Genomic DNA, 576,716 nt, shown 5'->3' on the forward strand with positions numbered 1-576,716 from the left:
TTTAATTGAGAGACTAGAGCTACTGATCATTAAAAAATGTAACGTTTAAAATGTTAGCAGAGACCAGCTGAAAAGGCCCAGCAGAGGCAAGCCCCAATTACCACCTCTTCTGAGAAGCAGAGCAGGGAGAGTCTTCTTTACTCACAAGCTGCAATGAAAAGTTAGTAAAGGTTGAAAGCATGTCACAAATACAAAGTGCTAAGTGCTTAACAATAGTCATTGGAAGGCAGTTCTCTTTATCTTTCTGCTGAGTTCAGGCTCAGGGCTACATCACTTCTTTGGACTTGTGTATTTATTGCCATTGCCCTGGGCCTTTAGACACAAAGATAGATCCAGACCCTGACTGCCAAACCCTTAGTCTGATATCCAGACCACCCACCCACTTCCCATGGCAACTTCCACTTCAGGAAAATATTTATGGGAAGGCACCTGCTCCCATGGTGAAAAAAATAAAAAAGCCAGCATTTGAACTGAAATAATTTTCTCACATCCTAATTTTAAACTACTATACCATGTGTTGAGGGCATGACATGTTAAGGTTACCTCCCATAGGAATGGAGTCACAAATCCCACAGAATAATGACATTGCATCATGGGAGGATTTTGGCCTGTAGCATGGACTCATCATTACCAGAATAATACTTTGAAAATAATGAATCACTAATGGAGTAAACACCTATGGAGTTAGATGTGGTGGCTGCCAAAGCAATAATTATAATTAATATGCTCACAGTTCATGTAAATCAATGGACCCCCTTATTACTGATGTCATCAGCGAGCTTTCTGGCAGCAGTTTTAATGAGAATTAGTATAATTAGCAATAATCACAACTAAATTTGGGATCCCTATTGCCCCTGTACAAGATTTCACAATCAGTCTACAAAAGCCTGTAAAGTAGCTTTATGTCATGTGTGATGACATCCACTTTACAGATTAAAAAAATGGCTTTGTAGTTCTTTTCAGCACCCAATAAATTAGGGATACCTAGAGAGAGTCCTTAATCTGCTGACTCATGTGAGCATTTTTCTCTTATGTAGCATTTATAATGTGAAATTTTAAAATTTATTGATATACAAACTTCTAAATAACACAGTTGTCCTAATTTTTTAAAATGTGGTAAAAAATATGCTCCTGTTCAAAATCTACATCAACCCCAAGATTTCCTTCATAGAAAATCTTCACCATATGTAATGTATCTTTTTATTCTGTGTTAGATGCTTGATGACTGATTTCTGAGAGATACTGCTACACGTCAAATAGTAAATGTTTCTTTAATTAAATGCAAAAAGGAATTAAAGATGGATCCCAGACTTAAATGTTAGACATTAAAAATTTTCTACAACAAAATAGAGAAGGAAAATGCTTGTGATTTTGGTTTATATAAAAGTGTCTTAGAAAAATCATGAAGAACATTGGCCAGAAAATACTGATTATTTGGACTTTGTCAAAATTTGACATTTCTTAGGGGCTGGGGATTTAGCTCAGCAGCATAAGCACCTGCCTTGTAAGCAGGCAGTCATGAGTTTGATCCCTGGTACCGATAAAAAGGAAAAAGACCAAAAAAAAAATTGACATTTTTACTCTTTAACTGACATTGTTAAAATATAAAGATAAGTTGCAGACTGGAAGGAAATATTTTCAAAATGCAGTTGCCATAGTGTAGTTCATACACACATATCTTTTGACACAATAATAAGAAAAACCAAATGTTTACAAAATAAACAAAGTATCTGAGTAGATATTTCATCATAGAAGACATACTCATGCTAATTAAACAGCACTAAAAGACATTCAATATAATATTTTGGAGAGAATTACACATTTAAACCATACTTGGATATTATTACATACCTATAGATAACTAAAATTAAATTAAAAAGATTGATCATACTAAGGTCTGGTGAGAACATGTTACAGTTTGTTGATAGAAATACAGAGAAGGTATAATTACTTTGGAAAATCAAAGCCATTTTTTAATCTATTTAAATATACAGGTAGAAGTCAATAGTCCTATAAATTTATACAGCAAAAATGAAAATGTACCCACAGAAAGCCCTGTATGATATGTTCATGAATGTTTATATAAACTTATTTAAATAGTCACAAACTTGAAATATCCAAATACCTTTCAATGAGTAACTGGGTATATAAACCAGTACATCTATATGAAGGAAACAAATCCCTAATACCCATAAACATATGGACAAATCTTGTATTATGCCAAGTGAAAGAAGCCAGAAATAAAGAGCTACACACTATATACTACTTGATTCAAAATAGATCAAAGTTCTAAATGTTAAAACAGAACTACATAATCTGCTGGAGAATAAAATAGGCAAATTCTTGAAGATATAGGCAAGGGCTTTCTAAACAGAATCTCAGTGGCACAAGATATAATACTGAGAATCAATAAGTGGGATCATATCAAATTAAAAACTTCTGCCTAAGAAGGGAATAACCAACAGAGTAAAGAGATAACCTACAGAATGTGAAAATAAAATTCTGCCACATATTCTTCAGAGGACTAATATCTAGAATATACAAAGAACTAGAAAAAATAGATTTCTCAAATAAATGATCAAACCAAAAATAGGACGCTAAAATGAATAAACACTTCTTAGAAGAAGAAGTAAAGGTGTCCAATAAATACATAGCAAAAATGGTCAACATTGTTGACCATTAGAGAAATGAAAATTAAAACAATACTGAGATACCACTTAATTCAGAAAGAATAGCCACCATGGGGCTGGGGATTTAGCTCAGAGGCATAAGCACCGCCTTGCAAGCAGGCAGTCGTGAGTTTGATCCCCAGTACCGATAAAAATGAAAATGACCAAAAAAAGAATAGCCACCATTAGGAAATTGCATAATAACAAATGCTGGAGAGGCTAGAGGGATGTACAAACATCCCATGATACATGTAATCATTATGTACTGCAAACATACTAATAAAAATGAAATAAAATTTTAAAATTTGGGTTTTTCATTTTGAAGAGAATAAAACCTAGTGAAATAAAACAGAATAGTCAATCAAAACAAAACAATGAACATAGTACATGACTTCAAAACAAGATAAAAGGAAATCAATAATGGCTACCACAATGCCTCTTATTATCTTCGAAATAACTGCCCATTCCATCAGGCTTAATAAAATCAAACAAAATAGTACAGAGTAAAATCAATAAAAATAAAACAATGGAAGCAACACAGGACTTCACAACAAGATAACAGTCAAACAACAGTGGCTACCATTAATGCCTCTTGTTATCTTTAAAGTAGTCATCTATACAATCAGACATAATACAATCAAACAAAACAAAATAGAATAAAATCAATTAAAACAAGCAATGAAAGCAATACAAAGCTTCAAAATAAGATACTAGGAAATCAATAATGGCTATCATAATACATTTTGTTATCTTTGAAGTAGCTGCCCAAGTCATCAAATATAATAAAATTAGACACACTGAAACAAAATTAAACTAAACAGAACAATGAAAACAACACCGGTTTCAAATCACAATAATACATTAACAATGGCCACTGCCTTCCTTTTTTAGATACTTTCTCCCCTTTCACTTTCATAATATGCATTGTGTATTTTGGATCCCACTAACTCCATTAGTTTTTTATACTAGGGAGACATCACTATATTCACTCATGTGACTCTGAAACATTTCATTCATGAGCATGATCTCAAGTTGCATTCACTTACCTACAAGAGCTTACCTTCTTTATAGCTGAGTGGCTTTCCATTGTATAAAAATGCAATGTCTTTCTTATCTATTCTGTGGTTGATGGGTAAGTTACCCATTTTTTTCTGGTTTCCTGTCCCATGGAGCATTGGTCTCTCTCCTTTGACTGTCAGTCTGTGAACCTTCAAAAGAGTTAAATGTGTTTCTTGTATAAAGCATATTGATGGAACTGTCTCCTGACCCATTCTGCCTGTGCTTCTTTTTATTGGTGAATAAGGCCATCTACATTAATGGTTATGGCCAATAAGCAGTGCCTTCTCTCTGCCATGCTATTTTCCTGCCAATTGGCTGCCTACTTTGCCCTTCCACTCAATTGTCTGCCCCACTTGGTGATTCCCCCTCTGCCACTGTTCCTGGAAGCATGGTCTTTTTTATTTCTAGCTAGAATGTCCTTTAGTATTCTTTGTAGGGTTGGTTTTGTGGTCATGAATTCCTTCATGACCTTCATGTGTGTCGTGGAAGTATCTTGTTTCTCCGTTAATTCTGAAAGATAGTTTTGCAGGGTACATCAATCTGGGTTGGAAGTTGTTTTCTTTCAGGACTTGAAATACTTCACTCTAGCCTCTTCTTGAGTTGATGATTTGTGATGAGAAGTCTGTCGTGTTCTGCTAAGTTTCCCTTTATAAGTGATCTGTTTCTTTTCTCTAACAGCTTTTAAAATTCTGTTTTTGTGTTGAATTTCTGGGATCCTGATTATTATACATCTGGGTGAGGATTTACTTTGGTTATGGCTAGTTGGAGTTCTGTATGCCTCACTTATTTGCATGTCAGTTCCTTTTCCTATGCTTGGAAAGTTTTCTGACATTATTTCTATAAATATATTTTTCATGTTATTTGTGTTGACTCTTCTTCACTCACACCTATTCTTTTTTTTATTTTAATTCTCAAGTTTTGGGGTTGTCTTGCAGCTGTTGAATTTTTACTTCCTGGTTCCTTGTTATTTTTAAGAGATCTTTCCTTTCACAATCACAAGCTGCAAATCTGTCTTCACGATACAAAAGCCTAACTTCAGTTTCTATCAAGCAGTTTTGCCAGGTTTCAATGGAGTTTTTAATTTCCTGGATATCCCTTTAAATCTGTTTCATATATTCTAAATATTTTTATATTGTTCATTCAAGGTTTCCCCCATTTCCTATGCTCCTCTACTTTTTAAAATCTATGTCTTAATTAGAGATGCTTAGCAATTCTTTTATTTTGTTTTTCATTTCTTCTTTTACCTGAGGTAGTATTTCTGTTCTAATTGCTTTTATAGCCTCATGAAGTTGTTTCTTTACTTCAGTTGCCATCACTTCAGAAATTTCAGGTGTGCGATTCCTGATCTCTTCCATGTTTACAGTTCCTAGACTTGCTTTGCTTGGGTTGGAGGACTGCTTTTTGCTTCTTTATCTTGCCATTTTCCTGAGTTCTTCTGGACAAGTCGATAGTAGAGTCCCTGACACTTCCCGCATTGGCTACAGTTTCTCTGAAGTGAGACTGTTTCTAGCCAGTGCTGGCTACAGGTATCTGATGGGGGTCATTGGGTGCACTGGTGCAGGGCTGTCTGCTGGTTTTCCTAGCCTGCACTGGCTTTTCATAGCTGGTGGAGTATGTGTGGGGGTGAGGCTGGCCACAGCCTCTGGACTAGGCTGGTCACTGGCAAGGAGCCCCCATGATGGCCATGGCTGTTGGATGCGCATGGGGGCAGAACTGGCTGCCACCTCCCACCTCAGCTGGTTATCAGTGAGGAGCCCCCACGATGGCAGTTGGAGTGTGCGTTGGGGCGGGGCGCAGTCCAAGCAATTTCCACTGGTCTGCACCCAGCTAGGAGCTGCTAGAGGAAGCCAGCAGCTGTTCTGGTTCTGGGCTTATCAGGCCCGACTCCAAAATGGCTCCTAGCCAATTGCTTTCTCCTGCAGGAGGACTTAATCATCTGCACTCACTGCCAGCCAGTGGAGTCCTCTGTATCCATCGCTCCCTTCCACTGCTGCATCTCTTAGCAGAGTCCTTTAGGGTTGCCACGGTGACCTCCCCAGGTTCCAGCAGCTCTTCTCACACAGTGGGTCCAGCTCCAGGAAAAACCACTCCTACTATTTCTTCGTGTAAGTTTTTCTTTTGGACCCACTTCCTTCCTTCTTGTCTTCCCCACAATGTTATGTTTCAGGGTCTGGACTGTGTCTCTCAGCAAGTCTGTTTACTCTGCTTCTTACTCTTCTGCCATCTTCCTGGAAAGTCCCAAAATTTTAAAATTTCAGGAATTAAAAAAAACTGAAAAGTAAAGAGATTAAAGATATCCAAGGACTGTAAAACAATTATAAAAGGTATAAATACATGTTATAGGTGAAGGAGACTGAAAAGGGAAAAGAACAGAAATACTTGAAATAATAATGAATCAAAGTTTCCTGCAAATTAATGTCAGTTATCAAACACCACATCTAGGAAGCTGAGGAAACATTAAGCAAGAAATTCCAAAAAGATTATAGTTAGGCATGTTACTTTCAAAATACAGAAAATCAAAGATAAAGTAAAAATCATGAAAGAAAACAAGCAAAACTCACTTTTTTAATAAACAGGATGAGTATGATAATTTGACATCTCCCTAGAAATCATGCAAACAAGAAGAGATTGAAATAAAATAGTTAAAGTATTGAGGATGGAATAAAAGCCCAACATAGAATTCTGTACCCTGTGAAGTTGATCCCTGAAAGAAAAGGAAACGTTTGGGGATATAGCACAGTGGCAGAGTTTAGCATGTGAGAGGCCTTGCATTCAGTCCCCAGTACTGTAAAAACAAAAGAAAGCAAAACAAAATGAAGCAAAAAAGATAAACCTATTATTAGAGTTGCATACTTGAATGCCCCTCTATTGGAAATGGACAATTCCACAGGCGGAAAATCAGCGAGGGCATTCTGGAACCCAACAACATTATCTGTTGGATTTAATCAACATCATAGATTATTTCATCCAACAACAGTAGAACACACACACACACACACACACACACACACACACACACACACAACCTTCTCCAGGTTAATGGAATATTCATCCAGAGAGACCACATTATTGGTCATAAAATACATCTTAATAAATGTAAAATGATAGCAATCACATAATATTTACTCTCCTACAACAACGGAATTGAACTATAAATAACAAAGATAACTGGAAAATACTGAAACTTGAACACATTTCTTATAATTCATGGGTCAAAGAAGATATCTCAAAAGAAATCTTAAAATATGTTGCACTTAATGAAAATGAAAACATAACTTTATCTGATTTTTGTGGGATGCAGTTAAAGAAGTGCCCAGAGGAATATCTACAGGATTGAATGCATAAATTAGAAAAGAAGAAAGATCTAAAATCTAAGTTTACACTTTAGAAAACTAGATAAAAAGGAGCAAGTTAAATCCAAAATAATAATAAAAAGAAACAATAATTAGGGAACCTGGAGATGTAGCTCAAGTAGCATTTGCTTAGCATGCACATGGCCATGAATTCAACCCCAGCCTTTGAAATAATGATGATGATGATGACGACGATGATGAACGTGATAACAGTAATAACAGTTTGAAGGCATTTCTCAGTGGTAGAGTGCTTGTTCAATCTGCACAAAGCCATGGGTTTAATCGCTAGCACAGAAAATAGATGATGATGATGAGGAGGAACAATAGAAGGAAGAGGAGGAGGAACTAAAGGAGGAGGACGACGATAATTACAACAGAAATCAAGGAAGTTCAAAATGGAAAATCAAATAGAACATTAATTCTCTACAATCTCTTTCACAGGTTAAAAGTTGGGGGAATATTTTTAAAACTCATTGTCTAAGGCAATTGCTACCTTAATATGAAAATAAAACAAAGACATTACAAAAGAATTATAGAACAATATCTCACAAACACAGATGCACAAAAGACTTAGCAAAATACTAGCAAAGCAAAGGAATTCTACACTATGAAGTGGGATTTATTGCATGTATTCAGGATTTACTAAAATCAATTAATGTTATCTATCAAATCAACAGACTAAAAAAGAAAAAAAAAAACCACATGATAATATCAATAGATACAAGAAAAGAATTTGATGAATCCATAACCATTCCAGATATAGATGCTCAGTAAATTAGGGTTAGAAGAACCTTCCTCAAATTGGTAAGAAATATCTACAAAAACTTACAATTAACAATGTACTTAGGAACTGACTAAAAAAACTAGAACTAATAAGTAACTATTACAAGATTGCAGTATATAACTTTGTATACAGAAGTTAGTTATTTTCTTCTGCTCCAGCAATGAACAGTGGCCTTGGAAATTAAGGACAAATACCACTTACATTAAACACCAAAAACTTAACAGGATATGTGTAATATCTATGTGATTAAGACTACAAAGCTAGGAGCTGGGGATTTAGCTCAGCGGCATATGTGCCTGCCTTGCAAGCGTGTGGTCGTGAGTTTGATCCCTGGTACCAATAAAAAAGAAAAAGACAAAAAAAAAAAAAAAAAAAAAAGACTACAAAGCTCTGAGGAACAAATTAATATTCACGGATGAGAAGATTCTATATTGTTAGGATATCAGGTCTTCTCAATTTGGCTTATAGACATAATTGTGCCCCTTTATCCTTGAAGCATGAATCTCAAGACATTTTCCCCAGCCGCAGTAAATTTCTGAAACCATGAACAATAGAAATTCTCCATGTACTGTGTCTTTTCCTATATGCCATGCAGTATTTCCATATAGTACCATATTAATTTGTCCTTCCATGTTTTATACCCTTCTCCTTTGCATTATTACTGTTGCACTTTAGGACCATTGTTAAGTAAAGTAAGAGTTCCTTGAACACACAAATTATTATGTCATGACAATTGATCTGACAACCAAGACAGCTACTGAGTGACCTATAGGTGGGTGTGAATATGATAAACAAAAGGGCAATTCACATCCTAGGCAGGACAGAGTGTAAAAATGAGAGATTTCATCACAGTACTTGGAATGGTGTGCGCTTTAAAACATTAATTATTTATTTCTGGAATTGTCCATTTACATTTCTGGACTGATATTGACTTGAGTAACTGAAACTATAGCCAGCAAAAAGTGTGAACAAGGAAGGACTACTTTATAATACAGTCTCAATAGACGGCTCATAAGGTTATTTTGTAGATATCTACAAAGCAATTCTAAAGTTTAAACAGAGGGAAAAAATACTCAGAATAGCCAGTACAGTAATGAAAGAGGAGAACAAACCGGGAGGTACTATTTGACTTCAACACTTACTGTAGTTATTAAAATAATATGGTATCATCAACTATAATGATTAAGGTAATATACTGTTGGAGAACAAAATAGACAAATAGATCACTGGAACTGAATAGATGGTCCTAAAATAGGCCCATGTAAATATAACCAAATGATCTTCGACAAAAGATCAAATGCAAGAGAATGGAGCAAATATATCATTTTCAGTAAATGATGCCAGAACAACTGGACATCCTTATGGAAAAAATGAAATTGAATCTAGATATAGACTTTATACCCTGCATAAAAATGACATCAATATGGACTACAGACAGAATTAGAAAACATCAAGCTATAAAACTTGTAGCAAATAACAGAAAAAAACCATGAGATAATTTTGTGACAATGCTACTTTAGATAGCAACAAAAGCATATAATCCATGAAGCAAATAACTCACAAATTGGACTTCATTACAATTAAAACTATCAAAAGAATAAGTAGAAAAGTTACAGATTGGAAAAAATATATACAAAGGATACATCTCGTAAAAAATTGTTATCCAAAATATATGCAAAGAGCTCTTACTCAACAATAACAAAACAAACAGCCTGATAAAAAAATGAACCTAACGCCTTAAAACACACTGCACCATATAAGATAAATGGACGGTGAAAATACAAAAAGATACTCTATATTACATGTGATCAGGGAAATGCAAATTAAAAGTACAATGAAAGGGGCTGGGGATTTAGCTCAGCGGCATAAGCGCCTGCCTTGCAAGCAGGCAGTCGTGAGTTCGATCCCTGGTACCGATAAAAACAAAAAAGACAAAAAAAAAAAAAAGTACAATGAAATATTGCTACACGTTTATTGGAATGGGTAGATCTCTAATACATCAAACACTGGGGGAAAGGCATGGAACAACAGGAACACGCATTCATTGCTGATGGTAATGCAGAAAAGGCACAGGGTTCAAAATTACTGAGGCATTTTGAAACACAGTTATTTCAACAAAAAGTGAACTTACCTTTAAAAATGTCACTTGTCATTAAAAAAAGACTGTAATAACTCTTCCAATAGGACACAGTATTGTTTAAAAATAATTAGCTTTCCAACTCAATTGTTTAAAATAGTTTTGTTGTTGTTTTTCTTTTTGATGTTGGAGATTAAACCCAGGGCTTACATATGTTAGCCAAGGGCTACAGCTAGAGTATTGAGCTGTATCCCTCACCCACAATGAATAGATCTTAATTTACTGTACGTCTAAGAAAAGGATTGGGACAAGATAACACTTCTCAAATATGCTAGCAACAAGAATAATATGAAACCTTATATTAGCCTCCAAATGTACCTTCTAAATATCCTGACTTTTGAGGGCTCATTAATAAGCAGTCTCATTCAGTTTGTACTGAACTTGGAGAAAAAATTATTCCCATCAGCAGTTACAAATGACTATACATGTGGAGGGCTATTATATGACAAGTATTATGCTCTGGTTTTAGATGTGTGGTCTTGCTCTCACCATATGTCTACAAAGTGAATTTTTCCTCAACTTTCCAGATGAGGAAACCAAAATTCAATAATTCACCCAGGTATTCAGTAATGAAATACATCTCAAGCCAATTCTTCTGTGGTATCAAAATCTGCTGAACAGGAATACCAAAAGATTCTTCTGTCTCTATCTGCCAAGAAGAGGGATGTTAAAGAGATTTGTCATCTTTTTAGAGTCTAGTTATCATTTTCCTTCCTGAAAGAAGAGAGATATGATATTTTGAAATCCCTATGTACAGGATGTGGGAGGGTAAAATATATATAACTTTTAGGGATATAGGTGCTTTGCTTTGCATGCTTAGAATGAAGTTTCATTAAACAGGTACAATAACCTTTTTTATTTTTCTGGTGCTACGGATCAAACCCAGGATCTCATGCATCCCAGGCAAGGGCTCTATCACTGAGCCACATCCTTAGCCCCAAGAGAATAATTTTTAAGTGAATTACATCTTAAAAAATTACATTTTTAAGTGAATTACATCTTACCCTTTTCTTACATCTCTCCTTGATATCAGCTTTATTCTGACTCTATGGAGGCTGCAGGCTACATGCTCAGTGGACAGGAGAAATGACAGCCCCAGACCTCAGCCCTGAGTGCTAGGGTATGCTGATGATTATACGGTCTACTTGAGGTGGGAGTGGATTGAAAACTACAGAAGAAAATAGCTTTTCCTTCTGGCTAATAGATGAGAAGAGTCACCCCATCACATCAAAGGTACCCACGTTCATCTGCCAACAATGGGGCTGTGACCATCCATCTGCAATGTCACCAGCTCGGCAGCCCAGTCAGCCACATCTGGAAAAGTTAAGTGAACTGCAGAGTTGACACATGTTAAGGAATGTTTTCAGCACAGCATATTGACAACAGACAGTTTTTCCCCAATTTGCATCAAACTAATAAGTTGTTTGAAAGTTAACAATTCAAAGTTTAGTAAGTCAGTGAAGAGACTACATTTTACTGCTAATTGCAATTCTTTGAAAAGGTGCAGAAGGGATAATAAGATTTATAAATTGAGTAACCCTAATCTAGGGAAGTGGGGAAGTGACCTACAAAGGACCCACCATGTGTACCCTAGGAAGACACAGGTTTTAGGGACCCTCTCAGTGAGAGCTTATCACACTGGACAATTTTCTGCCTATCTTTCAGTGGCTGAATACCCAAAGTGTGAGCTCATATACTCTTCAAATGACAGCATGCCAGCCCTACAGTGGTCTCTATGGCTTCTTTGGTGGTTTCAATTTTGGATGTCTCAATTTCTAATGAGTCTTAAAACAAGAATCATGTCTTAATGCTTTCTTACTGTTTTTGTAGTTTTGAGCAAGGACCCACATGGAAGGCACTTCAGAGCAAACGTCTTTTGTTCTAGTTTGGTGTAATGATCATCATATTTACATAAGGACAAAGAAATAGAAAGACAATGCTTAGTAGCTCTAATCTGTGTCTTCTACAAGCATCTCAACTCAGGGGAAAAATTGTCTTTTATATCTTTCTCAAATGTCATTCCTTCATTGATGTTTCCTGTTGGAATACAGTACTAACTTGGAGATGGATGTGGGAATTGCATGTAGAGCCTTTGCACTGAGCTACATTCTCCATCCTTTTTAAAATTCTTATTTTGAGTCAGGGTCTCATTAAATTGCTAAAGTTGTCCAGGCTGGGCTTGATCTTGCAGTGATCATGCTTCAATGGTGTATTGTTTAATAAGTATGTTATCTACACAGGCCTCAAAGGATTTCCTACAGGACATTTCAGAAAAGAAAAGGAATTTTGTAACAGGGACAAAAGTAATTGCTTTGCCTTTCTCCAAAAGCTCTAACTCTAGGGCTAGCTCCATGGCACATGTAGCTATTCTCAGGCAGGTCTGTACACAAAAACATCCTGACTAAAGGCATAGACCATCCCTTTTGTTTTTATCTGAAAAGCTTTCTTTTGATAGAAAATATTTACATTTGGGTCACCAGCTCACAGACATCCTCCTAGCCCCACGAATGACTGAAGAAGCTCTGATTTGTCACTTTTCTATCGCTAATAGAAATTGCTACTGCTAATAGATACTGTTGAGATTTTAATATTTATTCTCCACATCAATAGCGGAGTAGTTCTTGTGTGGACTCTGGTCAGACAGCCTGGGTGTGTAGCTGACCCTCCTCCTGAGTATATTATCTTGGGCAACTTAGAAAACAGAAAACAAAATGAAACTAAAAATGAAAACAGGAGAATCCAAAAAAGTCCAACTCTTTATTTTACACGAGGCTGAAAATTAAATGATTGAATATGTTTGAAGCGCTCAGAAATTATAGGCTATTATTATTATTTATGTTGTTATTTGAGGGGCCCAAGCAGAGGCCTTATGTAATGTCTGGCATTGGTTTCTAAACAGAATAAATGGGCTCAGTCTCATCATCCAAAGGCTCTCAATTCTTGGCATAGAGCAGTAAGTTGCTGTCTTGAATAACAGTGTAGAGGGCAGAGCTGTACCAGCAGTAACCTGCGGGATCCCGTGGGTGCTTTGCTCTGGAAAGGAGGAAGCTGGAGACAGCTCCCACTTCCCACCCTGGTGGTGGAACTCACAGTGGGTGCTGCAGCTCTGCTCTCTCACCATCCGGCAACTGCAGGCTCTGGATCTGTTGTCATTGGCTCAGCTAAAACCCACACTTCCAATTTTCACACTATCTGTAAATGTTTCATTCCAAAGGCTTTCCTATTTAATATCAAACAAGTGGGGAAAAAATTTTACCGCTCATTAGCGCAGTGCCAGACTTCCACTGGGATATGGCGGCAACTGGCGCTCAGCTGCATGGAGACCTCAGTAGGATTTCTCAAATGGCTGAATGGAGAGCAATACATCAGCCTCCTGAAATCTCACATGCCATTTGGTTTAAATATTAAAGTTCCTTTGAGGTTAAGTAAGTATTAGAACCAGAAGGAAGGCAGGTTTACAATCTGTGAGCCTGGGACCCACATGCTCCAACTGTCACACATCTTTTCAGTAGGAGGGGTCACTGTAGCCACAAATCTCCCCAACTCCATTTACCAATCAGAAATGGACTTGCACATTCTCATCAACCTTTGTTCACAGTCTAGACTCACAGACTGTCCAACAGGAACATAGGGCAAGTCACAAGTGGGAGGACTTATCATAGTGCACACTCCTTAGTGGTTACATTTTTTAAAAAAGTAAAAAGAACAGGTAAAACAAATTTTAATGAAGTATTCTATTTAACCAGATACATCCACAATATTGTCATTTCATCATGCTATCAATATGAAAGTGATTAGTGAGATATTTACTTTTTTGTGCTATGTTGCATACTAGGGCACAGTCTATATTTAGAGCATACCTACGCCACAGTCAGCCACCTTTCAAATGCTCAGTAGCTACTGTATTGGACAGGACAGGCCTAGATTCTGGACTCAGTTCATTCCATACATTATACTACATCACAAAGTAGCAGGCCAGTGGTGAAAACACCACCCAGTGGAGCCTGAGGAAAGGTCTCAAGAGGCTGAGAAGAGTTGGGAGGACACTGTGAAACAGAATCTGTCACCACAGCTCCTTTTGAAGTGCATTTGTTTGCAATAACTTTTATAAACATCATTCCCTCTCTCCTCTTTGTTTCAGTTTGGGGACCCAATTTATCTCTGACGAGGAAAGTATTATTTTCTCAGCTGCAAATCATGTTAATTGGGCAGCAGATAGATAGGAATGTGGAGTAAACAGCCCAAGTACCCCTAATGCTTTTGATGACTTTTCCAGCCCCATACTGTAGGTACTGTATTGAAGTGAGACATCCCCCTCTTCTTGTTAATGGTGACAAGGGCCTGCCTACTGCAGGGAGGTGGGGTCAAGAAAGCATGCTAATGTGAGCTTATTTTAAAGTTTTGGGTCTTGTTCTTTGTTTGTGGTTGACTTTTAGATAACTGGGATCCTTGGTCATGGCAGGGTATTGGGAATCTTCTGTGAAAAGTCTGGCTTGGGAGGTCTTTGCCATACAGAATGGCACTTGGTTAAAGCACTAATTTCTTGTCAAGGAGTCATTGTACCATTGATTTTGCTTCTGTAACACATCCAGTATTAAAGCATCACATCACAGGATGCCTAATCAAGACTAAAGAACAGTGAGAAGTCTGTTTGTCTTTTCTAAAGTAGGAAGAAAGGAATTGTAAAGAGGAGGGAAGGGGAAGTAGCAGAATGCCAACTTGACTCGAGTTGGTCAATGTTAAAAATAAATTGCTATATAAATTGAAGACTTGGTCTCTATAAAACTATCCTACCTTGTACCCACTGGAACATCTTCCTAAAACCCAAGGGTAGGTGTAGTGTGGTTTGAAGCCTACTTTAGGCATACCAACCTTTTCACTAAAGTCATAGAATTCTTTTCTTCAGAGTTCTCAGTATGAGCTTGTTTTTCTGTCTTAAATACACATTCACATTCTACTGTCAGAAGGCCTATTTATATATCAAGAAGGGGACACTGCAATGTGGCATTCAGAGTCCCAAGACTACAGAGGATTTGTCTCCAAGTTCAGCACGGTGCCTATCTACAACTTCAGGGAGAATGTGGCTGACTAGAGTGAGTGTAATAACACCTGGAAAAACATAGTTCCTTATTCCTAATTCACTTTTGTTATTGTTTACCCTTGTCTGCCCTTTCCTGCCTACAGATGCTTAAAAGTAGTGATGGTCATAAAGAAAAGATAAGCTGAAGTCATTTGTAGGAAAATGAATGCACATTGAGACCATAATGTTAAGTAAAAGACAGATAATAGGAAGTAGGAAGATAGATCTTTCTCAAAGGGAAAGTGGATGGAAGGGAGAAGGGAGAGAAAAGGTTGAAAAAGGAATAGTAATGTGTTACGTACATGCACCAACTCCACAGAAGGAATATATACATTATGTACTGCAAACCATACTCATTTCAAAAAATGGGGGAAAAAGTAATTTATTAGTCAGTGTTGCCTAGAGAGCCTGTTAACATACAGATTCCTGGCCAACCCTTCACAGATCTTCTGAGTTAGTAGATCTAGGATCCTGGCCCAGGAGTTTGCATCTGTAGGTGTATCCCAGGGTCTTTTTATGCCACACACCATGTCCCAGAAGCCCCATTGTCTGTCTGCTGGAGTAACACAATAGCAATGTGTAATTTTGTTCTGTGCATTCAAAAGGTAGTGCTATGATTTTGGAGTTGTGCTTTATCTTGGGAAATCTACCTAAGGCATCTTTCTGAGCACACATTAGTAGAAAAAAAATCATCAAAATTATTTTTTCTCCTAAAAAGCTTTAGATATCACCTGAGAGGGCAGCCAGATTTTGTCCTAGCTGAGCAGTGCAAATAATGATTGTGGCATTGCCCTCAGGAAGCATCAGAGGAATGGCTGATCTCCTGATGCCTCTTTTCTGGAGTTTTCTCATGCTTTCCGCTATGTGATCTGATCAGAATTAATAGGATAAAAGGTGAGTGTCCTACCTTGAATTAGCTTGTATAAAATAGTAGTGACTTTTGAGTGACAGGTCCAGCAGGAGAGTTACCCCACCCTGGAGAATACCTGGCTATTCTCTCAAAGGCAGGGAGTCAGCTAAATGAGGAAGGTACAGTAGATACAAGCAACAAAGCTGCATCCAAATCACCATATGGTGAACGTCAGCAAGCCAACTGTAGTAACTAGGTATCTGCCCTGTGTTGGTGAAAATGTTGCAGTTTTGATTGTAAGAACATACATGTATTTATTCATTTACTTACTTACTTAAAAGAGGGTAAAATTAAACATAACACAACAGAGCAAAATAGATCATAAGAAAACAATTTAAGAAACACAGATTTCAAAGCAAGACCACCGGAGATCTTCAGAGTCTATTATATTGTCTCTTGTTTTCTTCCAAATAGTTGTCCATATCTTCACACATAGTGAATTCATACCGAACAAAATAATATAACACTGATCCACAAAGGATGATGAAAGCATTTTAGGTCTTCAAGACCAGACAATAGGGAAGTCAGCAAAGACTGCCATAATGTCTCTTGTTCTCTTCAAAATAGCTGTCCATACCTTTATGTATGTTGAAATTCTTTTAAACAAAAGAAAACAGAATAATATCACTCTGAACAGAGAATAATAGTATTGCTCGATTTTATATTATGATGCTATGGAATTGTACTGGGTATCTTAGTGTCTCTTTTTTTCAAAGTATTTGTTCATTACATCATGAATTATATAATCAATTCTCATAAACTGTTTACAAGTTCTACACATGCATGAGTCTCTACATGTATATCTATCCTTTCTGTATTAGAGTAAAAAAAATCAAAATAAGACAACAAAACAAATTCCTAGAAAAACACAAAGTGAAAAAGACATATAAAACCATACTACTAGGTGATCTACAATAGTTACTATGATGTCTCTTTTTATGTTCAATAGAATTATCTATATCATCTGGCATAGTATAATTGAACATAGCACTACGTAGCAATATTAATAACTTGTGATCTTCAGAGTAACTGCCTCTATGCTCAGACTTGATACTATCAAGCATACCACATTCGAATAAAATCAGTCAAGACAAAACATTGTTCTAACAACCAGATTCAAATAAGATCAGTCATAGTTACACATTGTAAGTAATACAGGGCTTCAGTTTAAGTTAATAGGAAATTAAGGATAGTTACTGTAGTATATCCTACAGCTATTTTTGGGAGCTGTCTTTGCTCTCAAATCTAGTAAGAGTAGACTGGAACAGAAAAGAATCAAATTAAACAGTGATAAGAATAATGTGGATTTTAAATCCTGATACACTATTAACAATGTCCTCTGCCTCCCTTTTTTTAGAAAATTCCTCCCTTTTCACTTTCACAGGATGCTTTGAACATTTTGGGTCCCACTAACTCTAGTTTTTAGATTAGGGGGGCAACCCACTATCTACCTAAGTGATTCTGAACCTTTTTAACCCCTGAGCTTGATCGTGAGCTGTATTCCTTACTAAAGCCTCAAGACTTTCCTTCCTTATAGCTGAGTAGTTCTCCACTGCACAAAAGTGTCATGATTTTCCAATCTAACTGGACGAGCTTCCCCTATTTCTCTTTGGGTCCCTGTCATGTAGAGCATTGTTTTCTCATCTTTGACTTTCGGTTCATTAACCCTCTTTTAGGTTGATTATATTTCCTATTCAGAGCATCTTGATGGACCCTATCTGCTGATCTACTCTGCCTGTGTTTCTTTTTGTTAGGCTATCAAGGCCATCTGTGTTAGAGATTTTAGCCAATCTTCCCTGTCTCATCTCTGCTATGCTATTTTTCTGCTGTTGGCTGTCTACTTTTCTCCTTCATTCCACTGTCTGCCCTGTTCGTTGAGGCCTCTCTGCCACTGTTCCTCGAATCCTGGTGATTTTTTGTAGCGTTGGATTGGTGGTCACAAATTCCCCAGGCCCTCTTTGTCAGGGAAACATCTTGTTTCTCCATTAATTGTGAGAGACAGTTTTGCAGGGTATATCAGTTTGAGTTGGAGGTTATTTCTTTCAGGACTTGGAATACTTTGTTCCAAGCTCTTCTTGATTTGATGGTTTGTGTCAAGAAGTCTATTGTGATTTTGATGGGTTTTCCTTTATAGGTGATCTGTTTCTTTTCTCTGGCTTCTTTTAATATTCTTTTCTTGTGATGAATTTCTGGGATCTTGATTATTATATGTCTGGGTGTAGATCTGTTTTGGTTGTAGCTGGTTGGAGTTCTGTATGCCTCATACATCTGAATATCATTTCCTTTTCCTATGCTTGGGAAGTTTTCCTTAATTATTTCTGTGAATAGTCTTTGTATTTCATTTATGTTTACCTCTGCTTCTTCACTCACATTTTTATTCTTGTTATAAATCCTCTTGTTGTCTTCTAGCCTTTGTATTGTTACTTCTAGGTTCCTTGTTATTTTTAAGAGATCTTTCACAATCACTCATTGCAAATCTATCTTCAAGCTTTGAAAGTGTAACTTTAGTTTCTGTCAAGCAATTTTGCCAGGTTCCAATGGAGTTTTTAATTTCCTGGTAATCTCTCTGAATCTGTTTCATGTATTCTAGATTTTGTTTTTAATCTTCATCAAAGATTTCTCTCCTTTTTTTGGGTTCCTCCATTTTTCCAACTGTGTCTTCTTGAGAGATGCTTAGCATTTCTTTATTAATCTTCTTATATCTTGCTTCACTTGAATTAGAGTTTCAGTTTTAAGTTCATCTTCGATGTCACAGAAATAGTTCTTTATGTTGGCTGATACCATGTCTGATATTGCATGTTTGCTGTCCGTGATCTCTTGTGTATTTACCTCTCCTGGACTTATTTTTCCTGGGTCAGTGGCTAGAGGCTTTTTCTTGTTTCTTTCTCTTGTCATGTTTCTGGTTTCTTTCAGACAGGTGTATGGTAGAGGACTCAGGTCCTTTCTGTACTGCTTACAGTTTTTCTGAAGCATACTGGCTAGAGGATTGCTGCCCTCTCCAGTTTGTTGTTGATCTGTCAGGTGCACACAGGAATGATGTGGGCTGACTTCTCTCCTCCAGGCCAGTCTACAGCTAGTGTCTTCCCTGCATTAGTCTGTGCCATGCAGAGGTCACAGGTTTGGGACAGTTTTGTTCCTATTGGATCTCAACCCAAGCAGATCCCACCAGTCAGCTTTGGGCTAAGAGCTACTACTGATGCCACTGTGGTTCTGGGTTCAGACCCATCCTACCCAACTCCAATATGCTGTACAAAACTAGCCTGTTTTTATTTTGCTTCTTGACACATGCACATTCCATCTACTTCTGGGTTCTCATGAGTTAGAAGGAACTGAAAAGAATCAGAACCACTGTTATCCTCTCCTGTCTTTACCTTCAGTGTCAGTGGTTGCTTGATATAGGGAAGTAACACAGGTAAGAGATGGTAAGATAGGCTTCCTTGGTTCTTTGTTATTTCTTGTTGCAGAGACAAAATAGTTCACACCAAATTTAAGGAAGGAAAGGTTTAATTAGCTGACAGTTTTTGGAGGTTTCAGTCCATACTTAGGTGGTTCCAAGGCAGGGTTTTGTGGCTAAAGGGCAACCATCCATGGCAGCCACAAGTGACAAGAGTGAAAAGAGCAAAAGGGGAGAGAAGTGAGAAGACTTTTTCTGTCTCTTATATTGTTTGTAGGCTACACACACTTGGGTGTGGCAATCACACCTATAATCCCAGCATTGGACCATAAGTTTTTCACAAACTCTAGAAGCCTGCCTCCGTGACTGCATGAAGGTTTGGGGGAATATCCGGACTCAAACCATAACATTTGTGTTTCTTGGAATGTCATTGTCTTCTTTCTGTATTTGAAGCCACTTCAGGTTTGGACATCATGGCCTCTGGGGGATGGCAGTATGTATATTAATCAGATGCATGTTCCTACAATAAAAATACCTAAGGTAAAAAAGGAAATGTTTGGTTAGGGATGTAGCTCAGTTGTAGAGCATCTGTTAGCACATATAAGGATATAGATGCATCCCCAGTGTTATGGGTCATATCTTGATGTCTCCCCAAAGCCTCATGAGCTCACAGGTGAGGCTTTGGGTGTAATACTCACCAGAGGTGGATTAGCCCACTGATGAATTTATACCTAAATGTGTGTTGAGATGTGAAAACTGGTCAGAGGAGGTATGGCCTGGAAGGATATATCTTCCTTCCCCTTATCTTGATCTTTCTCTGGTTCCTACAATGCCATGAACTGTTTCTCCTCTGCAATGTACCTGTGCCATGATGCACTGTCTTGGAGCCAACTGACTATGGACTGAAATCTTTGTAAACTACGAGCCAAAATAAACCTTTCTTCCTTCGCTTTGTGAGTGTCTGGTATTGTGTTTCAGAGATGAGAAAGTGACTAAGACACTCAGCACAAAGAAGAGGGAAAGGAGAGAATAGGTTTATTTTATTCATTGTGGATTTGTGTGTGTGTGTGTGTGTGTCTTTTTTTCCTTCTTATTGGTACCAGGGATCGAACTCACGACTGCTTGCTTGCAAGGCAGGCGCTTATGCCGCTGAGCTAAATCCCCAGCCCCTCGTTGTGGATTTTCAAATCCAAGACTGGATGGTCCATTCATGTGGTTTCTGATGAGGGTAGTGAGTAGCATGGCAAGAGTATGTGTCAGAGTGAATAGGGCCACATCTAGATCTAGAAAGGGGAGAGAGAGAGAGAGAGAGAGAGAGAGAGAGAGAGAGAGAGAGAGACAGACAGACAGAGACAGACAGAGAGAAAGAAAGAGACAGAGAGAGACACAGAGACACCAAGACAGAGAGAACACAGAAATAGAGAGACAAAGGCAGAGACAGTCAGGGACAGAGACAGAGACAGGGAGTGCCCCTAAAAGTTCATACCATCTCAAAAAAAAAAAAAAAAAGTTCATAACATCTCTAAATGTCTCCACCCTTGTCCAATCATAGCTGCACCTCTTTTCACCTAGACTCAGCATAGTTACTTTGAACTTGGCTTAAGTCTTGCTGAACTCCCATGTATTTTGAGTACACTGGGATTCTGTGCTCACAGGATTTTAGAAACACAACATATGAAGGAGGCAGGCCATGCATTGTATGAAGATTCCATTGTACTGTGGACTTTGCTTACAAAATACAAGCTCAGTAATAAAATTATGAAGTTTGAAAGTGCTGGTAGCAGGGCAAGCACAGGGCCTTTTTGAGCATGGGTAGCTATATGTGACTGTACACTCACACAACTTGCAAAGCTTGGCCTGCACTGAGCAGTAACAAATAGAATGTTTTTTATCACTTTGCTGGACAAAAGTAATAAAAAGTACAATTGCATCTTGCAACATGCTGTTCCAGCTTTCTACCTCAGTAGCTCAGCTATACAGTCTCAGAAATGAATTCCTGCTGTATTTGTTGGTGAGTCTACTGGCCTAAAATTATCCTCCATTAAACTTCAGTGTGGTCAACAAAACAATGTCTGGGTGGCTTGTGGGGCTTCTCGGACTTTTGCAATATTTCATGGGTGGGTGGAAGCAGCGCCCTGCAGAACCAACTTCTCATCTGCTATCATTACGGGGTTCTGCCAGGCACCTTTGGAAATAATGCCTTCTTGTCTTCATTCTTTGGGACCATGGGGCTTTGCAGTAATAGCAAGGTTAGTAGGTTCCTTTAAGCAAGAAAATAGGAAAGGAAGCTAATTTTCAAGTTGTCTCCTTGATATTTCAACTCCTTAGTGCAGCCTCAGTAATTTTACTATTGTTCCTTTTGTCAACATTCTCTTGCTTTGCCTTTCATTGTGTTACATTTGTCTGCCTGTTACCTGTGACCACTCTAGTCCTTCCCCTTACCAAACCAATGGCTCTCAGGTTACTTTCCCTAAATTACTCTTTTTTTTGTGTGGTCTTTTTTCATTTTTACTGGTACCAGGGATCGTACCAGGGATCGAACTCACGACTGCCTGCTTGCAAGGCAGGTGCTTATGCCGCTGAGCTAAATCCCCAGCCCCTCCTAAATTACTCTCGATTACCCCACTCTTCTTGAAGACATTCAGTGGCACACTGACTACATCCTGTTTCCTTATTCTGCCATTCAAGACCCTCCAGAACTTGATCTCAACCTAACTTTCCTTTTGTACTTTCATCTTTCTTTCTGGGAAGGAGACTATCATGTATAATCTATTCCTCATTTGTGATTCAACTGTGCTTTTCAATCCTCCCCCTTCTTTCACACTTTATATATGCAGACTCATCATAAGTACATGGTATCTATTTATAAAGCATTCCACTTCTTATCTACCTGTGGTCAACATCAAATAATAGATGGGAGGAAAGAGTTTGAGTAATAATTTTGCCTACAGAATTAAACATTGATCACTTCTTCTGCTTCCTCAGAAAATGACCAAAGCTATTATTTATTTATACTTTAAGTATAATGTAAAATTATCACAAAATCACAATTAAAGATTTCACTTTTTATCTATTAAATCAAAAGAGATTTAAATAATTCAGCATCGTTCTGACTGATTTTACTATATTCTGCTTTATTTGATAGTATCAAGTTTGAGGGTATAGGCAACCACTTTGAAGGCAGTAAGATTTACTCTGATGCCCATCATGGTTTGACTATTATCTTCTTTTGAAGTCCTGTAAGGTCTCCAATGTAGGTTTTATTGGTCTTGTTCTGATATAGGCAACTCTTTTTAAGATAGCAAGAGGCATTATGGTAACCATTGTTGATCACCTGGTATTCTGTTTTTGCATCATGTACTATATCCATCCTTCTGTTCTCACTGACTCTGTTTTGCTTTGTCACATTTTTTTCTCTTAAAAAAAAAGTTATAAGAACTGTGGGAGTAATAAAACCCAAAAAAGTGTAATTGTTATTGTAAAAAAGAGAGGAAAAGAAAGTGCTCTAAAGGATATAACTGCATGTATATTTAAGTGTGTAGGACAGAAAACCATATTACCGAGTTTTTGTTGGATCATTGAACAGAACTGTCTGCAGTTTCACTGCATGAATGTCCACTTTGTATGCTTTAATTTGTAATTTGGACAACTGTTTCTAAGATGACAATATGTAATCTATTAACTAGTGATTTCTTACTTTATATTTTTTTCTTGAAATTCTGTATTACTTGTACCCTTTTACTGCTTTGTTTTGTTTCTCCTTTTAAATAAAAAAATAACTCAGCATCTTAAATTCATAAGGCATGATCTGGGAAGATGGTGGAGTGATAAGCAGCAGAAAAAGTGCCTCTTTGAGGATTACCATCTGAATGCTGGAATATCATCATGAGAAAGAGGAAAGGAAACGGGTCCCTTGGATCCAGGAAGAGTCTGAAGCATGAATTGAAGCCCCTGAAGAGAGTGAAGAAAGAAATTTCAACCTAAGGAGGTAGCTGGCAGTGCTTTCTCTCTAGATGGGACTCACTGTGCAAGGTGAGCTATTCAAGTCATAGTGATGGAGACGGCTGGTGATCCTGAAAGCCTCTGCAGACAGACGCAGCAATGGAGGGGAGCAGTGGAAAACAATTGGCTTGGAACCATCTTGGAGATGGGTAGCCTAAGATAAGAACCCAGAATTGCAGCTGGCTCTCTCTAGTGGCTACCATCAGGGCTCAGACTCATGCAAGTTGCTCAGAAAGTGATGAGCCAAATGTGACTGACTGGTCTCCACCAAAAAGTGCAGGCTTACTGAAAGTACCCACTATTCGCCATAAAGCTACTGCTGGCATGCTGGGACAGATTGACATGGGTCAGGACTCTGTCCCTGCAGGTTGTCTGCCAGTGAAAGTAGAGACAAACCTGGAAAAACATGGAACTTTTTTTCCTATCTTCTCTCTCACATTTGCCTTTTAGTATTTGTTTTCTTTCTTTCTTCTTCATTGTTTGACCTTATTTTTATATAAGTGTAAACATGATTTCTAGCCTCCCTGTGGCTCTGCTCTGTTCTTTTCACATCTTCCTTTGCTCTTTTCCTCCAGTCTTCTATATCAGTTTTCCAAAGTTAGCATGATCCCCCTGCATCCTCCTGCCTTACTTCTAATCTCCCTCTTTTTCCAATTCTTCATTTTTTTTCTTAAACTATATTGTGTCTTAACACTTGAGGACAAAACTGACATTATCAATTGTCATATCATTGTATACTCCATATAGTTTTGTGGTTTATACTGTTAAAAGTAGCAAATTAAGGGTTGGCTGAGTGTCATTTTCTGGGCTGTGTTTGATGCTATTGGTACCACTATAACTAAAATTTATACTTTGTTCTAAACAGCTGTTGATCCTGGTATTTCGTGGATGAGACTAAGAGTCACAGAAAATAATGTGGCACAGTGCCAAAGAATCAGGGGCTAGGCCTAAAAAACAATTTCCCATCTCCAACAAACTGAACAGGTGGGATCTTCCAGCAGACTCAAAACCCAAAGGCCAGCTACACCTGGAAGATACCTCAGAGAGATGGTCATCACCTAGGGGTCCTAAATACTAGCACTAAAGCAACTCACATAAGAAATTTACAAGCATCAGTCCAGGAATTAAATTTAAAAAAAAAAAAAGAAAGAAAAGAAAAAAAAGGAGAAGACACTTAAACAAAATTCAACCCCAGACATATGGTTCACCAAAGGCAAATCCAGGGGTCAGGGAGTGCGACAATCAGAAAGTCTCCCACCAGGCCTCTCTGAAATGGTAACAAAAAAGCAATTGAATGAGGCTCTGGAAAAAATGAAATCAGAAATAATCTCTCATATAACTGCAAAGATGATATCCAAAATACGGACCATGCTTGGTGATGCTAGAGCAGATAAAAGAAACAAAAACAAAAACCAACCAACAAACAAACAAACAAACAAAAAAAAAAAAAAAAAAAGAAAATTATGGAAGCTCAGCATGGGAGAGAAGTAGAATTCATAAAGCAGATTCTAGCAGATAACCATAAGAATAAAAATTCCATTGAAAGTATTCAAAGTAGATTAGGCCAGTGTGAGGATAGAATCTCATAATCTGTGGGACACAATGAAAGAATTTTAAGAGGAAAATTTATAGCAGTAAATATCTGTATCAGGAAAACAGAGCAAGTGCATATAAAGAACTTAATGGTGAACTTCAAACTTATAGAAAGAGAAGAGCAGGCTAAGCCAGAAACTCATACAATGAAGGAAATTATAAAGAACAGAGCAGAAATTTGTGTACTGGAGACTAAAAAAATTTTTTAAAACCCCCCAAAAGCCAAAAACAAACAAACAAAAAAACCAACCAACCAACCAAACAAACAAGAACCAATGAACTGAAGAGTTGGTTCTACAAAAGATTACATAAAATTGACAAACCCTTAGCCAACCTTATCAAAAAAGGAAAGAAAAGAATCAAATCCATGAAATTAGAAATGGAAATAGTGAAATCACAACAGACCCTGCAGAAATACATATCATCTATACCTACTTTGAAACGTGTATTCTAATAAGATGGAAAATACAGAAGAATTGGAAAGATTCCAAAATACATATGAATTACCAAAACTGAATCAAGATGTAAACATCCTATATAAACCAATATCAATCAATGAAATAAAAAGATGTAATTTAATACCTATCAACAAAGAAAAAGCCTAAGCCTGATGGATTCACTGCTGAATTCTACAAGAAATTTAGAGAAGACCTAATACCACCTCTTCTCAAACTCTATAATGAAATTGAAAGAGAAGTAATACTTCCAAAATCATTCCTGGAAGCAAGCATTATCCTGATATAAAAATCAGAAAAGGACCCAACTAAGAAAGAGAATTACAGGACAATCTCCCTAATGAACACAGATGCAAAAATCTTCAATAAGATACTGGCAAACAGAGTACAGCAAATCATCAAGATTCTACACCATGATCAAGTGGGATTCATCCCAGGAATACAGGGATAGTCCAACATACACAAATCAATAAATGTAATACACCATATTAACAGAGCCAAAGTCAAAAATCATATGATTATCTCAATACATGCCAAAAAAGTTTTTGATGAAGTCCAGCACCCTTCATTACAAAAACTCTAAAGAAAATTGGAATAGATGGACTTTACCTCAATCTGATAAAAGCTATCTATGACAAACTAACAGCTACAAAACAGGAACAAAACAAAGATGTCCACTGTGTCCACTCTTATTCAACATAGTCCTGGAAACTTTTGGTAGAACAATTAGACAGAAAAAAATAAAAAGAATGAAGATATGAAAGAAAGAAGTTAAACTATCATTATTTGCTGATGGCATGATACTCTATATACACAGAAGACCCCAAAAATTCCAGTAAAAAATTGGTAAATTTAATAAGCAAATTCAGTAGTGGTTTACAGTCAGTACTCCAAAATCAATAGCCTTTCTGTACATGAATAACAAACTAAGAGAGATATCAGGGCAACACTTTTCATAGCAGCACCCCAAAATATGAGATACTTAAAATCATGAGGAACTGGCATCTCATCACTGGCAGAAGGTGTGAATAGACATAGCTTAGGAAGGCAGTTTCAGAATCCCTGGTAACTCTATTCAGATCCTGTAAGTCTATGTATAGTTATTCTATGGAAACCATTGAGAAATGTGCATTAATATTCTCCAAAGACATTTAAAAGAGAGATATAAGGTTTTAACAATGTGGAACTAGTGAAATAAGGGTAAACTAGCTATGTAGCCATTAAAAATCATGTTTTAGGAAAAATTCAAAACACATATAAATTAACTTTATATGCATGATACTATTTAATCCTCATGATAACCCTTTGGAGCATATTATCTTTACTATGAGTTAGAAAACTGAAACAAGTATTTTAAATAATTTTTCAACATCATGTGACTCATAGAGAGTGAAGCCAAACCCTAAGCCTATTAGGCTAAACTCCAAAAACTGGAATTAATCACCATGCTACAAACTTGGGATCAGGACACAAATTTTAAGTGGTCATTAACATGTCAGACTGAAATTCACTTCATTCTTATCTGTTTCTAATATTTTTGTCTTTAATTTTTGCTATTTTGGGGAGTGGTAGTGCTGCCTTATGATAGTTTATATTTGCACATTTCTAACAATGAAGTTACTGGAAATTTAGAGATCTTTTTCCACAGTGAAGTACCCTTTTAAGTCTCTTGCTAATGTTTCCACTAACTTGGTATTTTCTCTTACTAATTTGTAGGAATTCTGAATGTGTTATTGGCTGCATACTTGATTTTCATTGCAAATATTTTCTATCCTGTAGCTTGTTTCTACTATCTTCACCTTTTCTCTTTTTCAACAACTTCTTGAGGAAAATATTAATTATACATCCAGAAGCGGAAACAAGATAGCAAAAACATGACCCCATCACTTGGACTCAATGATTATCACCCATGGTCAATCTTGTTTCATCATTAACCCCCCATCTGCTTCTACTTCTCTTTCCACCTAGGTTGTTTAGAAGTAAATTGTGAGCATCATAATATTTTATCAATAAATACCTCAACATACGATCACTAATAGTTTCCTTTAAAAAACTGTTTTATTACCACACCTAAAAGATTCTAATAGTGAAAGTTTCATTATTTGCAAAATAGTCAATGTGTTCGATCCATAGTTTTGTTTTTTCTTTCTTGCCATTTATTTAAGAAACTTATCATTTGTCACTTAAATTTCCAATGGTTTGGACTTTGATTATTTTATTATTGTGTGTTACTTAATACACTTCATATTTCTGTCCTTTCTGTGAATTGTTAAAGCTAGAGAACTCATCAGTTTTGGGTTCAATATTTTTTGATAGAATACATTCTATGTACACACTAAGCACATATTGCCTACTTGTTTCCTTCTTTGTGATATTAGTAAATCATTGCTCAGATTCATTATTAGGCACAGACATACAATTGTAATTCATACATTTTACTTAATCTCCACTATTATATGACTTCATTGGATCCTGCTGTTTACCTAAAAATTTGACGTTAAAGTTTGACAAAATTGATACAAATAGAGAAACTCTAGTCCATTTTGTGTTCTTACTTGGTTATCCAAGCTGGTCAACTATAAGGGAATATGTTATGGTTCTCTAAGAAGTACATGCAGTATCACACTCGGGGACAGTAAGGAAGAGTTATTTTTTTTATGTGTTCATGGAAATGCAAATGGTGTTGGCATAAACTGTGCAAAAGTGCTCTAAAAATAAAACTCATTGACTCCTGATGAAGGAATCACTTTGACTAAGGACCCTTTAGAGATAAGCAATGGGTCTCTCCAACCTTGTAACCTCAATGAGAGCAAAATGTGGCACTTCTTGTGCTATCTAGCTAGGTAAAAAAAAAAACACACGCACAAAAAATGCAGCAAAACAAAAACAAAACAGGGAGTTATGTGCCTCTGCCTAGGCATGTAACTGTAGCATGCTTTTATACAACAGCCTAAGCTGCTAGGTAGAATAAAACACAAGAGACTGCTATTGAGCAAGAATTTTCCTCTTTGAGAATCAGCAACCAACATTTCCAATAAAGATCATTTGTTCCATCAACAGAAACATAAGACAAAGCTAATCTAGAAAATGAGGTAAAGTCCTTTGAGTACAGGGAGGAAGATGAAAAGAACAGAAAGTAATTGACAGAACTTGGTTTTGCACTTTGAAAGCATTTTTGCATGCGAGACACATGCTTCACTGTTGTGGAAGTAAAACAGAATAAAAGGTGCTACCTTTACAGGGTTCTATTTAGAAAGACGTTATAAAAGAGACATATTGTGTTTAAATTTCCAGTTTTATTAATGGTTTCAAAAGAAGCTCAGCACATTCAAAAATAGCTCTAAATTTGGAGGATTGAAGGCCAGGAATTAGAATCCAAAACAAATACAGAAAAATCTAGAAACTCATAATGCAATTTTAGTATATAACAAAATGTACATCCCATCTCTGGGTTCATAGAAACAAAACAAGTTATTCAATGCTGCAGGCATTAAAGCACTATATAAGTAGGGACTAAGTCTATCGTTTACTGCTAGATCCAACACAATGCCTGAAATAGAGTAAGTGTTCAACAAAAATGTGTTAGATGAACAAAAGCTTTGAAACTAAAGTCCTAATTGTGAAATAAAACCTAAAAGTGGATAATGATAAGCTGAATCCTGATAAACTGTCATTTCAAAAATCTTGTTGAAGCTACTTACTAAGTGTTGGGTTGATATTCCCCTTGTCTAGAAAGTTGTAAAACAACTGGAGAAGGTCCAGAGCCAAACCTGACTTGCTGCAGATTACAGAGAATGACAAGCGGATTTATTGTTTGCATTCCTATCTCTGCCTTTTGGTGAGCAGTTTCCGTTCCAATAGTCTTCTCATTTTTAATTTATTCTGATATTTATGTATAATGATTTAATCATTTCATGCCAGTTTAGCCTTTAGGGTATCCTTGACATGCATTTTTGGATTGCCCTTTACATATATTACATGAAACTGGCCCCAAATCATTCCTCCTGGTGAGAGAGCCTCTTAAAGGGTAAGAATTGTGGTTTCACTTCTCGCTCCAGAAACAGCCTCCTTCCCAGACTCTGTTTAAAACCAGCTGCCCCCGCCTGCATGTCTTCTGTAAGCTTGTCCAGACATGGGGAACATCATTAGGCCAGGTCTTCCAGTCATTCCATTGCTTGGAAAGCAATCATTTATAGGCGTTTGGTGTTTTGTCTGACATCCGTTTGATGCTGGAGCTCCAGCCTTTGTCTCAATGAATCACTTGTCAGTGAAGGTTGTAGCAGAGAAGGTTGTCAGTGAAAGCTGGATTTCACACCTTAGGCAAGGGTTGCCTGTGATGTAAGTGATCTTAGGCTTTTTGAAAGACCATAGGGTGGTCCCCCACCATCCCCATCCCATGAGGAAACAGGGAAATGAGGGAGACTGGGAACCTGATGCTTGTCCAAGGCTTATTTTGATTTGTCTCCATTGGCCCAGTCAGGCTTTCTTCTCCGGGGAACACACTGTCAACCTACCTCCAAGGTTGGAAGGTGTAAAACTACACTAAAATATTTGTGTAGAATATTTTGAAAGCACCAGATAAAATTTAAAAAGAGATCTTTGTAAAAGAAATGAAAAAAAGAAAAGAAACGGGATTTACCATTCTTTGGTAGTATGCAAAAGCTCATTTTTTAAAAGTACAATTTGATGGCTACATCCATGTTATATCCATGTACGCAAGTAAAGTTGGTTTGAAAACCACAAGGCCTACAGTAACCCTCATAAGAAATTGTTGCTCATATAGTGTCTTACAGAAACACTCATGTGCAAGAAAGAGCACACTAAGGCTGAAAAAACCATAGGTGAACACAGCATGCCTCATGGAGCAGAGATAATATGCAAGATGAAATTACAGAGGAAAATGGACAAAAATCATAAGCTTTTAAATTCACTGTTTTGTCAAATAAAGAGTATACCATACAGGTTGATGGGGAGAATCTTATTGGAAACTTTCAAGCTTTTCACCTAGGTTTCACAGAAAGTCACAGGAAGAGATTGTCACAAACAGACAAATTCTCAGGATATGCAGCTGGAATTTCTAGATCTGCTGACACAGAGGGTGCAAGGGAAGTTTTTAAATTTTAATTCAAAAAGAATAGGAAAGAGAAGGGGAATTGATATCCCATCTGAGCCTTCTGAATCTTACAAGGATCCTTTTCATTTACCTAAATTAGTACAAAGGAATGGGGGCAGGGTAGAGTGCCAAAACTTGGGCTCATCAGTCACTTCATGCATCTGAGCTGGAAAACATTTAGCCCTGAGATGCAAATCATTTAATCACACTGACTCAGCGAGAACCAAAAGCTGTGAACCCTTGGGAGCCAGGAATTCCCAACCTGATGTGGTAATACATTTCACAGCCCGAACTTCAGATCTCCAACTGCAGCTGGGGCACCAGAGAAGGTAGGGATCTGATATTCTAGTTTCTGCATAACAAAGACGGACCCTCCCTTTCAAACACACTGAAAATGAGGGATCCCAAAGGGCAACTCTCACTTCCAGCCCCACTTCCCCACACATACCTTTCATCCATAACTGTTTGTTCCATTAGGTTGGGAGGTTAATGAAAACACACTTTAAAATTATAAACACGATGGCTGGCATGAATTTTGGATTTTCAAGAGTATATATGCAATCTGGACATGAAGAAAAACCACAGTTGCTTCCAAATCATATAGTTTTCTGTCTATAGTTCTTTGGATAAGTCTGAGATGTTTTAAGAAATTGATGATTGCAAAAAAAAAAAAAAAAAAAAAAAAAGAAAGAAATTGATGATTGCTTCTTCCCTACTTTAGAAATGAGACTGAGAATGCAGGTCATTCTTGCTTAGAAGTGAACTGTCCTAAACTCTCATAGTCAAAGAATAAAGGTAAAGATAATATTCCATTTTGGAACCAAACAAGAGTTAGAATTTACATTTTTCATTTTCTATTAAGTATTTTTTTTTTGTTTTTGTCTTTTCCTTTTTTCCCCCTTTGTTCCATCCACCTACTATTTGATTTTACTTTCCTACTATCATTTATAGATTACTTTTATTCTTGGGGATGGAACTCTAAATACACAGTATTTCTTTTCCACTTAATTAAAAAATCTTCCAATTTCTTAAAGTATTCAATCACCATTGAAAGAAACAGTGCCAAACAGTGCTACACCTAAGAGTTGTTTCTATGACCAGTATTACAAAATGACCCTTGGAAGGATGACACTTAACATCACAAGCCTGTTCACTTAATCTGAAGGAACAGCACCCTGAAAGTAAATTGCGGCTGAAGATAAAACAAAATGGAAGATGCTCGCTTATTTTTGTTAAGGTTTTCACAATGGCTCAAAAAAATGTGAATTAATATATTTTGGCTCCAAAGCAGCAAAACTTATTTTGAAGACTTAAACAGGCCACACAAATATAAACAGAAGCCTAGGATTCACAATGCTGACGACGAAAGGAGTCAGTCCCAAAACACCAGTTCTACTCAGCGTTTATTTTCATTTGAAGACAGTGGGAATCATATATAAATCAAGGATAATAGCAAGTTCTTCTTGCCTGGCAAAAGTCCACATGAATCTGTGAATCCCTAAGTATAGACAGTATTTTTAATAGAAAGACAGGGCAATATGGCAGTTAATAGCAACCAATACTGTAAACTACAGTAGATACAAAGTTTTATATAAATTAATTGCCATTTTAAAAAGGCAACTGCTGTAGCTAACAAGGTACAAAAACTGGTAACTTCCATAAATATAACAAGAAGCTAAGTGAAGAAATACACAACAGACTTTTCCCTATATAATTTTTGAATATTCAAACTAAGACACCTGTGGCACTTTACTGGAAAGCAGGAACAGGACGAACACCCCCACCTCCCAGCCCCCACCTACCCGATCAGGCCCCACCCCTCCCCCACACGGATTTCCAAACCACTGCGAATTCTAGGGTTACAAGGACAGGATGCCGCTCTGAAAGCAGCAAGACAGTGAGCTCCGACCTGCTAGACAAAGAAGGAGCCTTATTGACAGTTGTAAAGCATTAGGCGTCAGACAGAAACTTGTCAAAAACAGCTGTTGTTGGGTACTGATTGATAATGTTTTCATTCTGACGGCTGAGACGCCTCAGACAGTCTTGGGTCTGAGGAGAAGCCCATCACTGGCGCGCACATGAACACACACAGACAACGGGGGAAGTCATTTAACAGATGGCTTGGGCGCACTCAGTCACAGTATCTTAAAAAGACAACATTCTACATTTAATGAACTTGCAGGGGAAGAAAGGCCCCAATAATCACTTATTGTTTCATAGAAGATGAGCAAAATAGGACGAAATAAAATAAGGAATTGTGTAACTGGTTATCAGAATACAAGTTCTGTGCTGCTCATGAATTATTACAACGTGAGAAATATTCAAGAATATTGCAGGCAAAATTGTGCATACTATGGATCTTTCGTGATCCGTGACAGTGGAGGGGGAGCATAAAAAAGTGTTGGATGTTTCAAAGGTGATGATGTCGTTAAAATTTGTTTATAAGATTAAATCACAAAACTGCTTTTGAATGATGTAAAGGGTCTGAAGTACATCAGCTGGAGAACTACCAGGTTTTATATTACCTTTAATATAGTGGAAATCTGTGGTATTTGGGTATCAATCTACACTCTTAAAAAAAAATTACTGCTCAGGTGTAAGAAGCAGTTCTCTATTATTTGGCCACTTTGTATTTTAATAAGTGGTCAAAATCTATAAAATGTGCCAAAGAATATTTTATCTATGAACCTCATATTATATAGATTATTCCTGATTTAGAAAAGGTCAAAGGCATTAAACCTTACTAAAACTACATTTATCTCTATGCAATTTTATAATTTAAATAGCATGGAAAAAATTAATTCCAAGGACTAAATCCAGGCCCTCAAATTATTTATCTGCTGCAGCCCCAGCATATTTTTAAGGGCACATTGAAACCCCTGAAAATAGAGGTTTATATTAGAAATACTGATAGACCTTTAACTACTAGACGGAGGCTTTAACAGACTCCATTAAATTACATTAGCACTTATATAGATGATTCTGTTTTCGATATCTTTGTCAAGTCCATTCCAGCTTAAACTCAAATGAGTATAAACTTTACTTTGCTTGGCTGTTTTAAAATTTTAATCTATTATTTTAAAAATTATTTTCTCTATTTGAAACACTTGAATTTTAGAAAAAAGGTATGTGTACTACATTGCAGTTTGATTTAATGAAGATTATTCCATTAAACTATTTGAGGATATAATCAAATGTATTCAGTGATGTATGCATTGTGCCTAAATTTCCTCCAACTCTTCAAAATTTATTTATTTATTTATTTATTTATTTTTGTCTTTTTCATTTTTACCGGTACCGGGGATTGAACTCACGACCGCCTGCTTGCAAGGCAGGTGCTTATGCCGCTGAGCTAAATCCCCAGCCCCTCTTCAAAATTTAAATCAGTATCTTAGCTCTTAAAAGAGGGAAGAAAGTGAGACCTCAGATATAATCAAGTAAACATTGTGTACCTGATCTTTAAATTCTTCAAAGATAATTTTACTATGGCAGAATATTCCTTTATGGTAAGATGATAAATTAAAATTTTTGGTACTCATTTTTCACTCATATTCTATAATGTCAGTATATAAAAAAGTAAACAAGATAGAGTTTAAAACAAAAACAAAACAAAAAAACAGATCCCAAGAGATCTTGAAAAAGACATACATATTATGCGGAGTCCCAGTGACATAATTCTCCACTCCCAAATCAGGGAAAATGAGTCAAGGTACTGAATATTTCTGAGTTCTGCATCAGGGATTTGATTTTCTGTGAGCCATGAATTCCATCCATTTTTGCACAAAGTTGATTAGAGATGCTTAGAACAACAGAAGGAAGAGACAGGCGGTGAAGATAATTAGTGGTAAACAGAATAAATTCTCTCTCAGTAGTGTGTACTTGACATTAATGCTGCTGATAATTTACCTGACTTACAGAATACTCACTTTAACATAGGGAAAAGAGTTCGAAATAACTAATGAAATAGACAGTGGAGTCATGATAGTATTGATAACAACATAAAATTAAAACAAGAAACTAATATGATAGGTTCAAGGCCTTTTGGGAATCCACTTTGTTCCTGCCAGACTTCACATTCTCATAGCTTCATGGTCTTTTTCTTCTAACAAATTTATCAGCTGAGAGAAGCTGTCTTTCAGCACATCCATGTCATCCAGTGAGCAGGGCTGAAGAATCCAGCGTTTTCCTCGTGCAAGTGGTTCAAGTTCAAAATATTTTTTGATCTTGAGAAAAAAAAAGAGATATGTTAATTGCTTATATTAGAAAGTGTCTCATACCAAAATTGTGAATGATGAAGTAGGGGGATTTCAAGAATTTATATGAATTATCATATCTAGGATTTTCTAGAATGCTATTCATAGCTGCTGGTTTAATGGAGGTATGTGTTGTGACCTGAAAGTGTTTTCTTTAGGGCGGGGTGATCTGCTTGCAAGACATCATCACATCTATCCCCTCCACAGCACAGGAGGTCTGATGCAGTCTCAGAGTTATATGCACTCTGTCATATATCACACTATACTGCAGACACTTTTAAAATTTCAAGTGTGTGTGTGTGTGGTATTAGGGATCAAATCCAGGACCTTTGCATTGCATCAGCTCCTTTTAAAATTTTCTCTTTATTTTGAGATCAAGTTTTGCTAAGTCATTTAGTTGTGGAGACTGGGATTGACTTGTGATCCTCCTGCTTCAGCCTTCTAAAGTACTGGAATTATAGGAGTACACCAACATGTCTGGCAGAAAGTTTCCATATAGTGAAAATAATGCTAGCAAAAGAATAATAATAATGATAATGCTAGCTTTTTACTATCTTTTTTTTTTTGCTTTTTACTATCTTAGACTTATGAATTATTAAATTGGTGAAAAGGCCACGTGTGGGGATGCAAGGCTTTAATCTCAGCACTTGGGAAACTGAGGCAAGAGGATTGCTGTGAATTTGAGGCCAGCTTGGACTAAATAGTGAGTTCAAAGATGGCCTGAACTACATAGTGAGACACTGTCTTATAAAAAGATATTGGTGATAACCTATAGTATGTACTATAGCAATTAAGACATTTACTTTGATCATTAAGCACATAAAAATATTTCTAATCTAAATCACATTTTTCTCTATTTTAAATTTGTAGTGTCTACTTCTAAGACCTAGGAAAACTGTTTTTTGGAAAGAAGACAGAAACTGAGTAAATGTGCACATGAGTATACAAATATATACATATACCGACAAATTTACACACATGCATAATCTGCCAGTTATTTTTCCTTCCAGTCTTGAATTTTCTGAAAGGAAAAAATCAAGACCTTATCATAGGATATATGGGGTGTCATATTTGCTATCCTAAAGAGTGACGAGCCACTCCTATTATACTGGCTGTGATACTAAGAGGATACAGTATTACCAACTCCTATAATTCAATATCAAGTTGTTCAGACTTTCAGGAGTATTGGTGATCCCAAAGGTATTGGTGATCCTCTCTCAAAGGATACAATAAAGTCCAAACCTCACAAAGCCCCTCATTCAGACATCCTAAATCACATGAGAACACAACTTTGTATTTACTGTCAAACAAAGTTTTACAGAACATAAAATGTAGCCTGTAGCAATAGCAGAAGAGGCATTGTTCAAAGGCATTCTTGGCCAACAAGTTCTATTGGTTGGTCCAACAAATCCCATGTGCCATAGAAAATTCCAGGATTTTACTTCAGTCAGGGTCCATGTCCCCTCAAAAAAAAGGGTCTTATGCCATTTCCAAATGAGGTTTCATTTTGCCAGTACTATTATAAGCACTTAAGAGCACAGTCACTACCCAAACTGATATTAATGTGTGTGCACATTTTTCATATGAGCAAAAAGATGTATGATATATGAAATATTATTTTTATGCTCATTTAGGAATTATAAAAATGCTTACATTTTATAGTTTAAGTGTGCCCAAAAGCCCTCTTATAAAGACCTACAAATTCAAAATAAATATAAATTTTAAACAAAAGAAGCCCATGAGAATTGAAGGACCCTCATTACTTCTGATTCTGAAGAGTAATGAGAATTTTATTTATGGATCAGAAAATGAATCTATAACCCCAGAACAAATTTTTTTAAATCAATATATTTCATGAATCATATTAAGAGGATTATCTAATCAGAAATACAAACTTTGTTTATTTAGTTTATTTTCTTTAGGGATCTGAAAACAATTTATCTCCAAATGAATCTGAAATTGCTTAGTGAGAATCAACACTAGACACGAGCCCTGCCCCACATAAGGAGAAACTGCCAGTGAGCTGACCAGGAAGCCCTAGGACAGAGTTGGAGAGCTGGACAGAGAAACAGGAAAAGAACATAAGAAGAGATGTTAAATCTCCTTGCTTCTTAGCTTCAGATTGCACTACTGAGCATAGAAACTGAAACTGCTATATTTACGATACCTGTGTGTATACACATGCATGCTACTAGGGATTGAATCCAGGGCCTTTGCACTGAGCTATAATCTCCAGTACTTTTTAGATTATTATTTTTTAAAATTTTGAGACAGGGTCTTGTGAGGTCTTTTCTTTTCTTTTTTTTATTTTAAAAAGATTATGACAAAAGAGGACATAACAAAGCAGATCAGAACAGAACAATTTAAGCAATACAGTATTTCACCACAAAACAACCCATAATGTCTCTTTTTTTGAAATATTTGTGCATACCTTCATATACAACTGTATCAAACATAACAAAATAGTATAAAATCATTCAAGAGAATGAAAATACTACAGGGCATTCAGAACCAAATAACAGAAAATAAACAATAGCTACTATATTATCTCATTGCCCATAAAAAATTTGTTTATACTATCACACATATTAAAATCCAATAAGACACAACATGATAGAACCAATGGAAACAGAAGAACAAAAGCATGGTAGGACTTCAAAGCAAGATGATATTAAATCAGTACTGGCTATTTTAATGTCTTTTTTCTTCAAAATAGCTGTTCATACACTCACAGATAATAGAATCAAACAAACCAGGATAAAACCATTCCAACTAATGAATGAAAACATTATAAGGCTTCAAAGCAATGTAATGGAGAATCATGGTTACCATAAACTCTTACCATTTCTTACACTAGGGAGATTATCTGGTATTTATACATGAGTTTGATTTATTTCGCTTATGAGTATGTTCTCAAGTTGCATCCATTTATTTATAAATATCTTAATGTGATCATTCTTTATAGCTGGGTGGTACTCCATTGTGTAAAAATATCACAACTTTTCTAACCATTTCTCAGTTGATAGACACTTAGGTTGTTTCCAAGATCTGGCTATTACAAAATGTGCTCCTATATACCTGAGTTTACATATACCACTGTGGTATGATGTTTTCAGTTCTTCTGGGAATATGCCTAGAAGCAGAATAGTTGAATCAAATCGGACTTCCAATCCCAGCTTTTTGAGAAATCTCTAGACTGACCTCCACAATGGTTGCACCAGTCTACACTGCTACCAACCGTGTGGAAGAGTTCCTTTTCCCCCCACAGACTCTCCAGCATTTATTGTTGGTAGTTCTCTTGATCCTGGCCACTCTTTCTGGAGATGGAATCTCAGTGTTGTTTTAATTTGCATTTCTCTAATGACTAATGACACTGAACATTTTTTCATGTATTTATTTGCCCCCCCAAAATTTGTTTATACTATCACACATATTAAAATCCAGTAAGACACAACATGATAGAACCACTGGAAACAGAAGAACAAAAGCATTTGCCATTTATATTTCTTCATCCGAAAACTGTGTATTCATCTCAGATGATGCTCAGGTTGTTTATTTGTATTCATTTTGTTTTCCTGATGTGGGAACTCAGTGCAATAAATTTTCCTCTGAGGACCGCTTTCATTGCATGCCACAGATTCTGGTAAGTTGTACTTGTATTTTCATTTGCTTGTAGATATTGTTTAATTTCTTCTTTAATTTCCCCTATGACCCACTGATTATGCAAGAGTGCATTATTCAATTTCCATGTGTTTGCAGGGTTTTTGAGTTTCTTTTATCATTAATTTCTAGTTTCATGGCACTATGATCTGATAACATATATGGAATAATTTCACCTCTTCTGCATTTACTTAAATATGTTCTATGGGCTAGTATATGGTCTATTTTCGAGAATGTCCCAAGTACTACTGAGAAGAATGTATATTCTGATGTTGTTGGATGGAACACTCTGTATTATGTCTATCAAGTCCATTTGTTTACAGGTGTGATTCAGTTGTGTTATTTCTTTGCTGATTTTGTCTGGTTGATCTGTCCCTTGGTGTCAATGGTGTGTTAAGGTCTCCTGTTATAATTGTGGTATTGCTTATTTGATTTTCAAACAAGTTAATACTTGTTTTATATAACTGGGTGCTCTGGAATTTGGTGCATATATATTTAAGATTGTTATCTCTTCCTCTTGAAGTTTTCCCTTAATTAGTATGTAGTGACCTTTTTTATCTTTTAGGATCATTCTTGGTTTTAAGTTCACATTGTCTGCAAACAGAATAGCTACCTGTGCTTTTTTTTTTAGTTCCTGTTGCATGAAGTATTATTTTCCATCCTTTGACTTTCAGTCTGTGAGTTTCCTTTTGGGTTAGATGGGTTTCTTGTAGACAGCATATGGTTGGATGTTGTTTCTTGATCAATTCTGTCAGTCTGTATCGTTTAACTGTTGAATTGAAACCATTTACATTAATGGTTATAACTCATATTTTGGTTTATTATTGACATGTTATATTTCTGCTGTTGCATCTTTATCTTTCCATTCTGTTTAATTGTCTGCCTTGCTTAATGGTTTTTTCCATATGTATATCTAGAATGTCTTTCAATATTCTTTGCAGGGTTGGTTTGGTGATCATGAAGTTCTTCAACTGTTCTTTGTCATGGAAGTATCTGATTTCTCCATCCATTTTGAAGGACAGTTTTTCAGGGTACATCAGTCTAGGTTGGAATTCATTTTCCTTTAGGATCTGAAATATTTCACTCCATGCTCTTCTTGACTTCATTGTTTGTGTTAAGAAGTCTGCTGTGCTTCTTATAGTTTTTCCTTTATAGGTGATCTGTCTCTTGTCTCTGACAGCTTTTAATATTCTATTCTTATGATGAATGGTGCGATGGTGATTATTATATGTCTGGGTGTAGTTTTATTTTGGTTATGGCTATTTGGAGTCTATATGCTTCACTACTCCTAATGTCAGTTTCCATTCTCATGTTTGGGAAATTTTCAGCTATTACTTCTGCAAATAGCCTCCTGATATCATTTATGTTGTCCCCTTCTTTTTCACTTATCCCCTTACGTTGTTTTGCTTTGCATCATCTTGCAGCTATTGAATTGTTATTTCCTGACCCCTTGTTATTTTCAAAAGATCTTTCCTTTCCTGTTCATGAGCTGCAATCTTGTCTTCGAGGTCTGAAATTCTATCTTCACTTTCACTGAGGTGGTTTTGACAACTTTCAATGGAATTTTTGATTTTCTGTATGTCTTTGAATCTGCTTCATGTATTCTGTTTCTTATATTGTTCATCTAGGGATTCTATCTTTTTGTTTTGTTCCTCTAATTTTTAAACTGTGTCTTCTTTAGATGTGTTCAGCATCTGTTTCATTACTTTTATCATTTTTTCTTTTACCTGGGAGATTATTTCTACTTTAAATTCCTTTAAAGCTTCCCAAAGTTGCTTCTTTATTCCAGTTGCTATTATTTCAGGTATTTCAGATGTATGGCATGTATTTTCTTCTATGTGCATGGCTTTTAGGCTTTCTTGGAATGGGCTGGAGGTTGGAGATTGCATTTTGGTATTTCGTTTTGTCATTTTCCTATATTTCCGTGTTTCAAGTGATATTCCAAATCTTCCCCTCAGCGTATTGGAAATTGTCTCCTATGCGCTCGGCTCCTGGGACTGAATGAAGGTTGCTGAGTGTGGTCTAGTCAAGGCCACAGGACTTCCCGTGCCACCTCCAGTGTTGTAGGAAGCTAGGTGGGCACCTAACCACTGTGGATCATGGTCCAAAACTCTCCCCGGGCAAGCACCAATGCGCTGGAACTCACTTCACATGTTCTCAACTCCCGATTGAAGAAGGTCACTGGGCCTGGGCCACAAAACCTCCCAAGCCTAGTTTAGTGTGGCTGGAAGCTGGGCAGGTCCTTGACTACTGGGAGGGATGAGCTTAAACTCTCCCCAGGCCTCTGCTGGTGTGCAGGAACTCTCTTGTGAAGTCTTTAAGTTGTCTAGCTAGTCTGAAAAATTTTCATTTTTCAACCTCAGCTTCCCAGAGTGCTAATATTACCAATGTATACATCCCATGTCTGGTTGGATTCTGGGATCTGACCCATAATGTTCTCATCAACTGAACAACAGCACATAATGCTCAAAATTTGGCACATAAAGGAAATTGTAACTTTGTTACATTTTATAACCTCATATCCAAGAGAGAGCATTTTAATTACTGCTAGTAATGGGGGACAGCACCAGCTATAAGACATTCAATAATATTAAACAAAGAAAAATACAAGCCAGTAAGCATATCTTATTAACAACACTTTTTCTGAGTAATTCACTTAAAAATTTCATAGAATTGATCCTGGGAGTACATTTACAGATTATATGAAACAACGCTGAATTTAAATGACAACAAAATGAATTAGTAATCTGTGATATTCTACATACCAAGCCAGAAACAAAAAAGTGAGATTCAGTTAATCATTAGGTAGGCTTCTAGGCAACTAAATACACAGAAATCATGAGGTACAGTTGGAAGAAAATAAAGATGTCTGTCGGTAGGTATGTTCAGAAATTGTTCCACCAAATCCTAAACAGGAAAGGCAATGGAAGCTGTGATAATGCGATGGTCACTGGATAAAGGAGCCTAACTGTGCTAAGCTGACAAATATGGCTAGGAAACTTGAAATTCTCAGAGCTGTAATTTAAGTGGTTACCTAAATTACCATATTCATGCCACTAGTAGTCAAAGGATTCCTACAATTTATAATATCAATTTAAAAACAAGATTTGACATACTGTGATATTTAAGAATAGAGAATGATCGCTGATGGAATATTGGTCTCCATTATTAAGTTTCATATGTATTTCTAAATGCAGTACAAGAGAGAGGGTGATGGAGATTTAATGCTGTAACTGACTCTTTTGTTAGGACATTTTTATTTTGTTTCCTTATATTAACCTGAACTTTAAATTTTACTTCCCCAGTATTATTATTATAAAAATTACTGTCACATTTAACTGTTCTACCATTACCTTTGCGTTCTTGTATGTACTATAATGTATCATCTTAAAGAATGGTGTTTTAAGCTTGACCAATATAAACAATATAGTTAGAGCTGATAACTGCTTTTAAAATGTAAAAACTGCCTATAATTTAAGGTTCTGTATTTTATGATAAAGACAATTGTGTTTTTGTTTTGTTTTGTTTTTTTGAGACAGGGTCTCAAAAATTATTTGAATAAATAGTTTGAATAAATAAAAATTATTTGAAGGGCATACTCTCAAGATAAAAATTTTGAGACATTGTAAGGGAAAACAAATCTTTTGAATACTTCTATCAAATTTTTGAATGTCATGGTTAGCTAGAAACTGCTGGAAGGAGACAGTGACTATTTCATGTTGGCTCTGGAGACAGCACTTGCAGAATGACATCAGAATACAGCTGCCTGGCAACCTGTGGTCATTTAGCTATTTTCGGGATAGCCACAGAGAGTGGGTATTTGTTAGTTGCCATGTGTCCACCCTAGAGATTGGAAAACAAAGCCACCATTAGTAGCCAACCTGTTTTAACTGTCAGTCTACTGTAGGCTGACCACCATTATCATATGCCTTTATTCATAACTGCATTAATTATAAACTCTTAAATTAACAGAAAAGAACCAACACTATCTCCTTGTTGCTAATGTTTGTAGCAGTTACTAAACCTGTGACAATATCACAGGTGATCTACTCATGGGGTAGCATATATCTTTTGTTTCCTCCAGTAGTGAAATCATAGGATAGTCCTTACCTCATTATTAGATTGCTAATGAACTTGATATGATGGGCACTGATTTCTGTCTTGCCCTTACTTCAGCTTTAGAAATTTTACTTTCAGTTCTTATGAATCCAATGTGACTAAATTTTTAGGAGGTACGAGAATAGTTTCTGAACTATAATGATTTTTCATCCTTAAAAACCTCAAACATTACCTTATTTATAATGATAAACTGCTTATTTTCACTATATTTTTGTTATTAAGCCCTGTAGGTGATATGTGTCCTGGGCTGAGCTTATTTTTATATGAAAGAGGCTTTAAGCATGGGTATTTATACCCATGCTTTATACCCACATGAATATGTGGTAAGATATTAAAAGAGAATCATGATATATTACAATTTTTAATTGTGTGAGACTCTGCCACACAATATAGAAAATGCTACTCCGAGTTCTAAGAAACCCTTCCTAAGCGTAAAACATTGCCTAGGGGTGGTTGTGCACTGTGGGGAGCTTGTCCTGTAACCCTTGAGGAATGCAGGTTCCTCCTGCCCTGGCCTGCAGCTATTGATGGAAGCTGCTTCCTCCATACTTCCCCTGAGCCCTGTAAAGAAACAACACATGTGTCCCTATGAAAAACTGGCAGATGATAACCAACTCCTTTTTTTTTTTAATTTTAAAGACAATGAAACCAAACAGAACAAAGTCAATCAGAGTAGAAAAATGAAAGTGATACAGGACTTCAAAACAAAATAATAAGAAATCAACAATGGCTACCATAATGCCTCTTGTTATCTTTAAAATATCTGTCCAGCCCCAGTTGTCTAACGGATAAGGGATTGGCCTCCTAAAATAGCTGCCCATACCATCAGACATAATAAAATCAAACAATGTATCTTGTTATCTTTAAAATAGCTGCCCTTGCCATCAGATATAATAAAATCAAACAAAACAAGATAGTATAAAACCAAAGCAAACAAAACAATGAAAATGATACAGGAATTCAAAACAAGATAATAGGAAATTAACAATGGCTACTGCCTTCCCTTTTTGGACATTTTCTTCCCTATCACTTTCACAACATCTATTGTACATTTTGGATCCCACTAACTCCTTCAGTTTTTTATACTAGGGAGACAACATGATACTCACCTATGTGAGTCTGCACCATTTCACTCAACAGCATAATCACAAGTTGCATCCATTTACCTACAAGAGCTTCACAATTATACTTCTTTATAGCTGAGTAGCTTTCCATTGTAGAAAAATGCCATGTCTTTCTGATCCATTTTGTAGTTGATGGGTAAGCTACCCCTGTTTTTTTCTGGTTCCCTGTCACATGGAGCATTGGTCTCTCTCTTTTGATTGTCTACGAACCCCATTTCAAGTTAAATGTTTTCCTTGTATAAAGCACATTGATGGATCCTGTCTCTTGATCCACTCTTCCAGAGGCCATCTACATTAATGGTTATGGCCAACATGTACTGCCTTGTCTCTGCCATGCTATTTTTCTGCTGTTAGCTGCCTATTTTTCCCCTCCATTCAATTGTCTGTCCCATTCAGTGACCCCCCCTCAGCTGCTGTTCTTGAAACCATGGTCTTTTCTCTCTCTGTGTCTCATAATCTTCAGCATTCTTTGTAGGGTTGTTTTGGTGGTAATGAATTCCTTCAGTTGCTGTTTGTCATGGAAGTATCTTGTTTCTCCACTAATTCTTAAAGATAGTTTTGCAGGGCACATCAATCTGGGTTGGAAGTTGTTTTCTTTCAGGACTTGAAATACTTCACTCCAGCCTCTTCTTGAGTTGAAGATTTGTGATGAGAAGTCTGTTGTGATTGTGATGGGTTTCCCTTTATAGGTGATCTGTTTCTTTAACAGCTTTTAAAATTCTGTTCTTGTGTTAAATTTCTGGGATCCTGATCATTGTATGTCTGGGTGTAGATTTATTTTGGTTATGGCTAGCTGGAGTACTATATGCCTCATTTATTTGTATGTCAGTTTCTTTTCCCATTTTTCCTTTTTTTTTTTTTTACCATTTGTACCTTTTGATAATTTTAATTACAAAAGAAACTGCTTGGGAAGTTTTCTATTAGTTCTGTAAATAGTCTCATATCATTTGTGTTGACTGCTTTTTTGCTGACACCTAGCATCCTCAAGGTTAGTTTGCCATAATTTCATTCACTCAACCTTCTCTTGAATAAGACTGTGGTAAGCCTACAAAGGTAGCAGAGCTAGGCTCTACTGTGTGCTAATGTAAGGGGTCCCACTGATGAGAACTCAATACTGTAAAATAAAAACCAAGGACATCAACAGCCTGAACAGATCACTGTCTGTGTCATTTGTACAGTAGTATAACATTTCCCCCTAGGCTTTTCAGCAACCATAAAGGACAGTTTACTAAGGGTCTTTTCATTCATTTCTAATACTTTTATAATACTTTAGCTAGAAGGAAGAAAACCAAATGAGAGACATTACTCAGGATAGTTCTTATGACAATTTGAATAAGAAATATCTTGACAAAGGGCTTCTAAGTGAGACTTCAGAAATAAAGGACATTTTCCCATCTCTTGAAAAGGGGTCAGGTGTGATATAGGAGTCTAGGTCATCAACTTTAGTTCCTTCACATCAACAGTGATAGATCAGTAGCTAATGCAGTCAACAAAATATGGTCTTTTTGTTTTGTTTTGTTTTTTTGCCTTTTTCCTTTTTATCGGTACCAGAGATTGAACTCACGACTGCCTGCTTGCAAGGCAGGAGCTAATGCCGCTGAGCTAAATCTCCAGCCCCAAAATATGGTCTTAAAACAGAGGGTCAGGATGATCAGCTGCAGTCACAGGACTTGACAGGTAAAAGCATAAGTTGGAGGATAATGACACAGGGAACGTGATTCACTTAATTATTATGAACCCATTTTTACCTTTTGATAATTTTAATTACAAAAGATACCTGCTGCATAGTTTGCATTTTTCAAAGAACTATAGAAGTAATGGTTTTTAAATAGGTTTGTACTGGTTTTAAATGGGTAAAAGTATAGCGTGGGCTTCAGTTCACTGGACGCTAAGAGAACCTGCACTGAGATTTTACAGGATCTTTTCTATAACTGTTAAAAAGGGAGTGTGACTTTGTTCAGCTACATCCTAATTACTTTTATCCCTAGAGAAGACATACCTACTGTGTATGCCATGGTGAGGGAAAATATTTGTATTGACAGTTTCTTGGTGCATGCCAGGGCTGCTGACATCAGGCAAGCAATAGTTCATGATAAGCATTCTCTTCCCAACTCCAGGTACTAGGGTGTCAAAACTGTGTTAAGTCACAAAATTAGTTGTGGTTTGAGTGATCACACTACAGAAATCTGTAAGTGCAAGTAATCAGTTCTTTTTTCTTTGTAGAAAGTTGGTTGTTAAATGTTTACCAGCACATTACTGAGTGTATGCATCTTGTTTGTGTGTTTGCTATTAACCTCTGACACTGATGCCTTAATTACAGAAAATCCTGGCACAGGCTTAACTTGGTAACCTTCACCAAAGTCAGAGAGAACTTAGCCCACACCATGGCTCCAGGTCAGGTCTGGAGATAAAGTGGTAGGACATCATTCAGATTCTTCAGAGTGCATTCTTGGCAGCTTGTTCAAAGAAAGGTTAGTCTGGAGAGCAGCCCCAGCTGTTCCCCTTTCATTGTACTGCGTGGAGGATTTTTAAATTCTTATAAAGCTACTAAATATGTCATTAAAGACAAAAATAGTAAAATAAAACCAATATGCCACAGTTCCAAAGATATTAAAACACAGAATGGATATTATTTACTTTTACTGAGTAGCATTAAAAAAGACCAGAAAAGGACTACTTGATGCTAACCAATATCATACTATTATTTTGGGTGTGAAAATTTAAAACAAATATCCATTTCAAGAAGACTATGTGTAACAAAAAGTATGTATCTCATGAGATAGCTTTTTTTTCTTATGGAAACTAAGTTCAGTACAGACTACTTGGCTTTGGAATAAATAAACACTAGGCAAATGACTATAGGTTACTACCTATAAGGCCTGCCCAAAATTATTATGTGTTCTTCCCTAATATATAGAATGTTGCATGTTGTGAAAGTAATTATAGAGAAATCCTGTCTTTCACTGCCCAGGAGAACTTAGCATATCCCAGGATGGCCAAACCAAACGACCTCATTTGCTTTGGTGGTAGAACCTAGGGTCTGGTAACTGCTCCTGTTTTTACTTAACGCTGCTAATCTAAAAGTACAAAACAAATTACAATTATTTTCTCTTGTTAGTATTTCTGGGGTCTTGTTTTAATTTACTACCTAAGAAGCCTGCTTATTAGACAATCACTTGAGAGCACAATTAGGTATGGATGCTTCTTATCTTCAGGCACTATTGGAAGATACCAGTATTTTCATACCTATACCTTCTTCTAGACCAGTTATGCCATCCAGCCCTCTATAGCTTCAAATGACTTTTATCTACAGACCTTTATTCCAACTCTTCCTTCCAATCCAAGGTGTCTCCATTTGCAGGTAGTAAAGATTAACTTACAAATAACCTCTTTAAGACCCAGCTGAAGCTGTCCTATCACATGAAGGGGATGCCTTAAATAGTAATGGCTTTTAGAGATTGAATGCCTATATTGCAACCCAAAACCCACTTAGACCCACTTATTTATCACAAAGTGCCAACACTGTAATTAAACCTGAATACTGAGGTTTTAGTTTAGAAAAAACAACTGTTATCTAATGCTCAGTTGCTGGGGTAACTTGGCTTGTGTGCCAACGGACAGAGCTCTGTGTGCCCACTGCTATAGGCATGCCATAGGCATGGGTATTGAAAAACCTTTTAAATTTAGAAGATACTTCAATCACATTAACCTTTGTATGTATTCTTCACAGTATCCAGGCACCATAAATTCCCTGTAAATAAAATGTTATTGGAAGATAAAATGCTGATTCACTAAGTATTATCTATGGCCTCCTTCATGCCATTAACAGCAAAGTCAGGTATTTGCCACAGATAAGGTACATCCCACACAGTCTGTAATGCTTACTCCTAGCACTTTACAGTGGGGAAAAAAGCCAATCTTTGGCCTAGAGCATTCTGCAGCTTTCTGCTTTGTCCAGCAGGGAGGCACTAGGAGTGCTTAGGAGGAGTCCGGGGCATCAGTATCTGTTGAAATCAGACTGACCTCGGCTTGTTCTTTTTCTGGTTTTTGCTCACACTGTGGGACAGGGAAGTTGTCTTTCCCAACTTGGCCAGACTCCAGTTTTGATATCAGGTGCTTACACTGTGGTAAAACAGCAGGAGGGTCAATTCAGCAAAGCCATATCTTATTTCTTCTTTCTGTTTGGCCTTGGTTTCTTGTGTGTAGAGACCTCCTAAAGGTCATAAGAACTAGCTACCAAGTTTCATACCAAATTCCCTAATAATATACCCTGTTAGGCTCAGGGTCCAGTTTGAGATTTTTGGTGCTCTTAAGCATCACAAGTTATTTCTACTTTGCAGTTTTAGAAATGAATACATAATTTATTGAATTTACATTGTCTAAAACCTAGTTTTTCCTGGAGGTTTTTTATTCAATTTAAAATCTGTAATAGTCTATTTATATATTTTTAAAGTTTTAACAATTGTGTTCTAGGTGCCTTAATACACGTTAGGTCCATTTATTGTTTGAGTTTGTTTAATCACTTGAACATTTTATAGCATCACTTATAAATTCAAAACATGTAATTTTTTAAAAAGTATTTTAGAATGTCAATCAAAATATCCTTGAGCAGTTGCGAATTCTTAAAAATTTCTTCCATTAAACTTATAAATTCCATGGCACTTAAGTTCTGGTACAATCTAACTTACTATACCTTTATATAGAAAAATACCAAATCAGAAATTTAAGAAATTTAATTTAAGAAATTTAAGAAAATAAAAAAGAATATCTACTAGTTTGACTATACAATATACTTTAAATAAAATATCAAAACTGCAGGTTTAATATTTTATCATTTTTATACTTTAAATGTTAAATCTTCCAGAGTTAAAAATGATTTTTCATTAAGGAAGCAATTTTCCATTCCAAATGAAATGAATCATAATTCTATGCAATTTGAGATTCTCAGCTCATTGAACTTGGTGTGGCTTTCAACTAAAATTTTTGGGGCCACACATTAAGCCCATTTTTTGGAAAAAAAGTTGTATAAGAAAAAACCTCAAGTTCTTCAAAGAAGACTATTTGCTCCTGGATACAAGTTATCATTACCTATGAGGTAGGTGTGACTGAAAAATATCGTGAATGTTTAAATAAAAACATTTTTTACAGAATATTTCCTTTTGCTTCACTCTTGCTATGTCTTGGGAGCAGTTCTGACACTCTTTCAATTTAAGTGCACTGTTATGGCTGCCTGGACTTCCTGAATCAATTCAAAATGTTAACCTTTCAGAGACATTTTGACTTTGGAGAAAAGCCAGAAGTTGCATGTGCCAGATCTGGTAGGTAAGGTGGATGAAAAAGAGACAGTATAACGTTTGTATAACTCTGCCTTTCCACTGGATAGCACTTGGCAACAGCACTCATGATAGTTTTAATTATTCCTCCTCATAAAGACACTCATGAACAAAGACTTCCACAACTGTTTCAGAAAGTGGCAAGAATGATGGTATAAGTGTGTTTCAAACAGGGAGAGTATTTTGAGAGGGATTAAAGGCAATGAGTCTTTTACTGTAATAAATAACATTCACCATATATTCTGATCACATTTCATACATATCTTTTCATAGTAGACACATTTCCCTAAAATTCTAATTTCCTGTTACTTTAGCACATATTTTAATATCTGTAATTGCTTTACAGATATTACTTCTTTGTATTTATATGTAATTTTAATGCTTAAAAATTCATTCTTTTAAAGTGTACATTTCAGCTATTTTTAATATATTCACAGAGTTGTGAAACCAACATTGCTAATTCCAGAATATATTTATCACCTTTGGAAAAGACTCTTTAACCATTAGCAATCACTCCCTAGTTCTTCTTTTTTTTTTGGTCTTTTTCCTTTTTATCAGTACCAGGGATCGAACTCACAACTGCCTGCTTGCAAGGCAGGCACTTATGCCGCTGAGGTAAATCTCCAGCCCCTCCCTAGTTCTTTTTTCTGCCAGCCCATGGCAATCATTTTCTTTTTTATTGTCTTTTATTTTATTTCTTCATGGATTTGCCCACTGTAGACATTTCATATAGATGGAACTACATAATACATGGCCTTTTATGCCTCATTTCTTTCATTATGTTTTCAAACTTCATCCACATAGTAATATTTATCAGTACTTCAATTCTTTTTATGATTGAATTATATTCCATTATATGGATATATTCCTTTTGGTTTATCTATTCATCCGTTGATGGGCACTTGGGTTAGTTTATTTTTTGGCTGTTTCAAATACTGCTGGTATGTTCTGCAAGCCTATGTTTAGATTTCTCGTGTCTTATTGAGGGAGTGAATTTCCTGGAACATACACTTTTAATACATCTTTTGAGAAGATACTTCTACATCTGTCAGATGCTTTTGCTACATCTTTTGAGATGCTGTATATTTTATTCAGATTCTATTACTACTGTGTATTATATTGATTTTTTAACATATAGGAACAGCCTTGTATTCCTGGGATAAAATTCACTTGGCTATCATAAGTAAAATCCTTTTTTAATATGTTGCTGAACTCATTTGCTAGCATTTGTATCTATGTTCACAAGGGATGTTGGTCTGTAGTTTTTCTTGTAATGTTTTAATTTGGGTTTGCCATAATTGTAATTCAGTCCTCGTGGAATGAGTTGGGAACTCTTCTTTCTTATTGTTTTTTTTTTCTTTTAGCATAGTTCAAGTAAAATTATTAATTCATTAAGTGTTTTGCATTATTTAGCAATACAATAATAAAGCTTTTCTTGTGGGAAATGTTTTGATTGCTAATTCAATGTCTTTATTTATTATAGGTCTACTTAGATTTTTTAAAAAACTAATTTCAGTAGTTGTGTCCTTCTAGGAATGTGTGCTTTTGATTAATCTAACTTATCAAATCTGTTGGCATACAATTTTTATAGTATTTTCTTATAATTCTTTTTATCATCCTAAAGTTGGTAGTAATGTCTCCACTTTCATATCTTATTTTAGAATTTAAATCTTATTTTACTTTGTTAAAGTTTGCCTATTTTGTCAGTGTTTTCAAAGAATACTGGATTTCACTTATTTCCAGCCTTATCTTTATTTTGCCTTTCTATTTGAGTTTCGTTTGTCTTTTGCCTAGTTTCCTGATGTTTAATTACCATTTAATTTTAATTACATTTTAATGCCATTCTACTGGATCTCACTCTATATATCAATTTGTTTTACTTTTTTATTGATTGAATGCATGAGTCTTTTTATATTTTTCTCATTGTATAGGACTGCAGCTGTTATAAATGTAAAAATGAAATGTAACTGGATTAGGTATGTCTCAGGTTTTTTTTTCAGTATTGGGGATTGAACCTTGGCAGTACTCTACCACTGAGCTATATCTTCAGTTGTTTTTATTTATTTATTTTTTCTGTGTTGAAACAGACTCAGTTAATAGATTGGTTCAAACTTGTGATCTTCCTGCCTCAGTTTCTCAAGAAACTGCAAATACAGGTATGCACCACTGCAACTAGCTTGCATGTCATATTTTGATTATTTTTGTATTTATAAGAGTTAACGACAAGGGGCTGGGGATTTAGCTCAGCGGCATAAGCGCCTGCCTTGCATGCAGGTAGTTGTGAGTTTGATCCCCCATACTGATTAAAAAAAAAATTAAAAAAAAAAAAGAGTTAATGACACATATCAGGGTACAAAAAACAAAGTGTTATATAATCAGATTTTCAGACAGCAGAGTCTGCCTTACTTCTTTTTTTTCTACGTCTATTTAACTAGTTCCACATTTTGGAGACTATTAATTGGAACATCTATCTTTAGTACCAAATTATGGATTCCTGAAGAGGCTGGTTGAAGGAAACAGAATACCTAACTCAAACTGAACTAATAAGATAAAGAGGAATTATTTGTTGATATACTTGAAATAATTTTTTCTACTTGCTGAACAGTTGTATTCAGAGGTTCATAAGATCATCATAGAAATTTCTGCACACTATGAATGTGAAGGAGATACCTCTGGGAACTGCTAGAAGTAATCTAACTACTATAATGGAAGGACAATCAGAAATGAAATCTGAAATTTGGCTAATATATGAAGGAAGAGAAAGCCAAAAAATTACAGGAAAGTGGATTCAACTGATTCATTAATCTCTAGATCAAACTGTGCCAAAGACTCCAAACCTATGAGCTTTTTAATTACATAAGCCACTATATTCTTCTTGTAACAGGCATAACAAATACTATATAAATAACGGGTTACGATACCAAGACTCAATGGGGATAAACCATCTCCATAAGTCTGGTGAGTTTCATTTCCAATTATAGAATAACCTAGATTTGGATAATTGTTCTCTAAGTTTTTCATGTGTATGAGACCTTAGTTCCTTAGGATCATAGACAATGAAAAAATTATCCTTAGTAGTATACCTAGTAAAATGTGGACACATAAAGGACACTCATTTATGTTTAAAAATATATTATATAGCTGAACTATAGTGAAAAACAACTAAATGGACTGTACTTCATCTTACATTAAAATGTCAGTGAAAGAAGGAAATTGAATGTTGGAGAGAAGGTGCCAGTCTTTCTAATTAATCAGGGCAAAGTTTCATGCAGGAGGTGAGATTTTATAAACAGTTTCAAAACTGAAGGTCTAATTGGTTTAAATTCTATTACACATATGCCTACAGGCAGCTGCAATGAATCCTTTGCAAAGAGAAAAGTAAACAACCTATCATGGAAAAAGGAGCCATTCCAGAAATCTCAAGACCCATAGGACACTTATGATTTGAACTATTCCTTTAATCTATGTCCAAATAAAGCATCTAATTCTTATCTTAGAAAATGGAAAGCACTGACATATGCAAAAAGGGAGGCATCAGTACACTTGTCTTTGCATGCAGGTGCAGGCACCAGAGTTTTCAATAATAGTCTATAACACAGCCATTAATTAGGGGCAGCCAGGCTTCTAGATAGCATCATTTTCTTCTCCTCTTCTTTTTCCTTTCTGTAACCATTTCCATTTTTTTCAAAAGAGCATTCATTTTTAGTAAGAAACACATTTTGGGTATTATACTTGATTCTGTTCTTTTCACATTTGAGGTAATACTCAATTATGATTTACCTTTATTTCTAGAAAAGCAAATACTGTAAGTAGGAGGAAAGTTATGAAAAACTTTTCTGGCAATAGAATATAGTTATTTCAAGAGTCCTACCTGTATGTATGGGAGCCAGTATGTACTAGACAGGAAAGAGAGTTAATGAGTGAAAGCCCCAAACACATATCAAAGACAACCAATTAGCTTGTCTGAAACACAGGCTTGTAAAGCTATCAGTAACTTATAAAATGGTCTGCTACACACGAGTAAAATGTTGCTTAAATGGCTTGCTTAACTAGATGCATTCACCATGAAATTGATTCTTTTAAGTTTTCTTTTTTCTTTTTTAAAACTTAATAGCCATTCACTGTGTATACTGAAATGGCTGGGAAGGTGAAAGGGTGGGTGGATAACCTAGTATTACAAAGTGCCTCCTTAAGATGAGCTCTTTTTTGTTTTTGTTTTTTGTGATACTGGGGATTGAACACAAGGCCTTCATTCTGAGCTACATTCCTAGCCCTTTTTATTTTCTATTTTGAGACAGAGTCTTGCTAAATTGCCCTGGCTGGGCTTGAATCTGTAATCCTCTTTCCTCAGTCCTCCAGAATACTGGCATTACATACACGCACAGGTTCTTTACTTTATGAAGTTAAAGGGTATTTCCAAAAGGAAAAAAACTCATCAATTGTCAACAGTTGTGTCTGGCTCAGTAACTGAGATGGATCAATTCAATTAGATTATTTCTCTTTTGCCTTGCTAAGTTCTTAGACTAAGATTAGAAGATGTGCTCTGAAGACATTTTAACATGGAGAGTTTGTTTTTGTCATAGAAAGCAGTATTTTCTCACCTTTGATTCTGTAAAATGGCACTAGGGAAAGAAGACCCTAAACCTGATATTTTTCAAATTCAATCACTGCCTCAAAGTGAGCATCAAATTTCTTCCCCTAAAGAATTTTATAAAACAATTGTTATTAGCTACTCATGAATGACAATTCCTGACCTTATTTCACATTTTGAATTTTCCTAAAACTCTATTAGATATTTTGAAATAGGCATTCCTCATGTTTAGCCTTTTCTGTTATACAAGGCTCCATGCCACAAATATCCTTCAATCAACTGCTACTTGGTCAAACTAATGGGAGAATATGCTTTAATTTTTTGGGATCTAACCAGCATTTCTGTTCCACCAATATTGCACCACTATTGCCTTTCCCTAAATCACAACTCAAGTTGGTCAACTCAAGGCATTCTCTGATTAAAAAAATATTAGGGAAGAAATATATGCAGTCAATGGTTAAGAATTATTAAGGACAAAAGTATTTAAAAGCTTATATTTTGCAACCATATCTGGCTTTTATAATGAACTGTGTCCTCTAGCTCAGTCTTGCAGCTCTTGAGTATGATAAAGCAACAGGAGAAGTAGTAAATCAAAATATTAACATATGACACCCAAATAAACATGTTTAATATTGGCCTTGTGATACTATGGTAGCACTCTATCCTAACGATGACAACATTTAGATGTTGGAACAGATTCGAATTCTTAGGCCTTAAACAGGAGACAGACAAATACAGCAAGCCATGCATTGCTCAGCCGCCAATGAGGGTGCCAATGGCTCTGTCCAGATGCAGAGGTATTCAAGAGATGTTTCTGTCAGCAGTTTGTCTTCTGGCTGCAGTGAGGAGCCACCATGGAAACAGAAAGGTGTGGAGAGTCAGGGAGGGAGGAAACAGAAAAAGCTGACAGAGATACCTTAATAATACATCTGACCAAGGGGGCCAGGTAACAAATGGTCTTGTAATGAAGTGCAATGTTGTTAATCATGGGAGAGAATTTCTTTTCTTGCTGGCAATATAGCTAGGAGCCTAATATCCTGGCAACTGAGAAATATGAGCTTGGAAAGAGGCTTGCAGGCATTCGGAGGCAAGACAAGCAAAGTGGTAATCTGTTCTAAAGAATTTTAGCCAAAAAAACCCACATAGGACTAGTTGAACTCAGCATAAAGCCTGTGAAAGCCAAGTCTGGAGAACATTACAATTAGACATAAAGAGAACACCAGAAATGAAGGTTCAAAAAGCTGTTGACTAAATTTTCCACAGCATTGTTAGTGTGGCCTTGGGTCTTAGTTGTCATCCCACAAAGAGCTTAAACCACTAATTAGCAACCAGGGGAGGGAAGAGGCAACCATATCCCTCAGGGGACATTTGGCAATGTTTGGAGATACTTTTGGTTGTCACAGTGGAGGAAGGATACGGGGTGGGAGCTACTGGAATCTAATGGATATAGACCAGAGATGTTGTTAAACATTCTATGTTGCACAGGGTAGCTTCTACTCTCTCTCAAATAATTACTCTCTGGTCCAAAAAGTAAAAAATTCTAAGGTTGAGAAACCTTGCTTTGAATTGACATTTAGGGCAAAAATCAAACCAAAGACCTTGTTAATGATTCAGTCTTTGCGATTCAGAAGTAGGGATCAATATGCCCTTTCCTGCAGTCAAGTGGATATTTAGGAACTGAACTGGAAAAGCAGACTAGAAGCACCAGAGGGAATGGTTCCCAGTCTCTGCTCTTTCTTGATTAAAGTAAGTAATTAGCAAATATTGTCACCCAGTCAGTATCTCAAACTAGGATGAAGTAAGTGCAGTAAGGAAAACTACAGAAACAGATCATCCACTCATTCCACAGTCATTGCTTTTGGCTTTGGGGATACAAAAATGACTATAACAAGTTCTGTTCCTTATGTTGCTTCCATGGTAATGGAAATGTCTGACAGCTACTTAGTAAGTAAATACTCAGACAAAAAGTGATATGAAGACAACACAATATTAACGTTTTGCCATGTAATGAATCCAAAAGAGGGAATGAAGGTTAAATGTAAAGCAGTACAAAGACGTAGCTTCAAAAACTGCATTGTATAGAGTTGTAATAAAGGGTCTCATGATTAATCTCTACTTAATCTTCACTGTTATGATATAAAAAATGCTTGATGGTGTCTATACAATGAATGTTAATGAATTGTACCAATAATGATATGTATCGGCACAGTGGATATTCATGGCTAGCGAAATGCTTTCTACTATGTCTGCCCATTTCTGTTTTTGAGAGTTTTCATGGAAATTATATTTGTTTTTATCATTAGGTAACTTAATTAAATGTGATACCAACTGAAGAAATATGAACCCAGAAAAAGAATTTCTATTTTTATGAAAAACTAAATGGAATGCAAAAGACTAAATAAAAGTAAATAACTAAAAGTAAATTACTGCTGAATTAGAGTTAGATAAAATATTACCTAAATCTAAATATAAAGGATTGAGAGGAATGTCATACATTGTTTTTAACTTATGGTCCTATTTTCAAAACAAAAGGCTGAAAATCACTAATAATGGTTAGTTTTATTAAATATTAGAGATAACACAGAATTCTGATTTGTGGTCACAGAGAAAAGGTCTTCACCTAATAGCAAAAGACAAGTAATTTGTATGTCTTAAAATAAATTAGAGTATACACTTTAAAAAAGTAACTTCCCATTTTAGCTACTTGTCTCTTTCTCTCTGTGTTGTGTGTATGTGTGTCTGTGTGTGTGTGTGCGCACACGTGTGCTGAAGATGGAACCCAGGGCCTCATGCGTTCTAGGCAATGGACCTCACGCACACTTGGCAAGTGCTCTACCACTGAGCCACATAGTTCCATTTACAGCAATTCTTAACTGCTCAACTCTCAGTTTAGATCAGGACAGTGAGCTGCTAACTGTATACAGTTAAGCTCTAAAATTGCAATCTCATTTTTCATGTCTGAAACAAAAGTCTTCACAGTAGGGAAGTCATTAACACCCACCTCAGTCTGAAGTTCAGAGTGTCATATGAAAACATGTCCACTGTCAGAATCAACTTGTGTCCATTACCTCAAATCCTTTTTTTTTTAATTTATTACTTTATTTGTTAATATTAAGAAGAAAAGGTAAAACAAATTTTCACAACAAAATAATAAAAAAGTAACAATTGTTGATAAATTACACATTATCTTTAGTCACTCAAGTACAAAATCTCAAATCCTTTTGTGAAGGAGAAGTGAGTATAAATAAATAAAATTAAAACACGCAAACTCATACTCACATATACATACACCCTTGGAGATTCCAATAGAAATATTCATATCAGTGACAGTATATGATGATTACAAGTAGTTATCACATTAGTAAAGTAGTGTTCCTAAAAAAATAAACATGTTATTCTGAATCCACTTTTGAATTATTTCCCAACTAGAACATTTTCTAAGCTTGGGAACAATCAACTAGGAAAAATTTCCAGATTTATTTTAGCCAATGCTTTGGATTACTATCTCCCATACTTATAATTCTCTAGGGAATAAGCAATTTTTACACTTTTTAGGATAGTCCTATTTTACCTAAAATTATTTCTTTTCACAATTAACATACTAAATTTTTCCATGTATAAAATGATAATATTACAATAGCACTTGAAAATAAAAATCATATAATGCCAATGCCTGAAAATGACAGCTTGAGCCAACTGTCTATTTTTAATCAGAAGATAAGTGTCTGGTTGCTATTAATATGATGATACAGAATGATCGAAGAGGGTGGTGATATGAGGCATGTAAGTGACTTTTACCTATACATGTCCACAAACTGATTTTTGGTGACTGAATTCTCTTCATCACATTTAGCATAAATGACTTCAACTTCAGAGTATTTAAAATAGGTTTGGTAAATTTTTGGTGGCCATGTGGCTCTGGAGAAATCAGTGTCCGAGAAACGAATTCTTGCTTATTTGACCTCTGCTTCTAATCCCAACATACAATACATGTAACTTGCACACTTCTTAGCAGTTAAACACAACATATGGTTTTCATAAATGGGAAAACTGAGATTTTACAGCTGCTAGAATATCTGAATTGTGACTTTTTATATGAAATAGTAGATACCAAGTATATACTAAACTGGTTGCAGACTGAAATGCTTAGAGGCACTGTTATGAGGGGTAACCTAATTTGATATATCAGTAAAGGTTTTTGATAGGACCCAAGGGCTGTGAGGCTTGGATTAGTAACCAAAATGCAATGAGAGTGCCTAGCTCTGATATGATCAATGACCCTTTAAATCATGAAGACATGGATATTTCCTATACAATCTAGGAAGAAGAGGAACACAGAAGAGATAAAAGATCCACAACCTAATGGGAGTTCTGCATGTAAGCTGGAGATGTAGGTGAACTGTTCTCTCTTTCTCCTTTCCTCTCTTTCTTTTACTTTTACTTTCTAAGGGTCTTCTCCATTCTTTCTCACTCTCTCTCTGCCATATATTAGGTTATTAAGGCAAGGACTTATTTCAATCACTGAAAGACACAATTAACTACCACTTATGGACAAATGGAAAACAGTTTTCTAAGTGAGCAAATCATTCCAATCTGCGTAGGCAAGGCTCAATGGAATGATTTGTACAAAATCTTAATGTCTTAAATTTAATCCTATAAATTAGACTCTGACAGTCTAGTTTTAAGAAATATATTTATGCTTCATCATAGATGTTTAAAAATATTCCTGTATCTGCACAAACTGTAGAAAGCTTTCTGGAAAATCACGAACCCCTTGCACACCCAATATTTCCCCCTTCTCAATTCTTCCCATCTGCCAGCTGGGTTTCATTTTAAGAATTTCACACTGAATATAAAGTGCTATTTTGACCATGTGGCTCCAGAAATATGAATTTATAGTCTATTCAGCATGTGTGCAAGTGATTGACAGAGAGAGGGTTAACCAACTGGATGTGGTAAAGTCTGCTTCCTTCAGGTTACATTTCATCCTCAGGCAAGGATGGCCATTCTTACACTGTTTCATTGAAGCTATCAAGAAGCACATTGTCTCCTGACAGGGGTTTACTTTTCACTTAACTGCTAAATGGACACTGTATTTTGGAGCTCTTTCCCCTGTAATTCTACTTAAAACCATATTCATCCTTCTTTCCATCTGTAAAATGGGAATACCAGAGTTGCCTTTTTTAGATATTCTGGGCAACAATGTCATCTGGGGACAAATAATTCTTACCATTACTATTCTTTATGTTTAAGAATAAAAACTGCAGAATGTGTGCATATGCACTTGCTTGGCCATGTGAGTATATGTGGTCTTCTTGGGTAGGAGTAGATTAGGAGAGATAGGTATGGAAATAAAGGTTAAAGGGTTGACTTTAGAGTTCCTTTAATATATCCTTACTCTTCGCACTAACAAACATGGAAAGGACTCTGTACATAACATTTCAGATTGTTAGACCATTTGGGGCATCAGGAAATCTCAAGTATGCTATGTAAGCTTTTCCGTATAAAGCAGTCCATAAAGCAGCCTTGCTTGTTCAGTAGTTATCTGTCTGGTTTTAGACATCTCACACTCAAGTATTATAGACATAAAAATGTTACATCCATAAATTTAGGTTTTCCAATCTTTAAATTTACAGTCAGAATATTCTTGTTCACTTGTTAAATGCACCATGGACTAGGTTACTTTCCTGTTTGATGACAGCTCATTGAAAGGAGATTCAGCATTGACTTTTGAGAGGGGTCGGTATGATGTATCAGGTATGACAGTATTACCAGTGTCTATATTAATGAGTATTTCTAAACTTGTATTATACACACAAAAACTGACATCAGAGGAATGATTACATTATGTCCCACAGGCAGTCTGATAAGGAACTGAGAGGAGGTTAAATTTCAGGTCAATAATGGTTTATTTAAATTATATTAATTTATATTAAATTATTTTCATTTCTGGAGGTGGATGAGCTTCCAGAAAGGCAAGAATGCTTAAGATTCTTAATTTGTACAACTGAAAATAAGACTCCTGCTCACCAGGCCACAAAGTTTAATTTTCCATAATTAGGGGCACAGCACCTCAGGCCTTCCACAGGAAGTAACACCTTTTACCCTCAGGGCCTTATCAGATTCCCTTGTGGGAAAAGTAAGATTTAGAGAAGAATATTTAAAGGGCCAGGTTATCCATCTGCCTCTACGCCAGTGATGGCGAACTTTTTAGAGCTTTCAATGATACAAAAAGCCAAATGTAGTACATGTGCCATAGGTTCACCACCACTGCTCTATGCTATTCTTAAATGAAGTTCAAGGATAGCCTGCTAACGGGTAGAAAGTCATTTCAACTCCATGACATTTTTGAAAGGATTTTGCCCTGAATGGGAAGCCGTAGTGGTGGGAGGCTGGGAGATGAAACTAAGGGGCTCTATCTTGAGGTCACCTTTCCTACCCGTAGGCAATTTACCTGTGGCGGGAAATGAATTCCAATGGGCTACTGGTGCATCAGTAATGTCCCTTAGGCTCCACCCCAAACCTAGGCTACATGTATGTCCCCACACCATGTGTCCGACAGAGAGAAAGCCAGACCCCAGAGGTCATGGAGTCTCTCTCCGCATTCTTAAAATAAAGGCCACTTTTATTTCATATTTCTATCTTTTTAGCTGTGCCAAAAATTCTATCAATTTTAATATGATTCTAACTTTATTTAATTCAGAAATAAAACTGAAACTATGCTTACTGCAGAAATGGTGACGTTCAGAACTGTTATGTTTATCCTAAAAATATCAGATTACATACTATATCACTCAGTATTTTAGTATTCTGCTATACTAGTTTTTATTTTCCCAGTGGAAGATATGTCCTTTTTTTCTCCTTCTTTTCAAAAACAGGAAGTTACTATCATACCTGGCATCACAGATCACCTTTCTTTGCCGTTTTATTTTTCAAAAAGTTTAGGCTGTTAAACATGAAACTCATTGGTTGGTATTATTATAGTTTTCTTTGTTCTTATCTTTCCTTTCAATTTTTTAATATTACTATTTTCATTTGAGTTACATTAGGTTCTTTGCAAGAAGTGGTAGATTATATATCCAAATAAAATTAAAGCAACACTTCCATCTGAAGTTGAAAAATATTACCTAAATTAATGTACCAAGTTTCAGTAAAGGCCTCCAATCTTCAGTCATTCTTACCCTTTGTGAGGCATCTTAAAAGTGCTTGTCAATACTATTATAATGGAATATGGATTTTGATTTTATCAGCATTGTCAGGGAAAAGAAAACTGGAGTTAAGAATGGATTTTTATATAGAATGATAAAAAGAAACTGTTAAGCAGATCAAATCTTTTATAGCAAAATCCAAGGAACTGATCAATCATCTCACTGTACAAGACAAGTATTGCTTAAAATATAGTTTAGAGACTTCTTTCTTGCTTCTTTCCCTTTCTCTGGGGTAGCAGAGCTTTCACAGTTAGTTTCTTGGTAGTGTTCTTGGGTGATGCAATTTTAACTGGACTGTCCAGTTCTTAATATCTTCTATATCAGTTATCAGATTTCATCTGACATTTTTAATGTCATATGATCAAACCCAACAACACTCTAAAATAATCTTTCAGGGTGGCAAAGGGTAATCTAAAAACAGCAAAGTTAAAATATATTTAACCATAGGCCTCTGGCCAAACTCTGTGAGATAAATAAAATCTGCCTTTCTCTTTTTCATCTTCCTTTTCAAGAGTTTTTTTTTTTCAACAATCCAAGGAATCTTTCTATATGTTAATATTTTATTTCAGGCCTTACTTTAAGATTTAAAAAATATTAACTCATTAGTCTTCATATCAACTCACTAAGGAATGTATTATTGCCCTTTTCAAAGCTAGTACACTGGGGTTTGGAGAGGTTAAATAACATGTGAAAACTTTGGGAGCTTGACAAGATGGCAGTAGTAGTCTGGTCTCAGAGTTTGTGTTCAACAAGAGTATGCTGACTGCCAGCATGGTGCATGCTGACATAACACTAACAACAGAGTAGTGAGTCTTGATGAAAAGACCAATAATTAGTAACAAATCTAAAATATGTGATTTCAGGCACCCATCATGGGCCTGGGATAAGATCTAGTTAGTGCCTCCTGAAGTATCCTAAACACCAGTGCATATAAGTAACCATTTATCAAGACCATTCCTGTAGAACAAAGCATCCTAAGCTATACAATCATTTGTACCATTACTTTGCAGCACATTTCATATATGGCCTCCTTTATTGTATATGACACTGGGTTGCTAAGAAGTTAAAGACTTGTAGACTGTTTTGAACACATCTGAATTCAAGCCACCTACCTATTCATTCATTCATTCATCCATTCATTCATTCAATAATTACTGATTATTTTCAGATACTCTGGAAACTAAAGATAAAGCACAAAATAAAGCCAAGTAGTACCACACTTTTGGATTCCTACATCTAATGAAGAGAGACTGACAACGCAGGTGAAAAACTAGCAGAATACTATCTAGTATGTTAGCTAACAGTGTAATGTACTAGAAAGAGGCAGCAAGGAAGGTGAATGGGAAATCTATAGTTCATTTCTCACAGATCCCTATGGCCCCAGCTTTCTAGCCAAATTATGATTAAGTTACTCCTTAAACGCACTAGTCCTTCCCAACATGTGAGCCCTCTGTTCAAGTTACTTCCTTCTCCTAGAAGGCCCTCTACCCTGGATACATGTTGTTGGTAATTAGTGTTAACTGAATTGCAGCCCAGAATATCAATGTACAAACTGCCACTTAACACTTTACTAGTTGTTGATTTTAAGCAAATTCCTTAAGTGCTTTAAGCCTTAGTTTCCTAATTTGGGAAGTGAGTATAATTATTATTGTAAGAAGAAAAATAGCTACCTCACAGGTGTCTCATTGTTAGGCTCAAAGGAAATAGGGTATAGAAAGTGCTTAGAAGGGTGCCTGGACTTTTTCTTTCCTAGCATCCCTGATACTAAAATGTTGCCTCTTAGTCTCTAATCACAATAGCTGGAGGAGAGGTTTTCCTTCTCTCATACTGTATTCCCTTTGTTTTATTATCCATCGGTATAGATCCTTCATCATTTCAAATGTTTTATATATATATAGTTTGTTTTGTTTTTGTTTTTCATCCCCCGTAAAATTGTAACCCTGAGGGTTTTGACTAGTGGTGGGAAAACTACAGCACACGTGACTTGGGCATGCAGAGAACCCTCTGTTGGCATGTGGGCCAAGTCTATGGTTTTTTTTCCCCTAAATTAAAACCTCAGGATTCAGATTTAATTGTAGTGTCACTACTTTGTGATAAATAAGTTGATTTTGGGTTGCAGTTTGGACCCTTGGTCGCTAAAAGGTTTGTCACCAATGGTTGAGACTGAATATAAACTTCCTCCTTGTCTTCTTCCCTCTTCTAGTGTTTTCATCAGTTTATTATCTATATATGCCAGCTAGTGGACAGGACAAAGAAATGGGAAAGAAGTTAGAATACATGCACAATAGTTCTACTTTAATTTAAAACCTAACATCCTTTATCTCTCTTCTTGCAGAAAGTTTGTAAGTGATGGAAAGAAGGGAGAACACAGTTCCTGTCTGCAAGAATTTACAATCTAAATAGAGTAGCAAATCTTAAGGAAAAAAACAAAAAACAAAAACAACACTCCCCTAAACAACTAGTGTGTCAATTCTACTTGAATCTATGCCTCAAAGTGCTTGCTATCTCCCCAAATACACCCTATGTAAACTTTTAACACCTCAGGATAGCTACTTATCCAGTAGAATCCAAGGAATTCTTTTCCCTTCCCTTTCATCTTTATTTGTTTGTTTGTTTATTTTCCCTGATCTCCCTTCTTCCAAGAATGGACTGCTCACTCAGCCCATGAATTCATGAATATGAATTAATTCCCTCATTGATTCATTTTCTACATCCCTTTCTGTATTCCTATTGCTATGAATTTTCCTGGAGAGATCTCAGAGAACTTTACCTGAAGCAAGCCCTCTCAGTTCTTGGCAAATTTCACATTGGTCAGGGCCTGTTGTGCAGCAGATGGTCAAGTAGTCACAGAACTGAATGACTACTGACAAGGATAGTCAAAGAGACTGTAGTCCTTTCATCCCTTGTTCTTGCTTCCTGAGCAGAGATGCTGGAGCACACAGCTGACCAAACTAAACCATGGGAGGGAAGAGATCCATAAATATTCTTTAAAAATGGGTGGGAAGAATTATTTGTAGTGTTTATTTATTCAGTTTGTGAAGGCTTTATTATGTACCAGGCACTATGCTGTGAAACAGAAAAGCTATCAAGGACTGGATAAAATCTTTAAAAAACCTTATAGGTTATCTCTTGAAAATGGTAATAATTACACTGAAGTGTGTAGTTGTGTATGGAAATGGTAGTGGGAACATGGAGAAGGTTTTAAGACTCATCTCTGTGGATGGAGTTCATGGTATTTATAAAATATATGAAAATAACATAAAAAAGACCTTTAAAGGTAGGCACGATGCTATATGACTATAATTCTAGCACTTGCAGACTGCTGAGTTTGAGACCAGCCTGGGCTATGTAGCAAGTTCCAAGCCAAGCTGGACTCTAGTGAGAACCTCTCTACAAACAAACTAAACAATTCAAAACGAAACGAAATAATCTTTAAAGCTATACTTCTCAAGTCAAGTTTTAAACTATTTAAATATCTAATCTTTTGCAGAGAATGTTGCTTCTGAAAGCTCCTAGTTTTATGATTCAATCAATAAAAGATTCTTATTCCAGCTGCCATACTACTCATTTTAGTTGTTTTAAAAAAAAAGAAGAGATGGGCATGGTGGCTCATGCCAGTAATCCCAGCACTCAGGAGGCTGAGGCAGGAGGATCCTTTCAAATTCAAAATCAGCCTAAGCTACAAAGTGAATTCAAGGCCAGCCTGAACTGCATAGTTAGACCCTGTCTCAAAAAAGACAAGAAAAAAAAAAAAAAAAAAAAAAAAGACATTTTAAAGGTTGATCCCTGTTACATTTATTCTTTAAGTTTTGTTTTACATGATGTGGATCCATAAAAATAATCTCATTATGGCAACATGTATTTTGAATTTTAGTGCACAAATATGAAAAATAAGCTATTTCTCAGGTTGGCTTTTGACTTGTCAGGTGATTTTAAGTGGGATTCCTCCTACATCCCAATTAGGCTTCTATTCCAAGCAGATGTTCCAAAACTTAGGAAACACCAACAATAGGTTTAATTAAGGGAATATGTTAAACTCAATTTGGCTGTCTCCACATAAAGAGTCAAAATGTAATACAAAATGTAAGTGAAAAATTAAATTCCAGAACACAGAAGTTTTTTTTTGTTTGTTTGTTTTCAAAGAAACTTTTAATTATGATGGGGAAGCAATAAATCTTTAAGCTATCAGCAGTAAACCTGCCCTGAAAATACATGACTAACCTAGAATATTCTGATAGAACAAAATAATCCTAGAATCACATGTGGAACAAAGAATAAGGCTAGATAACTGATAAAGAGCCAATACATTTTCTTCTAATGGCTCTTAACATCACATTAGGACAAGACATCATATACAGCAAATTAAGAAACCATAGGTCATTTAGGAAGTTCTTCAAATGTGCCAACATTTGATGTTTTATCAATTCACTTTGCTCTGCATATCAAAGAGATTGTTTACCTCTAATCTAAGCCTCTGATATGCAGTAATTATCCTACTGGAATTTATATGAAGGAGCTCACTACAAAGAAAGCTACAAAGCTTCAGATTGCTCTGGATACTGTATCCTACGGGATGACAAGGTTCTCCTTTTTTTCCTGGGAGACAAAACCATCAGATAGGAAAATCTACTCTTTGGATAAGGCTTTCCAGAATCCTGAAAGTAAATAGATATGGGAAAGTGGATATCTGGACTTTTTAAGTCCAATAGTAGCAATGCATTAAGTCTGTCTCTGATATCACTTCAGATATGAAGATTAGTGGAACATACCAATAAACGAACCATCAAAAAGTTCTCTCAAGAATTTGAACATAGAACATTTGATGAGCGTTACCCTATAGGCCCAAGCTTGTATGGGACCCTGATAGATAAGATGCAGACACCTTTTAGACAAGGGCTTCACACTTCGGAAGTGAAAGTTCAATGTTAAATGTTCTAACATTATCATCAGTGTTTAGTAGGAGTCAACATATGCTCTGTATTAACCAAATATATAATCTACAGTTTCTGCCTTCATTGAGTTTACAAATTAAGAAAACAAATCCATCTTTTACTCCTATTATGGGGACTAGAATCAGGGAACAGTTAGATATTTGTTTTAAAATGCTATCAGTTTATTTCCTTAAATCCACATTGACCTACATAATCAGAATTGTTCAAATCTCTCACTGGAGAAGACCATCTATGATTAAGCTTCTCAGGATTGCTCTAATCTCTCATTTATCAAACTCCTTCACCAGAGGAGTGAAGGGGGTCCTTTTGCTCCTTATTTTATGAGTCTGCCAGGAGTAAACTGGCTATCAAAACCAAAGCTAAATTCCTCAAAATGCTTTTGGTAAACAGACATAAGACAGCATTGTGCTTACACATATTGCGTACTGTGAGCTATCAATCTTAAACTGAGACTTGAAAGGAGCTCAGCTCTGAATTTCCCATTCTTAGAATTACATGGCATATGCAATAAGAACATATGGCCATGAGATAGCAGAGCTGCAGTTTGTACCATAGCCAAGAAAATTATACTTAAGTGTGTAACTATTAATGAATTGAGAAATAATGTAAAGAAGTTACCAAGAGAAGGGAAATATAGAAAACCAAGTTAGAGAAAGCAGGCATTTAAAAGGTATCTGGCAGTTAGATAATATCTAAAAATATTTACATAAATGTGATGAAAGTGACTCAAATTTGAGGGAACATGGAAGGTAGAAGCTTCTCAAAGTAGCAGAATTTCAATGATTATTAACAATAATAGCAAAGCCTTTAGATATACAAACAGAACTGCACACTAATAAATATGAAGCTCTTGAAATCTGGTTGTATAGAAATAACATGAGCAATTAATATTTAGCAAATGAAATCAAGGAGGCTAAGTATTTAGAAGAATGTTAAGGATGCAAATAGGAGAATTTTAAAAATGTATTATTTGAGGAGAAGATTGGTATCTATGCAATATAGGGTAGGAAGTATAATTTGGTGAGGTTGACAGTAAAAAGTACTGCATCCTTTTTGAAGATCCATTAAATTTTAAAAGTATCAAGATAATATATAGTCCAATTACATAGTTAAATTAGTACAGATAGATGTACAGTTAACTGAATTTATAACTTCTAGATTTCTATTGGGATTTTAATTTTTTCTACTGGTTTTGTCCTGAGTTGGGAAGGAAAATATCAATGGCTTATCTTTGAAGCACCAGCTGTGGGTGAACATTCCCTGGGCAACTGTACAGGACATGATATCTCCCTCATCACACCTCCCTATTAAGGCTTTTGTTACAGATCATTGCCAGTCTCTGTGAAAACAGGAACCATATTGCAAAGATCAGCAGCCATACAGTTTTCTTTAGCAACTTCAAGTACTACATCATAAGTCTCAGAGGTGTGTGCCAAAGGTGTTATCTAATATAGCAGTAAATAGCAGAAGTTCTCTCCATCAAATTTGCTTAACTTGGAACTAGGGAAGCCACTGAAATGAATGTGGAATGGTTTGTGGAACTTAGTCACAGTAGAATATATGAATGTAAGATTAGCTAACCCCTGTAAAAAGTATCTATGCTCCTGCCAAGAGATCTCACACTGCAGTAGGGCAAGAGTAGCCTAAACATGTTTAATTTTCTTATAAAGAAAAGAAAAAAGATAAACGAAGTGTGTGCTATCAACAATAATATGCAGGGAAAGAATGAAGTGGCTGGAGAAAACAAAGCAGGACAGGAAAGGAAAAGAAATTCAAGCACTTTGTATGTATATGCACTTGAATAAACAGCTATGACTTTGAGATCAAAGACCTGTGGGAGGCACATGCATGGTGTATTTCTATGCAATGACATCAGGGAATGAAAACAGGGAAGCAAAGGGAACTGTTGTTTACTGAGTGCCTGCCCTTTTCTGGTTTAGCAAGACCACTTGTTTGGGTCATTTCACTTGTTTCTCATAGCAATGGGTAAAAATTGTGTTTTGAGTTATCACCTTTGTTCCTCAAATCAGTGTGATCCTTGATTTAAAATGAGCACGATTCTGCCACTGTTGTAACGATGTAATCTTGAACAAGTCAGTAAATGTCTATTAATTTTTGAAACAGGGAAATAATAGTTGCCTTGAAGGATTCGGTGCAAACTGAATAAAAGTATAGGTAGGTAGCATAGAGACTCAAATACTGGTAGTGTTCTGAATGAAAAATGTAAGTTAACAGAAAGCTAAGATTTGAATCCAAGTCTTCAAACTCTGAGGACTCTGATTTTTTTCTACTTTGAGGTTTCTCACCTTGATTTTTCCTCAAACAGAACTTAAAAAAAAAAAAAAAAAAAAAAGATAAAAATCTCATGCCCTAAACTCAATGTTCCCTTTCTTTATATAGGGGCTGGGGCAGTATTTTATCCAAATTATTATTTTATTCTTGATGAACTAACCCAACATTAATAACTTTTCTTCCCTCATATATCTAAAAATGCAGTTGTGGACACAATGAGAGTCTTGCACCATCCCCCCCTCCCCGCCCCCCAGGGCTAGGGACTAAATTTAGGGTTTTGGAGCTTCACATAACAAACACTGTACAATGAAGATACATCTGCAGCCCTCACATCATGTCTTTTGTTCTTGGCTCCAACTTGGTATATATCCTACTCAGTTGTCTTTCATAATTTATATTATCACTTTGTGCAAAAATGGCTCTGCAATTCAAAGTGAGTGTTTCTATAGGGTCCAGGCTAATTTGCAGTCACTGAGAAGCTGCCAACATAGTAACCCTGGGTATTCCATGAATTTGTTAAAAACAAAACCAAGGCAAAACAAAGCAACCCTGCCTATTTCCTTTATGTCAGGCACTGTGTAAGTGCCTTAGACAACTACCGCAGAAACTGCTAGTGTACAGTGACACCTATGTCCTATCTTTTCAGGGCAAAGAGGTGTGCTACACTTCACAATTTGTTGCATGTGTTGACTAAGTCTGGGAAATGGAGGCACAAATGATGCACACAGCATTTCCAGGCCTGACCCAAGAAGACTTAGGTGATGCCCCTTTTTGTGTGTACAATTGGTTCTTTCTTTTCATGACTAGTTAGATAAAGGGGTTTCCAATGAGAGAGAAAACAAAGTAAGATGGAAGGTATGAGGATCCTTGAGTAACTGCAAAGAGCAGAGTGCCTCCACTGAAACACAGTGGACAGTGAGATGACTTAAAGAAGCAAGCCACTGAGATTTTAGCCGATGTGCACCATGTGATTCATGGTGCAGAAACATTTAATTCTCAGCACAACTCTGTCAGGCAATACATTATCACCTGCAGTTAATTCATACGGGAATGGTGGTTGAGAAGAATAAATTCCTTATCCAAGGGCAAACAGTTAACATGTTATGAAAGTGGTATTCAGCCCTAGGCCTATTTAACTCCAGAAATCATGCTCATGCTCTGTCTCTCCAGCAGCTATCAGATGTATGGGCACAAATCCATGAGGCAGACATTCCTAGTTTTAACTTTAAACTTACATTTTAGTAACAGAGCCATCTTATTTTCCCATTAGTTATGAGATAACAGTAAACATATAAACTAATTTTTATAATTTTACTCAAAGAGTGATAGATTATTATATGCAAAATATTAAAAGGAGTACTTCTCTGACTAAACAAGAGTGGGGTTCTCAGGAACAAGTAGTTTGAAAACTGCTACGTGGACTCATACTGCTTTTCAACACTGTGCTACTCAGAGTCTTTTAAAAAATACCTAATTCAGTTCTAGAATTCAGTTTTATGAACAATGTAAGAGCTATGGATTAATAGTTAATGTATACTTCTAAAGAAATGTAAAACATCAATGTCTCCTCATTGAGCCACTTCCTGTTTTAACTGTAGACCATTTGGACTGTTGGTTAGTTACTGATCCTCGTCAACCAGACACTTTGCAATGACAAAGACCAAGTCTGTTGATGAGCTACTAGTTTGAGTTTCTGGCCTGACCTTCTCCAGATCTTTCCTTCTTCTCAGTTCTTTTCTTCTTTAAGTTTGTCAGCTATATATATATATATATATATATATATATACCTCTGTTTAGTTCAATTAACATATAAGCATGGTTCAGACCTGATCCCTGCTTTAGAATCAGGAGAAAGAAGATTCCAGTAGTTCATCAGAAAATGATACTTGATGTGTACTAATAATTTACTTAGTGTTTGAATTTTTTTTAAAATGGCAGTGATTACAATAATTTTGAGGAATCATTCTTGACAACTTTCTACAGCTTTCTGTAAAAATAATGTATAGTGATGGAAATATTTAAAATAAGAAGACAATGTGAGGACATTAGTTCTAGTAGATGTTGTCAGTAGAACTAAAGCATGGTTCTCTAAGCCTTTGGTTGTGGGACTGTGGGAAGCCTAGGAGGTCTTGGAGGGAGGACCTATACAGTTATATAAACTGGCCCAAAGAGAAGTCCAGTAGTCCAATATTTTAACCCTGTTACATATATAATGATGCACTCTGACAGAATATTGCCTTGACTTACAGCACATGAGGAAAATCAGACTTGTAAACACTAGCTCCACAGGAAAGAACAGCCAGCCACTTTGCCCTCTTTCCTGACACCTGCTTTGTGGAGACCCTAAACCACAAACATAATAAAATACCCTGCTGTCTATTCCCTTGAGCACTTTTACTTTCCTTTATAATCCCTTCAAGTAGAGCTGTACTCTAAATGTTGCAGACTGGCTGAAATGATCAGTATATAGAGAGAATGCTCTGGGAAATTTACAAAGAAAAATAAACGCTCTACATTAAACTTTCAGTTATTCCAACGACAGATGAAAAAGGATCTCCCATCTCCAGTACTGGGTACTGAACCTAGAGCCTTTGCACTAAGCTTCTATTCTTTTTTATTTGTTGAGACACATCACCCTAAATTGCCCAGGTTGGGCTCAAACTGGTAATCCTTCTGACTTGGTCTCCTGGAATAGTGGGATTACAGATTTGAGCCACCACACCCAGCTAAAAGGCAGCCTTTTAGGGATGAGTACAGCTCATAATACATCTTAACGAAGACTTGTGATGAGACAGGTAACTTAGAGTTGAATGTTTTAAAGAGTAAGTCAAGTCTTCATCATTCACGTTCGGATCTTGACTACTACTACTGCTCAGGGTCAGACACAGTGAAATTCATGTAGCTCAAACCAAACAAATCACCACCTCCCCCACTTAAAAAAAATCCTCACATCACCTCAAACTGAAATTCAAGTTTGTGCTTGTGGTCTGATTTTGGAGACCATAAAGTTTTATATCTGCATAAAATATGATGCAGCTGCTTCTGAGGGGCTGGCAGTTCCCTGCCTCCATCTCTGTGAAAGCCTATTTGGTAAAATGATCTTACAGTGCTGGAGATGAATTAAACATCCTGAAAGTTGTCAAATACACAAAAGCTTTCTTGAGTAAGAATGATTTACTTAAGCATAACTCCTATAATGGTAACCTAGTTGGAGATATTCTTTCATTCCAGTATATTCTTAGATATACTGAAATAAAAATTTTCTAATAGTCAAAAAACTTAAAAGTTTACTTTTTAAAACAGGATTTTCTTTAAAGCACGAGCATTTTTCAGGCCAGGTAAACACCATAAAATTAAAAGATATCTGTAAATGCTTGCACCTAAAGCTTAAGATCTTATCTGACAACTACTGAATGAAAAATTTCAACAAGAAAGCAGAGCACTGGAGATAAATGAGACATGACTATGAGTTTTCATCCTGGTGTTAGATTATGACTTGCAGGAAAAGGAGGTAATAAAAGTGTCAGGAGAAAGATATTTGTCTGACATTGTGTCAGATTTCCTAAGGCCCAGGAGCACCTTGAGAAGGAACAGCTGGGAGGAGCAGACAGAGCTTTAGCAGCATTTGGAAAGCTGCCATTATGTGTCCTTAGCATTCTTAAAAAGCATTCATTTGGTATTTGTCTCTTACTTTTATTAGCTTAAAAAATTTTAGCAGATTGTCACACAAACGACATTATGGGAGATATTCACAATTTGGCTGATTACTCTTCAAGCCTTTCTTAGTGTTACTTTAATTATTCTAAACAGCATTTTAAAACTGTTTAGATGAATTGAAAATTAGATTCATTCCAAAGAAATGATACGAAAAGATATTCTTAGAGTTAGAATTTTAGAGCCAGAAGGGGACTTACAAATCAGCTATTTCGACCATCTCTTAGCTCAGGAGACCCAAACCCAAATGGGAAAAATGACTAAACCTGTCAGCAAAAAGGTTCAAGGTATGAACCTAGATTTTAACATTTAATCCAACTGTCTTTCTACTGTTGACCAACTCCACACTACTTCTCTTTCACTCTTACTCACAGGCTGTTCTCTCTCCTTACCCAAGCTTCTTTTCCTAGTCCTGGACAGTAACCTGGCTGTGTTTGGCCTGTAGCCTAACCGGGTAGGTGGCATGGACTTTGGGAAATATAGTCTGCAGTGGAAAGGAAAGGAACAGATAGGATACAAATAGACAATGATTAGCTCCCCCTTTTTCTCACACTGCTCTATATCTGTTAAAATAAGAATTCAGCTAAAACCAACATTCAATTTTATGAAAAAACTTCTGCAGAAATAGAACACACTTAGCTTCATGAGAAAGAATTACTCTCTTTGTTCCCTTACTATCGATGTTTGATTTCTCTACTTTTGTGCACTACAAGATACCATTATATATGGATTTATACAATAGGTTTCAAAGAAATTATTCTTTTTTTGGTGCCAGGGATCAAACTCAGGATGCTGCACTTGTCAGGCAGGCACTTATACCGCTGAGCTAACTTTCCAGCCCCAAAGAAAATTATTCCATGGGGCAGGGAAAATCTCTACACTACTCAGCAAAACCAGAACACATGAACTACTTGATTATAACTTCAACTGGCATGACACTAACAACAACAACAACAAAAACAGCAGCAACAACGAACTCTGCCTTTTCAGTCCTCATCTCTCTCCACCTACTTTTTATTGTGATAAAATGCACATAATATAAAACCTGACTTTTTAGCTATTTGTAGGTGTTCAGTGAACTAAACATATTCTCACTGTTGTGCAACCATCACTACCCTACATTTAATCTTTATTTTCCTAATTTGCAGTACATATACTAATAGGAGCTCAAGGCAGTAGAGACTGAACTCAAGTTTCTTTCTCTGTCCTCTCTTGATAGCTTCATCAGTTGCAGGTTTCTTAAGAACGAAGCTTTGAGGTTCCTGTATTGCCTGTCTATCCAATTTCTACCCAGTTTTATCCTATCCATATTGTGGCCTTACCAAATTGTAAGTATAAACAGACAAACAGGCAGGTATATACACAAGCACACATACAATCTATTATTTCTTCTTTTAGCTGAAAACTCTCTTCCATGAATGGTTATTTATTTGGTTCTGTTAGTTCCTGTGTATGCACTTGCTCTGGGCCTCAAGTCATCTTCTCTGTAATCACTGAGCAGTCTGTATACATTTTTCCTTGAGTTCGAGGATACCCTGGACTACATAGTGAGATCCTATCTCAAAAAAAAAAAAAAAAAAGAGAGAGAGAGAGAGAGAGAGAGAGAGAGAAAGAGAGAGAGAGAGAATTGACCTAGCAGATCCTTTCAGGTTTAATATTGGAAAACACTTGCCAAATACCCTTCATAAGCATGGTATAAATTGACACAACTTTAAGGCTTTTGCAAACGGAGCCAGTTACTCCAATTCCACAAATTATTAGGGATGTCTGCTCATCTGGTCTCCCTCCCTCCCTCTGTCCTCCTCTGTAAGTAAATATTTATGGTCAAGCTTGAAAAAAAAATTACAAGATCCTTGGTACTCCAGGAGTGGCTGGTTCAAGAAAAAAAATCATGTAATACGGAGCAGAATTCACACAAAGCTTCTGTACTGTCTCACATCGCATCCTTATGTATTTACAACATGTAGAAGTTATTGCTTTAACCAATGTCTACATTTGGAATTAACTGATTTCCTACTGTAAAAATGGTGTCATTCAAATTCCCATGGCTGCTTGGATGTCTGCTTTAAGACTAATGAATTTGCCAGTTTGTAGTGAGCCCACATATTTATATGTTAGCAAAAAATAATATAATTTTGTTTCTGAAATTTTGTTATTCTATAAACAGAAACACAGAGAACCTAAGAAAGACAATGTTTTAAGATTTTATAAAGTGAAAGAGAAACAATTCTCTTAGTTATCAGAGCTATCTAAATCTTTGTTTAGATAAACATTCCAGATAGGGAATAAGTTAAAAAAATGAATACATAAAAGCATGCAGATTGATTAGATAAAAGAAGGACAGAGAAAGGAAGAACAAATATTATTTTTTCTTCAGTGGGAGTATTTTAAAGCTAAATGCCTGCCCTGCAAATTCCAGAGTTATGTAAAATACTGGTGGTTGTAGTCACTTGAGAAAAGCATAATTTGAAAGTGCATTTCTTTTTATAGGTCAAAGAAAAGTCAAGATAATTGTGAGTGTCTTTTGTACCATTCAGAGACTGCTATAAAAAATAAGTATAGTAAAAGTTGTAATATTGTTATTTACTCACTGTAAGTGTATAACAGTAATAATCATAAATATTTTTTACCAATCTGTTGAGTGAAAAATAGGTAACAACAACAACAACAACAAAACAGGTTTTCTATCACTGGGCTAAGATTAATTTACCTTTATTCCTAAAAGACAGTTCTCTTGAGAGCATTATAAGCAGTGCTGAGGAACATGGCCATGAGGTAGATAACACCATGGGCAGTGAAGCATATGCTGACCTGGCTTCTTAATCAAAACAATTCTACAAGGCCAAAGTGTGGTGCAATACAAATGGGAATTAAAGGTTTAGTGGCGCCTGTACTCTTCTCCTGCAGGTAAGTAAAACAAAACAAAACACAACAAAACACTAGAGAGAGAGAGAGACTCAGAGAGAGAAAGAGAGAGAGAGAGAGAGAGAGAGAGAGTTTATATGCTCTCTTTTTTTTACATCCTGTTATTAGGATGGGCTGGTTTGCTTATTATGGTTTCTTTTTATATTAAACACTAACAAGGAACCAGATAACTTATAGGGAGTTTCAGGTTAAGGTCCAATGATCCTAAATACCTGTAGAACCTGGCAAAAATAAAGCCAACTAGCATTATGAGACACACATATTAGAAAGGAAAGGAAAGGAAAGTATTGCCTTTGGATTTAGAGACCATTTCAAAGTTTAATTACTAAACAACATACTCTAGGTTCCACAACACTCCATGGGAATAATTTGGCGACCAATTAATACACCATGCTGACTATAACAGACATTCCTAATGAAAAAAGCAGTAAGAAAAAAACCTGTTGTTTCCTCTAAATTATTCAGCATAATATCTGTGTAAACTTCTAAGATACACCAGGCATGGTAGCACATGCCTATAATTCCAGAACTTGAGAGGCTGAGGCAGGAGGATTGCTGCCATTTCAAGATCAGTCTGAACTACAAAGTGAGTTCAAGGCCAGCCTGAACTGCATAGTGAAACACTGTCTCAAAACAAAAATAAAAACAAAAACAAACAAACAAACTTGTAAGACGTGAGTGAATTCTCTAGAAGAGCTGTAAATTTGCCTAGAGAATCAAGCTACATATATGCCAGTTTAATTCAATGCAATCTGTTTCAAATAAAAGCAATTTAACTTAGTAGAAAGATGATGCTATAGTATCTATTAAATTAAAAAAATACTTTTTGATAGGTCAGGCCTACTCTAAATCACTTATTAGCCTTAGGCTGCCATTCAAATTTATCATTTTACATAATGCATGATTTCTAGAAATTGTTATATACTGGATCTCAAATGTTAGTTTGGTGTTTACATTCACTTATATCTATTGTTTTGGTACCAGGGATTGAACTCACGACCTTGCACTTGCCAGGCAGGTACTTACACAACTGAGCTAACCCCTGGCCATGCATTCACTTATAAAATAAGATAGGCTAGTCTAAGGACCCACATATTGATTGCCACATTAAAAAACAATCATTGCTATGCATGTTTTCAAACAAATTTAAGCTTTACAACTTTCACTTAATAAAAGAAAACCAGAATGAAGAATGTAGAAAACATACGCTTTTGTGGAGGGTAAGAGAAAGCAGTAGATACTAAACTTTAAAACACTTTGGGTACAAATTCCCCCAAGGGAGTAAGAACCAAACGGAATTGAGCAATGCCCACCATGCACAACCCCTGCCAACAGTTCTCCCGTGTTAGAAAAGCTTTGCCAAGGGCTTCTACCTTTGGCACAAAGACCAGTTACAAAAAGAACCTACTATTCCCAGTATCAGGCTTTCCACATGACAAATAAACAATGATGAAAAAAAAATTTGTAAAAGGATCACCATCTGGGTTGAGGAACAAATTTACGCCAATGAAGTGATGCTATGAAATTATAAACATTCTGGAAGACTCTGTGCCTTGATTAAAACTACTGGGTGAAAGCCAAATTTGGAAACAGAAAGCAGGATACAGCCAATGTTTGTGGTCTTTATCATTCACTGCTACACTGGTTATAGGTAACACTGAACATAATGGCAATGTGAAGTTAATGAAGCCTTTGAGATCTGACCAAGTGGTTGCAAATAATGAAGAAGGCCACAGGGCACCATGATTTGTAAACATTAGTTAAATGTGAGATCTTCAAAGAGGAACTCAAGAAATTTGCATGGAAACATGTAGAAGAGCTTGGGCAAAGGGCAATTAAAACTCCATGGTCAGGGGCTGGGGATTTAGCTCAGTGGCATAAGCACCTGCCTTGCAAGCAGGCAGTCGTGAGTTCGATCCCCGGTACCGATAAAAAGGAAAAAGACAAAAAAACAAAAACAAAAAAACTCCATGGTCAGTTTCTGATTTGTTTCTAACAAATATATACCGTACAGTCCTTTCTCATAATCCCTCATCTCCCAAATATCCCCAAATTTATTAGGTGAAATAAACTTATTTGAAAGGATTATACAAACATGAAAATTTAAAGCCACAGTTATCATATAGTCAGTGGTGTAATTTAAAAAAAATTATATCAAAAGTTTTCATTAAGAATAAGATCAAGGATTCCTACTGTATTTTTGACACTGCTTGGAACAAAGACATATGTTGGAGCAGTTCCCCCGCCACAGTACCCCTGTCCACCTCTGCTTCCTGCACATAAAGAATCTTCTAAAGTCCACACATGAAGGGATGGGTAGAATTTCCCCCTCTTAAGAGATCAATCAATCTAGAAGGAAAAAAAAAAAAAAAGACATAGGACATAGAAAAGGTATAGTGTGAGCCACAGTCTTCCAGGTCTTGATCCTCAGGAGAAAAGCTCTTCATTTATCAGAAAAGATTAAGTGAAAGTATTCAAAATATTAGAATGCTTGCTTATCACAATACCTATCAAGTGTCAGAGACTCTGCTAATGAGAATGTATGCTTTCTTCTAAGTTTCTTAGTTTTTTTTAGAACTGGGGATCAAACTCACGACTTTGGGCTTGCTAGGCAAGTGCTTATGACAGTAATTAAACCCCTGGCCCTCTTAGTTCAGTTTTAGAGCTGATATTACATGTTTTCACAATAACACCTACAAGATATTTCCCAAAGCTGGCTTTAACAGCCCAAAGATTAAATCTAAATTGTGAATATTCTCATGGTTATATAAATGAAGGCTGTGTGGGAAGAATCCCTTGAACTCTAACTCAAAATCAGTCTAGATTGGTAAAATAATTTTTCTTTTACTCTGACAATTTTCATGAAAAGGAAATCATTAACATTTTACCTGGAGTTCTAAAAAATATTGATGTACTAGAGCTATTTGATTAAAAAATTTTAATAGATGTTCATGGAAATGTTTTCTATGATCACTACATGCATTTAATTGATCTATGAAAATATTTTCTTTGGAATGTTAATTTCACGAAATAATTACTATAACAGAATACAGCATGTTGTCTTGCCTTTGTATTTCCATTATACTTAAAGCTAGGCACACGTGCAGATAAAGATGAATGAGAAATTTCTAGGTGCTGGGCAAACTGTCATTAGCTTAAGGCTTTCTTACTGTCATTTCATGAGAGACCTTACATATACAAAACTGCATATCAACTTAAATGTAAGTTTCTTATTGTTTAAGTGAAATTACAAGGACAGTACATTAATTGAGAAAAAAATACAACCTTGTCTACATAGAAGTTGTAAGTAAGCTTAACAGCTAACCCAAAAAGATTTGTGTTTCCCAAGGGTTAAACCATGAATAGTACATGCACGACTGTCGCACTGGGTGGCTTGTACTATCCAATAGGACTAGTCTATGCTGCCTGATGGAACTGTCATGAATGTACAGTAGTTCAGAGCCACCTGGCAGCAAGACATACAAATTGCAGTCTGTTGAGAATGTATTAAATAGATGTTCATTCAAATTTTACCACTAGATACACACATCTTTTCTTAAAGTTTGTAGGGGGACCACTACTAACAGAAGAAGGCCCTGAAGGATATTACCCATTTCCCATCTATTCATAGAATAATGCAGTAGTCAAGAGGACTTTCAAAAGATAAAAGCATCATTCTCTCTAAAGTTTCTGGATGTCTGCCCAAATCTCAGTCATATTTTCATATTTGTCAGCTCAAAGAGGCTCTTTTATAATAGCAGATAAAAATTAAGTGTTCACAGTAGGCTTCAAAGTAAAATTCTTTCAGCGACGATGCATGAAGCACAGTATATATCTTTCTTTAGAAAGGTTTACTGCGTCACATTCAATATTCAAAATGGTCACATCACAGAGTTAAAATATACTGGGACAATGACTGTTATGATCTGATTTTTAAAAATTTGGCTAATTATTCAGAAAAGGGTTTTCAGATGGGTGAATCCGGAGTCTTTCAGCAGAGGTGGCATTTTTTCAGAAATATCCTTAATAAAGACATGAAATTGAAGAGTAAAGAGTCATAAGAAGAAAACGGATCACAAGACTTTTTTACCACTTGGTAGGTTCAGAGCAAACTCAGACTAAAGAACTTAACAAAGTAATGTTTAAAAATCTACTAAAATAGTGATCTATTGCTTGTTGGTAAACATTCATTCTAACATGTTTCTTGGGATACTTTCTTACTTATTACAAGAACTGCTTCCTTATACTTATGATCATTTAGGAGCAGTCTTTACTAATAAGCAGATATACAGTTGTGAGGGATAGATGTGATGGTAAAAAGTGATTTAAATAGCTTGAATGATTTGTAACAAAAAATAAGTATTGCAGAATCTTAGTTACTGGCTTACTAAAGAGCACAAAAGCATGACTGTTTTCTTTGGAGATGATTCATACCCTCCCCCAATAATTCTTTTATTTTAGTATAGTTGTTGAACTTTTACATTTCTTTACAGGAAGGCAATTGTAAATATCTAAAACTATAGTGCCTAGGATAATGCCCAGAAGATAGTAAACTGTCACTGAGTTGAGAGAAATCTTTCAAATGTGGCTCTTTTCTGAGTTCCTGGACAACTCTGGGGACAAAAAAAGCCACCAGGCAGTGGAGAGAAATTTATTTACCTCCGATTTGCAATGTTGGTGGCCATATCCTCTCAAAAGCAACAAAAACTTCAAATCCTAGATAATCTCAGAGATTTATTCACAATATTAGAGGGGAAAAAAGAAATTATTTGTGAAAGAATCACCTTTTAGAGAATATATGGAATCTAACAAAACATTTTTAAATTTTTATGTTGAAATTTTTTTCTTAGAAATAATGACTAAATAGGCAGCTAAGGAAAAAGTTCACCATTTGCTTCTCCTTGAATGTTTTTAGGGCTTTACATTTCTGGTTCTATTCTCACTTTCTGATGTAGATGTGATTTTGCTCAGGTCATAGTTTAATAGCACTGAGACAGACATTAAATAATTCGTTGAGCGTCACATGGCCAGAGAGGAAAAGCTGAGTTTTCAACTCAAACTTGTCTGATCCTAGAGTCTATATGTATGACTAGTACACTAGTTTGGCTTGGAAAAATATAACTATTGAGCAATATCAAGGAATTGGAGTTTTGAAGTTCGGATCCTGGTTTAAGGATTTGTTTCTGTATGACACAGAAAAAAACCTTTGTGGTATCATTTGAACAAAAATACTCATCTTTTAATCTTATAGTGGAAATGACATTTTTATTCTAATTTTTTAAAAAGCAAAACAAAAAAAGGGTAGAAATGATACAGAATTTTTAAAAAAATTAGTAGGAAATTAACACTAGTTAATATATTGCATATTGTTATCTCAGAAGTAGTTGTTCAGGTTACAAGATTCAGGCACTAAAATGATCAAATAATCAAACATTGAAAGCACAAACTGTTCTTTTTGATGAACTAACTAGTTAGCAGTATAGTTATCTATGTTCTATATGTATATGTACATACACATATCTGCATACCTATACCCATATATGCATACCTATATACAGATAATCTTTTTTTCCTTTTTTTTTACCTACCCTAGTTACTCTTTCCGTTTGAGCACTTTCTTTCCCTTTCATTATCACAATATCCATTGTACATTTTAGATTTTATTACTCTTTCAGTTTCTTTTATACCAGGGACACAATACAATATTTACAGATATGAGTTTGTTTTATTTCACTTGTGAGTATGGACTCAAGTTACATTCATTTACCTATAAAAGCCTCAAGATTATCTTTCTTTATAGCTGAGTAATATTCCACTGTATAAAATCTCACATCTTTTTTATTCATTCTGTGATACATGGGCATTTGGATTGTTTCCAAGATTTATCTATTACAAATCGTGCTGGTATAAACACAGTGCACATATATCACTGTGGCATGACATTTTCAAATTTTTCTGGGAAAATACCCAGAAGGGGGGATAGCTGGATTGAATGGGACTTCCAATCCTAGTTTTTAGAGGAATCTCCACACTGATTTCCATAGAGGTTCACCAGTTTACACTTCCACTGGCAGAGGAGAAGGGTTCCTTTTTCCCCACAGCCCTGCCAGCATTTGTTATTGATTGAGTTCATCATGGCAGCCATTCTTTCTGGAATGAGATGGAATCTCAGTGTTGTTCGAATTTGGATTTCTTAAATGACTAGTGATATTGAACATTTCTTCATGTATTTATTTGCCATTTGTATTGCTTTATCTGAAAAGCGCCTGTTTATCTCAGATGCCCGTTCTTGAATTGGGTCTTTGAATTTGGGGGGGGGGGCTGATGTTTTTCAACATTTTATGTATTCTAGGCATAAGTCCTTTGAGGGACAGCTAGCTAAAATTCTTTTCCATTCTGTGGGCTTTCTTTTCATTCTGTTGATTTCTTTTGAAGTGCAAAAACTTTTTAATAAGATGAGATCCTAGTTGTTCACTCTTTGAAGTACTTCTCATGTAATTTGTGTTTTGTTCATGAACTCTTTGCCTACCCCTATGTCTTCAAGATTTCTACCTAGCTTATCTTCCAGTTGATTTACTGTTTCTGTTTTAATATTTAGATATTTGACCCATTTTGACTTTAGGTTTAGTGAATGGTGATAGGCATAGGTCTAGTTTCAACCTTTGCCATGTGGAAAGCCAATTTTTCCAGCACCAAAGAGGTTATCTTTCTCCCATTGAACATGTTTAGCCTCTTTGTCAAAGATAAGGTGGCTGAGTATTTTTGTAGTCGTGTCTGCACCTTCTAATCTGTTCCACTGATCCTCAGGTCTGCTTTTTTGCCAGTTCCATGCTGATTTTATCATAGTAGCTTTGTAATACAATTTTGAGTCAAGAATTGTGATGCTTCCTGCCTTGCTTTAGTTGCCCAGGATTGCCTCTGCTATTTTAGATCTCTTCTGTTTCCAGATGAATTTTAGGAATGTTTTTCTCTGGATCTGTGAGGTATGTTAATGGTACTTTGATAAAGATTGTATTAAATCTGTATATCAGTTTTGGAAGTATGGTCATTTTTACTATGTTGGTTCTTCCTGTCCAAAACTAAGGGATATCTTTTCATTTCCTGACATTCTCTTCAATCTCCTTTTTCAGAGTACTATAGGTCTTTTTCAACCTTTGTTGTGTTGATTCCTAAGTATTTCAATTTTTTTGGATGCTATTGTGAAAGGTGTTATTTCCAAATTTTTTTCTCTCAGTGAGTTTTTTGTTTGTGTACAGGAATGTCATTAACTTTTGCATGTTAATGTTGTATCCAGCTACATGGCTGAATCTGCTTATTAACTCTAGTAGTCTGTTGATGGAATTTTTGGGTTCTTCTATGTAGAGTATCATGTCATCTTCAAATAGTGATAATTTGGGGGCTGGGGTTTAGCTCAGTGGCATAAGTGCCTGCCTTGCAAGTCTGTGGTTGTGAGTTTGAACCCTGGTACCGATAAAAAAGACAAAAGACAAAAAAAAAAATAGTGATAATTTAACTTCATTTCCTATCCTTATTCCTTTTATTTCTCTCTTATATAATTGCTCCAGGTAAAGTTCCCAGAACTATATCAAATAAGAGTGGTCATAGGGGATATCCTTATCCTGTTTCTGATTTTAAAGTGAAAGCTTTCAGTTTTTGTCCATTTAGTATAATGTTGGCCATTGGTTTGTCATAGATGGCTTTTTCACACTGAAGTAGAAACCATCTATTTTGATTTTCTATGGCTTTTTTTTTTCCTATGAACAAGTGTTGGACTTTATCAAAAGTATCCATTAAGATGATCATATGATTTTTATCTTTGGCTCTGTTGATGTGGTGTATTACATTTATTGAACTGCATATGTTGAACCATCCCTGCATTCCTGGGATATATCTCACTTGTTCATGAGATATAATCTTCTTGATGATCGATTCTATCTGCTAGTTTTTTATTGAGAATTTTTGCATTGATGTTTTTTAGTGACACTGGCCCATAATTCTCCTTTTTGGTTGAGCCTTTCTCTGGTTTTGGTATTAGAGTAATGTTTCCTTCCAGGAATGAGTTAGGGAGAATTTCTTCCCTTTCAATTTCATTGAAGATTTTGAGGAGTATTTAAATATTCTCTAAAGTTCTTGTAGAATTCAGCTGTGAATCCATCAGGACCTGGGCTTTTCTTTGTTAGTAAGTTTTAATTATGTTTTCAATTTCACTAACTGATATTGGATTATTCAAAATGTTTACATGTTCTGGCAAATGTTTACAGCTTTGGTAATTCATATGTCTCTAGGAACCACTCCATTTCCTGTGTTTTCCAGCCTCTGTGAATAAAGACTTTCAAAGAAGCTATTCATGATATTCTGAAATGCCATACAATCTGTTGTGATTTCTCCCTTTTCATTCATTATTGCATGAATTTGAGTTTTTCTTTCTTTTTCTTGATGAAGGTGGCTAGTGTGTATTAATTTTATTCTTTCAAAGAAACATTTCTTCGATTCATCCTTTGTATTGCTTTCTTAGTCTCAATTACATTAATTTCTACTCTGATCTTTATAATTTCCTCCCTTCTATGAGCTTTGGGCTTCACTTGCTCTTCTTTTTCTAGAAGCTTGAGATACAGCATTAGGTTATCAGCACTCATTCTGTTTGCCAGATGTGACAATTCATTGCTACATATTTCCCTCTTTCATTGTGTCTGACAGATTTTGGTAGGCTATATCTGCATTTTCATTGAATTGTAGATATTGTTTAATTTCTTCTTTAATTTCATCTGTAGCCCATTGGTTGTTCAACACAGTGTTATTTAATTTCCATATCTTTATGTAGGTCTTATAATTTCTTTTGTATTAAGTTCCAATTTCACTGCACTATGTTCAGATAATATGCATGAGATAATTTCAACCCCTTTGCACTTACTTAAGCATGTTTCATGGGCTAATATATGGTCTATTTTAGAGAATGTCCCATATGCAACAGAGAAGAATGTGTATGCTGATGTTGCTGGGTGGAACACTCTACAAATATCTAGTAAGTCCATCTGTTCACAGGTTTGATTGAGTTTTATTATTTCTTTTGCCAACTTTTTGTTTAGTTGATCTATCTTTCTATGACAAGGGGGTGTTAATGTCCCCTGTTGTAACTGTGTTATTGCATATTTTGTTGTCATGTATATTAGCATTTGTCTTATATAGTTGGGGGCTCATGTATTTGATGCATGTACATATGTGATCATTATTTCCTCCTCTTGAATTATTCATTTGACAAGTATGTAGTGATCTTCTTTATGTCTTTTGATCATTTTTGATTTGAAGCTCACATTGTCTGCTAACAGAATAGCTACCCCTGCTTTTTTCTGGATTCTAGTCACATGGAATATTGTTTGCCATCCTCTGACTTTTAGTCTTTAGTCTTTAGCCTTTTCACTCAGATTTTTTCTTTTATACTGCATATTGTTGGATCCTATTTCTTGATCAATTCTGTCAATCTATTTTTTTAACTGGTGAATTGAGGTCATTTATATTGGTGGTCATAACTGTTATGTACTGGTTTAACTTTTTCACATTATTTTCCTGTTGTTTGGTACCCTGCTTTCCCCCCTTGTTTAATTGCTCATCCTGCCTGGCGTTACCCCCACCCTTTTCTTTTGTTGTTCTTGAAATTGTAGTCATTTGTGTCTCTTTCTAGTATGTCTTTTAGTATACATTCTAGAGTTGGTTTGGTGGACATGAATTTCTTCAGTTGTTCTTTGTCTCAGAAGTATCTTATTTCCCCATCTTTTTTTTTTTTTTTTTTTTTTTGGTCTTTTTCCTTTTTATCGGTACCGGGGATCGAACTCACGACTGCCTGCTTGCAAGGCAGGCATTTATGCCGCTGAGCTAATTCCCCATCAATTTTTAAAGAAGTTTTACATCAATCTGAAAAGTTGATTTCTTTCAGAGCTTGAAATACTTCATTCCAAGCTTGTCTGGAGTTGAGGGTTTGTGTTGAGAAGTCTGCGGTGGTTCTAATGGGCTTTCTTTAATAGCTGAGTTGTATCTTTTCTCTAATAGGTTTTAGTATTCTGTTTTTATGTGGAATTTCTGGGATCTTGATTATTATATGCCTAGGTATGGACTTATTTTGGTTACAACTGTTTGGAGTTTATATGCCTCACTTATCTGTATATGTGATTCTTTTCCAATGTTTGGGAAATGGCCTATTACTTCTGAGAATAGTTCTTCTATGTCATTTGTGATGACTCCTCCATTTTCATCGACACCTATTGGTCTTATATTGTTTTTCTTTGTATCAGCTTGAAGCTGTCAAGTTGTTATTTCATGATCCCTTGTTATTTTTAAAAGCTCTTTCCTTTCATGATCACTAGATACAATCTGATCCTGTCTTCAGGATCTGAAAGTCTATTTTCAGTTTTGTTCAAGCAGTTTTGCAGCTTTCATTGGAATTTTTATTTTCCTGGATATCTCTTTGAATTTGTTACATGCATTTTATTTCTTTCCTATATTGTTCAGTCAAAGTTTCTATCATTTTCCCAAGTTCCTTACTTTTTTTTTTAATCTATGTCTTCTCTAGCTATCCTGAGAAACTCCTTTATTAAGGTTGTCATTTCTGTCTTTACGTGAGAGATTATTTCTAATCTGATTGCTTCTATAGTCTGATGAAATTTTTTCTTCATTTCAGTTGCCATCTTTTTAGAAATTTCAGGCATATGACTTCCAGTGTCCTCTATTTTTTTTTTGGTCTCCTCTACTTATTCCTGATGGACTGGGCATTTGAGATTGCATTTTGTTTTTCTGTTTTGTCATTTTTATGTCTTGGGTTAATATTTTGGTCTTTTCAATCCTGGTAGTCTCAGCTGTCCCTGTGTCCACTGTGTAGTGAACGTTTGTCTAGTTACTAGGTCCACACTGTTGTTGGCTCTCCAAGGTTCTCTGTCTGGGGGGAGGGGTTGTTGAAGCTCCCATCAGTCCACTAAGGTACTGCAGGTGACGGAAGTGGTCATTGATGGTCAGTGGGCTGCTCTGGTCTTTTGAGTGGGGTAGAAAAGTGGTCAATGATCCTGTTGTCTATTGGGGTCTTTCAGATGTGGAGAAAAGGCAGCTGAGGCTCCCCTTGGCTGCTGAGATCTTCTGGGTATGGGAAAAGATAGTAGAAATGACATTTTAAACTGAAAAAAACCTTTGTGTCATCATCTGAACAAAGGTACTAGAAATGACATTTTAAACTGAAAAAACCTTTGTGTCATCATCTGAACAAAAAGACTTTAGTCTTGTATTTGAAATGACATTTTAAAAGTATCTAGTATAGCTATTATCATTACACAGAATACAAAAATTTGAAATTAATTTGAGGTTGACAACTCATTTTTTTCAGCTTAATGATGCACTTCATCTACATATAAACTGAAGATGATAGAAGTTAAACAGTAAGAACTTCTCTACTAGAGTTTGTGAAGGAAAAACTAAGATCAGAACTCTGGTCTCCCTGAGTCCTTCCCCAGTGTGAATTCTGCTACTTTTAGCTATCTCTCATTTGTTTTACTTTAAAAAGACTAAACATGTCCCAGACACTGCTAATCAAATTCAAACCAAATAAGGAAAAACTGTTTCTTCATTGCAGGGAATGATGAAATAGGAATGCAAGAAAGACATGTTTTGGGGGGAAAATATAAATAAAAACATCTCAATACTCTTTGGGTACAAATTTCCTAAAAAAAAAAATGTAGACATGGTAGAATTTAAAAACAAAAACAAAAACAAAAAAAAACAATCACTGATCACAAACTTTGACAAGAACACTTGCTGGAGACTCAATGTCAGTGGTTTTCATCTTTGGCAAGGTAACCACTACAGAATGAGCCTTTCACTTTAATTATACCTGACTAAGCATCTGAGAGATAAAAGATTATCAGAGAATAAGAAACACATACACACACACACACACACACACACACACAAACATACTACTCATACACAAACACATATATCCTGATATATAATAAAAAACTCAATTAGATTTTCAGCATTCTTACACTGGTTTTTCTTTACTAAGATAACAGTTAAGTCAGTAGTTCAAACAATATTTAAAATATTTAGGAGAAAAGGTCCTATTAAAGTACAAAATAAGAATCAAAATAACAGTGACATCATCCATGAGCTACCATGAATATGGAATCAGGAGTAGGCTGGGGAATGGCAAGACAAATCATGAGGTGAGGGGTGGGGTTGTGTAAGGGATTTTCCAGCCCAAATAGTACATGATTGGAAGAACCATAATCCCAGTACTGTTTGTGGATAAACAATTCCTTTGGCCATTCATATCACCATTAGATCAGAGTTCACCTTTGTTCTTGTGAGAGTAGAAATAACATTGAGAGTATTTTAGAATACAATTCTAAAATGCTGAAACAATTTTCTCTTGATCCAGAAGTTTGTTAAATAAACACCTGTAAGTAATATGGTACTTAGATTTTAAGAGAGCCCTCTTGGATTGAGGAGAACCTAAAAACATGCAAAATATTTTATTTTGCTTTCATTTTTGTGTCTCTCTTCACTTTTTAAAATAACGATTATACAAAAAGTGGTTTGTCCATTCTTCTTGTGGGTTAATATTTTGCTAAAAAAAAATCAAAACTTTAAAGTGGCTTATAATGGCTGTGTTACTAAGAATACTTGGTGAGCAATGCAACTAGAGTAATATATACTTCATTTGGAAGATCTTCTTACTGTATTTATGAGTAAATACTACATAGGCATTTTTACATGAAGAATTAAGAAATCAAATTGTATTTCCAAAATAGCCTATACACATTTTTGTAACAATAACCTTTTCATTATTTTGCACACAGGAATCTTCTGCCAGCCAAGATGTTTCAACCATCCTCTTAGTCAGTTAACATTAAAAAAATAATTCTTACTGGAATTTATAGCACTTATCAGTTTGTTGTCTGAACACTTAACCTTAGTTTACCATTTCTGTGTCCAAAGTTAATCAGGATGGCTTATTTAGCATTACTTTTCTACGGCTATAGTAATCTTTCTCATTTCCCACATAGGTTTCTCGGCATAATAAAATTCCATTAAAGTTCTTTAAGATAACATAGATTCTTTTTGAATGAGTCAAGGTGAAGACAACTAACATTCTAGTGCTTTTTCTGACATTCATACCAAAACTGGTATCTTGGGTCTATTTCTTCCAGAATGTACTATTTCACCTATACAGAGTAAGCACATTTCAAGAATCATAACTGATTAGATTCAGGTATAGCTACAAATGCAGTCATTTTCTTGCATAGAAAGGCAACTGTTACTTTTTTTCAAGTGCTTCCACCTTTCCTTCAGTTAGGGCACAATTGTTTTCTAAGTAATTTTTCTGATGAAAAGTGTTACCTATCTTTTGTATTTTCTCATAGTCTTACATTTCATTCTAATGCTTATATTTCAGTTTCTATCTTCCTGGCATTATTGTTTGTTACTAAATGTCATTAAAGTTCTCCTCACAGGGTTTTGGACCAAGAAAAAAATTCAGTCATACGTTTGATACCATACTGACAGAAAGTTTGATGCCATATCACTATTCACAATGTTCCTCATATATGTATAGCCTACAGGTTGAAAATCCTAGAAGACTATAACTAAGTGCTATGTGACTCTTAACAAATACAAACAGAAGTCTGTGATTTAAATGTTACCTAGAATAAAGAACACTTTGACTTTTGCTTGAAAACAAAACTAATTTTGTTTTTTAAGAGTTGGAGTCTTGCTTTGTTGCCCAGGCGTGTACCCAGATTCTGGGTTCAAGCAATCCTCTTCTTTCAGCCTCCTGAGTAGCTGGGCACAACTCTGTATCACTGTATCAGCTTAGTTTAAATTTTTCGTTTTCCTATATTGTTGAGAAAAAATCGTATCCTTAAATTTTACATTTGAGCAATTTAATAAAACCAAACTTTAACAGACACTAAGAGTGAGAATAAAAGTTCCTAAGATGGCTAAGAAAATTACTCTGGTGCAAGGTGCCTAAATTTAAACTGTTTCCTCAGAATGACATAGCAGTAACAGGGACTTACTTATTGTAATGTTTTAGGCTAATATTCAACAACCATAGCTTATTTTTAAATTTTTAGAAACAGAAGTTATGTGTCATGCTTTTATGTTTAACGGAGAAGAATTACAGATTTTAAGAAATATGCACACCTATGTGCAAAACTTTTGGAACTTTAATGTTTACTATGAAAAATAAAAAAAGCATTTCTAATGTTATGTCAGTTTTTTTGAATCTCTAATAATTTGAGTGTACATTTAACAAAAAATGGTTTAATGATCACACCATGAAGTTAAATTATTTCTCAAAATATCTGTGTAGTTTATTGTTCTATAAAAGGAAACTTTCATCAAAAATTCATGAAGATTTCACATGAAAAATATTTATTATAATTCTTATTAAGGTTTACTAATTAACTAACTTGTTTAGTCAATGAGGTTCTTTCAAACTACCTGTGAGATGAATTACTTAATTTCATACTAATGGTTAGATTCGAAAAATTTTCCACCTTTTAAAGTGTCAGGGTTTTATTTCACAATGTTATTTATTAAACCAAAGTATTAGTCATTCTTTTCTTCTATGTTTCTCCCGTAAGATTTTCTTAAAGTGTGGTGGGCATGGTGGCATACAACTATAACCCTAGCACTCTAAAGTCTGAGGCAGGAGGACTACAAATTAGAGTTCAACAGAGAAATTTAGCAAAACAGAAAACAGTTGGGAATAGAACTCAATGGGAAGGCCATAAATTCAATCCCCACTACTGAAACAAACAAGTTTTTTTTTTTGGAATGAGGGATCGAACTCACAACCTTGCACTTGCCAAGCAGGCACTTATACTGCTGAGCTAAATCCCCAGCCCCAACAAACAAGCTTTTAAGTATGAAGAAATCTAGTACTCCTTATCATTAAACTATGGCCACAATGACAAAAATGTGCCCACAATCCTTAAAAAAACAAACAACCCCCAAAAGATTATGCACACAAAAACACATGGCAAACATGTTGGTTTGGAAAAAAAATGAAAGATAATAAATTTCACATCCAAGGTAAATTTTTTAATAGGAGGTTGACTAAATTTATGCAGAAATCAAAAACAAAAATAAACCCTAAAGAATGGACCTGTCATTAAAATTTAGTGAAGCAAAGATTATTGAATTTAAATGTCTCCTCCTCTTTTCTTTTCTTTTTTTTTTGAGACAGGTTTTCACTATGCAGTTTAGGCTGGACTTGAACTTGCAGTGATCCTCCTGCCTCAGCCTCCTGAGTGCAGTGAATATAAAAGCAGCTGCCACGATTCTTGGCTTAAACTTTTTCATCTTAAAAGTCAAAGTTTTTCAAACATTTTTATTCAAGCACATTAAGCTAAGTGATGTCCACTTCTGGTTTCGGCCAAAACATACAAGCAACAAAAATAAACCCAATATTATTATTTCTAGAACTATAAACTCCAATGACAATGGCCATATGAAGATCAACCTGGATCAATTCTTCAGCACAGGAACCTACAGAATACTTGCCAATCTGCTTCATTTGTGAACTATTAGAAATAAAAAAAAAAAAAGGCTAGATGCATATGGGGCAGAAGTTATTATTTAGTGGTTTCTTCTCTTCTTCCCTCCCTCCCTTTTATCTCTGTTTCATCTACCATAGGGTCCACCTTTCCTGAGGGGTCCCTGACTATCCAGCATTTGGAAAGAATAGGGGACTTGGCCTAGGACTGAATGGTTAAACCACAAAGCAAAAGCAAGTTAAACAACTAGGAGTTTAGATTAATGAGGCATGTTGAGGTTGGCTATTGTCCTTTCCCTTCTCCAGAGAAAACTGCCTAGGCTTGGAACAGCTCCTTGGCCAAACTGCTTTGCTTCTGATTTTTTGTCTTACACTGATAATTCTAAAGCTTGAGAGTTCTCAGCTTCAGTCCTGGGAGTCTTCCTAATGCTGGGTGCTCTCAGCTGAGTAGCCCCTGTGGGCATTCTCAGGATAAAGCTTGTCTTTGGATAATCTTTTGCATTCTCCATGGTGGCAAACTGCAACAGGAAAGGACATCAGAAGTTAGACAATGATGGATCATTTAAGGCCTGATCAAGAGAGTTATCTAAGGATAATGAGGGCTCTGGGTGAGGGAGTAACATGATCTGATTGCCATATTTAAAAAGTTATGTATGAAGAATGTGGGAATACAAGAATGAAAGTGAGAAACCCAGTAGGAAGTAGTTACAAGCATTCAGGCAGGCACTATTGTTCAGACTAGGGCTGTAATATTACAAAGGAATTTAAGATATTATTTTGAAGGTAACATCAACTGGCCTTGCTCATGTTGTTGATGAGAGGTATTACCAGCAATACATTGGGTTAAAGTAGGGAAAGGATGTTACTTTTACTGAGATGGCAAACACTGAAAGAGTTGAATTTGAGCACAGGTAAAATGGCGGGGGGGGGGGTGTCTAAAATTTTTTGGCTTTAAACACATCATGAGACTTGTTAGTGGAGAACTAAGAAAACAGAAAGTGAGCCCAGTAGACAGCTTTGACATGCAAATACAGCAAACGTTGATGGAGAGAAATCATTAGTGTACTCAAAACCATAGGAAAGATAATGATCTGAGGGCAGATGGAGAAGAGGCCTAAGAAACGAGGCTGTATTTCAATAGTTAGAGGTCAAGACACATGCAAAGGCTTAGAGACCAGTGAAGAAAATGTTTCAGTGAGGGAAGTGACAATTACTACGGATTGCTTAATAGTAGTGTCATAAGAGAATTGTCATAGTTTGGGTAAGCTTTGGTCCCGAGAGGTAGGATTAGAAGTCTCTGAACCTGTAAGAGATGGGACTTTGTGGAAGGTTTAGTGGGGGTGCACATGCTCTTGAAGGAGATTTTGGAACTAGGGTTGTTTTCAGACTGCTTTTTGGCTTAAGATATGAGCACTTACTCTCATACGTGCTCCTGACATGAGGTGGTACCCTCAGTCAGAGGACCAAACCATTAGGAACACTGAATCTTGCATCTGAATTTCCAGAATAGTGACCCAAAATAAAACTCTCTTTACTTCTTAGGTATTTGCTTGTTGCAATGCAAAACTAATACAAGAACTGATAGGTGTGGAATGGGAAATGAAGGCAATGAAAGACATTATTCTCTACAGGAGTTTGAGAAAAGGGCAGGTTGGAGTAGGGCAGATAATAATAGATTAAAAAACACAACAGGCTATAGGATAGCATGTTTAAATACTGACTAGTATTATTCACTAGAGTGAAGTAAAAACTGAAGACGGCAGAAAGAAAACGCAACTTCAGTAGGTAAAAGAAAAATGGTCAGTGGGGGTAAATGGCTAGTAGTTTGGTCCTGAGTGGGTAAGCGTTCTTTTGTGATCATTTCCAGGTCATCCACTGGATATATGGAGGATATGTTCAAGGTTTGAGATAAAGGAGTAACTATGAGCTAGTCTCCTCCAGAGAACTGATAGAAAATGAGGGAGCCAGGAAATTCAGTACCATTGGAGCCCTACAATTATTAGTTTAATGAGAAGCCAGACAGAGATGTTGTAGATGTTTTCTCTACTATGCTCAGCTATTCAGATGCAGATGTGGAATGCATGGACAAACTAAGAGGTGACTCTAAATTACAGTCTTTGAAAATGAAAGAATGGCCTTGGACTGAGTGGTTGAGGTGCAGTGAAAAAAAAGGTTATTGGGAGGAAGGAGCCCAGGGATGTAGATTAATTTGCTACTTTGGACTGGAGGTTTCAACAATGATAGATTGCATCATGGGAAGAATGAGGGAAAGCAAGCACTCAATGTTTTAATGAATGAGCAGATTCAATTGGAGTATAAAAAATACGTTTAGGAGGGTGGCTGACAGGATAGTATGATGGTTTGTAATCGAAAAGAATTAGGAATTTTCTAAGGAACAAGGCAACCATGACTTAAGACTCCTGTAATACACAGGTATAGGAGACAGAAATCATGAAGAAGGGAGTAACATAACAAAATAAAGGATAGGAAACAAACTAAGTTTTTTATAGAGATGTTGTAGGGCCTTAGAACCATCAGGCAAACACCATGATGCCAGGCAGCGAGCCAAACACAAAACAGGACTTGAGTAAATGCTTGGGTTTTAAGTAGAAGGGGTATGAAAATATTATAGTTCCACAGACAAAACAGTCTAAATATGGGGCATTAAGAAAAGTCAAGACAGGAGGGGTTAAGCGGTCTAAGCAAGAGACAAAATATATGAGAAAAGGGGGAATGAAATAAACAACCCACTATCTACCCTGACTGCACTCTCAACTGTATTCTATCTTAGTACTTTCTCCTTTCCCCTGATTCTTTTATTGTTTGTCTTTCCTCCTAAAACTATTGCTTTTTTACTAGAAATTTGTTATTTCCAGTACTTTCTTTTGCTCATTACTGTATACCTAAGACCTAGTACCACATATTAAAAAAATATGGAATGAGCTTAAGAGATGAAAAATGACAGACAAAAGTAACTCAGTTAAGTTACATTATCCACAGAAAGGCCAATATGAGTTCAGTACTTGCATGGATTTTGTCTTGGGATGGAACTAAGACTTAAGGAAAGGGTGAAAGTAGAATTCTAGATGCTGACTAATAGGTAACAAATCAGAGAGGGTGCAATCTCTTGGACTTAAGACTAAACAGTACTTGACTAAGGAAGAAGCTTGAAGTGGGCAAGTAAGGTATGGGTCTGTCCCCACATCTCTACTCGCCCATCTCAAAGTCCTGCCTCATGTGACCTCATCCGAGACAATTTTATTTGGTACACATTTGTCTCCCATACTCTCTACTTCTTATTCAACAGATAATCATTATTTCCACTATACTTTTACTTCTGCACCAACTATTGCTTCACAGTTGTTTACTGAACACATACACGTGGGTTAAAACATACACTGACATCAGATAGTTTAGATTATAAACTCTGAGAAGCAGGATTTGTAGTCTCCTTAATGTAATCTTTGGTTAGCTAACTCAGTTTCTTTAGGTCAGGGGTAAAGGTTTAACCTCCAAATGGAATACTTTATTTTGCCTTACTGCTCAAACTACCTTAAACTCAGGCATTGTCAACAGATTGAGATGTGTTAAACAGAGACAAAATAACACAATGGGGAAAATCTACATTTGAACAAAATTACCAACTTTACTATTGCAAACACCATATATTTAAAAAGAACATCAGTGAAATTCCAAAGCACCTGAAAAATGAGTTGAGAAAATAAAAAGGTTTATATAATCTAAAATTCCTGACTGTAGAAATATGTAAATATATATTTAAACTTGAAATATATGGCCATTCCTATTAAATGTAAAGTCAAATAAATTTATGTTAAAGTAAAATGTAGCCTTCTCATCCCACTAACGATAAACACAGCAATTTAAAGCTGAGAAGGATTTTGCAGGCCAGCCTCCTCATTTTGTACATTATATGAAGTAACCAAAACCTAGAAGGTTACGGAGGAACCCAGCATCTGCCAGAAACAGAGGCAGGCAGTGCAAAGGCCAGTAGACCACAGGCTTCAAACCTTTGACAAATCTTCACTTAAACCTGCTCTTGTATCTTAGCAGGATGGCACCAGAAAATCTCACTCTTTCAAACCTTAATGAAAAAGTACTGTGAAGATTAAAAGTGACAATAAATATGTAGTGCCCAGCATAGTTTCAGGACTGAATGACAGAAGAAAGCCGCATATCAGTCTTTTCCCTAAATCCTTGTGGAATAAACTTAAAAATTACTATTAAAAAAGTTTTAAAAAATGTATATACCAGGCAATTTAAGGAGCATACCATACCGAAATCTTTAACAGTGATTTCCAGGAGTAACATATTCCAAGGGTGGAATTAAAAAGGACTGCACTGGAGGTGGGAAAGTCAGGTTGATAAAATCTAGAAAACTATCATTAATAGCCTACAGTACAATAAGGGGAAAATGGATCTGAATGTTATTTTGGCAGTCTAGAAAAGGATAAAAAAATTCCACCAAGAGTTAAAAGCCTTCCTTGCCATCATAGAATCTCCTCAGACACAGAAAAGCAGATCAGAGTGTTTTTTATGGCTGGTAGGAAAGAAAGAGAAGAAAAAGGAGACAAATTATAGTCAAGCAAAGCTAATTAATTACAGCTAAATGCTATTGTAACAATGTATGAAGAAGTCAAACAAATCCAATCAAGTTTTTAGAATCTCATTATTGTGAAGCTAATGAAATAAAAGACAAGAGCTAGAATGAAGGAAACAGTCAATCACCAACTGTGTTAAATTTGAGTTTGTGCTAACATGGGGTATACTAGTCTGCATTAGTGTTCAATGAGGGTGGAAAGAGAATGAGAATGAAGAGAAGAATCCCGGGTCAAATTCCCTTCCTTTTCTGTGCATTAATGATAGTATAGAAAAAGCCGTATGACTGGGAAGGACAGAAACACTTGCTGAGGGATAAGGATGGGTTTGGCAAGGCAAGAAAACATCTGAAGCTGATCTTGGACAAATGATGAAAAAACACAAAAGTCAACAAACAGGCTTCCTATCATCTAGAGTATGAAGAATGACACAAAGCCAGAGAAGACAAATCTCATATTTTTACTCCTTGGAAGAGACACATTCCTAAATGTATAGAGCAAATGATGCAAAGCATTCACTACAATTACTGGGAAAAAGCAAAGCTCAGATCTTATAAGCAACTACATGTAGCTTCTGCACAACGAACTCTACCTTTTCCCCAACAAGCAGACCTTCAGGTCAATTCTTCAAACTGAATGAAGCTCTGGGACAAGACACAAAGGTCTAATCAGAAAGGGTGAAATGAAAGACAAACACAATTCACCAATAGTATAGAGCAAAGAGAAGATAGTAATGGAATTCTTTATATTAACTTAAGTCTAACAAAAAAGACTACAACAACTAAGTAGTATTACTGGAGCAAAGAAAATAAGGAAAGAAAAGGTGGGATGGGAAGAAAGCAAAAATACACTTTAGGAGAAACCATCTCTTCTCCACCTGTCCTTTAAGCCCCACGAGGGCATTATATCACAGGATTAAAAAAAAATATATAGATCAACTAAGACATGAATATGAATATGATATAAAGGAAAGTTAAAAAAGGAAATAATAATGAATAAAACAATACTATCATGAGACTATTAAACAAATTAGAAAAAAGGAACAAAATACGTATAGGTGAAAGAATTACTATCATAACAAAAAAACCTTGGAAGCTTGATGTAAAACCAGTGAATGCACAAGATAATGACACAAACATTAAGGCAATTCAGGAATGGAGGACAGATAATGACAAGTGAATGTAAGTGTCTACCAAAGAGCTGAAATTTAATAGGAGGCCCCATAACAAATATTAATGACTTCCTCCACCTAACTCCAATGATCATTTATGTAAAAATGATTTATAGTTCTTTTGGATTTGTATAATAACCTCTACATAAGCAAACAGTAAAAAATTAACTGACAGGTTTTATAAAATTTGTCCTAATGTTTATTTTATATGTTTATAGATCTAGTATTTGTATAAAAATAGCTCTCTGGGAAAGAAGCTTTAGAAATTTGGTGCTACACTATTCTTATTTAGTGAATAATAAAAGAGAATCTGGAATCAATCTGGTAATATAAAATAATTAGTTTATGCTGTTGGAATGTTTAATATATTTCAAAACTTCATTAAAATTTTGAAGTTATTTCTAAGTGAACATATTTTTAGTTACAACAATTAAGATAGTTCATTTGTTTTATATATCTTATTTTTTTTTTTTTTTACTAACCAAGGGTCTTATGCTTGCTAAAATGCTTTTCTAGATGCATAGAGTGAGTAATCTACAGACCATGTAAATTACAATTATGCTCATTCATTATTCCCTGATACTGATGGGAACTCAACTCAACTCAGATGCTACTTGGAACATAAATGTACATAGCCTAGGACTAAAGGACTTTTCCAATAAAATATACAGAACCACAAATCATCATCATCTTCATTTTTGTAGTACTGGATGTTGAATCTAGGGCCCTTGCACCTCCAAGCCACTTTTATTTATTTATTTCTATTTTATTCTGAGACATGGCTTCCTGCTCAGATTCCTGCTCAGATTCCTGAGTAGCTGGGGTTACAGGTATGTGCATTACAGATATGTACATTCACCACAAATTATTATTTTTGACTGCCATTCTGAAGAGAACTGTTTGCTATGTTTTAAAGATTTTCTTTATAATTGTCCCTAATTACAAATAACATTTAATAAAAGACACTTCATAATCTTAAAAAATACTGACAAACTTTAAAAGCTACATAATGCCTGCTACATGGAAGGTGCTTGGTAAAGATTAGTTGGATGAGTAACAATTAACACCTGTAAGACAATTTTAATTCCTTCTGGATATACCATTATGAAGGGCTCAATAAAAGTGCCCTCTACTTCATGTTGCTACAAATTTGCTACATAATCATCATTTTACTCAGTGTCTAAGAGTTTTATAGGACAAGACATTCTTTTTATAAATATATTAAAATAATAAATAACTCACTATGTAAACGAAATATGAACAATAAATAAAGCACTTATAGTATTTTGGTTTTTAAGTAAAAAATAAGAATTTCCTATTTAAAAAGTCATTTTTTGAAAATGCATCTTTTAATGATTTATAATTTAATCAAGGGAACAATTTTTTAGTTAAGTTTCATCTCAAATATTGGGAAGTATAGTGTCTTTGTCATTTAAAATGCTGCCATGGAAGAGAGCATGCTTATAATCAAATACCCTTTCCTCAAAATATAGCCTTAATTGGTTTGCATATATTCCAAGGATATGTTTCCCTGAACACTGATTCACTTCTCACTTTTCTAGAGGGATTGATTTAGTCCAAAAATGTCCTGGCATGCATACAAAAGTTAAGCTCTTATGTTTGAAGCAGACACTAGACTGTATCACATTATTTCAAAACACTGAATTTTATCAGTTTGATGAAGGGTGTACCCAAGTTTCAAATACTACAAGTAATTTCCCTTCAATGAGCTTACTGCATATGTAAAGGGTGAAAAAGACATTAAAAAAATAAACCAGTTATGACTACAGACTAACAAATGAATAGTCAAGAACACAAATGCCTAGCTTAATGTTGATATGCTAATAGAGTGGCTTGCTTAGCCCACATGTAGATGATTTGGGGGCAAACAGTAAGTGAGGTAGACAAAGAAGCTCTACATTAATGTGGAAAAAAAAGTTCAGTAAAACTATAAACATGAATACTGCAATTTGTTGATTACATAAAAATATTATATGAAATAATAAAAGGAAGTAGCACTCAAGAACACGAGGAACCACTTCTACTAAGCCAAGTGGTCATTTCTAGGAACAGAAACATGATAGTGTCATAGTGGCCAGTCTGCTGTGGCAGCAGCCAGTGTCAACAGAACAAAAGAAGGGCCTGAGACAGAAGGGGAACGTGAGCAATTTCCTATGTTGTTTAAGCTTACAGTTTAGTTATAACTTTCTGTCATTTCACTACCAATCAGATCATTTCTACACTTTGGGCTTAAGCATGAAGCAGGATTTCAACTTGTATTGTTACCCATTCCAAGCAATAAATTAAAATAGTCCACTATTAGGCTTATGTACCTGATAAATGAGCTCTTCTATTCCAATATTCTTCGATACTCTGTGTTTTCTTAAGCAAAGTTCATGTAAACAAATAGGTCACAGTGAATCCTAAAATGTATTCCCACAGTGATACTTGGAACATTTCCCTTCTGGACTTTATTAGACATAATGTTCTAAGTATTATAAGTGCTCTATGGAATTCCTGAATAATAACTCAAGCTGCAGAGTGAAAGTAAGTGGCAATTAAAATCCCAGAAACAGAGAGGAGTACTGAGACTAGGAAACAATAGCATCTGTTCCTGGATCTTTAGACTGTAGATATAGCTGGGTCAGCAGACTGGCTGAAGGCCAAATCTGGCTCATGGTCTGATACGGGTTATAGAAGTTAGGACCAGTTTTCACGTTTTTAAATGATGGAGATGAAATTATCAGAATAGCATTTTGTGAAAAGTAAAAATTAGATGAAATTCACATGCCAATGTCCATTAATAGATTCACTGAAACAAAATCACATTCATTTGTATAGTTACTGTCTTTGGCACTCTGGCATCATAAAGTTGAGTAGTTGGGATCTTGAGTATGACCTGTAAAACCTAAAATATTTACACTGTGACCCTTTCCAGAAAGTTTGCAGCACGGAGTGAGATCAGAGTTTCTAATACCATTTGTGGTGAGGTTTGTTTTCTAATCTATCATGGAGCTGAGCTATGCTTTCCTAGAATACAAAAGCACACATTTGGACATTGTAGCAATATTGAATTGAGCTAAGTTTCTTCAAGACTTTTTCTCAATGCCTATATTTATCTCTTATATTTTGTGGACTGGCAACCAGCCTGCACACAGTATATTAAAAAAATTTCTCTAGATAATACAAGAATACTGTCACATAACTGTGAAAACCTCACTCATTTCCTACATAAATTACCATTAAAAACATGAGTATACATAGACTTGGATAAAATGCAACATTTTTCCATTTATTTCTCTTCACATGATATGCTTTAACATTAAACCACTGTTTCTTCCTACCAACGGCCACATTATACAATACTTCATTATTCTCTTGGGCTTTGGATAAGAGAAAAAAGTATTTCTTTTATATTTCGTGTTTTTTGGGAATTCTAACTCAAATTTCATAAACAGAACAATTAGTACAAATGTTTTTGGGACAAGCTGTGCTATGATTTTGGAAGTTGTGTGTAAAAGGAGAGAGTAAAAGATCTAAGTTCTTACCCAGATAAAAGCTGTTTCTTATGTTTACATTTCTAAAAAGGTTGAAAAGATTTCTTCTTATACTTGCTTTACAATAGCAAAGTCCCTTGATATGTCAAAGGCCACAAAGTAATTTTAGCTTAGTACAGAATGTGCTTTGGGCCTGCTGTACATGACACTCCCTGGTTTCAGTGTTGTGTTTTAAAAACTGAATGTTAAAACAAAATCACCTCAATGATTTTTTTATTGGCTCAAAATTAGTAATGATTTACTTTCAAATTTCAATTTTCATTTCTCTAAGGAAATGCTTAATTCTACTACAACTTTTGCTTAATAAATGAAATAATTTCTGAACATTTTTAAGCATTAAAAAAACATGAAACTGGGGCTGGGGATTTAGCTCAGCGGCATAAGCACCTGCCTTTCAAGCAGGCAGTCGTGAGTTCGATCCCTGGTACCAATAAAAAGACAAAAACAAAACAAAACAAAAAACCCAAGAAACTATTACTGTGCTAGTTACTTTTATTATTAGGTATCAAATGATAATACATTCAAACAAGAATTAGCACTGGGATTTTATACTGTCAGTGGAAAAGAAAATCTATAAAAAAGAACACAAGGTGTGTTTAAGTCTATGAAAAGAACAAATAATCCCTTAACCTGTTTTACTAGATGACAAATCAGAAAACATTCTCTTTATTTGTTGTTACATAAGAATGTTGTTGCTAGCAAAAGAAGAAAATTTCAAAGCAAAGGGAATATAAAGCTGCCATAGATTGAACTCCTGCAAATGTCTGCTTTGCTGCAAATGCTCCACTGCCATAAAACAGTCAAAACAGCAAGATATACTAGTTCAGAACAATGACATAATGTTTATAAATATTTATACATACACAGGACTAAAGCATTACTAAGAGATGCAGCTGTGGTATATAATGAAAATTGGGACTTGATTGGAGCTCTCATTTTGGCAATTACGAGGCTCGCTAATCTGTGTAAATTACTTAATCTCTTTGAGCTTATTTCTCATCTGTAAAGTGAATTGAGATTTCAACTACCCAGAGCAACTGAGGAATACAATATAACCATCTTGGAAACTCTAAAAAGCACAAAACAAACATAAGTGATTACTATTAAGTAGGGAACTCTTATTATATACTACATGTATATGTTTTCTCTATGTAAAACAAATATTTTACACAACAGATATTACACAACAGAATTATTCATGTACTTTAAAATCCTTTCTAATACCACTACTCAAAGCAGAGAATATATTCAGGTGAACATTCATTAAACAAGTTGTTATAAATTTAACTGTGATCATGATCATTTAACTGTGATCAGTACCATTGATGGTCAAGATATTATGAATGTGAAACAGGAGAATCTTTTTAATATGGAGAGGAAAGGGATGGGCAGATGAATGAACATTTTTTTTGCTAATACTTGAAGGAAGAGATGACATTAGCCAAAAGAATATGAAAGTAAACCTATCATCCTACATATTATTATATTCTCATGTAATAAGAGAATCAGTTTATATATTCACAATATTACCATAACAAAATATTCTCTGATCCATCCTAATATGCCTATTTGTGGGAATAATAGCCACAGGTAATTTATGTAGGAGTCTTATGCTTTACATTTTTAGGTCCTGACAAAGTCTCCTGATCTTATGGAGGGGTTTTTAGGAGGTTAGTGGATCGTGGGGGTTTAACTGGCCTGTCTTTAAGAGGCAGAGTCTGGTTGAAGAGGCAGGTCACTGTGGGTGTAGCTTGAAAGGGTTTATCTCCCCAGCTTCTCCTTTGTCTCTCTTTTTTTCTGCATCATATCATTAGCAACTCTACTCTGATTTGCTGTTCTGCCTTGGGGCTAGATAACTATGAATTAAAACCTCTACAAACTAGAGCCAAAAAGAAATTCAACCTTTAAATTGAGGATGTCAAGTACTGTGTCCCAGTGACAAGAAAAATGACTGATACATACATTACCGAGTCCCCTGAAAACCTTGTTTTAAACACACTAGGTTTTCTACTTCAGAGTTAAGACTAGATAGAAAATGATACTGAATTTCTGTTAACCTTATACTTGTGTTCATTAACTATGTGGTAACAGCTTTCCACCTTCAAAAATAAAGATTATTTTCAGATCTGTAGCTGAATATATATTGACTTAAGAACTGTCTAACACAAGATATTTTCATTCTTCACTTCTGTTTTTTTTTTAATTCCAAAACACAGGGAGCTTTCCTTCCTTCCTCCAAGTGGTGGAATTATCCTGATGTTTGGGAAACCAGTGCTGAGGTTATTTGGTTTGGATAACACATGTAAAGGCTGAGTAGTATGAATATTTGGCAAAGACTGCTACATACATCTTCCCTGTTCATCATATAGAAATACATTCCTGTCTCTTGAGATATAAACTGGTATCCAGTACTACATCTACGTGTAAAACTGGTACACAGATTTCTCATTATTTGGGGATAAATCCTTAATATAAGAAAAACAGGCCTAGAAAGCTGGGGATATAGCTCAGTGGTATAAGTGCCTGCCAGGCAAGAACAAAGTCCTTAGTTCAACTCCTGGTACAAAAAAAAAAAAAAAAAAAAAGGAAAAGAAAAAGAGAACCAGGCAATTATTTAACAGTTTAATATGTTTTATGTTTTATAGCCTAACTCTGTATAAAGTCGCCTGTCCATTCTTTATACATAACATCCTTGTCCTCTCCCCCACTTCCTAACTATTGCAAATCTGGTCGAGGGCAGTTTTTCCATCACACTGAATGCTTGATAGCCTAGAAAATCAATAGAAACTCCTATATTCTCTTTCTGGGAACTATGTAGAAAGTCAGGTTACTGAGATTTTACACTGTTCTAGGTCTTCAGGTCACGTGTTCTATGTACTGGCCTTATTTAATACTCAAATGGTGAGGAAATTTAGGCATTATTTATCTGTGGCATACTGATTCCTAGGACCACACTCTCTCTTTGCACAGGACAGCGCACATTTCCTCCTAAAACCATTGTCTGTAAAGTAGAAACAATTTATGGAAAAAGCATCAATCATTCTAGAGTTTCCAACATCAACTCCTGGCCTGCTCCAGCACCATCTTCTGGAACTTGCCTAGATAAAGTTCTTTGAGTGAAAGTATCTATGCTCTTCCAGTAATGAAATGTACACCTCTTATCTTTGGTTAATAGAGTACAGTAATATCCTAGGTAACTTCAAGTTCATCTAACAAATACTTTGTGCACACTTCTCATGCTAGCCTGGGCCAGGTCCCACAGATCACTAGAATAAAGACCTTAAAAGATATGCCCTCAGCTAAGGACTGTAAAACAAGATAGCATCAAAGCGGGAGAAAAATGTTTTTCTCTATTTGATATCAATAGCTCAATAATTTCCTTCATTCACTAATTAGGTAGTTCTGAAAACCTTGATTTTTTTTTTTTTTTTTTTTTTTTTTTTTTTTTTTTTGGTCTTTTTATCGGTACCGCGGATCGAACTCAGGACTGCCTACTTGCAAGGCAGGGGCTTATGCCACTGAGCTAAATCCCCAGCCCAACCCTGATGTTTTCCATGCAATCATTTTTTTTGCCAAGCATATAATGAAATTTACCATTTCCTCTCTGTAGAACTTTATAAATATGTAAGCACTTTGCAAAGAATTCCTTGAAGCAATATTAGGACTATAACTATATTTACAGATCTTGAAAGTATTTTATAGTTTGAGAATCTTTTGATAAGCTGATAAATAAACCATATCTATAAAACTTAGGAGTACATTTAAAATATGGTAAGAAGCTCAAGTTAGCAGAAATGTCAGAGTAGGCCTTATTCTTCAAAGAAACACTGAATCAGATCAACTTTGCCAGAACACTGGAAAACAGGCAAGGATGATAGCAACCAAGTGTAAAATGAATCACAATAAAGGCATGAAAATGGTATGAAAACATTGCTGCACATTTGTATTTTCTTGTCTCAATCCCCTTCCTGGATCTTTTGATTTTCACTCTTGGAATTCAAGAACATTTTTTTTCAAGACACCACTTGAACACAAGCTAAAGAAATATTGATTTCAGAGCCCACACATGACAAACAGTACAGTACTTAAGTATTTTAGAAAAATGTTAATAAAATAAAATTTGAGGAAGGAAAGAATTTTGGGGGTTATAAGACTGTAATGTTTAAAATATCCAATTTTTTACTAGACAAAGACTTTAAATTAGCTGCCTGAAATATTTATCTAGGACTAAAGGAAATCAGAGACAAAGTATCAAATGACTTAGGGAGAATGATATATGAACTAAGAATGGCAATAAAGACAAACTGTAAACAGGAGGTATACAAAAATTCTGGAGCTGAAAAGTACAATAAATGAAATTAAAAACTTACTAGATGGCTTGAGTTGCAGCCTTCAACAAGCAGAGAAGTAGAATCAGTAAACACGAACACATATCCATTGAAATTACCCAGTCTGAGTAAAAAGATAAACGATGAAGAAATATGAACACAGTCCTGAAGGACCTGAAGGACACCACAACAGAGTACCAACATACACAAAATAGCTATCACATGAGAGATAAGAGCAACAGAAAAAAAAAATTGGAAACTTACTGGCTGAAAACTCTACAAATATGACAAAAGATACAGATAGTTACGAAGTTCAACAAACCTCAAGAAATAAATTTCTGGAAGTCAAATAATTTTGAAAGGAGCAAAAGAGAAGTAATATCATATATAAGAAGTGCTAAGGATGTTAACTTAGGGGTACACAATGCTGAAGAGGTTTGTTGCTTGTAGATCTGCTCAACTAGAAAGCTTCTGAGTTCTCTGGGCTGAAATAAAAGGATATTAGACAATAACACAAAGTCTGAGAACTAAAGCAAAGAAATAAAGAATGCCATTAAAAAGAAACCACCTGAGTGGAAGAGAAAATGACAGAGTGAAGACTAGCAGTCTTTACAACCTCTTCAGGACCTGAAATCTTGGCACTTACAAAATAATAACTTAGTGAAAAGAAAAGGAAGGAGAGTTCCAGGAGCTAAGAAAGAGCTCACAGGAAAACTGGAGAGACTGAAGATAATAGAGAAAAGAGAATGAAACAGCTAACCCAAGCTCCTCGGGTGTGTGACTGGTCTCTGCAAACAAAACCCTCAGTATAAGGTTGGACACTAAGAAGACTTTCAAATATGCTGAACAGGTTGAGTGGTAAAAACATCAAAACATAACCAAACACAAAAACACAAAGACAGATTCTAACTAAAGAGATCCACATAGTAGGAACAGTTTTTCTGTCCTAATGGTCTTTAACCTGCCACACAAAAGCAATAGAAATATGAAAAAGGCAACTAGCTGTCTCTAAAAATCTTAGTAACTCAAAAGCTGACTTTGAGAATGAATTAGAAATTATAGGGAGAGAATTCAAATACCAAATGTTCAAAATGTTTGAAGAACTCAAAGAAAAAACAAATTAGCAATTTCATCACATATTTGGTGATCTTAAAAGGGATTTTATTAAACAGATGAAACATTTACTAATAAAGTGGTTACTGAATTTAAATGATAAATTGAGTGAAGCAATAAAATGAATGAAGCAAGATGAGATCTGAGTGACCAGTTCTACAAAACACTAGAAATTATGAAAAGAAATCAAGCAGAATTAGATACGAAAAATTCAACAGGAAATGTTATTCAACTAATATGTGGACACAGAGTAAGAAATTGAAGACAAGGAAGATGTGGCAGATCATAAACTCAATGATACTCCCAAAATGACATGACACCATGTGAGCTGCATTTAACAGCTGCTACATAACTCAAAACATTAGAATTAAAGAAATAAAGAAAAGTAGAAGAAAACTAAAAAGGTATAAAAAATCTGTTTATTGAAATCAAAGCAGAAAATGTTGTAAATCCAGGGAAAGGCATTCAATATTTAAGATCAAGACACATACAGAATCCCAAATAGCCATGACCAGAAAAGAACCTTTCCATGACATACCATAATCAGTTCCAGAGATTCAACAAAAGACAATACTAACAGTCATTAAAGAAAAGCAGCAATTACTTATGAAGGTAAGTCTATTAAAATTACTGATTTCTCAGCATAAAACTTAAAGGGCTTGAGAGCCTGAAGTTTTATAAGGCCTGAAGGAAAACACCTGTCAATCCAGACTTCTATATCTTTCAAGATCAGGCTTCAAAATTGATAGAGAAATACTTTCCATAACAACAACAACTACCCTATACACATTCATCATCACTAAACCAGTACTGCACAAAAGACTCAAAAGGAATCCTAGACAAGGATGCAGAGGTCACTAACACCAAAGAGGCAAAAGGAAGTATATATCTAAGTAGGAAATAGTTAAACAAAGGCTAGTGGGATCAGCACTATAAAAATAATGCAATGACAGGATTCAGTAAACACAATAATAAATCTCAATGTCAATGGTCTTAACTCCAGACTGGAAGATTGGATTTAAAAAAAAAAATCAAAAAACAAATTGCAAACATATATTATCTACAGGAGACACACCTTATCAAAAAAGAAGCTTATACAATAATGGTGAAAGGATGGAAAATGATATTCCATGTGACTACGGCCCAAAGACAAATAGGGATAACTATCTTATTTTCAAACACAATAGACTTTAAGCCAAAACTTGCCAGAACAGACAAAGGTGGCCACTATATACAATTCAGTAAGAGAGGTAACAATTATAAATATTTATGTGTTGAATGTTGACATATCCAACTTTTCAAAACAAAAAGGACAGATAGATGCCAACAGAATCACAGCAGGAGAGTTTAACAGTCCACTTCCACAATTAGACAATACATCCATCCAAAAAGGAGAAAAAATATCAGAGTTAAATCACATCATTGAACAAATGAACTTAATAGGCATTTACAGTGTTTCATTTTATGCCACAAAGCATGCCTAAGTAAATAAAAAAGAACTGAAATAATGTCCTGCATACTGTTGGACCATGTCTTAGTTACTTTCTTGTTGTAGAGACAAAGTACACAACACTCACAAGTTAGAAGAGGACAAGTTTATTTTAGCTAACAATTTGTAGATGTTTCAGTTCATAGATAGCTGGTTCAAGACAGGTGGTATGGTAGAGTGGCAGCAGCTTTCCCTTTTACTCAATCCATGTTACAAGCCTTTTGGTTGGTGCCACCTATACCCAAGGTAGGCCTTCCCATTATCCACATTCAGAACTATGCTAAACAAATCAGTGGACTAATTTAGTACCATCTACCTTTAATCCCAGCATCACACATCTTAGATCATTGATGGCAAATTTTATTAGAGTTTTCAATGATTCAAACAGCCCACTGTGACACATGTGCCATAGGTTTGCCACCACTGCCCTAAATCCAGCCAGCTCTGTAAAGCCTCACCTATGAGCACATGAGTCTTTGGGGGGACATCTAGATACAAGCCATAACAGACCATAATGAATGATCAATGGCAAAAGGAATCAGAAATTACACAAATACATGGAGATTAAATAACACATTTCTGGATGATCAATGGATCACAGGAAAAACTCAGGGAAGAAATAAAGAAATTTTTTTGAGCCAAATGACAGTGGCAGGAGAACATAGTCAAACCTAAGTGACACAATGAAAGGAGTTGTAGAAGTTTATAACAGCTGTGAATGTATATATTAAAAGTTTTGATCAATCCCAAATGAATAATCTAATGGTGTGCTTCAAAGTCCTAAAAACATAAGAGCAATTCAAATTCAAAAGTAATAGAAGACATCACAAAGTTTAGAACACAAATTAATGAATGTGAAACTAAAAAAAACAATGCAAAGGATCAATGAATCAGAATTGGTTTGTTGAACCGATAAAAAGATTCATAAACCTTAGCCAAACTTAGCAAAAAAGGGGGGAAAAAAACCCAAATCAAGGCATTTAGCAATAAAAAAGGCAAAATTACACCTGATACCGCTGAAATTCAGAGGATTACTAGAAACAGTTTTGAAAGTTTATATTCTAATAAATTAGGGAACCTAGAAAATGGAAAAGCTCCTAGATGTAATAATTACCAAGATATAAAAACTCTGAATATAACAAAATAGGTAATGGAATCAATGCAGAAATAAAGACTATAGCAACAAAGAAAAGCCCAGGATCCACGGATTTACTACTAAATCTTACAAAAATTTCAGGAAAGATCTAATACCAATACTCTTCAAAGGAAAGGTTTTATTGTGAATAGATGTTGCCAAACTCATCTCTGGAAGCTAGCACTGCGCTGATACCAAAACTGGCCAAGGCCTTAAAACAGAACAAAACAAAACAAAACAAAACAAAGCAAAACAAAACAAGAAAACTGCAGGTGAATTTCCTTAATAAACTTAGATACAAAAAAATCTCAAGTAAGATACTGGTAAACAGACTGCAACAAACTATGACCAAGTATACTTCATCCTAGGGATGCAAGAATAGTTTGACACACGTAAATTAATAAATGTCCTGTTCATATAAACAGAAACAAAGGACAAAAATTACATGTCATTTCAATAACACAGAAAAGACTTTTGACAAAATTCAACATCTATTCACAATAAAACCCTCATGAAAATAGGTATAAAAAGACCTTAACTCAAGCTACCAAAAGCCACTTATGACAAAACCACTGTCAATATCACACTAAATCAAGACAAGGCTGTTCACTATCAATGCCTCTATTCAATATCGTACTTAAAATTTTAGCTAAAGCAGTCATGCATGATAAATAAGTCAAACTATATGGAGATAACATATCCTTTATATAGAAAACCCAAAACACGCACCAAGAGTCCTAAAACTAATAAATAAATTCATCAAAGTAGCAAAGTACAAAAATTAGCACACAAAAATCAATAGCATTGGACTGGGGATTTAGTTCAGTGGCCTAAGTGCCTGGCAAGCATAAGGCTCTGAGTTCAGTCCCCGGCACCAGAAAAATCAACAGCATTTCTGTGCAATGAGAAAAAAATTAAGAAAATAACACCATTCATAATAGCATCAAAAATTTAAATAGATAGTAATTAACCTAATCAAGGAGGTGAAAGATCTCTATAATTAAAACTACAGCATGCTGAGATTAAAAAGAACATCAGAAAATGGAAAGACCCTCCATTACTAATAGAACCAGTATTGTCATATTGGCAATATTACAAAAACTAATGTCAATTAAAATACCAACAGCATTCTTGGTGGAACCAGAAATGACACTCCTAAAATTCACATAGAGCAAGAAAAGAATAACATAAGCAATGTTGGGCACTAAGAGCAATGCAGGAGGCACTACAATCCCAAATTTCAAATTATATTACAAAGCTATGGTGATGACAACAGCATAGTAATGACACAAAAATAGACATGTGGATCAGTGATACAAAATAGAAGATGCAGAAACAAATCCCAGGTGCATTTAGCCATTTTATCTGTGACAAAAGGGCCAAAAATATACTCTGGAGGGAACTTCTTTAACAAATGATGCTGGGAAAATTGGCTACACACATGGAGAAGAATGAATCTAGACCCTTATCTTTTACCCTGTACTAAAATCATGCAAAAATGGATCAAAGACCTAGATTTTAAAATAGAAACACAGAATTTGCTGGAAGATAAATCAGGTGAAACACTTGAAGAGATAGGCATAGACAAAGACTTTCTGAACAGAACTCCAATTGCACAAGAAATAACAAGAGTCAATGAATGGGATATATTGAGCTTGGAGTATATATTTATATACAGTAAGTGTCTCTTTAGAGAAAACTACTGGGATTAAGACTATAGGATCAAAGAGAATATGCAATTATGATTTTGACATATATTACCAAACTGCCCCCAAATGCTTAATCTGTATTCTAGCAAACAGATGGAAACTATAACATTCATATTAATTTTAATGAAAAAGTATATGAAATTAAAAAGTTGTGATGTAAACATAAACTATGTATACACTATTTCATATATTCCTCTTGTGGGCTACTGTGATTACATATATAATTACCATTTACTACAGTATATCTGAAGCTCCATGCTAGCAAACAATAACAGCTGAGAAAGCAATTCATATGCATCGTGATAGAATCTTCTATAATAGGAAATAAAGAGACAGACACTTCTCAGCCAGAAAGAGGATTAAGAGATGAAGAGAGTGGAGAGGAAGGAAAGGGAAAGGACAAGAAAAAAAGAATATATGTTATGTAAATGTACTAATTTTATACAAGAAGTGTAAACATTATGTACTGCAAACATACACTAATAAAAAAAATATAAAGTTATGCCCCAAGCCTGGAGAAAAAGAAAAGGAAGAGAAGAAGAGGAAGAGGAGGAGAAAGAAGAGATGAAGGAGCAAGAAGAAGAGCAAAAAGAAGATGAAGAAGAAGAGCAAAAAAAAAAGAAGAGGAGGAAGGAGAAAAGAAGAAAGAAGAAAGAAAGAGGGCAGAAGAGGAGGAGGAGAAGGAGGAAAAAGAAGAAGAGGAGGAAGAAGAATCTGAAGAATCTTGAGAGCTAGAAGTCAAACCCAATATCTTGTAATTGGAAGTAAGCTGTGGTGTGCATCAGTTTATGAACAGTAATTTTCATTCAGAAATTTATCTGAATCGGCTTGTAAAAATCTCAAACCAAAAAAAGGTTTCATTATGTCCATGATTAGAAAAATGTTTTATTTTCATTAAAAGTAATGAGAAATAATTCACAGATACATTCGCATGATGTGAAAGAGCTCACCATTTAATTTTGGCCTATTATACTGGAGCGGAGTCTCAAGGACATACAAAAATTTTAGGTGACTATGAGTACAGAGGAGACAGTGAAAAGGAATTGTTTTAAAAAGAGAGTAATTGTTATGGATTAAGAACTGGTGGTCAACTTAACGCCAGCTGGATTACATCAGCATGGCATTGAGCGAAGATGCTCCACCTGAGGAAAGTTGCCAGGATTAAATAGGTGGAGAAGAAGGGAGGTGTTGAGGGTTGAGGTGTTAAGGAGGTATTGTGGGTTCTCCTACGAGTTGCTGTCTGAGCTGTTGGTTCTCCTGGAGAAGCTTTGGTCTTCACATCGAGCATTGCTTCCTGGATCCGGAGGGGAAGACATGTGCTGCTTGGTCTCCAGGATGAACTCTTTATGCTGCTTCCTGGCTCGTCAGAGGAGCTCGGGGCCTCCGTGTCGCTGAGGACGGCTGTGGTGCCTTCAGGATAGCCCTGGTCTTTGTTGTGAGTGTGACTTCTCAGCTCCAGCGTAGAACCCTAATCCCACCAGCACGGATCCTTCATCCTGCTGGCATAGACTTTCTGGCTTCCACCACTGACCCTTGGGTCTTCCTGGCACAGATCGTAAAAGAGACCAGTGTGAGTCCTTCTTGTGGGCTCTGGGCCTCTAGTTGGACTCGTGGGAGGCATTGTCCTGAGCTCTGGATTTTTATCTGGACTCATGTGGGGCATTGCTGTGTGGTTTAGGCTCTTGACTAAATAATCTATGTCTTTGGTGTTGCGGATAGATTTCCTGCGTTTTCCTGTGTTAACTTCCAGTGACCATTATAAAAATACTATAAACTCCATGTCCTAATCCTAGTTGTTCTCTGTTTACTGTTGACTACAACAGTAATCAAATGATTTTTTTTTAAAAAGTGAAGCCTTATAAACTGCGTCTCAGCTTTTTTCTTTATAAAGCTGTACAGTTGAATTCAGACTTTTAAAAGTTTCAAACGAGGCAAAGAAAATAAAAGATTTAGCCTAGTGCCTGGTGCCCAGAAACTACTACATGCATTAGGACTTCTATTAATCTACAGACACTAAGAAGAGTGGGTCTGGAAAGCACAGAAGATAATGTTTACTAAGATAGAGGCAAAAAAGTAGTGAAGGTTTGAAAGGATTTGACATTAGAAATTTATTAACTAATTAGTACATTTATTTCTTTTCCTCAAATGAATAGTGAGTATGTAATCTCCAAAGTCGTCTATCAGAGACTATGACTGTTGTTATTTTCTAGAGAAAACTACTGTTTTCCAAGACTTTCTGGAGAGTTTGGTATGGTAAAAATATAGCCAATCTCTACTTTAGAAATGAAAAACAAGTTATGCTTCGGCTGAAAACCAGCATTTACCCATTTGAGTCATCAAAGAAACTTGTAAGATCTTCTGACACAAAAGGCAGGGTTTAACTTTTTTCTTCATCCAATCTTACGAATTTTATAGAAAATAGACTCATACAAAATGGTCAACAAAGAATTAAAATCTACTCTAAAATGTAACTTGGATTTTTCACATCTTTGATAACTGACTGCCCTGAGAATTCTTAAAATAAGGACCTTATTTCTTCTAAAGTAAGAAATTTGCCATAGTTTTCAATGTTTTTTCTACTATGCTTGGTTAGATGGGTGACTTCCTATTGTAATCAAGGAAACTATGCAGTAGATTGAGGCTTTCTTCCCCAATGGATCTGGCTGTGATTGTAGAGAGCTGTGAACTGCTCTTCTCTCGTCTTGGACAAGAGTTGAACTCATTTGTCATCCTTTTCTAAAATACCCACACAAGAAAGTCTCCACTAAAACCAATTAGTATAATAACATTCTACTGTAAAGTCATTTTACTTTTCTGGTTTGCTTTTTTAAAAAGCTTTCTATTTTTGCTTTGAGAAAGATGCCAAAAGTTTTTTTTTTTTTTTTTTTTAATATTATTAATTTTCTGGTACTAGGGTACAAACCTGGGGCCTGGAGTATACAGGTAATTGCTCTACCACTGACCTGCATCTCCAGCCCCCTCAATTGGTATTAAATACCTACTTAAACTACATTTGACAATGTCTTTGAGTTAGCAGAGACTTTTCATAGTGATCTCATATACCTTCCTCCAAATGTAGACGTCCTTTCTAAAATACCCTCACCAGTCAGAATCTGAATTTTGTAAAACCTGCTACTAGAAGGACCTACTCGTTACAGTAAAAATGCACTGGTTGAAAAGATGAAATAGCTGAGGTTATTATAATTCCACCCTTTCAGGTTAGCCCCTTATCCCCTTTTTGCCTTTGGTTTTCCTTTCTTTAAAATGAAGAGGATGGGGCTGGGGTTTAGCTCAATGGTGTAAGTGCCTGCCTGGCAAGCACTGGTCATGAGTTCTATCCCTGGTACAAAACAAAACAAACAAAAGTAAAATGAAGAGGATGTTATTTATCAAGCGCTATTCCTTTGAAGCTTGAGAGTTTGCAAAACAGTTCATGAGGAAATCTTTGCCAGGATTAGAAAATCTTAATTGATAGAAATCTGCCTGTCTTTAATTTCTGTTATACTGCCTATCAGTAGGTTGCAGAGATACAAAGAAGCACATTTCATGTTGTAGCTCTTTAAAATTGAAAGTTAGGTACTACATCTTCCAGATGTATTCTTTTCTAAAGTCCTGCAAAAGTTGTTAGAATGTATTTCTTATAAGGACATCTTTTAGTGTTGGAGCAAATTACAAAGTGGTGAAAAGGACAAAACTTATTTATGGTAATGTGATGAAAGAGGAAAAATGAAAAATTGAAGTTTTGCAATTCATAAGGGGTTTAAAAGCTTTAGTTCTCTAAGAGGTTAAGTGAAGAATATTCTTTAAGCAATCTGCAACTGATTGACAAGGGCTGACATTTAGCTAATTACTATTTCTATATTGCAAAGTTTTGCTGTCTTTGTAGGATTTCAAAATGCCGAGATGGGAGAAACTGTGTTAAAATATGGTGAAAGCCTTAGATACCACAGAAGGGAGTTGGACTGTTGGGACTGGAATTAAATTGGCCACATAGTGTGCTTCTGGATTCCATTTTTGGTTTTTTGGTTTTCTTGTATGTTTTCTCACTGTTGTTCTGTCTGCTACTACTTCATACAATTTCCAATGGCCCTGACTACAACAACTCATCTTTCTCTTCCAATTTCCTGATTTTTTGTGGGGTTGGCAAAGAGGTTCTGATTTTTGTGGGGTTGGCAAAGAGGTAACCCAAAATTTCAGAAATTTGTCTGAATTAGAGTAAATGAGCTGAGATATCATTTTTCACATGCTGAGTTGATTAAAAATACATGATGATTATTTTTGTGAGAAACACAGATAAACTCATCCTGCTACAGATAGCATATAAACTGATATTGAGTCTTGGAATAACTAATTAGTAAACTATTTTAAAAGCCCCAAACTATTGAACTCCCTCAATCTAACAATCCTACATGCAGTAATCCGTTCTCAGAAATTATGTGCCAAAAAAAAAAAAAGGAAAAGAAAACAGATCCTCAAATACAGAAAGATATACAAGTTTGTTCAAAATAAAGAAAAATTGGAAAAATCCTATATATCTACCAATAAATCTACTTGTTTTGTAAGTTTTGCTAGATATATAATGTCATGAAGCTATGACATAGCAGATCTATAGTTATCAACACAGAAGTATGCACATGATATATTGCAAGCATCCAAATCAATTGATAGACAAGTCCTTTAAAAATTATATGTATTTGAATGTATAAGTCTGCAAGATTATAGACAAATATTAGTTAACAATCAGTCTATTGTAATTTAGGGTTGGTTTAGAACAGTTTATTGGTGTTTCTAACTTTTCTAAGAACAGTAATATATTAAAGTTAGTTTAGACTTCTAGCTTAGAAATGATACATTTATCACGGTATAATTATTTCTTGTCTCTCCAAATATTCCACTAAAATAACAATAAAACTACCTATAAGTATTAAATAAATTTAAAGAAAATGGAGAAACCAAAAGCAGATGAGAGATTTTAGCTATGAAGGTGGTGAGAGAAGTGGTCTAAGGATATTAAGGCTACAGGGGATTTGATAAAACTTAGTACTTGGATATGGAGGCAAATACAGGGATCAGAGATGACATGCATAATTTGGTGTGGTATAATAGTGTGCTATTTACTGAATGAAAAAATCAGAGGAGCAGGTAGACAATGGTGAGTAAAAAAGAATTCCAGTCTGTGTATCTAGCTTTGAGAGATATCTAGTAAGCTTTGAGAGATATCTAGTAAGATATCTAGTAGGATTGTCTTAGTCACTTGCTCTTCACTCAGACAAAATATCCAACATACACTATTTAAAGTATGAAAGATTTATTTTGGCTCACATTTTATAGAGATTTCTGTCTATATTTCACTGGCTCCAAAGCAGGGTGGTATGGCAGAGGGGCACAACAGGGGAGAGAAGCAGCACAGAACATGGTGGTGGGGAAGCACACAGAAAGATCAAGGAAGAGGAAGAGAGACAGATTCCTCCAGGCATCCCCACAATGGCTCTCTTCCACCCTCCAGACTCTACTTCACAACAGCAAGTCAGCTATAAACTCCCAAAATCCATTCACCTGCCAAAAGCCCCACACAGGAGTATATGAGGCTTTGGAGGCAACATCTCGATATAAATGATAACAAGGACAAAGCTGCTGTTCAGTAGACAGATCCAAGACTCACTCATCTGCAACCAAGTGGAGGGTGAAGCCAGGGGAGAACATGTGGTCATGCTGGGAGACTGTGATTAGAAGATAGAGCTGAATCCTAGGGAACATCAGTATGTTAGAAGCAGCAAAGAAAGAGAAATTCATGAAAGACACTCCCCAAAAGTAATCAGACAAGCAGTAGACTATGGTGTCAAAGAAGGTATGAAGGAAGGAAACTGAGGAATGGGGACTGAGCCATGTTAAAGAAGGCATGAAAGTTTGTTTTCTTTTAAAGGGCAAGAACAGGAAGGGGAAACCAAATTTTGAAGTGATCTTGTAAAAAAAAAAGGCAGTTATTGAACAGTGATGGGAGGGTGGGGTAGGATGAGGAAATATTGCAGGGATAGAAAAGAAAAAAGACGTGGAATTAGAGACATCAGAATGACAATTTTTTTAAGGCCCTGGTTTGTGACAAGACATGAAAGATGTGAGTGGCTACTTAGGGATATCAAGATAAAGTTAGATTTCTGATTTGGTATCTTCAATACATGACAAGAGTTAAGCATGCTGAAGTGAAATTATTTGTACTGTGATGCACAACTGATACTCTATAAACTGGCTGTTAGAAAAAATACATATTTCAAAGAATCATCCTTTCATCAAAATAGTAATGAATCTGTGCATGTCTGATCCTTTGTTCTTAATTTTTCTTCTGTTTGACAATTATCTAAGAACTTACAAATGAAGTAACAGAAATTTTAACTGTCAAGCTAATTTTGAACATTTAAGGGAGGATAAGGGGTAAAAAAAAAACCGAATCGGCCTTATAATAAAAAAAAATCTTTTTCTATCGAGACTAGGTTCATTAAGCCAGCTTAAAACACAACAGTAAGGGGATAGGGGTTTAGCTCAGTGGCATAAGCGCCTGCCTTGCAAGTGTGTGGTCAGAGTTCGATCCCTGGTACCGATAAAAAGGAAAAAGACCAAAAAAACCCCAAAACAAACAAACAAACCAAAAATCCCACAGTATAATTTCCCAGCTAAATCAAATATACACTTATCTTGACACATTAGATGTCAATTCCAGTTTTTATAACAAAGTAGTCAGAAGGCAATATTTCATATATGCTGCTGTGTCCAACTGAGCTAAGAGCAGAAAAAGCCTGCAATTTTCAGACACTGACTTATCCCATGATATGGAGCATTTAAACATTTTTTTTGTTAGTCAAACACATTTTATATCTTTTAAAATATTCACATATGTCCTAATGTTTTCAGTAACTATATGTTTACATAACAGGCATGTTTTGTCCACCACAGCATATTTTTTAAAAAACTGAAATAGTTACAAAAACACTATTAGGTATTCAACAACTTGAATTCCCTAGTTAAGGAAATGATGCCAAATAGTATCATACTTTTTTTTCTTTGTAACTACTCATGGCAGAACTTCAACTACTTTCCTCTTAATGTGGTGTTCTGTGCAGTTAGTTTTCTTTCCCTGTCTATCTTAGAAAGATGGGCTTTCAAAAATTAAAAACATGTGACAACAATGATTTCAGCACATTTTGCCAAAAGTAAAATGCAGTGTGAACTAAGAGAAAAATTAATTAATTCAAGTACATGTTCTGTTCAATCAGAATATCTAACAGATAAGAGCAGGCCTGTTTGTATTTCTAGCCGCCACTTTGTCACACACACACACACACACACACACACACACACACACACACGCACACACACGCACACACGCATACAAAATGTATAATCTTAACAAAACTTACTCTGAACCACACAACAGCACAGGATCTCTGAATGTTGTGAGTTGACCATTAAGGGCCTAGACTATTCTGCCACAAAATAGTTAAAGAACTTTTCCTTGTTTTATAATAAAAATTTAAATGGTCAAAATTCTTTATTGGCAAAAATATCAAATCTTATTTACTCAAGAAGTTGTAATGATAATATGGGGTAGGCCATTTAAAACATATACATTAAGATACAATTTGCATTTATTACATAAGTATATATAAATGAAAATATGACAACATAAGAAAACATGGTATGACTCTTGGCATACTTTAAAGGTGGACACATGCTAAGAAGGAGGTGAACAGCAAGTCCAAAGTGCCGTGTGTGCAAGAATGCATTCAGTTTACTATATCATAGTAAACTTCATGGGAAGCTCCTCAAAATATCAAATGTGGTAATGAAAATATTTGAAGCAGATTTTCAGTTTTTAGAGATAAAAGGTCATCAATTAAAATAGAAAATAAAAGAATTGGTAAACAAAATTCAATGAGTTTTGACAACAAGTACTTAGTTGTTTAAACAATTAGTTTTTGAGTGATATACCAGTTTCATGGCTGCTGTGGCAATTTCATGTAGGTATAGGAAAAAAACTCATACAACTCAGCTTTTCACATATAGATGAAGGGCTAGGGATTTAGCTCAGTGGCATAAGCAACTGCCAGGCAAGAGCAGTGAGTTTGATCCCCAGTACAAAAAAAAAAAAAAAATTGCAAATATTTTAGGGCTGGGGATTTAGCTCAGCGGTATAGATGCCTGCCTGACTAGCACAAGATTGTGAGTTTAATCCCCAGTACCAAAAAACAAAACAAAACACATACAGATGAAGCCAAAATCACTCATTGTTTGAATAATAGCTAGATTGAAGTACTAGGTTTCATTCTTCCCTGTTTTCACAGTGCTGAGGATTGATTCTAGGATTTTGCACATACTGGACAAATGCTGTACCATTGAGCTATACCCCCAACCTTAGGTCCAGGATTTTTGTACTCATCTATTCTCTCACTCCAAACTTTTTTAGTGCTGTGTGTGTGTGTGTGTGTGTGAGAGAGAGAGAGAGAGATATGAGAAAAGAAACAGAGAGAGATAGAGATAGAGATAGAGAGAGAGAGAGAGAGAGAGAGAGAGAATATGAGAACTTCACATTTATTTGCTGTTATTTAACCATGGAATCCATTCTTAATGACACAGTTGCTCCACTTCACCTTCTTGCCCTGAACTGCTCACCAAATGTTATTATCAGTTATGGAGACAACCTAAAGTAACAGATGATTTTGTGTAGATAGGCTGGAGGACAAGCTGACTTTTGTTAATTGGGCCTTGAAAGTCTTTTATTCACCTTGGGCAGTTTACTGTACAGCTTGCCAAACTTTAAAGTTATTATAACTAATTTCACACAGATGCCAGACAAAACATGACAAGGAATTAATTGGAATGATCACCAATGCATTCCTTCTGAATACATTAAAATATACTGGCCAGTGCCAGGAGACATCTAAAATAGAAAACCTGAAACTAATCAATCAGGACAAGTTTATTTCTTTTTAATGATATTCTCAGGAGATAGTTCACTTATAAATAATATGAAAATTACCCAGGGAGAGGAAGGGAGGGAGAAATCAGGAGAGAGAGATTTGATAGCATTAAGGAGTTTATACACTGTCAAAGAAAAATGCCTAAAGAGATACTATCTTATTGTTATAAATGATAAGTTAAAAGTCATGGTAAGGACTCAAACTATTGGCTCAGTTTTTCAATTATAGCATTGAACAAACAAAAATCAAAGTGTAAAAGCCCAGAACAATACTAAGAGATGAGGGCCCTGGTCAGATGTTAGACAGACTATCCAAACAGCTGGAAAAAATGTTGACTCTCCTTGGGAAATCTGTAATGTATCTGACTCATGTTCTCATGGAGCTGTAGACTGTCCTAGGAGGTTTGAAAGAGAATACTTGCCAAGAACTTTATCTGGAAAATGATAGTATTTTACCAGTTTTCCAATTAGACAACAAAAGAATTTATGGAATAACAAAACAAAACTCAGAACTGATGAATGATATCTCTGTGGCAGTAACACTCAGGTTGTATGTCCAGAAATAACTGAATAAAATTATCCAATTCGATTTCATTTGTACAAAACTGTTTCTTAAAAACCCCACACACAAATATGACATGAAGTGACACAAAAAGAGGGTCCTTCATTGCTTGAGTTCGATAATATGTTAGTTCTCTTGTTTGGTACACACTTTCTAAACAATGTGTTCAGTAACAAGTTTCCTATGCATGCCTTGGCATACCTACAGCTCATATCTGATGCTGAGAGGCCAAGAAGGGAAGATTTGGTAATTAAATTTCTGCTGATGTGATGCAACTTTTAGTTCTAAACAATTGTTTTACAGGCTTTGCTCTATTTCTTAAAAGGTTTCTAGTTATTTACATATCAAGGATTACAATCTTCAATTCCCCAAATCATCTCCAACGGTGTACTATACATATATGAATTGGTTTTAAAATAATGCAGTGTGGAAATAAATGGGAGTATAGATTAAATAAGACTACGATGCTGACTAATGAACTCAGTGAAGAATAAGTAGGGTTCATTATACTGTTGTCCCAATGTTTGAAAATTTTGTGAATTAGACTTTTTAAGAATACATTTTTAAAAGCTAGAAGAAAAAGTGAGAAAAATTATCTTTTGGCTCATAAATGTAAATAAATAGACAAAACAAGCTTTCCCTATATTTTTAAGTTTTCCTAGTGATTAATCATGTGAGTGCATTTATGTTTTCTTTCCTTAAAAAACAGCTACCTTAATTTAAATATTTTAAATACCATAATAAATTGATTATTTTGTTCTCTAGAAGTACAGTATGGTATAGTGGGAAGTATAATGAACTTCCAAATCAAAACAATACGGGTTCTAAAATTCCAATAATGCTATTGTTCAATCAAATTATCTTGAACAGTTATTTATTGTTTTTGAGGTTTCTCCTATGGTTGCTTCAGAAAGCATCAGACATATTTTAAATTGAACCAGATATATTTTTGTTTTGCATTTGTTTTTTTTATACACTGAAAACAGTTAGGTTTGGCCATTTCATATAGGTCTAGGCAAATATGAAGGAATATTATTATGATTTCTTTCTAGAGATCTAAAAGTCAGAGATCTTGGTCAAATAACTCATTATATATAGCTGTAATGCTGTCCATGGGTCAAGACTTTTTCTGTGGGATATGAACAGGAACCTGTTTCAACAAATGATGTGTAAGTGAGAGAAATGATCCTATTCTCAAGTACCAATATTGTGCTAAAGTTTCAATGCAAGGGAGTATAAAGGGACAAAAGCTATATAAAGATGCATCCTCCTTCTAAGCTGTTAATTGTGAGAGCTGATTTGAATGACTGTTTCACGCTTCCCAGATTTTTCTTGTTATTTTCATGTTTGCAATAGACTTAAAATATCTACAGTAAAATTTCTACAAATATTAATTGCTTTCAACTCTATCATACCCAGCTTGTTTGTGCATTTTGTGATACTGCCTGCAACAATAGCTGTAAAAAATGTGTGAGTGCATAAAGTAAATATTTACTAGTAATGAAAATGATGGTGATGGCTAAAGGACTGAAATTTACATGTCCAAGAAATCTAAGTACAAAGATCCCACAGATACATAGAATATAAAAATTTATCCTGGGGGTCTGGGGATTTAGCTCTGCAGCATAAGCACCTCTGCCTTACAAGCAGGCAGTCGTAAGTTCGATCCCCGGTACCGATAAAAAAAAAAAAATGAAAAATTTATCCTGGATATAAATTTATTTTAAATATTTTCATACTGTAAAAGTCACACATAGGCTTGAATTAACTGATGGTAAATAATGTACCACCAGTTTTTATAAGGGTCATTGTTTAAAGTATTAGAAACTGAAATGATACTGTCATTTAAAATATGCATGAACAGCACAGAGATATTTTCAGTAAGTTTTCTCTTGTTTTAGTGATAAAGTCTAAAAATTTTAGGTTGATTTAAAATTTTATTAATTTGAACTTCAAATTTCGTGAATAAGTCCTAGTTACTCTCCTAGTGCCATAATTGAATTGACTACTTTGCAACAAGCTACACAATTATGAGGTTTAGCTGTAAACACTTCCATTCCTTCAAAATGCATCCCTTTAGGGGGTGATTAATGGAAAAAAAAGCAGATATAAAAGATATGGCTTGACAATAAAACTTCAAGATGCAATTCAATGTCCAAATTTTAATAGCAAACAATACACTCTGATAACCCTGAAGTTACTGAGACAAAAATAACACTGTAACATCCTTGACATTAACAAAACTATGCAAAGGCCTAGATTTTTAAATACAAATTACATTTTCTATGTCCTTCAATTTTTAAATTAAAATCATAATTCCTTTTTATGCTTTGAACTGGAGCTGAACTCTTTAAGTTACATTTTTAAAAAAATAGAAAATGCAAGTAGGGAAATTACTGTATGTAAAGAATAAATTATATCTTCAGTTCTAAAAGTCTAAAACTGAGGTAAGTTTGGAAACCAGATCCATCACATGATTATGTAACTATTTTGGTTGTGATGATGAAGTGAATAATTCACAATCTAATACAATATGATTTTACCATTTTCCTGAGATACACTAAAAAAGAGGAGAGTGTACACTCTTAAGCTAGTCACTTATTCCAATATTATACACCATTTTAAAAAAATCTTTTGGTAAAGTAAAAATACCAATGTAAAATTAAGTTAAAAGTTATTTATTTTGACTCAGCTTTGTCCAAATACACAACATAGACATTCAAATATATATATATATACATAAAAATGTGTTTGGAATAACAGAACCTATAAGTCACAATGGCTTTTTGGGAGGGGGGTTGTTTGTTTTCTGTTTCTTTCCTCCCTCCTTCCACATCAAAGCCACATACATAGCACTCTTGGGAATACTATTAATGGATATAATTCATTTGATCACTCCTCCTGTGTGCTTCTTCCTCTAGCTTCCACACTCCTTCTGTCACATTGGCTGCACACTTAACTGTTTTTGCCAGTTCCTCCTTTCTTCCCTCACTTCTTATGTGTTGGTCCCCCAGGACTTAAACCTGATGTCTCTCCCCTTTTCCAGTTCCATTCACTCCTCTGACCCAACTGCTACCTGGCCTCTTTACTTTCATTTCGAAGTATAGCCAACATACCATAGCTATATACTTGCATTTCCTTGCTTGCATTTAATAAACTCTCTAGAAACTTCATTTTCTAAAGCTTTTAGGCCCTCCAAAATCTGAAAGCTATCTTGATTCATCTACTGTTACCCTATTCTGGCCATTCTTTCCAGGTACAATCACCTTGTTCTTTATGTAGCTTACGCATGGCTGATTGTTCCTGCATCTTTTAAAGCTTTACACAAATGTCCCCTTCTGAATAAAGTCTATCCTAATGATCACCCTATTTCAAATACTAGTGATCCCTCAACTACTGAGATGCTCCTCTTAGCTGTAATCTTCATCTGACTTAGTGTAACAGTATGTCACCTCTGATCTGCTATGTTACTAATTTATGAGTTCTCTTTCCTAACTAGAAAACATAGGGCTGAGAGTTACGTGCATTATCTATAAAAGTGCTTATTACATAGTTTCTACTTAATACATACCTGCTGAATAGGTGAATAAATAAGTAAATAAACAACAGATAACACTGTTTTGGGTACAAGAGAAAACGGTATAGATGGCCTTATGTACAATGACACTGATTAGTTACTATCTTCTTAATGTCCCTTACTATCAGCCCCCAGTCTGTAGAACATGCCTCTGACTCACCAAAGGCCTCCCCCAATAATAGAGGAGATCCTGGGAAACACAATGAGTACGCTTTTAGCTTCATTGTTGGTAAAAGACTGGCCTTCTGGGACATTGATTTGATATAAATAATATTGTGCACAAGATAGAGTCTATTTTTCCATAGAAACAAATCCCAGGCTGACTTTCCAACTTATTTGTAATTTGGGTACAGCATACCTTTTAATAATGTGCTGTCATGTACCAGCCTCTTGGCAGGTTACCTACACCCCTGTCATGCAGTCCAGGTTGGTATAGCCAAGAAAAAAATAAGCGAAGTCAACAGTGTGGCAGCTAAGAGGTTCTAAGTACCTAGAAGTGTCAAGTCTTAATCTGAGAAAATAAAAATGACATTTTATAAGGTTACAAGGTGATTATTTTCAATAATACATCCTAAAAGTATAATATGTGAAACATGGCCTTCTTCTTCTTCTCTCATAAACTGATAGAGATAAGTTATGTTTAAAGCAAATGAAAGTTTCTCTGTACTCAATTTATTTTCCCTTGGAAATACTGTGTCTGTGAGCAGAGATCAAAAGCATAGACATCTGAGATAATGGCAGAATTCTCCAGGTCACTACTTATGTAGTATTTTTAATTTACTCTCTGTCTAGACTTGTTCTGGCAGGAAAATTAGCAAGGTAACATCATTTGTACATTTGGTTACTGATTTATTAGTCAGTCAACAAATATTTCACCGAATGAATATCTAGCAGTTAACAAAAGAGTGAATAAGAAGCTAATTTCCTTAAGAACTCTGCTTATGAATGGATGTATTAGTCTGTGCTTTGTTACGCACAGAATTTCAGGGAACTATAAGATTCTACAATTAGTCTGGCTAAAAACTGAGAGGGTCATTTGTGATCACTGAGCATCAGCACAATGTATGAGAAAAAAAATGATCTGGATTCTTTGCTGAAATCAAGCCTTCCTCCGTTTTTCTTCTGTGTATGAAATGGTAATGTGCACTAGAAAATGACTGGCAACAGCAAGAAAGGAGCACCTCGGAAAAGCCACCAACAATAGAGCTGTAAATAAGGCATCAGGGTAGTCCCGGTGAGCAGACGGTACTGAGAGTAGAAGCTGGACAGGCCTGAATACTATAGAAGCTGTATAGGCCTGAAAATGTACTATTTTTTCTTACACCTACAATCCCAGTATTTCTCCCTTCTTTTCTAAACGTTCTCTTTTATCAATTCATTACAAGAAGTCAAGAAGGGAAGTATGCAGAAATATTGCCTCCAGCAGCTTCCAATCAGTACAGATCCTAGGAACATCTTGTCTCAGCCAACTGGGACTTAATCTGGCGACTGTCTACTAGGGGAAGTTACACTAATTGGACTGCATTCCTAGAGAGTTAGCCCATAAACCCCTTGCAAAGGGATCCCCTTATTCTCTACACCCTTAAGAAAATGTCAAGCACCTCAGCCTCTAGGAGTAAACCAAATCCTTGGTTAGTGTTTGACATGGACAAAATGCAGGCCACATACAAGAAGAAATGTGAAATACTACAAAATGTTCTGTTTTTAATTCTGTTGCCCTTCATGACAATACTTAGCAATTTTATCTCCAGAAAGATACTAGGAGTACTTAGGCCATGGGGTTGTGGCAATGCTAAGTGTCCTATTGAGAAAGAATTTGAAAACTGAAGGAATTAAAGAAAAAAGTGTCTCTATGACTCCTCTGGGGAAGTACAACAGCCAGCTGAGACACAATCTGCCATAGGGCTTGCAGGTGGGTGGGTTAGTGAAACATGTTGACCTGACCTGTAACAGGCTGCTGATAGGTCTAGGAACATCAGTACAGCTGTTTGGCCAGAATCCCTGGCTCTGTACAGGTTGTCTGGCAGTGTTGCTATGATAATAAAAATGGCAAAAAGGAAATTAAGCTATACCTTTCTATCAAGGAAAACTACCAACCAATACTGAAGATTCAGAGTTCTGAATTTAGTTTGCGTGCCATCAATGTGCTGCTTTATCAGAAGGAAAGCAACTGACTTCCTTAATCCTTTGTTTATCTATTAATAAATGTTATTTGGTTACCTCCCATGTTCTACATATTAGGCTAGACACACGAGACAGAAGCATAATTCTTGCACTGAGAGTATAAAGGGATGGGATGACATGGTAGATATACAAGCAAATAAGTGACAAAACAGTTGGATAAGTAATATGTCAAAGACATGCTTAGGCTGAACCTAGAGTAAAGAAGGAGGGTATGTAGGTATAGGGAACATCATTTGCAAGTTCTCTCCAAGAGCAGAGTGATGACACGATCCATTTAAAAATGACATTTCACTGGGCTACTCCACATTGTGAGCCAGAGTGGCTGAAAATAAGTGAGATGGTAAGGGCTAAGTCACAGAGGGCTTCTGTGCTATGCCAAAGAATCTGAACTTTTATACTTGGGGATATGGGGAACCATTTCAACTTTAAACAAGGGATTAATGTGAACAAATTTCCAGAGAAACATGATGAGAAAATATGGAGAGAACAAGACTAGATAGTTGCCCCAGAAACTAAGCAAAAGACTGTCCTAAGAGAGTATTTGATACATGAAAATATTACTCAGTGAAAAATGGACAAATAGGATTAAAAATGTATTCAAGAACAAATAAGCTCAACTCTTGGCATCTTGAGTTTGAGGTGGAAATGGTGGTTCATAAGCATTAGGGTCCAAGAGGAAAGTGCTGTATGTAGGTGGAAGGAGGCTAATGTGGGAATCAGCAACAAGACAGTGTTGCTTAGCTTTAAAGAAATCTGGTGGCTACCTTCTATAGAGAATGGATTTTTTTCCTGCTCAAGTATTTATATCCAGTGCTGAGTTGGTTTGTTGTTGGACTACATTAAATACCTCATTTTTTAAATTAAAAAATACAAATTAATTACTAAGATAGCAATGATAGAATTTTAGTACATTTTAATGTCAAAATTATAATGTGAACACTACTAAATTCAAGATACAGGCAAGGAAAATATAACCTTACAGTTTTTTCTTTATACTTTAGCAGAGCAGTCTTTTACTAGTGATTTTTCCTATTTAGAGACGTAAAAGGCTGTTGGTCATTACTTTGAAGGTCAATTCCTATTTAACCTGAAATTTTTCCCATCAAATTGGTGTCATGATACCTGTTTTGAGTTTTTATAAAATATAGATCAGTATTACCTCAAAATTTAAGCCCATACAATTTAGCCAAAACAAACTAACCCAAATGATTGACCTCACTGATAGAAGATATCATATTTTGAAAGATATCAGCATAAAATATAAGTATCTCAGACTCAAGCTCTTTGATGATGAAATCAGAGCAGAAAAGAGCCTTATCAAGTCGCAGGAAGAAAGGTATGAGAACAATGAATTGAAGTCAGGAGAATCTGGTCTTCTCTATGCAATGCCTCTACTGGTGCCCTGCATGACCTTGGACAGGTCTCACTCCATTCTACTGTTACTCATTTTCTTCCTATCTCTATGTAGGGAATTTTATGTTCTTAAGATGAAAGTTACAAAATGCACCACTTAAGTGGAACATCTGAGTCATAATCACTCAGAGTAAGAAAGAAGATTCACCAGCATTCAAAACCATTCCAGAGAAAAACTATTTATTGAGGTTAGTTCCTGGCTAACACAGTAACAAAGACTTAGTAGTGTGTTGCCAGATATTTCAATATAAAAAGGGGTGGAGTGAACTTAAGGGACAATCAATTCCTAAAAGTGGTATGTTGTTTAGTACCTATAGCCTGAGAAAATATTCATTTAAAAGGTACTGCCAATTCAGGAATACTTGTAAGTTAACTTGTATTTTTAATAGTCACATGGCATTCATATATATATTTGAGGTAGTGTTATCTGTACATGTGAGACAGCATCTCAGTCATAGGCATCCACTTGGTTTGCAATACAAACAAGGTTTCTGACAGTAAATCCTAATGCCCATATTGATGTTTGAAAGACTAGACATTGGAAACATCTCAGCATCACTGAAATAAGTCTTACTATTCCCTAATTCTGCTACTTGTCACAATGAAAAGGAAAATTATAGACAAGAGGAATATCAATGTCCAATATTATTTGAAACTTTCATGCAAATATTTTCTGCAGAGAGAAAGGAACAAAGTATTTGAATAATGCAACTCATGTAAAAGGCAGGCACATAAAATAGTGAAAGGAGGCAGAAGCATAACCAGCGGAGGTAAATTTCTCTACTTTCCAAAAAGGAAAGAAAAAAAATGACAAAGCCAGGTGTGGTGCTGCATGCTATAATCCCAGCATCTTGGGAGGCAGAAGAAGAGGATCACAAGTTTGAGGTCAGCTTGGGAAACTTAGAAAGACCTTGTCTCAAAATAAAAAGCAGCCAGGGATGTAGTTGACTGCAAAGGTGAGAAAGGGAGGGAGAGAGGGACTGAGGGAGGGGGAGGAAGAGGGAGAGGGAGAGACAGACAGACAGACACAGAGACAGAGAGAGACAGAGATAGACAGACACAGACAGAGAGGGAGAGGGAATTGTACTATTTATATAAAATACATGTAAAATTTTTTTGTAGATTGTTTCATAAAAGTCTCACAAAAATAGTATATGGCTCTAATTTGTAGGTGTAGAATGTTAATTTTCAGGACTACAGAGGCATAGTTATTAGTTTTTTGTCTCTATTAAGGAAGTCACTTATTGTGGGGCTTGTGTCATTTCTGAAGCACTACTTGTTCTGAGTCTGTGCTTTCAGATTCAGATAAATCTGACTTTAAAAACTGCAGAAGGAAATTCAGATTAGTATACATTACAGTATTGAATCATTTATTGATCACACTCTAGGTGCCATACCTTTACTTATATCATCTGTATTATCATTAAGTCCACAATGCAGCACCTCTTTCAATCTCTATTTTTAGCTGGGCTGTCAAAGTATAGTTGCAGAGCTGGAAAGAACTCTGGAAGGGCTGATTTTTGTTTTCCTTCTTCACTATACTGTAAATAGTGTTTTCTATTAAGCAATAGGCACATCAAATTGAGGGGAATTTATCCAGAAAGAGATGCTAAAATAACCCGTTTAGTAACAACTCTGTTGTTTTGCTTAAGTGTCAGAATTCAAAATCTTGATTCTATTTTCTTTTAATACTTTTGGGTTTAATGATTTCACTGGTTACTAAATACACTATTCCTAAATGATTCTACATATTGTCTTTCCTTGTTTATCTTCTCCAACACACATTTTGCAGAACTCAAATACCACAGCAACTCAAATACATGCTATCTTCTACTTCCCCAATTCCTTGTACTCTAATAAGCAACCTATAGTCACTCTTTTAACTAATATCTAAACAGTGCCAACTATATGCAAGACAGTTTGTATTACCATCTGTATTCCTTATGACAAAGTAGTAAAAGTGATGTTAGGTTTTCATTCCATAGATGAGGAAAGGATTCATACAGCTAAATGACTGAGATACAACAGAAAGAGAGGCTGCTGGACACTTAAAACTTGATTTTAACTCCCACTTTTAAGTACTATACTGTATCTACCCAGAACACAAACACTTTTTTTTCCTAATCAGAAGAGATTAATGGTTAAAGGAAAGGGATAAGGTAAAGAGATACAAGAAGTTATCAAAAATAAATGTCCTATTTGTTCAACTACAGTTTTTTACTTTACTTCAATTCTAATCACAAAAAATTTCAAGTGTGTGAGTTATTTAAAAAACCTCCAGACTTAAGAGGGAAGCAGATGGGCTAAGCACTGAATCTCCTTTCCTGGAACAAAGGTATATAAATTTTAAATATTTAAGGAAAAGAAAACTCCAAATCAAACTGCTCCATTGAAGAGCTTCTCCAGAATCACCTTGCACCTCTGGCTAGAGAAAATTACTGAAGTAATAAGACTGCGTATGAGAATCGTGTAGGCAAAGTGGGCCTCAATTCCTATGGAACAGACTCTGGTGGAGTCACAATGGTAGAAAAGAAATCTTCGGGATCAGAAACTGAAAATGTAGTAGCTGGAGCCCAGACAAAAAGCAAATCAGATCACAGAATTTCCTAGTATGTGTAATTTTTTTGAACCTTTATGCTAGTGAAAAGTGAGTAAGAAATATTAGTAATATGAATCACTATCTATATGTCACTACATATGAGTAGGATTACAAATGGTCTTCATTTAATGTCCTACCTGGTTAATGACTGTTCAGACTTAACAGAGGTATGTTGTTGGGACTTGTGACTTGCTGCTTGGACTTTACCCGCCTTTCCACTTTTTGGTGTAGTTTTGAACATCTTGTTTATTGAGCCTAAATGTCTTTATTTATACAGTATTGTAATTATTGTTATTTGCAATGTATAGTATAGTAATATAGTTTTATGTTTATTTATACATTACAGTATTGCAAATAAGAGTTATGCAAGTAAAAACGAAGTCATCAGGTTAGAGTTTCCTTTGACCATTTCTTTGTTCTGAATACTGTAATATACATACACAACTATTCATTTAGTGACCTAGTAGCTAGAATGGCACTGTATCTTACACAAGGAACGCCTGTATTGTTGCCTCAGGCAGTTATCCTTAGGTCTCAAGTTTTATTTTCAACCCAGGGCAACACTGGGCACTGCTTAAGTAAAAAGCCACCAGGAAACATGAGTCATTGAGTTAGAGTATAAACAAGAGGAAATTCTAGTGCCTGAATTTTCTAGAGTATCTATCAGGTCAACCTATCACAGACTACAAGTACCTAGTAGTCTATGAGCAGTGGAAAGTATATTTCAGTATAATCCTGATGAAAATTATCACTTTTTAATTAGGACTCTTGGTTTGATAACTTGCAAACAATTAATCTGTAGTATTCATAAGGGAGGGGAGGGGGAAAGGAATAAAAGTTAAGATACATTATATACATGCAACAACTCTCCAGAATGAATGTAATTATCAAGTACTGTAAATGTGTAATAATGAAAAAATACTGAGAAAGAAAAAAATAAGAACTCAAGCATTTTCAAAGATAGGCAAAGAATCTGAATTTTTCTAATATAAAACATAGATGAGTATGAGTAGGACAGGATTTCAGAAGGAGACTAAAAATCTGGGGAGTGGTGAGGAGGTGGTGAAGAGACCTGGGGTATTCTGATGGCACCAGAAATCAAACCACAATTAGCCAGCTCTAGACTGTACATTCCTGTCTGACTTCATCAGATTTTTACTGACTCATTTTTTATTTTCTTAAAACTAAACAGCTAGTGATAATAGTGCTTTAATAAGTTTGGGGCTGTTTTGCACACATAATACTAGAGGCTATGCTTGAGGGATGGCTGAGATATAGTAAGGGGGTGGGCTCAAAAATAGGATCCTCTGAAGAGATAACCTCATTTTTTTAGTACTGCTGGGAAATATTGTCTCCAAGCTATCACAAATTAAGGACTTAATAACTTCTAATTAGTCTCCCCTGATATAAAATGCAGCTAGTCAATTTCACTGTTTCTTATATAAAAATTACCAGTTTTGGGTTCAGTAGTTTCCAGAATGATGTATGATATCATGTAGACTATAAATATTCAACAACAGAATGCTTCTTAAGCTAGATCTGTAATCATCTGGTAACTCAATGTTGTTTATGTAATTTCTAGGTTGTTATTGGAGAAGCTTGTATACCTATTTTATCAGGTGCTTTGTTGAACATTAGCATAAATCTAAAAGGATCACTAACTGACTCAATCTTTTTTTGTGTGTGTGTGCATTTTAAGAGAATTACAGAGGTCTCAGTGTTAGATGTACATCTAAATTAATGCCACAGATTTACAAACAACTTTTGAACACTTGAGTTTGGGGACACTGGTCTCCCTAGAAAGTGAGGGAAGACTGCTTAAATTATACAATCTGAGGAATTTTAATTCCTTTTTCTTTAAAGAATGCAAGAGGAGGGATACCCTGATTTACTCTCTTGTTCCAACTATTTCATTTGGACAATTTGCATTTTATTTTGGATCAGGGCAACTGTAATTGTAAACTGGTCTACTTTCTTTAATCTGAGACTAGCAGCAAATCATTTTTAATAGCCCTTAATTCCCCATTTAATAAGATATCCCCATTCAGCAGTGACTCAACTATGTACCGCCAAAGGCTAGGGGGGATGAATCATACAGAATAGATGCAAGACATTCATTAGGTAATCTCTGACTTGGGATCATTCCTAACAATACAACTTCTAGGTTCAGTTCAATATATTAAAATTTCTATTTGCCTCCAGTGATGGAAATGTTAACACTTCCACCATAGGCTGTCCTAGAATTTTGAAAGCTTCCACAGTTGCCTCCTTACCTTCATAGCACTCCATCTCACAAGGAAAGCTCAGTGCCTACTCTGATTACATTCACAAACTTTTTCTTCTGGCGGTTTGCAACTACTCACATATTTAGAGAATGACCACCCTGGATATCAAGGGAAAACTGAATTATACATAAAAGAAGTTCTTATACTTCTTAACCCTTGCCATAAGTTAGGAAAGGACTCACAGTGTGAATTACATTCTCAAAGGCTGCTGTCTTTCATATGCTTCCCAGTTCTGTTTGGTCTAATTCTCTTCTTGCTGCTTTCCTTTGAACTCTCTCCAGCTGTTCCACATCTGGAATTGAGTTGCTCATAAATGAATAAACCATTTTTGGTGTGTTTTTAACTGACGCATATAAACTCTGGGTCTCATTTTCCCTTTATGTCTCTTACCTTGCTTTCTTTTTCCCTTTTCATTCCATAAATTATCCAATTCAATTCAATTCAGTTTAATTTCATTCAATTCTTCATGCTCAAGAATAATGGTAATGAAAGAATTTGAGTTGAGGCTTGAAATCTGTTATATAGCTGATACAGTGATAACTTTTAGGATTTCCAGTTCTCACTTTTCCAAAATTAACATCAGTAGCTTCAATAGTCACCTCCACTTTTTCTTCTTTTTCTCTCCTTCCTTGTTATTAAAACTGAACACAGGGTCTTTGCACTGAGCTATATCTTTCAGACTTTTTATTATTTTCTTTCTTTCACTGATTGATTATTTTGAGATGAGGTCACTCTTAGTTGCTAAGTTGCCCAGGCTAGGCTTAAACTTGGCGATCCTCCTCCTCAGGCTTCCAGAATGCTGGGACTACATGTGTGTGACACCATGCCTGGTTTCCACATTCTCTAAATGTCAATCTACTACTTTCTTTGTAACTATTCCTCAGTGGTACCATTGATTAATTGAGCTTTTCACATTTCCAGACAATTTACTATTTTATCTACTTTCTGGCTATTATTATTTTTTTCTTTGCTAAAATTGGATTATCCTGCCTTCAATATATTGAGAGAATTCTTGCTTATGCTTTAAGCTTATTTTCCCTAATACTTATCTCTTCAGCATCAAAAGGACTCTTGTAATTTCTGTAAAATTCAGAAATGGAAAAAAACTGAACTGATAGCCAGATCACTTCCTTCTAACCTTCAATTATGGCCATATATTATGCCAATTTCCCTTCATATCCATAAAAATCTAGCTTAATTTATAACAGGAACTACTTAGGAAGTCTTTTTAAAAATATAAGACCTTTCATCTATTTGTATGTAAAAGCTTCCAAGTTATTGATAGGGTGGAAAAATCATATAGCTAGATTTTAACCTTCTGTTTACACAGATATTCAAATACAGACCTCATGATACCAAGGAGGTTCCCAAACCTGCACAATCAATCCTATCCATCACCCCGCTCCTCTCTAAACAGCAGGTCTTCTCCACATCCTAGTCCTGTATCTACTCTCTTCTTCCTCTAGGAGACTACGCTCAGATAATTTTTCTCCCTATTTTTTTTTCATTGTAGTAAACCACATATACTATAAATTTACTATCTTAACCATTTTTAACTCCATAGTTTAATGATATTGAATACATTCATAATATTATGTAACCATCAGCACCTTCCATAGCTAAAGAAACTCTAACCCCTTAAACAGTAACTTTTCATTTCATCTTCTCTCAGCCCCTGGCAACCACCATTCTGCTTTTTGCTCTATGATTTTTGACTTCTCTAAGTATCTCCTGTAAGTGGAATCAGATCGTACTTGTCTTTTTCTGAGTGGTTTATTTTACTAAGCATAATGTCCCCAGGGTTCATCCATGTTGTAATACATCAGAATGTTCTTTTGCCTATAGTCCCTCAGGAGGAGGAAAAAGGTTTACTAGAGCCCAGAATTTGGGGCTAGAATGGACAACATAAGAAGATCCTGCCTCTTTAAAATATTTTAAAAAGTAAAACATTAAAAAGGATTTCTTTCCTTTTCAAGGCTTAATTATGTTCTAGTCATTTTTCTTACCTATTCACCTGTTGATATATGTTGGGTTACTTCTGTTTTAGTTATTTTAAGTAATGTCACCATGAACTTGGGTGTACAACAGATCATTGTGTTTGTGGTATTTACAAATACATATAAAACTAGAGTAACTGATAAAACTGACCACTGTATACTCAACAAAATCAATCATAAATAACCCCAAATCCACAGGGCTCCCATATTTCAATTTATTTTCTTCAGGGATGTAAAGACATTCTTCAGTCCCTGATCTAGTAGGAATTTTCCAGTCTGTCTTGGAAGTGACCCCCCAGTGTGACTAGTCTTTGGATCTCATCACCACTAATCTCCTTCAACCACAAAACTAAGAGAACACATGTGGTCATCCAGTTTTGCTAGTGTTTTCTTTTTCTTCTATCATTTACAATTCTGCCAGAATTCTAAATAAAAGAATAGAGTACCTACCTTCTTTTAACTGAACTCTAAAGCATATGGTTTACTTTGTATATCTTTTGCCCAACTATGTACTCTAATTCTTACAAAGTGGTCATGACTTCAATTTTCAAATGGCTCAAGGGAAAATTTTGGAACAAACAAACAAACAAGATACTGCTAGGGAGAAAATGAAAGCCAGCAAAAATAAACCAAAAAGGTAATTTAATTCATAATTATTTGGGAAGATCATTTATTTTTCTATTTTGACAATTCTTTGATATTCTGTTTTTCATTAGGGCTTCTAAAAAAGCTAAAAATTCATGTGAGAGATTCTCAAATTTAATGTGCAGTGTTGAAGTATAGACTGCCAGGCCTTACTCTCTAGAAATCTGATTCCATAGGTTGTAGTGGAGCCTAGGAATCAGTATTTTATCTAGCATCCCAGAGGGTAGTCTCTGAATACCCTTTTAGGAACAATAAAATATTACATGAGGAACAGAGTCCTCATAGAAGTCTCGAAGAGGGAGCAGTTGGTTTTTTGGGGGGTAAAAAGGGGACAATTTCACGGAGATAGAATTTGAACTTCATAATTTGTATTTAATCATGCTGTCAATGAAAAGAAAGTATTAGATATCTACTGTGTACTAACTTCTACTTAAGGTGTTGGGGCAACAGGAAGGACAAATCTGAAAGAACTTTTCCCTAATGAAGTTGAGATTCCTTGAGTAAGATTTTAGGAGCAAGCACAAGAACTATTACACACCAAGAGGTGTTTATTTAAGGAACATCCAATTCCATGTTGGCCACTGAGGAGAATAGAAAGGAAACAAATATAAAGCACCTTATCCAAAGAACTACTTCATTAATTATGATTTAATTGGAGAGATTTGTGCTAGGGCTGCAACTGTTGCAAATGTAGAAAGGAAAAACTGAGACATGAGAGTCAATAAAGAGGAAAAGAATATATGATTTTAATCTTGATTATACACTGCAGACTAAAAAGTAAATGTGTATGAATTTGGTTTTCAGGTTAATATATTTTAGAAGGGATCCAGGAAAAGACCTTGGAACTAGATGCTAACACAGAAACTGAGAGGGGCCCCAGGTCTATGGTCATGATTATACTGCCACTAAAGTTGTGGTCTTTAGATTAGCTTTATTTGGCAATGCCATGCTATCGGAAATGCAGAATCTCAAGCTCTGTTCAGAATCTAAGTCTAAATCTGTTTTACCGAGGTCATGCCAATGATTCATGCACATATCAAGCTTGATGCGAACTGTGTTTGTGTTACAGAGGTCCAATGTGAAATGGATGCAGGATTTAGATATACAGTTGGAAGGCCTGAAATGACATTGATGTGAGTTAAATACATAGAAATAACAACCTTGACCCATAAGAGGGGAATGACTCTCTTAGAGTAAAGAAAAAAAGCAAATCTAGAAAAACACTACTAGGTCAAGGATTGCATAGCTAGGGGAAAGTTCATTAAAAGAGGGAAAAAGTATTAGATTGGGCAAAGAAGACATTAGAAGGTAGGGATGTGGCAGAGTAACAACAGGTCAATGAAAGAACTGGACTAGCCAAGGCTTCAGTGACAGAGACTGAAGATGGAAATGAAGAGCAGGTGTGGGATACAGCTTTTTAAAAAGTCAGCAGTTATCCCCAAGGACAGTGGAAGCTCTCTATAGCATCTAGGCAGGGATATAATTCTAGGATACAGTCCATGACACAAACAGGTCATTTTTTTCCTAGAAAGTTTGTTAATAAGGAAGTATGTTAGAAATTATGTGTAAATTTGTAAATGTAGAAAAGGATACCAAACTGCTTCCAGAATTATGTAGCTGGGCTGACAAATTTATAATTAAATCCATCTGGTATGAACTCCTTTTATCCCTTATCCATCTAGATCTAGACTCTGCCTTCATCTCATCTGAGGAAAAGGCACCAGTTGATTGTGCACACATGAACCCACCCCATCTTCCTCCTACAGCCAGAACTTACAAACTTTCAAATGGGCTCCCAGCCCCAGACTTATTTTGCATCTTTTGCGAACACATTCATACATTCTAGATTATTTTGAACATCTTAGGTTTAAAGATAGTAAAAAGGAGAAATTATAGATTTGGTAACCAAGGAATATATAAAGCAGAAAAAAGGCCTCATGGGAAGCAAAGTCAAGTCTTCTTTTATGTAGAACAGAACTTCGAGATTTTCCCAAATTAAGTTGTTAAAGCCTACCTGATTTCATTTACAAAGCTGGAGACATAATAGCCATCACTTAAGGTTCACGGAAAAATTAAATAAATTTGAGTTTAAAAATTGCTTTCTTACAGTGCTTGATACATAACAGTTGCTCAATAAATGTTAGTTTATAATGGGTTAGGACTATATATCAACAGGAATTAGGAAAAAAATGAGATGACTAATGTTTATTTAGAGAACACTTACACTCAGCATTGAACCAAAATCTTTAATTGGACATATTTTATGTGCTTAAAATGAGCAGTATACTCATCAAAAGACAGTTTTACAGCATAATGTCTGTGGTATTTAATGACAGACTGTAGAGGAACATGAAGTAAAAGTCAGACGACAAAGATAAGCATTTAAGGATAAAGAGAATGAGGATGAACCACAATGCAAGTCTGGAGATGGTGCTTGATAAATGAATTCACTAGAATTTCAGAAATACTACCAATCATAATGTGGTATCAACCTTTGAGAAAAGTAAGTGAATTTCTGAAAAACTCCAATCAGTTGAGAGAAATATATGCTATTGGAGCATGCCCAGGATTAGTCAAAGGCATCACACACAGGCTGCAAGTGACCTTGGACAAATTACTTGTCTGAGTTTTAGTTTGCTTATCTTCAAGGCCAATGGGCTAGATAACCCTGGAATGGACCTTGTGGATCTAACAAGAGTAGGGGGGAAGAAAGTGACTAGTAGAAAGATGATGCAATTAGTCAAGTCTGGACTGGAATTCTGGTTCTATCACTCAAAAGACAAAGCAGTTAAAATTCCCAGGTCTCATTTTTCTCCCTGGTAAATAGAGAAAAATAAAACATAGACTGTTGGACTAATGAAGAATAAATGATAATGTTTCAAAATTATCTGGCATGTAATGGACAATCAGTGAAACACTCACGTGTGATGCTATGATTGTGTGTTAAACATACCTCTTGCCAAATTTATGGTACAGTTATACAACAACTGATAAAAAGGCAATTCTTCAGATTTCAAAAACCTTTTTTTTCTGATATTTTGAGGACTGAAATAGAAGCCTTCACACTGAACTACATCTCCAGCCCTTCAAACCATTACTGAGGAGGCATGTGTATATCCCTTTTTGTTTTTAAAGCTTGATGATAAGTAGTGTAAAGTCTAAAAAGTTATGCAAGGATTGATTATTTGCATTTGAGAAATATAAAATAACTTGTCTCTGTAAGAGAACAGGTATATAGTGCCAAGGATTCAAAAGTATTATTTTGAGGAGACTCCTTCCACAGAATGGTGTGAATTAATGTTTAAAAAGAACTTTGTTTATACAAAGGTATTTTGAATGTAAACATTTTATGGGTACTTTGTTCTATAAGACTAGATTATGAACAGGATAATAATTGGCAAACTGAAAAGCATGAAAAGATTCTAAAGAAAGCACAGATACGTATGTACCCAGCTAAAGAGTGTATGTGAAACCCTTTGCAATTATTAAGTAAATGATGCTCCTATGTGTAGGTTTTCTGTGTAGATAGATGGTTTTTAGCTCAGGGAAAACCAAGTTCCTCAGAAGAAATAATTTGTAAGTAAGTTTTTAAAAATACCAGATCAATTTAAAGTGCTAACAGCTTTACCAGGATGTAAATTCTTAAACAATTAGCCTCACTCCCAACTAGATCAAACACAAGAGCACAGCCAAGACAGTTTAGCTCCTAAGCTTGGTGTGTTCAAAGAGAATCTTGATCTGAGCAAAGTGTGATCTCCAGATGCAATACAATCCTCTGCACACAGCTCCTTGGGAAAGCATTTTCTGGAAACAGATGCACCTTGTTTGAAACAAAAGTTTTGTTTCTGAAAACAAATTGGGTACAAATAGAATTTTTAAAAATTGAATCATATTTCAAACACCCTGGGGAGGCTATATCATAGGCAACCCTGACACGAATGTTCTGAAATTGAAGAATTATTTTATGAGTTGAAAAATTACTTCTAATTTACTTGCAGCATTGATTTTTTTTTTTTTTTTTGGAGGTTTACTTTTGCAATTACATGCTTACTTTTTGTGGCTTATCCTGAATAACTTTTAAAGAAACAAAAAAATTTTCTTTTTGAATATTTATTTAATCTTAATTTTGAAATACTTCCTTTTTTTTAAAGTGTGACTTTAAATGAGACTAGTTCTCACTCATAGGTCTGTTTTTAAAATCCAAACCAGCAGGATAACTGATTCAAATTTGCTGAAATCATTTTATAATGAAATTTTAAAAGTTCATCTGTTCTATTTGGTAGTAAATACACACTCTATTAGATCTAAGTAGAAAGAAAGGTACCTAGGGCATACCGTCCCTGTTTTGAAGGGTAAATACAAATATCCTGGCTATGGAGCTCACCCCAATTAGGCAGAAGTAAATAAGGGAAGACTCAAGAACATATTGTCTAGTGTAGGCAACCTGCCACAAACATGTGCTTCAACTCCAAGAGACTGAGTAATATTTCACAGGAGGGAAGAGATTCTCAAACTTTCATATTCATAAATTCCTCAATCTCTCAATAATTTTTTTTCATGGTGCTTCATGGACAAAAATATATCAAATAGCTCATTTATTAAGTAGTTAGGCTCACCCAACTATTAAGTAGCAGTTTTAGCAATTTAGTAGCGTTTGAAAAAAATATTCATAAATTCAAGAGAAAAAAAAAAACCCATATTTGTTAACCACAGTTACTAAAGGATGTATAAATGTACTGGACACTACACAGATTCTCAAATCTTGGAACTGGATTGGGGTCACTACCTTTTTACTCCTTGTTAACCTTATCTAACATGGCATTTTTTTTTTTTTTAAATCACCCTAACCTTCCAAACCCAAATTTAAAAAATATGACATCATCAAAAGGAATGTAGCGCCATCTAATGTTGAAACTATGAACTACCTCAACTGAGTGGTTCGTTCCGTATCTTGACAAATATCAGCCATTGGGGTGTTTGCCAATACAATTTAAAACATCTTCTGTGCGGCATCATGGGATGCCTTGGCATATAGTTTGGGAATGGCAAGTTTTCAATGCTTGAAAATATTAAAACACTAGCAATGTTCCATTTTCTTGAGAGACTACACTATGCTGTAAGAATTCAGCATCTTTTCAGGACACACACACATACATATGCACACACTCTTATCTGAAATCTATACCTCGTGCTATGTATATCTTATTTCCAGATAAAAGCACTGCTATCCCAGATAGGTCACCATTTTAAAGACATTTTTATCAGAATACTTACCTAAATGTGCTTAAAAGCATTATATCTTCAATATACCTTTACTTTTATAAATTTGTGTGTGTGTTAGTTTATATTGGACATTTTTTCAAGAAACTGACTTTTCATATTACAATATAACCTAATATCTAGAGCCAACAAAGTCACTCAATCTACCATTATGGGTAACATACCTATTTTTAATATATAACATATTACATATTTACTGTACTTAGTAATGGCTGACAGGCATTGGCACATTGCACGAAAAGCTTAAAAATATAGCAATTGCTTTGTAAAGGATATTAAAAACATAAATGCAAGAGGATGCCAAGAAGAAATCTTCTATTTCGGTTGATTGATTACATAGTTCACCTGTATGGACAGGTGGAGGTTGTGAATGATAGACTGATCCCAATTCTCAGTCTTTCTAAAAGACTAAATATTCTAAATATTTTCTTCCTTCCTTTGCACATAGCCTACGTTCATTGGCTGCTGCGGATGAACCACTGATTGCCTCACATAATGCTAGTTTTATCATCATCTCATAATTTCTTTTCCTACCTCTGAAATCAAACTCCAGACTTAAACTATTACCCTGCCTGTTTCAACTTTCTGCATGTTCACTTTCCATCTCTTTTGCCCTGGGGTTCTCTTCTCAGAGTTTTATCTGTCTGTGCTCTTACTTTCCTCTTTGCTACTTTGCAAAAGCCTCCCACACAATTTTAGGTAATAGCAATTTAACAGAATGCCCTCGGGTAGAATAATCAGCCCTCATGATTAGAGTCAGGTCCTGACTGAATGTGGGATTAATGATGGTTGTCTCCTCAGGACCAAGGCAGTCTGCAGTCCCAGAAGAGAGAATTAGAGGAAAACTGCACTCTGTATTGTTAAGTATAGCATTTTTTAATCAGAAAAGCACAGAACCATATTACCAACATGGATTAAAATAAATCCAATGCTAACAGCAGTAGGTCCACTATCAAGATATTTGTGGTTCACTGCAGCAAGGAAGTTCATGGGTCCTACCCTGAACTAGTGGTGGTAAATGAAATGAGCTGAAACACACTGGAATAACCACACTGTTCAAGATACCAGCATGGAATATATAATAAGACAAACAGCTTTGGTTCTTTTCTTTGGTATATTTGTATTTTGTTACTTCTTAACATCCCGTCATATAATATTCCACCTCAATGATATTTTAGTTCATATGACATTTAAGAAAAAAATAGTAAAAACCTAGAAGCTTTTTCCAGAGCCAAATTCATTTAGAAAGTTTAGCTTCTGACTAATGCAATGATGCAATGTAACAATACCAAATTCTTTCATAATATTTAGGAGTAAGTGATTACTTGTGGAAATGGTAATGTTTCTTAACAAACCAAGTATTTCAGGGAGAGACCACCCAAATGTATTATTATATAAAGATGTCAGTTACATAATTACATGAGAAAACAACACATTTTACTTTCTTATTTTTTAACAACAATTATCCTCTCTGGGGAAGATGGGCTGAATTAGCCACTTAGCAAAGTACCTCCTAGGGGCTCCAATTATCTCAGACACATTTAAACTAGAATCTTGAAAATGTGCATTCAACATGAAGAAAATTAAAATGTGTTTTCTTCTTCCCATCCCCCATTCCTGCCATGACTGAAGTGACTTTGTGGAGACCACCAACAGTGAAAGTACTTTCGAAAACTCCAACTAATATTTAAATGCAGGCCATACACCAGTTGCTTTGCTGTAAATTTCTTCTAGAATTATTTACTTGAAAGTTCTTGTGCTAGTAATATTAAGCCATACTAGAGACATTTAAATGAAAACGTGCAGATTCACAAATACATAATCAAACACCTAGTTTTCTTAATGGTCACTGAGACATTCTTTACAAAGAAAAATATTTTAAAATGTGAGTTGTGGGCGGGGGATTTAGCTCAGTGGCATAAGCACCTGCCTGGCAAGTGTGAGGTCATGAGAGTTCGATCTCTGGTAACAAAAAAATAAAATTTAAATTTAAAAAATGAATTGTATTTAATTCGAATGGTCTTTACAAACATCTATGTGCATTAGTGGTATACAGTAAATAGCTTTTTAAATGATTTCTATGAGTCAGAAATGCTAGTTTTAAAAGCTGATCTGTCACTAGCTATTTTTCAGTATTTGGACAGGCATAGTTATAATAGTAAAGTTCAAACTAGTGAAAGAACTACAGATTGCTTAATTTTCAGAGCAGTTTACAGTTTATCAAATAAGAAATTTTTGTCAAAATGCTTGTTATTTCTCAGTGAAGATGCTATTGCCATTGGAACAAAGGTAATTTTTCCTTTTGCAAGACTGTCCCATCATGGCATCTCTGGCCCTTGCACACAAAATGCTAGTAGTCTTTCCCTTGTAGTAATCAAAACATTTCCATACATTTTAGAAGTTCTGTAGGCAGAAACAGTACTTTTTCTACTTAGAAATCACTAATCCTAATGATCTTCAGCTAAAAGGAGAAAGAAAAACAGAATAATGGAGAAGACTACTAAAGCTTTGTTGCGTGGTTTGAAAGAAGGGGGTGAGGGGAATTTAGAGTGTTGCTTAATTATTTGGTGTAACTTTATTCCATAAAAGGCTCTTTCATCCTCAGAAGAAGAAGGTTTGCAGGTAAACATGGTTTTCCAAGTATCCCTAGAACACTGGGAAAAGAACCCAAATCATCCATTCATTCACTCATTCATTTTCTCTAACTCACTTTCCCTCCCTCCATGTAGTACTAGAGATAAACCCAAGGTCTTTGAATTAAGTTACCTTCCTAGCACCAGCAGCAACCCCTCTTGTTTCTTTCACATAGGGTATTGCTTACGTTAGTAACTTGCCCATGCTGGCTCCAGTTTGTGATTATTCTTGCATTAAAATTCCAGAGTGCTGGGATTATGGGTGTGTATATACCACCACATCTGTCTCCTAGCTTTCTTATATTTTCACTTAACCTCAGCCTTGCCTCCTAACAGGAGTTGATGATAGGGCCAAAAGGACTGGAGAATAGTATCTCCTGGGTCTGATCAGTCATTCAGAAAGGGCCCTGGTTGAACAAACCTGAGAATTACGACAGAGCTGACGCATGTGTTCATATCCAAAATTATAACACTCTGTCAGCTGGCAACAGGGATCAGGACCTGAGAATTTTACATAAAGGTCCAAATGCTAACAGATTACATAATAACAGCATCACAGCAAGTGAGAAATGCAAAGACTCCTACAGATTAATCACTAAGTCAACAAATGTTATTGGAACAACTCTTTGGATTCAGCAGAATAAAAACTCTGGGATCTAGAGTCAGAGACATCAACATTAACATGCAGCCAAGTGGCCAGGGATATATAGCTCAGCAGCATAAGTCCCTGCCTAGCAAGTGCAATGTCCTGAGTTCAATTCAGGAGGCAAAAGAAAGGTGGTTGATGAGAAAGGGAACTTGAGGCAATATTTATGGTCCTCACCTCAAATTTAACTACAGCAATTCCACTTTAATCTGTTTTTCTAATTATGCTATGATTTTTTTAAAAAAGAAGAGATGATGATATAGAAATTTCTATTTAAAAAAAAAAAAGAAATGGAATACCATTAATCTATTTCCAATGATGCTGAATTTGGACTACAAAGAGAGCCTCAAGTGAATCTTACAAAAACCTATTATCAGGAAAGAATTTTTGAAATGCATAGTCTCTTAGTAATCATAATTCCTCATCTTAAATACTAACCTGCACCACCTGGAAAAGAGGATATGTAACATATGTTAGTGTTTTGTTACTGGTTTTCTAATTATTTAGCTAAGTTACTTAACTCTCCCATGTCTCAGTTTCCTAGTCTTCAGAAGCAGAACTGGGTTCCACTGAGGAATTTTTGGGCTCCAAGACTTTTATGTTAGATGAATAAGACCTTGTAAGATATTTGTGAAAGGACACTGAGCTCACTTTCTCCTTCCTTTCCTCATCTCTTAAATAATGTACTTTTGGGGCTGGGGGTTTAGCTCAGCAGCATAAGCACCTGCCTTGCAAGTGTGTGGTCATGAATTCGATCCCCAGTACCGATACAAAAGAAAAAAACACCCAAAAAAAAAAAAATGTACTTTTTTTTCCCCCAAAGGAGGAAAAGTTTCCAGGAATATGAGGAAAGAACCCAAGCTTTCAGCCAACCTAACACCAGGACTAAAGGATTACTTCTAGATAGGCTGGCCTCAGCCCTTTGGTTTTTCCTTTTATCTTTCTAATCCCCTTTTCAGTCTGCCACCCTTCACATCTCTGTCCTTCCTTCTTAGTTATGCTCCAGATGTATTTAATATTCCTCTAAGTGGCTACTGTATTCCAGCACTGCAGTACAGTTGGGTTATATAAAGATAAGTAAGACACATCACGGTATTGAAAGCTACTTCTATATTTTAGAGGGACAACTCTTGCAGAAACTTACAAGACAGGTTAGAGATGAAAAGAATGGAAGTGGAATATTTACTTAGGAGATAAGGGCATGAGAAGTCTTTGACTAAATTTGAGAACTAATTGGAGGTAAGAGAGACACTGCTGAACTCTTTCAATCAGCAAGTCACTTATCAAGCTGCCTATGCTCAAGGTACTATACCTGGTGCAGCAGCTAAAACCTCAAAAGGAGTGGGATCTCCTTTATGTTTAGAAAGGACAGACAGACAGGAGGAATGGCTTTGCCACCAAGGAGCACCGTAAGAACAGGGTCATATTAGAAACAGCAGACATAGTGGGACAAGAGAGAATAAAATCCATCTTATTTAACATGCTGATATTAAACACACAGTGGGATTAAAGAGGCACTGGCATATTCATGTAAAGCACAATAAAAACTCTGGGATCTACAGTCAGAGATATCAACATTAACATGCAGCCAAGTGGCCAGGGATATAGCTCAGCAGCATAAGCCCCTGCCTAGCAAGTGCAATATCCTAAGTTCAATTCTGGACATGGGAAACAAAACAAAACAAAACAAAACAAAACAAAACAAAACAACATGTGGTGATGAATGGAGACATGAAGTGGAATAAACCTTGGAGGCAGAAAGGATAGAGAATGGAGAGGGCTGCAGAATCTGAACCTGGTAAATGTATATACTCAAAGAGTACAGAAAAACAGTGAAGAAGACAGTGAAATTCATAGGAAAAGAGGGAGTTTGTACTGCCAAAATAAGCTCAGAAAGAAGAAAGCTTCAAAAGAAGTATTCAAAAGTAAACAGAATGTTGGGTGCAGTGATGCACAGCTGTAATCCCAGGTTCCAGGGACTTGAGGCAAGAAGACTGGAAATTTGAGGTCAGCTTGGACTGACTAACAAGTTCAAGGTCAGCTTGGAACATAGCAAGACCCAAACTCAAAACAAAATAAAATCCTAGCACTAAGAGAGACTGAGGCAAACACTGCAATTTGAAGTCAGCCTGGGAAATTCAGTGAGATTTTGGCTCAAAATAAAAAAATACACGTGTAATCGTTATGGACTACAAACATGTACTAATAAAAAAAAAACCCAAAAATTGAAAAAAAAATTCAAAGGACAGAGGGCTAGGGATATAGTTCAGCGTTCCCTGGGTTCAACCTCCAGTCCCACTAGAAGATGACAGATAGATAGATGGATGCATGTAGAGAAGGGTAAGGTAGAACAGAGAGATATCATAATATTTGGCAATTTGTTACTAGAAATCTTTGATACAACAGTTTCATTCTTATCTATATTGACTCCTTGATAACTACCCTTAGAGAAAACTGGCAGTAAAGAGGAGCTGTACAGTAGGCCAAGGTATTACAGATTTATGTACTACTTATTTCCCTCTTCCTTTATATACTACTTATTTCCCTCTTCCTTTATATGTTTGGAGGAGTCTTGGGCAGGCTTTCAAGCCAAAGAATGGAAATAACCCCAACTACAAATGTTACAAATTCTCTCCACTATCTATTTCTCAACAAAAAGCCAGTCTTTGAACTTGAAATCAAGTTAAAAAAAAAAATCAACCAAACTTAAGAACTAATTGGAAGTAACAAACCATATTAAGTGTTTTTAATCTTATGGTAAATCTTTTTGTTACAGGTGATGGTGGGGTAGTAATCTAGACATGTGGAAAGAACACTGAGTTTGACCATAAAAATACCTGGGGCATATTTGGAATTGTTAGTGAAGTTATGACTGAAAGAGGCAATCCCTCCCTGCCCCAAAGTCTTGAAATGGATAAAAAAGCAAAGGCCAGTGTGACTACTAATGTAGAAAGCTACACCATTAGTACTAAAGCACTTTGGAAACATAAGCAAATGGGTTTCAAGTATGCCTCAGATCCAGTCTCATGTGCAGCTGCCTCTCACATGAGCACATTGAGCTACTGGGCCACAAGTTGCACAGATGCCCAAGTACTATTTCTCCTAAGTAATACTGGGAGGCTAGCTAGACATGGTAGCACCAATAAGCAGAACAGAAAAATATTGTTTCCAGAATAATTAAGGCACACACGAGTTGTTTACATAAATAAATGCATAAAGTATATGCTAACTCATTTTATATGCATTGATTCACTTTACATATGTGTTAAATGTTTGGTCCCCAGCTCAACACTACTAGGAAATGGTAGAATCATTAAGAGGTGGGGCCTAGTGGTAGGTCTTAAATCACCAGGGTATAGCTCAGAGTGGGAGAGTGGGACCTCAGGCCCTAATTTCTGCCTTTTCTACTTCCTGGCCATGAGATAAATGCTTTGGCTCTATCACAGTCCTGCTGTTGAGTGCTATCTTGCTAAAAGCCATGAGGCCAAGTGCTACCCTGTAAACCTGTGAGCTAACATAAACCCTTTCTTGTTATAAGATGTTTATCTCAGGTATCTGACACAGTGACAGACAGAGAATTGATATAGTCACACTGCTAATAAGTAGAAAAATGAAAAGTTAAGACCAGTTCTACCATACTTACCTCAGGCAGGTATGCCAGGAATTGGGTACCACCACAGTCTCAATACTGTTTAAGAGACAGCAAATAGGGGTTGACTCTTTAATTTTTTCCTTGCCTTAGTGTTCTTCTAAAGCAAAAAGAATGACGACATATTTTCCATTTAAAAAATGTATCAATCTGCTAAAAAAAAAAAAAGCCACTCCCCTCATACCTCAATGCCTAACCATATTTCTGTGTACAAAGATCCTGGATGACATATCCTGGAGCTTAAGTTTAACAAATGACCCAGCCTGTCCCCAGGATATGTGCTATAACTACTATCTCTCAAAGTCTGCTACTTCCTCTAAGTCTCATATCATGGTTCCACTCCTCTCATAGCAAACAACCCTAATACAACACCACCCCACAAAACATACTTTTCAAAACATATTTATCTCTATTCGTACAAATTTATTCAAGTTTCTATAAATACCTTTCCTTACAAAAGAGTTTCATGCTGTTGTAGTGGTTGTATCTGTACTATGGGTTTGCTTAATGAGTATATAAATCTGTGAACAGCAAGGTGTGGTGATAGACACATTCAATCCCAACTACTTGGAAGGTTGAGACAGGCAGATCCGACGTTCGAGGTCATCCTGAAAAATCCAGTGAGACACTATCTCAAAAAAATAATTAAAGGGCTTGGGGATGTATCTCAGTGGTAGAGGGCCTCTTGGTTTAATGCCCAGTATCACCAAAAATCAATCAGTCAACCAGCCAATCAACCAACCAATAGTACACTAGGACCCCATTTTCAAAAGGGATCCAAGCTCACAAGGACTCTTCAGTATTCTGTTGTCACAATCTAGGAATTTTTGTTGTTCTTATTGTTGCTTGTAATGGAACTCAGGGCCTAAGCACATTTTATAACTGCCCTATATCATTTGTTTTGAATGTTTCTGTTTTGTTTTGCTTTATTGAAACAGGGTCTCACTATGTAGTCCAAGCTGGCCTTCAAATTGTGGTGATCTTTCTGCTTCAGCCTCCTGAGTGCTGGATAGAGCACATACACCACATTTGACAGCTTGGATTTTTTTTAGCTTTGAAATTTTTAATAATCTTTGAACTTACGTTTTTAAGTGAAGTCTGACGGAGCAAGGAAACTTTTGCATGAGCAGAAGAGATACAGGGAAAGAAATAAGCTTTATATTTCAGTACTTTTAATAGCACTTTTTGCCTGTTTCTTGAACAATGTGATTTCTATTTTATACAAGGCTCTGTAAATTATGTAACCAGCTCTGCTTCTAACTTTCCCTAAAGATGAGTTTTGTGTGTTTGGGTAATAAACTTACTACTCCACACTCACTTTTTATTCATTTATTTATATTAAACTCACCTTTGAGGACAGAGTTACTATTTTTTAATTCTTTTTATGACAAGTTCTATATACCCAGTATGTAATGCTATATAAGGAATACTTGATAAACATCTATAAAGATACTTGATAAATATCTATAAAGTCAATATACTACTCTAGTTACTATTTCTTAATTATTCCATGATGGCCAAAACTTTTTTTTGCTACATTACAAAATCTACCTGGTTCCCAGAACACTATACAGTACTATCCTCTTGTTTCTATAGAAGACTACAGAAAAATAAAAACTTATCTTTTGTAAGAAAAAATACTTCATATTAATAAGACAGTGATAACTGATGGGATATTAGGTTTGTTTTTAAGACCTTTATTTCCTTTTAACTTTTGTTAAATCTGAGCATCAAAGCATTTTTTTAAGTTTCCTGTTCCAGCATCTTAGATTCCAAAACATGGCAACTGACTTTTCCTAAGGGTCAATTGCTTTATGTAACACTTAATTTGAGTCAACAAATGGCTGAGGGAACATCCCCCAAATCTTTACCTCACAAGAAACAAATGTACCCACCAGGCTCTGGCAGGCCAGAGACAAATAACTGAGGTCAAATTTCCATCTCAGATTCCTAGTACTGTTACATTTTGTATTACTGCTATATTCTCACACTGGCCTATCTAAGACTCTTCATAAGGTTAGGATTTATATCCTATCATTCAAGTTCACAATAGATGAACACCACCATGATAAATGCCACAGGAGCAAATAATTCTTCACATATTCCTCATTTGCTATAGTTGTAGTATGGAGATGCTATAAGTCACTTGTATGAAAAACATAGATAAAACTGGCTAAGCATACTAAGATCTTCAGGTTCAAAAGTTTTCTTTTCCTCATTTTGGCAAGCTCAGACATAAAGAGCTCAGAAATGTGTCCTTGGGCTGGGGGTTTAGCTCAGTGGCATAAGTGCCTGCCTTGCAAATGTGTGGTTGTGAGTTCGATCCCTGGTAATGATAAAAAAGAAAAAGACCAAAAAAAAAAAAAAAGAAATGTGTCTTTGGCTATTAAGAGGGGAGGGAGATCCAGGACACAAATGGAATGAAACAAGTCAATTTATAACAATGAACGATGCCTTTCCTCTATCCAAAGATGAAGGGGATAGAACATTTGTCCTCTAAATATTAATGGAATGACACAGAACCAAATGGCAATGGTTGATGTGTAAAAGAAATGCTCTTCAAAAAAAAAAAAAATGCTCTTCAGTGAGTAACAAAACATACATTTGGAATTCAAAATATTGAGGAACGGACAAGGTGAATTTGGGTTTAAGGAAGTCATAAAGCTTATAAGACTCTCAGTTATTATTTTTCAGAAGCTTAAAAGAACTTTTTGCTATTCAACTTTAATGGTAATAATCTAAGAAGGACCAAATGTACACTACACTGAAATATATTAGGTAGAGTAATCAAGGCAGGAGAGCATGCTTTATTCACACAGTGACTAAACCCAGTATACTGCCAAAAAATAGGATTTGGAACAAATTTTGGAATAAAATCTACTCATCTGTTTTGCAAAAAGGAATCAGAAGCACATCAGCATAATCAGTAATTTTAAACTTGCCTAGTAAGTTAAGACTCTGATAGCTAACAGATGCATATATAGTATTTGCAAATTTCTTCAACAAAGTTAACAAGCTTTGCATTGTGGGTCTCTTATTGCTGCCCTGGAATATATGTTTCTGAATCTCAAATTACGTTCATTACTAATGATTGTGGGTGTCAGTTCTGTTGAAGAATCAGATACTGTTTTGTAAGATAGCCCAAAAAGAGGCATTAAAGTAGGCTTCAGTATTCAATAAACTTCTAGACTCAATGTAAATTAAACAAAAAGAACTGTCATTGACCAAGTCCATGGAAAATATCCTACTTTTGGAATGACAGTGTGGAAAAGCTCTAGATTTCACTTAAAGCATTGTGGCACAGAACATAGGTTTTAAACTATGTTCTTAATGGACAAATGGGCTCTCAGGTAATTCAGAATGGGCTATGGTGGATGAACTAATAATAAACTTGTAACACCCCACTCAACTGAATCAGTGTGGTTCTGGGTGTGGAAGGCCTACCTGAGAATTGTTGCGAACAACATAAAAGAACTGGAGGGGAAGAGATGGTGCTGTTGATCCTCCTGACAAAGCTTGTCATACTGGCTTTCCTGATAGGAACTCAGCTGTTATCATCAAAGGAGCTCAGGTTCTTGCTGTTGCTGAGGATGATTACAGTTCTCTTCAGGGGAACTCTGATCTCTACCTTGAGTGTTGTTTCCTGGCTCCAGTGCAGATTCCTCAGCCTGCTGGCACAGATCCTTGTTTCTGCAAGTAAATACTTCCTAGCTTCCACTATTGACCTTTGGGACTTACCAGTGCAGATCCTTGATATAGACTTGTATGAGACACTGTTGTGGATTCCAGGCCTCCAACTGGACTCATAGAGGACATTGCTATAGGCTCTAGGTCTTCAGCTAAACTCCTAAGGACACTGCTGTGGGATTCAAGCCCTTCTTTGCATCTCTAGTGTGTGGACAGATCTTCTGCACTCTTCTGCATTTGACTCTTTGGTGAATATTATAAAATAATTCTATAAATTATGTGTCTTGTATTAAATCTTTTACCTTCTACACTGTGAATGCAACATGAGCTTACCTAGTTTGGAAGTTACAAACATAGTATTTCTCACTTTATCTATATAATATATGTTCCAAGAACTTTAATGGATGCCTGAAGAGTGGAAGAGTACTAAACTCCACAATTTACTGCATTTTTCCATTAATATTTTACATGCATTGTAACTTTGGTAGTATTAGAATACTAGCATGGATTTCCTTTTTCACAATTGCATGGATATAAGATTCATTCTTACCACAGACCTTAGAAACTGAGCATATGATTATTTTTCATCCCTTAAAAATTACGAATGGTTGCTTTTCAATTAAAGGAAGCACTTTATAACTTTTCTCTGGCATATCCAAATTGCAGGCATCATTATTCTTGCACTTTGGAGCCATTATTAAACAAAATAAGAGTTACTTAAACACAAGCACATACTGCAGTACAGCAACAGCAGACCTGATTGAGATGTCTGCTAAATAATTAACAAGTGGGTAGCATATATAGCTTGGATATGCTGAACAAATAGAAAATTCATGTGCTAAGTAGGACAGAAAAAGATGGCATGAGATTTCACCACGCTACTGAGAATGGTATGCAATTCGGAACCTATGAAATTCTGGAAAAGCCTATTTAATACACTTGGACCCTTTACTGTGGGTAACTAAGAACTGTGCAGTTACTGGGTAACCACTGCATGACTGTATGAAATATAGGGAAACTACTGAATGATTCACCACAGGAAGAAATAGTCACAACTGAAGTCTTACATAAAGGTGACACTGAGAAAAAAATAATGGAATAACTGCACACTTAACCATGAAGGCCATATCTCTTTATATTGTAACAAGAACTACACATGGACTGAGAATACTACAGGCACACACAAACTGCTTCCAACTTAAAACTGGTTTTATGAGCAGATACTTATCACTAATGTGAATTATATAAGATAGGTACAGAAAAAATACACATATTGAAGATTTGGGGGTAAATTAACTAATGATCAATTTATAACACCCAGCTGAACTGAATAAGCTGGGTACAGAAGGTCCACTTGAGATTGTTGCCAACAGCATAAAAAGAAAAAAGGAGGGGAAGATGATGTGCTGTTGATTCTCCTAGTTTTAATCCTGGCCTCAGATGAAATATTTTTAATCTTTAAATTTTAAAATAAAAAAAGATAAAGTTAATTTGTTTTGTTTGGTTTGGTTTTTGGTGTCGGGGATCAAACTCACAACCTCGCATTTGCCAGTCAGGAACTTATGCCACTGAGCTAAATCCCTGGTCCCTTAATTTTTGTATGTTACTAGATTTAAAAAATTTCTGTAACCCAGATGTGGTGGTGCATGTCTGTAATCTTAGCTCTCTGGGAGTCTGAGGCAGGAGGATCAAGCTCAAGCTCATTAAGGGCAACTTACTGCCTTAGAGTAAGACCCTGTCTCAAAAAAACAAAAAACAAAAGACACAAAGCTAAGGATATAGCTCAGTGCAAAAGTCCTAGATTCAACCTTTAGTACTGAAAATGAACAAAATAAAACAAACAGGAATAACAATTATTATTTCTCACTTCGCATACTTTATACTCCAGTATGTTTTTTTTTTTTAGAAAAAAAAGATAAACATTTAGCCTTTAAGACAATGAAAAGGGAAAACAGAAAATTAGATTAGTATACAAACAAATACTATCTGGTAGTAGACTGCCTATTGGTGTCACTTTATAGTAGACATTCCTGAGAAAACATGAACCACAAGAAGATACTTAAGAAACTAGGGTCCTTAAAAAGCATCTCACAGAGCCAGCCCAGTCCCTAGATGCACACAGGGTGCCATGGGATTCCCCTGCAGGTAGCAAGCGTGGGTCAGGAGAACCAGCCAGCCATGCACTGCAGAAGCCATCAGTGTCTGGAGAAGCCTGCCATGGACCTCATTGCCTCCTGGGGAACTTGGGTTAAGAGAAACCCAGGTGCCTGACCCATCCCCCTACACAACGGATGGGTAGCCAACATGAGAAGTACCTGGACCCCACTACCTGCTCATCTGAAAGAACCCAGGAAAATGTCAAGATGAAGGAGCAAAGGCAATCTTTGGCCCCTAGTCCAAGAGAACAAGTCTAGGAGACATGGACATGGAAGAAAGTAGAAGTTGTACACCTGAAATTTCTGAGATGATGACAACTGAAATAAAGAAACAATTTCATGAGCTGTGAAAGATACCAGATCAGAAATAACATCTCAGGTAAAAGAAATGATAAATATAATAATAGGGTTGCTGATCATACCTGAAAAAGAAGAGGAACATAGGAAAATGAGGAAAACCTTGAACAACAAATATAGAGAAGAATTGGAATGCATGACACAGACTAAAAGAGATACTCAGGAAATTAAAAACCCCATTGAAACTGGCAAAACTGTTTGAAAGAAATTGAAGACAGATATTAAGACTTTGAAGACAGGATTACAGCTAGCAATTGCAAAAGGAAAGATCTCTTAGAAATAACAAGGAATCAGGAAATAACAGTTTGATGGTTGCAAGATGACGCAAAGAAAAATAATTTAACAATGATAGTGAAAAAGCAGGACTCAACACAAAGGACTATTTACTGAAGTAATAGCAGAAAACTACCCAAGCATGAGAAATGAACCTGACATTCAGATAAGCGAGGCATATAGATATCCAGCTAGTCAAAACCCCCCAAAAAATCTATACACAGATATATAACAATCAAGACCCCAGAAATTCTGCACAAGAACAGAATATTGAAGGCTGTTAGAGGAAAACAAAACAAAAAACCAGGTCACCTATAAAGGAAAACTCATCAGAATCACATCAGACTTCTCACTACAAACCATTAAGCCCAGAAAAGTTTGGAGTTAAGTATTTCAAATCCTAAAGAAAACTTCCAACCCAGACTGATATGCCCTGTAAAACTCTTTCAAACTTAATAGAGACATAAGATACTTCCATGACAAAGAACAATCGAAAGACTTCATGACTACAAACCAACCCTACAGAGAGTGCTGAACCCTACAGACAGGTAAGATGACCATGGTTCCAGGAACAGCTGCAGTGTGGGATCACGAAGTGGGCCAGACAACTGAATGGAGTGGAAAAGTAGGAAGCCAATGGCCGGAAAAAAGCATGCAGAGATGAACCAATGCATATTTACCATAACTATTAAAGTAGATGACCTCAATTCACCAATAAAAAGAAACACAGACAGAGTGGATCAAAAACAAGATCCATCAATATGCTGTATAGAAGAAATACATTAACCTGAAAGGAAATTCATAGTCAAAGTCAAGTGAGAGAAACAATGCTCCATATAACAGGGAACCAGAAAAAAACAGGGGTAGCATGCCCATCAACCATAGATAGATAAGAGACAGGGCATTTTTATACAATGGAAAGCTACTCAGCTATAAAAAAGAATAATTTCAAGGCTTTTGTAGGTAAATGCTCTTGGATAAAATGGTTTGGACTCACCTAGGTGAGTATCATGTTGTCTCGCTAGTATAAAAACTGAAGTAGTTATTGGGATCCAAAATGCACAATAGATATGGTGAAAGGGGAGGAAACGTCTAAAAAAGGAAAGATGGTAGCCATTGTTAATTCCCTATTATTTTGATTTAAACTCTTGTATTGTTTTCACTGTTTTGTTTTGATTGGCTTTATTTAGTTTGGTTTGGTTTGATTTTATTATGTGTGATGGCATACACTAATATTTTAAAGATAAGAAGATATATTATGGTGGCCATTGTTGATTTCCTATTATCTTGTTTTGAAGTCCTGTATCACTTTCACTGTTTTGTTTTGATTGGCTTTATTCTGTGTTGTTTTATTTAAGTATGATGGTATGGCAACTACATAGGAAGATAACAAGAGGCATTATGGTAGCTACTGTTGATTTCCTATTATCTTATTTTAAGTCCTGTATCACTTTCACTGTTTTGTTTTGATTGGCTTTATTCTGTGTTGTTTTATTTAAGTATGATGGTATGGCAACTACATAGGAAGATAACAAGAGGCATTATGGTAGCTACTGTTGATTTCCTATTATCTTATTTTAAGTCCTGTATCACTTTCACTGTTTTGTTTTGATTGGATTTTTTCTCTTTTATTTTGTTTGGTTTCATTCCCTTTTATTTTGGTACCAGGGATTGAACTCATGACCTCGCACTTGTGAGGCAGGTGCTTATGTCACTGAGCTAAATCCCTGGGCTGGTTTCATTCTCTTAAAAATAAAAAAAAATTTTTAAAAATGAAGCTCATAATGTTGGGAGCTTTGCCTGCCTTCACCAGTGAAAAAAGATGAAGTACTGTATAGAATTCATGGAAACATTGGCCATCAGGACAAAGATGGTTAAACTGTACCTGAGACTTAGAACTTAAAAGAGTCATGAAAGATGCAGATTGGCTCCTGCTTTGGTTCTTATATCTCTAAAAGTTGCATATTTGATTGTCCTATAGATGATATAGCATTACATGTCAGAGGAGATAAATTCTGTAACTCAGAAATGGATTTTTTTTCTTATAGTTGAGAAGCTTTTTTAAGATCTCTGGACATATCTAGAAAATATAAAAACACTTTACTGAGAGTAAGGAAAGATGAGTAACGTTTCAGTAGAGGAATTGTGAGACATATTTAAGGACTACAAGGTGTGTTTCTGTAAACATCAGCTAGCTCGTGAAACATATGGATTGTCTTTTAAACTCTATCCTACTACATGCTAATGTACTGCTACTACTAAACGGATTATTAAAATTGTGCCAATGCCTCAAACTTTTGTACCCAATGCAATGGAATATGTCATCCAAGATTTTTAAAGTACAAAATAAATATTCTTCATAATAAAGTTCTTTCAGACCTTAGACCTCTCTATTTCTGGAATCAAACAAAGCTAGAAATTGCAGGCATTGGAAATTGTAGCCTCTGATTCCTAACCAGTGCTTTCTGTTTACACTGTCTTGTTTATTCATTTCTTCACCAAAGCCAAAAAGAGATCATCTCTTTAGCAACGACAGCATTTCTAGCAGATGCAACTAATCACAGGGGTGTATTTTGACTGCTACTCTGCCATGTGAACAAGAGAAACTAAAACCTTTTACTAGTCCCTGTGCTTCCTTTTTGTTTTCTACATTTCCCCCAAATGTTTTCCAAATGCTCCAAAGAATTTTTCTTTTAATATTCTATTCTTGCTTCCTCTAGATTAAAAAGTTAAAACTTACATTAATAGAAAGTTATTATTTGTTTTGTTTTGACCAGGAATTGAACTCAGGACCTTTTGTTTGCCAGGCAGGTGCTTATGCCATTGAGCTATATCCTCAGCCCCTAGAACGTTATGAATTAGAAAAAATTTGCATTTCTACTATACATCTTGCATTGTTATTTTAGCACTGTGGCTGATTGGAAGTGTGAAAAACAAATATTTTAATGTAAGACAAATAAAAAACTTAACAGTATTTTATTAACACAATTTACTTCAAAGTTCTAAAAATGGCTTGATCATTTTCATTAGCATATCCTGGCAACTGCATTTATTATGCTATGAATAAAACCACCAATTTTTAATATGTAAAACAAAAGGGTACTTTTACACACACACACACACACACACGCATCTTAATTCCTGATAATCTTCCTCAGCCTAAATGAAAGTTCTCTTTTCTTAACTCTCTATCCTTCATCACTGATAAATTAACTGATCACAACAAAATACTACTTTCAATTTTTTAATCAACTTTTTTTTAGAGAAGACAGCAATATTGGCATGAACTTTGAGACCAAGTAACTTATGATAGTTTGTCATTCTTGTTTTCCTTCACTAATGAACCTAAAATTACAAGTCTCCATAAAACCTGTAAATTGTAGTAGTGTTTTAATTTTTTAAAAGTTTATTATTCTACCACCAGCAACTTGGTTATGAAATGTGTCATATTCTTAAGATGTTGTATTATTCCATCAATTGTTTCAGGTAAAAGAGATTGTCTTGAGTTCTCTTATTAATATAGGCATTAATGCTTACAATCCAATGGGCTTGTGCATAAGCTGCTTTTTGTCTTTAGCTAAAGAGACGGAATTCTGAATACACTGAAGTTAATTTTTGATATGTAAAAAGCAAAAGTGGAATTTCTATGTTAAGAAAAACCTGACCCAAAATGTGACAAAATAGGTTTAATATCGGTTTTGTTTGACAATCATATTGAATCATCAGTAATCTGTGGAAATGGCAGGCAGGGAGAGAAAAGAATATCTCCCAAACTCAATTTACCAGTATTTCAACAGTTTTAGGGCTGGGAATTTAGTTCTGCAGCACAAGTGTCTGCTTGGCAAGGGCAGGGTCATGAGTTTGATTCCCGGTACCAACAAACAAACAAACCAAAACAAAAAAAGTTTCAGTCCTCAGAAAGACAAAGGCCAGATTTAAGGTTCTTCCTCAATTGTTAGATCACCCTTTTGGTTAGGTGAGAAAGGGATGGCAGTAAAAGAAGGAAGGGGAAGGCTGACTGGAGATTATCTTTATTCTCCCCATTCACAGTGAGACAAACAAAAATGAAGAGAGGGGAGATTAAGAGAAACCAAGAAGTCTCCAAAGAGTGCAAATGATAATTATTTTGGAGTGATCTGCATATTTTCAGAAGTTCTAGAGTAAGAGGAACAACATCTGGAAAAGCATAGTCCCACCTTATTTTTTTTTTCATGTCAAATTCATCAAAGCTGAAAATCAACCTGAAGACTTGTAGCTGAACAATCTATGTATAGCAATCATAACACCTACATAAACAATTACTTTGTTAAGGTAATGATAAGTCCTGAATCAAGACAGATTTTTTAACAATTGGGACAAAAACTGAAGACTTCAGACACATTGTTCTATAAATGACAATAATCCAGTTGATACTGCTATTAAACTTTTTAAAGAAGATACTGCCTTATTTTTGTCCTCTATTTGGAAGAGATCCAGTATGATTCAATATGTTCACCAGATTTGACTATGAATAATTACAAACTATAGTAATAAAAATAACCCGCTATACAATATCCTTGGCTATCCAATGTTAAGGACATCAAAGGATGGCATTTAGCCTCTGAAAGAATTATCAAATTTATTATTTCATTGATACCAACAACAACTACACAGAATCAGGTGAGTTGAGGGGAATGAGGGAGTGCATGGAGGAGAGAAAAAGAAAAGAAAACTAATCACATCCATGGTAAATATTAAGAAGTTCTAGTGAAGCAATAAAAGGCAAGATTTAAGACAAATGTAAGCCTATGTGAAAAGCTGAAAAAGCCTTCTGTGGACAAGGTCAATGAACACCAAATTTTCAGTTGGAAAAACTGATTTTTGAGAGAAGTTCTCATGTAAAATATTCAACTCAGCCAGGTATAGTAGTGCGTACCTAGACTTCAGGAGGATCACCATGAGTTCAAGGTCAGCCTGAGCTATGAAGTGAGTTCAAGGACAGCCTAAACTACACAGTAAGACCCCCCTCTCTAAAAACAAACAAACAAAACAAATAATCAGTCTTTGTACTCAAAAAGTTCTGTACATGTTGCTTTATAGATTACTGAAAAAGTAAAATGTGTTTTAGTGCACCACACCATAAATACCTTAAGGAAGTTGACTTATATGGAACTTTTCTTTATGACATGCTTGACTTTTCTAAAAATTATCTATTTTATAATATGTACCTTTATTTGAAAAAGCAAAAATTTTTTTTTGTTGTAAGAGAACAATTTAAAAAATAACAGAAAAAAGTGTATTGAGAAATACTATTCTTTGTGGGTGCTGGGAACTTGATCTAGTGATTACAAGGTAGTTGGGAGTGTGAAATTCCAGGAGTACCATTTTCAACTTTTCTAAGAAATCATTTAATCTAACACAACCTCAGACACAGAAGTTAAAAGACTTGACCAGTCAGAAAATTAGGAAAAGGAAGCATGAACACATTCAAAGGTAGCGGAGGGATTGTTGGTAAACTGCTTTTCCTGTGGTATTAAAAGAACTTTAAGTGTCTATTATCTTAACAGACAAAGCAGATATAAATTTAAAGTGGCATTTCTACACTTATTAACAAAAACATCATTTTGTATAAAAAGGGTCATAGATTTTAAATATACTATTTGTATGTACATTTAACATGCTATGCAGACATTATAAAAATCACTTTATAATCCTTGAAATACTTCAAATAATACCTCTAGAAAATATATGAGAAAATATACTGTTCATTCCTTTGGATAAGAAATATTATGTAATATACATATATTATATGTATTACAATATTATATATATTACATGCATATATATATACATATATATATATATATATTTTTTTTTTTTTTTTTTTTTTTTTGGTTACCAGGGATTGAAGTCAGGACCTCATTCTTGCTAGGCAGGTGTTATGCTGCTGAGCTATATCTCTAGTCAATATTATCTATTATTGTTCAATATATATTCCTTTAAATATTAGAAGCTCAAGAAATGAAGATTCTGTAACTTGCTGTTTCCTTATGATGGTCTTTTATTGTCTTGTGGGTTGCATGCTCCTAAGCATCCAAGTGAAGTGTCTTCTGCTTTTATTTAAGTTCCCTGGCTCTTACTCGGTTATTCTCCTTCATATTAATAATATAGTATTTAAATCTGGCTTTAAATGACTGAGGACTTGCATTAATACTCACTGATTATACTGAATCCAGACACTAAAAAAAGTTGAGGGAAAAACAATATTTCTTTTTTCTATATTTTTTCATTCAACTTAAATATATGCCTATTAAGGGCCGGGGATTTAGCTGAGCAGCCTAAGTGCCTGTCTTGCAAGCAGAGTCATGAGTTCTATCCCAGAAACCAAAAAGAAAAAAAAAGCCTATTAGTTCTAAAAATAGACTATAGAAAGCTAATTTTATTTTCCAAGAATTTCCAATGAATATGCAAGATAAAAATTTAAGTTGAAAAGTTTTATGTAATACATGTTTTTTGGTTTTTTTTTCCACACCTGGCAATGATGGGAATTGAATCTGGGGCCTGCTGCTATCAAGCAAGAGTTCTATGAATGAGTTACATCACTTTGCCCTAAATACTCATTTTAAATATTTTTTAGACATTATGTACTACTTACTCGTTTATGATGCTGAAAATCAGTAGTTAAAAATTTTTAAGTTAAAAACCTTCATACAATGATTATGGCTATTAGAATCTTTCTTATTTATTGATCAACTGACTGATTGTACTGGTGATTGAACATAAAGCCTTTGTATTGAGTTACATGCCTAGTTCCCCTCCCCCTTGTTAAAAATACTTTCTGATCAGGTCTTTCTAGAGTCACTAGGTTGTCCAGGCTGGTCATGAACTTGTTATTTTCCTGCCTCAGACTCCCAAGAATGCTAGTTTTTAAGCGTGCCATCATGCCCCAATTAGAATCACCATAATTTGAGTTTGGAGATTTTAATAGTGCTTTATTGTTTTACTATTGACACAGTAAATTACTCCAGACAGTCACAAGATACTTAGTTTTCCCTGAATTTTGACCAATTCATTTTATTAGAGAATTATGCATAAGTCAACTGTTTCTCTGTATTTTTTTGATATTCACTGAACTTACCCGAGGTTTTTTTTCTTCTAAATTTTAGTTTATTAGTACACATGTATAGCACACTATTTTTACATTCCTACAGGAAGCTGGTACATGCACATAACAACTTAATTCCCGTTTTCATCTGCTTTTCCTTTCCTCCCCCATCCCATCTCTGTGGGAGTGTACACATTTGTATTACATATTGCTTACATTCCTTGAGTGAAGTTAATATGTGTATATAACAGATTCCTATTCCTTTTTTTCACTGCTTATCCCTTCTCTCTTTCCCTCCTCGCTCCAAACTCTTATCCACTCTCCCTTTAAGAAAAATCTCTTTCCTCCTTCCTATTATCTATCTTTTATTTAAAATTTTTTGCCAGGCAGTTTGTGTATCTCCATTTCTTTAGAGTCATTTACTGGCACTATTTTGCCCTTCTGGTGACATTGTGTTTCCCTGATTGTTCTGCTCCTGTGGTTATCAATTCACATCTGCAACATTTAAAGTAGGTATCCAAGATTGACTTTATTTGTAATATCCTTTCATAGCAAGCCTACCCATAGATTCAGGCAGGGCATCTGGTGCCTAAGTTTGAGACTACCATAGCACCAAGTGTAGCACCATGCAGAGGCTGGCACAGTGCCAGACTGGTGTCCCCTTGTCACTAAGGTGGCCAGGTACTATATCATGCCTGAAATTCAGGCTGTTGAGGAATGTTTACCATTTAGGGCTAACCTGAACTGCAAGGGAAGCTTACTTGGTTTTCTTATTTCTTGTGAAAGCATTTTTGTGCATGAGTAGTTGTTTAACTTGATGTTTCTGTCAGTTACTCAAGAAACATCGGGCGTGGTGGCTCATGCCTATAATCCCAGTACTCGGGAGACTGAGGCAGGAGGACCGTTGGAGGATTGTTGGGAGCTCGAGACCAGCCTGGGCTACAAAGTGAGCTCAAGGCCAGCCTGAACTGGGTAGTGAGACCCTGACTCAAAAAGACAAAAAAAAAAAAAAAAAAAAAAAAAAAAAAAAAGAGAGTCCTTTTCCATCCACCGTTTTATTCTATGTTCTCCCCTTGTAGGATAGAAAATATAGTTTGTGGTGCATGTTCATGTATGTGTATAAAATATATCTCACTTTGGGTTTCTTCCAAGTATTTATTATTCTGTATCAAGTAACCTTACAAAAATCCCTGTGAGACTGATTAATAGGTAATGGATAAGCGAGGGGAGTCATTGGATGCTGAGATCTATAAATAAGTATAGGATCATCAGAATGACCAACTTGGATGTAGGCTAGCTTCACTGTATGCACAGAGCCTGGCACTGACAGAGACTTCAAGCTTAGTTTAATACTCTACCATTAAATTCTTCATCATCTTGAAATTCTTAATTTTTGAACAAAGTGCAACAAATTTTCACATTGTTCGTTATATACATATTATATTGCCTTTCTGCCACTTTGTTTTAATGCCCACTGTCCATCTAGGTCAATTAATTTCTTGGTGGCATTAAATATAGTAATGTTGGAGTTCCATATTCTGCCTCAGGTTTTTCTGCCTTCTTTCTCAGAGGCTTATCTCAATATATTGATGATATCTCAAAGATTATCTTATTTTTCCACCTTTTTATTTCTTATGGTAAACTTTTCATTCTATTCTTTTCTTATAAACCATTTTTTTCCTACTTCTCTGATGAGTCAAATATCTTTTACCACCTTACAGTATCTGTGTTACCATGTTTTGCATTTATTGCCTATTTCCCTGGCTTCTGCTTAAAATAAATTTCTTCGAACCAAGAGATCAGGCTTGGTGCCACAGCTGGAACGACAAACCTTTAAACAATTGCAGGCCAAAAATAAAAGAAAGAAATCCTCAGCAAAGTGAACTTGCCTGCACTTTAACCCTAACATGTCCCCAACTTTTGCCTCAGGTTCTGGAATTTCATTTGATCTGTCTTATGGCCTCTGTCTTGTGCTGCATCTAACTCTTTTGGAACAACATCATAATGTGTTTAGAATTTTCATGACATTTAACCTTGGAATCACACCCTTACACACAAGAGCAAGTTTAGGCTTGACATAGTCTGTCTTTGTGTATCTTCACTTGTGTGAACCCTAGCTAGGCTTTTTCATTAATTTCAAATACACTGAAATGAAATGGAATGAAATCTGAGTACACTTCAGTATTTTCTCCTTGATGCAAATCTGCAAGGCTCTTCTGGCACTCAGGAATTGACACAGAGCTATCTCTCTTCCAAGAGCAAATACAGCCTCCTCAGATTTACCAGGGTCTAGGAGGCTGGATTCTTTATTCTGATTATAACTTCACTACCAGCTGTACTGTCACCAACCCAGGTCAACATTCCCACACCACCCAGAACGAGCACGTTCCCTCAGAGTTTAAGGGGGAATCAGTGCTTTTGTGAAAGAAACCCCACCAAAGGAAAGGCTGGAAAAATGAGCCAAAAGCAGTAACTGGGGTCTTTTGAAAACTAGGTTTTAAAAGGCCTCCTTTTCCTTCCCATTCCATCTGTTCTCTAACCCTTCCATTAACCCCCCAGAGTCTCTTGTTCTTGCTCCCTTCCCCAGAACTTAAGCAACAGACAAAAGATACTCTTACTTCCTTACAAGTCAAGAAAACTAAAATAGACTGGAATATGGCTAAGTGAAACCTGAAGAACAAAATTAATAAGCCACTGTTTACCTAGATAGACAGATGTCACAAAATATAGTGTTTCACAGAATAATTCTGAGATGAGAAAAAGAGGGAAATATTTTCAAAATGGGTTGACTTTGAAAATGTTGAAACAGTCACATAATCACCAAGCTTATTTCCCACTGAGAAAGCATATTTCTCATGTTCATCATTGAGTTGGTTTTTATTTTTTAATATTTATATATAACTCCAGATGCATCACTAAGTTTACTTTACACAATCATCAATCAGTAAGGATTTTAAAAAATTACCTAAAATGTGTAATTTTTAATCTGTGAATTTCACATTAGAGGTTTAATGGACTGATTTATAATTTGTCATCTTTTGTCTTTTTTAGCAGTGTGTCATTAAGTCTTTAATTTGGCGTTTCCTGTAGTATGTAGTAGGATATATGCTGTTTGAAATCCAAGGACTACAGACATAGATGGTGGGTAAAGATCTGTGAACCATAAGTAAATTCTTATAAGGAACATACAAAAAAGATTGTTCTTCAGTCAGACTTAAGCCATTACTTTTTTCTAAAGAAGAAAAGGCACAAGTTAAGAAAAAGGCACCGTCAAAGACCTTCTGCCCAAATGTGCATCTCCATGAAGTTTCCTGCTGAGTGCATATGAATGCACCGTGATCTGGGAAAAAGATCCAAATAGGATTTCAAACATCCAAAAATTTTAACTCAAACATTTAGGTATTTCACCATGCTGCTATTCATTCATTCACTGATTTTTTTTGTCTTAGTTTAAAGAGATGCTAAACAAAGGGAGGCAAGCTCTACATGTATTTACATTCCAAAACTAAGCTCCCCTCACCATCTCCCAAGTCTGTCATCTCTTCCCAGCTAAACAAACCGTAAAGTCCAGCCCTAAGTTGGGAAGGAGAGGCAATAGAATCGGTAAGAAAGTTCCTCCTTTTTCTTTAACAAAATAGAACTAAGCATTCATAATGATCAATCTATTCTACCTCCCATTTCTTTTAATGACTTTCACACTTTAAAATAACATATGTAGGTTAAATTAAGGGAAAAGATTAGAGACTACTAATTTGGTACAACTGTGTTCTTTATTCTTCAACAGTTTTGATCAATAAAATGCTTCTGGCATCTTTACCACTAACTTTAATGAAAATATATTAATTTATAAAATTGATCAATTTATGATTATAAAGTATACCACAATTTCTGAATTCCTAAATTAGAAATTTTATTAAGTTACAATGACCTCAATCCAGTTGAAAAGTATGTAAGTTTGTTATCTAGTAAAGTTTCTAAAGTGATTGCACTTATGATATTATCTATACATGTCAAAAGTAAGTAAATTATTGTTTAATTGGGCTCACATTTGCTTGGAGATAAGACTAATATAATTGACTCCCTGGTAGTCTGTATTTCTGAGAGGCTCTGCATTATTATTTTTGGAAGCTTTATCTTAGTAAATGAGCTAAGAATCTTCATAGCAACTTAAAGTGGTAGTTGGCAATTTGCAGAGGGCTGTTCTTACAAATCTATTATTTGTTGGAAAGACTTCTTAAATACATTCAACATCATGTTGAACATCAGATGAATATCTTAGGGCCTTAAAGGCAATGAATTACCTAAATCGCTGAAAGTGTTTACAAAATTTGAAATTCAGATCTTACATAGATACATACTTTCAGAAAAAGTAATCAACTCCTAAATTTGAAAAAGAGACATTAATATTAGAACATCGCATTCTAACACCAATGCCAACATAGCCTTATATAAGCAGACAGACTTGATTCCATCAAAAAATTTACAACAGCCAGGTGCCATGATACAATGCCTGTAATGTACTCTGAGAGGCAGGAGGATTTTAAGCTGTGTTCACCTGGGTGACTTGGTGAGACCTTCTCTCAAAGTTAAAAGTGCTGGGAAACCGCAATAATACAAGAAAAAAAAAATCTAGAACAAGCAATAGTATTTCTAATTGGACTATTATAAATTGAAGAGTCAAGTAATAAGCATTTCCTATCTTCCTTTTAAAAAACTTAAAATTTCACTGCTTTCCACAAAATATCAACAAAAACATTAAAGGCTTTAATCTACAGTATGCTTTGCAATTATTCTCTTCTGAATAGTAAATTAGCAGTCTCAAATGTGAGGCAACAATCACCAGTTAAAAATGTAAGCTTTGAATTTTGTTAAAACTAGTTTGACAAACACTAAATATATCTTTAGATCTTAAGGAAATTTTTAAAAAATCTAAAGGAAACTAAGACATTAAGTTCCCACATAAGTTAGTAATATTAAAGCTTCCCAAATTTAGCAAAAGACATAAACTACTGATTCTTTTTTTTTGTTTAATCAGTACCGGGGATCAAACTCACAACCACCTGCTTGCAAAGCAGGTGCTTATGCCTCTGAGCTAAATCCCCAGCCCCAAACTACTGAATCTTTGGGGGAGAGTTTAGAGTCTTTACACCTATATCCCCAGGTCTTTCTAAATTTTTTCATTCTTTTAAATTTTGAGATGGAAACTCTATAAGTTGCCCAGGCTGGTCTTGAACTTGAAGTCCTCCTGTCTCACGGGCTTAAAAGTGCTTGGATTATAGGTACGCACAACTATGCCAATTTTTAATGTTACTTACAAACAGAAAAATCATCCATCTAAAAACATTAAAGAAACTAAAAATGAGGTGATCTGCCTCTCTGCTCCTTAAAAGGTCAGTAGAGATTGTGCAGGGAACTTGCAGTATACAATGGGGCACCTTTCCACTTCCTATAGCAGTGACCCAGCAGGCCAACTGGAATAGCACTTTTACCTAGTCCTGCTATAAATAGAGCAGTATGGAGAATCCTTACCTTTTCCAACCAGGGTGCTATCAGCAGAGGTGTGACAAAGAGATAACCCCTGCACTCAATGAGGCAAGCCTTCCTCATAGGAGTAAAAGAAGACCTGCAGACAATGAGGTTTCCCTACTAGAGTCAGTGAAGACCCCTGGGAGCAATGAAGTATGTCTTTTCCATGGGAGTCAAGAAAGACCTACTGGGGAATCTAAACTTCTAATCACATTCATTGGTCAGAGAAGTGAACAGAAGATTTTAAAAAAGTCAACTTGGAGTTTATAAAATCACAGTCTAAATGTCTAAGATTCCATGGAAAAAATCACTTGCCATGCTAACAACCACGAAAACCTCAACCTAGGAGAAAAAGACATCAAGAGACATCAATAGCAAGATAATACAGATGTCCCAACAGGGATTTTACTTTATTTTTAATTAATTATTTTGTACTGGGGATTGAACTCCCAACCTCACACTTGCCAGGCAGGATGCTGCTGAGCTAAATCCCCAGCCCCCTGACAGGGATTTTAAATACACCAATGTTTTAATGAAACATAAAGATGCATGAAACAAAGCAACCAAAAAAAAAAAAAAAAAGAAGAAGAAGAAAGAAAAGAAAAGAAAGTCTCAGGATATAGAAGCTACAAAGCAAAACAATGATTTTTAGAATGAACAATACAGTATTTAAAAAGAAAACAGTGAGTTAACAGAGAATGGGAAGGACAAAGGATCAGTATACTTCTTTCTTTAACAAAATAATAGAAATGATCAAATCTGAACAAAAAAAGAAAATAGGCTGAAAACAATAACAATTTGAGGTCCATGTAGGAGAATAACAGATCTAATTTCATTGTGTTCTAGAATACAACAGAAAAAAATAGAAGACAACGGGACTGAAACTGTTTTCTATGAAACAATGGCCAACAATTTCCCAAATTTAGGAAAAGATATAAACTGATCTGAGAAGCTGTCAGAACACCAAATGGTTGCTAAACCTGGAAACTATGCTAAGACACATCCTAAGCTTCTAAAAAATAGAGACAAACAAAAAAAAAGCACGGAGAAGGAAATAACATCTTACCCTAAAGAAGAAAAATAATTCAAGAGAAAGCAGATTTCTCATCAGAAATCATGCAAGCCAGAAGGATATGACCTAACACATTCAAATGCTGAAAGAAAAGACCTTTCAACCAGAATCTTATCATTAGTGAAAATATCTTTCAGAAGTTAAGGGAAAATCAAGGCATTCTCGGTAAAGGAAGATTTGAGGGAAATTGTCTCTACCAACCTACTTTTAACAGAATGGCTAATGATAGTTCTTACACAGAACAAAAATGTTAAAAGAAGGAATCCAGAACATTAGGAAGAAACAAAAATGTAAAGAAAGGAAAGTAAAAATGGTAAATTTTTTGGCTCTTGCGATTGATTAGGTTTGAGGTTGAAGCCAGAATTCATCACTGCCTGATAGGGATCACAGTGTTTTCAAATTAGGAGATTAAAAAGAAAAAGTGGAGCCAGGTATGATGGCATATGACTGTAAACCCAGCATCCTGGGAAGCTGAGTCAAAAGGATCTTAAATTTGAGTTTTGCCTTGGCAATTTAATGACTGTTTCAAAATAAAAAATAGCTAGGTATTATGGTGTATGCCTGTAATCCCAAAACTACGTAGGCCGAGACAGGAGGATTGTTATGAGTTCCAGGCCAGTCTGGGCTGTGTAGTGAGTTGCAGACCAGCCTGAAGTACATAGCAAGACCCTGTCTCAACCTCCTTCCCCACAACAACAACAACAACAAAATTAAAAAAAAGATAAAAAGAGATAGGAACATAACACAGTGCAGAGGCCCTGGATTAAATTTCAAGGTAAGAAAAAAAAAAGTAAACATTTTTAGAATTAAACAGATATAATTCTGAGATTAATAACTCAATGGGTGGGCTACCTGACAGCAGAATGGTGCGCGTGGGGAGCGGGGGGAGGTAATCAAAGGCCAGTAAACAACAAAAATTATAAATTAGAAAGAAACTGAATTGAAAAATAGGTGAAATATTTAAAACAATTATATTAAAAATAAGAGGGTAAACAGATGTTTAGTGAGGTTAGAATTTTACATTTCAGTAATGACACCCAATAAACTGACAGAATGTAGTGCAAAACCAAGAATACTAAAAAAAAACTATATAGATGCACTCCAAAACATTAAAGACAAATCAAAATGAAAGCGTAAAGATGTTAAAAGCAACTTACAGGAAGGCAAACAAGTGAAAACTAGTGAAACACAAAGAGGGGGTCAAACAAAACATTAAAAACTCTACCTCGGCCCTAATTTACAGGTGACTTTAAATGGGTAGTATCTTATCTTGATTATAATGGTGACTGAAAATGTAAAAAAAAAATGACAGAACTCTTCATGAACATTATGTTAAAAGCCAAATTCCTGGTTTATATATTGCACTATAAAGTTTTATAAAATGTAAACATGGAGAAACTAGTGCAGGGTAGACAGGACATCTCTGAACTATCTTATAACTTCTTTGGACTATAAATTTTTAAAAATAAAAATCAATAGCAAATATGTAATAAGTCAATGGAAAATATACAATATCAATGTACATTTTTTAGATTTATGAATAGAAACTAACCCATCATCTTGGGGGATCAACTAAGAAATCAAATATCCAGCCTTCTTGATAAGCAGTGTAAGCCATGCACCTACCAGGAAAAGAAAAGCCAGCATTTCCAGAGAATTCACTATGCTGGGACTTGGAGGACCAACCGAGAAATCAAGCATCCAGCCTTCCTGGTAAGCAGCCTAAGCTGGGCAAACGCCAGGTAGTAAAAAGCCAACATCTCCTGAGAATCTGCCATGCTGGGATCTGGGGTACCAACTGAGAAATCAAGTATTCAGACTTTCTGGTAAGCAGGGAAAGCTGCACATGCGGTAGGCAGGCTGAGAATCAAACACCACTCTCACCCCCACCCCTGTTAGTGACCTGATGGTTCCAAGAACAGCCTGAGTTGATAGCAACTAAGGTTCATAAAATGACTAAATAGTTGTATAGTTTGGTTGATTATGCAGGCCTGGGGCCAGCAGTCTCAGCATCTTTTGGGAGGATGACAGTGTGCAATATAGCAAATACGAATGATTTCCTTCTGTCTTGTCTTTGAAATGTAATATTGTTTTCACTGTTTTGCTTTGTTCTGATTGTTTTGCTCTACTCAATATTCTGTTTTGATTGGTTTTACAGTCTTTTGTTATTGGTTTGATTTTGCTATACCTGATGGAATCAACAACTATTGTGAAGGTAACAAGTTACTATGGTAGCTATTATTGTTTTCCTGGTATCCTGCTCTGAAGTTCTGTATCAATTTTGCTGCACATCTTGATTGGCTTTGTTCTGCCTTGTTTTGTTGTGTTTTACTATTTTTAAAATTAAAAAAAAAACACAATTAACATGCTGGAAAATTCAATTAATGTGGAAGATTTTACAATCATAAAAGAATCATAAATCTTTGAATCATACAAGACTAAAATGGTAAGTTTAAAAATTAATATCTGCTGTAATTTTACTGGTCAAATTTTAGGGCAATGATGTCATTAGTTCAATTAATCTAAGTACTATGTATCCAAGAATAAAATAATGCCCATAATGGGAATTCCTAAACAAAACAGTGAATTACATAGTAAATAGTCAAAAAAATGCATTTATGCCTACCAAAACATGTAATCCTATTATCTCATATCTGTACAATATATAGTTACTTATGTTTAACTAAAATACTTAATAATAATTCTGTTTCTCAGTTATGAGTAAAAGATTTCAGTATCTCAACTAAAATGTGCTTATATATGTATTTGTATATATATGAAAATACACATACACACAAAGACATATGTATGTGCATCTAAGAATAACATAAACACAGTAAACTGCCATATATAAATACAAGGCTTTTTTTTTCAGTCTCAGGTACTGAACCCAGGGCCTCACACTTAGCAGGCATGCGCTGTGCCACTGAGCTATATCCCAGGCCCAAATATTAAGCCTTTAAAAAGACCATTCAAAGGGAAGAAATTATTTTTATATAAATTTATTAAATGACAAATGAGTAAAAATTTCTTGAAGATTTAACATAAAGTGATACAAAAATGATGGCTATTTTGTTGTATCTGCAGTATGCATATTATGTTATATGTACATGGTTTTCAAAAAGTTTTCTTTTCCTTTTATTTAAAAAAACTTAAAACCTATAAAGATAAAAGAAAGGAAGGGCTAAGTCCCAGGCTGATTTGCTATCTACAGAAAAATGGTAGCACTTTCCTGCCAATAAGCAGAAATGATCTTTGGATAAAACAATTCATTCTTTGTGAAGCAAACGGAAAGTGAGGACAGCAACTGAAAACTTAAATTTACCTCACATGAGTTTTCCTGTTTTTGTTAGCTGAATACCCACTTATGATATGACTATACGGTAACAAGGAGAGGTAGGAAGCAAACAATAGTAGAGTATTGAGAGCATTCCCCATGCCAAAAACAACAAACCTAATATCATGGTTTATGAAGGAGATCCTGTAAGGAAACAGCATTTAATTCAATTTCTTAAAATTAATGGGAACCTTGAACATAAAATAATACATTGACATAGAACCTGAGGCAAATTTACATCATAATCACATTTTTCATGAACAAGGATTTAAAAATTAGAAGGTGCTATACCCAAAAGAAAGACAGTTCATTTTGAATAAAATGATTCCAAAGCAATAGCACACTTGTTCATTCTTCATCTTAGTGGGAAGGCTCCTACACTACTGGCAAGTTGTTTTGGTAAGTAAAAAATCTAATCATATCAGTAAGAAAGATTTTCGCCATGGAAGAACTAAGAAGGGATTTAAAATATTTTAAGCTGCTAGCTAAGGTATTACCTCAGAAGAGCAATTCATTTCTGGGAATATTTTATTGTCATAAGAAACATTAGTCTGAATCTTCATGGCACTTTTTCTTAGAAATATTTATAGAACTTTTTTTTTTTTTTGTCTTTTTCCTTTTTATCGGTACCAGGGATCGAACTCACGACTGCCAGCTTACAAGGCAGGCGCTTATGCCACTGAGCTAAATCCCCAGCCCCAAACCCTCTGCTTCTTGATAGGAAAATGAGATATCACAAGAAGCTGATATTTCTAATAATCTCTCCAAAGTTTGAATTAAAGTTCTATAAATATGGGGCTGGGGATTTAGTTCAGCGGCATAAGCACCTGCCTTGCAAGCAGGCAGTCGTGAGTTCGATACCCGGTACCGATAAAAAGGAAAAAGACAAAAAAAAAAAAAAAAAGACGCAGAGGGTTTGTGGAGACAATTTCCAAAAATCAAGAAAACTAGTATTTTTGATAATAGAATTACAACCATTTGAGAAACAAATAATTTCAGGTTAAATCACTCCATTATACATTTATTAGAATAGTAACTAATTTAATGCTGAATTTTTAGACTAACTTATTCAAACACTGTTTGGTACATAGGAAACAGCCAATAAAGAATTACAGTTGAATAAATGAAAAACATTATATTCAGCATATACTGAAATCAGAGTCCTATAAATAATATCATGTAGCAAAATTACAGCTTTTAATTAGTCTAAACATTCAAGAGTTCATAAGGAAATCTTGAGGTTTTAAACGTTTTAATTATCTTAGAAAAGGTAAGTGGGACTTTAAGAGATACTGAATAAAAATAAATTTTATCATCTCCATAAATGTTGCCTTCCAGATTGTGCCACTGGTTTTTTTGTTTTTTTTTTTTTTTTTTTTGGTGCTATTGTATTTTGAACAGCCTGGTCATAAAGAAGAGACATCATGAATAAGCCATATTTGGAGGAAGAATGAGACTTCTGAGGGTTGTAAAACATATGTTAACTGGGTTGCCAGAAAGCTACTGTAAAGAATCTTCTATAATTCCTATAGGTATGTCTCACTTCTGGATACAAATTCTCTACGTAAGACTTTTAAAAATCATACAAACCATAGATATGAAAGCATACTCATAACACTAAGCTTATGGTTTTTTCCCTAGATGTACAGGATGACTTCACCAGTGATTAAAATCCACTTTGTTATTATTCTTTCCTTGCTATTTCATCTCACATGAGCAGGTTTGTGGTGTTTGAAAAATTTAGTGTCCCTGGCTTATAACACTCTAAACTCTTAACAGGCAAGGCTGGAAAAAGAAAACAAGTCATCCAGTATTTATAGACAGTAGAATCCTGTTGAAAGTCAATAGGACCAAATACCTTGTCTCCTCCATCCCTTTAGCAAAAAAGCAGAGGTTCTAGAAAGTTTTTGAAAAACCCTACATTACATCTTGTGTTCACCAGGTGGAAGATAATTGTGAATGGTGAGATTCCTCCCTATATTAATTACTTCAACGTCCTTAATGAAACTCAGGTGTAATCCCTGAGGCTCTGCAGCCCAGCAAAGTTAACCAACTTGTAGAATATGTTATTTGCCACAGGGGAATTAATTATATTAAGAGAAGTCTACCATGAATACCAACAAATCTATATCCACTATTTACTGAACAATATAAAAGTTAAATGAAAACCTAGAATTTTAAATTATAAAATGTCAACATCATCAATCTCAAAAGCATGGGGGCTATCATTTGTTTCAACATTTTTTTTTTAATCTTTTTTTTTTTTTTTTTTTTTGTCTTTTTCCTTTTTATCAGTACCGGGGATCGAACTCACGATTGCCTGCTTGCAAGGCAGGCGCTTATGCTGCTGAGCTAAATCCCCAGCCCTGTTTCAACATTTTTTTATGTTTCTTTTTTATTTCTGTCATTGTGATCCATGCTTATACTAACCGCCATAAACCTGGACATCTGAATTAGAAAGGAACATTCTTCTTTTTTTCTTTTTTTGGTACCAGGGATCAAACTCATGACCTTGCGCTTGCCAACAGGCATTTATGGCATTATGCTAAATCCCTGGCCCCCACATGTATAATTCTTTCATAGTTCTTTCTAAGTATGAAGTCCCATAACAACCCCTATCCTTTGAAAGCTCTTTTATTAATTTAAATTTTCTCTTTTTCCATTCAAAATTTGCCTGTTCAATTCATCATCACTAGAGATGGGAGTAAAGGTTTTCTTCTTTTTAGATAAAAAATATTTAAAATTAAATACATCAACATTTTCTAAGTTGCTAAAAAAATGTTAGGTCCTTTAGATTTTTAAAAAAATCTTTTTTTAGTTTCCTTAGATTTTGACCAACATGCTAGTCATGACTTTTAATATCCCGTACCACCCAACACTTAACTGGAATTCAACACAATATAAGAGAATAACAGAATTAGATAAGATTTGCTAAGTACAATCAATCAAAATTCCTATGAATTTAGGGGCACAGAATGTTTCAAATTGTTGCTTTTTTTTGGGTGGGGTATACTGGGGATTGAACTCATGACCTCAAGCTTGCCAGGCAGGCACTTGTGCCACTGAGCTAAACCCCCAGCCTTATCAAATTGTTGCTTTAGACTGCAGCCTCTTGAATCAGACAATGTAAGTTCAGATCTCAGCTCTGTTGCCTGTTTGCTATACCACCAACTTAATGAATTTTCTCAGATTTAAAACAGGGATAATAATGGTCTGTGACTGTTTTATTGGGTTGTCAGGATTTTTTTTTTTTTTTGTCTTTTTCGTTTTTTTTTTTTTTTTATCGGTACCAGGGATCGAACTCATGACTGCCTGCTTGCAAGGCAGGCACTTATGCCGCTGAGCTAAATCCCCAGCCCTGGATTGTCAGGATTAAATGAGATGGTTTGTTAAGAACCTGGCATAATGCCTGGAAAATAATTAATTTATTAAAAGTTACCACCTTTACAATTACACCTAAAGAAAGTTCCATAAGAAAGTCTCAAAGAATTTACAACCTTAATTTGGAAGTTCTGAAAACTTCTACTTCCAGAAATATAGCTGACACACTAAGCATATATTAATATGTGGTAGACACACACATAATATGTGCTCAGTGACATGATACAAGTAACATAGTACACACATTAAAAAGACTTCTGACAGTGAATTAGGATATAGGTGGAAAAGGATTTCTATGCAGCAAGAAAGACCAAAGAAGGTATATATAGAGCTGAGGATTTAGCTCAGTTGTATAAGGGCCTGTCTGGCAAGGGCAAGGTCAGGAGTTTGATTCCTGGTACAAAACAAAAATTCAAAGAAGGTATGTATAAAGTACACAAGGACTTCAAGGGTTCTAATGAAGAGAATAATGTTAAAAAATAAGTAAAAGGATGTGATTGTGGATTGACTCAGAGATGTCACTACATATAATACCTATAATGTCTTTTTTTCTTGAGAGAGGGTCATGCTGTGTAGTTCAGGCTGATCTTGAATTCACCATGCAGCCCAAGGCTGGGCTCAGATTCAAGGGGGATCTTCCTGCCTCAGCCTCTTGAGTGCTGGGATTATAGGCATGTGCCATCATATCCGACTCAATAACCATCATTTCTTAGGAGAAAAGACATTTACAAAAACTTTGGATAGACTAAAATCGGAGGGGGGAGTCTTTTCATTTGTATGTCTTTGATTTCTTACATTTTGAAAATGCCAAAATGGAGTGAATATGATAGATATGACTGAAGTTTATGAAAAAGCTAGCTGAGTTGATAACTGAAGCTAGGCATACAAAAGTCTACATAAAGATATTCTAGCCCAGAGATCATAAGTAACAATTTTTTTTTTAATTTTGAAAGTATACAACAGAACAAGTCAAAATAAAGCCAACTAAGACTGTACAGTGAAATTGGTGCAGAACTTCACAGCAGGTTATGGGATAAAAGTAATAGGTATCACAGTATATTTTGTTATCTTTATAATAGTTGTTCTTTCAGTCACGTATATCAAAATGAGATGAAATATAGAACACTATAGAACTTATCAAAACAGAATATTGAATAGAGCAGTACCATTAATTAGAAAAGAGCAAAACAGTAATAAAAATACTTGCCTTCGAAGAAATGGTAGAAAGAAGTCCCCCTTATTTGCTATGGTTAACCTGCCAGGAGATGCTCAGATTTCTGGTTCCCATTTGCTAATGGAGGGTGCTGGGGGGGGGGGGGGATAGGGGAAGTGGGATATTTGACTCTAGGCCATGTAGCAGTAGGTTCACTATTGCTAAGCAGGGAGGCAGGATGGTCATTTGTTTTCACAGCATCCTCAGTTCCAACATGGTGTGGATCTCAGGAGACACTGCTGGTTCTCCCCCTGGAAGGGCTGTAGTCTGCCACCCTGCCTCCGCTTACCAGGGAGGGGAGGTGCTTGCTTGGCTTCCCAGAGTCCTAAATTCCAACATGATGCGGACCTCAGGAGACACTGCTGGTTCTTCCCCCTGGAAGGGCTGCAGTCTCAGCAATGTGTTTTGTTTGGGCAAAAAACAGACAGGAAGCCAGAATGATGAGGAAGAAGAAGGGGATAGCAGACAAAAGGAGAAAGACTGTATAAAAGTTTTAATTTGGATTTCATTCAAGAGATGAAAAGATGTCTTGATATAACATGGTATCAACTCAAGTAATAGACAGAGGATACTCTTACCTGAGTAAACAATGAAGAACATTAAAATGGGAAGTATTATCACTCTAATATTTACATCATATTAAGTGGTTGAAAATGCCATTTGAGGTAATTGAAAACTGAGAAATAATATATTTAAAAGATTAGGACAATTAAAACTAACAAGTAAAATTTAAAAAGAAAATATGACACAAAAGAAAAGCTATCTTGCAAATCATATTGCATACAGCTGGCAGGTAAAGAGAGATAGCTTTAAGTCACAGACATGGAGGCTGAAATATATAGGTGTACAAGTGTAGGTGATATGACAAGATGAACTCTGAAACGAGCAGAATGTCAGTATTGACTGAGAGTTTAAGATTGTAGTGAGAAGATATGAGTAATGCTGACAAAAGTTTTAAACTTTATTATAAGGCACTCCTAATAAAAAAGCTTGTGCCAAAGAATTTTTCAATTTTAGTTACTTAGTAAAACAGACATTTAAAACTATCTATAGACAAAAAGTAATATCCTGAGCCACTCTCATGCACCACTGGGGAAAGATAACCTGATGCTCAAACCATTAGAGTAATGCCATCTAGTTCCTTGCACTACCTGCTCAAATGTCATCTTGGCCATTCAGTCAAAGTGGATGAATAGACGACATTCTATTTCATGATGAAATGATTTCCGAAGAGGTCTTAAAGAAACATTCAAGTTTATCTTAGACAGGAACACGATAGGTAGAACACATTGCCCTTGTAAGAAAAGAGGACTGTCAATCAGGGAAAACATTTACAAACCTCTAGAGGCTATCCTCGAGGACATAACTTCTGACTGGTTGCTCTGGTAGTACTAATCACTTAAGAAAAAATTATTTTATGAGTGGTTTATTCACAGACACAACACTTATAGGCCTATCTGAATATGCTCCATTTTTCCATAAAATAAATTCCCAAATATACCACCATTCATAGCAACAGTAACTGACATGCTCTTGTTATTATCACTGTCCAAAAAAGAAATAACTATCTTTCCCCCAGGGTTTGCAAAATGGAAGAATGCACCTCCGCCCTTACACACTCACATCCATCCTGCATCCAACATATACACTACACGTGTGATACTGACAAAACTTTTCTTTGCTAGTTATGTTGAAAGGGAAAAGGCGTTTAGAAATTTTGTGAAACACCTAATTTCTATGAAAAATATATGTATAATAACTGCTATCTTCTACTGTATATATTATACATGACATTATAGAGTCTGAGGGATACTTCTACTTGTTAAAAGCAAAGACATTTTGCACATTATACCGACTACTACATGACTAGAGAATCAAAGGAGCTCTCATTCTTTCCCCTTGAAGGGTGGGTATAGAGAAGGCTTTACCCTAACATCAGAGAAAATTTAAAAGACAATTGCCTGGCACATGCATATTTCTTAGGTCTAATTATTATTATTATTATTATTATTATTATTATTATTATTGCTTATTCATTACATTTGGTGCATCTGGAAGCACCTAAGGCATACTAAGTGCCAGATATAGTGACGGTTTAAAAACAAAAACCAAAAAATAACTGATACAGAATAGAAAATTTTTTTCATAATGGAAATGACAATAGGATGAAAGAAAACAACTTCATGTGGGAATTATTAGTGTTTCCCACAAATAAAACTCAAGGGATAAGTTTAATATTATTATTTAATCATGCATAAAAAGCTACTAGAATTCTTGACACTTTAATAGGCTGAATGAAAAGTACCTGTTAGAATTCTCAGGTTATTTAAGTAGCAAATAGGTACAAAGACTTGGATGTGCAGTACTGTTACCCTCAGACAAAAAAAAAAAAAAAAAAAAAACAAAAAAAACCAAAAAAACACAGAATCAATTATAGTTACTATGAAGTTTTTAAATAGTGAAAAAAATGCAACGGCATTTTGCCATTACAAAATTCTGTTCTAAAATTAAATAAACTCACTGTACATTTCATATATCAGATTATGTACCAAGAATGACTTTCATGGAGTTTTAAGATAAGTAATTTTAGCACATCTCAATAAATTTGCATTCAGATAAGTATATTTGTATCTGTGTACATGCACATATGTTTATGCATGTGGAAGCTACAGCTGTTTTATCAGGCAACTGATTGTGGCAAACTTCAGAAAATGTCTGTTTAAAAACAATCATCTCAAAATCTCTTCACAGTCTTTGATTACAATTTTGTGAAGATACTTGATCAATTATTAGTGAAAACAACAGTTTATGACAGCATCTTAAGATGCTCAAATTTCACTGCAAAATGCCCATGAAGTGTTAGTATTGGTAGTTTAGTATTGGTAGTTTAGTAGTCTTGGTATTATTCAATCAGAATATTTCAAAAAAGGTTAGAAAGTATAGTCAGTGCATCACTAACCTCAAAGATGTTCCAATTATTTTCACTAAAATTTCATGGTTAGTCCATTTCAGTAAGGACTAATAGAATTCCCAAGAGTGACAAGCATACAGAAACTGCCTGTGTAGGTCGTGCTAAAATAAATTAATAGTATGAAAAATAATACTCAAATACCTTCTGAATAGGTGGGAGTATAGGAATGTGCCACCAAGTTGGCAAAAAGTCCAGTACCTTAAAAACATTGAGGAGATGGGGGAAAGAGTGAGAACAAACAGTGGGAGAGGGAAACTATCAAAAATTTTTATCTTAACACACTACATTTTCAATGACAAACTTCCCTTTAAACACTAAAGACATTCCATAAATAGCACTTTAAAAATGAATATATTTATTAAGCTTCAAAGGAAATTTTTTCTTAAATCTTCTATCATTTATTTTTCTATCTAGAATATACTGAACTACAGAATACTTCCCAAAATAAAAGATTTAAACTAGTTTTTTTTTTAATGAAGAATGTTAATGAGGGAACTTAGTATTTACATGAATGAAATGTTAGAAAGAATTCACATTTATTCATACAGATATAATTAAATGCTGCATACTAAAAGTTAACCACTGAACTAAAATAGTAATAGCTTGAAACAGTTTTTGTGATAGCTAATGCCATTACCTTAATTAGGACTACAGGTTTTACCTGTAAATAAAAATATATACTGTAGATGATATTTAAAAGATTTTAGAAAACTGACACAGGATTTCAGGCAAGCACTGTGAACTTCAAGGTAAGTAACCTGTTTAATAGTGAAATGCTAAAGTACACTAGAAAATAAGTAGTAAACACAATTTCATTAGAGATATTAAAATATTTAAATTTCAATCAAGGGGATCAGAGTGTTAACAGACTAAAATAGACTTACAATTTCTTTCCATTACTTCTTGGTAGCATCATAAATATTTTAACTTGAGACCTTTAAATTCTACAGACTATGGAGCTATTATCAAGAGACTGAATTATCCACCTTCATCCTCAATTAGATTATCTTAGAAATAATTTTTATTTAATATCACATGTTATTCAATCAATATGTAGAATTATAAATTAACTATTCTTTAATAATTTTTTTAAATGAGGGCTTTTAAGAGACTCTCATAAGAGTAAAAAGAAATTGTTATAATCTCTAAAAATTTTTGCTGGTTTTTATTTTGCAAAGCAGTATCAGGAGAATTGTATTTTACCCCAAACACTACTCACTGCAATAATGACATAATGAAGATGTAAGACTTCCCTGGCATAATCTAATTTTCTGCAAAGCAGATGTAGTTAGTACTTAACAGTCTAGACTAAATATTAGAGATTTATTTTAAAATGCATCTTTACCAATATTGTTATGATGGCTTGGCAAAAGATTTCCAAATGGACAACCCAAATTTTCTAAGATGAGCTTCAGTTTACTAAATGATAATGATAACTGGTAAAAAAAAAAATACAGAATCTCTAACTGAAGTATTTTTAAAGTAAAGAAAAAACTAAGTTATATTAGAAAACCACAAAAACTAAAGTGTAGCTAGGCATTGAGGTGCACCCCTATAATCCCAGTATTCTGGAGGCTGAGGCAGGTGGATAGTGAGTTCTAGCTCAACCTGGACAGCTTAGGGCTTTAGAGATGATGTTTCAAAATAAAATAAAATAAGGCCAGGCATTTAGCCCAGAGCTAAAGTCATGGGTTCAAGCTCTACTGCCACAAATACAAAAGACACACACACATAAAATCCTGAAAGTATAAATCTTCACATAAATATTGAGGAAAACGAAATGCACTAGAGGCAATTGAATTAGCAAACAGTGGAGTAAACTAAAACTGAAACTATATAAACAAGACTCCTGATTTTCCCCAATACTGCTCCATGAATTTACTGGTATAACTGATAAATGTCACTTTTGGCTTAATATTTACAAATATCACTTTATATTAATAAATGTTGCTTTTGGCTTAATAAAACAGACATTTGTTATTAAGAAAGGATGTATGTTACCTTGGGAGAAATCATCATCACTATCATAAAGTCATCCTTGTTTCTTAAGTTACAAATGTACTTGAAAAGTCAAAAACTTTTATTATACATAATTAACAGTGTTGATCTCTGGTTTAATTTCTTTTGGGATGCTACATACATACTTCAAACTCTCCTTCCATATCTTGTAGTTTCAAAGTTTACTCTAAGATGTAATTAACTTCTATATAACCACTATGAAGTACTGAAATGACAAGATAACAATCAATTGGTCTCTGGGATTCCAGCACTCATGGTGATAGGGAAGGGTTACACTCAATCACCTTTTCATCCACATATCTATCTATTTATCTGCTCCTTCAGAGTCTACTCATGTATCCAGGCATCCACTTACCCAACAAACACATCCAACATTTATTTTAACCTGTGGTGGAAATAGTAAGGAAGTCCTAGTCTTTAGGAGTTCCTGCTTTTGAGTAGAAAACACACTTGAAAGATTAGTAAATAAAAATGAAGAGGGGCTGGGGATTTAGCTCAGCAGCATAAGCGCCTGCCTTGTAAGCAGGCAGTCGTGAGTTCGATCCCTGGTACCGATAAAAAAGAAAAAGACAAAAAAAAAAAAAAATCAACAAATAAATAAAAATGAAGTGTGAGAAGAGGAAAACAAAAAAAAAAAAAAAAAAAAAGAAAAATTACAACCCTATGGTGGAGCACAACAAAAGTGTAGAAGAGGGTACCTATATAAGTCAATCATTTTTGTGTAATTTCCATCATTTAGCTAACAGATGTGAGATTTCTATAGACCACACTATAAGGTGTTAGGGAACAAAAGGATATCATCACTTTAAAAGCACCATAAAATTCTTTAAAAGGCAAAATACAGTTCAAAATGGAAATTTATTTTGAGAAAAATGTGTGTACTTTCTAATTTTTGCATTTCAATATTCACAGTACTATATTGTCCTCTGGAGAAGAAACCACAAATAAGCATAAACTATATACATGCAAAATTATAAAATATTTAGTAAAAACAGCAATGCATACATTCCAGTTTCAAACAAGAAATGTATAACAATAAAAAATGTTTAACTCGTTTGCCAAACATCAGCTTTAGTTGTCTTTGCGATTTTGTCCTGTGATTCATAAAAGAATTTTGATAAAATTCTAACTTTTATTTTTTAACATGTATCTTTAAATTTGATCATGCATTACAATCCTACCTGGACTTGGCTGGCATCAATGGTATATTCTTCCTGACTAATGGCATTATAAGTACATTAGTCTTGTACTTATAGTGGCCAAGGACCTATCAGCAATATAGTTTGTTTGTCTCTTAAAAGTTCATATGTCATCAGATGAATTATAACATACTCAATGTTCCAGTGGAAAGAGAGAATCAAATATCAGGCCTAATAACAGAGGAACAAATAATAGGATCTTAACAATGTAATTATAATTCTGAGAGAGTGCCGAAAATTGTATTTTTCTTAGTTTTACAATGATATAATTGTAGTTAAAAGCTTAAGAGTTTGTGTCCATAGTTTCTCTAAGTATGAACAAGGCAAGCAATAATTTAATAAGAGTGATCATAATAGAGCTGGTAACTACATCTGGAATGTTTTTTAAAATCCTCAGAGTTAAGCACAGTTTACCACCAGGTCCATCAGTGATTCACTGCTGTAATGAAGCTCAGGAAATGCTTTAGACTACCTGTGAAAGATATAAACCATCTTCTAAAATGCTTGAGTATTGTCAATATAACAGCAAGAGGAGGATCTTGTCTAAATCATGCAAGATGATTGTCTGTGACAGTTCTCTATAATATACTGAAATGTTATTGTCAAGTAGTGTTCAACTCTCAACATGTGGAAAGCTAACTGTAAGGATCTGCTGGTTTTTACTTTGTAACTCCTATTATCTAAACCAGATTCTTCTTAGGACCTTTTATTCTGATTACTGAAATATCACTGCCAGTGTTTATAAAGCAGACTCAGTCCTTCCTTTGCTGAAGTCAGCCAAGAGAATACTCTGTTGGAGAAGGTAACATGCCTCAAAGGTTTAGAAGCCAAGGGAAAAACAGACACATACTAGGCAACAATATATAAACCAATTAACTTAGTGTCTCAAGAAAACCATCTCTACTGTCATCGAACTGTGTACTTTCTGGCAAAATGCATTAAAAATCTATTTATAGTTTGCTAAAATATAAGTAATAATGGGTCAAAGAATACAGAAACCTAGGATTTCTCCCCCACCCAGGCCAATATGTTTTTGATAAAGATCACTTTCTCTTCAATGGTTCTTTTGTCTTTTTTAAAATTACATCTGCACAATAACTAGGTCACCTTGAATTTCAAGTACAACACTGCCTATAAATTCAATTTACCATCAAATTATCTATAATTACCATAAACAGGAAACAGGTGTGACCCTTATTGTCATGCTGGAGGGACTAAAGAGAAGAAGAGTTAATCAACCTGCTCAAGGCTACAGGGTCCAAGCTCACTATAGATATCATATGAGTCAAAGTATGACTTTGCTATTAAAATATTATTGTACTAAAATGCTTCTTGAGAAAGTAGGACTTCCATATCAAGAGAGGTATCAGTTTCTTTCATTGAAAATTGATATTTCAACCTATTTCTGAAGAACTTATTTCAGCTCTGGATGGTATATTTTAACAGTTCATAGTTGGAATAAAGAGCACTCATAGAGAACAACCAGCAAAAACAAGGATTACAAAATTCATGTTTCATGAATGCTGAGTCAGGGAACTCCAAATGATTTGTTGATGGAAGAAGACACAGCATGGACTTCAGGATTGTGTATAAATAGTCAAAAGATTGTTTGGTAAAATATTCCTGAAAGAGAATGTAAAGAGGGAAATTAAAGGGAAGAGGTTAAGAAAAAATGTTTTTTCTTTTCAAAATGCACTTGCGCCACCAAAAACAAATGGGATTTTTCATAATATAGTGTGCTTTTCATGGTGAAAATGTTCTAGATCATGTAATGGCCTAATCTGTCAGGGTCCTTGTTAATGAGACACATTAATTTGGAACATAGTTGAATGACTATACACATGAAAATTCCCTGTCTTAATCTGTTTTCTCTAGGAACAACAGAATAACTGAGATTGGATAATTTCTAAAGAAATTTATTTCTTATAGCACTGGAAGAAGTCTAAGAAAATGGCAATGACATCTGGTGAAGTTCTGCCATCTCGGTCTCTATTTCTTTTTCTTTTTTTTTTTTTTTTTTTTTTTTTGGTATCAAGGATCGAACTTCCAACCTGGAGCTTGCCAGGCAGGTGTTTGTGTTGCTAAGCTAAACCCCCAGCCCCTTCCACAAGCCTTTTTTTTTCTTCTCCTTCTCCCCCTCCTGCTCCTCCTCTTCCTCTTTCTCTTTCTTCTTCCTACGCTTTTAAAGTCACTAATATCACCATGGAAACCCCACCTTCATTATCTCCACACCTGACTTCCCAAAGCCCCACTCCCATTTATACTCCCATTTATACTGAACTTGATGTCTAAATTTTCTTTCTTTCTTTTTTTTGGTACCAGGGATTGAACTCACGACCATGCGCCTGCAAGGCAGGCACTTATGGAACGGAGCTAAAACCCTGGCAATGTTTAAATTTTCAACACATGAACTTTTGGGGGATTTATTTAAATAACAGGAGTTTCTTTTAAATATATATAAAAGATATTGTTTGCCAGAGGAGTCAAATTCAGAACTCAGATTTATATAAATTAGTTCACTATTCTTTTAAAATCTGGATTTTACTCCAGGTCTGTACTATAATCAACCTTACAGAACGCCTAGGGCTCTCTTTCAATAGAATTTATGCTACTAATTTAATCATGTTTTATAATCTCTACATCCTTGTAGAACAAAGTATTTTGGTCCCTACTACTAAGTCTCCTCCTAGTCTTTTAATTTCCCTGAGAATACCTCAGGTGCTACTAAAGTTGGGTGTGATTGTTTAGTATGATGTATCAAAGTGAATGGACTAAGAAATACCTAGAATATTTGTAAAGCACAGTTCTGGTATGTCTGTGGTGATAACTGATGTTTATGCCAGCAAACTGAGTGGGGAAGACTTACTTTGGTTGTGGGTGGCACCAACTAATAGCCCTACAGCCCAGGTGGAGTAACAAAAAGAAGGATAAGTAACCATTTTCAAAGAGCTCTAGTCAGACCTGATATGCCTTTTGCCTTCCCTGCTTTTGGACATCATCTCTAATTTCTTTAGCCTCCAAACCACACTCACACCAGTAATTGTCCTGAGTTTCCAGCGCTTCAACCTTGGGCTCCTACTGCATCCTTATCCTTCTTCTCAGCTGCCCTCATTATAGGCTGAGCAGCTACTGGGTCCTTCAACTCTACAGCACATAGATGGCCAGAATGGACTCCCCTACCTCTAATCCTGTAAACTACCTAATCAGCCCCTTTCCTTTATTATAGATATATTTTGTGAGGATTTTATTCTTTTACAGAATCCTCACCAATACATTTTGTAATACAGCAAGCAGCTCTGACTTAATCCTTCCTACTATCTCAAAGGGTAACTTTGCCTTCATCTCTTTTCCCGTATTTGTTTTCATTTCTTAAGAAAATCAAGTTTTAAAAACCACAATACATCATCCTAAGTCTATTAGCACTACTTACAATATAATTCCATGCCTTCCTGCCTTTAGATGCCATCCTTATCCTTCTAGACAAATGCTTGAACATCTTTCTGGAGTCTTAGAAAATGCATATTTCTTTGTAGAGGCTTTCTCCACTTCTCAAAGCTGAATTATTTGCTTTCTCTGCACTCATTCTATACTTGCCTTTCTTCTAGCACTTCACACCTCCTAAAATAGATAATACTGGAAAACACCATTTTCCCCATATACCATTAGCTTCCAAGGGCTGGAATATATGGTTTTCACTTTTTTATCTCCCAAACTTAGGATCAAAAATGAAAGTTGAATAATGAAGTTAAGAGATCCAAAATTTCCCAAAAATTCTAGTCCACCCATTTACTGTAAGTGTTAAAGTATGACTTGTACATTTTACTAAACATAGACTGTATAAACAAAACAGGATAACAATTTTGTTATGTGTCAAATAGGGATTTTTTTATAGGAATGTAATAATTTAGCTTAAATAAACCAGAAACCAACTAGGAAAAAAGCCTTTAATTTGGTTATTTCATTTTTGAGTATCTGTTTTTGGTTCAGTTCAGTTTGGTTCAGTTTTTGGCAGTACTAGACTGAACCCAGGAGTGTTCTAACCAACAGCTGCATACCCTACATACCTAGTCCTATCTATCTGTCCATCCATCCATCACATCCTGAGGATCAAACCCAGAATTATGGGCATGTGCCACCAGGCCCAGCTGGCTGTTTAGACTTTATGTCATGGAAGTAGGATGGAAGCTTAGAGCTTGCCAAGGTTGAAAGCTCAAAAAACTTTTCAGCACCTCTTTTCGCTCTAAAGAAAGCGATGAATTCTAGTCACTATTACTTTGTGTAATTTCTCAAGATAAAAAAGTCAACTGAAGAAAGTACCAAAAGTAGAATAAATGAACAGTAACTTGTAATTTCTACAATTTTCTGGTTCTGAGCTGTTCTACTAGTATTTCCTGCATTACCTAAGACTGACTACTTTCTTTAAGCAATGGTGCTTACTAGAATAAGAGTATATCTGCAATAAAAAGAATAGTATAATATATCTCAATTTTCACATAGTTCAGTGTCCTCAGGGGAATTGAGAAAAAACAGATCTACAAAGAAAAGAATGACTAAATTTAATGTTCTTATTAAGTTGCTACTATGTAATAAGTCCCAGGAAGTAAGAGAAAGATGAAAGTACTTCTTGTTCATTAGGAAGATATAATTGGGTTAAAGATAGGATAAAAGTGTTTGAAAAATCAAAAACAATGCAAGAGTTTGAATGAAAAGAAAAAGATCTAAACATTATATGTAATTGCCAGATTAATTTAGAGTCAACAGAATGGGTTGAGATTTGGAGAAGTAAATAATCATGTTAGAAGGGTTAGTAGAAATGGTAAGGGGATAAAGGGAAGGAGGTGAACCACATGAAAGGAAAACGAGTTGTCCGTTAGAGGAATAGGTGGTTAGGATTGTGCAGCAGACAGGTCTGACTGTGGAAGGCCTTGGAAGACATACTCAGGAATCTGAACATTCACTATGCCCCTGGTCTGTATTAAGTGCTTTACATTGGTATTGTCATGCTTTAGCTTCTAGGTGACTACATATTTGGATCAGGAGGCAAGTGAATTGAAGAGAACAGTGAAGGAGTCAAAATCCATTCATCCATCTATTCTTTCATCCAACCTTCCTTCCTTTTTCCTTCCTCCCTCTGTTTTTTTCACTCTTTGTCTTATTTTCCCTTTCTGTCTTTCTTCTTCTTGCCCCTCCCTCTTTCCCTTCCTTTTCTGTTCCAAGACTGGGATACCACAGAGCCTTTGAACAGAGATATATCCCCAGCCTATTGTTTAGTTTTTATTTTTAGACAGGGTCTCACTAAGTCCTTAAGTTATTCAGGCTGAAGTTGCCATCCTCCTGTCTTAGCCTCCCAGAGTACTTGGATTTAAGTGTGCACCATTATCCCTCGTTGCATGAAAGTATTTTAAATAAGGAAGTGATATAAAAAATTTAGTTTTTTTAGAAAGTATACTCCGGCAGGCTAGTATTGGGAGGACTGCATTATAGAGAACTGGTTAGGAGTCATTCCAGTGAAAGGTTTAGAAGTATAGTAGAGATTGATTAGTTCACATAACTATGAAAGGCAGAACCGGACTGCCTAAAATCAGTATCTCAGCCATGTTACCCTGTGTGTTGGCCTCATTCTCTCTTACTACATGTTCATTGTCACCTACCACCATGGTGGAGGAAGGGAAAGTGTAATGGGCAAACAGGTTAGCCACCAAGAGAAAGAGAGGAGTGCAAGCTAACATCTTTGTACAAAATCTGTTAAAAGAATTCCAGCTGCTCATCTCTGCAGCCAGGAGGTAGAGTACTGAGAGTAATAATGCAAAAGAAATAAAGATAAATTCCAGAAAAGGTAGCACACCAAAAGGACATGGGATGTTATTGGTAATAGTTTTCCATCACTGTAGATATCTGACATAAGTCAATTTAAAGGAGAAAGATTTAATTTGACTTGTGGTTTCAGTCTATGGTCACTTAGCTCAACTAAATTTTCTAGCACCACAGCAGGGAGGTGTAACAAGTTTCTCACTTCATGATAGTGAGGAAGCAACAAGACAAAGAACCAAGGACCAACACCATTCAAAGGCACACCCATCATTTCTCACTTTTTCCGAAGGCTCTGTCCCTAAACGTTCTGCCATCTCTCAATAGCACCACCAGTTGGGGGCCAAGGCTTTAATAGGAAAGCCTTTGGAGGACTTTCCAGATCCAATGGTGTTGCTGTTCTTAGAAGATACTGAAGAAAAAACTGCTGACTAGAAAAGAAAGAGATATTCAGCTCAATCAGTAAACTAAGAAAGACTAAATTACCAAGACAGAACAAATTGTTCCATGACTGAAGACCACAAAAGTGGCACAAATCAGACATTTAATTATGTTATACTGATTTAATTGTTACACAATGCAGTTTATATTTTACTATGCAGGTCTATTAAAGATATAGATGTGTTGCTTATCAATAGGTAGGTATGGTAGTACATTCCTATAGGCCAGCACTCTGGAAGACAGGGCAGAGACAGAAGGATTGGAAGTTCCAACCCGGCATGAACAACTTTTTGACTTAGCAAGATCCTGTATGAAAGAAAAATAAATAAATAAAAAGGGAGGTGGTGGCTAGAGATAGAAATCAATACAAAGACTTCAGTGCCATAACAACAACAGAAAGATAGTTTATCATTTTAATGCTGATTCCCCAATTTTTTCCCACATCTGGTCATGTCTTATTTTAGCAATTACTTTGGGAAAGGTGATTTAGATTTTATCCTTAGATATTTTTACAATGTACGGCTTTCATAATTATCTTTCATTAAATTTCTATATTTCATCATATTTATATTCCTTTTTTCCTCTCAGCTTTCCCTAAAGGAACTATAAATCTATTTCCAGGGTGAAAATGTAGGGAGTAAATAGCCTGACTTTTTGATGGTTATTAGAAATGATACTATTATACTGACCGTAGGGCCAGAAATTTATCTCAGAGGCACAGGGCCTCCCTGGCAAGGTCCTGAGTTCAAATACAGAACAACAAACAAACAAACAAACAGAAAAACTGACCCTAATTCCAAGACACCAAAACTATCACTATGGCCTACCATTCAGAGTAAGTACTTAAGAAGGGCAGTAGATCAACAGTGTTTTAGCTCAGGTCAGTCCTACACTGTATGCAGTGATTCCCTGAAATTGTCTTGTGGTTGTTCCTCTAGTTTCAAAATACATTAACTGGAAGAGACATAATTAGCAACTGGCAGGATTTCTATCCTTGTAAGAATAAAACATTTTTCTTACATTCTGGTCTTTTCCTCCTTACATTTTGGGTGGCAACATATATGCAATATGTTTAGAATGAGTTCACTGATTCTGAAGGTAACTGTTTTAGCCAGGTATGGTGGCTCACTCCTGTAATTTCAGCACTAAGGAGGCTGAGGCAGGACAATTATCACAAGTTCAAAACCAACCTGGGCTACAAAGTAAGCCCAAGGCCAGCCTGAATTGCATAGTGAGACCATGTCTCAAAAAGACACACACACACACACACACACACACACACACACACACACACAGAATATACTGAAGGTAACTGTTTTGTTTGCATGCATATCCAAAGACAGAGAAGTATTATAGTTTTCTTGAATTATACAAATATGTATTACATCTTTAAAAATATAACAGTGATACTGCAGTTATTGAGAAAACTGGTATTTGAGATTTTTTTCTAAGTTTATAAGTAAATAAATAGAAGCTAATTCTATTATATTAATAGATATACTAATGAATATATAACACATCTATTAATCAGTAAACCATTTGATGAGATACAGATTTTAACTTTTAGCCTGGATTTGCTCCTCTGAACAGACAACTTGCTTCTAGTAAGAATGAGTAGACAAAGTTGAAGCTATATTCTACCGGAACAGACCCTTTATCGATGTGTTCAGATGGCAGTATCCTTTCTTTCTTCTTCCCCTATATCTCCCTATACATATGTGGGGAATTTTCTTCTTGTGTTAGATAACACTCTTCTTCATCTGGATTGCCTTCAACTATGTGACAACAAAGAACTCAAGCACCAAAATAGCAGCAGTTACATATCCTCTGTATGACAGTATAATTTCTTCTGCCTTAAGGCTGTGTCTAGCACTGAAATCATAGTCTGTTTACTTCGATCCAGTGCTACATTAGACTGGGAATGATTTAACTCTTACTTATAAATACACAGGGGAATTATCTCTGAGCTCTGTTTAGAATTTAAGATGAAATTACGCAGTTCTTTTTGTTGCTGAGCCAATCGTGCCATTGAGTAAAAAATTTCCTTCTAATTTATTAGACTAAGAAGAATATGATGCTGTTAAAATGCCAAGCAATACAATTATAAGAACACAGAAAAAAATTGGTGGCTAATGAGTACAGGAAATTAATCTTGAAGGATTTCCATTCAATTTGAATGGCTGTTTTTCTCAGATGTTTCTGTTGGGGAATTAGTACTTCTAAGTTAAAAGCATTTTGCAAAACAAAATTAGACTAGGAATATTATGTGTGTATGTTTAAAACTGTGATGATTATCAAAACACTAAGTAATTTGTTAAATATCAATATTCTATACTCTCGCAATCTGAAAAAAAAATCAGTTATTTTTAATACCACTATGTTATCCATAATTACCTAGTAATTTCTATATGTATTAGAAACTAAAATCTAAAACATCTACTATTCTTTCCTCTCTATTCCAAATTCTGCCTTTTAGGTCTTAATCATCTCTTGCCTGAACTTTTAGAACATCTACCAGTTTAATCTTTGGCTCTGGTCTTTCTCCCCTTGATAAATTTTTAAAATTATGAATATAATACCATGACTCCATTTAAATTTCTGTAAACCCTATTACACAGCTATGTATGGATATATCCCAGTATGGCACAGACCAGGCAAATTGTAAGTATTTGTTTAATGAATAAGTAAACTCTTCATCACTGGGGTATGAGAAACTGTCATTTTTTAAAAAGCATCTCTCATGAAATACATGTGTAAATCTCTAGCATCAGCTTGATCTTTAATTAATTCTGTTATTGTGATTAAGGTCTCATAAAAAAAAGTGGGATATTATTTTAAGAAACCAAGGCCCTAAGAAATTATATGTCATTCAGAAGGTCATGAAACTAATTAATAGCTGAAAGGGTTGCTGGCCCAGACAGGACACTGTAGCCAGAAAAAGCCTCAGCGGGAATTAGGGAGCTCCTGCCTCCCCCGCCCCTAGAGATTTACCTGTAACCCTATACCCCCCACCCTTCGGAACTTGCCCCTGGCACCAAACGTGTGCCAATGAAATACCTGTGCATCTCTAATGGCCTTAGGGCACTGCCCTAAGCTTAGGCTACTTATATTCCCCCACGCCTCGTGTCTGCAGTGTGAGAGAGATCACCAGATTCCAGCGGCCAGCGCGCCAGTCCTCTCTCCCCATGTTCCCAGAATAAAGGCCTCTTTTGTTTTATACTCCTCAACTTTTGGAAGTATTTTTCATCCTCTGGAAATAATCCTATCAATAGCAAAGCTGCAATTTAAAGTTAAGTATAAAATTTTAATCAACCTTCTTATCTGCGATGTGAAGTTCCAAGTTTTTTCCTGCTTTTTTTGCTTTACCATTTTAACATGTCAAGGATATACACCAAAAACTATGTGTAACACTCATGAATCATAAAGGTTAAATGTAAATAGTAAGTAACTCCTTTTTAAAAATAGGCTAAAGATCTGAATACACACTTCAAACAATCAAATAATCATAATAAATGATGTTCAGCCTCATTTTACATGATAAAACTGTAAATTAAAACAAAGAATATGACTGCACACTTAAAACAATAACTAGAACTCAAAATACTAGTAACACCAACTGCTAGGGAGAATATAAAGCAAAAAACTCTTTTGCACTGATAACGAGAGTGCAAAATAGAAGCACTTTGGAAGGCTGGCAATTGCTTACAAAACTAAATCCAATCTTAACATGTGACACAGCAATTTTACCACTAGGTATTTACCCAACTTATTTTAAAATTTATGTTCACAGGAGAGCCTGCATGTAACTGATTATAACAACTTTATGCATAACTGCAAAAAAACAGACAAAATCAAGGACATTGGGGCATAAGGCATTGACCTAACAACTCTGGAAAAGTTGCATAGGACTAAAGGAAAGGGAAACTATAAAAAAGAACTGTTTCCTAGAGGGGTATGGATTAATAATTTTTAAACCACTATATGCATATTCCGAAACTGAATAGTTCAACAAATCAGTGCTAGATGGTTAGGGTCAGGTTTCTCACAATTGAGAGTGTGAGGTTATGAATAAGGGTAGAAAGTTGGAATGATTCATATGAGAATGAAGTAGAGCTGAAGAAATCAGTATAAACTCAAACTTAGCTTACTATAGAATTACATATAATATTTACGGAGACAAGTATGTACATCAATTATAGACACCTAAATGTCTCTTTGCTCTGTAACCTGAGGGCATCTGGCAACAACATTTCCTCTAACAATGAGCATATTTAAATTAGAAACCCAACTCTTGGTTTCTAACTTTCATTGTTCAATGAATGCAACTAGGTTATTTTTAAGAAATGGCTGATTCTAAGATTGGGGCAGGAAACACACAAGACAAAAGTGGAGTATCTTGTAATGCTAGGGCGCCATTATAAGGTGCTTTTTTTTTTTTTTTTTTTTGGTACCGGTGATTGAACTCATGACCTCATGCTTGCAAGGCAGGTGCTTATGCTGCTGAGCTAAACTGCCAGCCCATATAAGGTATTACTATAAGATGCCAAAAACCCAAAACATACTATAAGGTGCCAAAAAGCAAAACAAAAACTGCAAACCCCATAATGTTAAAGAGACATAGAAACCAACTAAAAGAAGTTCCCATGGCCAATTGAGCAACAAAATAAAGCAGTATTGGGTTATAATCTAAAGTCTAAGATTGTATCTGTGAGACTCTACTGATCTAAAAAATGTAAATAATTGACAACAAATAAATGAGGAAGAGATAAATCTAACATATATAATCAAATATAATTCCAAATAATTTCAATTTATATAGAAACACTGCCTTTGAGCCATTAGAGCATAACTTCCTATTCTGTAGGTGTCGTTGTACTTACTGACTTCCTTCCAAAGACTATACAGCATGTGGAAAGGAGAAGAGAGGAGTACCTGCAAGTTTGGGCCTGATTGGCCAGGTAGTAAAAGTGAACATGAGCAGTAGAGTCATGTGGATACTTCGGTGTGATGAGGCACTAGGCATCTAGGAGTTCCCTTTTAGGACTAATAATGAGGATAAACTTCAGACAAATCCTTAATGAGAGACATTCTATGAAATACCTGACTGATATTCCTCAAACTGTCAAGTCAACGAAAACAAGCAACATCTGAAAAACTTCCAGCTGAGAAGAGATAAAGAAGACATGAAAACTAAATGTATCCAGGTATGGTAGATAAACACAGCAGTATGAAAGGCTGAGACAAGAGGAACCCAATTCTAACGTAGACTTGGTAATTCAGTGAGACCTTGTCTCGAAATAAAAAATAAAAGAGGCTGGGAATGTAACTCAGTGTGAAGTCCCTGGATTCAACCCCAGTACAGCTGCCCTATACTAAATGCAATGGGGTATTTTATTATTTGACATACTGGAACAGAAAAAAGCATTAGGTAGAAACTAAGGTAATCTGACTATGATATGGCCATTAATAATGTATCTATATTAGTTCATTAAGTATAATGAATGTACTCCTGTTAATATTCAGGGTATGAAGTATATAGATCATTATATTATGCTTGCATAAATTCCACATATCTAAAATCATTCTAAATTAAAAACAGTACTTAAATAACAAATACTTATTAATATACAATCCAAATAAGAAGTTGAACATTATCTGTTACTTGCATCCATCTTTTGTGTTCTTTCTGGCTTCTTGTCTACTTTACTTAAATTTTGTGCTAAGTATCTTTACTTATTTCGGCATAGTTGTTGCATACCTATATTCTTGAAAAGATACTGCTTGTTTTTTGTTTGATTGTTTGTTTGTTTTTTGTGGTACTGGGACTGAAATCAGTGTCCTCACATTAGGGTTCATTCATAGTCCGTTTAATTTTTTTTTTTAATTTTGAGACATGGTTTGTTACCCAAGCTAGGCTTTAACTTCAGTTTCAGTTTCCCAGAGTACTGAAACTACAGGGACCACCAAAACCAGTTTTATATTTATTTATTTATTTATTTATTTTGTCTTTTTCCTTTTTATAGGTACCAGGGATCGAACTCATGACCGCACACTTGCAAGGCAGGCACTTAAGTCACTGAGCTAAACCCCAGCCCCTGCCAGTTTTATTTTTAAGCTTTATCAAACACTGTAGCTTAACTCTCATCTGAGAATTCAGATAATGTAATATTCTTTAAAAGTTTATTGAATTATTGTTTATACAAGCAAAATCCAGAAACAAGTGTCCCAAAGCGAGTAAGTAAAAAAGTAAACTGTTGTATATTTATACAGTGAAATACTACCTAAAAGTAAAAAATACAAACTACATTTATAATATAGATGAATTTTAGAGGTAAAAAATCATATGAGAAGAGATAAAGATTTCAATCTCTCGGATAGGCCCTCTGCCAAATGGCCACAATCCACTTCATCTATTTTACTTTCTTATATTCTAGTACATCAAACTTCTCATTGTTACCTAAATATTCTGCAATCTTGATCACTCATTCACCTTTAAAAAAATAAAGCATTGTGACCAATAATTCACTTCACAAGTTGCCCACTTAAAGCATACAGTTCAGTGGATCTTTTAATTTATTCAGAGTCATTTTAGAATATTTTTTACCATACAACAAAGAAACTTCATACTCATTAGCAGTCAAACCCCACTTTCTGTCAATTGTCATATCTTTCCACAGCCAGTGGCAACCATTAATTTTCTTTCTATCTGTTTGGATGTTTCTGTACTGAGCATTTCAAGTAAGTGGTATATTCCAAGGTTGTAGCATATGCCAGCACTTTGTTTCTTTTTATTTATTATCACTATTCTAAGCACAATCTGAAACATGAACATTACAATATTATACTCATATGTTACTGAATTTAATAAATTATGCTAGTAAAAAGTTTAACCTAATAGTGGTGGTCATAATTATTCCAATAATAAAGGCCATACATAGAACAGTGGAGAAAGGGGCAGAACCTTAAAGAACATGTGATTCAAATATTTCATTCTTTTTGGGTACATAAAAATTATATACACGTATGGAGTACCAAGTAACGCTTCAATAAAAGTGTACTTTGTATAATGCTCAAATCAGAGCAAACATACTCATCTCCTCAAATATTTATCATTTGTTTGGCATGAAAGCATTCAAAATTATTTTTTCTGCATAGTTATCCAATGAAATGCCTCAATTTACAAATGAAGAGACTAAGACTCAATGAAGTTGGGAGAGATAACATAGGTCATTTAGCTTCTTGAAGAAAGATTGTAATGTAAGGGAAAGATTACATATTTATTATGAAGCACAGCATTCTTAATTCTGAATTCTAGTTCTGCCTCTTACTAGTTGAACATCTTTGGACATTACTAAATTCTCTAAACATTAATTTCCTCTTTAGTATATGGGAGACCATAAGTACCTAGCTCACAGTTTTGAGAACTAATTGAGAACCTATGCTTACACAGTAGGATTTCAATGATCATGATAATGTTAATGAACACACACACACACACACACACACAAATGTATGTGAGACAACTCTAGTGACTCCCTTTGAGTCCAAAACAATTGCTGTGACTCTGATTTCTTGGAGACTCATTTCCTTATACTGATATGTAAAAGGCTGGCTAGGGTATTTCCTTCTCTCTTCAATTAGCTCTGAGCATTGCAAATAAGGCTATCTAAGGTGCAAATGTGCAAAGTCTATAGCCATCAGACAGTCCTGTTTTCTTCCATAGTGTTCTCCACAATCCAGGATTGAGCTCCCCAAAACAATTCCACTGCTACCTTAATTGGGTTATATAAATTGATCCTTCTGCATATCTTTATCTCTGCAAATTACAGAGATGACATTCTTGCCCCTGGGCAGCCAGTCAAGTTACTCAGTAATCCCCAACATCCTCACTACACTCATCCCTGAGCCACCCCCCTTGCTTCACAAGAGAATAAATGCTGAGAGGCCTAGGATCAAGGTCTTTGTCCGCATGTCCTCATGAGGATTAGACTTAGGACCCCTTGGCTGCCCTTTAATTTGGAACATGTCTTGGTGTTTTTACTCTCACTGTGAGTTGGATTGGTGATGGATTGGAATTAACTTGCTAGGACTCCAGTAACTTCTCAATAATGTCTCAATGGTATTACAAATATAACTTTTTGGATTGTGAGGAAAACTAGATTACAATACTTGGAAAACATTATAATACTTGGATGATCGATATTTGGGTTTATAATAAAATGTATATAAGAACACACACCAATACTTATTTAATAATCCAATGGTAAATTAAACAGTAAAAGTTTTAGAATACATAATTTGACAAAAACCAAAGCAAACCGTGAAAAATGTCATTTTAAAAGGAAGATTAAATTTCAGGAGAATCACTTTATAAGTGGGTTAGGTAGGAATAGCATCTTGTAAGAATCAGTGAGTAAAATAATGTGATCTTTAGGAATAAAAAATATTTATAAAGTTACAGAAGATGGTTCATCTAGCCTTCCACAACTGGCTTTAAACTATTCAATATTTTCTGATATTTGTTGGACCAGATTCTAAGGATGCTCTCTCTGACACATCTATAAGTCCCTCAACATAATGTTCTTTTAAAAATGAAACCCTTTGTGATTGCCAATATATTTAAAGGTGATAAAGCACAACACAGAGCCATGCCATTGTTTGAGAACACTCTACATTCCATATTAGGATCTTCTAGGTCCTCAAAGTGTTTCCAAAATTTGCATTCAACATAGTACATGACCTCAGTTGCCCATGTTCAAAAGACCAGCTTTGCCAGCTGTATATAAGGGCACAAACCTTCTCATTTCACCATTTAGTTTGAAGACAAAGATGTCTTGATGTTATAACCCAAATTCAAAAACACTGACAAAAAACAATACTCCATATTGTTTTCCAATATAAAAGATGTGAGAAATAATACAGAAAAGTCTAGAAAGATACCTTAGTTTCAGTAATGGTTACCACCATGGAATGGTGAATGAAATCAAGATAGATTCCTTTCTGTGAGTCAATGCCAGTTGCAGGCCGCGGGGAGGAGAACAAGAAGCCAGCTTCCTGTGAGTTGGTGCCCCAGTCATGGGCCACAAGAAGAATGAGACACCAACCTCTTCCAGTGCATAGGCTGGGAGACAAGAACAGCCAAGTCCATCCCCCACCTCTAGGGTGATCTAGAGAAACACAGGCTGAGATGATGGCTACTGAAGTAAAGTACAGCTTATTACTTAGAAAACAAGCCAGCAAGCAAGTGGGATGGAAAAGCAAGGTAGGTAAAAGATAGTTTTGGCTTGATAATAATGTACTACCTACTATTGAGAATAAATTATTGTCTTATTGCACAATTTTTAACCTTTTGTAATAAATATATATTTTCTTAACTGAAACTTTAACAAATTCTGTAACTTAAGAAAATCTAGCAAGAAATCTAAGATTTAAAAAGAGGGACTAATAAAGAATAGAAGCTCGGTCAGAAATGAAAAATGAGGACGCAAAGTAGTAAAATCAGGTTCTTTAACAGGAATTCAGGAAAAGGAACACCACAAAGAAGGTAAGAAGATGACCTGGGCCTGCAGAGAGAGGAGAGAAGTACATGGAAGAATATACCTCACCATAAATGTACTCATTATATACCACAAACATGTACTAATAAAACATTTTTAAATAAAATGGCTATGGAAGGGTAAGAACTTTTAAACAGAGAAATCCAGGACTTACAGTTTCAAGAAGAAGTAGTTCCTGTGAAGCTCTTGGCTTTCTATGTTTAATTGTCTAGTTTTGCAATCTATTTTCCTTAACTCTCACCTTCAGAGTAGAATGATTTTTACATAATTTCAAAAAGAAAATTTTCATACATGAAGCACAGGTTATTAGGAATAAAAAAAAAAACTACACTAAACCTAAACAGTTGATAGTTCTCTCCAAGGTAGGGAATCACAGAGAAGCAGCATGTCATATGAGTCCAACTGGCTCAGCCTGAAGGTCTGTGGCCAGAAGAAGTCAGTGGGTCTGGGGCTTGGTAGACTTTCCCTGGGAAGTATGAGGACTCGCTACAGTTGGTTTTCAATGTGCTGCCAAACTGTTGGGGAACACATAAGAGATCTGCAGAAGTCAATGAAATCCGTTCACCTCTCTTATTCCCTGTGTTCATCATACCCAAACTCATTCTGCTCTAAAGCAGCACACCTGATACAGTTAGACAAGAAGTCACACCAAGGCTTTAGATTAGGTGCAGCTTTCTCACATGGGTAGCAAGGAGATAAGAGGCACAGACTCTGAATTAAATTGGTTTTTTACTTTGATTCTAGCATGGAAGTGCATTGATATGTATGACAAACTCCAAATTCAATAAAGTGAACTCATTTCTCGTTATGATGTTTTACTCTAAACTGTCAAAATAAGTTAGAATAACTCATTATTTTTTCACCCAAAGGGTTTGCCTGCTATTTCTTGTTTTTATCTCAATTAATTTGTGTCTGCCGGACTAACACAAATTACCACTTCCATGTCTTGCACTTTTGATTTAAAAATAAAGCTAATTTGGGAGGTGTTTAAAGCTTTATTAATATTTATATAGTCATTAGCAGTGGTTATAATGTTAGCAAACTTCTTTTTAAAATTAGAAACTCTCCTCTCAATACTTTCTCTGAGCTGCAACATTTCTACTCTGACCATATCATTTATAACATTTTTCTTAGAGCACAAAACTGTAATGAGCCAGACTTATTTAATACATTTCTTTTTCATGACTTTCTTTTGACCTTCAGAGGCAGCTTTTGCCCCTCAAAAATACATACATTCTATGTAATAACCAACTATTCTTTACCATTTGTTTCCCCTTACTCAACCTAAAGTTGAATGGTGCAAATAGGAAAGAAGTACAACAGATATACTAATAAAATGCTGAAATATACATAAAGGTTTATCTCTCAAAAGAAAGAACACAAAGGGCATGATTCACACCAAACAAGGTGATCAATAGTCCCTACTTGCTCCCCTCTCAGATCCTCCCACAACAAACAAATAAAAGCCAACTACAGTGTTTTAGCACTGTGACTAAGAAAAACTCAGCAAAAGATGTGACAATCTATTGAGAATAACAAGTCTTGAGGATGATCACATACAACAAATAGACAAATAATGATGATTGATTTGGCTTAGAAAAAAAGAGGATTGAGGAAAAGACATCATTGTACCATTTTTTCCCTAAATTTCTATCCTAACTGTTCCATTTATTAGATGTGTGACCTCAGGCACATGATTTGATCTCTCTGTGCCTTTTCTCATTTGGACAGTGAAGTAATATTTGTACTAGTTTCATTCAGATTTTTGAGTAATAAAAGAAAGTATTTATAAAACTACCCAATATATACAATAGTCCTTCCTTTGACCATAGAGTAAAGTCCCCCAGGGATTCCCTAAACCAAGGATACTGTCAAATCCTACATATACTTTTTTTCCTGTATGTAAATGCCTATGATAAGCTTTAATTTACAAACTAGGCACAAAATAAGAGTAAAAACCATAACTAGTGAAATAATTAGTAGAACAATAAAATAGGCCATTATTAAGCAATATTAGGATTAATCAGTCAAAAGAACTGGGATGGTCTATCTGATAATCTAGATGGCCAGCAAGTATTTAACAAATAGGGAATGTTATACAGGTGTAGGTATGCTGAACAAAGGAAGGATTCCTGTCCCAACAAAGACAACAGGATAGTACAGGATGTCATCATGCTACTCAGAATGGCATGCAATTTAAAGATTACAAATTAGGTAGTTGGGTGTGGTGGCTCACACCTGTGATCACAGCACTTGGGAGGCTGAGACAGGAGTATCACAGAGAGTTCAAGGCCAGCCTGTGCTCTACAGTATATTCAAGACCAACTTGAACTACAAAGTGAGGCCCTGTCTCAAAAACAAATCAAAAGAACCCTTAGAAATTCTGTATTTCTTGAATTTTCCATGTTATAATTTTTGATTGCAGTCAATCATAGATATTTGAAATTCTAGAAAGTAAAACTGCAGATGAAAAGAATCTACTGTATTAAGTGCTCAGTAAATATTTGCTGAGTGAAATAGTTTAGACAAATTAAGACAAACACTGAACTGAAAAATAAATTAGATATAAGATACAGTAAAACAATAGTACCTTACGGACAATCATGGAATTAAACAAATTTGAGAAGTCAACAGAGAAGTTTTAATGGTTTATTCTCCTGCTATAAAAAAGCAAAAAATTGAGGATAACACTAATTCTTAAGGGAAATATTGCTATCATGTTCAGTAATAACTTATTTGCCTTTAATGTACACGCGTTAACCCTGATTTCTTTCATGTATTTCTTAAGTGCTACAATGGCTTATCTTTAATCACTAGCCACATCTGATCACTTAGCTCTTAAAATGAAGCCAGTCCAAAGTGAAATGTATTGAAAGTATGAAACACACATATCAAAGACTTGTAAGGGAAAAAGAACATAAAACAACTAAATAACTTTTAAGACTGATTAATGTACAAGGTGTAGTATTGGAAATATTAACAGTTAAAAACATAGGGGCTGGGGATTTAGCTCAGTGGCCTAAGTGCCTGTCTGACAAGTGTGAGGTCATGAGTTCAACCCCAGACGCCCCCCGCCACACACACAAAGAGTCAAAATGTAATTGAAAAGTAGTGTTACTTTTTCTTTCCACATATTTTAATTTGGCTATTAGGAAATTTAAATTATGTTGTGGCCTGCATAACGTCGGCACTTACTAGGTTAGACCAAAAAAGAATGAGTCACAGTTTTATTACTATTATTTCTAACCATCAGTTACAGAGTACTTACTATGCTAAATGTTTTGAATAATTTCTATATCACAAAGCTCTAGTGGGCTACATTTCCCCTCTTTTTATGGACTTGAAGTTGGTTTCAGAGCATACATTGCACTAAATCAAAAAACTCACAATAGTAGGAATGAATACATTTCTCTGATTCTAAAGCCTAGATGCTTTCTCCTGTACCAAAGATAATATGGAGCTTAAGCCACAGGACAGTAAAAAGCACCTTGCATGAGCAAGGGAACCCTACACTTCCCTAGCACAATAGTTTGTGGTGTATGTGAATGTTCTCATCCTACAAGCGCACAGGTGTTCATAGGAATTTATCGATCATAATGTGAGTAATGCTTTATCTTCCATCAATGCAGCCATTCTGGTTTCATTTTACCTGAGTCTAAACCCGTATCTGTTAACAAAAAAGGTAAGAAAAGAATTCACAAACAACATGGAGTACATATTAATAAGAGCATTTTGAATCAGAAAAAAATATGTGCAAGTATGTCATTTGCCAGGTAGAGGACTAATATAAACATGCTAATTTTGCAAAGATTAAAAATTGGCTATGTTTACCGAGTCACTTTCTTGTGACTGGGATTATTGATTCAACATCTAACAGGAAACTGGCACCTTCTTTTCTTCACTGTTGGAACAGAATTTGCTAGATATCAAAATATTTTCTCTCTCCTCCCAGCAAGTAGTGTTTCATGAGTATTACTATCACTAAGAGTGACAATATATACCATTTGCACTGCCTTTTCTTTCCTGATAATTTTCTTTAATAATTCTATCATTATATGAAAAATAATAAAAGTAAAAAAATTTATACTTGTATAAATTTTTAAAAACTATTCAGTTTGTGAACTAAACTAATTGTATGAAGTTGTGAAAGTTGTGAAAACTTCACAAAAGCAGGCAAAATGCCATGCTGTCAAGAATGAAAGAGAATGTATATATAAGTTGTTTGTTCTTTTCTTCAGTTTTAGCAACAAAAGAGATTTTGGAATAAAAATTCTTCAGGAAGTATTCATTAGGATTATATGTGCTATTAAAAATGCATAATTATAGTCTATGAAATACTGTACTCTGTCTTAACCAGAGTAGACTCAATTTTAATATTCAGACAATGGGAATTCAATTTTTTCTTTACAATTATTTATATATTTGTATATGCTTCTATTTCTTTACAATTACTTACATATATCTGGCACTTCACGGGCAACAATACTTTGTTTGTAATTTAATTTTCAATACAGAGGTAGAGAATATGAAATTGTGGTTCAGAGAACTTGTCACCATTCAGTATTGAAATGTGTTAAAAGCTAGGACTTGAATTCAGGTCTTATTCCAAGTTTCCCACTACCTAGTTTCCCACTGTATCATAATGGAGAGGGTAGGAGAAGAGTATGAACCAAAATGAAAAAAAAAAGTTTTAGATTTTAAGCAAGGTAAGATGTAATCAGTGGGATACCATAATTAAAAAAATTAGTGTCAACAATTTGCATATATAGTACCTCAAAAACTGTCTTTCAAAAGTCAATTCATCCAACATTATGGAAAATCAACTCTAACCACCCGGGCCATTCCAGATGAACTTCTTAATGAGAGGGTCTATATCTTTTCTCTGTTTATATATCTAATTTTTAAATTGTTGGAGGAGCAGATAATAATCGTACAATATAGACCCTGTGAAATAACTATAAGGGCAAGTGATAGGTATTACAAAGGTGGTATGCATGACATCCAAAAAAGATGTAGCGATGGGAAATAAGTTTTGGTGAATGAATCTATGAGCAAATAAGTTTTGGTAAATGAATCTATGAGCAAAATTTAGAAAAGAACTTCAAATATGGAAATCACTCCAGAGTGACTTCAATAGGTAAGTAAGCCAGGTGTGGTAACATCCAAATTTGAGATTGAAGCATTAACTTAAAGCAAACAAGGTGTTCCATAGTAAACTTATACTAACTGTATTTTCCAAAGTACAACAAACTTACCAAGATCAAGATCAAGCCATCTCATTGTATAAAACCTGGTCAGGCAATCTGTGTGACACTGTAATATTTGTATTATTAGAAGACCAAGTGGAAGAAAAATTGGAAAGTGGGCTTTGGAGCTCACTGCCTGTGCTTTTAGTTCATTTCCGCCTTTTTGAACTTATGTGATTTTAGGTAACTTAAACTACTTTTATCTGTAACATAAGGTCAGCAATGAGGCTCATCTCACTGGAGTAAGAGTATTAAATGGAACCATGTAAAGTAGTTGAAACAGCACAGCATAACAGATGTTTAATAAATGTTTCCTATTACTACTGGTATCTTTATTTTATCTACATTAATGTATAATATTTAAAGAATCATGGGCTTCTTTAAGATAATATGACATTTTAAAATTAATGAATGAAAAAATAGGTTTATTTTGGGTGTATTTAGTAATTTGGGACATTTTTATTAATTCAGAATTAAGAGATAAAGCCACACAAATACAAATGGTGATGATAATAATGATGACAGTAATTATGACAATTCTCACCCTAAAGATGTAATCGTATGATTATACACTAAAAGCTTATCTTCTTGTGGTTATTTTTTATTATAATGATATTTATTTATTTACTTATTTATTTCTATTAGTATATGTTTGCAGTGCATATTATCTACATTCTCTGTGGTAGCTTGGTCCCTCTATATAACATCTTAATTTCTTTTTACATTCCCTCCCCCATCCTCTCTTTCCCTCTTCATATTTGAAAAAAGATCTATTTTCCTACCTTTCTTATTACCTATCTTTTATTTTGCTCTTTATTTATATTTGTGTTTCCCCTTTTACATATTTTCCCAAAGAGTTAAAAGCTGTCTCTTTAGCTACAGCAGTAAATAAATATTTTTAATCAGGAAAAAAGTGGTCAGAATCTTACAGAAGATATAATGTAAACATTTCAAATTTGGAAAAAACAATAAACCATTCACCACAGATTTCAAATTGATAAGTAATTATAGATAGTAAATAACAGGCACATCCGATTTCATTCTTTTTTCAAAAGCAGACTCCCTGCTTCTTCTACTCCCCAAGCCAGACCTGACCTACAAGTATTCAAGTAGAAAGCCTGAAATTAGCAAAGCATCTCTGCTTTTCTGGTGTACTAATATTCAGATTTTTTGCCAAAAGGTATAAGGGAAATAGTGTAAGAGCTAAACAACAGCTATAGTAGTAATAAAGAAGAGATATCCCATATCTACCCACCCTCACATTGCCAACACATCACTCTGACTACTGTCAAGGCATCTGCAGCAACACTAAGCCAGTGCTCATATTACCATATTAAATTTCAGAGTATGCTATAAAATCATACCGTGGGCAGGGCAGGTTGGTTACTATCAGTCACAATTACTATGAAACAATTCCCCATCATCAGTCCTACCATCTGTCCTCTCCGCTCTTTCCAAACATGGGGTTGGTTGAACAGTTTTAAACTGGGCAAGGTTACTGCACAATTAGCCTCAGCAAATGGGAATGGTGTGAAAAATTTAATTACAGCTGTAGATAAACACAAACAAAGATATATGATTGGCAACATTCCTAACTAGACTATGGTAGGACAGCGTCACTGAGTACAAAGAACAAGGATGTAGTTCTAAGGTAATTGTTTCTTAGATATAGCACAAAAGGAAGTACCATTATCATGTGTTCTAAATTTCTCTAAGATACTTAAATATTAATTTAAAGATAGGAATAAAAATAAATATATTCTATTAAATGTACACTTGCTAAATCTCTAGGGGAAAAATGTCTGTATTCAACAAAAAGACAATTCTTGTCAATCCTCACAGTGGCATAATCCATGTGAAAGACACAAATGGCTTACTCATAACACAGAAGGTAATGAGTTTAGTTAAAGAAAGAAATGTCTTCTTTTCATATATTAATTTTATACATATCAAATACCTTTCCTCATTTCTTTTCCAAATAAAATTATATAGTTAGAAACTTATTTGGTGGTTGTTATTTCAACAATATTTAATTGTCTACATAAAACCTTCACTCTATATACTTCTAAGACATTCATCAAAATGGGATCACAATGAAGTTGGTATCCTAGATTTTCCCCTTGAAATTCATATGGACGCAGGGGATTTAAATTGTCAGTATCTTTTCTAGACATTCAACATGTCTGGTCACTCATGTTTAAAGCCAAGCTTGCTGTGCACTACTTTTTGAGAAGTTATTAAAGTTAAAATAAGTTATCAAGTCAGTGCTATTTCAAAAGATTGTTGATAAAAAGAACATTTAACTGTAACCATACTGAGCAGACAGTTGATTATAGAAAGACATGTCAGTGCACATATGGCAGCCAGATAAATTATGCACATCTGGATTACTTTTGGCAAGAAACATAGCTAAGTGACTAAAGCCAACTTTTAGCAATCTGTCACTAACAATATGTACATTTATTTTAAAATGTCATGGGCTCAAAGTCATATTTTCTATTTCTTCATAAACTTTCCAGCTCTTCATGAGACAGCAAACAGGTGACAAAACACATTTCCAAACTGCCAAAGGCTGTATAAATAAGGGGTAATTTTGAATTTTTCTCCACATACACAAGAGGACTCATATTCTGAAACAAACTCATGTGCTACCCAGTGATACATGATATACAATCTCAAGTACCTAAAAGTATTAACATTTTACTTTATAAGTTAGCTGAAAAATGCACTCACATAAAATACAGTGCTATCTACACAGAGCAATAAACAATATAACACTCTGGGTAAAGTAAGTAGAAATAGGCTGATAGTGCCTACATACAAAAGGAAAAAGACCATTGTCTCTGTGATCATCCCAGATTTAGTTTCCTTTTTCATATTGCCAATAATTGATATCATCTAAACCCCAAAGAAATGCTATTCTAGTCCCCTTGATTAAAAGAAATGCCAAGAGACATGAAGATGGCTCAAACTAGCAGGAACAAGACATTTTTCAATTGGATGTATGAGTATCAGCGAGGTAGGAATGCAGCAGTACCTGTAAACGCAAAATTCATCTTGACCCTTAAGCTGTGCACTGGTTATTCTAACATTCCAGGCTTCTTAACAACTTTAGTAAGTATGCCAAGATATATCATGAAGTCTGGGTGGGGCCCGTCATTCCAGGTGTTACCTTCCAATCTCATTTGTGCTGGCAGCAGAGAAAAACCAGAGAACTATTTTATTCATGGAATATTCATACTCTGTCATGGTCTCTTATAGTTCACAAATTTGTCAATTTTAGCAATAAGATCTACTATATACTAGATCTGGAACATAATATTTTCAAATGGTTTGGGCATTTTCCCCTGTCTCTATATCATAAAAACCCAACTACCAAGTCCACTGCTTTCACTTTTGAGACTCAGTGACAAAGTGAAGATGATGGTACTACATTTTGTAGTGTTTTTAAGAACAAAGGACATAACACTCAGGAAATATACAGAAATGTTGATCACAATATCATTATTTCTGTTTTCCTCCTTAAAGTGACAGACTGCTAGTAATACAGTTTACAAGTCATAGAGAATAAAGTAAATCTATTTCCTTTTTAAATGTGATCTTTTCTATTTAACTGTAAAGTAAAATATTACTACTATTAGTATTTCTTCTACCCCACCCCTGGCATCATCATGCTACTGCCACTGCTACTACCACCAGCATAGTCACCACCATCACCACCACCACCATCATCATCATCATCATCCTGAGCATTAAATTCAGGGCCTTAAGCATGCTAAGCAAAGACTTTACCACTGAGGTATATCCCCAACTCTAGAGTTGAACTTTTAATCCTATCTAGTATGAAAACTGGTTCAAATAAAAAAATATGCATAAGAGGTAAAAGGACTTCAAGTTAAAGGAGTCAATTTGCCTACATTTCACTTTCCAATGCCTCAATGGTAATAATCTTCACATACTGTTCATGTTCTTTAGTCTCTATATCCTACAACCCAAAAGTGCTGTGTCATTATAGGACAAAGAAAATCTAAACATATAAATTAATTGATCTGGTATTATGGAATAGTGAAGTACTGGAAAATTCTAACATGTAGCAAGCTACAGAGAAACACTCACATTAAAATCCAAAATGAGACCTGACAGGATGATACTTAGCACTGAATATAGAATATGGGCTTCCATTGTACCATAATCATTTTAAATGTATTAAAGTCTCCTGGATGAAAGAAGCTATAAAGAGAATTTATCATTTAGATTGTTAATATATGATAATTGTCAAGTTAGGGAGAGTAAATATCAGAAATTCTTCTAGCCTAAGGATCTTATTGTCACTAAACACAGAAATTAGAGAAACTAATGTGCTTTTCCCTAGGTAGACGTGGCACTTATTCATACTGAATCATATGAGGTTTTAGTTAATACTATTTTTATTAATCCTGTTATGGTCATTTAAGATTTTATTCACCAATATCCAAAATTTTAAAAATAGAATAAAGTAATCCTTGGGTTAATAACATAATTCACATTTAAATAAATTACAACACAGTTCATATGATACTTTATGGTCATATTAATCTTGTATTTAAATGGTAAATTTAATAAGTACTTTATGAAATGTGGCAACTTGAGTATGGACTAGCTAAGAGATGAGATCTAGAATCAGATACCCATGATTCAAATTTGTCTTTTATGTATTATCCAACCTAATATATCCACAATAAATTATGTATCCTAAAAGGAGTATGCTTACTTGTGAGTCATACATATACACACATGCACTTCAGGGTTGGTACGGGTATTAAATGAGTACTTGGAAGAGTATATATACTTGTGAATAACATATACATACAATACAGCTTAGAGTAAGTATTAGAGCTGAATGAGTACCTGGAAAAAACTTACTAACAAAATAAGAAATCAGAGTAATGTGTTGAACAATTATTGATTTGTATAGGGAGAGATAGGGGGAGACAGGCAGGGTTGTAGGGCATAAAGTAGGCAGACAGTTAGAGAAATGACCATCTTTTTCTTGAAACTGCTCTCTATGATACCTTTACAAGTATAGAACTTTTTTTAGAGATGAGTTTGCATGCATTTACTGTATGCCCCTACACAATATGACTCTTTTTTTTTTTTTTTCTTTTTCATTTTTATTGGTACCAGGGATCGAACTCATGACTACCTGCTTGCAAGGCAGGCGCTTATGCCGCTGAGCTAAATCCCCAGCCCCGACAATATGACTCTTAACTCACCACAGAAACAAAGGCTAAGATCATTATGGGCCCAGACTATAATACCAATCAGTGAAACAGATTTTAAAGGACCAATTTATTCTGATAAGTATGGGCAAAGCAAAGAAACCAGCTTGAGAAGTTTATTCAAACTCTCCTTTCCTTACACTTTTCCACCTGGTGGCTTTGTCCCTGCCTCTGCAATATTATAAATAAACATCTGCTTCATGCTACATCCATTTCTGACTTCCTCTATCATCTCAGACCTAACTTTCTCATTCTCTGAAGGTTAGCTTGTCTTCTCCTCACTCCTTCATTCCTCACCAAAGTGGACGTGAGAAAACCAAGGAGCATCACTGAGGCTCATTAGCCCCTTAAAGACTACCCAGCTGACGCTATGATTTTTATAAAAATTAAAGGCCTTGTGAAAAACTCTTTGAAACAGTGATCAAAAACAAGATATGTCTTATAAAAATTGCTTTCCAAAGGCCAAAACATTACATTTTTAGCTGATTGTTCTGTTTTAGTTACTTCTTTTCTTGTTGCTGAGACAGAACACCTAACACAAGTTAAAGGAGGAAAGTTTTTTTTTTTTTCTTTTGTTTTAGCTCACAGTTTGTAGAAGTTTCAGTCCATAGTCTGCAGGCTCCAACACATGGTGGCCTGGCAGAAAAGAAATGGCTCATAGCATGATGGCAGGAACTGTCCAGCTTGCTTTCTGTCTTTCCCTCTACATTCTATCCAGGTTACAAACCTATGGTTGTAACCCATACTCAGGGTGGGATTTCCATTACCCACATCCAGAACAATATCAAACCAGTAGACTAGTTAACTGACATGATTTTTTGCAACTGTAGTAAGTTCTTTTAGATCCTAGAGGTATGTAAGTCTAACACTTCAAAGATAAAATTAAATGAATGTATAAAATTCAGTGCTGAGTCTAAGATAAGAATGGGTTTTTATTTTAAACCCTTAGAACATAGGTACAAACCTACAGCATGTGTTGCCACAGCGAGTACCCAGAGCCCTCTCAGTTGGCATGGAGCCAACTCACCCCAGCATTACCTCAGTAGTCAAGTATTCAGGTCCAATTGCAGAGCTGGCACTCTGCAATAAAAAAGTGGGTGCTGGGTTGCAGTTTTGGCAGTTGGTCTCCAAAAGGTTCACTATTACTGCCCTGGAATATGTATGAAACATCCTTGGTGGAAGATACCATTGTAATTTCTAAAAAGGTTTGTCTTCCCAAAAAAAGACCAAATAATAGGCCAATTCAAGTGCCACAAAATGTGTCTTTACTACATCTTTCTTCACATCAGCTGCTGAGGGAGGAGTAAATCCTTATAAGTTTCTCTTAACATATAATATACTATCATGTTTGTTTCAAGTAATCGCAAAGATATTTAACTGTGCTTTATCAACATAAATGGAATCCTAAGAGAAAGAAATGAAGAGTACTAAGAAGCTTTTCTTATCTCTTTAGAATGCCAACATTCACTTGCTGGACTTTTTCAACTCTGACCTTCTTTTGAATGGAATGCAAAAAGATGAAGTGACATGTTCTCAAACTGCAATCTTAAAGATGTTTGCTCTTCACAGAAAGAAAATGAATATAGTAAGAGAGTCATAAAAAATAAACACGCACATGAAACACCACAAGAAAATATGGCTTCAGAGAAGTAACTGAAAACTGATAGTCCCTGTTCCAGACAGTATTATGTTTAAGCATTTATGCTAAATGTTCCTGTAGAGTCCTCATTACTTGATTTTGATACACAAAAAAAGTCTGAGATCTATTCCCTGTTCCAGACAATATTATGTTTAAGAATTTATGCTAAATGTTCCTGTGGAAATCTCATTACTTGACTTTGATACACAAAAAAAGTCTGAAATCTGTTAAAAAAATAGATAAAAGAGCTATTCAGAGATCATTTCAGATTCTTTTCTAACAGGTGGTATTAAATTAGAAACGTTAATTCAGGTGAGCCATCTGTTTTTTAAGAGCAACAGGAAACTTTCACTTCATGACAAGAGAAGTAGATAGAGGAGCTCTACCCTGATCTCAGATTTTTATCCATATTTCAAAGTCTATTTTAATATGTATTTGTAAACATTTTGGTGGATTCTGGAATCTAACAAACCATTCCTTTCAAAAGATATAATTAATATAAGTATTAAAAACACATGAGGACAATGTCTTTCTTGAATTATCCTAATTTGATTACAATGAATCTAAATAAATTCTAAACTATTTTTCAAACAATAGCATTTCCAGTATTTAAAGGAACTGCCCTCATAAGATCCTTTCTAATTTAATTTGTCCATTATTTGTAATGCCCTATTAAGGTTAACAGAAACAAAGCAAGCACAAAGGGTTATTTCTAGTGCTCAAACTTTTGAGATTTTATCATTACTGAATGCAATTCTATTCAAAGTATCCATGTGTCAATAGCACCTTAAAATTTTCTAATAGTTTAAGATATAGATTGTGATTATTCTACAGAATGGTTTGAGAAACAGTAACGTTCAGAACGTACGACAAGTCAGGCAGCAACAGTGACCATACTCACTACATGTAAAACATCCTGTGGGTAAAGACACAACAGGAACACCTACATTAAAGCCCTAAAGTAACTGACCAATATACAGCTTGATAACTTCCCAGAAATGAGTTTACTTTAAGCTTCTACTTAGATGTATAAAAAAAGACACACTAGTACTCCACAAAGTAACTTTAAAAGCACTGGCCTATCACAAGCACTCAATCCTTGTCACATCATTACATCATAAGATGACATAAGGTCGAAATTAATGTCCTCCTTAACACTAATAGCTAAAATGACTATTTTCATTAAAAACTGACTGTAAATTTGTTACACAGAACAACAGAATGCACATTTCCAAGTATCAAAAATGTTACAACAAAAGTAAAATATTAAATTATAAGTAGTAATAATTACATATAAGATAACTAACTATACTAGTACACTGATAGCATGAAAATCTAACCATAATTTTAAAATTATAAATAAGTACTATTATAAATATCATATTCTTTCAGAAGTAAAATATCTATGAATTAAAGTTACTAAGAGGGAAAAAAAATTTCAAATTGTTGTCAATACTTGAATTCAAAAGAACTCAGTAGTTTATGTAGCTCACTAAAATATTAGATGCAACTCAGTTTGATAAATAAATGATATCACAGATGAATAGTAAGTAGCATTATTTATAATTCTAAAATTTATAACTTTATACTTATGCAAATGCAAATGATCAGAATATAATCATGATGCTTAGAATATTTATATATGAGTTAATTCCTATACTATAGTTATTTCTATTTTTTGAAAAAGCATTGGCTTTTTGTTATCTCATCACATTCCCATGATTTCATTGGAAAATTATGCATCAAAGGTCATTACTTAAAGCATTCATTGTTTAAAAAAACCCAAACTACCAATCCAATAATCACAGATCAAGGAACTGAAAGAAAACTGAACACAGTCATGATTCTTAAAAGAAAACCAAGCAGCAGGCACATAGGTCCCAATGTTAAGTGCTAATATGAAATTCCACCGCCTGAAAATTATTTTCACTTGAAAATCTACATAGTATCAACACTTTCTAAAATTCATTAAATTTTTATTTATTCATTTTTAAATATAGGAAAACTAACAAATGCTGATGAGGGAAGAAAACAAAAAAATCCTTTCATAGATGTGAATTTTAAATGGGTAAGACAGAATGATAATGTGCAGACAACCAGGCAATGGTGTAAATTGTGTCAGCAATAAAAAAATTAAAAGTAAAAGGAGGCTGAAGCAGGAGGACTGCCATGACTTTGAGGCCAGCCTGGGCTACAAAGTGAGTTCAAGGTCAGCCTGAACCTGCATGGAGAGACCCTATCTCAAACAAAACAAAAACAAAAACTCTATTAATTTAATCCCCTGGAAACAATCTTCTATGAGTGCTTTCCTCTATTAGGTATACCTAAATGATAAAGTTCTTCCAGAAGGGGCATATCATCAGCTTCATAAAGTAAAGAACATACAGATTCTACAGTTCAGGAAGGTCTGGGTACTCTGTTATATGGAAAGAAAGGAATCATAACTGCTCAGCACAATTCATTTGCTGCTACTGGTTACAATGGTACAATATTCAATCAACTTATTACTCAAACTTATTTTCAAGTTTTCATTTTAAGCATACTTTTTCAAAGATACCTATGTGAAAGCACAAATTTGGCCTTGTTTCAGTTTATTTCAGGTATCTCTTCCAACTCTCATGCACTCATAAGTAGAGATTTGGAGAAGGATTTAGACAGGGGTGTGACTGTTATCAATGGATTAGCCCACTGAGGAGTATACAGTTGGGTGTGATGTTTGGAGGTGAAATCTGGTCAGAATAATCCCCTCCTTTTTCACTTGACCTCTCTCTGCTCCCAGATGCTATGCCATGAGTTGTTTCTCCTCCACCATACAATCCTACTTAAGAGCCAGAAGACTGTGGACTGAAACCTCTCCAAAGTGTGGCTCAAAATAGACCTTTTCTCTCTTAAATTGTGGGTGACAGATATTGTATCCCAGAGGCAAGAAAGTAACTAAAACATGTCTGTAAATTATTTTATCCTTAGAATCTAGGTAAAGCTATAAAATTCTTTTTAGTTGAATCATGTTGTCACCATTCCCAAGATGAAAGAGATAAAGTTTTTTATTTTCATTTAGAATAATTCTAAAAACATGTTGAAACCAAGTATTTGAATAACCATTTCAAGTAAATATTCATACTGAAGAGGCTTTAGTAAAACTGATAAAATATAAGCATCACACATTAAGTAAAAAAAAAAAATTCCTGAGTTTAGTCAACAGAGATTTAGCGAGATACTAAACTACAATGACTTTTTGTTATTGATTAAGTACCTATGGTTGACTTAACGCTAGCTGGATTACATCAGCATGGCACTGAGCATCGATGTTCTACCTGAGGAAAGTTGCCAGCATAGAGATGTAGAGAAGGAGAAGTTATTGTGTTGAGCGCATTGCAAGATGTCCTATGAGTTGCTGTTTGAGCCATTACGTTCTCCTGGAGAAGCTCTGGTCCTCACATCAAGCATTGCTTCTTGGCCCCATAGGGGAAGATGTGCGCTGCTCAATCTCCAGGATGAGCTTGTCACGCTGGCTTCCTGGCATGTACTCGAGTGTGCTTGTCATTGGAGGAGCTCAGGGCTTTCCTGTCACTGAGGATGGCTGTGGTGCTTTTCAGGAAAGCCCTTGTCTTTTGTTGTGAGCTCCAGCATAGAACCCTCAACCCACCAGCACAGCTCCTTCAACCACTGGCATAGACTTTCTCTCTTCCACGGCCGACCTTTGGGCCTTCCCCGCACAGATCCGTAAAAGAGACTGGTGTGAGTCCTTCTTGTGGGGTCTTTTCATCTGCACTCATGTGGGATGTTGCTGTGGGATTTAGGCCCTTGACAAAATATTCTACGTCTTTGGTGTTACAGATAGATTTCCTGCATTTTCTTGTGTTAACTCTGGGTGACCCTCATAACAATATTATAAACTCTATGTCCTGATTCTAATTGTTCTCCTCACAACTCTTGACTACAACACCTTTCAACATCATGAGAGGCATGAAAATTGAACTGTTCTCTTTTCACTTATTAAATGAAAATGGGGAATTAAAAACCTTTAAAATTTCAAGTTTATAAGTTGTCTTAGTTTCTTTGGGAAATCCAAGATCAGGGTGTAACAATGATCATCAGTTCCTGATGTGGTCTCTCTTCCTGGCATACAGATGAAAGCCTTCTTGATGTACCCTCATACAGGGAAAGAACTCTCACAATCCTACTGGATTAAAATTTCACACTTGGGGCTGGGGATTTAGCTCAGCGGCATAAGCGTCTACCTTGCAAGCAGGCAGCCGTGAGTTTGATCCCTCGTACCGATAAAAACGAGAAAGACCAAAAAAAAAAAAAATTCACCCTTATTAAAAAATATGACATTCACTAAAGTGAATGTATTAAAATTTCTTTGAGTAAAGTAATTGGAACTAAAATAGTTTCTGACAATCATTTTATTTGATGAGTATATAGCCATGCACCCCTTCAATGTGTCTCTATTTTCCAGGGCTTCACATGTTGTGCACATCTCTACCACAGCTGTAATGCTAGCATATAAATACAAGTACTTTTTCCTAGGAATTAATCTAACCAAGGATGAAAAAGACCCCTCTAATAAGAGCTACATTACTTTGGAAAAAAAAAAAAAAGAGATTGAAGAGGGTATTAAAAAGGGAAAGACATCTATTCCTGGATAGGTAAAACCAATATTGTCAAAGTAGCCATAATATGAAAAATGATATATAGATTTAATGTAATTCCAATTAAAATACTAGTAACATTTATACAGAACCAGAGGGGACTTAGAATAGAGCAACCCAGAGCAAAAGCAAAGCAGCAGGCATCACAATCCCAAATTTCAAGTTACATTATAAGGCTACAGTAAAAAAACCACCATACTACTGGCATAAAAGCAGACCTATGGATTAATGAAACAGAAATGAGGACTCCGAACAACCTCAAGTACATTCAGTCATCTGCTCTTTGAGAAATCAAGCAAAAACTCATGCTGGAGAAAAAGCCTCTTTTGCTGAGAAAACTGGTTATCCACATTGTCTTGGTCACTTTTCTCATTGCTGGGACAAAATACCTGACACTCAAAATGAAGAAAGGAAAGGTTTATTTAGTTCACTGTAGAGGTTTCAGTCCATAATCAGGTGGCTGTAAGGGAATAAGATGTCATGGCACTGGGGCAACACTTCAAACACTTCAGAGCAAAAAAAGAGAAAACAAGCCATTTTTCCTTCCTCATATTGTACATAGGTCCCTGTCCTTCAGGGCAGGTATAGCACTCACAAAATCCACTTGCCCTCTTTTGCACAAGACAAGGATATTTGCAAAGTAAGAACCCTGGCTCCCTGCTGTCCCTCTCAGTTAAACTCCTAAACTTCTCAAGTTGACACAATGTATCAACCATAACACACATGCAGAAAAATGAACTAGAAGCATATCTCCCACCATTTACTGACATCAAACGATCAAAAAACTAAAATATTAGAACAGAAACACTGACTATAGTGGAAGATAAAATAGGCACAACTCTTGACGACAAAAGGCTTTTCTGAACAGAACCTCAGTTACGTAAGAAGTAACACCAAAACTCAAATTGGATTATATCAGATTAAAAATCTTTTAAATAGCAAACAATCAACCGAGTGAAGATGAGATAAAGAAGTACTCAAGTCTCTCATTAATTTTCTCAGCTGCCAGATTACATCATGGCTACACTAGAGGCTTTTAACACCTCTCCTGGGACAACTTGCTTCCCCGTTCTCCCTGGCAATTTAATAACAGCCCCTTCCCATGTGTACAGCTGACTATCACCAAGATGACTCTGCTCATCTCTTATCACTTTAAATGGTACTACTGTCTTTTTAAAGAAGGGAAAAGATAAATGAGGGAGGCTCTGGGCCCACTGCTAACTTCCTCAACCCTTACAACTAGTCACACGATTTTGTAGTCTTCTCTCTCATTAGATCACGGTCTTGATGGCTGAAGCTGTCCTTGGAGTCCTGTGTCAATCATGGACTCGTATTTGAACCAATCACAGCCCTGCAACTGCTATATAAGCAGTACTCTCCACAAATTTCACTGGTTAATATATGAGAACTCCTTTTAATGTACTGACACCTCCCTCCCAACCGCTGCCACAGCACAGCCTTAAGACTTGCTCTGGTGGTCCTTTAAACCTGCTCATGATTTATTTCTCAGGTAATATAGGCTCCAAAAATCCTGTAAATCTATTTCGGATTCTTATCATGAATGGCGTGGATAAGCTGTCAGTTTTAAAGAAAGAACAATAAACACTAGGAATTGTTAGGAGCTTATGAGCTCCAAAAACCTGCAGACAACAAAAATCAGCAACAGAGACCAGTGCTTGGCACAGTCAATCTATGGTGTCTGGCAGCAGAGACTATTGGACAGCTATGTCAGCTTTTGGCATCTAGTATTATCCACTATCATCTGGTGGTATCAAGACTGCTAGTAGAGCTGCACTTTTCTGATGAAAAGATTTCTATCTAAATTGAGCAAAAGAATCTAGACCAATAAGCAACAAAGAGACAATCTATGGAATGGGAAAATTTTTTTTGCCCGCTGTTCCTTCAGACTAATCTAGAATGTATAAAGAACTAAAAAAGATTAGAAGCAAAATTTTGAAAAAATAAAAAAAAATGGGCTATGAAATGAATTGATACTTCTCCACAGACAACGTACAAATGGCCAATAAGTATATGAAAAAAATGTTCAGAATCTTTGGACATCTGAGAAATGCAAATCAAAGCATAAGATTCATTTTACTCTAGAAAGAATTGCTGTCATCAAGAAATCAAGTAACAACAAATGCTGATGAAGTTGTGGGAAGAAAGAATCTTCCCACGTTGCTATTAGGAACATAAACTAGTACCACTGCTATGGAAATCAGTATGCAGACTCTTCAAAAAAGTAAAAACGAAAATTTTGTTTGACCTAGCTATACTTCTCTTAAGTATTTTCTCAAAAGTTAAAGATTTCATATTACTCATGTTTACAGCAACACATCTCTCAGTAATAGCTAAATACTATAAGCAGCCTATATTTTCATCAAGAGATGAATGAATAAAGAAAATGACATATATGGACAATGGAGTACTGCTCAGCCATACAAAGGTTAAATTTTAGTAATTTATAGAAAAATAGGGTACACATGAAGGCTATTACTGCTAAATGAAATAAAACACAGTAGGTTAAACATCATAGGGTTACTCTTTTTTTTGGTCTTTTTTTTGAGAGGGGGTCTCCCTATGCAGTTCAGGCTGGCCTTGAGCTCACTTTGTAGCCTAGGCTGGTCTTGAACTCACAAGATCCTCCCGAGTGTTGGGATTACAGGCGTGAGCCACCACGCCCGGCTATAGGGCTACTCTTATATGAGAAATCCAAAAAGTAAATAATTTAAAGAGAAAAGTAAAAGATGATTTGGAATCAGAGGAGGCTCTGTGGAGATGGGAAGGGGATATTGGGATGGGAGTCATAGGGTAAAATAAATCTGAGTATGTTTAAATTTTAGTTTCAGGTCAAAATATTTTTCCATGAACAGGATGGGGAAGAGGAAGAGCAAGTAAAAATCACTGAAATGTGATATATATATATATGTATCAACTACCCAAGGTGAGTGTAATTATTATGTCTACAAACATATACTTCTTCAACCTGTTCTCTGAAGCAAAATAAATACTGCAACACATGAATAATAGAATAATCAGTGACTTTTTATTGTAACTTTCTCTTACTAGGGTGAGTTTAGAATTTAGCTACCATTATACTCACTGTATTGTTAAGTTTTAACCCTTCCAAAATTATGTATACATACATATATGTAAAGATGGACATTCCCATTTGGGAGAAAATCCTCACAAAAATTTTACAAATAAATCATCATCATAAAAAAAATTTGACTGCAGTTACTGTTCCAAATCAAATAGTTTATCCTTAGCAGATAAAGAAACATCTATTCAACCACAACTATCTAGGATAAAGAGAGGCCCTGCATCCAGATAAACCCTTTATTCCTGTTGTCTCTGAATGTAAATCGCTTTTGTATCACTAATGCTGAGAAGATAGTTGAGGCTTCTGCTACTATTTCTTCTTAGAGCCCCATTTTTTTGAGGGTTGGGTACGTACAAGCATCATCTTTTTATTACATATAAATCAAAATTTCATTAACTAATATCTCAAGGAAATACAGGCTGCTGAAGAACAGGACATACTAAAAGACCCAGATTAAAATTAATTTCGGCCTTTGACTTTTGATTCTGGATGAGTGGCAACCTTTGTTGAAAACAGAAGTGAAAATATAGATGTAGGCAACACACATATAGAAAACACAGAAAACAATCATGTAAGCAAAAGTGTATGTCAAAGATAAGATTTCACACAATGCATTACCAGTACTAATGTCTGAACAATGAACCTTAAATTATCAAAGAAGGCTGTCTTTATACTATAAAGAGGACAAATCAAAGAATTATACTTTACAAGCAATGTCCTCCAAATAGAAAAACTCGTGTATTCTGTGTGTGTATAGTAAATACACAGTACAACTGTGACTATTTAAACAAAGTTCAGGAATCTGTGTGAAAATGCAGTTGGAATCAATTCAATGGTACATTTTAATTTTTTAACTGCTTTACTTTATTATTCTATGCTATGAGGATTGAGCACTCAGTTGACTAACTTGTTGCAGGAGTGGTTGTGTAAGAATTAAATGCAGGTTGGCTGCACAATGACAATGAAATAAATCTGAATATATTCAATTGTGATACATATTTTTGCTTCAGGTCAGAAAGTTTTTCCATGAGAAAATATCTCACAATATAGCTAAAAGTCAAAGACAGTATATCATATTCTTCTTAGATTCTTTTAGGACTGAATTCTATATATTATCAGGATTATATCTGTCTTCACTAATAGGTATAAAGGGTGGTTATTTGAGCTGTCCAACTTTTAGCTCAAAAACTTCCTAAGGTAAATCACTGATTACAACTTCATAGAAGCATGATTTCTGCAAAAAAGTAATAATTTTTGAGCGCTATTTAATATGAAAATTTTTCTATTTCAATGGACATTTCAGAAAAAGTTTATCTCTCTAATTTTTGTTCATTATCCCATCAAAGATTTATTATACATGTGCTACAGTTTAACAGAGATGGGAGGGGCTTGTGAAATTAATCATACAGATGACAAGATGACTGAGTGATCCATGTAGGGGCAGTAATCATCGTGCTGGTAGTGTTTATCACATAACCAGGGTGCTATGGGAACTAAGGGATGCAGTCATTTGATCTTTGGGAGGAGTCACTTTTCAAGGGAATCATAAAATTTTCCAGGAGTTTGATTGAAAATTGGCCAGGCTAGGAGTGAAAGGGTTTGTGAGCCCTTGGAATGCTCTTGTGCCATTAGTCTTAGTGAGTGAACCTGGCATTTCCAGGCTATGTGACCCAAAGGGTCAAGTCAGGTCACTGTATACTTCACACTAGAAGCAGATTCTCACTCCACAGATAGTTGCTGATAGAGTAGGTGAGTGTAGTTAAGACTATTCTGGCATTCATCTAATCTTAAAGATCTGGAGACTCTCAAAGGGGTGGAGGAAGAAGACAGTTTTGGGGCCACTATAGCAGAGTTGATTTTCTTTGGAAAAGATTCAGAGGTTGTTAACTTAAAGTGGCCTATCTAATGTTATTCATTTTTTTTTTTTTTGAGGAAAATACAAAAAAAGAACATTCTGCCTACCATTTTGTCTCAATACTGCCCTTCCTCATCTCCCTAGAAGAGACTGCAAGACTGTCCTTAGATACAGAATAAGGATGTTCTCTGGGTGTCTGCAACATTCCAACTGCCTCTACTATTTTTGACAGATTTTCCACTAGGAGAATGGTCATGGTCCCTGTGTGTACAAAGTTGTGGAGTGCTTACACTACCATTTCCTCTACAGAGCTAGATCCATCTATGATATTAGTGCACCATAAGCTCACTAATGGGGTGGGGTTGAGTACTCTCTGGAGGACAAAGTGCTAATGCCCAGTAATTTTGCAAACATATGAAGACAACCCTGCCCACCTGCCAAGGGTGTGGCATATTCCTGGCTAAGAAAATTGCAACTAATTTTACTCATCCCAGCAAATTCTTAGGGTGTAATGGGAGTTGAAAAACATCATCTTGGAAGCTGCTAAAGGGACAAACATGATATGAAAATGACTGAGTGGGCGAGGTCATATTTATGAATCCTTAGTGAGGCTTTTTCATGGTTCAGATAATATTGCTTTGGCTAATGTCTGGTGTACATATACATGGATTTTAATAAAGAGAAAAAAGTTTTCTAAAATTATTGAATATATTTTTGGATAATATTGATTGGGCAAGGTGAATTCATTCACTTTGGCTTAACTGAAAAGACACTGTTACCATGTCTGTTCACAATAGAAAAGAGAAATAATACCAATAGAAGTATAAACTGTTTTAACCCTTTGATCTCTAAAGTGCTTATGCTCTCTGTGAAATACATCACAAAACGATGTTTGGTTTTACTTGACAACTTTTAACTGGTCTGATAATTCTGTCTATCTTATCTGTTTTTCTTTTCTTTTACTGTTGTTGCTCGCATTTCCATATTGCTTGATTTAGGTTAGAGCAATGTTATTTAAACTGTGATCTGAGGATAAGATATAGTAAGTTAACAACTTGAGAATAAACTTAAAATTTTTTTTGTAACAAGTTAACATGGTTATGGCTCTCAAACATGTGACAAGTGGTTTCATTTCAATGAACATCTATATCAGCTAAGCATATTGGTTGGTGATGGAATGGGGGAAAATGGGTCCTTCATAACAAATAGTTTGATTTGTATATAAACTGTTTTAGAATTTGATACGACAAAACTTCCTAATTTTTCCTCTTAGGCAAAGAATAAAGAATAAAGTGCTTGCAAAATTGCAGCTGCCTCTGCTATTCTGGGAAAGTTTCAATTAGGAGCATGAAAAGTGCCAGTCGTAACCATGGTCTTGAAGCAAGAGAAAGGGATGAAGAGAATCTTGGGACAGGGAGAGGAAAATAACAGTACTTATCTTCAAGCATCTTGATGCTTGGTATACACACCTAAGATTTTTATCATCTGAACACTTCAGCTAATCTGGATCAGGTCAAGTGAATATGTGGACAGATTATTACTTTAGGAGTTAGTCTTTTCCAAATTTCCATCCCATTGTGCATTAGTTCTAAAATTCAATACATACAAATATGTAATCTTAAACACTCACAACAGCTTTAGGGAAACTACTGCATGATCTGAAAGAAGCCTTCAAGATACACAGGCAGAAAAAGGACTATTAAAACAAAATAAAATATACGCATTTTATAGTAGCTTAAACAGAAATTCATAAGATGTGAATTTCACTGAGCTTTCACTTGTAGAAATTTGTAGAAGTAGTGACTGTTGACTCTAATTGCAGCATATTTAATGGCCTTCCCAGATTATATAAGGTGTTAATTAGCCAGAAAAATACAAACTGACCCACCAAGCTAAAAAAAAAAAAAATAAAATAAACAAATAAAAATTAGGACAAGTTAACTAAAAGTAAAGCAATTTATTTAAAGTTAATAAAATGAAGCAGGGCACGGTGATACATGCCTGTAATCCCAGCACTCAGGAAACTCAAGCAAGATCATCTCTGGGAGTTCTAGGTCAGCCTTGGCTACACAATCTGTTTAAGAACAGCATAAACTACATAGCAAGACCCTGTCTCAAAACAAACAAAAATAAACAAAATAAAATGAATGTAACTTTCATTTTTCTGAGCTTTGGGTTTGCTTTTTACAAAAACTGGATTTATATTCCTAAAAGCAATTGACTTAATGATTTAAAAAGCATAGGACAAAACTAGAAGCCATAATGAGGGGAAAAACAATTGAAATAAGCAATAATTTTCATAATTTTTACAATTTTAAAACTTTGGTCACAGTTGAATTATTTTCATTTCACTGGGTAGGCAGAAGTAAAGTGTTTTAAGAATTCAAAGTCACATAACTTATACATGGCACTGCTATGAACTTGGCTAGACCTCTTAGTTTCTAAACTTAGCCATGCTATTATGGTACTTCAGCAATTTGTAATAACCAGTTCTTCTTAACAGCCGCAACCCAAAGCATGTTAGGGTTGGAGTTTCTGAATTCCTCAGTTTGAGGAAGTAGCACCTTTGGTTTGGATTGCTACAAAGAATGTCAAAAATACTAGGTCACAACTGTGTTTACTACAAATATTCCAGTCAGCTAAAACAAGCACATGACATTTTGGCTGGCATTTGTCATTTTCACAAATTCAGCAAAGAAGCCAGAAACTACTACTATTACATCTACTGATAACAGAGATGAAACTAAATAGCTTGATATATTAATAAGCATAATCTTGAGACTGTGTTTTAGGTATTAGTTAATAGTCACAGAAAATTGGATACCCACTAAAATTTTCCCATAGGATGGCAAGATCTTATGTCAGTTGACATGACTGTTTCCAGAAAACAAGTGAAAAGGTGGTAAACATTAAACAGAGACAATGAAACAAATTCCAAAAAAGACTGAGAGAAGAAAATAATTTGTTGCCGGGCGTGGTGGCTCACGCCTGTAATCCCATCACTCGGGAGGCTAAGGCAGGAGGATCGTTGGGAGTTCGAGACCAGCCTGAGCTACAAAGTGAGCTCAAGGCCAGCCTGAACTGCATAGGAAGACCCTATTTCAAAAAACAGGAAAAAAATTTGTTCTATAATTACAGAATTCCATGGAAAAAATATAATAAAAATAAAAGAATGCTAAGGAAATAGCACTGGCTGTGAAGATGAAGTGAGATTTTCAAAACTGGGATAGATATATGAGAATAAAATCACAGAACATGTCATGTTAAGGACTGTAAAGTAAAAACCTGCAGGACTAAATAAAACAAAAACATGTATGCACATACCACTTGAAAGAAAATCATAAAAAGAGAGGGAAGGAAAAGAAAAACTTATTTGACCACTGAAAACATGTCTTTTCCAACTCTTACCCTATTATCTAGAATGAAAATACTGTTTTACTATGTTCAGAGTTTGAGTACTCAAGCTGGAAACACTAAAAGAAAGGAATGAGAATTTTAACTAGTTCATGTGCAAGGAAACAGTGTGAACTACAGTCTCAACACATTTCAAGCTCCTCCTCATCAGACAGGATGTTTTCTGAGAGCATGTATGATTACTGACACAGAAGCCTAGCAGAGTGCTTTTCACATTGCAGATGTCCTATACAATCAGTCCTGAGAATCAAATAGCCTATAAAGGGAAAAGCAATCTCAAATATTTTGGAAACTAAGTCTGTATTACCAAATGTAGGATGGAATGGGACTAACGACCTACAAAGTGGGTAATAGAATAATACTGACTAAAAACAAAGCCAATCCCATAAGGAGTTTTATCACATAAAATGCAATAAACTCACTGAAAAGCAATGTGCATATTGAGTGTGATCCCATAGAAATGATTATTGAAATTAATGTGAGACTCTCAAACAGATAATTTGCTAAGGAAAATTAATGTTCTTCAAAGTGGCATAAAAAACAAATGGCCATTCTTTTAGTTTTAGCTTTAGTACCTTCTCTAAAAAGCTAGCACAGACTGCTGTTCTCCACACATAACTCAAAGAACCAGAAATGTAGCAGATAACTACAATCTACTCTTGTGACATATTAACTTCTTCAACCATGTTCTGTCCCTCCAATTAGACTGTAAGTTAATTAAGGGTAGAACACTTCTGACTTTTTTTTCCCTATAGCTATCATACCTCATAGTATGCAAGAGAGATTTATAATGTTATGAAATATATTTATCACATTAATAGATTATTCAGCTTTCTTGTAGCTAGAACTAATGGCACAAACAATTTAAAGAAGAGAGGTTTGACTTATGGCTTCATGACTAGCTGGCTCCCATGGCATAAGAGCCCCAGGGAGAAAAGCTGGCTACCCCATGGCATCCACAAAGCATAGACAGCAGGAAGAGATGAAGGGAAAAAATATACTCTCCAAAGCATGTTCCCAGTAATCTGTTCCCTTCAACTGAGATCTACCTTATGATGCATTCAGCTATAAATTTACCAAATGGATTAAACCTCTAATTAGTCTAATTCCTTACAATCCATCCAGTTTCCAAAAGCCCCATTTCTGAACACAAGACTTGAGGGAACATTTTAGATCTTAACCATTGAATAAATTATTTTAGTGGAGAAAAGTCACAAAATCTTCTAGTAGTTACAGAAAAAAATTAAATAAATTTCACATTCATCCTTAATACAGTACAATCCACTTCACAATAGAAGTGGACTCTTTTTTTTTACAAAAAATGTTACTTCATCACCAGATTAAAGCATTTCTCTAAATAAATAAGCAAATATAACTGTTTTGAGGATTCTAATCAACATGTAGATGAATCTTAAGGGTTGGTGGATAGCAAATTTACTGGCTACAAAATTCAATATACAAATATAAACATATCTAATAGCAATAACCACAAACTATAACATTATATACAAAAGTCGGGAAAATCTGAAATCCAGACAATATATACTAATAGATATATATACTAATGAAGATGCAAACAAAAGGGAATTTCTATTTACTCTGGAAAGTTTCTTGCCAGTGCCTAATACAGTAGAATATGCATTCACCCTATAGTACTTTCCATTTTAAGTATGTATCATTGAGAAATGATTGTATGGACATGAAAGATACATTAAAAATGTTTGTGCAACAGTATAATAACCAAACAATGGAAAAAACCTCCAAATCCATCAGGAGTAGAATGGATAGATAAGTAATAATATACTGGTATGATAGAATTTTATACAGTAGTGAAAAAGAATGAATCAGTCTCAGAAAAGGTAATTGTGAATAAAAACAAAATTACAAAATACATTTATGTCAATCTATAAAATTAAGACATGGAAAAACTATTATACAGTTTTCAGATACACAGGTAGTTGTCCAAAATACAAAAAGCAAGGAGATAGGCTGGTCTGAAGGTAGTAAGTTATCTCAATTGATTATTCACAGTCAGTACAGATTGAACTCCTTGTTCCACTCTTTCCCCCCTTCTCACTACTGCACTTGACTAGTCTTAAAAAAAAAAAAAAAGCAAGGAGATAAATAACACGTAATTCAACACAGTGGTAACTTCCGAGTGGGGAGTTAGGAGATAAACACATGAGAGGTACAGAGATGATTAGTAAGGCACTGGTGGTGTTCTATTTCCTGATATGGGAATGCAGAGGAGACAGTGGTGTTTGCTTAGTTCTAAAAACAAACTACCTATGTATATATGTCCCACACATTTTAAAGTTTCCATGTAGTTAAAAGAAAGAGTGACAGAAAAAAGGTTGAACATTAGAAAGAAAAAGGCAGGCAAGAAAAAAGGGAAAATTTTTAAAATGCTGCTAAAATTAAGTAAGCCTACCAGGGAACCCTCTTTTAAATAAGAATTTTTTATTGCTATAAAAACTGATGCAGTGAGACATAAATCTAATACAACTGCAACAAGCTATTAATAACACAGTCCCTTTGCAGCTGTGATTAGATTATCACTAAAATTTAGGAGGTATTTGTCATAATGCAGATGTTTTGTGCCTGAAAACATTGGCATTTTCTTATTTGAAAAACAATAGTTTCACTAGATTAAATTTCCTCTAAAAATTTTTAAGTAACAGATGGAAATCAAAAGAATTTACTTTCATATTTCTTCAATTACTTGCAAGGAAACAAGAGCAAGTATCAGACCACAGAGGAAATTTTCTTCTTACACACTTTGGAAATATGAAAGATACTACTTTTATGTAAAATCATTTACCATAAATAGATTTAAATCCAAATTGTCCTATTGAGAGACAAAAAGGGCAATTAAAGTGTCAACACTCCCAAGACCAGCCAAACAACTTTCTGGCAAATGCTAATATAAATGTTTTTATAACCTATTTTTTTTAAGGTCACTATTCAAATTTTATAGCTATTCTTCTGTTTGCAGAGAAACTTTCTCAGGTTTTGAAGGGCTGGACATTTACTAAAATATGAGGTTAGTAGGAAGATTTTGGAAATCACCTACACAGTGACAGAACTCCACTCATCTGTGCATATGCAGTTGGGCACCCGCAGGAAGAGCAAAACAAATCCAGAGTCTGTCTGCAGTGCATCTGTTGCAGCAACCCAGTTGTGGGACTACCCTGGACCAGGGAAATTCCATCTGGCCTGGAAACTTAACTGTTCCCCAGGTGGTATGCCCACCTGTCAACTAACCGTTGGGCTTGTGCCACCTAGAAGGGCAGAAACATTTTGGCACTGTCACTTGGAGCATTTCTCTAACTTAATAGTTGAGCAAGATTTGAGGGGAAAAAAAACTCAGAAGAGAAAAGAAATTGTAATGGGCCTTGCTGATTCCAGCTAATCTAGGTCACGCCTAGAACAAGTCATTTGATGAGATCTGCCATAGAGGATGAAGAGTGGCAGGGAAATGGTGCCAACCTTTGTCTTTCTGGGTTTGCCAATTCCTAGCAAGGATTCTGGAAAATGAGAAATCTGAAGTCAGACACATCTCCTTATATTCCCCTCTCCTCTCTTCCCTGTGTCTAGCTACTTATGAGTGACTATGGGACAGGCTGATAAAAATTTTTAAAAAGAATCCCCAAAGATATAGAATCTACACATTTATCCCATAATCTTAGATCTAAAATACATATACAAAAGTAGTCCCCTTGTGAAATTCTTTATTATATATTTATTATAAATGATATTCAAAATCTTTCTAGAACTCTTCAACATTTGACTTTGGAATCTCCAGCACATTTTTGTCAATGTCTTCAGTGATAAAGATGCTTTGATCTAAAGAGTAAGTTTTGTTTACCAGCACTATACAAGGAGATACTCAATGAATACCCATGAAACAAAAGAACAAGTGGGTAGATAGAACATACATCGATAGTTTTTAGACAAATTCACAGTTAAATGACAGATGAAGTATGAAATATACAATTTTTTAAATTAAGAAATACAGCAAAGGGGTAAGGACATAGTTCAGTGTTAGAGCACATGCCTTATACATGCAAGATCCTGGGTTTGATCTCTAGCACTGTACAGCAATAGACAATCGCAAAAAAGACAGAAATTATTGTATGACAGAACCTAAAATCAAGAAAATCATGGAGCAAAGAAGACACTGTTGAAATAAGACAGCTGTTTAAGGCAATTGGGTTGTAGGACCCATCAATCTCTTTTATTTTTGCATAACTGCTTAAAGGATTTATATCCTTAAATTCTGTATCTTCTGTCCTTTAGTAATTGAGGCAGAAGGCTCAGCAGACTGTCATTGCCCTTAGTAGTGAGTTCAAGTGATATCTTTCACCAAGTCATAGACATAAACCCAATCCAGAAGATCACTGGGCCAATTTTTCTTCTGCCAAATATAAAAGTATGAATTTTCAAACTGATACATATTTTAAATAGGAAAATAAGATGTAATCATACTACTTCATCTTATATAATTTCCTACTGAACTATAACTTGTCAATTACTTAAAAGTCACTGTGCTCAGAAGACAGCATTCATTCTTTTTGTTTGCTTTTCAAAGTCTTACTGCTTCACATTTTCATCTTATATCAGACACATATATATCATAGGCACTTTTACATGCAGACATATAAAAGCAACGATGGGCAAACACAAGGCTATACTTTTGTATGAAAGATGCAGCTTTTCACTATTGAAAAGGACATGCAGTTACTGAGTGTCTACTGTTGAATGTACAGCGCTCACAAAGGTTGACCTAGGGAGTTCACACTGTTCTATAGCAAATTGTCTATAGCTCAACTTGGACATGAAAGGTTTTGAGCCAAATGCCTGGGAGAGTGTGTTCTTCGGGTTCTGATAAAGTCACTCAGAGAACAAGTCAGATACCCAAAACCTGGCCTGACATGAATTGAGAAAATTTGGGAAGCAACTAGTTCCAGGAAGAAGAATACAACACAGCCTGCGGTGCCTTGCTGCATACATTTTGGTGCCAACCTACCAAATCTCTATTCAACTGTTATCCTTCCCACAAATACAGAATTGGGACTTCAGTTGATGTTAAATTGTGTATTTTTTGAAAAAAAGATATGTATGAAGGTCTCTAGTACAACTGTGACTCTTACATATCTTTTACCATTCAAACACTGAGATGGCTCATCAGATTTCTCTTAAATAACAAGATGAGCACTGGAAAATATGCAAGAATGACATTGTTTTTTATCTTTTAAGTATAAATTTTGCATCATATTTAACGGACCATTTTAATGTGTTTAAACTGTACAGTGTCAAGGGTCTGGTGTAAAAATAGATTAATTTAAATATAATTTAGATGGATAGACAGACATATTTTCGTGGTGGGGTCAGAGTGACAGTTTCTGCACAATGTTAAGATTGTGAACCTAGTTCTTACAAACTTATTTCAATTGCCTTAAAAATTGCCACATTTTCACAATATTTAAATATTCCTTAAAGATGTAGAGAAAATATAATCTTTCTACTAATTAAATCTTGTCAGATGTGTTTTATGACAATATTAGATTTATAAATTCAAGGATAAGATATGAAAATATCCGACTAAGATCTAATATACTAAAACAAATGATACAGAGACTACACAAAGGTAAACTAACAAAAAAATACTAGTGTATGTAATTCACAGACTTTATTATCATTTTCCATTAAATATTCCAGAAAATATGCAAGTCATTTTTAGAAATACTATATTAAAAATAATTCATTACCATTATCTAAGTTGCTCACTGTTTCTAAATTATGAACTACTGTTACCTTGCAGTTTTAAAAACTATCCACTTGGGACAGGGACTTGGTCTGGACTGCTCAATATTGTATGATGGGGCATAATACAATTACTTGGCCCATCACAGTCACTAAATCAATGTATGTATCTCACAAGTATTTACTGAGCATCTAACATGTTTAAGGAGTTATTTCAGAAGCCCATGAATACATCAATAATCAAAGCAAAGATCACTGCCAAAAAAATATTTGCTGCCTTAAAAAAAGGAAGATCTAGGGCTAGGGGTTTAGCTCAGCAGCCTAAGTGCCTGCCTGGCAAGTACAAGGGTTTGAGTTCAATCCCTGGTACAAAAAAAAAGGAAGATCAACTATTTTTAGAATAGTTGTGAGACTGAAAGGTTAACAGTGGTATGAAATTGAAATTAAAATTATTTTGAGAGCTAAATAGTATTTTCCTATGCTTCTGTCCTTCATGGAGTCTAAAGCATTTTATAAAACAGGGAGAAAACTTTGGGAATCTGTTGCCATTTGAGATCATAATAATGACAATATTATATACTGGTTATTATTATATTATATACATGACAATATTATATACATATTATTATGTAGAGTTTATAGTCTATGTGGTGCATATTTTTGCCAGTGAACAAAATTCTCCTGAACAGCCAACCAAAGCACCAAAATCAGGGCTGTAGAAACAGGCCAGACTATCTCTAGGAACATTTATGGCACAAAGAGAACACTGTTACTTTTATACAGTTTATACTCGTCATGCAAGTACTGGCCATTTAGATTTAAGATAATATAAGCCACAAATGTTGAGTAACACTGCCATTAGTTTTGGCTTTCATTCTTACGTCAAACACAATGTTTTAGATTTTACATACATATGTAAGTATACACACATATACATATGAAATAAAATGTATAGGTGCTGGCACTATCAAATGTTCTTTAATCTCATAGGTAGATGGTTTTATTGGCCAGTCTACAAAAATGATAGTCATATAAAAGCAGAATTGTGATCAGTAACTACATTTGTTTCTTAAGGAAACTTCAAAATTGAATATGATGGAATAAAACTCTAAATTCAAGATTATTTTTAGGCTCCTAGAATAGTATTTAACCTGAGCCACATAACACAGAAATGTGTTTTTTTGTTTGTTATTTGATAACTCTTGCCTAAAAGGTGAAAACAACAATAAGATGTCAATTATAATAGCTTAAGAGTGAGATGGAAAAAATAATGACTTTAAAACCTAATGTGGTCTTATCATTTAACATTCTGATTGTACTTTATAAGGAAGTCAGACAGGCAAGCATATATGTACATATATCCTACCATACACAGAAGTATAGATGGGCAGAGACAAATTTAAGAGCTATATTTGGTTAATAAAATATGAAATCCCAAATACACTCTTATGGAAAGTATAAGCATCCGATTAAAGGTCAAGCATAGGGCATAAAAAGTACAACAATCTTACTCAGTCAAGTTCCTTTTTCACATGCAAGCCCACTGTAAAACAGGCCAAACAAAACTGGATGCTTAAAAATTGAGAAACAAAAAGGGTAACATAATTATTTCAAAAATATATGCAAGACTGAGGGAAGTGTGATGCTACATTGTTTGCTACAATTCAAAGATGAGTTAAAACCAACTTTGGAATTAATAGCTTTCAGAGAGCCAGAAGCATTTGCTAATACCAGGATTTTCAACTTTGCAATTTAACGACAATCCTGCTGCTAGCCTTTCCTGACCTGTTGTGAAGTAAATCAGGCACACTAATGTGGGCTAACAAGTCTTTTTCACACTGTTCATCACCCTGCCTCTTTTTTTCTCAGCAGACATGCCTTTCTCTCACTCTCTATCTAGCCATCCTCAGTCAAAGCACACAAAATGGCCACTGCACTGCTACTCATTAGATTGCAGGTTAGTCAAGTGGAACTGCCCAGGATTCCCAAAGGAGAGCTATACTTCAAAAATCTGTCCATGTCAAATGAAGAAAAAAAACCCTGAGCATGGGGTCACCCAGATCAATGATCAAAAGAAACTGAGAATGCAGGAGAAAAAGCACACCCTCGTTTTTGTTAAAAACACACGTCTGATTTATTATAAAAGATATAGAGATAAGATGATGGGTTTTTCTTCCTCTTATACCCTGTTTTCATTTTTTTTTTAACTATTTAATTTGTTTTAACCAAGTCCTACTAGTTGTTAAATTTCAGATTTTTGGAATGTTTACCAAAAATCCTTGAAATTTTCAAAAATGAAAACAACTCTAGAAAAATCCAGTTTTTAGGAGGTCTGTTAAATATTTCCCAAAACACTTGAAAAGCAATTAAAAGTAATGCTAAGTAATCCACCTTTAGTGCTCGACAAGATTCTATTTAAATCTGAAAGAATTGGTGTGACACTGGTGTGATTCTAAAATAATTCCAGTAACCTTTTGGACCTTCAAAACAGGAAAACAACGAAGCTGTCAATCACATCATGAGAATATACAAGTGACATGCTATAAAAGGCAAATGTCTGGGCTTCAGAGATAGATCCCAAAGAAATCTTCAGGTAGGCCCATACCTTATTCTACAAGCTCCTTTACTATTGTGCTTTTTAAAATTATACTTGCTTTTGAACATTTTTAAAAAAGATAATGATACTAATTAAGAAAGTTGAAAATGTATCATTTTGAAAAAAAAAAAAAAAAAAAAAGAAAATGTATCATTTTGAAAGAAGGTAGAATCACATATCTAGGAACATCTGAAAGGACAAGGGTTAGCCAGGGATATAGCTCAGTGGCACAGCGCCTGGCAAGCTCAAGGTCCTGAGTTTGATTCTCAGTCCCAAAACAAATAAACAACAACAAAAAAGGTTTAGAATCAAATCTTTAAAAATGTAAACATCAGAAGATTTTTTATTTTCCTGGTTTCTTCATAAAAGAAACATACATTTCATTGGGTAAAGATAAAAAGTTTAACATAAACATTGTATATATGAATAAAAGTGAAATTAATTGCTTACATTTAATTTCACAAAAGTAGTAAAAATTATAGGTCTTCACAGCGTTTTTTTTACTGAACTATTTTTTCCTTGTAGTATGAATTTATTCCTTTTTTATATAGCTTTTATTTTTTATTTTACTTTTTTATTTTAAAGAGAAAAAACCGAACAAAATAAAACAGAATAAAGCTAATCAAAACACAACAATGAAAGTGATACAGAACTTCAAAATAAGGTAACAGGAAATCATCAAAGGCTACCATGATGTCTCTTGTTTTCTTCAAAATAGCTGTCCATCAGACACAATAAAATCAAATCTAATGAAGCAATAAAATCAATCAAAACAAAACAATGAAAGCATTACAGGACTTCGAAACCAAATAATTGGAAATCAACAATGGCCACCAAACTGTACCTTGTTATATTTAAAATACCTGTCCATAGCATCAGATATAGTAAAATCAAACAAAACAAGACAGAATAAAACCAAACCTAACAGAACTGTGAAAATATACAGGAATCTAAAACAGGATAATAGGAAATTAACAATGGTTAACACCTTCCCTTTTCTCCCCCATCACTTTCACAATATCTATTATACATTTTAGATACCACTAACTTTCATTTTTTTATGCCAGGGAGATAACATGATGTTCACCCATGAGTCCAAATCATTTCACCCATGAGCATGATCTTATGTTGTATCCATTTATGTTCAAGAGCCTTGAGTTTATCCTTCTTTATGAGTAGGTTTCCATTGTACAAAAATACTGTATCCTTCTAATTCATTCTGTAGTTGATGGACAATCTACCTCTGCTTTTTTAATGGTTTTCTGTTTGTGGAGCAATTGTTTTCTCTTCTTTGACATTTGGCCTATGAATTTCATTTTAAGTTAAAAGTGTTTCTTGTATACAATATATTGATGGATCTAGTTTCTTGATCCACACTCCCTGTGTTTCTTTTTATTGGTGAATTGAGGCCATCTATATTAATGGTCACAATTGGCATGCACTGGTTTATCTCTGTCATGTTCTCATCCTGCTCACACTTTTCTCCTTTTCAATTATCTGCCCTATTTGGTGATTCTCCCCTGCTGCTGTTCCTAAAACTGTGGTCATCTTTATCTCAGTCTTAAAATATCCTTCAGTACTCTTTGTAGGGTTGGTTCAGTGGTCATGAATTCCTTCAGTTGTTCTTTGTCACGGAAGTATCTTATTTTGAAAGATAGTTTTGTAGGATTCATCAATATGGCTTGAAAGTCGTTTTCTTTCAGGACTTGAAATACTTCTTTTGTCTTTTTTCTTTTTATCGGTACCGGGGATCGAACTCACGACTGCCTGCTTGCAAGGCAGGCGCTTATGCCGCTGAGCTAAATCTCCAGCCCCAGGACTTGAAATACTTCTGATTTGATTACAGCTCTTCTCCTTCATTTATATGTATGCTAGGTCCTTTTCAAATGTTTGGGAAATTTTCTGTTATTACTTCTGTAAATAGTCTCTTTATGTCATTTGTGTTGAACCATGTTCCTTCACTGACACCTATCACTCTTATTTTTCTTTGTATCATCTTGCAGTCATTGAATTGTCATTTCTCAGTTCCTTGTAATTTTTTTTTTTTTTTTTTTTTTTTTTGTCTTTTGCATTTTTATCAGTACCGGGGATCGAACTCACGACAGTACCTGCAAGGCAGGTACTTATGCCGCTGAGCTAAATCCCCAGCCCTGGTTCCTTGTAATTTTTAAGAGATCTTTCCTTTTGCAATTGCTAGCTGCAATCTTGTCCTAGGTTAAAAGTCTATCTTTAGGCTCTTTCAAGTTGGAGGTTTTATTTTCCTGGTATCTCTTTGACTCTGTTCTATGCATTGTAATTCCTTCCTATATTGTTAATTCAAGATTTCCATCATTTTGCTATGCTCTTCTTTTATTATATATGTCTTCTTTAGAAATATTCAGCATTCCTTTCATTATGTTTGTGACTTTTTCTTTTACCTGAGAGATTATTTCTGAACTGACTATAGTCTCATGAAATTGTTTCTTTACTTCAGTTGCTATCCTCTTGGAGATTTTAAGTGTATGAGTTCCATTTTCTTCCATGACTATGTATCTCCTAGACTTGTTCTGTGTGGCCTGGAGTCTGATACTGCCTTTTGCTCCTTAATCTTTACATTTTCCTCAGTTCCTACTGCTAAGTCAGTTGGGGGTTCCCAGGTGCTTACTGCATTGGCTGTCCTTCTGCAGTGCAAGGGGAATGGGCCCGGTGCTTGGGCTTCTCTGAACCTAGGTTCCCACGGAGGCAGTGGGGCAGGCTTCTCCAGACTCATGTGGCTATAGCAAGGCTTCCCTGATAACCACAGGTGCATGGTGGCGGGGCTGTTTCTTCTCTTAGCCTGCATGACTACACAGTGACTCAACTGATGGCAGCAGGTGCACAGGGGCATGTTTGTCTGTCTCCAGGCCCACATTAGCTGCCTGAGGAAGCAAGTGTCTCCAATGACTTCCTACAGGTGCAGTGGACATATCTGGTTGTTTCTCCCTGCCCGCACTGGTTACCATGGAAAGCAAGTCCATGATGATGATGGGTGCAAGGGGTAGGTCTGGTTGTTTCTCCCTGCCCCCTTGCTCAGGAATTTTTCTTTAAGCACACTCAAAATTATGTAAGCATATTGTGGCTAATTTGAATCTTTTTTGTTTCTGTTTCACTTTCGTGAATTTTAACAAGCCCTTACATGGCCCATATGCTACACCAGATACTGCTATAAGTATCTTATTGAATATTACCACATTTAATCCTCATTAACAGCCATGTCAGGAGAAAGAAAAAGAAAAAGGGAAAAACCAGTAGACACAAATAGGGACTTTTACTTGCTAAGTCCTCATTTAAATCTCATCATTCACATGAGGTAGGTGGGTTCTCAGTCAAGTCACTTCCAACCTACAGCTGAAACAGTTTTAAGTTTTTACATAATGTTATTCCACTGGTAAACAGAAAGGAGGAGTTAAATCAAGAAGATCTGATCTCTGAATTTTATTATCATTTTCATTCCCAAAGCACTAAGTTAATGATACATCAAATTAGATACATCTATATTCTATGATCTAGTAACTTTAACTTTACTTGTATACTTGGAATATGCTTGTGCGTATTCACAAGTAAACATGTTCAAATATATTCAACAGCTTTTTTATAATCACAAAAATTCAGAAATAAAGTTTATCAGTAAAGGAATAAATAAAATTATGCCAGTCATTTCCTGAAATAGAATGTATCAGTGAAAATGAATGACCTAGATTTCCATAAATTATATATCTCAAAAATACAAGAAAAAGCACCACAATTTAAAAAATATATTCTGTAATAGGTCACTGTTACGGTTGATACATTGTGTCAACTTGAGAAGTTAATAAGTTTAATTAAGAGACCCAGCAGGGAACGAGGATCTTTACTTTATAAATATCCTATAAATTCTGTGCAAGCGGAGAGCACAGAGATTCTGTGAGTGCTACATCTTCCCTGTGGGCTGGGGGATAGCCTACACACAATATAAGGGGGGAAAAGAGGCTTGTTCTCCCTTTTGTTGTTCATTTGCTGGCTATTGCTTTGAAGTGTTGCCCCTGTGCCATGCCACCCTACCTTGGAGCCAGCTGATTATGTACTGAAACCGCTACAAACAGTGAGCTAAAATCTATTATGATTTGTTTCTCTAATGAAAAGACCTGAAACCAACACAGTAAATGCTAATATAAAATCTGGGTGATTGGTGGGCAGATGTGTTCATTGTATTATTTTCTGTACTTACCTATATGCATAAAATGTTTCAGTTAATTATGTGACTAGTTAGATGCATAACTACATACAATCACACAAATTAATCTTTCTTGTGAAATTAGAATACATAATTCCCGAGTCTCCCTCTTTCATGTGACTCAGTGAAGTCCTTAAAACACAAACTATGCTAAATAAGAGAACAAATAATTATTTAACTGATTATATTATTGTTGTCCCAGTATCTTAAAAATACTATCTTTCAGGTAATTGCACTAAGTTCCATTACACTGTTAAGAAAAATTCCTTAAATTTCTTAATTTGGGACATTAAAATTTGGTAGTGAAATGGCCTAGCTTAATACTAACAATCTTAAGTTAAACTGAACAGGAGCTGGGCACAGGGATGTACGCATGCCATCTTAGCACTAAGGAAGGCTGTAGGATAATCACATGTTGGAGTCCAACTGGGCTAATTTAGAAAGGTCCTGTATTTAAAATTTTAAAAAAGCACTGAATAGGATAATGAGTAGAAAAGAGAACTGCTTTTATTTATTTATTTATTTATTTATTTATTTATTTATTTATGTTACTGGTATACTTTTTGGTCCTTTTTTAGAGAGTGAGTACTAAGAGTTGAACCAAGGGCCTTGTGGACATTAGCTAATCACTCTACTACTAAGTTGCAAGTCTCATATTTTGTCTTTCTTAAAATTGAACCCTGTGGTTTTATGAATCATTCAGACTCTTAAGTAAGCTTGCACGCATTTTTAAAGATTGTGTAATAGTTCATAGAGATCAAATAAAATGACAGACATTCTATAGGATATCAGTCATTTAATCTTCACTGACAAAGAGTAAGTGAATCAAAAAAGCTAAATTATGGCTCTTTATAAACATACATATTTGTAAATAAACTGTGTTTGAGGAACAGTTGTTTACAGTGAAAGTAAACCCAGGAAATATAGTCATAGTTCTTGCTTTAACATCTTAGAAATATGACAAGTTTAATAGCACACATACTCCAGTAAATTTTTGCATTACTATAGCTAACGAAATACATAACAAAATTTTGACTGGAATTAAAATAACAATAAGTAATAAAGAAATTAAGATTTAAAAAATTCTATTTTAAACAGGTAAAATAAAATCACAGATTCATATTGAATGTCTTAAATGAAATGCACTGTACAGGGCCTCATGTAGAGTTAGTATAAATTAAACAAAATATGTTTTCTGTATCTGTATTGCTAATTAATATTCTAAATAAAGAGCATTTACAACATTCAGAATTATTAAAAAAGACTCTAGTTCAGAAAATTAATACAGTTTTTAAAATTTAAAATGGAAAGAAAACAAAGACCTTTGGAAAAACATAAAAGAGATGACTATACTATCTGCAAGTTTCTGTTAACAGTAACAGAATATTTCTCAAGCAATTTAGTGACGTCAACTTTGTTTTCCTTTTTAAAAAATAACCTCAGTATTAATATCATTGAGCCTTTCCTCCACACACCCAGTGTAGGGGAAAGAGAACCAGAAAACCCTCCTCTGCCTGCTGGGTGCCGCCACCAAAAGGCCCTTTCCTCTGCACACCCAGCACGGGCAGGGTCAAAGGAGATAGACAGATCAACCTCTGTCTGCTGTGCGCTGCCACCTAAAGGCAACATCCTACAGGTGGCCAGTGTGGGCAGAGAGAACCAGCAGATCTACCTTCACCTTGCTGCAGGAAGCCAGCAGGAGCAGGGACACACAACCAGGTAAGCCCTGTGCATACATAGTCCACCATTTGAGGCCGCTGTTTCCCTCAGACAACCATTATCCATTAACAGAATCAGATAAAAACACCTCTGTGTGGCTGCCACCATCGTGGGAGTCCCAGTGTAGACACACAGGCTGAGAGAAGCAGCCCCACTTACACGCACCCCTGATTGTCAGCGAGGCCCCAGTGTAGCTGCATAGATCTGGAGAAGCCCACTCCACACTCTGCAATCTCCCTGTAAGTCTGGAATTAGAGAAACTCGGGTGCCTGCCCCATTCCCCTACAGTGCTTAGGTGCAGCCAACGTGGGAAGTCTCTAGGATCCCACAACCAGCTTGTTGAACTCAGGAGAATGTCAAGACAAAGGAGCAAAAGGCAAACTCAGACCTCTAGCCCACACACAGTAAGTCTGGGAGATATGATCTTGGAAGAAAACGGAAGCCACATACCTGAAATCTCTGACAGGATAGCAGCTGAAGTAAGGAATCAACTTCATGAGACTATAAAAGCAGTCATATCAGAAATACTGTCTCATGTAAAAGAAGAAATCACAAACATACTGAAAGAATTGTTCAGCAGGTCTAAAGAAGACAGAGACAAAAAAGAGGAGCATAGGAAAAGATGGAAACCTTGAATGAGTGTAGAAAGAAATTACAATGCATGAAACAAATTTAAAGAGAGATGCAGGAAATTAAAAATTCACTTGAAAGCTGGCAAAACCACTTGAAAGACGCTGAAAATAGACTTTCAAACTTAAAGACAGGATTGCAGCTAGTGATTGTGAAAGGAAGGATCTCTTAAAAATAACATGGACTCAGGAAATAACAACCCAATAGCTGCAGGATGATGCAAAGGAGCATAACTTAAAAGTGATAGGTGTAAGTGAAGAAGCAGGGGTCAACACAAATAAAATTAAAAGGATATTCAAAGAAGTAATAGAAGAAAACTTCCCAAACATGGGAAAATGGATCTGGCATGCAGATAAGTGAGCATATAGGACTCCAACTACCATAATCAAAGTAAATCTACACCCAGACATAAAATAATCAAGATCCCAGAAATTCAGCACAAGAATAGAATATTAAAATCTATAAGAGAAAAGAGATCTCCTATAAAGGAAAAACAATCAGAATCACAACAGACTTATCAACATAAACCATCAAGTCAAGAAGAGTTTGGAGTGAAGTGTTTCAAACCCTAAAAGAAAACAACTTCTAACCCAGATTGATTTACCCTGCAAAACCATCTTTCTTTTTTTTTATTATTATTTTTTTTAATCGGTACTGGGTATCGAACTCACAACAGCCTGCTTGCAAGGCAGGTTCTTATGCCGCTGAAAATCCCCAGGCCTAAAACTATCTTTCAAAATTGATGGAAAAATAAGATACTTCCATGATAAAGAATGACTGAAGGAATTCATTACTACCAAACCAACCCTACGAGAGTGCTAAAGAATATTCTTCAGAGAGATAAAGATGACCATGGTTCCAGGAACAACAGCAGAGGAAGACTGCCAAAGAAGACAGGCAACTGAATGAAGGGAAAAAGTGGAGGGCCAACAACAGGAGGATAGCAGGGCAGAAACAAACTAGTGTATGCTGGTTGTAACCATTAATGTAGATGGCCACAGGTCAGCAATAAAAAGAAACACAGGAAGAGTGGATCAAGAAAGAAGATTCACTGATATACTGTATACAAGAAACATATCTAACTGGGAAGGAAATTCATAGACTGAAAATCAAAGGAGAGAAAACAATTGTTCCATGTGACAGGAGACCAAAAAAAAGAAGAGTAACTTACCCATCAACCACAGAATCGATAAGAAAGATATGGTATTTTCATGCAATGGAACGCTATTAGCCCAGCTATAAAATAGAATAATCTCAAAGCTTCTGTAGGTAAATGGACACAACTGGAGATCATGTTCATGGCTGAAACAGTTCAAACTCATATATATGAACCCTAGCATAAAAAACACAAGGAGTTAAAGGGATCCAAAAGGAAAACAGTTAATGTAAGAGCAAAGGGGAGGAAACACCTGGGAGGGAAAGGTGGAAACTACTTTCAATTTCTTATTGTCTTATCTTGAACTCTGGCATTGTTTACACAATTTTGTTAAGTTTGGCTTCGTTCTGTCTTGTTTTGTTAGACTTTATGCTGTGAGATGGTAGGAGCAGCTATTTTGAACATTTTATGGTAATCATGGTTTCCCATAATATTGCCCTGGTCTTATAATTCTTTCATTCATTGGTTTGATTGGTTTTATTCTGTTTTGTTTGATTTTATTATGTGTGATAGTATGAACAGCTGTTTTAAAGAAAACAAGACATTATGGCAGCCATTGCTGATTTATTATCATCTTGTTCTGAAGTCCTACCATGCTTTGTTCTTCTGTTTTGATTGGTTCTATCCTGTTGTGTCTTATTTGATTTTATTAATTGTGATGGTATAAACACATTTTTAAGGAAAATGAGATATTATAGTAGCCATTGTTCATTTCCTGTTATTTGGTTTTAAAGTCCTCTAATGCTTTCATTCTCTTGCATATAGTATTTTGTTATGTTTGATATTGTTGTATGTGAGGTTATGCTCAACTATTTCAAAGAAAAGAGACATTATTTCAAAGAAAAGAGACCCGGTTGTCTTGTTGTGAAGTGCTGTGTTGCTTGCATTGTTCTGTTCTGATTTGTTTTGTTCTGTTCTCTTTTGTTTTAGTCTCTTTAAAATGAAAAAAAATTTTTAAAAAGCTAAAGTTAATTAGAAAATACACAAAATAGTTGTCCAAACTTAAGCATAAAGAGGAACATCAAAGTTAATATAAAAATATGATTTTAAGATTTAGATTTGAGTGTCCCCATAAAGCCTCATATTCACAGCTGGGAGTTTCAGATGGTAAATGGATCATGGAAGTGCTATAGTGAAATGTACCATTTGAAGATGGGGTTTGATTGGAAGAGGTAGGTTACTGTGAGCATGTCATAGAATGGTACATCTTCCTCTTCAACTCTTCTGTTCTTCCTTGGCTGCCATGATATGAGCAGCTTTCCTCTACCATGCCCTTCTACCATACCCTTCCTGCCTTAGAGCTAGCCAATTTTGGACTGAGATCTCTGAATATGTGATCCAAAACAATCCCCATGATCTTTAAATTATGGGTATCTGTCTAGTTTTGTGTTCCAGTAACAAATGATTAAGACTTATGGTAAACTGGCATCAATTTTTAATTGCTCAAAAACCTAAGTACAAATTTAACTTTGGGAATTGATCAAAATGTAAATCTTTGTGAAAAGTATTCCTACTGAAATATTTGTATATTCTTGTTTTGAAAGTCAGGGGATTTGGGCATCATGATCTGCTTCTAAAAATAATAATAATAAAAACACCACTGGAGATACTAAAAATTATTGCATATGAACTCAACCTGCATCTCAAGACTATTTTTGGTCTATTTTCAGAACCTCTCTAATGATCACTCAATCTTCTCTTCAATGCAGTATGCTAAATATGGTGAGAATATACATGCTATGGCAATAACAACGGAAATTCTTCCACTATCTATTCTCTAAAAATTCCCTTGCCAGCTCTTATTTTCATTTCATTCTTTGTTCTCCTTGTCTAAATTATACACAAGGTATCCATATTTTCCACTGTAGCCTCTTTCAGTAAAGGCTTATATTGGCTTCACATCCACAGTCCAAAATAAATAATATTTTATAAATTGTACATGTTAAAATTATACTATACAATGCAACCTCCATATTACTTCATAATTTATATGGAGAAACTTCTTCACACAAGGTTTAGCTGGTTTTAATTCTCATTTATGAAAATGATTCCAGTTATTTTATGAAGCTATTTATAATCTAAAACATTCTTTAGAAAGTATTATATTAAACTTTATAATCTTGTTTCAAGAGTGATATGTACTAAACTCAAACAACAGTATATACACTGTGTTTAGCACAGCTGAATACATTCACACACCCCCATATACTGATTTATAGAATTGTTCAAACAAAATAAAATCAAATTTAAGTCTTCTTTATTGCAATTTAGCAGAAAAATTATAAGGTTTTTGTTCAAGATTTATATGACACAAATTTAGGTTTTAGACTTTCTACTAAAGAAGGAAATTTTCACTCCACTTTTAAGATATTTTGGTATCAAATACAATGAATACCATGACAAGTTCAATTAGGGCAAAACTACTAGGTATCTTCAAAATGAAATGTTATTTTTGTTCATTAGCCCTTGTACAACCTCTGGTTGGTTTTAAAAGTCTGAATCACACTGTCAATCAAAATTAGGTAACATTTTTTTGAAAATATAAATACTGAAGGTGGTTATGTGACTGTTTAGAGTGTGACAAAGTAATGAATTCACGAAAAGAGATATTACTAAAGAAAGAAAAAGAATGAGAAATTGTAGATTCCAATAAATAAAAGGAGAAGGAGAAGGAGAGAAGGTTCAACAGGCAAATTATTCAGGTGTAGATTATTTCGCTTCTATCAGAACCTATGTACAGTGGAGAGTGACCACTTCCAAGGGGTATTTAGTCTATTTTTAGCATGACACATATCAAGCTCACTGTTCCATTAAAGGTATACATAATTTATAGACAAAAAAAAAAACAGTGAGGAAAAAATTTCCATTTCTAGTAGCAGAGTACCCTATCTCAAAATAGAACACTTATCTTTTATTATATGCTTTTGTTTTGAGGAGAAGGCCCAAAATACATGATTTTTGTATTTTTTGCTAACACAGAGATTTTTTGAAGTCACTACCAGAAATCAACTGATTTTCTTATTTGCTTTATTCATGTTTTGAATTGAAGATGTCTACCTCATTATAAACCTTGCCGGCTCCCCAAGTCTGGTTTCGATGTGATCACTGGTCAAAACCTTTAATTACAGTATATAGCTTGTGCAGTGCCTGGAAATTGATCTCAGGGTCAGTGGATCTTGCAGTTCCCCTCTTTCCATTCTTCTGAAGCAATATTGCTGAACTGAAGGCATTGTTCCAGCTTTCTGGTGTGCTCTGGCTGCTGCACATTATGAATAGCGTAGCAATCACTCTAGCAATTGGTTCTTCAACTGCCTTTAGGTTGTCAATTGTAATTCACTGGCTTCAAGCACCTTTTCTCTTTTCATTCTCTTGAGGTCTTTTATTACTTAATTTGCAATAATATTAGGGAATGTCTTTTTCAGACTTGTCACTAGTGCCCCACTGAGGCTAGAAGTACATTTGACTTTCATACAAGTGCCTATTAAAATGTTTCAATATTACCTTCATCTTTGTGACTTCTGATGTCAGTCTTCGCAGTTATCTTACAAGAAATTTTGCTTAATCCTTAAATCTTCTCTATAAAGAATTATCTTTAAAATATTCTTATTGGGGTTATTTTGTATAATTGGTGACTTTTTAAAATACCCAAAGGTAGAATTATCCATTTTTATAGTAAGAATTGAGTTTCCATATTTCCTCCCGTAATTATGTTCTATGCACTTTTGTAATATATGAAAATTACAATTTTGAGCTCTGTGCAACTCAAACAGAACTAAGAGATAATGGTCTCTGAATAGAAATTAGTACCTACATTCTCAGAATCTTTTAATAAGATTCTATACACATCCATTTAGAGATTACATAAGAAAAAGTTCAACTATTCAAAATAAGTTCCAGTGTTACTCATTACAGAACCAAAAGAAATTTTACTTTATTTTATTCTTAGGAGGAAGAATAAAAACACCTCTTGGACTACAGAAGAAAAATTCTTTAATGTATTATATCTCAAAACCTTAGTTCTGGACACAATCCAGCAGATTAACCCCTCTCATTAGGCTGTACCATCCCAGTGCAACCAAGGGTATTTTAAAGCAGACACTATGTAATAATAATAACAATAATTATCATAATGATAATAACTAACGCTTATTGTGCTTTTTATCTTCAAAGCACTTCACTGACATTATGTGACTATTTCTAAATTAATTTGATGTGACAAATATTTTATTAACTCTGTAAGTCATGGGATGTGTGAATGAGTTTTGTTTTGGAAATGAAAAAAAAAAAGGAACTGAGGGTCAAAAAAATGCTACTGTTAACTTCAGCCTCAAAATGATTCACTGCCTTTATTTAATAAAGACTAAAGGAATACTCATTTTTATAAAAAGCAAAATTGAGATACAAAATGTAATGTTCATCATTATAATCATTCAAATCCACATTACTTCATAAAAACTAGAAAAAAATAAATACTAGTTAATAAAATTAGTCTAACTTCCTACTTATCATTATTATGAAATATAAAATGTTTAGAATGCAAAGTTTTAAATGTAAAAATGTTTTAAGATTTATCTAAATTTCACTAACGTAACAAGTTACATTGAAAGCCAAACGTTTTTATTAAATTGAATCAATACCTTAAATCCTTCTCAACTGGGAAATATAGTTTCATTATGTACCAAACACTATATGAGAAATATAAATAGTAACGACATTTTGCAAAGGAAGCAAATGAAACAAGCAATTATTTAAAAATGCATTAAAAGAATATTATTTGGTAAAGATGACCCACCACTTTCTATGAGGAATTTTGGGACTAGGTGGTATATTAGGTTTTCTATTGGAAAAAACAAATACAAGTAAAAAAAAAACATATAAAATGAAATATTACAAATATAATAATAGACTAAAGCCTTTAAAACCTATTAGCATTATCAAGAGTGGCAAGGATTTATGTAAATATGATTCCTGACTAATATTCAGAGATCAGGTTTGCTATAGGAGAAAACTGAAATTTTTATTTTCAAAATAGATGAATTAGATTGAATAAAATAAGAGTTCAGAAATCTGGATTAAAGTCAACAGCACTTATTCAGTAGAAAAGCACGTGAAATAAGATCTAAGAGTAGTCATTCTCTCAAGCAGCATATACTCAGTAGAGAGAAAAAAATATACCATAATTTCTATCCTTCGGAGAATTGTAATGATTAACAGGTAAACATAAAAGTTAAAAGGCAATCAAAAGCCAGGTGTGATGGAAGACACCTACAATCCCAGCACTCAGGAAGCTGAGCCAAAATCACTGCAAATTCAAGACCAAACTGGGTTATATAGCGAACTGCTATTTCAAAATGAACAAAAAACTGGTAATCAATTTCAATTATTATGATTTTGATAATCCTGCATACCAGGAGAAATCAGAAGGGAGTATCTAATTCAAGAAAAGCAATCAGGATGATTTCTTTATAAGACATAATTTGAGGTGGCTTTCCTAGGGATAAAGGAACATGGGTGTGACTAAGTAAAAGGAATCTAGTTATCAAGAATATTAGCATATAAGATCTGCTGGATTTCCTCTGATTGAGAAGAAATTAAAATAGTAATAGTTTTTAACAGGGGTATCATGAAAAATACATGGAAATTTGTTCTGGTGTGTGTTGAGAAACAAACGAAAAGGTTAATCTAAATATGTAAACTATCAGAATCTGCAGAGAAGCTCTGCAAAGACAAGAGAAAACAGGACAATGAACTATGTGGATATGGAAAATAAGTAAAGAGTAAAATTTTAAAAAGGCTTTAAAAATTTCCAAGTCTATGTGAAATGATAACATGCATATACTGAATAAAGGAAAAAAGTTGAAAATGATCTTGTAAGCAAATATAAGGAATAGATTCTTGCTTGGCCATGCACTGCCATAATTTCAAATGTATTTTTTTCATACCCTGCCTAAATAATCTTCTTTTTTTTTTTTTTCTTTTTATCAGTACCAGGGATTGAACTCACCACTGCGTGCTTGCAAGGCAGGTGCTTATGCCACCGAGCTAAATTCCCAGCCCCAATTTTCTTAATAAAATGGACTTTTCTTATATTACACATTTGCTAGGGAAGAATGTTATTCCCTTTCACTGCAAATAACACACATTCATCATATTACTAGTAGATGCAAGAAGCACAGAAACATGCAAGAAGAATGGTGAGAAAAAGTTGGAGAGATGTACAAAACAAGGATATCAAATAAAGGTACAATTTTTCTGAAGGAACACATATAAAAATGAAATGAATGTAAATAAATAAAACATTATGGCTATTTTAGTTATTCTCAGTTTAAATGTTGCTCTTTACACTTATAATGACATTTCTGCAACTAATGAAAGATAGCTAATTTAGTTTTCCTAATAGGCTAGTAAACATTTTAATGAGGTAACTAAGTCACATTCAATAGAAAACTGATTTTCAAACTCTTATTATTTTCTCAGAATTTAATTGTAATAGCATGGAATACATCTGTAAGGAATGGACAAAAATAATTTGTATCTTTCATGTCATTTTAGAATAACTATATACCCCATAAGGGAGTTTTCAAACTGCTTACACCAAAAGTATGTACATTGCTGTATGTGAAATCAAATCAGCACTCAAAAATGTTGCCAAGAGACAGGTCAAGATACTTGGAAACTCTTAAAAATTTAAAGTATATGATACTTCTTAATGATTACTTTACAAAAAACATTTTTCACAATATATAGGAAGTAATATATCAATCTAAATATTTTATGTGATTTTTACCAGTCCTTTGCATTTTCTAATAAAAGATTTCTCATTTAAAATCCAGGAAAGTATCTTGTTACTTCACAGAGCTACCAAAAAAGGGCTGAACTCTTGTTAAACATTGTAAGTATAAAATAAAAAATCTAAATTAAAGTATTATTATTTAGTGACACACACTGGAAATGGAAAAAAAGTACACAACATGGAAGTAAATTATAAATAAAAAGCACAGTTAAATGTGATAAGTTAAATACTATAAAAACATACTAACACTCTTGCAGAAGATTTTTAGACTAGAAAATGAAATCTGAAATTATTCCTGATGCAGTATTAAACACATTGTTCAAAAACTCTAAATACTTCCAGCTAAAACAAGGTAGATAAAAAGTCAGTAATGTTTATAATTATAAAAATTCTTTCAAGTACTCTTCTCACATTTATGTTCTACATAATACCAAATTCTACATACATCATAACAAACTAAATTATAATTATGTGAAATCTGGAAATACCATAATCACAAATTTTAAACATAAATTTTGATTCCCCAATTTAAAAGTGCTAAACTGGTAAATTATTCAACCATCAGATTAGACTTTAAAATTTTACTTCAAAATATTGTTTCAGTTTTCACATTTCTCAAGCAACATTTGCCTTAATAGAAAATATTCTGCAGAAGAGTACATTTGATATAGTATTTATGAAAAAGTTAAACACTTTTAAGTATATGGATTAAGGATATGGATAAACATCAAATTAGATGAGACTGCTAAAAATATGGACTATTTCTTTAACATTAATAAAATGTGTCAATTTACAAGCTACAGTAATACTCAACAAAATGAAAATAAGACTTTAAAAATTCAAGAGGTAAAAGAACCACAATCAGCAACTTGTGTAAAGGGAAAATAGGAATATATTTATTGCATGTATTGGCTACTACATCAACTTCTCATAAAATCTTCCTGACCTATAAAATAACTTCAGAGCAGAAGCATGCTCTCTCATGGGAGTTGTAAAACAAATTAGACACAATTACAATTCAATATAAATAAAAAGCCAACCTATTTACCCTTAAGATTTCTCATTTTATAGCTTTATCTTTTAAATTACACCAGATTTTCCCTGAACAGATCAAATGCACTACTTGGCATAATTATTAATTTTTCTAGTATGTTTTCTATAGAGAAAAATAGCTGATACAAGTGAATTCTGGAAAACTGTGGCAAATATACCTCCCCAAAGTGAACACAACAAGCAGCTGTTGCAAGAATTGCTTGGCTTTCACACAGTATATAAATTGTGTTCTTTTTCTCAGTATTGCTATTTTTATAGTATACTTGTTCAAAGAAAAAACAAACAAACACCACAGGATTCTACTAAAATTCTCAGTGTACAAAATCATAAAGGGAAATTAAGCTACTGACAAGATTCCAATTGTTTCTCAAAGGGCAAATAAAATAATTGGGCATACTGCCTCTGACTGGGGGTTTCATATCAATTTTAACCACTGTCTTTATTTTTTAACTTGGTGCATCACAGAAACATAGCAGCATTCATACTAGGAGAGGGGACTGAAAATTTACCTTCTTGGTGATTTTTACTTTTTCCTGGAATTTCTGTGATAATTCTTATTCCTCTGGGTTTCAATGGTTTCTATCTACTTCTAAAGTCAATAATACTCTGACATCCTCATTAAACAAATGAACTCTTAAGGTTTAACTTCAGTGACAGAATAATGACCCATGTTCTGCGTAAACCATCATATAATAATTTTCAGTTAGGGGAGAGCCAGTAAGCCTTCATGGCTTATTGTCTTTTTTCTTAAGTGTACCAACAAGTTAGTCAGTGCTCTTTGGTAAGCTGACTGCACCTCCTTTAATTCTTAAAGAACAGAATTTTGCCTAAAATTCACAACCATTTTACAGAATAAAATTCCATCTTTTTAACATTTGGAAATTTCACAACCTGTTCACAAATACACAGATGCAGTAACCTTATGAATGAAATAATAAAAAACGAGTGTGTTTAAACCTATTTCAAGTAACATTAGACTTTACATGCTTCTCAATTTTTCTACTCAAAGAAAAGTTTGAAATTATTATTTCTACTGAAGATTCAGATTCACAACTCTATTTTATGCTAACAATAACAAACTGATTTAATTTTTAAAACATTCCTGAGAACATTTCAACAAGGCATTATAATACACTACACAGAGAAACCTCTTTGTCATTAAGTGGGAAAGATAGTAAGCTTCCCTTTCCTTTTTGGGCAACTCCATAACTATTGTATTATGAGCATTTTATTATGCTTCCACAAACTTCAAGGTCTATAAAGGAATCTATCTGTACATCTTAATAAATTACTCAAATTGTTAACATCAACCTGTATATGTTTATATAACCACAGCAAAAATGTTTTGCATAAACCACTTTTCAAAATGCTACTATATAAATTTTGTGAGAAAAATGTTTACAGAAAATTAATTTAAAAATTGATATAAATGAAAAAGAGGAAGAGGGGTTGAAGGGAGAGCAAAGGAATAGGGGAAAAAAAAGAATCAAGATCTATCAGGCACAAGTACAAATTTTTTTTCTTATGATGAAAGTGATCATTGTATGTACCTAAATACACCAATAAACTTAATTTTTATAAAAGTCAGTTTGATATGCTCCAGTATATATGTTTATAATTGTTTTCAAACAATATCTAAGACCAATCTCAGTTAAAGCCATTTGTCTTCACAAAATAGTAATCACAGAAAATGGGGGTTGGTATATTTGCTCTTTTCCTAGCATAGTTGGCTAATCTACCCAAGGAATACTCAGTAGCAATTAACTGCCAAAAGCTTCCTTCATGTAATGTGAAAGTCTTTACTTCCTATAGGTGATTACTATGAATCATATATTGGTTTTAAATAAAATATTTGTCTCAATTATATGAGGTCTACAGGAAAGTTTCTTTAAAAGAAAAATTAATCTATTATCAGGTATTATAAGTAACTTGTAAATACGTGATTTGAGGTTACAGATATTATATATCTGCTTCATACATGCTTTATATTTAAACACAGACTGCCTGTCTATATTCTATAATGTAACCATATATTTTTCACTATAAATATCAGAACAATATATTTTCAGCAAAGCATGTTATATCATAAATTATGTTACATGTATAACAATCCATCATTGCATACTACTATACCCATTTCATAGACAGAAAAATCTAACAGTGAAACACTAAAAGATTTACCTAAGCCAAGAGAAAGGTTCTACAATTATATGAGCAAGATCCACATAATGATGATACTCTAAATAATTTTTTCTAGCTATTTGTTTCTTTAATTACCAAATATGAGTTCTTTTTCTAAAATCTACAAGAAAAGAATGTTAAGTACTTAATGCTGAATAAGGTACCTAAAGACAAACAGGAGCTCTAATAATGAACTGATTTTTTAAAATTATTTTTCTAAAAAAAAACAAAAACTGTCCAGCTATGTCTCTCTTCTGCTTCACACTTTAAACATCAAAGTAAATTACCCAAACTAATCCCGCTCACAGTAATTCACATTATTCTCATTTTATAGGTGAGAAGCCAAGCACAAGAACAAAGTTATTTAACATGGGTCACACACTAACTGGACAGGGGATCTGGAGTTAAAACGTATATGTTGGTTCTTCATCTATTTTTTAAAATAAATGGCAATGTTGTTCCTATTAATCATCTTATTCCAAGGCTGCTTGGGTAAGCACACAATTTCCTGAAGGACAGGAGAAATATATACTCAAAAGTATGAGTCTACAGGGATACAATGAGATTTCATTTTACTGTACTTAGGTTATAAGCATTATTATTTAAGTTTTAAAACCTACTCATATCTTACTACTTTAGTACCATGAACTAGAAGCTTGGCTGAATGAGACACTAATTATTTGTTCAGAATTATTTGACTTTATAGGAGAGACATAAGCTATAAAACAAATGAAAATGAGAAAATTAAAGAGTGGATCCTTATCAACATGTACTTAATGACTTGGAATTGACATCAATTTTCAGACTGGACAATAAGACCCATTCCCATTTCAGAGGGACAAGAACATGACATTTGAAGGCAAGCAATGCAAAAAAATATGCACAAATTATTTGAAAATCTGAAAAGAAGAATGAATTAAATTGGTGGAGTTAAAAAAATTAAACAGGTCTTTAGCCCTTTAAAATAGATGAAAATAATACCTAGGTAGGTTTTATAACTTTTGATAGACAGTTAAAAAACAATTTGTACAGTATTCTTCAAATAGGATCAGGAATGTAAATACCTACCAAACTGAGATAGGGTTTCAAAAAAAAAAAAAATCATGGTTTTAAGATCAAAATAGCACAACTGCATATCCCTAAATATGTGAATCATTTCATATTCCAGTATAGTAGCAGTATTCCACAAACAAACAAGGTAAACAAAAAGCCATCACATTAAAGAAACATACCTCCTGCACTGAGCGTGCAGCTGGCTTATCTTGATGATTGGCCAATATTAAAAATGGTAAAGTGCATAACTGTGGGTGCTGAAGAGCTGAGTGCAGTTCATTTCTAGCAGTTTCTAAATCATCCTCTGAAGAAGCACTGTCTAATACAAATATTACCCCTTGAGATCCTTGATAGTAGCGACTCCAGTATTTCCGGATATTATCAGCTCCTGTCAAAAACAAAACAAATTGTGATTTTGGAAATGATTTTCAGAAATTGAAAAATGTTCCAAACAGTAATTACTGCTGGAACTTTTTCAAAATTCAGTTTGAAAGTCTATAGGATGGAATAGAATTCAAATCTAGAACAAGAAGAGGCAGTGATGGGTGAGAACAAAGGTGGTAGCACCAGTGGCGAGGGTCTTGAAGAACAGAAAATTTTGAGTCATTCTTCATGACTTTTACATCAAATTATGTGAGAAAGAATCAAGGTAAGATTTAAAGTCCAAACAATGTTTTTAGACTCTGCTTGAGAGCCCTAAATATACTACATTTTCTACGAATTGAGTATAGACCTGAGAGTGTCACCCAGATGCTCACCAACGCTTCTCATTTGTCACATTTATTTGGTGACAATTTGATAGAATTGTATCATGGTTTGAAGTATCTCTCCAAAGTTTAAGTGTTGGAAACTTAATCTGCAAATTTTATGTTCATGGTATCTGGAAGTAGGGCCTTTCAGAAATAATTAGTGATTAGATGAGATAATAGGAGTGGCGACTCCATGATATGTAAGAAGAGAGATCCAACATGGCACACTCGCTCTGTCTTGCCATATAAAGCTTTCTACACATTAGAAGACTCTCATCAGATGCAGATTCTTAATCTTGGACTTCTAAGCCTCTAGAACTGTGATACATAATTCTTCTTCTTTAAAAATTACTCAGTCTGTGATATTCTGTTATAACAACAGAAAGAGGACTAAGATAAATTGCTAGCTTAGCTGCACAGCCTTATATTACTCCATCTAGAGGATAGAGATATTTCTAATATACTGATTATAAATTAAGTGCAGTCAAGAGAAACTAGGAGTGAAAGAAGTAAGATAAAGAGAAGAATCTTGGCAAAGATGTTTTCAGAAATCTAGCCTCGGCTTGATTCCATAAAGGACTCTGGAGCTTTGATGGAACCACAGAAGTTGTTCAGTCCAGAGGCAAGAAGGCCGGTGTTACAACTTTGTATCATCATTGTCTGTGAGTCATCTTGAGGAGCAGGAAAGGTTTGGAGCCTGACCTCATAATCTCCCAGACATACTTGGTTGAGACAATTAACCGTCAGCCAAGAGCAGGTCTCTAGCGAAGTATACAGGTATGAGTCATTAGCAGTCAATACCCACAGCAGCTGAGAGATGGATGCATGGGCCTAGAAAAGGAAATCTGGGTAGGACACCAATAATGTCTGCTACAAACTACATTCAGATGCTCTCCATATGCTAAAGAATCACTCTAAGCTTTGGGGATGAAAGTGGAAGTGGTGTTACCCAGTGATAACCATAACAACAAAATTACTGTGTGCACACTTAGCTGTATGCAAGTTTGCCATGAATTTACTAACATAAGGATATGCAGCACACATTTTTTATCATAATATATCAAACATACTTTATTAAAAATTCCACAGAGCTAGTTAGTGCATACAGAATGTTGCTATCAACTAGCACAGTTTTGATATGACTGATGGTGTTTCCGAGTGTTTTATAGATATTAACACATTGAACCTCTGGAAACCTAATCAATAATGAATATACTGTTACACTCTTTGCACATCAATAGAGAAACTAAGACACAAAGAGATTATGTAGATAATCTTGCCCAAAGTTATAAACCTAAGTATATTTGTCTCATGTAATTGAAACAGATCATCGATCATAGGGAATAGGGTAAATTTATTATTCTACTACCACATAAACTAGGGGGATGAGATTTTAAAAAGTACTTAAGTACATATATTTAATATATAATACATAATATTTACAATATAATTTAGATAAATATTAATGCACAGAGTAGTAATATGTCCAAAATCATTTTCTAATCAATTAATTCAATAAATAGTTCTTAAATACTCACTAAAATAGCATCTGAAAAATGTTTAGAAAGCTATTATTTATCTTAGCTCACACTATCAAATCCTGTAAAGTAATATAATCACATTGAGGCCTGCATACCAATTAAAGGGAATATGTGTGACCACATATTCTCATACACTGAGGCAAGTATAAGAGAAGAATATTGGTTCTTTAATTGAAAATTCATAGACATAATGAAAATCTAACTCACGTAATCAGTTCTTTAAATGAGAAACAATATTTTAATTTGCCATATTCAGAAATACATAAAATACTTAAAAATAGTGAAATAAAATGAAACAGGTCTAATGGCAGCATTGGTAGATTACTTCAATCCCAAACAGAAACAATGTAATTTTTCCAAATGTCTTTTATATGACTAATGTGGACATCATTTTGAAAAGACCTTTTTGTTAAATTTCCTGAAACAAAGTCTTCTTCTCAATCTTCATATTTAATTCTTCATAAACACCGAACTTGGAATTCTAAATTCCAGTATATCTTCCTGTCAGTGGTTACGGTCAGTAGCAACCTAATCCAGATTGAGGCCAAAGAAACCAGCAATGAGGTGAACAGTGGCATAAAATTTAGTGAACTGTATCACTAGATTAAAACAAGAAATGACTGAGTCATCAATCGAAGGTGCCAGGAGCTTTGAGAAGTGATAATAATTGTTACTAAGGTTACAGACACCTGTTGAATGCTGACATCCCAACATTCTCAACCCACAAAGAAGATCCAAAAGGAATAACAAACACAGGGAATAGCATCCAACACAGCCCAAGACAACACATTTTAATGACTAAAATTTGTATGCTCTGTGGCATAGTGCAATTGATATATAAAGGTTTAGACACAAAACTCAAACCGGGTTTATGTTTTATATACTTAGATTTAAAATAAGGAGAAGTCTCGACAGTAGAGGAATTTAGTGGAATGTGATGTCAAATGTCCTTATTACTCTAGGTCCAATGCTCTCTTACTAAATTGGGAATTTAAGAGCTTACTCTGAAAGCCAATCAGGAGAATCAAGCTCAAAATACTATAGTAGGAGTGAAGGGAGACGACAAAAGCATAACATGCCCTCATTAAGGAAGTTCATTTCTGTGCCCCACTATGAATGTTAACAATATTTTCTCATTATTGATGAATTCATTCACTGCAGATATTTACTGTACAGCTGGCATTATTCTAGGTAATGGTGTACAGCAGTAAATAAAAAAGACAAAAATTTCAGTCTTTATAATGCTAACAGCTGAGCCAGTCTATCACGAGAGAGATTAAAAATATCAGGGCTCATTTCTCTCTTGCTGTAACATGGTCACAGAATTCATATCTGGCCAACTGGGATGCGGAGGTGCTGGGAAATTTTTCCTCCTCAATAAAAAGAGAGGCGTCCTTTCTCTCATAGCTTTTAGTCTTTAGGTGGTAAGCTGATGCTTCAAGGAGTATTACCTCTCTAGCAACCTTGAAAGAGTCATGCCTACATACTAAAAGATACCCATATTAGAAGACAGTCTGGATCCTTGAGAACAATGCAATATAACACATCTTACTACTCAAACTATAAGAACTACTTATGAGAGCACAGTAATACTTATTGTTCAAATCAGTTTTTAAAAAGACAATTTTGTAATTTGTAATCAAAGAAATGCTAAGTTCCTTCATGTTAAATTAAAAGGTTATAAATTCCTTAACAGCTTTCTTTGAAAGATGGAACCAAAAAGTTTAAAAACAGATATTAGAAGTCAATAATAAAAACAGTTACTGAAAATTACCTTTATGGAAAATTTAATCTCTAGACTAGTGCTGTCCAAGTGAATGCAGTGACAAAAATTTTCTCTGTGTTTTCCAATAATGTAGTCACTTAACCACATGTGGCTGCTAAGCACTTGGAATGTGCTTAGTATAAATGAGAAACTGAAATGTTTATTTAATTTTCAATATAATTTAGAGTTAAAAGAGTTAAAAATGTCACAAGGTGATTAGCAACTTTTGGCTAGACAGTGTCTCTACATGTATCAATAACTGTCTGCTGACACAGTTACTGTTAGAAACATTATGAAAGAGCAATTAGAGAGACCTAATTCTGTTTCAAAAAGCAGGAGCAACAGTGTCTTGCTGGTATAGAAGGTGCTGCAGCCATTCTAATTCAGAGATGGCTTTACTGAGGGCAACTGACAAAGGCCTATGCCACAGGCTGGCTGGGACTGCTCTCAGCAACTGTAAAAGCAGAAAGAATAGGATGAGAACACATCATAATGTCTCCTCTCTCCATCCTCTTACTACAGACCTAAAAAATTAAAAGAAAGTAATAACAATTTCCATCTGAATGAATGAAGATAACCTTAGCAGTATTTCTTTGAGAGGAATTTCCAGCAAAGGAGAAAACATCTGAAGAGTAGGAGAAGGAGAGGAGAAGGAAGAGTAATGATCTTGAATTTTCCTCATTCCTTCTATCAAATTTCAATCTATTTTACATAGTGCTATCTTGTGATTCTCTTTTATAAAACAGCCTCATTTAATCTGTGTTTATAAATTGAAATACTAAGAATTCAGGAGGGACTAAAACATACACATATAAAAAACTGTCATACAGATCTCTCTACACAATACACACACATGCTCATACATAGTTAAAACAAAAATAATTGGAGTTCTCTTTCAATGAGTGATACAAAGTATAAAAATACAAATACTTAAAGTATGGTTCTCTACAGAAATTTATAATTCCTATTTTGCTTTTCAAAAAGTCAATAAAATACATTAGATAATAAAATTTCCTAGAAAAACGAGAAGTTGTGAATGCTTTATGAAAACAAATTTGGTTTGCAACAATGAAGAGGAATCAGAAGAGTAAACAACAGTGGAGCTGAAGACTAGTCTCCAGAATACAAGGAGATCTTAGTGAACATCGACAGGGAAATAACAGGCGATGATTATCTAGTCATCATGTGGTCCTAGAATATTAACACTACATAAGGAGCTCACTCCATAAGGAGCTTCCAGCCATTACTCTTTTTTACTCGTTAGCCTTTTTTATCCTCACTTAAGGAAGAAACTGGTGAAGAGAGAGAGAGTAAACATCTTGCTCTGAGTCCAGTTGATAGGTGACAGGTTTAAAAATCAAACTTTGGGGTCTCAGTGAACACACCAGCAACATAGCAGGTTTTTGTGTGTCCTCTTCACCAGCAGAGGTGGGTCTATAAGCAAGCAACCATGTCAAAGGGATCAGTGCTGTTGGCACTGATCTTGGCACCACCTACTCCTGTGTGGGTGTCTTCCAGCATGGAAAAGTGGAGATCATTGCCAATGATCATAGAAATTGAATCACCCCAAGTTATGTCGTTTTCACTGACACCAAATGACTGGAGACGCTGCAAAAAATCAAATAGCAATGAACCCCATCAATACAGTTTTTGATGCCAAGTATCTGATTGGATGTAGATTTGATGATGCTGTTGTCCAGTCTGATATGAAGCGTCGGCCCTTCATGGTGGTGAACAATGCAGGCAGGCCCAAGGTTCAAGTAGAATACAAAGGAGAGACGAGCTTCTATCCAGAGGAGGTGTCATTTTTTGGTGCTGACAAAGGTGAAGGAAATCACAGAAATTTATCTTGGGAACACTGTTACCAATGCTGTGGTTACTGTGCCAGCTTACTTTAATGATTCTCAGCATCAGGCAACCACAGATGCTGGAACTATTGCTGGTCTTAATGTACTTAGAATTATCAATAAGCAACAGCTGCTGCTATTGCCTATTGCTTAGACAAAAAGGTTGGTGCTGAAAGAAATATGCTGATTTTTTACTCAGGAGTGACAATTTTGATGTGTCAAATCTCATTATTGAAGATGGAATCTTTGAAGTGAAATCTAAAGCTGGAGACATCCACTTAGGTGGAGAAGATTTTGACAACCATTTTATTGCCGAATTTAAGCACAAGCATAAGAAGGACATCAATGAGAACAAGAGAGCTGTCCGCCAACTTCATACTGCATGTGAATGAGCTAAGAGAATCCTTTCTTCCAGCACCCAAGCTAGTATTGAGATTGATTCCCTCTATGAAGCATTCGACTTCTATACCTCCATTACTCATGCTCGATTTGAAGAGTTGAATGGTGACCTGTTTCATGGCACTCTTGACACGTCACAGATCCATGACATTGTCCTGGTGGGTAGTTCTACTCATATTCCCAAGATCCAGAAACTTCTACAAGACTTCTTCAATGGAAAAGAATTGAGTAAGAGCATCAACCCTGATGAAGCTGTTGTTTATGGTGCAGCTGTTCAGGCTGCCATTCTATCTGGAGACAAGTCTAAAAATGTCCAAGATTTGCTGCTTTTAGATGTCTCTTCTCTTTCTCTTGGTATTGAAACGGCTGGTGGAGTCAAGACAGTCCTCTTCAAGCGTAATACTACCATTCTTACTAAGCAGACACAGACCTTCACTGCCTACACTGACAACCAGGTTGGTATGCTCATTCCAGTATATGAAGGTGAGTGTGCCATGACCAAGGATAACAACCTGTTTGGCAAGTTTGAATTCATAGGCATATCTCCCATACCCCATGGTGTTCCTCAGATTGAAGTCACTTTTAATATTAATGCCAATGGCATCCTCAACTCTCTGCAGTGAACAAAAGTCCAGGCAAAGAGAACAAGATTACTATCAATAATGATAAGGGCTGTTTAAGCAAGGAGGACATAGAGCATATGGTCCAGGAAGCAGATTAAGTACAAAGCTGAAGGTAAGAAGCAAACGGACAAGGTGTCCTCCAAGAATTCACTGGAGTCCTATGCTTTCAATATGAAAGCAACTGTTGAAGATGAGAAACTTCAGGACAAGATCAACGATGAAGATAAACAGAAGATCCTTGACAAGTGTCAAGGACATCGTCAACTGACTGGATAAGAATCAGACTGCAGAGAATGAAGAATTTGAACGTCAGCAGAAGGTGCTGGAGAAAGTCTGCAATCCCATCATTACCAAGCTGTACCAGAGTACAGGGGGCATGCCTAGAGGAATACCTGGGGGTTTCCCTGGTGGAGGAGCTCTTCCCTCTGGTGTGTTTCCTCAGGACCCACCATTGAAGAGGCTGATTAAGCCAACCCCAAATAGAGTGAGTTTAGCATTCTTCCACAACAGTAATAAAATTGAAAACTAAATCTGTAGTAAATTCTGTGGCAGTTATTAAAGTTTAGTTACTATAGTAAAGTACTAGGCATTCTCAGTAGTTGAACAATGGAACATATACACAGGGAAAAGATAACACTGCACTTTATAAGCACTATACTGTAAGTGGAAATGCAATGTCTCCAATAAAACTTTAAAATTGAAAAAAAATCAAACTTTGGACCATTTGATTTCTAAGACCATATTTTTCCATTCTAATAAATGGGACTGCTTTTCAGAGAATGTGCAAAGCTCCAATGTAATGGAAACGAAGGGAATGTTTTGTGTGAATAAGCATGCGTATTTATGAAACGTGTCCACAGGCTTAAAGAAGGATCAAGAAATACTGAGGAGAAAGAGAAAAGGCATTCCAGTTTGGGGGAGGAGGATGGCAGAGAATGTAAGGAATAAATTAGGACTGGTTAGGTAGAAGGGGATAGTGAAGAGAAGGAACATATAACATGAAATCTGAGTTAGTGATAAAATAAATGCCTGATTTGAAGACAGCACATGGATGAGTCGGTAAGACAGGCAAAGTGTTTGGGCTATATTCAGAAGTCAAAGAAGAACTACTGAGCCCTAAGGAATATTATTTGTCTTATTCTTATCTTCCTGAAGGGCCCTGTCTACAATTCATTGCCAATTAGTACTTACATTGGACAATACCCTCTACCCGTATCTTGAACTTCATCCAAGTTCAACCTATCAAGCCTCCAGAACTTACACAGCCTTGTACACTTCTGGATATATAGTTAACTGCATGGCTTGAAAAAGATTAGCTTATTAAATTATGCCTATATTACTAGACATCCCCAAAGAAAATGAGAGAAAGGGGGGAAAAAACAAAAGCTAAAAGACAGCAAAGAACCACATAAACAAACAGCTTCTGTATTATATTTTAGGTTTCCCTGGTCAACACAATTTGAAAAGTGAATATGATAAATAGTAGTGGCACAGTCGGGAAGCAAAACAGACTAAGAAACAACAGGCAAAAGGAAGATTGGGAACAGGGGCACAGTGAAGAAAAATCAAGCTAAAAGTTAAGGTGAAAGCCTGAGTTTAATCCTGCCGGAATATTAGCAGCCAGCACACAGCACACACTGGGGTGAAGGAGTCTGGTATCTTAACTATCTCCTTGTCACACCTCCATCAGTTTGTTAGCTGAAGGCTTTTGAGGGCAGGCAGTAATCCCTTAGAACTTCCAGCTCTTCTAAGGCACCCAGGTAAAGTAGGCTTCCCCAACCAGAAAAAAAGCCTGCTGGCAAAAATCCAAGGTATAGGCAGCTCAAAGGCAGTCTGATGCCCACAGAAACGGGGTGATTGGTAAGACTCATAGAGGGCTTCTAAAGAATAGCATATTGCATTTCAATTTAGGCCATTTCACCAGCTACTGACTCAGAAGCAGACAGTACAAAAATATATACATTAGTATGCAGAAGTAAGGACTAAGACTTGGTTTACAAAACATTCATAAACTTTAGAGGAAAAAAAAAGTCAATGAGTTAGCTAATATTAAGCAGCAGCTCTCAAAACATGGTCTCTGAGACTCTTTCAGTAAGCCCAGGAGATCAAAACTATTTTAAGATATTATTTGTGGTTTTCATTGTGTTGACATGTTGACTTGTGCTACAAAAGCAATGATGAAGAAAACTGTAGAGATTTAGTGTGGATGGGGGTACAGGCACAGACAAGCAGGTACTGTTTTTAACTATAAACTTATAAATGAGGAAAAGGCCAATTTCATCTAAGAATTATCAAGTAGTAAAAGTTAATAGTTTTATTAAATAACATACACATTTTAAAGTATTCTAAATGGAGAGAATCCAAGAAACATTTTTGCTGTACAACAAAGTAGATAGTTGTTTTAAGTACAAATGTGTACAACTGTTTGTCTTGTAAATTAAACTTTTTTTTCCTCTCAGAACGCCTTTTCGACTCGGAATTTCAACTGACATTTATGATTACTCCAATTTGAGTATTTAACATCTTGAAAAATGGATGTGTAAGCTTGTTACTTGAAGGAAAAGGATAGTATTCATTGTCAATGATCAACTTTGTTTTCAAGTAAAAAGACACCTTTGATAAACTCTTTTCTGCCATAGTAAGCTTGACACATTCCCAAAGATGAGATTCATAGCAATACTGATAATTACACTGCAGTGAGGCAACACTTAAAAGAATCAATGAATTGGGGCTGGGGGTTTAGCTCAGCGGCATAAGCGCCTGCCTTGAAAGCAGGCAGTTGTGATTTCGATCCCCGGTACTGATAAAAAGGAAAAAAACAACAACAAAAAAAAAAACCCACAAAAAACAAAAAAGAATCAATAAATTAATATTTCCCAAATGACCACAATGCTGTAAAACCATGCTACATTAAAAATATACTCAAAGAACAAGACCAGTGGATGTTAATTAACTAAAGAAAATTCATTTTTATGGTTTCAGAATCTATACTGCAACTGATATTCAAGAAATCACCACTTGAAAAATTTCAGTATAATCTCTAAGTAGGTATTCAACAATTATTTTACATACACAGCAAAGGAGAAAAGAAAGAAAAGATTTTATATGTATGTATACCACTAATCACTTAGTTGATCAAAAAGAATATTTTGTATTTTTATTGTTTGAGCATTCTTTCACACCTATATCTTATAATCTGAGCAACTACTTTGAAGATAACAATATGCAATATATTAACCATTGTTAATCTAGTATGTTGTTTTGAAATACTTTATTATCTTTTTTGTTTTTTCATTTTAAAATAAGAAAAAATACTATTGAAATTTCTTTTTGAACTTTACTTCTATATGAGACTGGGCTTTTCTTTCTATATTTCAACCAAAATTGGAATTATTTTCATCAGAAATATGTTATATTTGAATTTTGGTCTGATCCCATCTTCTGCACAAAGATATGAGAGATGGAACTAGGGATACTATCTCAAAACTATGAGGATCATATATACTATCTCAAAACTATGAGGATCATATAATCGAACTATTTCTCTGGTGTCTCAATATTAATTTTAATTTTAATACAATGTTAATGCACTTTAATTTCTCTTATCAAGAAAGATTATTACCAGATGTGCAGCAAAGGAACATGAACTTAAAGAAATGTAATCCCTGGGAGATTACAAAGCAGGTGGTCCTAGACTACCTTTTAAAAATTAAAATTATAAACTATGATAAGCTGATATACCAACTGCCTTCTTATATTATCTTCCTTCAACATAAATTTGCTACATCATAATATTCAATGTCAAGTACTAACCATCTTATTTGAGGATTTAACTACATTTTGGCACCTATCTCTCCTCTACATTCTCACTGTAGCTCACTCTAATCACTTTCTATTTGGATAACCATAAAAGGCTTTAATTTGCTTCTGCATAGATAAATTACTAACACTTTAGAAAACCAACTCAAATTGTTATCACTAATATACTAATTCTTGTCCTTCAGAAAACCCACTCATGTTATATCACCACTCTGCTCAAAAATACTGAGTGCTTATAACTTGAAGCTCCCAAACTGCATAGTTCAGCTCAACTTTGGCATTTCTTCTATATTTCTCTTATTGCTCTCCTTGCACATTCTGTAAAAGAACCTAACTTCTTGCTTTCCTAGAACAGGCATAAGTTTTTCAACCTCATTTTGTTTTGTCATGCAACAGGAGCCCAAATTCAAGCAGCAGCTGTCTTATTTTCTGACATAGTGGACATCAAGCTAAACTGATCAGAAGAGGCAAAAAAGATCACTACATACTAGATAAAGAAAAAATACTATAGGAAGAAAAAACATTTATATGTATATCAAATATCAAATATCAAATATGAGTATACCCAACTTCATAAAACAAATACACTGGACATAAGGCATCAAATAAACATCAACACAATTATGGTGTGAAACTTCATGAACCCACTATCAACTAGACAAAAAAAATTAAACATCAGAGTTGACTACACCTTCACACAAATAAATTTAATAAATATTTACAATGTTCAACCCAACAACAAAACATACACTCCTCTCAGTAGTACATGGAATGTTCCCCCAAATAAGACTATATACTAGCCCATAACTCTTGCTTAATTGAATACCCAAAGTCAACATTATCCCATCTGCATGATCAGATTATAGTGCAACGGTAGTAGAAATCAATAGCAAAAGAAACCATGGAAATATGCAAAGACATAGAGATTAAACAATACACTCTTGAAAAACCAATGACAAAAGACATTAGCTCTCAGAGTCAAACATTAACGCCAGCAGAATATGTCACAATCTAAGAGACACAATGAAAGCAGTCATAAGAAGGAAATTTATAGCTATGAATGCCCAAATTAGAAAAACAAAGCAAGCCCCAATAACCTAATAATACACCTCAAGGTCCTAGTAAAATAAGAATAAATTCCAAAGCTAGTACAAGTTAGCCAACTTTAAAAATCACAACAGAAATTAAGGAAATTGAGACTAAAATATCAACGTAAAAATGCAGTGACTCGAATAGTTAGTTCTTTAAAAGCATAAGCACAACAAACACACTATTAGCCAACCTTACTCTCTCTCAAAAAAAGACTCAATGAAATTAAAAATGAGAAAGGTGAAATCACAATATATATGTTCATCAACAGATGAATGGGTAACAAGCATGTGTGACTTGTAATAACACAGAAGAGTACTAGTCTGCCATAAAGGAAGTTAAATTTCAGTCATTTATAGAAAAACAGAGACCATATTTTTCTTTCATTTTTTACAAGAAAACAATATAAAAGAACCTCAAAACAAGACCATAGTTTTAAGTGAAATAAGTCAGACATACAAGTTTAAATATCAGTTTCTCTTATATCAGAAATTCAAGTATAAATAATTTACAGAGTAAAATAAAAGATAATAGGAAATAGGGACACAGATATTTTGCAAATGGAAAGGGGACCAAATGTGGAGGAAGGGAGAAGGGGAGTTACAAAGAATTACAAAATATTATGTACACGTACCAACTCCCATGATCAACGCAATCATTATGTACTATAAACATAGAAATATATATACACAACAAAACTTCCTTTAACTTATAGGTCTCTTTTAGATTCCCGTTTTAGTATATAGAAACGTGCAATCACAATACACCTGTTCTAAATACTGTATTAAAAACACAAGGAAAATGTTCCATGCTCTTTAAAAACCTTTTTGCCTCAATACTATTTGTGGTCCTTGATGTTGTCCTGATGCCAGCAGAATCACTACCACAAGAAACTGAAAACATAGGGAAAAAAAAAAAAAGATGTGGGAAAAGTTCAAGAGAAATATTTCCTTCTGTACTCGGAAGTTAGCAAATGGTTACTTTCCTAGGAAACCTACAAGATGATCATAACGTAACACGTCCCAAAGCAGCATGTTTCTGAGGTATTTAGCATCACACAAAAAGCAAAGAACTCAGAGAGTATTCTAGAAATTGTGGTGACCACATTAGAAAAGTTAGTATAGGAATAATTCTGTTGTATTTGCAATTGACCAGATCTTTTAAAACTGTGGGGAAATGTGACACTGCATTCTAACACAGAGAGCAATTTCTTTCCCATTAGATTGTGTGAAAGGGTCTAAATATATAGTCCAAGGAGTCTGACCTTGAACTGTGTATCCCAGGCAAACTCTCAACCTTTCTACCTCAGCTTCCCAAGTGCTGAACTTATAAGTATGTACCACTGTGATTGACTGTCCTGCTAGTAATTTTTTTAAATCACCAAATTTAGTTTACCTACTTTGTGATAAAAACAGTAGACAAGTATGAAAGATGTAGGAAGTCCTAAATTAAGACAAGTTCACATTATACAGGAAAAGTTTAAATCATATAATTCTTCATCTTATATAGAAGATGGATACAGTAACATGTTTTATACTCAAAAGTAGAATAAATTTGTTTTTCACTTTTACTGAAATTTTCCTGTTATAAACCTGACCTCAAAATGAATTATAAGATAACCTAGCTATTCAATAAAATCTTAAGAAAATTTTGCTCTACAATATTTGAATCCATCCATGTATTTTCCTTCATCTTGTAACACTAAGATATTCATGAAATTCTTATAAAAAACACAAAAACCCAAACTGATCACTAATACAAACTGATTTTGTGTATGTGTACCTTTGATAGCTTGATTTTATCTATAATGACATATGGCATACATACACATATATAACAAAACTTTGTTACCCAATAAAATATTTCCTTCCTTTTTGCTATATGTGCCCAGATGAGCAAACATCTGTGCCTTTTTTATTTTTTCCTTCCCCAGCAGCTCACATATCTAACATTACTGAGAGCTCAGGTAGCATGATTAAGCCAGGGGCTGTTATTTGAACAAAAGTATTCTATTTTTTCTATGTTCTATTAAGGACTACTTTTTATATGACATAATTGGATTATGAACAGGGGAAAGTAAACACAAATTTAGCTACGAGATGGGTTTTCTCAGGAATTCTTGCAACTGTTACAGCCCACTTTTTTACAGCTTTTTTTTTATGCCTGATACATCTTCATCATTACCTCCACCGGTTAACTTTGATAGTCCACAGGAAGACTCCTCTTTTTTCCATTTTCATCACTGTATCTCCTGATATCTGTTCAGAATCTGGGACAGCACAGGGAGTCAAGATTTGTTAATTAAGTGGATTAGTAAATGAAAGAACTAGTAAGTGTACTATTTGCTTATGAATTCAAGTATAAGCAGTCTTATTTTAAACTAGTCTAAACTTTTATAACCTTTTCCTTGTCCTCTTTTTTCTTCTATATCTGTTTGAAATCCTGTTCTGCCTTTCTGAGTATCTTTCTAAAGCACAGAAAAATCTTTTTGTCTGTTCTCTGAAATAATCTTTCATTTTGTACCCAGAAATTATCTATATAAAGAAGATATGATATGATCAATCCATTTCAAAGAATTCCAAATAAACAGTTCTTATAAATCAAACTGAAAGAATGAATCATTAAAATTGAATCTAAGGTAGTCAGACTTGTCTTATGTAATTACTATATAATAAAATTAGATTAGCCTACTATATCACATCAACATTGAACAGATTTCTTCACACTTAACCATAATGCTAAATTAGTAATTTCCAACTTTGTTTTTGACACTATAGGATATACTCCTTCTATCTCAAGAGGCAAACAGGACTCTCAAAGTTAATTTTAACTAACTTTGTAAGTTCAATCATTTTTTCAGGCCTTGTAATATCTTAAAACCAATTATAACAGAAAACTGTTCTGTTTTTCCAATGATTTGTTTTGATTGGTTTTATTGTTTGGTTTTGTTTGATTTTACTATATCTGATGGAATAGACAACTACTATGTGAAGATAATAAGATATACTATGGTAGCCACTGTTGATTTCCTATTATCCTGCTTTATGTTCTGTACCACTTTAACTGCTTTGTTTGGATTGGCTTTACCTTGGTTTGTTTTGTTGAATTTTATTCTCTCTAAAACAAAAAAAAAAGATAAAAGTGTGTGTGTGTGTGTGTGTGTGTGTGTGTGTGTGTCTTATCTCTGTGCATCTGCATTATTTGGTACTGGGGAACAGAAGGTAAAACAAAATAAGAGTGCCACAGCTTCTTCCTTATACTTCTCAACGTTTATGATTATATAATATAGCCACACAATTATAAGATGCATTGACTATGCAAAACATAGACAAAAACTAAAAGACATGGGGTAACCATGAGAAATGTCCTCAAATTGACATCCTAAAGCTAATTTTATGCTTAACAATGTACAAGTCCCTCAGGCCCACACAGAAATTGTGCATAAAAAAAATGTGATCACCCTTAATTTCTCATATTAGAAGTGGTAGATCAATATGCAGGAAACAGATGAGAGAATCCACCAGAGATATGGATAGTACCAAAAAGAGACAGCTACAATAAAGAGTAAGTCCAAAAATTAAAGTTAACACCATAGAATAGCTCTCTTTCCCTCTTAACAGTACTGCATTCTGGTGTTCATCAAATGGTGAATTATATTTCTGATATTGTCAACTCAAAATTTTAAATTTTTTAAAAGATGTAATGATAAATGTATGGTGAACTACATCAACTAGACACAACTATCAATTCTTGCCAAGTCAGTTTTCTCTCACATCCTCTTTATTACCAGATATTATATAATCTCATCTGAGCTGGATGTGATAGAATATGCTTATAATCCCAGCACTCAGGAGGTTGAGGCAGGAGGATTATTGTGCATTTGAAGCCAGCCTGGATTACACAATGAGTTCAGAGACTGCAGTCTGAACTACACATTGAGACCCTGTCTCAAAAAAAAAAAAAAAAAAAAAAAAAAAAAAAAAGACAAAAAAATTCACCTGTAAATATTTTGGTTTATGTCTCTAAAAGACAAGGATATTTAAAAAAAATAACCAAACCAAACTATAGATGTAACTATCATTACATCTAAAGTAAATTAAAGTCAAATTGTATGTTTCTTAACCCATTCTCAGCATTCACATCTTAAAATTAGAATTTTATTTTGTTAACTAAATTTATTTAATATCATGAGGGAAGAGGTGCTCTGAAAAGCATCCTCATTGCTGACATAACAATCAATGAAGAAGTAATCTTATTAAGGTATTTTTGTATTTAAACTTGATCCTTTAATCAAGAGAACCTTTTAACAGAAAATAACTTAGTAATTTGTTTAGTGTATATCAGTTCTTTTAGATTTTAAGTGTAACAACTTGATTATTATATGACAGCCACACACTAATTTCTGGAAAAAAAGATCATAAATGACATATGTACTTATGGGAACACAGTCATAGGTAATCCTGAAAGAATTTAATGTCAAAATTCAGGTGCATTGGCAGTGAGATGTAAATATTCTTTAAAAATATCATAAAATTAAACACAAGTAGTGTAAAATACATATAATGATACACAGCTGAGAAATCTGTATGTCTCTGATTACCGTAACCTGTATAGAAAACTTAAAAATTTGGGATACCTCTCAATCAAAAGTCAAGGTTTTGAAAGCAAAGTAAATGAGGCTCTTGGTACTTGAATTGGGAACTAGAAACATGTGATACTTCTAAGGCGTTTGTGTTTGTATGTGCAGAAAGGAGAAAGTGACTTTGTAAAAGAGCTTTAAATTGAAATTTCAGAGAGAAATATGTCTAGACAAAATCTAAAATAAAAATCTCATGTCTTTCCTAGGACAGGTGAGCCTTAAAAGGATTACAGATATGCTGAGACCCTTAAAATGTCTAGAGGTGCTTAACCTCTAGGAGTAATCTTTATGTGTAACTGAAATATTGTGATTTTTCAATGTATCTGAAAATGTGAAAAAGGAAAAAACAAAACCTTGGAAAGACTGGTCCAAAGAGCTATGCCTGCCACTTGAAACTAATTGGACACTGACTGGATCCAAGTGGTCTTCCTAATCTTGGATGTTTCTACATTATTTTTGCAACATTTACATAGGGCAAATGAGCTGCTCACATTTTCTCCTTGTACCCATCATGCTTTCTAATTATTACAGTCTCTTTTTATGATTTTTCCTTCTGACTAAAGTCTACTTTTCCCTTATTTCTTTATCTTCAAGTATAATTTATCTCACCCTATCCACAATACCATTTCTTTTACTGCATGTGAATATAAATCTTTTCCTCCACTGCAGAGTAGCTCATTACTTAGTTTGAAATGTCACATATAACTTCCTTTCTCACTGTTGTGTCTGCACATTTTTAGTTTACCAACAAGAAAAAAAGATGTTGAACACCTAATTCAAGAAAATTTACTTCTACAACATTTTCTAAGTACTGTTAATATGCTACGTATAGTACTATACTAGATGTGGAAGATGTAAAAAATGAATATGGCAACCCAGTTCACCAGTCACTCAGTACTGATTTTAAAGTTCCAGCAATATAATAAAGTAAGAAACTGAAATAAGCAATATTACTACTGGAAAGGAAACAATAATCATTATTTGCAGATGATGTTTGTACACCTATAAATATAAAAGAATTTTTAAGAATATCAGAACTAGTAATAATACAGTCCCATAGGTGATTGGAAATAGTATTTTAAGTGTGTTCAAATATTTTTTATATTACATTTAAAACAACATTAACGCCTAGCATATGTGAAGCCCTGGGTTCAATTCCAACAGTGGGAGGGACACACACACACACACACACACACACACATTAAAACATTTTAAAAATACTTACAATTACAAAACACAGTAATCCCAAAATTGTAAAAGTGACACATTTGGTGTGATCAAAATATACACTGAATGTTTAAATAAAAAACTGTATAATAGTAAAGGATACATTGCCATTAGATCCCTTAAATCATGCTCTCTCACTTCAAATACATTTACCTTATCATGCTTCCCACTCTATGAGGCAGTCCTCTTTTGTGAGTATTGATCAAAACTACAATGAATGCCTCTACCATGCATAAGAAAATAAGGCTCATAAAAACATTATCCTGTGTCTTCATCCACTTTATTCACCAGATCTGGGGTCATGTGACTTCTGGCTCTATTCCACAAAGTCACAGTGATCATGAAAAGTAAATGGACATGAAGCAGCCACAAGAGCCCAACAAACGAATCATAAAAGAACTTCCAGAACTGCTTTGGAAAGTGACAAGACTGATGACATATTGTGTTCGAGGGAGGGGAGGGTATTTTTAGGTGAATTAATGACAACGTGTCTTTTACAAATAAATTTTAAAAATTAAATATTCACTGTGGTTTTTGCTCATAATGTATACATACCCACACCTCTAACAAACATAAAAACAAAATGTATAAACCATCTTATATTAAAATTTTTTCCGAGTTAACAATAAGATTCATGTATTACCAATCAAAAATCTCAAAGAAATCCTTAATCTTTAATTTTACCTAGAATAACTAGTACATAAAAATAGCTACATTTTTAAGAGTAAAATGGTCAATAGTCAGATATAATTATACCTGTAAACCTAGCATTTGGGTGACTGAACCAGGAGAATCATGAGTTCAAGACTAGCCGGTGCTACAGAGCAAGTTCAAAGCCAGCCTCAAGTACAATGAGACCTCATTTCAAGACATAAACATCAACACTGTTATGGTTCATGTTTTGATGTCCGCCCCAAAGCCTCATGCACCAGGGTGGTTGGGCCTTTCAAAAGCAGCTGAATCTAGCATTTGTTATTGGTTCATTGCCTAGCACTGGGATTGGTGATGTGAGTGCTGACCCCCACTCAGGGGTAGGTAGCCAGCACACAAAACAAGGGAGAGAAAGAGAAGTGCTTTTTGCCTTTTGTCTTTCTTTTGCTCTTGTTGCCTATGGTACCTGCTGCCACCATGAATGGCTGCCTCTATGACATGCCACCCTGCCTTGGAGCTAGCTGATGATGGATTGAAACCTCCATAAACTGTGAGCTAAATAAACCTTTCCTTCCTTCATTTTGGGTGTTGGGCATTTAGTTCCAGCAACAAAAGTAACCAAGACAAACACACGTGACATAAGTTAGATCCAGGAATAAGAACAAGTAAAAAGAAATTACAAACTTTTAAAACACCAACCAACATTATATGTTACCAATTTTCATTTATTCAATTGCATAAAAAAATCTAAGGCTGGGGATTTAGCTCAGCAGCATAAACACTTGCATGGAAGCACAAGGTCATGAGTTAAAAAAAAATCTAGTACAAAAAAAAAATCTAATGACTTGCAATAATAGTAAACATGTAACAACAAGGAAAATAGACTATATGAATGTAAATCTATGCAAATATTCTATAAAGCAATTTTTTTAAAAATTTATTTTTAAAGATGGTAAAATTAAACAGAACAAAACAGATCATAAGATAACAATGTAAGACATAGATTTCAAAGCAATACAACCAGAGATCTTCACTGTCTATCACATTGTCTCTTATTTTCTTCCAAATAGTTGTCCATAATAAAGCAATTTTATACTATGTAAAAGAGGCTTAAAATGTTTTAATCCTAAATTTTCTCTAGATAATATCTAATCTAAGGAAGTATTTTAAAACTTAATGAAATATATTTTAATAAAGAAATAAGATGAATATGTAACTACCAGATTATTCCACAGTATATAGAACAAAATAGTCATGGAGGATATGAGGGTACTTGTCAAGAACAGACACTGATAGATAAATTATTTTATCATTAATTATTAGAAATTGCCAAGCCATATTAAAGTCAAAATTTCTACCAAGTCAGACTGAAAAGGAGTAGTAAAAGACACACACAACAACAGAGAGTTCAGCAACAAAACCCCAAAATGTAAAGATAAAACGACAAAGTTGACATTTCTCATACAGTTATTGTTCTGGCCAAATATGTGGCTTGTTTTCTTGACAGCAGGGATATTAAAACTCACACTATCAGAGACAGGTGCTGTTAGACACATGACTGTTATAGTATTCTTAGTTCTCATAACTTTATATCCTTGTCAGTTGACAATTTCTTTTTTTTTTTTTTTTTTGTACTGGGGATCGAACTCACGACTCCACACTTGCAAGGCAGGCGCTTATGCCACTGAGCTAAATCCCTGGCCCAAGTTGACAATTTCATAGCAAAGAAGTATGAGGACAAAAGGACACGTCTATGTGTCTAAACTTTGACAAAGAAAAAAATGTTAATCTAGAGAGCATAGTATTAAGAAAGGTCATTTAGCTGGTTTTGCAGAGGATTTCAACATCACAACTGGAGAAGAATAAAGAAAAAGAAGTGCAGAAGCACCCCAATCTTGATCATTCTAAAGAGTAGTTAAAGGACGATGAAAGGAAAATGCACACACACACACACACACACACAAAACAACTCCAGATTTACACTTGCAAAAACTTTTAAGAACTGGCATGTGGAAAAAAACAAAACAGAAAAGACTGGAAAAGAATAATTTTCAACCTGAAAAAGTTAAGAGAAATTTGGAATTTGAACACAGAAGAGTATACAACCAGTTTCTTGGTTAGCTCAAGCCTCAGTTTTAGACAGATGATATACCAAGAAAACAAAACACTCAGATGTCATCACAAAAATGCTCTAATCAAAGTCATGTAACCATGTTGAATGGGAAAGTTAAGAGAAGATCAGCAATATTTACTAAGATTTATAATCTGGGATCATGATAAATTGTGTGCTTATAAAGAATAATTCTCTAAATTATAAGTTTTTTTTGGACTGGCTTGCCAGGATGATAGACTTGGGAAAGAATATAAAAGAAGATCATTTTAGGAAAATATTAGGAAAAAGCCTCTTGTATCCTTGGGTAAGAATGAAAGGAAGGAGGAGTATATGCAGCAGTAGTTAGGATAGCGGACAAATGTCATAAGCAAAAATTCATAGATCTGAGTCAACATGGAAGAACTTGAATGTTCTATAGTTTGCAATCAACTTTGATTCTCACAGCATTTTACACATATCATAGTAATTATATTGTGTTATAGTTATATAATTACATATCCATAATTTCTCTATTTTAATCATCCTGTTATCCCCCATAGGGAGCAAGAGACTAGCACTGACAATGCAATACATGTTTATAAATGCTAACTAAAGAAAAACTCTGATGGTACAAATGGTTAATATGTACAGATGGTCAAAAGCTGAAAAGAAACTGCTAATATATTGGATGATAAAAGTTTATAAAGGCAAAAAGTTCTTAACAAGCTCAAACAATGAAGCAATGCTTATGTAACAAAATTTAATAGAGATATAAGTAATGTTTGGTACTTGGAATAAAAAAAAAAAAAACACCTCATCACCAGAATAGAAAATAAATGGTTGTTTTGACGGCATATCTAATATGGGCCTGTGGGGTACTTAACTTGCATTGCTGACATTAAGAGAAAAAATAGTGCTGGAAAAAAAAGAGCCATGAGTGCTGCTGGCTATATTGTAACTACAGCATCACATTTATGGACATCATAATTTAAGATCTGTCCACAAGAAAGCAACCAATATGGAGACAGAGTAGGAAACCATATCATAGGAAGAATAGCTGAAGAAATGAAAGATATTTAGACTGGAAACATTATTTTCAGAGTATGATAACAAGACTGAAATTTCTAAATTTCAGTTTAAAGATGTATTTGTTAATGTGGCTACACAAAGCAGAACCAGATCCATTCTGGACCTGGATCCAATCAGGAAATTAGATGTTCGCTTATTTTATAATAAAATGAAGTAGTTAAAACTACAAACATGGTGTATATGTATGCATTCTGAGACACTGACTTCCTTACCATGCAAGTACTCAACTTGAGACTATATTATAAACCACATGCCAAGATTTCAAAGCAGCAAATTTCTACTTAACAGGTTACAGTAAGTAAGAGCTGACTGAACATATATTTTCACGTCATTTGATCAAATCATTGTGAGGCAGTCTGCCAAAAGAGACCTCAAATAAATTGTAAAACTAATTTCTAAAAGTAAATGCATATACAATCTTCTTAATACTGCTTTTCAGAAAGATAATAAATGCTGCCATCGCAACTCTGGACTGCCGAGTAAGGGCAGGGGATCCGCAAGATGCTGTATGTCTCCAATGAAAGCAAGGAGAGCAAAAGGCAAGGGCTCATCAGTGCCAGAATCTTACTATGTGAATAAACTGTAAAAGCATATAAAAATACATAAGCCATCAAGGATGAACTTCTAGCTACAAACAATTCCTCCCTCTTTTGTGCACTAATTCCTAGATTCATAGGACAGTGTAAAAAAAAATTGGCTACCTAAGGAATGGAAATTTATACTTAATATGGAAATTTTCTAATCAGCCTTCAAATTACTACAATTACCAGTTACATCATAAGCTGCATATTTTAGAGTAATTCAAATGATAAGCACAATTTAAAAGTTAAAAAAATATGACAGGCTCAGTAAAATATAAGCAAGTTTTCAATGCATTTTGACTAAATGTGAAATATCGTATTTTTTCTGTGACAACTTTTCTCTGCCATTAATCATATGCTTCCAGCTGTAACAACTCATATTCAAATTAAAACCATGAAATAGCATCATAGTGTCAAGATTCACACAAACTGATCTCTTAACAGACTGTGAGGGAGAAAAACATACACTAAAGAAGAATCTGGAGAAAATGTTACACAACAAAAACATCTGAAACAGCTTAAGCACTTAAGATAGAACTCTGATTTTTTAACTGCATAGGAATTAAATGTTAACAAAACTCATAGTCTGCCTTAAACAATGAATACATCATTTTAAAAATCTTTCTTTTTATAGCCACAATGCTGGGAGCTTTGCTGTTTATATCTATCCCAGCATACAAATCCATAGTACTGCCAGGACTGTCCCCTCTGACTTCACTGGGAAACTAGACAGGAAAGTCTGCTTGGGTTTCTTTTAGTAGAGTTCAGTTTGTATCCGAAATTGGCCCAAGAATCATCTCTTCTCCAGTCACTATATTCCTGCCTGCCAGTTGCACAGATCCAAACATTTTCCTTCCAGCTACAGATATTAAAGTGTTTTGTTGTTTAAAATTTGATTTAAAACTGCAGTAGATTACTACTTTTCTTTCTGCTTTAGGTTTCTCCAGGTCAGTAAACTATTTAGGTTCAAACAATGGAACAGCATCCACTGCACATAAAAAAAACAAGGACAGGGCCAGGAACTAGTAAAATGATATATTCTAGGTTAGCCATGTCAGGCATTTTCCAGCCCCAAAGGTTTCATATGGTTAGCACATGGGCCAAATGCTGCACATGGTCATCCTGCAGTTGCCTCCTCGTTCATCCTGTGGTGACTACCCCATTTTCACTCCTTGGACAAAATTTCCAGATGCTATCCAAGGAGCATGAGTTCCTTTCTGCCTAAAAGGACTCATTCTGCATTGTCATGAAGTACTGGGCTTTGGAAGTTTAATCTGGCAAGCCAAATACTTTTCTCAGTCCTTAACTGATTCCAATCTAAAACAGCAAACCAGCCCTTTTGTACTTCAGAAAGAGCCGTAAGAGAAATCAAAGACAATATATAAAAATATCACAAGCTACACTGCCATTCAAAGTTAACATTTCAGCTCCTCTAATTAACAAATCAAGATAAGATTGAGGTAGATATCAGAAAACAAGACATAGTAATACAAGGAAGGGTAAGAGCGTCATTTAAAGATTACTAGATCTCATTTATCTCATACAGATTACTTCTTTGCTTACTTTTCTCATTCACAGAGATACTTTGTCCCAGATGACAAATGAGGAAGTACATAAGATTTTAAATTCACAGTAGCACAGAGAAAAATTTTGTGAAGAAATTTAACATGAAGTTAAGTTGTATAAAATAGTTGTAAATGGTAGGCTGCAGGAGGTTTGAAACATTAAAATGGTCTAGCATTATTTTAACACAGAAAGGTTTTTGAAGGAAAGTGGGATGAGGAAAAATAATATAAGCAGAGTAACTAATACAAAAGAGAATTTTAGGCTTAATTTATGCTTTACAAACAGTCTGGAAGCCAGCTGTGGTGGCTTACACCTGTAATTACAGGACTTTGGCAGGCTGAGGCAGGAGGATTGTAAATTTAAATCCAGCCTGGGTGATTCAGAAATTTAGCAAGACCCTGTCTCAAAATAAAAAATAAAAAATGAAGTGAGAATGTAGTACAGTACAAAGGTCCTGAGTTCAATCTCTGATATCACAATGTATCTGTTTTTGTGTACATATATATTACATATTATAAAGCATATCATACGTATCATATATATACAAAATATACCATATATATCATATATTATAAAATATGTCATAAATTATATAATATACCATAAATATATATATATTTACACATACACAGAGAGTGTACCAAAAAATATATATATATTTCAGCTGCTCGCTATACTAATAAATGTCTAGAAGCTAATAGGCTGCCTTTGAGCATCTCCTGTAACTGTAGAGGCCAAAGGTAATCTGTATTAATTTCATGATGGCTCAGTAAATTTACTATTAAAATATTTTCACAATTTTCTTTTTTTGATGTATACATTTTTGGGGGCAGATTATCTATACAGAGATACATATATATCTCTAAATATATATATCAATATATTTAAATATAGATGTACATAACTTAAAATATAGTAGGGGCTTCAGCATTTAAAGACACTGGAATAAAACCTTTTATAAATTAACTCTTTTGAAATACTAAAATTATTTAATAAAGCACAGTAACCTGAATATTTATATTATTAGATACAGGACTTTCTTAATAAGGCAGACTATAATTATACACATCTTAAAATCGGAGGTTCTCACTGACAGATGACTAAATTCTACTGATTATTCCAAAAGCACAATACTCATAGATGGTGAGGTATCATAGTGATGTGAAAATATATTAACCTAAACTGCCTGCACCATATTACCAGAGAATTTACTTAAACAGTATTATTCATGCAAATAATCTGACTAATAAACTACTTAGAGCCCTTAAATCTGATTAGTACTCAATGCTAGTTGTATAAAGCAGTATAAGCAGGGTACTCTTTTATCTGCTAAGTAGAAAATCATAATATAACTTTATTTTCAAATGACCTCAATTTATTAAATCCATCATAAAATACTAAGGGAGGAATGTGGCCCTAATCTCAGATAAAAGATTCCATAGCTACAACTCAAGTCCACCTTTTACTCTCTCGTGCAAATATTTTCTTAAATATCTTTAAAATCAAAATGAACAATCTTCAGAAAGGCAAAATTTAACACGAATATACAACTCCCAAATAATTATATTATAATGTTTCAGATTAGAATGAAAAAATCAAGGTCAAACGACATTCATGGTTCCTTTTTTCTCTTGAGGAAAAAAAATTTCAGAAAACTGACCGAGAAAGCAAGCATGGGCTAGGAAGGCTCATCCCAAAAGAAAACTGAATTCTATTTTAGTTCCAAGAAGTAATAGGACAAAAGAACTGTCCCCTTGATGCCTATCAAGAGATCAAGATTGATACCCAAAACAAAAAGGACCCACATGAAGCAGGAGTTTCAAAGGTTCAACACTTTAAATAAGACTGGAAGGTGGCACTGACTCTGAAATACAAAGGGAGACAAAGCTAACTTGCTTTGTTTTTGTTGTAAGTATGTGACACTGACTAGGCTAAAGACAGTTACCTATTAGAAAACAAGAGTGCCTAATTATCTGGGCCATGATTTCAGTTATTTGCTGAGTTCATTTTGTCCAGAGCTAGCTTCCTTCATTTTAAACAGAAATATGAATCTAGCATATTTCCTCCCAGCTCCCCTACCTACCTACAAGTCCCCTTTAAGGACTTGAAGAAATTTTAAAAACGAACATAAACATTCTTGTGTACACTGTTGCCTGTATTTTATTCACATTTTTTCTGTTATACCTGTGTAAAAAAAAAAATCTCCTTGTGATTTTTTTTGAGTTGTCTTAAAAATCTGTGGCAAGAGTAAAACTAAACTAATGATACCAATGTACACACACATGCACACATACACACAGACACACAAACATCCCAAACTCAAGGAAAAAAAGCCTTTGATAGAACCGATAGAAAATGGAGCTGCATTTACCAATTTGGGGCAGGGGTAGAAATACACATTGAACTCTGTCTTTTCCAATGCCTTTGCCAGTCTTTCTTACACAGACCAAGATGTCTATCAAGTTTCACTGAGTTACATGCCTTTGGTGGTTCACCATATGAACCTTTAACATTCTTTGTCCATAAAAACAGAGCACAACTGACCAGAAGATTTTAAATCTATTCAGAATTATGTATAAAGAATTTGTGTATCTTTTTTATATTTCTAAATTTAAGGTATAATAACCTTGGATCTTATCATCATAAAGGAGTGATAATCTGACGTATCAATGTGATAAATGTTCACAAAATCAACAACCACTGTATAGATAAAAGAGTAACAGCATCAGAGAAAGGCCGCATTTCAAAAATACTATGTACATGTAAGAACTGTCATAAATCCTTATACTAATCTGACTATTAAATGTCCTTGAAAGTTGCCTCTGCACTTTTACCTTCCTGGGCTATAGTAGACCCATCTAATATACTAAGACTCAATCTGACTAAGTAGGAAATTAAGTGTTCTCTAAATCTCACTAGAGGATTTTGGAAGAATAAGAAAAACTAAGACAAAAAAGGCCAGTGCTCTGCCTCTGGTCCCTAAACAGTGAAGTGTTTAATAAAACAGTAATCTTACCATGATTGGTTGTACTACTATGATTTTAAGACAGATTTTTAAAAATATATTGTCTTAGCTACTTTTTACTCATTGCTGAGACAAAATACCTGATGCACCAAGTTGGGAAAGGAAAGGTTTATTTCTTACAGTTTTTGGAGGTTTCAGTCCATACTCAGTTGGCTCCAAAGCAGGGTGGTGTGGCAGGGCCATAGTTCATGGCAGCTGCAAACAGCAAGGCAGAAATCGGCAAGAGAGAGACACAACCTCTTCCTACCAATACATTACATCCTGGCTCCACCCCTAGGCCAGTGTAGCACTCACACCCTTAATCCAGCACTAAACAATGAACCAATCGCAAATGCACAATGCAAATGCATGAGGCCTGGGGGCTGGCCACCAACATAAACTATGACATATATGTACTATAAATTTAAAATCTACCTTTACTGTAGATGTAAGGGTGCACACACACACACACACACACACACACACACACACACACACGTATATGGCATCCCCATGCCTCTGTCTCCCAGAGTGCTGAAATTACAGCTGTGTACCAGCACACTCTGTACATTTTTTTCAACCCTGTAGATTTTACCTTAGGTCATGTGAAATAGCTTTTCAGTGGAAAGCAATGGAAAAAAAGTATGCCATAAAACATACTTTCAATGATTTTAATCTGAGATAATTAAAATCCTATCTTTTCACAATTTAAGAGTATAGAATGTTTTGCCTAGCTTTACTGTGATATAAGTAACCTAAAATTTACTCTTATTCTTCTAAATCATTCTTTTTGTAAAACATTCTGAGGAAATTCTCTAGCTCAATCTTTAGTTTTAATAATTTATAGTTCAGTTGTGTTAACAAACATTTTCATTCTAAAGTCAAAATTTTAAATTTCTAAGTTCTATGCTTGATTCTTTCTCGTGAATATAAAAACTTTCCAAATCTCTCTGAACATCTTCTGAACACTCTCTTACCTGTAGGTCTCTAAATACTTTGCATCCAAGTTGTGACTGGATATCTTTCTTTTTTAGTGCTGGTTTGTCCATATTGTGAGGTATCATAATTATAGCCTTATTTTTTGAGAATCTGTTTTCCAGCTCTTTTGTTTACCACTGCTGTTTCCAATGATTAACAGGAACAGAAAAGTGGCTTGTCTCTTGTGTGTGTGGGCTTTCTAACCCACCTGGCAGTCTGTACATTACTGAGACACTGCCCTACCTCTCTAGGTCTAGCACCCACATTCAAGGATTTAGTTTGTGGGTAAACACAGCTGCTATCCATTACTTTACACAAAGAGAAAAGAAAAATAAAGGCAAAGCTCCAAATGTAGAGCTCCAATTAATAACTCTGATGAGCTCTTTGATTAATAATCCTGATGAATTCCTTTTCTATTTCATGTTTCCGTTATCTGAAATACAAGCTTTGTCTTGTTTTTCTTCCTTATAGATTAAAATCTGTCTTTGTTCTGAATTTAATTCGTTATCATCTGACAGTTTGTTTTCTGATGAGTTTTCATCATCTAATTGGATTTTGGCCAGCAAGGAAAGGTAGACATTTTAAAAATTAATTTCCAATTTTTAATCATGTAAGCTAAGCTATTTAAATTTATGGACGTTTTAACTTGTATCTGAAAATAACTAAGCTTACATAATAAATTTTTTATATTTCTTACAACAATGCTATAATTTCAAGATTAAAATAATCAGGTGTCTTCAATACAGTCTTTTGACAACACATGGGGCTTCAAGAAATTAAGAACAACAAATTTGTGATGCTTAAATTAATGCTACCAAGATCATTTTATTCAGTTTTTGACAAGTCAAGAGAATCAAATCTTGTCTAGCAAGTGATGAGTAGCTATAAATTTATGATCTTTCCACAGTTATCAAGTTACCAATCCAATTGTAGAAATCTAGTACAGTTTAACTTTTTCTGAAAACATACATAATCATTATGGCCAACAATACTCTCTTACTAATAAATCCAAACAAATCTGCAGACTATGTGTATATGTGTGTACCTATACTCACATGTGTAGTAGGGCCTACACTGTCAGGTCCTGGTATGCAGTTGGCAGTCATTTAAATGAATTAAACATCAACAAAAAAACATTTTGCATCTGAAGGGTCTAGCATTACTCTCACATCTGGGGCATAATTTAGCAAATTTTCTGCCAGCTTGGAAGTGCTAATATATACTTTACATTATAATACAGTAAAGCCTTAAGATTTTGGCATGGTCTTTAATGTTCTATAACTCTCTGATCTTGTCCCATCCATAACCAAAACACTGTCTTCTTTGTGACTTTTGTCTCACATGTTCTTTTTTTCTATTTTCCTCTCTGAAGTCTCCTTTGTCCTTTCTATACGGCACTTAATGTACTTGATTCTGTTATAATACTCATTATATTGAACTATAAATGCTTCGCAAAATAAACAGTACAATGATAGGAATTTTGTTACATTAGTATTAGTTATTTGCTATTCTATGTATATATTCCCTGCCTCCAAAGACACACACACACAAAAATAGTTTTGAGATTTACACAAATGTCCCATGTTACTAAAAATAAGTAAATGAGGAAGTTAAGATGAAAGCAAAAACGAAGCAAATAGTGCTGCTCTACAATCCATGTGGAAGCAGGCTCAAACAGTCATGGGGCCAAAGTGAAATAGAAACCATAAGCTTTAAGATGAAAATAAACTGTTACATTCAAAAACAGGAGAAAAGTTACCAGTATCACTACTTTTCATAACTGAAAAGAAAGCAGCCTTGAAAAAGTTAAGTGCATTCACTGCCCAATGTCCCACTGCTTGTTTTGTTACAGAAAAATACTGTTGACTTTCAGCACTGTTGCTGCAATAGCACAGTGAAACCAAATACACATTGAAAATTAGTTGCTATTATCGCAAACTCTGGGAGAAACAAAAATACATATTCCCTTATGAGGGTTGGGCAGTTAAGCTGAGAATCCAGTACAAATATTCATGAAGCAAGTTTGGTAGAGTTAGAAGATAAGAAATGACCTGACTGTTCCAGAATACAGTACAGGAGCAACTTTCAGAAAGACATTCTCTTTGGATACACAGTCTAAGAAGAAGTGGATTAAGTGTTGTACTAGACTTAGACTGTGAAGATAAATTTTTAAAAATTTTCTAGGGCACCTCTCCAGGAGAAAACAAAAATTAAGGTCAGGCCTACATCAGCCAGTAACAGACTTCTGGGCCCCTAGATTCATTTATTTGGCTCTGTTGACTGTTTGGCACAGTTTTCCCTTACCAAGTGTAAAAAATGCTTGAACACCATCACCCTGGGATCCTGTTCAACCAATTCAGATAGCTGTGGCTTTTAAACTCACATCCAAGTGACTTGGCTTGATATCAACATCATTTCCCCTAGTAGGGCCTAAGCTTAAGTGAGAAAGTACACAGCTCAGAGCCAGGAGTTAACTGGCTGTTTCCATTCCAAAAAGGCCTGGTTCTTTTCTTAGATAAAGAAACAATACTATATCAAGAAGTTTCATTCATTCAATATTACATATCACAGTAGATCCAAGACCATAAAAAGAGAATTAGTGGAAATAACAATATCTATTCTTAAAGAATCTCTCTTGAGGAGTTTTAGGCAATCTAACTTTTCTCTTCAATTCAGTCCCTTGGGAAATAAACAGAGGTGATTTATTAAAACTTGCATTTACAGACAACAAAACAACAACAAAGAAGTTCAAATGCATGGAGTGGTAGTGTGCTGAGACTTCAGTTTTCTTGCTGAACCACATTTCCTACTTATTTACACCACACATACAGAAAACACACATTTCCTTCAGTGTAGTTGTACACAATCACATATAGGACAGCACTAATTCATTCTGTGGACACTGTCTCATGTGGGCTGTTATTGTCCTTTGCCTGGGACATGGTTGGTCTTTTGTTTCCTCTTCCACCTAAACATGTATAAGATGGTAAGCTTCAGTCTCCTATCAGCACTAAATTTCCACAAACACTGAGCATAACTTGGGCAAATCTATCTGCCTATATGGTACTGTTTCTTTTACTACTAGAACATCAATTTACTGACATTCTGCTTTTCTATTCCATCTTCATAGTGCAGCATGATTCTCCGAGCCATGGTTTGCCTTAAACTTGTAAAATATTTAACTGTACTTTTTTCCCAAAGAGATGACAACAGGGTGGTGGAGAGCATAATATATAAAAAACGTAAGGGTGTAAGAATGAAAAGATAAAAAATGACAGAGCTATGCTTCCCCCTCCCTAGTAGGTTTTAATAAAAAGAAAGAAAGTATTGCCTGTCTAGAATTTTGGCCTGGATGTTTTCTGGAGAAATTAAGAAATGCAAATAACCCAATCAGTTTAATAGAACCAAAAGATAACAGCAGGATACAAACAAACAGCACCTTTTACTATGAAGAGGCATATTCTTCCAGGCAAACAAAGAAACAGGACTGAGTCAACATCTGTTTCATATAACAGCTTGGCTGCTAAAAGAACCAACCTTTAAAAAATGGCTTAGCTGACTGACAGTCCTCAAAAACCATATATGTACTGTTGCATGAGTTTAAATAACTGAGTAAATAAGCACAACTTGTACTTTTTATACTATCTTTGCTTTCTTCTAAAAACAATTGCTTCTCTTTAAGGAAAAAAATAAAATACACACACATAAAAATAAGATAAAATACACATGAAAATCCTCATGAACTTTATTTCCCACTTGATTGAAAACCTGCTGCAATGAGTACTAGTGTTAAAGACAGCTAACTGCTTTTCAGCTTTCCCTTGCCTTCCTTAATGACAGCCAAGACAAGACCACCAAAGAATATAATAGGTAGGAATAGTGACTGGGGAGAAGACAGAGAGATTACTCAGACATAACTCCTTAGAATAGTAAAGGAAGAAAACAGCTCACTTAGCAAACCAATCATGGTTCCAGAATTCAGTTAGGGAATTCTGGATGATGTCTGGATCTTTATTAATAAAGAAAAATTAAACATACTATGAAATGAAATTTTCACGTCTGGATTCTGTCAGTCTACATATAAAATTTCAAAATCAAGACAGAAACATCCATGAATGCATAAAAATCTATTTGTGGATTTAACAACTTCAAATTTCTAAAATAAAAAATATCAGAACTGTAGTATGAATGCTTCCAACTCAGCTAAAAGATGCTTTATTTATCTCACTTAAATTATCTGCTTAAATTACAGAAGACAAAAAGCAATTAAGAAGCATAGACAGAAGAACTTCAAGTGAAATCTGACAGGTGACAAGGTGAAAGAAGAAAAAATATTAGACTCATGAAAAGTATCAAAAGTACACAAAGTCATAAATGGAAGACACCACAGTGGTCTCTTCGCAGAAGTTTTTCAGTTTAAACAGGTGTGGCACAATAAGAAAAAGAGTATTCGTGTAAGACACAGGGAGAGACACATGACGAGAGAGAGAGAGACAGAGAGAGACAGAGAGAGACAGAGAGACAGAGACAGAGAGAGACAGAGACAGAGACAGAGACAGAGACAGAGACAGAGAATGAATATATGATTTGTGTTAGAAACCCTGGATAAAAGACTTCATTCAAAGATGTCTCTTTTTTGGTGGGGGAAGTAAAGAGAATGTAATATAGTGAAAGCAAATCTTACATGTTAGCTATAGAATAGGCAAACTCTGAAGTACTTGATGTGCATTAACTAATTTAGTCTTCAAGTAAAATAGGCCATTGGAACCCTTCTGACTACACTTTTGAGATGAAACAGATACAAGGAAAACGGACTTGACTATAAAATAGTACAGAATAATGACCTGGAAGTAAGTCACTCAGAACAAGGAAAATGCTGACAGAAAATGCCACCTATCCATTCAGATTCACTGCTAGGTGTCTCGCACAACATTTACAAAAATAATACAGAGCAAAGCAAGCACACTAATCAATTACAGCTAGAACAGAAAGTATTTAAAATAGCTTCACTAAAAAACTCAATGAAAGAATATGTAGGAAATAGTACCTCATCAAATAGTACTATGAAATGTCTATAGAGGGATCAAAAATAACACCCCTCCCTTCATGGATAGTACTAGGTAATCCCTTCAGTTATGAAAAAATTAACCCAACAATTCCTTCTAGGCATACAGAAATTAATACTTCCTTTTAATTAGAGAGAGGGAACTATGCAAGGGTCCTTCTTCATACCTATTACCTGGTTTATGCAGAGGCTGTGCTTATCTTTAAACTATAACCACCACAACTTCCTAAAACTGATTCAGGCATATAATATGCACTCAGTAAATAATTGTTTAATGAATGAATTTGGAAAAAAAAAGTAAAAGAATATCAAAAGGGAATATTTGTAGGAAGTTTTATTTAGACAGTTTGGAAAGCAGAGACAAGGCTCTAATTCAACAGAAAGTGGTAAAGAAATCAAAGCAATTAAGCAGGTCTACCTTACCAGAAAGTAGCATTGCAACTAAATAAGAGTATGACCTGAAACACTAAATATGAGAGTAATGGAAAAAGATAAAGAACAAAAGCATCTGCAATAATTAGTGATGAACTACTATAAATTTTTTTGGTAGATGGCAAGGTGTTCGTGTTTTATCAAGATGGTGTTTTATCAGTACAGTGTTGGTGAAAACATGCCAACATATGAAGACTTTAAATGGCACAGATAATAATGCTAAGTGCAGCAGCAGGCGACAACTGGAACAATTTCTACTGTGTCAGGCACTGGAAAAAAGGCTTTACATATATGGTACACGCGTTAAGTTAGTATGCAGATCAATTACCACCTGCATCTCCAAATGCACTGGGTCAAGACATTCAAGCTCTCTTGCATTTTCATGTCTGGTGTCTTATCATCTGTAACAAAATTAACAGCATATACTCTAGACATGGAGTTGCAAAGATTCAGTGAGAAAGTTTGAAGGAAAGATGAAAAGAAGAGAAAAACAGGAGAAAATTTAGAGCTTCAATTTACATGAAGATAGGCATAATCAGTGCAGCTTGGTGGTTGTGACAGGTAATCTGAGGAGATCTCGGAATTGGACCATCATACCGCAGAGGTAATTATCTTTATATCATCAGTTATCTTGTACTTTGGTACTTATATATCCCCTTCTTAATCTCATTATTTTCAAAAATTTCATTAATTTCCTGTATTTGTTTTCATATCTTCAACACTGAGCCATGAGTTCCTTGAAGATAAAGAGTATGTCTTGGAGCTTCTATTCTCTCTCCCAGGACCTTGGTAGACACACTTTAATTATGGGAAATTAATTGAGTGAACCGTGGGAAAATACACTGAAGAGGTTAATGTGAATGAAAATTTTAAATTTTAAGAACTTTGAAAATAGATGTGAAAATATTTTCATAAAGCAGAAAGGGCATACTATGTGTATAAGTATTATATATATATACTTGCACAAACATATAAAATCAAACAATTTGTTGACACTCCACAAAATGACTCATTAAATTTAACTCATTCTATTCATCCCTTACCATTTCTTCTGACTAGGAATATAAGAAGACCAGGAATATAAGAAGTTCATGTGTTTTCTTATATTGAAAACATAAGAATTTTTTTTTTTTTTTTTTTTTAGTATTGGTGATTAAACTCATGGCCTCTGCACTGAGTTATATCCTTCTCTTTTTTTAATTTTTAATTTTGAAGCAGGGTCTCACTAGCTCTTTAGATTGCCTTAGGTTATGCTTCAACTTTCAACTTGCTTTACCCTCCCCGAGCCCTGAAATTATAGCACCAGGCCTGGTTAAATGCCTGAAAAATTAACTTAAGGCTGAAAAGAGGGTAATGGAAAAGCCTTAGAATTATCTGCAAGGATAGAGAAAGGACATTAGCAGCTTAGGAGAGAAAAGGAGCCATGCCATTCTCCTGAGCTAACTTCAGGATGAAGACAAGTATCAAACTATGTCTCACTAAGACTTGGTCACTGTTCTAGCTCTACCTTCATCATCTATATTAAATGTTTCCTTTTAATTTAGATTTTTCACTGCACTGATAATCTAACTCCAATTAACCTATCCTTTCAGGAACTCTGCATTGTTATTTATCTGTGCAACTTCACACAATCATCTAAATCACTTAATTCTTCCTGAACTTAAAAATTCTCAGGCACGCAGCTTTCAGACAATTTGATTTCAATAGGTCATAATTCTCCCTAAACTCTCAGTATTTTATAATATGTTTTAAATCCTACAAATGCTTTGTATTTACACGTTCTTTGTATATGTTAGCATAGTTTTTTACGTGTTGTTGTAAACCATAATTTAGTATTAAGTTAAAAAAAAGATTCAGTAAGTGAATTAGTGAATCAACCATCCAAGAATTAACTACTTTCGTTGCTTGCCTCTTAGCATGCCTTTAAGGATACATAATTAGATTCTATTGTGAAAGTTACCTTTCCTTGAGATATTCTCGCACTGAAATAGAACTGTTAAAATTCAGAAGGATAATACTAATGTATGCACAAAACCATGTATCATTACTCTGGATCTAACAATAGCTGCCCTGTCTCTGAAGCTCTGTGTTTTAACTATGACTCTCAGTCTCATCACAAAACAGGTATGAACTGGAACATTACCAATAACCACTACTATATCCTCTTTTTTTTTTTTTTTTGGTCTTTTTCCTTTTTATCAGTACCGGGGATCGAACTCACGACTGCCTGCTTGCAAGGCAGGCACTTATGCCGCTGAGCTAAATCCCCAGCCTCCTCTACTATATCCTCTTTAAAATAATTTCCACTTCATTCATTGTTGGGGAACAGTTCTTTCCACCAAGTAAAACCTTGCTTTGGAACAGATCTATCCCCATACTACACATGCTTTGTCCTCCAACTTATCTTTCACTGTACTGGCATACAGTCAATGCTTTAATACATTGTTGTAAGTATTCACATTTGGAACTATACAGATATATTCACTATTTGGTCATCCAAATAAATATCACCTATAATAAATATATTATCATTAATCAAACAATCAAGGCTTTAATACATTGTTGTAAGAATTCACATTTGGAACTGTACAGGTATATTCACTATTTGGTCATCCAAATAAATATCACTATAATAAATGTATTGTCATTAATCAACAGTTTACCTTACCTACTGAATAATCGATAAAAGCTGAATGCCTACCCTAACAATAAAATACTCATTAAGTACCAATCACATTTAAAATCAACAGAATTCTCAAATGATACAGTTTGAGTCTACAGATTTTTACAGTATGTTCTCTGACTTCAAATTATCTAGAAATAATATTATTGACAGTGAGGAGAAAATAGCTACCAAAAAACAAAGCAGTATGAAAATATTTAATCTAATAAAACAGCATTTTAAAAATATTATGTAAAGTTATTATAAGAATATTTTTATTGTATAATTTTTGGTGTTAGAATAATAAAAACCAAAATTAACTTAAAGGAAAAATCTAGATTTATTTTGCTACATTTAACTTCATTTCTATATGCCAGATAGCTATGAAATTGACCAACAAAAGTATATCTGTCCTAAACAAGTACTCTGAAAAAGAAACCTAAAAAGATCAGCCATTATTTATTGGAGAAAAATAAAAAGGTACCAAACACTGTTAAAATGGCATAAAGCTGGTGTTTTAATTTGAAGATAAAAACAGGTCAATGTCAGAATGTCCTTGAAGAAGGAAAAAACAAACAACATGGAGGAAAGTCAATATCATAAAGTGATGAAAGAAATGGGAGAGAAACAACTTCTATATCTTTAAGCTCATCAATATTATATTGAATTCCTGAGTACAGTATAATATACAGTATGTAATTTTCCTGTACCATAAGAGAATCAAGTAGGCTCACTGAATTGACTTAATTCTTTGTTTATTTATATGAGTTAAGATCTTGATTGATATAAAGCCTAACCAAAAAAAGTTCCAGAGAATAATGTGAAAGACTGAGTGACGCATGCTTTGGGGTACAGCCTATTCTTATCCTTGGTAAGCAAAGAGCCCACTTGCAAAGATTATTGTTACAAATACATTTAAAAGGATTAAAAACAATAAAATTTGCAATATAAATACAATTCATTTCTTTGTGTACTTTATTTTTCAATAATTACATTAAAATTCTCTTCATATTCTTCACTCAAGAATACATATTTTGAACAACTACAACCACTGAATACAGTACATCAATTACCATTAGTGTAACCCTTTGACCCATACAAAAGAAAAAACATGGTTGATATTAGTCAAGAACACTTCAACAGCTTTTAAAACATTAAGAAAAGGAAGCATTTCCAGGAAATACATTATCAAGAAAAAAGGTAAAAATGAATCACCTAGAATAAATTACTACAATGTTTTAATTACATTCAATACACAAATACCAAATAAGTAAAGTGACTGAGAGAAAGAATTTCAAATGGTATACCTCCAAGTTCTTTTACATTCAAGATGGCATTCTGGAATGGCACTGCCTTTATACTAAAACCTAAAATTAGAAAACAAAAACACAAGAATTAGCACCTTAAATTTTAAATTAAAATACTTAAGATGCTCCCATTCTCTCTTTAGGCAGATTAAATTTTACTTTCTATAGTTTATACTAGAAACACATAATTTTCAAAGTAGTGAAAAATCTTATAATATTTTATACAATTTTGAAAGCATCATTACATATTACAGGAAATATAAACCTAGTCCCTTTACTTCAACAATGCATTATTCTTTAATTACTATGTAATATAGCCACACAACTCATAATCAATTGTAAGAAAGACATTTGTAAGTATAGAAAAACTTCAAAGAAAATACTAAATCTACAGGAGTCATTGCATCTAATTCCTAAAGCTGAAGCTTTATGACTTTTTCTCACACAAAACTCAGTAACTCTATAGAGATCAAAGTACTTAACCATTTTACATTAGAATTATATTGTATTCATGTTAGTATTTTCCTTTTTGCATGTGATTAATAATAGACATATTTTTCTTAAAGGTGTACAAATAATTATCTATTTATGTACAGCAATCATTTTATAGTGCATCTACAAATGAATTATAGGAAAAATATATTCAGAACATACAGTCTTACGATGAACAATGTATTAAGGGCTAAAAAAATTATCATTTCTTTGAATGTTCTATCACATACCTGTGTTTCTTTTTCAAGCAAAGTCCTACTAATTCTTTTAAGAGAACAGTAACAATAAATTATTTTTTGAAAAAATAGTTTAATTCCCAAAAAATGCTAGAATCAGCTCAAAAGAATTAAAATTCTTGAATAAATATTTGTATAAAAATTGAAAATGTTAACCAGATATTTCATACTACATAGCCATTAAATAAACAGAAAAACTACAACACAAAGACTTCTTTGGTGACTTTACACATGAACTCCACTATAGTTTCCAAAAGTAGAAGAATTATTTTGTAATGTAAGGAATTAATGTTTCTTTAAAAAACTGTAAAAAACAGGAAAACTAATTATGAGTACAATGATACCAGCATTAACTTAACTAGACAGTTGAAACTGCAAAATATATTTTGAATGTTTAAAATAGGAAACTCATTACTTACACTAGAAGGAGACATAGTGAGCACACACTGAGCAAATATACTTAAAGCACCATGATCTTTACAGGTTGTTTCTTTATAAAGTTATTACTCAAATGATTAACTAATATAAAATAAGGTCATTTCTATTCTTCTTTCTAGGGTTTAATTTTAAATTTGAGTTTTATCATAGGCCAAAACACAGAAAGACAAAAAAAAAAAATCACACTCTTGAGCTTGACTATTGTATTATCCATACCCATAAAATTATGTCACGTATTTCTTAAATTTTTACTAAAAATCTATTTTTGTATAAGTTTTATTTGGGCAAGCCACTGTCTTTTGTAGAAATTTCTTTCTGTGAGAAAAGATGACTAAAAATATATTTTCGTGAGAATTTTCTAGCTACTTTAAAGCGCCAATAATTCCATTTAAAGTTTTAAGCATTATTATGTGCAATTACAAGACGAATGAAACTCAGTCCCTTTTCCAAGAAATTATCAATAAAAATGCTGACACTCAATATTTTTCATTCATTTCAAGTCATGACAGGTACATAGAAAGGTAAAAAGATTCAACTCAAGTATGATACTGATAAAAACAATTCTTTTACATGATTTTGCAGTTCTGTTTTGACTTTTTAGTCTAGCCTACCTCGCATTCCGTAGCTACCTGATGTCCCATCACTTTAATAACATATTTTTTACCTTCCCCATCAAGCGGAATTATTATATAGTGATTGAAGAACTAACTTTGGTGCCAAAAGAACTAGGATTAAATTCCAACTCTGGTTTTCTATAAACTCCTTCACTGTAGGCAATCTACTAGCCTTCGCTTTCTTCTTTGTAAAACAAATCGTAGTTTCTACTTCACAACATTGCTACAAGGATGAGAAAGTATATCTAGTATATCACAGTGCCTGTTACACAATAAGCATAAAACACATGTCTGCTAGCATTATATTATGATTGATGCTTATTATTAACAACTTAATCACTAGGAATATCAATGTATATTTTGTCTACTTGAATACCTTACAAAATCGTAAGACAGATACTCTGGATGCTTATTTTGTAATCAAGGAGAAATAAAAGTTAAAACTGAATGAAAAGTACCATATTGTTGGTGTCACAGAGGTGTCATCAGTGGAAATGTACTGCATAGAAAGTACAAGATCAATGGATTCTCTAAGAATATTCTAAAACGTATTCTTTCTTTGTGGGTTTAAGACAGATTGACACAGTTACTGCGGCATTATAACTAATGGTGCACAAAGTCACTGGATCTTACACTAAGATGGAAAGAGAAGGTAGTCCCATGTGACATGTACCTGGGCCTGTGGAAAAGCCTCTCCAGGTGTCTGGCCTCTGGGAAATTAAGAAAAGTCTGTGCCAATCATAATACTTCTTCTGGCACCAAAATTCCCCTGCAGGAGACTTGGAGGCTTGAAAGAACTACCTACCTCATATGGATAGTCAACAGATTAAAAGGCAATGATTACAAAGTACTGGAAACACAAAGCCTTATGTAAATATGCTACACAGTCTATAGTGGCAATGTTTGTAACAACTCAAGTATAGATTTCCCAGAAGAGAACACATCCCAGCTTTGAAAAGGAAAGTTATAGAGCACGCCAGCAATGTTTAATCAGCTTTGATTCTTAAAAGCTGACAACATACAGGTAGGTAAAGGGATGTATTACCCTTCTAGAAACAGCCATACATTTATGCAAAACATAACTCTGGAAATTAATGGGCAGATTACATTACTATTGCTATCTTTAAATCCATACAAAGTACTCATACTAAATTGATTTCAAAAGTGTGTTCAAGCCGGGCATGGTGGCACACTCCTGTAATCCCAGCACTTGGGAGGTAGAGGCAGGAGGAACATTGTGAACTGGAGACCAGCTTGGGCTACAAAAAGCCAGCTTGAACGGCATAGTAAGACCCTGACTCAAATACACACACACACACACACACACACACACACACACACACGTTCAGGAATTTACACTAAGTAATCTAGCAATTATACACATACAATTATTTCTGCAGAATATCTATAAATGCTTTCTTCTCAAATAAAACACACATGGTTACATTATTACTTTTATAGTAAAGCTATAGGAATTAATGTTCAGAAGACAAAGCATAGGTATCAGTCCAGAAAATAAGACAATGAACTACTCATAGAAGATAATCAGTATTTTACTATTTTAGTCATTCTATGCATTTGTGAAGATAAAACACAACTAAAAATTTAAAGCACCATCAGGGCAATCAAAAGGGGCAACTATCATATTTTGTTTTATTTCTTTACATTGGAATGGATGAAGTCAAGGAGTAAGGAATTAATATTGCTTTTGGGAACAAAAGCATGGACTCTAAAGCAAGGATGAGTTTAAATTTTGGGTCTATGATTTATTAGTCATTTGATTGTTTTTTATTTTGAAGGTAGTAAAATACAACAGAACCAAACAGAATAAAGGCAATCGAGACAATGCATGTGATTTGATTTTGGAAAAAGTTATTTTGCCATGGAACCATTCTCTGGCATACTTAATTAACTAGGTTGAGTTTTCTGAACCAAAATTCCTCTAACATTCTAAGTGATTTTCACAGTTTGAACTACATATCACTTTGATTTTTGTCCATTCCCAGGATTAGACTCCAAGAATTCTTAATGGAGAAATATTGTGCATGGTATCCCATACACCAATTCCTGGTATAATACAATTTTAACACTGTTTAAAGATCTATGCTAAAGATTCATACCTATTTGCTAATTTAAAATAATCCCAGTTACTGTAAGTACTACTGCACTGTACTGACATAAAAAAGATTGTGAAGGGGCTGGGGATTTAGCTCAGCGGCATAAGTGCCTGCCTTGCAAGCAGGCAGTTGTGGGTTCGATCCCTGGTACCGATAAAAAGGGAAAAGACAAAAAAAAAAAAAAAAAAAAAAAAAGATTGTAAAGCATAAAGTAGTTAAGGTTTTTGCCAAAAGTATTAGGCACTATATTCAAGGTTTTAATCCAGGCCTTGTGACCGGAGCTCTATACTACACAGTTCCTCTCTGTATATTCAAACAAGTTGGTAGATTCATTTGTTCATTTACTTTGTTCAGATTACTTTGTTCACTTTTGAGTTTAGATGCTGGTAGAGCTGTTTAGCAAATACACACGTCTGATAAATCCACTAGTTCATTTTCCTCTTTGTTTACAAATCAACACAACAAATCAAATTAAGTGTTCTCAATTCTACATGACATGGCTTTCTTTTTGATGGAATAAAATAAAACCATCAGTTTAGGAAGTTCTTTATTAGAAGACATAATTAGAAAAAACAAGAATTTAAGAAGGGAGGAAAAGTATCCAGCTGATTGACCAATAGCAGTCTGCTCATTTCTTGCTTTTTCAAATATTAAGTGTCCTCTGATTCCCTAGTAACCAGTACTTAGACTCACCAGCCACATTTTTTTCTTGTCTTAGCCTTAAATCCTCATCTGGAAAATAAGCAAAATAGATTAGCTCTTAGATGTCCCTTAAAATTAGGATTTCCTTATTTAAATTAAATAAAACAGAGAAAATTACAGTAACCATTAAGTCAATCCTTAGTGGTCTCCAGTATCTGGCAGAGGGCCTCAAGGGTAGGTCTCCCCAGACTATGTTCAAGTAATTTGATGGCAGAAGCTGAAGTTAAGCACTCATTTTTTCCTGGCCTATCTAAGCTACATTAGTAAGACTAAAACCTCCCCTAAGATTTAACGCCACAAATTTTAATAAATATATGACTTAGTAATTCTTTGGGGAAATAATTGTTTGCATAACCTTTCAATCTTTGTTTTGCAATCCTTAAATCCAACAAAACCTGTGATACAAGGAAGATGGATCTGAAATTTTTCATGCAGGCAAAGCATTCCTGGAATTGTAACAAAATTAGTTTTGGGAGGAAGGTTAGTCTATTTTTATTCATCATGTGGACATTTAAATAGTTTGCTTGGGCCTACATACTAAATTCTCACTGTTCCCTCCTCAAAGTCGACACACATACACAGATATTTCATATGTGCTTCTGAGATTTCTGAGTCCCCTAAAACTAAAGGAAAGATTTTCCCATAGATCTGGTAGTCTTCACCTAGACAAAGAACACTACTTACACCACTGCAATTTTATGATATTTAGACAAAAATCTAACAAAATTCTTCTAATTATGATTTCAATATCATAAAAGGAAATCTAATGCACTGGCATTTATAAAGCACAATCCTTTAGCTGATAGCAAAATCTAACTTTCTAACATGTTCTGGTTACTTAAGACATATACAACTAACACTAGAGTTACTTAAATGCTTCAATCAAATTTTCATGAACGTTTTCTGTCATGGTGTTTTCTATTTTAACTGAGTGACATACTTCTTGACAATTTTAAAAGTGCAGAAATATATATATTACTGAAGATGTTTTCAACTTTTTCAATTAAAAATGTTCAGTTTTTTTCTAGGTTGATCTTGATGTTATATCAACATATTATCTTAAGTTTTTAGATTCCATTTTTCTGGTTTAAATGGGAAGGGGTTATTTGTGTAATAACAGTTTTAACAACTCCTCTTACTAACAAATTCTTCACGTATATACAGTCAAGAAATTCATTCTGGACAGAGTTCACTTTTGATTTTAGATCAAGGAACAGGCAATCCATTTTTTTTTTTTTTTTTTTTCTCCACCAATGTGTCTTGCTCTCTGGAAGATTTTTTGGCCCTTCAAGTTTTGACAATTTAAGTGTCTTTTAAAAATTATATCAAAGCTGAAAGACTGACGTAGTTAACAATCCAATACATTTTGGATTTCTTTTCTTCCTGGAAAAAGGCATGCACTGTTGTCTTGTTGAAACTTAATAGACATACCTTTCTTATAATATGCTTTCATTTCATCAGCTCTCAAAGTAGATTCTCTTTTTAATTGTTTAAAACTCTTCCAACAAATATTCCATTTTTAATTGGTATACAGTGTCAAAATATTATAGAGAAATAATTTAAAATAATAAAATATCATCATAACCAGCCACATCAATGAAGCACACTGTTATTTTTCTAAGTTCTCTTCTAGATTATATTTAAAATATGGAAAACTATGCATTTGATTTCAAAAGGTAATAATTAATTTTTTTATTTTCTTCAATTGAATATTGTATATATTTTCTATATATAATCATTTCAACTGAGGTACCATAATTTACTTAACATTTGAAACTCCATTTCAATGGAACATTTACGCTGCTTTCAAATTCTAGATATCATACAAAATTTTACAAGGAATTGCCTTATGTATATAGTTTCTTTTAAATTACTGGCTTAGCATAAATTGTCAGTGATACCATTACTAGGTATGTGAGTATTCTGGCAACTTTTGATTTATATGAATAACTGCTTCCCCAAAAAAGGGACAGTAACAATCATAATAGTGCTAATAATATATATATTTATACTAATGTCACTACAATCTTACCAACACTGGATCTTTTTTAAATTTTATTTTAAAGAAAGTAAAACCAACAAAATAAAGAGTTACTCAAAACAAAACAATGAAAGTAATACAGGACTTCAAAACAAGATATCAGGAAATCAACAATGGCTACCATAATGCCTACTGCTATATTCAAAACAGCTGCCCATAGCATCACATATAATAAAATCAAACAACAAAGAATAAAACTAATTTAAAAAATGAAAGCAGTATAGGATTTCAAAGCAAGACAATAGGAAATCAATAATGGCTAACATAATGTATCTAGTTATCTTCAAAATAACTTCCCAGACCATCAGGCATAATAGAATCAAACAAAACAAAACAGAATAAAACCAAATAAAATAAAACAATGAAAATGATACAGGAATTCAAAACAAGTTAATTAGAAATTAACAATGGTCACCATCTTCCCTGTTTTGGATGTTTCCTCCCCTTTCACTTTCACAGTATATACTGTGGATCGTACTAACTCCATTCAGTTTTTTAATGCAAGAGAGACAACACAATTTTCACCCATTTGAGTCCAAACAATTTCACACATAAGCATGATTTCAAGTTGCATCAATTTACCAATAAGAGCCTCAAGAGTATCCTTATCACTGAGGTAGCTTCCCATTGTATAAAAATAATCATATTTTTCTTATCCATTCTGTGACTGATAGGCAAGATACCCCTGCTTTTTTCTGGGTCCCCAGTGCATGGAGTATTGTCTTGTCTCCTTCAACCTTCAGTCTATGAATTTTCTTTTGAGTCAAATGTATTTCTTGTATAAAGCATACTGATGGATCCTGTCTCCCAATTCACTCTGCCCAGCTTTCTTCTTATTGTGAATTAAGGCCATTTACATTAACGGTGATAACCAACATGTACTGGTTCCTCTTTTTTCCTTCTGTTGGCTCCTACTTTCCCCTCTGTTGGCTCCTCTCAGTGATTCCACTTTGCTGCTGTTCCTGGGACTGTGGTCATTTTTCTCTCTCTCAAGAATATACTTTAGTACTCTTTGTAGGATTGGTTTGGTGGCATGATTTACTTCAGTTATTCTTTGTCATGGAAGTATTATTTTGCAAGATAAAGTTGAAAGATATTATTTTGAAAGATAAGTTTTGCAGAGTACATCAATCTGAGTTACAAGTTGTTTTCCTTCAAGCTTTGAAATACTCTTAAATAGCTCTTCTTGACTTGATGGTTTGTGTTGAGAAGTCTGTTATGCTTGTGATGGACTTTCCTTTACAGGTGATCTGTTTCTTTTCTCTAACAGCCTTTAATATTCTGTTCTTGTGCTGAATTTCTGGGATCTTGATCATTATGTCAATGTAGATTTATTTTGGTTATGGATGGTTGGAGTCCTATATCCCTCATTTATCTGTATGTCAGGTACTTTTCCCATGCTTGGGAAGTTTTCCGTAATTCCTTTTGTAAAAAGTCCCTTTATGTCATTAGTGTTGCTTTTTCCTGACAACTGTCATTCTTAAATTGCTTTCCTTGTGCCATCTTGCAGCTATTGAATTGTTATTTCTTGGTTTCTTGTGATTTTTAAGAGATTTTTTTCTTTGATGATTACTAGCTGCAATCCTGTCTTCCAAGTCTGAAAGTCTATCTTGTTTCTTTCGAGTAGTTTTGCCAGCTTTTAGTGGTGTTTTTAATCTTCTGGATATGTCTTTAAATCTGTTTCCTGCATTAATTCTTTCAAAGTTCCTTTATTTTGCTCTGCTCTTCTTCTTTATCTCTATTTTTAAAGATATGTTCAGCATTTCTTTCATTGTGTTTGTGATTTCTTCTTTTATCTGAGATATTATTTCTAATCTGATTACTTTTACAGCCTGATGAAGTTGTTTCTTTACTTTAGTTGCTATTCTTGCAGAAATTTCAGTGTGTAACTTCTAGTTTCTTCCATTTCTATGTCTCCTAAACTTGTTTTATGTGGGCTGTAGGTCTGAGATTGCCTGTTGCTCCTTTGTCTTGACACTTTCCTGGGTTCTCTAGATAGGCTGGTTGTGGGATACAAGGCACTTTCCCCATTGGCTGCCCATCCAAGGTGTAGGGAAATGGATCAGGTACCTGGATTTCTCCTAACCTAGGTTTCCAAGGAGGCAGTGGGGTGTGATTGGAGCTTCTGAGACTCCCCTGATGGCGGCATACACACAGGAATTTTGCTGCCTGATTCATCCAGCTGGCACTGTCTACCAGTCCCCAATGGCAGCTGATGGGCTTGCAGAAGCATCTATGTTCAGTTTCTTTTTCTGGTGTTTACAGTTCTGTGAGAATGTTGGTTTTGCAATCCAGAGATGTGCTGGGTATGGAGCAGATTTCACCTCTTGATGTAGGGGCTAGGACTAGTCTTCTTTATGAGGAGTTCTCCAGAGTTCAACTGCTGTCTCCTTGCTGCTGCTTTAGACACTTCCATGTTACTGGCCTCAATGATTTCTTCGTCCTCCAGAGATGCGTGTGCTGGGTCCTGGGGTTCCTGTCAGTCTTACACGGTCTTACACTCTTCCAGCTGGTCTATCCTCTGGGATGCAATGGAGGAAGCCCGGATTGCAAATTCAGTGTTTTTCAATTAGTCCACCCCCTGGGATATTATGGAGTTGGAACACAGCATGGGCTCACTGTTTTCAGCCAGCCCTGCCATCAAGGATGTAATGGAATGCAGAGCCTGAACTCACTGTCTTCCAGCCAGTCAGCCTACCAGAATGTGATCACAGCACTGGTTTTTATCATAAAGAAAATGAATCTAGCTAATTTTAAATATAAAGTGTACATTTTCTTGTTTATTCTCTAGTCAAGATGAATTTCTAGTAAAGCTGAACCTTTTCTGTTTATCTCTTTGCCATTTATTCTTTTCATGAGTTATCTCTTTCTAGACTTTACAAAATGTATATTAGACTCTCAATGAAAGGTAGATAGAGATGATTAAATTTTCTAAATAAAACCACAAGTAATAATAAGTGATGTCCAAACAAAAATGCTCTCTTTTTATAATTATCTTGTTAACTTTAGCTTTCCAATGATCCTAAATTTTTATTTGTCCAAATGCCTAATCTTTTCTCTGAACCATTTTCTTGGGGCTTCCTCTAATTATTCTCCTGCTAGGTACAACACGTATATTCACAAACCTTCAGATTTTGCTATCTTCTCCTATTCTTTTCCTTACTACTGAGCTCTTTTATTTTAGTACCTTCCTTCCATTTCCTTTTTCTTATATGATTATCTTGAGATAATTACATAGTTTGCTTTTCTAATTTATTGATAGCATAGATATTAATTTTAGAGAGATGAGGACAGGGAGGAGTTAGGGATTGGCATTTGGTCATGGAGTTACATCTCCAGCTTGACACTGATTTTTAATGTGATTCCAACTCAGCTTTCCTAGGATAGATTTCACTTGGTTATGACCAATCATCTAATATGTTATTCTTAGATTTGATTTGCCAGATTTTTGTTTATAATTTTTGTATTTTTGAGGGATACTGGTTTTCTTATAATATCAATGTCTTTGGTTCTGGTATCTGATTGTGGTCATACAATGGAGTCGGGAAATTTTCCTTCCACTTTCATTTTCTGAAATGTTTTCCTTTAAGATGTTTGGTGGAATTTACCAGTAAAGCTAATCAAATTTCAAGTTCTCTTTAATTATAACTTCAACTTATTTATATATTCATTTTTAATTTTTGTAGCACTGAAGATATAGCCCCTAAGCTACCCTGGTCTTCACATTGAGCACCATCCCAGTCCTTTTTAATTTTAGGCAGGGTCTCACCAAGTCATTCAAGTTTGGGCTTGAACTTACTATCTTCTTGCCTCTGTGTCCCAAGATGCTGGGATTACAGAATGTGCCATCATATCTGGCTTCAACTTCTTTAAAAGATGTAAGTTTGTTGGAGTTTCCCACTTATTCTTGAAGGTTTTTCTTTCAAAGACACTGTACACATTATCTAAGTTGGTCAAATTTACTGGTATAAAATTGGCCACAGTATTCTGTTATCCTTTTAATATTTAAAAAAATCTGTACTGATATCATCTCTCTTATTTTGTATATTGGCAATCGGTATCTTCTTTAATTTTTTCTAATCAATGTTTAGAGCTTTATTGATTTTGCTGACCTCAAAGAACATGTTTTTTTTAAATAAGCCTTTAACATTTAATATTAATCTATTGCTTTTTTAGATATTTATCCTGGTATAACAACTGGAATTTAAGAACATATAGACTTCTCCATCTTTTCAGTAAGAAATCCAATTTCTTCCTATTTAAACAATGGTCAAATACTACAATAAATAAAGATATATATATACATATATATAACCATTTGACCTTTAAATTCTCACATAAGTAGAAGAAAACCAACAGATGGAAAAAGGGGAGATAGTAAAGAATAAGGAGAAGGAAAGAAGATGTGTTATGAACATGCACTAACTCACCACAAGAAATGCAGTCATGTGCTGCAAATATTTGCCAAAAAAAATAAACATTTAAAAGAATTCTTAATTCAGAGCTCGGAACCTAGGATCTGCCTCTATTTTGCAGACCTGAAAAACCTTTTGTAAGGACAGATTTCAGACAATATAAACATATAAAGCCTGGAATAGTATCAGAAAGTTAATTTTTACCATACACACAGCAAAGCTCAGTTGCTAGAATATTTTTCTTGGCATTTTTCACCATACAGGCAGATCTATACAAGAAACCAAATCTTCACCTGAAGGATACTTTATTTTTTTTTATTATTTAAAGAGAAAAAAAAAAAAAAACAGAAAGAAAGGGTAAAAATAATACAGAATTTCAGAAAAATAAACAGTAAGAAATCACTACTTGATAAGTTACATATTGTCATCTTAGAAATAGTTGTTCAAGTTACAAAATTAAAGCATACAAAGTGACATTCAAATAATGACACTGCAAACAGTTCTGCTCAATGATTCAACAAAAACTTAGTAATATGATTATCAGTCCTACACACTTGTTTTTTATCTTAAAGAGGGTAAGATTAAACATAACAAAACAGAACAAAATAGTTCATAAGGAAACAATTTAAAGAAACACAAATTTCAAAGCAAGTCCGTAGGAGATCTTCCCTGTCTATCTTATTGTCTCTAGCTTTCTTCCAAATAGTTTCCCCATCTTCACACACACTGAACATATACTGAACATTATAGAACTAATCAAATCATTACAGGATAATAAAGGCTTTTCAGGTCTTTAATACCTGACTTTGGGGGAGTCAGTAATGACTACCATAATGTCTCTCATTTTCTTCATAGTAGCTGTCCTTATCTTTACATATGCTGAAACTGAACATAAGAGACTACACTAATATCACTCTGAACAGTGAAAAATAATATTGCTAGATTTTATATCATAATGCTACAGAATTAGCACTGAATTTCTTAATGTCTCTTCTTCAGAGTATCTGTACATTACCTCATGCATTATATAATCTGAAGAACAAGTGTTTTTGTTTTGCTTTATTTTATTGGATTTCTTTTAATACTTCATTGATTTCCACTTTAGTCAATTTTGTTCTTCTCATTTTGAGTTTAACACATTTCCCTTTCTGTTTCTTAAGTAGAAACAAGGATCATTAATTTGAGGCTCTTAGTTTCTAACCACAGGTGATCACCTCTTTCAAAATCCTACTTTAAGGGTATACCTTAAATTCTGATATGCTGTGTGTCATCTGGTGTAAAATGTGTTACTGTATTTCTTTAGATTCTTTCTTTGGTCTGTGTTATTCAGATGTTAGTTTCCAAATAGAGATTTTTCCAAAGATCTTGTTGATTTAATTCTAATCCAAAGATCTTGTTGCATTCCGAAAACATAGTAGAATCTGAGTCTGTCTATATCTACTGAGACTTGTTTTATGTAGTAGTTAATCATTTAAATTGTTAAGCAGTCCATGTGCACTTGAGAACAATGCCTTTTGCTGCTGGTAAGTGTACTATAAATATTAATCAGATCAAGCTGTGGCCAAGTTGTAGCACACTAATTTTTGCTACATTTTCTAGCAGTTGATGTAAGATCTCCAACTAAAACTCTGGATTTGTCTGCACCACTTTGCAGTGTTTTGTTTTGTTTTTGCTTAATGCACTTTGAAGCTTTATTTTTGAACAGAACTGTTTGGGCCTCTTAAACAAGATGATCCCTTCTTCATTATAAAATTAACTTCTTTATCCTCCATATTATCTTTGGTTCTAAAGTCTACGTTGCCCAACAATAGCCACTCCACCTTCCTTTTGACTTCTAGCATGAAGTGCCTTTTCCCATCCTTTTAACTTATTCATGTCTACAAGAGGCAATAATATTTTAAAACATTTTATTATAGTATATTAATTGCCATTAATTTAAATAGTTCTAAAGTCATTTCATGAGTGTCTTTGCAAGGTATGATCAAAAGTACAGAGATAGGGATATAGGTCAGTGGCATAGGACCTGCCTGGCAAGTATGAGTTCAATCCCTGGGACAAAAACAAAACAAAAACCTATAGTGAATGCTTCTGCTGTGTGCCATACAACAGAAAAGCAGACTCAAAATCATTATGTTGGGAAATCTGGCTGTTCCTCAGGTCAAAATGAGCACAAAAGGAAAAAGTTTTGAGTCTGTTCATGAGATAAGTGTACTTGAAGTGAGAGGGAGTATTCTGAAAGAAATCAATGGCAAGTGTCTTACTGTGATTTTTTTTTAAAGCTAAGCATTTACTGTATTTTTTGGTCAAAGTCAGCATTTAGTAAAATCTTACTTTCCAATCTATTTGTAGGAAGTGTGTTTCTTTACTGTGGGATGTAAACCACTTACATTTAACTAGATTATTAATGGTTAGTTTTAAGCGTATCATTTTGCTACTTATTTCCCATTTGTTTCATCTATTATTGTTTCCCCTTCCATCTTTTTCTGCCTTCTTTGAACTAAATATTTTTGACATTTTTATGTTATCTTATTTGAGATACCACTTTTGTTAGTGGCTACTTTACAGTTTATAGTACAGTTTATAGTACTATACAGTTTATAGTACAATTTAAATTCAACCAATTTACTTTAAAGTGTTACAACACTTTACACAGAGCATAAGAATCTTATGACTGGGCAAGTAGCACATGCTTATCAATCTCAATACTCTAGGAGGCTGAGGCACAAGGATTGCAAATTTAAACTCAGCCTGATAAACCGTGAGAACCTGTTGAAAGAAAGAAAGAAAAAGAAAACAAAACAAAACAAAGCAAAAAAAAAAAAAAAGGAAGGAAAGATAAGAAAAGAAGGTTGCAGATGTAGCTCAATGCAAAGATCCTGGATTCAATCCCCAGTAGCACTCTACTCCAAAACTTGTAATGGTGTGGTTCCCTTTGTCCTTTATGAGCTTTATGTATTTTTTCTTATGTACAATTTTTTGTTTAAACAGTTTTCTTCAAATGATTTTTACCTTCCTGGCAAGTACAAAGCTCAGTTTGATTGGCAGTATCAAAACAAAGAAAAAAACCCTAAATCTTACACAATTACCCATGTGCATTCCATTGTTGATACTCTTCATTCCCTTTATAGAAATCCTATTTACATCTGGTCCAATTTTTCTTCTGCTTGAAGGACTTCCTTTACTATTTCTTACAATGCTGATCTGTTAACAATAAATTCACTCAGCTTTTGTATTTCTGAAAAAATATATGCACTTTTCCATTTCTTTTTAAACACTCTCCCAATATAGTTTCATTTTTCCCTTTTAGTAAAGATGCTGTTTTACTGTCTTCTCGATTGTACTGTTTTTAGCAAGAAATCTGATGTTATCCTTACTTTCTTTTCATTGTAACATCTTTTATTTGCTTTTTCAGTTTTTCTTTGTATTATGATTCCCAAAAGAAATAAAGCAAAAAGGATGTATGTATCTGTAAATGTATATAAAAAAATACACATACACACATAAAAACAGAGACAGTCAGACTGACTGACTTCAGGAATTTGGCTCATGTAATTATGCAAGGCTGGCAAACCCAAAATCTGCAAAAACAGACCAGTATGCTAGAGACCTGAGTCTATGCAAACTTCAAAGTCCAATGGCCATCTACTGTAGAATTATTTCTTATTCAAAGGAAGTTAGTGTTTTGAACTGTTCAGATCTTCAATTAGATAAGGTCAAATCACACTATAGAGGGCAGTCTGCTTTACTCAAAGTCTAGGAATTTAACTATTAATGTAATAGTTAAATTATATAAACATTCAGAATAATGCTTGACCACAAATATGGGCACCAGTTACACATAAAATTAACCATGATTTTTTTTTATCAGTTTCAAACAATTATGACATAACTAGACAGAGTTTTGTTAACATCTCTTAAGTTTGGAGTAGGGTTAGTTTCTTGGATTCATAGTTGTACAATTTTCATTAAGTTTGACAATGTTTCAGATATTATTTCTTCAAATATTTTTCTGTCTTTTCCCCACCCTCTTCACAAAAGTTGCCCTAGATTAGGATCACTTAAAAGTTGTTCAGACAGCTTCCCAATGCTGTTTGCATTCTCTTCCTCCCTCTCTCTTACATAGACTCTCTAATGCTATGCCTTTAAATTCATTCAATCTTTTCTTCTATGCTGCCTAATGTGCAATTACTCCTGATACACATTGTATCTCAGATATTTATTTATCAGTATAAGTTTTAAGTGGGTATTTTTAAAATGTATCTTCCATATCTCATCTTTATACGTAAAGGAAATGTAGTTGTAACAGTTTTAATGCTCTTTAATATATGTGCCAGTTTTGGGTCATCTTCAAATAAATGATTATGCTTTTAAGAGCTTTCTTCCTAATTATGAGTTATGTTTTCTGCTTCTTCACATGCCTACCAATCTTTGATTGAACATCAATCATTGTGCATTTTACCTTGTTGAGGGCTAGGGATTATTTTTTTCTGTAAATTTTATATAGGTGATACATTAACGCTACCAGGAAACCATCATCATAGCCTTTAGAACTTGCTAAACTAATACCTTACGTGTGTCCAAAGATGTACTCAGCTTAGGCAGATTCTTTAGCCAAGACGTTGGTAAGTACTCTGATTCCTCATGGATTATGATTTTTTTTTCCAGTTCATTCGGTTGGTTCTTAGGCTTGCGTGAAGATCAGGTACTATTTCCCCAGTCCTTTCAGGTGTTTTCTTCCCCTGGTCTTGGGGTCATTTCTTCACATGTCTATATTGTAAGATACTTAAGAAGACCTCCTGAAGATCATTGGTTTTTTTCTTTTTTTCATCTGTGCAATACTTTTCTCTCGAGGTATGTTCTGTGAACTCTGGCCACTTTGATAGCCTTGTTTCTCAGCTCCATCTCCCAGTGCAGGAAGTTCCCTGACCTCTACCTCAGCCTATTCTGTAATCGTGCCATGGCCATGAAAACTAAAGGCAGTAAGCTCCAGCATTTGTTTCTCATTTATCATGAATGACAGACCTTTGATGCTTGACATTTACTTTTTGAAAACTAGTGTTTTACACATTTTCAATTTTTTAAAATTTATTTTGGTTCTTTCAAGTTGGAGGACAAACTAGTTACAATTAGTCTATTTTGACCAGAATCAGAAACCCTTGCGCATTCTTGCATTTACTCTTGTTTCTTGGGCATTTCGCCTTTCCCAGACAATCACTCTACATCTCTGTCTACAAAGAGGCTCATGAAACTTTTCCTTATGAGAATAAACTCCCTTAACATGTGCAACCCCCATACCACCTTAGCACTGTCTTTCTTGCTCTCCTCTTTTCCTTTCCCTCTCTCTGTCTCTCTCTTTCCTTCCCACTGCCACATTCTTTTCCTTTCCTCTCTGTCTTTGGTCTGTCTTCTAGAAAGTATAGTTTATGTGCTATCTTAGTTAAATAGCCAAGTGATAAAAATTGATAATCTACAGCTCAATCTCTTAATCACTATTTCCTCGTTTCTCAGATTGGATATCATCCCAAACATCTACTGAACCTGTTCTACCCTTGATCGTTAATGATCATGTGATTTCCACTCACAGGTCATTTCTCAGACTTACATTTGTATTATTTGACTCTGGTTCTTTTTATTTCTTGCCCATATGATTAATAGATTCTTTATCAAAAGCAGATTCTGATCTCTCAAAAATATCTGTGATTTTTTTTCTTTTTTTTAAACTGATGCATTATCAGTGCCAAAATCAGTGGCAGTCACACAGTAGGCATTCAGTAAATATGAAAAGGATGAACGAAACGTAGTTGACGTTTTCATCCCTCTCTCTAACCATTATATTATGATAATGTCATTCATATCCATAATTGAGTTGTCTCTCAAATCTCTATCTGTTGTTCCAAAATCTTTAATCAGCTTTTTTTTGGTTCTGTACACTTGGATCACTCTTGAATGTCTACTGACATCTCTAACTTAGCATGGTACAAAACTAATCTCATTTTTTACCTTAAAACTCCCTCACAAGTTTTCTCTATCTCTTTTTACAATTCCTCCAAACATTCAGGTAGAAATTTCAGAGGTAATCATTCTTTCCTTTCCTATCACCTAATGTGTGTGTCACTCTTACAGTATCAATTTAAGTGTCTCTTAATTCTACATGCGCACAATTACAGGGCACAATTACTGAATCACCTCTCCATATTACAAGTCTCTCTCAATAGTTTCCCTAGTCTCTAGCTTTTCCATCTTCCAACACTCTACATCTCTGCATTCTATGCCTTAACCACCAACTTTTCTCTGAAACATCTACAGTTTTTTATTCTTTCCCCACATCATTTTTTACTACTAGAACACCACACCATCACGAGGCCCTATTCAAAAGTAACATTCACTAAGCATCCTTCTTTAACAACCAGGTTAGCAATGATCATTTTTTAATTTTCATATTTATTCCATCAAGTATAGCACATATCATATTCTGTCACAGCACAGGCCCTGGCATAAATATTAAATGTGAACTGTCTTATCATTAGGAAACATCTTCTGAACATAGTATAAACCTCATGGTGACAGAGAGACTTCCAAAAAGATGTCTAAGAAGACACTGTGCCAAGTTCTGGATAACTGCAACTCACAACAGCTTGATATCCAAACAGCCAATTTAATATCTATTCAACAAAAAAACTGAAAAGTGCTCAATGTTATGGTTGGTTTCATTAAAAGAAAAACATCACTTAAAAATTAAATAAAAACATTAAATTACAATTTATAAATACATTATATAATTATTTACAGATAACTTCTTATATTATAATTGAAAACTGTTCTAGTAATAGTACTAAAGGATAACTTTGATAAAACTAAAGAAAAGCATACTTTTTTTGTCACTCTTACACATATTTTGTAAATTATTTAGCCTGACAAGGATTATTGAGCTAATGAACTTTTTATAGTTTTGCAGCATATCACTCAAAAGAGGCCCGGAGCCACCTGTGCTCCACCTCACAGGCGGGAAGGGCCTACAGCAATTTTCATCCCACGGGGAAGCCTTGGCAGATCACGGAGTCTGATAGGGCCTGGCCCAGTATCCCCTATCACTGAGGACCCACCAGAAGGTCTCTTTAGACCTATTTGAGCTGCACCCATCAACCCTCAAATAGCCCAGAGCTACCTGCACTCCGCCTCCTGAGCTGAAAGTGCATGCAGCACTCTGCATCCCACAGGGAAGCCTCGGCACATGCTCAGAGACTGATAGGGCACTGCCCAGCATCCCCCATCATAAGAAGACCAACTGGAAGATACCTCAGGGTCTATTTGGGCCCTGCACAGCGACCCCCAAGTGGCTTGGAGCTTCCTGCACTCTACCTTGAGAGCCAAAAGTACAAGCAGCAATTTTCACCCCATGGGGAAGCCTTGGCGCATGGTATGGAGACTGGTAGGGCTTGCCCAGTGTCCCTCAGAACTGGAGAACTCACAGGAAGATCTCTCTGGGCCTGTTTGGGCACTGCCTAGTGACCCATAGTGGCTGGGAGCCACCTGGTAAGGCCTGTCTTAATGACACCACTCAACTGGGGAAACTCCTTACAGTAGGGATAGATATTCTCCACCCAAGAAACAACTGAAACCTTGCCTTCAGCTTTCCTAAAGGAATATAGGGAAATGAGAAAACCACAAGAGCAAAACATAATCTCAAACCTCCAGGCCATCCTGAGGAAAACTAGGAAACATGGACATAGAAGAAGATGTAGGTCACACACCTGAAACTCCTAAAATGATAGCAACTGAAATAAACAATTGCAGGAAGCTATAAAAGAACTCAGATCACAAATAATTTACCAGGTAAAGAAAAAATGATAAATGTAATGAAAGAAATGCTGAACACATCTAAAGAAGACACTTAAGAAATCAGAAGAACAATGAGAAGAGATGGAAACCTCGAATGAATAATACAAGAAACAAACAATGCATGAAACAGATTCAAAGAGATATAGAGGAAGTAAAAAATTCCACTGAAATTTGGCAGAACTGCCTCAATGAAGTGAAGACAGACTTTCAGACCTCAAAGACAAGATTGCAGGTAGTGAACAGGAAAGGAAAGACCTTTTAAAAATAACAAGGAATCAGGAAATAACAATTCAAGTTGTAAGATGATGTAAAGAAAAACAGCATACGATTGATAAGTATAAATCAAAAAGAAGGTGATAACACAAATGATATCAAGAGGCTATTTACAGAAATAATAACTGAAAATTTCCTAAACATGAGAATGGAAACTGAGATACAGATAAGTGAAGCATATAGAATTCCAAATAGCCATAGCCAAAATAAAACTCACCCAGACATGTAATAATCAACATCTCAGAAATCCAACTTAAGAATAGAATATTAAAAGCTGTTAGAGAGAAGAGACAGATCACTTATATAGGAAAGCTTATCAGAATCATAGCACACTTCTCAAAACAAACAATGAAGTCAAGAAAAGCATACAGTGATGTTCTTCAGATCCTAAAGGAAAACAACTTCCAATCCAGACTAGAGTACCCTACAAAACTGTCTTTCAAAATGGTTGGAGATGTATTGTAAAAAAGAGAGGAAAAGTACTCTAAAGGATATAACTGCAAGTATGTTTAGTTATGTAAGACAGATGACCATATTACTGTTTTTGTTGGATCATTGAACACAACTGTTTGCAGTCTCACTGTCTGAATGTCCTCTTTGTATGCTTTAATTTTGTAACTTGAACAACTGTTTCTAAGATGACACTATGTAATCTATTAACTAGCGATTTCTGTTTAATTTTTGAGATTCTGTATTACTTGTACCCTTATACTGTTTTTTTTTTCTTTAAATAAAATTTTTTAAAAATGGATGGAAAAATAAGATACTACCACAACAAAAAATAGCTTCATGACCATCAAACCAACTGTGCAAAGAATTCTAGAAGACATTCTAGATAGACATAGAAAAACACCACTAAGTGAGGCAAACAAACAGAAGAGAAAGGTAAAGAACCAACAGCAGAAAGATAACATCTCAAAAATAAACCAATATAAATCATTTATAACCATAAATGTAAAAGGCTTCAATTCACCAATTAAAAGAAACAAACTGGCAGAATAGATCAAGAAACAACATCCAACTATATGCTGTATACAAAAAAACCATCTAACCCAAAAGAAAACTCCCAGACTGAAAGTCAAAAGATGGAAAACAATACTTCATGTAACAAGAACAACAAAAACAACAAAAAAAAGCAGGGGTAGCTATTCTGTTTGCAGACAATGTGAACTTCAAACCAAGAATGATCCTAAAAGATAAAAAAGGTCACTACATACTAGTTAGGGGGAAACTTCAAGAGGAAGAGATAACAATCTTAAATATATATGCACCAAATTTGGGAGCACCAGCTATACAAAACAAATATTAACAGATATGAAAAATCAAATAAGCAATAACATAATTATAACAGGAGACATTAACACCCTATTGACACAAAGAGACAGATCAACTAGACAGAAAATCAGCAGAGAAATAACAGAACTGAATCACACCTGTGAACAACTGGACTTGCTGGACCTATACAGAATGTTCCACCCAAGAACATCAGAATATACATTCCTCTCAGCAGGACATGGGACATTCTCTAAAATCAACCACAGAAAGTGCTTAAGTTAAGTAAATGCAAAACAATTGAAATTATCCCATATATGTTATTGGATCATAGCACCATGAAACGAGAAATTAATTACAAAAGAAGCTGCAAAATCTCCACACATGGAAATTGAATAATACACTCCTGCACAATCAGTGGGTCACAGAAGAAATTCAAAAAGAAATTGAACAATATCTACAAGCAAATGAAAACATAAATACAACTTACTGGAACCTGCAGGATGCAATGAAAGCAGTCCTCAAAGGAAAATTTTTTGTGGTGAATTCCCACATCAGGAAAACAGAACAAACACAAATAAACAACCTGATGCTATAACTCAAACATCTAGAAAAAGAAAAGCAAGTCAAGCCCAAAGCCAAAAGAAGGGAGGAAATTATAAAGCAGAGGGGAAATTAATGCAATAGACTAAAAAACCTATACAAAGAATCAATGAATAAAAAGTTGGTTCTTTGAAAGAAATAAAAAATTGATAAGCCCCTAGCCAACCTTATTTTTAAAAGGAAAGAAAAAAACTCAAATTCATCAATAAGGAATGAAAAGGGCAAAATCACTAGAGACTGTGTGGAAATACAGAAGATCATCAATACCTATTTCAAAAATCTCTACTCTCATAGGCTTGATAACACAGATGAAATGGATACATTCCTAGAAACATATGAATTACCAAAGCTGGATCAAGAAGTAAAACTGCTTAATAACCCAATTTCAATTAATGAAATTGAAAATGTAATTAAAACTTTACCAACAAAGAAAAGCCCAGGTCCAGATGGATTCACTGCAGAATTTTACAAAAATTCAAAGAAACTTAATAGTGACACTCCTCAAATTCTTCAGTGAAATTGAAAGGGAAGCAATTCTCCTTACTTTATTTCTGGAAGCAAGTATTATTCTAATACCAAAACCAGAGAAAGACCCAACCAAAAAAAAGAGAACTATAGGCCAATCCCCCTAATGAACATAGATGCAAAAATTCTCAATAAAATACTGGCAAATAATGCAAAAAATCATCAAGAAGATTATACACCACAACCAAGTGGGATTCATCCCAGGAAAGCAGGGATAGTAAAGTGAAAGCAAATCAATAAATGTAATCCACCAGATCCATAAAGCCAAAAATAATATCACATGATCATTTCTATAGATGCAGAAAGAGCTTTTGATAAGGTCCAACACTCATTCCTGGTAAGAACCTTACAGAAAATTGGACTAAATAGTCTTTACCTCAATATGATAAAAGTCATCTATAACAAACCAATAGCCAGCATCATATTAAGCAGCCAAAAACTGAAAGCCTTCATTCTAAAATCACGAACAAGGAAAGGATGTCCATTATCACCAATCCTATTCAATTATAGTACTGGAAATACTAGCCAGAGCAATTAGACAAGAGAGAGAAATAAAAGGAGTAAGGATAGGAAAAGAAGAAGTTAACTTATCATTATTTGCAGATAACGTGGTACATAGAAGACCCCCAAAACTGCATTGAAAGACTCCTATGTACAATAAGTAAATTTAGTAATGTAGCTGGATACAAAGTCAATACTCAAAAATCAACAGCATTCCTATACACAAACAGCAAAATCACTAAGAGAGGAATAAGAGAAGCCACACCCTTCACAATAGCATCCCCCAAAAATGAAATACTTAGGAATCAATATAACAAAAGAAGTAGAAGATCTATTTAGGAAAAATTATAATACCTAAAAAAAGAAATTGAACTGGATCTCAGAAAATGGAAAGGCATCCTTTGTTCAAGGATAGGAAGAACAAATATTGTGAAAATGGCCATTCTCCCAAAATTGTTATACAGATTTAATGCAAACCCAATCAAAATACCTCTGGCATACCTCACAGATGAAGAGAAATCATTCCTAAAATTCATCTGGAACCAGAAAAGACCTAGAATAGACAATTCTGAGCAACAAAGGCAAAGCAGGAGACATCACATTCCCTGACTTGATTTTATACTACAAACCTACTGTAATAAAGTCAGCATGGTAGTGGAATAAACACAGACCTGAAGATCAGTGGAATAGATTAGAAGATACAACTGCAACTACAAACACAGCTACGTTATCTTTGATAAAGGGGCCAAACATATTCACTGGAAGAAGGATAGTCTCTTTAATAAATGGTGCTGAAAAAACTGGCTTTCCATATTCCTAAAACTAGACTCATACCTATCACTATGTACTAAGCTAAAGTCAAAATGGATCAAAGATCTAAATATTAAAGCAGAAACAATCTACTAGAAAACAAAGTAGGCAGAAATCTTGCAGACAGAGGGGTAGAGAATTTATCAACAAAAATCAAACCACACAGAAAATACTTCCCAGAATCAATAACTGGGATCTCATCTTTTTTTTTTTTTTTTTTTTTTTGGTCTTTTTCGTTTTTTATCGGTACCAGGGATCAAACTCACGACTGCCTGCTTGCAAGGCAGGAGCTTATGCCACTGAGCTAAATCCCCAGCCCCTGGGATCTCATCTTATTAAAAAGTTTTTGCATGTTGAAAGAAATCTCTAACAGAGTAAAAAGGAAACCCATGATTTTGATTTTGAAAAAATTTTATTCAACTGTCCTCAGACTAAGAACTTTTGTCTAGAACATATAAAGAATTAAAAAAAAATCAGACCCTCAAAATTCAAAGAACCAATCCAAAAATGGGCATCTGAGATGAACACACAGTTCGCAGATAAAGAAATATAAAAGGCAAATAAATACATGAAAAAATGTTCACCATCACTGGTCATTTGAGAAATGCAAATTAAAACCACACTCAGATTCTACCTCACTCCAGAAAGAATGGTGAGGATCAAGAAAACTACCAACAACAAATGCTAGAAAGATTGCAGGGGAAAAAAGAACTTTTCTGCACTGTTGGTAGGAGTAAAGACTGATGTAACCACTGTGGAGATCAGTCTGGAGATTCCTCAAAATCTTGGATTGGAACTCCGATTTGATCCAAAAGAATTGAAGACATCATATCACAGTGATATATGAACATCCATGTTTATAGCAGCACAATTTGTAATAGCCAGATCTTGGAAACTACCTAAATGTCCTTCAACTGAGGAATGGATAAAAAAAGATGTGGTATTTTTATACAATGGAATACTACTCAGCTATAAAGAATGATCACATTAAGATATTTATAAGTAAGTGCATGCAACTTGAAACCATACTCGTAAGTGAAATACATTAAACTCACATGTGTAAATACTGTATAGTCTCCCTAGTGTAAGGACTGGTAAGAGTACATAAGATACAAAATCCTCAATAAATACGGTGAAAAGGTAAGAATCTGCTCAAAAGAGAAGAAAATAGTATCTCAGGGAAAAAAAGGAAGGGAAAAGAAAAAATATCTAAATTTGTATATAGGATAGCAAGATGATTGTACTACAAATTCTATTCTTGGAACAAAACAGTTAACATTCATAGGATTGGAACAATTTTGCATGTTTGTGTCTGGTGACCTGAGGAACTCTTTTGAAGATCACGATGTAAAATAACAATCTTAGTTATGTTCCTACCACCTTGTTTTGAAGGCCTATATTGTCATTGCTTTGGGCTCTTTGCTACTGTTATTTATTTGTCTTTTTTATTTCTTGTTTTTCTATTATATTGTTTTGTTCTGTTTTGTTTTTCCTTCTAATGCAGAAAGGATAGGTGTACATGTAGAAGATTATAAATACCTCAAACTTCTAAACAGTTTATAAGAATCAACTGTATTATGTGTGATGAAATGAATATCTACTTTGAATAAAAAGAGACATTATGGTATACTTCACTAAGGCCTTTCATTACCTCGGTTGCACCATTATGCTCATTCTCTGTCTCAAACAGCTTCCATATTGCAGCCAGCTTATCTCTTCTCAAATGAACACCTGAGCACAGTTTCTACTTAAAATACCTTTATATCTCTATACTATCTACAAAGAAAGCTCAGATTTCTGGAAAGAGTATCAACAGTTTGCCAAGATTCAGCCATTGTCCTTCCTTATGCCCTTTCTCCTGGTACTCTACTAACACACAACGCAGTTATGCAGAAATGTGGTTTCCAAGAGGACTCACTCTCACACCTCTTCACCTCAACCAAGCTTTCCCTCTGACATATAAGTCTCTCCACCCACCCTACTCTTTTGTCTCTCTTTGCTATCTTGCCAAGGAACTTCAGAGCCGATGCAAAAAACTTCATTGTGTATACCGCCTTTCCACCATGCTCTCACTTTTGTATATGTCTAGACATGAACAGAAGGTCTGTGTGGCCAGGAGAATGAGTACTGGGATCAGTGCTTATCCCCAGTGTCTAAAATTGGACCTAGCACACAGTAGATGCTCAAAAATCTGGCTCGATACACAGTTGTTTCAACTTTCCCACAAAATGTCTGCCCCTGCTTATCAGTTCTCCCATAGCAACTGTAATCCTCTTTTCCCACAACTATTCTTCCAATATTATCAAATTTATACTCTTCTTTCTTATGTCACTGTCAGAAGAGAAAGAAGCAGCATTTGGGGAGTGTCATGGTTTATGTTTGTGTCCCCCAGGCCTCATGAGTTTGCATTGTTCATTTGTGATGGTTCATTGTATAGTGCTTGGATTGATGTTGTCAGTGCTCCACCCACATAGGGGTGGAGCCAGGAAGTGATGTAATGGCAGGAAAAAACGTGTGTCTTTCTCTTTGCTGGTTCGAGCTCACTGTGGGCGGCAGCCATGAACTACGGTCCAGGCATGCCCGCCTGTCTTGGAGCCAACTGAGTGTGGACTGAAACCTCCAAAAACTGTAAGAAATAAACCTTTCCTTTCCCAATTTGGGCATCAGGTATTTTGTCTCAGCGACGACCATAAAGTAACTAAGACAGGGAGTGACAAAAAACCCAGGACAGGCTTTATTAACTTTGGCACTGACAACATTTTGGGCCACTTCACTGTTATGAGGGTTGATGTGTGTACTGTAAGATGTTTAGTACCATTATAGGCTTCTACCCACTATAAGCCACTACCACCCTTTCCTAATTGTGACAGCCAAAATGTCTCCAGGCATTACCAAATATTTTCCACTGAGTATGAGGACAAAATCTCCCCTGACTGGAAACTACTGTCTCAGAATGAGTAAGCTGCCCCAGCAAGCAGCAATGGTAAAGCTGATGAATGTGCTCTTACTGTCCAGGTGAAAAATGAGGAAGGAAAAAAATTCAGACTATTCCAATGATGTTGTTTATTGAGTATGTGAATAAAAGCAGGCTACAATGACACTTCACAGGAAGAGAGCACTTAGTGGGTCTAACATGAATCCATTATGCCAGAGAAACAGAGTTCCAGACATCAGGATTAGTCTGTATTAATATCTTCTTGATTTATTCTGTGGCACTGGAATGTTCAATAAGAGGGATAGGGGATACAGCAAATTAATGCCGGTAAGCCCCCCTCCAATCTTTTTTGAAAAAGCAGGATATTTAAAATTTAAATTAATAAACTGACTGACACCCTAAATTACAAATAGAAAGGAGAGGAGCAGTTACATAAGTAGCACAAGAAATTAGAAAGGTTGGGGCTGAGGAGGAAGGGACAGACAGCACTGTACTCACCTGTGGTTGACACAACATTCTCAGGGTTTTCACTGCACAGCTTTGAGAGCAGACTTGTCTTGCCAGAACCTGTGAGGCCTATGCATACCAGATCGTACTCTGGTCGTGCAGGTGGTGGTCCCTTGCAGCAAAGTGCTCTAAAACACTGCCGAGAGAGAGGAAAAATGTGATTCTAAATAGGACAGTGGAGACATATAATATTTAAAGTGTCTGCAACAAGTATTAACAGACAAGTAATCTATGAATTACAAGAAAACAGTAACTTCTGAATGAAAAAACAAGGATGACATGACCTTAGCCAAGTACTAAAGTTATCATCTCCAGTCACAGACATGTTTCCCCCTTTTCTTCCCCTCTTCCTGCAAGGGCAGGTACACCATATTGAGTATGCATCATAATGTAGCATTCCAGCCAAAATACACACCATGAACCTCACCAGGAAGAAACCAAGCAAATCCAAGGTAAGAACAATCCTAGAAAACAACTGACCTATTTTCTATAATATCAATGTCTTAAAAGTCAAAGAAAGATTAAGAAACTTCTCCAAGATAAAGATTAAAAAATACAATATGAAATTCATTGTATAATAGATTAGATCCTGATCAGGATGGAAAAGTGCCATCAATGACATTACTGGGACAACAGTGAGGACTGAATATAGATTGCATATTAGATAACAGTGTTGTATAAGGTTACATTTCCTGAAGTAACTGTACTGTGTTATGTAAGGGAAAATCATTGTTCTGAGAAAACACACTTAAGAACTCATGAGGTCTTGGTGTCTATAACTAACTGGCTCAGAAAAATTCTAAATCTCTTAACTTCATCTGGTAAGGAATGTGACAAAGCAAGCACTGTATGGTAAAATGTTAACAATGGCTGGTAAAGTGGAGCAAAGGAGTCCATATGAACATTCTTTGCTCTAGACTTACAACTCTTTGATTTCAATTTTTAAAAGTAGCACTTTGTTGTTGTTGTGTTTTGGTTTCTTATTTTATTTCTGAGACAGAATCTTATTAAATTAGCCAGGCTAAGCTTGAACTTGCCATCTCCCTGCCTCAGCCTCTTGAGTAACTGGGATGTGTGAATATCCCTAGCCAAAATAAAGGACTTAAAATCATTAAATGGAGTCTATGTACATATCATGGTCTTCCTGGCCTGTGCTAAATTCTGCATCACATTAGCTGACCCTGGGTACTGTGAACTGTACTGTAGCTTCCTTACTGCACAAAGTTGTTTATTCCACAAGAGTAAAGACAGGGAAATTTGGGAAATAGTATGTCATTTACAAAGTGATTTCTCCACTTAACCACTGACTGTGGATCAACTGTGTGCCACCTTTGTAGAGCCTGAAATATTTAAACCCTAAATGATTCATAGACAAAGAAAAAGAGAAAGGGAAGCCAAGAAAAAAGAAGGCAGACATACTTCTGCGTCATCTGGAAATCATGACAGATGAAAACTACAAAGGGTCTGTGATGATTTTTCTCAAATAAAATCTGAGTCATAAGTGACTGTTCCACTTCTATAAATCAAGTATGATTATTTTTCATATCCAGTCAACCAGGTGATCCATACAACCTTTGAAACAAGTCTTAGAATCCACCTTGCTTCTCTTCAGCCCAGGCAATCATTATCTAGATATCAGTGTTCTCCTACAAGGTGTTGCAAATTTACTGTTGCCCTGCAGCCACGCCTGCTTATTAAGAGAAAGCCTGATTTTTATCTGTTTAAGCCACTTCAGTTACTCCTACCTGCTCTTGGGTCCAAATTCTTATCACAGTCCAGAAAAGCCTCCAAGAACTGCTCCAGACAGGCCAACAGCCTCCTGCCCACCACTCTCTCTTATGTGAGGCACTTTGCTATGCTGTTCCCTCTTCCTTCATCTCCTGCGTTAGTCAGGTCCTCATCAGTTTGCAAGTCTCTACTTAACCACCTCTTTCTCAGGGCAGTCTGTTCTGACCCTGATTGCTTCAGCAATTGATGCCAAGCTCTAATGGCATGTAAGTGTGGCCTAAGAAAAGAAAATCTAAAAGCTAACAAGGGGCTTAATCTATACCCCCTGGCTGCCCATACTTCAAGAAAACAGTATCAAAGTCAGAGGAATCCTTCACTTTAAGGCCAAAAGGCAGCCTGATTCCCAAAAGAAAAATTTTGATATACAGGATCTACTTTCTTGGTAGATTAGAGCTCTCCCACCCCACCAACTCACTTTTCCTCAGCTTCTCAAAGGTTCTACTACATTCTGGCAAACCATTTTTTATGATCCATATTCTTCATTGATTTACTACACTCCCACCGCATTTGCTCTCAGTGTTTTCAAGCCTGAGGAATCTTTATATATCTCCATATATCTTCAGCTTGCCTTCATATATCAACTCCTCTTCCTATTCATTCATTTAGTCACTTCTCATTGGCCATGATTTAGTTCCGATGTTTTCTCCTAAATGATTACTGATAACTGTGAATGGTCTCTTAGATCCCAACATATCACATCCTACAGTCATGTAAGAGCTAACTCATATTGCCCAACTTTTCACAAACATTTGTTACCCATGGAAAAAAAAGTCTCCTAGATTCATAATAAAGAGTTTTACCCAAAGACAGATTTACGAATGTACACATAATATCCCCTTGAAGATGGCCAATGGCTAGCAGCTCTTCACATTTAGGAGAGGTCTTCTATATTCAGGTAAAATGGTAAACGCACAGTTCCTCTTACTAGGATGTTTTGTTTTGTTTTGTTCTACAAGGTAACTGGGGAAGTACCTTTCCCTGCCCTGGAGACCTCCATTCTTGCTCAGCTTCTCTGCCAGAATTCTACTAGACTGTGTCCTGGAGAAAAGGTGGCCTGACTCAACCATTCGGGCCCAAACTATTATAACTCTTACGTACAAAATGAAATTATGTGACTGATTGTTTAAATTATTTAGGAACATGCTTTGGCCAAAAGTTCCACAACTCTGTTTTTTTTTTCCTCTCTTTTTATAATGCAGTGTAAAATGTCCTATACATTAAGGCTTGTATTTAGATGTTCTCACAAAGCCTCCTGTGCTCACAGGTGAGGCTTTGGGGAATGGCTGAATCATGGATGTGCGACCCTGGATTAAGGGTGTGATAACTGGATTCGTCCATTGATTGGTTTAGCATACCCGGGAGTGGGTGGCATTATCCAATAGGCTTGTAGCCTGAATGAAATAAAAGAGAAAGCAGAAGAAAGGTTGCCGCCTCCTATCTGCCATGCCATGAACTGTTTCTTGGCTATCATGTTCCTCTGCCAAGAAGTCTTACCTTGGAGCTAGCTAACTACAGACTGAAAACTCTATAAACTGTGAGTTCAAATAAACCTTTTTGCCTCTGATTTGTACATGTCAGGTATTTTAGCCCACCAATGAAAAAGTAACTAACAAACTAAGCTCATTAATACCTACATATCTGTTAGTTTATTCCAGGTCACCTAAGATACTTTTGACATAAGACAATTTAAAAACGATATTCTACCTTTCTTTCTATTTGTTCCAATGATGTCCTTGTTCCTTCATGGTTCCAATCACATAGAATGTATTGATTCTCACAATTTCTCTTTGCACACTCTTACTGCTTTCCTAAAATCTAGGTTCTGTAGTTTCAACTATTCTGGAAGAACCCAAATGAAATCAGAATAAAATAAATTTCTTTCCCAAATCGCAAGCTATGGAAAAAAAGGCATTTAAATGTTAAATTGACAGTTATGACAAGGCAGAATCTTTTAAATAGATCAAAGAACTCTGCAAATGTGTATTTGAAATAAGTAAATCCCATGGTTAACAGAAAAAGTGTCAGTTTGTGAGACAACAAAATAAAACTTTTAAGAGTGTGCCACTTCAAATGGAGAAAGAATATCCATTTTTTTTTTTTTTAGTCAGTTCCTAACACTGTACAAAGTTTTCATTTGTTTTTTGGCTTTTAAAACTTAATGAAGCTTTGGATCTTATAGTCAATTTCCTTAAAATTACTCATTTTGGCTTCTAGACTATACTGTACTAAAGTTCATTGTGTTTGTCTCGTACAGAAGCTCCTGCATTGTGAAGAGTAAGCCCTTTTCACTGCAATACAATGCGAAACACAATGCTGTCGGCAGTCCTGACAGCAAGCGGCAAACTCAGGCTTCATTCCCAGGCCAGACACTAAGGCATTGTGTAACTCTGCTCAAGCCCCATCCAGTTTCCCCATGATTAACCAGTAACATATAACACTATCTGCCATTTCCTTTCTTCAGTAGGATGTTATGAGTCATGTATTCAATGCTTTATGTTATTAAGAAAGGCACTAGATGGGTAAATAAATGATGCTCAATTTCCCAAAGTATCTTGGCTACTAGTTAGCCTGCTTGGGCAAGGGCCTGGCAGCCCAAATACAGCCCAGACTGGAATACTTCCCCTTCAACCAGTCCACAGAAGCAATCTCCACATGTTTTATCCCAATTCAGTTGAACCTGTGACAATACACACACAAAACCATTGGCCTTCACTTTCAGCACGAAATAGAAAACAGAACTGGTATGAATTAATGACACCCTATGAGGGGCAACTAAGGTCATGGTTTCCTTTGCTTAGACCACTTCATCTCATGAGTCTTTTTCCATTGGGTCAATTACGATTTGCTCCATGTGAAAGAACCTAGGATATCTACTATATTCTGTCAATACACAGAATGTTTTTCCCCTAGTAATGCATGTACTATCTTTCACCAATGTTGTAAGGAAATGGTATGCCAATATCTAAGAGTAGGCAAAGTCTAAAATCACCAGTGATAATGCTATATTATACATTTCCAGGGACTCATGTGATCTTTGGCTGAAATATGGAATAATTAAAATGTAAAAGCATAAACATTAGGGATACCAAAAATCAAATGTAAAGAAGAAAGGTGGTCCTACGTATCAGAAATAAAAAAGAAGCAAAAGACAAAATCACCAAGATAAAATAAGAGATTTCATTTCAGCCTGGTGACTCTGCACTGAGACAATAATTTCTTAAAATGTCCCCTTTTCTATTAGGGTCAATGTCACACACTCAGCAGCCCTGGAAGAACATTGTTCACAGTAGGTACTCAGTGAATATCAGTTCATTAAGTCAAAGCTGTGAAATATAAAAAAAAGCTGTTAACTATATATCTCATTTTCCACCCTCTGAGTCACTAGCAACCCTCCAAATCACTCACTAGTCCCTCAAACAATCTCAGCACTTTCTGTTCTCACTACCCTGGTCCTGGATACAAGGAATAAAAGGCCTTCTCTTCTCTCCACCACCTAACAAATCCCTATTCAGAGTTCTTCTTAGAAGTCACCTCCCCTTGGGAAGTGTTCTTCAATACCTTCAGAGAAGTAACTAATCCTATCTTCCACATCTGTCACATATCCATGCTTCCAGTACTGGAAGTAATATATATCACATGTACTTCTTCCCCCAACTGTCAGATTTATCAGCTTGTAGAAATATGCACAGACCCCAAGTCATGTCCATTCATTCTTGGTCCTATTACCAGTCCAAAAAGCTTAATTTTACAGTTTCCAAGAGTGGCTGGGCATCAAAACAGAGCAACAGAGTTGTCCTGCAACCACATCACATATTTTTGGATAAGAGACTTGTTCAAAAGCCTCTCACTCTGACACCAGCCCCTTCACTACCAGTATTTCCTACCACCCTGTGTCACTAAATTCTTGGACTTTGGAGACACTATATTTGTTTCAATTGATGCTCTGTTTTTCATTATGAATACAAGACTTTATTCTGAGCATGATTTCAATTTACTTGAAGCTCTGTGTAGTTCCTGGAAATTTTTCTTCAGTCAGCTCTAAGACTTCCCTATAGCTACACAGTCAGTGCCAAAGCCCCAGTTTCCTCCTCATTTAAATATAGGTCTTATCAGACAAACACCCATGGATCCCCATGATAAGCAGAAAGAGTGGGACCTAACAGAGTACTTACTCAATAAATACTTCTTAGATTAATGAAACATTTATAAGTGGTGCTTAAAAACAAGAGAAAACTCATAATTTTAGGTATAAGTATTTTTCTCATGCAGTTTGGCTTCAAAATCAGGAAGAAGCACAGGTACATTTTGATCCTCATCAACTTTCATAATGAAAACAATATTAAAACTCAATTTCTAGAAGTATTTTCTAACATGTCCAATGAATAAAACACAAAGTGCTTAAATATCTGAAACGACCTGATTTAGAGCAAAATATATTCCAACTCTAACAGTCAAATATATATCTATCTTTTGAAAATGGAAGCTCATGCAAAATATAACACAATGCCAAATGTGCTGTAAGAAATGTCAGAGTTGCTTGAGCTCTGTGGGAGATACAACAGCAGTGGGCATCCTTGTATGTGGTGGCAAATCTATGGCATGTGTGCTGCAGTGAACTGTTTGTATCATTCAAAGTTCTAAAAGCTTCACTATCACTGTCCTAGCAAGTGAAAAACAAAACCCAAAGACAACTAATACTATTCAGCTGATTTGTGTGTATTACTTTATTTATTCCCCAAAACAACTCAGTAAGAAAAGTACTATATGATTACCATTTTAATAAAAGGAAACTGCGGATCAAACAAGTTAATTTACTTGCCTGAATGGAGCAGAATTCAAATCTTAGCAGATATGGATCCAGAATTGTTTGTGGAGCCACTGAAATGATAGACTTCTAATATCTGAGAGTGTTTCATGCCAAAAGAGCCTTTCAGAGCCATTCTGTGCAGAGGGTCACACAGATAAAACCACCAAAGAACAATTAAGTGGCAGAGTTGGGGAGTGGGGCATTCAGTCAGGACTACTGAACTCCAGAGTTGTTCTGAGGAAGTAAAAGAGTTCTTTAAACAAGTCTGCCTATGAAATTGAAAAAAAAAGATGCCCGCAGAAGAAAGGAGAAGATCTAAGTCTTTGTATTGTTTCTTTATTTGCACTGTCAAGTTTATGGATAATAAACATTTAATTCTAACAAAGAGGATCTTGCAATTTTTTTCAGCTGAGTTAGATGACTTGGGTGAGAAACAATATTCTTATGGTTACTGCCTGCTGAACTAGAGAGCAGGGGGGTAAAAGACAAGATTGGAAGACAGGGAGATACTGAAGGGACCCTGGCTTCTCTTTCTTACTGTCTGCTTCTTTCATTTAAGCCTTTATTATCTTCCACAAAGAACAAAGCTTCTATGTTGAGAGAAGTCCATGCTAGTCATACAGTTTTCTGAGTCTATGCATAATAATAAAGAAAATAGCATCTACTGAAACAGTCCTCAAAATTCCTCCATGTAATACATATATCTTACTTCAATAAAGTAAATAAATAAATACTAGAGATAATAAAATGTGTTTGGAAAGTGAAATGCATTGAGGGGAGAGTATGGAAGAAAATGCATTAAAAAAAGATTATACAAAAATGCACATGAAGAAAATGATTTGTAAGGAACACACAATTTCTTAAATAATCCTGTCTATTTTTAAGAAGAAAAATGAATGTCAAATACATCTCAATATCTTGGAATAACTAGCAATTCCTACAAATAAGTAAAAAGAATATAAATTCAAAATGGCAACTACAGCAACTAAAGTAATAACCAAAGTGAATGGAGTGCTGTCAAGTGCTCTTGATAGCCAGACACAGACCAACAGAACACTTCTCTAGACACTGCAAGAGCAATCCGCGCTTTGGGGTGAAAAACTGTCTTTCTTTAAAACTCTGCAGGAAAAACAATAAATTGTTTTTAAAGAAGACAGGTCAAACCTTTTGGCTACTTGGGCTGCTCTGAGCCCATAGATGAAGGCTTTGGCCAGAAACTGTCCCAGGACTGAGGCTTCTGGCCAATACATCACACTGCCTCAGGACACTAAGTCTGTCTTTGCCTTACCCTTTGTATTTCTCAATCCACATTCCTTTTTGGGGTGAAATACTCCATTATTTCTGCTTTGTTCTGGGCTGTCTCCTGTCTCTGTCCCTATTAACTCGTGGCAACAAAAGAAACAAACAGAAGCAGGAGATTTCATGCTTAGCAGCTACAGACATTGGCCTTGCGGCTTTGCAGAGAGGCAGACATCTGAGACTGAATGGAAGAGAGTGCTGCTACTCTGAACCAGACTAGGGGCCCACGTGGCTCCGAGTCTGTGCATCAGTCACCCTTGATCAGTGGCATTCATTAGTCCTGGTAAGTGTATTTCAAGATAAACAAAAAGCGAGGTTTTAAAAGTTAGGGCATGTATCTGATAATTAAATTTAAAAAGATTATATTTTTAGCCTTCCAAAATTTGACATCTTCTCACAATGGAAACCAATCAGAGTATAACACTTTTTTTTTTTTTTAACTAAGAAATACAGAAAGGGAGTTATGCTAAAAACAAATCTTTCTTATTTTAAAAATCTAATTCCTATTTTTTAATGGTTAGATGAGAAAACTAACTTTTAAATATCAATTTTCATACTAAGAAAAGTATCCGATTGTCTATAATAGAACTAAGCTTTTCATAAACATCTCCAAATCAGGCTTTGCATCAGTCAGCTTCAGACCATCTACTATTTCTTTTCTTTTTTTTCTTTTGTCTCTTTTCCCTTTTTATCAGTACCGGGGATCGAACTCACGACTGCCTGCTTGCAAGACAGGTGCTTATGCCGCTGAGCTAAATCCCCAGCCCCCATCTACTATTTCTAAAGAGCAAAGAAATACAAATTTAGTTTAAAGGAAAGGAAAAACTAATATTTTATATCAAACTTTTTTGATCATATCTGAACAGAGTATTCCTAAACAGGAAGTAGGGCATAAAAATAAGAATACAACATTTCTTGCCAAAGGCTTCTATATTTTATACACTTAGGAAGAGTTAGGGCATGAAGATATTTAAAGAGCTAACTCCCTGGGTAGATTTATAAATGAATTTAAATTATTACCTAAAAATCTCCAGGAAAGATCTCAACAAAGTATATTTTTTCCACTCTTGATACTTTTGGAATTAGAGATGGGGAGGCATGAAAAACAACAGAAAGAAAGAAAGAAAGAAAGAAAGAAAGAAAGAAAGAGAGAGAGAGAGAGAGAGAGAGAGAGAGAGAGAAAGGAGAGAGGGAGGGAGGACGCGAGGGAGGGAGGGAGGATAGGTGTTTTTCTTGCAGTCCTTAATAATGGAAATTCTGTTCTATTCTTTCACTGAACAATCTTTGGGCTCCACTAGCATGGAGCACAGTCTCAGAGCTTCTATTTTCCTCCAATTCCTATATACCTGTCCACTTCTGCTTCTGCAATCTCCTTGTTCCTTTTCAGTCCTAAAAACTTTGATCAGCACATCACCATAGCCTCCTGGACAACTACACTACCTTCTGGTGCCATTAGTTCAGTTCTTACCTAACTCTAATTAAGACTACAAAATACTATGTTCTTTGTAAAGCATATATAGCCATTTTCATGATTTAAAATCCTTTCATTGCTAGTTACAATTGTCAAAGTGATGTTCATATTCCTTATCTAGGCAGACAAGTCTCTTTAGGAAGCAGCCTTAATTATCATTTCTGGTCAATGGTGGTTATGGAGATTATGTGAAATAATATCTAAAAGCATCTGAAACAGGATTTGACACATAAAGTTTAACTGACAGTGATAATTCTTGTTATTTGCCCACCATACAGACTTCTATGTAGTTCCTTATTTATTTTCTTACACACCCTATGTCATTCAAGAAACCCATCCTCTGCAAGCACACTCTTTCCTTCTATCTTCCTCTGGCAAGTTTCTAGACATCCGTTAAATTTCAGGTCAATTATCATTTCTTCCAAGAAGATTTCTGAGTTTGGTGTGATTTCAATAACCTTCTTTGAAGTCCTCTGGTATCTTTTCTATTCCACAGTCACCATACTCATTGATCTATCAAATAAAGTTGATTTACTGTTCTTATTCCCCCAGCAGACCTAGGGCACCAGGCATTACTTGTAACTCAATTTTGAGACCTAGGCATCTGACCCAGCATCCACCATGAGTTACAAAATGTTCTCCAGTTAATAAGTGCATCACTTTGATTAAATGCATGGTCAAACAAGCCTGAAATTGAGCCTTACAGCAATCAGGACAAGCTATTTCACCAAAAGCTATTACCCAATCTAGAAAATAAGGGTCATCTCGTATGATTACTGGGAGTAGTATATGAGGAGCAATACAACAAATGCTCAGCATAGTGCTCAATAATCAATAGGTATTATTATCATCGTGATTACTATTATGAGGTTTTTCTTTACTTCGTATTTTCATAAAGAAAACTGATTTTTGTGACCACCAATCAGGATTCTTCTCACAATATATAATTAAAGGCAATTCAAGGTTTGGTTTATTTCACCATGCATCTGATCAAAAGTCTGATATGATATACCAAATCATATCAGATGTGGTAGCTAACGGCACATTATAGCAAATCAAAAGAACTACCTTTAAGAACAATCAAAAACTATCATAGTGACACACAGTGAGGTTTCTGCTGAATTTCTTTTTCCTGGCCCTAAGAAGGAAAAACTCCTAAAAAAGCAACTTCTAAATATACTGGTCGAAAGATTTGAGGATGACAGTGTGCCAGGTATGTACCACTGTTGTATCCTGATTGACGTGTTTTGAAATTTAGTTTTAGCTTTTTTTTCTTCTTCTTCTTCTTTTCCTGGAAATAAAATGGATTTGAAAAAAAATTTAAAAGTTTAAAAAAAACCATACTGGTCAATCCTATCAGATAAACCAATTTTCTGTGAATATGAATCTCTATGTAGACCTAGACAGAAGCATAATGGATGGATGTGTGTATAATCCCTGTGCATCCTCAAATCACATTGCCTTACTGCTGACAAAGACAAATGTTTACTATGGTCTAGCACTGAAGAGCCAATACAGTGAGCTAGATGTTACCTCACCTCACACATCAACAGATGCGCCAGACAGATTCTTATTGCAGTCTGTTATTGCTGATGAAAGAGGCAGGGAGGGCACAGCTGGATATTTCAGATTCACAGCTGAGTTGGCAGCAGTGGTAGTTCAAGACACCTCACTTTAAAAGCTGGAATTAATCTGAAAGGTGAATTTTATTAAAGGAGCCCTTTCCAACTATTGTCAAACATCACACACAGAAGCTGAACAAGGCAGATCCATTTAGGATCATATATAACAACCGATTTCTTTCAGCACCTACAAATCACTTATTAAAAGTCAAATACCAACAAAAATCTGTCCCCTCAAAGTTGAAAAGTAGCATGTGGACTTTATTTTATTATAAATATTTTAGTGCTTATTTTACTTCATTCCTTGAGATTCATAAATGCACACATGCCTTAAACTATGTTCTATGAAATTATAGTTTTAATTACATAGATGGTACAAAAATTACATAACAAACTGATGAAGACATTACAGGGATCCCACGAGTCTATCATATCTATAGTCTTAATAAAATGAAAGTTGAATACCATAAACTAATTCTCTCATTCCCTTCCACTACGTGTATGTGTCTGTCTGTCTGTAGGTGTTTTTGTCTATCTCTCTGCCTCTTTCGTGTGTGTGTGTGTGTGTGTGTGTGTGTGTAAAACAAAGCACTTACTCTCTCAAAGGTTTTCAGACAACTAGGAGAACATATTTGACCATCCCAAGTGTTTTTTTTTTTTTTAAGTGAGTGTTCTCCTTTACTTTTGTGCCAGATAGGGTTAAAAGCAATATATCACAAGGATGTGATGCACAGAACTGATGAGAAGGCTAACAAACTGCAAAAGCCATGGTAAGACTACAGCAACCACTTCTACTCCAGAAGTGTTACTTATACTAACTGCTTGCCAATTTTTATCAAATTTCACTGCAGCTGATATAATGACCTTTGTCTACTCTGGCCTGGTGTGCTAAACCCTCAAGCTAGAGCATCCTACTGGCCAAGCTGGGACCTTGGCTGCAAGGGAGTTGGATTAAAAAAAAAAAAAAAAAAAACCTGTTTTCAGCAATAAAAAGAAAGAGCACTAGCTTCAAATTGTTGTAGGATTTTTCTACAAGTAGAGATAGCCATTTGTGGGGCAGCCAAAAACAGCATCAACTATACATTTTGTCCTTTGGCCCAACAGAAGCAGATTTTTTATCTTTTCCTACAATTAAAAGACATAAAATATAACAATATTTGTTCAGTTTCTACTTCCATAGATTTATTCTGACAAAAATTGCTAAAGTGTTAAGAATGGCCAAAAGGAGTCAGGATGAATCCAGTTAGAGGACAAGATAGGAGCTAGCAATAAGTATGTCTAGGATTTTCCCATACAAACATGCTTTGGTCTATTAGTGTCCCATCAGCACACGGTTATTTACTAATCTGTTTATCTATTTATGAATTTCCTTCTTCCTTTCCTTAGTTCTATCAATAAATTATTACATGTAAGAAGATGCAGATTGGCCACATAAATGTATGAGGCAAGTACCTAACACCTCTTTGTTCGTACTTGAGTATTCTTCCTTTCCTTTCAACTTCAGTATTCTGCAAGAGGAAAATGGGACAGGGCACACTTGCAAGCCTGTACAGCACCTTGCTTCTGTTAATTAAAAACAAAAGCACAGTGGATTAGTCTGGGCTAATATCTATTCCCAGAAAACATAGATGTAAATTTCCTAAAACTCTTTAAAGATGTGTGACTGGCCTTTAAAAAAACAAAAACTCTCTTTTTAACATGTTTATCTAAGTAACACATAATCCATTTAGTCACCCTTTTCTAATTTGTAAATCACACCATAATCATGAAGCAAATTACTACAACAACAAAAAAAAACTACTGCGCCTTTAAATTTACTTCTTGGGTATTTTATCATAGCAACAGAAAGTTATCACACTTAATACTCCTAAACTTTCTGGCTACAAACATACTCATTTGGAACATACACACAAATAGAACATTCATATTTATAGTTAGCTAAAATAAAGGTAAAAATAAAACGGATCCTTAGCTAACGAATTCAACTTTCCCAAAAGAAAGGTATCTGAAAGATTGCCATAAACTGTCATGTTAAAGAAAAAACTATGAGGGAACTGGAGTAGAAAGGAAATAATTAGATAAAGACATACTTTAAAAAGAAAAATAAAAAAGATAACCACATTATACCTAATTTGTTTGGTGAAATCTGTGGAAATAATTTATGATATCCTGTACATGTAATTACTCCACTGTGAAAAGGCTCCATAGCTCCAATTGTTCTCCAGATGTGGAAAAGGAGATACCCATGATTCTTTGGTTTTAGTATAAATATCAATTTTATGCTGATATTGAATAAAATGAATCTCAAGGGAAATGTTCATGAACAAATTAGAGTTAGTGTTTGCTAGAGATAAAATATTCATCATCAAAAGGTACAAAAAGTATATTTGAGAGGATCAGGGTTCACATAAAAAATAATATAAAGGGAATAAAACACCAATATAAGACAGTAAGAAAAATTCAAGAATTCTCTGCTATGTAAAATCCAAGATAAAGAATTTTAGTCTTAGCAAATTCTGCATGTATTAAAGTAAGATCTCATTGGTACATTATTTGAAAGCAAAGAGACCTGGTGAAGAATTAAAAATCTGTCCTGAGATTACCTTAACCAACGATACTTCCATTATAAAAAATGTAAACAGTGGAAGACAACTGCTTCCTCTTCAATGCTATTAATCTTAAATTTCTTACAAACTGTTAATTTCTCTCTCCCATACAGTATGAAAGATATCTTAAAACATGTAATTTTTAAAATAGTATTACACAGCATTTAATCACATATTACTTCTCATATTCTTTATTATTTGTTTTTATTATAAATTACATCCAGTTTTTCATAGAAAGAAATGAGAAATTAATTAACTAGACAGTAAAAGGATACACAGGAAATTTGATTAATTAGAGGTAAGAACTATAAATCTCATTCAACTCAGATTAAGGCAGGGATTTCAAACTTTCAAGGACCAAGAATGAGAAGTACAAGAGAGTTAAACAAATAGATCCCAAAGGGGAGACTAAATCATATGATACACTGATCTGAAAAATGATGTGGCCTCACAGCAGCTTGAACTGAAATCTAGAAAACTGTACAGAATCACAACTTGGAAAGTGTGAATAACACTTAAGTAAAAATCACCTAGTATTTATACTGCTTAAGTAGACATTAAAGTTTCAAAACAAAAGCTTAAAGACTTAGGAAACAAAATACATGATATTAAAATATCAACCTCAGAAACCAAGCACAGCAATGTAGACCTGTAATTCTCCACTCTGGGAGGCTGAAGCAGGAGGATCACAAGTTTGAGCATGTTTGAGCAACTTAATAAGACCTGTTTCAAAAAAATAATAAAATAAAATAAAATAGGTTATAGGCATAACAATGTAAAAAAGGCCCTGAGTTCAATCTCCAGTACTGTAAACAAAACAAAAACACCACTTGACTAATAATTATACTTTCACTATGTATACACTTCAATTTTAATACAATTCCTAACAATTTATGTGAACTGTCAACTTAACTGTCAACTTGATTGAATTAAAAATGCCTAGGAAATTAGTAAAACAAGCTTCTGAGTGTGTCATTTCCAAAGACCACTGGCACATGTGGGTTAGTCCTGAGTGTGGATGGTATTCTACAATAGGGTGAAAGCCAGATGGAACAGAAGCAAACCAACATAGGCTTACATGTGCACTCTCTCTCCACTTCTGTCACAAAGTGAGCAGAGTTTTCTCAGCCACGCCTTATACAGAATACAGTATTATTGCAGAACTAAGACTATGGAGCCAATTGACCATAAACTGAAGCTATGAACCAAAATAAACTTTTGCTCCTTTAAATTTACTTCTTGGGTATTTTATCATAGCAACAGAAAGTTACCATACTTAATACTCCTAAACTTTCTGGCTACAAACGTAACAATTAACAGATATGCTAATCCTCTAACTTCTACCTAACTTAGAAAAGTATTTCAAGACACAGAGATATCCTAACATGAGGCTGGAGCCATCATTACTACATACACACCAAGAAAAAGAAGACCATGAATAATGAAGAAATACAGAGTTCCAAGATAATCTTTCGTAGGAAAAGAAGCAAAAACAAAACAAAACTTCACTACGTAGGAAGGGGGGAGACCTATTTATGGCATGCCTTAGAAATCATCTATTGTGGAGTTCACTAGGCTTTGTGCTAGATATCTTAATATCATGTTGAAGATAGACTATCTCAATGCTTTCCAGCCTATATTATGTGCTAGGAGGCTGACCTCTAAGGATCACATCAAAGAGTATTTGTACCCTCTGGCTTCAATTTAGATTCAGCAAAATATAGGCACCAGCCACACAAAAGTGAATTAGAATAAAAGCAGGTATTTCTCCAACTTTCTATTTGTGAGGTCAATAGGGGCAAACATCAACCCTAGAGTCATAATCTTATCATACAAGTGGGTTCTGTGACTCTAGGGTCCAAAAGCAGCTCTTTCTCTTTGCTCCTTTGAGACCAAGGGTGGTTTCTTGGTACCTTGTCTATAGCTTTGTAAACATAAGTTCCATTACTCAGCTCTCCTCCAGTTACCCATTTAAACATGTCATCTGTTTCTAACTGAAAAGCCTTCCTAGTAACATAAATTAAATGAAAAGGAACCAAGGGTGATTCCTAGAGCTGGGACTTCAACAACAAAGGAATTAGTTTGAGGGAAGAGGGATTAGAAACAAAATAAGATTTTGGGTGTAGAAGCATATCACATGCTTATTACAACATATCCATGTGAAACTGTCAAGTACATAGACTGATAAATGAATTTGGGCATCTAAAGAAAGGTCAGAGTTTAAAATACAAATGTAACAACTAATGAATGATTTTTAAAGCCATGAACGAAGGAGTAGGCATAGATAGAGTGAGAGATTTGTAGTATTCTGACACAGAAAAAACTGTTTACTTTGGTAAATTAATGTTCAAATTATGAGAGCAAGAAATGTAAAAATTATGTTGTTCTCTAAGCCCTTAAGTTTTAATCTTAGAAATTCCATTATACTAGTTACAAACCTACTAAATTATAACAGTCACTTTGATAAGGACTTTAACATTTAGTTGTATCAGCAAAATTAAACTTCATTTAAAATTTTAACTTATACTTACAAACATAATATATTCAATTTTTCTTTTTTAAGGCACGTTAAATACTTCACATACAAAATGTTTCCATGTACTATCCTGAATTCTCATAATTCCAGTAAATTGAACTCAGAATCTTAAATTCTCAGCACATTCTATTTCTAGTTACAAAAACATTTATATTTACAATCACAAGTCTAAATCAATCAATTTGATAAGCACACAAATTACCAAAACTATCAATAATATACATATATATTTCATGATTTCTATACAAATTTCTAAATTTCAATCAAAGAATTTTGACAGCAAATCATAATTTGGATTTTTCCCTATCACATAGATCAGTAATAGGGAGAATCTTTTTCAAGTCATTATAACAAAAATATGCCTTAAATATAGCTTGGTATTATGCCATGTATCCTAGATTCAAGTAATAGTCTTCCCTGAAATTTTGATCAGTGACATGCTTCCTATTTTGTACCTAAATTATATAATAAGGATAACTTTCTGAATTATGTATTTCTTCAGGAATCTGGTGTCTTCCTATCTAGCTATTAACACATAAAAGTTAGTTTAATATATGAACTGTCTTCTCTGCTAAGAAAACCACTCCCTTCACTGGACTGTATTCCCTTCAGCCTCCTCAACAAAACGGCTCACACAGTCCTCTTCTCTCCTGCACCGAAATTCTCATTACTATTGGTTGGTCATTCCCCATAAACATATACTTTCTACTATTCCTGCCAGCCTGCAGAAAAAGGGAGAGAAGAAAAGGAAAAGCAGGAAGGAAGGGAAGAGAAAAAAGAAAGGGAAAGGAAAGGAATGGTAACAGAGAGGCAGAGAGGGAAGGAGTGGGGGAGAGGGACAGGGATGGGGTGGGAGAGAGAATAGATAATACAAAAAGAAAAAACCATGAAATCTTTGACAAAACAAATAATTCTTTGAAAAAACAAAACAATACTGACAAACTTTTAGTTAGATGAACTGTGAAAAAACAGAAAAGACTGAAATCATTAAAATCAGAAAGTGGGATATGAATGTTAACTCTAAAGAAATAAAATAGATAACTGTACTCCAATAAATTGTATAACCTAGACAAAATGGACAAATTCCTTGAAACACAAACCAATTAAGACTAAATAAGGAAGAAACAGAAAATGTAAATACACCTGTAACAGTAGAAGATTGAAATTGCAGTCAAAAATTCCCTGACAAAAATCCAGCTTTTCGGAAAGATTCTAACAAAGAAAAATAATTATTGCTCCTTCTCAAAGTTTCCCAAAAAATTAGAGAAAGGAACATTCCTAACTCATTCTATGAGGTTAGTTTTACCTTGACAATAAAGTCAGATAAAGAAATAATACAGAAAGAAAACTACAATATAATAATAACTTTTTTGAACACTGACACAAAACTCCCATTAGCAAACAAAATTCAACAGCACATTTTAAAAAGGTATATGCTTTCACCAAGTGGGATTTCTTCCTGGAAGGCAAAAATAGTTCAATCTACAAAAACCTATTCATGTAACACATCATACTAATAAAATGAAAGACAAAAACCACATCATCACTCAATTGATACAGAAACAGCATTTAACAAAACTCAACACGCTTAATGATTAAAAAGAAAGAGAAAGAAACTATCTCAACATAATAAAAGCTACACATTAAAAAGCCAAAGTGACCATCATACTCAATAGTGAAAGACTGAAAACTTCTTCAAAGATAAGAAAAAAGAGAAGGATGCGTATCTCACCACTTTTATTCAACATGTAACTGCAAGTTCTAATTGCTAAAGCAATTAGCCAAGAAAAAGAAATCTAAAGGACTCAAAAATAAAATCATCTCTTTGCAGACAATATAATCTTACACATAGAAAACTGTAAAGATTAAAAAAAAAAATCTGTTATGGCCAGTAAGAAAATTCTGCAGTCAACACACAAATCAGTAGCATATCTTTTTTTTTTTTTTTTTTAATCAGTAGCATATCTGCACACTAAAAACTGAAGAACCTGAAAAGGAAACTATGAAAATAATTCCATTTATAGTAGCATATAAAATAATAAAATACACAGGAATTAATTTAACTGAGGAACTAAAAAACTTGTAAACGAAAACTATAAAACCCTGCTGAAGCTAAGAATGGTGGTACACACCTGTAAGCCCAGCTACTTACGAGGCTAGAGCAAGATTGTAAATTCAAGGCCAGACTGAGTAATTTAGCAAAACCCTGACTCAAAATAAAAAACAAAGAATGGGGCATGTAGCTCAGTGGCAGAGTTGCCCTAGGTTTCATCCACAAACTCATTATCACAAAAACACTACTGAAAGAAATGAAGGACAACGTGAATAAATGGAAACAATTTCATGCTTATTGACTAAAAAGGAAATCATTAAGCTGTCTATATATGTAAAACAATCTACAGATCCAACGTAACCCATGTAAAACTTCCTGTATTTTTGCAACAACAGAAAAATCCACACAAAACTTTTTATGCGATCTCAAGGGCCCACAAATAGACAAAACAACTTGAAAATTGAAAACAAAACTGGAGGATTCACATTCCTAAATTTCAAACAAAACTGCACTAATCAAGATAGTGTGGTACTAACATAAAAACAGACATTAGGCTAATGGAATATAATATAGAACCCAGAAATAATCCTTCATATGTATAGTCAAATAATTTTTTACATGGGTGCCAAGTCTATTCAATGAGAAAAGGCAAGTTTTTTCAACAAGTGATGCTTGGAAAACTGGATATCTACATGCAAAAGAATAATGTTGATCCCTTATCTAACACCATATTTAAAACAACTCAAAGTGGGATCAAAATTCCACTGAGGTAAAGCTTGAATTGTGGGGTGACACATACATTCAAACCATACCAACTACTATTTAAAACAAAAACAAAAACAAGAAATGATGAGCGTTGCCAAGGACATAAGGAAATTAAAACCTTTGTGCAATGTTGATGGGAAAGCACAACGGTCAGGCCATTGTGGAAAACAGCATGGTAGTTCCTAAAAAAATAAAAATTGTATTGCCTTAAGACCCAGTAAGGCCACTTGGAGTACATACCCAAAAGAACTGAAAGCAGAGTCACAGACTGGGGATTTAGCTCAGCGGCACAAGCACCTGCCTTACAAGCAGGCGGTCATGAGTTCAAACCCGATGCCTTTAAAAAAATAAAAAATTTAAAAAAAAAAAAGAAAGCAGAGTCTCCAAGACACATTTATACACCTGTATTCACCACAGCATTAGTCACAACAACTAAAATATGGAAACAATTCCCATCTGCATTAATAGATGAACAGATAAGCAAAATGTAGCATAAAAATAGAATGGAAAATTATTTAGCCTTAAGAAGGATGGAAGTCTTGTCACATGTTACAACATGAATCAACCCTAGGAATATAATGCTAAGTGAAATAAATGAGTTTCAAAAAGATAAATACATTTACATGAGGTACAAAGAGTAGTCAAACCTACACAGACAAAGCAAAATGGTTGTTGCCAGGGGAGAAGAATATGAGAAGTTATTTTTTAAAAACTCAAAATTTTAAAAACACTAGAGCACTGTGGGGATACAGGATTTTAATTTATAAGATAAAAAGAGTCATGGAAACAGATGGTGATAATGGTTATACATCATTATGGATGTATTTAATACCATTTTATTATACACTTAAAATGGTTAATATGCTAAATGTGTGTATTTTGCCATAGCATAAAAATCAAGGGGTGGAAAAAACCTCATAACTTATCCCAAAACTTATCTCATAATTTCATCTCCTAAAATTTCCTTCCTCTTAGTTAACAGCAACTCCACTTTTGTTTTCCAGTTATTCAGGCCAAAAACTCTAGAATGATCCTTGGCACTTCCTCCTCTCTAAAACCACACATCCAATCCATCAGGAAATTCTGTCAGCAACAGCTTCAAAATATATCCAGAATCCAACTATTTCTCACCACCTCTACCCTTACCACTATAGACTAAGCCACTATCATCTGCTGTCTTGAGTATTACAAAAGCCTTACAAGTGGCTTCCTGCATCCACTTTAAACCTCCCTATAGTATACTTGCAACACAGTAGTGAGTACAAGCCCCTTAAATTATATCACATTATGTCTCTTTTCAACTTAAAAATTCTCCAAAGGCTCCCCAGCTCACTCAGAATAAAAGACTTTTTCAATAGACTATAGAGTTCTCTAAAAATCTTCTCTTATCTTCCTCCTACCTTCATCAGTTGCATCATTGGGGTTCAGAAAACATTACCCAAAAGATATTGATGATGTCCATGTTCTATGTTTGGCTTCAACCTCTCTCTGGATAATCAAATTAGAATCACATTTAACCCCTGTTATATAGCTGTATCTAGATATCCCTTAATTATTTAGACTAAGAAAAACCAAAATATCAACCTCACCATTTGTAATAAACGCTTTTCTCTCCTTTCTGTATTTATTTTTTCACAGAGAGCATTATTAGCCAAACTATCACTTAAAGCTAGAAATCACTTAACATCCTCAGTCTTCTCTCTCATGCTGACCATAATTCAGATGGATATTCTATTTGTCTTGGTTCTACCTTTTAAAATTTCATTCATATTTTTGCTAGAACTGTAATAATCTAAATATAAAATATTGTATACAGCATACTGTAAGTGCTAAATAAATAACTGGTTAACTAAAGTAGTTTATATGCTATTTTATATAAGCTTTGATCAAGGTTGTTAAGATAAATAGGGCTGAAATATTCTAGATAACAACTTTAAAATCCCCAAAGAGAAAGCTCTCAGATGTACTCTGGGAGACTATATAATGAATACTGCAACATACTGATTACTACAAATTGGAATTATTCTTTTAATATTCTATTACTTTCTACAGTCCATTCATGTCCATCCATCGTTCTTTGACAACGTATTTCCTGCTCTACACTTAGTCTACACACTGTTTAAAAACTGTAATTCCAATGAAAGAACATTAAGTATTTCTAGGCAGATAAATACATGACATAAATAAATGATTTGCCTTTCCAGAGGCACAGACTCAATGCAATGTTCACCTTGAACAAGAAGATATAAGTCATTACCAGGTAAACACAGGCAAGAAAAAGAGATAACAAAAAGGCTCTTTCATTTTCATGAGATGCAGCAACGTATTTTTGACCTTGATAATTTCTACAAGACTTTGCCAGGAGAAGACCGAAAATATCTCAGAAGTACTCTGGCCCCCAAATACTTTTGAATCAAGTTAGAGAAAGTTACAAAACTCACATTTGTCATACTTGACTTACATCCAGAAACACAATTCAAATGAAGCATGTAGTCTAAATGGTTATGGTTTTCAGCTGGATGTACTTTTAGCCACCTAAAAAGAAAAATCTTTCTAATCTTACCCCAATAAAATTTTGAGCTGCTGAAAGCGGGGGGGAGGGTGATAAATGGATGAGAGAGAAACGGACAGAGACAGAAAGACAGAGAAAGAAAAAAGAAAAAGAGGGAAAGAAAAAAGCAAGAGAGAGAGAAAGAGAAAGAAAAAGAGACAGAGACAGAGACACAGAAGGGGAGGGGAGGAGAAGGGAAAAAAATGTGTGGCAAACTGAGAAGAGAGATAAAAGAAATGGCAGAATAATTTTACATAAATTTTGAAACACTAATATTTATAGATCAAGAACTGCCTAAAAAGCTGAAAATTGGGAAAAATCTACTTGGGCATACCTGACATCATAAAATGAAATATCTTTGCTACAACTCACACCACAGGAAAGTTTTATCTTTAGCTTTATAGACTTCCCAAGAGTTACAGTCACACTACTTGGAATCCCAAAGGGCTGGCTCCACAGCAAAGTATCCCACAAAAAGTAGAGTGTCCCAGTTTTTTCCTACTAGGAAATGGAAATGACATGGAATCATCTCTTTAAATACTCAGGATATTTATTTATAGAAAAGTAGTTCTATATTTCTTTCGTTCAAGAGGAACTATCACTCTCATCTCTCAAAATCTCAGGTCCCTAACTATTCCTCCCGATTTTAGCCTCACACTATATTCTACTCCCATAGTATTTAGTCCAAGTTGTTAATGTACTATTTACTGTACTACATTAGAGCTAAACAAAGCACATACTAAGTCTCCCTCATCTCATTTATATTTTAAATCATTCTTTATTGAACTTTGTGCCATCAAGCCTGTTTGTGAAACAAGCATATCAATTAATGACTACTCTCAAAAAACTAATAGATCAGTTTAAAATGGCCCAGAATTCAGATGATACTCAATTAATGGAAAATCTGAACACTCCAGCCTCATTTTTTGAGGCAGACCATATTCAACTACTGTACTCTAACCAGTAATTCACTGAAATATTTCACAAAGATTTGAAAAAGATATTCCTTGTATTAGACTTTGAAAAACATCTTATAGGAGTAACAGAGACAGAAGAGATCATTTTAAAGCATTTTAAGAAGAAATCAAAAAATGAAATGAGACATGCTTACCTACTATTCCTGAAGTATAAAGATTACTATTTGCCTGATCTGTTGCCCACTGAATTTAATTTATGTAAAGGTGGAATGTGTTTGAGTACTGTGAGTCTTCAGCCAAAGTTGTACTTCCCTCATAACAAGTCCCACCGTTATGGTTTACACAAAGAATGTCCTTTAAAGACTTTCTGCACTCTTAGAAAAGAGATTAAATTAGACGGGCAATATAGCTGACTTGCTGTTAGGAGGTGGGGTCTGCTCAAAACAGGGATCACGGAGTTGGGGGACATTACCTGAAAGGCTATATTTCCCTTTCCAGCTTCTTTTTCTTTCTGCTTTCCTGGCTTACATGGTGTGAGCAGCTTTCTTCCACCCAGACCCTTCCTTTCACCATGCTGTTCTGCCTTGCAGCTGGCCAATCATGAACTGTAATTGTGAGTCAAAACTCTCTTCCTTTATGTTATGGACGTTGGGTATTTATCCTAACAAAGAGGAAAGTGATTAAGACACTCACACATACAACTAGGATGATCCTCTCTAAACTCAAACCACATGTGATTAATACACACCAGGCAGAATGCTTGCTCACGATAGGGTCATTGTCACAACATAAAATTAAAATCCCATATTCAGCCAATCATCAACGAGAATATGTAATAAAATGAATCCAATTTTTATTCATTCTCTCTATATCATGTGAAAGGCTAACATAAGAATTTTAAAAGCACTTAAGGCATGATGATGGTTTTAACAGCTACAAAAACTGTAGGCCATCATCATTTAAATGACTAAAGAAATAATTTGCTATTTCTATTAATCTGAAAGTCTGTGATAATTTTGGAGACTTTATATTATCTTTAATCCAGGTTAAAAGCAAATACAGATATACATTCACTTTAATTTTCCCCTCTACTTTCTCCCACTATCTACAGCAATATTTGTACTAATAATTCAATCCATCAAAAATGTACCAAAGAGAGACTTCCAGGAGAACACGGTGGATAGATAACAGCAGCTACGGAGGCTCTCTGAGATAGCCAGCTTAGATTCCAGGAATGGTACAATGTGGGGAGTCCTAAGCAGGGGGAGATATACCCTGCCGACCCAGGAACAAACTAAGCTGAGAGAAACCAACTGGAAATGCAATCCCAGTGCTACAACTGCTAAAGTCTCAGTGCCGAAGCTGGAACCCACGCGTCTGGAAACTGCAGCTTGAATTTCCTGCCACTGCTGCTACATCTGAATTGGCACAGCAGGGATAGAGATAGGAAAGCTCTGAGAGTGGGAATCGGCGAACTGAATTGGAGTAGAGCTGGCGGGGAGCCCTGCATCAACTTGCAGTGAGTAAGAGGAACGGGGACCTTTCCATAGACTAGAAGGCTCCAACAGAGGACATTCTGGGACCAGGCAGACTAGCTGGAACAGGACGCTGCAGTGACTTCAGTCACATATTCCCATCTCAAGTGGGAACAGTGGGGAGCACTTGACCTGGATGATGCCGCGGACTAAGACCCAGTAGGTTAGCCCAAACCAGGTCCCTGCACCTGGCAGTGCAACCTAATGCAGTGAAGCCTTCAGCAGGTTGACTGACCTGGAGGGGCAGGCCTAGCATAGGCTGCCCAGGTCTGTGTCTCCCTGGTACACTGCAGTGGGTGGGACATCTAGCCGGCACGATTCAAACAAACTGTAACTGACAAAGAAAGAAACTGGGGCTCCTATATACACATGTATGGAAGGAACAAAAAGTATGGGAAGAGGGAGCAACAAGAAAGGGTCCTCAGTCCCCAATCCTGAGAACACTGATCAAAGAAAGGTAAGTGCAAAGGAGAATGAGGACAGAAAACATGCAGTATCAGGCACGGCACCAACAGACATAAAGTGGTATCTCCAGGACCTCATAGACAAGTTCAAAAGTGAAGTATTTAACCAAGTAAAGCAAGATATAAGTAGAATAGTTAAAGAAATGCTAAACACCTCCCAAGAAAAAACAGATGGTGGAATGGAAGAACAGAAAAAAAGGGGAGAATTGCTTGATGGAGAAAATAGAGAAAATGTAGAATACATGAAGCAGGTTCAAAGCAATTACCAGGAAAATAAAAACTCTATTGAAAGTTGGCATAACAGCTTGAAAGAAACTAAGGATAGATTTTCTGAACTGGAGGCCAGATTTGTAATGTGGGAGCATGAAAGGAAAAACTTCTTTAAAATAACAAGGAAACAAGCAGTAACAATACAAAGGCTAGAAGATGATAAGAGTATCTATAACTTAAGAATTAAAAATGTAAAGGAAGAAGCAGGGATACAAATCAATGAACTGCAAAGGCTATTCACAGAGATAATTACAGAGAACTTCCCTAATATGGGAAAAGGTAAAGATACTCAGATCGATGAGGCATACAGGACCCCAGCCACCTACAACCCAAACAGAACTTACCCAGGCATATAATAATCAAAATTCCAGAAATCCAATATAAGAACAGAATATTAAAAGCTGTCAGAGACAAGAAACAGATCACTTACAAGGGAACACCCATCAGAATTACAGCAGACTTCTCGGCACAAACCATCAAATCACGAAGAGCATGGGGCGAAATGAAGAAGACAAATTGACAACTAATGATGGAAAAAGAGCTCAACAGAAATGAGTCAGAGAAGGTTGAATGGTATGAACAGCTATTTTGGAGAAAACAAGACATCATAATAGCTAGTGCTGATTTAATATCATCTTGTTTTGAAGTTCCATCAATCTTTTGTTCTTCTGTCTCCATCAGTCTTAACATGTTGTATCTTATTGGATTTTAGTATGTGTGATAATATGAACAAAAAGTTTTATAGACAAGGAGATAGTACAGAAATCATTGTTCATTTTCTGACAGTTGGTCCTAAATACCCTGTAATACTGTCATTCTCTTGAATGGTTTTACATGTCTTGATATGTTTGATCCTACAGTATACAAAGTTATACTCAAAGATTTCAAGGAAAAAGACACTACGGTAACTATTTTTATGTCAGGATATCTTGTGGTGAAACACTATTTTGCTTAAATGGTTATGTTCTGACCTATGCTATTGTGTTGTTATGTCCTCTTTTATCTCAATCTCCTTTTTTATTATTTATTCTTTTATTTTTATCATTTTAATTAAGGGAAAAATAAATAAAAATAGCAGGATATATTATAGTAACTCACTTTGATTTCCTATTAACTTGATTTGAAACCCTGTATTGCTCTCACCATCTTGTTTTGACTGATTTTCCTCTACTCTGTTTGGCTTGATAATACCAACTTTGAGAGTATAGGCAACAACTGTGAAAACAATAAGATTCACTATGATGCCCATTCTGGTTTGACTGTTCTCTTCTTTTGAAGTCCTGTAATGTCTCCAATGTTTTGGTTTTATTGGTTTTGTTCTTTACTGTTTTTTTTCAATTGTATTATAACTGATGATATGGGCAATTCTTTTTAAGATAGCAAAAGGCATTATGGTAACCACTGTTGATCACCTTGTATTCTGTTTTTGCATTATGTACTATGTCCATCCTTTTGATTTGACTGACTCTGTTTTGTTATGTCACATTTGGTTTTATTCTCTTCAAAAAAAAATAATAACTGTGGGAGTAATAAAACCCAAAATCATTGTAAAAAGTTGTCCTTGTAAAAGAGAGGAAAAGAAAGTACTCTAAAGGATATAACTGCATGTATATTTAAGTGTATAAGATAAATAACCATATTACTGAGTTTTTATTGGATCACTGAACAGAACTGTTTGCAGTCACACTATTGAATGTCCACTTTATATGCTTTAATTTTTAACTTGAACAACTATTTCTAAGATGACAATATGTAATCTATTAACTAGTGATTTCCTACTGTTTATTTTTTTTGAAATTCTGTATAACTTGTGCCCTTTTTCTGTTTTTTTACCTCCTTAAATAAAATTTTAAAAAAATTTTTAAAATATACCAAAGAAAAAGACTCTTCCTATTACAATCTCGCTGACATCATCAGTGCTTGATGTTTCAACTTTTTAATGCATGTGCTAATGTACATACAACTCTTCTCCCAGTACCTCTTCTCTAGCCCCTCAGTAATTGAAACTGAACTCAGGACCTTACTCATGATACACAATGATTGTACCACTAAAATATATCCCTGGACTTTATTATTTTGTACTTTTAGACAAGTCTTGAAAGTTGCTCACAGAAAACAGATCATATTGTGCATACATTTATACAACCCTAGCTCATTTTTCTGATTTATAATAATTCTTTTGAGTCATGACAGTTCTAGTTGATTCTTTTTCACATCAGCATAAAATCTGATTGCATAACAACTCCAAAATTTATCAGTCTTCACTGGTAACTAATCTAGAGTTCATTTTAAATTATATATAGTTTAGATTTTTAGAGCTAAAACAGATCTTAGAGTACATTCAATGAATACAAGTTTCTTATTATAGTTGTAAATACCGAAGCCCAAAGATACTGAAGCATATTCACCATTAAGATCATAAGTTTCCTTGGTAGCAGACTGAAAAGTATGGGCTTCAAGGTTTTGCACTATTTGGAAGCAAAACCACAAATCCTAAACTCAAGACTTCTGGGTTTGACTCCAGTCTATCATTCACCAGCTGAGTCACCAAACTTCTCTGATCCTCATCTCATCTCAATGAAACTTTAGCAGAGGTGGTCAGGATTTAATTAATTATAAAATCCTGGAATAATACTTTGCAATAAAGCAGTAAGTACATACTTGTTATCCCATCCTACTTCTTATTAAAATTTCTGTTATATGTGTAACAAAATACAAACTTGTGGTTGTTATTTAAGATGTTGGTATTCACACATTCTGTGCTACTTGCATATTATTTTTCATTAAAATATGAAACTGTGCCTAAACAGTTACATGGGATGGTTTATGAAAGACTTAAGCATATTCAAATAAATAGGATTTTTTTTTTTTTTGGTACTGGGAATTGAACTCAGTACCTCATGCTTACCAGGCAGGTGCTATGCCACTGAGCTATACCCCCAACCCCCAAACAAGATTCTTAATAGAAATGTGTATAAACATCTTATCCTACAGGGTTTTGTGTGTGTGTTATGTATAATAAATCTCTTTTGATTAAGGAATGAATAAAAAAGTCAAAATTATCAGGCTTATGTTTTCATTTATATTAATTTTACAATTAAGGGTAAAACATTGAAACTGTGAGGAACATATCGGGTAATACACATTTATTCTGAAACAGTAAAAGTAGCTGTCCCAGGAAGTAGGTTTATAGTTGCAGGAAATATAAATTTATTACCCATCTTTAACATTTGAAAGAATTGTGCTTTTTAAAATATAACTATTCCTTTAATTATGATGTTCTTGCTTTATTTTAGCTTTTACTTTAAAACATTAGATTATAATATAATGGAAGAGCCCAAGTTGTTTTAACATCTTTCAGCAGCAAGAACAAAAAGTTACTTTGTAGCAAAGCTTAATAACTCCTGGAAAAAGCAGAAAAAAACTAGGAAGATGAATCTGCTCCCTTCAATTTCCCTTCAGTTACACATTATGTTTTTTTACTGTTCAAAATTATGAAATTTGTACTTTCACATCATTTGATAGTCTATTTTTTTAAAAAGTAGAGGATATTAATAAAAATTGTGACAGATTTTAAGTTAATCATAAAGGCCCAAAAGATAAAGTATGTATTGTACAATTTTATCAAAGCTAAAATATATAGAGTAGTCAACTCTTATGCACAGGAAATAAATTCTAAGGCCATGTGTGGATGCCTGAAAGCATACATCATACTGTTCTCTCCTATATATACATTCGTATGTTAAAGCTTAATTTATAAGTTAGACCCAGGAAGAGATAAAAAACAATAACTAATAACAAAACAGAAAATTGTAACAATATACTGTAACATAATTGCTAGGATCACTTCTCTTGTGTTTTGAGTTCATTATTAAGTAAAGTTAAGATAACATAAATACAAGCACTGTTGTACTAGGACGGTGGATCCACTAGCCAAGTGATTAAGAGGTAGGAAACATATACAACCTGGATATGCTGGACAAAGCAATGATTCATGTTCCAGTTGAGATAAAGTTGGATCACACAAGTTTTACCATGTTGCTCAGAATGGTTTCCAATTTAAAAATTTAAGAATTGTTTCTTTCTGAATTTTCATGACTGCTCAACTTAAAATATTTCAGTCTTTAAAATTTTAATTCTTTAAAAATAAAGGGACATTTTCATAACTCCTTTTCAAAAAAATCTTTGGCAGTAAGAAGCGCTCCAGTCACCTAGGCCTGGTAGTACACACTTGTTATCTCGGTATTCTGGGAAGCTGGGCAACTTACTGACTTAGAACCCAGCCTGGGCAACTTATGGACTTAGTAAGTCTGCCTCCAAAAGGGGTAGGGTAGCCTAAACATACAGCTCAGTGTGACAGCCCTAGGTTTAATTCTCAGTAACACCCCCCTCCTGCCCCGCTGCCAAAAGTTCAAAAATTAAAATATCTTTGAGCATATTTTTTTAGGCCTATAGTTTGTGATAAACAAGCTTCAACTGCTAAAATTACATAGTTTGAATTCTAAAGGAAAAGTAGTTAAAATTCTGTAAAAATCATGGCAAAATTCCAATTTGACTATAAGATAAAGAAATAAACAGCACAACAAAGAAATCAACAGCATAAAGAAAATTAAAATGAAGTAATTGATAACCACAGCACTGGCCCAGATCTTTTCAATAAGTATTTATTTTAAAAATTTGGGGAGAGAGGTCTTAAAATTCTTCAAGAAAAGAAAAAGGAAACAAAGTTGAAAAAGATCAAGTAGTAACCTCATCCCACCCAAATTCCCAATGACTGAATTTGGTCTATATTCTGATGTACAGTTATTGGGGGCAGGGGAGACTAAAACAGATCATTCATCAGATGCCCTCATTGGCTTCCCTGTTGTGGTGACTAACTCACTCATTCTTACCTCTCTACATAGTAACACATAGAGAGCAATTACTTTGGAGACCACCTTTGGCTCATTTCTGAAGATCCACAGTGAAAATTTGCTGACAAAAGCATTAGAATTAGATTATAAAACAGGAGAGAAAGGACAGGAAATACTAGTCAGGCAGATCTTTGTTTGAAAAAAACAAAAACAAAACAAAACAACAGCATGAATTTGCCTGGGTATTTTCCAGGTAATGAGAAACATCTCAGAAAAGCCAAGGAAAGAACTTTAAATGACTGTTCATTTAACACAACTTTTGAGTAAATGTCTTACGGCCAATGTCATAGAAAAACACCTGAGCTGGAGGAGGTTCTGCTCCTACTTCATGATCACACTAGCTCAGAGCATAATTAAAACTAATCCTTTTACCTGCCTACATTTCTTACAGGCAGTTTGTCTAGTGCATACATTAAAATGGTCTGGATGTTTTGCACCAACAGGAGTCAATCAGTACCTCCACATGGAGGGCGGTAGGAGTTGCAAGTCCAAACAGCAGCAGTTCATTCACTTATTTAAAACATTCAGCTATTTTAAAAGGTTTAAAAAAACTCAGCACATAATGGTGTATCAAAATGACAAACCCTTTTAGACATACAACAGCCAAATTTGCTTACCTTGAGCTTTGAGAGGCAGCCAAGACATGAAAACTCTAGAGAAGGAAAAAACTTATGCCATGACTTGCATTAGGAAATGGGCCAAGAAATAAGTGTTCGCAATCCAATTGAGGGCACAAAAAATTACACAAGGAAGAGTAGGGAGGAAATTTTTCTCTCAAAAACTAGATGATACAATTATAAACCAACTCTCTAAAGGGGTTACCTGTTACCAGTACTAGGGTTAAGCAGAGGTCAGTATCACACTGTCCTCACAGTCATGCAATTAGCTGTAAGAAAATACAGGGAAATCTTGACTTAGGTGTCAAATAAATATTTTATCTTAGCAATAAGCACTTCAACTGTTGATGAAAAACTTTCATTCCTCCCTCTTTTACAGTTTTATTCTACCCTCTGCACTCTTACAGATAATTCAGTAAAATGAACCACAAAATCTTATTTTATTTAAGCATTCCATATTAGAACAATGAAATCTGACTTTTCCAAGCAACTGGATTTAGTTTAGTCAGTTTTTTGCAGCTCAGATGGATGATTATGGTATATGTAACACTGACAGCTTCCCTCTCCATCTAGATACCTCAAGTTCAATGGGTTAGAAAAAAAATTTGAATGATGCTCACTGTCTTAATACTTGTCTTGGTTCACCCTCCACTCATATCTATGGCTTACTGGAGCAAATATCTAGACATTGTGTTTTCTGTAGCTTTGGTCATCTCTATTGTGAATCACTCTGCATTTCTTTTATAAATAGATTCCTTTCCTCCTTCCTAGATCCTTTACCCTGTATCTTACCATCTCCCCACCCAACACATTACCAAACAAAGAACTGTTTTCAGAACATGACAAGATTCCTTGTTTAGCCAACATTTAGTCAGGTTTCTGAACCTTCTGCTATGCCCATGTGTACACATTCTTACAAAATCCATTTTTAGCAAAGAAGTTAGGTCAGCATAGCAAGAACTCCTCCATCCCTTGATATCTGATCACCCTTCATATCTGATCTGATTTCTCAACTACCAACATTCCCCAGGAGATGTCTGATTATCTGGCCCATCTTCCACAAGAATTCTATTAAGACAGGTGAGCCAAAACCCTCTAAGCCCTCATGTTTCCACTTAATAATTTTCTATTCCCACGGTGTTCCTCATCTACAGATTCATACCTCTTCTTGTATTTGGAATTAAGGCCAATCTTTTATCAGCTGTCCAATTCAAGTTGCCATTGCAATTATCCCTACACCTACTATGGTGGTGCTAAATGAAGTCTTCTTTACTGTGCTTTAGCAAATATCCTCAATCACAACAGACCACATCCCTGATCTCCTAAATAACCGAAAACTTAGAAAACTTCAAGTTAGAAATTTAAAATAGCATGGATAAAAAACAAATTAACAAATTCTACAACTGGCAAATAATTCAAAGGAAGGCATTCTCTTATAAATCAAAGTATGAGTAGTAGAGTACATAGTAGAAAATTAGAAATTTTATGTTTTAAAAGCTGTATGAATGAGCTCTCTAGCCTGAGTTTAATGACTTCTGTTGCTTTAAAAGTTTTGGAGTTCAACTTATTTTTAGGCAAGTACATTAAAGGAGCATCCTCCCATAACTCAGAAGAACAGAGGCAGAAAAACGATATATGTGTGTAACGCACCCCTGTGACTCTGTCAGTGTCAAGGAAGAAATTAACATGACTAATCATCTAGCCTAGGAAAGATTATCCTAGGTGGACCCAGTGAGCCAAAAACCTTAAGCAAAGAAGAGGGAAGTAAAGGAGTTAGAATAAAACAAATGGCACTGTGAGAATGACTAGTCATTGCTGGCTCGGAGATAAAAGGGACCAACACCCAAGGAATCCAGGCAGCCACTAGAATCTGGGAAAGTCAAGGTAGTGTATTTTCCCTCAGAGCCTCCAGAAAGGAATGCACCGTAATTTTATCCTGAGGAGATCCATTCTGAACTTCTGACTTCCAGAATCATAATACATATGTGTTATTGAACCACATAGTACAGGGCAGTATGTTACAGTAGCAAAATAATATAGTACTAAAATAAGTAGGGTGCTGAAAGATAATGACCTCAGTTTTTAAAATTACTATTAAAAAGGCTGTTTTATATGTAATAACCCTGAAAGCATATGGCAGGGAAAGCGCTGTATCTTTTTCCTTTCTTCTCCTATTTAAGATTTTCTATAGTCAAATTAGTATCTGTAATACCACCTCTCCTGAAGTCAAGAACAACAAAAAGTCATAACACTATTTCTGATTTTAAAAGCAAAATACAAGAAGTTCTCTTAGTTTCCTGAGCCACAGCAACTGCCTCCCTATTTTGGTTGGTTGGTTGTTTTTTGAGACACAGTCTTTACAGCGTAGTTTAGGCTGGCCTCAAACTCATGGCAATCCTTCTGTCTCAGCCTCCTGAGTGCTGGGATTACAAGCATGAGCAGCCACACCTGGATGCCTTACTGATTTTCTTCCCCTCTTTACCCTCTTCCACCGTGCCTCCCTCTCCCCGCTCCTTACTGCCTCAATGTTGTAAATATATGTGCACACACTTGTTGTTATGAATCTTAAAGGACAAATATTAGCCTTAATATCAACCCAAAGAAAATGGAATTGTCTCTAATCAATCGAAAAGTTTCAATACATTAGAAAACCAAATACAGTAACTTTACCATTAATCTCAACTATGTATCATGTAGTCAAGAATATGGACTTTTTTTCAAAGTATTGCCTAGTATCAAACTACCCTTTCTTATCTATTAGAATAGATTCCAGCTAGCTACCCAAACCATGTGATTTCTCTTCCAACAGCACAAGTTGAATAAAAGTCATAGTATCCTATTTCTATTTCCTGACATAATGAGTCTGTGAAAGTATGAGCAAGTAACTAAAGAGTGAGATACTCAATTATATCAAATTAGTTTTTGCACACAAGTCACATGTACACAAGCCTCAACTTTCACACAGTAACACAGGCTTTTGAAGGTAAAGCTTATCATGTTGGTATTTTCAATGTTTGGTACCATCAACCACTTAATATACAAGTGACTATTTCACAGAACTGGTTTGTAGACAATTGCTGGTCAGTGATTTTAGTAATTCATGTTGAACAGTGAGAAAACAAGAAGAATGTGTTTCCTCAACCCATCAAACTATCTTTATTCAATTTAAATAGGCTTATTTATTCAAAGAATATAGGCTTCCTATGGGGAAGAGTGAGAGTTATGAATTTAGTGATAGTCCATGAGTGTTGGTTCTCCAATGTACTTACAGGCAAAATAAAATTCCACCCTCCTATCATAGTGTTTTATTTGTTTTTAATCTTATAGGCTTTGGAAATCAAAAATCCTTGACAGTACTATCTAAACAACTTTGGAAAGCTGAGTGATGTGGACAAATTTTTAAATTACATTCAATTTTCATTATGAGACAGAAACCAACCTCCACATTTCTAAAACATTAACCAAACTGCAAAATGTCCTAGTGTGATAATTCTATTAAGCAACAGTGAGGGTGAAAAGGAAACAAAAGTAAATCCCTAAGTTCTCCACTCATAGCCATGAACACTTCCACTGAAAAATCTCATACAACTATTATTGATGCCAGACTGCAATCTATTGGAAGTAATTCCAATAGCTTGTAGGAAACTTGTAGGAATTTTGTACTGCCCATGTTTTCAGGAATTAGGCCTTTCACTTTTCTTTCTCTCTCAACACTTTTGAGATCCTAGTCGAAACCTGTCATAAGTGAGCTAAAGCTTTTGGCAGACGTACATTGCTTTGATTTGCTTATCAGAACCTGTAGCACCTAAATATGAATTTCCATTATCCTCTTGGCAATTCAGCTAACTCCAGACTTCTTTCTTACAAACCTGAATATTATTCAGTGTAGTCTTTTTTCTAGAAACTAAAAGTACCATATTATAAATTTTTGACAATGAAAATAAAGTTTTAAGTTAAGTTTTGCATTTTTCTTCTACCTCTTTACATTTCAGTGCAGACAGAACAAAATTTAAGTTTAAAAGATTTAAAACTTAAAAGTTCTCCTTAGTACTGTGAATCAATGACCATAATCAAAATATTAATTCTCAATATTTTCCCTATTGAGAGCAAACAACATATTATTTCATACAAGAAACCCTAAGAATATATGCAACTTATGTATTATTTTTCATGGAATACTATGGAGAAATATACTCACTAGTAATTATTTTTATAGCAATCCCAGTATACTTCTGACTGCACACTCCTCAAAATCATAACTACTATGGTGTGGAAAGCCACATCTCTAAGTGAAGTATCTTGCAAGCACTTTGGAAGTATTACTGCATTCAATTCTCACAATTCCCCTAGACGGATTAATCAGGCTCCTTGACTGTGAAGGAAACTAGGGCTCAGAGAAGTCACTTACCCAAGATTACACAGCTAACAAGATTTGGGATTTGAAGACAGATCTAATCTACCTGTCTCAGTGAGCAACCTCAGGTAGTGTAGAGGACGAAAAAGATTACTCAGAGACTAAGTTCAGTCACCAAAAAGACCCAGAGGGGTTACTCTAAACTGAGAGTGGCATTTAAAGAGACTCTGAAGAAGACAGTCACCAAGCCAAGAACTGCCTGGCTTTTACTTAGAATACCAGTGTAACAGAAAAATGCAGGAGAAAAACAGTGCCAGGAGCTGTCTCAAGGCCAAGCAGTTTTTCTTGGGGAAAGGAAAGGACAATGGTTAGATACAACATGTTTCACTAATTCAAACTTGTTGTTTAACCATTCATGCTTACAGAGCCTGTGTACACTTTGCCCTATAGTTTACTTATTTCTAATAGAGCCTATATAATTTTTTCCCCACAGCTTAATTATTTGTGTGCTTTTGCCCTGCATTTTAACCACTCATTCCTCATAAAGCCTATGCACTTTTGCCCCACTATTCATTCCTGACCAAGACCTCTACACATGCCTTCAAAATGTAATAATTATAAATGATAACCAGTCTACTATATTACTTCTTTGGGAAATCTAGAGATGATAAAATGTATGCTACCTCATTTTTTTTTCCAAAGAGAAAAAGGTTTAGGGACTGAACTGAATTCCTAAAATACCAAACGCTCTAGAACTGATGCCTGCTGTCACTGGCCAATTCATGTGACAGTTGTTAAAAAGCAGCTCTTCAACCATTAGAATGTAATCCTCTAGGATCTGAGAGCTACCAACTCAATTGTTATCCCTGAAACCTAATCAGAAAATGAAACCTGCTGTCTTGTGTATGATTAATAGATCAATAACTTTATTTGCACATTACCATATTTAAGTAACTGTTAAGTATTAAGTTCTTCAGAACTAAATACATGAAAACCAGGGACTTCTGGTGAAAGATACGAATAGGAACAAAGATGCTTCCAGAAAGAGTAAAGATGACCAACAAGTATTAACTTTCTTTTCTTCTCAAATTCATAATTTTCTTAGGGCTAGAGGAAGGATTTAATTGTCCCTATTGTCTGTATCTAGTGGAACAGACTAAATTGTCTCCTTTGCCTTTATCCCCTTCCTTTGGTTTGGGCCTCCTTCTCTGCCTCCACTGTTTGTACTTTTTCTTTGGCTAATTTAGACTGGTGTCAAATTAAGAGACCTGGAGAAGTACTACAGTTTAGATATTAAATGTTCTCTAAAGGTTATGTGCAAAAAGGTTTCACTGCTAGCCTGTAGCACTATTCAGAGGTGAAGCCTATTGGAAGGCATGACACCAAGTGGATGTTGGGACCCTAGGACCTCTTGCCCTCTCTCTGCTCCCCACCATGAGGTGAGCAGTTCTGTTCTACAACACAATTCCCACTATGATGTCCTTCTTGTTTCTCTTAAGCCCCACAATAATGCAGTCAAGTGACCGTGAGCAAAAGAGCCCTGAAATCATGAGCGAAAATAAACGTTTCCTCCTTTAAACTGATGTTCTCAGGTATTTTGTCCAGCAACATAAAGCTAACAAAAGAAATTAGAGCAATAAAAAGAAAGAAACTAGAATAATAAGCATTGAAACTTTATTTACAATGATCCTGCCCAAGGTCTAATCAGTTTAATTCCAACAGTTACATAATTTACATACAGTTGCAAGACATACAGACATCAAGAACTAATTTCAGTGCCTCAAATAATCAGGGCTTCTCTATGTAGCTTGTAAAAGTGCCACTACAACTGGGTACTTTGCCATTTTGTGACTTGGTACTCTTCATTCACTCAATCAATATAGACTGAGGGCTTACCAGTGTCATGAGTTAAACACAGTGAACATCGAAGATACCCCCTCTGACCTGATGGAAAGTATAAAGAGGAAGTCAAATATTAAAGAGGTATGCAATCTACATGTACCTCCTGCATGCAAAGTTTAAGAGATTATATATCAATTATACTTCAAAACGTTGCGGGGGGGGGGGGTTTTAAAGATGGTAACTCAATTTAAATAGAAAAGCCTGAAGGTGGGAACATCTTAAAGGAGGAGTCAGGCAGAAAATAAGAAAAACAATGTTCCAGAGGGAAGGAAATATAACTGTGTATGCCTTAAGAAGGAAAAGAACTTGATTTGTTATAGAAACTGAAGAAGCCAATACAGACGAGAAGTAGCCATCAGTGGGGAGGATATAAACATGAGAAAAAGTAAAGGCAGCCAAACATATGGCCACACTTAAATCAAGTCTTCTAAAGGTCTAATAATATAGGCTGGAATAACCTTCACATAAGACCTCCAATACAAATAATAACAGTGACTGTTCAAACCTCACATCTAGAAAAATAAGCCCTTAAAAAAATACAGTAAAATTTCAAATTTCAACAGCTGGAACTGGAAAATCTCATATAGTCCAACCATGCCCAGAGCTTTCCACCATGGAAAGGAAGGTCCTCATACAAGACAGCTTCCCTTTGTTGGGAGCACCTTTGCTCCCGAGAGAGAATCTTATTGCTCCTATAACAGAATGAACTATACAGAAGGGAATCTAAGGCCCCACTTCGGATGTGCTCTCCGAAGTCCAGTACCTCCTTCGATGTGTCCTTCTGCAATGCATAGGGAAAATGAGAGTAAGTAGAGTTCAGCTACTCTTAAAATCTTCCTAAAATAGTTACTTTAGTCTATCTCCAATGTTGTCTCATCTAAAAACATGAAAGCACAAGCATCTAACTGATAGACAGTACATGTCTCCATTCAGATCTGTTCTGTGGAACTGCTCCCATAGAATGTATCTTCACAAGCCAAACTGCCTATTTGAGAAGATAATCTATAATTAGAAAAATGAGGAAAGACTCCTGATTGATCTGGCAGGTTGAACACTGTCATTTAGTTTCACCTTCTCTTGCAACTACACTAAAATGATTTTTAAGGGGCTGGGGATTTAGTTCAGCGGCATAAGCGCCTGCCTTGTAAGCAGGCAGTCGTGAGTTCGATCCCTGGTACCGATAAAAATGAAAAAAAAAGACAAAAAAAAAAAAAAAAAGATTTTTAAAAGACAAGGATACTTGGACATCAAAAATAGTTACAATATTTTGGAAATGAGCATACAAAAGAAAAATAATAACTCATCTAGCAGACCACAAGATGCTGAATCCAAACAAGCCAGGTGGGAAAAGTGAGCCACAATTGCTTCCTCCACAGAATTCCCAAGAAGCTCAATATGAGGTAGATTCAAGCTGCTTTACTTACGGAGGTGAAAGTGGGGCTAAAACAAGAGGACTGGTTCAAAGAAAGACTTCTGAGTTCGAAGTCCTCTCTCCTTTTACACAGCTGGGCAACCTGTCCTTCATGGCCCACAACTACCCCACAAAAAGAAGTAAAATAGGATCTTTAAACTGAAGATTTCCCAGTGACAGATAACAGGAAAGAAAACAAGATGTAAGTGAAATCTTAGCATAGTGAATACTAGAGTCCCAAAGTACTTGTTTCCACTAGCTTTTAAATCACTGAGGGCTAGGTAGGAGCTAAAAGACTCTTCTTTGGAGCATCTGACCAGCTCAAAATAGAAAATGTGAAGGTACAATTTTGGCAACCTCTCCCAAAAAACAGCCAAGTACTCTCTAGGTAAAATCCACAGTAGATAAATCTTACCATGCACATGGAACTCTGAATTTGTCGTACATGTCCCACTTTTAAATATAAGTAAAAGGATAACAGTTGCCAGATGTCTAAGAAAAGCTACCAAGATGAACAGAAAACTTGACACAAAGAAAAAACAAAAATAAAAACAACTTGGGATAAACAGAGCTATACAATGACATGAAAACATTTTTGTTGTTGTTGTTGTTTTTTGGTTTTTTTTTTTTTTTTTGAGACAGGGTTCCACTATGCAGTTCAGCTGGCCTTGAACTCACTTTGTATCTCAGTTTGGCCTCAAACTCACAGTAATCCTGCCTCGGCCTCCTCAGTCCTGGGATTACAGAAGTGTTCCACCACATCTGGCCCACATATATTAAAAGTCTAACTTCAAAGAAGATATTTTACCTACTAAAAAAAATAGCAACAATATACATATACATATAGTTATATATATATAAAAAACATATTATATTACATTATATATATAACATTATATATTATATACATTATATATAACATTATATATATATAAAGAAAGCACTCAAAGTAGGTAAAGGGGAGAACAGAAATGTAAGACTCAACAAAAGATATATTTGAGGAAAATCTCCCACAAAATGGGACAGAGACAGAAAACAGAAGTTGAAAGTTATTAAAATTAGATTATCATTCTAGGAGAATCAACAGAAAACTGTAAAAAATTCAAGAAAATCTTATAAAAGATTTGAATCTTCAAATTATAAAGCTCTCACATATTTGGCTATTAAAATAGTCATACACCAAAGCACACCATGAAATTTCAGAAGATTAGAGTTGCCAAACAAGATTTAAAAGCAACCAACAAAATTATCACCACAAAAGAACTTCAGACACACAAATGGTTAAGAATCAAAATAACACAATTCCTCTGGATGGCAACATTAGACACTTAGAAACAAATGGCACAATGCCTTTGAAATTGTGAGGGAATTATTTCCAACCTAGAATTCTACAGTCTCAACAGTCATGAGCCTCATAAACAAAATCTTAAAAAAAAAAAAAAAAAAACCTGATCTCTAATGCACTTGGGACTTGGGCTAAGCTAAGAAACAGTAAGCACGGAAGCAGCAGTGACCTCACAGAAGGGACTCCCCAGCATAGTAAATTTAGGGGCCCCCAAAGAAGATAGCTATGCACTAAGCCTAAATAACAACCAACCCAGACATAAACAGATCAAAAGCTCTGGGAGAAAGGTCACCAAGAAAAAGAATCTGACGGAATTTAATAGCATGCCTATTTGAAATTATGAAGAGATTTATACAACTTGGGGGAGAGGGACAGAGGAATGAATTAATGAGCAAACCCAGTAAATGACAAAACATGAATAACTGACTCCAGGGAAAACAGGATTCAAAAAAAAAAAAAAAAGAAGAAAAGATAATCATAATATATGGCACACTTATAAAAGCAGAATAATACAGAGACATGGGTCTAGCCAAAACTATAACCATAACCTTCTTAGCAAGTTAGGGGTAGAGGTTGGCAGGAGGTTAAAATGTGTATTAGACACAGTTCGTTGGGGAGGGGAGTTAAATCCTCATCCTCCAAAGGAGAAAGCCAATGAATAATGCCTACAGTTGGGAAAAAAAAAAAAAAACAAAAAACAAAAACAAAAACTGACAAGCCATCTTGTCATCTAAATGCATTAATTGGAATAATGGAAATAAAAAAATTTTTTAAAGGCTAAATTGTTGAAAATGGAAACAACTAACAAGACAGAAGCTAGAACTGGAAAAGGGAAGGAAGACACTGCTGGCTTTCACAATACGTTCTATTAACTTATTTGTCCATTTATAAATATGTTCTTATATACTAGATAACCATGTTAAAAACAGAAATTGAATAAAAAAGCTAAGAAAGACAATTCAATATTCACTTCTACATCCCCTATTTTAATATCAGATATATATATATATATATATATACATGCCTGTATTTTATAGTATAGTTTACATCAGTCTTTTTAATTGACTATTTTGAGGTTTTCTCTACTTGAAACCACATTTAACGAAAAAAATCATTCACCTCAGGTCATTTTTAGTACTTAGACACTGGGCAGACATACTATATAAAAGGCTAATTTGTGAAGTTATTTGCAAAGTCAACATTCGTCCAGACTCTGAAATTGCAGCCTCCATAATTTTTTATCTGTTATTTATTCATAACCTACCTTCTCCCTCAAAGATACAAGGCAGCTTTTTCTGATATCACCATCTTCTCTTCAAAATATGAAAAACAGATAGTATGTCAGAGGACTACAAAGTGTTAACAAGAACATATTTTCAAAATAGTTGAAGAGATAGTTCTTTGCAAAGTGAAAAAAATAAGTGATAAAAAAAATTTATTCTTTGTGTCTTAATACCTGGCAAAGAACTAAGGCACAACAAGCACAATTCACGAAAAATATGTTTTGTTATTATTACAAAGCAAGAAATGTTTGAATGTATCCATTTCAAAATATGCAATAAAATTCAGTGACACAGCCATCATTATTGCAAAATTCTCCCATAAAATTAAAATTCTCTCTTTCACGACCTGTAATATATTAAGCATGGCAAAAGAATTTTGCTAAAGTAATATACTGGTAGTATCTGCTTTTACTGAAATCCACCTTTAGTTTCCAATTAATTATAATATTTCCTTGGAAATCTGTAATTACAGACAATGGCATAAAGGCAATTAATACGTTATTTCAACAAAATGATAATGTACTATAAAATATACTCTATTTGATTATCAAGATACAGCATTATAAATATCATTATAAAACCCAAATTCATCCACAAAATTCCCTCTCCAGAAAATTTCTCTAACAAAGAAGGATATCTGTATGGCAAGCCCTCTGAGACCTCAAACATTAAAAGGGCAGGAAAGGACTAAAATACCGTACTGTTCCAAAGGACATTTTGTTATTATGTTGTTGGTGTTATTTTGAACTGACTAATCCTCAAATGGTTTCTGGCCATTTTCACAAATAAATACATCTTAGAATTAGAAGGCACTTTAAACACCATATAGTTCAATGTTTTTTCCTTGAAGATGCAAAAGTGGGCACAGAAAAATTAAGTTGGCAAATGACTCAGGATTAATTCAGACTCTCTTAGAGCCCAATCTAGTAATCCTCTAAAATAATGCCTTTTACAATCTGCCTTTTCCTAGGAACCAACACAAAAATACCCATATTCTTAACAACAGTTTTTATCTTTATAATCACACATAAAGGACTGTTACATTTTCAGACAAAAAGTAAAGTAGGATTTTCTTTATTGTTTTAAAGATAAGACTGTTTTTTGGGGGGTTTTTTTTGTTTTTTTTTTTTTTTGCAGAACCAGGGATTGAACTCACGACCTTGTGCTTGCCAGGCAGGCACTTATGCCACTGAGCTAAATCCCCAGCCCAAAACTGTATAATTATAGCTGTTACTGCATCCGAATATTTCCAGTTTACCTTATCAGGTTAGTGATCTGTATAGAATGCGCAAAGTATTAAACATTGTTAACTGTGTGTGTGCTTTTGCAGTTCTTCTCCTGGTCCCAGAAGGTCAGCATCAAATTTGTAGAGAGAGGAGGGAGAGCAAAAAAAGGAGCACAATACAAGGTTGGAAAACTATTACCTTACTCAGGATTTTAAGGTCACTCTCAGACCGCATTTACTTATTGAAAGCCCTGGTGATATTCCTTACCTATACTCCAGAAAGCAATCCTTGGAATATTTATTAGACTGGAATATTAAACAGGTGAGGTATGCTAATTTCATGTAGCATTTTTGCATTCTTTTCTTACTTTTGAAAAAAAAGAAAAGAAATATAATCCAAAGTTTAGGAAGAAAATAAAGAAGAATGACCAAAGACCCAAATGACAAATATATTCATCTGAAACAGACCTATTAAAAGTTGAAAACAATCTGATTATAAATATGAAGTCACAGATGTGTTTAGGAATCTGGGTTTATGGGTTGATGCCATTAGGAATCTGTTTGGCTGCAAGTAACACAATTCACTTTATGATGCTTTAAAACAGGTATTACCAAACATAAAGGCAGAGAGTAAATGTTTTAGATTTGTGAGCCAACTAGTCTCTGGAGAAATAACCCAACTCTAACTTAGCATGAAGGCAGCCATGGTCACTATATGACACATTGGCATGGCTATGTTCCAATAACACTTTATACGAAAAGGCAACTAGCTCATGGGTCACATTTTGCCAACTATTGATTTAATGAAAATGCTAAGCCGTGGTTTAAAAGACATATTTAAAAACAAGCTTGGTTTTTCCTCCAAAGTTGTATGAAAGTACATATCAATAGCTGCTCCAGATGTCACATACATGCTAAAGAGGGAAAAATACAAAGGCAAGGTGGGGGAAGAAGGCAGAGTCAGCAAAAGCAAAAAGAGCTTCCTTTTAACAAAAAAAAAAAAGAAAAACAAAGAAAGAAAGAAAGAAAGAGAGAGAGAGAGAGAGAGAGAGAGAGAGAAAGAGAGAGAGAGAGAGAGAGAGAGAGAGAGAGAGAGAGAGAGAGAGATAAGCTTTCCCAAAAACACTTTAGGCACAATCAGTCTCTTAATCCAACAACCCAACAAGATCACTGGTCAAAACCAGTGAAATACAGGCACATACTGCTGTTGGTAATGTTGGAACATAACCAAGAGATATAAGCAGCTCCAAATTGCCTGGTACTGGACACACTGAAGCCTTGAAAGTAAGGTTATTTTAGCAAGAAGGAATAAAATGGCTATCAGGCTATACAGTTAGAAGTATTTCTCAGATTGGATTGTATATTTTTGTACTTTTTCTGCTGATACAATTTGCTCAAAGAAAAGGAAGTGTGCTTTTTTAATTTTCAACAGTTTAGCAAATGAAGATTGAGAAATGTTAAAAGCATGTTCAGTTGTGACAAAAAAAAAAAAAAACTGCCAATTACGTGCGTATCTATTACTAGTTGTCTACAAGTAGTGACTTAAAGGTGGGAAGGGTGAATGAGACACCCGAATGGCAGTCCTGACAGCCCAGTTTTGTGACCCTAGTCAAAATTCTTAACCTATTCATGCCTCTGTTTCTCTAGTTAGAAAAATGAGGTTAAATTAAACACCCTCAAAGGCCCCTTGGAGCGCTAACATCCTGTGATTCCTTTAAATATGTCATCTGATAAAGCAAACACAGCATAAAGCATACTGTCAAAATTTCATTCTAAAAATAGTAAAGCCCAAATCACAAATGTGGAGGAATCCCAGAAGAGTAAAGTTTTACTAAAGAAAAAAGGATTTTACTCAAATAGCTTTTTACACATTACTAAAAGACTAGCATTCCATTCAACCCTTCCAATTTCCAACAAAACACACGTGTAAGGAGGGTAGTTAACTTTTTAAAAACACTATAAATGTGTCTTGTAAAATTTATACTGTTTCTTAGGACAAACTTAAAATAGTTCTCAAATTCAAAATGGTAACGGTTTCTAGTTAGAGGACTAATTTAGGATGCTCCTTGGTGATCCTCTCCATTGCCACAACCCCACACAAGCCAGGCAGAAGATACGCTGGTAGTAATTGGATGTGCTTTTGAGACCTCCCTCAAATGATCTTCCCTTTAACAATGCACTGGAAATTAATCAAAACAGTAAAGACCATTAAGGTTCCTTAAATGTTTTTCAAAGGGAATCAAAATCAGTAACTATTAGGCTAACAGAAAGAAGAGTGGCAGGAAGGGATAAGGAAAAGTTTTAGCAAACTTAGGAAAAGAGGGAAATTGTTTAGCAAAAATATTTTTTGATTATAGAGGCAATCAACTGTTCCAATAAATTGGTCAGAATTTATTTTTACAAACTCAAACTAAGTGAAACTACCACTCAAAAGAAATTAATACAGAAAAAATGATTTAGAGCATTTAACGCTACACAAAGACTTAAAAACTGACAAATTTAAAAATCCACTAAATGGTTTATTATTTGAGAGAATATAATTTGTTGAGATTGAGCTTGAGCACCAATTACATGTTTTGTTACAACAGATAAACATCACTAAATTTGAACACATATAAGATTTTTTAAAAGGTGACCAAAGTAAGTCTATTCAAATAATAACTGTATGGCAAGAGAAAAGGGAGAAGTGAGAAAAACTCACTACTCAGTAATATAAGAGCCACTGCACATTATCAGGAAGCCTCTAGTCTTGCACTTTTAATACAGAGTGCTTTATTCAGTAACTGACACCACTTCACTTAGCTACTGCCACAGGAGTAGATGAGATAGACTTGGAATAAGAATTCCATGCGGATTCTACCCTGCAACAGTACAGGCTGCCCTTCTCAATCCTGACATACCAGAGAGGTTAGCAAGGGTTTCCCCAAATGCCAGTTCTCAGACAGATGAAAGAACTTGCTTTGAAAAACACTGCAGCTTTTCACCTCTGCAAAGCCCATTTCCCTATATATTGTCTGTCATAGCCGTTGCAGCGTTTTAATTAACCCCCCACACTCCAGCCTCCTCACCATTTGTCATTTACACCAATAGGAAAACACATTTTTCAAGCATGCTTCAGCATGTTCATGATAGGATCAACACCACTTTTCAAACTCCTTTGGATGAATATTTGCAAAAGGCATCCCTTGACCTATATATGCAAAAAGGCACATGGCAAGTTTAACCCAAATAGTTCTGAACACTACATGCGGGAATTTGCACCTTTCTAGTTCCACACCATCAGTGATTGAGAACTGCAGAGGGTACGGGTCATATTTATTTATTTATTTTAAACCCTCATGCCTCTCACTTTCCTCACAGGAACCTGTGACTCTTGCATAGCATAGTAGCTGTGACCCCCACATTGGAAAGAGATATGATCAAAGGCAGCTTGGCCAGACTTGGGAAAACATTTCTACCAAGAATGGACATACTGCCTGTCAAAAGGTTATTCCCACCGCGTTGGGGCAACAGATCACATTACTCCAGAGTAACAACATGAAAGGGCAAAATCTGGCCACAGTCACCCACATACATGTTTTTCTTTCCAACAAGGGCAAATGGGAGACACCAACTCCAACAGAACATCCTTCTTATCATTTGAGGGGGGTCAGGGTTGGGAAGGGAACCTTCCTCTAATCAATACAACTCCTAAACCGCAACCACTGTTTAATCTTTTTATATTTTTCTTTTCATTCAGAAACTGCTCACATTTAGGAAGACTTTTCTGTCTTAAACATTTTTAAAATTTTTTATTTTTATTTTTTTAAAACCTGAGCCATCACAAGTTATATTCTGTGGAAGACAAAATAACTTTGGAGGCATAAATCTTAATGTCAATGACAGGAAGGCTTTGGTGAACCATTACCATAAATCTGACAAACGCTAATTTGATGGGTGGCTGTATCTGTCTGCTGCACGGCCAGTCTAGACAGTCTATTGAGAAATCCTAAAACACAACTGTTTGTTCCCTGTAACACCATCTGGATATGGCAATAAGCGCCGACCCAGTGCCATTCACACATGGATCAAAGCACATGCTAATGCTATCATGAAGTCATACACATAAAAAATTCAATCTGAGAACTCGAAGCAATTTTCCTAAGTCTTCAGTGAAGAAACCCCAGACTTAGTGGACTCAAGCTAAATGCATGAAGGGGGGAGAAGGGGGAAAAAAGGAACCGAATATTTAATGAGCTTGGGCTTCTAGAGGAATGTAAGGCCACCCATTGTATTGGAAAAGGCTCATGTCACACTTCAGTCATGGTACCCGTCAGGGTGCCCCTTTACAAAAATTGATCTGAGGACCTTTGTAATTACCTGTTTCAGTCGAGGAAGGAGAGTGGATTCATGTCAAGAAATAAAAGAAGGGTTCCAAGGTATAAATCGAACACTATATTATACTGGTTTTAGCTGGTACAATTTTTCAATATTGCACACAATATGAAAAACTTTTCTCATTAAACTGCATGGCGGCAACAGATCAAAGAATCAAGGGCCTCCTATTGAACTCCTTTAAATATTACAAACATAAGAGCAAGTCTGGCTGCACATAAAATAAAAACAAAGCCCTTTTTTTGTTGTTCACCCTCATCCTAGAGGTATACTGCTTGAGAAATCTCCACTGCAAATCAAAGAGGAAAAAATCTTGACTTTTCCCCAATATTTAACAAGGCATAAATGAATTGTGAATTAGCTGGGACAGGAATTTTTCAATAAATATTTTACTTCCTCAAAAATTTAAAGTGTTCTTTAAAATATATTACTCAACAGTATCGCTTCAACTCCAGACTTACTTAATCTTCACTACTCTGCAATAGAAACTTCCCAGGGAGATAGGAGGTTCTTATTAAATGGGGTGTTTCATTCTACTGTGTACTGCTATAAGTAATTTTAATGCATATGCTTTTTGCCCAGTGCATATTGCTGCCTATCATTATCTGATGGAAGAATAGATCTAAAAATATCCTAGAAATCTATTGTTACTACATTCATCTGTTTGCTAGGAAACAATAAATATTATGCCCCAAATTTTTACTTATTTAGCATAAGCTAACACACAAATTCCCACCAGCCCATTTTACTATATTGCAGTTATAATAGTTGCTTCTATATTATGTATATATGTATATACATATGTGCGTGTATGCACACATATAAAAAACTAAATGAATCTTTAATGCACATTTTACTTTATTGCAGTTATAATAGTTGCTTCTATATTATGTATATATGTATATGTATATACATATGTGCGTGTATGCACACATACAAAAAACTAAATGAATCTTTAATGCATTTTTCATGCCATTGCATGGGTCAAGATAACAGCAAAACCAGCTATGAATTACATGCTATATATAGGTACTCTGGTTATCAAAGGTTGTAACTTATGTTGCAAATATGACATTTATATAGTAGCTAAGATGACTACAGTTTATATCTATAAAAGCTAAGCATAAAATTATAATAAGTACAGTCTTATTCACCAGTACCCAGCTGTTTTATCTCTTTTTACTCTAACTGCTCAAGATTTTAAAGATAATACAAAACACAAACATGTATTATCATTAGATTTCTGGTTTTAAAATGTTCGGAAGTTTCAAATAAAAAGCCAGATTAAGTATATAGTCAGTCATTTTACAATTCTAGATAATTTTACAATTTAAATTCAGTATAGACATGGAAATACATAAATAGTTAAGACATAATTTTCTTAAAATTCCATTCAGTTTGAAAGGAAGACTTTGCCAAAGTATTTCTCAAACCAAAATATCTCAAATGGAATATTGGTAACATGATGCTTTTGCTTCTTTAAAAGAAGAAAAAAATACCAATTTGGTCTTTACATACTATAAGAAGTCTTCCCTAAAGATAGCTTAAAATAAGAAAATATCCAGAAATATACCAACTGCCAATCAACTGTGCAAGCTTTCATTTTAAGTGATAGATTGTTACTTTACATTCAACCTAGACTAGAGTTAATTATTGCCGCATAATATGGATTGCAAAGAAAAAGCCAGCCTTTTTTTTTCAGTATTGTACATTTTCTAAGGGATATGAAAAAACCTGACATAAAACAGTAACCTACCTTTTCCCAAGCATAGTTTTAACACCTGAACTTCAATTTAAATAAAACTGCAGTATTATTAGCTAACTGTAAGTTACCAAATACCAAAGTAGAATTACATTTTTGATTTGCATGGTTCACCATAATGATCAGGTTTTACCCTAAAGACTATTAAGGGAAAAAATTGTTACACAAAATAGTAAGATATCCTTTTCATTCTTATTAACCATTTTACATATTTATATAGACTTTTACAAATTAAAACATTATGCCAATCCTTATTGGACTGACTACATTACAATGATAATTATGTTATCTACAAATAATGGCTTTCTTTCAGATTATTGCTATAATTTGTAAATTTAAAAAATGACCCAAAAATTGCTTAATGTAGCTAATCAGGCATTTTCAAAATTGGACTGGGAATGAAAGGTTAAGCTGTAGTGATTTCAAAATGCTGTAGTGGAACAGTACTGCCATCTACTGACAACTGTTAGGCAGTGCTTTGGGAGTGTTTCTAAGAGCAACCACCCATTTATTTGTATCTGACCAAAGAGAGCTTGTAGACACTGCTCAAGGAATTGGGGAGTAGGGAGTGGGGTGGAGATCAGAAAATTCAAATCACCCATACTCATAACTACTAAAGAGATGCCTTATTTCACGCAATGCTTCTAAAGCGTGATTCTATTTTAGCTTTTGAAATATTAAAACAGAGACTCACAGTGCCCAGATTTCCTAGTATCTAATGAAGAAATCAGCTGTATTCCATATCTATGGAATGCTTATGCTCTGACAATTCTTTTCAGTGTCAAGAAAGGTCTTTTCCTCCAACATCTCTATCTTCTATGGAAAGCAGATTGCAAACCTATATAAGCAAGAATAAACTTATTTTTATGTCAATCATAACAACATCCCCATTATTCTTAGGATTCATTTTATGGGACGTCGAAGTGGGCCCAATTAGACTCTGGATTTCTGTTGTAGTCTACAAACTCCTTGAGAAGGGAGTGTGGTGGGAAAGCTATGGTAGACAACGATATTCTAGACTTGACAGAAGTAAATCAAAACCCATGAATCTCATATCAGCTAAGACTACATTAATCAATGGAGTCTTTGAACATCATTTATAAAGCCCAAGAAGATACCTAGCAGTACCTTAATAAATACTGGATTGATTTTTTTAAAGTAGCTTAAAAGAAGTCAAGTGGAAAAATAATACAATATGAAGATTCTTTAAAGCTAGCGAGGCCAGTGTAACAGACTGAATGATGACTGGTCTTCTGTCAGAGTCCATGGAGGCTGCATTCCATTAATGACTCAAGAGACATATACTGTAATTTTAGAGTATAAATTTTAATGTTTTAGAGAAAAACTGCTACTGCTGAATTTATTTTTTTTTTCATTTTTGTGTGTTTTTTAAGCCAGTCATGTAAAAGCAGAAATTACAGACAGAAAACATGTAAATGCCAGATTTTTAAAAGGATTTAGTCCCCACTAGCATAGCCTTTTTAGGCCACATAATTGAAGAACTCTAAAGAACCACAAAATAAACCGAAAACCCCAGACATAAAGAGATCCACTTATTAATTAAAAGCAGCTCTCTCTCACTATTAAAATAAGGTTGGCCATGCATACTTTATTGCTGTCACAGTCTCACATGAGGCAGTATTCAAAACACATAAAAGTAAAGTTGAATAGTTCTCTATGTAGGGAATGGAGTTAAGTCATGTCTGCTTGCACAAAACTGTCTTGCAAAGCAGCCATATATACAAGGATCAGAGTGGCAGGGGAAAAAAGGGAAATGCATCAACTCTCAAATTCAACATTCCCCTTTAGTATAGATAATGAAGTATACCATGGACAACATGAGGTGAACTAGGAAAGGCGTAAAACTTTCCCTGTTTTAAAAACTAGAACCAGATCAAGACAACCACAAAAGAAACAGGGAACTAATTAAATAAATTACATATTAATTCAATACAATTTATTTGGGGACTTCTTGTAAGTCTGGATATTGTTCTTAAACTCATAAAGTCTATATAATACTGGTTACTTATGAGAAAAGACAATGGTTACAAATTTTTTTAAAAAGGAATTTAAAAAAGGAAGACAAAAATGATAATAATGTCATTTTAAAGAATTTCCAAATAATCACATTAAAAATCCTTTGGTCAAAAAATTCATACCCCATACAAACTGCTCTTTAAAAGTTATGGGTAACTAGGTAGTAAAATTAAGAAGTAAACTAAAAAGGACAAAATTTCTTCTCTCACATTTAATATTCATTCCTTTGTGAAATAAATATGGGTATTTTGGAAAAATAAAGGCCTTTCTTAGTAGTGACTGTCAGGACATACCAAAATTATAGACAATTTTAAAAGCATAGAAAGTGGTGCAGTGGTACATACCTATAATCCCAGCTACTCAGGAGGCTGAAGCAGAGGGGATCACAAGTCAAGCCCAGCCTAGGAAACTTAGCAAGGTCCTGCGTCAAATGAAAAATAAAAAAGTGCTAGGGATGTACCTCAGTGTGAAGGTCCTGGGTTCAATCTCCAGTACAACACAATAAAGAGGAAAAACTATTTTTCAGAAAATTCGCCCAGCCCATGTGTTGGGGGAGCGGGGCTTGTGTGTATAAACAATAATATCTTCACCTTTTCACTACACTTAAATTTTGTTTGCTTTGCTGAAAGATAAGGTAACAGAAGATTCTGAAGGAGAGAGGTAATTTTTTGGAATCAATGATTTATCTCAAGGGAATCTGCTACTGTGCTTTATTCAACTGGTTTCTTCTCCCCAAAGTTGTCCTCACTGATGTTTCTGCATTAACCTGAAAAACATTGGTGTGAGGTTCAGATATCCTTGGTCTGAGGTTAGAAATGCTCTTCTCACTTGATTTTTAAACGTAACACAGCACCTTTGTTCCTACCTCATGTCGCATGGCACTAAAGAATGGAAGCCCAGGTATGGCATTCCAGTTCACAAGTTTGCTTGCTAGTGAGAGTAAAGAGTACATCCCTTTAATCTGTTTCTGAAATTAGCAATACCCCACCCCCAGCAAGAAATAGCAGATATTACACAGTTCATAATATGTTATTTCTTCTTTGCTTAGTTTCAGGAACTAATGGTGACCGGTAAACTGCGCAGTCAGCCTGAAACACCTGATTTGTCTTAGTGAAATCCAGACTGCTGCCTCTAGTTCTGACCCTTAGATAAATCCTAACGTTAAAAACAGTGTACATGACTTTTTTCCTCCCTCAATTCTGAATAAAATTCCAAAATTTAGAACAATAAAAAGCAACCCTTATACCCCAAACCTGAAATTTCCTTCCTGTTCAAAGTCTAGTTTCTCTCCCCAAACTGCTTTACCTTACAGAAGAAAAGAATATCCACTTTTTAACTTCAATCAGTATCAGTTTCGGCATATTTGAGTTTTGTGTTCACTTTCAATTCTCTTGTTCAATAATGTTAAGTCTAGAAATATGTACCTCAAAAGTTGTAGTATATTTCAGAGATCAAGAAACAAGCATTATGAAAATGAAATGACTTTTTGATTACTTTGTTTTAATAGGGGTTTTACACAAGGGCTTTCCTGGGAAAACATCCAGGCAACCTATCCAAGGCCCAGAAATAAGGAAAATTTACCTTGATGCAACACACTTGAGGAGAGACTGTTTGATTGTTAAATAAAACACAAACTTCCATTTTAGCCCACTTAAGACAGCATTTCTTTCTCCTGTTAATAATTTTCTTCCTTCCTTTCTTCTAAATTTCATAATTGAAAAATTACTCTAGAAGCTGTATATATACACACACATTGTCTCACATAAGCATACACACACTCATCTTCAAACAATGGTTAATGAGAATCCAGCTGTTTCAAAGAGAAAATACATACCCAAAACAATTTCACTATTCTTAAGCATGAATTTCACACAAAGAACTAGAGATGAACCACATTTTTGAGGCATAAATAAAATCTCTGATAAACCTATAGGAGGACCAAAGAAAGTCACAAGGGCCTAGAGAAGTAATTTTGGCCAGAAATACAATCATACACAACACACACACTCATACACTCATACATTCATACACTTGGAAGTCTGGAAAAATTCTGAACAGTAAGAAAGCAAGAGAAATTTAAGCAACTTAATCATACTCCTCCTGAATCAAGTAAGTATACACAGAGTAAATTCCAAAAGCAACTTTTAAATATTACAGGATGGGAAGAAAAATGACTCAAGCAAAAGTGAAAGATCAATCCTGAAAGAACAAGAAAATATCTTTCTCTGGAATCCCAAAGACTCTCACATTTCTGGGGGTACAATTCAGTGACTTGAGCTATTCTTTAAACAAAACTTAAACTCATAGAGACATACAATTAAGCCCCTCGAGATTTTACTCAAAAAAATTGTATCAATGATTTGCATAAAATATTCAATAATAAAATGTGGCAACAACGTGATATCATGCTTCAAAAAGAGATCCTCAAACTCACAACACGGATACTCAGTTTAGCAATGCTTTGGCTCGACTCAGTGCATAAACAACAAAACACAACCAAAATACAAACATATGAGCCTCCAATTTGATACTACCGTGCTTGTTTCACAGATACTCCCATGGTGCTTTAGTAGTTTCTCACCTCAGTTTAGCACTGACATTGCTGGCTAGCAATGAATCACAACTCTGCTTGTTCCACCAGCACATGAAATTGTCATCTTACATACTTGGTTTCCATGTATGTGTACTGTTAGAAGGTAGGAAATGGGGTAAGAGAAAAGCAAGGATATATATTCCTTCTCTTCCATTCTACACACTGCCTTCCTCTCTCATTTTCCAAAGAGATGGAGCAGAAGAAAACTGTTCACCCGCCTAGTCATTGAGTGGGCCAAAATTGGAGGGCACAATAAGTGAAGAGAAGACCTTTCTCCGTTCCTTTATTTCAAGCTGTGGTCTAAGCATAATTCAAGAAAGAGGACAAGTCATTTGAGAGTCAATGAGGCCTTAAAATGATCATGCTATCAGGTGACACTGACTGTTTTAAGGTCTCCTTCTTTCTTCCTTCATTCTCTCTTCGTGAAAACAGTAAACTATTCTTGTACTATTTTTAAAACTATTTTTATTAGAATTTAACTCATTTGAAAACTTTGGGTTGACATGGCTTAGTTTAAAAGACCATAGAGGAGATAATAATATTAAGATTTATTTAAAGAGAGAACAATAGTAAATAAGAACTAAAATTCTTAAGAAATATTCAATACTGCACAAAAATGCCACAATACCTTGTGGCATTTAGAATTCCTATGCAGTAGCCTATTGTTTAGAAGCTAAATTTTAATATAATCCAGAGCCTCTTAAGTAGGTAACATTAGAGATACACAAAGATCTCTGGCTGACTGGTAATTGGCATGAACTATTCAGACCACCAGGCATTGACTTCCACTGGACAGATTACTGAGGTTTTCAGGGATAAGCTTGTTAACAGCATTATCTAAATATGAAAAGTACAGACTCAATCAATTTTAAGGTTCTCAAATCAAAGTTTCAGGAAGCCTTTTCAAATGAACATTATCTGCCTCAAAATTTACCAATTTAATGGCATAAAAATACCTGCAACACAGTCTTCTCCAAAAAATCTATAAACTAATTTGAGGAAGTAGGTCTAAAGTACAAGCCTAAAAGAAGACAAAATAGAACAAATGCTAATACAGTACTCAGAACAAATAGCAATATGAGAGTGCAGAGAATGGGAAGCAGCAACTTGACTTGAGTGTTGGAGGCATTTTAGGAGGCTGAAGAACACTGAATTGTCTTGAATGCTGAGAGCATTCCAAGCGAAGAGTACAGTATAATACAAGAGGAAGGATAAAAAAATCAGGGTGAGGTACAGAAACAGGTGGCCAGAGCTTGAATTATAACAGGATAAACTGTGCTTTATAGAGATATAGTGAAAGACCACGGTAACATTTAGGTTTAAGGAAGTTAAGTCTCAGCAGAGCGGCATTCAGAGAGAGGCCAAGTGTAACTGTCCAAGCCAGAAGGGAGGGACATGGGCTGAAGTCCAACAGCAGCAGTGTGAATGCACTGTGATGACCTTTCACAACTGAAAGGACTTGCCATCTGATTTGCAGGATGGGGGTATAAAGAAGAGGGCTGAAACAAAGATGACAGAGAAGATGTTATTATAACTAGATAAGGCACAGGAAATCAGGTTGAAAGAGAAAACAACAAAAGGGAGCTTAATTTTGAAGAATGAAAGTGTGAAGGACTAGGAGCACGGATGTGTAAACACAATGTGTGGGATCAAAGATCAATTAGTTGACTGACTGACTTTTCACATCCAAAAGAATTTCAAATGGCTCAAATATGTGAATACAGACAATGATATGGGCAAATATAAAGAGCTATAAATCAGCATCTGGGCTTAAGAGCTAGAGATTGGATTGTGAAACTCAATAGGGACCTACGAACTGAAATTGAAAACTTGGACATCATCACTGTAAAAATGATTGCTGTCACCACCCCTTGAGAATGGGTATGGTAGGAAAGGGAGGCAAAGAATTTTCATTTTTAAAATTTTATATCAGGCTTTTATTGTAGAATTTTTTAATCAACAAGTATATCTTATTCTTTTAAAATTTTATATCCATATATTTTAAGGAAAAAAAATGAAACAAAAACCAAAGGCACAAGAACAGATCCTATAAAGGATTTACTCCTCAAATACGTACATTTAAAATATATAAGCACTAGGTTCACTGTGAAAAACACAAAGGTAAGTCTGCTCTGACTTCTGTGTTAATCCAGTGGGAAAAGCATATATATTGGAATGGAATTCAAATTCTTTCTCTTCCCTCACTAAGTTATATGTGGGCACATTCTTAAATTCTTTCATGATTAACTTTTACCTCTAAAATAAGACTTTAAAAAATACTTCATATGGTGGTTGTAAAGATTAGAGAAACATTAACATGGTTAAAGTCACTTTTAAAGGGCAGCATTTGGCATATAGCAAGTACTCATTTAAGAGTGCCTTATTTATCATTTTTGCCAAGAAGGGAAAACTCAGAATTTAAGAGACAGACAGAAAAAGATTGAAAAGGAGTAGTTAGAGATGATAAGTGGAAAAAAGATGGACAATGTCATGGAAACCAAGGAAGAGAGATGAAGTTTCTTCATTTATCTATTCAACATAACAGTTGAAATGGCTTGCTAACCATTTAGGATGTGCTGGAGTAACTATGCCAAAGATGGCAGAGACAATGAGAAGCAGAACATTCGACAATGAAGAGAAAGGTCTTTGTTGACAGGAGAGGACGGCTCCAGTAGAAAAGTAGAAAAGGAGACCACTTGGTCAGAAGGCTACATTCTGAGTGGTACAGCTAAAAAAGGAAGGAAAGCTGGTTCTCCTAGAAATGCATATTTAAAGGAGAAGCTCTAGTAAAAAAAATAAGACTGTGTAAAAGTTAAGCATTCTGATGATGAAGGGAGACAAATTCATGGGATGGGAAAGCATGAAGAAGGGGGTAGGGGCAGGGAGAGTTCTGTGAGGCCTTGAAGCACATGAATGACATTGAAGTGAAGAGACTGATTCAGAAGGGAAAAAAGACACACCACTAAGTCAGGAACAGAGAGAAATGTGTAAAATTATTGATAAACATGGAGGCATAAAGGAGCTCAGGAAAAGCAACTGGATCAGTATCTGCCTTCCTATTAAAAAAGATGGCAAGACTACTAGCACAGAAAGAAATTCTGAAACCGCAAAGTAAAGAAGGATGTAAAACCAGAAAGACTTGCTCAGTTGCACTGAAGCACCAGCAGAGACAAGCAGCAAACGTAAGCACAAGGCCTTGAGCCAGATGTGATTTCTTCCAGTGATCTTCAGTGACTTGTTAGCCAGAAAGACGGGTAGGGGAGGCAGGAAGAATAAATGAGCAAAGTAGTAAGTTAAAAGGCACTAGATTCCAAGGATGCCATGTGGATTTCATGAAAGCCTCAGTAAGCAGCAAAAAAGGACCGGACTAAGAGACGAAGAAACAGGACAGATGGAAAATAGTAGTTTCTTGGATTTAAAATGAACAAAAGAGCAGGTGTAGAGTGAGTGAAGAAATGAGTGGGTCGAAGAGCAGGAGGCTGTGACCATAGGAGAGCTCAGACTTCTATCTTTGGGAATGAGGAAATTCTAGGCTATGCTGGGAGTTGAGGTGGCTGACCAGGAAAAATGAAGGGACTCTGGGAATTGAACGACCTGGTGCTTAGCCAGTCATGAAACAGGAAACTGAGGTTACCTATGAGAATCAGAAGACCAACTGGGTCGAAATGGAACAGCCCTGAAATAAACCCAAAGCACGAGAAAGCAGTAAAAATAGGAAAAAAAAAAAAAATCCTGAAGATTTTCAAAAACTCCTCAATACTGCTTCCTTAGAGAAGAGGGAAGGAAGAAGAAAAAATGAGAAAAGAAGGATTAAAATGGAAACAAAGATTTGTAAATAAGAAGAGGGGCTTGAAGGGAGGGCAGAGAACAGGGGAAAAAGAGGTACCAAGACATATCCTGTACACTGACAAATTCCCTTTGAGTATGATCAATACATATATCCAAATTTTACCAATAAACTTAATTTTTTTAAATGTCTTACTTTTTTGTCATTTACAAGATCCTATGTTTTTGGGGTTTTTTTTGTTTGTTTGTTTGTTTGGTTGGTTTTTTTTATTGGTACCAGGGATCGAACTCACAACTGCCTGCTTGCAAGGCAGGTGCTTATGCCGCTGAGCTAAATCCCCAGCCTGATCCTATGTTTTTTAAAAAAATTAACATGTATATAAAATTTACATCACAAAAAACCATTCCACCATTTATATGTCTTCAAATAAAGCAAAACATTAAGGATTTGATACCTCAAACTTGCTCAAACAAGTCAAAACTGCTAACACTACAGGCTTAAAATTCCATATTTGCAACAGTTGTGACCATAAGTGTTTCAGATTTGGGGGTTTTATTTTGGATTTTGGAGTATCTGCACATAAATAATAAGACAGGTTGAATTACTTAATCATGCAATTCATTCTTATTTCATATAAACTTTATACACATTGTCTGAAGGTGATTTGTACAACAGTTCAAAATAATTTTGTGTGTGAAACAAAGTTCCATGGCATGGGATTTTTTTTTTTTATAGCGTATCATTGTTCAAAAAGCTTCAGATATTGGACTAGGAATGCTCAAACTGCAATTAATGGAAAGAATACTGATTCTGTCAGCACTGAGACTGAGTTTTGTGAGCCATCCAATCACTTCAATCCATGAGAGAAGCAAGAAGACTGACAACAGGATACCTCAACAGCTTGCTAAAGAACAGGTGTGTCGTAGCATAAACTCCCATGTGAAGCAAGGTAACAAGATAGTATCATTGCCTTGACACAGCTCTTCATAGAGACTGGCATTACTACAAGAACTTCTTATAAATGAAAAGTTACAGGCTTCTGACACTGGCACACTTGCTCACAATCACTGAGTCTGGCAGAAGCCAAGGTCTACTCAATCGAGCATTTAGCCTTTCTGACTAAGTAACAACGCTGGAAGCCACTGCAAGGACCCAGAAGGACAAGTGAAAGCTCAGTATGACAAAAAAGTAGAGTACTTGCCCTCTACTTTTTATGCCACATAAGAAGGGGCTAGACAGAGATGTGTTTGCCTATAAATCTTGGGTGCCAGACATCGTTCTCGCCTCAGGTAGTGATGTGACACTGACCTGAATGTTCTGGGTCACTCTCAAGGTTACACAAGGCAACTAATAGCAGACATGTAAGCACTATCAGTAAGTATCACTGGGTTGTGTCATTTCAGACAACTTTAACAAGTAGAGTGTAGTTAACAGTTGTTAATATGCCCACAATTAGTGAGAAGATAAGAAAACAAGAGAAATCTAGGATGACAGAATCACCACTTCAAAGCTACAGGGGGAAAAAGAGTAAGTGGTTTTTGAATGAGCATGTAAAAGGAGGTCACATTTTCTGCAGAGTAATACAGGACCTGCACGAGCAGAAGGAGAATACAAGAGGATGGGTCGGGAAAATACCATACCACACCACAGAGACAAAATATAAGTAGTGAAACAAACTTTGGATCCACACTTCCACAGAGGCAGAGGACCCTGTACCAACACCATACATAGAAATTGCTGGCTAGGAAAAATTCCCAGATAGTTCATTTCTACAGGCATCTTTATTTTCAGTCTCTGCTTCATACAATCTCTGGTCCTTGGGAAAGGAAAAATAGAAATTTTCTGTCAGCCTGGTGCTAGACACCCAAGCACGGCACCCTGGGACAGGCTATACTTTGTCACATCAAACAACAATTTGTAAAGATTCCCCGACCTAAACCATAACTGAATCACTAAAATCTGTATAAATGCATGAGGCACACTCAGGATTAGCTCATGCAGGTTAATTTATTCATCTAGACAATCTCATCTTTTGTGAACAGCAAAAAGATAAAGTAAGGCACCGTGGAGACTAAGGTATCACTAGATGATGGCTTCACAACGCTGAGAGTACAGTCACAATCAGTAGACAGTACATTTTACATGAGTAAACTGTATGGTACACGCACAAAAAGAAAGTGTGTCACACAGTCACTTAACACATCTTATCTAGCATGTCAATTTTCTAGAAAATAAGTGCTGCTTTTGTACCTCTTCCTCTAGTACATTCAGAATACACACTTGTTTGTGACATTTGCTAATATAGAGGTTTCTCTCTACTCTGCATGCTCCTTCATATAGTATCCCTAAAGGACCTCTTTCTTTATGTACCCACTATTGTGAATATAGTTTGTATATTTAAAAACAAAGAGGCATGTTATCAATTCAAATTTCCCTTTCAAGTTCAGATTGAGACTATTACAAGGAATTAATAGGCATCCCAGGTCATGTCCCATAAACTTATTAAACTATAATTCATCCTTTTAATAGAGGGATACTTTCTGTGCTCTGGTGATAAATTCAAATACAATTTAATCAACAAAACACACTAGAGAAAGAAAGCATCTAGTTAAGAACTTAGTACACTGAGAGAATTTTTTTTTTTTGAAAAGCCTGAAATTCAAATATTCTATAATAGAATCAGGACCCAGTTAAAGTTTAATTTGAAAAAAAGTCAGTCAGAAACACTAAAACCACATTCATTTTTACACACTGAATGTAAAGAATGGTTACACAGGGCTTAACTGGAAAAACATAAAGGAGGCCATTCAGTCAATAGGTGACAAAGATGCAGGAAGCTGGTGACCCCAGGTAAGGGACGAGGTTCAGGCCTATGAGGAAAGCTGCTTAGCCTGTGCTTTCCAACTTGGAGGTAAACTCCAAACTCCCCAGAGCTGGAACACAGCTCTGAAAAAAAGGTACCTTGCATGCTATTTGGAGCTGATACCTCTGAAAGGGTAGAATAAGGCTATTTTCACAGCGTGAGGGAAAAAAGTAGACTTAAACCCAATTCCTACCGGTAGACAGAAGGATGACTGCTGAAGAACTTCTGCTAAAACAGCAAGGAAATGGGAAAGACAAGCAGGTCACTCCTCCAGCCTCAGCCTTCAGACTCCCTCTATCAAGCCACCTGGGCAGACAGTCACAGAGAGACCGGCAAAGGAAACATGCAGTCCTGTTTAGAAGGGCAGGCCTGGGGCTGAGACCTAAGAGCCTACTAACAACTGACATAACAAGACATGCCCCAGGGGCAAGCTCCTCACTTTCAGGGTCCCTAAGACCACAGGGACTGAACCTTGACACAATAACATAATAGAAAGTCAATGAATATTAAAGTGACAATGGTCATTCTCACCTCCTCCTTTGTTCTTTAAGTTTTTTATCATTTTACATAAAAATACAGTTACATGAAATAGTTCTAACCTCTCTCACAAGTAACTTGCTTATTTATCCATCCTTTTCCTCCAGCCCATGTAAATACCAATGAAACCTTCACTTTCATAGAAAAAAAAGCATTCTCTTTAGCAGATTTCTGGGATTTGGAAGAAAACTTACCTGGTATATCTGATCCCATTTTAAGAATACTTCACCTAAGGGATCTGTTGTCCTTTTCCCCCAATCTACTAGCATACTTTGGGCATTTAGCAAGAGGTTATGGTATTACTTTAAAATCACCAAACATGTCATCCCTAAAAATAGCTTGTTTCCTTTTGGGAGAAATAAGGTCAAGGTACTTGTGAGGGATTTCCTCCTACTATGTTGGGGGATTGGGCAGGGGCTCTGACATTCTTAGAATGCAAAGGCCCCTCTTACCACCTTGGTTGTCAGCAGTCCTGTAACTATTTCCTTATACTTCATTCCTCTGCAGATTCATCCCAATTTATCAAGCACTGTCTGAGCTATAGGCTGACTTCAACCATAACAAAACATCTGTTAAACTGCCTATGGGCTCCCTTGAAAACAATCTGTGGGCAGTGGGAAAAACCTGTGGTGTTGGGTAAGGATCTCAAGTCACAGTAAAATTTGAAGGCTTCTTTTTTTTTTACTTGCAATTTTTTTTCCTTCTCTATCAGCTTCAACATGCAGTTTAACATCCAAATTAGCATTGATTGCGCTTGCCCCCTGGTGGCTACAAGAGTGAAGGACATGCTGCAGGAAATTCTCTCATTTCTCACATCAGAATCTGAGACAAATGGCCAAGAAAGGATCTCAAATCATAATAGTATCTCAAGGCTTGTCTTTCCTTGGAAAATTTCTATAATTTTGTCATGGGAGAATTATGAGTATCTATAAAATTAAATAAAATATAATTTTAAAAGAAAAAGAAAATGTTAAGAGATAGCTTTAGAGGCAAGGCACCAAAATCTTAGCTTGAGATATACTGACCTGAATCCCTCCTGCTGAATTATGAACCATGGGACTAGGTGGCTCTGTGCATGCTCTATTATCTTAGTTTCTTTCAATTAAATTAAAATCTTAAGGGCAAGGCTCATGCATTCGTACTAATAAATTTGCCAGGGGATCCCAATGTGCACCAGGGTTCAGAACTACTAACATAAGGGACAATCTGGATCACTAGTAGACTGGAGTTGGTACCTACATCTCACATTTTCCCAAAGCCTTTTGGACAATCTTTAAGCATACTACATTACAAAAACAACTATTATATAACAACATTAGAGGTCAGGAACCCCTAGCAATGGAGGTAAAAGATGCCTCAACAAAAAGATGACCTGGAAATTGACACAAGCTTTTCCCAAGCGGAGTCCAGCACAACAAACACCTAGTAGCAGTAGGTTTCAGTATACACTGGACAGACTCAACTCACAAGGGAACTGGCAGGAAAGGCATCACCAAGCTATTATAGAAGATAGAGTATTTATTTTTCTATTAGTGCGATTCCTTCTCTAAAGCACACCCCACCTGCTGCTGCCCTGTGCCCCTCCAGAGAGGTAGCTGGAAAGTACTTGTTGGGGAAGAGAAGCACCTAACAGTTGTTCTTTCATTGCTTTCTCCCTAGGAAGTAATTATCTGGAAAACAGGCACTACAGTGTTGTCATCCAACACTCCTTACACACACACAACGCAAAATAAGTATTATATTTTAGACATTAAGACAATAGTAATAGGTACAAAGGGGTCTTGAAACCAAGAAATTTGGCTGATTTTTTTAATGCCACATCAATTCCTGTTCAAATCCATGAATCTTCAGAACCATCCCTACCCCACGGTGTTCTCACAGATGCTCTATTACAGAATACATTGTCAAAGCCCCCATTTTAATAGGCAGGACTTCTTTATATCAATGAGTCATATTTCAACTTGACAATCTACTGATGCCTATCTTCATAAGTTTAGTCTGTGAGAGTTGCTAACACAGCTAGCTTCACAAAGCTGAAAACAAACTTATATGCCTGAATATTCGTCAAAGAAAAAAAGGCACCCTCTACTGGACTTGGGAACACAGAACATAAAAGAAATTTCTTTGGAAGAATTATGGCCTTTTCCCCAAAAAATTTAGATAATAAAATATATAAACAAAAGAACAGTATTTACTTTAATTTTTGATAGCATGTCTTAACTAAGAAAATATGAAACCAACTATGACTGAGATTTAGTCCATAACTAAATGCAAACGTGAACCTGTAGTCATACACACACGTGCGAAACCCTTCTTTCTTAAATTATAAATTGACTTTTATTAGCTATGCACAGTAATCTGCTTACATTATGCTTTATTAACTGAATCATTATAACATTAAATATTTAGAAGCATTCACACTGATGGATAAAGTTGGAATAATTATTAGTTCAACATTCAAGTATTAAAATTATTCTCAACCAATACCTGGGCATTCCAATGACATTCACAAGATCTGAAAAGGGACTTTGGAAGGGTGACTACCAATTCCTGAGATATTCTTTGTTACCAAACTTTATTCATGTTTTAAAAATTTAATTCTAAATACCTTTCACTACCTAAGAAAAAAGGTATAAAGCTATGTTCAACCTTAAATCAGTTAAAAAAAATACAGACATCCAAAATAGAGTTGAATTGAGAAAATCAAGTTGCAGAATAATAGGTGTTATGATCTAATTTATGCTTTTCAAAATGCACCAGGTTTGTGGTACATATGCATGATAATTCTTAGTGAGTTAAATAATTAATTTAAAGCATCTTATGAAGAGGAAATAATTAGTTATTTCCTCACTAAAGTATTAGGAGATTTAAGTAAAAACTTGATCAAACTATTTGGATTTCAAATCATAAGAACTGTATTTGGAAAAAAAATTTTAATGCCTTTATCAAGAGAATACAATGTCTGACTCCTCCCATGAGCAACAGACTGGGGTAGCATATATGTGCTTGCTTCCAGCTTTTTTTTGTCTTTTTCTTTTTCTTTTTTTTTTTTAATCGGTACCAGGGATCAAACTCACGACCACACACTGGCAAGGCAGGCACTTATGCCACTGAGCTAAATCCCCAGCCCTTTGCTTCCAGCTTTAAAGTTCTGATAGGACAGGTATTCCTCCCCATTTGACACTGTCTGACCCGATAATACCTATGTTCCTTTTTTAACTCTTACATTCTAGGACCTAGGATGTGCTGAGATACTGTTCTGGTGAGTATCTTCTAACTCTGAGTTTTCATAGAGCTGGCCTCAGACATCACAATCTAGTGTACTGGAGCATTTTAAGGGAATGGATAGCTTTACTCATCTCCACTGGAACAGGCAAGGTTGAACAGAAGTAAAATTTTAAAAATAAAGAAATAAAAAGTAAAAATAAAAACCATGGCATTGCCACATATAGCCAGTAGGGGGAGCACTCTTCCGATTTTTAATTTGAGTGCCATGTTGAAAAAGACAGACAATAGGCTTCAAATGTCATTCTTTCATGAATGCACAGTATCTCCAAGTCAACAACCTGCACAGATGGAGCAGGCTGGGAATAAATTTCTGCTGTCAGCATTTTTATGAAATTCTACTGGTCCTTTATAATTTGCCTGTGTTTCACTCTGTTAACCACACACTGTGCCCACTGGTATCCATTAAAATAAACCTCAACTCTTCTTTCAGTAAGTAAAACTCTTTTATCTCTTATCCCATTTTAGGACATACACCAAATAATGTACTCTAACTATTATTTATGTTTAGAAATTTGTGTTGTTTTTATTAAAATCCTCTGCCTATGCTCAAAGAAATATAATTTCCAATTAATCAGCAAAATTACCCCAGCAAATTTAAATGTTACAGTCCTTTGAACACAGACAGGGGAAGTTTTAAAAAAGTGATAAGAATAAGCAATATATGAACTATATTTCAATTTTTCAGTGCCATTCAAACTACATGTGCAATTTACACAGGAAACTCATTTATAAGGCTTCCTTAACTGTCAGCCTCGTTCCCTATCATGCAAACCTTGAATACCGCATGTATGAGGTACTGAGATAAAAGAAAATGGCCTTTTGGCCTACAGTTTTCAATTGTCACCATAAGATACATTAACACTACTTTCAATAGTACATATTCTCGCTATATGAAGTAAAAGAATGCCGAATTAAAGAGTTACATTGGAATGATTTTTAAGAACATGGAATTATATGAAATCATATTAAAATAACAATAAAGACCTACAAATAAATGGCAAAATAAGAATAAGCTCCACATGGAGAATGTTCAAAAGAATCAAAAAACTAGCAAAGGTAGGGAGGGAAGCAGGGATGTATCTAAGAGAACACGTACTTCCTCAGAACTAAAATTAACTGTGGGAAGGATCAATAAAAAGACTAATTGTTGACACAAATTACCCCTCCCTAGAGTCCTTCTCTAACAATAAATAAACAGCATTCAAGCATCTCAGTACTAGGACTGGAATAAAAAAAGTCACTCTTTGCCAGTTTTTGCTTAAGCCTTAAGACTGACTAGTCTGATACGCACAGAAAACATCTCTACCCCAGGAACAGCAAGATCCAAAGCTAGCAGTAGCTGGCATTTTAGAGTACAACACCAAGCAAGTTAGATTTCACCACACAAAAAGCTTTCAGGATTTCCTTGAACTGAAAAGTGATAATCCCTAGTAGTACTAACCTAGCTGACTACAAACACATACTAACACGTGACTACTCCACTAGAGAATGCAGTGTGCAGTCAAGCATGGCCACATGACATGAATGGACATTCATGGAAGGGATGTGTGCACTTCCCTGTCACCTGCTTATAAGGAACTTAATTGTCTACCCTACTTTTCTATCTTTTTCCACACCCCTATTGGTAGAAAGTGCCCTATAATATTTAAACATTATACAACTATCAAAAATTAAAATAGTATGCTGAAAGCTTTTGCTTCAACAGGTAGCTCAGTACATAGAAAAGGGGGATGTGTGAAAACATTCATGGGAATTAATTAAGAAGCAGGACAGTTTCATGTAAACTGCCAAATTCGAATAGGATAGAGATTACTAATAAAATCTCTCTGTATACACAACAATGTAAAAATAAGATAAAGATAAAAATTCTTCAAGAACACCATGGTTTGAAACCTGACACACCAAACATAAAATAATCTTATGACCTTTGCTATCTGAGAGTACCACTTTAGCTGACTCAAAGAATCTGCCTTCACCGTTCCAAGTCTTCAAAAACTAATTTTTAATCAAAAACTGTCACTGTCTCATGATTAATATAGTATGTCACAATGGGGAACACATGACTCAGCAAAAAAGGCTGAGCAACAAGCTAATCATATGGAAAAAAAGTTGCATGCCTGTTTCCCAGCTTACTCTAAAACAAATTCCAAGTGGATTTGAATTTTAAAAGTAAAACACAAAACTACAAGAGGGCCAATAGATATTTTAAACAATGATAATTTTTAAATTACTACTTTTTCAGGGTGGGAAAGAGTATTCAAAGGATGAAAGGAAAACATTCGTTCCATCTCATTAACTCCCTCAAATCCTTCCTGTCATTATTACCTCACCTTTGAAATTCATAAAGTTAAAAAAATGAAATGGGAATGGAAGAAGAGGGAACACACTGGTCACTCAGTTTTTCATGGACCTGGTGGTTAACCCCTTTTATAACCTAGAAGTACTGTATGTGACCCTAGTACTGCTAGCTCCAAATTCTAAGCCTGGAACACACTTTCCCCAAAGAGTGTTTACTTGGTCCCAAGTCACACAACAACAACAAAAAATCACTAACAATAACAAAGAAACCAGATGTCAGAACACTCAGGAAACTGATAATAAGTGTCCCCTTCCTGATTTCTAAATCCAGCCTGAAATACAAGACCTAAGATTGTGAATTTGAGTTTCAAAGGATGCCCCAAGTTGTCCATAATCCCTCACTAAAACTATGTTTTAGAACCCTGGGCCCAGAACAAGTGAAAACACTTTAAATTCATATTTTTCAATAAACCAGCTGTAAATGTTTTCTGTAAAAACATTTTAAATTCATATTTTTCAACAAGCCAGCTGTCACTGCAAAGAACAAGGAAAACCTTGAGTAAATGTTAAATAAAAAGATATTTCCCAAATCACTTTGTAAGGAAACAGATCAAGTTGCTGCAATAAAAAATGATGTTATCAGTGTACTTCAGAAGTTGAAAAGGTATTCTTGGAAATAACACTTGACCCAGGACAGAATGAATGTAAATGTTCAAGATATCAATGGTTTGGGCTTGATGTTTACAGTTGGCACATAACAGATAAAATTAACAAATTTTAAGATAGAAAATAATCAAGATGAACTATTCTCCAAGACGAATATAATCATTATAAATCACAAATATATAACAATACAAATTAAATTTGAACAATAAAAATGCTAAAATAAAAATTACAGGTGCCCGTTTCAAAGACCCATTAGTAATTCTATGCTGAGACAGTTGAATAAGTGGCAGAATCAGGATTCAAATTAGATATTCTGACTTTAGTGGCAGATATGTTTTTTCCACTCTACAGCACCCTCTACGATGGAAATGATGTTTCGGTCAATTTGTAACATCTGAAAAAGACACTAAAACTAGTTATACAACTATTACTAGATAGCAAACTGAACCATCATGGGCTGGTGGTGAAGAAAAGGGCTTTTATTAATGTAATTTTTCTGAGAATTTCATGTATTAAAAATCTAGATGCAACTTATTACTCAAGACAAGGAATTTTTACAGTGGTATTCCTTTTACAGTAAAGGAAATTTCTTTTACAGTAAAATGAAAAGAAAATCGTTTCTATCCCCAATGTTAGTATGACTGAGACCATATACGATAAGAAAATACCTGAAAAGCTGAGCATCATGGTTCATACCTGTAACCCCAGCCCTCTGAGAAGCTGAGGCAGGAGGACTGTAAGTTCAAGTTCCAGCTGGGAAACTTAGCAAAACCCTGCCTCAAAAAATAATAAAAAGGGCTAAAAAGGACTGGGATATAACTGGTGTGAAGGTGCTAGTACCACTATATATGAATATATACACATTATATACATACATGTATATATATACATATACATATATATATATATATATATATATATATAATTTTTAACTTTCTGAAAAATAATATTCCCTACATTTCTTTGGGTTAGCACTGAGATGGGCTATGTCCCTGTGAGAGACACTGCTAGAAGTTCCTCAATATATGCCTTTTCCTCTCCTTTCTAGTAAGAAAGGCCTGAACATACAGCTCCATAGGGAAAATGCTCTATTTTCCAGGCTGTTTTATAATAAAGTGTAAACATTATTGTGCTCTGAAATACGAGAACAAAAATAAAGTACAATTGTAACATGTTTCCTTAAAGGACGTGGGTATATTATTCTCTGCTCTTCTTTCTTCCTACATTCTAAATGTGAGTATGATGGCTGGAGTTTAATCAGACATCTTGGCCAAGGAGTTTTAAACCAAGCATACATTGTGAAACAACATATAGGGACCTACAAAATCAGAGGCCACCAATCCTAGATTATTTACCTTCAGATTTGTTTCCCTGAGACTGAAATAATGATCTAATTTGTTTAAGCTTCTCTTTACTTGGGAGTAAGACCTAACAGATCAGCACCCATGATTTTTACTCTTTGCAACACTCAAGTATTTCAATCTCAAAAAAGTATCATTAAATTTCAAATCTTTAATTTAAACTTTAAACTGAGCACCTATGTGTATAAAATAAGGATACTTCCCAAATTAAAAAGCATCACAAAGTCCCATTCTGGGGTGTAACAGGTAGCTCTCATCCATGTTCACGCGCTCATTTGCTTACTTACCTTAGTCCCCACACAACCATGCTCCATACTCCAAGTGCTCATCTCTGAGTTTGCCATGACTTGCTCAAATAATCAGATTCTTTCTACACAGAGACAGACACAATGGACAGTAGGAAACGCTTGCGGACTAAATAAACAAGTGGAATCTTCCCATGATTGGAAACTCTCAAAGTGCTAGTTAAGATAGAGTGATGAACCTAAACTAACTTCACTTCATCAGTAATCTTGCAAGTATTCAGCCTCATTAACAAATTCTCCAAACTTATAAATTATTAGTGATGCTTAATGCTATCCAAGGATAACTAATCAAAGTCTCAATTCTTAACTATTCTATTAAAATAAGCCTGCAGAACAATCAGCACTGGATTATTCTGGTAACTGAAAGTTAATTCACCCAATGATTATGTTAGTGAAAACATCCTACATATATATTCTTACTCGGACTCATAGGAAATAAGCCACTCTACATAAGAAAATTCTAAAATGTACCACATACTTAGCTTTTTGGTTTTATATAGAAGAGATTCTATTTCATTCGCGTTTTTCCCCAAATTCACATTATTTTTATGGTTAATCGAATAATAATAATGTCTCAATAAATGACAGGCTAGCCAGGCATGATCACAGAGGCCTGTAATTCCAGCATTCAGGAGGCTAAGGCAGGAAGATCGCTACGAGTTCAAGGTCACCCTAGGATGCACAGTGAGACCCTTTTTGAAAAAATTAACTGTTTGGGCTGAGGATTTAGCTCAGTGGCATAAGCGCCTGCCTTACAAGTACGCAGTCATGAGTACCAAAAAAAAAAAAAAAAATTAACTGATTAATAGTATATAATTTACTATCTTAAGTAGGCTGTGAAACCTAATTCTACTTTTTGTTATGATTCAAATGCATTACAGGGTGGGTCATCTTAAAATATAAGCAATAATAATTTTGTGTTAAATCAGACTCCTCCTGTGTGTAGACAAATGGCATAGCAGGTATGTTTAAGGCTCTGGGTTCAATTCCCCACAGTGAAAGAAAAACATCTATCTGAAACTAAGGAACATTTCGAACTTTCTCCTTTTTCAAGAGTTCAAGGTGTCCCGGAAAGAATGTGACCATTTCTGAAGGGCCCAGTGAAAGTTTGCAGAACGGCGAGTGTAGACATCACGGGGTTTCCATTCCTTTCACGCCAAAGGACTTGGCAGAAGTAAAGAAACTGCCCTAGACAATTGTCACAAACACGCACTACATCAGAAATCAGGCTAAACGACTGTTAAACACTACTTACTGACTGAGCCCCAAATCCAGCTCTTCTCACCTGCCCAGCTCAGCAAGGATGGCAGCGCAGAGCAAGCTTTCCTGAGGCGCCAATCTGCGCCTCACCTCCAGGGGCCCTCAATGCGCGTGCGCAAGCGCATGCACAGGTCGGGTCACGCATACGTAGGCAAACGCAGGAGCGCGTGCACGCGTGCGCGCCCCCACACACGGCTTTTGCTGTAGGAAATTTACCAAGAGGATCTTCTTGAGTTACTTTAACGAGCTCTTGATACTGTATTTGGCAACAGCTGGACTCACTGACAAGCCGCTGTCACAAATTAATAAAACTTTTTACAACACGTGTATTCCGAAAGTTGAAACCAACTTACTTGATTGAACTATCTTTTGTTATTAGTTGGACATTCCACCAGTTCCTAAAACCTAACAGGGCCAGAGTCAAACATACCTCAGATATGCTTACCTCAAAGATAGCCTGTGTCTATAATTTCTCATTCTGTCAGCCTGTCAATCTTTAAAGAATATATGCTAACTGAATGAGTCAATTTACAATTTAGGCATGCTAACAGCTGATATGGGCAACATGCAAGCGGTATACGTGCATGGTAAGATTTATGAATAGACTATATTGATACAAAATACTGGAGTAAGTTAAAGATGGGTCATAGGTTTCTTCATGATTAGATAAATACTATATTCCTTTGAAATATTAAAAAGGGAAACAGCACATATTTTGAGTTATTTTCGTTATTAGTTCAAGTCACCATATTGAAAGCGACTGAATCTAAACAAAATCTGAATTGGATTTTGGTACCTCCAGGCTTCCTTCAGAATTAATGTTTGGGTTTTACATTAGAGCTTTTGACCAACTGATAGGCTAGCCAACCAAATATGTTTTTAGACACTCAAAGTTAGGAAACAATTAGAGAGGTCTTTATTATTTTTGAATTGTTACCAAAGGCTTTTACTTTAGGGGGGAAAAAAATCACTGCCTGGGTTTTTTAATCAATCAGTCCACCCATCCATGAGTCAGGGTTTGTTTCTCTTGCCACAAAAACTACATCTGAACTCCAGCATCTGCATTAATGAGTCTCAGTCCTGGAGCAAGTCATATGTTCTTTTCCAAAGATTCAGTTTCTTCTGTAAAATGAGGCAGATGCACTACACATAATAATGCACTTCACACAGTAATTGCCAAGCTAATAACTAAGAGAGTCTCCTTCTAATTCTAGAATTCTCTAAGTAGTTCTTGAACCTCTACTAGGTATTACAATGTATAATGGAAAAAGATACAAAAAGACTTGCTCCTAAGGAGAACACAATCTAATTTGGGAAATGCCACATAATTAAATTCTAAATTCATGCTAAATGCAGAGACATTAAAAGTTAAAAGCAAGACAATAATGATAATAGTTAATAATAAGTATTTAAGAAATAAAAATAATAAGAATATCTTTGAGGATATCTTTATAATCTTGCATTTGGAAATGTTTTTTAAAACCCTTCTCACGGGGCATGGTGGCACACAACTGTAATCCTCGCCACTCAGGAGACTGAGGCAGGGGGATCACTGTGAATTTGAGGCCACAAAGTGAGTTCAAGGCCAGCGTGAACTCCACAGCAAGACTCTGTATCAAAAAGACAAAAAAAAAAAAACACCTTTTCATGGTAAAAGCATCTAAGTATTGCAGCATATTTTCAGGAATTCTTTGGTATATATTTTCTGAAAAGGCAAATTTCCTCCCACTAGTAATTGTTTCCCAAAAACGACTTTCATATTGTCTCTAACGGCCTGCCATCAATTTTTTAATCTTTTTGAATTTATCGATTCCAGAGCAGGTGATAATCTATTATTGTCAACACTCAGGAATAGACTATTCAAATACTAAGGTAAAATACAACTTAATGCTCATAATGTTGCACTGACTTTGCAGGCCTAAAGTCAGTAGTCTGATCATCTGTTTAGAGGATAACAATACATAATGTAGCATCTACAGGGGAATCTCCTTCTAAAGATAGGAACAATTATTAATTCCCTATTATCTTGTTTTGAAGTCCTGTACCATTTTCACTGTTTTATTTGATTGTGTTTTATGTTGTTTTGTCTTGTTTGACTTTATTGTACCTCATGGCATGGGCTGCTATTTCAAAGATAACAAGATATATTATGGAAGCCATTTTGGATTTACTATTATTATCTTGTTTTGAAGTCTTGTACAGTGTTCATTGTTTTGTTTTTATTGGTTCTATTCTGTTTTGTTTTGCTTGATTTTACAATGTCCGATGGTATGGGCAGCTATTTTGAAGACAACAAGAGGCACTATGGTAACCATTGTAGATTTCCTATTGCTTCGAAATCTTGTGTCACACTGTTTTGTTTTGATTGGTTTTATTCTATATTATTTTACTTGATTTTATTCTCTTTAAAATAAAAATTACAGAGAGACAAGAGACAGAAGGAGAAACAACCACTCTCCTCTACTGTTCCCATTTAGAACAGGACAAGTCTGCCTAAAAGTAACTGACAAATCAATATACTTCATGGGCTGTGTCCTAAGTAGTTTCACAAATCTTTTTGAAATTTTCAGGTCAGATATCACAGGTCAGAATATTCAGGTCAGAAAGGCACACCCTAAATCAACAGTCTCATAATCACACAGAAAGAAAATCATTATCTGGAAGGAAGTATGGAGCTGAACTGATGAACAAAATAAATGTATTTTAATACGACTCACTAAAACATGGGAAGAAATTCTCTCCTGTCTACATCCAAAACTTAGGAAAAAAAGTTGGGATCACAAAATTAAACACAATATAGGTCACGCTAAGAAATAATCTAGAATGACAGCAATGCCATAATTTCCTGTTATAAATATAGAGTAATGGGTTTTAAATAAAAAATTCAGTTTGACTGAAAGACTGCCCTAGCAGGTTTTGGCAGCCAAGTTCAGGAGCAATACTATCTGCCTCCATCCAGCACTATCCTTCCCATAACAATTTCTTCCATTAACAATCTCCCTAATTCCAAAAGTCACTTAAACAAAGAAAAAAGCAGCCATAAAAAAATCATCAGAAGGTCAATCATTAGCATTAATTACAAATTACAGAGCTCCTAGTGTTTTTAAAGTTGAAGCTCTTTAATTAAAAATACATTTAATACATTTATAAACCTCAATGTTAATTATAAATGTTCTTTATTTCTAATATGAATAAATAAAATAGTCTTATCATAATGCCCACTAGATTTTCTTTATGGAACCAGATTTGATTCAGAAGTATAGGAATATTTTTTGTTCAAGTATAATTATGTTTGAGGTTTTCTTTCATTTACTTCAGCTTTTGTCCAGTTATCTTTCTAAACTTAAGATTGAATTCTGTTCCTTTATTTTATATAAAATAAGCTCTAAAAGAAATCTATAAAAAATGCTGTGTGGTATTCAAAATAGATTAGTAATTTGGGATACACAACTAGCAGCCTGAGGATCTTAACAGAATTATATAAAAGAAGTCTTGAAATACTGTATCAAAGAAAGAGTCATGCTTTATCTCCCTTATCAAACTGGGCAGAAATCAAACCAAATAAAAATTTTTTAAAAACAATTTCCTTCAAATCAAATAAGCAAGGAGAGTCTGAACTAACAATAACAAAAGTTGAAACTTTAAAATTCTTTCAGCCAAGTATGGTGGCGCACACCTGTAATCCTAGCAATTTGGGAGGCTGAGGCAGGAGGATTATTACAAGTTGTAGCCAGCCTGGGCTACAAAGTGAGCTCAAAGCAAGCCTAAACTGTAGAGTAAGACCTTGTCTCAAACAGACAACCAGATATCAAAAAGATAACCAGAAGAGATAAGCAGATATATTAAAGGAACAAAACAGAAGTGTGGTTAGCTGGGCTCAGTGCTGGTGCTGCTGCTAACCATCTGCACTACAACCTCTAAGGCAAATTTCAAAAATCACCTTGTCACTCCTGCCTGTGAAAGGAAGGTTTGGGTTTCTAAAATCCATGATGAAGGCCTTCTGGCAATATTGTACCCAGTTAATGTACAGTTTAAAAACAGGTCAAAGAGATTATCAGCATTGCACTCCTTTGTCCATTCATTTAAACAGCCACCATGGTAAGTATAATTGATACACTTCTAATCCCTTAAATCATAACAAATGTCCTAGAAACACTAGGTGTGCCTAATGTTTGGGAATTCTCTGACAGATCATTTTCTAATCAAGTCATCTTATTTTATACTTATCCAAATTTAATAGGTGTGCAAAATCTGTAAAGATCTTCACTCACTGTTTAGAAACTGACAAGACCTTCACTTATTTCTCCTGCCATTTTTCATGTCAAATTAAAATATTTCCATAAAGCTACACAAATAAGGATCTACAAATCCTTGACTTCCCCTTATTCCGGGTCTTTTTCTTTTCACTAATCAGAAGCCATTCTTTTAATCTACATAATCCTTCCCTCAAGCATGTCAATTTCCAGTGCACTGCCAACATTTAACTACAGTTTTCAAGACAACACTCTCAAATCTCTTGCTCTATGTTCCTGATCTCTCTCAAACCTCACACTTCCCTACTAAATTATTTGTTGTAGAAATCCTTACGGACAACCAGGGATGCCACAAACTCAACATTTTGAATGTTGGCTTCTCCATCTTAATTCACAGCACCAAGATTGCTGTCACTAAGTCAAAATCAGAGAGCCCAGCTGACTACTCTTCATCACCTGATTTGCCACACAACAAAGGCTGCTTGCTATCACCTGGTCAATGTATCTTGAATCTGCTTGTTTTCTCTATCCTTGCTACTATTCCCAAGTTCAAGTAATCTTCTTTTACTCAGTCTTGGACACTGTACTTTCCACTTGTTTTTTGTGGTTTGTTTGTTTGTTTTTGTTTTATACAAGGTCTCACTCAAATAAGGGTTCCCAGAATAATCTTAACTTGAACATAGTGAGATCCTGTATATGTTCAGGTCTTGAATGTGCTATGTAGTCCAGGCTGGCCTGGAACTCACAGCAATCCTCCTGGCTCCGCCTCCTAAATGCCAGGATTACAGGTGTGCACCACCACGCCCTAATTTTAATTTTTACTTTTTTAAATCACTTCCCACTTCAGAGTCAGAAAAATCTTACTCTTCTTACTCTATTCTTTGTATAAAGAATAGACAGATTAGATAGACAGGAGTTTAGATACCGTATATAATATACATATTAAGTATCTCTATGGTTTTAAAGTATATCATAGAGGAGAGAGATTGAGGAATAACTGAGTAAAAGACTGGAGGTTATAATGATGAAAAGGTTAAGAAACACTAAATTTGTTTGATCTACAATTCCTTGCCTGGAAAGATTACAGATACACGTGTAAAAAAGCCACAAGATAAATAATGTTTTCACCTTTTTCAAAAAGAATTTGTATCTTGAATGCTATTCAATGCAACCCTCTACCCCAAGCAAAGGATCACTGAGTAGATGTTAAGGCAAGAAGAATTTCTTATTAAAAGGACCTCAAGATTTAGGAATTAAAGTGCTTTTTTAAAGGAAACTGCTTTTTTTTAAAATACATTATAAAATATGTGTGAGAAAGTAGTTAGAACTGAATTAAGATTGAATAGTTATTTATATCTGCTTCCTGTTTGACAAAGTTCAGCCACATATTTTATGGTCAACTTTGGATAAGGGTTCCCAGAATAACCTTGATGCGGGGGTCTGGTGCAGGGAGGACCCCAGAAATACATCCTGCAATTCACACTCCAAGAATGCAGTAGTCTGTTAAATTCAACAACTTCAAAACAAACAACAAGAACGTCACTATCCTATTTCCTCTGCAAAGCCCTTTTTGAAATGCCTAAACACAAAGAGGAAAGAAACAAAACAAAACATTGAGCATATTTAGGAAAAAAAAAGGCATTGTATTATAACATCAAATTAATAGTCCTTCCTTTTTAAATTATGCCACGAATTTTTCCTTACAGTCTGAAAAACGACTGTTACTAAAGCAAACATCACATTAATAAAATATTTTTAATGTTGGTATAACATCTTTAACTGGTATCAAAATGATCCACAGACTGATCTTTGTCAGGCTGGCCAATCATGAAAAATAAAACCTCAAATTTTGAAAAAAAGTAAATGAAAACAAATAACCTAACAATACGAGAACAACTTCCATAAATGGGCAATGAAAGTTGGTGAATGTCAAAGAGAAGGGATAAAGATGATACAGCTTCAGGAGATGAATGACAGAGCTTTACAGCTTCCCGGTCTTTGAAAGTAGCCCTGAAACGCTGGGGCACATTTGACAAAGAAAACAACAAGGCAAGAGAGAAAGGATGGTAGGAAAAACTGTTTATTCCCATGGATCCATCACCAAAAATGGAGTCTGCAGTAATGTCCTATGTATTAAACTGTTTCTTCCCAACATCCATGTTGAAGCCCTAATCCTCAAGTGTGATCATATTTGGAAATGGGACCTTTGGGAAATAATCAGGTTTAGATCAGGTCATGAAGATGGATCCCTCATGATGGGAACAATGATCTTAAGAAGAGAGGAACAGAACCAGCATGCACTCTGCCATCTGAGGACACAAAGACAAGACAGCAGAGCACAAGTCACAACACAGTCCACATCACAACTCAACCAAGTTGACACCCTAATCTTAGACTCCCAGCTTCCAGAATGATAAGAAATAAATCCCTGTTGTTGAAGACACCTAGCCTGTGGCATTTTATTATGGCAGCCTGAGCAGACTAATATGTAACACTATGGAAAAAGACTATTTATGCCTCATTGCCATATGACCAACCTCAATTTAATGTTTTCACCTCTCAACTTACTGGGCAAGTTTTCTGTATTTCCGCTGAAGACTACCCAGTGTTTCCTAAAATGAATCTTCATGTCTTCCAAACTGTTACTCTCTTCAATCTTGCGTTTCACTGACCTCCAGTCAGATGCCCACTCACTACATACATTTAACTATGCCCTTGAAGCTGATACTCTCATATCTCCTGCTAGATCCCTGACTTCTATAAGCTTCCAGCTCTCATAACAACCTACCCACCGTATATCTCTACATGGACATTTTCTAGACACCTCAAACTCAACATGTCCAAAACTAGCCTGCCCAAGACTGTCTTTGTGGGGGCTGGGGATTTAGCTCAGCGGCATAAGCACCTGCCTTGCAAGCAGGCGGTCGTGAGTTCGATCCCCGGTAAAAAAGAAAAAAAAAAAAAAAAGAATTGTCTTTGGGAAAAAAATCCCTGGTGCCTCTCCTTTTCAGCACTTCACATTTTGCCAAACTATTTATTTAACATTTCCTATTAAACATGCATCCCTCATTTCTCAGATGCTTAGTTGAAAATCCTAAAATGCCACCCTATCTGTTAATTAGCAGTTCTACATTATTAGTGTCCACGTCATATCCACACATTAATAATAAGAGGATATGCCAACTTATCTAGGTTGCTCAATACGCTGCCAAGAATATATGAAGTCTGGAAAGTTTAAATATTAATTCCTCAGACACTCAATACCAAAGAAGCCTAGAAAAACCATCTGAATTGGCCCCTTCACAGCCCACATTAAGAAACTGCAGGCCACAGAAGGAATCATGAGTCCACACAACTTGGTGCTCACAAAATCTAAGCAAAAATCCTCCCTCTTCTTTATTACTGATCCAGGGTCCAGCTCCTGGTCTCAGGAAATTTTGAATTTATCAAAAATGAAATGTTACAAGTAGGGCTCTCCAATGTCAAAAAAGACCAGGCACATTACAACCTGGCCAGCCTTTCTTTTCTTTCTTTTTGGTCTGGAAGTCAATATGAAAGACAATGTAGATTGTTCTTTAAAAAAGGCTTTGTCCTTTTGAAGTACTATCTATGCTAAGAAAAAAAATGAGCCTTCATTCAATGAAAGCCAGTAGAAAGCTCAAGTAGGAGTAAATGGAACTTCTCAAGTAACTTCCAAGTACATCAGCATTCTGGGGGCAAGACATAGCAATAAGCCTTTTGCTATTTATGTGACTGACATTCCAAGTGACATCCATCAAAGTAGAGGACAATTTCAAAATAAACTTACTTGATGTAAATGTACTTAATGCACACAATGTAAGTGCAATAATGACTTCTAATTTTATGCATGCAAAGAGCTGGTCCACATAACTATTTGATGAATGAACAACAAATAATAATTTAGAATTCTCTGAATTTCCTCTACTGGAACAAAGCAAATGATATTCCATATTATAAGCAAAATGCAGGTGAGGGATGAACACTACAGATCTAAGAGTAACTGGCCTAAGCCACAGGAGGATATCAGAAACCAAACTAAGCAGATGACCCTGTTAAGCAACTCCTGAATCCACAAAACACTCAGTAAAAAGGTTTCAACATCACTCCAGCAAGCTGGGAAAATTTTCTCTACAAAAGATACTGCCTCCTTAAGCTACTTTGTGCAACCTAAACAATTAATTTCTTCAAAGTCTTTCATTTGCAAAAAAAAAAAAAAAAAAACTCAGAAAGTTGTAAGCCACAGGTTTACAGTTGTGTACCCTTCTTGGAAGGAATATACTTTCTGCTTTAGAAGCCACCTATCTTTTATTCTATGACATTTCTGTAGTTTTAGAAAACACCCCCCCCCTTGGTGCTGAGGATCGAATTCACAAACACTTTTAATAAAGGTGCTATCATAGAACAAAGCACAAGCCACCTTCCACAAGCTGAGCTACTAGAAGACTTTGTTTTACAGGATAAGCATCAATCAGGATTGGTCAAAATGACAGTAGTGATGAATTATAACCTAAGTCACAGCCTTTTTACAGGGGACCAGGAGCAATGCCCCAGTAATCAACATGTAATTACCTACAATCAACACCAGCCTAGGGAATGGGGAAAAAAGGTTAGAAAGATTAAAGAATTGAAAAAACAACATTCACAGAAAGAAAAGGCATGCTCATTCAATTCAAACACAAGTGGTTCTCTGCCAAGTCACAGAAGCAAACTAGAAATGGGCTAATTTTAAAGTAAATAAAAGATAAAAAGATCACCTTGTTTAAAACTAGGACACATTATAAGTCCTTATATAAGGGAAGAAGCCAATGAGGTTTTTACTGGTCCTTGCCTAAGGTAAAACAACTCTGGGCTGGGAGACAATGTACTATAACTTGAAAAACACAAAAATAGAAAAGTAGGGATGGGGATACAGCTTGGTAGTACACCACTTGCCTACCATGTATAAAACCCTTCAGTTGATACTCTGCACAGGAAAAAAAAAGTTACTTAGATTAAAATAGAGCTGTCAAACTCTGTCTCCATGAACACTAATGCTCTGTGTCTCCCACAGAGGTGTTCCCAAACCCCATAATGAGGAACCTCTGTCAACTAGCAGGGCAGAAAATTAAAAAGATCTTTCTTAATTTCTTAATGTGCTCACATATGTTTAACCGTGGGTATTTGCTATATAGCTTGTCTACACAAGCCTCTACTATATAAGGAATCTGATATATTACCAAATTATACATTTAATTACTTGAAGCTTTGGCATCACAGAAAGATGGCCAAAGCATTAAGCATTTCGGTCTTCTAGCTCTAGCATCAATAAGTGGTTTTGAAGACTACTTTGAGCAATAGTTTGGGATCTGTATTTCTTTTGTGACTAATATTAATACATAAGTTATAATGAACTTGATAAGAGTAAGAAATAGCTTCTTTTAGTACAACAGTTCTAACTCAGAAAGATTTTCGTGATGGTTTTATGAAAAGCATAAAGATAACCACTAAACAGAGTAAAGCTAACCATCTTCAGTAATTATGAGATGGAACAAAGTAAAACTAACTATCTCAAGCAATTATGGTCATGACTTTATAACCTCTTCATTACTGCAATCCTTCAATTCTAGGAATTTATGTTCCCAGGAAAGTCTAGTTATCGAAAAGGTCAGGTACATAATTACTTTCGGTAATGGTCCAAAACCCACTCCCAATCATTGTTTTTTAGTTTTTCCTCTTCTTGCATTTACTCTGTCTTATTGACTGGGAAAGGAAGTTTAAAAAGGATGTGCCTAGACATGAAAGGTTTTAAGACATACAAATAGCTTTATGAAAAATTTCTATTCACTAGTAAAAATACAAATTAGCAATGACTCACTAGAAGCCCAGTAGAAAGATAAAATCAGTAAGATACTATTGTATCTTAAGTGGTAAAGATTTTGCTTTGTTCTGCTTTACATTATAACATCTAGAGTTGAGGTACGGAAAAGAAAGTAGTCACTCTCATATATAGCTGGTGGAAGTACTAACCAGTGTGTTTCTGGGAGGACACTAGTAATATATGTTAAGGGTCAAAGATTGTTCACACCTTGCCTCTAAATTTGATCTAAAATTTTATTTTAAATATTCATAGATGTTTATATTAGAAATGAATGACAGCCTACCCTGACACCCTCTTTTAAGGCAATCTCAGCCCAAATCCCTAAAAAGCAAACACATAATCCAAAGCCCAGGACAAGTAGGAAGATCTAGACACATGAAAAATTCAGCCATAAGCAAGCCAATGCCTCACTTTTGACCTGGGCTACTAAACTGCCCAAATTCCTCTCGGTTAAGAATTCCTATTCTGAAAATAAATCATGCTTGTAGGCTAGAGATTTAAGGGGATGTGAGTCTAGCATTGGGGTCAGTAATTAGGGGAATGCAGGACCAAATTCAACATGAATGAGTACATAAGTTGTTTTTTTCACTTTTATCATAAACATACACTACTTTCAAAATGCAAAAAAAAATTCAGCGAGAAATAACTCCAGTATATATATCTAGTTGTGTATGAGAGAAGAGGCTGGTAGTTTTCTGTTGGTAAAAACCAACCTTTCCAAGCCCACACAAAGAAAGTGCTACCAGCCAAAGAAGAAAAGGTACTTGTTTTCAGACCACAATTGTTGGCTCACAATTGTTGGTTCTCTCCTGGTGGTTTCTTTTTGGAGCCATGTGTAATCATGGGAAAACTGGCTTACAATATTTACTGCCATAATAGTAACACCTTATATTTGCAAAACGTACTTAAGTGGAGGTATGGGAATTGTTATATAGAAATCAGCTAAGTCAGCTGTTCTATTGTGGAACCACAACCCATGCTTCTATTGCAATACTCATTAAAGGACATCATGATTTTATTTTATCCACATGTTATTTACGTCTAGCCTCACTTTTTAAAAAGGATGTGAGGCAACTTATAATTAAAGAGAAAACTAAAATGGTAGAAAAGACTACAAAGACTACATTCCTAGAGACCCCACCTTCTCTTGAAAGAAAATCCTGAATCACAAGCAGACCTTCAATTCAATACAATTCTACAGTGTCTCTAGAATAGCTTCAGAGCACACAAACTGTCTAGGGCATATAATTCTGACTGCAGCTATGCTGATATAATAAAAAGAACAAAGGCAGTTTTTCCTACTTCTGTAATCCCAAAATGTGTGGGATTTGTTCCAAGTAAGCAGTCAATTCTGTAGCACACAGAACACCAGCAAGGTGTTCTCTATTTTCACTTTAGTCTCACACTATTTTCATGTTAGTGTTAGATTACAGAGGTTAAAGCACACAGCTCCCCACACCACCACCACCACCACCACCACCACCACCACCACACACATACACAGAAGGCCCAACTTCAGATGCCTGTCAATAACTCAGACTGTTTTATCTGTGCTTCTGAACAATTGGCTATAAATCAGCGTTCCTTTTTATAGGTTAAACTAATTTGCTAGAGTTGTTTACAAAACTCAAGGAAACACTAATGTTTATCAGTTTATTACAAAATATACGCATAAAGAGATGCACAGAGCAAAGCATGTTGGAAGGAGCAAGGAGTTTCTATGCCTTCCCTGGCATAATACATGAGAAACTTCCACATGTCCAGAACCTGTCCTTTTGGGGTTTTTGGAGATTTTATTGTTCAGCATGACTGAAGCATGGATAACTGTTGGAGACCACTACAAAGTGGCTCTAAGCAGGATTTAAAGCTAACTAATTGGTTTTCTGTGTTTACCTGTGAGTCTGTCCTTGCCTGGCAATGGGAGCTGATTCATAGTAAATAAACCTCTATGAATCACTAGTCCTGGATGAGGCCTGTAGTGGCCTGTGATGCCAGAGATACCTCAAAGGGCAAGATAAGGCCACAGCTGAGGACACCTGGCTCCAAGTAGATAGAGACTGCAGCTGCAGGCATCTCACTCCTGCAGTCTCACTCCTACCGTAAATGTCATCATGGAGATAAGATGGTTCTCCTAAATTGGCATAATTACTACTTGGAGAAGTCTTTGAAGTGACTCCCAAGGTCCTGCTCTTTTCCAGCACTTTCCTCAGCATCCCCTATCTTTGTTTGAATACCAAATAAATATAGGCAAGCCAGAGAAGCTCTTTGTCTTAGCCCTGAGAGTCAAGAACTCTGCAGAGGGTTCTGATCCTCCTGGAGCCCTAAAATCATACTGCTTGTCTCATTTATTTAAGCCTTCACTATACACTCATTTGGGAGATTGGGGATCTAGGCAAGACCCTGATAGGCAATCATGGAGAAATATGATCAGAAAAAAAGAATGATTTAATGGTAACAGACTATGGGAAATCCACCAAGATCTGTATGCTCATGTTCTTCTCAGCCTCTCCCACAGCATTTCAACCTCCCTAATATGGGACAGGGCTCCTGAAATGAAGGTCTTATGATGTTCTCTCAGACAATGCAGATCCACTAATTTCTTCATGGCCAGCTCCAAGACAGAAAATCAGGCAAGGAGGGGGATATATTTTTAGTTTTTGTGACTTGTTTTGGGAAAAGAAATGCTATGATCTGCTGTGAGGAGATAAAGGATAAGAAGAAAAGCAAGCAAGAGGATAGAGAGGTTATCCTGTCAAGGCCTAACGCAACCCAATGGCATCACTAGAATAACAACAGCTATGGTACTTATGCACCAAGAATCATAAATGAAAATCAAAACATATATATCACAGGAGCCCAAGTCACGAAGGCAATGCAATTTTCTCTGGAAAAATGGCAATCTACCCAGATCACAAGTGGAGTGGACAGAAAGGGGCACAAAATGGAAAGGACAGTTTTATCTCCCTAAAATTCAGTGATCAAGCTAACGCTGCTAAGAAACAGATCCAAATAATCCATGCAAAATCCCCTGAGCTCAAGCTGAGGTAGAGATAAGAAGGACATAATTCCAGAATCAACTGTCTAATGTTCTGGCAGATAATTACACTTTTTTCCTCATTACACCTCAGTTTTAATCTATTAAAATAAAAATATGAAAAACACAAGTTATTTTATTAGCTAGAATTACTAGCCATCAAGACATAAACAAAACACACACCTGCACATGCAGCATGCACACACACACACACACACACACACACACAGAACATGTAACACCCTATTCTATTAGTACAATAGCGATGAGATGCAATGTTAATAAATTTCCTAATACAGCAAAGTCATATAAAATGGAAGTCAAATTCTCAATAGCCATGCAAATACAAATTGGTGAGTACCACTATCTCTTTTTCTGTTAATGAATAGTCAAGTAAAGAGACTATTTCATTAAAAAAAAAAAAAAAGAAAGAAAGAAAGAAAAGAAAATAGTACTTTCTACACAGCATATATTTTTCAAAGTTTGGCTATGGTGACTAGCAGGTTTAAATGTGAATTAAAACTGCTAATACATATTCTGAAATATGAGCCACATCAATCAGATCAAAAGAAAATGGAAAGCTTTCATTCAGTTCACATTACTGCATAAACTTTTATGTTCCTTTAGCGATATCTCAATTCTTCCAAGGTATGCTTTGGGCTCTTAACTCAGTAGAGCAATCTGTACAGTGACAATGACCATGCTGAGAAAGCTGAACAGAGTACACCTGGCATCACTAAGGACCTACCATTCATTGGGCCTCAAAGCAAGGGCCCAACAGTCTGGTATCTGAATTGGTAGGAAGTTGGTTGCTGTCAAATACTTCTGGTACCCATTCCTGATTATTCATGCTACAGGCATCCATATATTATATATAAGTAAACATAAAACTAGAGATCACTCCTGAAATAATTTCTTTCCAGGGCTAAGAACATAGTTTTGCAGCAACTCATTATTTCTGTTAACTTACTTATACCACATGTCTCCTCCTTCTCAGTACTAAAATTGGCTGAAATTCTCTTAAGTGACAGTAAGAAACACCAGTTAGGAGTAAACAAGAAAAGAAAATCACCCAGGATCTTAACAGGCTTTCATAGTAAGAGGTCATTCATATTCCAAGATTCAAAAGTTAACTGTATCTTACGAATTCTCATACTCCAGGGGATATAAATAACAACAAGAAAAATCTCTCCCATATCTCAAAGAAAGTACAAATAGCAGATAATTTGCTCTCTGACAAAAAGGACAAATAGTATAAGAATATGTTATGCTGTTATATACTGTCATAAGTACAGCATTGTTTTATAGTTAGAAAAAAAAATCTCATTCTCGGCCAACAATTCAACAGTAATACACTCAGCACTGACCATAAATCACAGAAAAGAATGTCTGCCCATAACACTCTTAGAATTTCCACCCTTTTTATTGTTACAACAACTCCATAGATACACACAGGAGTATAGGACGTGCTAGAGTTCACTCAGCAATCTGAAAGTATTTTCTCAAACAAACCTAAATTTATTAGCTTTCAAGAATGACACAAACTTTTTTTTCTCATCTCGGAGGAAAGTACTACCACATTCCTTTAGACAACATACCGTGAGATAGGCAATGCAGATCCATCTTGTATTGTGCTCTCTTTTTCCTATCCTGTTCCTGCTCCCACCCAGAGCTTTCTGAGTTTGCACACAAACTACATTGCTCTGTACAAGTAGAAAGGGAAGCAACAGCAGCACAAGTAGAATAAAGTGATTTCTCCATTTCTAATTTCCATAGTGTGATCCTTATCCTAAGATCTCATTATCATAAGAACATCAGAGATACTAAGCCACCATTCAATTGTTTGACATTATGGATTCATTACAACGAATTCTGGAACTCTAAGTTGTTTGCTTTAGTGAGATCTTGCTCTTCAAAGTCTGGTCTCTTACTTTTGGTACCCTAGGAACTAATTAACGTGTTGAACTCACACACATAATAACTCAACTGTAATACTACAATGCTTGACGTAAACAAAAACACTGAGAGAATATAATGTTCTGGTTAAGCTGATTTACTACTTAACAAAGAAACAAAAGTCCTACTTAACTCTTACTTGAGAAAATTCTCTATATCTTAAACAGCATATTTTTCCTATCTCAGAGGTGCAGGGTGCCCCAAACACAAAAAAAACTTGGGTTGTTCTCAAAAAGAGGCTCTGACAATGACACAGAGCATTGTTCCTAACACATAATTTCATAGCATTAGAAAAAATTTTCATCAGCACAGCCTAATACCCTTGTTTAATAGATGAAGATCAGAGCAAGTGAAGAACTGTGCCCAAAGTCAAATAATAACACCTTTATACTATATTTGCACACTTGATCATAAATTAATACCAGCAATACCATGAATCTCAGAATCTGGAATAAAGATTAGACAATGAGTAAGTTCCACACTTCTCTGGATTTCCTAAATGGCATGAGTCAAAGAAAAAAACTCAATTTCTTTTGTTTCTGATCTAATCTCCTGGGTGGAGGGGATAGGTCAATAGACAACAAAATGCTGCTCATATTTGTAAGGAGTGTGATGCTACCAGGTGAAAACAGTGTCTCCCAGGTCAGATGGTAATGGCAATAGGACTTCCCTATGGACCCAACAGGATAGTCCTGGTCTGACATCACACCATTGCTTGCTACAACCTTTCTGTAAGAAAATGCTTGGACTATGATGTCCAACAGGCAGAATCACTTTCTCCCTTGCCAGTTACCCATTAATACATTCTAATTTGTTTTAAATATCTTATGTTTAGAATTCACAATTCAGTTTACCTTGGGAATTAACTAGATTAGATTTTTATCATGTGTCTCAAATATATCATATTAATTCAGAAGTCTATCATACAAACTCAGGTTTGTATTCTCTAAAATGATCAGTAGATGCTTGAAAGGTCAAGCTCCAGAACCCACCACTGTCCTTGATCTACAGCAGATATTCAATAGAGAGTTGTCAAACTGAATTGCACAAATATGTAGTGGATATAGAAATACTTGGGCTGAATAAGCAGAAAACTCCAAAAGTCTGAGTTTTGTAATATTGCATTTGTAATCATATAGAATATGCACTGCAAATATCTTCACAGAATATCTAATCTAATTTTCTTATTCAATAAACAGAAAATAAGCTCCCCAAAGGAAAATCAACTATTCTATACATACCTGTTACATACATTATGGAGCCATATCTCACATAACCCCCACTATGACTACCACCTTTTTTGGGAGAAAGCGATGTTTCTTGCCCTTTATGAACAAACAAGCAGAAATTCCAATAAAAGCTAGCATATTGAGCTCCCAAACTGAGGTTCAAATTAATGTGTTTCCAGAGCAAATGTACTAAATTAATAGTTTGGTTATTTAATGTGCTAAACGTATCTAGGATAATGCATGTTTCTGTATAAAGCCTTTCCTGAAAATCAATAAATCAATGGAAAAATATGGACTTTTGAAATGAACATTCATGTGCAAATTAAGAGCTATTTCATTTCAGAATCTGGTGTTGTACTTCTCATATTTAAGAAGTCTATTTCCCCAGCAAACTTTTCTGTATGTAAAACATCCATCTCCCACACACATCCTAAAATCAAGCAGATAATCTTGTCTCTTCAATCTTTTCTCCCCAAGATTCAAGCCAATACCTACACTTCTACAGCCAAGGGCTCACAAACAGAAGAATAGAAAGAGAAATTTCGCAAAAAAATTTCATTCAACTTCATCAACTATCTGAAATATAAAATATTTTTCCCAGCGTCATTCAATTAAACAGCAGGAAACTGAATCAGAACTTGCTTTTATGCAATTGATTTTGAGACTCTTAAAAGCCCTACTGAAAAACCGTCTCTTCCCTTAAAAAACAAATCAAACTAGTTACCTATTTTCAATCCTTTGTTAATAACTATACTCCTATTTCATATAACATGTCTAAAGGTTACTAGTTTTGGCCTTTCTTCTCATTATAGCAAACAATTTTTTTCCCCCAACTCTCATAAGTAAAATAGTGGTAAAATACTTCCTATTGATCTTCCCTATTTGCCTGCAGAGCTGAGTCTCTTCTTGTATTCTTCCCTTGACCTCACTAAAATGAACTTTTTCCTTCCCTATATCTTTGAAAATTTCATCTAACTCCTAAATTTGCTTGCACACACACACACACACACACACACACACACACACACACACCAGTGTTCCTTTCATATTAAAAGTTTGGGCAGGAAATTAGATGACGAAATTCAGTGAAATAAACAGTCATTTAAATTCCTTTTGCCAGCCATTTGGGAACATAATGGGCACAAAGGGAGTTGTTGGGCAGTAATAAAACTTCTGGCTTATCTTTTCATCCATTTGGAGAGGGTGGGAAAGCAGGATAACACCATAGCAAATTTTCCACTTTGTAGCTTTCAATTGGTGGGGGAAATGTTAAGCAGAGATTACAGGTCCAGTAGCAGAACACTTTTTTTTTTTTTTAAATATTAACCATAGGCTGAAATCAATTATTCACTTATAAAAACTAGACATACAAAAAAGAAAAAAGAATTCTAATACCATTAGTTTTATGATAACCAACTATAACAAGGAATTCGCATTCTGAATCTGCAGCAGACAAAGCAAAAGCAGTGGCAGTTCAGAACCCCAGTTTACATATCACTGTTATTGCTAACAAGATTAAACAGAATTATGACACGAAGAAATTTTTGTTTATAAAGTTCTTTAACTTCAACAGGACAGTCAGATAAACAAAAGGAAATGCCAAGATAAGGATCCCAGGGGGAAAGTAGTATTTTAATGATGGAGAGTAAAATAAGGAAGATGTATGTATGCATGTTTTCCAGTGCATTTTCTATAGCCCTATGGCTCCATGCAGAAAGGAAACAGGAAACTGGAGCAAGCCATCTATTAAGCCAAAGGGGCCAAAAGGGTAGAAGAGCAACCCTCTCTACCTGGATGACTTCCAAAATTGCATCTACCCAGCCATCCAACAAATAATCACGGAATGCTTACTTTGAGTTAGGCAGCATTCTGAGCCACAAGAGTAGAACAGTGAAACAGAGAAAAAGACTACAACCATACAAATTTCCAATTTCAACACTGCTTTTGGGCTAGAAGAATGTACTTCCAACATAACACTCCAACTCATATATCTAAAGCTAAGGTCACCTTCCTTGCTTTCCAGATAAGCCTTATTTGTATTACTCTCTTAAACCACTCATTTTTCCTATTGACTTTCAAAGCATGTCAAACTCTAACTTCATTTCTAGTTCTACAAACTCCTTCAATATATTATCAAAGACCTGACCTGCTTCAAAATTCTGCAAAATTTCTTTAATATGCTGCCCCCTTGTATTCCCTCTTACTTTTAGTCAAGGAACGCCATCATCTTTTGCCTGCATATCTGTGAGCCTTCTAAAAATTTTGGATTTTCCTTCTGAAAAATACTCAAAACCTCCATTCCATTTCAGCTGACAGCAATCACATCTGCCCCTCAAATAACAACATATGAATTCCTGACTCCTCTTTTTTCTTCCACACATCCAATCCATGATGAAGTTCTAGTGACTTGGGCTCCAAAACAAATCCATACTTTGATCATTTATTACTGCCTCCACTGCCACCATCCTAGATTAAGCCACATTCATTGCTACACCAACTACAATAGCTTCCTCACTAGCCTCCCAGCTTTACACTTGTGTCCTCCAATAGTCTACTCTAAAAGCAGCAGTCAAAGGGATCCTTTTATAACATAAGTTAGAGCCAGGCATGGTGGCATACACCTGTAAACCCTGCACTTGGAAAGCTGGGGTAGGAGGATCACAGTGAGTTTGAGGCAAGCCTGGGCTACATAGTGAGTTCAAGGCCAGTCTGCACTACATAATGAGAACCTGTCTCAAAAAAAAAAGCAAGTTGGTTTCTTGGAATAAAGCCAAAATCCTTAAAAGAGCCCCAAAAACTTTAAACATTTAGTGTGTATGCTTGGCTAACTGGTGCAGACAGGCTCCCTATCCCCACTCCCATCATCATCATCTCCATTACGCTCTCATTCACTCAGTTCACTCTATCATCTCATTTTACATTTTTTTTTCTTTTCTATTTTTTATCGGTGCCAGGGATCGAACTCACGACTGCCTGCTTGCAAGGCAGGTGCTTATGCCACTGAGCTAAATCCCCAGCCACCACTCTTTCATCTCTAGCCATCAGCCTCCTAACAACTTCTACAAGAAATGACATGTTCCTTTCTTAGAATCTTTGCAGTCTGTTGCTCCCACCAGGAATATTTTCTTTCATATGCACATGGATAACACCCTGATTCCTTTAAGAGTTTTCTCAACTCTGTCTCTGTTTTCGAAGCCTACCTCAACCACCTATTTCATACTGCAACTTCTTCCCTTACAGTCACAATCTCCTTTACCTTTTACTGTTTTCTCCCAAAGCACCATCTTCTGACATATGGAATGTAGTTTATTGAACTATGTTTTTTGTTAACTATATTTCCCCTCATGATAATATAAACTTTACAAGGAGAGGGAGTTTGTCTGGTTTGCTCACGGTTTATGCCAAGTACCTAAAGTAACACCTGTCTGTTGAGCATTTAAATGATTATGTTAATAGCACTGTTCACAGGACATTTGCCCCAAGATCATCTTTGGTAAGATAACTCATAATGTCACCTCCCTGAGTTAATTTTTACACATATAATAAATTAGGCTTCCTCTATAAAAAGATGATTCTCTTGGCTGATTCCTTTCTGAATTTTTGCATTAATAACACTTTCAATGTTTCAGTACAATTAGTCAGTATTTTTTAAAAAACACTCCTTAAATTAATAGAATTTAGAGGTCATTTGGCCTTCTTTATTACATTTTTAACTCATGTAATTTCTTTTTTTAAAAACCTTTTTTTAGGGACTGGAGATTTAGCTCAGCGGCATAAGCGCCTGCCTTGCAAGCAGGCAGTCGTGAGTTCGAGCCCTGGTACCGATAAAAAGGAAAAAAGACAAAAAAAAAAAAAAATTAAAAACCTTTTTTAAAATTTCATCATGAACATTGCCACTTTTCAAGACTGCTTAAAGGACATAGTAAAGGATATTAAAACAATCTTTAATGCAGAATGATTGTGGCAAGAGCAAGCCATGGGGGCACCAGGGAAAGAACAAGTCAGTGCCTCCCGAAAATCAGCCATGCTGGAACTTGGGGGACAGACCAAGAAAGCAATGAGCTAGGCTTCCTGATAAATGGCACCAGCCAGGGGCAGGGGGGAGAGAGTAAGTTAGTACCTCCTGTGAGCAGACTGAGAATCAAACATCCCATCCCCACACCACCACCCTTAGCAACTGGATGTTTTCCAGGTCAGATGAAGTTGATCGCAACTAACGTACATAAAGCAACTAAATGCTTATATTGTTTGGTTGATTATGCTGACCTGGGTCCAGAGGTCTGAGCATCTCTTCAGAGGATGACCATATGCAATATAGCAAATATGGGGGATTTCCTTCTATCTTCTCTTTGAAAGCAAATATTGTTTTCCCTGTTTTGCTTTGTTCTAATTGTTTTTCTGTATTCAATATTCTGTTTTGATTGGCTATAGTGTTCTGTTTTGGGTTTGATTTTGCTATACCTGATTGGAATGGACAACTATTGTGAAGATAATGAGATATACTATGGTACCTATTATTGTGATTCTGGTATCCTGCTCTGAAGTTCTGGATCAATTTCACTGCATTGTCTTGATTGGCTTTGTTCTGTCTTGTTTTGTTGTATTTTACTCCCTTTAAAATTTAAAAAAAAAAAAATCAAGATTGGTAAATTTAAAAGCTTGCCATACCTGCAAAGGTTCTGACAGAGAAAAATGACTGTAAGGATCAGCTCCTACTGATAGCTATGAGCTATGCTTTGAGACTGGATAAGCTACAATGATATTAAGTAATATTAGGACTCAATTATTTCAAATTTCATACATAAAATGATACCTTATACCATACTTTCTCAAATTTCTACAAAAATGTAACTACATTTGCTAAGAAAATGCTAATAAAACAAACTTTTTACAAGAATTCCTCTTTACCAGTTGACAATCACACTTACTTCATATATTTAAATAAACAGTACTGGTAAAGAAAGCTCTCTCCTCCCAAAAAGAAAGTCCCTTAACAAATTTTATGAATGCTAGAGACTGATTTTGTGTATGTATGTGTTTTAGAATAATGACTAACTAGGCAGTTGGTAGGTATCACACTCCATTTAAGAATTTTACAGGTGTATTTGCTCATTTAATCTCTACCATGATCCCATGAGGTTGGTATTATCATTATCTCCCTTTACAACAGAGAAGACAGAGGTTCAGAGATGTTAAACAACCTATTCAAATTCACCAAACTACATAACCGCAGTTTTTATTTCAGAGCCCTTGTTTTAAACCACTCTAGATGAGTGACACTTTGAGTCACACTTCAAATGTATGAAAGAATGTATTAACTTCCAGCTACACTAACACTTCCTATGCCTAAGCACCTACGCCTGCTCCGAGGATGAGAGCAACCATGTTTAAACAATGAAATCTTGCCTCTGCTCATTACAACAGACTAGGAAAATCCTTCTCATTCATAACCTGAAGTTCAAGATAAGAGAGTTTATCTCTTCATATTGGCTATAACAGATGACCTTGAGATGGCTTCTGTCCACCTCATACAGAAGCAGAAAAATGTGAGTCTGTCGAGAAAAAAGGAAGCAAGATACCATCAGGAGAAAATCAAAAATGAGAGACAAAAAATCCTGCAGTATGTCACTAAGGCCTCTTGGTTTAGGTTCTAGACCTCCTGAACACAGCATGTGCTTGCCTCTGGATTTGGTATGGAATCCCAGAAACTGGAAAACCAATTCCCCATTTGTACTTAAGAGGTTTCCGTAGGTTTCTACTACTTCAACTAAGTTTGATTACCCAATACCAAATTATAAGAATGCACCAGGGAAAAACAGAAGGACACGAACTGTTTCCGGGAGCTTAGTGTAAATATTACAGCTGAGCAAGAATTTCACAGAAGCTGAAGATATAACAATCCCTAATCTCTCCTGTTCCTCCTTATTCTTGTAAGCTTGCTTGGTCCTTTTTCATATTTTTATTATATTTATATTATTACTTTTGAAAAATCTGGGTGAAGAATTCCCCATGTATCCTAAAGCAGAAACATTATTACTGTTTTTCTGCACCTGCTTTGACATATGCTTCCCAAGTTACGGGTTGGGATCCATCACATCATACTGTTAAACCTCATCAACTTCTCACTTTATCTCTCCTTGGATTATAGAGAACTAATGTTTCCAGAAACTCCTTAATTAATGACCCATGTATTCCCCATATCATGTTCCTCAAAGAATTTTAGGCAGGAACATAGCCTAGATATTTATCAATAGGTAGATTCCCAGGCCGTACCACAGACCTATCAAATCACTCCTTGGGACAGAGCCACATAAACTGTGGTTCTTGTTTGTTGTTGTTGTTGTTTCCCTGAGACAGGGCCCAGCAACATGAACTGAAGTTTTGTTTCTTTGTTTTGTTCTTTCTGAGACCGAGTCTCACTGTGTAGTTCAGGCTGGCCTTGAACTTATAATGCAGTCCAAGATGGCCTTAAGCTCCCTGTGATCCTCTTGCCTCAGCCTCCTGACTGCTGAGATTAAAGTAAGCAATAGTTACTATAGAATTTTTGTTCAACCACCCTCTAAATTATTTTTTAAAGCTATAATCCCTTGCATATGTTTAAGCTGACATTTAATTTGATGAATTTGAAATGACATAATTTGTAACTTGTCAGGATATTTACATTTACAAATAAAAATACTACTCTCTTACATGAATAAAAAATTCTCTAAATATCACTGAAACGTGAAAAGTAGTCATTTTATAAAAAGAAGCTACTTCAGTCTTATTTCTCTTTTTATTCTTTATTTTGAACTCAAGTATTTCTATAACAGCAACAAAATTTAATTCATTAATATAACCCAGTTTTATATCCATAAATCTTTTACTAATCACCATCTAAACTTCCCTATAAATGAACTGTGTATACAATTAACATCCTAAATTTTACATTTCTAGTGATCATAAATTTTAAAACTTTTTAAAAGTTTTTATCAAATTTCTAAAATTATTATTGGTCCACAATTGATCAAAATGAATATGTGATAAATGTTGATAAATCCATCATAATATCAAAAGCTACACTTCAATAATATATCCAAATATAATGAATAGGCTATATATATATATATATATATATATATATATATATTAACATAACAGGATTACATATGACTAGAATGCAAACATGGTCCAGCATAAATTCTATTCCTATTTTCCATATTTTTTACGTGTAGATATAAGTCTGTTCTTATAAGTAGGCACATAGGAATAAAAGTTTTGCTGCTGTGACATCATTTAATTCGCTCATGTCTTCCTAATTATATGACAAAAATCACATCATGACTTATATTTTTAAAGATTATTTTGGCAATGTGAGCAGATCTGTTTCAGTTCTGTTGAAAGCAAGAAACTAAAAATGGTTTGTTATCTAATCATATCAGAGTCATTCACTTTCTCAACACCAATAACACATTTTGAATGTTTTGTTTTGTGCCCTCAGGACTCTTATATCTGAGGCACCAAGACTGAGGTGATTGCAAGTAAAAAGGTTGCAGCAAAGGAGAATCTCTAAAAATGGACACTGATTTCCTTATAACGCTATCACTACCCACATACCTCTTAGACTATCTTCCATATCCCAGGGATATGTATATGCCCGTTTTAACACACTAATCAGAACTCTTTTTCATTCATTCCACAAATATTTACTGAGCACCTACAACATAACAGACATTTATCTGGGCACTGAAAATACAGCAATGAACAAAGCAGGGAACTTCTTACCCTCACGGCCCTTTCAAGCAGGAGCACACAAATTACCAAGTGCATGCTTGGAACTAGAACCAGGGCTACCCTCCCCACCCCAAAAAACTATATACCTGTTTAGTCAACGCTACTATAATTACTAAGCACTTATTGAACACCATATTCTAAACTAAAGCCAAAACAACAGAGAGTGTAAAGTGACTCTCCACTCTGAAGTAAGCATAATTTCAGCCAGATTCACTTTGTGTGATATATTAAATCATTATTGAAATAAATTTGAATTCTGCAAAGCAAAGGCCAATCATCCCCAGGGTCAATTAATTTGCTGGGTGTGCTTCAGAATTCAAAACATGATTTTACCCCCAAATCACGAATATGAATAAACTATACTCTGACTAGTACTTCCTTTTAGGGAAATTTTTAATGATTTCATGATTGACAAAACCAAATTACTCTTCCTATCAAGAGAAATGTAGTGGTCTTGAAGACCAAACATTTGTCAAGAAAACAAAGTCAATCATCCACAAAATTAACATAAAAAGGCACATTTCATAGGGTGGAAATTTCCATCAACCTGATATATTCATGGTGAAAATTAAGAGCCACTGTGTTATTTAAGTTAGAAAACAAAGCATTTAAAGTTCCTATGTTAAGTGATTTTAAATGTTTATTAAATGTTAGGAAAGAACCTTTCCACCCAACTACACAGCTACACTTCGAAATTACCAAAGGAAACTTCACAATGGCCCATTGTAAAGGATAAAATCATGTTTAATTGATTTCCTACTCCTTCTCTTTAGTTACACAAAAAAATCCACATCAGGAGATAAAATATAATATTACATACCTAGAGAAGGAGGCAGAGCAGAGAGGCAGATAGACAGAGACAGAGTTAATCAGAATTTCTTCTAGACTAATGGTAATAAAGTTACCACTACCACTATTTCACACTATTAAAATAAGGGGCAGCTTGCACAGGGTCAGGGGAGCCCCCATGTGAAATAGCATGGCTGGCTGAGCCACAGGAACAGTGAACTAGAGTTGCTCAAGAAAGCGTTAATACTGTAATCCAGTGAAGAAAAATACTATTGAAGACTCCATCTACAACAAAGCAAAATACCAGGATTCTAAAAACATTCCAATATGCTAATAGCTAATATTAATACTCCCTCCAAAACTCATACTGGAAGTTGACTGCAATACACTGGGAAGTGAGGGTCTTTGAGAAGTGATTAGGTCATGAGGGCTCTATCCTTATGATGGATTAATGACGTCACAGGACTGGGTTTTTGATCATGATAGTGACTTCACTATAAAAGCAACTTCTCTTTCCAGAATGTTGTCTTGCTCCTGCACACAGATGCTTGCTTGTTCCTAGCGATGACTTCTGCCTTGTTACAGTGAGGCTTCCCAGCTTCCACAACTTTGAACATGTAATTTTTTTATATATTATCCAGTATGTGGTACTGTATTTTGATTAAAAAAAACAAAGGCAACTTAGTCCCTTATCTGAGGTCTAAATACATTACAAAGCTGTAATGAAAAAACAGCTTGAATAGTGAACATATTAAGATATGTTTCAGGCTCTAAATAGGGTATAATCTGTGAATTTTAGGCAAAAAAAGAAACTCCAAAATTTGGATTGATTATGAACTTTTAAAAAACTTATTATCAATGATAGGATAGACTGGCATAATATGCCCTTAATGAGATGTGCTAAGGATAAAATGTCACTTATCTAATTTTCCTTCTTTACGTTTAAAATGTTTAACTTTAATATAATCATGAACAATCAGACAAATCTAAACTGAAAGACATTCTGCAAAACAATTGGCCTTCAAAATTGTCAAAGAACAAAGGAAAATAACTGAGTGACTATTCTAGGTTACATTTAACAAATTTATATTGAACACCTATTCTCTGGAAGGTAGTTGAGTGTGACAGCTAAGAATTCAAAACCCTAGAGCATTATCAGTTTAAATTGTGACTCTAAATCTTATTTCTATCAGATGGAAAGGGCACTAAGCCATGTTAAGCCTCAGCTCCCGCTCTGTAAAATGAGGATAATAATACATACAGACTGTCCCTGCTATACTGCAGTTTGGATCTTGAATATCCCCCAAAGCCCCATGTGTTAATGGTCTGGCCCACAGGGTGGCGCTTTTGGGAGGTGATGGAACCTTTAATATGTGGCAGCTAGTGACTGCTCTTTAGGTCACTAGGGGCATGTCCTTGAAGGAGCCTGTGGAAGCTAGCCCTTTCCTTTTGCTTTCTCCTTTTCCTTAGCTCATAAAATAAGCAGTTTTGTTTGATCACATGCCCTCTACTATGATGTGCTGCCTTGCCATAGGCCTAAAGCGACGGAACCAACTAATCATGGGCTGAGACCTTCAAAACCATGAGCCAAAAGTGAACATTTCTCTTATAAAATGTTTATCTCAGGTATTTCGTGACAATGATGAAAAGCTAACACAATTTCCAACAGCTCCACTTAGGATTTCTGACGCAATGATGCAAAAGAGATATACATTTACTATAAGCATACTTTAAATTTTGAATTTGGTCTTTTGCCAGTCTAGTGATATGCTGTATGCTCCTGTCTGGTGATGCTGTGCAGTATCACCCAGCTCCCAGTCTGCTGTACGATCTACAGCAAATGTTTCGTTCAACTCTGATGTTTGATAAATTGGGTGTGTCAATGCATTTTTGCCTTACTATAAGTTTATTATGATGTGATCTCATCATAAATCAAGGAGCATGAGTATACCTTTCTCACTAACTTGACATTGTTTTGACGAATAGAAGCTTTCTCTGCCAACGAAATAGCATAGAATAATTTCTACAAAGGCAAAAGATCTTAAAGGTTTTTTTAAAGCTGTAGCCATGCATGATATTTTACTGATTATTATTTAGTTCAAACCTCATTTACCCACTGATTGAATTTCAGTTCATGTTTTGCTTGAGTAAAGATAAGCAATCACTCCTATAGCTTCTGCAGGCTCTGAACAGTACAGTTCCTACAGAGATGCACAACGGACCCCAGCTTCATTCATTGGATCTTTCTATATCAAAAGCCAGTCAAAGGGGTTCATAATCCAGTCAGAAGGTCAGAGGTTACTTGTCATTCCACCTCCTACTTCTAGCCAGCATGTCCTAGGATGTCCACCACTGTGCTTCTGGCTCCATTATGGTTGCAATTTCTAACTCAGAGAAGTCTGAGGCCAAATGTAGGTGCCTTTGAGAATCCTTGCCTATAAAGGGAAGTCCCAATCAATGCCTGTGTGTGCCATTCTAACCCAGAGTTCATCCATACCTGACCACAAAAAGTTCACTTCAAGGGGCTGAGGGATTTAGCTCATGGCATAAGTGCCTGCTTTGCAAGCAGGCAGTCGTGGGTTCGATCCTTGGTACCGATAAAAACGAAAAAGACCAAAAAAAAAAAAAAAAAAGAAAGCTCACTTCAAATTCATATCCCTAAGACTGGTCTGTTTGCATTGGCAGGATTTCATAAAATCATAGAAGCACAATTATATTATAAATTTGTGGCCTAAATCTACTTCCCCTCCAAACTTCCGACCAGAACCAAATAAATGTTGTTTAATATCCAAAACAGTCTAGACCCACACAACAATTCTTCTTTTGTTCCAGAAACTCAGTAACTTCTTTGTAATACATCCCTACATCACAATGAAGAGAATGCACACTACCTCCAATGTTACACTCATCAAAAGTGAAAGGACTATCTATCTCCTTGGACCGGAAGTTTGGTTCTAAATCATGTTTTGCTTTCCCTGAATCACTTTCTAAGTTTATCCTACACTTTGGTAGCCATTATAATTACACCACAGTTAATATGCTAGTTTTTCTACCTATATCTAAAGTTTCCTACCTGGAAAACAGATGGGCTATATTTTCCTTCATTCTCGAGTTAAGGCCCACTATACGCATCATTGGTTTTCAGTGTGTACAGAAAGTTCTGTCTACTCCACACCTAGGAAGAAAAGATGAGCAGCACATACAGAATAAGGTTTGATGTCTCTGAGCTTAGTTCAGTATGCATCACCCTATACAACGTATCTACTTTTATTCACTGACCTTAACGTACCTGTCTCATCTAAGTGCCATTTTGGTATTGCTCATTCTAGAGTATGTGTTTCCACTATAAAAAAGTATGGAGTTTTCTATTTCTGCACTTTTAAATGTTATTTACCAGTTGCTATTTGGCAATAATGTTAAAACCCCGAAGGGGAAAAATAACCCACTATCAAACAATGTACCATTGTTTCTCATCTCATGAGCTAACCCATAATCTTTTTAAATTTCATCCTCTACTTTTTGTTTTACTTTGAACTTCGCATTTATTTTCAATGGAAGCTATGAGAAATTTTTTGTTTTGTCTTTTATCTACAATTTATAAGACTTTTTTCACTTAGAGAGTTAGTCTACTTTGCTACAAAATAAACAAATAAATAAATAGAAACTACCAAAGATGAGTGGCTTAATTTTCTGAGCTCTGGAGGCTGGATGTCAGAGATCAGGTTGTGGTGAGAGCATTCCCAGCTCACAGATGGCCACGTTTTTGTTGCTTTCTCATGTGGTAGTTAGAGACCAAAAGTAAGTCTCTTGTATCTCTTCCTACAAAGACACAAATCTTCTCATGAAGGGCCCATCCTTATGGCCTCATCTAAACCTAATTATCTCAGAAAGACCCAGTATCAAATGCCATCACACTGGGGGTATGGACTTTAACATATACATTTTTGTGGGGGCACACATCAGACCATTATATTCTCCTTTGAGGGTCAAGCTGCTATCTGCCATAAAATGAGTCCGTGAACAGTTTCATTATTAAATATGTAGAAACTGAATTATCTGCAAAATCTCAGACTCAGACTATAAGTGCTAGATATTTATGGATGAACACATCCAATTCTTAATATTGAGAGTGCCAATACTTTCTGGTTCTAGACATAAATACAGAGTAACCCCTTATTACATTTCAAGATCCTCATTGGATGACTAAAACTCTGGATAGCCCCAAACCCTACATATATAGTATGTTTTTCCTACACGTACATATCTATGATAAGGTACAATTCACAAACAAGACACAGTAAGACACAATAAAAATAACAAATAATAAAATAGAATAATTATAACAATATACTATCAAAACTGTCTTTCTCACAGTCTTATATCTGTAGGGCCATTCTTTAAGGATGATTTGAACACAAACACTGTGATACTGCAATACTTGATATCCTAACACAGATAGCCAATAAGTAATCAATGGCAAATAGTGTACAGAGTGTAGATATGTTGGACAACAGGATGAATCACTTGCTACTGGAAGGAGCAGGACAATACGAAATTTCATCCTGTTATTCAGAATAGCACTCAACCTGGGTGAAGTGGCACATGCTTATAATCTCAGCACTCAGAAAGCTGAGGCAGGAGGACTATTGCAAATTCGAGACCAGCCTGGGCTACAAAATGAGCTTAAGGCCAGCCTAAACTACAAAGTGAGACCCTATCTCAAAAAGACCAAGAAAAAAAAAGTAAACAATTTTAAACTTGTTTTTGAACTTTTCCACTTAGTGTGTTCTGACCTGTACCCCACCATGTTGACTCACTGTGGCAGTCATGGAAATGGGCCATCCAGACCTCCCCTCCAGACAGGTACAGCTGACTGAAAGCCAGCTGCCCGCCACACCCCAGCTGCAGATTCAAACAGCTTTGGTGCTGAGGGTGCGGACTCGCTGGGCTGCTAACAGCCAGCACCTGGAACAGAGGAACAGGAGCCGGGGCTTTTCCTGCCACAGAGGGAAACCTCTACAGCTGTGTTCAGGGAAGCCCTGTGCGCCCAGCCAAGACTATCAGAACAGCTCTGTCGTCTGGAACTGCTCCTCCTCAGCTCTCCTTCCTTCCCTCTCGCAGATGTCAGATCACAGCGCGGTCTGAAGGTTCTCTCTGCCTTCTCTTGTCCTGTCCTCAGAGGATGTAGAAGCTACTCAAAGCAACTTCACACAAAGTAAGAAAAACTGTGTTTTATTTTCAGGTAATCTATCTCTTCATCTAACAAGGGACAATACTCATCTCAGACAAGCAACTAAAACAAAAGAGTATTATCGTTACTCTGGTGTGAGATACAGAATGTGTAAATCAGGACCGAAATGTGTGCTATGTATTGTGGAATATAAAGAAATTCTTCAAAAGTGAGGGAAATATTGGCAGGGATTTAGCTCAGTGGCATAAGCGTCTGCCTCCCAAGGTCGAGTTTCATCCCCCGTACCAAAAAAAAAAAAAAGAGGGATACAAGGGAGGGAGGATGCATAAAAGAAACAAAGGAAAACAAAAAAGAAAAGAAACAGTCCATACTTTTAAGTGAAATAAACTGGACACGTATGTTTAAATAACACATTGTTTTTCTAGTGGGAGAAACTGAAAGGGTAAACAAAGACCAAAATATATACCAGATACTGGGAAACAGGAAGAAAATATTCAAATAGGAAGAGGAACAAAGATAGGGGAGGAGGAAAAGAAAGAAGGGGAAAGGAAACAATTGGAAACAGGGCTTTTGTAAATAAGGAGGAGAACACCGGTTGAAGGGAGGAGAGAGACTGGGGGAAAAAGAAAAATCAAGAAATATAATATCGTACGGGTATACGCTTTCTCTAATGAATGTAATCAATATATATATTGAAAATGTATCAATAAAATTAATCCAAAAGAAAGCCAATAGAAGGAATAAAGAAAAAATTCATAAGTTCAAACTACAACAAAAAGAAAATTGTGTTCACCTTACTTTAATATAATTGAGTGGTCGGTTATTCAGTATTTTCATGCCCCAGCAAGGTACTGGGAAAGCTACTAACACAAAACAGGGCTCCTGTCTGTGCTCCGTTTTACTCATAACTCTTGTAGCATTTATTTCAAACAATTTCTGTAAGTTTTTTATACAGACATGTACATGTTCCTCTGTGCAAGGCAGACGACAAAACAAATATCCCTGTAAATCTTTTTCTTTCCTTCTTTTTCATTTGTTTGTTTTGTAATACTGAGGATCAAATCCAGGGCACTCTACCCCTGAGCTGCTTTCAGCCCTTTTTATTTTTGATTTTGTGACAGAGTCTTTCTAAGTTACTCAGGCAAGACTCAAACTTGTGGTCCTTGTTCCTCAGTCTCCCAGAGTACTGGGATGACAGACATGCACCACCACACCTGGAAATTCGTATTAGTTTTGCTGTGCTTGAAATTTATAAAAATGAAGTTGTACCCCATACATTTTCTTGTAACTTCTTTCACTCAACATCATGGTTGTGAGATGGAACAGGTTGTTCTTCATAATTGGTTTGCTTTTGAATGGTAATCTACTAAATTAAAATTCCACATTTTCTTTAACTCAGTCTATAACTAGTGTATATTTGTATTATTTCAGATATTTTGCTCCTGTTAAGTACAGTATTTCTGCTAGGACTTCCTCTAACAGGGACCTAGTAATTACATAATGATTTTTCTAAGGTATACACCTAAAAGTGGAGTTTCTCCATCATAGGATATGCTCAACTTTATTATTTTTCAAAAGTACTTGTGTACACCTGTATTCTTATAAGTAGTAAAAGATAATCCCTATTGCCCTATATGCTCTCTTCCAACACAAATTAATACGATTACTTACAGTTCACTGTTGTTTTCCCTAAGAAATTTCAAAAATAAGCATGAAAATAGAAAAACATACTCATATAAAATTTCAGCAAGAGGGCAGAAAATAAATTATTTGCTATGTAATGCAATCAAAAAAATGTTTTAAAGTATAATTTCAGTACTAGAGAGTGAAAAAGCCACAACCTATTTTTGTAAGAATTATTTTTTAAAGACTTGGTATACTGACAGTGCTAATTTTGATGCACTTTGAAACCTTTCTACATTCTGATATTTTTAAAAAAAGATAATTGTTACTCACTCTTATTTTCTCCTGTATAATTTTGCTTATGACAATAATAAAAAGTTAATATGCCAAGTCAACTTTTTGAGTGTTCTGGGAATAAAAGAGAAAACTGGTGAAACAAGAAAGGGGATGGGAGAGAAAGAAACACCCTTGCATGAGGCCTCCAGCCCTGACCATTTTTACTTCCAAATATTACCGTGAACTTAGAGCAGGCATTTTCTCTTGATAACAACCTTGGACAAATGGACAATGCAAAATTTGGTGAACAATGACAACAGAAGACACAAGACCCTCTTCCAGACACATGGATGCTCCAAAGTTCTGTGTGGGTGGCATCCTCTTAGCAAAGGTCACATTAGTCACTATGCTGCACTCACTCCTCCAGACTGGAAATAAGCACTTGGGAATGCCACCTACTCAAGAACTGGCACCACTTTCTGTTAGAGCTGTCACTATAAGCATTAACAGTGAATTCTTTAACACTCCATTAGTACACTCAGTAGCTAGTCTCTCTAAATGGGAAATAACACCACCACCAACAACAACAACAACAAAAACTCATTTCAAAATGGGATTTTGTTTATAAAATGTGGAAAATTTTATTCCACAATAAAGAAATATTTGCATCCATGGCCAACACTGGCCTCTGACACATTCTGAAGTGCTTTCACTATAACAAGGCCAACAGCCCAAGAGCATCTGTACTTCCCAAGCAATCTACAATTGGAACCAGGAATTCTAAAAGGGATCATTGTCCTCACCTATTAAAAATAAAATGATAACCTTCACACAGGATCTCTTTATGAATTTCACTTACAAAGTTTTGAAATGTTCTCTCAGCAAAAGCCTCAGCTTTCAGTCATCAGAAAAAACTAAATGAAAACATAAACGATACCAGGATTTCTAGATTTCGTATCACCAAGATTTTAGGAAGTCTTTAGCAAGATGTCAGTAAAAATTGCTAATACCACTCAAATAAAAACAATTTTGGGAAAATTCCGATTAAAATGCATGGAGAAAAGCCAGGTGTGGTGGCATACACCTGTAAACCCAGCACTCTATAGAAGCTGATGCAGAAGTATTGCAAATATAAACTCAGTCTGGCTACTGAGCAAGACCTTGTTTAAAAATTAAATAATAGGGCCAGGGATTGGCTCTGGCGTAAGCGCCTGCCTGACAAGCGTGAGGTTGTGAGTTCAATCCCCGTACAAAAAAAATTTTTTTTAAATAATAAACCAGGCATGCTGGCATACTCTTGTAATCCCAGCACTCAGGAACCTGAAGCAGGAAGATCACTGCAAGTTGGAGATCGGCCTGAGCCCAAGGCCAATTGGACCCTGTCTCAATAAGACTAAATAAATAAATAATTTAAAAAGAGCTGGAGATGTAATAATAATTTTAAAAGCGCTGGAGATGTACCTCAATATAAAAGCCTTTGTTTCAACCACCAGTTTCAAAAAAACAACACAAAACAAAACCAAAAAGTACAGAGAAGAAAGGGAAGAAATTCCCCTCCAATTCAGTAGAGTAAAATAATGAATAATACATTAGAGGATTTATTTCTTTACCTGCTATAATGGCTTATATTTAGTTGTCCCTACCAAAGCCTCACGTACTCAGAGGCAGCGTTTGGGGAGGTGACTGATCATGGAGGAGCTATACTCACCAGTGAATTAGTCCACTCATGTGCTGTTAGGACACACAGCCAGTCAGAAGTGGTGGGTCACCAGGGATATGGCCTGGAAGGGTGTAAGTATCTCCCTCCTAGCTCCTCTTATTCCTTTTCCAGCCACCATAACACAAGCAGGTTTTCCTCTACTGGCCCTTACACCTAGGCCAGTGGTGGTGAACCTATGCCACCCATGCCATACCTGGTTATTTGTTATCATTGAAAGCTCTGAAAGGTTCACCATCACTGGCCTAGGCCATGCCATTTTCCTTGGAGCCAGCAGACTACGACTTAATATTGAGCCAAAATAAACCTCTCCTCCTATAAATTGAGGATGTTAGATATTTTGTCCCAGAAACAAGAAAAGTAAGACACTTGCTTTCAGGCTCTAGGGATTAGAAAATTTAACCCAAATAAAAAACAGGGAAAAAAATTTGTTGATCACCTTTAATGTGGCAGGCTTATAATGTTGGTAGGCTTCTAGGCAAATACCATAGTAAATGTACAAAGATAAACAAGAACAGATCTTGGAATTAACAATCATGCCTTAGGCTGGGTGTTACAGTTCACACATGTAATCCTGGCACTTGGGAGGCAGAGGCAGAGATCACCGTGAGTTTGAGGCTAGCCTGAGCTATACTGAAAGACCCTGTCTCAACAAACAAAACAGGCCAGGGATTTAGCTCAGTGACCGAAGCGCCTGCCTGGCAATTGTGAGGTCATGAGTTTAATCCTTGGTTCAAAAAAAAAAATCTACCTCAGGACAGAGCAGCAATTTACTATCTCTGTGACAGGTGACACAGAATCATGTTGAGCACAATAAGAGGTACCACATGTACAAAGGGTTTGGGGGGCAAAGAGAGTAGGATACTGAATCCATAACTAGGGGCACTAGGAGTTTTTAGAGAGGCGCCTTCTGAGATGAGTCCTAAAAGATTAGGAGTGAACCAGCTGACAGGAGGCACAGAAGAAAACAGCATTCCAGACAAAAATGACAGTATGCGCAAAAGAGGAAACATCACACATTCTGCAAGTACGTATGCGAAGGTTGCTGGTCTATATCAATTAATCAATTTTCAACCTAGGATGAGTAAGTGATAACTGTTACCTGTCAATACACTGCTGCAGACTCATTCATGTCAGTATACCGAGCATCCTCAAGACTTTTAACTCACTGTTAAAGGAACCTCTGTTTGCCAGGAACTAAGCATGTGGGTCACACAGACTGTTCTACTCAACACCCTGTCAGATGAAAAGGCTCACAGCAAGATGCCACAGTTGATTAAGCTGCCAGCAGTCTGTCCGTTAGCTGCCCAACCACCACAGCGTGACCTGGTGAGAAGTACAAGGCTGCATTAATCACATTGTGTCTCTCTAGACTGAGCTGAATACTGCTGAGATGAAGCAGTCAGCAGTGCAAAGTGAAGCTGAAAGAATATTTTAAAAAAAGTTATTCAGTAACATCAAGACCAAGAAGAAGCACAGCAACCTAAACTTATGAAGAAGTAAAATGTATGAATAAAAAGAAGGCACAGAAAAGAAATGATACAAAGAGAGGCAGGTGGCAGATGGTAATCCCAAGACAAGTAGGATCCAGGAAGAAAACAGATATTTCTCATAATGGCTCAGTGCAATTACAAGGAAATGTGTTTCTGGATGAAAAAAAAAAAGATTACTACCATCTGCCCCAATTTCCTTTGCAGTTAGGTATAGCAGTATGACCAAGTCCTGATCAATGAAATATATTCAGAAAGCCTTACAAGTCTTCTAACTTTAAGTACATGCTTTTAACCTGCAGAACTTTGTGTTTGTGGTCTGGAATACAGAAGTGATTGCAGAAACTCTACCATTAACTTTGGACCACGAACTTAAAGTCTACATAAAGTGGCCAAAAAATCTTAGAGCCCTAATGATGTCTGGAGTTCTACACCTGAGAAAAAGTTGAAACTACTAAGGCCACTATTTTTCAGTCAACTCCAATCCTAACTGATGCAGTGACTGGAAGACTTAAATGAGATAATGGTCCCTCAATAGAAGAAGAGTCCCTTAGCCAGTTAAACACAAATGTCCTGTGTTCCGATGCACAGTGGTAGTACAATTCCCAATTTAGATACAAAGAAACAGCATTTAGTATGTGACAGAAGCATGATTTAAACATGATTTAAACCCTTTCAAATTGGAGAATCCAAACTGGCCTTCACACTGAGCTACATTCCCAGCCCTTTAAAAAACATTTTTTTTTTTTTTAAATTTTGAGACAAGAGACTTGCTAAGCCATTACATTGTTCAAGTTAAACTTGCAACCCTGACCCAGCCTCTCAGAGTCCTAGGATTATAGATATGTGTCACCACACCTGGCTTGACCCACATTCTTAATTAATAAGGGCAAATTAATGCAAATGAAGTCAAACAAATTGAATAAAGCGACTTCACCTTTATCATACTTTATGATTCAACAAATATTGTGACTATGAAAGACCATGCTGATTCAGTATCCCTGACCTAAACAACACTTTGCACAAGAACATGGACCCTCTTGTCTTCCTCAGCATTAAGAGTTTTTCCACAACACAAGTATTCAGAATAGGGTATGTGGGTAACAAAAACTGAACATATGCACCAGCACCTCGTGCATGGCAGAAATTTGTCAAACCCTAAATCTTAAGGAATGGAACAGATGTTTCAGACCACACAGTATTCTGGGAGGCCTAAAGTCTAGTTTTAAGAAGGTTAAGAGAATTTTCTTATTAACTCTCGGACAAAGAATTTTCTATACATCATGACAACTGGAAGAGCTTAGCCTGAACTTGTAACTCTTGAACCACAGATAGCTATAGGAAGTTTCACTGCCCCAGTGTGAGAAGTATAGGATGGAATAGCAATCTTTTTCAAAGGCTCAAGGGCTTTACAAGACTAAGCTAAAGACACCAATGCACTTCATATTAACTCTCCTCATTAATTAAACAAGAATTTATATAGACTATCTACTTTGTGCTTTATACTATCTATATAGACTATCTACTTTATACAGACTATCTACAGTGATGCTCATACACTCTCAGAGACCCTATACTCTAGTGGGGGGTGGCACATAATCCTAAATAAATTAAAGATCGATGGTAACACAAGCTAGAGCCAAAAATAAGATAATAGAATCTACCAGGGAAGACAGATTTGGATTACTGCCATTTTTTAGAGCAGATGTGGTCATTCTAACAATATTATCAACAATTTTTTTTTAAAAAAGGAACACCAGAAAAGCTTTCAACTGCCTTACTTCCAAAATCCCTGCACAAGCAGACAGAATACTTTACCGTGAAAAGTCACAGCACCAGACACTCAATTCAAAAGTTCACAAATGTTTCCTGAGAAGAAAATTTTAAGGTAGATTTAGGTGTTAGACTTCCTGGAGTGAAGTCCTACTCACACAACTTACTATTTGTGGGACCTTGGGCAAATTATTAACCTCTCTGTATCTTAATTCATCATCTGTAAAATGTGAATAGTAGTACCTATTCCTTAGGATACTATGATGATCAATGAGACATAAAGATCAGTATGCTCTAGATTTGAGTGTATTTTTAAACTGAGTATGAATGATGTTTCAGGTACATAAACTCCTCTAGGTCTTTGTACAAAGGAGCCCTAGACCATGGGAAACCCAGAGAAGACTCTGCCCTCAGCTCCTGTGGACCAGGATTCAGGTCTCATTTTCTAGTCTTAGTGTTTTCTTGCTAGGATTAACTTTGACTTCTCACTCCAAATACCAGGATGGTAACTCTTGAGGTTTCCTAAGAAGGAAAGTGTCTGAAGCCGGAGGTGGGGTGGGAGGAATCAGTTCCCAGCTCTCAGCACCTGATCTCCCAAAACAAAACACTATTCATTTCTAGTCAAAACTCATAGTATCATCCAGAAAGCCAAGGTACTATGTTTAAGCTACTATGTTTAAACTGTTTAGCCTACATAATATAATATTTTATCATTTATCACTTGACATTTAATATTCAACATTATATAATCGTCTATATTATTTTGTAGTGTTAGGTATTCATTCTCTTTGTTTTGCACTGCCCAATGGACACTCAGGGACAACATAAGAAAAATTATATTTAATTCTCCAAAATATGAATTGATCTCCATTCCCTCAGCCTCATTCCCCTTGGCTATAACTAACACAAATGTCAGCACTGCCTTTCAGCTAAAACCTGAGAAACTGTCACTTAGGGATTCTTTCCTTAAACTTATCTTTTTAAGTCTCTGGAGCAGACCTATTTTGTCAAGTCTCTAATTTAAAGTTAAAGTACTTAAATGACCAAGCCCTTTTTACTAAGTCAGTACTTCCTTATTTACACATAAAAAAATTACGCCATCAGAGAATAAAAGATTACAGAAGAACATGTTTTAATAGCCATTTAATAGGTCATAAAACTTACTATTTGGCTCTAAATTAGACAATGCAGACTTTTCCTTTTGTTTTTCTGAGTAGGAAGGAGGAGGAAAGGTGAACTTTGGGGTTAGACAGACCTAATTTCAAACCATTTGGGAAGTGACACTGGAAAAGTCACTTACCTTGAACTTCAATCACTGGCTCTCATAAATGAAATGAGACAAGTAACACTGAAACCACTCATCTTATTCGACCATATAACTAAATGCCGGCAAAGAGAAAGCACGCTCTCACATTTACTGAGTCTTTACCAAACCACCCACTTCTGCTATTAGAATGGGATCTGGTCTCTTCCCCCAACCAAGTCCCCCCCCCCCTTCTTGCCCATTTCTAGTCCATTCTTAACACAACACCCAAGTTTTCAGCACACAAGTCAGGTTTTTGTTACCTACTGTTTAAGACTCTTTAATATCTGAGAGCTATTTATTTGTTTATCTGTTTGTGACAAGATCTAGCTAGTAGTTAGACTGGTCTTGAACTGATTGTGTAGCCCGGACTGGCCTCAAACTCAAAGCAATCCTCCTACCTCTGCTTTCCAAGTGCTGGGTTTATAGGCATGGACCACATCTCCAGCTCTCTGAGCAATTTTAATTGATTCCAAATCCCTAGTGCAGCCACTGGCCTGTAGGCTCTTACTGGGCTGCCCACTGGGGTCTGGCTTCAGAGTCAGTTTCTTAAGGCCACCCTTCAATATCTTATTCCCCTAACTCTATGATGCACATATGAGCAGCACTGCCACTACCTTATACTTGCTGAAGATAGTAATCCCAATTAACATGGCCAGGGAATACCTGGGATTTTCTCAGGTTGGGCTCCTTGTGCCAAAATCAGATTGTGGGAATCTACCTACTTTTGTCCCGGGACTTAGCCAATTTTTCTTTTCTTTCTCAAGGGAACCACTTCTTCCAAAGTCTTGTAGATGTTTCTCCTTTAAAAGTCTGGTATCAAGTGGCTGGATCCCTTCCTCCTTCCTTTCATTACTGTTCACATCTTTGCTTCTCTCAAACTATGCACACCAGCACTTCTTACTGCATGTGTTTCACTCCTGAGTATTGAACCAAAGAGAGATAAGTGGAGGAGGATATGGAAATCTAATAGTTGAGGGTTTTATATTCTTTACCCACGTTTTTGACTGTGTAGGTAAGCAGCTTCCTCAATTCCTGTTTCTACCTACTATCAGGAGAGTGAAACTCTCCAAACTCCTGTCACTCCTGGGCCAAAAAACAGAATCACAACCCCCAAGTATGGTGAGCTACAGCCTTTCATAGCCCCTATAGCCCCATCATTTCCATCTAATATTCTGTATTTCTTAGGACAGAGCCCCAACAGAAGCATCTCTTTAAGATGGTGAATCATGTCTAAAAACAAACCTATTGAACTCCAGCAGAAAACTATGCATCACTCCATTTAAAAGACTGGCCTTGACTATCTTGCAAGTCACAGTAGAAGAAAAAAATGACCTTTATTAATAAAGGACTATGACAAGCTGAACTATTTTTATATTCTCATCCCAAGATCCTCACAATCAGAGCAGTATATTCCTAGGCTTGTCGGTCAGATGAACAAACTAAAGGCTAGAACATAAAGGTAGTAAGGGTCTGATTCTAAACCAATGTTTTTCAACTCCGCACGCTAGACAAAGTTGCAAAAGGATACTGAGACAGTTGAGAAATGTTTTGAAATAAAAACTGAATTTCAATTTTTTTAGAGATTGAAAAACAAATATATTCAAATGGACTATATAACACTTAAACACACTGAAAACCATCTATACTTATGCTATCAGAGTGATTTTTTTGGGGGGTAAGGTAGTGCAAAGCTTGGACTAAACTCTGTATTCTGTCTTCTGATTGAATATTAACTCAAGACTGCACTGTGAATTTCTTTAGAATCTGCAACATTTGCAACTCCAATTCTATCAGGCTCTATTCTTCTTTAATGCTACACTACAGCTCCTTTGTCTTCATGTATTATCAACATAGGTAAATATCACATTCCGAAACATCACATATGATAAAATACCACATTTCTTTCACAGTTCTACACAAAGTTGATTGGAAAAAGAGAATTCTACTGCTGAAATGAAAAGAAACATTTGAAATTTTCCCTGGTACCACAGCATTTTTAAAACTCATGGTAAAGTGAACAAAGATTGGCTGACATACTAGAACCAACTGAGAAACAAGCAAACAGTTAAAAAAGTACCTTGCATACATGAAGCCCTTCTATAATGTCTCTAGCAGGTAGAGAACCAGTTTCTGTTTCATTATTCCTACTTAAGGCAAAGCAAACCTTAAGAGAGTTCTCCCTCACTCTGAGCCAATATATCAGCCTTCCTACGATTTTGATCCTCCCATTGTAAGTCTGCCTTCTGGAGTTCCATAGAAGACTGTTTATGTCCTTGAAATAACTCAAGCCCTGATCATACTATCTTTCTCCTTTTTTATAGGTATACGCCAAGTGCAGAAACCCAAACAATGCAATGAAGAACAGAACACAACACTCCCACTCTTCTTTGAATAGGTAAGTTCTGTTCTACTAGCCAGGTACTTGCCACACTACAATCTGTGAACCAAATCCAGTCCACTGCCTGCTTTTGCCAATAAGGTTTTGTAGGAACACAGCCACCTCCATTTGTTTACCTATTGTCTATGGCTACTTTCAAACTACAATGGCAGAGTTGAGTAGTTGAGACATAGGTTCAAATACTTACTCTGCTAACATTTAAAAAAATTATCTATTCTGTCCAATTTCATTATCTTGGGTTTTCCCACAAGCAAAAATATATAATACATTCAATGGCATAGGCCACTGGTGGCAAACCTATGGCACACATGCCACAACTGGCTGTTTGTTCTCATTGGAAGCTCTAAAAGGATTTGCCATTACTGGTATAAACTACAGTATCAGTATCCAAAAGATGCATCTAAGATCTCTGCCTTAGCAAGCAAACACTTAGCAAGCTCTCAGTAAACATCTGCTGAAAAAGGAAAGTCTGACAAAACAAACAACAGAAGGCTGGGAAGAGGTTGGAGATATAACTCAGAGGCACAGCACCTGCCTGGCAAGTGCAAGGTTGTGAGTTTGATCACTGGTACCAAAAAAACAAACAAGTTAGGAAGAGAAAGAGTGGGCTTTTCTTCCAAAACTAAAGACTAAACTAAGCTCTTAACTAAACTAAGGACACCCATCCTTCATAGAAAATTGTAAAACTCAATTTTTTCAAGCTAGTATTTTAATATAGGCCTACATACTAGAATGAAAATCAAGGACCCAAAGTTAACTGTTTCCTTTCAATCAAACAGACATTGACTAAGTGTCATTTAATAAAACAAAAGTTCTTATTAATGTTGATTGCTTTCCCCACATTGTTTTTTTGTTTTTGTTTTTTTTTTTTTTTTTTTACAAGTGCACAAATCCACTTTTATTTTCCATTAGCTAAATCCTTTCGGGCTGCAGCATCACATGGATTCAGTATCCAATGGCCTTAGCAGGAAGGTTGCTTTGGAACTTGGCACGAACCATGTCACTGTTTCCATGGGCCCGATTTACTTTCCCCAGATCACTCAGGTTTTGTTTGGTTTGCTACCTGGAGTCACTGTGTTGTTTTCTGCCTTGTACACATAAGCACATCTCTTGCCCAAGTAGAATTCAGTTTCATCGCAGGCATAAACACCTTCAATTTTAAGAGCTTGTGTTCCCTTTGGTTCCGGAGACCTCACGTATAGCCAGCAAAAATGGCCTTGCACTACAGTCTTCCAAACATATTTGCCTTTTAGAAGTCCTGTTCCCAGCAGGCCTCCATAGGCTCCAAGATGGTGGAAGAAGCTCACACTCACTTTTAGAAACACAGTCACTTGATATTTTTGCTGCTGTATTACCTACTGCAATAATATAAAAAGCAACTGAAATAAATAATCTTTGCATTAGAGATGAACTCAAGCACAGGATTGGTGGGAAAGAACAGCTTTAAAACTAGTGAGGAAAGAATCAAATCATCAAAATGCCTATTAAAAATCTTACTGCTGCTGGGAATGGCGGTACACACCTGTAATTCAAGCACTCAGGAGGTTGAGGCAAGAGACTCATCACAGGTCCGAGGCCAGTACGTGCTACATAATGAGTTCAAGGCCACTCTGCACACAAAATGAGATCCTGTCTCAAAAAAGACAAATCTTACTGCTTCATATACATCATCTCTTCATGATCATACATTTGTATATTGTTTACTCAAGAGAAGCTTTGTATAAAGAACTAAGCTAATGTAACATCTTACACTACTCTTTATAATTTAAACAATTTGTTTCTATATACTTATGTCCTTTTAGTTTACAAAGAATCCGATGCAAAGAGATTTTAAAATCAGCTATTAAAGATCTATTATAGGCATGTAACCAAAAGAATTTTTACTATCTTGCTGAAACTATTCACAATGAATATTAAACACACATAGGTAATTATTTATGATAAAACAGTAAACACTGAGAGATAAGGAATGGAAAATAATTACCTAGGATATTTCCAAAGATGATCAATTATTCCTAAACAAAATTATATTTGAGAGAAAACTAAAATCATTGCTGGTGCAGTAAATCTATTTTCTATACACACAGGCTGCAGAAAAATGGCAGCCTACATCCACAAAAACAGTAAAAAGAGTTCACTCAGAAACTGCCAAATCAATCTTACCTACAACACAAGGCCACATCAGCAGAGGCCCTGAAGCAATCAAGATATCTCGGATGGGTCAAATGATCCAGTCTTTAAAATGCACCTTACAAGCCAACATAACATATGGAAAATTATGTTATACTTACAAAATATTACTGGTAAACAAACTATAATATTTCCTTATAAAAATGAAACAGAGATAGAAAGAAATCCAATAATCACAAGAAGTTATCTACATTGAACACATTTACTTGAAAAAAGAACCAGTCACACTCAGGAAACATTCAAAATGATGAAAAACAGGTGCATTATCCAATAAATCACCCCAGTGCTCTTTCCTCTATAATACACTGCCTCTCAGGAAGCACTCATAAAAGAAGAAAGGATAAGAGAACAAGCCAATAAATCACATGTTGTGGGGAAAATTTCCCAAAAGCAGAATTTGACTTCCAACTGTTTGAGTTCAACAAGAGGAGCTACGAATTCTGACATAAATACGAGACTAGGAAGAAAACTTATCTAGATTCAAATGAGCCATCTCATTTGCCCAGACTTATGTAACTGCTGTAAGCCAAATAGGCCTGAGGATGGACGTGGGCCACCAAATGCCGTGCCAGGACCTTTCACTCCTATAAATCAGAAATAGCTGTCATTTGAACCCCCAACAGGTAGCTACTAAATCTTTAACCCAGTTACCCTGAGCTATGCCTATTAGGCATCAAGATTTCTGAAATTCTAGTAAGGAAAATGAATTGGAACAGAACATTTTTGGTGACAATAGTAACCTAAGTTCTTGTTTTATATAAAGTTGCAATAATAGAAAACTTTTATAGCACTTTTAGTACTAGGCTTTTAAGTTATATGATTGTACACACACATAACTGAGTGTGACAACTATGGAAATACATTCTCAGAAATGCATCAGTGGGTGATTTTGTCATAATATGAACATTGCACAGTGTATTTACACAAACTAAGCAACTGTGATGTCACTGGTCAAAACAATCTTATTGGACCACATCCCATATATAGTTTACCATAGACTAAAATATTAGTCTCTGGTGTAAACATTGTTATTATGTCCATTTTACACAGATTAAAAACTGCAGCACAAAGGCTACCCAGCAGAGTGACCAGAGCTGGATCACAAATGCTAGCAGTATGGCTCCAAAGTCAGACTGTTTACCCATTGTTCTGTGCAGATTCCTACCCCAATCATGTGCTCGGCACCTACCATAGGTACCATATGCCAACTTCTAGGAATATCAAGGAGCCCGCAACCTAGCCCTGCACTGTGACACAGTATGATTTGTCCTATACAAAGGCCTGAGGCAGGGCCACAGCTAGCCCATCAGGCACCTCTGTGCTGATTCCCAATATAAGCTGAGCAAAGGCAAAACTTCAGCTCCTGATTCCAATACAATCTGTGAAAGACCTCAGTCTGGGCCATTTTCATCAACTTCTGGACTCAGTGCTTCAAGCAACAGTTCTCTTCCTAGCAGTCTCATGGCAGCAAGGACTCAAACCCAGGAAGCCCTCAAAAGAGATGCAGAAGTTGGAGCCAGGTGTGGTGGCACACACCTATAGCTCCAGCACTCAGGAGGCTGAAGCTGGAGGATCGTTGGCAAGTTAAGACCAGCCTAGGCTACAAAATGAGAGCATAGCCAGCCTGAACTACACAGTGAGACCCTGTCTCAAAAAGACCAGGAAAAAAAAGAGAGAGACAGAGAGAGAGAGAGAGATGCTAAAGTCCTGGCACCACAGCCAGGTATCTCAATACAGCACTGAAGTTTCTAAGGCAGCTCCAAAAACAGCCGGAAGAATCCTCAGATTAGCTTTTGAAGTGAATGCAGGAAGAAGAGAAGGATTTAATAAGAGTAAGTGAGAAAAGGTAAATTCTTCCACAAAAATTCTGCAGTAGTATGTTCATGGATCATTTTAATTACAGAGAAGTCAGGATCACATAGGTCATTTTGGCCTTAATATTGCATCCAGATTACTATACAATTGTTCTATTCATATACCAAAGGTTAACTTTATAGACAAATATAGCAAAACAGCCTGAGTAGCCTGCCACAATGAAAAACTCCTAGCTTTAATAACACTGCCTGCAACCAGCTCTCAGGCCAGTTGAAAGATCTTACCCTGGGCCACCTTCATCAGTTTCTGGACTCAGTGCTTCTAAGCCACCAATTTTCTATGTGGGAGCCCAATTTCAGCAGGAACTCAAACCCAGGGAGCTGTCCAAAGAGATCCAGCTGTGTGGCTGAGTCATACAACAAAGAGTACTTTGAAAGAGTCCAGTCAAGTGCAGTCCCTTTCCTTGAAAGGAACAGTCTTACAAATCAAGTAAACTGAGCTATCTGTTTATTGATCTGAACCAGGATCACCCATCCCATAACTAAATTGGGCCTAACCTTTCTTCAATCTCCATCCAGACCAGGGAAGTTCTAGATTAAATTCTTTTAGAAAAATACCTTTGATATTAAGGTTGTCCTTACCTTACTCTGCACTGTGCCTCTTCTCCAAGCATTTAAGCTCATACCGTTCATCTGCCCAGTCTTTCCATGGCACCCTTTGCTACAGTGGTGGTCATATGTTAATCACACAGTACTGGTTAAGAAGAAAGACTCCAATAAAGATAAGAGAAGTGAGGCCCTCAGGAGTAACTTGACACAGTTACATGGAGTGGTAGCTCTAAGCAGTTCAACCCAAAACCCAGTGCACTTTACCAGAAAACAATCTCCTCTACACCCACACAAGCTTTGTCTCTACCCTGTGCCTATCTCAAAGTCTCCCTTAGCCAACTCCTACTCTACTCATAGGTTAAGCTTCTCTACTTGTGTGTGTGTGTGTGTGTGTGTGTGTGTGTGTGTGGGCACGCGCGCGCACAACCACTTGCCTATGGACAGTGGACTACACCCAGGATTTCATGCATGTCAGCAAGTGCCTTAATGTTGAGCTATACCCCCAGCTGTTCTACTTTAAGACTCTGGAAAGCATACTCAGCCCGGCACACTCTACTGCCCCTTATTGAACTTTTTCTCCCTCCCCTTGTCTGAAGGATACTCTAAACAATACTCTAAACAGTCTCATTAAAACCACCAATCCTGATCCAAAAAATATAATAGATATTGTAAAAGTGAAAGGGAAAGAAAGTGCTCTAAAGGACATAACAGTATGTATAGTGTGTAAGATAGATGACCATATTACTAAATTTCTGTTCGATCATTGAACAGAAGGGTTTGTATTGTCAATGTTTGAGTGTCTAGCCATTTTTTATGCTTTGATTTTGTAACTTTAACAACTATTGTTAAGATGACTATGTAATTATCACCTAGTGATTTTATGATGTTAATTTTTTTGAATTCTGTATTATTTTACTTTATTCTATTTTGTTTTTTTAATTTTCTTTTCTTTCCTTCTTTAAATAAAAATTTGGGGGGAAAACCCATCCATCCTTCACATCTTCTACTTTCTACTTGTCCTTCCTTCCTTTCCATTAACTCAGATCTCATGCTTCATCACATCAACCATACTCTGGCCAGTTTCCAAAATTCCTTTTCCCCATTGGCTACTCACCGGTTTATCTTTAAAAAACAAAAACAAACAAACCAAAAAACCCTAGCCTACTTTCTTGAAATTGCATACAGATAGTTATAAAGTCTGGAAGAAAAATAAAAGATAACCACTTAAATTTGTGTCATTTTTAGGTCACAGTCTGTGAAGGACCCTTCTGTCTCCCTGTCCATCCCCCACCCTCACTCTTCACTATCACCTTTTCAGGCCCATTTGGCTCAGACTCACACCCATTTCAGTTACACTCAGAAAAATAGCCTTTACTTCTATTTCATCAGTCTTTCACTCTCTCTAGTCCTATTTCAACAGTAATTCCCTCAGTCTTCCTGCCCCTCCAGTTGAGCCCTGTCTTCTCTTCCTTAGTGAAATGTCTTGGATCACCTGTAGTAGCAGCATTTCCTCACTTCCCTCTCCTCCAGTCTGTGTCCCCACAACACTCCTGCCAAAGTCACTGTAAGACATGCACCCAGGGATCATTTTTCACAATTATTTGCCATAATCTTGGGGCAACTTTCAGCAAAATGGGCTACTTCTTCCTCCTAGAAACAATCTTTGTCCTCACCCTGCTTGACATCATGGAGGTTTTCCATGATGTCAAAACCTCCAGGTTTTCTTCCAACTTCTCAGTCCCCTTTCTCCCAGGTTCCTGACTAGGTTCCATAAAAAACTCAAGCCTAGGACATGCCAGCAGTAGCTGAGGCACGAGTCTTTCTCAGGGTTCTTCTCTTCCTGTTCTGTACAATCCAACCTTCACAATGGCCAAGGCTTATGCTATCTCGATGCAAGTCTGGCTCTATCATGTCTTGGGCATGACATCCATTTCTTAAAGTCTCAGTTTTCTAATTTCTAAATTAATAATAGTAAATAAATAATGTAAGAAAACACTTGACACTCTGCTTCCCATGTAAGCTATCAATAATATATGATATAATATAGTAAATAACAATAAGTGTTACATATTATAACTACATTTACATACCATATCTCTGAGCTTCCATATACCTACTTAAAATTTTCAGCTTGGATTTTGCACAAGCAACTCAAACTCAATCACCCCCAAATCAAATTCCTTACTTTTTCTCACAACCTGCTATTCCTTCAGGAATTACCTATTACAGTGTGTGACCCCCCACCAACCACCTTAATGTTTGTGGCGGTTAAATCATATCCATAAATAATTCTTCAGCCTTCTTTCCTCTAAGAGATGTCTTTCTCCTGCCTCTGAATCTAAGCATGCCTTTGTGACTGTCACGATGACCTGAACACAGTAGAAAAAATACTGCATGCCTGCTGAGGGTAAGTTAGAAAAGACCAGGCAGCTTCTCTTGTACTCACTGCAAGCTTTCAGCCTCAATATAAGAAACCGAGTTAACCTGAGCATCACACAGACAGATCACACAAAGACAGATGCCTCAAGGGTTCCCGCTTGTCCAGTACCCAGATGTTATAATATGCCCAGCTCACATGCCAAACAAGTCTGCATAGAAGCCTTGAGATAAGCCCAGCCAAAGCGTGATTATAATTTCAAGAATAATCATGGATAGTAACTGCCTAGTTGAACCCAGTTAACCTTCAGGCTCAGAAGTAAAATAAATTATTGTTATTGTGTTAACAATAGTAAGTTATTGTTACTGTTCTGAGGTCTTTTCTTACTCATTAACACATAGCCAGAACAATGCTCAAATTCAAAACCTGAGAATTATCCCTGAGATCTCTCCTCTTGCTCACCTTCCAGTTCCGATTACAAAACTCTGGTAACTCTTAAATGTTACTTAAATCCATCTACTTTTCTGCATGTTTCCTTCTCCTACCTGGTTGTAACCATATCATCTCATTCCAGGACCAGGACAGTATCTTCCTGACATCTGCTTCAGTCTGCCTTACTTTCCAGTCCTTCTTTGTGCTGTAGCCAAATCTGAGCAGGTCACTCCAGACTGACTTTTATGGTTTCTATGGTGTGACCCTCACCTCACTGGCCTGGCAGTTTTACAGACAGCCACTGATCCAAATCCTACCCCAACCACGGGGAGCCTGAGGTCACGAGGCTACTCCCTCCCAACTCTCTACACAGCTACTTCCTGCCTGGCCTTGGCTTTATCTGTCACTGGGTCAACTCTGCTCAACCTCAATGTTGCGAGTTGAAAATGACTCCTCTGGGAAGCACTCTTTGGCCCTCAACTCTAGGTTAAGATCTCTCCTCTCCCTTCACCACTAAGGATTAAACATGAGGACTTTTGTACTAATCTATATCCTCTGCATTTAAAAAACACAAAAGAGAAAGTTTGAGATCCTCTTTTATGTGCTACCTTAGTAACCTTTATTTCCCTCCACATAAACTACATTACTTTTAAATTATTTTTCCTTGTATAAGTATATAAGTAATTTGAGGTGAGGTCAACATCTTATCCTCTTGTATATCTCTCATGCCAGGATAGCACCAGAACATAAAACCCTAATTTTAAAAAATAGCTACATGAATGACTAATAAATTAAGTAAAGGCAATCTTATAGTACTTTTAACTACAGAATTCAAAAGAAAGAATGAAACAAAATAGCTATTTCAGGAAGGATGTGACTGAGCAATTTTTGAAATAAATGAGATTTGAGATTAACATACCAACAACACACAGATTGAGAATCAACCACACACACAAACATCCCAAGCAACCAGTGGATTCAGAGAACAGGCTGAGTTGACAGGAACTAAGGTACATAAAGTAACCAAATGCTTGTATTGTTGGGTTGATTAAGCAGGCCTGGGGTCAGTGGTCTGAGTATCTCTTGGGAGGATGATAGCATGTGATATAGCAAATATGGGGGATTTCCTTCTATTTATCTTTGAAATTCACTATTGTTCTGTGCTTTTTTCTGATTGTTTTGCTTTATTCAATATTCTGTTTTCATTAGTTTTACTCTGTTTTGGTTTTTGGTTTGATTTTGCTATACCTGAAGAATGGCCAACTATAGTGAATATAACAAGATATACTATGTTAGCTATTGTTTTCCCAGTTTCTTGCTTTGCAGTTCTGTACCAATTTTGCTGTTTTGTTTTGTTGGATTTTACTATCTTTAATATATATAGAGATAGATATAGATAGAGTATCTAACCCTTCTTTCTAAAGGTGAAGAAATTAAATTCACTGTTTTACCCATTTCCCACAGAATCAGGTCAATCGATTCCCAAGGTGCTTCTGCTGCATGTCAGAATTTTCTAAATTAATCATACAACTGAATAGTATAATGTAAGTATTTCATAATATGCCAAATAATCTCTTCAAACTAAAAAACGTTTTTTATAATCCTTTTTTACTAGGTTGTTCTTTTTTCTGGACATTTGGAAGAAGCTCTGGGCAACTCCAAATTCCTGTGCAGCATACATCCATCAGAATGTCTCACAACATAAAATACTGCTAAAATTATGGGAACTGGAAACCTCTTATAACAATTGGTGGGAGTTCAACTAGTGTAACTACTTTGGAAGAGTTTTGCAATATTTAGTGAACCTAGATACACATATACTCTAGGCTCCTGAAATTCCTCTCTCAGCATATACACAACAGAAATGAGTGTTGATTTCCATTAAAACACACAGAAGAATGTTTATAGCAACTTTATTCCAAATATTCAAAAATGGGAAACAATCTAAATACCCATCAACAAGAGAATAGGTTAAATCAGTAATGGCATATTAATACAATAGAATATTAAATTACACTGAGAAAGAACAAACTACTGATTTATACAACAAACTGCATGGATCCTATATGCAGGTCAAATGAAAGTTACACAAAAGAATGTTTGTATGTGCATGCACATGAGAAAGTGAGAGACAGACACAGAGAGAGGAAGAGAAAAAAACATACAGACATACTGAGATTCCACTTCTCTCGAGTTCAACATTCTGCAGAACCAATCTATGGTGGTACTGCCTTGGATGGGACACAAGGCAATATTTGGAATTCTAGAAATGTTCTACATCTCCATCTGAGAGTGTTAAAGATACAGGCATATAAAATTCATCAAGCTATACCTTTAAGGCTCATGCAATTCATTATAAATTGTACCTCAATTTAAAAAACAATTTTAGTAGAAGAATAAAACTTTTAATTAGAATACTAAAAATGATGAGTAGCTTACATCACACTTTATGCTCATGGAATATAGAATATACATTATCTTGTTCAACCTTCAAAATATCCTATGTTAAAATTTCTCTGTAACAGACACAATTCCCACCTTTAAAAAGTCTGAAATAGCCTTCCAGGGGGAGAACCACCAGTGTCTCCTGAGATCCACACCATGCTGGAACTTAGGATGCTGGGAAACCAAGCAACCAGCTCGCCTCCCTGATAAGCAATAGTGAACCTAATGGTGCACAGCCTAGAGTCAAACATCCCACTTCCCCTACCCCTCTCCACCACCACCTCATTAGCAAATGGGAACCAGAAATCTGAGCATCTCTTGGGAGGTTGACCACCGAAAATAAGAGGAATTTCCTTCTACCATCTCTTTGAAGGCAAATATTTCTATTACTGTTTTGCTTCATTCTGATTAATGGTACTGCTCTATTCAATATTCTGTTTTGATAAGTTCTATAATGTTCTGTATTTCATTTTATTTTGATATACGTGATTGAAAGAACAACTATTGTAAAGATAATGATATATACTGTGATACCTATTATTGTTATCCCGGTTTAAAAAAATCTGAAATAAGGAAAAATATTCCAATGATAGCAAAAATTAACATTCTTCCTGGGGCTAGTAGAAAAAATATTATTTGAAGTAGTGGTAAATTGGAGAACATATCAAAAATACATGTCTTGTCCGTGGTCTACGAGAACTTGATACCCAGCTCCTTAAATGTACGAGACAGAACATATTCCTACATGACATTTAAATTATTTCACAAACATTGTATAGTTTTGAGGAAAAAGAAAACTCCTCAGAGTGTCACTGATAAGAAAAAACCATCAAGAATACAGAAAAAGAGAGTTACTTTACAATTGCCTCCATTCTGTTGAAGCTATTATACTGTTATTAAGACCTTTAGATCAGTACAGAAATTCTGTGACTTTTACAAAAAAATACTTTATTGAGGATGTTCTTATTAGTGCTAATCATTACAGAGGCTCTGATTCTTTCTAAATTGCACAAATGAGGAAACTATAGTTCACCATGTATCAAAGATAAATCAGTATTTTTTAAAACTACAAATTAACTATTTTGTAACACTCCAGAATCTCTGAGTTTCTATGGACTCAGACTTGAAAAACACTTTACATCTTACAGATAACAGGTAAAATGCCTAGGACAGCATTTCAAACTCAATTCTCTTCTCTACTGCACTAAAAATATGTAAAGATTAATATTACAGCCATGTCACCAACCTTTCTAACTCCAGAGGCAGCTGTGATTGATTACTCAATTCTTTCTGATCCTTGGGTTCCTCAACCATAAAATAAGAATAGTAATAGCATCCACACCCTTACAGGGTTGTTGAAAAGAACTGACAGGTGAATGCCTATTAGACACTTCACAAAGACTGTAACGAAGAACAGACTTTCAATAAATATTAATTAGCATCACTAATCACCAACTTTATTACCTAATTTTACCTTAACAAACAGGCTGATTCTGTGCAGGCACCATTCTACGTGCATCACAAATATTAACAATCCAAACCATTGGCTTTAAAATATAGGCACCTTTTGATCCAACAAATCTACCTAGAACATGATCACAATGCAAAAATAGAATACTGCATATAATGATCTTCCTTTTGAAAGACTCATCATCTACTTTAGCATGTTAAGTTACACAGTAAAAAAAAAAAAACTATTTAACTTCCTTTGTTTCCCCAGCTTGATACTGGAACCTGTTCCTGCAGTAAGATACATTAAAGCATTAAAGAACTATTCCCCCTTACAAAAACACTGTCTAAAATATCCCAAACCATTTATACACAACGTTCATTGCAGCATTATTTATAACAGCCAAAAAGAGAGCAAACACAAAACATTAAGGAAAAGATGGTTAATTATAGTTTACCAATATAATGCAGAGAAACCCTGTTTCAGAAGACAAATTACTAAAATTTAAAAGTTCATGAGTATGAAAGGTAGATTACAAAATAGTATCTTCATTACATGATTTTCTACATGGATAAGTAGTCTCTATACAGACTGTAGAACAGCACAGTAAAATAACTGTTAAATGTTTATAGGTTACTGAATTACAAATATCTTTTCCATTGTGCTTTGCTGCATCTTCTAAACATCCTTTCACCACACCATAATCAAAATTGTCTTGGTCCTCAACAGTCATGGGGAAAAAAAAAAAAAAAAAAAAAAAAAAAATATATATATATATATATATATATATATATATATATAGAGAGAGAGAGAGAGAGAGAGAGAGAATCTACCAAAAGGGCTGGGGATTTAGCTCAGCAGTGTAAGTGCCTGCCTGGCAAGCGCAAGGTCATGAGTTCAATCCCCGGTACCACAAAAAAAAAAAAAAAAAAAAAATTACAAAAAAGAGAGTCTAGCAAAAATAGTATACATCAGGAAAACAAACATTTGTATAAATATTTTAATATTAAATTTATTGAGACATCATGAGATTAATACAAGTTACCTTTGCCCTGTACAATTACAAGAGGTCCTCAAAGTAGTGACCATGAGTTTCTAGACATTCATTAGTAGGGCGAACTGGTGAAGTGTATACACGTTTTTTGCTGTACATTCAATATATATGTCAGTATGATTAGAAAATGGCTTATAAACTGAAACTGCTGAATCATAATAAGAGCTGAAATTTACAAGCTAAAATTCCATTAAACAGCTTATGATTCACATGTTGTCCTAAAGAACAAGTTAACACACACATATCCATGTCTCAAAACCAACATTTATTCCCATCTATGTGCTTCTTATAAAATCCAGGTAAAATATCTACACGTTACAAAAAATGGCAACATCAAAACCCATGAAACAAATATCTACTGAACTGTATGCAACAACATGTATGGATCTCAAAAGCATTGCCAGAGAAGGAAATAAGTTTCAAAAAGATAAGGATAGTAATTTAAAATTTCTGTAAATGTTTTAACACATACAAAACTATATTTTATGCATATATACATACATGTTTCATTAAAATTCAAAAACACATGAAACTGATACCCATTAACATGAAAACAGAGTCACCATTGATAAGGACAGAGATGGAAAGTATGAAAGGAACAGGAGACTTTAGCTATGGTCTTAAATTTCCCTTACCAAAAACAAAAAACAACAACAAAACACATTAGTTTCACAGCTAAAAATGGCAAAATGTTATCACAAAACCTGTGGAACCAGAGTGATAGTTATACAAAAAGTCTGTTGCATTATTTTCTGTTCTTTTCTGAATGCTTGTAATAAATTCATAACTAAAAATAAAACACTGAAAGAACTTTGTTCTATTTTAACTTCTGAATAAAACTTTGAAAGAATTGTATTTTATTATTCTAGCTTCTGACACCATGTCTAGATCAACAGGGAACAAGTATAGGTCTACTGTGCCTCAATGCACAGTCCTGGAAGGGCCTGTCAGGCCCTTCCCTAAGTACAAGAGGCAAAAGAAGCGTTATCCTGTTGGAAAAAGAGCATGATAACCAGAAGTCTTCACAGAGAGAAAAGGAGAGCACTTCCCAGCACACTGAAGCACAAAGGAACTGAATAAATGAGATTGTCTCACACATCCAACTTTTCACTTGGTTCCTTACCATCAAAATCATGTAGGTAGGTGTGCTGGGCTCTGAACCAAAGAGCAGAACACCACTATTTATGCAAAAAGTAAAGGACAGAGTGGGTGAAACCAAAATCAGCATGCAAACTCTCACCTCAAGGCACAAACCCACATAGTTCCTAGGATGACAGGATGAGTGGTGCTGTTGCCGAGTGCCAGAGGCTCTCCCTCTAGCAGCCAGGTGACAGCAGCAATCAAATGATCTCTTAATTTCAAGCATTCTCTCTATGATTCATGCAGCCCCTCTATCTCATTTGCTCCACAATCATTACTTATGTTAGGTAAGTCATGCTGAATAATGCTTATAAGCATAGACTTAGATTCAGACAAGCTAGACTCATACTTGAGCACTGGCCCACCACTGATTATATGATCCTGATCAATACTCAACCTTTCAAAGCCTCGTTTCTCTTTCCTAAGTTCCTAAGTGTTTTGTAAGTCGGTAACATCTGGTTGGCAAGATTGTTGGAAGGACTAGATTAGGTGATGGCAGGTAAAGCACTCTGTACTGTACCTGGTACCTAACCTCTTCTTTACCAGGCAACAGAGGAGACTGCAGTGATAAATGGTGATTAAGATGGTCAGGAAGCCAGCACTGATGCAAGTTACAGACTCAGATACTGGCCTTGTCTTATCGTTCGCACCACAAGTTAGGCCCTGTGACATAAATTATAAGGACCACTACAAAATGTAAACCCATGGCAACTTGTTCCAAAATCAGAATTTGAAGACAATACCCAAAGGACCTTTAAAGAAGCACAAAGCAATACTTGACAGTGTGCCCAGACAGACTACAGACTCAGAAAAAAGGGTTTACCAGAAATGGGCTTCCCCCCGCCACTCTGTATTAGTTGTTTAAATGTATTTTGCAATTAACCAATATCTGTAAAGTCAAAACTTCCTTTGTGTCACACACAGTGATGCACACCTATAATCTTAGTTATTTAGAAGACTGAGAGAGAAAGATTTCAATTTTGAGGCTAGTTATCAAGTTAAACAACTTAGCAAGACCCTGCCTCAAATTTTTCAAAAATTAAAAGGGCTAAGGATGAAACTCAGTGACAGAGCACATGCCTACCATGCACACAGTCCTGGGTTCAACCACAGCAACACAAAAGGGGAAACAAAAATAAACAAATAAACAAAAAAACACTTTTCTTTGTAAATTATTAAAGGGAATAGTTAAAACAAAAATGGCAATTTTGAATTTTTACATTTAGTCTGTGGCATTATTCTAAAATATGTCTAAAAACTGAGATTCTTAAGTCCACCCAAACACCCAAAACATTTGGGGAGAAGCCACAGTATAACTAAAAGAGACTGCAAACTCAAAAAAACAAAACAAAAACAAAAACCTGCCACAGTTTGACTAGGGCTTGGCCACCTCAATTCATTTGAGACTTTAATCTCCAAAGTTATTTGTTAACAGTAATAAGACGATGAAAATTCAATCCAACCATGGTGATTACAAGTAAGAGTTCTGGGAAGAATTCAAATTAGATAAAATCACTAGGAAGAGCCTATGGATGAGTCCTAGTGCTTTCATAAAGGAGGAAAAAGACCATGAACACAAATATATCCTCTGGTTCTTGCAATGTGGTACCCAAACAACATCTTGGTACTCTGCCAATAAGAAAACCATCACTGATCATCACTGGTAGGGCCCTTTGACTTTCAATCTTTAGAAACACAAATTAAAATAAGTTTCTTTTCTTATAAAATACCCTGCCTCCTTTGTTGTATGTTGGAAATCTAAGTAAATACACCATCATTATTCATATACAAAGTACTGGGAAACTTCCGTTTCTTGTTATCTATAAGATAGTTATCAGACCTTCCCTAAAAAAAAAAAAATCTTGCCCTCAGGAACAAATGTCCCTTATAGTACAGGTATCCAACCTTGTGGTTTGCCTGGGCTGCACTGAGAAAAGAGGAGCTGTCTTGGGCCACATATAATACAGTTAACATACGTAAGTGACAGAACTATTTTAAGTTATTAAATAGTTTTACAAAATAACACAAACCCAAATTTAATAAACAAGGATTCTTATATGTCTGCTTAACATAATAACTGCCTCTATTCACAGCAACACACACAAAGATTAGTGGAAATATGGTCGGTGGTCACTGTGTTTTACTCTTGAAGTCACACAAGCATATGTATGGTCAGATGCTCGAGTGTGGATTGAACTATGTGGAGTGGGCACAGGAGGCTGTGTACTGTGCCCCCCCCCATGTCTCCGTTACATAGTCTGCACTCCAACACGTAATTGGATCATAAAATAAAAATCACATCATTATGTTAAAATGTATGATCTTGTACACAGGTCATGGGTTGAACACACCTGCCTCATGGTTAATGTCATCCAAGGAGGTTGCTTAACTTTAGTCCATAAATAAAAGGCTGCAGTAGCCTAGTGCCTGCTACAAACAACACCACTTCCCAGGCAGCACTTACAGTAACCTCTTCAAAGGAGACTAGGGCTTGTGGCAGCCAGGAATGTGCCCTGGAAAGCAGCACTAGGCTGCTGAGTATCAAGGATGCCCAGAAATCCATTTGTGGTCACTTGATGGAGCAAAGATTACCTCAGTGACCAGAATAAGAGCAGTGCAGAGCAGGAGGCTCAGCATACAACAAACACAGTTCCCTTTCTAGGCGATTAGCTAACCGTTAACTGCCAGAGGCCAGTTATTGAGAAGAAGGCAGTATCAGGCAGCCTGAGAGCCCTGCTTTAATAGCAGTGATCAATGAGCACTCTTCTAGACTCATTTACTTAAGCATAGTGCACTTGTCCCTTGGTATCACAGGTATTGGCTCCAGAATTCCCCCAAGGATACCAAAGTCCACAGATGTTCAAGTTCCTTTTAAAACACAGTACAACATTTGCATATAACTTATTCCTAGCCTGTCCTTGAGCTCATCCATTCATTATTTATACCTAATTCAATGTGAATGCTTTGTAAATAATTGTATTATTTAAAGAATAATACAAGACCAAAATGTACAGATTCAGGACGGATTCAATTTATTTTTCTCAAGTGTTTCTACTCAATGGTTGGTTAAATTCACAGCTGAGAAATGCTAGGATTAAAAAGGCCAACTGTATTTACATGAGACACATTGTAAATATTTCTAGTCAACACTTTTAACACCAAACTACCTGGGCCCCTGCCAGCACAAAAGAGAACAACTTCTAGGTGGAGGGGGTAGTGTAGCACAACTACTTGTTAGCTGTGTGAACTGGGGAAATTACACAACCTTCCATGGGTCTCGGTTTAATGCTATCACATCTGAAAAGCACTCATGACATTGCATGCACACAGTAAGTGCTCAATAAACGCAAGCTCTATAGCACAGGAATTGCAGTGCCTGTGTATCATCTCCCTGGCCTCATATCATGATACTAAAAGAATGCAAGTTCAGGAGCCACAACTGACACTTTTGTAGAAAGATTCCTACTTAATGGTAAGGATTTTCTCAAAACTTTTTTGCTATGAGAACATCTCAGATGGTATATTTCCGTGCTCACATCATCATGCTCACACAATCTTAAGAACTGTTTATAAAAAAAAAAAAAAGCATAACTGCCTAATTCAGTTGACATTAAGACTACAAATGGTTTGACCCAGTTACTTTATAGTCAGTCATAAAAAAATACAACTTGTAGTTTCTATAGTCACTCAAGGTTAAAACGGCATACTTTTTATCAAAATAAACGTACAGTTCACAGATAACTGAGCATCTTATAAAAATCACAAATGTTCCTTTTTTTCAAGTGGGCATCTTTACAATCTTGTAGTACCTGTGGTCTCTGTCCTTTGTAGTGAATCATTAGTTTCTGTTCTTGGTTGGTTGATTAACTGGTTTTATGCTGTCAGTTCATTTGTGACGATTCATCCAAGTCTCTCACTAGATCTTCCCTACTGAAATACAAATTTTTAACAACAGATGTGGCCTGTGACCAAGAAAGTAGGCCAGATTTACTAATCAATACCAAGAACTCTCACTAATTTATTAACTTTATTAAATCCTAAACAATATTCAAATGCAATGAATATTAACTAACAATTAGCACCCAAGATTAAGCTAGCATTTTACTTCTCATGTTTGCAAGCCTATCTTTATATTTTAGCTTGCAATCAAACAAAGAGATTTATAAAAGAGAAATGAACTAGAAAAGGAATATTAAAAGCTGCCTCCTCCCCTCCTTTCCTTCTTCACCCTCTTCTGCCACAGGCTTCCCAAGAGCCTGCCAGTCCTGCAGCCAAGGACATCACACCTTAACCTCCATGACTTTCAGGACAATGCACAATATAGGGTTTTCATACATACTGTTGAATGGGTTCATGAAAACAGCAGAATGTGGTTTTATTTCTACAGGTATTAAATGGTCATCAGAAGTTTTATGATTCCTATTTGCTTTACTACTCCCAATCTTTCCATATATTTAGATTAGTTTTAAAAAATTCAGTTCTTACCATTAAGAAGTAATAGTCATTACACACAAATCAGCCACATCGGCACACTTTAACATCTTATAGCTTAAAACCACTGTGACAAACCAAACCAAAAAACTTTCCCTTTGCTTTCTCATTTAATCATCATTGATATTATATGGAATACAACCAATTCTACTGCTGTTGTTTTGATAATAGAGGGGGAAATAGATGAAATCTAGACCAGACAACATGTAGGTGCTTATATAAAAATAAAATTTTACACTGAAAGGAATCTTGTTGTCCAACCTCCCAGAAAAGTCTAGCAAACATGCTTTTTTCTTTTGTTAAAGTTTGCCTATTCTCTTCTTTCTTATTCAGAAAGTTATGCATATTGCCATACTACTGAAGTTGTACCTGTCAGAAGACAGTACGAAGAAAGATGCTGGTACCACCTGTTGACGCCCAGGTCTTTTACCCATAGACCTTGCAGATGTGAACACAGCCTGTAAACTCTAGCATCAAAGGGAGGAAAAAGGATGAGTAGCCTCCTAGGAAAAAACCCATATCAGCTAGAAAACAGATTTCTGTTTCAACTGCCAACCTAGCTAAACAAATTGTATCTTGGTAATCTTCATGTATAAAGGATACATTCTGCATTCCTCAGAACAAAATACCTAATCCAAACAGATAGTATCTTGTCTCAGTTTAAAAGCCAGTGAACAAAGGGGAATTCCTCTCCCTTCTCATACTCATTAGATTCAGCAAATAAATATCAGGCCCTCTGTGCCAGAAACCAAGAGAGGTACTACACCAGGTGGTATATATAATTATTTAGGATTTGCAAGGTAATATATTACCCTAAACTGAAGTCAATAAAAGCCTATCTTAAATATTAAGGTACTATCGCCTACCCTTTACCTCAGCTGTCATCTCAAATACAATGTCTTTTAAGACATTAACAGAAATCTCCAAAATCAGAGAGCTTCTTCACCTGTTTTATTATCTCAATCCAACCAAAAGCTATTTTCTACCTTTCTCTTTTTTTCATCCTACTCTTTCCAAATAAGAAAGATCAGTAAGACATCAGGGCCTGCCAGAGCAACAGACAATACATTCACACACACTGCTCTCTTCCAACAGTAACAAGAAAACGGTTGAATGACAATTAAAAAGAAGAGATGACATACACCATTACTCTTTCAAGTACTTGGATAGGACACTTACTCCAAGCGACTCAGCAAAATCTGGACTCTAACTTGGAATGAAAGGAGAATTTGCTTTTCAGCTGGGTAAGTAAAAAAATCTGAGAATTGATTAGCTTTAAAAATATAGTCCAAAAAATTCAATTTTATTTTTAAATAGAGTTTTTAATAAACACCACAAAAAGATTGTACATAAGCAAACAAGTCAATCTGAAAGGCAGAAAGAAAGGAATGATATGGCACATCATTTTTTCATGAAAGTTGACAAGCAAAAACAACATAATAAAAATCACCTCAAGAGGGCTGATCCTTGTTTTTGGAATTTTTTTTCCCTAGTCCACTTAATGATGAAGGATTTTTTGTTTTTGCTTTGATTTTTTGGAGACAGGGTCTCATTATGTCTCGCAGGCTGGCCTTGGACTAGCTAGCTTACGTAGTCCAGGTTGACCTTGAACTAATAGCCTGCTTCAGCCTCCCAAATGCTGGGATTACAGCCATGCGCCATCACACCAGGCTTGGTAAAGGATCTTTCATAAACGTTGCACAAACATTTAAGAAATCTAGCACACTCTGAAAGCTAAACTGCTTCCTTTAAGATTTTTTTTTCACCTCCAAAGAGTGGTCATTGATTTTTATGAGGTTATTTCACTGCACTGGTGAATTTTTAAAAGCATGGTAAAAATGACAAAATAATGATGTTTTATACTAGAGCAAAACTAGGGTGAAGGGACATGGCAGGTAAAATTAAAATACAAAGTCAAAATGGTGACCCACTAATTTTGACATAAAGCTATTAGTAAACTGGAAAAGATACTAACTTGCTCTTAGGGTAACCTTGAGCACATAAACACATATCTGCTTACACTTGGACTAGGTCTAGTTGGAGAATAACCTGAATAAGAGGTTTCAGTATTATTTTCTCTAAATGCTATAATAGGTTTGGCACCTCAAAGGCAGTTTTTTGATACAATTTGCAAGTTTAAAACACACTAAAAAATTTTTTTTAAACTACCTGAATTTTTTTTGTAAGAACTGCTTAGTTAAATATCCAAAATTAGCTTTGAGTAAAGTAGTATAGGAAATGTCACACTTTCCTATTTGGGAATATCTCCAACAAACTTTGGCTTTAACTTGGGCAAACTGCAAAGAAAAGACATACTCTATAAGACTATACCACTTAATCTTTTGCTGTGGTTTTGTCTTTTTGAGAAATGATCTCCCAATGCAGTTCAGGCTGGCCTTAAACTTGCAATGACCCTCCTGTTTCAGCTTCCTGAGTACTGGGATTATAGATGTGTGCCACCGCACCTGGTTTACAATTTAATCATTTAATTTTGAAAATAATCTTCTGGACTGTCTTAACCCTACAGGGAACCTGGTATCTTAAATTAGTTTCATAAATAGATTAACCCTCTCAACCAGCTACAGTAGTGAGTGGGTGGACAGCATCCCTACCTCATGAAGATAAAAGAAGTTACTATCATCAAAAAATTAACAAAAGAGCTTGAAAGCAGAATTTTTAACAGCTCTACTTACTAGGTCATGCATAACTGCAGTCACATCCTTCCCAAGTTCATCAAGCAATGAAGTTTTAGGAGAAACATTTTACTCAAGTATGTTAAAATAACGCCAAATACACAGTTAACAATGAAAACTAGACCTTGCCCAATTTTCTTGACCACAAAAGCGTTCACCGTCTTTCTCTTTAAGTGTAATTCCTAGAAGGCATTGGCAGATCTCTGCCAGGTCAATCTGCAGTCGAAAACCGAGTACATGTGTCCAACAAGATGACAGGAGGGTCACTGTTTCCAACAATCTACTTCAGTTTGCCACAGCAATAGCAGTTCAGCTTAGCACCGTTAACACAGTAATTGTATAGGGTCGAACACAACTCGTGTAAATAAGGATCTGCCTGACCACAAATAGAGAGCTCTGGGGAAATATAATTTCTGGAACAAAACACAGTGCTTGCATAATTCCACAACCGCACGCCCAAGTCAATTTTTACAACAATGGTAGTCCCCGCAGTGTGCTGACACTTTTCCCACCGCAACTTCTTAGCACAGCCTGGCCTAAACTGGGTTCTAATCTGTACACAGGGCAACTGCAACTAGCACCACGATCGGCCCCGTGGGGCAATGCCTGCCCTACCCAATCCAGCTCCTGCGGGTTACAGCGTAGTTTGGTCCGGTCTAGTTTACGGTAATGTGCTTTTAAAATCCCGCCGCGACCTAAGGAGGTCAAAGCTTTAGAGATCTAATAACAACCAAATGACCGAAGCTGCCGAGCACTTAGCAAGCCATTCTGATTATGGCTCTTTAATAGTACCTGGAGTTCTGCTCAGGGGAGAAGGGAAAACTCCAGCTTCCCGGGAAGGAAAGTCCTCTGCGGGGTGCGCAGAGCGAAGCTCGGGAGCCGGCCGCGGGCAGGGGACGCTCCGCCGCGGCCCCATCCCCAGGCAGCGCCGCGCGACCCTCGCTACAGCCCCACTGGCTCGGGCCGCGCCTTTACCTGTCAGCCCCACCACCCAGCCTCCCTGGCTGCTGCTCCTCCGAGTCCCGAGCACAGCTCCGGAGCTGGCCGCTGGAGAAAGAACCCCAAAGCCATCCCATCCCAAAGAAAGAAAAAGCAAAAAGGCTGCTCCTATAGGCAGGGAGCCATCGGGCACCATGCGATCCAAAAAGAGACACCCCTCCCCTGTCCTGCACCTACCAGATAATCCATGTACAGAAACGCCTCAGTTATCCGGAGATCAGACATCCGGCAACCTAAAGCATCCGGAACGGCTCCGAACCCGGAAAAAAAGCAGCGTCTCAGGCTGCAAGCGAGCAGCTCCTGAAAAAGCCAGCAACAACGAAAATAGCCGAGAGCTGCCGAGGAGCCGAAGGTTACACAAAGGAGGCGGTGATTGGCCAGGGGGGGCGGGCAGAAGAAAAGAGGAACGCTCATTGGCTGTGGCCATTATAAAAGGCAAGCTCCTGAGGACTGTAGAAGAGAAGCGCGGGAGAGCACCGGGAGCTTGTTCCTGTGTGGAAGGGGAGGGGCGGCGGCGCGGGCGGAAGAGCGAAGGAGCAAAGCGGGAGAACGGAACATCGGCTTAGGCTGGCGAGGACTGAGTTCTGCGTACTTCTACAGCCTCCCTTTTGGGGAAAACGGGAGCATGCACTCCCACTCTAGAGCTAGCGAAGCTTTGATGTCTGTATACCCCCCCACAAACACACACAGAAAAGTGTAAGTAGGAAGCGAGCACTTTTCTGTGGGAGGTGTAGCAGCCACCACAACTCACCATCTCTACCCCGAATCTTTCCCAAAAGATCGAGCCTGCACCGCCTGAACGAGGGATGTGAAGAAGTGTACTCTGAGCAGGCAGCCTGTGCACTACGTGGAGACAGAAAGATTCCCCACGTTCATCACCTAAGGCAGTTTTAGCTGGCTGTCCTCTCACAGCCTGAGGCCATATGAAATCACTTTCCTTCAAGTGAAAGTTGCCCTCCCCAAACTTAGAAAAGAGAGGCTGATCGTTGAGTCCAGTTAACACTCAGAACAAACCCAACACCTATGAATAAAATAATAAAATAAGCAATGTGAAAGGACTCAAGTAGTACAATAGTTGTGACCTTCCTCTCTCTTTTTTGATTTTTAGGGTTTTTTTATTAGTACATGTTTGCAGTACATAATGTTTACAGCCTTGTGTGGAGTTAGTACATGTGCATAATACATTCGTTCTTTTTCTCATCCCCTTTTCCTCCCCTTCCTCCAGATAGGGCTCGCTCTTTCTCTCTCTTTCTCTCTCTCTCTCTCTCTCTCTCTCTCTCTCTCTCTCTCTCTGGGATTTTTGAGACGGGGGTCTCACTCTGCGGTTCAGGCTGACCCTGAGCTAACTTTCTAGCCCAGGCTAGTCTGGAACTTGCAGTGATCCTCCTTCCTCAGCCTGCTGAGTGCTGGTATTACCTGCGTGCACCACCACCACATCCGGCTTACTTCTTACTTCTCTTGATCCCCACCTTATTTAGAGGGAAAAAAAAATAAGCAGATGGATTTAAGACTTCTGCGTTTCCTGGTGAATAACTCAGAAATAAGCAGTGGGATTTCAGTATTGTGTTACAATTGAGAAGAAAAAGTCTGAATCAGACAAGCTAGAAAAGAGCATTTAGTGGGTTTTTTGTGTGTTTTGGGGGGGGGAGGTTGTTGTTGTTGTTTTGAGACAGGGCCTAGCTATACAGTTCAGACTGGCCTTGAACTCACTGTGTGTCCCTGGTTCGCCTCAAACTGGTAGAAATCCTCCTGCCTCAACTTCCAGAGAGCTGGGATTACAGGCATGTGCTCAGCTGTTTGCTTTTTTAATTTAGGCTGTCAGTATTACAGTCAAGGCAAAATGAAATGATAAACTCCCCCATTGTAAAGGAAAGACAAACAAAGACTACATACAGGTCAGTAGAAAAATGAATACTAAAAATGCTTAGACCCTTCCGACTATAACTCTATTTGTAGAAATTAGGATAATGGCTGGGCATTATGGCACATGCCCATAACCCTAGCACTTGGGAGGCTGAGGCAGAAAGAACTCTATGAGTTCAAGGCCAGCCTGGGCTACAATATGAATTTAAGGCTAGCCTGAACTTCATAGTGAGATGCTGTCTCAGAAAGACCAAAAAAAGAAAGAAAGAAATTAGGATAATGAGATATGGCCAGTTTTATAGGCAGTATTTACTACAATATGTGAATAGTATCTCAGAGGACTTGTTAATATAGCACACTTACACATTTATGATGTTTCTTGATTGTGGTGGATTATCTAATGGTCGATGTGTAACACCCTGCTGAACGGAATCAGCATGGTGCTAGGTACAAAAGGCCCGCCTGAGACGTTGCAAACAGCATAAAAGGAGAACTGGAGGGGAAGAGATGGTGCTGTAGATTCTCCTGGAAAAACTTGCCATGCTAGCTTTCCTAATATGAACTTAGCTTTATCATCAGAGGAACTTAGGTTCTTGGTGTTGCTAAGGATGGCTACAGACTCTTGTCCTTACCTTTCGTGTTGCTTCTTAGCTCCAGTGCAGATTCCCAGCCTGCTGGCACAGATCCTTCATTCCACTGGTGCAGATTTTCTAGCTTCCACCACTGATCTTTGGATCTTCCCAGTGCAGATCCCTGATACAGACTTGCATGAGACATTGTCAGGGGCTGTAGGCCACCAAATGAACTCATGTAGGACATTGCTATGGGCTCTAGGTCTTCAGCTGGACTCATGCAGGACTTTGCCCTGGGATTCAGACACTCAGCTGGATTCTTGAGGTCTCTAGTGTGTGGACAGATTTCTGGTACTCTTCTGCATTTGACTCTTTGGGTGACTATTATAAAATAATCCTATAAATTATGTGTCCTGTATTATTCCCTCGCAAACCCTTACTACAACAATGATAAAGTGGAAGTTTATAGTGAGACAGTATTCTTTCATTAGTTATTATACATCAAACAAATGCACAACAGCAAGAGTAGATGAAAATAACCAATTATATGTTATTTTTTTCTGGATGTAGAATTCAAGAGACCAAGGGCAGGGGAAAAAATGTGTTTTTGTTTACCTCCATACACAGCTATCTTACAAGGCTCAGATGCAGTGCCCCCACACGCCCAGTACTTAGGGAGACTGGAGGCTGAAGGAATCTGTCTTACCTGCATTAGTAATTAAGGCTTGAATATAACATTTAAAAAAGTGAAACATAACACATCTTTCTGCAGTCACTGTACAAATAAGGGTTGAATTTTTATTTCTCCCCTAACTTGATACTTTCTTTTTTGTGTCCAACCTAATGAATCCTGTAACTTAGGAAATATTATCTAATCTCCCCAAACCTATTTCCTCAGTTGCAAAATAAGAATTCCTACATGAGTGTTTTCAAAGTGACAAAAGGACTGTGAACATACAGAATTGTACAGGCTTGACTTTGGTGATCCAAATATCAGATAAGGGTGAATTTGTGATTAACAAATTTTACTTCTGGAAATATTTCAGTAGGTTTTTCTAATTCAGGGGCTAACAAGTCTTAATTGTTTTAGTCATTAAATTCAATTTTTTTATATTTCTTGGTATCCCATTAATTCAAACACAAGTAGACACAGAAGAGATTTTGACTTGGATTGTGAAGATGAAGGCCTTTCCTAGACCTATAGTCTTCAACATAATTGGGTGACACTAATTACAAAAATTGAAGGGCTTTCAGATAACTAACAAAAATCATTCAAAGAACTATTTTTATTGTGTTTTCCTTCTCTGTAAAGAATAAGCACATTGCAAAGAAGGAAGGGGGCTGGAATAAGCAAAAAGATGCCTTTTGGCCCATTGAGTTAGTGATGAATGATATCTTTGCTACTGCCAAGTCATACCCTTAAGAGGTCTGCTATCTTTTATTCAAGAGAAGAAAATTACCCAGGAGCAATTGACTTTGCCTTTCCTTTAATAGCTATTCTGGGGGGGGGGGCAAGTAGGCTAAATAATGTCTTGTGCTGTCTCTAGGAAGCATCAAATGAGCCCAAAACAGAGATTTTAAAAAAAACTACTGAGGAAAAGTTTCCAAAGACTGCACCACGGTACTTCCTTTATCCCACAATATTTGCACTTTCATTATGTCTAGCATCCATGAAAACTTCAATTTCAGTATAATATATTTTCTAAAAATTGTTTTGCATTTTGGAAAGTCCTTGCTGTGAAAAACTCTGAAACCACACAGAGCACATTTTTCCAAGTAGATGTTAGTCTTCTGGGATGTTAATATATTATTCTTTTAAAGAGGAAGAAGCTAACTTGATTGTATTGTTCTGAATAGATAATGTACAATACACTCCATGAAGCTGCAATCATGGCTGATAAGATTGGTAGCAATAGCTTTAATCTCCTCAATGTGTCTTTCTAAAATATATATATAGAGAGAACGGTTAGAATGCATTTACTTAACCCGTCTTTCAATATGCCATCTAGTAAGATAAGGTCTCTCAATAATTTAGTCCTACCCTTATTTTCAATAAAAATTATAACTCTTTCAGATGCAGAAGAAAGCAGGTGTAAACTCCTGGGGAACTGAATTACTATAGAAGTTGTAAGGAAAGAGGCCATCACTGTTTGCCAAAAGCAAAGACAGAAATTTTTTGGATAGTCTATACTCCTCAGTTCCACGAAGATTGCTAGTTAGCCAGATGTCAAGGGGAAAAAATTTTTTTTGTTAAAGTGTAACTTGTAGGAAACAAAAACAAGTGTGTGTATTTTTGCAATTTAGTCTCCAAATTCTACCATCACACACACACACAAACCACTAAGGGCTATTTCCATCTACCCTTTTGTTTTTATTGTTCATGTGTTTGGTGTATAACAACTTAGAGAAAAATCCTCTCTTTACTGATTTTGTATGATGTACTCAAACTATATGAAATGCTTCATAAATAGCTAATATAAAACTATTATACAAATGCACCATATTAACAAAGCCCCTATCCTATTTAAATAATATTCTTCTATGATAAATATTGCAGTGCATGTTGTGTGTAAAACTGTCCACAGTCATTATCCTAATGTTACTGCACAAAATTCCAGCCCTGCTTGCCACAAAATGGAAGCAAATTAGTTGAGGGCATGGACATAGCAGAAAAGAGCTTCATGATGATAAGCTGTTTGATAAAAAGATGGCAAGAATGTTTTCCTAGAAGCTCACTCAGAGGCTGCTTATGTAGGAAATGGGTGATCAAAGAGACTGGTGGGTACCTTTCACAAGTGGAAGTTTCTGGCCAAATGATGTACATCTGATCCAAATTGCCTGGTCGTGAGATCTTCTCAGTTCTACAATTCTCAAAAGCAAAAATCATTATTTCCTTGGGCTAGTCTTGTCACTGAGTGGCTTGCCCATGTACAGTTGTAGACATTATAGAATGGACATGCTGGAGGGATTACCTGCCGTAGGCCCTGTTGGTCAACAAATATTTATGGTAATGAAAGAAAACCTATTTCACCTCATTATTGTGGAATACAAGGTTCAGGTGAGATTAAACAGAAAGTCAGGCATGAGATCTGGTCTCACTTGGTTCATTAAGAATAATTTCTAGAAATCCAGGAATGGTGGCATACATCTACAATCCCAACACTCACAAGGCTGAGGCAGGAGGGTCATGAAGATTTTGAGGCCACCCTGGGCTACACAGCAAGATCCTAGTTCAAAAAAACACAAATAATAATATTATTATTTATACCAGTAATTCCATTTCTAGAAATAACTTAAGAGTTATGGGCACTAAAAGTACCCATAACTAAACCAGTACTAAAAGTAAGAGTTATGGTACAAAGGTTATGACTAAAAGTACAGTACTGGCCTACAATCTTCTCTGTACTATCAGCGTGGTGATTATTTGCTTCATCCTTCACTTGAGTATATTTCTTAATAGTTGAGAGATGGTGTCTTAAATCATAAACTTTCCTTTTTCAGGAACACTGTAAGTATCCAGATACTGAATTCTACAGAGGTCATCAGGTGCTTTGATTGCTTAGTCTTAGAACTTTAGAATTCTCTCTTGAACTGTATTCCTTTTTTATCCAAGTGGTCCCTGAATACCGCCTCTTGTTTACCTGGATCTTTGACTTTGCTTCCTTAACCCAAAAAAAATACTACTGTATCTCAAAAGATGAAACTCCCCATAGTGATATTCCTTCATATGAAGCTGCTATTAGAACTTGGTTAATAAATCAAAATAGTTAAAATGAGGTTGGAGGCTAAAACTGAAAATGAGAGATTTTGTTCTTAATATGATGGCCTACTTACTACTCAGAAGGAACCTTAGCAATAATGGCTGATGCTTAAATTCTAAATATAAAATATCTCCACATCAACTTAAATGTTTTCTTTCCTATGACTAGATATTAACAGCTCATATTTTTTTAAAGCTCATTGGCCTGGCAGTCCTGATGAACTCTTGCCACTACTTAACCAGCTGAGTTTCAGTAGGATATCTGTTCCTTCTGGGGTTCTGTTTACTCAGTAATGAAAAAAGAGTCGAACTAATCACTATGTAATTAAAAGTCGTTTTGGGATCTAGAATTCTATGCTTCTGCTTAGCAGATCAGGGAATTGTTCTTAAAGATAGCACTTCTGCCAAAAAGTATTTGTTGTGTCTTGGACTATTCAAGCAACATAAAAATAATTAAAATGAAGAATCATGACATACAGTGATCAATAATTATGCCAGAAAAAGGTAACTGGATCTCACAATTATTACTATTCCTATATATGCAGAACCTTTGTAAATCCTTCTCAATCCCTCTATAGAATAATTTTAATCTCTTAGTGACATTGCTGATTGTATTAATTTCTTATCTCTGCAGTGACAAACATGATGACAATACAAATTTATTCTGTCACAGTTCTGCAAGCTATAAGTTCTGATTGGGTCCTACAATCTAAAATCAAAAGTATCAAGTGGTAATTCCTTTTAGAGGCCCCAGAGAAGCCATTCCTTATCTCTTCCTGCTTCTAGTGGCTGCCAGCATTCTGTGACTTCCGGATGAATCACTCTTTTCTGCCTCTGGATCACACTATCTTATGCTTTTGGGCAGCCTAGTTTCCTTCTTTGCTTTTACAACAACATATGTGATTGCATTTAATGCCCACATAGATAGTTCACAATCTTCCTCTGTCAAGATATTTGAAGTTAGGGCCAGAAACTAAGCTCAGCGGCACAGTGCCTGCCTGACAAGTACAAGGTCTTGAGTTCAATCCCAGTACCAAAAAACCCCAAAAAATAAAAAACCAGATATTTGATGTTAATCCTGTCTGCCGAGGTGCCTTTGCCATATAATGTAACACTAAGGTTAAGCTGTAGGGAGATTGAACCTGGGATTACTGGATAAAACTTAAAGGCAAACATTAAATTTAGCAGAACTGGAAGAAAGCTGGGAATATCACTGGAAAAGAAAAATGTGAATCATTTGAATACAGAAAATTAAAATAGCAATGTGGATGTCTACTGTATAATTAGACATTCCAAGAAATGCAAACAAAAATAGGAAAAAACTATCAAAATTCTAGTAAATTGTTGTGTGGTGGCATACGCTTGAAATCCCAGCTACTCAGGAAGTTGAGTCAGTATGATCACAAGTACAAAGCCAGCCTGGGCAACATGGTGACACTCTGTCTCAAAGTAAAATTTTAAAAGTTCAGTGGTAAAGTCTTGCGTAGATTATGCAAGACCCTGGGCTCAATTCCCACATAGTTGTAGATATACTTATAGATAAGATGTAAATAGATATACTGACATTTGAGAACTGCAGACTACAGTACCCACAAGGGGCTAGAATAATGAATGAGTGGCAGCTGAGTACAATTGCCATTGATGAAGCAATTATTTAAAATCCTCCCTGTAGAAGCACCATGGCAGAAAGATTTACTATCAAGTTCTACCAAACATTTCAAGAGCAAAAATATCCAGCCTGAAACTACTCCAAAGTATGAAAAAGAAGGGTGCACAGGTCCTGTCATCTCTAATGATCATATAGACCTCAGTATTCAAATCCAATAAAAGATATTAAGACATTATGCCTCATTCTCACTCACAAACAGATAAATATAGCAAAACAGCTCAGAGAAGTGGAAAAATGTTTTGTGACTAAAATGAGCTGATTGTGGGAATATCCATATTTATAATGTTAGGAAAGCAATCAATTCTCCACATTGGTTACAAAAGACAAATAAGCCATCTCAATATATATAAAAACTAGAAAATACTCAATTTGAACTGGTATTATTTTCCTAATGCTACAATAACAAAATATCACAGATTGAATGAATTAAACAACAGAAATTTATTTTTGCACAGGAAGGGGTCCTGGCAAGTTTGGTTTCTCCTAGGTCTCTCTTCTTGCTTGTATATGACAACTTGTCACTGTGTCTTAACATGTTCTTTCATCCATTCTCCTACTCTGTGTCTCTCTGCCTGTCCAAACCTCTTCTTAAAAAGGTCACTAATCATATTGGATTAGGACTCACCCTAACAGCTTTATTTTAACTTAATTATCTCTTTAAAGGCCCCATCTCCAAATAAAATCACATTCTCAGGTTGAAGCAGGGGAGGTTAAGGCTTTAACATAAATTTTAGGAGGGCACATTCAGTCTGTGACATCATTGATGGTTAGCAATCTAGATAAAAAGGAACTTATTATGACTGATGAAGGACTGCTACAAAAGCCTTACAACAAATATGTTAAATTGTGAAACATTTGGAATTTAAAGAACATGTTTTCAATCCCAAAGAGAAGGATAGGGCAACATACTCAGGACCCTTTCTGTTTCTCTCTCAGACAGAAGCTTTCTTTCTTTCAATAAATACATTCTGCTCTTTTAAAAAAGAGAGAAGGATAACAGGTATCATGACTCATATTCCTTATTGTGCTAGAGGTTCTAGACAGCAAAATCAGCCAAAAAATGTAAACAATAAAACTAGGAAGGAAGAAACAACTGACTGTGGTTTGCTATGTAAAACATATAAATATATAAGTTTTTAAAATTTTTTTACTCCATAAAGATCAATATAAAGTTTTGTGTTTCTACTTAGCAACAAAGTTAGGAAATGTGTTTTAAAATGTTTTTTAAATGATCTTCAATGTAGGAAATTTAAAAGTAAGTAGGGGTAATTTTTTTAAATGATATAACTTGTGAGAACTTAAAATCTAATATGGATATATAGGAAGACTTGTAGAGATGTGAATTTTTCCCTATTGATATAGATTTGAAACTAACAGTCATAATTACAGAGCACATTGTATAGAAACATTTTTTAACCTTTAATCTGATGAGAGTACACTCCTTTCTGTGGGTTGAACTACCTGCCTTCTGCATATTTCTGATGGCATTTATCACACTGCTTTGTGTATAGTGGTAAAGAGCATAGATGCTATAGCTAGTCTGTCTCATTTTGAATCTTAGTTCAACCTCTTTCTGGCTCTGTGATCTTCAGGCATGTTACTTAACTTCTCTCAAATTAACATATTACCCTACTTTGTACGTGAGGAAACAAATGCCTACCTCATTGAGTTATTAAGGTGAATAGTTAATGTCCTGGGCTTAGAACAGCACCTGGCATGTAGCAAGAATTATGCAAGTGTTGGATGCTGATGCTGTTTTTTTCTCTCTTCAACTAGTTTGAGGTCCTTGAAGGAAGAAAACAATGTCGTGTTGGAGTATGCAGTTTCAGAGCCTGCTTCAGTACGTGGCACACACTCAAATGTTGTCTGCATTGTTACATAACATACAAATAGATTTGTCATCGGAGCTGGGAATGATCCACATGTTCTCAGAGTGTTTTATTTAGTTATTTAATTTTATTTTAAACAGAATAAAGCCAATCAAAACAAAACAGTAAAATGATACAGAACTTCAAAACAGGATAATTGGAAATCAACAGTGACTACCATAATGCATCTTGTTATCTTCAAAATTGATTGCTTTACCATCAGACATAATAGAATTAAATAAAACAATACAAAATAAAATCAATCAAAACAGAACATTGAATAAAACAATGCAATAAATGGAACAAAATAAAACAATGAGAACAATATTGAATTTCAAAGACAAGACAGAAGGAAATCCCCCATATTTACTATAATATGTATTTTTATCTTCTAAAAAAATGCTCAGACTTCTGTCTCTAGGCCTGAAACGTCAGTGAAACAATACAAGCTTTAAGTTGCTTTTGTACCTCAGTTGCTAACAACTCAGTCTGTGTTCCTCTGAATCAGCTGATTGCTTCCAGTGTGTGTGTGTGTGTTGGGGGGGAGTTTCTTGTCTCCCAGCCTGTGTGCTAGTTAGCTCATGGGAAGGATGAAATGGTTTTTTGTTTCTCCTCCTGGGACATGTATGCCTTTTGATGGCTCATGGAAAGGGTGAATTGAAGAATGTTTTATTTAAAGAAGTCTGGTTCAGTGACTTAATGTGTTTGAAAAGGGAATCTGTTTTCTACTTGTGCCATGTATATTACATGTCTAAAGCATGTTCTACAGAATTACTTGTTAAAGTAGCCTTCTAAATATCCTTATCTTACCTCAGCTACTTATAAACCTTTTTTCACCACTCACTATTCTCCAAAAGTAACTTTGCCATGGTTCTCTATATATGGAGAGTTTGCTGCATCAAATTCTTCAACTCATAGCACTGTGGATTATCATTATTGGTTCATACAGGATACTTCTATTTCTTTTGTCTATCCCTTTAGCTATTCCCATTTTATTCCTACAATGGGAAATCATTCTAATGTGCTACCCTATATCTTCATTGGTCAACATTATTTGTGATTCTCCTGGATGAACAAAAACCCTTAAATCTCTATGATTAGATCCTCCAAGAAGATCATTACATATTGATTAAGTGAACAACGCAACCAAAAGAGATAACAATTATTAACATATATACACCAAACAATAGTGCACCCAACTTCAGAAAGCAAGTACTACTTGATATTAAAAGATCAGATAAAAATGAACACATTTATAGTACAGAACCTCAGTACCCTCCTATCAAAACAGACAGAACAACTAGGCAAAAAAAAAAAAATCAACAAAGAAATAATAGAGTTGAATAAAACCTTCAAACAAATGGACTTAACAAATATCTACAGTGTTCCACCCAATAATACAATACACATTCTTTATATCTTCACATAGAACTTTCTCCAAAATAGATCACATACTAGCCACATTCTAGCCATACTAGAAATCAAGCTTAATTGAAAGAGTTGTAATTATACATGCATTTTATCAGACCATAGTACAATAAAATTAGAAATCAATGGCAAAAGAAAACACAGAAATTATGTAAATGCATGGAAACTAAATAACACATGCATAATTGAACAGAACAAATCAAATAAGAAACAAGACAGTTTGTAGTACTAAAAGATAATGGCAGAACAACATACAGGAACTTATGTGACATAATGAAAGCAGTCCTAAAAGGAAAGTTAATAGCTATGAATAGCCACAGAAAAATAGAGCTAGCCCTAGCAAATAACACACCTCAAGTTTCTAGAAAAACAAGAATAATTTAAGCCCAAAACTAGTACAAGGAAGAAAATTATAAAGATCAGATCAGAGCAGAAATCAATGAACTTGAGACCAAAAGCAACACAAATAATTAATGAATCTAAGAGCTGGATCTAAAAAAAAAAGCAAAATAGACAAACCCTTAGCCAATATAACAAAAAAAAAAGCAGAGAAAATCAATGCAATTAGAAATGAAAATGGCGAAATCAAATGGACATGACTGAAACAAAAAACATTATTAACAACTACTTTGTAAGTCTGTATACCAATAAATTGGAGAATTCAGAAGAGATAGATAGATTCCTGGATACATATGAATTACTAAAGTTGACGCTAGAATATTTTAAGCTCCTAAATAATCCTATATCAGGCAATGAAATTGAAGCAGTAATAAATAATCTATCGAACTAAGAAAATCCCAAGTCTGGATGAATTCACTAATGAATTCTACAAAAAATTTAGGGAAATACTACCAACAATACTCCTTAAGCTTTTTAATGAAATTGAAACGGATGGAATACTACCAAAGCCATTCCTGGAAGCTACCAATATCCTGATTCCAAAACCAACCAAAGATCCAACCAAGAAAACAGAAATATAGACCAATCTTTTTAATGAATACAGATGCAAAAATTCTTAAAAACATACTTGCAAACAGAATGCAATGAATCATCAAAAAGATCACATATCATGACCATATAGACTTTATCCCAAAGATCCAAATATGGTTTAACAAGCACACATCAATAAACATATATATCATGTAAACAAAGATGAGGACAAAAATCACTTGATCATCTCAATAGATGCAGAAAAAGCCTTTGACAAAATCCAACATCCTTTCATGATAAAAAGACACTTAAGGAAGTAGGGAAAGAAGGACCTTATCTCAAGAAGCCATTTATGACCAACCTACTGCCAACATCAAATTAAATGGAGAAAAACCGAAAGCTTCCCTTCTAAAATCAGGATCAGAACAAGGTATTATTTATCACCACACATGGTCAACATAGTACTCAAAACATTAAGCAAAAAAAAAAAAAAAGAAAGAAATAAACTCCAATCAAAATTTCAACAGCATTCCACAGGACTAGAGAAAACAATCCTAAAATTCTTATGGGACTAAAAGTGACCCCAAACAGCAAAAGAAATCCTGTATAATAGAAGCAAAGCATATGGCATTGCCATCCCTCACCTAAAATTATATTCAAAAGATGTTGTGATTAAAAACAGCATGATACTGGCACAAAAACAGACATGAAGATCAATGGAACGAAACAGAGGATGTGGAAGAGAAACCCAAGTACATTCAATATTGGATCTTTGAGAAAACAGCCAAAAACACATAATAGAGGAAAGATAGCCTCTTTGATAAATGGAGTTGGGAAAACTTGCTCTCCACAAGCAGGTGATTGAATCTAGACCTATATATCTCACAACATGCTAAACAACAACAACAAAAATAGGTTAAAGAACTAGACATTCAACCAGAAACACTCAACCTGTTGGAAGACAAAATAGGTAGAGCTCTTAGAGTTATAGGCATGGGCAAAACTTTCTAAACAGAAGCCCAGTTGCACATGAAATAATTCTGAGAATTAACAAGTCAAATCATATAAAATTAAAAAGCTTCTTCACAGTAAAAGAAACAACCAACAGAGTGAACCTACAAATTGGGGGAAAATTTTTACCAACAATTCTTCAGAAAGAGAACTCAATATGGATTTATAAAGAACTCAAAAAATTAAACCCTCCCAAAATAAAAACCCAAGCAAAAATGGGCAAGTGAAATAGATACCTCACAGAAGAAGAAGACGCATGGTCAAAAATACATGAAGAAGTGCTCAGCATCACTGGGCACTAGAGAAATGCAAATTAAAACAACACTGAGATTTCAGAAAGAATGATCATCATCAAAAAAATCAAATAACAAATGCTTGAGAAGCTGTGAGGGAAAAGGAAAGCTTTTCCAATATTGGTGGGAATGTAAACTAGTACAGCCACTTTGGAAATGAGTGTGGAGATCCCTCAAAAACCTGAAACTAGAAATTTCATTTGACCTAGCTATTCCCCTTCTAGTTATCTTCCTGAAAGAGTTAAAGACTTTATATTATAGTGATATATGCATACCTATGTTTACAGCAGCACAATTCATAATGGCTAAATCTTGGAAGCAGCCTGTATAGCCAGTCCATCAACAGATGAGTGAAGAAAGAATATGTGGTATTTATACACAATGGGATACTACTCTGCCATAAAGGAAGGTAATCTTGAATCATTTGTGGGAATAGCCTGAACCTTGTTAAGTGAAGTAAATCAGATACACAAGCTTACGTATCACATGGTTTCTCTTACATCAGAAATTCAGAGTAAAAATAAAAAGCAAAATAAATTAGTTAAGAAGTAGGGAGATAAATCTTTCTCAAAGGGATAGGGTATCAAGAGCCAAAGGGAGAGGAGAGAAAAGAGAGGGATAGGAAATGAAGAAAGGAAATTGTGATGTGTTATGCACATGTGCCAACTCCAATAAACAATATGTACTCCAGTAAACAATATGTACTACGTAATACACTAATAAACTAAGCTTAAATTAAATTAGAATACATAAAATAAACAAATCTCCAGTGCTAGAAAAGATTAGACATGACCAGCTGGAACACTCGGAGCTGGCTTGCCTTTGTACTGCAAGTACTGTCAGAAGCATTGTGCTTTCATAGATGTGCCTTTGAGTCAGGCTCCAGAAGTAGAACAATCCAGTTTCCACCACATATGGTTTAGGATCTTAAGCAAATTACTCAACTTAGAATTATAATGTCATCTTTAAAATGTTGATGAAATGAGATACTATAAATTATGCAAAATGGTAAACTGAAGAGCAATAAAAATATGAGATAGCTGTTGTTGATTATTCTTTGGCTTTAACCAGCATTATCCAAAATAGAATCAAAAGAAATTAACTAGTAACAGTACATTTAAACTGCCTTTGTGGGCCACTAAGCTCAATATTTTGTACTATATATGAAAGCAGTCAAGTACTTGCACACTTGTAGAAGAGCTTCTATTGCAGCTGAAGTGAATAATTATTAAATTTCTCAAGCATTTTACTTAACTGCTGGCTCACTTGGCTGCTTGTATTTGTGAAAACCATATCTACTGGTTAACAAGTGAACAAAATTTTATGTGATACATAGTGGACACAAGATTGTCCTAAGCTGGAGATTTAGCTCAGTGGCTCAAGTGCTTGCCTGATAAGTGTGAGGTCATGAGTTTGATCCCTGGTATTAAAACAAATTGTGGCTCTATGTGGCAGATGCTTAAGGTATGGCAATGTAGAATCACCATGTCTTCTCTATGGTAGAGGAACTACTTACTGTAAACATACTGTAAACATATTGTAAAATTGAGTAGAGCTCACATTATGTAGAAGAGAAATATTGGATAAGTTATTATTGGAAAAAGTTGCTTTGGGAGAATTACTTTGAATCATTCACTTGATTTTATAAATGTTGCGCATACAATGTATAATGTTGCTAACCTCTAGACTCTTAGATTTTAAGACCACAAGACCACATAAAAAGTATCAAGATGCAAACAGTACTTTGGATTTACCAAAGAGCAATATCTACATTAGTCTTTTTTTTTTTTTTTTTTTTTTTTTTTTTTTGGTGCTGAGAATAGAACTCAGGACCTTGTACTAGCCAGGCAGGTACTTTTGTCACTGAGTTACATCCCCAGTCCTACGGCTTTAGTCTTACAACAGTATTCTTCACTGATAACCAACTTTTATGCTCATGTTTAGAAACAAAAGAAGTAAAAGTAAAACAAATGTCTGTTGCAACAATCATACAGTATCTTATTCATCAATATTCAGTCAGAATTCAGTTTATATCCTTTGAAAAGGGCATAAATTTTCTTCAATAAGAGAGATAGAGGATTAGATAACCCTGACCTAGCAGGACTAGCAATTTTGTTTTGTTGTAGGATAAATAACTTTCTCTTAGCCACAAAGGGACATTTTGATAAGTTGGTAATTCATAAGAGGACAGTAATACTGAGACCATGTGCATCTCTGATTAAAATTAAGAAATTGAATATTGAATTGTTTCTTTAAGCCTCAGCATTGTTAGGAGAAATAATTAACAATCATAAGATGTTTGGTGGTTATGACTGGTGGGAGGAGCTTGGGGTTGTTTTTCTTTACTCAGATCTCTCAGGAAAAGTATATAACAAATATGTTGAGGAATATCAGTCATAGTAATGAGTAGTATTGTTCATAGGCCATTTCATAGCACAAATAATAACAAAATACTCAAATCTCAGGATATCAAGGATCATTTTATAAAAGTGTTTTCAAATACTATAATTCTAAAGCTAAATAAATTACTCCCCAAAAGTAAGAATTATGTGAACTCAAGAGACACATGTTAAAATACAAACTATTTACATATACTAAGGCCTCTGCCAAGGATAATTCTTCTACTAAAACAAAGTCCCTTTCCTTGAGTCCACAGTGATACAATTGGTCGCATTCAGCTATCTTCATATTTTGTAGATTGGGGTAGTTGTTGAGTAGTAAACCAAATTAGAATGTTTGTATCTCCTCAAGTCTTATTTTTCCCTTAACGATTTCAGTTGGAATACTAAAATTACCATATATTTTGTGTAGAATCCAGCATAGATTGACAATAAACAGAACTTTGTATTATGATCAAAAACTGTAGCTGGGTGTGGTGGTACACGCCTGTAATCCCAGCACTTGGGAGGCTGGGGCAGGAGAATTGTTGCAAGTTTGAGACCAGCCTGGGCTACAAAGTGAGCTCAAGGCAGCCTGAACACTGTCTCAAAACACACACACACACACATTCTAAAACAGAAATATACACTGCTGAATGCATGGAAAGGGAAGTTTGTATCCTTCAACTGTGATAGGGTAAAGTTTCCCAAAATTTACAACATTTCTTGTATTAAGGAAAGAAAGAAGGACAAAGACGATTTGTTTAAATCTGTGAGTTGAAACTGAGTAGTGTCTTACAGCTCAAACCATCATGTATGTCCTTGAGAAAAGAGCAAAAATTCACTGATGCACAAGATCCTTGTTTTTAAGAGACAACTCAGGCTGTGGTGCAGTTTTAGTAAATGAACAGATGTTTTTAATAAGTCTGTAATTCTGAAAGATTTACCATATTAATTATGTTTGACATGTCAAAATTAAGCAAGTTCGGGGGGAATCATAGGCAATTTATCAAATTACCAAAAGTGGGGGTAATTATTTCAGGAGGGCAAACTGCTTATAATACCTGAATATACTTCTTCTCAGTAAAAGTTTCTGGTGGAACAAACAAGAATATAGTTTTATATGAATTTGTAACAGTTTTCAATCACATGTCTCATAAAACAGAGTAGTTTAATATAATGCAAAAATCTGCATTATCTTCATAGTTACAACTAATTGGAAAAAATAACAGTCAAATATTACTATGTTCTATGTAATAGTTGGTCTGGCACATATGGGTCACAAAAAGTCAGTCCTCTCTTCCTGCAGGAATGCAAAATAACTTGGCAGTTTACATCATGGATTCCAGAGGAAAATTTCCAAGTAAGTTGAAACTCACTGTATTTTATGGCTTAATGATTTGGGGCCATTTATTTAATGTCTCCATGACTTAGTTTCCTTAACTATAAAATGTTGATAACAGAATCTACCTCCATAAAATTGGTTGAAATAAATTAGTTAATATATATATATATGAAGTTCTATAACATTTAGAATGATACCTAGCACACAGTAAGCACACAAAGTAATTTTTTACTCAACAATTGTCAAGAATTACTCAGATTTTAGCAGTATGAAAATTAAGGGATGGATTGTACAATACAAATAAGATCCTATTGAGATCTAAAATCCAAAGGCCTTGAGATAAAAGACAGTCTAGATGAGAAGACAGGACATTCTAAATGACAAGAGGTCTTTAAGAAAAGGAACCTATCCTGAGTGGTAAAATCAGATGTTGAGAATACTTAGCACAAATAAAATGTGGCTGGTTAATGGGGGCCTTGAATATCTTAGCTGAGGAGATAAGGCACTTGCATGAAGCCACTAATAGTTTCCCCATGGGATATATATAAATAGTATTGGTAGGAAACCAAGGAACAATGTTAGAAGGAGTCTAAGAGGAACTGGCCCAGTTAAAAGGTATTCAAGCTCATGAAAAATGAAAAAATGAGTAGATGAGCACCTGGGTGATAAGCATGATCGAGAAGGGAATCATCTGCTAAGCAAAATAAACAGAGGTTATTTATTTATTTAAAGAAAGAAAAAACAAAATTAAAAGGATAGAATAATACATAATTTAAAAAAATTAACACTAAGAAATCACTAGTTGATACATAACATATTGTCATCTTAGAAATAGTTATTCAAGTTACAAAATCAAAGCATTTAGTTCAGCGACAAAAGCGCCTGCCTGGTAAGTGTGAGGTCGTGCGTTCCATCCTTGGTACCAAACCCCTCCCCAACAAAAACCACCAGGAACAGAGATCTTAAGATAGATATGCAAATAACAGAGATGGGAGGCAAAGAGATGTCTGGAATCTCAAGAAGCCTTCACTAGCTAATATATTATCCAAATGAAACAGGCAGGAGTTGTTAGTGGTAGGCCACACTCTTAGGAGAATATAGAGGAAGTACAGGAGCTGTCCTCACTCTTTAGTATCTGAAGTTTTCTGAGTTATCATTTATAAAAGTAGAGTGAGAAAAGAAGAGTCAAGACCTCTGAGTATCACAAAGGCATGTCCTGGGCATTGGAATTCTATGTGACGCAGTTCTTTATAATTAGAACCACCTGAAGGATTGACGACTTACAACAGCTGATACTCAGCCAGAGCATGAGCCACGAATGAACCTCAGGTGGAAATTAGAATAAAAATTTTGAAGTCATTTAATGTTATCTTTTCCCTTGATGTGTGCTTTCATGCATATTTTACCTTAAATGGGCTGAGTATTATGTTTTTAAATTTTTTATTTTAAAGAAAACAAAACAAAGCAAATCAGAACAGAAAAATGCAAGCAACACAAAGACTTCAACATAAGACAACAGGATCTCAACAGTGGTTACCATAATGTCTCTTGTTTTCTTTGAAATAGTTGTCCATATCTTCACACATAATAATATCAAACGTAACAAAGTAGTATAAAAACAATCAAAAGAATGAAAGCATTACAGGACTTCAAAACCATATAACAAGAAGTGAACAATGATTAGTATAATGTCTCATTGAGTATTATGTTATAGCATAAAGTATTTCACAAGAGTTAATTCAATTGTTAAGTACTTAGAAAATATTTGGAAGTAAAGCCTCAATTCCAGAAAGATCATGATAAAGTAAGAATAGCCTCAACTAAGCAACCTAAATTCTCTAATAACCAACTTAATTGTTCTGTATTTCAGTTTCTTTAAAGAAATGATGGTTGAATTGTTTTGTTAATATGGTGTTTTCAATAACTGCTGGGGGATACTCCCAATAGAAACTAGTTATTGATGTTGCAAATTAAATGCTCCAGGGCTGGGGATTTAGCTCAGTGATGTAAGCACCTGCTTGGCAAGCTCACAATCATGAGTTTGATTCCCAGTACCAAACAAACAAATAACCAAAAAACAAGTGAAATGCTCCAGCTAAAATATCATTTAACTTCCTATGTTCTCCTTCTGACTGACATATCACAGCAGGAATTAATACAGGTCAGTTGCTCATAAGGCACCCTAAACACATTTTTTCCCTCCTAATGCTACTGTTTTTTTCAGATTATCCTTCCTCCATTTCCAGTATATGACCCACCATACTAACTGCAGTACCCAGGCTCCCCAGGAATGAAGAGCATCAGCTGAAGACAAGGAGGCAGGAGGTGACTGGGGAGTGGGATATTTTATCCCTATCTTCCTATCCCATGGTGGCATTTTGTGGCAGTGATTGCATGTCTCTGCATCAATAGTTTTTTTTGGAGGTCTCTCCCATGGGTTTAGTTCTTAGCGGACTCTGGTGACATTCTAACTCTCATCCTTTCAAGCTTAAGATAGATAATGGCTTCTTCTGTGGGTAGTTCATGTTTCCCCATTCCTTGCTGAGTTTTGCCTACACCAAGATAAACTGTCCTTTCATTAAATCCTCTACTAAAACACAGTAGAATGGCCTCCTCTTTCCTACCAAAGCCCAAGGAATACAAAGTGATGAAATCAAACTGATACAATCAGACATTCCAGATGAACTTGTAATTTCATGATGCTTTATATGGGCACACTTTCTTTTAAGAGTTTAGGCTTGTAAATTTATAACTTTAAACAAAAGCTCTGAACATTTGTTTAAAGGAAAGGCTTTGAAATGATAGTAGATATCATGAAATAACTTTGTCATTGAAGGAAAACTAAACCATGAAATCAAAATCATTTCAATTTTAAGACTATTAAAATTACATACTTGAATATGTGTATCAAACATTCCTAAATGGGTTAAGCACACTGCAAGTGAATAGAGTAAGGGATTTCTCAAAGGACTAAGAGCTTACACAGTTGTGAGAACTGGTATAGTCTATATATGGTTGTTGTCTCCATATCAAGTGTTAAGCCTGAAGCCACTGTAAGATAGCCAGACCATCAGATGGGAAGAAAAACAAAGATAAACTTGAGCCTCTGAGGATGAACTGGAACCTCTGAGGATAAAGTAGAATGCACATCTGTCTCATACCATCTTCCCCTCTGATGCTGTGGGTGGCTTGTAGAAGTTGGCAACTCCCACCAGCAAATTACACATGCCTATGGCCCAGGATCTGGAGGAGCTGAAGGATGATAATGCTAGTAGGGAAAATAATGGACTCAAAGCTGCCTTCTCAAGATGAAGTGAGTGGTTTATCCAAACAGTGCATACAAGCTGCCTGGCACCCTATCCTGACTTTCAAAATGTAAAACAACTTAGCTGTAGCATCAGTTCTGTTTTCTCAATCTTGCATAAATTTCTCTTATAGCCAGTGATACCTCAGGAGCATAGAGAGGTGGGAATTCTGAACAACAGGTCATTCTCCACTGTAGGAAATTTGACAAAGTATAAAATTATCACAATCTACCCCTATTTGTCATCCAGATACATCTCCATACCCAGACCTGTATTGTAAAAAAGGTAATGGAAAATTCATATTTTCACTCAAGAAGGCACAATGATCCTTATCATAATACCCAGCAAAAATGCCTATTTCCTGCTAAAAAATTTCTTTATCCATCTTTGTCTGATATTCATTCCTTTCAGAGCTAAATCATACTTCCTGTTGATATTCTATAACGAGATACAAAGCTATTTGCTATTATGTCAGATAGAGAAATAAAGAAGGAAAGAAAACATTTATAGGCAGATAAGTAGGAAGAGATATATAGATATATGAACAGATATATATCAAAATAAAATAATTCTTGTTTCTGTAGCTACTATTGTGGTCTTTGCTTTTCCACTATCAATTCTATATTCTTTTGGCTCTGATTGTTTAAACTTCTGTGGATTTGCTTGTTTGGGTAACCAAACTCCTTCAGACTCTGAAGGAGTCTGAGTTATTAGGATCCCTGTATAAATTGATTTTTACGTTTTTGTTGGGCTACTATACAAATTACTACAAACAACTTAAAATGATAAAAGGTTATTTTCACGTTTTAGGAGGACAGATTTCTGAAATAAAAATGTTATCAGGTTTTTCTTGACAGCCTATTAAAAGGATAAAGAGTCTATTCCAGGCCTCTCTCCCAACTCCTAGCAGTTGCTAGATACTTTCAGCATTCCTTAGCTTGTGGCAGCATAACTCTCATCTGCCTCAGTAGTCACATAGCCATCTTTTCTTTCTATTTCCCTGTCTTTTCTGTTAAAGCAGTATCAGTTACAATGGATCAGGCCCACTCTGATTGAATATGATCTCATCTTAACTAGATTACCTCAACAAAGACCCTACATTCAAGTATTAAAAGTTAGAATTTCAGCACATCCTTTTGAGAGAAGCAGTACAACCTATAACAACCTGGAATACAAAATACATGGCATACATACTTTATAGTAGAGAGTGGCCAAAATTCCATTTGATAGAATCAATCGTCCCATCAAGAAGACCAATACTCTACTCCTTTTTTGTTTGTTGATTAGCTATAAGAAAAATACAAAGTGGCCACATTGCAGTCTCAACTTCCAATTTCATGAAATCTTTTTTGTGTTCCCTGGTAGAATGATTCCTCTCTTAGGAAATAAGAACTGTAAATCATCAGAACATGTGTTCACTTTGGCAGCACATATACTAAAATTGGAACAATACAGAGAAGATTAGCATGGCCCCTGTGCAAGGATGACACTCAAATTCACGAAGTATTACATATTTTTAAAGATAAAGATGCAACAGCAGAAAGATAACGTGTCAACAATAAATCAATATAGAACAGTTATAACCATTAATGTAAATGGTCTCAATTCACCAATTAAATGAAACAGATTGGCAGAATGGACCAAGAAACAATATTCAACCATATGCTGTCTGCAAGAAACCCATTTAACACAAAAGGAAACTCACAGACTGAAAGTCAAAGGATGGAAAACAATACTTTATGCAACAGGAACCAAAAAAAAAAAAAAAGAAAAAAAAAAGAAAGAAAGAAAGAAAGAAAGAAAAAACAAAAGAGCAGGGATAGCTCTCTGTTTGCAGACAATGTGAATTTCAAACCAAGAATGATCCTAACAGATAAAGAAGGTCATTACATACTGGTTAGGGGAAAACTTCAAAAGGAAGAGTTAACTATCTTAAATATATATGCACCAAATTCCAGAGCACCCAATTATACAAAGCAAGTATTAATAGAAATGAAAAATCAAATAAGCAATAACACAATTATAACAGGAGACCTTAACACACCATTGACACCAAGGGACAGATCAACCAGACAGAAAATCAGCAAAGAAATAACAGAACTGAATCACACCTGTGAACAAATGGACTTGATACACATATATACAGAGTGTTCCATCCAACAACATCAGAATATACATTCTTCTCAGCATCACACAGGACATTCTCTAAAATAGACAATATACAAACTCACAGAACCTATTGAAATAAATGCAAAAGAATTGAAATTATCCCATGCGTGTTGTCAGATCATAGTGCCATGAAACTAGAAATTAATGATAAAAATAAACTGCAAAAACCCCATAAACACATGGAAATTGAATAATACACTCTTGAGCAATCAGTGGGTCACAGGGGAAATTAGAGAAGAAAGTAAACAATATCTACAAGCAAATGAAAATATAAATACAACTTACCAGAATCTGTGGGATGCAATGAAAGCAGTCCTTAGAGGAAAATTTATTGCACTGCATTTCCACATCAGGAAAACAAAATGAATACAAATAAACAACCTGATGCTACACCTGAAAAATCTAGAAAAAGAAGAGCAAGTCAAGCCTAAAGCCAAAAGAAGGGAGGAAATTATACAAATCAGAACAAAAATTAATGCAATAGAGACTAAAAAAAATAATTTTAAAGAATCAATGAATCAAAGAGTTGGTTCTTTGAAAGGAAAAATAAAATTGGTAAGCCCCTAGCCAACCTTATTTTAAAAAGGAAAGAAACTCAAATATGCAATAAGGAATGAAAAAGGTGAAATAACTACAGACTCTGTAGAAATAGGTTTGATAACACAGAAGAAATGGACAGATTCCTAGAAACAGATGAACTACAAAGCTGGGTCAAGAAGATGTAAAACTGCTGAATAGCCCAATTTCTATTAATGAAATTGAAAATGTAATTAAGTCTTTACCTACAAAGAAGAGCCCAGGCCCAGACGGATTCACTGCAAAATTCCACAAGAAATACAAAGACTCTTCAATGAAATCAAAAAGGAAGCAATTCTTCCTAAGTCATTCCTGGAAGCAAGTATTACTCTAGTACCAAAACCTGAGAAAGACCCAACTAAAAAAGAGAACTACAGGCCAATCTCCCTAATGAACACAGATGCAAAAATCCTCAATAAAATATTGGCAAACAGGATGCAGCAAATCATCAAGAAGATTATATACTATGACCAAGTGGGATTCATACCAAGTGGGATTCATACCAAGTGGGATTCAGGCATGCAGGGATGCTTCAACATATGTAAATCAATAAATGTAATCCGCCATATCAATAAATTCAAAAGTAAGAATCACATGTGATCATTTCTATAGATGCAAAAAAGGCTTTTGATAAGGTCCAACACTCATTCATGATAAGAACCTTACAGAAAATTGGAAGAGATGGTCTTTACTTCAATATGATAAAGGCCATCTATGACAAACCAACAGCCAGCATCATATTAAATGGCCAAAACCTAAAGGCCTTTACCTTAAAATCAGGCACAAGACAAGACTGTCCCTTATTACCACTCCTATTCAGCATAGTACTGGAAATACTAGCCAGAGCAATTAGACAAGAGAGATAAATAAAAGGGGTAAAGATAGGAAAAGAGGGAGTTACATTTTCATTATTTGTGGATGACATGATACTCTACAAAGAAGACCCCCAAAACTCCATTGAAAGACTTCTAGATATAATAAATAAATTAAGCAATGTAGTTGGATACAAAATCAATATTCAAAAGTCAATAGCATTTCTATACACTAACAACAAAATCACTTAGAGAGAAGTAAGAGAAGCCAAACCCTTCACCCTAGCATCCAAAAAAAAAAAATGAAATACTTAGGAATTAATCTCACAAAAGAAGTTAAAGATCTATACAGTGAAAATTATAATACACTGAAAGGTGAAATTGAAGAGAATCTCAGAAAATGGGAAGACATCCCTTGTTCATGAATAGGAAAAATAAATATTATAAAAATGGCCATTCTCCCAAAACTGTTATACAGATTCAATGCAATCCCAATGAAAATACCATCAACATGCCTCATAGATCTAGAGAAAATACTCCTAAAATTCATCTGGAATGAGAAGAGACCTAGAATAGCAAAGGCAATTCTAAGCAGCAAAGGAAAGGCAGGAGGCATCACAATCTCTGACTTAAGTTATACTACAAAGCTACTGTAATAAAATCAACGTGGTACTGGAATAAAAACAGATCTGAAGATCAACGGAATAGATTAGAAGATACAAACACAACTGCCAACACTGTTAACCACCTTATCTTGGATAAAGGGGCCAAACATGTTCACTGGAAGAACAACAGTCTCTTTAATAAATGGTGCTGGAAAAACTGGCTCTCCACATGCCGAAAACTAAAACTAAACCCATGCCTATCACCATATACTAAACTAAAATCTAAATGGATCAAACATCTGAATAAAAAAAGAAACACTAACTCTATTGGAAGACAAATTAGGTAAAAATCTTGAAGACATAGGGGTAGGTAGAGAATTAATGAACAGGAATCAAACTGCATGGGAAATACTTCCCAGAATCAATAACTAGGATCATGTATTATTAAAAAGTTTCTGCACATCAAAAGAAATCTCCAGCATAGTGAAAAAAAAAACCCACAAACTGGGAAAAAATCTTAGTGAACTGTCCCTCAGACAAAGGACTTCTGTCTAAAACATATAAAGAATTTAAAAAAATCAGATCCCTGACATTCAAAGACCCAATCCAAAAAATGGACATCTGAAATGAATACATAGTTCTCAGATGAAGAAATACAAATGGCAAATAAATACATGAAAAAATATTCATCATCACTGGTCATTAGAGAAATGCAAATTAAAACCACAGTGAGATTCCATCTCATTCCTGAAAGAATGCCAGGATCAAGAAAACCACCAACCACAAATTCTGGAGAGGCTGTGGGGAAAAAGGAACTCTCCTGCACTGTTGGTGGGAGTGTAGACTGGTGCAATCACTGTGGAGATCAGTCTGGAAACTCCTCAAAAAGCTAGGATTGGAAGTCCCATTCAACCCAGCTATTCCACTTCTAGGCATATTCCCAGAAGGACTAAAAACATCATACCACAGTGATAGATGTAAACCCATGTTTATAGCAGCATAATATGCAATAGCCAGATCTTGGAAACAATCTAGGTGTCCATCAACTGAGAAACTGATAAAAAAGTTGTGGTATTTTTTATACAGTGGTATTTTTATACTCAGCTATAAAGAAGGATCACATTGAGATATTCATAAATAAATGGTCGCAATTTGAGGCCATACTTATCAGCAAAATAAATCAAACTCACATGTATAAATATCGTATAGTCTCCCTAGTGTAAGAAATGGTAAGAGTACATAAAAGTTTATGGTAATCATGATTCCGCATTGCATTGCTTTGAAGACTTATAATGTTTGCATTCATTAGTTGGAATGATTTTATCCTGGTTTGTCTGATTTTATTATTTATGACGGTATGAACAGCTATTTTGAAGAAAACAAGACATTGTAATAGCCAGTGCTGATTTAATATCATTTTACTCTGAAGTCCTACCATGCTTTTGTTATTCTGTTTCCATTGGTTCTATCATATTGTATCTTATTATGTGTGATAGTATAAACAAATTTTCTATGGAAAATGAGATAATATAGTAGCCATTGTTCATTCTCTGTTATTTGGTTCTGAATGCCCTGAAATACTTTCATTCTCTTGAATGGTTTTATACAGTTTTGTTATGTTTGGTACTATCGTATATGAAACTATGATCAACTATTTCAAAGAAGGAGATATTATAGTAGTTACTGTTAATTATGGGTTGTCTTGTGGTAAAATGTTGTGTTGCTTGCATTGTTCTGATCTGATCTGCTTTGTTATGTCCTCTTTTATCTTAATGTCTTTAAAAAAATAAAATAAATCACCAGAACATAAAATATTGGGTCAGAAAGCAAACTTTTGTCAATGCATCAACAAAGATAATAAACACCAACAAGAGTCACTCATTGCCAGCCTTGATTTCAAAACTCTGACTGTAGAAGAGAGCACCATGTGACTTGCACAATATATTGCATCCTGGAAGATATTACTCGGGCCTGCGTGGTGTTGCCATAGAGCTGTGACATGACAAAGTTGACAAAGGCCATTTCATTATTTTTTTCAGGCCGCTTGCTTCATCATGACCAAGATAAGACCAATAAATTCCCAAACCATAAAATCCTTGCCTTATTTGCAGTAAAATTAACTTCTTAGAGCAATGCTGTATAAAATATAATGAAGGTAAGGTAGGCATTTCCTAGATTACCAGATGGTGGTTCTAACAGAAGTGTTATGGATAGCAAAGCAGCACTATCCAAGGTAGGTATCTATTTCAGAATAAAGTGGTGCCATTTCTATAATGGGAATGACCTAATGTAATCAATCTGCCGCCAGGTGGCAAGCTGGGTCCCGCTAGCCCTATGGCTGTCCCTGGGGAATGGTGCCATACTGGGAATTCAGTGTTGATCACTGCGGGTCTTGGACTCTGAACAGCAGCTCTTGCTAGATATACTACAGTGGTGAGGCAAAATTCATATTGGGGGCCTATACATCAACTTCATCCCTGTCACAAACACAGCTCACTGGGCAAGGGAAAAGATGGCTAATGGAAAAGGCTGACTGATGTCCATCAAATAAGTCAGCTTTTCTGTCTGATAGCTAAGATCCTTTTCCTTCTGATCTTGCTCTTTGGGGAGCATTAACTAGACTGATATATCTTTCCACTCAATGTGAATGCTGTCTAGCGACATGTTAGTATCCCAAAACTGTTTGTCATCAATTTTCCAGGCATGTTCCTTTTCAGTCTCTGGCCATCCACCTAAACTTTAATTATTTCCCATAATGAGTATAGAACCCCAACTATCTTACCTTGCCGAGGAAATGAGCAACCAGAAGCATTGCTCCAAGTTCTGCCTACCAGAATGAAGTTTTTCTTTAAATACTATTCTTCACAAGCACACTGACACAGGGCTGAGGTAAGATGTACTCACCTACTTTTGGGTAATGTTGGAAAATCATGCAAAATACCTCATTTTTAAAGAATCTTATTTGATCAATTAGCCACAGATACCTCTGCAGGCTTAGGTTCAAGTTAAGATGAAGGAGACCATGTAGTAGCATCTGGGTTACTTGCTCATTCAATTTGCTTGTACCTTCAACACTACTGATTATTAAAGAGCTGTGTTTTGAATCAGGGGAGGGAGATATCTGGAGAAATGTCAGGGATCTTTATGCCTGAGCCCCTAAGGTTGTTGTTTGCAGTATCTTCACTTCTTGAAAGGACAGGAAATGTGCTAGCTATTGTCTACCCTCTTCCTACACCCATGCTGTTATGTAGGCCTCTCTGCTTCAGTCATTGACAGTAAAATTCTATGTTGGAAACTAATGGAAGGACTTCTATAGTGGGCCTCTGTCAGAGTAAAGATCCAGTGGGCTCATTTGGTACCTGAACAGATTCTATATGATCTGCTTTTTCTCACAGTCCCAAAAGACCTTGGAACCACGGTGCAATGAATTCTCTTAATTTTGGTTTGTTACTGAAGATACGTATACAATGCTGTTCTTTTCTCCCTGGGATATCTCATGTGGGATCACATCTTCTTGCAGTATTAGCTGCTACAGATCACATCTTTATATATGTCTCACATGGAAGAGGCCTCAGATCTGGCGATTGCCTAAAGGTATTTTCTTTGTCGACAGTGAGTGTCCAATGAATGGAGAATGAGTACTGTTTCCTTTTGGCATTTTAGAAACTTTCACTCATGCCAGGGATATAGGTCGATGGCACAGCACCTGCCTGGCAAGCACAAGGCCATGAGTTTGATCCCTATTATAAAAAAAGAAAAGAAAAGAAAGATAGAAAGCAAAGCAAAGAAAAGAAAGAAACTCCCACTCAGGAAGGGCTCACTGCTGAAGTATTATCTAGTCTGGAGGAGTTAAAACAAAGCAAAGTGGAATTTCTACTATTTTCCTGGTAGAATAATTTATTTGCCTTAAAGTACCAAAATTCAGAGCGCTGCATTTATAGGTACAAATAAGCCTGTGAGACTAATCAGCCTGTGAGATTGCTCCACTGTCAAGTCACCACCAGGGCTTGCTCCAAGAAGTCTGTGCACTACCAAAAAGTCATTATCACAGATTTCTTGGCCCTAAAGTTTTCTCACCAAGTCTCCATTTTCATTAGATTTGTTCAGTTACATGCACAATATTCTGTGCAAAGCCCTGAGAAGAGATTTCTAGCTCCTGTCATCCTGCATATTTTATAGTAAAGGTAACTTTACAAGCTGACCAAGCTCAGCTTAATAATACAGTCCTTGGAAAAACAAGATGGCTTATTTTGTAATTCTATTCACTTTAATTAAACATCTTAAATACGAGCTCTGCTCCTAGCATTTTTATGATTAAAAACAGAAATGTGAGACATAAGAGGGGCTGGAAAAAAATCCCATAGACTGTAGTGGTCACAATAATTTCTACAGGCGAAAACAGTATATTATTTCTATTTTTAAAGCTTATGGAAAAATTCTTGCCCCATATGTGTTATGACAAAACAAAATACAGGCATGGAAAAATGACTGACTTTAAAAATAGCAAAATACTAGAGAGCCCAGCTTGGAGTCATTAGAGGTAGAACGGCTGGGGTCAGTTTATAGGCTTCTGTTTTTAATTTACTTAAATAGTCCAGTGCTTGGCTAGATCAGGCATCCAGCTGCCTCTTAAGATTGATTAACTTTTCATTCACTCTTCAGATAATCAAAAGGTGCTGGGACATTGTTTGGGGGCATGGGTAGAAGCTGTGATAAACCTGAAAAGTGAAAGGCCCTCCATCCTCCCATACCAAGCAAAACTCAGAACTTCTGGCAGTGTTTTCTCAACTTGGAACTAAAATCTTTGGAGTTCCTCTCATGAAGGTGAAAATCCTACCCAACTTCGGGAACACTGTTATTTTAATGAGACTTCCACTGCCCAAACTGACAAAGGGCTGGAGGAACACTTTGCTAAGCCCTGCCATTGAAAAATCAAAGTAGGCTCTTGTCTTAGACCATGTAGAATGGTAGCAGTATTCCATATTCTTTGTAGGTGATGAAGTCATGAGTCTGTGGTAGAATGCCAACCACTTATTCCACAAACATGAACACCTGAAATCAGCCTCTCTGGTCTTACGGATAGGGTGCAGGATTCTTGGAGAATATATTGCCTTGCTTATGGAAATAAGATTATGCATCTAAAATTCAAAGCTCAGTAAGTGAAAAAATTAAGGTAAATCTTATATTAAGACCCAAATGATAGAGACATTCAGTGGAAAAAAAAGAGATCAAAACAATGATTGGAATTTCATTTATCAAACACTACTGTAATACTTTCTCTCATGCATGCCCCCTAAGGATTCAAAAATGACCCAAACCAAGATCCTGGCCACTGGACATACCCAACTGCACACAACTGTGATATAAAGAACAGCAACTAGTGTCATCATAAAAGACACAAAGAGACAATCTTCCAGTCATAGAACTTTAAATCTAGAAGAATCTTCAGAAATATTTTAATCCAGTTCCTCCTCTTTACAGATAAGGAAATTAAAGGTCTGTCACACTTCTGATTTACGCTGCTAAATTTGGGGTTGAACTGGGGCTTGGATACTGATCTGGGCTTTGCAGGGATAGGTGGATACCAGCAGAGAATATACTAAGGGCCAAAAGCAGAGCTGATATCCAGGCAGTAAACATGAAACCATTTAGGGTCTTCTTACGTTTCCTATTTTGTTCCTGCTGACTTGGTACATATATAAATGTCATAATGAATGAAGTCACATCTCAGAAGGAACAGTTTTTAGTAATGTTAAAAATTGGTGATTCTTCTGGAAATAAGAGTAATGATTGCACTAAATTATACAAAAAAATGACTATAACAACAAGAATATCTATGGCTTCCCCAAACCCATGATTCATTCTTGTTTTTCAGATTTTTCAGCCCCTTTACCACCTAAATCCTTATTGTGTGCTTTCAACACACAATCATAGAAGGAAAGTTTTAGTAATGAAGTACCACCAAGCAATTAATCGACCAGCATTGAAGCAATATAAAGTACAGTGACCCCTGTCAAAATAACACACAAAGGGGCAATCTTCCAGGCATAGAACTTTAAATGTGGAAGGATCCTCAAAAAATATTTTAATTTTCAGTTCAGTCTGAAAAAATACAGCACAGGTCATTCTAAAGAAATCACAGTAGTTATGAATGTGCAAGATATGACATAGGTCTGTAATTGGGTAAAGAATCAGCCGAATTCAACAGTACAGATTCATTTATAAAGTTTAAGAATGATGTTAAGTGAAATATTCATGAATAATAACATTAGGAAGAAAAACAAAGAACTGTTTTATTCTTATGGTAATCCTATCTGCCTAGGAAGAGGAGGAGTTTAGGGAGGGCAAGGGACACACAGGAACTTTCAGAGTGGCAAGGTTGTTTCTGAAATATTGGCAACTTCATGAGTTTTCATGTTACAAGTATTCATTATGCTGTTTTATGCACTTTCTTTTTTTTTTTTTTTTTTTTTTGTCTTTTTCATTTTTATCGGTACCAGGGATCGAACTCATGACCACCTGCTTGTCAGGCAGGTGCTTATGCTGCTGAGCTAAACCCCCAGCCCCTTGCACTTTCCATATGTTATATTTAACAACAAAAATTAAAGCTAAACCAAACTGAAGCTAGTTTTCTAATATGAAAGCTAGGATAGTAATATGGACTGATTATCAGGCTCAGTGAGGAGTTGCATGTAGAAAACACAGGAGCCTGGGAACAAAGGTCTGAAAATGACTTTCGATGAGAAACATGGAGCTTAGCTATCAAAATCCCAAATCACTGTTGGGCGACAGTCTTTGCCAAGTCTTTACTCCCACACAGAATAGGTCATTGTCAAGAACATTATAGCTCAACATGAAGGCAAAGGAATACCACTATTCCACTCTTAATGCTCCTGGGAAGTAAGGATCAGCTTGACATTTTAGAAAAACGCACAATAAGGATTTAGGTGGTAAAAGGGCTGAAAAATTTAAAAAACAAGAATGAATCATGGATTTGGGAAAGTCATAGATATTCTTGTTATTATAGTCATTTTTTTTAATAATTTAGCACAATCATTACTCCTATTTCCAGAAGAATCATCAATTTTTAAAGAATGAAATTAGGACACAGCGTCTCAGGTCTGATTCATTTCTTGGATGGATCAAGGCAGCAGGAAGTATCATAGACTGTGTGCATACAGAGAGAGATTAGGGTTTCAGGGTGTTTTTCCTAAGAATTGGCTGCTCTGGCCGGTGCAGTCTAACTCCTCACCAGCCTCATGCACTACTTTTCGTAATGAATTACAGGGCAGGGAACACGCACACTATGTTCAGCCTTTCTCTAGTGCTTCTGGTGGGCATAGCGTGAGTCAGCTTTACAGGCCAGCCTCAGTTGGGGGGCCACCTACAGCAGGGCAGTGCCAAAAGAAACAGAGGCTCTCACATCCCTAAGACTCAAATGTCTTGGTTCAAGTCTATAAATCTGTAGGTCTTCTACAAAAGTCCTATGCTTTCCGCAGTCTGCTGCACACATTTTAATACTAAAGGAAATGAGCCTTAAGACATTTTTCTTTTGCTTTATTTTGAATAACCAGACACTTCTGGGAATAACAAAAGCAGAGGTAGTAATCTCTAATCTGGTGAAGTTTCTTCCCCTTTTTCTTTCCTCTTTAATTTTACCACATGCGGACCCTGATATTATGAGAAGGACACTGGACACAGTAACTTACAATATAAAACAATCTAACCCAAATATGATGGAAGACTGATTTCTATAAGCACAAGTCTCACAGTTTGTTTCAAAAGGGGAAAAGACTAGCATAGGCCTTAGCTAAATAAAATGTCCTTGTAGAATTTGCAATCAAGACCATCATTTATACATAGAAATTATTTATATGTAACCTTTCTGTCTTCTTTCTTTTTTATAATTTTTAAAGTCATCTTTCATTATTTTAAAAATAAAATAAAAAAGATACAGAATTTAAAAAAATAGGAAATTAACATTAGTTAACATATTGCATATTGTTATCTTGAAAGTAATTGTTCAGATTACAAGATAAGACCATACTCATAATGTGTAAATATCATATTGTCTCCCTAGAGTAAGTTAAAACACAAGAGTAAATAGGATCCAAAATGTACAATAGATACTGTGAAAGTTAATGGAAAAGAAAATGCTCAAAAGGAAAGAACAACTGAGAAAGGGGAAATGAGAGAAGAAAGGAGTGAAAAGATTCTATAAATACATGTGTATACATATATAGGTATGTATGTAAATATATAAAAGATAGATAGCTATATTACTAATCTCTTTTAGTTCATCAAAAAGACCAGTTTATGTTTTTACTGTCTGATTGTTTGATCATGTTTTATGTATAAATCTTTTCTCTTTGTAGCTCATTTCTCACATATGTATTATTTTCTAGGATTCAGGATTCCATGTTTTCACGATCATATCATTTATGTTTTGTTTTTAAGAATATCTTGACTAGTTCTGTTTTTCTGAAAAAGCATCTTACATAGCCATTTCTTTCAGTTTCTCTCCATTATAAAAAAAGTCTTTCAATTTCTTCCTTACCTCCAAATGGCCTTACATTACCTGTCCAAGAAGATATCTTATAATCTATCAAGATTTACATAAGCAGAGCTACATTATTACTTCACAGATCACCAGATATTTTTATCTTTAAGGACCCCTTCCTCGGTAAACAAAAAGTATTAAAACTTCATTAGGTGTCATGATTCATCTTTGTAATGTAGCACTCTGGGAAGTTTAGGCAGAAAAATCAGAAATTTGTACCCAGCCAAGGAATTTAGCAATTTAGAGAGATCCTGCCTCAAAATAAACTTAGAAAATCAAAAGGACTGGAGTGAAGCTCAGTGCAAAGTCCTGGTTGAATCCTTAGTAATGAAAAAAAAGAAATATATATGTATATTTAGATATGTATATGTATGTGTATATATATATATATATGTTTTCCAACCTGAATTGGGATATAACTAAATAAAATACAGACTAGATTCATCATTATTATACTCACTATTTTTCCCTGTAATTATATGACAAAATACAAATTATTTGCATGTGTTTCTGCAAGAATGTATACCTAGGCACTATGTCTACTACTTCTCATGAATAAATCAGTCCTATATGCTAATGTTACCTAAGGATTAGCTGGATTATATTGTCAGATTGTATTGGATTATCACTTACGATGGTGTCCATTGCGAAGGAAGAGACTAAAGCTTAATCTGGTTTAAATAATAATGGGAAAGTATAGCTAATAAGTTACAGAGACTGAGCTGCCTTGGGGCATCTAGAAACCTGATCTGGTGAAACTTCCACTCTGCAGATAAAGGCACACAGGCAGAGCATGCGCTAGACCTTGCTTTTACCTTCCCAGTTGCCATTCCTTGCCTGCCTTCCTTACTTTTAGAGGCCACTTGCATAATAAATGGAAGCTGAGAATGTTTTTTCAATCTCCCTTGAAGCTAAGGTTTGAATACCTAATGAAATCCTGCATTCTAAGTTTAGTGAAAGTATGGTGCTAGCTCCTTCGAAAGTTGTTCTCTTCTTTCAATGAGCAATTTCCCACTTTTGCCATTTATTTTGTATGTAACCTTCTTGACTTCCTTCTTTCTTTTTTATAATTTTTAAAGCAACATGAAAATTACTTTGAAAATGGCAAAGTAAAAGGTCATAATTTCAGGGTTTTTATGACATTGTTGAACTACTTTACAGCTGTGAAAGTATCTGACATGGAATAATTACATTGAGTCTACAAACTCTAATTTATGTAGTTTTACCAGAGTATTCTATTACTTGAAGCTTGTTACACTTATCAAGAAAGTAAGTACACGCATCAGAAAATTTCATATACTGATCAATGTTATAAGCGCAATAAATATCTTGGCAATTATTTCAAGTCGTATAATTATAGAAAATCTTCCAAAAGTGACACTTGAGACTAGTGTAGCCAGTCATGTAAAGATCTTAGAGGCAAGATGCTATACATAGATCAAATAGTAACTCTGAGAGTCCTAAAGATGGTCATTGTTAGGATGAGTTTAAAGACCAAGAAGTCCACTGATTAGACTGCCAGTGAGGAAAAGCAGTACAATGTAAAACGAGAGAAGTGATAGAGGAAATTTTGCTTTTTAACTGAAGCTTTCAGGAGACAGATTGCCTTAGCATAGTGGGAGTGATTTTGGTTCTGGATAATTGGTTAGATCTGGATAACTGGCCTACTATTAAGGATATGAAATGGTAACATTTTTTCATATAAGCAAATTCTTAATATGCTTATGAAATGTGGGGGGCAGTTCTGCCCTTCTCTTTTATGCCCCTCGTGCTACAGATCTCGGCCTTTGTTTTGCAAAGAACTATACTTTCCACACTTATGGTAACCACAGCAATCACTGTGTTTTGTGAAATAGTCTTGTCACTCTGACAATACCTGATTAGATCAACTTGATCTAAGCTTGGTTAATAGTCTTTTCTGGAAACTTGAAACTAGAAAAGAGAATTAATTTGGTCAAAAAATTTTAAATCTTCAGAGATAATACTATGTCATTGGGAATAAAAAAGACATTGGCTGTCTATCCTAAGAGGCAAGAATAAGGGAAAAATAAAACTGATGGCATTAAAGTCCCAGGTTCTGGTAGGTTCCTAAAGCTCTCTCCGATACGTCCACTTTTCAGCTTATTCATTTCCATACCATGGTATATCATCGGCGTTTGCTTTGCTTTATCGGGTGTCAGGGAAAATGGAACTGTCATAATTGGAACCAAAAAAGGGATATTGGAATAAAATAACCCTCAAAATATAAAAATAGATACATAAAACTGAGGTGGGGGAACATCATTATTCTAAAAAGAGATTTCCAGGAAAAAGAGTGGTGAACAGCAGAGAAGCAGCCTTAAGATTTGGTGTCCAGATGCTGGAACATGAGGAAGAGGAGGAGAAAAGTGAATCCTCAGGACTCAGCAAGAATTGAAAGCATGAATCAAAGCACATGGGGAGAAGGAAGAGAGAGGCCTCATTGCAGAAGGAAATGGAAGTGTCCTAATTTAGTCCCTGAGCCCTGATTTCTAGTGTGGGAGTGGCAGCTCAAATGTGCATCTGCACATTGACTGCTGTGAACTCCAGAGGCCTCCATGGAGAAATACACCAGTGGAATGGAATAGTGAATGCAGTAGACTGCAGGGACTGGTGAGTTACTTGGATTCAGACATCCTATAGGAGAGGGCAATTGGCCATTAGACCTTTTGAGGAGAGGCCTGTTGAGTTTGAAACTCAGAGCAACTGCTGTTGGCTCCATCTAGTGGTTCCCAGTGTCAGAGTGAGGCGGAACAAAATTCAAGCTAGCAGAAGGTTAAAGAACTGAGTTCAAGTCAGCAGGGAGCTGGGTTCAAGTTAACAGGAGGCACACAGGTGTTACAGGCTGAAAAAATCAGGATCCAGATTCACAGTCAGAAATCAGCATGAACTTCAGTGAGGCTAAAGGTGCAGACTTGCTGGAATTATCCACTACCACACCATAAGTGCATGGCAAAATTTCCGGGATTAATCAACATGGATAAATTCCTAAATATATATGAATTTCCAAAACTGAATCAGGAAGATATAAAAAATTCTAAGTAAACCAACATCAGTAAATAAAATTAAGCCTTATTTAAAAACCTGCCAACAAAGAAAAACTTAGGCCCTAATGCATTCACTGCTGAATTTTACAAGAAATTGAAAGAAGATTTAATGCCACTATTTCTCAAACTCTTTAATGAAATTGAAAAGGAAGCAAAACTTCCAAATTCATTCCTGGAAGAAAGCATTACCCTGATATCAAAACCGGAGAAGAATCCAACCAAAAAAGACAACTATAAGACAATCTTACATTTAATGAACAGAGATGCAAAAATCCTCAATAAAATACAGGCAAACAGAATGCAGCAAATCGTCAAGAATACTATACACCATGACAAAGCAAGATCTATTACAGGGACATAGGGGTGGTTGTACATTCCCAAATCAATAAATGTGTTATATTATGTTAACAGAGCCAAGGACCAAAACAATAATCTCAACAGATGCTGGAAAGCATCATGATAAAAATCGTGGAATAAATGGTCTTTATTTCAATCTCATAAAACATAGCTATGACAAATCAATAGTCAACATCATACTAAATGAACTAGAACTGAAAACTTTCATTCTAAAATCAAGAATAACAGAAGAATGTCTATTATCACCACTCTTATTCAATATAGTTCTGGAAACATTATCCAGAACAATTAGACAAGAGAAGGAAATAAAATGATTAAGAACAGGAAAGGAAGAAGTTAAATTATCATTATTTGTGGATAACATGATTCTCTACCTTGAAATATCCCCAGAGCTCCATCAAAAGACTTCTGGATTGAAGCCAAGTTTAGTAACATAGCAGGATACAAAGTCAGCACTCAAAAATCAGTAGCATTCCTATACACAGATAATAAATGCACCAAGGGATAAATTTAGGAAAACAACATGTTTTACAATAGCGCCCAGAAATAAAGAAACAAAGAAAGAAAAGGGAAATACCTAGGAGTCAATCTGACAAAGGCAATGACCTCTACATTGAAAACTACAGGACTCTGAAAAAAGGGATTGAAGAGGGTATCAGAAAATGGAAAGATATCTCTTGGGTAGGAAGAACCAATATAGTGAAAACGGTAATTTTGCCAAAATAGTTAGTTGCAGAATTTATGTGATTTTGATTGAAATACCAGTAGCATATCTCAGATATTTGGAAGAAACAATTCTAAAATCCATTTGGAACCAGAAGAGACCTAGAGCAGCAAAAGCAATTGTGAGCAACAAAGGCAAAGCAGGTGGCACACAATCCCTGGCCTGAAATTTTACTACAATGACATAGTATTAAAAACAACAGGATACTAGCAAATAAAACAAAAAAACAAACAGAAGACCCAAGGATCAATGGAACAGGTTAGAGGATGCAGAAACAACTCCAGCACTCAGCCATCTTATCTTTGACAAAGGCACCAAACCCTTTTACTAGAAGAAAGACAGCCACTTTAATAAATGGCGCTGGAAAAACTGGCTTTGCATATGGAAAAATTAAATTGGACACATATATATCACTATACACTAAACTAAGTTAAAAATAGATCTAAATATTAAAACAGAAACATTTAATCTGCTGCAAGACAGAAGGTAAGTTTGATTCCTGATACCCACTCCTGCAGCCCCCCTCAAAGATATAGTAGGTAAAATTCTTGAAGACATTGGTGTATGCAAAGATTTCATGAACAAAATCCCAAGTACACAGGAAACGTCATAAAGAATCAATAACTTGGATCTCAACTTATTAAAAATCTTTTGCTCAGCAAAAGAAATTACCAGTAGAGTGAAGATATAAACCAAAGTACAGGAAGAAAATTTTCAATCTTTTCCTGACAAAAAAATTAATCTATAATACATAAAGACCTAAAAAAATCAGACCCCCCAATCTAAAAATGGCCAGACTCAATCTAAAAATGGCCATCTGATATTAAGACATGTCTCAGATGAAGAAGTGGAGATAGAAAATAAATATATGAACAAATGTTCAATATCACTGTTCATTCAAGAGATGTAAATTAAAGCAATGCTGAGATTCCATCCAACTCCAGAAAGAATAACTATCAAGAAATCAACCAGTAACAAATGGTGTTGGGCTGTGGAGAAAACAAACCCTTCTTCACCATTAGTTAGAGACGTGCAATCACCGTGGAAATTACTGCAGAGATTCCTCAAAAACTGAAACTGGAGGTTTCATTTGACTCTGATGTTCCCCCTTTTGATGTCTTCTCAAAAGAATTAAAAGCATCATACCACACTGATATATGCACACCCATATTCACAGTGGCACAGTTTCTAAGAGCTAAATCTTGGAAACAGCCTAACTGTACATCAACCAATGATGGATAAAGAAAACATGTGTTTTATATACAATAGAGTACTATTCTGCCATAAAGAAGGATAAGCTTGAGATCTTTCTAGCTAAATGGTTATACCTTGAGACAATACTTTTAAGTGAAATAAACCAGTCATACTTGTTTAAATACCACAGTTTCTCTGGTGTGAGAAACTAAAAGTGTAAATAAGGCCCAAAATGTATAGTAGATATTGGGAAATGGGAAGAAAATGTTCAAATGAGAAGGTGAACAAGGTAAAGGAAGGGACAAGAAAAAAAGAATAGATGGAAAAAATGGAAACACAGGTTTTGTAAAGGAGGAGAAGAGAGGTGAGGTGAATGAGAAAAAAGAAACAGTAAAATATATCATGGACAGGTACAAATTCTCTATAATGAATGTTATCATTATGTATGTCTGAAATGTTCCAATAAAAAAGTGAAAAAAAGAGGAAAAATTCAATAACCTCAGTAAGACTGAACTAGAATGCTAATGTTCCTGTTACACAGTAACAAAGCAATCTGTTGATTTTTTTTACTGCCTTCTGAAGGTCACGCATCTATGAAGATTTCAGCACGATCCAGAACCCAGCATTTACTCTTTATCTCATTTGGAAAAATAATTTCCATTTCAATCAGGCATGACTCCAAGTAAATAGAGAAAAACAGAATCTGCTTTCAGAAAAAAAACTTTTTTGCTTGTGAACATAGATCTGAGATTCCTGCGGCTTAGATAATTGTTTTTCTAAATTGTACCAACTAAACTGCTAAGAGCATACTAAAATCAGGGTACTGATCTGGAAACTTTAAGGAAATGGAAAGATTATTTTTCTTTTCTTGCTTCACTGCATTCTCATCTTTTGCAAATTTAATCACACGCCCTGTACATATTCTTGTACTGAGATGAAAAATTGTCTCTGTTCTCCAGATCCTTTTCGGATCCTAAGTCACATTCTGACACTTTTCTGAGAATTTGCATATGTAGGTAAGGCACCCATCCCACAAATTCTTATAGCATTGTGTTTTTATCATCACGTGGCATTTTAACTGTTCTCTTGTCTCTCTACATTACCAAACTGTTAGTTGAAAAGTGAATGTAGAATGGGTACTTAAGACAGTCCTACATGAATGGAAAATTGTTATGAACATTGATATACTATATGTAATGTATGGACCACAAGTTACCTGTAAGTATTCTTTTCTTACTAGGTTTTTTTAATGATATATTGAATATTTGAGTGGAGCAACTATGTGGGTGAGTATACAGGTGATTTAACAATTTGATCAAACAATAATAGATGCCCAATTAGAATAGCAGCCAGGTGATGCACTACATAACTGTAACAATTGGTAGCCAGCCTGGATGGAGCCCTCTAGAAGGAGCCTCAGAAATCTTGTAGCCTTTAACTGAAAAGATATCATTAACCTGGTCCCCAAAGTTACCATCAACTTAATTAACTATATATATATATATATATATATATATGAAACATTAGGATTAAGTTGAACAACTCAAGATTGAAAATTGTTTGCTAATACTATTTAGCTACAATCCAAGCAGTTATATTGACACTATGCATACTTACAAGGGATCATAGAATAAATACTCATCTATGTATTAGCATAACCATTTAAAAGTGATTAGGTAAGATAATATAAATTATAATAAAATCTCGGAATATGTATAAGGTATGTAAAGTAGACAAAAAGTATGCAACTTTACTGAGGATCTTATTTAAGTATAAATATACTTGGAGAGAGAGTATGTACTTTTAAAAAATTCTTCAATCTTACAAGATACCAATTCTCTCCAAAATGTTCTATAATGTACTTTTTAAAAAATGAAGTCATGAATTTCCAAATAAAATGCTAAAGATACTTTTGGTAAAATTTTATTGTAGTATGACACACGTAAAAATACATATTTCATAAGTATACAATGAATTCTTCAGGTATTTTTAAAGTAGCCAAAATTCCAAAGTTTACAAAAAGAGAAATGGTGATAAATGTTCCATAAATTTTCCATGGGAGGAAATCATAATTTCTTGATAGTATAGAAACTAACAAATGAAATTAAAAATTAACAGATAAAAATTAAAACTGAAAAGGCAAACCCACAAGTATGCATATTAATAAATATGACAAATGTAGCATTTCAAACTGAGTTAATACATTTTAAAAATAGTGTGGGATGACTGTGATAAAGGTTTCCAACTGGACATAGAAATTTAAACTATATGTTTTTATACAAAGCTATACATATGTATCTTAAATCTATATTTACATAAAATATACATATCTCCAGAAAATAACTATAATGATATGTAGTCTAAACCCAGATTGAATATCAACAAAAAATTATAATGAGTAAAACAATAGATTTGTGCGCGTACATTTAATACTTCTCTATGGCAAATATCACAAAATGAAAAGGCTGATTACAAAGGAGAAAAAGTATTTGCTGCCTTAATGATGTTCATACTGGCGTCTTTGAAGGGAATGAAGTGTTTTCTGTGTTTATTTCATGTACAGATTTGGAGTCAGATGGTTTGATCTTGAATGTGAAAGGTTCTACAGACCAGCTATCTCAAGTTAAGTTACCTAGAAGCACTGGATGAAAAAAATCTTACACAAGTGATCAAAGATGTTCTCTTTACTAACAGCTGAAGGATTTAGAGAAGCAGAAAGCGGGGGGGGGGGAGAGCAGCTAGGCAAAGGGAAAGTTAAGCTTGTTAAAAGAAAACCTCTAGATAAATTAAAACTAACCATTTACTTGAGCAAAAAATGATTCACGAATTGGGCAGCATACAGATTCTAGAGAGGTTCAGAAGTATTCTATCCGAAGGGTGGGCAGGCAGAGTATTTGTGAATAAGAAAAGAAAGTGATTTACAAAAATAACTTCATGAGATATAGTTGAGCATTTATCTTCTTCATGGATGATGTTATGAGACATTTGCCTTATATGGACATAGGCAAATCTGTTGACAGCCTGTAATTGGTTGAAGCATGGCTGAGGTAATTGGCTGAACTTTTTTTCCCCTTCTTTCTGGTACTGAAGATTGAATCCAGGGTCTTCACACCAAACTACATCCCAGCCTTTTTTAAATTTTATTTTGAGACAGGCTCTAGCAAAGTTGCTCAGGCTGAGCTTGAAGTTGCTATCCTTTTGCATCAACCTCTGGAATGCTTTCATTACAGGCATGTGCCACCATGCCCGGCAAGACCATTGCTTTTCAATGAATTATTTGAGTGTAGTCATATTCTGTTCATAGGCGTATTTCACATTTGGCAAATATAGTATATCAGTCAAAATTCTGACAGGAAACGGATGACACGATCATAAAGGGTAAGTGGGGAGAGTTTAGTAGAGTTTACAAAGATGGGGGCAAGGCATGGAAAAGCATAACTAACTTAGTTACTTTTCTTGTTGCTGAGACAAAATGGCTGATACCCAAAGTTAAAGGAGGAAAGATTTATTTGACTCACAATTTGTAGAGATTTCAGTCCATAATTGGCTGACTCCAAGGCAGGGTGTTATGGCAGAAAAGAGCAGTTCCTGGTGGGGGAATCATAAAGATAGAGAAACAACAAGGGAGAGAGCGCAGGGACACACCTCTTTCTATGCTTTATATTGTAAACAAGCCACCCACCCTAGGACAGATATAGCACTCACATCTTTATTCCCAGCAGTGGACCATGAATCAATCACAAACTCTAGATTCAGCCACCTCTCAAAAGCCTATGACTGTCTGTGGCTTTGAGGTTAAAGTGTAGTCACACACAATAATATCAGGGCTGGCAGCATCCAAGACAGGTTTTCATCTTTAGGTTGAAGGAGCCAGTAGCAAAAACTGGTATTAGAACCCTTAAAGGCCATTTGAGCACAGCCTGGAATGGAACAAATGTTACTGTCCCTGTCATGTAAAGCAGCTGTCTTCTAGGTGTTGGCTCAACAGCTCAGGCAACCTCAGTCTCAGGGCACCTCTGTACCAACATCAGACTTCACGTGGCAGGGAAAGAGAGAACACAGAGAAGCAAGCACAGCTCTTAATTGATGCTAACCATAGATGACAGATCTCTTCCGTTCACATATCATTAGCCAAAGCAAGTTGTTTGTCTTTGCTCATTTTAGGGGAAGGCAATCCTCCCACTTACTCAAAAAGAAAGGATAACTAGAAGCACAGGCAGTTAAAAACCATGCTCTTCCACATTATGCTGCAGTCACTTAGTGAGAAATGAGTTTAATGAACCCTACGGCACACTCTAGAGTTATGCTGTCTCATGCAGTAGCTATCAGCGACATGTGGCTATTGAGCTCTTGAAAAGTGGTTCATCTGACTTAGATGTGCAGTGAGTGTATTTCAGATTTTCAAGGTTTAGTATAAAAAAAGAACATAAAATAGTTCATTAACGATTTTAAAGTATTGATTACATGTTGAAATCATATTTTATATAGTGGATTAAATGTTATTAAAATTGATTTTGCCTACTTTTGCTAATCCTATGGTTTCTAAAAATTTTAAATTATGTATATATCTTGAGTTTACCACTAAACAGCCCTGCTTTAGGGAATCCAGTGGATTCCTAATAGTATTTTTAATAGGAAGAGGGGAAGGACTGGGAGATATAGCTCAGTGGCACAAGGGACTGCCTGGCAAGCACAAGGTCATGAGTTCAATTCCTAGTACAAAGAAAAAAAAAAGAGGTGCAGAATTACCAAATTCAGATAGAATTCTCTATAGAATGAATTCTTACTTTAACAGATCTTGGAATAAGTCTAAATTTTTTCTTTTAAGTTAATGTTTAATTTAAATTTCTTTATAAAAATTCACGATCATTTCCCCCCTCTTCTCCATGAAGGCAAAGCACAGATGGTTTGTAGAGATCATTATTCCATGTAGAGCTTTTTTAAAATATAAAATGAGCTTAAGCGTAATTTGTTTCCCTTAAAACAAAGGGAGTCATTCAGCAAATCTGCTACTTTTCACAGATAGTTTATCTTTGTCTTTTCATAGGTATTGCTAAAGAATTTAACTACTTTTTGTTTGGAGGGCTAGCACAGAGAAGTTCATTCACCCTCCTCTTTCTTACTTATGGAGAACTAAGGTTGTAATTTCTTCAGCTTTCTTGAAAGGTTGGTCTAGCAATAACTATGGAGTGGCCTGTGCCAGAGATATCCCCTTCCCTCTGCAGACTTTCTTCTCTCCTGATACTCAGTTCTCTGATCCAGAGGGTCTGCACCAGGTGGTCTCCTGTCCTTGACCTCTGGTATTGTTCAGCTAGAGAGGAGTTCTGGCAGGAGACTAGGAGGAAAAGAGTACAATCCCGATATCTATTCATGTGGGTCCTTCCTAGGACTGTAAAGCAGGGCGGGGGGGGGGGCAGTCAGGTAAGAGCATCACTACAAAGGAAAAAAGCCAGTAAGAAAAGATTTAATACAGAATCTTAGTATATGTGCTGCCAAAGCAAGCACAAAAAAGATTTTATGTGGAAGTGAGAATTCACACAAGGTATGGGAGGCACTGCGACAGGAAAGTCTGGAACAGAGTCAGAGGGTCAGAGAAGTAATCATGGTCACTTAAGCCAGTGCAGTAACCAAGATTCCCAGCCAAGACAGAGCCTGCAGAAAAAATCTGTTTGTTTGGTGGTTGAGTAGGAGAATGTAAAAAAGTCTGAGGAAGCTTCCTTCATGTTCCTAAAAGTGGGTTTGAGGCTAAGTTGACAAGTATCAGCCCTTAAAAAATGAGCTGTATAAGGAGGGAGAAAGGGGAGTAAGGAGAGAGAGACAGTTGGGGAGGTGGGAGGTGGGGATCTGCCCAGGATATTCGGTCCATCTGTTGCTTGCCTGATCAACATGACCTTCCAAAGGTAATGGTCTTTATTTTCAACTCCACCTTCAGTAGCCTACAGAAATCTTTCTCCCTGGCACACTGTTACCTGGAACTGTGCTAGGAAAGGGGTTTTGGGAAAGAGACTTCCCAACCTGGACAGGAGCAGTTGGGCGCAGGCTGTTGCCTCCTGTGACTGTCACTGCTGCCTCCAAGGGTGCACATTGTATATGTCTGCAGGGCTCAGAGTTTGCATCCACTCCTGTTTTTGGGCCTAGGAACAGTTATAGCTTTTTTGCTTTTCTTCTTTGGCAAATGCCCCATCCCAGCAATTCCGTAACACTCTGTCCACCCCTCAGAAGGATCTTGATCTTCTGCTGGGACCTGTGGGAGTGTATCGGAACAAAGGGGCTTAGAGGCCTTAACCAATAACCAAAGTACACAAATGAGCAACATTCTGAAAATACATTTACTCACATCTAGGAAAATATACAATTGTTAATCTCTGCCTAGTATTTTTAAAAGGCTTTACCTTGTCTTTCAAGAAAGATAAACTCATTATAGTATAATATAACTATGATGAAAAATGAAGTTATCAGGTACGCATCATACTTTATCCTTTGTCAAAGAAATATCAAGATTCTAAGTATAGATTAAAGTCAATGGTCTTTAGTTCTAGGTCTTCCAAATTGTACCTTGTACCCTTACAGATAGGATGACGAAAAGCTTCGACTGCTTCCCCCACCTGTACAATGATACACTTAGATGCGGTTATTCAAAATTTCCCTGTGTATTATCATCATCTGAGTCCATGACACTTCAATCAAGTTTGGGCCATGTATTGGTGAAGCAAATGCATAGAGACCTCTATGAAGTAGTGGCTGATTATATTATGAAAGAAGTATTTTTTTAACCATTCAACTAAAAAAATTAGGGACATTTTTACTAATCTGTTTAAACATATTACATGAAAGAGTATATGATCCTTACAACACTACAGCCCAAGTCAGAGTTTGGCAAACAAGAGCCTGTGTGACAAAACAGATCTGCAGCCTGTTTTCTAAAGAGTTATTAAAACATAGTCGTGTTTATTTGTTTACATCTCATTACAGCTACTTTCTCACTACTACAACAAGAGTTGGATGGTTGCAACAGAGATTGTTTGACTCACAAAACCTAAATATTTTCTGGTCCTTTACAGGAAAATTTCACTAACCTTTGGCTTGAGTAATAATGTATGCAAGTATGCAATAATGTATGCAATGTATGCAACTCAGGTAAAATTCCCTACTTAGCTTTTTCAGAAAGGTTGTGCCCTGAATCCTAAGATTAAGCAATTTGAAGTACAAATAAATGTCTATTTTAAAAGCATGGACATGATATGTTTGAAATGACAATTCAAAAGGAGGCTGGTCACCCTGAGATCTAGTTTTAATTTGTTCTTTTCCAGTTTAAGAACCCGTGCAAGTTACCTAATCTATTACTAATTGTAAAATTACATGACAAAATATGGGAACTTCCTATCTTCTAACTCAAAGAACCAAAAATAAGGGATTATTGAATTTTCAACATACAAGAAAGGAGAGGATTCTGATCTGTGAAATTAGGAGGTTGGAAAATGCATCATATGGATACAAAACTTAAAATTCCATAGTCTCTAAGTTATTAAATAAACTTTTCTTGCTACTGCCCCCGTAAAATCACTCTATCAACAGCATAACTTGAACCTTAGGTAAATGACATGTTGAGAGAAGGAGTGAGAGCCCCAAAACCAAAATTTAGAATGATGCAGCAGGTGACTCGGTGCGTTGAGATCCTGTCCGTGAGACCTTAGGATATCAGGTCTCTTATGCTACAAAACATTTGCAGGAAGCATATCAAAGGGATTCTGTAACGAAATTGTCCAACTGTGTACACACAAGGCGCTTGATCTCTAAATGAGATAGACCTGCTGAAACACATCCATGTTCCTCAAAGGTCAAACCCAAGTCTAAGGGATTTAGAGATGCAGCCTGGGAAAGAGATGGAACAGAAACACACTAAGGTTGTTATTATTATTATTACTGGTAGTACTAATGATTGAACGCAGAGCCTTATGCATTCTAGGTGAATGCTCTACCTCTGAACTATATTCCCAGCCTCAAACTAAGGCTTAAACAGATCATCTGCATGTATTTACATTCAGAATAAAAGAGATTTTTTAAAAAAGATATCTCTGGAATGTAAGTATAGTTCTTCTCTTCTGGTGCCACAGAGTTCAAAGTCCACCTACTTCTGCTTTTCTGCTTGAATTAGAATTCAACAAATGGGATGAATCTTAATGATTAATCAGCCTAAGCACAGTACTAAAACAAGGAATGGTGTTTATTTTCATTTTTTTAAACAAGGAAATGGGCCCCAAAAAGTTAGTACACCTCTTTAGACTCAGATAATTTTTCTGTGCAGATTAAAAATCAATTTCTGGCTCTCTGACCCCTGCTCTACTCTTCTTCTTTAAGCCATTTTGCCTCTAGAACTGAGCACATAGCTAGACCACACTGGGCTTCCTCCTACCTACCTCATGACTTTGGCATTTTCGGGAATCTCTGTGTGCCTTTGTTTACGCCTCTGTAACATAATCAGAATCTCTGCTTATCTTTCCTCATAAAAGTAGTGAAGTTCAGCTACAGTCACACGTATGAAATTGTAACTCTATGTATTTGGTAGAACTGATTTTCCTGCATAAGATCTACCTCATTCTTCCTAATTTCCAGAAGCAATCTGCCTGGTTGCAGGAAATAAATAATAATTAAATTATGACTGTCATGATGGTTCCATTTACTTTTGCTAAAGGTTGGACCATAGATTTTCATGTGACCTAGAATGATCAGTAAGATTTAGACAAAATCCTAGAATGGAATGTGGACAATTTTAAGCAAGTTTTATTCTTGATAAAATGCATAAGTGAAGAAAAATATGAATAAAAATTTGTATCTACAAAGGATGCTGTCTTGCAAGGTGTGAAGTGATACGGTACAACCCATAGCGGAGCAAAGCAGATACCAGTTGAAAACTCACTCAACAAATATTTATGATGTGTCTTTCATGTGTTAGGCTGGAAATACAGCAGAGAATAAAATAGACCAAGTCCCTTGACCCTACAGAGATTACAGTCTTTTGAGGGAAAACAAGCCAGAGAAAGTATAATGTACACTATATTGTTGATAAGTACAAAAGAAACGAATGAAGCAGGACATGGATCGATTAAGGGGCTGAGATTTCAGATAGGGTGGTAAAGAATGCCATATAGAAAAGGCAAGAAGAGGTGAACCATGGTGGACTCTGGGCTTGAACAGCCCTGTCAGAGAGGACAGAGAGGATGTCACTGTGACTGGAGTGCAGTGAGCAGTGTGGAATGGGGTAGGAAGTGTGATGAGTAGTACTGAGAGCCAGGATGACCATGTGGGGCCTTGAAGCCTCTGTAAATCCTAGGCCTTTACTCTGAGTCACACAGGAATCCACTGGAAGGTTTAAAGAAGAGATGATGTGACTAGATCTTCAGTTTAGTAAGATCATGTAGGCAGGTTTGTACAAGAAGTCTGAGGACAGACTGAATCATGTAGGAGGATATTTCATAATATAAGCAAGAGTCATTTCTAGCTTTGACCAGAACAGTAATTTAGAAACGTAAGTGGCCCAGTCTCTGGATGTAAGATAGAGTTTACAGGACCTGGTGAAGATAAGTGGGATTTGAGGGAAAAGAAAATGCCTAGAAAAAGATGCTTCCAAGACAAGGAGGAACTGTGGGAGTTCATGACCACCAACCCAACCCTACAGAGAGTGCTGAAGGACATTCCAGAGAGAGGGAGAGGAAGGATTCTAGCAACAGTGGTAGAGAGGCCTCAATGAACGGGGCAGACAGTGGAATGAGGGAGTAAGGTGGACAAATTATAGCAGTAAAGTGGAGCAGCAGACATGAGGCAGAGATGGTAAGCTATGATCTTTAGTATAGATAGCTTTGATACCCTATAAAAAAAGGCAGAGATCATTGTTCATAGTGTATCAGTATATCACAGTAGTCTTATCGCTGTGTTTAGTTTGAATTTATTTTGTTCCAGTCTGTCCACTCATATCAGATTTGAGGGCAAGACATCTGACCCAAAAGGTTATACCATGATAACTATCCTTAATTTCCTATTAACTTAAACTGAAACCCTGTATTACTTACATTGTCTTATTATGACTGATCTTATTTGAAGCTGGTTTGTTAGACCGCAGTTTTGCCTTGGCTGATTTTATTTGAATTTGGTATGCTTGATAGTATCAAGTCTAAAAGTAGAGGCAACTACTGTGAAAATGATAAGATATAAAAGATATCCATACCAGTTTTGATTATTAATCGCTCTTAAGTCCTACAATGTTTTCAAAATTGTGTTTTTATAAAAATAGCTATGTAATACTATGCTTAACTATATTAAGACTGATGATGTGGACAAGTCTATTGAAAATAACAAGAGAAAGCAGAGTAACTATGGTAGATCACCTAATATTGTAGTCTTATGTGTCTTTTTCATTGCATGTTTTGCTAGGAATTTGTTTTGCTGTCTTGTTATGATTTGTTTTTCCCTATAATACAGAGAGGATAGATATACATGTAGAAATTCACACATGGGAAGAATTTTTTAAACTGTTTACGGGAACAGATTATAAATGCAAAATGTAATGAACAGATACTCTGAAGAAGAAGGGACACTAAGAAATCCAATGCTAATTCTGTAGCATTATGATATAAAATCTAGCAATACTATTATTCACTGTTCAGAGTGATATTAGTCTAGTCTCTTAAGTTCAATTTCAGCATACATAAAGATAAGGACAGCTACTGCGAAGAGAATGAGAGACACATTACTGTCTTCCCCAGTGTCAGATCTTGAAGACCTAAAAAGCCTTCATTATCCTGTAATGATTTGATTAGTTCTATAATACGCAGTATGTATTTAATGTATGTAAAGATGGGACAACTATTTGGAAGAAAACTAGAGACAATTAGATAGACAGTAAAGATTTCCTGTCGACTTGGTTTGAAATCTGTATTTCTTTAAACTGTTTCTTTTTGAACTGTTTTGTTCTGTTTTGATATGTTTAATTTTACCCTCTTTAAGATAAAAAACAAGTGTGTAGGACTGATAACCATATTACTAAGTTTTTGTTAGATCATTGAGCAGAACTGTTGGCAGTGTCACTATTTGAATGTCACTTTACATACTTTAATTTTGTAACCTGAACAGCTATTTCTAAGATGACAATATGTAACTTATCAACTGGTGATTTCTTACCATTTATTTTTCTGTAATTCTGTATTATTTCTACCCTTTTTTTCTCCATGTATTTTTTTTTTGTTCCTTTCTCTTTAAATAAAAAAAAAGTGTCTCCAAGGCTTTTGGCTTAGGCACCTAGGATGATGGAGCTGTCATTTACTGTTTTAGTTTTCTCATTGCTGAGACAAAACACCCAACACCCCAAATTAAAGGAGGAAAGGTTTACTTGGCTCACAATCTGCAGAAGTTTCAGTCCATAGTTGGCTGTGTCCAAGTAGAATGCATAGCACAGGGCATCACAGGGGAGAAAAACAGTTCGTGGCCGGTACAAGGCAGAAGGCAGCAAGACAGCAAGCGACAAGCAGTGACTGTCTGTTCCTTATATCCTTATCCCACCTAGCCAGCTGTCTTAGTTAATTTTCTCATTGCTGAAATATCCAACACCCAAAGTTAAAGGGGTGAAAGTTTGTGTAGCTCCCAGATGGTAGTGGTTTCAGCCCACAGTTAGCTGACTCCAAGGCTGGGGGGCATTCAGAGGAGAGTAGTTTGTGATGGATAGAAAGTTGAAAAGCAAACAGGCATGACCACATTTCTTTTTCTTCCTTATATCTTACCCAGGCTACTTTGGGCAGGTAGCACTCACACCCTTAATCCTTGTGCCCTTGATTCTAGCGTTGTACCATCAATCAATTTTAAATCACACACCCCAGATCTAGCCACCTCTATCACTGCATGAGGCTTTGGTGGGACATCTAGACAAAAGCGTAAGTCCTCACTTAGGGCAGGTAGCCAAATGGGGCAGCCTTAATCCTAGCATCTCACCATAAATCAGTCCCAGCATAATATCCTGATCCCAGCAGCCCACTCTCTTGATTCAACCACCACTGAAAAGCCCCAACTATGACCCTATAAGGCTTGACAGGGGGGCACTTAGATATAATCTATAACATTTACTAATAGGAAAGGTTGTGGAAAGATCAGGTAGATATTGGGGAGTACTGACAAGAATTTATTTTTCATCTTCTTTGAGATGCTTATTAGTCTTCAGAGTAGACACATGTAGCATATTAGGCATACTGCATGGAAGAAACAGCAGAAATGAGTACAGGGCATCTTCTGGCTCACCAAGGTAAGAGCAGGACAATTTCTTCAAGCCTCAGTTTCTACATCATGGAAATGGGAGTAATAGCCAATGTTCTAAATGTTTAAAAGAAAGTTAAAGGACCTAATGCAGGGTTGAGAATGTAGCTCAGATGTAAAGTGTATGTTTGCCATACATGAGGTCCTGGGTTTAGTGCTTAATTCAAGCATGTGCATGCACATACACGTGCTCATACACACATACAGGTAAGAGCTAGCACAGTGCTTTGATCAACAATGCCAAGTAGTATTACTTGATTACAATTCCTATATTTTTGTGCAAGTAATTTTTTATAAGGAATCAAGCCATTGCACTTACCATTTAGTTTCCTTGTCCTGAAAATGAAAATCTCAATATTTTCAACTGGCTTGCTGACTTATAATTTCTTATACCTATCATACAGATAAAGATTTAATTTTTCCCATTTTATAGATGAGGAAACAGACTCAGAAGTAATGTTATGCTTTATCTCTATACATCCCCCCTAATTCTTCATGTGCTCATCTGTGGGGCTTTTGGAGGTATTTGGAGAATGGGGGCATGATACTCATCACTGGATTAGTCACCCATGAGTTTACGGCTGACTTGCTATTAGGATTTGACTGGAAGAGGTGGCTCACTGGGAGTTTGGCCTGGAACAGTTTCTCTTTTCCCCACTCCTCCCTTCCCTCTCTGCCTCCCTGCTGCCACATTGTAACCAAATCCTCTCAACACTCCTCCACCATGCGCCCCCTAACTATGCTGTCCTGGCATGCAGCCAGCAAACTATGAATTAAAAATCTTCCTAAACTGCAAGCCAAAGTGAACCTCTCTTTCCTTAACTGGTGGTTGTAAGGTATTTTGTCACATGATGAGAATAGCGACTGGGACAAGTAACTTTTCTAAAATCACATTCTAATGTCATCTTTGAATATCACTTCTCTATTATTTATAATCTGATAATTACATATTTAAGTATAGTCTCTAATACATTTACTATCTACTAACACTGTGGTGGATTGACAACTGGTGGTCAACTTGTAACAACCAGCTGAACTGAGTCAGTATGGTGCTGGGACGGATGGCCCACCTAAGGATTACCAACAGAAAAAAACAGGAAAGAAAGAAGAGCGGTTGATTCTCCTGGTTGTTGTTGGTTCTTCTGTTGCCATTGGTTCTCCTGGAGGAGTTTGCCAAGCTTCTGAACTTAGCTGTTATTATTAGAGGAGCTAGCAACCTTGTTGCTGAGAATGGCTGAAGTTCACTTTGGGGGAGCTCTGGTCTTTACCACTTTCTGGCTCTGGAGAGGAAGAAGCTGTGCTGGTCAGTCTCCAGGAAAAGCTTATCATCCTATGAAGTTGCTTACTGATCAAGGAGATCTATTCAAACTGTGATTTGACCCTTTGGTTCCTGGAAGCTCAGCCCTAAAAAGAAATTTAATATAAGGACACACAATTCTTGAATTTTAACTTCATTTTAAGTTAATCCTGAGGTGCACTGACAGTCTTTAGAGTCAATGGATAAGAGGTGGCTGTTGAACCATGATGACTAAATTGTGATAAGATTCATATATGGACTTGTACACTTAAGCTAAAATATAAGAGGCAATGAACGTGTGTTCTTTTTTTACTTTTATCTCACTCCATATCCATCCTCAAGTCTCCTACGAATCTGCTTTACAAGTGACTTTAATCCTGACGATATGTGAAAATTCCCCTCATTATTAATAAAATGAAAAACACAAGTAGGCACAAAGGCCATGAGCCAGAAATTTACCGAAATAATACATATTTAAAAAACACCAAAAAATTGTTAAAACCCTAGTAATGACTGAGATGTTAACTTAAGAAATACTATCATTTAAAAAATGCTATCATTAAATTAGTCAAATTTTAAATTACTAATGGGGTAGGGATATAGCTCAGTAGGGGAGCACTTGCCTCACATGAATGAAGCCCTGGGTTTGATCCTCAGCACCACCAAAAAATAAAATAAATTATAAAAATCAGGTCAATGCCACTATTCAATGAAACTGAGATTTCAAGGGGTGTCAAAGACTTTGAGGGGTGCAATTTTGCAGCATGTAGCAGCTGCACTAATAATGCTTGTATACTCAGATGCTGTGATTCTCTTTAATTTATATTTCTGATTGGATTATTAATTCTATGAATATTTTAAGGCTTACAGAAAGAGGTATTCATTAAAGTTTTCTATAAAGAAAATCTGAAAAACATCCTAAATACTTATCAGTAAACATTCAAATGATGTTTAGCTGGGTAGCATTTCTTATGTCATCATGGAACACTTAACAAATACTTATAATAATGCAGACATTATGCTAAAAGAAATAAAGGCAAGATATAGAACTTATAAAAGGTGATATGATCTACATAAAACATGTTTGCTAGAAAAATACTTTCCATCTTATTTCCTTTTGGTATTTTCAGTGGCTGATATTTAGTTGTTTATTTTAAAAAGAAACGGATTGTGTGTTTGCAAATTAAACTAGACCCTGTGCTGAGCAGGTTACCAATATCTTCACTTAAACATTAACCGTGAATGGGATTGTAGCTTTTTAACCTTTACCATAAGTGCTTTTTTTTTTAAAGCACAGATAACTACAAGTATATGACTAGTGAGTTTTACAGCTTTCTAAAATATGTAACTTTACATATAATAGAATTAATCTCTTTCAAGTGTCCAAATCAGTGATTTTTAGCAACCTTACTACAAGGATATAACTGTCATCAGTCCAATTTTAGAACATTTTTATTCCTGCAGGTCTATTTAGAGTTAGTTCCTATTTCTACTCCTAGCCCTGGGCAACTAATAATTTAATTTCTGGCTCTATAATTTTGCCGTCTCTTGATATTTCATATAAATGGAATCATACATCTTATGGTTCCATGGTCTTCTTTATGGGGTTTCTTTCACTTAACATAATATATAAAGAACTCAAAAAAGATCAGTCTTCCTGCGATAGGCAGCTGAGTTAGAAATATTATTAGAAATATTATAGGTGGTGAGACAGGGCTAAGCCCTCTAAGGAGGCCAAAGGGATTTGGGGAAAGTGTAAATAAAGAAAGAAAAGAAAAAGCTGGTTGGCTAGATTTACCAAACCAAAGTTGGGATTGCCAGTCTCTGTGTCTCTTTTAAAAATGGTTTCATGATTACCAAAATAAATGTCACTGGACTGGGTCTGATGATCTCCAAAACTGAAATAAGAAATTTAACCCACGCTTTCTCTATAGATAGCTAACTTAGTAGACATATAGTGGGCAGTCAGATAGGGCTGAGCCCTTGAGAGTCAGTGCAGGCGAGAAATGAGGTACCATTTCTAGCTTTTGGACTGATAATTTTTTTTTTAATATATGGTCTCTTAAATCTTATAGAGAACAAAAAAGTGGAATTTATAATTGTTATTATAATAATATTAGATTCGATCATTGCCCATGTACAGTTGTACCTCAATTCATTAACTTAATTTGTTTTATGATTTTGGGGAAGATGGCCATTTGTGTTTGTGTGGGAAAGTTGGCTTCAGTTGTGTTTGTCACCTAATGTGGAATTTGTGAGTGGAAGCAAAATTTTGAGAACTGAACTACGGTTCGTGAACCATGGCATTACTCTGTTAACCTTTACTGAGATTTTTATTTCTTCAGAGTTTGTGTTGTGTAGTACACACAATCACCCTATAGGACTTCCTTGGGCATTTCTCACACAAAAAAAATCTCTGGTGGTAACAAACTTCCACAGATTATGTGGGAAAATATTAATTTCTCCTTCACTGTTTTTTTCTAGCTACTGGAAATCAAACTCAGGACCTCAGTGCGCTGCTGAACAATATCCCCAGTCCTTCTCCCTCACTTTTGAAGTTTTGGAAAATGCTGGATTCTTGGTAAATTTTTTTAGATTTGAGTACATTTATCCTATTGCTTTTCAAAGTCCCTAATGCAAAATCTATCAAAAACCTTATAGAGAATCCATTATATGTAGAAAGTTGCTTCTTTCATGCTGTTTTAAAGATTCTCTTTGTTTTTGAGGTTTTGTTTTGCTTTGTTTTTGAGACAAGCTTTCATTATGTAACGCAGGCTGGCCTTGAACTCACAGCAATCCTCCTGCCTCACTTTTCCAAGTGCTAGGATAACAGCTGTGCGTCACTTCACTTGGCTTTGTCACTGGCTTTTAAGTTGGGTTGTAATGTGTGGGTCTCTTTGAGTTCATTTTATTTGGAGTTTGTTGAGAATATTCAATGTTTATATTTCTATATTCCATTATCTGGGAGATATTCAGGAATTATTTCTTAAATAGTCTTCCTGCCCTCTTGCTCTTCTTTTAGACAGTCATGATGTATATCGTGGTCTGCTGGTTGGTATCCTACAAATCGTTCAGACTAAGTTAATTTTTCTCCAATCATTTTTCCTTTTTTTACTCTTCAGACTTTTAAATTTCCATTGTCCTATACCCCAGCTCACTGTTTTCTAAAAAGTTCACTGAATCTTTATTCTGCTTGCTCAAATCTTCCTTTGACTTCCTAGTGAACTTAAAATTTTTAGTTCCAAAATATTACTTTTTCCTCTTTTTCTTCCTCTTCCCCCTCCTCTTCTTCCTCCTCCTCCTCCTCCTCTTTCTCCTCCTCTTCTTCTTCTTTTTCTTCTTCTTCCTCTCCTCCTCCTTCTTTGGTTTTCTCTTTATTAATATGGCCATTTAAAATACATTTTTCTTAGCTTTCTTTACATACACAAACACACACACACACACATAGTTGTTCTTGTTGTTATCTGAGCATCTTTAAGACTGTTCTTTTAAAGTCTTTTTTTAGTGGTTCCACCATCAGATCTTCTCCAGAGACAGTATCTGTTGATTTTGTTTTTTCCTTTTGAATAGGTCATACTTCCCTGATTTTTGTATGTCTTTTGATTTCATTTTAAGCTAGACATCAGTGAAAAACCAGACTCTACCTCTTCTACATGGTTTGCTATTATTTGTTTTTGTTTTATTTATTAGTTTTTAAAAAATTGTTGTAGGCTGTTTGTATCACATATCAGCCTGAGGTGAAAATTTAAGGTTTTTGAGATCTTTTCCCTGGGTATGCATTGTTACTTTCTCATTTTACTCAGATATAGAGTGGCTTTGGATGTCCTAGGTTTAATGTCTAGCTCAAAAAAAGTGGAAAAAGAGAAAGAAAGAAAGTAGGAAGGAAGGAAAGAAAGAAAGACGGCACCAGTTTTTGAAATCTCCTTGTTATGACTTTAGCTGGAAAGAAGGGGCTTGCAACAATAGAAGGAGAAGCAGATCAATACAGCCATCCACCTCTTTGCATGCTGTAATCAGAAGCAGCAATAAGTGATTCAGCATAAATTTCTGATGTTTGACAAGACTTATTTTGGCCTTCCTGGCTTCTGCAAGCTGCAGCAGGAACCTGTGTGCAATCTCCAGCATAGCTGCTTTCCAGAGGCTACGGGTAGGTGACAGGCAGCTCCCGTAATGCTAAGTACTGAAATTGGAATTAAGTACCTTTTACTGCCCAATCCTTTTCCTAGAAAGTTCAAGCTTTCAACAGACTCCATAGTTCCAAAATAGGTTTTGTCAATGTCATTCTTTTCTAGGTGAGCAAACAGATTCCTGGTACTTTGTCTCTGTCACCCTACATGGAATCTTTATATATATGTATATATATATATATATATATATATACATATATATATATATATATACATATATATATATATTTGTTTTGTGTCACAAATAATATGTATTTTAGTAAAAGTCAAAAATGTAGATCTGTACAATAGGGTAGCCAGACTCTAAGGCTGTTCCTGCCTCCAGGTATTTAAGCTCTTGGACGGTTTCTTACCATCTGCTATACTATACTATACTATAATATACTGTACCATACTATAATTGATTTTATGTGACCAGTGCAATATGTGAGAGTCATGTGTTGGTGCTGAGACTAGGTTATAACATGACCTCTCTCAGATCACTGGCTCGAGAGAATCATGTCAAGAGCAGCCTCCATGGAGAGGATTCTGTGGTAAGAGATTAAAGCTCCTTGCCAACATCCATATGAACAAGCTTTGAGGAAGAAGCGCTGGTCCCAGTCAAGTTTTCAGTGACTATATACCCATCGATGCCTTAACCACACCTCACTGGAGATCCTGAGTCAGAATCAACCAGCTTACTGCTCAGGAACTGTGTAAGATAATAAATGTTTATATCTCAAGAACCTATGATTAAGGGTAATAGGTTATATATCAATACACAACTAATGCTTAGTAGAGAGGAAACCAACTCATCATTTTACAAACCAGAACCTACTGTTAACATTTTGGTATATAACATTTTCTCTGTTCTTCTATGTTTTACACCAAATGCTGTAGTTGTAAGACATGAATGTAGAAGTTGCTGTGGATAATATATGGTAATTCCTCAAAGAGTAAGCATAACTACAGTATATCCAACATTTCTACTTTTAGGCATGCACATTATAAAATGAAAAGTAGGAACTCAAATAGATATTCATACACCAATGTTTCAAGCAGTACTATTCACAATAGCCAACAGATAGAAACAACCTATGTGCCTATAGGTGGATGAATGAGTAAAGCTATGTGGGACATACATATAATAACTTATTATTCAGCCTTTACAAGGAATGAGAATGTCTGATACATGCCATGACGTGGGTGAACCTTAAAGACATACTAAGTGAAATAATCCAAAAGAGTAAATATTGTATGATTTTATTTCTAGGAACAGTCAAATTCATAGAGATAGAGGTAAAATCATGATTACTAGAACTGAGGGAATAAACCCTTTAAGAATTGTTCTGTAATTTTTAACAGTTTTAGTTTTGGATAATTAATAAGTTCTATAAATGTATAGTTGTGGAGATTTCATAACAATGTGAAAATATTCAAGGTCCCTGAATTGTTCATGTAGAAGTGGTTTGGGTGGCATGTTTTATGTTACATACAATATAATGCAATAGTACAGAATAATATTAATTTGTAACCTCTGTTTTCACATAAAACCCTTTCATGCCAAGTAGAAAGTATAACATTCTTAATGTGTGGATAATGCATGTATGTCCTAAATAGCTTTTGATTTGGCTCTGAGGAAATCATAGAACTCAGACTTACAGAGATACTGTAACTGTAGCCACTTAAACCTCAATTTTGTTCCCTTCAGCTAGGTCTCAGCTGGGATGCTCATCTCTCTCTTTCCCACTATAGGATTTTAAAGCTTTTTCTGGCAAATGTTAAGTTTTTTTAAAAAAAGGAAAATAAATAAAAGTGTGTGTGTGTAATAAAGTGTGAGAGGACTTAAGTCCTCTTTCTCCAAGGTTTTTCTTTCATACCCTGCTTCCTGCATCCCTAGTCTATCAAATGTTCTGGTACAGAAACCCGTGAACAATGAAAAGGCATTAAATAAGCCTATTTGTTATTTGGTCGTTTCTTCAGTTTTCCTTTTATTGCAAATCTACTGCTTTACCTGATTATTCATATTTGCAATCTTCCCACATTGGTTTGGTTTTTCTCTTTTTCTGGCCAAGAAGCTTTTTTCTCCCTCCACATTTATTTTGGGGTTTTCTTGTTAAAGGGGCACCACTGAGTGCCGTTCAGAATCTTAATTTGTAGGCTTGCCATGAGTGCATATTTTCTGCTGCTGTGCAGTTTGTGGCTTAGAAGTAAAAGCTAATAGAGGCTTGAGAAACCTGCTGGAAGTTATAAGTGTTATTCTGGATGACACTTGCTTCCTGGCAGGCTGGCTCTGAAAACCTCTGCTGATGGGGATAGAGAGGAACTATGTCCAAAAGGCATTCCTGTGAGTAGAGAAGAGGTTTCAAACAGATTTTTCTGATATTTCATTTTCATTTTGTTGTGTGGGATACAGCTAAGTTTGGTGTTTGGGGAAAGTTCTGGGCAGGATGTAGCCTGGCAGGGTCACAAAAAATCAGGGTAATATTCCTTTCTAACCATACCTTACTTTTCAGGTTAAAAACACAGATTTTAGCAGAGGTGCTACTTGGTTTATTTACTTCCCAAACAGATAAGAGCCTGATTATATTTTTTAGAAACCAATCAATTCAAGACAACATATTTCTTTCTTAATGGGAAATGGACTGGGTTTTTGTCCTCAAGATTTTGGGTATTATAGTTGAAACTTTGAAGGAATAATAGCCACTTAAACCTCAATTTTGTTTCCTTGAAAATGAATTTTTTTCCTCCAATACTGGGAATCAAACTCGACCTTGTGCTTGCCAGGCTTATGTCACTGAGCTGTAGCCCCAGCCCTTCCTTCAAAATGAAAAACAAAATCTACATTGTGGTGAATATAAGCAATTCAGTAAATAACATATCCACAGTTACTATTGCTAATAGTAGTCTTCATCCTTTTCTTTTAGATGATTGTAGGAGTTTATAATCAAGTCCTGAATACCCAGGGCTCCCACCTCTGCAAGGATGCCCCTGATTAGACAGTCAGGATACTCATGTTGACCTAGGCTCAGCTCGCTGTTTCCTGATCAGGACAAGTGTTCAGCCCAGACCAAGTGTGGGGTATGTATTGTGCTGAACACTAAGGAGGATACGGTGACGACCTTCATAGTTCCTGCCCTCAAAAAGCACACTGAATTGTGTCCAAATGGAGTTAAGTCTTACCTCAGATTTGTGCTTCCTAGTGTATGAATCCTGGTCTCTTGCAGCCTGACAGGAAGTGAGTGCATATTCATAAACCTCCTGTGCATAATGTAATATAAGTTTCTTGTATGTATGCAAAGCCTCATTTATTCACATATAAGCATATAGTATATAGTTTAAGGAAGGAAATATAACTTTCTTAAACTTGTACTTTTAAACTTAGTAGAGAATACAAGATAAGAAAGGCTATATACTGCTATTCAAGTATCACACTATCTCATAAATACATATATATGTCAATTTAAAAAGCTATCATGCGGGGAGGATCAAAAGTTTATTGATAAAAATGATGGGTTGAATCTCTTTCTCCCCTGGGTTGACTGAAGAATACTGGCCATCACCAGTTGATACACATGATTTACATGGCATCTCCAGATATTCATTCTCCCACTTGGTTTAATGGAACCTTAGAGTAGCTGTTTCCTATTTCATTGTTGATTATACTGTTGCCTGAATAAACATGTTCTTGTTACCTGAGTTAAAGTATTTCTTATGATCAGTCTGTATTCTAAAATTGGCTGGTTCTCAGTTTCCTTAGGAATGGTTAAGGAAGGAACTGTACCGTCTACAGAAGTGTTTTGATTGACAAGTGTGATGTACTTAAATTCACTGCTTGTAATTAGTGCTAATATCTCCTACATGTTACCCAATAACATTACTTTATTTTCTGCGTGATCTTCTAAAAGCATTTGAATGTTCGATCTTGTTTTATTGTAATTTAAGGATTCCCAGTCTAACTGAATCCTACATTTGTATATTCATCAATAATTAAATTTCTCATCTATTAGAAGCTTGATATCTGATATTTCCTTTAAAAATGTCTCAAGTTTTCTCTGCTGTTGCTAGGTCTGTTGCTCTGGGGGCAGTGGGGTAGAAAAGATACCTCTCTTGCTCTTATTTTTACCCTGGCCAATTTCTACTCATCTTTTGAGTCTCAAAAGATCTTTTTGACTCTCACATTACCTCTGTGAAGATTTCTCTACTGAGTCTGGCTTTTTATTTCCCTCAAATTAGTTAAATTTTTCTCATATAACTTACTGCAAGTACACAGCGGGCTGACTTATGAGCTTGTGTTTGACCAAGGGGTAAAGAAGATGAAACACAACGAGACAGAATTAGGGTAAAAGGTGGGGCACCTGGGAGCTCATCTCCCTTTGACAAAGAGTGACAAGTGACTGCTGCACTGTGGTTTGATTCACTCAGACTCAGGCATAAGCACAAAGAGTAAAAGAGGATTCATCTGTCTCCCACCATCTATGGTACATATTCAAGTAAGCAGCAGGATCTCACCTGTATTACTTCTCCCTGGAGCACGTCAGTGCACTCTCACCTACTGCTCACAGAAGGGGTCAGTTGGCCCTTAATCTTCCTATCTGGTCTCCCCCACTGCTACTCCAATCCTCCTGTATGGGTTGAGAGACTAATGTGCCAGCATATCTTGGAAGTTATTCAAAAGCAAAGACTATATTTTTTCTCTGCTTTCCTCAAGAGAGGATCATGCATGACATTGAATCTTTTCTAGAGCATCAGTTATGCATAAAGCTTTCAAAGACAACAAATGATGAGCTTCTTTATCCCAGACAAGGTTGAAGGTATGGCTTCAGTGAGCATATTTTACCTTAGATGTCGCCTTAGATGTTACCAGATGTTTCTTAGGACATTTACTGTGCTTCATTGCAGCCATGAACTGGGGGCATTTCTGGCATTATACTCCTCCATGCCAGTGCCCTACCATTTTCTTCTGGGATTAAGAATGAAGAAAGATAAAGTCATTTATTTTTAGTCTTTATAGTTTTCCTCTCCAAAGATGAGCAGAAAATGGAAGCTTCCTGATGTGGATGTTGGAGCTGGGGTAGATCTAATTAGTACCTTTGTCTATACTTAATATGTTAGTCTCCTTGACATCCTGCCAAGCTGTTCTTGCCCGAAAACACATAAACACTTGGGTGGGCATATACCTCTAGTAACTGTAAGTTACAGTAGAATATGTTTATATGATTATATTGGTTTAGGAAATCTAGGTATTTTCTTAGTTCTAAAATAAAATGTAGTGGATAGTTGTTAGATACTTGGTATTTAACTCTTCAAAGAAGGAAAGAAAAAGTACATGTTATTTATATACCTGTAACTGGCATAGGCAGAAATTTAGGCTTTGAGATAAACAATGGTTTGGTGAATGTTAAGAGAGAGTCAATCAAGGCAATTGCAACTCTTTGAGCTCAAATAGAAGTATCAATTAGAGAAGGAAGTCGAAATGGAGAGAATATCTATTGTCTAATGCAAGGCTAATGGGCTTCCTAAGTGTTTTAGACTAGAAAAAGCTCTCATTTGGAGAGTGTGCTGTCTTTAAATAATACTAAAGATATATTAGGCATATTCAAATATGTAGTCATTTAAGGATGTTCTAATTTTTTTTAACCTTTCAAAACTCGCTTAGAAAAAAAGAATAAATGGCATAGGGAGTCCCTGCAAAAGGAAGACAATTGAGTTCTTTCTCTCTGTGATGACCTAAAATAACTACTTTACAATATAATTGACTGAAATCTCAAGATTTTAATCAGTTTGGATTCTAACCATATAGGAATATTTGAGCGCAATATCCAGAATGAGCATATGTGTTGGCCTCCCTTTCACCTCCTCCTGTGAATTTTAAAACCTCTATTCAAAATCAAAAAAAGAAATCCAAACCTGAAGGTCCCTTCCTGGCATATTTATGTTCCAGGCAGATTGAGAGCATAAAATAGACTTTTCACAAACGAAGAGACATCACGCTTTTCAGCCCAGGACAGGAGACTTCAGCTGTTGTCAAGGCAACAGCAGATTTCTGGCTCTTAGCCTGGTTGCCTGAGGACTATCTCAAAGCCTAGCCTCTTTGGTTGTCACTCAGTGTCAGACTAAGCATAAGGGCATAGGTAAAGAATTCGTAGTCTCTTAGATTTCCAGAAACAATGAGACAGTCTCTGAATTACTGAGTAAAAACAGGCAGGGAAAGTATGCACACGATAGTGAACATTTTTGTCTCCTCTAATATTCCTGTGTTAGAAACTTAATCCTCAATACAATAGTGTTTGGAGATTTGACCTTTTAGGAGGTATTCAAACCTAGAGAGTAAATTAAAACTACCATAGAAAGGGCTTGTGGAAGTGCGTTCTCTCTGTTCCTCCTTCCTTCCACGTGAGAGCAGTGCTTCTCCCTCTGAAGAATGAAGCAACAAGGCACCATATTGGAACCATACATGGAAGAGTTTGCTGGTGTCTTGGCCTTAAACGTCTCAGTTTCTACAACTGTGAGAACTAAATTCTTGTTCTTTGTAAGTCACCTAGACTGTCAAAGTCTGTTACAAAAACACACATTAAAAGAAAACTAAGACTTACAATCACGAATTTGGATGTGCACAGCAGCATTATTATAATATGGGAGTGGTATATAAAGCCAGCCTAAATAGATATGCAAGACAATGTAAAAATTATGAGTAAACCATCCAGCAATTATACTCCTTGATATTTAACCAAATGAACTAATAATTTACAGCCACACAAAACTTTGCACATAGAAGTTTACAGCAGCTTTATTCTTAATTTTTAAATTTGGAAATTAGATGTCCTTTTGTAGGTGAATACATAAATAAACTATGGCACATCCAGATGATTGATTATTATTTAGGGCTCAAGAAGTAATCTATCAAGCTTGAAAAGGCATGGGGTAAACTTAAACCATATTACTACATGAAAGAAATCAATCTGAAAAGTCATATCATATGACCCCAACATATGCTCACTATATGACCTTCTGGAAAAGACATGACTATGGAGATGGTTGTCATGGTTTATGTCAGTGACTCCCAGGCCCCATGCATCTGCATTGTGCATTTGTGATTGGTTCGTTGTATAGTGCTTGGATTGATGGTGTCAGTGCTACATTCACATAGGGGCCACGATGTAATGTAATGGCAGGAGGAAGGCGTGTCTCTCTCTCTTGGCACTTTCTGCCCTGCTGTTTGCAGCTGCCATGAACTGCAGCCCTGCCATGCCACCCTGCCTTGGAGCCAACTGAGAATGGACTAAAACTGTAAGAAATAAACTGTTCCTTTCCCAACTTTGGCCAGCAGGTATTTTGTCTCAGTGACGAGTTAAAAGTAACTAAGACAATGGTAAAATATTCAGTGGTTCAGTAAAATATTCAGTGGGAAGGGAGAAGGGAATGAATAGGTAGAATAGGGAAGATTTTTAGGCAGTGAAATTATTCTATATAAGTAATGCTATAATGGCGAGTAAATGCCATTGTATGTTTGTTCAAGATTCATGGAATATACATTACTAAAAGTGAACCTTAAGATAAATTACATACTTGGGATGATAATGATTTATCAGAAAAGAATCATCTCTGCAATAAATATATCACTCTGGTATAAGATACTGATAGTGGAGAGGCTGTGCATGAATGGGGAAATGATACTTATGGGAACTATGTACTTTTTACTCAATCTTGTTTTGAACCTAAAATGGCCCTAAAATATATTTAATTTATCAGCAGAAAAACTAAGCTATTACTCTTCAAAGATACATAATTGTATATATTGCAATGATAGGTAAATACCATTATACATTTTTCAAATCCATAGAATGTACATCAAGAGTGAATGTTAGTATAAAATATGAATTTCAGTTGATAGTGATATATTAATTAGGGTCATCAGCTATAACAAATGTACCACTCTGGTTGACAAACATACCCTTGGGATGTTGACACTGGGGAGACTGGGGGAAGAGTGCGCAGGGAATGTATGAGAACTGTATACTTTCTGTCCAATTCTCCCATGAACCTAAAACTGCCCTTGGAAAAAGTCTATTTTTAAGAAATAAAATCCATGAGAGTAAGCAGGTGCATTTAAAGAGCTCAAAGCAAAGCTACACAATTAATGTGCACTAGTTTGTAGCACAATAAGCAAAGAACAGGGTGGGTATGAAAGACCTACAGAACACTTAATGCTGATAAAAATAGTATGCTGGTTTCTGGTGAGAAAATGATTTGGTTTGCTCAAGCTGGAAAACCAGTAACACTGGGACAGACTGCATTTCTTGTTCATATTTGTAGACGAAGTATGGATACATGCTGAGATTTGTAAAGATTACAAATGAGAGAATGTGGCCTTAAGAAAGGTGATATTTTATATAATGGGTCTAATTAATGCAGATATCTAGCCATCTTGGCCCTCTGCCTTGTGCCAGGAAACCTTACTCCCCCTTGTCTACCCAGGACCCAGACACTGGGGAATATTGTGTAACACTTCAGGAGTGCCTGCAGCTAGTGCTGTTTTGATTTTCACCCTACCCTTTTCTTCCCTCTTCCTTGGGAATAGTTTTGCTGCAAATACTACTACCGCTCTTGCAAAACAAGATGTGTCTATGTGTTGGGGAGAGGAGTGTTGGGGTGCCAGGCAGTAGAAGATCTAAAGTTCTTCAACAAATTCTGAAAAAACTAGGGTCAGGACTTAACATGCACACATCCAGATAGAGATCTTTTTCCCACCCAAATGACCAGTTCATTCCGATGTCTTTGATCTTGACCTGAATAAGTACAACTTTTTATGAAGTAGGCAAATGTTGAAAGCAGAGCAATTAAGATACTACATTCTGCAGTTAGACTTCCAAGGTTGGAAGTTCAATTCCAGCACTTATTTGCTTTGTACTTTAAGTTATTTTACTTCTTGGTCCCTTATCTGTAAAATGAGAATAATATTAATGCTTACCTCATTGTGAGTTGTGATAACCAAATGATGTAATTTATGTAAAATGCTTAGAACTGTGCCTAGCACACTGCAATCACTGAAACTGACTTATTGTTGGACTGTTGGCTTTCTTGCTCCCTCTTGTTTAAACTTAGGCATGGAGATTTCACTGCTTGATGTAATGCACTTGGGAATGTGAAACACTGCACCACCTGACAAGGAAAGTAATATTAAATTTCAATTTTATAACACAACTGAGAAAACAAAGTTAATGAATGTTGATATTTTTCTAGATGACTGCAGTGACAAAAATACAAAACCCAACAGATTTAAATTCCTCTAGTAGTGACACTTGACTTATGAAATCTGCTGTCTTGTAGAATGTTTGCTCTTAGAGGTCAGAAGTTTTAAGTGATAAATACATACTGTAATTTTAAAAAACAGACATTGTTAGAAAGAAATCATATTTTACCAAGAATGGGGAGACCTCCTTCAACTTGATCCGTACTGTGTCTTGGTTTGGGTCTATAAGGAGGAGATTGTCTTCTACTAATTTCTTTTATGCACTAATTGAGTCAAGATTGTGCCTTGACATGCTTATGAACTGGCTTTGAGTCTGATGGGCCAGTCAGTGGAAACTGAAGCTCTTCTGTCCCCTCTTTCAACGTGATTTCTTTGCCAGTCATGGAAACAAACTGTTATTTATTTTTTTGAATTACTATTGATTTGTTTGGGGGTAAAGGTAAAGTGGAGGTAGATTCAAGTCACATCTTGAATCTACCTTGCCTAAAAAGGGATATTTTTATTGTAATATTAGGTGGTTTATAGAAGCACATATGGTATTGAGGTATTCTTGCTCTAAAAATGTTTTGTTACACTAATCATTGTAGAATAATGATTTACGATGCTTCTGAAGTTGTTCAGTATTTAGATAGAAATCAAACCCAAATTATTGCTAGGTGTAAGATGATCTTTAGCCATATTATAACAATATGCAAAATCACATAGAATTACTTTTGTTACAGCAATATCCAAGAGAACTTACTGTGGTAATAGAAATTTCTGTATTTGTGCATGTAATATGGTTACAACAAGCTACATGTGAGCACTGGGCACTTCAGTCAAAAGCATGACTATAGAACCCAATTTTAAATTTTATTCAGTTCTAACAAATTTAAATGGAAAGAGTCACATGTAACTAATGGCAACCATACTGTACAGTGTGAGTTTAGAACATAATTAAAGTCATTTAACCTTTGTAAGTCTCAGTTTATTAAAGTGTTAAATGTGTGCATTAGGTTAATATTTCTCTCAGTGTTGGCTGCACAATGAAATCATTTGAGGAGAATTGAAAAATTCTGACATTTGGGTCTCACTTCCCAATATGATTTAGCTGATCTGACTATGTAGGCTAGGCATCTAGAGTTTTCTTTTTAAAGTCACAAAAGTGATTACAAAGTACACTCAAGTTTAGAAGTCATCACTGAATTAGACTATCTTTAAAGTTTCTTCCCAGTTCTAGATTTAGTGGCAAATTATAGTGAATTTAGAATTCTACACTAGAAATATGGTATTTTTACTTGTTGCAGTAGAATATTACATGTAGACTTAGGCTTTTTACAAATATTGCCTGTCCTAAAATGTATCTGAAACTATTTAAAAACATTAAGCCATATTGATTGACATACATTTTTCTTCGAGGTTTTTTGTTGTTGTAGACTATGGGTTTAAGCTAAAGACAAGGAGGAGGCTACATGTGTGTACTTGTTTTAGAATCTCATTACAGCCTTGTGTCAAGGTTTGGCCATCTGCCCATAAACCTGCATGGGGTGACCTCACTGAGTAATGCAAGCTACAGGTTTATGGAACTCTCAGTGGGAGGTCCTTGGACAAGCCATTTGGAACAGCACACAGCAACTGCTGAGTTTGTATCTTCCCTGGGATTAGAAAAATAAAAAATAAAGTTTTTGGCCAAGGCATTCTCTCTCAAAGCTACTATGGAAATGGTGCCAGGAAGTATTAGGACAGTTGTTCTGTGGGTTTGTAAAGGTCTCAAATGTATGTACATTTCTTCTAGTTATAAGTACCTCAAATAGTAGTGAGTAAAACTGGAACAAATATCTCAGTTTTTAAAACAGTTTGATTGATTTTAGAAGTTAGACTCATAATAGATTTTTATTTTAACTTTTTATTTTATTTTAACTTTTTACTATTTCTATGGGAGAACAAAGAACTATATCCTGTATAATCAAAATATTAAAGATCAGCAAGGAACAGCTGGTATGTGTATGTGTTTGTGTTGGTGGGTGGGGAGATCACCTCATCCAATTGCTTTATTTTTTATTACTTTAAAATAAGGAAAGATCACAAGAACAGAGTCTTGAACCAAAGCCCATATATTTTTATACATCTAACAGGACAGACATGTTTTTACAAATCAGTGAGATAAAGAAGTACTGAGTGAATCTCACTAGGAAACCACCTACCAACCCATAAAAATAAAACAGATCCCTACCTCACACCGATACACAGATCACTTCCAGAAATGTTAAAAATATAAATGGGAAAAGTAAAATTTTTAGATGAATTCATGGATGGAAATAATTCTCCACTTCTTACATCACAGAAGTATGACAAAACACTAGTGGAAAAAATTAAAACTTGACTGCACAATATTTAAAACTTCTGTATATTAAGTACAGAATATGTTTGCAAAGAAAAACATATGCTGAGAAAGTAGATTTGCAACACCCATAGGTGGCAGAAAATTGCAGACCCAAACAAAACAGTGAGATTGCAAAATAAAAATGAACAAACAGTCCAAGCAAGTTATCCACAGATGTGGGAATTATATTTGAAAATACATATGTGAAGAGATGCAGCTTCTCTAGGAGTTATGTATATTCAGTTAAAATAAAATAAAATAAAATAACACACCAGCCAAGCACAACAGTGCATACATAAAATCCCAGCTACTCAGGAGATGGAGGCAGGAAGGTCACACGTTTGACCACATTCAGGACAAATTAGCAAAACCCTATCTCAAAAAGAAAAAAAAAAGGCAGAGGCAGGGGCTGAAGAACCAATTGTGACATTCCTTTGTAAATTTTGTGTAAGCCACTACTAGTAAAGGTATTCAAAATCAATTTCAGAAAATTATGTGTTAGCATAATTAGTAAACATTCCCTATCACCATTTGGATTCTCCTTTTTTCCAGAATTGTAATTCTCATCCTTGAACCAGAATTTTTAAAAAAATCCCCTCCTCTGAAGGAGAGTGGTTTTGTATACAACACTGAGATGTCACTTACAGTGAAAAACGTATTTTTATGAATACAGATCAGGGAGGGGCCACAGGGCTACTATTCATGTCTATTTTTCAAAATGAGTGCCACCTTAATCTGTAATCACAGCAACACTGAAAATTATACTTTCCTGGAGACCTGCCAGTCATTGCCAACTCCAATGTGATTTTCCTTCCTCTCACCCTTGTTCTGTCCTTTGTCTGAGGGAAGCGGGGCAGCTGCCTCAGACTTCAGGAGTTTCTTCTGATGGATGAGTTCTGCAGTTTTCTTCCTCATGAAGGTTATTTCAGCCCCCCAAACCTAATTCATTTCACTGTTTAAATTTAAAATAAAAGGAAACATATTGAAAATAAAAGCAGTGGAAATGTACCTCAGTGGTAGAATGTCCGTGGGTCTGGTCCCCAGGACCCCCCAAGATAAAAAGATAACACTTCAAATCCATCAAATTGTGTAAAAAGTATAAGAAGCTGATAATATCATGGCTTGGTAAGGATGTGGGACAATGAGAACAGCTAATGAGAATGAAATTTGGCATAAACACTTCAAAGAGCAACTTGATAATATTCAGAAAACTTGTATGTATATACTACAGCCTAACCATATTATTTATTTGTATTCCTCATGAAGTTTTACACATATGAGCAAATATTTACTTTAAAAATAGGCACTGCTTGTTTTCTTATAGAATAAAAGTTTGTTTGTTTGTTTTTGAGACAGAGTCTCACTCTGTAGCCCAAGCTGGCCTTATACTCATGGCAATCCTCCTGCCTCAGCCTCTTGAGTGCTGGGATTACAGGCATGCACCACCACACCTGGCAGAAAAAAACTTTTGAAAATGATATTGGAATCAATTGGAAAAATTCTAAGAATGTTGTGGTATACTCCTACAAATTAGTAAACTGGAACTGTATGTGTCCATATAATCCATATAGGTATGTATCAACACAATTTGGGTTAAAAAGTAAAAGGATATACAGTCCATTTTTTAAATGAAGCTTAAGGCAAGCAAGGTAAAGGTTATAGAAGCTTGTCGATGTAGATAGCATAAGATATTTCTTTGGGAGATGAGACTGAGGGAAAACACAGAGGATTTCAAATGTATTTATCACACCAAATGGTGAATTCACAGGTGTTAATTACATATACAGTTTGTATGCTTAAAATGTTTTGTCTAGAAATAAAAGGAAGTAAGATGATTATTCCTCAAACAACACTGATGATTTTGGTGATTAAGGAAAGAAAACCACAAAGTCTCAATTTAAGAAACTATTGTGTTAGATAATGAAAACTAATTACTAAGCTTGTGTGTGTAGTAGATACGAATCTCAGCCCCGAACCTAGGTGTGCAGGAAATCACAGTCTTTATAAAATGTCCTATTTTTTGGTTTAAAGTGCTCGTTCTGGCCTCCATCAGCTGTAGAAAAAAAAAGAAGGAACTGGCTTTTGGTGTCATGTGTCCTGGAAATTCAACCCCACTTCCACTCTCAGTGGCCCCCTATTGCTAAGTCCCTAAGATGGGTCCCTTCCCCAGAGGGCTCTTCCTGTTATGCATTGTAGCAGACATCCTTCTGTGGGAGTTACCTGGCCTGGCTTTGAAACAGCACTAATTGCTAATTCAAAAATATTACTGTTTATAAATTTCTCCTTCCTGAACGAAGACACAGAAAAAAAAAAAAAAAAACTAGAAAAAGTAACTGTGTAGGTTAAGTATGGCCACAGTTAAAGAATAATCTGACCAATAATTTTTAAAAGACCACGTTTTTTGAAAAGGAAAAGTACACATGCCACTGTCAAAAATAATACATTTTAATGCCACACCATGTCAGGAACTTTATTCCTGTCAGTGAATAAAAAATTGTGGGCAGGGGATATAGCTCAGTGGTAGAGCACCTGCCTCGCAGGTGCAAAGCCCAAGGTTCAATTTCCAGTATAAAAATACAATAAAAGAAACATAAGCCATAAAACCTATTAAATGTGAACTAAATAACAAATATTGTGATAAATAGGCAGATGCATTGAACTGCTTTCAGAGTTAGCTGACATTATTAAAGTTATGAAGACCCATTCATGCAGGCTTAAGAGAAGGACATTATTTTTTAGCAGACTTACATAAGTATGATGACCTCTGGGACCTAAAAAGTTTCATTTCTTGCTAGGTGCCATCTTGGCTGCTCCACAGGGAGTAACTCTCTGACTCTCCAGTGTAACCTTAAGGACAGAGTCAGGTTTGTCCTAATGAGTTTGGGATATAATCAGAAGCCTCTTGGTTTTATAGATTTACTCTAGCTATATCCTGATATCTGAAACTACTTTATGATGAGAGATTAATATTTTTAAACTCACAATTGGAGTCGTAAGTTGCCTGTATGGGGATAACAGTGACTGAAATGTGTTTTGGCTCAGTCAATGGTTCTCCAAGTATGGTCTCCAGCCCAGCGGCACCGGTATCACTTGGAAGAAAAATCAGAAATGTAAACTCTTAGCTAGATGTAGTGTTACAGGCCTGTAACCCCAGCACTCTGGTAGGCTGAGGCAGGAAGATTCAAATTGAGCCCAGCCTGAGCAATTTAGTGACTCAGTGAGATGATATTTAAAAATATATTTTTAAAAAAAGGCTGAGTTGGGCATGTGAAGGCCCTGTGTTCAGTCCCTGGTACCACAAATAAACAGACAGACAGACAGACAGACACCCAACAAATTATTGGGCTCTACCTCAAACTCCTGGATTAGAAAACTTTGGTGGCAAGGTCTAGCATACTAAAACCTGAGAATTTTTGTTAGACAGAACAATCAAATAGATGGCTAAGAATACAACTGTTTGTACCGCCCAGCCTCAACTTAACTGGACGTGAGTTTGATAGACAAGGCAAAGGAGGCCTGGGACTGGAGGAAAAGAAGTGAAAAGCAGAGAAACTGAATTAAATAATGCTCCATGGGAACTATACAGCCTATAATTTGTTTTCTCTGGTACTCATAATAAAATTTAATCCCTATTATTATATACAAGAGATGAAACCAGGTAGAATCTTTAAGGGATGATTAGATCTCTCCTTTCATAAATCGATGAATTCAGTCATATGATTAATCAGTTAATGCATGGGGGAGTTAATGAGTCTGCTACAAAAAAAAAAAAAAAAACAGTTTGGCTAAGATTTCATACTCCTTATTTCTCCACGTGATGCCCTGTGCTGCCTTGGGACTCAGCCAGTAAGAAGTCATCACCAGTTATGGCTCCTGAACTTTGCACAAGAGCCATGATCCAAAATAAACTTCTTTCTTTGTAACTTCCCTAATGGTATTGAATACAGAGACAAACGAGATTATGACAGTGTGCAAAGGTGCACCTGTCTTCCTTGGCTGTGAAGAAAACAGTGAGTGGGGAAACAATATTGCCATTTGCAGTGTGCTAAGAAGTAACCTTTTGCATAACTGACAACCTATTGTGAACCAGTTACAAGAGAATAATGAATAAACTTTGAAAATCTAGAGGGAAAAACAAGTGATCAAGCAATTAGTTTTGTAACTCTTGTGTTTGCGTACTGGCTGATAAAGAAGTCGATGGATTCATGTCCCAAACTAGAGGGGACAGGGAAGATCTCGAAGGCTGAAGTGTGAGTAAGTGACAGTGAAGTAGGGGAAGAGGGTAGGCCTCTCATTGTATGCACCGAGTTTTCCTTTTCAATAAATAAGGTCTCTTTCAGATGATTTATTAACCTCTATCATTCACATAGAACATTTTAAAATGTCCGAGACATCTTCTAACTTGTAAAGAAGTGAAATTGGACTGGATGTGGTGGTGTACACCCATAAGCCCAGCTACTCTGGAAGGTAAAGCAGGCGGATTGTCAGTAAGGAGACCTTGCCTCAAAATAAAAAATAAACAATGTTCAGAACTGCAGCTCAGGGTAGAGGATTTCTCAGTATGTGTGAGACCCACAGCGCCATTACCACCAAAAAATCATGTAAAATATAATGAATATGAGAAAATAAGTCTCAGCAGCACAAATGCCTGCCTGGCAAGCGCAAGATCACAAGTTCATTCCCAGGTACAAAAAAAAAAAAAAAAGAAAAAAAGAAAGAAAGGAGAAGAAGTCAGTATTTGGTTCATACAGGTTATTGTTAGTTTGGCCAAATAATCCTTCATCTGGCTACTTATACTACAGACATGGACCCAACATTGTAGGAAATTATACCAAGTTACAAATTGTGATTAAAAACATTATAAGATTTTTGTAAAGAAGTTACAAATATGGTTACTTGTTTGATAAGAGTTTCAAGAAATAAGTGATAATATCTTTATTAAAGATTTCTGTTGAGTGATTCTTTTTGGCATTTATTGATCATCTATTAGTCTACTGCATCCCAGGTGATAATAAGAGATTAATGCTTTAGAGTCTTAAGAGAAACTAGTAAATAAAAAAGGACATAGTATTAACGAAGAATAAGGCCCATTGTACATCAGGGTCTATATATAGGTTAGAAGTATCCTTACCCTATTATATGCTGTCTTTCCTTCTAATTCTTTCCATAAGACTTCATTGAAATTATCCCCTAAGAGGAATTTTCCTTCAGAAGGCATTTTCCAAGTGGTCCATTCTCAGCTATCAGAACTGTTTGGCCCAGCTCTGTGATTCTCAAATATGTTAGATTCAATGCCCATCTCTACAGTATTTTGGTGCACAGTATCTGTGAAATGAAATAGTTATAACTACTTTTGTTATATTTGCGTTTTATATTTGCATTGGCATATTATGCTGACTTTTAAAGACTCTATGTAGCAAGATTGTCTTTGTAAATATCAGTGTCATAGAATACAACTTTACTGGACTAAGACATCATTAAGTTGTCTTCCAGCCCCTAGAATAACTTTATGGAATTACCTTGAATGTATGAATGTAGCTATGAATGTAGACTGAGAGTTGTGCTGTTTTTCCCAAATTGTAACCAAGTTAAAAAAATTAAAACAAAATGATATAATGTCAATTTATGTGACAATTGCATCAATTTTTGTGCATCAACTTGCATTCTTGGAAATTTCAGCAGATATTAAAGCAATGTACAAATATTTGCCTCCTTCCTTTCTTTGGCCCTTCTTACTTATTTTGCTCCTTTCCTCCTTCAGTCCCTCCCTGCCTTACCTCTCTTTCTCTTTTTCTTCTCTCTCTTTTTTTGGAAAAGAAAACTTGAGTCCTTTGTCTAGATAATTATAAACAGGTTTTCAGCAACATGACTGTTCTTGGAACATCAGAGTTCCTGTGGGGTTGTTCTATGCTGCGGGAGCCATCACTTTCATCACAGGCAGATGAGCCTCTGCCCTTGGCCCACAAAGACTTCTGACAAATTTCCAAAATGCCTTCCAAAAGTCAGTGAAAACCATTTTCCCCACACACCTGGAGAACCATGATTCTAGAATCTAGATGGATTTTATCTTTCCCTTTCTCAAGCCAGGGCTTGTAGCTAGCTGCCAAAATAGAAAACATCTGAAACTTGTTTAACAGAAATGTCTCTGACTGAAAAAATTATCTCTGTCTTTCTTCCAAGGATAATTTAGCTTCTTGGAATAAATGCCTAGTCTAAGCACAAAAACTTATGGAGTTAGCAACAATTCAATGATAGGAATTTTGCCAGAAGCATTTTCCAAGTTCTTTTGCCATTTGGACCTACAGAGCAAACACATGTGGATTGGAAGAGGGTGTGTTGCACCTTTATGTCAAGAGTGCTAGTTCAGGCCTGACCAGCTGGACAGCTATAGGAATTCCAGGAAGTCACTGACTTCTAATAGGAAGGCATGAACCCTAAGCTAAGTTTCTTGGGCTGGCTCCAAGAAAGCAAAACTATAAACTCTACTTAGATAGGTGTTCATCCGGATCGCAGTAGGAGATAGTATACTCAAGTGAAGGTAATTCAAAGAGGTAGTAATAAAGGGATTGTTTATAAAGGTCTAGTAATGGAGAGGGGAACCACAGAAATAGGATTGTGAGGACTGTTACTAGCCCTGAATCACCTGAAGATAGAGGGGCAAGGAGTTCCTGAAGCATGGAAGAAAAAATTCTTTCCATGAATGGTGGCTTTAGGAGAACTGTGACCTGTGAAGGACAGTGTGGTCAGCCCAAGAGGACCCTATAGGAAAACAGTTAGGGTAATTTTCTCCCACACTTTGCTCCCATGAACTCAATGGAAGACAAAGAGCCAGGGAATCTGCTGCTATACCTCAGAGAGGTCCATCTGCCAGGTAATGAGAAAGGAGGGCAGGCTTACAGAGAAAACAGTCAGGTACTTTGTGTGCTGAACGTTTTCTCACTTTTTTATGGAGTGTTTAGGATGCTGCCTCCGTGTGAATTGGTAGTCTTAATCTTTCCCCAGAAAAGCAAACATATTTACCTGTCTCTAACATGCACAGACATGAGACCAAATTGAATATATTTTATATAATCTTGAAAACTGACTTTGCATGGCTAGCAGGATGTAAACTTGGCCAACTGTTTTACTTTTGAGTCATGGTCTCTCTTTCTTTCTTACACAGAAAAAGGATTAAAGCCTTATGTTGTATAAAAGCTAATGAGACTGCAAATGAAATAAATGAATAAAGCACAAGTAATATCTTGTATTGTAGGTACTTAGTTAATGCTAGACTACAGGTTCTCAAAGCGTGTATCAGTGTTTCCTGGAAACATGTAATGCGAATTCTCCAGGGGTGGAATCGGCATGCTAATTTTAGACCGTCTCTGACTGATATCGTTAGATGTATTACATAAAGGACACAGTAGGTGCATTTCCTCTCCTCCTATCTGTCTGGAAGAACAAGTACGGAGGCAGTCCCATAACTATCCTTTTCATTTCTCTCTGATTGTAGCCACTCTCTTATATTTCTCCTAGTCACAGAAAAGAAACTTTTTGTTTTGCTCTCTATGTGATAAGCTGGTCAAGGGGGAGGCTTTTTCTGTAATTTAGTGGGTAAATCTATTTAAGTCTCCTCCAATTTAGCTTTTATCAATAATAAAATAAACATTTTGATCAATCTGCTTAATTCTTGCATTGCATCTACTTTTCAGCTGGTTCTGGGAAGGGGAAAAAAAGGAATGGATTTTTTTCTTCTTAAATCCTGTGTTAGCTTCCAAAATTATCTCGCATAATCAAAAATTTAGGTACTCACACTCTCCCACATTGTTCCAGAGTTAGTCTGTTTGACTAATACAATCCTGTAGAAGTGACAATGTATCACTTCTGAGATTAGGTTACAAAGACACTATGGTACCTCTCAAGCCCCCATCACTCACTCTGGAGGCAGCCACTTACCGTGTAAGAGTGGTCTTCTGGTGAAGTCCATTTGTCAACAGCCACATGAGTGAGCCTACAGGTGGAAACTTCAGCCCCTCACAAACCTTCAGAAGGCTGAAGTCCTGGCTGACAACTTAACTAAATCTCCTACAAGGCTTTGAGCCCAAACGACTCAGCTAAGCTGTTTCCAGTCCTCAGAAACTGTATGAGATGATAAATATTTATTGTTTTAAATTGCAAAATTTTGGAATAATTTGTTATATTGCAATAAGCAGCTAGTATAGATTTTAGTACCTGTAAAAAAATACCTAACACAATAAATACCTAACATGTGGGCTAAACTTTGGAACGAGACAGTAGGGAAAGCTGTAGGAATTTAAGAAGCACTGAGTACTGATGAGAGCCACTGTATGTGCTTACCTGGTATATCCTGTTCTTATTCTACCATTGTGTGCTATCTTTTTAGATTGAGATGCACTGCCTTCAATACACTATAAGCATGGAATTTCACCCGAGGGGCCTCGTGTGCGCCTGGACCTCACTGAAGTGGGAAGGCTCTAGACTTTGAGCTGATGTTATAATAGGATGAAAATTTTTAGAAGTATTAGGATGGAGCGAAAATATATTTATAAGTTGCAGGGACATGATTCATGGGGTCCTGAAGGCAGACCCTAACAGTCAGTCTCCAAAATAGTCTCCTGTTGGTATTCTTACTCTTGTATGGCCTACTTTCATGCTCTAGCAAATATCATCTGTGTGAAAAATAGGATATGACTGAAGTGATAGCTTGATAGTAATCTCACAAATTGGAAGCTTCTTATTAAGCCACTGTTGGGTTTCTGACCTTAAAAACTGTGGGAGATAATAAAGTTTTAAAAGAGCTCTTAAATTTTGGGGTAATTTTAAAATGCAGTCATTTTAGTTAATACACGCTTCCATTGCATTAATTGTACTCATACCACATGCTACAACAACTAAGAAAAACTATAAAATATGCCTGGATAAATAGCTGATGTCTATATTTTCAAAGTATGTCCTTCATGCATTAAGAAATAAAGATACTTTCTCTCCCTTTAGGGTAATCTTTCTGATAAAGACTTAAGTTTGGAAATGTTTCTGATTGATATTATTTACATTTTAAAAAGCTTTTAGATAATTCTAAATAGACAAAATCAACTTGCAATGTTTCTTGGATTTAATTTAGAAGAAACTATAGTTAAGCTATTCAAAACACTTTTAATTTGGATTGGCTTTAATTTTAGGAATATAAATATTCTTGAACTTTATCCAAATCTTTAAGTAATAATGTTCCACTAAATCCCATTGAATTAGTATTTAGAAAGAAGATCCAATAAATTGGCAGTAATTCTTTTAAGGTTTAGCTTTTATGAAGGTATCTTTAAAAACTCACGGATGACTTTCAACCTTCACAACAGAAAGAGCTACTTTAACCTCTATTTGCCCACGTTTTTTCTATTTTTCTAAGCTATTGTGTCAGTTTTGATATTCTGTTTTGCCCCTTACTCTCATTGAGAATGGTGCTAGGAAGCAGAGTTTTTAAATGACTGTGTGAACATCTAGTCCTGCCTTTCTGCAGCACATACACACAGCCATCACAATCCATCATCCTTTCCTTTTCCAAATGGCCTTCCATGTTTAAATTACTACATAATTTTTTCCTACCTAGAACTAATTCATCCAATCAGCTCAATGTCTGTTTTTGTTCCTCATTTTTGGAAAGTAAGATGCTTCTATGATTTCAGAACCTTTCTCTCTAGAACATGTAAGAGCTTGTTCTCAGACTCTTCATGAGCAAGACAATCTCTGTAAGGATACAAGTCTGGAAACATTTTGTAGGGAACAATTGCAGATCTGTCTGTTTGGTAGGTTAGTGCATTCCATAGGGATGCTACACTGTCTGGGAAGAAAGCCCCGTGCAAGCAACCAGCACTTCCACATGGACAATACACACTGTACTTTGTTCATTAATGTTAAGTGTCTTGATGATGGAATGCACTTGAAAAAATAGGATTGGTGTAAGACCATCCTAAAAAAGAAATAAACAAACAAACAAAGACCTAAAGGTCTCTTTGTTACTTAAAAATTTCTCATTCTCTTAGTTTGCAAGGTTTTATTATAAACAAAAGCTCCCAAGGGAAAAACTTCCACAAAACTAAATCTTTTCAGGATATAAACCTGTCAGTCTTTCTGAAACACTTCTGGATATTTTTAAAGTCAGGACATGTGTGATGGAAATGTTAGCGTGTAACAGAGTCATGCACGTGTTCTTTGCTGCTGCTTTCTACATGAGGCTTGTTTATCCTTTTTTTCCTTTCTCCTACTTTTTTCACTCACTTCTCTGAGTATCCATTTCTTCTTCCTGAATCTCTTCACCACCTTGAACAGGATCCTCCATGGGATCTAGTGCTGGGTGCAGTCTGGGGCATGGCCTGGGCCGGGAGAGGCTGAGCAGGAAGCTGTGTGTGATACCAGGCTTCATTTGCTCCTAGCAACTAGGGAGGAGGACAGACGAGGTATGAATATGAAGAATCTCACAAGGGAAGCCCCAGAGCCTCCTTCCCAACAGTTTGCTCTTGAGCTCGTAGAAGCTGGTGAAACCAAGATGAAACTGCATTTGGTCAGAACCCAGACAAACTGGAGCCAGGAAGTTATGAATAAGGATTCGTGCCTGCCAGTTTGAGATAATATATTCTCAAGGACTTTCTTTTTAAAGGCCCAGCAGAGATTTCTTTTCTTAAATGCCCTCTGTGCTTTGCCTCACGTGTACACCAGATTTATGTAACAAAATTTATCTTTAACATTCTTGAAGACTGCAAAAGCTCAGAAGAAAAATGCTCTCCATGGAAAACTTGCCCCAGAATGGCACTTCCACCAGTGAACAGAGGCCAAATTCTGCTTCCAGCCTTAAGACCGATGAACTTTGTAAATTTATAACTTCTGTAAATTTCTCCCTTTTTTGTTTAAAATATTCTCTTTAAAATTTTTCCATTGCCTTAGCCTCCTTGAATATCCTCTTTATTCTCATTGCAATGCTCTGTCAACCCCAAATGAGTATCACTGTTCTTTGGAGAACGTCTCTCTCTGATTGCTGTTTATGTTCACAAGTGTTAGGAGAGCTCTCATGAGGAGACATCTAGAGCTCTGCTTTCAGTTCAGTGTCATATTTTTAAAGCTTCCTCAAGTCTTACAAATGTACAGTGGGTAACAGTGGTGAACAGAAACTAAGCGGCTCTTGGAGTTTCTGACCAGGTTCCTTTTATATTTTTCTTTGCTGGCAAAAGAGTCTGCTATTAGGTAGGATCCTCTGGGTAGGGGAGTTCTTTGAGCAAATTTTTGTAGCCAGAAACAATGAGGAGGACATTGGCGCTCTGGGACTGATATTGAGCCCTGATACTAAACCCTAAAGGTATGAATTCCTCTGAGGAGATCTACCAGACTTTGGTTTATCCAAACTGTCAATATAATGCCTAGAAAAGTCACTGAGAGAAGAGGGCTCCCATGATTACTTCTCACCTTACCAGACATTAACCTGTGTAACCATTACGAGAAGCAGGAACTTACATTGTGCTGACCTTAGCTCAATCTGTCTCAGAGTGTGCATCCTCTGAGCCTTCACTATGGACCAAGGAAGGAAACAATGAAAGACTGGCTATGCCACAAACCACATAGGTGGTTTGGCATGGCAGAGAACGAGAGGGTAAGATAAGTCACCTAGTGTTCATGTCAAAATACCTGCAAACTGGTTGGCCTGGTTTCTTTGGAAATGCCTGGCTCAGCAGCAGGAGGCAGATAAGAGAAGCACTTCATTAGATGATGATATCTATTAGTTATTTGGTCCTTCCCATGAACTAGGTGATATACTACATGTTTTATGTACACAAACTCAGGAATCCTTTGAGACAAGAGTTACATCCATTTTGGAGAAAATGACATCTTAATAGGTAATGCTGATTTAGTACCATCTTGTTTTAAAGTCTCATCTAGCTTTTGTTCTTCTGTCTCCAATGGTCTAAACAGGTTGTATCTTATTGGATTTTGCTATGTACGATAGTATAAGAAAAAACCTTTTAAAGACAAGGAGATTATACAGAGACCATTGTTCATTTTCTGTTAGTCGATTCTAAATACTCTATAATGCTGTCATTCTCTTAAATGGATTTACATTGTTTTGATATACTTAATGCTACAGTATATGAAGTTGTACTCAAGGACTTCAGGGAGGGAGTCAATATGGTAACTATTTTTGGGTCAGGATTAGCTGGTGGTGAAACATTATTCTGCTTAAATGGTTATGTTTTGATCTGCCCTGTTTCGCTGTTATGCCCTCTTTTTTCTCAATCTCCACTCCATTATTTACTTTTTTATTTTTATCCATTTAATTAAAGGGAAAAATATAGCAGGATATAATATAGTAACCCACTTTGACTTTCTATTATCTCGATTTGAAGCCCTGTATTACTCTCACCATCTTGTTTTTGACTGAGGTTCCTATATTCTGTTTTGCTGGATAGTATCAGGTTCGAAAGTTTAGGCATCAGCTGAGAAGATAATGAGATTCATTATAACGCCCATTCTCGTTGACTTTTATCTACTTTTGAAGACCTACAATATCTCCAATGTTTTGGTTTTGTCGGTTTTATTCTTTACGGTTTTGTTCAATTGTATTACAACTAATGATATAGGCAATTCTATTAGAAATAGCGGGAGGCACTATGGTAACCATTGTTGATCACCTTGTATTATGTTTTTATATTATCTATTATGTCCACCCTTTTGACTTGACCGATTCTGTTCTGTTATGTCACATTTGGTTTTACTCTCTTCCAAAAAAGCAACAAGAACCGCGGGAGCAATGAAACCCAAAATGTGTAATAGTCACTGTACAAAAGAGAGGAAAAGAAAGTGCTCTAAACTATATAACTGCATGTATGTTTAAATGTATAAGATAGAAAATGATATCACAGAGTTTTATTGGATCATTGAACAGAACTGTTTGCAGTATCATTGTTGGAATGTCCACTCTACAAGCTTTAATTTTGTGACTTGAACAATTGTTTCTAAGATGGCAATATGTAATCCATTAACTAGTGATTTCCTACTGCGCATTTTTTTATTCTGTAAATCTGTATAACTTGTACCCCTTCACTGTTTTTTTTCTTTCTTTTCTTTTCTCCTTAAATAAAAATTAAAAAAAAAAAAAAAAGAGTTACATCCATTAGTCAAATTTTAAAACTCCAGGAAGTTCAGAGAAATTTAGTAGTTTGTTCCACACAAAGTTTTTAGTAAGTGGTTGAAATCTGGATTTTGATATAGTTATTTTTGCTATGATATGCTTTCCTAAAATTAAACCCTTAATAATATGGCTGACAGGAGATGTATGCTTGATGCTATAAAACTTCATGATTATGAAATGAAAATAGCAATACAAACAGCACATTTGAATAATGATCACCATTTGTCCCTCCCTCGCATCACAGTTGTTCCTTTGCAAACTTACATCCTAAAACACAGGCTGCTTGCAGGGTCTTGGGGTGTTCACTGTCAAAAGATAACATTTGCATTAACATTAGAAATGTTAAGTGATAAGAACTATTGCCTTCCCAATGCCATGTCATGATAATACCTAATAAAATTATCAGTGATGATACAGTGTGTTTTAATTACATGCAAAACATGGAGTCTTTATGTGTCAACTGTTAATGAAGTTCAGTGCAAGAAAAAGTTGCATGTAGGCATATGGATGAGTCTATTTGCCAATCTTCTCCAGGGGAGGGCTGTTGCCATTCTATTGGTTCAGGAAGATGAGTCTGTGGATTATGAAGGACACAGATAAGACACCTCTTGCAGACCTGGATCACAATGGTAGAGACTGTTGGCCCTTTAAAGAGCCTATGTTCCATAGCAGTGGTAGCATCATGTCCTAGGTAGAAGGCATCATAGGGACCCAATGACTTTCCACTGTACTCACTGTGGCAAGAACAACCGAGGTCCCACATATCACAATTGGGCATTTTGGACTCCTTGCTTGTCTCAAATCATTTGAAGTTCTGCAGAGTATTTTGGCTCCAACTCAAAGTATTGGAATGGGACTACAAGAAGAACTATTGAGAAGCCAGGATTATTTTGGAGAGCAGTCTGTTTAGTAGCTGAATCTAATTTAGAATTATCCTTGGAAAAGAAACCAAGGAGGCTTGATATTCAGAATAATAGACAAGTGTTATCTTACTTGAGCAATTTATCTCCTTGAGGAAGTTAAGGAACTCTGGTTCATATTTTATTGGCAACTGGTGGCTTAGTCAAAAGTCCTCTTTCTTTCCAGATGGCTGCATGCACATAAAAGACCAGGAAGACGTACTGAGGATTAGTATATATACTGAGCCTCTTGCACTGGGCAACTAGGAAAGCTCAAGTGAGGTCAATAAATTCTGCCTTTTTAGGCTGAGTCCAAGGAAGGAGTCCTCTTGCTTCAATGACCTGGGTCAAGTTGACAGTGGCATAACCTGCTCTTCTGATGCCATCTTCATGAAACTACTGACATCAGTGAACCACATACTAGCTATCTCTGTCAATGTGTGGTCCTTCAGATCTGGGCAACTGGCCTTCTTTTAGGCAATGGTTGTTTCACACTCATGTTTTACCTGTTGGTTAGTTGAGAGGAGTATCACTGAGTTTAAGACTCTGCAGGACAGAAAACAGATTTCTGGGTTTTTGATAAGGATGCTCTGATATTTAGCTAGCCTTTCCCTAGACATCCACAAATGTCCTTCAGTTTTGTTTTGTTTTATCCTTGGGTTCTAACAGGTTTGCTGTGGGTTTAAAACCAAGAGGTTTAGTTCCAGTGTTATTTTAGAAGTTGCCTGGACAAAGAGCACCATCATGGCTGTTGCACAAGCCCAGCCCTGTGTTACTCCATCTAGTCATTTGGAAAAGCAGACAACTTGACAGTTTTTTGGTCCTGAAAATGGATTAGCACCCCAGTGGTCACTCCCTGTTTTTCAGTCACTGAGAGAAAAAGGCTTAGTCTGTAATTCTTAATGTCAGGGCCTGCATCAGAGAGCCTCTGTTAAAGATCTGGAAGGCCTCTTGCATGGCTGCTATTTCAAGGATCTAGTTTCTGGTGCTTGAGTTACCCCATATGAGAGTTTGGCCATTACTCAAAATGGGGTGTCCATATGCCAGCCATTTCCAAGAAAGCTGTCAGCTGCTGTTTAGACCCTGGAGGACATGGTTGACAAATTGCCTCTGTTCTCCTGAAGGATAGTTGTTTCTGTCCTAGTGTTACAATGTATCCCAGATAAGTTATTTTTTGTTGAGAAATCTGAGCCTTGTGTTGGGACATCCTGTAAAATTTTTTTTGCCAGATAATTGGAGGCTTAATGGTATTTTTTAATCAGAAAATGCTTTAGTGGGGCTACAAATGAAGAGATAACCTAAATACCATAATAGGCCTCCTCTTTATAATTTTGTCTGTTAGGTTTCAAGCTAAGGTCTGCATAAAAAAATGGGGGCTATCTCTAAATTCTTGAGACAAGACCATCCAACTATACTCTCAGCAAAGCCCTGCTTGAGGATCCTTCTATCCCAAGGCCAACAAGTATTGGGAGTCAGGTTCCAGAGAGATAGAAAAGAAAGAATCTTTGAGATCTAGGACAGAAGACCGATTATTGTCTTCTGGGATCTGTGCTAGGAGGGTGTTTGAGTCTGCTACTAATGGGCAAGTAGGTACCACTGCCTCATCAATGGCTGTGAGGTTTTGCACTAGACAATATTCTTTTAATGGATTGACTATCAATAAAAGAGTACTATTGCATAAGAACAGGTATGACGATACCAACACTGTGGCCAAAAATTTAATGAAGGACTTTAGCCATGCCTAATTTCTCTTTTAAGGTAATACTGCCTTCTGTGAGGGTATAGATTAAGTTTCTCCAGGTGAACGATTACTGAAATGGCCTTGACAAATTCTTTGGGTGCCATAATACCATCTTGGGGATCAACTCCAATAGAGGAAAGGGCCCAATGGGAAAAGGGATTCCTAACAATTAAGACAAAGGTTGCCATAGATTAGAATAACAGAGTGGTCTGAGTAAGCAAAGTATATTTCTTCCAGTTACTGTATGAAGTAATCTGGTATCACCATGAAGGCAACTTGCAAAAAAAATTTTCCAATTGCAGTTCAGAATGGAGATAAAAAGATGATCAGCTAATTCCTTCAAGGCCACAACACAAGAATGGGTGATAACTCACCCCAATAAGAGATTAGAATGGAGTAAGATGCCCTAGTATTGCAAAAGTAAACAGTTTCTTTGCCTGCTATATTTACAGTCACCGGAAGTTACAGCATGGTGATGGCAATCTTGTGTGGAAGCCACAGACACTACTTTGGGCATGGTCACTGGCTGTCCATCATGCTTCACTGGCCGCCATGGTGATGGATAACCTTGTCTCACTCTAGGAATAAGGGTAGTCCCTCTTCCAATGTCAAGAGCCCTCTTCCATGTTTGGACAGGTTTACCAATGATTTGGCATCTGTAGAAGACACTCCTTTACCCAGTGCCCTGGTTATTGCACATGAAGCCCTCTGATTTGTTGCTCTCATTCATTGAATTACCTTGATTCCCTGTGGTACCACAGTCTTTATCATGAGTCTTATGTATTAGAGCTAACATGGCTTTAGCCTATCTTTTTTCCTTGCTCAGCTCCCACTTGTTCTTTACTGCATCACAGTTATTAAAGTCTGAAAAGCCACAATGACCAATTGACTAATCCCAGCTTGTAGGCCCTCTGGGAGCTTTCTCTTAATATCTTGGAAAAGGAAATTTTCCAACTGAAGTTCAGAGTAGAGATAAAGAAAGATGACAAATTAATTCCTTCAAGGCCAAAATACAGGAATGGGTGATAACTCACCCCAATAAGAGATTAGGATGGTATAAGATGTCCCAGTATTGCAAATAAAATACTGTCAGATAATAATTTGACCTTCCCTAGACTTCAGGTTTAAATTAGTGTATTTACAGAGTGTCTCTTTAAGCCAGTATTGGAAAGCAGCTGGATTTTGATCAGAGCTCAGAATGATAGTCCTGAGTTTATCATAATTTACAGGCTTTGGCATTTGGTTTCTCTACTTCTTGTGTTATAATCCCACCTGAGGCCTTCCTGGAGTCCAAATAACACATCAGTTGGCTGATTATCATTGGGTATATATAGCGTATACCCCCATGAAGTCATGATTCAGAGTCCGTAGCTTCAGTTGTTTATGGATTTTTCTTTAGAATTTAACTAGTAATTGCTCATGGAAACCCACTCAATTTCACAGCAATTGCAAATATCATCCACAATTGTTTTCTCAGTGGGAGGTGTGCAAGTACCCAATCCAAGAGAGTTATTCATTATGCTTGATGCTGATTGGCTGCTGCCCTGCAACCCATCTCAGGCAGTGGCACCAGCATTTCTGCATCATAGCAGATTGCTGTACTGAGTGTAGCTGTCTCCCGTATTCTCAGTTTTGTTTTTATTAAAGCCCAAAAATCCCTATGATACTGCCAAAATGCACTGCATCTTCCAAGTCTTTATCAACAGTATTTTATTAAATTAAGTTGCATTACCGTGGAAGATACAGCATATTTAGGGTTTAAACTACAAACATAGGCATTTTTTGATGGTATCTGAAATTTGCAGTTTTTCACAATTCACAGATGCTCTAGAAACATAAACCCTGCAAATTTTGGCAGCGCACTATAGCTGCAAAGTATTCATTACTTAGGTTATCTTGCAGCTCTTATAATTCCCTTTCTATTGTTGTGCAGCGAGAAACCAAGATGAACTGGACATTTTGCCAAGTCAGACCAAAAGCCATTTTTTTGGGTATGGAATATACCAGCAAACTTTTAGAGTTACTGGAAAATTTACCCAGTATCTCTTTGCATTGCTAAATATCTATCACTGAAAAAGGAACCTGCATCTGGACAGTGCCATCTGCATCTATCACTTCTCAAAGGGGTAGAAGAGTGGCAGGCTTGGATGCTGAGTTCTCTGAATCTGTGGTTTTATTGTAGTCAGACCCAGACCTGGTGTGGGGTGGGCTCAGGAGACAGTCTTCATCTCCTAGGGGGACTGAGTGTGTTTGGTAAGGAGGCAGCCTGTGGGAAGCAGGAACTGACAACAGGACCATTTCAACAGCATCAGCTCCTGAGGAAGGATTAAGGCAAATATTATGCCTTTGGTAGAGTGTGAAGAAATCTTGAATATAAGGCACCTCTGACTATTTTCCCTGTTTCCTAAAAGCAGGAAGTGAGGTAAGATGGATGAAGCATATCTCTAGATGAGCCTGTAGATAGAATGAGTACAAATTGGGTTGTAGGAGGCTTATAGTCTTTGAGGGCTTATTTGGAGGTTCTATCAGGGGAGTGCAGCTACTCATACACCTTTGACTGATGAAACAGTCTTTCTCTGTTGGGGGTAGTCGTCCTCTTCTGCAAAGCACACAGCTTTGGAGGGACACACACGGATCAGTTAGGGAGGAAGGGGACACCAACCTATCCAACCAGACCAGTTGAATCTACTCTGCCAATCCATAGGATGACAGATGTCACAGCCAGATAGCCTTTGCATCCAACCCTACAGTTCTTTCCCTGGGCCAATCCCCAAAATGTCTATGAGGATCTTAGAGGGGATGTCCTAGTTGGTTCCTGAGATGTTCAGTCCCCAGGACAACCTGAACATCCCAGGACATCCCAAAGCTGAACTCCTTGGGATGTAGTCATAGGAATACTACAGATCATTCCCTGGGTCTGTTGTCATGTGGGGAATCTTACAGGGAATCCTCTAATTAGTCTGTGGCCTGTTTAACTGTTCACCAATATGTCTGTTAGTAGAGCTGAACCCTTTGAATTCTGTGTCTCTGGATGGCCACAACCCATCTTCCAGACAAGGAATCCAGGACTGAGTTTCTCCACTGGCTGCAGATGCTTCTAACCAGTTATAAGATCATCCAACATCATAGTAAACCTGTCAAAGGAGATGTAGTAAGCATTTCCCCGCCGAGAGATCCCAATTAAATCCCAATAATTTTTCTGCACAACTGCCTATTGAGACCCCTGACAGGCAGACAGAGGTGAACAATTTAACAAATAATCTGTCAGTCAGGTCCCACTACATTCCAATAGGAAGTGTGTTTCTCTGGGGATCAGGAGGTATGGGCCTGTCCAGCTGATGTCATGGTTTCTTTGGAGGGGAAGGCAGCTAGAGGGATGCCCTGCATCATGTGGATTTCAGTGGCCAATTGGGTAGTGGGTAAAACTGTTCATGGGACCTGGTGGACTCTATGGACTCACACCAAGTAGGTGACCCTCTAAATTGTTTTTTCTTCCTTCTCTTTCCTGTCCCTTTCTTGTCCCTACATCCTCCATCAGGCTTTAAAAGAAACAACCTGGCCCAGGCCCAGGCCCAGGCCTAGGCATCCCAAACCCAGTTCCCCAGCCACTGGTTCCGGGGGCTGATGTAGGCAAGCTTCGATGCTCACCAGTCACTTCACTGTGTCTTGGCTCAGCTGCATCCCTTGGCACAAGTAATCCCAGCCACTGCAGAGGAATCCTTCATGCTACAAGGACCAGTAGCTAAAAGGGGCCACACAAATACAATCCCAGCTGATACATGGGAACTCTCCCACCCCTGGTGAAGGTCAAAGCTCTTCCTCCCTGGCTGGGACATCCCCTTGCCCCAGGAGACTTTGTTATAGTGAATATTTTAAATGGTGATCAGCCATCTCTCCTGGGCCTACAATAAGTATCCTTGGTCACTTGTAAGAAAGAGAAAGAGAAGAAAATCTGCCCCAGAAAGAGTTTACCTTCTTTCCGACTGGGTTGCTGCTTCTGACTCTTGGCTGCTCGTGGCTAGGCTCCTGGCTGCTAGCTGCTGGCTCACCACAAGTGATACAGTGTGTGAAGTTCCAGAAGATAGAGTCCCAATGTATGTTGAGAAAGAATCCCAAGAATACACTTGATAGTAAAAGAGAAAATAAACAGCTACATTTATTGACATTCACAGGGAAGATGTGCTTAAGGCAGGCAGGCTCACACCAGCAGAAACAAAAAGGTGGCATAAATGGGAAAGTGGTGCCCAAATAGAAGGGGAATAGGAAAAGAAGATAAATCAGGCTTTGAGATTTAAAAGATTGCAGCCTTCCTCTAATGAGAGTTGAACTTCTTCCTTTCCTATCTTTACTCCTTTTATTTCTTTCTCTTGTCTAATTGCTTCCAGCTAAAGTTTCCAGGACTATGTTGAATAAGAGTGGAGACAGTGGACATTTTTGTCTTGTTTCTGGTTTTAGAGAGATAGTTTGAAGTTTTTGTCTATTTAGTATGATAGTGGCTATTGGTTTGTCATACATGGCTTTTATCAGATTGAGATAAAGATCATCTATTCCAATTTTTTGTAGGGTTTTTTTTAAACCATGAATGGACACTGGACTTTGTCAAAAAGTCTTTCTGCATCTATTGAGATCATCATATGATTTTTGGCTTTGGCTCTGTTAATTACATTTATTGATTTATGTACATTGAACCATCCCTGCATCCCTGGGATGAATCATACTTGATCATGATGCATAGTCTTCTCAATGATTTTCTGCATTCTATTTGCCAGTATCTTTTAAAGATTTTTGTGTCTATGTTCATTAGGGAAATTGGCCTGTAATTCTCATAATTAAGTCTTCTTACAGTTTTGGCATCAAGATAATGCTTATTTTCAGGAATGAATTTGAGAGTATTGCTTCCCTTTCAATTTCATTAAAGAGTTTGAGAAATAGTAGTGTTAGGTCTTCTCTAAATTTCTTGTAGAATTCAGCAGTGAATCCATTAGGGCCTGGCCTTTTCTTTGATGATAGTTTTTTCCCCCTTTTTTTAATTTTAAAAAGCAAAAAAGAAAAAATGATAGAAATGATACAAAATTTCAAAAAAAAAAACAGTAGGGAATTCACACTAGTAAATATATTGTATATTATTATCCTAAAAGCAGTTGATCAGGTTACAGAATCTAGGCACAAAAATAATCAATCAAACAGTGACAGCACAAACTGTTCTTGTTGATAAACTGAGGTTGGTAGTATAGTTATCTACCTTGCATACAAATACATACATACTTTTATATATGTTTACCAATGTACATATAATCTTTTCCTTTCTTCCTTTTCTCCTTTCCCCTATCTGAGTTGTTCTTTCTTTTCTATCACATTCTTTCCCTTTCAATATTACAATATCTATTACACATTTTGGATCATATTACTCTTTCAGCCTTTTATTTTTTATTATTTTTTATACTAGGGAGACAATACAATATTTATAAATGTGAGTTTGATTTATTTCACTTATAGGTATGGTCTCAAGTTGCCTCTAGGTACCTATGAAAGCCTCAAGATTATCCTTTTTTATAGATGAGTAATACTCAATTGTATAAAAATACCATATCTTTTTTATCCATTTTGCGGTTGATGAGCATTTGGGTTGTTTCCAAGATTTAGCTATTACAAATTGTGCTGCTATACACATGAGTGCAAATATATATCCTGTGGCATGGCATTTTCAGTTTTTCTGGGAACATAACAGAAAGGGAATAGTTGGATTGAATGGAACTTCCATTCCTAATTTTTTGAGGAATCTCCACACTGATTTCCACAATGGGTGCACCAGTATACACTGTCACTAGCAATGGAGAAGTATTCCTTTTTCCCCACAGCCCCACCAACCTTTATTATCAGTTGGCTTCCTGATGGCAGCCATTCTTTCTGGAGTGAAATGGAATCTCAGTGTTGTTTTAATTTGCCTTTCTCAAATGATCAGTGATGTTGAACATGTCTTCATGTATTTATTTGCCATTTGTATTTCTTCATCTGAGACATGTGTGTTCATCTCACATGCCCATTTTTGGATTGGGTCTTTGCATTTGGGGGCCTGATGTTTTTTCAATTCTTTGTATGTTCTAGATATAAATCCTGTGTCTGAGGAGTGGCTGGCTAAAATTCTTTCCCATTCTGTGGATTTTCTCTTCATTCTGTTGATGATTTCATTTGAAATATAAAAACATTTTAATAAAATGATATCCCAGTTGTTGATTCTTTGAAATACTTCCTGTATAGTTCACATTTTGTTCATGAACTCATTGCCCACCTCTATGACTTCAAGATTTCCACCTATCCTGTCTTCCAGTAGATTTAATTCTAATATTTAGATATTTGATCCATTTTGAATTTAGTTTAGTGTATGATGATAAACATGGGTCTAGTTTTAGTCTTCAGCATATGGAAAGCCAATTTCTCCAGCCCCATTTATTAAAGAGGTTGTCTTTCTTCCAGTGAACGTGTTTAGCCCCTTTGTCATAGATAAGGTGGCTAAGTGTCTTTGTAGCTCTATCTGCATCTTCTAATCTGTTCCATTGATCCTCTGATAGGGTTTTTTTTTTTTTGCCAGTTACATGCTGATTTTATTACAGAAGCTTTGTAGTAGAATTTCAAATCAGGGATTGTGAGGCCTTCTGCCTTGCCTTTGTTGCTCAGGATTATCTTTGCTACTCTAGGTTTCTTCTGTTTCCAGTTTGTAGGAAGTGGCACAACAGCCCCAGTGCTGCCTCCCTGGGGCTCCCTCTCCTATGGGCACATAATGCACCTGCCTACATTAACCATAATCCTCTCCTGCTTATGTCACATACTTGGACGTGACGATGACCCATCAGAAACCACCCCATAGCCTCTTCCTCTCCCACCTGCCCGCCTTTGGCCTATAAAGGATGTGATCACTTCCTGAATAAACGAGACTTGATTGGACTCCTCAACTTGTCTCCATCTCTCTTTGTCTCCCACCCTGTTTTATTTCATCCCCATTCCCCTTCCAGGTATATACCCCACAGATTGATCCGCCAGCCAGATCACCAGATGAATTTTAGGAATTTTTTCTCTAGATCTGTAAGGTATGTTAATGGTATTTTAATAGAGATTGTGTTACATCTGTATAACAGTTCTGGGAGTATGTCCATTTTCACAATGTTGGTTCTTCCTAACCAAGAGCAAGGGATATCTTTCCATTTTCTGACATCCTCTTCAATCTCCTTTTATAGAGTACTACAGTTTTCAACATATAGGTCTTTTACATTCTTTGTTAGGTTGATTCCTAAGTATTTCATTGTTTTGGATGCTACTGTGAAAGGTGTTATTTCCATAATTTCTCTCTCAGTGAGTTTGTTTGTGTATAGGAATGTTACTGACTTTTGAGTGTTAACATTGTATTCAGTTACATTGCTGAATGTGCTTATTAACTCTAGTAGTTTTTTGATGGCATTTTTGGGATCTTCTATGTAGAGTATCATGTTAGCTGCAAGTAGTGATAATTTAACTTCTTCCTTTTAATTCTCTCTCTTGTATAATTGCTCTGGCTAATGTTTCCAGAACTATATTGAATAGAGTGGTGATAGTGGACATCCTTGTCTTGTTCCTGATTTTAGAGTAAAAGCTTTCAGATTTTGTCCATTTAGTATAATATTGGCTGTTGGTTTGTCATAGATGCCTTTTATGAGATTGAAGTAGGTACCATCTATTCCAAGTTTCTGTAAAGTTTTTATCATGAATAAGTGTTAGACTTTATTAAAAGCTTTTTTCTATAGAGATTATCATGTGATTTTTGTCTTTGGTTTTGTTGATATTGTGTATTACATTTATTGATTTGCATATGTTAAAGCATTCCCACATTCCTGGGATAAATCCCACTTGGTCATGATGTATAATCTCCTTGATGATTTGCTGCATTCTATTTGCCAGTATTTTATTGAGAATCTTTGATCAATGTTCACTAGGGAGATTGGCCTATAGTTCTTGTTGGTTGGGTCTTTCTCTGGTTTTGGTGTCAGAGTAATACTTGCCTCTAGGGATGAGCTAGGGAGAATGGCTTCACTTTCAATTTCATTGAAGAGTTTGAGAAGCATTTGCATTAAATCTTCTCTAAATTTCTTATAGAATTCAGCCATAAATCCATCAGTACCTGGGCTTTTCCTTGTTGGTAAGTTTTTACATTTTCAGTTTCAGTAGCTGATATTGGATTACTCAAAATTGTATCTTCTTGAGTCAGTCTTGAAAACTAATATGTTTCCAGAAATCTGTCCATTTCCTCTGTCTTCCATCCTATGTGAGTAAAGATTTTCAAAGTAGGTATTCATGATCTTCTGAATTTCCATGGGATTTGTAGTAATTTCTCCCTTTTCAGTCCTTATTGCCTGAATTTGAGTTTTTTCTTTCTTTTTCTTGGTAAGATTGGGTAGAGGCTTATCAATTTTGCTTATTTTCTCAGAGAACCAGCTCTTTGATTCATTAATTCTTTGTATTATTTTCTTAGTCTCAATTGCATTTTCTGCTCTGATGTTCATAATTTCCTATCTTCTATGAGCTTTGCGTTTTATTTGCTTTTCTTTTTCTATAAGCATGAGACATAATATTTTTATTTGTGCTCATTTTGTTTTCTTGACAATTTATTGCTATATATTTCCCTCTTAAGACCACTTTCATTGCATCCCATAGATTATTGTATGTTGTTTCCACATTTTCATTGAATTGTAGGTGTTGCTTTATTTCTTCTTTAATTTCATCTATAGCCCACTGGTTGTTCAGAAGTTTGTTATTTAAGTTCCTTGTATTTATGCATTTTTTGCAATTTCTTTTGCCATTAATTTCCAATTTCAGTGCACTATGGTCAGATAGTATGCATGGGATAATTTCAATACCTTTGCATTTACTTACGAATGTTCTCTGGGCTAATATATGGTCTATTTTAGAGACTATCTTATAAGCACCTGAGAAAAATGTGTATTCTGATGTGGTTGGGTGGAACACTCCATAAACATCTACTAAATCCATTTGTTCACAGGTTTGATTCAGCTCTGTTATTTCTTTGCTGAATTTTTATCTAGTTGATCTATCTTTTTGTGACAATGGGGTATTAAGGTCCCCTATTACAATTGTGTTGTTGCTTATTTGGATTTTCATGTCTATTAATATTTGTCTTATACAGTTGGGTGCTCCTGTATTTGGTACATATATGTTTATGATTGTTAGTTCTTTTTCTTGAATTATTGCCCTGAAAAATATGTAGTGATCTTTATTTCTTTTGATTATTTTTTGTTTGAAGTTCACATTGTCTGCAAACAGAATAGCCACCCCTGCTTTTTCTGGGTTCCTATTGCATCCTTTGAGTTTCTTTTTGAGTCAGATGTGTTTCTTACATACAGCATATTTTTTGATCCTGTTTCTTGATCCATTCTGGCAACCTATTTCTTTTAATAGGTGAATTGAGGCCATTTACATTGATGGATATAACTGATATGTACTGGCTCAACTTTGTCATGTTATTTTTCTATTGTTGGTTTTCTGCTTTTCCCCCTTGTTTAATTGTTTCCCCTGTCTGGTGGTTTCTTTCTGCTGTTTTTCTGGGAATTGTAGTCATTTTTCTCTTTCTCAAGTATGTCTTTCAGTATTCTTTCTAGGGTTAGTTTAGTGGATATGAATTTCTTCAGTTGCTCTTTGTCATGGCAGTATATTATTTCTCTATTAAATTTCAAAGAAAGTTTTGCAGTGTACGTCAGTCTGGGTAGAAAGTTGTTTTCTTTCAGAGTTTGAAATACTTCACTACATGCTTGTCTTGACTTGAGGGTTTGTGCTGAGAAATCTGCTGTGATTCTAATGGGCTTTCCTTGACAGATGAGTTGTATCTTTTCTGCAACAGCTTTTAGTATCCTGCTTTTATGCCAAATTTCTGATATCTTAATTATTATATGTCTAGGTGTAGATTTAATTTGGCTATGACTATTTGGCATTCTATATGCCTCACTTATTTGTATATCAGTTCTTTTTCCCATATTTGGGAAATTTTCTGCTATCATTTCTGTGAATAGTTTTGCTATGTCATTTGCATTGACCCTTGCATCTTCATTGATGCCTATCAAGCTTATATTGTCTCTCTTTGCATCATCTTGAAGCTGTTGAATTGTCATTTCATGATGCCTTGTTACTTTTAAAAATTCTTTCCTTTCATGATTGTTAGCTGCGATCTTGTTCTCATGGTCCAAAATTCTATCCTCAGTTCCATTCAAATGGTTTTTCCAGCTTTCACCAGAAATTTTTATTTCTTGGATATCTCTTTGAATTTGCTTCATGCATTCTACTTCTTTTCTGTATTTTTTATTCAAGGTTTCCATCATTTTCCTATGCTCCTATACTTTTTTAAATCTATGTCATCTCTTGCTATGCTGAACAATTCCCTTAATAAGGTTGTCATTTCTTTGTTTACATGAGAGATTATTTGTAATCTGATTTCCTATATAGCCTCATGGATTTGTTTCTTTATCTTATTTGCTATCTTTTCAGAAATTTCATGTGTATGACTTTTAATGTCCTCTATTTTGATGTCTCCTATACTTGTTCCTGAGGGACTGGATGTTTGAGATCACATTTTGCTTTTTCATTTTGTCATTTTCACCTCTTGGGCTAATAGTTGATCTTTCAACCCCACTGGTCTCAACTGTCCATTATGCGTTTCTTAGGGTTCTGCTGTGTGGTTGGTGTTTGTTCAATTGCTGGGTTCCACAGTGAAGTGGAGGAGACAGTCATTTGAGTTCCTCCTTCAGGGCCTGTTGGATGAATCCTATATATTTTTCCTCTAGGAGTGTTGATGTAATAGTCCCTGCTATTACTACAGCTTCATGCTGTTTCAAGCCACCAGAGCTGCCTGGCTATAGTGCTCTCCTCACCTGGGATTCTACTGTGTCACTGGGTGTCTCATAAACCCTTTTGATTTCCTCAGGTTGGGGTAGGCTCTGTTGGCACTCTCCTCAACTCACCTAGTGTTCTCTGTATGGAGGAATGACTCACTTACACTCTTGCCAGGCTTGCCAAGGTTCTATAGCTGGGGGTTCATCTCTGCTCCTGTTCAGCTATTGAGCTCCTCTACTTGAGGGGGAAACTCACCATACCATCGCAAGCCTGCTGAGGTCCTCTGTGTGGGTGAGGGGTTGCTGAAGGTCCCCTCAGCCCAGCAAGGTTCTGCAGGTGGTGGAAGTGGTGATTGATTGTTAGTGGGCAGCTGCAGTCTTTTGGGTGAGAGGGAAGGGTGACCTATGATCCAGCTGCTGTTCTAGGTCTGTGGGGGAAGAGGGGCAGCCGACAATCCATGGCTTCCCTATGTCCATGGGGTGAGAAGGAGGGGCAGCTGATGATCCTGTGGCTGTCCCAACTCTGTGGGATGAGGAGGAGAAGCAGCAGAAAATCCTGTGGCTGCACTAGGGCCATGGGGCGAGGAGTGTTGATGGGTTTTTGATTACATCTTTGATTTCTTTGATTGATACTGGTTTATCTAGGATTTTTATATCCTCATGATTCAGCTTTGGTAATTCATATGTATCTAGGAATCTATCCCTTTCTGTATTTTCCATCTTATTAGAATACAAGTTTTCAAATTAGGTATAGGTGATCTTCTAAATTCCTGAAGTTTGTTGTGATTTCACCTTTTTCATTCCTAATTGCATGTATCATGTCTTTCTTTTTCTTTTTTTCTTTCTTTTTTTTTTTTTTTGTTATGGTTGACTGAGGGTTTGTCAATTTTTTTGATTCATTAACTGTTTATTTTGTTTTTTCAGTCTCCAGTGCATTAATTTCTGTTCTAATCTCTATCATCCCCCCCCCCCGCCCTATTTGAGCTTTTGGATTAGCCTACTCTTCTTTTTCTAGAAGTTTGAAGTTCATCATTAAGTTGTTTATATGTGCTCACTCTGTTTTCCTTTATGGGTATTTAGTACTGTAAATTTTCCTCTTAAGACTGCTTTCATTGTGTCCCATGAGTTCTGGTGTGTTGTATTGTCATTATCATTCAACTGTAAAAGTTATCTAATTTCTTTTTTAATCATCTGTGACCCATTGGTTGTTCAGCAGGGTACTTATTAATTTCCATGTGTTTATGAAGTTCTTGTTATTTCTTTTGCCATTTCCAATTTCAATGCACTGTGATTTGATAGTATGCATGGAATAATTTCAATTACTTTGCATTTACTTAAGCATGTTCTGTGGGCCAGTATGTGATCTGTCTTAGAAAATGTCCCATGTACAGCTGAAAATAATGTGTATTCTGATGTTGTCAGTTGGAACACTCTATAAACATCTATTAAGTTCATTTGTTCAGAAGTTTAGTTCAACTCTAATATTTCATTATTAATTTTTTGTCTAGTTGATCTGTCTTTTTGTGACAGAGGGGTATTAAAATCTCCCAATACAATTGTCTTTGATATTATTTGATTTTTCATGTCCAATAGTATTTGTTTGACATAGTTGGTTGCACTGGTATTTGTTGCATACATATTTATGATTGTTGTCTCTTCTTCCTGAATTGTTCCCTTTACTTGCATGTAGTGACCTTCTTTATCTCTTAATTTGTCTTGGTTTGAAATTCACTTTGTCTGCAAATAGAATAACTATCCCTGATTTTTTCTGGGTTCCTGTTGCATAGAGTATACAATAATATTTAAGTAGTTCCTTTATTATCCATGTTTCCTATAAACTGATCATTATAATTTAAAGCTTGGTTTGGGTTCATGTTCAATTTTTTTTTTGCTAAGAATGCTTCTTAAATGAAACTATAGCTCATATGGTAATGTATCTTAAAGTGTAATATGAAAGCATACCAAACTTTAATGATGCTAAGATTGGTCAGTGTGTTACAAGATGGCACCATATAATGGTGGCAGTTATTATTAATTATTAACTATTGGCCATTTTCTAGATATGAGATGAAAAATGAAGAAGATAATCTTGACTCTTTTTCTCTTTTTCCATCAGTTTTGAGAGTAAAGTGTTGGTAATCTAGGAGAATCAGATGGTGGTCAATACATTGTTTCCTAAGTGTCATTTGAACTCCTGAATTTTTATATATTTAGGTGTTTCATTTTGTTTTTTTAGGCAGGTGTTTGCTATGCAGTTTAGGCTGGCCTTGAACTCACTTTGTAGCCTGCTGGCCTTGAACTTATAGGAGTGATCCTCCTTCCCCAAACTTCAAAGTGCTGGGATTACACACACCTACACCCTGACTGGCCTTATTTATGTTTTAAGCATTGATGTTATCTTTTTTGCCCAAAATGTTTCACCTTTGACACCTTTTCAGTTTAGCTAGATACTTTGAACATGATCTACTTAATGTTTGATTGCTTTCTTGTTTTCTGTCACTAAAACATTTATCCCTTTTTGGAAATGACCCAGTGAGGACCAAAACCCAGTTGCTTCTCAGAAAGAACTCTTTTAATGGATATAATATTGAAAGATCACAATTTGATCATCAAAAAGAATTTTACTTTTGAACAAAGGCAATACACTGCATCATAAACCTAAAGCTTGATATTATTCACTTAATTTTTTCTTTGAAAAAACAGTTTCTTTTTGCTTCTTCGATAACATGAGTCTCCTTGGGGATGTAACAATACAGTTTGGCCAAATCAGTAGACAGATGAATTGGTAACAAGTAGCAGGAAACCAATCTAGGCATTTCAAAATACTTCACTATGAAGTTTTAGACTCAAAAGTCATACCTCAAAATTTGTTTTAAATATTAATGAATTTAAAAGAGTAAATATTTGCTTTTGGGTGGGGTGGGACTTTAATATATTTTCTATTTTGTAAATTACTTTAACTTTATGATTATTAACTATTTTGTTTCTGTCCTTGGTTCAGAAATCTATTCATTGTATTTGTAGCATTCATTTGCAATTCTTTTCAAATTAACATGTGAAAAGAGATCCAACTTTATTAGTAACCAAATGATATGCAAATTAAAGCATTTTAGGACAACAAATTCACAAAAATTTTTAAAATTATATTCAGTTCCAGAGTTTTAAATAACAGACTCACTTTTTATGTTGTCATGTTTCTGGGTTTGCTTCTTTTCTACTTGGAGTATCTTCCGTCTCCTTGCTTCCTCTTCTGACTTGATATGGTTGAGTGGACACAAAGATGCTCTCCACAGACATCAGAGCATTATTTTTCCCCTAAAGGGGAAATATTCAAAATATTTTAACCTGCTGGCTAAGTGCCAGACTTTAGATATTACATAAGTACTCTAACCATTTAAAATGTAATCATTAAAAATGTAGACACTTTTTTGATTGCAAAGCTGTTCTAAAACAGATGACAGGCATGTCTTGGTCCATGCACTGGCTTAGGTTCTTCTACAAGAAAAGACTTATACCATGAGGCTGACATGTGACTTGGTGGCAGAGCATCTGCTTAGTGGACGAGAATTCACTGCAAGCTGAATTCAATCTCTAACAATTAAAAAAAAGAAAAGAAAAAGAAAGGACTTGCTTTCCAGCCTCAAGCAATTGGCATAACCATAATCTGCCTAAATTTTGACATCTGAATTTTGAGTTGAAGTCTTGCTTCTCTTGGAGGAAGCCTCTTTCCATTGATGACTGAGCAAGCCTAATCTCCTGTTGATAGCCAGCAAGAAAAAAGTTTCAAGGAACTGAATTTTGCCAACAAATTGAATAAGCTAGGAAGTAGATTTCCCCTGAGAACTTCCAAATGAGAACCAAGCTGACATCTTGACTTGGGCTTTGTGAGATCCAGGCAGATAACCAGCAGAAACAACTCAAATTTCTGAACTATGAAACTATGAGGTGATCAATAAGTGTTACTTTATGCCACTAAATTTGTGGTAATTTGCTTGTGTAATCAATAGGAAATGAATAAATTATGAATTGCAGTTTCTGGGGACAGGCCCTGCATCATGGAGCAGGCAAGATAAAGATAAAGAGTGCTTCTGAGAGCAAATATGTCAGTACCAAAAAAGACTATATCACAATTTTCTAACACATCCTATAGCTTCAATGATTTGGCCTGTACAAATATTGTACGTTTTTTCAGTGACTATATAGATTTCATTAACTATAAAAGGAGGGTTTATTTGTGACAATCAGAGGATTTTATATGTTGGGAGCCATTCAGCTGGAAATTGACCACACTTGCAAGGCTGGAGCATAACCATCCCAAGAACAAAGAGCACCCAGAGCAAGTCATGTGAAGAAGCTGCTTCAGTCCAGAAAACACCTAGCCCCAAGACAATCTGAACAGCAGGTTGCTAGGACAACAGGGTTTCATGTGATATTGGGTTGCTAGGACAACAGGGTTTCATGTGATATTAAGTTACTAAAAGTATAAATAAATGTCCCTGCAGTGAGGGGCCAGTTCCTTTCCTTCCATCAGGAGAGTAAGGAATCCATCTGACCGCAGCTTTGTCTCTCCTTCATTCTCTCATCCTCTTACAGTTCTTCACCCCAAGAACCTCAAGGGCCACATGGGTTGAGGCAGTTACAAATTTTAGATAATCATTGTTATTCCTTTTGGAGAAGGACTTGATGGATAAATGTCTGTATTAGCTTTTTCTTTCAAACCAGTTTCCTCTCTCTCTTCTGTTGTTTGCAATTAAGGAATAGCTACTGAGAGGCAAGGCTGCAGGGAAATGGCTTGGAACATGCAGAGAACATAGGAATTCCAAATAGTGGAGAGTATTCCTCACAGGAAGTTTGGGGAACAGCTGCTGTTACCTGTAACAAATAACTGTGACAATACATAGGGAGTGATCAAGCCATTTAAAGGAGTGAGTAAGGACAAGAGACAGCCAGCCTCCAAATGATGGCTTATAAAAACCCAAACACAACCCAGAGGTCTCACTACTTAGCTTTTAAAAATCCATTATTTCTTCCATACAAAAGCACTTAGGAAAGAAAATAGCTTATTTCAGTTTGCATAGGAGAAAGCTACATCACAATGGGCTAAGCTTCAAGGAATTCAGGATCAAAGGTTTGAGAAATTAATAGCAACAGTAAAAAGAGATAATAGTTCTTTTCAATGTATTTTGAGTGCTCATATGAGACATACAATCTGGTGTAATTGCCAGCTATTAGTAATGGATTTTTGTTCATATACTCTGTTTCCCAAGGTCTGTTTCTTTGGCAGTAGAATTGTAATGGATGACCAGAGATGTTCAGACACTTTTGCAGCAATAATTAAAGATAAGAAGAAACAGACAGAGCAGAAAATACTTTATATGAGAAAGCACAGTATTCAATTTTTCTGATGATTAATTTAAGCTTAAAATTGAGTCTTTGGTTTTTAAAAATTCTGTTTAAAAGTTATGGAAATTAGTAAAACAGTGAATGCTTGAATGTGAATTTGGATTATTTAAGTGTATAGTGGGGTCCTGTAGGAAACAGATGGCAAACTGGAAAGAGTTTAATCATAAGTCATTCAATGAAGAGACTCTTGAAAGATGTGAGCAGAAAGCAACAGAGGATACTGAGGTACCCAGGCTTAACAGGTAAGCCACTGCCAGACCCTTGTATGAAGGAGCAAGCTGAGTAGTGATAAGAGCCTGCTGCCCAACAAGAGATAGAGTGTAGATACAACCAATACAGCATCAGTAACTGGCAGAGAGAAGCCAAAGAAAGCATCCGGTTATCCCCACCCCATGGCCTTCTACTGGTGCTCCTTGAGTCTTCGATGCCTGTGGGCACCTCCCATTGGCTGAACCCTTTGGAACTCTGGCTGTATCCCTGAGGGCTTGAGCAGAATTGAGAAAAGTGAAAGAGGCAGCTTCATGTGGAAAGCAAAGGGAGACTGGGTGTTAAAGGGGATCAAAGAATTATTCTTAATTGTTAAGTATGATAATGTAGTTATATACTAGAATGATCTCAGGTTTCCTGTTGTAAATGGATGTTGGAAAAATGACAGAGTATCATGCTTTCTCATTCATTCTGAAATGCACCAGCAAGATAGGAAGGTAAGAGAAATAGATATGCAAAGCAAATACAAACAAGCTTATGGTGTTCTTTTCTTTATTGCTGTTGGGTCTGTGCATTCAGGCTTCAATTGCATCACATTTGAAGAAACAATTCTTGTCCTTTTTTCCTAAACCCAGTGCCTGGTATGCAGTAGATGTCAAAGCATGAATCTGATTAGTACACCCCTTTTTCAGTGTTTATCATGTATCTTCTGTGCACCATCCACATCTCTCATGAAGAAATTTACTATATTGCTGTGTTTTTTTAGAGCAAGGAAAATTATGAGATCTAAAAGAGGATAGTAATGAGTGAGAAGGGGTCCATAGTCTCAGAAGACAAAATTAAAAGAGCAAACAAGTACTATATGATTTCTTTCCCATGTGAAAGCTAAAAAAAAAGTTGGCCTAAAAGTAGAATAGTGATTCCTAGAGATTGGAAAGAGGGTGGGGAAAACCCAAGGTTGCATTTGACCACTGCACGCTATGTGCTTGTATGGGAACATTACACGGAGCCTTATTATTATACAAATTAATACATAAATAAAACAAAAAAAGAGAAAATAAATCCCAAGAAAGGAAAAAAATAATAAAAATTGGGCAGTGTTGTGGGCTGTAGCTGTCATGTTCTGCACAGAGGACAGCTATTGAGCGATCTGCACCCAGCAAAGCGACAGCCCCAGATGCGTCAGGACTGGACTCACAGCTGGCGGTGACCATGGGCTTCACGGGGTTAGGATAAAAGGCTCGCACATTTGATTTGGAAGCAATGTTTGAGCAAATCTGAAGAACAGCTGTAGAAAAAAGTTGAAAAACACTGGAAGCAAGAGAAAAAGAAAGAAATGAACAAAGGGAAATAAAAAAAAAATGAAGATAATGAACCAATACTATCAGGCTCAAATGTAGTCAGTAATTGCTCAAAATCGTCATCCAGAGATACAAGCAGCAGTGAAAGTGAAGAAAGCTCTGATTCTTCTGATGATGAGTTAATTTGCCCTCCTTTACTCTCTAAACTGGAAGGAGAACAGCTAATCTGGAGGAAGATACCCTTGTCCTTTATCTCCGCCTCTTTCTGAAGGTGATGATGATGGTGATGATAACGATGAAGGAGAAGAAAAAAGTCCTGTCCAAAAGAGTCCTAACTCACATGAAATAACACCGAAGCTTGGCACTACAACAGTGTCTGCTCTGGGTGTAGATCTTTCAGGTGCCTGCTTGGTGACCGGAGGATATGACGATGGTGTTAAGTTTTGGAATTTTGCTGGAATGGATGTATCTTTCAAGGTTTTTAATTCTTTTGGCCTTATGAGTGCCATCAGATTAATTCATTACAGTACAGTAACATGAGAGACATGATTCTTGTATCTGGAAGCTCACAGCCAGGTGATTGATAGAGATAGTTTTGAAGTAGTGGAATGTATAAAGGGAGACTAGGATATTGTAGACGTGACCAACACCCAGGGTCACACAGCAATGCTGCACATTGGCTCAATAGCATCCTAAAGTAAAGGGAGAATTTATGATGCTCAAATTTATATGATTCTGAGAATATGGGAGGTTGAAAATCTGAAGAAGCAACACATCTGTATTTGAGCCACAGACAACGCAGTCTAAAAATGTCATACCCACTACATGCACATGTAGTAGAGATGGAAACCACATAGCAGCTGTATATCAGAACAGAAACAAAGACCTGGGGTCAAAATTTGACTGTTTATCCTAAATTCCACCGTAAACAGGCTCATGACCCAGGCGCAGACACTTCTTGTGTGTCTTTTTCTTATGATGGTAATGTCCGTGCCTCTTGTGAAGATGATGACACATTAAAATTATGGGACATTCAACAATTTAATAATCCACTTTTTTCAGCCGCAGGTCTTCCCACCATGTTCCCACTGACTGACTGCTGTTTCAGTCCAGATAATAAACTCAGTCACTGGCACCTCAGTTCAAAAGGATGTGGTAGAGGCAAACTTGTTTTCCTTGAACATAGGACTTTCCAAAGAATATAAGGAATAGACATCACAGTCTCGTTAATAAATGGTGCTGGAAAAACTGGATCTCTACACGCTGAAAACTAAAACTAGACCCATGCCTATCACCATGTACTAAATTAATATCTGAATGGATCAAAGATCTGAATATTAAAGCAGAAACACTAAATCTGGAAGACAAAAGGGTAAAAACCTTGAAGACATAGGGGTAGGTAGAGAATTCATGAATAGGAATCAAACCGCACAGGAAATATTTTCCAGAATCAATAACTGGGATCACCTCTTATTAAAAAGTTTCTGCACATCAAAAGAAATCTCCAGCATAAGTGAAAAAAAACTCACAAACTGGGAAAAAAAATCTTAGTGAACTGTCCCTCAGACAAAGGACTTTGTCTAAAACATATAAAGAATTTTAAAAAATCAGACCCCCAAAATTCAAAGATCTAATCCAAAAATTGGCATCTGAGATGAATACACAATTCTCAAATGAAGAAATACAAATGGCAAATAAATACATGAAAAAAGGTCCATCATCATTACTCATTAGAGAAATGCAAATTAAAACCACACTGAAATTCCATTTCATTCCTGAAACAATGGCCAGGATCAAGAAAACTACCAACAACAAATGCTGGAGAGGCGGTGGAGAAAAAGGAACTCTCCTGCACTGTTGGTGAGAGTGTAAACTGGTGCAGCCATTGTGGAAGTCAGTCTGGAGATATCTCAAAAAGCTGGGATTGGAAGTCCCATTTGTTCCAGCTATTCCACTTCTAGGCATATTCCCAGAAGAACTGAAAGCATCATACCACAGTGATATATGTGCACCCATGTTTATAGCAGCACAATTTGTAATAGTCAGATCTTGGAAATAACCTAAGTGTCCATCAACTGAGGAATGGATAGAAAAGTTGTGGTATTTTTATACAATGGAGTACTACTCAGCTATAAAGAATGATCACATTGAGATATTTATATTCCAATAATGGGCACAGCTTGAGACCAAACTCATAAGCAAAATAAATCAAATTCACATATATAAATACCAAATAGATTCCCTACTATAAGAAATGGTAAAAATACATAAAAGTATGTGGTAAACATGATTCCCTGTTGTATTACTTTGAAGCCCTATAATGTTTTCATTCACTAATTGGAATGGTTTTATTCTGGGTTGTTTGACTTTATTGTCTGTGATGGTATGAACAGTTATTTTGAAGGAAACAAGACAATATAATAGCTAGCGCTGATTTAATATCATCTTGTTTTGAAGTCCCATGAAGCTTTTGTTCTTCTGTCTCCATCAGTTTATCATGTTGTATCTTATTGGATTTTATTATATCTGATAGTATAAACAACATTTTTTCTAGACAAAGAGATAATATAGAAACTATTGTTTATTTTCTGTTAGTTGGTTCTAAATACCCTGTAATACTTTCATTCTCTTGAATGGTTTTACACTGTCATGTTGTTGATGCTATAATATACGAAGTTACACTCAAATATTTCAAGGAAAGAGACACTATGGTAGCTACCGTTATGTCAGGTTATCTTAAGGTGCAACACTATGTTGCTTAAATTGTTCTGTTCTGACCTGTGTTATTATGTTGTTATATCCTCTTTTATCTTAATCTCCTTCTTTCTTTTAATTTTTTAATGAAAAATAAATAAATTCATTTAATCCTCACAATAAAAAAAATAATAATGGCAGAGCTGTATGGGGCTACCGTCTCCAGGTCTGGAATGTATATAAGTAAGTATATAAATCCTTAAGTATCCAGGCAAGCTAGTCAAAGTTTAGAGAATGTGAACTGGCCTCAGGGGCCAGGGTCAGAACAAGCAGATAATCCAGACAGGGAGGCTGGCAACAAGTTGTACAAGTCTGTACATAGTCCAATTTTAGAAGATGCTACCTGTGGATTGATAAAAGTTCTGGAAATTCTAATTAGTTATTTTTAATTAAAGAGTGATTCACTCTGAAATCATGCAAGATGTCATCACTTGAAAGATATTTGTGTTATAGTTACATGCAAGCATAATAAAGTTATAGCTCACTAAGCACTGAATATGTGCCAGCCACTCTAATGCATACTCTAGGTAAACAGTTTAAACTCAGATAAACCCTGTAAGTACTATTTTATCCAGGTGTAAATTGAGAGTCAACCCTCCAGGCTGACCTTCCAGAAAAAAGAGCTGGCTTATTCTAAAGTTTCATGGAAGCCAACAAGAAAGCAGGGGTTGCCCACAAGTCGTATCAGTAAATAGCTGAACTGAGATTTGAACCTAGTCTGAGTCATTTTATTCAGGGGAAGCAGACTTTCTCAAACATGAAAATTGGGGCAGTGAACCCTGCAATTGTCTTGACTTCCAGTTTCATGATGTTATAGACAGAATAGCTGTACCAACCTCAACTACCAGTGCTGAGTTGAGAGGATAGGGCTGGGAGTAAAGTGGCACTCCATCACACCAAAGAAGAGTCTGAGGTCTCTCAATCATGCAACTTCAAAGCTCTTCAGCCTAAGAGATAAGGGGTTCTTGCCTGAAGTTAGCATCCAGGTCAAGAGACTGCTGGGCAGTGTCTTTAAGTAACTGGGAGCTTACCATCTACTTGTTTTCTTATCTCCACTAATATTTCCCAGTGAATGCTGCTTTAGGACTTTTGCCATTTGCTCTCATTTACTTGGCAAACCAAAGCATGGAGAATTTGCCAAGGTCAAATAGATAGCCAGAAAATGGTTGAGCTGAGATTAAAATTCATTCAATCTAGGATCTGCCATCTCTTGTTCATGACCTTTAGTAAGTAGATAAGCATTTGTTTTTATGTCTGTGGCATGGAAACTTGCACACACATTGTAACTAGATACCTGAATGACTATAATAGTGATATAAAATGACAAGAAAAGGAAACAAAACTGACTTAATTAGAAGTCATTCATATGGTTCATCCAGAAAATTCTTTATAAACAAGATACAAATACTTTACATTTAATTGTTAAAGTATCCTGAAGTTGAACTCAGTTAATAAATACTATTGCATCTTTCAGTTAAATGAAAGAGTCAATTCATGAGAAATCCTGTTTTCCAATCAAGAGGAAATGAAGCTTTAACGAAGGATGTAAGACAGTATATGATCAATGTTACCTTGATCGTGTAGCGTATTAAGAAGATGAGGTAAGAGATAAAGATAGATGTGGAGTAGCTGACAAAAGACTCAGTAATTGGTTCTTGAGTAGATTTAGGGGTAAGAACCAGAATGTGAATAGAGGAAAAGAAGAGAAAGAATTGCTTATAAAAATCACAGATGAAAAAATAAATAGAAGATCTGACAGACAGGTGAAGAAGCATTATGATCTAAATTAGAGGGGTCAGAGAAAGTAGGAAAATTATGAGACATATTTGATTGCAAATGTAGGCAAGCAACTGAACTAGAAAGTAGCATAGTGTCCACAGAAGGTTGAGAGCTATGACAAGGAAAATTTTTGCTTTGAAACATTTAAATTTGCAATTTTTTTTATTTTGAAGGGATTCAAACCAAATGAGACAAAACAAAGTAGAGTCAAAGCAAAAGGATCAACATGGTACATGACTTAAAAAACAAAATACAAGGAGATCAATAATGGCTACCATACCTTATCTTCAAAAGAATTGCCCATATCATCAGGCATAATAAAATTGAATAAAACAGTACAGAACAAAACCAATAAAAACAAAACATTGGAGACATTACAGGATTTCAAAAGAAGATATTAGGCAAACCACAATGGGTATCTTAGTGCATCACATTGTCTTCAAAGTAGTTGCCTATACCATCAGACACTATTAAATTTGTTTAATAGTATCAAATAATAGAATAAAATCAGTCAAAACAAAGCAATGAAAATGATACAGGGCTTCAAATCAGGCTAATAGGAAATCAAAGATGGTTACCATAATATATCCTCCTATCATTGGAATAGCTGTCCATGCCATCAAATCTAATATAAGTAGATAAACTGAAACAGAATAAAACCAAAGTAAACAGAACAATGAAACAGTATGGGTTTCAAATGATGATGATAGATTAACAATGGCCACTGTCTTCTCTTTTTAGACAATTTCTCTCCTTTCACTTTCTCAGGATGTATTGTACATTTTGGATCCCAGTAACTACTTTAGTTTTTATATTAGGGAGGCAACCCTCTAGTCAGCTAAGGGACCCTGAACTTTTTTACCCCTGAGCATGATTTCAAGTTGTATCCATTTACCTACAAGAGCCTCAAGGTCTTTCTTTATAGCTGAGTAGTTTTTCATTGTATAAAAGTGTCATGGCTTTCTAACCAATCTGTAGCTGATGGGCAGCTGATGCAGCTTTTTTCTGGTTCCTTGTCCCATTGAGCATTGTTTTCTCATCTTTGACTTTCTATAAACTCCCTTTCCAGTTAAATGTATTTCTTATATAAAACATATTGATGGGCCCTATCTTCTGATCCACTCTTTTTCTTTTTGTTGTTGAATCAAGGCCATCTATATTAGTGATTATGGCCAACCTCCTCCGCTTTATCTCTGTCATGCTATTTTTCTGCCATTGGTTGTCTACTTTTCCCCTTCTTTCCCGTCTGCTCTGTTCAGTGATCTTCCTCTGCCACTGTTCCTGTAACCATAGTCTTTTTTTTAAATCTCTCTCTAAAATGTCCTTCAGTATTTTTTGTAGGGTTGGTTTGGTGGTCATGAATTCCTTCAGTTGTTCTTTGTCATGGAAGTATCTTGTTTCTCAATCAATTTTGAAAGATAGTTTTTCAGGGTACATCAATCTGTGTTGGAGGTTATTTTCTTTCAAGATTTGGAATATTTCACTCCAATTTCTTCTTGATTTGATGGTTTGTAAGAAGTCTGTCATGATTCTGATGGGTTTTCTTTTATAGGTGATCTGCTTCTTTTCTCTGACAGCTTTTAATACTCTGTTCTTGTGTTGAATTTCTGAGATCTTGATTATTATATGTCTGGGTGTAGATCTATTTTGGATATAGCTGGATGGAGTTCTGTATGCCTTACTTATCTGAATACCATTTCCTTTTCCTATGCTTGGGAATTTTTCTTTAATTTTTTCTGTAAATAGCCTTTGTATTTCATTTATGTTTACCCCTGCTTCTTCACTCACATTTTTAATTCTTAAGTTATACTTCTTCTTGTTGTGTTATGTATTGTTACTTCCTGGTTCCTTGTTGTTTTTAAGAGATCTTTCCTTTCACAATTGCAAGCTGCAAATCTGTCTTCAAGGTTTGATAGTCTATCTTTATTTTATTTTTGGTCTTTTTCATTTTTTATCGGTACCAGGGATCAAACTCACGACTGCCTGCTTGCAAGGCAGGCGCTTATGCCGCTGAGCTAAATCCCCAGCCCCTGATACTCTATCTTTAGTTTCTTTCAAGTAGTTTTGCCAGCTTTCAATGGAATTTTTAATTTCCTGGTATTCTCTTTGAATCTGTTTCAGGTATTTTAAATCTTTTTTATATTCTCCATTGAAGGTTTCCCTCATTTTTCTATGTTTCTTTATTCTCCCATCTGTATCTTCTTTAGAGGTGCTTAGCAATTCTTTTATTAAGTTTCTCATTTCTTCTTTTACCCAAGATAGTATTTCTGTTCTAAGTTCTTTTATAGCCTCTTGAAGTTGTTTCTTTATTTCAGTTGCTATTGCTTCAGAAACTTTAGGTGTGTGACTCCCGATCTTTTCTGTGTTTGTATCGCCTGGACCCGTACTGCCTTTTGCTTCCTCCCCTTGTCATGCTCCTGGTTTCTTCTGAAGAAGTGGGTAGTGGGGTCCCTGGAACTTCCCGTTGGTTATAATTTCTCTGAGGCATGCTACCCCCAGACTCACCATCAGCCAGTGCAGTTCTCCAGTCCACTGTTACCCTCTGCCACCACATCTCCCCACAGGGGCCCTCAGGCTTGCCAGCCACCCCCTTCACTGTGCATTCCCAGGTTTCAATAGCACTTCTTGCATGGTGGTTCTGGCTCTGGGTGAAAGTGCTGCCAGTGACCACCTTCTTCTGTTTAAGTTTTTTTTTTTTTTTTTAATTCTTTCTGTGGGCTTCAATTCTCACTTTATGTTCTTCCTGGGTCAAGGGGACCCACTTCCTTCCTTCTTTTCTTTCCCATGATGCTCTATGCCAACATCTGAACTATTTCAGAGAGGCTGTTTACTCTGCTGCTTACTGTTCTGCCATCTTCCTGGATCCTTGCAAAATTTTTTTGCTTTGCAAAAATTAAATTGATAGCACTGTTCAGATGGACTGGAAGAAAGATCAGTTAGGTTACTTATGGTCTTCCAGCAACATGAACAGAGTTGATAGAGACAACTGCTCCTCTCCTACTGACTTTCAGGAATATGGGATAAAATACTCTGAGTGATAGAAAAGGACAATAGGACAATGAAGAATGGGTAGGGAAGATCAGATCAAAGATTCTAAGCTCCTTGAACATAACCTGTGTACTGCCTTGAAAATACACTACTAAAATAATTGGAGAAACACAATTTCCAATCCAGAAGCAGGAATAAAGAAAATAGTCCAAATGGCAGGAAAAAAACAGTGACTCTTTGGAACATAATAACAAAATATATATTTGTCTTTTGATTCTAGGACCTCTTGCAGATACTGAAATCTGCAAATGCTGAAGTCCCTCTTATAAAATGGCATAGTTTGCATATAAACTATACAATTCTCTCATATCTTTAAACCATATCCTTTATACTTTAAATCAATGTAAATGCTATGTAAGTAGTTATTATGCTACATTATTTAGAGAATAAATGACAAGAAAAACATTGCATCGTGGATGCAATGTTTTTGAAATATTTGTTTTATTTTGTTTTGCTTTTTTGAAGACAGGATCTTTCTAATGTGGTTTAGGCTGGCTTTGAACTTACTATGCAGTCAAGGTTGGCCTACAACTCACAGTGATCCTCTGTCTCAGCCTCCCAAATGCTGGGATCACAGTTGTATATGACCATGACCAGCTCATCTCAAACATTTTAAACCTATGATTGGTGAATCCATGGATGCTAAGCCCATAGATTCAGAAGACAAACACAGATGGCTGTGAATAGTATCTCCTAAAAGATAATTTAAGTATTACACACAGAGTGGGAAAGAAGAATAGTATTCTGCTATTTCCTGCATCTCCACCCCTACTAGAAATCTCTTACTTAATATCTATGAAGCTGTTACTTAATATCTATGAAGATGCAAGGAAACATATCCATCAGGCCTCATGGATATATATCTGTTGTAACTACAATTTAAAATTCAGTAAGACAAATACAACAGTGAAGCTCTGTGTCAGGAAAAACAAAATCTTGGGGTTTGTTTTGTAATCTGTGTATAGTGCCCTCTGGTGGTAGGTGAACAGAGCTGTGATGCACAGCTCCTGTGTTGATTTATTTTCTGCTGTATATAGTTTTCAGCATATTAACAATACATAAATTAGATTGTTTTATTAAAAAATATGAACAATACTTTGCTTTTTAATTATTATTCATTAATATTCTACAGGAAACTATCATGCTTTTCTTTTTAGATTGGTTAAATTTTTATAGGTAAATGTTATCAATATAATAGATATGTTAAATCTATGTAGATACAATGTTATCAATATAATGTTTTAGAAACATGGTGTCCCATGAGAAGGGCCTGGAGATTTCATAATGCCCTTGTTTTCAATATGTTTGAACCTCATGGAAAACACTGAAATAGTATGAAATGATTCCAATAGTTTCTCATATTAATAAGAAATGTGGTGGTTCTTTGCTTGATGATGTTAGCATCACAGGAAGGGGAAATATCACTCATCATTTTATTATTTAAAACTTTGTCACAATCTTTATTTCAAACTAGCATCTTCTTGGTAAGTAATTATTTGGTTCAGTGTGTGTGTGTGTGTGTGTGTGTGTGTGTGTGTGTGTGTCCTGGCAATTGAACCCTCAGCACATTCTCTGAGCTGTATCCTCAGCCTTGACACTCTTAATACATCTTTGTGCAGACTTGGCATATACTTGGTCTGTTCTTGTAGTATATATATATCATGATTCAAGATCGTTATATGTAAAAATTTTATTCATTTTTTTCAACAGATATAGCACATATTGACCTTGAGAATTAGCTAGTCACAGTCCTTAAAGACCTTTTTTCTAAAAAACGTTTGGAATAGTTTTGTCACATGTATCTTGCACACCACAGAAACAACCACATTTCCTTCTCCTTTGGATCATTCTTGTCATGAATTCTCATTAGATCTTCCATTTTGAGAATCATTGGTAATCCATCTACCAAGACATTTAAATGTGTATTATCTGCAAATAGCTGGTGTTTGCCTCTCTGGCTTTCCTGAAGTCATAGTATCAGTGATAGGATAGAGTTTGTGTCTCCAAATACAGTAGTGGCTGTCTCAAAACTGTATTTTTAGTGACCTCAAAAACAGAGGTATTTGCTTATTATAGGTACTGCTGATGAAATCAAATAAGGGAAATTCTTCTAAGCCTTGGGATAGGAAATAATAAGTCCTTTGCATTTAAGTAATCCAGGAAAACTGTATACACTTTTCTAATCTAGATGCCATCTGTATGTACTGGGTGTTAATAATCCAATGATGGTCTTATCCCTAGTTGTTTATAAATGATTTATTAATTCTTCAGTTTAACATTTACTATGAATGAAGAGGGAAGAAGAATGCAGATTTTAAATTTTCACTAATCCTTTATGACTCCCTTGAAGCAGGGGAAAGAGCACAGATGGAAGGGAAGGCAGAGGATGGCTAAGGTGGAAACTCAGGAGGAGAGATTCAAGCAAGAAAATGTGAAGTTAAAGTTTGATTGCACACCAGCAAGCATCCTTTGTTTTCTTTTGTTGCATTTAGGAGACAAGGGCAGTTGTAACTTTGCTGCAAATTCTGAGAAAACAGCACTGTTGCCCTGAAGAAGTGTTTACGTCTGTTGATAACAATTTGGGTATATTACCTTTTCATCTATAAAGTATCTATGATCATTTCTTATTTCTTTTAGTATTTGTTTAATTAAAAAGGGAGAATCAGGAAAAAGATAGTTGCAATTTTATTCACTGTACCCCAGCATACTTCAGTCCTGCCACAGTCTGACTTATTTTCATGTATTTTGTGATTTCCCTTTTCTTTAACTCATCTAATGGTCCATGACAAATACATTTTGTTCAAGATAAAAGCAGTGAAACAACATTCAAATTAACTTCAAAGAAGCGACAAGCCCTAGATGGCACTTGCTTTGGTGGGTTTTTCTTTTCCTGGCTTGTTATTTAACCTCTATAATTCTGCCCACCCTGCAGAAGATTAGAGGACTATGCCCGGAAATGTTGTGATAATGGAGGAAAATGCCAGGCCTTTGGCACATACATTGCATGGAAAATTTAGAGATAAAATAAGCATGTAAGTTTAAAATGCACACACCAAATCAATTTTCTTGTGTAGAAACTGGCTTGCAATGACAAAGACTCTAGTAAAATATTTCAAACCAGTTCTTGCCATAGGAAAATGAGTTGTATGTGTACATCTTAAAATAATATTCATTTATTTTACCGGAAAGTTTCCATGAAATGCATGTGCTAGATGCCTTTCTCTCCGTTATCAGGGCATTTCCAGGCATAGTCCTCTAATCTTACACAAGGTGGGTGGGGGCTTAGGGGAAACCTCACCTCTGCACTTAGCTGATTAAAAGCTGAAACCTGGAGCTCCACTCTTTGTATTCCAACTCTCTGTCACAGGCTAGCTATCTGAGCTCTCTGAGCCTGGATTTTCTAATCTGGAAAACGGACTTGCTTATAACATTTATAGGGTTGTTGTGAAGACTAAGTAAGAGTGGCAAATAAAGAGTTCCACATATGGGTGGCACATAATGAGCACTCAGAAGCCAGGTACTGTTATTACCACACTATTGTTTTTAGCCTCTCTAAAGACACCATTCCTCCCCAGAAGTCCAACAGAGGTGTAATAAAATAATAATACAAGTCATAATAAAAAACAGCAAGGTGGTAAACTTTAGATTAGAGAGTCAGTGGTATTTCCTACCTTTTTTAGAAAGAAGATGTAGTGATATTTCCAGGAAACAAACAAACAAACAAAAAGCCCCTTTTATTTACAGCAGATACAGGATAGCAATTTCTGGGCTACTTCTTTATAACTGGTCAGTGCTAGCAGGAGCTCTGTGCCTGGCAGCTGGAGCTGGAAAATCTGAAGGTTTTGATGAGATCCTCTTAATGAGAATCTTAGGAAGCTTGGTCCTGAGCCGTCCATTGAGCGGCTTTTGTTTACATTTTGTTTCTCTCCTTGACCTGAACTCCAGTGTATCCTTTTGATAGCACTAGAAAGGATTTAAATGTATTTCTCTTCTATAACAACTTTCATCCTTATTTTCTATCTGTGCCCACGGATTGGATAGGCTGACACAAACCATCCCTTTCTCACAGGGCACTTCTGTGTGTACAGCCAGTCCACGGGAACAGGTCTTATTAGTGTTCATACACAGCATTTGTTGGCTTATTTCTCTCACCTGTTTACTGGAGGGAGACTTGATTCCCCTATAAGCCCCTCTCAACCACACCTTCCTAGGGAACCTTAGCAAGTGATTCATTGGCCTATAAATCAGCCTGTGGCCACTGGGCCTTTTGAGTGAATCATGTTCGGCCCATTGGTCACATTTTTCCCACCCCCAACCCTGGGGACTGCTGTCCAGCCCTGGGAACTGAGTCTTTGGCTGTAAGAGTTTTAAGAGATCAAACAGAAAACCATACCCTCAGTCTTCATGGCAGCAGAAATGAGCCAAATTCTGCTCTCTGTGGAGTTTAAACTGGTTTGTTTAAGCTGGGTGCCAGACGCCATACTGAGACCACCACTGTCTGTCTGTCCTCTGTGGGTCCCTGCATTGTAAGGTATGCATTGGAAGGTATCAAGACCTCCCTTCCCAGTGCACAATCCACTCATGTTAGTATGCACCTGAGGAGTGGAAAAACAACATTGATACCAGCCTCAACTTAACCTTCCTTCTCTTGGGTTCTCTTCTCACCAATTTATTGTCCCTATGATGTGCTCTGCCTTCCTTGTGGGTCTTTTCTCAGGGACAGATAGATGGATTGTCTCTACCTGGTCCACTTTACTTCTGGGTTGTTATCCTGGATTCATTTTGTGGCTCTAGGCTTTCCAAGATTGTTTAAGAACCACGTGTGTGAGTTTAACTTTGGGGGACTTCCAGATCTATCCGTGGGAAACTGACCTTCCATTCCTGGACTAGGTCCTTCAAGGATTCTCCTGATCCTGGGGAACTCGGGACAGGAGGCATGGGGCAGGAAAACAATAGTTTTTGTTGGATCAAAATGAACGGCATATCTGAAGTTCACCACTGGCCACATGAGTGGGTTGATCCCATATTCTCATCTTCCTGCTCATCTTTAGGTCTGGACATTTTTCTTGCTCTTCCTTTTCTATATCCCTGAAGAAAAGTTCTTATGAGAGATGCTGTGTTGGAGGCTCTGGTTTGGAGTGCTTGGGCTTGACATGATGCTTTCTTCCAACTTTTACTAAAGTCTCTGAGAAGTCCAGGTGTCAACTAGATGACCTTTCACCTACAACTGTGGCCACGCTGTAGCTATTTCATCCCTGCTCTAATCACTGCACAGTGAATAAGAAAAACATTACATTCAGGTTGGGGAAATTCAAAGAGGATTTATATACAAAAGGACCAGATATAAAACAGTGCATGGAATATTGAAGAAGCACAAGGACCAATGGAGAAATTCAAGGCCAGAAGCAACAGATTTATTACCATTCCAGTGTATAAGAGCAGGCAGCTTCCCATCTTCCTCCCTTTTCCCTCTCTCATCTCCTTCCAAGGCCTTCCACTGACAGAACCTAGATGGAAACCAGAGTGTTGGGAGCCTGTTGATGTAATTCTTATTGATTAGCTCTCCGATCAAGAGGGCAAATGGAAGCTATTTGCCACCCCTAGTACCCTTGAAGTTCACAGGGAACACAAGACAAGTATGTATTTTAGAAAGTTATAAAAAATTTAGCAAGTGGTTATATATTGACTCTACCTGGTAGTCCCAATGACTACTGAAATTTCATCTTGGAGAATCAATATTCAATTTCTCTCATAATATTCTTCTCAGTTGGAGCTAGTTGTGCCATGTCTACTGCACTGAATCTTGGGGCTTTCCCCTTTCAAGACTGTCAAGACTTTTTTAGAATGTCAGGACCCTGGGGCTATTAGTAGGCCTAGGCTGTAGCTTTCACTGGGCTTGCTAATGTAGTTACAACACTGTCTGTTTGAAGCCCTAGGTTCTTTTCTAGATCTGCCTATATACTATCTGATTCCTTATAATCTAAAAGTATTCACCAGAGCTCACTTTTTTATGCTCATCTTCAAATTCTGGTGGCAAAATAGTGAACTCAATTTTTTCACCAATGAAGAGATCCACAGTGGGAATCTCAGTGAGGTGTATTTTCAGATTTCTAGAGCTTATTCATATCACTTCTTTTTATGGATGATTTTAACCTCTGAGCTGAAAATATTGAACATCTTTCCCACCAATCTTCAATCCTGCTTTCCTCTCTTGGTTCCTCTGCATCCACTTGAGCAGTGAGAGCTCACAACCTGCTCTGTGAATTCCACAGTGACTGGAAATGTACCTCCAAGTTTGCTCCAGTATGGCCTGTTTGTCACACCTCCTTCCATGCTTCCTCTTATGCTGCTTCTGCAGAAGGTTGAAAAAAGCTTTTTCTCCTTTTTCTCTATGTATAATTGGTGTTTTTTCTATATTTTCAAGAAAAGTTAAGCAATTGCCCATAAACTGTTAGCCATTAGCCAAGCTGAAGTCACCAATAAAGACTAGCACAGGATCTAGTCTCCTTTATGTCCTCCCAACTCCTCCAGGATTCTATTGCTTAATCAAAGTGAATAATAACTTCTCTTTGGAAACACTTTCTAAGTCTAACCCTCTTTTTCCATTACCGTCAACTGCAGACCATTCTCAGCCAATTCACCTGTTTTCACTTGACCTGAAAAGGCCTTAGTGCAAAGACACATTTTTCCAGCTGTTAGGATATCTAGTGATGGCTCTAACTTGAACTCCCCAAAAGATAATCCCCAAATATGGATTTGGTTGCAGGATTTTTTGTTTTGTTTGTCTTTCTGGGAATCTAACTCAGGACTTTGTGCTTGCCAGACAGGTGCTTCACCACTGAGCTAAATCCCTATCCTTTGTTGCAGGATTTTAATTTGGAAAGTAATGCCAGGAAAAATGTGAGGAAAATTTAAAAATTAAGATTGAGTAGTGAACAATTTATTAATGTGGGCAATAGGTATAATCCCACTGGGGGATTCTGAAAAACACTGCATAGCACATCTCACAATTGTCCCATTGAGAGATGAAGTTGGGATAGTTATGTAGAAACATTGGCCTCTCTCTGGCTAAAGGTAGATCTTGGAGTGTTCACCCCCGTTGCATGTCCAGTCAGTTCTTCATATAGACCTTCCTGTCCCAGAGAACATTCTTAAAGACAGTAGAGAGAAGTAGGAGCCCTCTAGGCTTTAAGGGAATTGTCTGCAGTTGACTTCTGGCTGGGTCCTTGTTAATATTACTAACCATTTTCTCCACAAGAACCATGAACAGGTATTTTTTTTTCTATTGATGGGGATTTGAAACATTGAAAATTGCTTTTCCCACCCACTTTTCTCACGAAGTCCCTTCTCACGGTTGTAAGACAGGAAAGAACCAATAAGGGAATTTTGAGTTGCTGACCTTGTATATGGATTTATAATCTCTCTAGCAAGCACTTGGCTATCATCTGCAAGTTTTCTAAGGGGTTAGAATCAGCAGATTGCAGCAAGATGATATTAACTGAAAGATGGGTCTGCCATGCTCACAAAAGAGCTACCTTTCCTCCCAATGTTGTTGGAAACTTCTTTGAGCCTTTGGACAGTAAAAATGAAACAAACAAACAAACAAACAAAAAAACCTCAATCTCCCTTCCTACTGAGAAGTAACCCCTTTTGAGCCATCTGGGAAGAGTACCATTTTCCCAATGTGCTTCTGAGTGTGTTACTGTGGTCCTAAAGCCCCAAATCACACAAATGATTTACATAAGGAAAAAAAGAAAGAAATTCCTCGGTGGAGGCAAAAGTGTGACAGGGCACAGATTACTGCCTTTTCTGTTTCTCAGTTTTCTAGCTCAACATCAGAGACTAGATCTTTTTCCTGTATTAAAGGGATGTTAACCAAAAATTGAAAGAGCTATTAAAGCTTGGGTATAAAGCAGTGCATTCTTTAGCTTTAAGCCAAGTGTGCAACTCTAAATAACTGGAGTCTATGTTTCTGTACTTTGCTACCTAGGCAGAAATAAGCCCGGAAGCCCCATGGGTCTTCCGCCTTTGAAAGTATTTTCAGCTCTGAGAACCCAGGACAGCTCTGGTAGTGGGAAGCCTCCCTGAAGACGAGGCTATAGACCTGACAGGAAGGGCAGAGGATAACGTCAGGAGGAAGCTTCATCTCACTGTATCACCAAGGTTATTTCTGGAAGGCACAAGAAGTATTGGATTTACTTGAGACTCAAATTTCATGTGGGCAAGTGGGAACTGGGGAACCAGGCAAATGAGACTGAAGGCAAGAATGACAGCTGGGGATGAGGCTTGAGTACAGCAGGTTTGACACTCTTGAGTTACAATCAGAAAACTAATGTATCTGAAGCAATTTTCTTACATTGAAAGTTATATACTCTGTGTCTAATTCTTGAATTCTGTTCTTTGCTGCTTTTAGTACTCTCCAAATATAGATTGATAGCACAAAAGGAGTCAGCAAGCTGAATAGTCTCCTACAGCTCAACTCTCCTCTGAACCTTAAACTGAAAGCTGTGGTACCCGATATGAATAGCCTGTGTCAAACTGGCTCATTTGGTGGGCTTGGGAAGCTGCACTGAGTGTGAGGCTTGATTCCATGGGGTCTTTCTTCCTGTTCTCCAACATTTAAGCAATGGCTATAATGATGGTGATTAGCTATTAAAAAATGACTGTTAAGCAATTTGTTCTATTCCACTTTACTTAAAAGAAATTAAGATTGAAAAATACATTAGCCATAATTTTCTTTAGAAATTTAGGGAATGTATTAGCCAGTTATATCTTTTTTCCTAAATAAGAAGTTGTTTCCATTGTTAGAAATTCCTCCTCTCAGAGAGCCTATATGCTTAGCCCATTGTGCTGAACAGAATTTTTTCTTTTCAATTTTGAGAAATGTCACTTTTCCCCCAAATTGTTCTTTGCTTAGTGGTAACTAGTAGATTCAATAATGTAAACAAGTTTGATGACTGTCATCTTAGAAACTCTAGTATGCTCATGTGTGTGGTCTGACTTCCATGATAGAGAAATGTGAAAAGATTACATAGACAAATACATTCAAGACACTATCAGTACATATTGCCGGAGGCTGATGCTCTAGAACATTACTTTAAAATGCTAAAATGACAGTCATGGGGAAGTATCAGACAGATTTGCTTTAAAGGAGGACTTGCTGTCCAGATGCAGGAAAAATGATGGCAGACTGTTCTTCAGCTGTCTGCACCCTTGGAATATGCTGAGCTGCATAGTACCCTGCTAGCTTACATCCTTACTGACACCCTATTTAATTCTTCAAGTAACAAGCATTAACTTTTGTTTACACAAAAAGCATTCATTCTTCAACTACTTGTAAATAGAATCTTTTCTTTAATAAACCATTTATTGTATTATCTAACAAAATTAATGAGGTAAAAGTAATGTTTTTATTTTAATATATCTCAAGTTCTGATGTGAAAAGCCCTGAGTACAAAAGCTCATTGATCTCAAATGGATGATATAATCCACACATGTAAAAATATATGGTAAAATAGAGCTAACTGAATCAAACAAATCCAGTCTAATGAAAGCACTGTGAATGAATTGACCAGAGATCCCACCGGTTGAAGTAAAGGAGATTCAATTTGAAGAAGTTCAGAGTCTTAAGATATGAAGGATGTAAAGAAAAATTCCATACACTTTCAAATAGTTTAATCACATAAAGTGTTAATGTCCCAGGATTTTCTAATCTTCTTATGCTACTGATAGTTATAGCTGCAAAAAGAAAGAAGAAAATAATTAGGATTATTATAAATGAAACAAAGTAAGGGAGTTAAAAAGAGCTGACATAAAAAGAAAATAGAGGAAAAATAAACATAGCTGAAATAACTCTAGCCCAAGCAGTTTAAAAACAGTAAAAGAAAGATAATCAAAGCAGGTAGGACTCTCCTCTTTAGGAAATAAAGAAGTGATATCAGAGAAACACAAGGTTAGGCAATTTCACAAAGTTCTCAGTAAGTGACAGAGGCAACTGAGGACATCATGAATACTGTCTCAAGGAACCATGAGAAAGTGAAAGGGAAACATTGAGAAGCAGCTACTAGAAGGCTTTGGAAATTCATCTGTGTTTAACCTGAGCATTGTACATAAAGCCCATTGAAATATCCAACAATGTCCCACTGTCCAATGAAATGGGAACAGATCCCAAATCTTCATAGAATTGGGTATTTTTTAATGATATGTGAATACTATGGAAACAGTACAGAAATTGACATTTTGTTGATTGTATTATTCCAAAAGTATCTTTAATCACAGTATCTCATTTTATCATAATTTGTATTCATTGCATTCTTACCATGTGTCTATCAGTATATGTGGGGTTAATCCCTTTAACCAAGTATTTAAGGTGCTGGATGGAAGGGATGCTCTGTCCTTTGTGTCCGCAGAGGGTTTGTATGTCTAGTCTAGAAAAGAAGACAAATTGATATAAGAGTTAAGTCCACAAATAAATGGAGTGACATATGGAGAATGTGAGGCCTTGGGTAGACCATGCCATCAGAGTTGGAATGAATGAGTGACCGAGTCAGCTTCATCCTGCCTGGGAATTTTCCTCTGTTGTGACTGCTATTCTGTTGCTGTATCTTTTAAAGAGGACTATTCTTAAGGCCTGATCTCATTTTTTAGGCCTGTTCTTTCTGAGTAATGTAATCTGGGAGCACTGTTTTGTTAGGTAGAATCTCATTTTATCCACTGGTAGGCATGGAGTAAAGTGCACTGTTGGTTTCTACTCCCCACGTGACCAGATGAGTTCTGTGGGCACTTTGGTGACCATTCTTCTTTGTTTAAGCAGAAACTCCTGCCTGGAGTTTACCTATTATGTCTCTTTAAGAAAAAGATAAACAGAAAACTACTGTGATTACAGGGATGGAGGAATTGATTTTTTCATTATTATATGAAGAATGATTTCTAAAAATATTTTTATTACAGCATATTAGATGGGGAGATAGAAAGAAAAAATGCATTATTTAATAATGCTATAGAGCTAGAAAACTCAGGCTCTGGTTTTTATTAATTTCTACATGACAAATTACTTTAACATTTAGTACTATAAAATGATTAACCTTTATTATCCCAGTTTCTAGGGATGAGAAATCCAGGGCTGCTTAGGGGACTACTTTGTCTCAGGTTCTCTGATATACAGCGTCTCAGTTGAGATGCTGGTAAGCTGCCGGCTGCTGGAGACTTGATGGACCAGAGGACCCTCTTTGAAACGGTTTGTTCACTTGGTTCCAGTTATGGGAAGAAGGCCTCAGTTCTTCCCCATGCCGGTCTCTCCACAGGATGATGAGTATCATCACGGCCCATTGTGTGGTTTCCCACATAATGAGTGATCTAAGAGACAGAGCGAGGAGGAATAGATACTACCTCTTGGCCTGTCCTTAAAAGCCATACACCATCATTTCTATGATGGCTTATTAGTTACAGGGTCAACCTTATGATTGGTGTCTGAACATAAGGAGGGCTGATGATTAAAACTCCCACAGGTGACCTCTGGTCTCCAGCAATTCACCTCCTTACAACACACAAAGTACTCTTGCCTCCTCTCATGACCTCAAAAGTCTTACTCTTTGCAGAACTAGCAGAACATACAGAATCTTGCTATCTGACCTACTGCAGGTATGAATGAGGCTCCTTGAGTGTAGTTACAGCTCCTTGAATATGGTTCGCCTTTATCAGTAGGACTGCAGGCTAAAGAAAATGAGAAGCCTACAACTATAATTTAAACTTCCACATTATGAAGGAGACAGTGTTGCTAATCTTTCTGCTGCTATGTAACAGGGCTCCTCTTACCCTCAGTTTTCAGTGGTCATTTCTTCACTTCCTCTGAGTCTTAGCAGCAGAGGAGGAAGTGCATCCGCTCTGCAAGCCTTCCTTCTTTCTCCAGGAGGGCCTCCCAAGAGAACTTTCACAAAGTCAAGGCTATCACATTTCACCTCAATTCTTCCCTTCTTTCTTTCTTTCTTTCTTTCTTTCTTTCTTTCTTTCTTTCTTTCTTTCTTTCTTTCTTTCTTTCTTCTCCACCTCCTCCTTCCTTCCTTCTTTCCTTTATTTGTTTACTATGAAATCCTAGATTTTAGTTGCTCCTTGCTTTGTAAGTTGCACAGACAGCTTAGGCACGCATGCTCCTTTAGAATTCCCACCAAGGCTATGAAGAAGCACAGGGCACTGCGTGTGGACTCCAAGGACACCAAGAATATCTTGCTTCAGTAGCTTGCTTTGACATCTGAAGTGTCCTTATTTGAGAGTTAGTTTCTTAAATCATGAACTCACTGAGGTCCTGAGCCTCAGAATAAATCTCTCAAAGCCCTTCTGCAAGTAGGCACAGGTGTTCCTTCACTTAAATAGGTCTATGTTCTGATAAATCCATCATAAATTGAAAATACTGTAGTTGAAAATGCGTTTAATACACTAAATGTACCAACCGCCTTAAATGAGCAGCAGGTACACTGTACAGTGTCAGTTGTTTAGCCCTGTGATCATCTGGTGGCCCTGGAAACTGTGGTTTGCTGCTGCTGCACAGCGTTCTGAGAGACGATTATACTGCATATAGTTGCCAGCCTGGGAAAAGTTTCAAATTCAAAGTTTAGCTTCTTTTGCATGTGTGTTATTTTCATTCCGTCATAAAGTTAAAAACTGTTAAGTCCAATCATCAATAGTCATGAACTGTCTGGAATTTTTTATAGGTTAACAGAAATCCATTTAGATTAGCTTAAAAAATAAAATTGTATTCAAACTACACTAGTGTTATTTACAATAACATAAGATAATGGCTTGAGAATTGGTTCTTGGAACGTTTTTGGTTTCTAGGGAATTCCTAGTTCCAAGGCAACTATTTTCTCTGAGGCTGTGTGATCTCATTCCCACTACTCCCAGTAGAAAAAAGTGAAGCAGACATAAAGACCAGCCTCCTCTGCCGCAGTCCTCTCCTTATCACTTCAACCCCACATACACTTCAAAGGAAGGACCAGCCAGGATCTCCCAGTCCCTAGAGAATCTGGTTGGCTGAGCTTTGGTCGGATGTCCACCCTGAATCTGGTCACTGGATTGGGCAGGGAGATCAACTGCCAGGCTGTGATACCACTTGATCAGACTCTCAGAGAAAGAGACAAGCCAAGCAGGTCTTCCAAGAATATGGAGAAAACAGTAGAAATGCTAAGAATCTCCCTTATAACATCTGAGGACCTTCCTTCCTACTAACTAACTCCTCAGATCTGACTGCAGAGTCCTCCATCAGATGAAGTACTTGCCTCTTTGCCAGCCTTTAGTGTTGGAGTTAATGCAATTCTAGATGGTACTGTGGATGGACAGAAGAGGATAACCAGGGTCAGGGATGGATGCACAAAGATATTGGTACTGTTTTAGAGGACACTTTGGCAAGCCAAATGTAATGAACATAGTAACCAAGTGGGGTTCACTTTCTTTCTTCTCATCTTCCTCTCCCTTCTCTTCTTCCTTCTCTTCTATTTAACATGAAAGAATCTGTATTTATCATTTCTTATAGGTGGGACAAAATATCTGACACCTGCAATTTAAAAGAGAGATTTGTTTGGCTCACGGTTTCCGGTGGGTTCAGTACATGGGTGGCTGGCTCCAGGATAGAAATGGAATGGTGGAAGGGCAAGGCAGAGGAAAGCCAATCGGGCCATGGCAACTAGGAAGCAATGAGAAAAGTTAGGAACCAGGACAAGAACATATTCTTCTGGTTCATGTCCCCACTGACCTGTCTCTTTTGATCAGGCCCTACCTCTAACCAAACACATGAGACTTTGGGGGTATATTTTTAGATGTAAATCATAAGAGAGGCCTTAAAAATTTATTTCCTGTACTATTTTCCAGCTGAGCACTGAAGTAATGAAGCTCATTAGGATTTCTGGTTTCTGCCTTTCTCTGACTACTAATTTTCTCTACCCCATGGTCTCCAATACCACATTCTCTTTAACTTGACATCCTTATCTGACCTTGTAGCTGAACTATATTATGGAAGAAATAACTCATAACCCCCAAAGAACTGTTTGTGAGCAAGCTGAATAAGTATTTCTTTGGAATTTCCCTCAGGCTAAAAACCAGGCTTAAAGTTTCTCAAGCTTAGTATTTCAGTGACTCAAAAGTAGTGTTAACATCACTCAAAAGTAAACTGTGGAAAAGAAATTTAAAAAGTCACTTGATCCCACGTGATAAAGGCAGCTCCAGCATGATAAGGAAGCTTTAGTACATTTACCCCTGGGATTTGGTTTGGTCCAGACCTTATCTGTGTATAATTCATGGTTTGTATAGTTATCCAGTAACATCTAATATTTACCAAGGCCTTGATTAATGTTTAAAGAAACATGAAAAAGGCTGCATGCCTTTTTTAATAGCCACTATTTTTAAAAAATTTTTTTTATTATTTTGAAGGTAGTGAAATACATCAGAACAAGGCAGAACATAGCCAATTGAGACAGTGCAGTGAAATTGGTACAGAACATCTCAGCGGGTTACCGAGATAACAGTAATAGGAACTGTAGTACATCTCGTTATCTTCACAATAGTTGTTCTTTCAATCAGATATAGCAAAATCAAACCAAATACAGAAGATTATAGAACTTATCAAAACTGAATATTGAATAGAGCAATATAATTAATCAGAACAAAGTAAAACAGTGATAATAATATTTGCCTTCAAAGAGATGGTAGAAGGAAATCCCCTTATTTGCTGTATTACATACGATTAACCTCCCAAGAGATGCTCAGATCTCTGGCTCCCATTTGTTAAGGGGGGGGCAGGATGGGATGTTTGATTCTCAGCCCATGTGCTGGTAGGCTCATGGCTGCTTACCAGGGAGGCGAGCAGGTTGCTTGGTTTCCCAGTGCCCTAAGTCCTAACGCTGGCTGGTTCTCTCTCTGGAGCAGCTGCCGCTTGCTCAAGCCATGGCTCAATAGCCACTATTTTGTTGAAATAGTTTAACTTTTTTTCCTCCAGAGCCTTAGTTTTTTTTATAAAGATATTGGTTAGAAAAATAATATCTAACATTTACTGAGCACTTACTATGTGCCAGGTTCTATTCTGTTTCATCTGTCTTTTACAATTCTCAAAGTAACCTAAAATATGCACATACTTTCCCCATTCTGCTGGTAAGAAAGAAGTTAAGCCTTGGAGACAGTGAAATCTTTCTCAGAATCAAGTAGGAAATAAAGGGCAGAATGAGGATTCAAATTTGGGTCTTTATGTCCCTGAAAGTGTTTCCTTTAATCACATTGATATGGTGCCTCTTTGATATATTCATATAGAGCCATATAGAAAGATACTTTATGCTTTGTTGTTTTTAATCCGAAAGCAAGGTTTCAAAATTCTCTCAACTGTTCCCCTTCTCCACACCTTACAATAGAAGTAGTCTAAGATATGCAAGAGCAACTAATGAAATGGGTTCATTGTACGATTTCTTTATTTGGAAAATGAAGTCAAAAGGCAAGAGGAATAAGTATTGCTTGTTTAGAATTTCAATTATTCCTGAAGACTTTTTTGATTCTTAAATTTCAGTCTTTTCCACCAGAGGGCAGTTATCACATCAACAAGAACCCCTCTTGGCCTCACTGCAGGACACCAATTGGAATTTGGTGTTAAAGCATGGTTCACATCCTCAAAAGACTGTTTCTTTCAAGTCTGAAAATTACATATTATGCCTCTCCCTGCCAACAACTAAAAGGATCTTATGCTATCTTGGAAGCTGTCTTTTATTATGGAATATTAAAAGGCTCAGAGACTTATTGGTCCTGTTTAGAGGACAGAAACCCAGTACCACACTCTCAGCGACAGGGTCAATAGCATTCTTTGGTGTCCAAGACTTTAGTATTTATTCCATTTAGCTACCATCTGGGTTTCAGTAACCTGTTCCCCTCAGCAACTTTTTTTTTTTCCAACAAGGATTGTAAAGATTAGACAAGAAAAAAGACTGAAGTTTTGCACAGACAGCAAATAAGTGCTGCTCCTAGTGTCTAGCCTGCTAATGATTTGGAGATGCTACCAGAAGTACTTCTGTTAATTAATCATTTAGCACAATTCTTTATAGAGAAAATGCTTTATGGCCAGAATCAAATTCAATCCTTCCAATCTCCCTGGGAGGATATTTTATTGCTTTTTAAAAAATTATACTTAAAGAAAAACTAAACAAAACAGAAAAAAGGTAGAAATAATACATACTTTCAAAGAAAAAATAAACAGTAAGAAATCCCTAGTCAATGATTACATATTGTCTTCTTACAAATAGTTGTTCAAGTTACAAAAATGAAGCATACAAAGTGGGGATTCAAACAGTGAGACTGCAAACAGTTCTGTTCAACTACCCAACAAAAACTTAGTAATATGGTCATCAATCCTATACAAAAACATACATACAGTTATCCATACCTTCATTTATGTTAAAATTAAACAAACCCAAGCAGGCTAAAATCACTCTGGACAAAGTATAATAGTATTGCTGGATTTTACATCATGACACTATGGAATCAGCATTGGGTACTGTAGTGTCTTTTTTCTTCAAAGTAGTTGTTCATTGCATCAAGTGTTATAAGATCAGTTCTTGTAAACTCTTTATAGGTTCTACGTATGCATGAGTCTCAACATGTATTTCTATCCTTTCTATATTAGACGGAGAAACAAAACAAAGCAAGACAAAATGAAACATTTTCCTATAAACACATGAAATGAAAAAGTCATATAAAGCCACAGTGCAAGGTATTCTACAATGGTTACTGTGTTGTCTCTTGTTATTTTCAATAGAATTGTCTATATCATCAGACATAGTGTAATTGAATATAGCAGTACATAACTATATTAATAGAAACAAAACTTTTTAGATAGTGTAAAACTTCAAAAACAGGTAATAGTCAAACCAGAGTGAGTATCAAAGTGAATCTTGTCATCTTTAGTGTAGTTGCCTATACTTTCAGACTTGATACTATCAATCATAACAGTTTTGAATAAAATTTGTTGATACCAAACAGCAATCAAACAAACCATATTCAACTAAGATCAGTCATAGTAAAATAGTATAAGTTATACAGTGCTCCAGATTAAGTTAATAGGAAATTAAGGATGATTATTGTACTATTATTTTTGGGATAGCTGTCTGTGCCCTCAGGTCTAGTGTAAGAGGACAAAATGGGACAGAATATAATCTATCTAAGCAGAGCGGTATAAGTAATGTGGGTTTTAAATCCTGGTACACTATTAACAATATCCTCTGCATTCTTTTTTAAGGTTATTCCTCCCCTTTCCCTCCCCCAGAGTGTACTGTGCATTTTTAGGTCTCACCACCTCCCTCAGTTTTTAAATGGGGGGGGGGGGCAACCTGCTATTTACCTAAGTGGTTCCAAACCTTCTCCCTCCTGGTCTTTACCTATTAAAGCCTGTCTTTCTGGGGATTTAGCTCAGCAGGATAAGCACCTGCCTTGCAAGCAGGCAGTCATGAGTTTGATCCCTAGTACCGATAAAAAGGAAAAAAGACAAAAAAAAAAAAAAAGCCTATCTTTCCAACCTATCAGCAGATGCTGGTTGAGTTGCCTCTACTATTCTTTGGTTCTCTGTCACATAGAGCATTGTTTCCTCATATTTGAATTTTGGTCCATAAAAACTTTTTCAGGTTTATTATATTTCCTATAAAGAGCATCTCACTGAACCCTATCTCCTGATCTACTCTGCCTGTGTTTCTCTCTTTTTTTCTTGCTTTTTTAGTGTATCAAGGCCATCTGTATTAGAGATGATAGTCAACCTTCTCTGCCTCATTTCTGTTCTGCTCTTTTTCTGCCATTAGTTGTCTGCTTTTCTCCTTCATTCCACTTTCTGCTCCATTCACTAAGGCCTCTCTGCCACTGTTCCTGAAATCCTGGTATTTTCTCTCTCTCTAGAATGTCCTGCAGTACTCTCTGTAGGGTTGGATTGGTGGTCATGAATTCCTCCAGTACCTCCTTGTCTTGGAAGTATCTTGTTTCTCCACTAATTTATAGAGACAGTTTTTCAGCTGGAGGTTATTTTCTTCCAGGGCTTGGAATACTTTGCTCCAATCTCTTCTTGATTTAATGGTCTGTGTTAGAAGTCTGCTGTGATTTTGATAGGTTTTCCTTTATAGGTGATCTGTTTCTTTTCTCTGACAACTTTTAATATTCTGTTCTTACATTGTATTTCTGAGATTTTGATTATTATATGTCTGAATGTAGCTCTGTTTTGGTTGTAGGTGGCTGGAGTTCTGTATGCCTCATACATCTGAATATCATTTCCTTTTCCTATGCCTGGGAAGTTTTCCTTAATTATTTCTGTGAGTAGCCCTTGTAGTTCCTTTGTTTGTAGCCCTGCTTCTTCAGTTACATTCTTTATTCTTAAGTTATAGATCCTCTTGTCATCTTCAAGCCTTTGTATTGTTACTGCCTGTTTCCTTGTTTATTTTTTTTTTTTTTTGTCTTTTTCCTTTTCCCTTTTTACTGGTACTGGGGATTGAACTCACGACTGCCTGCTTGCAAGGCAGGCGCTTATGCCGCTGAGCTAAACCCCCAGACCCTATTTTTAAGAAATTTTTCCTTTCATGATCACACATTGCAAACCTGTCTTCAAGTTTTGATAGTCTACCCTTAGTTTCTTTCAAGCAGTTTTGCCAGCTTTCAGTGGAATTTTTTTTATTTCCTGGTAATCTCTTTGAACCTGCTTCATGTATTCTTTATATTCTATGTTTTCTTTATATTCTTCATCGAAAATTTGTCTCCTTTTTTGTCTTCTTCCATTCTTCCATCTGTGTCTTCTTGAGAGGTGCTTAGCATTTCTTTTATTAATCTACTTATATCTTGCTTTACTTGATTAAATATTTCACTTTTGAGCTCATCTATGTGGTCCCGAAGATATCTCTTTATGCCCACTGATGCCGTGTCTGGTATTGCATGTTTGCTGCCCCCAGTCTCTTTTGTATTTACCTCTCCTGGATCAATGTTCTCAGGGATGGGGGCTGGGGACTTTTTCTTGTTTCTTCCTTTTGTCATGTTTTTTGTTTCTTCCATACAGGTGTACGGAGAAGTCCCTAGTCCCTTTCCTTGTTGGTTATGGCTCTTCTGAAGTGCACTGGCTAGGTGATCCTGCCCACTCCAGTGTGCTACTGAGGTCCAAACAGGGGTGCATACTAGACCCGCCCCTCCAGGTCAGTCAACCTGCTGAGGCTCTCACTGCATTAGTGTGCGCCATGCATAGGGAATTGGTTTGGAACAACTTATTGAGTCTCAGCCAGGGCCATGACCCAGGCCAAACATACCCCGCCAATCTGGTCTGGGAAGTGGACAACTGACTGAAGTCACTGTTGTTCCTTGTTCCTGCCCATCCTGCCCATTTCCAACATGTCATCCAGTTGGTCTCCACTTTCCCCTGGGAGGGTCTTATTCCCAGGACTCATGTCAGGTCAATGTGGGCCTCTTGCTGGCTCCATTCTCTGTTGGGCTCGCCAACCTCCGACTTCAGTACGACTGAGGTTCCAGGGAGTCGAAGCGATGGGAATTCGGGCAGCTTGATGAGGCCACATGAGTTCAGGCACTGCATAGTGCATCTTTCTTAAAGGATTGTTGGTTGCAGGTGTGTAGACATCTGCTAGTGTGTGAGATGCCAACCACAGTCTGGAACCATCATCAAATACTGTACATGAAGAAATGGGCATTCCAGTCGCTGTACAGCTTGATGTCACAGTGGCAGATAAAAGTATTCTACAGCACCCAGTTTTGCTGAGAAAAAATGCTGGTAACCTTTTACTGCTGTCTGAGGGTGGCTCCAGACAAAAGCGCCTACCACACCTGGATATTTTATTATTATACTCGTTTGAGAGATGAAGTAGTTGAAACACATGGAGAAGTAAAATGCCTCAGGATATACCCTTAAATCATGTTCTTAGCCACGATGAAATAGTAGATCTATGGAAAATAAGAAGGACCTAAGTATGAAAACTGGACAGATTTAGGATGGAGACAGGCTAGTGCTCAGAAAATCAATGTCAAGAAAAGGTAGATGAAGTGGGGTAGGTAATTAGAGAAGCTACCTCGCTGCTTTCACTGGCTATGTTACAGTGCCCACTACTTATTTAGTCAAAGAGCCCTGAATCATGGTCACAGATTTTTATTCCATGAGGTGAAAAGCAGCCTGGCAAGTCAGGGTCCCAGACACTATTTCAACCCAGACAATATGGCAGAATCCTGGGAGTTAATTTTATGTTAACATGAGCTTTTTGTCATGTAAGGCAACATTTATAGATTCTAAGGGTTAATATGTGGATATATTTCTCTGGGAGATTATTATTCAGCCTACTGCAGCATCCCAATAGAAAAAATAGTGAAAGAAAAAAAAAAAAAAGAAAATCAAAAAAAAGTCAAAGACCAGCAGACTAGGAAATTTGGAAGGATGAGCTCACACAGACTGACTGTGGAAGGTACGCTTCTCCACCTACTTTTTTGATAATGTTGGTTGGGACGGTGAATTTCAGACTGAAGAATTTAGAGCATAAAACAGGGAAATCCTGGAAATCTAGAAAGAACTGCCAGAGTCAGGTGGTACAACCACAACAGTTTTCACATGAGAAAGATAAGGACAACATTCTCTATTTGATCAGGGGAGGGATGATAACCAGGGGAGGACGATGTGATCATAGCAGGGCTTTAGAAAGGATACCTTCTCCATCCTCAAATCCTCTGAAGATGTACGTGCATTTATTGTGATTCCTAACTAAAGCACAAACTCCTCAACAAAGACAAGACTAGCATTCCACAGATGACTTTATCCTGCATGGCAGTAGGGGCCAACCCAAATACTCTGTGTGTTTTTGGATGCTCGTGGCCTGTGCACATGTTCTAGTTTGATTGTCATTTCTGTCTTTTTCTAGTATATTACTGTCATCTCTTGTCATCTCATTACTCCAGCTTATCCAGGCAGTTGAACCCTTTGCTCTGTCCTACAAGGCATATAGCACAGCCCTTTCCTTGATTCCCCTAAAGTTTAGTGAGCATCAGGCGGTAGCGCTGAACAAAACCTTACTGATGGGTGACTTGACAATGACATGAGAAATGTGCTTTGTTTAAAAGAAATGTTTAAAACAGGTCATCAGTCATCTAGGTCTGAGACTCTATCAACCAAGGCCCATCAGGACTATTACTGACCAGTTCTTTCAAAAAGACTAATAACCAGTTTTCTTAAAGATATACTATTTGTTTGAGATAGAGTCCTGATAGGTAGTTCAGGCTTCCCTGAACTCACTATGTATCCTGGAGTCAAAAGAGAACACCATGGTGATGCCTCCGGCCTCAACTTTCAGGGTGCTGGGATCATAGGCATGTACGAGCATGCCTGGCATGGGTATATTATTAAAACATGAATGTATGAAGACAAAACACTCTAGAACATCAGCCTGTGATCAATTCTTTCTATCTTTTCACATCCCAATATCTTGAAATTATATTTTATATATGATGTTTACTCTGTGTCCAATGACAATTTAACTCTTTTGTCCCTACCTTGCCATGATTCTTCCTTTGGGAAGGGCAAAAATAACTTCACAGCTAAGTTTGTGCTTCCATTTTCCCCTGACTTCTGAAGCCCAAGACATGAGCCATGTTCCTCTGTGCTGCTTCCCTCCATCCATCCTCCAGGTCATAGTGCAACCACAGAAAAAACACCAGGTAAGACCATCACTGTGTCTCTGCAGAGGTATAGTGCACCACACAAAGGCAAAAAGTACCTTGCATAATAGAAGTGAAGTTTTTCTTAAACTAAAATTTATGATCATTTTGGAGCCATGAAATTAACTTATCAAATTGCAAGAATTATTTTTATTAAGCTAAGCAGACTGACTAGAGACCAGCAGAGGACATACATGTACTAAAGCTAAGTATTGTGTACCTGTATGTGTGTGCATACCTTCACTGCAGTATGAAGACAAATACATTTCTTATTGCAATGAGTTGAGAAAGGTTAAAAAAATCCACACACTTGGGTTTCCATAAAATCAACTCATTTGATCAAGAACAGAGTCTAAACTTTAATTTGGAAAGAATACTTCAATGCCCTTTTGGATTATTAAGAGTAAAAGATAATCTTTAAAACAGGAATTCTGCTGTTACTCCTTGAGCAAATAGTGAAAATTCAGGTAACTTTAAAAATGTTATTTTGTTCAACAAAAATAATAAAGGTCTTCATGTAATCTGGTGCTGCCTTACCTTCCAGCTCATTTGTCCCTACTTTCTAGCTTATCGTATGCATTATGGCCACAGTAGACTTTTCCTCTCCTGCCCAAAGCTTCCTTTGGCCTACTTTGTCAACCTTTTTGTCTCATTGAGATAAACCGTATCAGACTCCAAGTCTATTTGACACTGGAATCCCCACAATGAACCACTGTGCCACAGGGGCTGCACTAATCGCTTCCCTGTTGCTGGGACAAACTACCTGACATGCATAATTTAAAGGAGGAGAAGTTTATTTAGGTCATGGTTTCGGAGAGTGCAGTTCATGGTTGGCTGCTCCAAGGCAAGAATATCATGGCAGAAGGGTGGGGCAGAGCACAGCTACTCAGCTCAGGTGGCTGCGAAACACAACAAGGGAACAGTGACAGAGAGGAAGGGGCCGGGGCAGATGTAGTACCCAAGGTCATACCTCTGTGACCCAGCCAGACACACCTAGAAGTGTGCTTTATTTATCAAACTGACAAACAACTGTTACAAGGGTATTGATAAGGAATAAATGAAACAGAATATATATGTTTCTCATCTTTTAATTATTGTATGAGATATTTTAGATATTTTCCACCTAATTTCTATTCCATCACCCTCATACAAATTTAATACCAGATATACTATAAAAATTTAATACCAGATATACTAGGACCCTTTAGAGAACCACAAACCATTCTGCAATATCTGAACTTATATATTTGACTCCATAAGAATCAGTTTTTGCCCCCTTGAAGGCAATAACACTTCTACTGAGAATACAAGATATAGAATAAGCGAAAACTCTACTTGGACTCTTGAGGGGACTAAGGAAAAATTCATTGTGTGTCTTTCCTGATGAGCAACTTATGTCAAAGCCTGGAGAGGCCAAAAGAGGATAAAGATGATAGTATAAACGTAGGCTGTTTGACCTAATCCAAGGACAGAAGTTCAACTGCACTGGTTTGGAGCATGACTGTTGAATGCAGTTGAAATTCAAGGAGTTGGGCTGTAGGAGGTGTGAATAATTAGCTACAGGGAAACATGAAGACTAGAGGGCTAAGAGATTTTGTTTTGTTTTGAAAAGATGGGACATACTTACTTTAGGTAGTAAGTGTAACAAGAGACTACAGAACATCTAAAAAGGGGATAACTGTTTAGGCCAAAGCACGAAAGAGAAATCAGGAAATCCCAAAAGGAAATGAAATTGGAGAGGGAAACTTCCACCTTCCAGGTCTCTGGAGGTGACCCCAAAGTCCTCAGGTAAGTTACCTTACCAGAGTAAGCAAGACCATCACACAAGAGTAAGCTTAAGGAGAGAGATGAGTTTGGAATCTCAACTTCAGAGAGAGAGAGGAGAGGCTGACCAAAGTACGAGAAAGATGTACACATAACATAGGGGGTCGGCTAAAATAAAATAGCACAGACATTTTAGCAATTTGATCTTTTTTCTTCAACAACTGACCTTGTACTTCTGCCATTTTCCAAGGCATACTACTATGAATCACAGTTTTGTTTTGTGTTGTTTTGACACAGGCTGGCCTTGAACTCGCTATGGAGCCCAGGCTGGACTCAAACTCACAGCAATCCTCCTTCCTCAGCCTCCCAAGTACTGGGATTACAGGCATCATCAAATCCAGCTGAGTCACAGTTTCTGACCTCAAAGTGCCATTGTCTCCCCCCCCCCCGACCCCCGTAGGACTATAAATCCATTATGTAAGGCACTTTTACATGCTGGTATCAGTGATGATTATGCTAAATGTACATGTATAATGTATTTACATAACTATACATTATTTGCTATGTATCAACATATTTTGACATCTTAAAAATCTTTCTAAGTGGGGAAAGACTAGTCAGTTCTTAGAGACAGCAAAGGCTACAGTCAGGGACATGAGCTTCATAAGCAAACTACTTATCCAGAAGCAGGCTTTCTCTTTCTGGCCAGTGCCCCAGTCAGAAGGAGAGCAGCAACTAGATTGTTTTCTGGGAACTTTAATGGGAAGTAGTTCAAAGCTGTGATATTTTTCTCTTTTCGGCAGCTTTATTTTTCTCATACAATTCACTGTGCCATGTCTCTTTACCCCCATTTGAAAATGAACACTTACATAGTTTAGTTATCTGATCTCATTTGAGTCAAACATAAAAAAAAAAAAATCCCAGATGATGTGGCTCATCAGACCTAGAAGCACAAAAGAATAAAAGATAAAATAAAAGAAAATGTACAGGACTGAGAGCTGAGAGTTTATTAAATGAATCTGAATGTGGTGTGTAGGTGTGTCTTAATTCATCATCAATTTTAATTACTGTCTTCTCCCTCTAGCTTTGTATTTGTATTAACTCACATTATAAAATGAGTACACATATCTTGACTATTCTAACTCATATTCCACTAGGTCACTAAGAGGAACTACTCATTGACATATTTTTCAAATGCCATATCTGATTCCCATTCTTCTCTTTCCCTTGAAGTAAAGAAGGCAGACACATTTGCCAAGAATAACTGAGAATGTAAGAGTGATCCTTTCT

At 35.7% G+C, this 576,716-nt stretch overlaps 1 protein-coding gene, 1 non-coding gene and 3 pseudogenes across 5 annotated transcripts; 3 read left to right on the plus strand and 2 right to left on the minus strand.

Annotated features, from left to right (window-relative positions):
* Nucleotides 1–11,742: 11,742 nt before the first annotated feature.
* Nucleotides 11,743–443,368, minus strand: Arl15 (ADP ribosylation factor like GTPase 15). 4 transcript variants are annotated; one of them, XM_063258141.1, is made up of 6 exons: nt 443,117–443,243; nt 438,566–438,686; nt 311,686–311,830; nt 285,375–285,434; nt 248,429–248,637; nt 31,936–34,772 (listed from the first exon to the last, which is right to left on the minus strand). In XM_063258141.1, the coding sequence occupies exons 2-6, from the start codon at nt 438,593–438,595 to the stop codon at nt 34,620–34,622; spliced, it is 597 nt and encodes a 198-aa protein (XP_063114211.1). In that variant the 5' UTR covers nt 438,596–438,686; nt 443,117–443,243; the 3' UTR covers nt 31,936–34,619. The 4 variants fall into 4 exon arrangements, with proteins under 4 accessions (XP_063114210.1, XP_063114211.1, XP_013008340.2 ...); XM_063258140.1 differs by lacking the exons at nt 31,936–34,772; nt 438,566–438,686 and adding an exon at nt 11,743–19,921 and having other exon boundaries at nt 443,117–443,368; XM_013152886.3 differs by lacking the exon at nt 438,566–438,686 and having other exon boundaries at nt 443,117–443,368.
* On the plus strand, nt 253,885–255,641 carry LOC111756976 (heat shock cognate 71 kDa protein-like; annotated as a pseudogene).
* Nucleotides 414,222–438,556, minus strand: LOC134478092 (large ribosomal subunit protein eL33-like; annotated as a pseudogene).
* Nucleotides 443,369–464,772: 21,404 nt separating the features above from the next.
* On the plus strand, nt 464,773–464,879 carry LOC111756986 (U6 spliceosomal RNA). Its single transcript, XR_002791373.1, has one exon. It is a non-coding gene; the product is annotated as a U6 spliceosomal RNA (small nuclear RNA).
* Nucleotides 464,880–521,251: 56,372 nt separating this feature from the next.
* On the plus strand, nt 521,252–545,593 carry LOC100728708 (WD repeat-containing protein 70-like; annotated as a pseudogene).
* Nucleotides 545,594–576,716: the final 31,123 nt, after the last annotated feature.

The sequence above is a fragment of the Cavia porcellus genome, unplaced genomic scaffold, assembly GCF_034190915.1.
Source record: "Cavia porcellus strain 051 isolate PalLab524CR breed Dunkin Hartley unplaced genomic scaffold, mCavPor4.1 scaffold_11, whole genome shotgun sequence".
In the NCBI taxonomy this organism is placed as follows: Eukaryota; Metazoa; Chordata; class Mammalia; order Rodentia; family Caviidae; genus Cavia; species Cavia porcellus.

Bases quoted from the DNA above. Each gene is read 5' to 3' on its own strand.
- Arl15 (XM_013152886.3), bottom strand. From the start codon at position 443,353: ATGAGCGTTCCTCTTTTCTTCTGCCCGCCCCCCCTGGCCAATCACCGC. The intron at 311,831-443,116 runs GTAGGTGCAGGA...CTCTCTCGGCAG, and splicing joins TTCTGTACATGGATTATCTG to TGTTTTAGAGCACTTTGCTG. The intron at 34,773-248,428 runs GTATGTTTCTTT...TTTTTTCTCAAG, and splicing joins CTGCACGCTCAGTGCAGGAG to ATCAAAAAATATTTTGAACT.